At 42.0% G+C, this 447,441-nt stretch overlaps 6 protein-coding genes across 17 annotated transcripts in view; 1 reads left to right on the top strand and 5 right to left on the bottom strand.

Annotated features, from left to right (window-relative positions):
- Positions 1–3,338: 3,338 nt before the first annotated feature.
- On the bottom strand, positions 3,339–235,149 carry magi2a (membrane associated guanylate kinase, WW and PDZ domain containing 2a; the record flags this gene model as incomplete). 12 transcript variants are annotated; one of them, XM_083935225.1, is made up of 24 exons in its annotated part: positions 7,371–7,572; positions 12,440–12,528; positions 12,832–12,970; positions 17,892–18,044; positions 19,174–19,399; positions 20,183–20,399; positions 23,444–23,629; positions 24,135–24,398; positions 27,657–27,849; positions 28,138–28,253; positions 28,349–28,390; positions 31,257–31,464; positions 35,547–35,578; positions 46,555–47,241; positions 51,470–51,652; positions 52,519–52,821; positions 54,539–54,660; positions 57,019–57,076; positions 74,290–74,369; positions 79,119–79,329; positions 82,015–82,230; positions 88,065–88,184; positions 167,876–167,992; positions 234,849–235,149. In XM_083935225.1, the coding sequence occupies 24 exons, from the start codon at positions 235,147–235,149 to the stop codon at positions 7,516–7,518; spliced, it is 4,320 nt and encodes a 1,439-aa protein (XP_083791351.1). In that variant the 3' UTR covers positions 7,371–7,515. The 12 variants fall into 12 exon arrangements, with proteins under 12 accessions (XP_083791342.1, XP_083791346.1, XP_083791347.1 ...); XM_083935226.1 differs by having other exon boundaries at positions 7,433–7,572; positions 12,440–12,550; XM_083935216.1 differs by lacking the exon at positions 12,440–12,528 and having other exon boundaries at positions 3,339–7,572.
- A 50,948-nt stretch (positions 235,150–286,097) lies between these two features.
- gnai1 (guanine nucleotide binding protein (G protein), alpha inhibiting activity polypeptide 1) lies at positions 286,098–306,011 on the bottom strand. Its single transcript, XM_083935286.1, has 9 exons — positions 305,556–306,011; positions 297,708–297,750; positions 295,777–295,918; positions 295,329–295,486; positions 291,823–291,951; positions 289,836–289,965; positions 289,490–289,643; positions 287,792–288,020; positions 286,098–287,323 (listed from the first exon to the last, which is right to left on the bottom strand). The coding sequence occupies exons 1-8, from the start codon at positions 305,671–305,673 to the stop codon at positions 287,830–287,832; spliced, it is 1,065 nt and encodes a 354-aa protein (XP_083791412.1). The 5' UTR covers positions 305,674–306,011; the 3' UTR covers positions 286,098–287,323; positions 287,792–287,829.
- Positions 306,012–311,378: 5,367 nt separating this feature from the next.
- cd36 (CD36 molecule (CD36 blood group)) lies at positions 311,379–317,714 on the top strand (the record flags this gene model as incomplete). The annotated part of the gene is made up of 12 exons (XM_083934892.1): positions 311,379–311,501; positions 311,848–312,008; positions 312,182–312,326; positions 313,766–313,921; positions 314,041–314,132; positions 314,819–314,868; positions 314,995–315,064; positions 316,154–316,341; positions 316,439–316,557; positions 316,649–316,722; positions 317,381–317,435; positions 317,538–317,714. The coding sequence occupies 12 exons, from the start codon at positions 311,379–311,381 to the stop codon at positions 317,712–317,714; spliced, it is 1,410 nt and encodes a 469-aa protein (XP_083791018.1).
- A 1,811-nt stretch (positions 317,715–319,525) lies between these two features.
- sema3c (sema domain, immunoglobulin domain (Ig), short basic domain, secreted, (semaphorin) 3C) lies at positions 319,526–362,916 on the bottom strand. Its single transcript, XM_083935203.1, has 18 exons — positions 362,756–362,916; positions 358,404–358,570; positions 343,642–343,802; positions 342,903–342,965; positions 338,464–338,583; positions 334,972–335,062; positions 333,879–333,998; positions 333,616–333,758; positions 333,416–333,530; positions 332,818–332,887; positions 331,253–331,397; positions 330,657–330,879; positions 328,595–328,683; positions 327,724–327,765; positions 327,320–327,477; positions 326,326–326,393; positions 324,555–324,685; positions 319,526–322,952 (listed from the first exon to the last, which is right to left on the bottom strand). The coding sequence occupies exons 2-18, from the start codon at positions 358,531–358,533 to the stop codon at positions 322,533–322,535; spliced, it is 2,289 nt and encodes a 762-aa protein (XP_083791329.1). The 5' UTR covers positions 358,534–358,570; positions 362,756–362,916; the 3' UTR covers positions 319,526–322,532.
- A 25,930-nt stretch (positions 362,917–388,846) lies between these two features.
- Positions 388,847–398,137, bottom strand: fam180a (family with sequence similarity 180 member A). Its single transcript, XM_083934973.1, has 3 exons — positions 398,030–398,137; positions 389,509–389,606; positions 388,847–389,210 (listed from the first exon to the last, which is right to left on the bottom strand). The coding sequence occupies exons 1-3, from the start codon at positions 398,103–398,105 to the stop codon at positions 388,881–388,883; spliced, it is 504 nt and encodes a 167-aa protein (XP_083791099.1). The 5' UTR covers positions 398,106–398,137; the 3' UTR covers positions 388,847–388,880.
- A 39,681-nt stretch (positions 398,138–437,818) lies between these two features.
- Positions 437,819–447,441, bottom strand: part of mtpn (myotrophin) — a 15,644-nt gene continuing 6,021 nt past the window's right edge. Inside the window, exons 3-4 of the mRNA XM_083934885.1 lie at positions 446,148–446,231; positions 437,819–439,051 (exon numbers count right to left, since the gene is read on the bottom strand). Of these exons, the coding sequence (XP_083791011.1) occupies positions 438,965–439,051; positions 446,148–446,231 (171 nt within the window). The 3' untranslated portion in view covers positions 437,819–438,964. The remainder of the gene's footprint in view (positions 439,052–446,147; positions 446,232–447,441) is intronic.

The raw sequence follows: 447,441 nt of genomic DNA, 5'->3' as shown, positions 1-447,441 counted from the left end.
GGCCTCCATGGTTGCAAAGCACTAATGTATAATTAAAGTAGCAGGCATCAAACACCACCATATCAGTTATTACACCCAGCCTGTTGCCTGGAGGATATTTAAAACTCCACTTGGTGCCATTCTTCCACATCTTACAGCTTTGATTATAACTCACAGTCACGAGGGCACAGAGTTTGTTCCCCCCCCCCCAAAGCTGCACAATAACTGGAATATAATCAGCAAAATGAATCTCTATTCGGCTGTGAATGGCTGTTACAGCAGGTTGCATACCATGCATGCATGCATCCAAGAAGCATGGCAAGGCAATGCAACTTATTAACAGTGTCAGAATACATAAACACGTGACGCGCAAACTAGGCCTCACAGTGGCCCTCACATGCAGGCAAGATCCGCTCCAACAGGACAATCTCCCTTTTCATTTTTTTAATACCTGACACATAAAAACAGAACAACCCTCAGGCTGTTCTGCAGGCAAACCTGGTTGTGCAGCATATTTTTTTTTGTCCCTCTGATGGTTGTTTGCTTTTCTCAGATGCATTTGTAACCACTCCAACCAGATCCAGGTTGTTTTTAATGCTGATTGCAGAAAGGTTTAACACAGAGGTTTAGAAATGCATTATATAATTTAACAGAGAGTAAACTGTTTCAAGCTTACTGAGCATGAAATAGACTTTCACGAGCCTGTGCTGCTCCCAAATTATTTTTCCCCCCCTGCAACTTTTAGAAAATATGGCTAACTAATGATGAGGGAGCAGACCCTTCTGTTTTCGTAAACATGCGTAGCTTCTCTGGCTTCCAAGTGGAGCAGTGCAAATGAGATGAGATACGGGTGAATCTGCATTGGTGCAGTAAAACAACTCCTGGCTCATCTCAGATGAAAGCATTGAGTTGCTTCAGGCTAAGGTGAGGATATTCCAGATCCAGCTACTGAAACTTTTAATCAGTGGAGCTGCTGTTAGAGATTTTGTTTTTTTGTCTTTGTGCAACACAGAGACGTCTTCTTGAAAGATGGACTCATTATACCCTGTTGTTATCTCTGCACTGCAGTTATTCCACTGGCAATATGTTTAGTGTTGATGAGATGCTACAGGATGAAGTAATTCAGTGAGGCAAGGGGAGGAAGGGATTGGAGATGTCAGTGGATGAGGTAAAGCAATCCATCAAACACTGGTGTGAAAATCGGAGTGTATTGGAGATACCTTAGAGCAGTGTGTGGTGCTGTCGGATACAACTGAGACTCGGTCAGACTTGGTGTCTCTTCAGAAAGAGCAGAGCTGTCTGTTAAGGCCTGATCTGTCAGCCTGTCTTCCTCCTGATGGAGACATGAGTGCAGCTCCGGATTGATTCACTCCTGTGGAGAATACAGGCCCCAGCAGCCTCCGAGCCAGCGTTGCCTCTGCAGGAGAGCTCGTTCTGCTGCTCCTGCAGTGCTTCATCTCTCACCCTGGGCTTCTTCTGTGTCTCTTTCCTGTCTGTTTGATGCACAGATATACAGCATGTAGACACTTTCTTCACGCTATGATAAAATAAACGCCATTTTGTGAATAAGATAGGTTGAGCAGAAGCAGACTCACATTTAGGACACATACAATCAAGTGTAATGTTTGCTAAAATGTAAAAATCAATCTTAAATGAACCAGGACACGTGTAGTTCATGTGAATTGTAACCGGATGTACGTGTGAAAACCACACCACCAACCGCAGGAAGTGTACACACCCTGGCGTCTTTGAATTTCCCAGAGCTGCCGGAGAGGTTGAAGATCATGTGAGTGCATCTGAAACACAAAGAGCAGAGATTGAGATATTAAAAATGTCATAATCGGAGGTGTATGCACTAAAATATGACGTAATACTTCATGGAATCATGACATCAGGGATGACAAAATCCCTTTAACATTGTATGACAGGAAACATCTGACTAATAACTTTATGTAAGTTCAACAATTATGAAACCAAGCAGCATGAAACATCTATGCCTGACCTATACTGGCCTCTAGTGGAGACATGGGAAACGTGCACACAGGGTATGAAACCATTTTCTACTGAACCTGCACCAGGTTGATGTGAGACTAGATTTATCAATAAGTGTCTGTTCACTTAGGACCAATGTCTCCTTGAGCAAATCAAATCATCATGATGACCCGTTCTTTGTTTAGCTTTACTAAGTATTACCTGCTGTATTTCACCTGGTTCATCAGACGCCCCCATGTGGCCAGATAGTGGCACTACAACAGCACAGACATGTAAATTAAGAAGCTCACAAGAACTTTAGGATCATTTTTGTGCATTTGCTTACAAACACACACAAGTACTGGTAACACTTTATCTATCCCTCCTGCCTAGTTATCATTCATAAGCAATGCATTAAAACACACTATAATATAAACAAATAAGGAGTGTATTAAAGTAGGGTGGCAACAGAAGGAACATTTCATGGTATAGCCTATGGTATCACACACTTGTTATTGTTATTAATATGTTATAATGACCCTTACATTAATGATATATCATATCATGGTATACTGTGATCACTGCAACCTTATATTCAAGTGTTTATTCACAATACTGTATTACGATAACACGGCTGTAATGAGATATAATATGTATATGAACTGTTTTCAGATGGTTTATTAATGAAGTATTTGACAACAAACTATGTCAGCCGATGAAGGCCCCAAGATGCAGCTGAAAAGTCCTAAAAAGATCCAGCGAGTGGACCTCGAGTTAAAGGGGCACTCACCCGATTTTACAGATGAAGTTTAGTTCCTCTTCATGAGCACCACTCAGCCTGTGGAAACAGTTGCATGATGTCTTCTAGTTTAGTTTACAACTGCATTACGCTTAGAAAAGCTGAACACGGGGGTTAAAAGTCGCATATTGTAATAAAAAAAAAACATGGGGGGACTCATGGGTATCTGTAAATGATAATGAATCCATAGTGTGGTCTAGATCTACTCCATAGGCAACGTGTTATGATTTGACACTGTAAGTTAAATAAAATGAATGCAGAGGACCAGAAAACGCTGACCAATCAGAGCAGACAGCACTTTTTCAGTAGGGGCTCTTAAAGAGACAGGCGCTAAAACGAGTGTTTCAGACAGAGGGTGAATACAGGTATATTCAGACAGACAGGATGAGACAAATAATGTGTTTTTGAACATTAAAGCCTGTGAACATTAAGCATGAACCTGAAAACGAGCATGATATGGAAGCTTTAAGCATCACCCATGCACTTCTATACTCTTTCCTTAAAAAAAACCATCACACCGCAGCACGTCCCAAATAAATCTTTTTCATGTTGTGTCAAGATTTTCTTTTATTTTGACAGCGTTTTCAGAATATCATACAGGTAAACAAGATTTCTGCAAAAGTTAATATATCCATAGTGTTGCATTTCATAAAAATAGTTGCTCCACTTACAGTCTTTGTGACCATCAAGAGTACACGGAGTCAGATTTGTAGAGATATTTGTTCAGGGTCTATACACTGCTATAACACTACACAGTGATGCTGAGCCGCTCGGGTGGGTGGGGGGGTTTATGGATGTAGCACGTGTTCTTATTTCAACACGCACATTTTTTTTCCGCACCTCTAAATGTATTTGTTGTTTTCCAGTAGCAAACTACTTACAATTTGGAGACAGCTCAGACGGGGAAAGCAGTGAGTTGTGCAAAGGTTGAGCGAAAATATGCACATTTTTTTGTTTCTGCTTGGAACAGAAAATAAAGAAGCAGTCGGGTCAAATGATGCACGATGATGCGGGATGTATGCAGCATTTACTCTGACAAATGTAAAGTTTACTTTCGGGGGATTATTTTTTCCTGACATTGCCTCTGCACACCATCTACAAGTGATTGAACGTCTGAGCCGATTGTGCCTGGCTGATGATTTTACTCCGCCGTAATAATAATTCCCCCTGTGAGAGATTGTGCTTTAAGTCAGTCTGCTCATTCCTTGTGTAATTACGGATCACAATAGCAAACGTAATGACTTGTCTCCATTTGCTCTTTTCTTCTTTAAACACTGTTTGCACTTCCCTCGGCAGAGAAAGGAGAGGGGACTTTTGTTCTGTTATTACCTTTTTTTTTTCTCTTCTGTTAATGTCGTCTCATTCAGAGGACAGACTGCCACAGAGTTTTCACATGTGCACAGAGAAACAGATGCTGGGAAAAGATTTGCTCAGTTCAAAATTGACAGTTTGCGTAAAAACCCTGCTCCGAACATCCAGTGTTCAATCACAGCTTAGCAACTGTAACTAGGCACTGCAGCACTGTCGAGCTCTGGGTTTCTCCACTTTTTGAAGCTGTGCATCAGAGCAATAGTTGTTTTTTTTTAGCATTTCATAACACAAAATCACAGGAGATTCAGTGTAATGAATGGAATAACGGCTGTGATTATTTGCTCTAATTGTAGCTGGTTAACGTTGGCAGCTGTATCCTGCTCTTTGTTGGATTTGATATGAAGAGCGCGTCAACTTCATCAGTTAGTCCTCATCCTAGATAGCTGTTGTAATGTTAGAAGTAGAAACCATACTGTTATCTTAGAATGAATTAAACCAGTCTGATATGGCATTTAAATATGCATGTTCAAAATACTAGGACTACTTAGCATAATGTTAGATCAGCAGGAGAGGATGATGACTTTTTGCCTGGGATATATAGCTTTACGCTCTTTTAGCACAATATCATGGCTATTTAAGGCTCCCCCTTTTCAAAGATTTTATAATGAGTCAGCTGATTACATTAACCCTCATCCTAACGACCGGGGTACCCAGAAACCCCAGAAGTGCTTTATTCTTTATTTTCACTTTGTCAATCAATTTTTTTCCTTCTGACTTCATTTAATTGGTTTCTGTTTCAGTTTGAATTGGTGCTTTTTAAAAAATACCAATGTTTGGGGGGGTCTTAGGGGACCCCCAGTCAAAAGCGACCAATTTCAGTCCATGCAGCATTAATAGATAAAAAAAGAATAGAGTAAAATGTCAACTTGATTAAAGCTTTAGCTGAATGAGCTAGCCGCAGATGATAAAAGTGTCAGCTGATTCTGGCTAAAAATGAGAGGCTACTGTTTACTTGTGTCTGAAATCAAGGAGCGGTTGCTAAAGAATTAATTTGAGTTATCATTGTAAACGCGCCAGAATGGAGAGCAACATTAACATGGGGTGGGGGTGGACAGGGTTTAGCAAATTGTCAGTTGTCAAGCTGTGTAAAAAAGTGACTTTTATGCTGCGGCACATTCAAATAGAGTCCAATTCTGGGGCAGGTATGCTGGATATGTATCTAATCTACAGGGAGCTTTGGCACAGAGACGTACTTGTTAATATCACACAGTGTCGACAGAATCACTTAAAACAAATCAAATTCAGCCGCTGACAGTCGCCGTGACAGGTGCAACCTCTTCTCAGCCGATCTGGAAATGATAGAAACGTTTCACTTTCAAATCGAGGGCGTTCATTCATTCAGGTCACGGATTGTTAGGCGAGCCAGCTTTTGACAAGTGAGATTGATTCTCTGAGGACTCAATATCAGACTTCGGGAGTGGAGTTTGGTTTTGGGTGCAAAAGCTCTGCTGTGTGCTGACATTTCAATACACCAACCTCATTAATAAATCAGGACTGAAAACCGTCATGAACCAAAATGAACCACCTGCACAAATAAAGACCGTCGATACCCCTGATAAAGGACTTGATTTCATACATAAGCTTGTGAAATAAATGATATATTTCACTGTATCACACTCGTATCTGAAAAAATACAGTTTATTATTTATATCTGTGAAGTGGATGTGGTATAGCAGCCTGTTTGGAACCCTCTTAAGTGGTTTGGAGTTGAACCTTTGACTCAAAGCCAACCTTTCTGTCAGTCTAAGGCACTCTGCCCCTTGGTCGGTATCACGCAAGCTCCTTCTCTGCGTCCGGCTGGACACCACCGTCGCCGATTGCTTTGTTTGTTAAGCACAAAAATGAGTAAAATGGGTGGACATGAAACCCCCGCTGAACTCAAATATCTCTAAGGTCCACTGCAGCGGGCCGGCCGAGACCCCAAACTGCAGTCACAGGGCTGAACGGGAGTGCAGGAGAGGAGGAAGTCGGTGAAAGTTCTGCTCCATTTCATTCAAGCAAAAAAAAGTTCTGCCCAGCTCAACTAAGGTTCTGTTCACTTAAAAGATGATCTTATTTACAAAATGATCCCACATATTCATATTTATTATAATATATCTATGTCTATAATCATCTGATAGATTATTCAAGATAGATTGAGGCCCACACAGTCTCTGTTAAGGCAAAGTTCTGTTGATGAGTAGATTTCATCTCTGCTGTCACTCTTTGTTCCTTTCGCTCGCGTCAAAAACAGGCAAACTTTCTTTTTAACATTCCATTTCAGAAAACAGACTCCATAGTGAAGATATATATTTATATATATATATGTATTTATATATATAAAATCCAATCACGACCGACAGTTGCTCCCTGTCAGTTTATATTTGCATGTTTGTCCCCCAGTTCTGCTCGAGGACAAGTCAAAATAGAGTTCTTTAAAGTTTGTGCACCCCCCCAAAAATGATTCCCACATTCTACTTTGCTCTTCCGCTTGTGGATGATTTTCCAGTTTTTAAGGTGGTGGGTGTAAAATATCTCTCAAAATAATTTAGAGTACAATATCATAAATAAAACTCTAAGAACACGTGGTCCAGATCACCCTGCCCCCCCCTTGGTTTTGACTCTGTGGTCTATGGGAGAACGGGATGGAGGGAGGGGTGTGGGGGGGTAAAGGAGCACAGGAAGGCGTGAGGATGGTGGTTTCATCCGGATGGGGTGGTTTAGTTCAGATGGCCACTGTGTTCCGCTGGAGCGGCGTTGTTATCTGCTCAGCGTGGACGTGCCTGAGCGCAGCGTGCTGGGCAGCTTGTCTGATCCGGGGATCTTCCAAGGCCCAGGAGAGACCGTGGCCTTCCTCCCCGCCGCGCTGCTGGTGCTCTTGTTGGGCAGGCTGGGCCGACTCTCTCCCAAGCCCCTGTCCAGTTCCCTGGGCCTGGGCTTGCTGTGCTCCGGCTCCACCTGCTGCCCGCGACCGTAACGCTCCACATCTTCCCTGCTGTTCCCGTTAGTGTGCGGGAGCCTGGAGCTGCTGGGGGATTCGGTGGATTCTCTGTTGCCCCCAGTATTTCTCTCCTTGGATCTTCCTCTGGTACTCCTGGAGGGCTTGGGCTCCCCGCTCTGCCCCTCCTTGCCCACTTCCCCCTCAGTAGCAGGCTGGACCCTGTGCCCCTTGTGGGTGGACCTGCCACCCTCTTTCTTGGCTCTGCCGCTCCCGCCGGTTGTAGCCGCTCTCCTCGCCTGGCTGATCGGATCTGGATTCAGCAGCTCGGCCTTCTGGGGACTCTTTGAACGCTCCGTCCTGCTGTCGCGTGCCACCGGTTCTCGAGGGACGTCCAGAGGCGGCAGGTGAGGTGGGTCGGGGGCCGGGGCCAGATGAGATGGAGGCGATGGCATGGAAAGGCTGTCGATTGGAGGGGCTACTTCCGACAGGCTTGGGGAGGCTGAAGGGCGAGCATCCCATGGGGCGGCATTATCTGGAACACGCACACACGCACACACGCACACACGCACACACACACACACACACACACAGTGAGTAATGTGACACATACACTCTGCTTAAAAGCTTGTACGCATGCCACTGCACGACCAAACATTAAGTCAAAAACAATAATCAACACTGCAATCAGTCCTACTCTACAAGCTGAAAGCATTGAAGTAAATATCAGAGCAGCACTACAACCTACTTCCCAACGTGTCACAAAGCAACACCACTTTTGGACAACATCAATCTGCCTCCCATAGCTCTCTTTAAAGCCCCCAATCTAAAACCTTGGCGTAAAATCGAAAACAGCTTTAATGAAATGGATGATGTGCCCAATAGGGTGGTGCTTTAGTGAGAATGAAAACCTCAGGGGCAGTGTCTTTCTTTCTCTCTCTTCTAAGCCTGAAGAAGTCTGTATCCAGTGCAGCAGCTGCAGTGAATCTCCAGCGTGTCTCCTCCACGACTCCCCACTCTCACGGACTGTTAGCTTCTGTTTCTGCACTGATGAGTCTCGGTCCCTCGGCCATCAGTCATTTTCAGTGGGCTAGGCAGGGGGCAGAGGCTAGGCTAGCTACACCCACGCCATGACGCCCAATTATAAGCACAGTCCCATGCAGAGCTGGGGAATATTAGATCCAGGACTAAGAGGAAGGGAAAGTACCCGGTCATTCCTCAGTACACTGGATCTTCACAGTCTTTTACCTGCAGTATGACGGCTACAGTGAAGTTCATAGTGTGTGTGTGTGTGTGTGTGTGTGTGTGTGTGTTGGACTTAAGAAACCTGTTATTATCTCATACTGTGGTAATGCCTGCTCTTAGCTCCGTTAAAGCTCTCTGAGTCATCCTAACACAAACTAAAATTTGTAAATACGTTCTATATGAGAGAAGCATAAAACAATGGGGCCTGCTCGCATCGCATTTTAAAATTTGACTTATTTTTTAAATTTGATCACAACACAGACACATCATCACTTTATCAGTTAAAACAGGGAACTTGCAAGTGAAACCGTTTTCTAATTACACATTTAGCAGACACAGATCAGCATGAGCTTTCATTAGCAGTCATGTTTGTCTCCACCAGAACAAATTTGAATCCAACATTCACTCTGCTTATCCCAATATCTTCCCTCCTGAGGGGAATCTCTGTCTTTTAAGCTGCTAAATCTCCATTATGTTCATTTTATGGCTGCCATCTTTTGTCTGTCTGCTCTTTAGTGCTGAGCAGGTAGTGTACAGTGGGCTTTTAGAGCTTTTTAGCTGAAAACAGTTGCTTGCTGTGGCAGAAACTGCATAATGAGAGTGAGGGAGCATGAAACAAAACGGTAAAGTTACTGGCTGGAGAACCAAAATGATGAGCTGCAACAAGCTAAGCTCCATAGGGCTGAGGAGAACTGCAGAGTTGGGTGATAATTACCTCAGTCAAGGGGGTTATGTCTTTCGGCTTGGTTTGTTTATCTGTTTGTTGGCTACACGGTGGTGTGGTGGTTAGCACTGTCGCCTCACAGCAAGAAGGTTCCAGGTTTGCATCCCAGCCTGGGCCTTTTTGTGTGGAGTTTGCATGTTCTCCCTGTGTCTGCGTGGGTGTACTCCGGTTTCCTCCCACAATCCAAAGACATGCAGGTGTTAGGTTAATTGATGACTCTAAAATTGCCCGTAGGTGTGAATGGTTGTCTGTCTATGTTCGTCTCTATGTGCCCTGCGATAGACTGGCGTCCTGTCCAGGGTGTACCCCGCCTCACGCCCAATGTCAGCTGGGATCGGCTCCAGCACCCCCCACGACCCCGACTCCGGGATAAGCGGTTGAAGATGAATGAATGTCTGTTTGTCAGCACGAGTACGGAAACAAATACCGGATCTGAATCACAGGAGGGATACACTAATTACCTTTCACTTTCAGGAAGTAACTTTGAAATATAGGGCATTTGTGGTGCATTCATGTGGTGTCGGAATAATCAGAAAAATGAGTTCCTGACTGGGAAAATTCACACTGCACGAACAATGCGTGTCTAGTTCTGAAAGGGTTTGTCACTGCAAGAAACCCATTTCACATTATAAGTAGTCATCATAGATGTTGTTACTGATTACAGACCCTTTTAAGTACTTAAAGGACTTATTTCGACCAATGATTTTGTCCCTACCATGAGTTTGAGGACGACTTGCTGTTGTTGTTTCACAACAGGTATTCCACTGATTTTACATGTTAAAGTTAATTAACTAGTCATAGAGAGTTACTGAAACCCTGAAACGCAAGGTGAAATTTTTGTCATTTTGCAGGCAAAACATTTTTATCTCCTATGTACAAGATATTATCACCAACATACGGGATATTATTTATCTTCTACACAGGAGATATGTCGGAGATAAACTTTGAACGCCCTTTGTATCGAGCACTCATTCTGCACGCCGTTCTTACTCTCACAACAGTCTAATTAAAACTTTATCTCCTACATAGAAGATATTATCCCTTATGTGAGAGCTAAACACTTCTTTTGCTTTGTTTTGGCCACATCGCCCGTAGAAAGTGCTACTCAGCCTGTGAAAACAGTAACAGTGTGTCTTCTGTGGCTCTGGAGGACGTTTTGCTAAATCTGGGGAAATTACACAGGTGACAGTGTTTGTTTAATCTCTGTTTGAGCATGAGGAAGTACACTTTTAAGTTTGCCTTACGAACTGGAGGCGTAGAGTGGGCGTCTACCTGGAGAAGAAGGTTTAGCGAAAGATGAAAGTAACTAAAGGTAATGATAACTCGAATGAACTTAAAACCCTTAAACTCAAACTGACTTTTACAGAAAACACATCGCATGAAAATGTGAGGATTTTTATTCCTAAAGGAGCTAAATCCAGGTGTCTGGCTTTTCCTCTCTGATCATACATGATTAACTATGGGATGTCACTTTGATATAAGCAGCAAAGAACTTCTTCTACTATGTTTTTCTTTAAGGCATCCTTGATTTCCTAACTTCTCAGGCTTTTAATAACTATGTGCCCCTGAGCTGCAGATCCAACACAAGATAGAGGCACAAAAACACACACAATGCTACACACTGACAGGCACACAATACTATTCATGCACATGCCCACAACCATATACTTGTATGCCGACGACACACAGCTTAAATTCTTAAATCTTTGCTCTTTGATTTGCATTCAGCTGTTCCTAAAAAGCACAAAAGAACCGCTTGCTCGTGAACATCAGTATGCTAATGTGTTAAATAGCCAAATTAATCACCACAGACGATTTGCATAACCTTCAAGTATGCAAATACTAAAAAAGTGCCTGTAAACTGCGTGTGATGAAATACTGAATCAAGCCCACACAGAACAGAACAGAACAGAACATGTGGGTTAAAAAGCTGCTTCTGCTTAAAGGCAGCAGGAGAGAAGAAAGAACACAAAAGATGTCTAATGATGGAGGACTGTGTCTCCTGGCTGACCACAGTGAGACTCCCTCTGTGCATATTTTAAGGCTATAGAACCAGCTCAAGGCGAGAGTAACAAAAGCGCTCCACAAAGAGAGATTAAATACCTGGCTGGCAGAAAAGGGCCAACACAGAGAAAACAAGATCAGCCTCGTTTTCTCTGTGTTTAAAGGCTGGAGGGTGACCGCCAAGGCCAAACGCTGATGAATGTGTATCACTAGGGGCTTTAGTGCTGCGACGTTCCCATGAAACATCTTTCTCTCTAGTGGGAGGACGCGGAAAAGTGAGTGTTGACTCCTGCTGGAGCAGAAGCCACGAGATTGAATGATGCATTACCGGCGGTGTCACAAAATAAATGCCCCCCTTCCGGGCTCAGTTCGTGCTGCATCGGGATTTCACTGGGTAAATAATCTGCTGAAATATTTTACAATTCATCTCCTCTGGCTGACTCAGGGGGAACGCTCATATTGCTATATTTTGGGCCCGTAGGTAGCTGTTGATTTATCTTTGGGTCAGGAGGAAACTTGTGTTCACTAATTTTACAACCTCCTACAGCTTCAAGCGGTATTTGCAGTTTGTTTTTTAATACTTAAAAGGGATAGTTTGGATTTTTCGAAGCAGGGTTCTACGAGGTCTGCAATGTACTGCTGTGGATGGAGGCAGCAGTTAAATGTATTTTAGCACCTTAAAAAAGGCCCATCTATCAGTGTACGCTATATTAAGAATTTTTTTAACCACTTTAGGTTGCCATCAGAGAGCACACTGTTTACGTTTTCTATGCTCTTGTCAAAGCCACCAGACTCCATTGACAAAAAAAGTAATTTTACTTCCCAGAACACAGGAGTTGATGGGCTACTACTGCCTCGATCTGTTTGTTGGTCTGTTAGTTTTGTTGGTTCCTAGCCCTTTAAAGCACCAACAGCACACAACAACAGAACTAAATTAACCGATCGAGGCAGCGGTAGACCAGACACTCCTTTGTTCTGCGAGGTAAAATGACCGTTTTTGTCAATGGAGTCTGGCGGCTTTGACGAGAACATAGAACAGCTCCAGTTCCCTCCGCAGGGCTGTCAGACGGCAGGTTAAAGGAGGGTTAATATTCCTAATATGGCATGGTTTGCCTTTCTTATAGGTGAATTAAATACAGTCCACAGCAGTACATTGCTTAGCTTCCCAAACTGGGGGCGTGCTGACTGCCATCTGCTGTAAGTAAGAACCTCATACAACCCCACTTCGAAAAATGTGAGCTTTCCCTTTAAGGCTTAAAAGGTAAATCTTTAACTGTATGGGGTATCAATGGTTATAAAACAAGCTGTTTTTGAAATGAAAGTGTTTAAAGAGCATTTTAAACAAGTGGTTACAACAAAACAACACACAAAACCACAGCACAGAAAGCCAGGGTTACACAAAGAGAAAAACATTCGTATGGTCACAAACCGTGTCTTTAGAGTGGCCCGTTAGGAAGAAATAGGGGGAGCCATGCTTGTCACTTTTCATGCACATGGAGAGACTGGAAGATACCATTCCTATAGAAGGGGAAGTAACAACCTAGACCAATCAATTAGTGATAGGTCACTGAAATGGACAGAAGATAAACTAGTGTTAGTGAAGATAGAAGAGACAAATAATTAGTTATTTAACAGCAAAGTGAAATACAGAATGCAGCGAGTAAGGAGTATATAAAGACAGGAGATATAACATGCTGGAACAATGTTATCAAGAGTTAAAGTGATATTAAGACAGTGAAGAAAGTCTATGAGTTAAAAGAGAGGTAAGAAGTGATCCTGAAGACAAAGAAAGCTACTAGGCATTAATGTTTTGATACTTACCATACTCTGGGACCAGCCCCGTACCCCTCTTTAGTAGAAGACGAACGCGTCTGCCTCCAGACTTGATTAACTCGATGGCTCTGGCGTGCGTCATGTCCCGAGTGGTCTCTCCATTGATCTCAATAATTTGGTCCCCGACCTGTAGAATAAAATAAGTTGTAATAATCTGTTAGAAAGTCAAAATAAAAACGACACTAAAACTATGTTTTTCATGGTCTGGACTGGGCTCCTTATTTCAAAGAAAAGGAAATCAAATGGCGGCAGTAGCTCAGTCCATAGGTGACTGGGCTGGGAACCGGAGGGTCGCCCGTTCGATTCCCTGTGTGGACCATGAATGGAGTGTGGACTGGTGGTTGGAGAGGTGCCCGTTCATCTCCTGGGCACTGCCGAGGTGCTGTTGAGCAAGGCACTGAACTCCCAACTGCTCGGGGCGCTGGTCACTGGCAGCCCCCTCGCTCTGACATCTCTCCATTAATTGCATGTATATAGGTCCTGACTGTGCATGTGTGTGTGTAACATGATTAAAAGTAATAGAGTGAAAAAATCTAATTCCCCCGTTGCGGGATTAATAAAGTAATTCTTCTTCTTCTACATCATACGATGATTTTTTTAGACACCAGTGTGCTTCTGGCTTTGTGGGAAGGCCCTCTCCTGTTTTAACACTATAACACCCTTCTGCAAAAAGCCAGGTCCATAAAATGGTTGGTCTCAAAGGAAGAAAGTAGGCTTCTAGCTGCCAAAAACTTTAGGAAACTTTGTTTAGTCATTGATAAAACACTGTGTGACTCCAGAGCAGCCAAGTACAGCGAGCATTGGATCAGGACCCAAGCTGTGTTAAAAGAGTATCATTAAAACTCTTCGACCAGTGACTCTGAAGTGTTGGGCCGAAACCAAATTGAAAGGCTAATGTGCCCTGCACCATTTCACATCTGGGACATAATGAAGATCAAAATATTCTAGGCAATTACAACAGAGTGCTGCAGATATGAGTCCTAGTTACAACTATGTTGTTGTAATTATTTGGAATTGATGTTGGCATCATTTCATTTATTCTGTACAGTTGTTTATCGTTTCTTTTGTCTCTTTGTTTTTTTACTTTTACTTCTCGCTGTTGTTGTCTTTGTTTTATTCTGTGTCGTGTGTATACAACTACCCTATGTGTCCTTGAATTGACCACTCTCACTGATACACTCATATTCATCCTCTTATCCGGGGTCGGGTCGCGGGGGCAGCAGCTTTAGCAGGGGACCCCAAACTTCCCTTTCTCGGGCCACATTAACCAGCTCTAACTGGGGGATCCCGAGGCGTTCCCAGGCCAGTGTGGAGATATAATCTCTCCACCTGGTCCTGGGTCTTCCCCGAGGCCTCCTCCCAGCTGGACGTGCCTGAAACACCTCCCTAGGGAGGCGCCCAGGGGGCATCCTTACTAGATGATCCTGAACCACCTCAACTGGCTTCTTTCAACGCAAAGGAGCAGCGGCTCTACTCCGAGTTCCTCACTGCTCGTTTAAAGACAGTTTTACAGTTTGTTTTGGTACTTTGACAGTATTTATATAGCACCTCAACCTGCGTTATAATAAAAAAAGGCATTGCAATCTCACTTTTTACTATCCTTGCAAGGTGTAGAAATAATTATTATTATGTTGTTGCATAAATCTGCCAGTTAATGAAGGTGAAAATAAGACCAGCAGAATAATAAAGCTGTTTGTATTCATGCTAAGACTGAGTCAATTTTTTTGCAGGCTGGCAAATGATCATAATATATATGAAATTGAATATTAGCAAGCTTCTTTTATAATGGATGGCAGTGATTTAAAAGGATCACAATGGATCTATAATTCGCTTGCTCTCCCATGAGTCATTTAAAACTAATTTCCAAAGTAATTTCGTCATGAAATTTGGATGGAATTAAAGTGGAGCCCTTCTCACAGGGCTGATATGAAGTATGTTGGGAGACCGTGATGAATACCAATAACCTGCACTTTTAAAAATGTCCATAACTGCAGCAGCTCAGTTGAATATCTCTCCTTTTTGTGACCGTGTGGATGGGCCAAACGTCAGTCCTGCCTCCTTCAAGACTCAGGCTTCTCAGCCATTCAAGAGACATCTCACATGTCGACTAATGTGGAGAAATCCTGGGGAACAGGACAAAACACGGCCCGCCAATTACACTAACAAATGGAGAAGTCCTCCAGTGCTGGCAGGGGTAATTTGAAAGTCAGGAGCGGACTCGAGTCAAGAGAGGGGGAGTCATTAGGTGTCATTACAGTGGTCTGAAGAGAGGTAGATTGCAAGGTGGTTCAGTCATTAATCCTCCACTCCTAACAGCAGAGGAGAGTGATCTCTATTTTCATCTTTAATAAAGAGAGAACTAAAGTTATACGGACGCCACGTGAATGCTGGGCAAAAGGAGTGTGAGGTGAGCCGATGCCCACACACAACTCTTCTTTTATTGAAGGTGTAAAGCCTAGAGAGGTAATTAAATGTGCTAAATGATTATCCGTAATATCCAGTCACTTCATACAATTTTCTTAAAAGCCTCTTGGACCTAAAAAGAAAAAGGTTGTAAGAATTGGTTAGTGCTCCCAACTGATGAGTGTGAGACTAGCGGGGTCAAAGCAGATTTTTTTTTTCTTCTTAACAATGTGACAAAGAGCCATTTGAGGAGAAATAACATGGATTAAAGTCAAACTGTCAGGGAGACTGCAGGGAGTCCCAGTGGCTTTTGCACCTTAAAACGTGTCAAAGTGCCACTCGAATCCAAAGTGACAGGCGTGTCACATCACTTTTAATCAATTTCTCACATGTATTTAAGTTAAATGCAGATTGATTTCCTCTCTGTATGGATCAAGGATTGTTGGAAAATGGATTAAAGGGTTCACTGCACCTTGTTCTCTGAAATCTATTCAACAGTGAAAAGTTGATTTCATTAACTTACCTGCCGTGTTACAGTCTGGCCTATCATCTGAGTCAAATCACACTCAGTGGAGGAAATTAAGTTGCATGTAATTTTATATGTCTACGCTACACTTCAGAGGGAAATATTAGAAGATTTTATTTTACAGCTTTAGTTAACAGTTACTTTTACAAGAAACAGACGGCACAATGAGTCTATAAAATACAGAACAGCCTCAAGTCAAAAGAAAAAGAGTTCACCAGACATCCGTGACCCATATCTCTACTCCAGGCTGACGGCTAGACAATACATTAGCTGCTAATAGCACAACACTGCCGAATGTCCGACTGAACTACAGGTAACCTGAGGACACCACAGAGCACTGTGGTAGTGACGTGTCAGTCACAAGGCAGTCATGCCCTGAAGTAGACCGGAAATTTCAGGTCATAATTGTGCTGGCCAAAACAATTGAGATTCACAATAATAAATATACCAATAAATCATCTAAATACACTTAAAACTCTGGCACTATAATGGCAAATGGCACTATACTCACTTGACCTTACATTTATTTTGAAAAAACTTTTTTTTTCTTCTAAATATCCTATTTGATTTAATTAAATTGAATTGAATTTAGTGTCAAATCATAACAGAAGTTATCTCAGGACACTTTTCCTGTTTTGGTTTGTTTTTAGTGAAAAACAAACCATCTTAAACCAGGTAATCCTAAATCATGAGGTTCCCCTGATTAAAAATATAATATATAATTATATGATAGACATACTTACAGCAGAATGGAGATGATCAAACTAGCATTTAGTTGTTGTGGTAGTTGATAAATACATGCACTGTGATGCTTTATTGTCTATTTTATCTCTAAACAGGACCATCATTTACAAGATGAACATCATGTTGTATTGAAGAAGACTTGAACCTAGCAATTGACAACTTAAACTCATAAGGAAACTGTTCACTGAGGTGAAGTGAGAAGAATATAGGTTTAATGCACTTCCACATTAGCTTTACTTTACGGGCACAGAGGTTTACACTTGGACCTGCTCCCTTGGTCGGGAATCACTGCACTAAAATACCTAACTGTATATTAAGTAAATTAAACTAGCTCCACCTCCACCAGCTACAACAGCAGAATTCTACTTATACATTGATGCATCAGTATTAACAATCTTATACTAAAATATAAAATCATTAATCCGTCACAGTGGCCAGGTTTCTGAACTACCTTTGCTTAATACTTTAAGCACACTTTGTTGATAATAACCTGCCCCTTTTTAGGATTTTGAACGCATGACTTCTGCTTGTAAAGAAGTATTTTTAGATCCTTGAATAGGGACTGACTCAGACTTCACTGCAGCTTTGTGTGCTGACTTTAAGTGGAGCAGGATTCCCTCCTCCTCTTCCACATGCATCATCGGCAGCGGTCGACCACACCAACGAGGAGGGAAAGTTATATCTCCCCCTGGGGCATTTTGCGCACATTATCTTTGACAGGTTTATTACAAATAAAGAATGGAAAGCAGACTGATGCTGCTCCAGACATAAATATCAGAGAACATTCAAGAAAGAAAAAGAGAAAATAGGAGATCGAGAAAGGCGTGCTGGTTGCAGGATTAATGCATTGACAAACCGAGTTTGTGTGGAAGTTGCCATTTGGAGCATATGGCGCAAAACAGGGGGAATTTACACGGCAGCATCAAGGGCTCTTTACATGTCCATAGTATTTTTTATTACATCTTCATAAATGTGTGTGCTCTTTCTCTGACTGAATAATACAGTAGCAACTATAGCTGGAGGGAGAAGTGTGCAGCTATGCAAACAGCAAAGTACAATTTAAGTTGGCCCACTTAAAGGTTTTATCCATCTTTATCTTTCTGAACATTATCTGTGACCAAATGCAAAGCAGAGATGTGTCTTAGAGACTTGGGAGGAGACAAACATCTAAAAAGAAAAAAAAACGCTTGATGGACGAACCATCTCAGAGTTATTTTGACAGATTTTTGCCTCGGAAAAAGTTGCTGTTGCAGCTTCGATAACATCAGGCAATTACAATGATCTTCTGCCATGTAATCCAAGAAGACAGAGAGCAGCTTAAACTTAAAATTGCATGTAGTGGCTCTCTGAAAGGAAATTACATCATCAAACCTACCCTCATCCTCCCGTTGCGGATGGCCGGTCCGTCCTCTGCCAGTCGTAGGACAAACAGGTCCATCTTGTACTCGCGCCCTCCGCGGATACTAAAACCGAAGCCTTTTACGCTTTTCTCCAGCTCCACTGTGAAGAAGTCAAAGTCCTGTGAAAGCTGAGACGAGCAGAGATCAGACGTGATTAGAGTCGATGTTATCGGAGGAGAAAATGGGCCATTAGAGCAGGAGAGAGCCTCAGGACTCAGCAAGGAAAAAAATAAGTGAATAAGAACGGAGCAAATGCAAGGTAAAGAAAACACAACCTAGAATTTCCTAACCTTATTATATATGAGATATTAAAGTAAACAGGCGAGCGGCTCGAGAGGTAAACATTTAAGATATTTTACATATCATGTGTCAGCTGTGCGCTCTGTCGGCTCAGTTACAAACACCAAATAAAAGGGGGGAAATTAACACTGGTGAGTCAAGCTTTCTCTAAAAATGCAGTTTTACAGATGGTTTTGTATTTCACGCTTCAGTTTCCATCCCTGACTGTGTGTTGGCTGGAAAATAATGTAAAATACAATATGTTTAGAATGCACTGAGGCACTCAGTTCCAGCTTTAGGTAGAAATATAAAGGATGACTTTGTACAAAAGCAACAGTATATGCTAGAAAAATGTGGCCCAATTTAAGGTGATAAAATAAACAGTATATACACAAATGTGGGGGTGGAAAAATACATTAATCTATCAACGATTAACATCGATGCAAAGTGAAAATGTCTTTAAGATGCACCTTTATTTTGAAATCCTCACTTTATATCTGTTCTTTAGTTGAAAAGAATTGATTGTTTTTTATTTAAATGGCTGGAAGCAAGCAGTGGTTTTAATTATCTTAGTTACTTTTTGTGAGTTAATATCACTGAATTAATTCAAAATTGTATTGTGGCCGACTGTGTGTTATCAGCAACTATCGTTTTGTTACCCAAATAATCAATCAAAGCTCCGCCCCTACACTGGAGTAATTTAGTTTAAATAATCTAACTGCAGGAAAGTTGTATTACAGATGATTGGAATCATGTATATGGACAATATTCACTCTCCTTTTAGCTCTGGTTTTGGAAATATCTGGCTCTGAAGTTGCTAAATGTTGAAAAAATATTGATTAATGAAGCTAAATAGGATCATTTCTTTACACTCAAATAACTATAGTATCATCAACCCTTGAAGATCAAGTCAGCAGTCTCTAGATGAGAGTCTATGAGTAATTAAGAACAATTTTCTGTTGTGGGAAACATCCTTACTTGAACCGGTGGCATTCGGTAGTCTGGGATGGTGAACTGCCTGGTGTCAGGAGCTAGCTGTCTGTAGTCCATCAGTGGCGGGTGTCTGTAGTCCAACGTGGGTGGCTGCCTGTAGTCTGCCACAGGAGGGTGCCGGTAATCCACCGGCGGCTGTCTGTAATCTGTGAACGGCGGCTGTCTGATGTCTGGTTTAACATCTTGCCTCGCCTTCACCTCTGACCTGTAACTAACAGACCAATCAGAATGAAGGAACAACTTCCAGGAGGGTTTCCACTCCTGTCGTCATTATTTTTGGATGTGCTCCTTTGCTTGTGTTCTGTTTCTTCGCACTGTGAAAATAATACTTTCTGGGTCACCCATTTCTGATAGAGATGGCTTGTTTTGGTTCGTGCTGACAACCATTAAACAAGACTTAAGTGAGAACGTTAAACTGTTTTCCCTCACGCATCACATAAAATGTTTATGATAAAAACAAGTTCGCTCAGAGGCTGGTGCTGCCGAGTACAAAGAGGTCTGGGCACTGTGTAAAGCAGAGGGGAAATGCAATGACACTGTAGATTTTTTGGACCTCTGTAGTTCTTGGTAAAATATTCAACGGATCTCTATAAAGTCACAATTTATGTAAATAATTTAGCAGTCCATAAGAGTAAAGTGATGTTATACAACAAAGTGAGGACAAAGAGAGAGGGCGGAAGGAGCTGGGACGGAAAAAGAAAATGTTAGGGCGAGAAAGAGAGGAAAAAGTGAAAGAAAGTATAACAACAGAAAAGAATAAAACAGTGGGATGAAAGTACGAGATCCACTCATACCTGTGTTCTCAGAGGAACACTGTTTGCCTCAGAGACAGATAGAGGGCTTGTCTACAAAAAATGCTTCACCGCATCAGAATATCAAGACAGCTGCACATTTGACACTGTAACACAGCATGATGATGAAACAGCTTTCATTAGAACTGTTCGATGCCACTTTGAGAGGAACTCGTCACGCTCTGTATCCCACAGTGTCTTACCTGCTCTCGTGGGTGTAGACCGGAGGTGGAGGGGCGGGCAGCTGCGTTACAGGGCTCTGGTGAGGCATGGGAGTGGGCTGGCTAACAGGAGGGTTGGGTTCTGTGACCGCTGGGTTGGGCTGTGTGGCAGCGGGGCTGGGCTGGGTCTTCGGGCTGTGCTGCTGGGCCATGGGGCTCTGCTTCTCAGAGCTGGGGGCTGACGGGGGATTGCTGATCTCTGGGATTCAAAAAGAAGGACGAATCCAATCACAACATGTACTTTTAAGTTTTAACAAGTAAGAGTCTTTGTTCAATGCTTAAAGCTGCATCAACTGATTTTTTTGCCACTTGGGGGCAGCTTAAAGTTGATATGATGAACATGTTAGTCCTTTCCTTTTTACACATCCAGCAGACGTGAAGGAGTTGTGTTTCTGTCCACCAGTTAAATCTAAATCCAATATTTGAACTCCTTGAAAGGGGAAATATTATACTCATTTTTAAGGCTCAAACTTGTATTTTAGGATTTTACTAGAACACATTTACATTCATTAGTGTTAAAAAAACACATTATTTTTTCCTCATACTGTCTGTCTGAATATACCTGTATTCACACTCTGTCTGAAACACTCAGTGCCTGTCTCTTAATGACTTCCTTTTAAAAATGTATCAAACTGCCTCAGATCTTCTACAGATTGTAAACACGTCTCTTCTTTCAGGTGTCTTCCCAGATGCCCCGAAAAAACAATTTAGACACTTCACTAATGAATAATTATAGCCCAATATCAAACCTCCCATTCCTCTGCAAAATCATTGAAAAAGCTGTTTTTAAGCAGCTGAACACTTTCATGTTAATGAACAGCTGTTTTGATGGTTTCCAGTCAGGTTTTAGACCACACCACAGCACAGAGACAGCTCTTGTTAAGGTCTTCAATGACATCCATTTAAACACGGACAATGGCAAAATTTCAGTCTTAGTATTATTGGATCTCAGAGCTGCATTTGACACAGTCGATCACAACATATTACAAGACCATCTGGAAAACTGGGTGGGACTTTCTGGCATGGCATTAAAATGCTTTGAATCCTACTTGAAGGACATGGACTACTTTGTGTTTATAGGTAAATACACATCTGAGCGGGCAAAAAATACACGTGGAGTTGCCCAAGGCTCCATTCTGGGGCCTCTTCTGTTTAATATCTACATGCTGCCACTGGCTCAGATCATGAAAAACAACAAGATATGTTACCACAGCTATGCAGATGACAGAAAAATCTACATACCTATATCACCAGGTGACTATAGTCCAATACAAGCACTGAGCAGATGAATCAAGCAAATCAACAATTGGATGGAGCAGAATTTCTCCAATTAAACAAAGAATAAACTGAAATGATTGTTTTTGGAGCCAATAAAGAACGGTCAAAAGTCAGCATCCAAGCAGTAATGCTAAAAACCACAAACCAAGCCAGAAACAGCCACATTAAAACAATTACAAAGTCAGCCTACTATCACCTAAAGAACATATCAAGGATTAAAGGACTTATGTGGCAGCAGGACTTAGAAAAACTTGTCCATGCATTTATCTTCAGCAGGCTAGACTACAGTAACAGTGTCTTCGCAGGTCTCCCTAAAAAGTCCATCAGACAGCTGCAGTTAATCCAGAACGCTGCTGCTCGAGTCCTCACTAAGACCAAAAAGTCGATCACATCACTCCAGTTCTCAAATCTTACACTGGCTTCCTGTCTGTCAGAGAATTGATTTCCATATACTTCTGTAGGTTTACAAAGCATTGAATGGTTTAGGACCAAAATACATTTCAGATCTTCTGCTCAGCTACGAACCATCCAGACCTCTCAGATCGTCTGGGTCAGGTCTGCTCTGTGTCCCCAGAGTCAGGACTAAACATGGAGAGGCAGCGTTCAGTTTTTAGGCTCCGCAAATCTGGAACAAACTTCCAGAAAACTGCAAGTTTTTTTTCTTCAAGACTGAAAACTTTTTTTTCTGCTGCAAACTGCACTGTGACTTCTGCAACTGTAACACTCTTTTATTTTTTAAATGACCTTTTATGTGTTTTAAATCTTTTTTATGTTTTAAAGACCTTTTTTGTGTTATTTCTCCTAGTGATTTTAATGTTTTATGTGAAGTACTTTGAATTGCCTTGTTGTTGAATTGTGCTCTACTAATAAACTTGCCTTGCCTTACCTTACCTGTATACAGTATAGTATAGTTGTGACATCACAAGGCTACAGGAAGTCCTGACATCTCGTTTAAAGGCACAGTTTCTGAATACCTGTGTGCATTTCTCTGTGGATTGAGCGTTTTGATACTTTCACGGTATTGATGTAGCACCTTTACCTGCTTTATAATAAAAAAAAGAGATGGAAGTTTTTGGAAATGGGATTTTTATACAATACAGGACCTTTAAACTCCATTTAGGTCCAAAATCAGGTACCAATATCCAGCTCTTTAGCTGCGATGCTAAATGTGTCTGTCGTTTGGTACTAAGCAGCTAGTGTTAAGTGTTTTTAGTTGTTGCAGAAAACAGCTGCGTTGCAGACAGAAACGACGAGAGTAAAGTTGCAGACCGGAGAGCTAAACAATAAGTTGAAACACGCTATGAAGCTCAAAGACCAAGGGAGCTACAGCTTGGGTGCTAATTCTCTGCACGTTCATCAAAGTGCAAATCGCAGTCCCTGCATGCACATTATAAACAAAACGAAGCTACTAAGTGCTACTTATAGTCTTAAATACCATAGAGTACCTCTAAGTAAGGCCGTTATAAATGTCTGTGAAGGGGAAAGCATATAACAGAAACATTATCATCATCATCAACACATTTTGTCCATTTTTTAAAGTACACTGAAAGTAATTCCTCAGTCTTATTAATGAAGTCAGTCTTGCTGACTTTAGAGATTTGGAGCCATCTGTTATCTCTTCTAGGTGGGCAAAAAAGACATGAGCATGATTTTATCATACAAAAAGAATCACTTTAGAAAGTGAAATAACTCCGTCAATTTGTATTAATGTAACCACAGTCAGAGACAGCAGCTCTGTTCAAGCATTTGCATGCAAACGTGTCGAGAAGAGATTTTGCAGACCAGAGGAACGCCACTCATGAACATGACAAGTGACAGTTAATCCAATTTTTTTTAAAAAAGAATCATATTTTGCAAAACTAAAGTTACAACTTTGATTTAATGAAACAGAATCATTTACTGTCATGAGTCATCAAGTCATTGCGGTTTCAAGTCCTTGTCCATCACGTCCACGTGTTCTCTCACCTTCCTGCGGTATGATCCTCAGGGTGACGCTGAGGCCTGCATCCTTGATCAGCTTGACGATGTCGGCGTGCGGCATGTTGACGATGGACTGGCTGTTCACTGCCAGTATCCTGTCTCCCACCTTCAGCTTCCCGCAGCGGTCGGCCGGGCTGCCCTCGATGATGCGGCCGATTTTGTGGGGCACAGCTGTCGGAGGATTTAAACACAACACGCTGCAGGTGAAGACGTGTTAAGCAGCAGCAGCAGATTGGAGGATTACGCCTGTTTGTGCTCACACACTCCACTCACTGACTCTGACTGACTAAATATGTCTCTGTCTCTCTCATTTTGCTATTCACCCCGGGCTTACGTAAGGCATCCAGATTTTTTTTTGCGCGTGTGTGGGCGATGCGCTGATGCTCATGGCAGCATGCAGCAGAGATGTGTGTGACTGACATGCCGTGGGAAGGCATGTATAATTGAGGAGATAGAATAAGAGGTGCTTCACTTTTTATTGAGCTATGACCTTCTTATATTTAAGTTTGCCACATATCTCGACACTATTTTGAGTTTACATAGTAGTTTGTTTCTGAGAGCTTCCACACGAGGTATAGCACCTGAAGCACTTGTTATCAGGAATAGAGGATGACTGATGAAGCACAAGCATCTACTTACCTCCATAAAACACAAGTCAAACAATCACTGGACTCACAGTTGGGGGTGGCAGCCTCGGGCCTGTTGAGAGAGCTGATGATGACAAAGCCGAAGCCTTCGCTCTCCTTTCGACTGATGATGACATCACTTGGCTGTGTGTTGGGCGTCGACATCCTGTCTGAAGTGGCGGTGGTGTTACCCAGGCCAGTGTTGGGTGGCTGGGTGGTGCTGGTGCTGTTGCCATATGTGAAGTCACTGCGTGGGGAGCTGTGCTGCGTGGAGACAGAGCCCGGGCTACGGCCGTTCTCTGGACAGGACTCACCTGCAGGGGGAGGTAGAGTACGAGTAGAGAACAGTAGTGAAACAAGTATTCAGAAATATATTTTCATCGTCCTAATAATGCGTTACTGTGTTAATTTTGCAGCAATACCCTTTTATATGCAAAATACAGGATTGTGATATAAAAACTAAATATAAAAATTCCTCTTTTCTCTTCCTGTAAGATTTTTTTTTATGTTTGATTGCTCAATTTGAGCTCAAGGGGAGTCAAGGGGGGTGTCCAAAGAAAATGTTCTTATCTACCTAACTTTGAACAGTCCATGATTTGAGCGATTACATGTGGCACACCTCGGCAGTCGGACCCAACACGTACAGTCTCACACACAACAATATCATCTTCCCCGCCTCGCCGACCGCACTGACCACAAAAAGCATCGTGATGCGCTTTCCAACACCCAACAGGGATTGGTCTGACAGAGAAGGGAGGTGGAGCGATGCAACAGACTCTCTCTTCAAGTCACTAGTATGTCAAGCGGCGCAGAGTTTTTTCCTTTCTCTGCTAGTGTTGTGAGTAAATGGTTCCAAACAAATGACAAACAGTGATGACAACAGACGATGAAACTTCAAAAGCAAGTGCAAATCCAAAGAATAAGAAACAAATTAGACCTTCAGAAGAAGGCACATAGGCAATTCTGTTTGGATCTCTGGGAAGTGAGATCCATAAAGCTTCCTGCAACTACTGCTTATCGTCACAGGTGACGCCCAAGAGAACAAAAAAGAGTTCTTCGAGATTGTAACTTTAAGAAAGTATCAGAAATAAAAGGCCCCTATTCTTGGAGCTGGTGGAGGTGGAGCTGGTTTTGACAACTATACAGTTAGGGTGTTTAGTCCAGTGGTTACGATTTAAGGGTCAGGCCTCCTCCAAAAGCATCACTAGATAAATTCGATTTTTGATCAAGATTAACTAGGCAGTGCACAAGAAAAACTAAGTTTTGCTGCACAAAACTATCTTCATATTTCATATTCATTGTATAATTTTACCTCTTCCTATCTCAAACAGTTAATCAAATGAAACAACTGCTTTAATCTTTAGCAATCTATTTTTAACAAGGTTTTTATGTAAAATGCAAAAAAAAAATCGTCACTATAGCAGCATTTTTAGGAGATCAAATGTAGCCTGTCAACCACTATACTTTCGTATTTATAAATTAAGGTCATTTAAGATTCCTGACGCTCTATGTGCTGTAAAATTACCAATGTTAAACACAAATGCTTTGCAAGAACTAAGGATTATTCTGCATGTGCAAAAACAATTAATTTTTTTTTCTCCACCTAAAATTGGCAATGCTGGAGCTTAAATTTCATCCTTGTGAAGAATCGAGAAGCAAACACAAGACGGCAAAAAGCAGCTATCACAATGCGGTAAAACAAATTAAAATGCAGCACTGTGTCAATCCAGCTTTTCAGAGTGAAAGCAGCTTCTTCTTGCACCTCTGGCTTTTTTTGTGCGTATGCATTCTGGCATACAGAGTGATCAAGCGCTGTGTTGTCGGTTTGATAGCTCACCAAGAAGCAGTGCTGCGGTTTTCTGTAGTTAAAGAAATAGGAATTTAAAACTGTAACTTTGGCTTACTGATTTGAATTTACGGCGAGATTTGTCACTGTAAAAGGGTACATACCCACATGTAGCATTTCCTTACATCAACAAGTGCACAAACAGTTATTTTATGATGGGGAAAAATAGTCAAAAAAGAGATTGAATTGTGTAAAATGTGGGGCAGTGGGTGCAGATAAGAATGGGCACGGAGAAGAAGACAATTTATGACACCTTGTAAGTGCCAGTGGGAGTCAGACAATTAAGATGGAAGTAAAGGCCGCACAAGAGGCCAGGCATGAGTCAGACAGTCATCTTTGGTGAGAAGAAATTGACAAGAGAGGGCGGAATAGAGTGGGAAGAAGTGGATTGGTGAGAAGAGTGTGTGCGTGTGCATGTGCGAGTATGTGTATGGGGAGGCAGTAATAATGAGAACAGGGGAGGCCGGAGTTCAAAAGGAAGATGTGCCACCTGAGTCTCTTCAGGCTGAAACGTAAAGAACCACGGTGTGTAAGGAACAGGCTTTAGTGTAATTACTCAGAGAGATTAGTGCTTTAGTTTTCTGGCTCATTAAGTGAAAATCCTGAATCACTGCAGGACAATAATGGTGGTCGTGAACAGAAAAGAAGAGAGGTGAAGGGAGAACAAAAACAAAGAGGAATTCAATGAAACAGAGGACGGAGATATATGAATCAGTATCCTTAAGGTGTTCTGTGCAGGATGAACTGTGTCCTTTGGATTTGAGACAATGAGAAAAATATAGAATATCACAAGTCTGTGAATGTTTTCATTCGTCCAGGTCGTCATTATCCTCAAAGCAATTTCAGTCAAAAGCAACTGGACTGGTCTAACGAGTGACATCATCGGCCTTGTGAGAGGTTAAATACCTGGATCTCACACCAGTTAGTTGGACCAGTCCCAGCCTGGTCCTGGTCCAGTCCCAGCCTGGTCAGATGTGTAGATGAGCTGATGAAGCCTCTTGGATGAGAGGTGAAACGTCTTCCTAGACAAATAACCAGTCCAGTTGCTTTTGACTGAAATTGCTTTGGGGATCACAAGTCTTATCATTTAAGGGTATAAATATATCTCAATATTTCAAATATACTGTAAAACTGCTTCATGGAGGTGCATTAGTGGTACACTAATCATCTCAGCTGCAGTTATATGTCCTTATCTATTAACTGTTGACTTTTTCTCTATCAACCTTTTACTCTATAGAATATCAACAGTAGGTAAAAGATGGTCCTCATGGAGGAAGCTTTATATAAACAAATGTCCTCTTATTTTTGTTCGCATTTAAGATTTATTCTTGTTTTGTTAGTACCAATTGATTTATGGGATCCATCATGGACGGAGGACAAACATCTTGAGTTGACAGCACTAGACTTCTCTTATTTTTTCTCTTAACAGAAAACAAAGAAAATTTTAAGAACATTTTAAGTTGCTGCATGCTGCCCAATGTCCTACAGTAGCTAAAATAAATATATCCAATTTACAATGATTACAAAAGACAAAAACACCAGATGTTCATGTTTGAGAAACTGGAACTGAATGTTTGGAGTTTGTTTTAGAAGTTACTGAGTCAGTTATCAAAATTGGAATTATCTTTAAAAAGTGAATATATGATTTTAAAGTTAACATTTTAGACGATAATGGAGGACAAATAAAACAAAAAACCCCCACATAACTCCATTCATGTTAGCTCACCTGCTGCCTGCACCTTCCTCCTAATGACCAGATTGACTTGTCCGTTTCGTGCCGCCCCGTGCATCAAGTCGATGACGTATCTGTGTGGCTTCCCCATCACTGGGATCCCATCCACAAACAGCAGCTCGTCACCGGGTCGCAAGCGCCCATCCAGGTCTGCTGGACTCTTCTCGATGATCGCCCCGATCAAGATCTGTTATTGCATTTAGACTGTTATACACAGAAAGTGGAGGCCCAAAGAAAGTGTTCAGAGTGGCACATGCAGTGGGTGTTAAGGTGGTTGTTATACTGATACATAAATAAGCTGAATTACATGATTGATATATTGCTTTGTTACTTTAACACACAGAAAAAGACACCAAAGCAGCCAGAGCCAACACTCTCTCAGGGGTCAAAGGTCAGGGGTTAGGTGAACACAGTGTTTGTGTAGTGGGTTAGAGAGGAGAAAATGACAGGGTTCCACGCCCATCGCCATACGAGCCTTCTCACGCGTCTCCGGACTCACAGGCTGCCCTGCCTCGTCCCCGCCCAACACCCGGAAACCGAAGCCGGACTTCTGCCTGCGCAGGTGCACCTCCATGTCCTGATATTCTGCTCCTGAAGCAACACGATGACAGACACCATCACAGTATTGTTTTCCTTATATTGTTTACAGGTTATTGCTTTTTAACAGGCAGAGATTAATTTTTTACCCGAGGAGTCCACAGGAAAAACTGTCCTCGTTTGGCCGGGTTCTAGAAAAGAAAAAGCATCATGAACAACAACAAAATGCACAAATATTGCACATCCACTATGCACACATAGACAGACAGCACACCAGCAAACACATTCTCCAATAGAGGCCAGAACAAGGCAGAAAGGCCCTTCCTCAGCATTAATGTCACCACAGAATTTCCGCACCATCCATAAAAGTCAGGAAGTGCTTACAGCGTGTAATATACCCGTCCCTTATTTAGAGTGGGAGGTGGGATGCAAGCGCTGATCTGCAATCAGGGGCTTCACACAACACCATGATCTGCAAAGTGACAAAATGAACTCAACCGTAGACAAGTGGCTGAAAATGAAAAATTGATTCCAATTGTAACTGTTTTAATCACACTCGGCGCTCTGCTCACTCGACTCAGCAGGAAGAAAGAAAACCGTGACTACAGACGAGAGGAGTTACACAGCGCTTTCTACAGAAGACAAATACAAGGTCAGACATCAAAGGTGTTCCATATACACGCTAGGTTCAATTATTCAGATGATAACACTAGATCAACCAGTGAATTACACACCTGAAATGTCTCATATTACGCTCATTTTCAGGTTTCTATCTAGAACATGTTTACATGCTTTAATGTTCAAATAACACATTATTTTTCTCATGCTGTCTGTCTGAGTATACCTGTATTCACCCTCTGTCTGAAACACTTGTTTTAGCGCCTGTCTCTTTAAGACACCCTCCTGAAAAAGCCCAGTCTGCTTCTGCATCTGTGCTCTTGGCGTCTCTGCACCGTCATTGCAGTCAGGGAACAACAGTAACAGCACAGTGGCAGCACTTTCTGTCTGTATATAGTATATTTGTGACATCGCAACTGTACAGAAGTCCTAACAGCTCGTTTAAAGTCACAGTTTCTCATCTGGGCTGTGTGTATTACTCTGTGGATTGACTGTTGTTATGCTTACAGTATTTATATAGCACCTCGACCTACTTAAGAATAAAAAACTACTACTTTGTAGCTATATATAACATAGTTGTGACATCACAGCCAAACCAACATTAGCAGGCTGCGCACAGAGCTCCACCAGGAGGCCAGTAAAAGGTCGCAGCCTGCTTAATCCACCAGCGAGAGGGTCAAATGGAGCATTCCTAAAATCTGACTGGGCCTATTCCCTGCTGAGCCACATCAGACCCTCACCCTCAACCTCTGACCTTCACTGAAAGGAAGACATCAGTAAATGTTCCACTGGTCACTGTATGCATGGCTGAAGAGGAGGGAGAGGGGATGAGAGACACAGAAAGACAAAGAGGTTTGATAAGGAGATGTTCTGACAGACACATCCTCTTGAATAACAGGTGCACCGGTCCTGTGAAAACGTTTATTATTTCGTATCAGCCACGGCCGCCTCAAAGACAACAAAAGAATGTGACACCCCTGCTGACACACAATACACGCAAAACAAAACAACATCCGTATTTTAAAGTCATATTTATGGAGGCTTTTAATTATTAAATAAGAGGATTTATAAAACTGGGATTTCCTTCCATTAATTCAATAAAAGGTTACATAGAGTAGGTATAAGATAATTCCAGTAATTTTAGACTCTGATAATATAACTACATTTGGCAGGGCTGTAATTAAAATCTTCTATCCTGACGAATAAATAAATAATCTATATGAAATAACCACAATGTAATGCCTATTTTTTATATGACGGATACAAAGTACTGAGTATGTTCTTATTTCATGAAGAACTTCAGTGCAAAATGAGCATAAAGTGCAAGGATCAGAGCGTAAAACGACCACACTAAATAAATGTTTATACTGTAACACTGTCCAGCTGCTGGTTCTTCAACATGGCAATAGAAACGACATAGAAAAACATATATCATAGACATTTTTATATTGTTTTGGCGATATATATGGTCATACCACCCAACCCTAGCTGCCATTGCCATTTAGGACAGTGAGGCCGTATCCACTGGGATTTTTTTGCAACCTGTGTGGAGGTTATACTATACTAAAAAACTTACACAATGATAGTATTTGATGGCAATATTAATAGGCGTATTATATTTGAATTGGACCACTTTTAAGCCAACAGATGAAAGATTCACCAGTATTTATTCAATGTGGAGAAGGCAATGTTTTATCATTTAAATCTTCATGTTGGGAAACACAAATTAGGGACAGTTTAAGACATTAAATTAACTTAAAGATATTGGTTATTACATTGGTATAAATATGGTAAAGATGTAGAGGTATGTGTGTTGTGTGGTGACTTGGACTCATGACTCACCACAGCCCTGCGTACACACACACCCATAAAAAACCCCACATATACTAGTTTCTACTGCCAAAGTCCATCAGGACATTAGTGTCTTTACATATGATACATCCTGATATCATAACAAGACAAAATGACTTCTCCCGCAGTGTTTATTATGATGTGAGTTGGCAGGATGTCAATGTCTGGCTGTAATGATCCCCCCAGCCAGTTAAAAGACTGAGCTGATGCTAGGTTTTGTTTATGTGTGTGTGTGTGTGTGTTGGCTTGTGTGGGAAGATCAAATGAGATAATATGAGAAATTAGTCGCTGCAGATGATAATAGAGGAACGCATTTGAGATGCATCTGATGATTGTGTTCAGCTGAGGTGTTTGGGCTGAAAATTCAACAGGTGTCAGCTCATTTGAATACGCTTTTAAAGTTTTCTGTGGCGCCTCAAACGCGAACAACAACAAAGAATCTGTGACGTAATTTGTGTTTTGTGTGTTTGTTAGAGAAAAATAAATGAATCTTCACTACTCCACCTTCCAACGATGAGTCCATCTTTCAGTGCTAGACAGGAGTGTTTGCCACAATGCTACACCTGCAGTATCAACTCTGGTACTTACGCCTACTCTCATAGATAGCCCTGGACTTCTCATAAAGGTCATAGGGGTCAGGTTTAGCCAGGGCCAAGGCCTCGGAGGCTGAGTCTGGAACCGAGGCCCTGTGAAGATGGTGAGTTGGGAAGGGGGCGTTGTGGGGGAAAACAGGGGCTGACATGCTGGTCTGAGCAGGGCTGCCCTGGCCCTGCTGGGACTCCCACTGCTCCAGCACCTGTAAAGCACAGCGGCATGAGCGGTCAATATTTCACTACCACCTTTCCCACTCTTGACACTGGATTTTTAGCTCGGTAACCATGATAACAACACTAAAAACTGAATCAGAGTTTGATTTATTTACATTTGACCGTTCGCTATTCCCCACCGCTCTTGGTTACTGTTACTAATCCTGTCAAGCCTTTAGTTCTCGCACAGCACACATGCAATTAATGATGATGATAATGGTGGCAGATCACTCAAAGTTTGCATTCATTTTTCATATTGTTATTCTTTGATGACAGACAGAGGTAGACAACGCAGGCTTCTCATTTTCAGACGATGACAGCGGATTTTGTTGGCGGAAATGACGACTCTTCCTAGTTTGATTTCATTAGCTGCAGCTAAAATTGACCATCATAATAGTTTAAAAATGAAAAGTCTGTAAAAGAACCTTAGATATGCACATGAGGCTACATACAAAATAATTGAGGCTAAAGCCCCCAGGTGAAAGGTAACCATCTTCACCAGCTGATGACTGGTAAAAGATGGAGATAAAGAGGCAGCGTTTCTCTTCTATAGAGCTAGGACAAGCAACTTCGTGTATTATAGTAGATTTATGCTCAAATGTTTGTATCTTTAAAGGGAATGCTTCAATTATTTACTAGAAAGGGGGATTTGGGGATGAGTAAATGAAGGGTTTGGCAAACACGATGCTATCTAACACAAGTTTGGCTGAAGTTGCCTGAGTTTAAAATTTCCCAAACCAAATAAAGAACAGGACAGAGCTACTAACGTAACTCCACTCTCTGATTTCCTGAACAGATCATTTTTCTGGTTGATGCTAGCTTGTACACAATGAACAGCATGCTGTGCAGACATCAACACATAGGGAGTTGAACTTATAAGTTGTGATTAACGTAAGTTGTAACGATGTAACCCTAACCCCGACATTTAACCTAAATCTAACATTAACCCTTCATAGCTAACGTTAGCTAGCTGCTAACTTAAGTGTTGACGCATGTGTAGTAAGTCTATTCTAGCATCTACCATAACATGTAGCCCCACATACTGTTGGCACCGTGATACAGTTTATCGTCTTCACATCGTTTTGTTTCGGCTTGACAGGCCTGACGTTCCTAGTTACAGTTGCTAAGCTATGATTGGACTATCTCTGTTTGGGGGAGGGGTTTAGCGAACAATCAATTCATGCTAGACACAGAGGGAAGCCGGATAGTTAGTGAGTTTAGTAGTTGAAACAAGCAATTCCAGCCTCTTTTTGTCAGTGAATATATCGAGGATGTGTGTATGGAGAGGAAAACAGAAGAATGTGACAAACAGATAAATATGGCCATTGTAAATTATTTTCAATTTACACATCCAAAAACACATTTGGAAATTTGCTGACAAGTGTTTTGAGGTGACACCGGCAGTTTTGACAACACCCGTCAGTCAGAGTGTCAGCCTTGATGTGTCAGCCTTGATGTGTCAGATGAGTCAGGCCGCTTGAGTCACAGCACGACGCTAAGCAGATAGCCAAGATGACATGTTGACATGTCAGAAAAAGTGAGAGACGGATCTACAGGCAGCTTTTTGAAACTGAGACGGCGAGACCGGCTGCATATGGCATGATTTTATACGGAGCATTACAAGGCATCTGGTTCAAGATGTACCGAGAATAAATATCAGCTTCATAAAAGCATCCGAGAATGAATCAAAAGTGTTTCCACTCTTTGTGGTTTCATTCCTGCCTGCTATTGATGTGAAGCACGTCTGCACAGGGCAGGCTGCGGAGACTGAGGACCTTGTTAAGGTTGCAATTACACTACTGCATCTTGATCTTTCTTTTACGTTCTCTCTGTTTGATTATGAACGATTGAAGCAAGTGTGCTCTGGCTATAATATAGTTGGTCAGATGAATAGGGGACACTGCAGGCAGGTCTCCTTTATAATACAACATTAGTGAATAAAAACATGTGCATATGCTCCAACATTAAAGAAATCATTCTATATTTTAAAAAGGGGTTGTATGAGTTCCTTATCCATAGTCAGTGGATGAGTAACTCCTACAGTAGATGGTGGTCGTTACCTACAGTACTGCTGTGGACGGGGCACCTGCTAAACGCATTCTAGCCACTTAAAAATAATCAATATCAGTTAAAGTGTATGCTATATTTAGAATATTTTATTGCTTTCACTTGTTTAAGTGTTACATGGCACGAACTGAAGCCGTGCTCTATGCTCTCGTCACAGCCACCAAACTCCATTGACAGAAAAAGTGATTTTACCTCAAAGAACACAGGAGATGCTGGTCTATCGCTGCCTCGATTGGTCAGTTTGTTTGCGTTATTATGTGATTTCTTTGTTTGTTTTTTTAAAGAGTTAGGCACAAACAAAATTGAATGACAAACTAATCAATCGAGGTAGCAGTAGACCAGTAACTCCTGTATTCTGTGAGGTAAAAAAACTGCTTCACTTCCCCTGCAGAAACTTAAACAGGGCTGTTTCACGGCAAGGTAAAGCAGTGAAAATATTCTCAATATAAAAATAAATAAGTAAGTGGGCCTTTTTATAGATGGATAAGATACATTTAGCTGCTGTCCTCATCCATCCATCCATCTACTGCAGGTAATACACTGACTATGGACGAGTACCTCATACAACACTACCTAGCTGTTATAAACAGTATTGGCTATATTTGACAAACATCTATAAGCTCATTTGCAAACGAAACTCTCGGGAGCTGCAGGCTGAGCTCAACCATAGGTCGATATGACAATTAGACGATTTCCCTGTTTTTTTCCTTATTAGTCAAACTCTTCCATATTTCAGTCTCAACGCTGCAGAAGAATTCTTGTTCTGAAATGATACCCAATTAAACTGAGACTGAACTCTGGTGTGAGGGCTGTTCAGCAGCTGGGGGCGGGGGGGGCAGGTTGGGGTGGGGCTTCCAACAAATGAACAATGGAGGGATGCAGAGAGAGACAAGACAGAGAGAGGCCCTGCATGCCGTCTGCTTTTCTGTGACGTTCAAAGCGTTTCCCTTTGAGCTCAGAATTACAATTAGTTGGAGGGAAATGGACGAGATTGATTAAATCAAGAGGGGGCAGGAATAATGAACAATGAGGAGAATGTCAGGGGACAAGAGTCTTAAAAGCCACACAATTGAGGGTTTCTTGTGTTGTGAGTTGTGATCTGGAATGAGGACAACATGAGCTGGGGTCAGGAAATGGTCAGAGCTGCACTGGGAGGACGTCCAGCTATGAAATGGATTACACACATAGTCGCACACAAAGAGAAACAAAGAAGGATGGGAGGAACACTCGTGTGCAGGCATGCGTCTGTGACAAACACACACAAAGACAAATTGAATCTGATCTAAGAGGATGTTTGGAGGATGGAGTTTTTAGTGTGCCCAGGGACAGCAGATGATAGTAGAGCATTTATGGTGGCAGTGGCAGTGGCAGCAGAAAAAAGGCTAAAAGCGCAGAGATACCACATGAGAGCTTTTGCTTAATGTGACAAAAGGATATAAAGGCAAGGTGAAAGATAAATGGCCAGGGAGCAAGTGTAGGGTAGTATGAAAGTGCAAGAAAGCTTTTAAAAAATCTAAATGATTGTAAAAATGTTCTTAAAAAGAAAGAAGAAGATAAAAGACAGATGAATGCATCTGGGCCATGCCAAAGCAGTTAGAACACAGACTCAGCAGCACTTTAGCATAATTCAAATGCCCTGAGTGCAGATAACCCTGATGGCACTGAGTCAGGTTATGAATTAGCTCTGACTCACAGGATCAAAAGACAAGTGATGTTATGAGCAGGCCACTTGACCTTTTCTCGACTTATGACAATAAAGAAGGGCTGGATATCAAAGGTAGATGTTGTACGAGCCACGGACATAAGGTGAATCATCAGTAGGGTTAGTATGGCGATGGAGAGATTTAAAAGTCATTTCTAGGTAATACAAAATTGTAAAATAAAAAGATTAGCACATACAGTATGCACACTGCAGCCATTGGTACTAAAGTGAAAATCTACAGTACACCGATGATTAAAAAGAGAGAAGGGGACAGTCCCAGTTTTGGAGGCTGGTGCATGTTACCTGCTTAGGGGTCTTCCAGGGTGAATAGTGACCTGTAATGTCGAGAGAACAAAAAAATGTTTTAGACTGAAAAAGATGGTCGAAACACATGATGTGATGTGAGGTTTAATTTCAGCTGGGAAAGCCAATGGCAGAGGGTTTATGAGGATAATAAAATGACGTGAGGGAAAAGCATTATCAACAGAATTACAGATAAAGAAGATGAGAATGTGACATGAAAATGGTGCGAGTGGCAGAAAGGACAAAGAACAACACAATGGACTCAAACGGGATAAAAGCACAAAACAAAAGATCGCAAATAAATATCTACGAGGCACCAACTCACTGTGAAAGCAGACGGATTAAAACAGGACTGTAGACAAAGGCACAGCTCGTCTTGATGTGGAAATGATAGATATGATTAAACACGACAGTGATGAACAGGTGGCAAAAATAATATGAGCTATTAATTTCAAAGACGGTTATGAATTCATCTTTTTTGCATCTATGTTAATGCGTGTGAATTGATATTCTGTTTTGGGATGTCAGGTGATCTAACATTCCCTGCACTGAGGAAAAAAGCATGAAGGTGAATCTGATATTGAACCAGCGTTTTGGCCTCTTTGGGGTAGCAGAATTAAGCTGCAAACACTAACTGGCATATTATTGTCCCTTTAAAAGAGTACTCCATGGATTCATCAATGTACTATAACACTGTTGGATGAGTGAACTCTGGCGCCTTCATTAGGGTCGTGTATATTCATTTTAAAGTCCGCAAGGAAGTCTGGTAGATGTTCCGAAACCATGATTTCCTTCCTGATACTGACCGTATTGCATTTATGCTGATACCAAGTACCACTCTGATTCTACTGCATAAAAAAAAAAAACATATATTGTTTTATAACAGCTCTAAACTACTGACCACGTGTTTCTTTTATTATCTGGTTAGTATCCAAGTAACTGCAAAAGAACATAAATAAACAACTTTTCCGGGCTAAATTATCGGTATCAGGTCAGTGCACAAACTTACACCCTCGTGGATATGGATACAGATACCAGCATTCTAGGCAGTATCGGAGACCTTTCCTATACTGGTATAGGTATCATAACAACTGGAAAGTCTGGTTGCAGTTGCAGCTGTGCCAGTAGTACAAACACAGAAATCAAAAAAATCTGTGGGAAGTTCCACTTAAGCGTGAGGTCTTCTTTTGGTTCAATCTTGCGTTTAAGGCAAAGATCAGGTTAATAACCAACTTTTTAACCAATGAGAACTCTTATCAGGAAGACAACACTCAGGACATAAGGCACCTAGATTTGGGTGTGTTATGTTAGTTGCATCTAATCTAGCTTTGAGCTGTTGACATCAAGCAGAGATGAGGAGCTGGCTGCAGGTGTCTGGTAAGCTCACTTCTTTCTAACTCCACACCCCCAGATTTTTTACATCACCTCATATCGCTTCATACAACCTTTTTTTTAAGATATGGAGTAGTAGTAGTACTCAGAAACACCTGTAAACAGACTTTAAAATAGTTCCACAAGGTTCATCAGACACTAATAAGAGCGGTGGGACTTAACCAAAACAATAAAGATTAAAAAGAGACTGTGTGCAATCTCTTTTAGTTAAAATTTCATCCTAAATGAGCTCCAATTAAAACTGTGTTTCTGTTCTCATTGTCACTAAAAGAGACATTTGCTCACAGACCTGTCTGGGGTCTCAGCAGTGACAATGTTGGTAGGTTCAGTTCTGTACCCCACAATAAAGTGGTTTCAGTTTGTAACACAGTGTAGAGAGGAAAAGGGCACACCTTTTCTTTGACTTCCCCATCCGTCTTGCTTTGACCTTTAAAAAGGTACACCACATTTTTGCTGTTAACAACATTGTTCAAGCATAACTCCCAAAAATCTATCTTGGGTGATGAAAGAAAACAATCAGTAAACAGCACAACAGCAGCAGCTGACATCAGTGTGTGATACATGGTCTCTTGCACACACAATATTGAAACATATGCTCCTGCACTGTTTCTATAGTCAGATTCACATGCGCATGTAGGTGCACACTCTATCATCCTGATTCAATTTCTCTCCTTCCTGTCTTTCAAGTGCTGCCACGGTCTCTCCTCTGGGATGCTGCAAGCATATGCAAATAGAGGGATTGAATTACGGGGTGACCGCTCAAGTTATGCGCCAGCCTTCCCAGTGTTGGCCTGGCCCGACTCCATCACACAGTAAAAACATTTGTCTCACTGAGCGTCCAGTGGAATGGTGACAATATGGAAGTTTACGTAAAGAAATACACCCATGTTGTCCAGACTGCCAGCTTTGCTCTGTCAAAAATAAGCCCAATGTATTTATATTTGTACAACAGCTTTTTTGAAACTCAAAGAATGTTTTGGAAAGTATGATAACAGCAAGGGACAGAGATGATTTTTGCTATTCTTTCCCAAAGAAGGTCAATCAGTGAAAGGCTTTCAGTCCAGAATACCTGCATGAGAATATCTAAGTGAGTGTGAAGGAGAAAGCGAGCAAAAGAGGCAACAACAGAGCAGTTCTCAGTGTGGGTGACTTGACCTGAGCTGGACAGACAGAAAGGAGGTGCACTACCAGGCATCACTGACCGAGGTGATCCTCAGGGTAGAGTCACTGTTAAATCAGGCGTACCAGACATTTAGTTGTACATGGGCGTCAAAGTGCCCCGGGGCTAAAAGTTGAGAAGGGGCAAGAGACTGAAAGAGAGACTCAGAGGAAGAGAGAGAGAGAGAGAGAAAGAGAGAGTGAGGATAGAGAGTGAGAGAGAGGGGAGCTGTCTATGGTGCTGAAAGCCCTTAGACTGAACGCTAATCAGACTTGTCAGGTCGGCTACAGTAGTGCACTCAGCTTCTAAACTATCCGGTGTTACCTTTTCCTGTAAGTGTCACCCTTCTGTGAGGAAGGAAAAATGTTATAATTAAATCCACAGTGTGTGATTGTGCACGCTTGTGTTCCACCCCTCACTCACCTCGGCCCTGGCAGGTAATGAGGAATGGGATTGTTTGAGGTTGTGCCCCGTTTTTAATTTCTCCCCAAAACTCCAATTAAAAAGTTTTGAAGTGCGCAGAGTTCACAGAGAGTCTTTTTGCTCCAAGGGTGCAGGAAAAACTAAATTGCCACAGGTGCACACTCACACACATCCAACTAGGCTGTGAGAAAATATCAATGAACTTGAGTAGTGCGATATTGGGATTTATGATACCGTATCACACTCAAAAACAAATCATCGATTATTAATGAATAGTTTACATGCAAAGATTCTTCACATACATGGATTTGTGTGTTGTTGAAACCCTCAACAGCAAGATAGTGGTTTTATAATTCATATTCAGCTACAACATATGCATATTGCGGTGTGTTATTTATACTATGACAGTTTCCCTTAAATTAGATACATACAGTAGCAATACATCGCTTGCTTACAGTATCGCAGGATATTGTAAAATGCTGAATCGTAATCGCTGTATCATTATACACATCATGCCGCCAGAGTCTTATCAATACACAGCTCGACATCCAACCATTTCACACACGCGAGGCTACACAGAAAAACCCAATCTCCTTAATTTCAATGAGAGGCTAATACTGGCCCTTCAATTATTCAAATGAGACTATGATAACACTAGAACTGATGGCAGTGTGTGTGTGAATCTTTTTTAGCCCTTTATGAATATGTATTTCCATTTCACGACGGAGGCTGGCAGCTTCACTTAACATCCACAGCAGAAAACCGATTCTATCCACTTCTATTCAAAAGCCCCGTTCCATGTTCGCCTGTTCTCCAAAAAAACAGCCTCATTGTAGCTGTGTGGAAAACAAATGATTTGCAAAGAGAGCCGTTGAATATGTATTACATTAAAGCTCAATCAAGCCCGAGCAATCACTGGGAAACTCCGACCCATTAAAACTCAACTAGGAGAAATAGATTTGTTTAACAAAGGGAAGTGAATCTACTCCTCCCTCACACAGGTAGGAGTTGCAGAGTTGCTTCTCTGACATACTTTTGATAGCAATAAGGCAAAATACCATAAGCTTTGTTTAACCCTTTAAAGTTCTGCTATGATCTAATCTCATCTCTTCCAGAACATTGGCTGCCTCCCCAGTGCAGACTGGACGGGATATCGACCCCTGGCGGGCAGCCCCTCTGGGTTTCGGTGGGGACAGAGCTGTAAGTGTGAACATGGCCGACTGTCTTTGGTCTACTGGCAAAGAGCCAAACTCATCACTCTCCTGCTATCTCCTCTCTTTCTCTCTTCTCTTTTTTGTTTCCAACTATTCCATCTTGCACACACACATCCAATGAATCACTGTCTAGTTACACACCGATTCCCTGGGAGGCTGGAGGAGGCTCAGTGAATCAAACCCTCCTTCTTCTTGTCTTTCTCTACAAAACAGCCCTTCACCTGAGGTCTGCATGGTTCTTAGAGTGGCCCCATGTCATCATGTGTGCACACCACGGATCTCAGGTGAAAGGTCGACCGAGGTAGCTGATTCATAATGTACAATTTACCCATGATAGTACTAGAAAGGGGAGTTTATGTAAGCGTGCGGGGGCTTGTGTGCAGAAGGCTGCCTTGGGATGTGTGTGAATAAGACGAGGAAAGTGTGCGTCTGGCTTTCGTGTAGGTGTGCGTACAACCTATGTGAATCAAACCATGTGGCTCAGCGTTTGTTTGAGTGTGTGGGTGGGCTAGGGTGAGGGAGAATGCGGCATGTTAGAGGTAAGCTAAATGGGTGAGCGTGCATGTGAACGAGCAGAAAGTCTCGGCAGCTAATTACAGCCCTGTGTCTCTGCTGGTGTGGCAACAAGGACACAGCCTGTTAATGGTCCAGATAGCCACTAATGAGGTTGTCTGCCATGCACTCACACACGAATGCAGACATGCACATATGGTGGCACACACACACAGGCACAATAATTGCTGGTGCTGAGTGCCCATTTGTCGGGCAAAAACGGCTCAGGAGTCAAACTCAAATTTAAGGGATGGCTAAATATCACAACTATATTACGAGTGGGGGGTTTCTAGGTGATGGGACTTAATTGGCCTAATGGTTTGATCATAAATGGCTCAGTGTGAATTTACGGTGGATTGGCAGATTGGCACTAATGCCTCGCTTTTGATGGCAAGTTCTTTGGGAATCTTGACACAAGCAACATAAAAAACAAAAGGTCCACCTGTTTAGGATTACTTCCAAAACAGTATCATGTTTAGAGCAGTAATGCCATCTGACCACAGCTTTTGGATTTAACTCCAAGTGAAATGCTGCACCTCGGAATAGTTGGACATTTTGGGAAATATCTGCTTTCTTGCCGTGAGTTAGATGAGAAGCTTGATACCACTCTCAGGTCTGTATGGGATTACAGCCAGCTAGCTCAGCTTAGCATAATGACTGGAAGCAGCTACCCTGGCTAAGTGTAAAGGTTACAAAATGTTTCTACAAGCACCTCTAAAGCTCGACTCAATAGACTCAATAGAGCACTAACGAAGACGAAACCAACTTCCCACCAACGACGGTCGTTGGCACTTGGAGCACAAAGGGTCTCAGTGACATCACCAGCCTGTTGCGAGGTTAAGTACCTGGATCTCACACCAGTTAGTTGGTCCAGTCCCAGCCTGGTCAGATGCGAACATGAACTGATGAAGCCTCTTGGATGAGAGGTGAAACGTCTTCCTAGACAAAGTCCAGTTGCTTTTGATTGAAATTGCTTTGAGGATAACGACGACCTGGACGAATGAGAATATTCACAGGCTCTAAGGCTCACTAATCAAAGGGACTTTTCCGATTTTAAACCAGCTCTGTATCATGGCTTTGTGTGCAGAAGGGTAAATCCCCGCAGAGTGTAGCACGGATATCTGCAGGACGACATGGCAGACCATCAACAGACCTCTGACGCTCCATGCTCTGTGCGCTGCAGCCAGAAGAGGGATGCCAAACAACGTTCATCTGCACACACTACCCAAATTGCAAACGTGCTGGACTACTTCTGGGCTGGACTTTATTTTTTTCCAAAGGCTCCGCTGGTAATTTAGTACATTGTAAAAACTATACTGGCACTTGCTGTAATTTAGCCGGGACCACTGCCCATAGTTTTGATTTGTTCAGAGATTAAAATAGGTCTTGTGTTGTCCCAACTGACAGATGTTTCTGCTGACAGACAGCTGGATGTTAGAAGCCTCATAGGTAGGATTGGACATGGCTCTGTCACCTTCATACATAACTAGTAAGCTACATAGCTTCATTCAAAGAAAAAACAAGTTGATAAGTGTGGATTAGACTGACGCGGCTGTACAAGATTGACAGAAATAACTGCTGACAACCTCCAGGGCTGAAAAATAAATAGAAATAAATGTTTATAGCCTGGTTATAAAAAAAAAAAAATTCCCTCGTTCATATCAACTGTTGACATTTTGTGACTCTTTTAACTTTTCAGTTTAAATTGTATTAAGGCTTAAAGTTAAGTATAATTAAGTCATGTTTATAGTGGCAGGTGGCTAGCAAAGGCACTGCCAACTTGGAGACCGACAGAGCCGACCCCTGTGAGCTTCCTTGTGGATCTTCAGAAACCTATGGGTCACGTCCCGGACACTACGTCTATATTTCATACAGTCTTTGGTTTCTAGTTTCAATTAATTGCTCACACCTGGACCTTCTCCGTTGACAGAAAATGCCATTAGCGCCCTGAAATAATTAGTTTACTAATCCCCAAGAAAGTTTGACATAAATGTGCATGGGGCCTGTAGATGACTGCTCAAATATTCTTTTTTTTTTCTACAAAAAGATGTTGAACACTGCCTCAGCTCTCCACTTAGCCCACAATCTCCCCTAACAACTGCATAAACCGTGAAGCCTCTGCTCTGTTTGCAGTGAATCTGCTTATGTGATGATGGTGATAAAGAATGTAAACATGGTTGTCAGAAGCTGCTATTTTTCTTTATGATTGTCTCTTTTGTTGATGATGATTGTACTTATGTCTCATGTGTCAATGATTTGTTGATGCTTAAGAGACTAACTTTTGCAACTACTGCATTACAAGACTAACTTTCTGCTGCTCTCTTTGGCTCTGTGCTGTGTCCATGACAACAAGCAGGTAAGTAAGAAGATCACACTGACACTGTGGGTTTAATTTTCCCTCTGTAGTGGTACTAGCTTTACATTATGTCTTTGCTCCTTTCTGTTCTTACATGAGTTCTGAATCCCTTTTTCAAAATATCCCTATTTTCTGTGTTTACTGTACAGATAAAGAGCTGAAACAACGACAGGAGGTGTGTGTGTGTGTGTGTGTGTGTGTGTGTGTGTGTGTGTGTTTGTGTGTGTGTTTGTGAGAGAGAGAGAGAGAGAGAGAGAGAGAGAGAGAGAGAGAGAGAGAGAGAGAGAGAGAGAGAGAGAGAGAGAGAGAGAGAGAGAGAGAGAGAGAAAGAGAGAGAGAAAGAGACCTGTAATTATTGATGAAGCTCAATCTGTGAACCTTCCTCGCCTCACCGGTAATTTGTAATCTCTGTTGCTGGACATTAGGAGTGTGTCGTCATAGCAACGGCACCATAAAATAGACATATCAGTGTTGTTGGACTGTGGTCATGGGAGTGATGAGGGCACAAATGCTGTCAATCCCCCCCTTCTTGACTGTGTGTGTGTTCTCGCTGAGGTCTGCAGCATAAAGATGCAGTCATCCGAAAAGAAAAAAAATCCTGTCATGCAGACTCACACGCTTTTAAACTTAGCCAGCTCCTGGTCCTAGTTCAATCCACGGCTTCAGATTGTGTTTTCCAGTGAAAGTGATGAGCCGTGTGCTTGCTCCTGAACTGGCAAGTCTTTGGAGAGTGTAGCAGAGACAGGACAGGAGTGTGACAGTTGTTGGTGACGGATATCAGTCGGTTTCCTCTCACTGGCTAGTGTGCACAACCACTTAACAGTCAGTTGAATAAGGCTGTGTGGCCAGTGTCCAGTGGTCTAAAGGAGCGGGCCAAATCGCGCAGTAACAACTGGAGCATCATTCCAGCAGCATGTTGACAGTTTTATTACGATGGGAAATAGCCTGGCTAAACGTTTGGACCTTTCTGAGGAAGTTGGGGGAGAAAAAGAAATCTGCTGCGACTCAAACTCAGGGATTACTTGGAGTGTGACACAGTTTGCACTTGAATTTGCAGTATTTACATTGCTGAAAATAGTCGTATATGGGCATAATCACTGCATGACTAAGAACAAAAATGACAACATATCCGAATTCTAGTGAAGTGAATGGACCACAAAGATCAACTTCAAAACAACTGCAGAGAAAGCCAATCATCGACTTAAATAAAAGGACTCTCACTGAAACAATAACACATTCAAGACTTTAAGCTTGATCACCGTGCATTGGAGCTAGATACACTGAAGCCACTCAGGCACTTGAAAGGTATATGGCTTAAACTAACGATGATCATTATCAATTATTCAGTCGATTATCTTCCAAATGAATAGATTGTTTAATCTATAAAATGTTGGGAAGTAGGGAAAATGTCCAAGCTCTCAGACTCACTACTGACGCTATAGTAGTACCATTCTCTAATTCAGCCACTTAAACCGATCAATATCTCCTTATTGGTGCCTGCAATTGGTCCAACTGCTCATCATTTTTAGCTCCATTAATCAGAAATATGTTCCATTGGATAGAAAGACCATTTTCCAACAGCCCGTAGCCGCAAAATGAATGTGCATTGCTCTAAAGGGCTGTTCCTCCGATGGCACTCTCCCAAATATGAACACGTGGCTAAATATTATACAGAATGACATCGTCGGATCTTCGTACTAAAGCGAAAGCATGACCTGTCCAATCTTTCCCTCTCATTGGCTTACCTTGATATTCTTTCTGTAACCACAATCAATCTCCTCATGCGTACACCTAACAAACCTGACCAACAAAAATGCATCATAATTATCCATGTACTTCTGTTCTGAGGACATCATATTTTGGGAGAAAATTACAATGCACGTTTTTTTCCCCGGACAAGTCCGTCTGCAAGCTTCAGTGTTTTTCAGACTATTGTGCGTTCAGAACTATGAGCCGTTGGAACAATGGGCAGTGTTGTATCGAATAACCCACTGGATTCCTCTTTGACGCCTGTGGAGGTCCAGAACCCAGCATTTCTGTGCCCCAACCCTTTAATGTATCACCATTTTAGAGTGTGGGAAGGAAAGTCAACAAAGCTATCATAAGACTTTAATAAAAATAAGAGATCATTAGCTTTGCCACATGAAAACAAATCTAGATCTGTGGTTTCCTCTTAAGTCGCAGTGTTATTGTTTAGCTCCGTCATAAAGAAAATAGTTTTCAGACAAAACATACAAAGACTTTATTCTGACCATTTCCCCCCCAGAAGAGTCTGAAGTCTCTGATCTTAATGAGCTTAAAGTCTGACAGTGTTTTCCTTCTTAAATCCCCCCAATTCTCTCACAACATCTCCAATGTCTAAAAAGCCCACCCAGCTGGGATATCTGTCACCTTCTCTTAGCCTTAGTCATTTCAACACATACAGTATGTGTGCCGTATGCATTCATGCTACCCTAAAAGCAGACTGGGTGACTTTTTTCTCCACCTCGAGCACCCACAGCTTGTCAAGTCACAGGGAATCAACATAAACAGATGTGACACTGCACCTTGGCGTATTGTTGTGTAGTGGAGCTAAGCCATATCCAGATTTGGAATAATGAGATGAAATATAGCATGTAAATAAGGTTGCCAGTGTTTTCCACGGGCCAACAGGCTGCTTTCTAGATGGGAGCGCTCATTTCGACCTTCTAAAGCTCTGCCGCGAGTGAAGCGCCCGGACAGATGGCAGGGGAGCTCCACCGTTAGCTTCCTGCACACATAGGAGACTGGGAATTTATGTGTGTGTGTGGGGAGTGTGTTGACGGATGGAGATCTTTCAGATGGTGGCAGGAAATTTGGACCTCTCACCTGTATGTATGTATGTTTATGTGTTGGCAGATGATATTTCAGAGATACTGGCTTCAATATATGTATCATTTCTCCCTTTTTTAGATTAGAAAATGCCCTCATCACTGCTACTCTGTTTCCCCCCCTGCTGTTTGTTGGCTCTCAGCCACTGACAAAGCCACGGCGTAATCAAGAAATAAATGGCAATAAATCTATTCAGAGGGCACTGTTGACCTTTGTGGGTGTCTGTGGCACCAGGCAGTTGGCATTGTGATTGGTATGTGACATTACACAACACAAACATGCAAAATACAGCATTGTTTTCCAAAGCCAGTTGTCTTGGCTTCCAGCTCACACTACGAATGACTGCATGTGCTTAAGCTCATATGACATCACTAAGAGGATGCCAAACTAAATCAAGGACAGGTAAACTCATAGAATCATTTAACAACGAGGTTTCAGAGACAGATCCTATCTGCTTGGTTGATGAAGAGCCGCCGTTGCCTTTTCTAGATTTAATTAAAATCTAGTGTTTTAATCTTCGACGTCGGAGCTTTGGCTGAGTCACTGCTGGCAGATGCACTCTCCACAATTCAATAAGAAGGCAAGCTCCGTTTGCAGGCAGATCACAGCTTACACACAACTCATGCTCTGTCATTTGAGCCGTTTACACATTAAGGGAAGACATGACATTGAATCTTTCTCCTTTTTTCTTTCAATGTCAAACATCGCCATTAGAAGTAAGCTTTTTTCAGCCTTTCTGAGGAATCTACACAGATCGTTCTACACATGCAACATATCTTGCACACTCACACAGCAGAAAACAGTCAGCTACCTGTTGATTCTGCAAATTACAACCCTCTGTGTGACTCTGACAACAAAGTGCAGTGCATAATAATGATTGTCTGAGGGCCACACATTCTGAAAAATATAGGGTAGAGAGCACTTCAGAGGCATTTGTGGTTTACCAGTATTTTGTTGAAAACCACTTCATGCAGCTAGAAACGCAAAGAAGTGGAGAGATTCAAGTGCTCGTGTTGAGCCGGTTATCTTCCCAGCATCCCTACCTCCAGCCATTGATCTTACCAGTTCCACCTCTCTGAACCACCAGGCTTGTCTCAGCTCCCACGGCACACTCCTTTAGAAGCTCCACCACCTGGGTGTGTGCGAATCCTTGCACGTGTTGTTTGTTAATCTCCACGATCAGGTCACCCTCGCACAGGCCCGGGCAGCCCTGAGGCTCCAGCACTTGTTTGACTCGCTGGCCTGTGGCGCTGTCCGCTATAGTGAAGCCAAAACCTTCCACGCCCTTCACCATGGTCAGGGTCAGTAGTTCTCCCTGGGTCGCCCCTGACGACGCCATGGAGATGCTATCAGGAGGTGTGGTGCCGGTGGTGGGAGGAAGCGAGCCATCTAAGTGGGTGTCGCCCGGGTGAGGGGTTAGCAGCTGCTGCTGGGTGTTGACCTGGTCCTGACTCGGGTCAGTGACGAAGCGCGCCGTGCGGGAGAGATAGTCCAGGTAGTTGTCGTAGCCCGTCCTGCCGTTCACCATGATGGGCCGCTGCTCCATGATGCCCAGGGGGGAGATGATGGTGGTGGTGGTGGTGTTGTTGTTGCTGTTGGCAGCTTCCTCCGGGTCGTAGGGCAAAGGGTAGCCACGACACAAGACGAGGGTGACGCTTTGGCCGATCGGCACCGACTGGAAAAGTTTGACCACGTCGGCGTGGGTGGTGCCCAGGACGCACACATCGTTGATGTAGACAATGACATCACCTGCAGACAAAAGGATAGAAAGATAGAAGCTTAATGAACACAGGAATGAATATTGCAGTAGATACAGAGTCAGAGTGAACCTTCCAGTGAATGTTTGATAAGCAGGAACATAACACTATGTTGCGTGACTCATTCCATTTGTCTGGACAGTAGAGACAGACTGGATACAAGGGAGAGAGGTGAAGGATAAGGGAAACTGTCCCTGTCCATAATCAAAGCACGGACATTGCACTAGGTAAATCATCCCACACAGTCAGTGCCCCTGCTCTGTAGCCACCCGGGCTTGTGCTGCTGTTGCTACGGTTATCCTAAAAATCATGGCAACCTCTCAACATACCCTCTTCTCTAAATATGAACTTATCTGTTCATGTTTATTTGGTTTTGATTAGTGAAACATGTCTAAATTAGGAAAGGAAATGGTATCATGTTTCAAACCGCAGCTTAGAAGTTGCACATTTAGTGAAAGTGACCTCGGATGCCAAATAAGGTAGACAGGAAGTGCAGAGCCGACAGTGTTGTAGGATATCAGCTATAAACAATTTCTACAGGCAAACATTACCAGGGATACTATCTTTTCTGCCTTTCATGTGTAAAATAGTGCTGATGATAAGTGGCTAAAATGTTTGCCTTTTATGGGCCAAGTGCTTTTATTTGCTCAGTGAAATATACTGCACTGTAGATAAAACCTAGCTGACAATTAAATCTTCCCACACAAATGCGCTCTACATTCACGCTTATCTTTGTCTCAACCAGATTGCTAAATATAGTGTTTTGTGCTCCGCTGTGCAGGCAGCATGCAGATATTTTTAAAAGACTGGGCAAATGGGAACACAAGATTTGAAGTCTGACAAACAGCGTGACCCGGGGTGATAATGAAAACAATTATTTGGTAATTGCAGGTATAATTGTCATGCTCTTTGGAGAAAGGGCAGGGTGGCAGTATGAGTGTGTGTTGCAGAGAGAGAAAGTTAAAAAAACAAAGATCCTTCATGATTAATAGGCAAAGCGTGTGCTTTAGCGATCGGCCCTCACCTTGCTAACCGCACGCATCACGCTGTCCAATTCTCTGAAAACGTGAGCAGGAGACTATAACGGCAATAACAGCTGGGACAATCACTCTTTTTCTTAAACAACAAGGCGATTCATATTGATTTCCTGGATTCAAGTGGAGCCGCTCGGCTGACCCCTCTGAGTGCGACAGCCGATGTATATGGAAGTTTAAGATACCACAGAAATGTCCTCTTGTTGTAAACTCTGATTGCAGACGAACGCTTTCCAAGTTCAAACGCTCCGCTGGTATTGACAAAGCAAGCTCACACCTTGAGGCAACGTGACATGAGAGACTTTTTAATTAATCCGGGTAAACGTGGATGACATTTGCCTTGAGCACCAGTGTCAGAATCGATAGTTGAGCACACTGGTAGAAAACAAATGATGGTTACGTGACCTTGAAGCGCCCTCTCTGTGCCCGTAGATCTCATTCTTTATGGGGAGGGAGATGTATAGACGTATCTTCTTCTACTATGCATGCTTACTGTCGACCTACAGGGTCAAATCTATTTCTTACAATACTTCTCCATGCAGACAGGTTTGGTTTTACGTGCTACCACCCCAGTAAACTTGAGGTCAATTGAATTTTCTTTCTTACTCTAAGGTTTTGTGGATTATCCACGCTAACCGGGTCACTGTGTGTTCAAAAGACACGTTTAGTTTTGGAAGTGCACCTTTTCAGTTTGGTTTGCACAAGATTAAATCGATCTCAATCTATATCTAAAAGAAGAACTCTCTGAACCGATAGATGCCACTAGGTCTCAGGGGAAAAATATTTATTTTTGTTATTTTTGTGAAATGCCCCTTATGCCCCTGTCGTCTAGTCCGCAAAGCGTGTCAGACACACTTTTTACCGGCACATCTCCTGCAACAGATAGACTCTCAGTTAAATCTGCACGCTCGCATCTCAGCTGCGTCTGAAGGGTGTAACCATGACATGAAACTTTTATTTGCTTCAAGTCTATTTTTCAAACAAGTTCAGCTCTGTAGAGCGTACGAGTGGTTTATTTTGAAGTATTGAATGTGAAATATCAGAAATGATGTAGTACAATATTTCCGGACGATTGGCCCAACTGTTTCAGACAAGATGACCAAAATAGGATTTTGAGAAAATAGGGGGAAAAGTCACAATGAGCTGCTGATTATGACACTGAATGAGTTAAATGCCTCATTGTTTCATCCTAACATACAGTGTACTATATGGTTCAGTGGGATAACCCTCTGTTGCTTAATGAGTGTTACAGCAGTTTGAAACATATTGTACCAACAAATCCTGCCTCTGGCATCCAAACTCCACTATAAGCTCACTCAATTTATACTGTGTATTTGACAAAAACTCAGAAATATCACAGGGAACAAAATGCACATTTCCTCTATGGACAAGAAGAAATTCTACAAAAAACACAAGATATCTTGCTTGGGTGTGGTCTCCCAGCAATAAATTAGATAGTCTACTTTTACGAAAGTGCTTGCTTCAACATGTTTTCCCTGCTTTGTGTGATCCCTTTGTGGAAACAGACAGGAGGGGTGATGAGGAGAAAGCGACACAAATGATCTATCTGGTATTGGGAATTTCCTGCGTTCTGTGTTTTGTCCGTGTGAGCTCTGAGTCACTGTGATCGAGCTAACTCTGTCACTGCAGAAGTAGGACACCAAGTCTAGGGAGGCAAAGCGGGGGGATGGAGGCTGGATGGTGAGATAGAGATGGAGATCGGCTGAGGGGAGGAAGTGGCGAAGAGGGGAGGAGGCTGGGAGTTGGGTAGTAGAGATGCGAGAGGGATTTGTTAGTTATTTTCGGGGGAAAGAATACATGAAAAGAAGAGAGGGGGATTTTTAAAAAAGAGAGAGGATGGGGACGGGTAGACAGGCACACAAAATGTTTTATATGCAGTACTGTCAGGACAAGCTTTATTAGTCATCAGGGGATCTATTTTGGAGTGCTGCACTGTCACATTTATGAAGAAACAGACTTTAATGACCCAATGTTCTGCAAGAAGTCCCTACTACAATGTAATGGGCCAATTCAAAAGTGTTTTGGAGAGCTTTACCACAGAGCAAAGTCCCTGGCTAGCTTACTTAAGGTATGATAAATGACCACTATAAGCTCCATATGTGCTCCAGTGTATACAGACAGAAACATGATTGCATGCTGAGAGCACTGTCAAACCTGTTAGTTCTATTCCCTTGACCTTTAGCACAGCAGGTGTGTCTGTACTGCGTGTGCATATGGGCTTCATTTTCACCCCCCATGTGGCCACAGCCAGGAATTATGGTGCTCATAAAGTCCCTTATATGATTTATGTTAGAACAAAACTCTGCACATGCACACACATACAACCACATACAGACTGCTATCTTGCATATGCACTAGAAAGGAAGATACATACATCACTGTGTGTACTGCATATTGTGTTCACATTTGGGTTTGAATTGGACTGTGTAGGCTGCGGCGCATTAAAGCAGACATATTTGTATTTATGGTTTCTACTGCTACATGTTTTGATGCTTTAATGTTAAAAAAAACATTATTATTATTATCATGAACAATCACCAATAAAGGCTTCTGAACCAAGATTACAGCTTTCCCTAGTGCTAGCATGTAGCTTTGTGTAGCTGTGTAAAGTACAAGATAGAAAAGAAATCAGGCCCAGATTGATATTGGTAATGTTCTGAACAGTCTGAAATCTGAGGTTTTTGCTCACAGGGATTACTTTTACACATTGTTACCTTGTTATTTGAAGCTTTGACCACGTTTAATATGAAAATCCGATATTGTAACATAATATATGGCAGAAAATAAGGATAATAGGTCACCTTTAAAAAAGGTGAACGTGTGAAAATGTGGATCTGGTTTCTCTTGATGTATGCTGATAAATGGAAAAGATGCTGCAAAACATACAAGGATTTCTGCATTTCTCTGGAAATTTTGTGTTTGTTATGCTTCTTCTCTTTATTGACTTTGAATTTATTAGCGTTCATGTTCAGAATGAATAACTAAATGGATGTTTACATGATTAAAAATAGAAATTGTATATATGTAGGATCCTGTACAAATACACACTTTCCATGCGTTTACTATTTTATACTAGTTTACTGCCTAGGTATCTGGAAAGAGTTCATAGTTAATTACAGGTGAATAACTGTTTTGTGCGTGTTTTCTGCCATGCCTGAAGCTTACCTGTGGCCATCTTTCCATCAGCTGCGGCGGGCCCATCGGGGATAACGCTCTTGACCTGGAGGAACTCATCAGGCTCATCGCCTCCGATAATAGTGAAGCCGAAGCCCATGTTACTCTTTTGGAGTGATGTGGACAAAAAACTGCCTTTGAGCTGAGTGGGGTCCCGCGTGAACAGCGGCTTCTCTACAAAGGAACAAAAACAGACAAATTAACCCAATAACAGTAGTACTGTGAATGCTTTATAGCACAGATTGAAAGGACCTTAAAGCTGGTGCAGGGCAGTGCTCAGAGGGTGGGGGCATGGGTAAAGCTTATCCACTAAGATATGGGTGTAGCCACAGGAAAACTGCCAGGGTATGGTCTAAAGCGAACTTGGACAGAGGTGGGACTGTGGTGCGGAAAGATGCAGGTGTGGCTGACCGTGCAAGGTACGAATGCGACAACCCTCCCGGTACACCTAAACATACTAAACTTTTATCTCTTCCTCTCCTCCCATGCTGGGATACGGTGGGCAAAAAGGGTGCAGAGAGCATCAGAGTGGTGCAGGTCTTCAGTCCCATCCCAAAAGACTACCAAATAAGCAGCAAAATTCGGCCAATGACATGCTGTCAATCAGGGATCAGTTCTTAGAGAAGATGGTTGAGAGGGTTAGGGAAGAACTGGAAGATTTCTGAAGGAGGGAGAGTTGGGAGATTTCTGGAGGAGGGGCGCCTTGTGTAGGAATGAGCGGCTCTCAGCCAACAAGCTTAGTCACACTTAACCAAGTGTCCCATCTTTTCACCTCAGAGGGAGACGTGGCTAGTGTGCTAGTTTACATCCTTTGTTGGCTGTCACTGGTCCAGACACAAACGGGAGTGATTACACTCTCTGCCTGCTTATACCAGGCGATCAGACACGTCATGGTAAACGCTCGTCACACAAATCCTTAAACTGCCTCAAGCGAAAAAAGCCTGCTTGTGAGCTAGCATGCTTACAGTAAGTCAAACGAGCTCGGGCAGCCATAAGGGCGGCAGGCAGCCTCTTTTGCTTCTCTCGCTTGGCCTACTTACTGACAAAGTGCCACAGGGAGAAGGGGCTACAGACAGGCTGCTCTAGCACCACAGTGCAGGCGGGGGTGTGAAGTGGCTGCCGCTGTTGTTGCTGCTGGTGGTTTGGACACGTATTCATCCGCCGAGTCAGGACGCGCCGGAGCGGGGAGACGTCGGCGGAGGAGGATGTAGCGTACGCAGCGGACCTGCGAGCTAGAGTTGGCGAGCGGGAGAGGTCGCCAAGGCTGTGGCAGCGCTCGGGCACCGGGCCAACCTGAACGAGGGGGGGTCTGTGAAGGGTGGCACAGGGGCTGGCATCCTCCACTGGCATCAAAAGTTTGGGAGGAGAAGGGAGAGGAGGGAGGAGAGAGAGCCTCACTGGAATGTACACAAAGTGTAACCACGGAGACAGGCTCTCGACTCAGAACGGCGGACTACTACGTTACTATGGAAACAAACCTCCACTTCACCAGTCCAGACAGTTTTTTTCTCGTACATCCTACTGCTAAGGCTGATGGAGAATGAGCACTGGAATTAGGTAGCAACAAACCAGTCATTAAACAGAATGCTTCACATTGAAACCCACATGTTCATTATTTACATGAAGTATTATTATCAGTCCCACCTAAATGTTGCTCCGACTGAAGAGTGAACTGATTGTTGCAGTTTGCTGTCACTCGACATAGAGATAGTCCCGTTCCTAATTAGCAAAATGCACTTAGTTGTAACCACTCTTTGCATGTTGCTATGGTGATCCATCAACTTTCTCCTGAACTAGAGGAAGTTCATTTGGGAGAAAGTGAGTCCCATTTTGTTTTATATTGTGCATTGCTATAATGATGAAGAGGGTACAGATTTATATGTTTAAGTTTGCTATACGCTGTCTCAGCTGTCTTAGCCCTTAGTTTTAATTCTCAAGTATTGTACATTGCATGTTTTGTCATGGTTTTCTGAATTATGTTGTAAACATGATTATAAACTTTATTTACAAAGCACCTTTTGTAACACAAGATGCAACTTAAAGTGCTTTACAAAAACAAACAAAAACAAACCAGTAACAAAGGTATGTAAGTATAAGTATTAAAGACAAAAAGCTAAAAACAATACAATAATAAAATCCTCAAGAGATAAAAATAGGAAGAGACTAGTAGCAAAATCCAATTAAATGTTTATGATACAAAATAGTCCTACAAATTAGTATGAGCAATAATAAATTAATATCAAATAACAATGATGTTAAACGGTGTAATTAATATCAAGTAACACAAGTAATATCATTAAAAAGCTCATATGCAAAACACAATAATAAAAACTGAACGCATATATTATTATATATAATATAATTCACTATAATTAATATAATCAATGCTTCTGTCATGACACTGAAGGGCCCTGTTACACCTCTGTGAAGTCAGAGAGGTTAGGGATAGTTCGACTTGAGTAAAAGTAATTTGGTCTCTGTGTTGTTGTTTGATAATCCCTATAAGTAAAGGCACAACGTGATTGGTTGATGCCTTTCTTGGCGGTGCAAAAGCTCAGAAAAATTGACCTTGTTCCAACAGCAATTACACTGCTTTGTTGCCATGTAATGTTTGTTTTCTGTGTGAAAGTACTCATGACGATAACAGACGTTCAAATATCCTGACGTGTGAATTGATTGCACAGAAAAACTCCCTGGTGTGTAAAGACCTTAATAGAAATGTTGTAGCTGGATGTTTTCAAAGCGAACCTTAACATGACTGTAATTCACAAATCGTTTTTCTTCATTTTCAAAAAGACCTGGTACAGAAAATATGCAGCACATCAATATTTAAAGCTCATGAAAGACTCTCTGGGGCCGCACAAACACTGAAACTGAAAAGGTTGAAGCTAATCGCTACATTTACTTTGATATTTTCCCTGTATACAGACAGATAATGAGTATGACTTTATTCCCTAATAATAATAATAGATACATTTTATATAGCGCTTTTCTAAGTACTCAAAGAAGCTTAATAATGGGATATGAATGGCTTTCATCCTAAAAGTGCGGTGGTCTTACCTCTGTAGATGGTGGGAAGGGGCAGTGAGGACAGACCCTGGCTTTGCATCTGCTGCTGCTGCTGGAGTCTCCTTTTAGCCTCCAGGACTGGGTTCTCAAACTGGGTCCTTCTATTTATATGGCTTCGAAGATAAAAAGAGAAAAACAGGAGAGATTTCAGATTTCACACTATCCTGCTGCACTTAACTGAGCCCCCCTCTCGGCAAAGATCATATCTAAAAAATCCTGGCACAGCAGCTATTGCTGTGATGATTAATTAAATGGCCGGTCCCCCAGATTATGTAACAGAGCCGCAGAATGGCTTTTTCTGAGTAAAGAAGAACAAACGACGGATTCTGGGCTTTTCCTCCTGACATTCAGTCCGTCTTACGAGCAGAACTATGTGAATCTGTGACTGGGAGGAATCCTACACATGAAACAGTGATTTCCTTTAACGTCCCACGTCGCTCTTAATTTAGCTTGCAAGGGGGAAGATAGTCAACGACTACAAATACTGTAATTTGCCACTGTGAAATAATTAGTCATCATTAGATACTTCCCTCACTCTTTGAGGCTGCATTGCTCGCACGCACGCACGCACGCACGCACGCACGCACGCACGCACGCACGCACGCACGCACGCACGCACGCACGCACGCACGCACGCACGCACGCACGCACGCACGCACGCACACACACACACACACACACACACACACACACACACACACACACACACACACACACACACACACACACACACACACACACACACACACACACACACACACACACACACACACACACACACACACACACACACACACACACACACACACACACACACACACACACACACACACACACACACACACACACACACACACACACACACACACACACACACACACACACACACACTCTTCCTCTCCTCTCCTTATCTTTTAATGAACACCCCAGTATCACGGTGCTAATTACAAAACAGCTTGACTGTATTTTTACACAGTTACATAATTTCAAGGTCTGCCGACTTCTTTCACGATGTTTACAGGACAACAAAGTGAGACAATAAGGGGATCTCGAGAGTGGAGAGCAGCGTAGATGACAAAGAGTGGTCATCCTGGAGGTTTTCTAAAGCAAAGACGAGCCAAATGACTCCCCCGCCTGTCTAAAAATAGAGCCCCGTCCCTACGCCCCGGAGAAGAGAGAATCCAGCCAAAGACATGACACCTCTGAACAGTGAGGGGAGACACGCAGATCAAAAGAGAGGACATGCTACTGCAGCGGTGACACTCACACGTGGATATGGATGAACAGAGGCGCTGTTTCAGGTGAAGCGGTATCAGGGCTCCCACTCTTTTATACAGATCATTTTCCAGGACATTTTTAGTGATGATCCGGCTCACTTATTTAAAGGAAATGATGCATACTGCTCAGTGGGGGTGTGAGTTGTTGCCTAACATGTTATATCAGGTATGGGTAAGTACGCAAGTCTATAACACAATTTACCTTTTCCCAAAAATACTGCATATTTTTTTATTTTTATATATTCTTATATAATCATTTTAAGATTATGTTTATGGCTCTTTGCCTTTATTATAGTACAATTGAAGATTGACAGGAAATGGGGAGAGAGAGGGGAGGACATGTAGCAAAGGGACAGAGGTCGGAGTCAAACCCGGGGCCGCTGCAGCGACGACTTTCAGCCTCTGTATATGGGGCCCCAGCTCTACCACAACTTTCAGCCCTTTCTGTAACTATGCTATCTGTTTTTGAGAGTTCTGACAGAAAATCAGATAACGCTGAAATCATTTACCAGGACATTTTACATTTTCCATGATTGGATCTTCCCGGTTGTCCAGGATGTGTGGGAACCCTGGATCTGTATCATGATACAGGGGTTACAATTCACGTCCTAAGATAAACCGCATGTTCTTTACCAATAACTGCACAAGATTAGCATAAAGTGGGCATGTTTGGAAAGGGGAAGCCCTAGAAGGTTATCATTATCTCGTTACATACCCTACCAATATCTTCACTCTAGCTTTATAACGCAGCTGCTACAGCCTCTTAAAGACGGCAGTGTCAGCCAAGATTCCCAGCAACCCCTGCAGGTCTCAGAGGGTTAATTAAAAATCAATACACGTTTTTAAAGAATCAAAACAACATTCAAAAAATATTATATCCGGATATTCAACACCCCAGATGAACAGACATGCAGAGTGCTATAAATCATCTCTGCTCGCAAGCTAATCTACAGATACAGATGCAGGGAGTGTTTCAGACAGAAGGATCACACAGAAATATGGATAAGCACACGCAGACAGATAAACTTCCTCATGCAAACAAACAGCGAGCCGTCAGGAGGCAAGACAAAGGGAGCGACCGCTTCCCGGCTGCAGCGCCATTCTGCTCCTAATAAACATGATTAATACAGCACCACCGGGCGACGCGGAAAATCAAAAGCAAGCCATTACGTATTAAAGATGCACCAGACTTACTCAACATAGTAGCTGCCGTAAATGGGGTCATCGATTTTCTCCCAGCCGTACGGAAGCTCTGTAAAAAAACAACAACAGCAGTGAGACAACAATAATGGAGCGATTGTTTATTCAATGGACTTGCAACACACTATTGAGCTTGCATGAAAACATCTTAGTGGAAGAATTAGTTTTACAGCATTATGGGTATTGTCGGTAATTACCAGGAATTGGATTGTGTGATAACATGTTAACTGGAGGGATTGTTTTTTTGTCCCCAGTGGGCCGCATGTGTATGCTTATGAATATTCTGAAATCTTATCGTCTATGAAAACTGGATGGGGACGAGACATGAGATCCAAAATAATTAAAAAACAGAGTTTTCTCAGCAACTTGTCACACTGATTGATTTAAAGAGGCGATTGAATCTGTTTAAAGCTGTGCATCAAATGCGTCCCTCTCCAAGAAAAAGTTTCAAAATAACACCAAATGTTGATGGATCTAGCGGCTGAATTTGAACCAGTTAAATATGTATGCCCTGCATCTTTTCCATGCTGTAAATATTGTATTTGGATGTGAGAGCGTTACATAGATAACAGCTTCGACTAGAACGAGCTCAAACTCCGAGGGTGTTGGACCTTCACGAAATCAGCTGGTACCTCATTTCTATTTAACCGGTTGACAATGCAGTGACCAATCAAAAGCGCAATCAACGAAAAAGACACTGTGTGCTTTGTGGGAAGCTTACCGGCCCTGTAAAATGCAATGTCTTCTCAGCCTCGCTGAGCCTGTTGACGGGTAAACATGACTTGGTAGCGAAAATATGTGGAGTTTGAGGATAAACGGTTGTTTTAGGGACACAGGTTGAACCAGCATGGTACGGTTATCTCGCACGCACACAGTGGACGTGCAAATAACAGAGTCAATCACTGACAAAAACAGACTGATGAAACACCACAATGGCTGTGGAAATAATAAATGTATGAATGCTCAAACTTTTGATTTGTCGTTTTGTAAAGGAAGAATCATCAAGTGTGCACAATGACATGAAAGGTTTGGTCTTATCACCACCCGTGAGCCAAGTTGACTAGAACATTGGTATATAATACATTGGATCATCATGACTTATGATATACTGCCATTAGACAGACTGTTTGGGAAGTAATGGTTTTGGTTTGGTTTGTTTGTCATGGTAGGGTGTAGTATGTACTAGCATGGGCCAAGGAAGAACCCATTCAATTTGTTTGAACGTCAGTATTTTTCATTTATCATAGATATTATACTAAATGATATCATTCATTACATCACAAAATTGGAACAGAAACTATTAACATCATAATAAATTGGAAATGGACAAGAAGAAAAGACAGAGATAAAAATGATGAAGGGGGTTCACATGGAACAGAATACACATCTAAAAAGGCCTGAAATGTTTTCAAGGATCGATTGTTTACTTTTAATAATGCAAGTAACATTTTCCAGAGGTAGAGTTATGGACTCTTTCGTTCCCGTTCCTTGATCCAATTGATTAACTTTGATTTACTGGTCTTCTTCAAAGAGAGTTGAAGAACAAACATGAAACAAAGATTTAAAGCAGTAATGGCTTTCTTATGTGTATGATGTTTATGAGGGTGTGGACCTATTCCATTTTGGAGGAAATCCAAATTACAGGGCAGATACAGAGTTGATTTTTCACTTTGGTTAACATTGAGAGACAGGATGTTTGGCCAAGGAGGAGGTCTGTGCTCTCCGAGTGCCCCTCTGGTATTATAGGTATTTAGTCATAAACTGAAGCGCTGAGCACATTGAATTTTAACCCTGATGGTGGCGATGACAGATAATCACCAAAGTTCTTATTATTTGCTCAATAGGGACCTTGAATATTGGTAGTAATTTCATGGTAATTCATACAAAAATGGTTGAGGCCTTTCACTCAGAACCACAAATGCACAAAAAACCAACCACAAAATCCACCAAGGTCATTTAGATGGGTACTAGGAATGTCTCCATAAAAATTTCATGGAAATCCATTTCATTGTTGTGGAAATATTTGAGTCTGGACCAAAGTGGTGGACCAACATCAACAGAGCCACTCCCCAGCGCGGCTAAAAAGTGCCAGCTCAGGTACAGTAAACAGCTTTAACTTGGCCTTTTCCCGGAGTGGCCTCTAACTTTTGAAATGCACTGTGGGAATGCCGGGTCCTAGATATTTCTGCTCTCTCAACATCTTTCTGTGTGTGGACTGTACTGCGGCACATGCTGCCTTTGTTCTCAATGATCAAAGCTACTCTTCCTCACACCCCTGACATCAGTTATCAGTCATGCTGGACAGGATTTTTTAAAGCTTGCCCTCAGCTCACTGACAAAACACAGCGTTTCAAAATATGTCTAGAAGGAGTCGACTGTTTGCTTTCCAGGACATGAGCAATTAGCATTTAAAGCGTATTCCCAGATGGAGACGGCAGTGTTTTAGCATAATAGCACGATCATTCAAAAAACTTAGTTTGGTGCATAGTGTAGTGATAGAAGCTCCTGCTGAAAAAGCATCTAAGCTGAATCGAAGCAGCAGAGCTTCGGGGACAGCGTGTTCCAGTGCGACTCAGCTTAGAATCAGACCAGCTTTGATTAGTGACAATGCAAAGTTAATCAGGATGAGAGCGGAGATAACTGCAGAGAAAACGCTTGCTAATCAGAAAGGGAAGCAACCAGAGAGCGAGGGCTCCCGAGGCCACGGCTGCAACATGTGAGAAGCACTCACATAGAGCAATACACCGCGGGTATACTGTATGGTCACTGCATGGATTTATTATCAGGCTTGTCCTAGTTTACGGTCTCAAGAGATCGCTGTGCATACACTGTGCCATCCACGTAACAAACAATGGTGGCGCAGTGCTCGTGCACGTGCCATATGCTTCTCTGAACCCCTGCCCCCATCCCCTCAAAACAAATGATTAAACTTTCAGTAGGACGGACTATTTTTTGCCTCCACGCTCACTAAAATGCACACTTGCCACAAACACACAAACACACACACACACAGAGTTGAGAGTGATATAACAGAGTGCAGACAGCAGGTTGACAGCCCACGGGAATACCTCCTGTGAACACGGCAACATTCCTTAGCCCCATCTCCACTCATTAAATATGAAAGAGAGTGTTTCATGTTCTCACCTCTACTGGGCACAACACACACACGCACACACACACTCATACGCACACACATACCATTAAGTTACTTATGACACACACCTCTCCATCATTCTGCATATGCGCACACACAGACACGAACAAATACAGGAGAGAGATCAAAGGGCTGTCGTGTATTTCAGCAGACTTCTTATGAATAGCGTTTCCATTAAAATGTCCACAGGAGGAGCTGCAGGAAGCCAGAGCTGTCTCTGCTTTCAGGAGCATGGAGAAGAGTGAACACAGACCTGACACACCAAGCTGCACACTCAGGTAAAACCCCAAAATGAGAACACCTAACATGTCGTCAGTAAATATTTAAAACCTGTATGATTTCATGATGTGTCTCGCCCATTTGGAGTTCCTCTTAGTGAAGCCACAGTGTTCAAAACCTCTGCAATCTTTCAGTTTTGGGGAAAATGTGCTTCTTCGAGTTACGCGAGAAGACTGATAGCCCTGTGTCTGTCTGGATCTCAAGCCAGGAGGTGATTAGCCTAGCTCAGCTATTAGACTAGTTACTATAACAGCCTGCAATCACCTCTAATGTTATGTGTTATATGTTAATAGGTCAAAATTAGAGGTATTGTTATGTTGTTGTTATTTTTTACTTTAGACAAAGCCCAGATAGCGGCTTCCCCAGTCTTCCAGTCTTTCTTTTAAACCAGGGGTGTCAAACTGATCCAGGTGTGTTGTTGATTGGTTGGAATGAAAACCTGCAGCCACACGGCCCTTTACTGGATCAGTTTGACACCCATGTTTTAAACTACGATAATCTAGCTAAGCTAATCTTCCCATGGCTCTTAGCTTCATACTTTTTTGTGTAATTGTCTGGGGTTACACTTACAGGATATGTTGCTATGTACTGAATGTTACTGAGCCTTTATGAGTCTTCCTCACTGCTATTGCTACTCTATATGTCATTGTTACAGTGACTCACACGCACACACGCACACACGCACACACGCACACACACACACACACACACACACACACACACACACACACACACACACACACACACACACACACACACACACACACACACACACACACACACACACACACACACACACACACACACACACACACACACACACACACACACACACACACACACACACACACACACACACACACACACACACACACACACACACACACACACACACACACACACACACGCGCACACGCACACGCACACGCACACACAGAAATGCTGTTACTGTCACTGAGCAGCATGCTGATGAATGCTGAACTTAGGTGGACTGTCTCTTTGTTTGGCTCCACTGAGTGTCGTCTATAACCTCTCTGTCAGCAGCCTCAAATGGAGAGTTAACTCAGGACAAGGAGAGAGTGTTTGTGTGTGTCTGTGTTTGTGTCTTTCTGTGTTTGTGTGTGTGTGTATGTATCCCCACCATGCTGCATGCATCCATGAAGGGAAATGTCAAGCTGGTGTGAAATTTTCAGGTAGAAGCTCTTATGATGGAGCCCCAAAGCGAGTGAAAAATGTTTGCAATCTCGAGTCATGCCTCAACATCCATCCTGCAGTCACAGGTGGAGGGCCACTTACTACCAGCAGGAGGCATCCTGGCGTCTTCCCCACATTTTCTCTCCCCCATTACAACTCAATACTATCTCTCTTCTTCACTTCATTTCCCCATCTCCTCCCCTGTTTCCATCTCTTCTTCCTCCCTTCTCAAGTATGCTCTCATCTCACAGAACAGCCTTTTTTTTGAAGTTTCGTGCTCCTGAGCATGTGCATTTTTTATTCTGCTTCTTCTAATTCGATCTGAGGAACAGGTTGGAAAACCACACAGCCCACAGACACCAGAGGGATTTATCCATGTCCCGTTTCCTTTATTCATTCTTTCTTTTATTCCATCTTTTGAGGAGCAAACCGGTTGAACCGAATCATTTCCAGCGCCTCCGGACTTTTATAGGCACGGGAAAAAATTTGATTCCTTTCCTACTGGTTGCTGCACATTGCTGGGCTTAATTTATCATGTCACCTTTGAATGCGGCACACATTCATGCAGTGAAAAACTTCCCACGACTGATTAAAGAAAGTTTCTACAGGTCAATACGGGCACAAAACCCATCGGCTCAGTGTGATGTCGAGTAGATTTCCGAACATATAAATGGAGTTTAGTATACTGTTGTTGTGAGCAGTGGTTTCAGACTCACCTACTGCAGAGTCCTTTCTTTGTAAGTACAATCCAAGCTCAATTATTGAAATCTCAAACTGAAAGCTGAGCTGTAACGTCTCTGAAATGCCACCAGCGACAAAGAAAATGGGACAAAGTGACAATACTGGCCTTAATTATACAGGTTTTCTTCATGAAATGTCACTGAAGTCATAGGTATATATTGTAATGTACAATAACTATGATTTTTGAGATCCTTTTTCTTTGATTCAAGCTCAGTACAATATCTTTACAAAAGAAAAATAATCTGATTTCCAAACCTTTTATGACTTCGAAGAGTTATCCACGGATTTAGCACTGCACACCTACAGCGTTGTCATAGCTGTTATGGTTAGCCTTAGACATGAGCAGCGGGCGACAGAGGTCTGGGAAACTCACTTCTTTCTCATACTGTAGATTTCTCACATTTTCAAACTTGTAGTCATCAAACTACAACTTACTCCAGGCAATTTATGGGACTAGACACACAGCTCCCTCTGGAGCCACAAAAGGCATCATACATTTTCTTTTCACATACCCAGTAGTACACCTCAAGACCTGTAAACACACTTTGAAGAAGAAGATACATTACAATACTGCTATCTAACAGTCAGGGTTTAAACAACACAAAATCAACAACTCTGGTTCCAGTTTGTCCCTACAATTTGGAGCGTTATTCAACCCCCATTCGGACCAACCTAGCAGGATGTGGTTAGTACCAATGAATGTCGAAAAAAAATGCACTAAAATGTAAAAGTTTATTAAAAATGGACGACTTCCTGTTGGGTTTAGGGAATACCTCTCAGAGGCGTTTTTGTACAACTCCACGTTACTACTATCTACTCTCAGAATTCCATTCCTCTACCTCTGAGTTTGAAAGGATGGGGCTTCAACTTATGTGGCCATATTTTGCCATGCTCAAGCACAAGACCCATAGACTATACAAATATCATTCATTCATTCATCTTCAACCGCTTATCCCGGGGTCGGGGTCACGGGGGTGCTGGAGCCGATCCCAGCTGACAACGGGCGTGAGGCGGGGTACACCCTGGACAGGACGCCAGTCTATCACAGGGCACATAGAGACGTACAGAGACAGACAACCATTCACACCTACGGGCAATTTTTTAGACTCATCAATGAACCTAACACGTGCATGTCTTTGGATTATGGGAGGAAACCGGAGTACCCGGAGGAAACCCACGCCGACACGGGGAGAACATGCAAACTCCGCACAGAAAGGCCGAGGATGGGATGCGAACCTGTGACCTTCTTGCTGTGAGGTGACAGTGCTAACCACTACACCTATATAATACAGTTTCAGGAGTTTTTGAGCATGTTTAGGCCCTCAAAAAGGCGATTTACTGTGAACAATTATTAGAATCTTATCAATTTTAACAGGGTCTTCCCAGGCCAGATGTCGTCGGTGCTCGGGCTCTAGCTAGTAATGTCCGATGAGATTGCCAGTGGTCCCACGGGTGTCAGCGCGTTAATTATAAAATCAATAGTGTTTTTGAGAATCGATACAGTATCACAAAACATGATATCATGATACTCAAAGTGTATCAGTATTTTCTTACCCTCTTACTTAAGTAGCTACAGCACTTGGACAAAGCAGTGCTTAGAGCTAACATCAGCATGCTAACATGCTCACAGTGAAAAACGCTAACAAGCTGTGATAAGTTAGCACTTAACACTATTTGAGGCTGATGCAAATGTAATTAGGTGTTTTGTCATAAACCAAGGTATTGGACATTTGTAAATTTTGACCATGTGATGGCGCAAGATGAGAAGTCAGGTGATCAACTGAGTGATTACAGTTTATGATGGGTATGAGGGGTATATGATTCTGTGCACCAAATTTCATAGTTATCCATCCAGTCTGAATCAAAGTGGTGGACAGATAGAATATTAGATATTGACTTCCATAGCGGCCACGCTGCTGAACACCTTCATGATTCTTTTAGAAGATGAAGCCTGTTGAATGTTATTATCAGTCATATTTAATCTTGTTAGTACGGAGCCTCCCTAGGTGAAATTAGACATTACATGTAAGCATTATTTGTTTCCATAGCAGAGACAAAACCTGCTGCCCGCTTGCCCAACTGAACATTAATACACTCAGACCACCTGTGAATTTAATTCCCACCATGTTCAAAGTGATATATAGCAGAGGAGGCGGAAAAATGAAGCCATTTATTTTAAGATTATCCAGGGTTGCAAGCCCGCCGTGAAGATCAGCAGAAATTTTACAGGTGGAAACTTTAGCTAACCTTCTGATGGCTTTAACAACCCTCATTGTATAAAAAGTACTTGATGATGGATTTTTTCTATATAAACAGGGATTAAATTACTGACTGTGACTCAGACCTGAACATGGTAATGAACAGAACGCAGCTTCATTTTGTAATTTCCTCAATCAGTGTAACCTGTGATTCATAAACCCGGCTCCCTGCCCAGTCAACAACAATAAAAGAACCATTTCGACGCACCTGGCACTGGAGCCTTAGTCCTTGAATAGTCCTCAAGATTTTCCAGTTTGTGAGCCGGTATTCTCTATGCTGCCTGTCACAATCAAAAGCGCAATCAACAAAAAAGACACTGTGTGCTTTGTGGGAAGCTTACCGGCCCTGTCAAATGCAATGTCTTCTCAGCCTCGCTGAGCCTGTTGACGGGTAAACATGACTTGGTAGCGAAAATATGTGGTGTTTGTGGAGGATAAACGGTTGTTTTAGGGACACAGGTTGAACCAGCATGTTATGGTTATCTTGCACGTACACGGTGGACGTGCAAGCATTTGCAGTCGGGCGAGACCATTCACTGATCTACAGGACGTGATAACGCGCCAAGAAACGCAGCAATACATCCGTACCCTACATATCTCGTAAGGTATAATACAGATATTTGTGCAGAACTTTTTCGTAAGATATCATACGAACATACATTTAACTCCCTAAAGATAAGAAAACAAAGACGTTCAGTTCTGATGGAACAATAAAACATAGACACTTTATAGCCACATACGTTAAATATTTATATATTAGGCCTGTGAAAGGAAGCCACTGTATATGTGCTGGCTGTCAGTATCAGAAAATGGTTTATTCTGGCCTTGAATTGATCTCAATCCAGACTGTGGAGCCAATGGCACTGCTATGTGTTTACTGTATTTTTACATATATTGTTGATTTTGTATACAATGCACTGTGGACCCTTTTTGCATCCTTAATAAAGTACATATTATTATTATTGTTATCACATTACTACTGTACTGAATGTGCTCACATGTGCTCAGTATGTGCATAATTGTGTTCTGTAGCTACATATTTAACACGTTTAAGGTCCTCAGGGACATGCCAATAGCGGTTGGATAATATGGCTAATTATATCTGTTTAGAGTGCATGCTGGGACAGGTGCATGCTGGGACAGGTTTTGACACAGATTAATGCACTGAGAGATACTGTTACATTTTCACGTCACAGGCTAACTGACGTTAACCACGAGTGCATTGTTTTATTTTCTTGGTTCGAGTCTTTTAGTAGATGATTAACAAACCGATACATCTCCACTGTGACAGGCAAAGTCAATGCAACATCCACTGCTCTGACAACAAATCAGTTAATTGTGTTACTTGCTGGCAACAGTGTTATGTTCCATTTCAATGAGCTACTGTTTTCCCCAACTTGTTTTTTTCTGCTAAATGCACCTGCACTTTGGAAAAAGCGCATGTCCTTACATTCCCCTACTGCACAGTCCCACCGGTCTCTGTCTCAGAGCGAGCAGACAATAGTTAAGCTCCAGAATAAAAACGAGGAAAAAAAAACTGGCTTCACAAGCGTGTAGCTTATCAGGACATTCCAGGGACAGAAGGGGACGTACTGAACTGTGACCTGGCACTTATTCTCTCCCGTTTTACCTCCAAAGTTTTGGTTTTATTTGGCTAGCTTTACGTTAGAATAAAAAGAACTTACAGCTGCACACACAAAAAAAACCCCACGTTCTTCTCTCCTACTTTCCATCTGCAGTATTGCTCTACTAAACCCTCTCACCGTCCCTGCGGGGTCACGAGTCTTTGTGAGACCCCTTTGTTAGGTGTTAAATAGGATAGTTATGTAAAGTAGCTTGTTTATAATAGCTTTGTGGATGCTGTTGCTTGGATACAATTATGTATTAAGGTTAATTAGATTCCAGAGTCCAAACAGACCAATAAAAATATCAAATTGTCTTGCAATAGTGTGATTTGAGAGCTAATTGATAAGATGCCTCCAATTAGGCAGACAAGGATGCATTTAGTCATTGAAGTGGGGAATATAGATGAAACCGTAGATGTATGTACAGTACAGTAATTCATTACAGTTGAAAGGATTATGTATTATTATTTATTATCAATTGGCAGTAAACTACTCCATCAATCAATCAATCAATCAATTGATTTTAGAGTCATTTGTCAAGCTAATTTGACACACACAAAAAAGGCTTATTAAAGCAAATTGAAAATGTTGGAGTTTGGGCCTGTTCGTTGGACACAAGAATTGTGGGGGGCTACACGGTGGTGTAGTGGTTAGCACTGTCGCCTCACAGCGAGAAGGTTCCAGGCTCGCATCCCGGCCTGGGCCTTTCTGAGTTTGCATGTTCTCCCCTTGTTTCCTCACACAAACCAAAAGACATGCAATTGATTACTCTAAGAATTGCCAGTAGGTGTGAATGGTTGTCTGTCTCTGTTCGTCTCTATGTAACCTGCGATAGACTGGCGTCCTGTCCAGGGTGGACGCCGCCTCACGCCCGAGGCGGCGTCCATGTCAGCTGGGATCGGCTCCAGCCCCCCGTGACCCCTACCCCGGGATAAGCAGTTGAAGATGAAAGAATGAATGAAGAATTGTGGTATTTTAAAACAAATTTAAGCAATACATAAAAAAAAAAAAATCTAGGGCAGAGGTTCTCAGTCGTTTTTCAGCCAAGGACCCCATAGAAGATAGAGATTATACCAAGTACCCCTATGTTTGTCTCTTTGAATAACTTAACACAGCCTATTTTTCATACTTCTAGTCTTAGTAATGTTAAAGCACATATACATATAGAGACATATAGATTTGTTAGATTAGCATATACTCTATGAAGTATTATAGAAGAGAGAGAGAGAGAGGAAAGAATCACTGACCTAGGAATCCCTATTGGTGCTATGGGATAGTTTAAATATATGAAACTCAAAGAAGTAGAATGATTCACTCTTCCTTTTTTAGGACCAGAACACTTGAACTTAAAAAACAGTCTCACTTAAAAGATAGGGCCCATGAAAAAACAAACCCAACAAAGCATTAATCTGTCTCTCATCACTCTCCAACTTCCAACCGCCCGTCGGTCCTCGACACCCAGCACATTAATCCCTATTCAAGTTGAAATCTTTAATACACTTCACAAATATGATATTTGTTTCTTTAACGATAAGGCTCATCAGTTTCCTAAAACAGCTGGGTAATGTAGTTTATAGCAAACATTACTCAAACAAAAGTACACAGAGCTTTGCTAGGGACTGTTTTAGCTGTGGATTAATACATATTTGGTGCTCTAGTGAGTATTTTTGGCAGCAGGACGGTTTGTATGTGGGATCAGCTCAAAATAAACTGCTGTGCCCACGTTAATGGTAATGAAGGAACACGTCACACAGTGCATGTGCATGTGTTTTCAATAGTTTTTGTACCACAAGGGATGTCTGTAGCACGCCTTTATCAAGCTTTGGCTACAAAAGCAGAACTTTGCTTCATATTTGCAAACAATGGGAAAAAGTCCTGGATGTCTTTGATATTACGATACTTACGATACTGAACCTTATATCATGATCTAGATATTATAGTGATTTATCGCAGTTGGCTTGGATGCAGTTAAAAAATACATTGCAGCGGATACACACTGACAGCTAATTCAGCATGCACACGTCGCACAGACACACAGACACAGACACACACATACCTGCCAAACAGTCTTTTGAACCCCCCCTTCCAATCTCCAGGCCTCAGGCATGCTCTGCTGGGGATGTTCTCAAAATACACCTATCAATCATTTTGCAGACAGCTCCTCCTGCCCCTCCCCACCACTCCACTCGTGACTGCTGCAGGAGTCTCAAGGTGAAGGAGGGCGCTGCGTCTCTTCGTCTACAATCACTCACTGGAAGGACTGTACACACACCGTGTCTCGTTAAGTGTCCCCTAAAAAACTTCTCACAAAAAGTCCAACTGAGCGGGCGAAAAAGGACAACCAGGAGAGCTGTTCTGCTTTGGAGCATCCACCTGGACGTGCATGATGAAGTATTAGAAGAACACAAAAACACAATTGGGGGGGCTTTTTTTCTTAACTGCAGACGTGAGAGTAAAACACGCGCCCTGCTATTTCCCCCGGAGAGAGGACAAGATAGGGTTGTGAGCCTAACGCTATCTTGTGAGAGACAAGAATATCTTAAGTCTCTTTGCCCATGGAGCTCCTCACATGACCAGAATGTAATTACACATCTAAGTTTGGCGGTTTCTGTTTTCACACAAGCAAAGTCTGCAGGGACATACCAGAGGGCGAAGGGAGAAAGAAGCTCTCTGATACGATTAGAATCAGTCAAACCCGAGGGTCATCGAAGTCATAATCCCTATATATGTTCATTGATATACTGTACCTTCAGTGCCGCATGTCCTTAGCTTTACGTCTGATGAAACATGCAGAAATAGTGTTGAAAAACTTCTTACAGTTCTGATTTGAATTCACTTATCAGGGGGATTCTCGCTACCTGCTCTGGTATTACCTGAGGTGAAAAACCGGCTGAATAAGTAAAAAATACAGTGAGCGGCGAAGGGGCATGACATGGGGCTTGGTTTTTCCATTCTCCCAGCCAACAAATATTTGTCAGGACAGAAAATGCAAACAAAAAAACCAACCAACTTTAAGAGTATGAGAGCGGAGGGGGGAATTAAAGCAAACAGCGAGGCTCTGTAAAGAGCCTGTCCTACTTCTTTTCATCTACAAACACACAAAAGAGGAGACAGGAGGACACGAGGGAGGGAAGGGGACAAAGATGGATATGAAGGTAGAGAGAGGAGGTGGGAAAGATGGAAGCAGTAAGACGAGAAGAGAAATACAGAGTGAGTTATGTAACTACAAGGCGCCTGACTGTTGTGTTAACGGCGCCGCCTTCACCGTAGCTCCTTTGTACACGCAGGAATGTGCGTGCTAAACCGAAAACACATTTCTCCGCGTATTTTGACAGAATCCAGTTGAATGCGAGAACATGAGAGAGAACAAGTTTACTTTACCAGCGGTGAAAGTATCATCTCAAGAACTGCATTTAAGTACAGTTTTGAGGTACTTTGCTTGAGTGTTTCCATGTAATACTTTATATTTTTATTCCACTACATTTCAGAGGAAAATGTTATCGTTTTTAAAAGTACGTCTTTCTTGATAGTACTTCTTATTTACTTGTAGTGGTGCATTTGGTGATATAAAGGACCTAAATACTTCTTCCACATCTGTTCCTTCCTGTGTTCATCTCCATACCCAAAGTCCCACTTAATACTCAAGCTCTTCTCCTCCTTTTCCGCCTCCTCCTCTCAGCCTGTTGTCCCGACACAGCTCACAGACTCCACCCCGCAATCCTGTTAGCGCTTATCAGAGCATGGCTCGGGTCCAAACACGTACTCACACATCTACCTCTTCGACCAATCAATACCAAATTTACAGAGGCAGCTTTTCTCTCCCTAACTGAGCTCAGCTCTCAGGGGTCGCTGGTGCCGCCAGGCTGTGGAAGTTCGGAGTGAACAACACACCTCTCATATGGCTATCTGCACAAAAATACCCTACACTGGAAACAAGAAGCCCATACTGAGTAAATACAGAGGACAACGCGCTGAATAACAGGTACACTAGAAGCAGTCATGTGATGAACAAACCCCTACATTAATGTGAGATTTAAATTGCACAAATCAGAAACAGGCTTCAAGGCACAGCGCTGTTTGAGCCAAAGGCTAAGTTTACTGTTTACCATGTCTCCATCTTAGATTGGCATGTTATCATGCTAGCATTTATTTATTATCATTAAACACAAATTACAACTGAGGCTGGTGGGAATGTCATTATTCTTGCGAGTATTTTGTCATAAACAAGCAGATACCTCTGATGCCAAAACATGAAACCAAGCAGAAGTTTTCAAAATTGCAATTCCTCGAATGGCCACTTGTGCGTGGCTCCAAAAGAGAGTCAATCCCTCTATAGCGCATCATCTTTACAGTGGAAATAAACATGTTTATTGCCTGGTACAATAAACAGTTTTGGTCTCTCTGGGTAATTCCTCTGTTCACGACAACTGTACAGGAGTGAATTTATATATAACTCACCTGTTTCGATTATATTAAGGCTTAAAGTTCTGCGTAATTAGTATTCGTCATTTGTCCCGCCTCATCTCCATCCACGCTCCACCACTTTGGTCACTTTCGCTCATGTTTGGATGAGCCGGGAGCAGGCGGGGTCAGGCACTGCTAAGATGGCAACAACCCCAGCCACCAGGAGCCGCCCACACTGAGCTTCATTTTGGCTCTTCAGAAACCTTTGGGTGACGTCCCGGAGACTATGTCCAGATACAGTCTATGGTCATAAAAGTATTGAACAAATTACATCTTAACCTGATGATGGTGCTAAATGTAAAAGTAAGGTATTACAATTAATTTTATTGGGTAGTCCAGGATCATAAGATATTTCAGCCTGGAGTATAGTAGTGGACGAACAGACTGAAATTGCCTTCCATAGAGCCATGCTGCTATCAAGGCTATAACCCAACTAAACACCGACTGACCCAGAATGTGATGGACTTGGTCCAACGTGGGCCAATAAGTCATGGCACCCAAATCTATTGGCCTGATAATCACAATGTGTGTCTCCTCACTAAGCGACCTGCAGCCAGCATTGAGCACTACACTCCCTCCAGCTGGGACAAACTGGATTAGTTACCCAACCAGATCAATAACAGTCCTCACAAATATCAGCACATCTCCTCTTGTGGAGCATCCTTGGTGGATAAATAGGATTGAAAGTCCCGGAGATAAAAGCAAAATCACATTTTGACTAATTCCTCACAGGCACCTTAGTCATTCTTTCTGTGTCATTTCATCATCGTAGAGATCTTTCTCCCTCTAAAGACTGAGAGGGGGGGGTTTCAGCGACCACACGGGAGGCCTTTTGAATAAACTGCCAGACGGGAAGGTTATTCTTTTGGAAGGATAAAACTGGCAATGTGTCAACAGGAAGCAGTCCCCATGTTTAATGTCACGACACAGTGCAAATGTTTTCAGACAAGGTACCATTTTGCCTCCTCTCACTCTATCTTGCTGCAGTCAAACAGTATCTGCAAATACCTGTTAACATTTGTTTTATCCTGGCTGAGGTAGAAGCAAACGTGTACAGGAATTCCAGAGGAGATTCAGATATTATCACAAGGGTTCAAGCAGGAAACAATTTTAAGCCCTACTATCAAGTTCAGCTGTCATTTAAAGTACTGTATTTTAAAGTTTGACAGACTCTTCTGTTGGTGAGTATTTTCTAGAATTCAAGAATAATTATTCAGTTATCTGACTGGTTGATTTACACTTTTAAAAATGTAATAATGTACCAAAAATAAGGCTAACAATCATGCTAGCCTCTATGAGACTACTTTGGCACGGTGGCACTTTGAGCTAAATGCTAATGTCAGCATGCTCTCTAGTATTCATTTTGTTAAAGACAATTATGACGAAAGATGACCAAAACAAGACGTTGACAAGATGCCAACGCTGTCATTAAATGCTCACAGTGCAAAATGGACATGCAATAACGTTAATTTTGAAAAAAATAGTCTTAGTCTCTTAGTAATCTCGTCTTTGTTTAAGAATTACAAAAACTTTCTCTATTTTCGTCACTCTCCACCTTCTCTTTGTCTGCCTCTCAAACTCACACGCACGGGCACGCACGCACGCACACACACACACACACAGAGTATGGGTGTGAGTGACCTATGCATCACTAATGAGCACAGTCAGAAGGACTCAAAGTAACTGTAAAGCTGCATTAACAATCATTTAATGGGTTAAAATGGGCCAGAACAATACAGAACTGCATCCTGGTACCTTCCATTAATGAGTTAATAAAACTGATTGTTGGTTTCATACATCAGTGTTTCATTCCATGAACGAGGCAACCGTCTGTGGTTAGTTCACGTGTCTATAATAAAAGTGGGACAGTCAAGTGTCTGTTAACTTTACTGCTAAAGTCAGTTGAACAAGTGAAGTCACACGCTGATGCTCATAATGCTAACGTGCGGGTGTGTAGCAGGTATAGGATTTATTACATTCCCCATCTTAGTTTTGTGTGTTACCTGTATTCGCCCTCTGTCTGAAACGCTCCATTTCAGTGTCTGTTTCTTAAAGACCCTCTTTGAAAAAGCCCTGTCTGCTCTAAATGGTCGGTGTTTCCTGGTCCTAAGCATCCGTGCTCTCTGCGTCCCGGTCATTGCAGTTGGGAACTCACATTAACGGCCCTGTAGTTTCCATTTCAATTCAATTCAATTTTATTCATAGTGCCAAATCACAGAGTAGGTAGAGACCACACTCTATGACTTATTTAAGATTAACTGACCCAACAATTCCCCCGTAAAGTGCTATTTTCTACCTATATATATATATAGTATAGTGACATCACAACTGTACAGAAGTCCTGACGGCTCGTTTAATGCACAGTTCCTGAATTGAGGCTGTGTACATTTCTCTGTGTGTTGACTGTTTTGGCACCTTGACCTGCTTTATAACAAAAAAGGATACGGAAATCTTATTTCTTGCAAGATGGGGCATTTAAGGGATCACCAAGGTTGATACAATTCACCTTGTCACATGCATAACCGTTTTGTGATCAAAACGTTTTGGCAAACAGTTCACATAATTCAGTCTGGACCAGTGGTGGACTGACTTTGTTTTATATCAAAGGTAATATGGGGGTTTTGGGCTGTTGAGTAAGACAAAATAAGGAGTTTGATGCCATAACCTTTGGGTCTAGAAACTCAACAATAAATGAAAAAAGTTCCCACGCACCTGGGCAGGTTAAAGCAGACGCAAAGAGTCATTTGAAAACACCAGGAGTGCTTGTCTGTGTCTCTGTCCGCATGTCCGTATGTCTCAGTGCCAAGTGTATTTTTAGAGAAACTCTATCCGTGTGGTTACGGGTTTACCAGGAATATGCACACAACACCCCCGCCCTCCCGTCACGAACACACACCAAAACACTCGCAAAGACCCACACTCAAAAAAGAAAAAGGACTGTCATTTCTCAGTCGTTGTCTATGTCCATCTCCAAAATCCAGTCCTCCTACTCAGCTCCTTTACCTTCCTGTCTATAACTCGGGCGATAAATCTCCTCTGGGTCGCACACATAAAGAAAAGACGAATGGGGAAGTGGGGAGAGAGGGTGAGGGCGAAAGAGATAGATGACACACTCGTATATAAACCCCGCTGCATTGACATTCATCCTTCTCCTTTCTTTTTAGTGTGGGTTTGTCGTGTGTGTGTGTGTGTGGGTGGGTGAAGGACACTCCACATCTCTCTCAGTTCAGCATAAAGAAGTCTTTGTAACCTCCAGTCTCTCTGGACCTGGGCTTTGAACACACATATCACGGGGCTTCCTATCCCCAATGACCAGTGTTAACGCGCACACACCGACGTTGCAAAATAAAACAAAAAACGGTCACAGAGCGTGTGATGACCTGAAGTCTCGTATAAAATCATCTCACTTTGCATCATATCAGATCAACAGGCGAGACTTAAATAATGTTAAATGATTTCTGTGGGAAGTTGTGTAATTAAAATGCGTGATTGTGAGGAGCAAAATAACCGTAAGGAAAGGAAAAATCGAAGATAAAGATGCAGTACTCACCATCCTCTTTGCATTCCTCGGGCGGCTTTGCCTTCTTGGCTAGCCTCGGGTCCAGCCACGATGTTGTCTTGGTGTTGTGGCTGTGAAGAGACGACAGAGAGAGAAAGAGAGAGAGAGAGTGAGAGGGAGTGTGATAGATGGCGAGAGAGAGGAGACTTGGCAGAAAGAGAGAAGGAGGTTGGTGGATTCTTAATTCGGCTGGAGAATCATTTCAGAGAGGAAAGATGAGACTCCCTTCTGTGCCTGCCTTTAAAAAGGTGCCGAGGCACTGGGGGGTGGGAGGGGTGGGGGGTACTTTAGGTTAACAAAATGGCAATCAATACCTTTAATTTGCTTACTGTCTCTCATTATCAGACAGAGGAGAGGGAGAAGGGGAGGAGAAGGGGCAGTAAAGATAGAGGGGTGACTAAGGGAGTGATGGAGGGGAACAGCTGTGGGCTTGGCACATTCATCCAGAGCCCCAGGCAGAGAGCTGGATCAAGATCAGATATGATGTGCCAGGGAAACGCGACGCATTTCCACGGCTCGTCTGAAGCTCTGGAGCCACAATGGCCTCCCTTCATGATGACAGTAGGGAGGGGGAGGGCAGAGGAGGTGTACACAAAGTGCCTACAGTAAAAAACTGAGGTGAGAAGATAAAGGAAGAAGAGGCGGTAAAGAGGCGTTTGTGCGTCTTTGTTCTTTTCAAGACTTGCAACTTGAACTTATTTCCCCGAGGAAATTTTGTTTTTCAGTGAGTCATTAAAAGACACAGATCACGGGAATGTACCAAAGACAAAAAAATGATCTATATTTAAAAATAACTAACATCAATCTCTGTAGAGAAAGAATATTTACAGATGCTGAAGCTGTTTTCTGGTCAGTAGGAACCAGAGGCACAATCTGAAGACAAATGCGCCTGATAAATTAAGTCTACTAAGTACCGCCGTTTAGCTCTGGTTTGGTCTCCACCAACTCCTCAGAAACAACAGAATCACATTTCTTCACCCTCTTGTTTCTGACTTCAGGCCTGCTGTCGCTGGAAAAAGGGTGTGAACAACTTCCAGGCCATAAAACCCCAAACAATCAACTTAAAGAGGCATTATTTACGTATTTGTATTACACTTATCCTAGTTTGAATCTCTTTAGGGTTTTATTGTTACATTGTTTGTTTGCTTTTTGTGTTTCATGATTTTATTACCTGTTTTTTATTTCATGTAAAGCACTTTGAGCTGCATTCGAAAGCTGCTATATGAATAAACTTTATTATTATTATTATTATTTATCGTTAATCTAAGTTTTGAATTAATTCAATGTTGATATGAAAATATGGATTAGTGCAGCTTTAAGAATATTCAAAAATATCAGAATTAAAGTCAAACTATGAAGATAAACAGCACTATGAGCATATATTCTAAGCATCTGTGAGGCTTCAACCAAGGCTGTGAATTGGGCTAAATGCTAACTCCAGCTCGCTCACAATGACACTAAAACACTATAGTGACATCAAGCATGCTCACTGTGTTAACATGTGCTAATTCAGATTAAACATAAAGCAGAATTTAAGGCTGATGGGAATGTCTTTAACTCTGCATGTCTTTATTCATAAAACTATGAATTGAACAATTTCAAATTTTGACCTGATGATGGGTCTAAATGAAAGTAAAGGGAATACCGACATACATCGTCTGATATGCATACAATGAGAAACATTAGAGCGTTACAAGAAAATATAATGCAGCAGACGATGCTGGGGTGATTTAGAGATGCCGTCATAGTGCCCGTCATTTGATTTTATTCCTTATTTAAATGGTCAGCAAATGACTGACAATGAATATGACTTTTATTTAGCTATATATTTTACTTTTATATATTCTTTATTTTCCCAGCGTTCATTTCTAAAACTGGTTGAAAACTCATTGCCTGTGATATGTAAACTACTCTTTAATAAAGTTGTTTGTTTTAGAAAGCAGCCTTCAGAGTACCTTTGCAGGGTCGAATCCGTGCACCATCCCCACACAGAAAAGCTCTATTTTCACTCCAGCTCTACATTCACCATATTGGTAATCTGTAGATTTTTCCCCTCGAAAAAAACTCCCATAATCACGCAAAACTAAAATGTCAGCTTCGTGGTGGCACCGGTGTGTTGAGTCGTGTCAGCAGATACGTAAAAACTTTGACCTTTTAGTGGCACTACAGGAAAAAGTCTAGATATTTTAGTCTGAACCAAATTGGTGACGGAAATTGCCATCCTTACACCGAGATAAGAGTGGGAGATTAAGGCCCACGCCAAAAACAGAGCCAAATAAAGTGCAGTTCAGTGTGAGATAAAGTCTGTTTTGCTCAGCTTTTGATTCTTTTCCAATGCGCCCAATTGGTCCATTGCGCTTCCTTCTTCTCTTCTTCTGCCATCTATTACTATTTATAGCCTCAATATCGACTTCCTCTTTCTTGTCCTCTCTTTCACCTTCATTTTTTCAACCTATTTTCAATCATTATCACTTCTTTTTTCCCACCTCCATATCCCTCCCTCTACTCCATAGCCGCCTCACGTCAAGAGCTGTAGGTAAACGAATTGATCTTGCGTGGAGGCCAATCAAAGCCAAGCATCCTCTTGGCAGACGCTATCACTTTGGCACGGCATCACATCCGCCCAGACAAAAAACTTGCAGCTACAAATTCAGTGGGCTTACTGCATTAGTTGTGTAATGTGCCTGGTGGGTGTGGGAGCAGGAGGTTTGTCTGTTTAGGGGAGGAGACATATGGTGAGTCGTCTGCGGTACAGGGAATTAAAAGTCTGCCACTGAGGCAAGCAGACATGAAGAGGCAACATGTGCCTGGCTTGTTGACAGCCATCACCGCCGTCTCGTTTCTTACCCTGGTGTTGCCACGCAGCTTTGAACAGTTAATGATGCGTTCAAGTGCGCTGGGATTCAATCAATGTTGTGGAGAAATTTGGCCTAATGACCGGAATGAGATGCTGAGGCGATACAAAAAAAAGTTGTTTAATATCATAATAACTTCCTGTTATGGCTACATTAATTAACAGATCCACAAACAAACAAACCCCTCACCCCAACAAGTCGACCACCACAAGAACACACAACAACATTAGTCTTACGCAACAAGACTCACCTCTAGGGTTGTTAATGTGGCTGTGAAAAGCTAACAACTCCAGTAAATTCAACTTTAGAGCTTGTATAACTGAGTTCTGTGTAGCGATGTATAATTAGGGACCTCTAAATCTCATTAAACAACCGAGCATCAATTATGGTCCGTGTGTGTCTATTTATGTGTGTACACAAGGGAATGAACGGATGTAAATATGGATGTTACCTACCTGTTCTAGCAACTCAGACTCAATTCATTTTTGTTTGCGGGGGAATGAACCTTGCGATTTCTAAAGGCTGGGACTTTTCAGACTGCACATAAGTGAGGTTGTTCTAAAACCGTCCCATCACTTCTTTTAGATGTTTTTTTGTAACTTTGCACCACACAAAGACTTATTTAATTTACTACTTAAAAGCTGCTCTTCCCCCTGCCAGACCTCGGACGCTCCCCTGACACGTGCGCTGAGAGAAATGCTGCGTTTGAGTGCAAAGGGAAGTCTGAATCTTTTGGACCTCAAAGTAGGCAAAGTGCACCTACTAGCAAATATAGGGGAGATCGGCCTACACCGAATTTACTAGCAGCAGGTTCCACTTCTACAGGCATTCCAGTGCACTTCGCCTAATTGGAGGTCAGAAACTTCGGACTTCCCAAGAAACTTGAACGCAGCATGAGCAGCACAAGTGGAAAGGAGCAACGGATGACGGACAGGAAGCTCGCCGAATCATTTTGTGTGGGCCGAAGAAAGTGATTGGTCAGACTTTAATCAGAAAGAGAGTTTTAACACCTGGTGGATATCTTTTACATTTCAGTGTGCCAAACACTTATTAGGAGCATTTTAAGATTATAAAAGAAAAGTATAAAAATCCCAGAAAGGTAAGAATTGCTTTTATAATGAGACGAATGACGGGGGTCGCTTCTGAGTGACGAAATTACCTCACCATTTTGAGGAATGCATAGGCGCATAATGAAGGATTTATTAATCCTAACAAGGCATTGTTCTCACTGTAGCTCTGGTAGCTGTCACATTATGTGCATGTCAACTGAGCATTTACATCCCTTTAATTTAATGTGTTTCTTTCAAGTGGTTATAAATGTCCTATACTCTAACAATAAACATGTATATGCCGTTATTAATACTTATGTAGTATTAATAACACATAATACTATTAATATGCATCTTATAAGAATGTATTACCTATAAACTAAGCTAGCTAAACTAGCTTATTGGAAGGAAATTGACTGATTCTAGATACAGCAGGCAGCTGTTATCAATAATAAAAGTGCTACCTGCCCAGCATCAAATGAAGGGCAGACAAAGTGAACACAGTGGAGCATTTAGAAGCAAAACAGCCACAGATTTCCATTTGGAGTTAGTGGAGGTCCAATATATAACTGTCAGGGGAGTGAATAATGTGTTCACACACATCGGGTGGCAGAAACAAGTGCAAATGAATGGTATTGTAGCTCCGGGTCTGCTGAAGGTGTAAACAGGCAACGGATTTTCCACACGTTCAGCAGATCAACTTTATAAGATGACAAAAATGTCATCTTTGTATTGACAGCTTGTAGTTCAGCCTCCAAGTGGCCATCACAATCAATGAATACTGCTTTAAAAGTAGCTCAGAGGATTGCCTATCATCTGGTGAGTTTTGCATTTTCAGAGTTAAATATCCAGGTTTCATCAGAGGTATATAGCATGACAGTCCTGGGTCAGGGTTGGATGTGACCGTTACACTTACTCTATGAAGTAGACCTCTCCTTTCTCGGTATATGCCATCTCCCAGTTGTCTGGCAGCGGCCCCAGCTCGTCGTTCTCTTCTGGTTTGGGTAGTGTCATTTTCGGGGACTGTCCGTCGTCTTTGGGTGCCTCTGGTGGGGCCTCTGCTGGGATGCTCTGCGGGGCGATGTCCCCTGAAGCGTCTGTACTCTTGTCCTCATGCTCGCTCGACTCTGAGGTGACAAGAGGACAGGACAAGAGTCACATACCACATTATCGCTCCAGGAGGAGAGGTAGATGCGGAAAGTGAAAGTCAAGGGGAGGTGAAGCGAGGACATAGCAGGCAGGGGAAAGAAACTGATTGAGTGTCGGGGGTTAGGTTGGAGACAGAAAAAAGGAAAGAATGATTAGAAAAAGGTGAGGAGAAGAGGTGACTCAGGGGAGAGAGGGAAGCGAGGTTAGGTCAGGAGACGGAAAAGACAAATGAAGCAGAAGAGACAATAGAGATTGAGAGAGAAGAAGCTGGTTGTCATGCCCTAGTTTGAGTTGTGACACTGTCCACATGCTGAGAGAGAAATGGTGTGTATGGAAGAAAGAGAAAGAGATGGCAAGTGTGTGTGCTTCCCAGAGGGGAGCCGCTGGAGGGAAGTGGAGAGGGGACGAATGAAAGCAGGGGATTGAGAGATAATCTGTGGGAGGGAAAGAGCGAGGTAGCTATCTGCTTAGATCACAGAGCCTGCTGTGCTCTATTGATTCCCTTCAGCTCTCCCGGACAGCCCACACCCTGTCCATCTACAGAGACAAAACTCCTCCTGAGCCGAGCTCAGCGGCACACTTTAACATCCAACACGGCTCACTGCACAACACAGAGCCCGAAGTTATCCAGCAACTCAACGCCGCCGATGGCAATCAGTTTAAAAATGTCTCCTGCAGCTCAGTGTCATCAGCAACATCTGGAGAGAACGGAGACAGCGACTGGACTTGGGACTTTTCTGAGAGAGAACGACGACATCACAACATCATTCACCAAATGTTGAATAAATGTTTAGTAATTTGTTCTCCATTTTTATTGTTGCTATGTTGTTTTTTTGTTGTTTTTTCCTTTTAAAATATACTTTATTGATTATTTATTTTTCAAACGTTCAAAACAAGGTAAATATTTAATCTAATTCATTTTATGCATTTCTTTTCATAATATTTATTTACATTTATTTGTTATGTAGTATTTATTTAATTAACCAACTTAACTTGCAATTATATATTTAAAAAAAAATTCAGTTTAATTGTTATTATTATTATTAACATTATTATTAGAATTCAAGGAAATCCACGGTTAAAAAGTTCAATAAATGTATAATTTTTTCCCAAATTCAATGAGTGATTGTGTTAAATAATGACTGATTATCTCAATATGACCAATCATGATGATTTCATGATGTTATTTTTTATGCCTTTAAGTCACTTTATATTTTGGAATATTCATAACCTAACATAATAATTTTACAGTAAAGTTGATCTAATTTCCTGCATTTAAATGATCCTATAAAGCACTTTATTAACATATAATCATTAATGTTCATCTATCATTCTGTCATTTAAGTCTTATTTTTAGATTAAAATCTTGTTTTCAACATTATTCTGTTTTTCCTTTCTTTTATCCTTTAAAACCCTTCGTAAACATTTTGACATGTGTCAAACACTGCATATAAAGTTGTACTATTTTTACATATTCATCTAAGCCTGTCATTTTACACTTAAATTTGACATATCTTGTTTTTAATCTAATAATTTCCTGCATTTAAATGACTTCTCTCTGGATGTAAAGCGCTTTGTTAGCATTCAGAAGAACTTTATTACCATAGTTATTGTACACTAGGATATTCTACAGGATGTGAGAGAAATGTAGAGCCCTACCTTGTTTGAGCGCCCTGGTGTAAGAAAATCAAAATCTCATCCTTTTATCAAAGTTCCGCGGAATCGACGCCCCGACACTTTGCCTTTTTGTTCTCCTCTGACTGCTGAGAGCCTCTGTTGTCCTGAGGCTGTACAACCAGCGTAGAAAGTCATAGGACCAAAGCATGGTTTTGGATTTGGAATCACAAAAATCAAACTTATAAAGACTCTTTTATGATGCTTTTTTCATGTGACCCTGGGACGAATTGAAAGGGTTTGTGTGTGTGTGTGTGTGTGTGTGTGTTTGGATGTTCATACACTGCATACAATAAAAAGGTATACTTTGATGAGTTTTAGTCAGTCGGAGGCTTGTTCAGAATGATATTTGAGGGTATATCTGCCTTTCTCTATTATTTATCCCTCAAGACGTTTGGCCTTGTTGTGCGCGGTGTTAAATGTCACTTCTGCCTATTTTCAGGATTTACGCAGAATAACAATAGTTGGGACAGGGCTCATTAAGAAAACACTTAATGTCCTTTATGATTGTTAAAGGGCCTGCGGGCTTTTGTTGAATAGGAGAGTAATATGTGTGTGTGTGCCCTCTGGCTTTCTGGTCTGAGACAGAGCTGGATTCATGATAACTAATGAATGATATCAGACTCCAGAGGGAAACTGCACTAATGCTTTAATGATAAAGCGTTTGCTTTGCAGATGTAATCACTGACTATGAGAGTGAATTATAATTCACAGTTTACATATCATGCCCTTAAATTGCACATAAATATATTTGTGTAACCAATTAAAAGTGATAATTTGCCATGAAATCATTTTCCAGGAATACCATGTAGAAGTAATCAGTAACTGCCTCTGTTGCTAGGCAACCGCTCTCCAGTCAGCTGCTGGGATTAAAACAAGACTATCAACTGCTGCAGATCTGTCCAACCTGGAGTGTGACCTCAAACCTAGCTGTCATCCTGAGGCTTCTGGCTCAAGCGACCTCTGCGGAGGTCGTGTTCGGGGCTGACCTGGGGTGACAGCGACACCGTTGCCGTTGACGACTGGTCTCTCCTCCTCCTCCTCCTCGGGGGGCTCGATGCTGGCTTTTTCCATGTTGCTGACCGACTTGTTACGCTTCCTCTTGCCCTCGGAGGTGGGTCTGGCGCCCGGCAGCAGCTGGTCCGTTACATTTAGCAGCAGAGCGCTGGGCTCGGCAGGAGGCTTCGGGGTACCGTAAAAGTTATCTGGACCAGAGAAGGGGAAGAAATGTGAGACATTAAGGGTCATTTTTACATTATTAATGCCTACATTTTGTATTTTCTTTTTATGAGTTTGAATCTCTATGACTTTGGTGACTTTTTTACAAGCACCACAATGAGATGGAGATTTTTGGTTTTCAGTGAAATATTGAACTATTGGGTGGATTGCCGTGGAATTTGCTACAGATATTCAAGGTCTATAGAGGATTCATTGTAATGACTTTGGTGGATCCATTCCCATTTTATGTAGAACTGTCTTCCAAAAGGAAAGGTCCCATATTCTTTTATGATATTATGCCATGGCATAGCTGAACAATCTATCTATATTCAGTTCATTTTCATGTTCATACTTCAAACAGAGGTCTACTAGAACATGTTTTCATGCTTCAATATCCAAAAAACACATTATTTTTCTCATCCTGTCTGAATATACCTCTAATTACCCTCTGTCTGAATCACTCTGTTTTAGCGCCTGTCTCTTTAAGACCCCCTCCTGATTGGTCAGTGTTTTGGGGTCTAACGCATCTGCGCCCTTGACGTCTCTGCACCATCATTGCATCCAGAGAATGACTGTAACGTCACTGTAGCAACACTTCCTACCTATACATAGTATATTTGTGACATCACAACTGTACAGAAGTCCTGACGGCTCTTTTCACTACACGGGCTGTGTGCATTTCTCTGTGGATTGAGCATTTTGCTACTTTCACAGTATTTATATAGCACCCTGACCTGCTTTAAAATAGACAAGACATGGAAATTTCACGTTTTAAAATTCGCGACCTTTAAAAATGGTCCATTACTTTGGTTAATGACAGTGTACCCATAAAAATAATGACATTCGGCTTTACTTGAAGTGTAATGCTAATGAGCTATATTAGCATACTAACAAGATAAACTAAATTGGTGAAACTGGTAAAAAGTACCTGCTGCTCAACATCAGCATGTTAGCACTGCCATTGTGAGCGTGTTAGCATGCTGACATTAACATTTAGCTCGAAGAACCTTTGTGCCTCATAAAGCTGCTAGCGTAGCTGCAGACTCTTCTTGTCCTTTGTCCTTTTCTCAATATGGTGCAGTCAATGTGTTAAGAAAACACCAAGGACATGCAATATATTTGATTAAAACCTGCATTACCATTAAATTATAATATGGGAAAGCATAGCGTAAAGAGACCAGGAAAGTAAGAAGAGGGAGAGCAAAACCAGAGCAAAGACGCCTGATGATTTAAGACAGTCAAGATGAGAGACGTGGGAGCAGTAAGTCAGAGGAGGTCCGTGACACCCTTGCACCAGCTACAGGGAGGATGAGGTGTTCTGTGCCCTTTACTTGCTCTATCACATCGAAGCCAGCTGATCCATGAACACAAGCACAAGCTGGGGGCTCAAGATCACATCTTGTCTAACAATATTACAGTAATACAATCTGCACAAAGCTTCTTCGCAACACATCCTTGGGATTAACTAAATGCTACGTGGGGGGTATCTGTTGTTGCAAAGGTCTTCCATGTTCGTTTATCTGAGGATTTCACTGGCATATGACTGAGGGTTCGGACTCAACTACCCACCGGCAGTTTTTCACTTGGCTCCGACTCAACAGCTCATTCCTGTCATCTGTTGATTTTACATGTTACTCTTCTTTGTTTGTTCGCTGACAGCAGCCCTGTACCTCCAACAGTCTCTATCAGTCATTGTTAAAACCTCATAACTTCACATCTGTTGTTTTATTTTAATTAGGGGGTCCCTAAAAGAAATTCCTTTTCTGAACTATTTGCTTCTGAAGGTAGAAAATGCTGAGAAAGTCTGCCAGCTGTCTGTAAATTATGCAGGTTGAGTAACTGTGAGAAATGTGGAAAGACAAGATGTGGATTTTTTTAAATGTCATTCTTCAATGCTGAGAACAAAACAACCTCCATTAACATCTTTTGCACTGCGGTGAGGTCCGGAAAATCAGCAGTGGATATAGAAAAAACCTGAGCAAATACAACAGACTTTATCTGCATTGTGGTAAATAGGGAAACGTATCGACCATTCAAATCCAAAGGTTATACGTTCCCATGCAGCTGGAGGAAGGTGCACAACTCCCAGGCTTGGAGGATAATTTCAAAATGCTAGACTGTGTTTTTGTCCCCTCGGAAAATAAGACATTATGGAGGTTTTCACACACCAGTTGCAAGGGTTTTGTGTTTGAGACGCTGGCGATTTTAAACCCCGACAGCATGAAAAGAACGTTGAAGAGATTGTCTTCACTGATTCAGTTCAGAGGACATCAGCCACCGTCTGGGTTTGCAGTTCTCACTGGGTTTGCTATTAGATTAGCCCATAGTAGCTTCAGCTCCACTTGAAGTCTCCCTGGCAGAAATATCAGACATGAGAAGAAGATGTGTGTGATAATCCATAAAGATTATTCTAAAGCACTTGGCTCAAGCATTCGAGACACCAACTGCAGACAGCTTTGGGGACAGGAAGAATACCCAGAGACATCGGTGTCTCCTCCTGTGTTGCAAAGACCAATCGAAACATCATGTTCACGTTCTGGAAAACACGAAGGTTGTAATGAAAAATGAAGGAGAGTAGCTATAAAAAGATTACAGCAACTGTCGGGATTAGAACCCCCGAACCACAGACACAAATCCTGGAGTCTTAACGAGCTGAAGCTTTGCCTCTTAGAAGAAAGAAGTCCAAGTGCTCCAACACGTGTGAACTTAAATAACCCGCAGCATCGCAGGAACCTGAGCTTTGAAGTTTGAAGTAAGTGGTGGAATAGCTGTCACATCCGACAGCTGCGCTGCTTTCATTCTCTACTCCCACTTACATGGTGATAAAAACGGAAAAGAATGAAATCAAAGTCTCAATTAACAAAATCCCCAAAATGATTCTTGGAAAGACAACAAAGCATGATAAAATCTTCCAATCATTTAGAGCCAAGATTTTTTTTGTTTGATGTTTTTGTATTTTTTACAATGGGAAAGCCTAATTTTAGGTTTCTGTTCCAGGCGTGAAATGCTTTTACATTTTTCTGCATTGACAATAAGCCTGATTCATAATGCAGTTGTTTTTTTTAATATAAAATGCTGCCTGTATAAAATGGGGCGGCAGTAGGGTTGCCGGTTCTAGTCCCTGTGGACCATGAATGAAGCATGGACTGGTGGCTGGAGAGGTGCCAGTTCATCTCCTGGGCACTGCCATTGGTGCTGTTGAGCAAGGCACCGAACCCCCAACTGCTCGGAGCGCTGGTCACTGGCAGCCCCCTCGCTCTGACATCTCTCCATTAATTGCATGTGTATATAGGTCCTGTTTGTGCGCGTGTGTGTATTTCAGGCCTGTGTGTAAAATAATAATAGAGTGAAAAAATCTAATTTCCCCGTTGCGGGACTAAATAACCATTACAGTGTTTCCCCTTTATTCATTCTGCAGCTGCACATCACCATGAGTCCATGAACTCATCAACATCTGTGGTTAGTTCACATGTCTGTATTAACAGTAGGACAATTGAGTGTCTGTTGTCTAAACTGCTAAAGTCGGTTGTACAGGTGAGTGAAGGTTATGTTTCCAGTAGCCTCAGACACAGTCTGTTACAGAGTATTGGAAGGGCACCGTGGGCACCCAAGGTGGGGTTTTGCCCTCATTGTTCTCTGTGAAGTTTGCTGGAAGTGACGTAATGTAACCCCAGTGTGTGTACGCGCTGCGTCAGACTCCGTTTAAAAATAGCCTTTTAAAAACCACATTGCTTGTCAGAGACCAGTGGTTTGTTAACTTAGGGGGCCATTTGTCCTTATGTGCATTGATTATTTTTCGTATGCTGTTAACAAACCAGTCATAATAGTGTTTTAATGAAAACTCAGCTCCTGACATTTTCTCCTGCTGTTCTTCAACACTTTTTTGGAAGAAGGAAATAACGACGCAACAGGCGAACCAGCTTTAAAAGTGATGCATTTTCTTTTTAAATAAGTGCTCTGCTGTGCATCTATTTCATGCTGATGTGAAGAGTAACTGATAAGTAATTAAAGACATTTTTAGAGTGTTAAATTTGCTCATCCAGCCCCCCATGACCCATCTGCTGGACCAAAGCAGTTCAACCTAGGGAGCACACTCTAATGGATACTTATTGGATACAGACATTTTCATTTCCCCCCAGCGTGTGTGTACAGTAAACACTTTATTTTCTACCCAGGATGTAAAATATGTGCAACACAAACATTTAAGCCAGAAACAGCACTCCAGTAGACCCGGAGCACAGACAGATTCAACACAATCCATTGTCAATCCATTATTATTTGAGTATTCAAGTATAATACGACTGCTACTCGTCTCATCTTCAAAGAAAATCCGTCTCTCTCAGGTAAAACAAACTTAAGTAACAGAGCAGCATTTAGGAGCGAGGGAAAGGTTGCTCAGCTTTGGAGTGTATAGAATATATCTGAACAGGATTGTTTTTACTCGCTGAGGGGCTCATTTTTCACAGCAATATGTACGTGGCTGTCTCTGTTCTTGCTTGTTTTTGATTTCTTGTTTTACTGCTCAAAGGTGACCTTGAGTGGCGTGAAAGGTGCCCATGAATCAAATCTCTTCTTCTTCTTCTTCTTCTCCTGTTGTCTTCTCCTTCTTCTTCTTCTTCTCCTGTTGTCTTCTCCTTCTCCTTCTTCTTCTGTTGTCTTCTCCTTCTTCTTCTCCTTCTCCTTCTCCTTCTTCTCCTTCTCCTTCTTCTTCTTCTAATCTTGACCTGACTTTTTTGAAGCTAATCTTAGTTTAAGACTGATTAGAACCACAACAAATGCAATTTCTTAGACAGGAAGCTGAAAAAATGTGCCCTTACATGAACTTATATTGCAGTATTGTTAATGATTCCCCAGGCTTCTGTGTTTCTAAGGTGAGAAACACCGAGGATACGAAGTATAGGAAAAATGCTTCTTCCCACTGAGTGATGCAGTGAGCTGTCAGAAGTTTATAGGACACCTGCAGCAGGAACCGAACCTGAGAGCGTCCTGTTCTCTGTAATACTGACTCAAACCTTTCTTCTGCTCTCATAGCCAGCTGAGCCTCAATTCAGCCTTCCTTTTTTAGAAATGTCACCCCCCCTTCTGCCTTTCTTCCACATCTAATTGGCTATTAAATTATTAAAATAACTAAAACGCTCGATGGCCGGGTGACCACGCAGAGGAACCTTTACCTAAATCTCCCCGTGGAAGGCAGCTCCAGATCTAACACCGCTTTTGGCAACCGACCGTTAAATTGGCCATCTGCCAGTTTTTTTTCCTGCTTCCTGCTGTGGCTGCAGTCTGACAGTGACTGGAGTTAGATGGGAGAGGGGGGAAAAGGCTAGGGGTCTCCTGAGTTCTGGAAGTGGACTGGCCATACGTCGAATTGCTTAGAATCCAAGCCTGGGGCCAGTCTGACCACAGGAGAGAGGGGGTGTGTAGTGACTGTTTGTTTTGATTAGACAACTGAAGAGTCTCTGGAGCTCAAGGACTGAGCCAAGAGAGCCAACATGAAGGTACTGCTACATGTGTGTGTGGTGGCTTCGCTTCATTCAGAATTTACAGAAGATTCCTAGCAGTGTGGCACTTGACTGATGGCCCTCTTGTCTCCACAAAGCCAGAGGATGGATGGGTAGAAGCACACTTGTGAGTGTGTGTGGGGTGTGTGTGGACATAGAGTGATGAGCCTGTCTCAGCATTAATTCAAACTGCTGTCACTCACACAGAGAAAAAAAACGCCCCGGGGGGTGTGCTACATCGCAGCATGAATTCCATCAAAATTTAGGAATATCACAAAGAGGAAATGGCCGCAATCGCAAGCATGACTTGACTTAATCCTTACCTTCATATGTTCCGCTCTCTAGCAGTGCTCCACTTTTCTCCAATTCCATAAACCGGTCAATGGTCACGAAATTATAATCCACCCCTGGGACCTCTCCTTCCTTGGGATGCCTGGTTGTGCCTGCAGAAGATAAGCAGGGGAGAGTTAGAGCCGCTGGAGCTTTTGAATGCCTCATAAATGCTGAATGAGAAGAGACTTTAAGTAAAAGAGTGAGTCATTGTCGAGTGTTCTCAAAAAAGATCAGAATAAACCAGAGCTGAAACAAGCTGACCCTGACCCAGCTCTATTCATTAAGTGCCCTCTTTATTCTGTTTTTTGTGCTTTTCCTTCCCGCACAGCAGAGACTGAATATTTCAGCGGTGCTGAGGTTTCGCGGGGGAGGAGTGGCAAGGTACCGTCTCAGGAGCTAAGTGATGCAATTTGGACACCAACAGGAGAAATCAAGTCAATTTGCATGGAGCTGACAGCGTGTCGACGACTTCCTGACGGGGGCTGTTGTTCTGCCAGCAACACAGCAGTGATGAAAATATTTGACCCTGTAAAAGCAGGATTTTAACTTTAACTACGCGACACGACTATCGTCTCTCCTTCCAGTTACTAAAACAACGCGTGTCAAAGTATATATAGCGTTAAAGTGAGGAACAAACGACTTCCTAAATACTTCCTCATCACCGTGCACTAATTAGGCTTGTTAAAACTGATCCCGGCTGTGATAACATGCAGGCACTCTACCCCCGAGGTGCTGAATGGGTTCTCACATCTGAGCGAGGGTTATTCACACTAAAAGAGGAGCCAGTAAAACACACTTGTTAGACCTTCACTACAGCACATAAAGTATCCACCTGTGTGTTTTAAAGTTGGCAGGGGAGCAACTGTGCAGCTGATCACCCCTGGTAGGGGGTGATGGGTGATTTGACTTTAAAAAGGCCATTGCATGCCACATCACTACACATGGTTGGAACAACGCCCATGCTGGGCAGACTTGCACTACAAAAGATGTCGGTGAGCGGAAAATCAACAACAACACACAAAAAAACATTCGTGTCATCACAAATATCATCATGAGGCTTTACAACCAAAAATAGCTGATGATGATCACGAAATCAAGAGATCAATTAACAATAATCTGTGTTCAGTTCCTTTGATTATTATTAATATTCATTCATCTTCAAGCGCTTATCCCGGGGTCGGGGTTGTGTGTGTGTGTGTGTGTGTGGGGGGGGCTGGAGCCGATCCCAGCTGACATCGGGCGTGAGGCGGGGTACACCCTGGACAGGACGCCAGTCTATCGCAGGGCACATAGAGACGAACAGAGATAGACAACCATTCACACCTAAGGGCAATTTTGTAGAGTCATCAATGAACCGAACACATGCATGTCTTTGGATTGTGGGAGGAAACCGGAGAACCCGGAGAAAACCCACGCAGACACGGGGAGAACATGCAAACTCCACACAGAAAGGCCCAGGCCGGGATGGGAACCTGGAACCTTCTCGCTGTGAGGCGACAGTGCTAACCACTACAATATATTTATTGATTTTTTAATTATTTTTATTTTACTAGCACATGTCATTTAAATTATCAGCAAATCATCCCAGAGGGGAGTTGACTTTTATTTGTATTTGATTGATTTGTCATTCATTTTTTAAGAACAAGGGATATGTGATATTCAGGAGATAAGGGCAAAGTGTCAAAAATAACCTATAGTCCCATAAAGAGTAGCTTCAATGTCAAACTTTATGTGAAGTATAAGTTACACTAAAGATAAATATTCCCGGTGCTACCCGCAGGTTTATTGCCAGGACAGATTTTGTTGTGTGAGCGAGCTGAAGTTAATTTTTTTTGTTTTACTGTCCTGTCTACAAGGACATAAGGGCTGTGCTTTTGTCTTCCGCAGAATGACCTCCATTTGGTCATTGGGTGAGTTGTTCTTCAGAAAGGGAAACTTTTCTTTTTGTAGCAGACTTTATTCACTAAGAAAGCAGAATACTTTTGTCGAAGACCAAGCTGTAAAATAACCTCTAACTTTATAAGGAAAATGAAATGTTTGACCACTTCAACTGTCCTTCTGCTGTCTCGTAAACCCATGAGGGGTGGGCGCTTTGCGGGTATGACAAAAAACATCTATAAAAAAAAAATCATTGGCCTAGAATTGCCATTGAAGATGTCTGAACTTTAGAAGCCTTTTCACGACAACAGCAAAACATCTTTAATCAAGACTCTGGTCCAGAGATGCGGCTTAAGCTTCGTCCGAACAACATCGAACCACGCAATGAACGGAAAAGGGAATCCAAATGAGGCCTTTCCAAACTATTCTTGTCATTATGCTGATCAATTCGTCCTTGAAAACAGAAACTAAAGCCACAAAAACCTTTACAATCAGCCTGTCTGATGGGGACTGTCTCAGTTGAACTCTTTTTTGTTTGCAGAAGATTTGGACGGAAAAGTCACTCTTGATTCCCAAACAATCAAACTGTCAGACGTGAAAATCGTGTGGAACGAAGTGACACCCCGTATGCACCTTTTCAGACCTCCAAGTGGGACGTAACCGTTGACAACCTTCACAGCTAAAACATCAAACTGAAACCTGCTGACTGGGTAATTTGTAAGAGCTTATAAGAACAAACGAGCAGCGGGGAATGCTGTTCACTGCTGGAAAAACTGTAAAATGTACGTGTGTGTGTGTGTGTGTGTTTTTATGCGAGTGGATAAGTGAGTGTGTTTGTGTCACACCTCCAGTGGAGAGCTTCTTGATTGTGTCTGTCTGCATGGGGGCTTGTGTACCCGTCAGATTAGCCTCCCTCACAGGCAGAGCTACTGACTGAGCAGCACACACATGTTTCAAAGGACCTTTGATGTTGCAGAACTATATTTAGCAGCATCTTCTGCTGGGGACTTCTCTCGGGTGACAATTTCTAAAAGGAGACAACCACAATGCCTCTCCATTTTCAGTCCTTTGTATGTGGGTCATGATCTTGCAGTGCAGTTCAGCGGTCACAAAATACAGCAGAAGTGCAATGATAATCACGTTGGATATGTTTAGGAAAGTATATAATTATTAATTGCAATGACTTGATTACACTCATTAAGGTTAAATACTGCGTTCATCTTTTTGTCAGCCTACGAGAGCTTTAATTCTCAAATCCCCTCAGGTGTGTTTCTGAATATGGGCCATTTGTGTGGGAAGCTCGCTCTAAAAATAGCCTGAGTATTGTTTTTTTTTTTTTCTTTCTGCACAGACACAATTCCTATCTGTCAGGTTCCTGTTTAGTCGGGAGACAGAAGGAGAAATACAGAAGCCGATCTCAAAGGATAAGCTGGATTTATTCAGTATTATTGGAATCACAATGGTGCGTGAGGAAGTTATGTTAAAGCAATGGAGCCGATGCAAGCTAACGGGCACCTCCACGGGCACCCCAGCGAAAAACACAAGAGCTATGGTGGCAACAGAGAGACCGAAGAACTGTGATTGGTCCACTTGTTTGTGTTTGCTCTTCCACAACCTTCACTGTCGCCAGTGGAGGTTGCTGATAGGGAAGAAAATATCAAGCAAGTTGCAGAATTGCTTTATACATACATACATAACAAACAGTACTTTGATGTTCGGATCAAAGAATTCAAACATGTATACGTGTAGAGTTATTCAAAAAAAAGACTTTCAAGGCGGATCCATCATCGGGAGGTGGTAAAGGTGTCGGGAAATGACGGCTGATAAATCGCAGGTGTGTCACACATATACACACAATGAACTATACGTTATGAAAACAACTTCAGGGGATTAATAACCTTTAACGTTATAATCCTTCAGACTTCATCTTATCAAACCCAGTTTTTGATGTTATGCAAGTCTGTGCTCAACATTCACTAATGTAGCACCAAACAAACATTTTCTATGTAAAGTCAAAGTGGAGTAATGGCATTCTGAACTGCACGTGATTGTCGTGTGAGTCCCCTGAGCATCAGTATCTGACGCCGAGGGGCATAACAAAGGGTCTGTGTTTGAAGAGTTTGGGAACAGTCATATGGAGGCAATCCCAGACCACTATTTTTTCAGTTTTCTCTGATTACTTCCCCAATGTCACTTTTTTTTTTTTACATTCAAAGCTTTTATTGAGGTTTTCAAATGAAGCTTTGAATGTAAATTAAATGGATTAAATGTCTTTTTAAATATAAACTTTCTTTAACAAATATAACCTCAGTTTCATCAACATGAATACATGTAGTTAGCAGGCTAATCTGATAAGGTCATACAATGAGACATCATGCTACAACACTAACATTTCTCTGGAGTAATTGGAAATGTTTGGATACATGCTAATAATATAAGATATATATATAAAATATTTATCTGCAAACAGTGTAAAAAATACCGGATTTAAACAGAATGAATAGACATTCAAAAAAACAACAATAAAGAAAAAGGGAAGCATTCAAATGTTGGCTTAAAATTGAAATGTCAACAGTGTGAATAAAGCTCTGATGGGTCAAACTATTTGGTACAAACCACTGTGCACTGTACATTTTTTTTTTTTTTAAATTACTTACTCAAGTATTGGGCAACAGTTGAAGACATGTGCCACATGCACATACGGCACTTAATTCATCCAATATTACTGCATGGCTGCACAATGAGGGGAAAGAACTGGCTGCTCAAAGCCGAACTCTGGGATCACCAGTAACAGCTGGTGTTGTCCAATCAACCTGAACTGAAAGAAAGGATGTACAAAGACGCAGATAATATTCTTTAAAGCAAATATGAAGATATCCTACTTCTTAAATAAGTTCACTTGTTGTTTCTACTCCTGATTAATTGACTCTTAAACTTTAATTTAGCTTAAACTCATAATATGCCTTTAATGATTACTAATAACTAATAATGACTTCATGGCAATTGAAAGGCAAACCGTCCCATTGTCGCTCTATATATATCGAAGTGAATAAAAGAATGCTTTGGGGTTCACTGCGATCCAAGAATGGCACAAAGTGGTGGTGCTTTTGTCAAATAAAATCCAATGCTATAAATCAATTCCTACACTGGGAGCATCATCCGTCGTGCACCATTAAACAGATAAATCCTCTTTCAAACTTTACTGCTGATTCTAGCAGTCTCCACACACAAAATAGATCACAACGATGAATACTGAATATGTGAATAACAGGTCATTTGTTCTAGAAATATCAATGGGAACTGTTTCTTCTCCTGGGGTGGCAAGTCAACAAACGAGACAGAAAGAGGGCTGCAAAAAGACAGACAGGGAGCAGTAATGTCCACTGGGTGTGACTGTAGGCGCAAAAGGCAAGCACTGGCAGAAACAGGGACGCAGGAAAGGAGGCAGCACGTGTATTTGATGAGAGAGCAGCTTAAGTTATAGCGTGGGCCGAGACTCTCATAGCGTACAGCCGCGCTGCTGTTCTGCTGTACGTCCTCGAAGCCACAATCAGGCCAACTCTCACTTGTGCGGCTGAGCACCATTACCAGACGCTCCAGTCACAGCTAACGCCTGTAGTGGTTTCACAGCGCGACTAGTGCTCCTACAGAATACATTAACACCGCTCTAAACGATCCCTATGTTAATAAAACACACTGTATTAAATACATGACCTCTATGCATGGCTTCACATTTGAACATTGCGCGGTGAAAACACTATAACCGGAGTACAGTTTGAACCTGTGATAACTGTAGGCAATATGAAAAGGGCTCGACAGGGGCCCAGACAATCTGTGGAAAGCGGAAACATTGGCCTCCATTTGAAACAAAGGGTTTATATCCAGAGAATATCCTGAGGCATCACGGAGGAAAACTGTACTGTGTATTCATGACAAGTCAAAGCGTGTGTAAAGACCCTGAGGAAATGATTATGCCGTGAGCATTTAAACTAATCGTTTCCATACAGTCACGTAGCAGGCTATAAAGCAACTGAAACAAAAAAGAAAGATATCAGACGTGACAAGTAATGTGTTGCTTATACTCATGGTGAATGGTAGCATATGTGGTAGTAAAATGTGTCTTTACTGAATGTAGACAGAGAGAGAAAATAAAAGGACCTAACGCCTGACTCATAAGCAGAGACATGATGCAAACGCACTTTCACAGGCTGAAAGGTGTTTACGGGAGAAAATGAGCCGAGTGAGATTATCTAAAGGGGGAAACGGGACAGAATGTCAGGTCGTTCTGTCCTCAGGTGTGATAACATGACACTTTCTCCTTTTCAGAACCAAAACATCCTGATTCAACACACTAATGCTCCAAGAGACTAACAATCAGCATTTTCTACCCAGATAGGACGATAGGTGCACCTGGAAATGTTGCTTTTAGCCACTTCAAGGGGCAGCAATTGCAATAGCAACGTTAGACTTATCATATCAAATTAAGGTGTTAGCAGTAGGCAGGATTAGCCTTTGTTCAAACATTCATTTCCACTTCTTTCGTTAATAAGTTTGCACTCACAGAACCAGGAAAGAGACATCGCATCGGCTCGTTAAGTTTTGTGAATTTATTCGCAAACTTTTACTGTGCATCCAAGTCTTATCTGTGCGGCTGTGGCTTGGTGGCAGAGTGGGTCGTCCTCTGTTCGAGAGATTGGTGGTTCGATCCCCATCTCCCCCCGGTCCACATGTCGAAGTGTTCTTGGGCAAGACACTGAACCCTGAATTGCTCCCTGTGCTGCGCATGGGTGTGTAAATGTGGTGTGAATGATTAGATCAGATTAGATGGTCTGTAGATGTCCACTGCCATCAGTGTGAATGTCTGTGTGAATGGGTGAATGTGACAAACACTGTGAAGCGCCTTGAGTAGTCAGATGACTAGAAAGGCACCTTATAAGTACAAGACCATTTATCTCCATCCTCCCTGACACACTGAAATACCTAGCTTGGTTGTTTTAACTTTCCAACTTTACTTGTTACGTCATGTTAAGGTTAAAAAAGAAATGCTCTGCAGCTACTGCTGACCCACTAAACAAAAGTTTTCTTCTATGTGAACAGAACAGTGGACCTGCAATCACTCAAAAACCACAATAATACAGTAACCAAGATTCACCACCTAATTAAGACTCGGATCAGAAGGGATCGAACGATATGGACTTTTTAGGGCCGATACCGATTTTTTTTCATCAGCCTCAGCCGATGTCTGATACGGATATCCGATTTTCTTGAGAAGATATTTGGAGTAAATACTACTTTTGCTCCTTCAATTTACTTCAAAAATTACACAATGATGATGACAAATGTTGCGAGTCTCAATTTTAAAAAAGGAACATTTATTGAATTTAATAATGGTGTCTCCAAGAAGAAGAATTCTTTTATTTGTCCCACAATGGGGAAATTCAATTTTCACTCTATTATTATTTTTCATTTTACACACACACAGGCCCCAAATACACACACATGCAATTAATGGAGAGATGTTAGAGCGAGGGGGCTGCCAGTGACCGGCAGGTTCGGTGCCTTACTCAACAGCACCATCTCCAGCCACCAGTCCACGCCCCATTCATGGTCCACACAGGGACTAGCAATCCTCCAGTTCCCAGCCAAGTCACCTATGGACTGAGCTACTGCCGCCCCAGTAGCAGTAACAACACAAAGCTAACTGCGGACACCTGTCTGTAAATAATGCCTGGGAAAAACGGTGAACGCAGCAGTCTACATCGGCCGCTACGATTCACCTAAAAAAACGCAAATATCGCTGGATATTAGTAATAGACCGATATATCGGCCGATATATCGGTCTATTACTAATATCCAGCTTTATGTGAAAGTGTATATTAACAACAAACAATATAATTAATATAGGAACTGTTAACACACTAAACTTGGTGGTGAATGGAGCTCAACAACAGGTGAGTATTTTCCTTAATGAACTGACGATTGGTAGCAGCAATGGTATACTTAGATTAATTAAAAAACTAGAGCACCGCATGTATTTTACTGTTATTGCTGTAGCTTTGGGTGGACATTAATGTTAAGCAGCTTGTTGGCATCACTTCATTAATGCTGTGCCTCTGGTTTAAAGCACACATACACACACAAACAGCAAAGATACAAGCCTTGTTAGCCATCCATGGAGTGCCTTTAATTAATTTAGTGAAGTAATATGATTTTCTATGTGGTGTATAAGGACATATGCAGTCTGGATAGCAGCTGCAGTGAAGTGACAAGACTTCAAGACAGAACAAGACTGTATTCATCCATCAAGACACTTAACCTTTTACTATGAACTCATTTCAAATGTGCCCAGTAGACCCGTTCAGTAATCCATCTATGCATCCAGCTATTGAGCTGCAGTCCATTCAGCCCAATCGCAGTTGTGTCAAAGTTTGAAAATCATTCCCATAACTCATCTGGTTGGATTTATGTTTTGACTTTTAAAGTGGAAACAGACAGGATTCCCGTTAGACTGCATCAGTCCAACATGAATTACTTCTTCATATAATCCCACCGCTAGCAGCTTGGAAAACAACTGTACGAATCCCAATTTGAACCAGAAACCCTGATCTCAGTGCTTTGGTAAAAGCAGAGTAAAACACTTGGTAGTATTAACAAGCAGGCAGGTTGTTACTTACTGGTCTTGCTTAGCAGGAAGGACAGTTTTTATCGTTCTTCTTCTTACTCTGTCCGTGAGGCTGTTTTCCATTTTCCTGGTAATGTTAAAGTTTCCACGGTTACTCCGGTTGTTCTACCATCTAACATTTACGTGTCAGGCTTTTTATTGTGAAAGTAGAGAATACAGTAGTGAAGCAACTGCTGTCGCAATGTGGACGGCAAAATAGTTTGCCCTCTTGGTTCAGACTATGAATCCTCCGTGTTATTACCTTCATAAGTACAGGAACAACATAAATTCTTTCGTCTTCGTTTGTGCTGTTTAAGCGTCTTTTCCCGGGAGACAGTACCCGGCGGCTCACAGAATTGCATAGTGAAAGCGTGGCTTGTAGCGATCTAAACGCTGGTGGTGTCTTTATTCTATAGTCATTACATTGTGCAATCAGCATTTACTGCATAATGATACAATAATGACAAAGTGAAAAACTAAGTTCAGGTGCATTAGAGCTGGTCATGGTTGGGTGTCATACAGCTTTAAAAGCATGTATATTATAATATTCTTCTTCTGTATTACAACAAGTGTACACTGGAGTCAGGGGTCAGAGACAGGATCAGCGTGTAGCCTCCAGCAGAGTTCACCACCCCCTTCTATACTGTTGGACTTTTTAACAGTCCAGTGTTGTGGACAATTGCCTCAGGCGTCTGTATAAAACAGGTTCTGCCCTTCTACACCCTAAACCCTCTGTTATGACTGTCCACAACGGTGTCAGCACAGCCTATTGTAACCACCCTAATCTAGCCATTAGCCAATTAGGAAGTGACGGGCAGACGTAATGCCCCTGCATTAAAGGGATGGATTAGTTAGCCATTCAGCGCCTGCCTGACGCCTGTGGGCAAATGGACTGATGGAGGACAGTGAACCGTTGCCACCGAAAAGCTGCTTCCACTGCACTTTGCCTTCACGGAAAGCAAGTGTGGCGAAGTGCTTATTCACTGTTTTCACTGATGATACGGAGCGGGGTCTTAATCAACTGTGATTACATATCATTTAAGCGGTAATAAAGTCTATTGAGCAGGGAGTGCAGAGGAGGCTGCTGTTTTCACTGAGCTGAGGATGAAAGTTAATATCGCTGCTTTGCCGTCTAATCATATTGACGGGGAATGTTTCGCTTCCTTGGCGAAGCACAGATGCAAAACCTCACTTCTGGTTCTTGACCGCAGATCAGTCGTTTTTTTCCTCTCCTGCCCCACTTAATGAGATTTCAGGTTCATTCAAGTTCAGGCGAGTTCAGTGAGAATGACTGTGTTGCTCCCCTGATTATTGACAGCCAGTAATGTGGGATAGATTGGAGAAAGCCAGGCATTGAAACACACGCTCCCCCTGCCTGTTGGCCCTCTGCCGCCCTCCCCTGAATTCCATTAATAGCTCTGCCCTCCAGGAGGTGCTGGGTGGACCGCCTGTACCACAGCCAGAGATATTGATGACTGCATCCTCCCCCAAGGAGAGAAGAAAGGAAAGGCAGAGCCGAGTGGAGAGGGCTGATAAAGAGATAAAGATGTAGTAAAAAGGGGAATGCATTAGGGGGATCGTCATGCAGGCCGATATTTTATAAGTTAAATATAGTAAATCTTCTGGCCTGCTCACGTTCTCTACAAAACACATAATTGCAGAGCACATATACAACACAAAACTGTGATGTAACCACTGTGGAAGGGGATATGGCACCATTTTAAATGTGCACTTTTCATGTCGTGACATTCACAAAGTGTCCTCTAAATTATGCATTCCAATGGTCATTAAAGAGAAAAACTAGCAGATATAAATTGTTAGATAACTACTTACATATTTCCTAAGACTTAACAAATCATTTTTATTGGTGTTCCCTCTGAGTAAATGATCTCCTGGGTTTTGTTCTCCGTTAAACACTTTGCACGATATTCCCTTTGCAACTGTTTCTTGTCAACTCTCAGCAGTGGATGCTCACTGCCTGACAAATACAGCAATTATACTTTCTGTTCTACCAAAATGTCTAAATGGCCATTATCCAAACTCAGTTAATTTCCTCACATATCCAAACAAGCATTTCCTCCTTGAAGCCTATTGTAATTAAGGAACATTTATAGATACTATAACAAAGTTTCAAAGATCCTAACAGTTGGAAAAAATCATAGTGACACTGTTACCGCGAGCTCGTATAAGAAGATCAAGGAGCGCTGCTTGAAATTGAATATATTCAAACACACTTGTCAGAGTGAAGCTGGAGCAGAAGCATCAAATCCTGCCAAACTGCATCAAGTAAGGATACGAAGGATGTAGCATCTTACAAATACTATGTCAAAATGAGTTATGACTCTCCTGTAAATGGGTTGAAAATCTATAAAAGTGGATCTATTATGCTTTTCCCTATTTTCTGTCATATATATCTTGTTATAATGTCTGATGTTCATGCTAAACATGACCAAAGTTTCACATAATGAGGTAAATATTCATGGGTAACCGGTCTAACCCCCAACGAGCATATCTGCTCAGGATACAGACTGCTGTCAACGGCTTCTTTCAGACAGTTTTTTCTTCTTTCTCGGCAGTATGACATCAAGCCTTCTCTGATTTTCAAATAAGGTCTTCTGTTCAAGAAAAAGATGCACAGCTCCGGTAGAAAGTGCTGCTGTTTACTACATGTAGCTACGATTGAACAAAACTACATGTATGTATCTGAAAGAGTATAATACAGTAGGTTCCTTTTATGCAGTTAAATTTTGATGATTAATTCTCACATCATAAAATATTTTCAATTATATTTTTGACATTATTATAAGGGGTTTAATAGTGTCTATGAATAACTCATCATTTGAGCTTCTAAATTATTAGTCACGGTAAGAGTTAAAATGACCACTGAATATGTAAGGGATAATGTAGAGCAAACGGGTCATTTTTGTGAATTAGGACCCGGACAGGGTGATGCAGGACCCTGACGTGAAGCGGAGGAATCATAATGACCCGCTCCCTTTACAATATTCTCCCTATTACACTGCTGCAAATCAATAATTTGACACAGGATATTGATTTAAAAGTGATTTCATGGAATTAAAGTTCATAGTCTTTGACCAGAACTGGGTCGATGGCAACGATCTGAAGAAATAACAGCCGTAATTCATCGATCGGAATCGCATATTTAACAAATCTAGGATATTAATGTCACCTGGTTACACTTAAAGTACCCTGAGGTGTTTTCTTGTAAACAAACAGAAGTTATGTTTCTTACTAAACGCATTGTATTTATCTTTGAGATCTTACAAACATGTTGAATGCATGTCTTTCCTCATTAAACATTTGGAAAGCCGATATTTTGTATTGTTAACATCCATGTTTGCTAGCTTTCAGTCTTCTTAAAAGCTGATTGCTAATTTGTGGTGGGAGGTTTGGGTTTTCATGATGGTTCTTTGTTGTTCATGTTTTGTTTCCTTTTTTGTTTTGCTTTTATTTTCTGTTAGGCACTTTGTGATGCTCTAAAAAGCATGAAAAGTGCCATATAAATAAAGGTTTTGGTTATCTTTTAAAAAATGAAAATACCGGTACTTCATAGACGTTCATTTTCTGCTTCATTCGATACCAACTACTGTATGTGAATGGGTTATGTCTAGATGGTAACCCTAAATATAAAAAAGAGACTCTGTGCCAAAAGACCTATCCGCACCTTAACCATTCAAGGTCAATGCCAAACCATCTTGCAGCCTTCCGCAAATCCTGGGTTACCAACTAAACGTCCATGTGAACGGCGGGCAGCACCTCTGTAAACCGCCAACTCCATCAAAGACTGTACACTTCACTTGTATTCATAGTATTGTATAACACCACTGACTGTCCGGGTTGTATCTGATGCGGTAGTGGGCCAATCACACATTGCATTCAATTAAAGAGCACTTGCAATGGTAAGCTGCAACAAAACTAAACACATTTTTTTCTAAACTTTTTTTCTAGATCTAATTACAAAAAGGTTCAAATGTGAATCTGTGAATCCTTTTTTATGCTTTTTTCATGCTGAATGACTCATTAGCAAGAAACTTCTCAGGACATCTCAGGTATACACAAGTTTCACAGATCTGTCTTTAAATGAATAAGTCGACTTGAGAATTTCTTCAATCAAAGAGTGTCCAATCAGAAGAAGTCCCCAGATGAAGGTGTTTGAAAATGTAATAAAGGCTAACTGATTAATCATGACAAGTTTTATGAACAATATTTTACCCATATTAATCCAGGGCTGTGTCATGGCATCGTGGGCAATGCACGATGTAGAAGTCCCTTCAGAACAGAGCATCATGGATCTGCTCAAATCCACAGAATGACTCTGCTGAAATCCGCAGGTTAGCGTCATCGGATTTCCGCCACAGATGCCAAACTGTTCATCTGAACAATGTCCACATTGCCATGACACAGCCCTTAATCAAAATCAGCACAATGTCTCTTTTACCTCATTTCACAAGTAAAATACTTTCTAGTTAAAGCCATTATAAGATGATAGCAATTATATGAACAACTAGAAACAAGAAAAGGCTGCCCAGCTGACTTCTGGTTAGAGCTAAAACAATTAATTAATTGACAGAAAATCAATCATCAATCAATCAGTTCTTAAGAAAATTTTCCAAATATTCTGATTCCAGCTTCTTCAGAATTGAGGATTTTCTGCTTTTTTTGTTGCCATATGTGATTGAGATTTGAATTTTGGGGGTTTGGTCGAATAAAACGAGATTGACTGCATCACCTTCAGATCAAACAACTGCTTAGCTAAATAAGTACTAAATAGCACATTAGCTGCCAGTGAAAATAATAGGTTTGTTGCACCTCTACTCTTGATTCCAAGAAATGCTGATAATAAGACAGATCTTACACATCATCTATTTAATGTCCCGTAATGACACTATTGTCCTAAACTGTTGATGCTGAGTGACCACCCATACCCCAGCTCAGTGCAGATGTTACTCTCAAGCCCATCAATCAAACACTTTTGGGACAAGACGTGGTGGTGAAGCCCAAAAGTCTGCAGCAGCAAGTAAGCCTGACATTCAGGATGTTAAGTCAAGTACAAAAGGCCAATCCCACACGTGATATGATATACAGCCAAGATGGAAGAAGAACCTACCCCTACACAGGGATGTCATCATGATATCTGTTATCATTGAGAACTGAATCAGAGCTCCTCTGTCCTCGTTCTTGTGGAAAGATGTGAATGGCTGCTTTCATTGCATCTCAAGCTCCCTCTATTTGTTCTTCTTGCTCCTCCAGCATGCCACTAAAAGAGATCCCCTTTGGTCTTGCTCCGCATCCAGACTTCCACAGGAATCAAGCCATCATTCTTACAGGGAGGAAGGAGGAGAGTGTTGAAATGAAGAAAAAGAAGTATAATAACAAAAAAGCCAAAAGCCAATAATTTAGAGTTTTGTAGGAGAATCTTGACAGGCAGCAGCTGTAACGCCGACCAACTTTGATTTGCTGAGATCCCCCCGAAAAATATCTGAGAAAACACAAGGAGGCCGTTTAATTTTCTCAAAAGCTACTCCAATTTTTCCTCTGAATCCAGGGAGCACATATCGACATGCACACACACAGCCGATAATGGGCAGATACAAAGAGAGGAGAAGAGGAGGAGGGCAGAGAGAAAGAGAGGGGCAGAGGTATAGAGAGATTAAGGGAAAGCTGATGTCATCTGTTTGGATATGTGGCCCTGCGGAGGGTGTTTTTCAGGTTGTGTGTGTGTGTGTGTGTGTGTGTGCGCGCAGTTATCAGGGATGTGAATGTGCTGCTTTGTCAGCCTAATCCCTCACAGCCAGGGCCACGCTGGCTTGGGCACATTACCACCCAATGACACAATATGTTTGTCAGGACGGCGCGCTCAAGCTTTTATTCATTTATAGCAGTCGTGACGGACTGCTCAGCCCGAAGCCTCGCACTGTCCGTCCTACCAGAACAACAAACCAGTCGTGGATCCCATCAACCCTCATTTCAACTCTCCTCTCTATCCAACGCCATCTAACCCTCCCACGTCCTCCAGTGTCAACAGCTTCGACGGCAGGGGAGCCAATTTGTGTTTTTCCAGTAACCTCTTCGGATCAAGCGAGGGATTTGAACCGACAGCCCAGTGGGTCAGAGAGGCAAGAATAATCATCACACTCTGCGTGGTGGTAATCACCTCATACTGAGACCTCTTGGCTCTTTAATACCAGAAGCTCAGCTATCTCATACTGCCATCACCTCTGCCCCCTTTCCTGCTATTGGATCTACAGCAGCTCTCTCTCTCTCTGTTTGTGTGTGTGTGTGTGTGTGTGTGTGTGTGTGTGTGTGTGTGTGTGTGTGTGTGTGTGTGTGTGTGTGTGTGTGTGTGTGTGTGTGTGTGTGTGTGTGTAAAAAGCTCTTTGAAAGCTTTACCTCTGCTGTTAGAGAGACAGCAGATTACAGCTGCAGGAATATAACATTATTTCTGTGAAGTGTAATTTAACTGTCAAAAAGTGTAAAGACACTGTGCAACAAAAGAAAGCTATTTTTTCCTGGATTTTATCGACAGGCATGTTGTTTTTCATATTTCCTGTTTGCACCATCACCATCACGCTTTGATTGATGTAAAGAGGAAGTGTCAGCCATGTTTCGTGGTCTCACGCTGGATAATACTACCGTTTAGCAAATGAAGCAACAGGAAAAGTCTGAATGAGTCAACACCTGTTTTCAGGGTAACCATGGATATACTGACGACAACCAGCTGGATGATGTCATTTCTAAAGAAAAGGGCTACATTTGGCAATTATGACGCAAGAGCTGAAGTTATTTTGGATTTTAAAACCAGTTTAAAAACCTTTATCCCCCAATGGGACATCAGAGAAACTGGAAAGAAGGACTTTATCATATGTATGACTGATTTTCCATTTAACCGACAATGATAGTTATGATCAGTTAATACCATCAGTTAAAACAATATTATAACATTTATTTCAAGCAATTAAAAATGTTTGTTGCATTGTAAAAAAAAAAAAAAAAGTAGGCTGTGCAATCGACTTCTTAGCTGCTAGTTAACTTGCTAGTGCTAACTTTGCACTGGCATGTTACGTTTTGAGCCCTTTTTTTTCAGCTTATTTTGTGGCTTTCACGACCGATTGTTGGACGCTCACAAGGGAAAGCTACGTGAGACATGCGCGATATCAAGTAGGACTTGTGAGACTCTAAGCTGATAGGCTTAAGGATGAATGCGGTTGAGACGGAAATACGCGCCGCGGACAGCTGGTCTCGGTTGAATGGATGTGCAAGCGGTTCCAGGAAAGTAGCTTCATGTGTCCACGACAATGCACACAACATTTTGGCTGCGTGTGTCCACAGCTGTCCGTAGAACTCGAAAATATGTCCAAGCCACCCGGATAGATGAACTGGGGGTCACTTAATAGTCAATGATCCGTTAATGAGGGTCTCCGACCGATCAGAAAAAAAGAAAATCTAAATTAACACCCCTAGTGCAAACTAATCAAACGAACTGAGCCTTCGGGGGTCAAGTGTACTCAGATCCAGGCCTGGGTTGCTGATGTGAAAGTCTGGGCACATTAATCAGAGTAGGGAGCCTTGAGGAAAAAGACAAAAGGTCTGTATTTCTTGCTCAAGCTGTGGTCTGTCGAAAGAAGCTTCCCCCGCTTTGCAATTAAACTAACACTAAGGAGAATTGTCTCAGCTGATGAAAAATACTTTCGCTGGGTTTGTGTAGACAGTGTTGATGCACTGGGACTTCAAAAAGCTCTAATGATGGTACTTGTGATTAATTAATGAACAAAAGTTCTCGTGGCTTCATGGGGAACAAAAGTTGACACCTAAAAGTAAAAGCATGGATTTTGTTGTCAGTGTTGCATTCAAGGTGTTTTGAGTTCTTCATGCCTCCATTGAAATTCACTTTAAAGTTTTCTGCAGGATTTTTAAAGTTGTCCAAGTCCAATACAAAGTCGTGACTACTGAATACTATTTATGGTTAGCACTGTTGCCTCACAGCGAGAAGGTTCCAGGTTTGCATCCCGGCCTGGGCCTTTCTGTGTGGAGTTTGCATGTTCTCCCGTGTCTGCGTGGGTTTTCTCCGGGTTCTCCGGTTTCATCCCACCATCCAAAAACATGTGTTGGGTTCAATGATGACTCTAAATTGCCTGTAGGTGTGAATGTTTGTCTGTCTCTGTTCGTCTCTATGTGCCCTGTGATAGACTGGCGTCCTGTCCAGGGTGGACCCCGCCTCACGCCCGATGTCTGCTGGGATTGGCTCCAGCCTGCGACCCCGACCCCGGGATAAGCAGTTGAAGATGATGTTATATAGTTTTTTTTTTTTTAATAACTGCAATTTTTTTTTAACTAACTGCAACTTATTCATGCATTATATCCTCCTTCCTGTTGCTCAAAGCAAAAAAGACAAAAAAGTGTTCCTGGAAGCCTCCAGAGTAACGTGTTACGCTTGGAGTAGACAATGGTTTGCAGAAAAGGTTTAATTACTAATCATGAAGGTTGTGTTCAGAAAGACCTCTGAGTCAGGAGGTGCCGGGTGGTTCAACAAAAACAAAGAGGAGGTGACGTTCTCTGTACTTGGTGTCTACAAGAATTGTGCACCGAAAAGTATGAAATATTTTCTTTAAAATGAAATAAGTCTTTATTTACCCAGTATGAAGGACTGAGGGACTCCACTGCCACATGATACGCTTAAAAACTAATCATCAGTGATGGAAATGTGAGTTATTTTATGGATTAAACAAACAAGGTAAGAAGACAAGTGAGCTTCTTGCTAGCTCCTAATGTTGTGTTCAGATTATAAAGTAAGGGTGGTAGAGATGGGACATATTTCCATCTTAACTACTTGTGTGTGTTCAATCATGAGGGTAATAAATACTATGATTTCAAACTACAGCACTACATCCATTAAAGCTGAGTTTAATCATCTTCAACAGCAGACTTTGGCTGATGTGAGTCATCTGCCGGTGCTTTTTTTTCTATAATTGATAGAAATTGAGGCCAAAAAAAGGAGGGGAATGGCCTTGAACCCTCACATACTTCACTGACATCAACTGGAAAGTGCTTGAGAGGTTTCAAGGGCTCAAAATGGTATCAGCAGGAAGGGGAAAGCACTTTGCGGCAGCACATCATGTAACCTTGACGCTGCCAAAACGTGTAAAATTGTGAGTTTGGGACTTTATTTTTCACCTTTTAATTACAGCCAGGGAAGATTTAAACATCTTGGAGTCAAATGATTAATTTACTTTTCAGAGATCATCATTACGCTAAATATAAATAAATCGTTGATGAATAAAACAGGTGTGTTTGCACTCCTCTGGTTTCATGTGCTTATATGAAGCATCCTTGATCCTTAATGTTTATGTTTCTGTGTAAATGTAACATGCCAGGCCGAACCGTGGGATGAACAGCCACGTGCCAGACCTCCTTGTTTACAGTTTATTACAAAAACCTTCCCTGGTACCCCTGTGTTTAATGTCAAAACACAATGGACTGTGGGTAAATCCCACAGGCAAGGTCTGCAGAAATGTGGACTTCCAGAAAGTGTTGATAGAGGGCTCAAAATGTCTGCTAGAGAGCCCTCTGTGCACTTGATGGTTTTTGGACAGAGGGACAGACGTCAGGGCTTGAGGATGTACCGTGAACACGCTTCAAAGTCAGTGAGTCTATGAGTGTGAAGATTCAAACAATGAGTGCCACATTGTACTGTAATCAACTGGAATACAATTTTTATCTCTCCGTCTTTCATACATCATGTTTGTGTTGCTTCAAAATCTGTAATTGTTTGATTGCCAAGAACCCAGCTTGGATCATCATCAAAAGCTACACATCCGTCTTTGCCAAACATGACTTCCCCCGTACAAGCAGCACGGTGACTCCTGACTAAATGAACTTTTAGAAAATCAAACAGCAGTGGTTGCTTTCACATACCCCTGATATCACACGTCTCTCTCCCCTTCCCTTCTCTCTCTCTCACACCATCACGTTCTTATATTCCCTCTTTGACACAAGTATCCATTAATTCCGGATCCAATTACTTGGATCGCTCTGAGGCCCCTCCCACTCGTCATCCATCTCCGATCGTTCGGCCAATGGACGGCTCTCTCGTGCGACAGATCAAATTCCGCCTTGGCTAATAATCCCTCACCAGAATGATGCTGCCAGCGCTGCACAAACTTTAATTGGATCCTTTTAATAGTGCTCACTATGGCCACTTTCAGCCATGTAATTAGGTTTCTCTTCCTATAGAGTTTAATGGTTGAGGGGTAAGTGAGTCGAGTAAGGGAGAGAGAGAGGGGAACAGAGAGAGTGAGGGTAAAAAAGGCCGCACTTTCAGTTTTACACTAGGCTTAATCCAATTTCACCCACAGAGAAATCATCCCATTCCATATATACTTTTTCAATGGGGTTTTTAAGGGCCACCATAAAAACCATAGACTAGTGTTGAATATCCAGTCTCATTGATTTTTTTGGCTGTGAGCGAAGAGGCCCTCCTGTGCTCTCCTGTTCCAGCTGGCTCCCCTGGCTAATGCAAAGCTCCACAAGGGGGAAAATAAATGATTCCCTAAACGGCACCACCAAACCTCTCTCAACAAAATGCAAATGACGGGATTTCTGGAATGATTAATTTCCACCACTTGTGAGACGATTAGGGGGAGTCAATCAAATTAATAATATATGTATAAGAACTCTATCAAACGGCAGTAGCACAGTCACAGGGATGAATGGATGATGGGCGAACAGTAAGCTGCTTAATGACAATGAATACAAAGAGACACCCCCCTTCCAGGGGATGTGGAGAGGACTGACAGAGAGGGGACGAGAGGTGTAATGGCATTAAAGGCATACGGTAGATGGATAGGTCACTCACCTGTCCAGGTGAGAAAGGACATTCTGTAATTCAGGGGGACCGCTCTGACAGTTCATACCTCAGCAGCGAAAAAAAGTGTTTGTTTACACCTGAAAGTCGATTCCAAATGTGCTCACTGCTCATCATGAAGACTGATCATCTTGCCCTTAAAAATGTCCGGGACTAAAACAACAGCAGGGCCGTCCATCACCACCCACACGGACAAATGACTAGACATTATTATGTTTTCCAAAAAGGTGTCGGCTGCAAAGTTCATGCCGTTAATACAAGTTTCCTGACTTGTAAATACAATACACATCAATCGTCCACACGGAAACCTTTTAAATATACCTGATGTGGACGATCCAACCTTAAAGTGTCCTGAGATAACTTTTGTTATGATTTGGCACTAAAAATAAAATTGAATTGAATTGAATTGAATTAAAGAAAAGACAGACAAACATCAATGCCTCACGTTACCCAAGCTCCTTTTTAAAGGTAAATAAATTCTTTAGGTGTCAAGTTATTAAAACACATGGAGAATGGTAAAATGCAGGTAACGGAAGAGAGGGAGAAAGCCTGACATTCAGCATGGCTTACGTTGAGCCAGACTATCTTCGCCCCCACCTTCTCGATCCTGCCCTACATCAACCATATCACCAAAACAGCCTTCTTCCACCTCAGTCCCACTGCCTGCCTCTGACCATCACTGTCACTTACTGCTGCAGAACCACAGACAAAGTCCTCAATAAACTCCAGAACAGAACTTACTTACAGTACCCGCTCTCGTGACCCCATCACCCCGGTACTCCATCACAGCAGTTGGCTCCAAGTGTAAAGCGCCTGTGAGAACTTTGAAAAGCACTATATAAGTCTGATCAATTATTTTTATTATCTAGAGCTGAAATAACCAAACATCTGACTCATTTCTTGGGCAAAAAAACCCTAAATATCTCTAATTCCAGCTTCTCCATTATGGAGCTCTAGTGATTAATTGATTAATCAGTAAAATATAACAAAAACAATTGGTAGTTGCATACATATGCAGCTTCAAGCACATAATTACACTTCAAAGCAGCAGTTGCAGCATATAACTGACTCCGACAGCACGCGTGTGTCTCTCCAAGAGTCAGACTGGAGAATTCTCAATCACCTGTGTATTTCTACTACCCCAGGACTGCCAAGAGGCATCTGTGAAAGAGAGGAAGCATGAAATCAGGAAGAACGGTAAGGAAGAAAAATGCCATTAAGAAAAAGGGACTGCGTTTTCGCACTACACATCTTCTCCTGTCATACAAAGCATTCAACCCCACTGCCACGACACTGAAAGGCATTATAAGGTTACAATGTATGCTATAAAACATACGGCGGCATAAAATCACCAGCACGACCATCTGGCTGCGGCTTAATTAAATACACTCAATCACATTCGAGCATATGCAACACATTCGTGTGCCGTGGCTGTATAGTTGGGAGGGCGAGACGAAAATAGAATCCATTTTGATTGAGACAAAAGGACAATTTCTGAGTGGCGCCAAACATCATTACAGCCACATTGGCGGAGTATTACGAAACGACGGCGCTCAAAGTGATTCATTCATCACTCCTGTTTTGTTAACCTTTCTCCATCTCCCACCTGCTGGAAACCTGATGCATTAATCTGCCTCCTTGTGTTAGCACTAATGAGAACTGAATGGAGAGCATGGGCACACATGTTGAGGCCGTGGATCACACACACACACTTCTGAATGGCAGCTGAGTCGAATGATTATGCGCGTATAGTTCACAAAGGTTATGCATATTATTGTGCGCTGGAGGAAAGGCTGTATGATTATTACTGTCGGGGTAAATAGGTACATGAATACACTATGTGCTTCTCCATCACTGGTCCGTATAGTCAATGTGTTCAATTTGTTTGCTAGGTGAAGGAACATTCAGATCATTCAAATCAGCTGTGAAAAGGTGAATTATGCCGCAGTGTTTGGGTGGCTCCTATAGATGTTTTGAAACAGTGTCTCTGAGGGGGCTTTCACAACGATTACCAGTTAGCGTTAACACTGTATTTTGTTTTGTTACACTGTACGAAAATGTGATTTGGTCGAAACGGTTGCTCGTCTATCACTCTCTGACAATTTATCCTCTGGGGGCAACAGCTAATAGTTTCCCTGCATGCAACCAGAGCAAACTTTGCGGACCACAAGCGGAAACCAGACCACTTCTGCTACCCAATTCTTGTCCCGTTGCCTCTCTGTTTATAGAGATCACACGTCTATTGGACAGGATATCCGATTGAACACGGCGTGGAAGCAGAGCAGCACCAAACTTATGAGGTCTTGGGTTTTCTGGTTTTCGCTTTGGTGTGTCTGTTTTAGAAGAAGGCGAACAATAAGAGCTGGAAGCACAGTGAGTTATCGAGCATTTTATTCCTCAAATGAAGCGAGTGTGACTGTACTTAAGGAGAAAGTTTATGATGTGCTGTCCATGTTTTTGATTCACTTCAATGTTCTCACCTAGACTAAACCAAATTTGGAGGCGAATCGAGGACCTTTGAGAACTTATTGGGCAGACGAGAGTTCAGTTATTTGGTTGGCAGCAGAGTTTCTCAGACCAACTCAGAAGGGGTTGGACCGAACAGCTCAGGTGTGGAGCACCCTGAGTAGAGTAAAGTAAATCTGCACAGAACTTTTGGAAAGAGTCAAACTTTGGCACATGAGTTGCAACTTCTACCAGCTGCCAATCGTCTGAACTGTGACCTTCAAGCACATGGTTCCGATGACATTTGTAATGAAGTGTTGACGTCTCCTAAGTTATTTAAAGTCCTGTTTGAGTTATTTCAAATTTGCTTTTTATTGTAGTATTATACCTTCTCATTGGCATAAGACCACCCAATAAACCTACCCCTAAATCATCAACAAATGATCCCAAATTACCATTTAATTATAGAGGCATTAGCCTTATCAGCACCGTGTTGAAATGTATTAATGGTTCCTAAATTAAACACTTGTTGATCAACTTGAAGGGATAGGTGTGCTGGTAGGTGAGCAAAATGGCTTCAGTGCTTGAAATGAATGGAAAAATGTAAATAAATACCAATAAATATCTTGATTTCAAAATAATATACCAATGAGCCCTTGCTATAATCATTATATTGAATGTCTGTGGGCACATGTGAGTGTGTATCAATAGTGCATGTGTACATGTGTGGGCTTGTGTGTTTCCGTGTGTGTCTGCTGACAGATAACCATGCAGGCAGGGTGCAGCTTAGTGTTCACCTATCTTGCCCTGCGTGGAGCTGATGGAAGCCCCTTATCACGGACCCTCAGAGCCCTACATCCCTTTACTCAAACCGCCTGTAGAAAAGTGAGGCAAAAAATGAATAAAATATGCAGGAAAGGAAGAAAAAATACCCTCCCAGAAACTGATATTTTTTCCCCTGGAGACGTGGCTTCCATTCTTGTTTGTTTATGAGTGTCTGCCTAGACCTTAATGTCCTGGATGGGTAAAAAATGAAAGACGGTGTACAGAGAGACTTAAAGAGGATGAAGGGAGGGAGGAGGGACAGTGAAATAATCACTCTTGGTTTTGATACAGAATGAAGTTATTACCAGCTGGTGATGGATGATACTTGGAAGGCGAGGACGAGAAGGAAGTTGAAAAGGCTCGGAATAACAAAAAGTCAAGTTCTTATAAAAGTAGAGGGAATGGAGAGAAAATGGAGATAAATGCCTGTCGTGGGAAAGTAAAAACCCACACAATGTTTTATTTTATTCTTTTAAAGATGAATGGGGTTTAAAACTAATCAGTGCAATGTGTGTGAGTCAGGAATAAAGATGGGGCGGCCAGGCGTCATTCGCTCTTAATCCCGTGGAGGGGTGGTATAGAGCTAAGCATCATGGGGCATGTGCTGCCCGAGTCCCCAGAGACCATACGGCTCATTTCCACCTCAGAGCTGCTTTGACTTACAGAAGAAACAGTAAAAAATAAAAATAACCGAGGCAAGATAAAAAAAAAAAAAATGAAGGGACCAGGGAAAGATGATGTTGATGAGTGAATGGACACAAAGAGTTATTAGACCGGATGATTTCTCTTGACTGGGCTCTGTGAATGTCGCTAACATGGCCAGACAGACAGTGAGTCAGAATAGTCTACAAAATGATGTTTGAGTGAGAATAAACCAGATTATGGTGACATCACGGCTGCTGATGCCAAAACGCTCTTCCTCCATGACAAATCCACAGTGATGGGTGAAGGGAAGTGATGGAGAGGTGGGGGCCGGGGCATGACTACACAACATCCTGCACACCTGGCCTGATTATCCGGAGAATATAAACCAGGTCGGCAAAATCTGACAGCACGCCACGTTGGGTGGTTTTTTGGTTTGAGTGACAGGTGGGAATGGCCCTGAAGAAATGCTGATGGATAGGTGGAGGGGGGAAAAAAAGCTGAACAGTCATCCCCAGAGAGTGTGCAGGCTGACAGGCGCGGGGAAACTAGTTAAACGAAAATCTTGGAGGTGAAGTTACAAAATAAGCTAAAGTTTAACACAAGCCAATAGACTGCATGCATCGACATTCCTGGAGAGCTCTTCAGTGTTCACTTTTAGAAATACTTGCAACTGACTTGCCAAGGCCCATAAATCTACATACTTACTGTTTAAGTGGACCTATTAGCTGTAAATCGCCATGTTAATTGTATCTTAATAACAAAAACACCTTAGAACCTAAATGGTGTTGGTGACCATGCACCCCCATCCTTTTTAGGTTTTTACTTAGATTAAAACTTGTTAAATTAATTAATCTATAACATGACAGGAATATCAAAAGCCTTATCTTAAGGCACATAATCCAGTGTCAAGTGGGATCAAAAAATCACTTTCAAACTGATTGACAAGTCTTCAAATGCAAAGATTAACATTATAAACATTACAGTGCAATTGTTAGTTTTGGTTGATTTTCTGACACTTGTGGTTACCGTGGTATCTGAAAGTGTAGTGGTATCTGCACACATTGAAATTGTTAACATTATTAACATTACAGTGCAATTGTTTTTCAAGTTTTGGTTGATTTCATGATACTTACCGTGGTATCTGAAAGTGTAGTTTAAATGAACAGATTGTCTGCTTCACTATATCCACCTTTGGCATGCTTTCAACTTAAAAAAAAAAAGCAGAAGTACGTATGTTCAGTTTGCAGTAGTAACACATCAAAGAGACACAGCAGGGTTACAGCCTGTATGTCAACAAACACTTTAACAGCGCCTCGAATATCTAAGGTGAGTGTTTCTCTTGAGGAAGAACGCGCCACTGTGTCACTGATCAGCTGATCTCAACCCATTCAGAGAGAAACATATCCTCCTGAGTCTCGTAAATCCGTCTCGGGCCTTTTTTTTCTAATGGAGACACGGTGAGTGAAAGGCCATTTGAGAGGGCGTGCCCTGAAACTTTACGGGAGGACACTCTACAGGGGAAATGGAAACACACCTATTGAGTACCTATTTAAAAATATTCCGCCTTAAATAGTATCAAAATCAAGGTTTTATAAAGTGTTACTTTACTTCATCATTTATACTGTAACATGTTTTACTTTATCCAAAAAAATATCAGCCAAATCAAACGTGTTTTAACAATACTTATGGAATCAGACTAATAACTGCGAGGCGGTAATCTCGGATTTAAATTAATTAAATAAGTGAACTCAAGCATGCTTTAAATAAGTTATCTACAGCGTGTTATAAAAGTGAGTGCATGGTTATTTGTTCATATGATGGATTCACAAAATTGTACAAAACAAAGAAAACGAGGGCATAAATAAACCAAAAGGAAAAAATAACACGCGCGATGGGCTCTCAAATTAATGAAAACATGTGCATGAGGTCTATTTGGTGCTCAGGCTGTAAGCATCTCGTGCCCTTGATGTTCTAAATCTTGGCCTTGATGTTCTTTGCGTTTTTCTTTCTCCCTGTGGCGATTCCTAGTCTCTGTGCTGCACTGATCTCTTTCCAACACAAAAAGTCAGACAAAAGGCCGGAATAACAGTGGAGACTAATTAGAACAAATTCGGGGATATACACGTGGAGATGAAAGAGAGGAGGAAACATATGAGAGCTGAAACGGGCATTCGCTGTCACCAATTCAATTCAGAGAAACTGTCACTGTACCGCGCACACGTGAACAGTGAATCTCAATCTGCATTCGTGTAAGAGAAGGAAAAAACAACTGCAAAATGTGCATTAGCAGCAGCATCAGTGGAGCTGATATCAAGCACATTTTAGTGCAGCAGTCTCATAGTATTTGGGTAATGATTCGTATGGATTACGAGGTAAAAGCTTAACTGCCAGTACTTAAACTTGATCCCTCATTTCCACATCCACATTTCAGACAGTGCAGGGCTGCAGCCAAGGATTATTTTAGTCACTTAGTCTATAAAATGTCAGAAAAACTAACTATGACTGATAACTATCACAACTTCCCAGACCCAGACTTGTTTTGCGCCTTGCTTCGCCTTTCAAATTGTTTTACATTCATTCAACTTCAACCGCTTGTCTATCGCAGGGCACATAGAGATGAACAGAGACAGACAACCATTCACGCCTACGGGCAATTTTAGAGTCATCAATGAACCTAACATAAGCATATAATTGTAAAAAAACAAACATCTAGTCAATTCTACTTAGGACATGGTTATTATTTAAAATCAACATGACCTGTGATCTCTGTATTGTGAGGTTGTAGATTGAAGGCTGCTTTCCACATTTCTACCCCCTACTACAAGATACAGTCACGTTTCGGATGGTTGCTGCACTATTGCAGTGACAAAATCTGTCCGCAGACATACAGACATACAGTATAAACACCTGGGAAAAATACACTAGGTGTCTCCAGGACAACGTTTTGCCATGAAAACACAATCAACGCCATTGCAGACTATAATGTATGTAAATGGTTTTGTCTGAGAAGCTGCAACCAGAAAATGATTGGCACTTTCATTGATTTTAAACATTGTTGTCGATTAGTTATCAATTAATCAACTTATTTCACAGCATTGTTGCTGAGTGTATGCCATTACTCTAAGGTAAAAATCATTATTATTATCCCAACAGGAAGGCAATGCATATTGATGCCACCCTCTCATTATTTTTCATTAATCTACATCAGGCTAAAGGCTTTGTAATAGACATTGTGTGTCTGGGGAAAGGCTACACACAAACTCTACCAATGAGAGATACACAAACAACCTTGCAGCGAGAGAGAGAGAGAGAGAGAGAGAGAGAGAGAGACGGGGAGAGAGAGAGCGAGATAGAGAGAGAGAGAGCGAGAAAGAGAGAGACAGACACACACACATACACACTAAGAGGAGAAGAAAACTGGTTTTCCATCGCTACCCCTCCTTTTGAAGATGTGTGTGACTTTGAGTGTGGAAAAAGGAGGTGGAGGGCAAGTGAACAAGACATATAAAGACAGAAATAGAGAGAGTTAAGACATATCTTTTCCAAAAACCTATCGCACATCTCATTCCAACCCAATTTCATTCGAGTCTAATCCGTCCCACAGCCATGATAAAGCTCTCTCTACCCACGGCAACCTCCAAATGACAGGGCCGTTGCTTTTTTACACTACGCTGGTCTTCATTTGCACTGTACCATACTGTCTGCTCCTGAGAGAGCATCTGTCACCACTATTTTAACATGCTGTGTCACTGTGGGCCTGCTTCTGCCATGATAATTTAGTGAGTGTGTCTGTGTGTGTGTGTGTGTGTGTGTCTGTGCAAGACCATATGTGTAGACTGAATGCGTTCCTGGTTAAGCATGATACAACTAGTGCTTTTGACGGGCTGCAAGGCTTTATGAGTTAGTCTTCATATTCGTCTGCTGCTGCTATCGAGTGTGCCAGTGTGGATGTGCAAAGGCTCCAGATTTGGAAGAATATGCTTAAGTAAGTGTGTGTGTGTGTGTGTGTGTGTATGTGTGTGTGTGTGTGTGTGTGTGTGTGTGTGTACTTTTATATGAGTGTTAAAGAGCTAGTGAGAAAGAAACAACAGAATGCCGAGTATGCAATTGGGAATGTCTTGGCAGCTGTGAACAACAGTTACTTCAAAATTAAATTCTTCACATTTGGCAGTGCTGAGAGAGAGAGAGAGAGAGAGAGAGAGAGAGAGAGAGAGAGAGAGAGAGAGAGAGAGAGAGAGAGAGAGAGAGAGAGAGAGAGAGAGAGAGAGAGAGAGAGGGAGAGGGAGAGGGAGAGGGAGAGAGAGAGGGAGAGAGAGAGAGAGAGAGAACAAAACAGTACATCCTGATCCACTGATGTCTGTAAAGAAACCATAAATCCGACAGAATGCTATTCCGGTGACAATTCTGAAGGCATCAACTTGGGTTCTGGGAAATTGTGATGTGTATTTTTCACTAGTTTCTGACATTTTATGGACTGAATAATGAATCACTGTATTTGATAAGAAGACAAAGAGTCAGCTTGATGGGGCTGTACAAACACACAGCAAACATGCTAGCTTGACCGTCATTCGTTTTGCAGGTGTTTGGTCGTAAATCAAAGCAAGGAGGAATTAAAATGTCACGGTGGTTGCAATGGGAAAAGTCAAGAGATCACCAACATCATTAGGATCCATCCTTTGGAGACCATGAACTGCCATGAACATACACATGGCATGGCTTACAATCATTCACTGATAATAAAATTAATCGTTGCAGCCTAACATTCGTCTATGAGATGATGATGATGATGATGATATAAGCCTTTATAATGTATTTCTAATCCATCTCTTTTGGAGCCCTTGTGCCACTTTCCTTTCCTTCATTTACCTGGGTGGCAACTGTCCACTCTGCTCCTCTCATTAAAGACGTTGAAATATGGTGGAAGTTCACAGGCAGCCATCACATAAAAGAAAACCCCCCACAGGTCGGGGGGGAGTGTGCGAGCGGAGGTTAACTACCTCTGTTCACAACCACACATGAATGCATGAACTCACAGCTGCAGCTAGCACCCAGAAAAACCGAGGGCAGGAGTCCAAACCTCCCAGAATGCAAATGAGAAGATTTTGACTAGACATGAAGTGTCTCTAGAACTTTTCCAATATTTTGCACGGTGGTATGAAGAATACATTTGTATGGGGAGATTAATACATAATTGATTTTCTTTGAACACTTTGTCTATAAACCGAGTAATAGTTTGTTATATTGGGTGGAAATTAAAACGATTGATATATGAAAATAATACAAGAGCTAAAGACAACCTCTTTAGAATCCTTTTTTCTTCAAACTACAGTTTTAAACCCAAACATATTCAGTTACTATCATATGATACAAGAAAATGTTGACATTTGAGCATCTGGAACAGCAATGTTTTTTGGCATTTTTCTTTAGAAAGTGACTCAAATGAGTAATAGATATAAAAAATTCCTGCTATTTGATTTATTTGTCAATTAACTAATAATTTCAGCTTTGGTGGTTTTTGTGTGATTGTAAAATATAAACTTCTCAGGTTGTTAAAACCCATATAGTCTCATGAAAACCCCCGAAAACAAAGCCTGAGCATCATCAGCGGCAGCCACAGCCCAGCATGTAGCGTACAGCCCTGCACTGTACTGAATCAGATACAGATTGTACTTAAGAAAGATGGGTGGGGAGACGAAGAAGATACAAAACTTTGTTCTTTCCTTACAACACCACCACCCCGCCGTGCTGTGTTAAATAAGAAATAAGAATGAAAGGGGAGGGTGAGCTCGGGCTTTTCTGGTTCACAAGGCTATTGTTCATTATCTGCCTCTCTTTGATCAGTATATCTGCTTTCAAAGAAAAGAGACGGCTGAGAATCAAATTATGCAAAAAAGCACTCCAGGAGCCAAAGGGGACCAGAGTGTCATTCTGCAGAGCGCTTCAGTTCTGAGCGAGGAGGAGTTGGAACTGAGTGCAGGTGAAGAGTTCTGCTCAAAGTCACTGAGGACTGGGTGACCTCTTGGCAGAGCGTTTGGACGACTGATGTAGCATTAGATCATGGAGACAGAGACAGACAGGTGAGGTGTTCCGGCTATTTGTGATCAGTCACAAATGACGCAACACTTCCAATGTCCTGATGGGCCATCTTTGATGCTCCGGTGGTGGTGAGTGCCAATTATGGAGCACCGTCCCCATTCACCCATTCAGCATACATGGGTCAAACTATTCAGCCAGAGGGGGGACATTAGATGCTAAGAGAGACAAATCGACCCTTGAGGCAAATAGACCCATATTAGCCCATTAGCTTCAGCAGCTGGACTACAGGGCGCAGTGACGTGGGGTTATTAAAAAGGCGTGGTGTGTAACCTTTTTGAAGCCCTCTAGGTTGTAATACAGAGCACCTATTACCTCAGTGGGGACCAAGCCTGAAGTCTGACAGATGGGTCACCATTATCTCTTATTTGGCTTCAACTGTCGGCGAGGGGTAATTTCACAAAGTTACAGGTGTATCATAAACCCCAACCTGCCACTGGTGTGAATAAATAGATTTGATACCAGAGGGGACACAAGCATAAACAGACCGAGTCCTCGAACTCCACTGAACTCTGTGATTCAGTCGTACTTCAGAGTGTCACAGCTGATTTCACCCAAAAATAAAATAAAAAGTGGTGAAATATGTACTGCTGTGTGTACATTTCATTGACTAAATATGCACTAGAAAGCCTTCATCTGTTGTTCACAATCAGCTCCTTATCACAGGTAACCAACCAGGTGCAAGCGGTTCATCCCCACAGCGCTTTACACAGTCGGACGCTCAGCTTCTACTGACTTCAATGGGGAAGCGTAGAGCGGGTTGTTCCTCTGTAGAGAAACCAGACTGTCTTTGGATAAATGCTGGGCTTTGTCCCGCCCATTGGACGCTCAGCGTCTCTGGGGGTCTATGGGACAGTGGGCTGGCCCGGATGCTCAGCTTCTGCATGATGATTGGATGAGCTGTCTTTGGCAGAATCCTTTTTTGATTGACAGCTAACTGAGCGAATCAGCGACCTTGAAGAAAAAACATCCTACGGAGCATTTTCAAAGTTTTTCATTCCGTTGTTCTGAACTGATCCGGAGACTTTACTGTTCCCCAGCACCTTTGTCTTTGTTAAAAACGACTAGCGTTGTGTTTGGCACCTCTGTTCTGTCACTCTGAAGTTTCTATCCCCAAGCAGTGGCAGCCGCGGAGCTTCTCCCCCGTCACGATCACTCACACTCACGGGCGGTCACACTTCACAGTAGCCCGGCACAGTAGCTCCAGCAAAGCTAGGCTGCTTAAGCACCCTAGCTCTGCTGGTCATTGAGAGGACACTGCTCAAGTCCCTGGAAAAGATGCCTAGTTGGTACGACATGGTCACAGATCATTTTCTTTAAAAGGAACAAAGGGTAGAACTTACATATACACTCACTGGCCACTGGCTTAATAAAGTGTCAGTGTGGTCTTCTGCTGCTGTTTCCTATCTGCTAGAAAGTAGATCATGTTGTGTGTTCACAGATGCTCTCCTGCATTCCTCTTTTTTAACCAGTGGATATTTGAGTTACTGTTGCCTTTCTATCAGCTCCAACCAGTCTGGCCATTCTCCTCTGACCTCTGGCATCAACAAGGCATTTGCGCCCACAGAACTGCCGCTCACTGGATATTTTCTCTTTTCCAGACCATTCTCTGTAAACCCTAGAGATGGTTGTGCGTGAAAATCCCAGTAGATCAGCAGTTTCTGAAATACTCAGACCACCCCCTCTGGCACCAAATACCATGCCACATTCAAAGTCACCTAAATCACCTTTCTTCCATGTTCTGATGCTCTGTTCTAGCTGCAGCAGATCGTCTTGACCATGTCGACATACCTAGATGTAATGAGTTTCTGTCCTGTGATTGGCTGACTAGAAATTTGCATTAATGAGCAGTTGGACAGGTGCACCTAATAAAGTGGTCGTGAGTGCACATAAACAAACACATTTATGACGATGTCGGAAAAATGAGCTTCCCCTCCTTGAAAGACCAGCAGCCGCCACTGACATTGACACATATCACGGTGTCACAAATGTCTGCAAAATGACAACTGATGTTCAATGCAATGTGTGTTCCACTGGTACACATTACATCAGGGAAGGGTTTTGACACATAAAAATAAAATGTAGACGCAGCACTTATATTCTGGCTTGTACGAACAAACTCTGTGGTTAAATGTTCACTGAGATTTTCAGGAAGCTTTTGACCATATTCCACAGCCTTCTTCAGCAAATGCCATGGTGTTACCTACATACATAACTTTGGTCATGGGATTACAAGGTGAAAGTCTCAACACTAACTTTTAAAAGTGGTTGCCAGGCTTAAAGCCAGGCATCAGCTTTTGGTTGCCATTTTGGTTCACATTATTCTTTGAGTAATTAAGATACTGTGCAGTATTCATCAGCCTAAATAATTAAGATGTGACATAAAAGACCAAATAATGTAAAATGACACCAGAATTGTTCTTCTTCGTTCAGGTTCGTTGGTTCTTTGTCAGTTTAATCAACGTGTATTGTAGCTTGTGATGTAGACAAGTAAGCTTTTCACTTTTCACCCCACAGTCGCTGTTATTCATTTATAACTACTACAAAAACTATTTAAAAAATGATTTATTTTGGGGTGCACATTTTGCTGTTTGCTGTCCCTATTTTTTATATATTAAAAAGGGTGCTTAGTACTGATGGCAACTGATAAAGAAAACTTGTACTATTTGATGATCCTTCCAGATGATAAATACAGAATTAACTCGAGGAACCAGTTGTCCTTTCAAGAATATATAGTTTAATAACACAGATCTGATCGTAGAAGCTTCAGGCACATGTGTATATGATCATGGATATAAGTGTCACCAAAAGTGCATCACATATTATACAGCGCAACCCTTTCAAGGACCAAGGTTCTGTTATCTGTAATGGTGCCAGCATAATAAAACAAACAGACAGAAATCTCTCCACCTACTCATGTAAACCCACATATTTAACATATCGTAGCATATTCTATATTTCACCATCAGCAACCAAAGGCCAAGAAATTATTGTCAATTTCACAAAATGGCAATGGCAACTTGGGAACTGTTAGTGTCAAGCCTTTAACAGGTGTTTGTAGATTTACTCTGCTGTTAAAACAAGGAGGGGAGTTCGGCGTAGGGTTAACTGCACTCCTGCCCCATAAAAACAAGATGACAACACCTGGCGACAAGATCTCCAGGTAGACTGGGATACAACTGGTATCAGATAGAAAAGAAAGCTAATGACCAAGAACTCTGGAGGTCTCTTGTTGACAATCTATACTCCAGGAGGGCTTAGTACGTTAATTGGGGGGGAATCCAAAAGCACTTCCTTCATCAATCCTTATTTTCCCTAAAATTTCACTATTCATATATGCAATATCTTTTGCCAACCGCAGCTACATGGCAAACGATTAAAACATCTCGCCAAAAGTGAAGTTAATGAGTCCAGACTGGCATCTAGTGGGAAAATGAAAAGGGGTATAGTGTATATATGCACAAAAAGACTTCTCGAATTGAATTTAAATGTGTGGCGATATTGAAAATCCAGTCATCACAGCTTCCGTGTGTAATTCATTTTGCCTCCCCTCCCACTCTTGCATCATGCGGGATGTGAATTGAATTTAACTGTCAATGTGAGTTTCAAGGTCAGGACATGATTTGGTTGTAGCTGCACAGGAAAGCCATAAAAAGGCGAGACTACCTTGTGATCTGACTTTCTGCTTCAAGAAGACAGAGTGAGGTGAACATTCTTTGCAGTGTACAGTGTGTATAACATCGCATGTAACTTACTTTCTGACATAGGGGGAGGGGGGAGGGGGACTTTGAAGATATATTTCTGCCATGATAAAGTGCTGAGCCCGGACTACAGAGGTGATGTTCTCTCCTAACTCGGATGGAGACGGACAGGCAGCATGTTATTGTAACTCCTGCTTTGTAGACTGTATATAGGCTGATATCTGGTCTGCTCAGGCTGAAAAGAGCGGAAGATTATGTCCTAGATTTGACTAAGCATGAATTATGCTAGGAGGACGACATCAACAAAGCACAAACGCTGCTCAGCCCCCTTTTACCCAGGCTGCCTTTTCTTTACCAAACACTCTTTTGCCTTTCATTTTCGTTTGGTGAGAAATGAGCTCGGGGAGAGCTAATGAAAAGCCTCAAAGCTTCCTGACTACACAAGCACACATTTTCCTTCTCTGACTCCCAAGCAAATGAGCAACTCGGGTCTCTGGAAGCAGCATCGGCATGAAAAGCAGCTTTGACTGATTGCCATTTTTGCCTGATTACTACGAGGCAAGTCCGCTGTCGGCGATGGAGGTGAAACATCTCGAAAAGTGTGGGGACCGATCCTTCAGGGGATTCAAATGAAGACAGAGAAGTCCCTTTAACTATGCATGCACACATGCACACTAAACAGCATCTCTCTGCCAACAAGAGAGGGTAAAGTAATAGACCATGAAGAAGAGAGAGCTGGGGAACAAGCAAGGCTTTGATGTGGAGTGACGGACGGGGCCAAGGCAAGAGTACACTGGTATATTACCATCGACTTCAAATAGGCAGGAAAGGGAAAGACAACAGGAGGAAGGAACCAACGCGAAGGAAATAAATATCGGGGAGGGAATTACGAAAAGAGGAGGACTGGGAGACAGATGCATAGCGGATGAGAGACAACACAGATAAGAGGATGACAGAGGAAAAGTTTGGTTGCAAGTATTTTTGTGTCTTGCTTTCACCCTTTCCACAGCAAAAAAGGAAAAAAAAATGATTCAGCACGGCGAGCAAGCAGTCGGGCGTTGAAGATTTCTGAGTCCGAACATGGGATGTGAAGGGGAACGGAGAAGAGAGTTGAGCTGTAAGTACACGGGATTCGAAGCTCGAGGAGGAAGGAGAGACAGATGACACCAAAAACATGTTTGTGAAGGGCTGCTGCGAAACTATTAGCTTTACACTTAAATCATTCATAGGAGCAGATGCAAACACAGCCACACATGCATATTTCATGCGTTACATCCGTGCTTAAATCGAGAGCCAAACCATTTGCCGACTTGAAGTCTGTGACTCACCACAGGAAAAAACACACAGTCATGTTGAATTAATGAAAGGACCCCGTGGAAGTGACATAGCGGCAGGGGTTAAAAAGGGGCTTAGCGTTTCCTGCTGAGGCTTGTCGACACACTGTTCAAACTGGCCGCCGAGAGCGCCGGATCCTCATCTGCTTTGACAGTGCTCGTAAAGAAGCTATTACACAAACATTTCCTATGGGGCTGACCACACGGCGAGTGCTGTAGATCAATCTGAGCTTCCCACAATCCCTGCAGGAAACATGTCAGGGAGAAGACAGGCGGAGATACGGAGGATAGAAAAACAAAAAAAACAACTACTTGTTAAATTGAGAGGACTGTATCAAATAACAGAAAATGAAAGGGTAGGAGAATGTAAGGATGGTTTGCTAGTCACACTCACAATAGCACAGTTATAATGAGGGGATTCTTTCTTTTCTTGACATCACAGCTCGCGCTAAACCACAGTGACTGATGCGGTTGTAAATGACTTGTAAACAGATACGATGAGATGAAAGGAATGGATTTTTTTAGTTGTTCATATTGTAAAAGTGACATACCATGTTTTTTTATTTTTTATTATAAAGCAGGTCAGGGTGCTGTGTAAATACTGTGAAAGTATCAAAACCTTAAATCCACGGAGAAATGTGCACAGCCCGTATTCAGACACTGTGACTTTAAATGAGCCGTCAGGACTCCTGTATGGTTGTGATGTCACCCATATACTCTACATATATGGATAGAAAGCGCAGTTGCAGGCGTTCCCCGGCTGCAATGACAGTACAGAGACACAGAAATTGTAGATGGGCTAAAGACAGGCCCTTAAAGAAGAAGGAGAAGAAGAAATTCCTTTATTCATCCCGCAATGGGGAAATTCAATTTTCACATACACACACATGCACAGACAGGACCTATATTCATGCAACTAGAGGAGAGATGTTAGAGCGAGGGGGCTGCCAGTGACCGGTGCCCCGAGCAGTTGGGGGTTCGGTGCCTTGCTCAACAGCACCTCAGTAGTGACCAGGAGATGAACTGGCACCTCTCCAGCCACCAGTCCACGCTCCATTCATTGTCCACACAGGGACTCAAACCAACGACCCTCCAGTTTCCAGCCAAGTCACCTATGGACTGAGCTACTGCCGCCCCCTAGAGGAGAGATGTTAGAGCGAGGGGGTTGCCAGTGACCGGCGGCCTGAGCAGTTGGGAGTTCGGTGCCTTGCTCAACAGCACCTCCGCAGTGCCCAGGAGATGAACTGGCACCTCTCCTGTGTTAGAACGAGGGGGGTGCCAGTGATCGGCGCCCCGAGCAGAATAGAATATATAAATAGAGCGTTTCAGACAAAGAGTGAATACAGGTATATTCACACAGACAGTATGAGAAAAATAATGTGTTTTTTGAACATTAAATCATGTAAACATGTTCGAGTAGAAACCAGCATGAAGCATGAAAGGGGACATTTAAGGACTTAGTTGGTCGATTTAATGTAGTCACAGGGTTATTTATTGGAACTGTGTCAGGACAACACATGCATTTTACTGATTTACAGAGTTCCTTAAAGGGCTGCAACTGTCGCTATATAGCCGCTGCAATTCTTTTCTCATCATTTAAAGAGTGGATTTTGTTCTCAAAGTGACACTGTGGGCCATCCCTTTTGCAAAATAGCGACAGCTGCGCCCTGCCATTACCCCCATCTGGTTAACATGAAAAAGCTCTATATTGATGTATTTTGTGACTCCTATTAGTAGTCTTTGTCTCGCTTCAGTTTGGGGGACAATCATGCCACTCTGAATGACACTCAGGCACCATGGGTCCTGGAGTGCTTGGTATAATTTGCCATTTGATTCTTACTCATTTCTTTTCTTCAAAAGCAGATATACTGATCAAAGAGAGCCAGGTAATTAACAATAGCCTTGTGAGCCCAGTTCAGTTCAACGTTGAGTTGCACCGAGTTAATTCTGATCGTGTCTACGTGTATAGATCTGACTGACTCATGACTCCAAAGAGCAGGAACTTTGACGTAAATTGCTGCAATCAGGCACTTAAGGGTATAAAAGTACCTTAATTGCCTCCATGAGCGGTGTATCACAGCCTTTGCTGCTTCAGGCCAAATCAACTGGATAGAAAACATGAACTAACGTCCTGTTGTTTTTACAACGCCTGCATGCACCTGCCTCTTTCACATCACTCAGTATCTTTGACGCACTCTCCCTCTGTGCCCCCCCTGGCGAAACACACCTCATACATACATACCTCATAGTTTAAAAAGCCCCGGGCTGTAAAGTGTCAGACAACAGCCATAAATGCCCATCACAAGCTAAGCCGAAGATTCATCTCTCAACTCCTCTTTGTATTATACTAAGTCCAACAAACAAAGGGAAAAAGTTTAAATCATGTAGTGTATAAACTGTAAAACCCAAGAACTGTTGCTATGGTTACTTGCAGTGAAACTACTGGTCTTTTGAACTATTGACAAAGTTTGAGACGCCTCGTATACAATTATATGGACACTTGCCTGCAGTACAGGACTGGGTGTTTCCTGTTTACAATATGCATTTGTCTTTTAAATATAACTGAACAGCAGCCAAAACGTTTTATTGCCAAGTCAATTCCCATTAGGTTCATTACAGGAAGCTGTACAGCTGGGTTTTTTTAAGACCTCGGAAAACATATTCCCCAGTTAAACAACAGTTAACCTCACATTATCAACTATTTATGAAGCAGTGGCTTACATTAACTGTAACCTCAGAATACTCTTTTAGTCGACAGCAGTAATCACAAACGGCAAACATACTGTCGCACCGCTGTTGCTCACCAGTGCTTCAAACAAAATCGTCTTTGATTTAATTAGGTGAACTTGGCCGCCTACTGCACCTGCATACAGAACTTAATGATTAATGCGGAATTTCTTTAAACTTCTGACCTTCCAACGCAGTGTACCAGATGGTTTGAAATATCATGCCAAACAGATGTGTGCACCTGCTCTCTGTTTTCCACCGCAGAGAAGTAAAATACTCGAGGTGTTCCTCTTTTCAGTGACTGTTTTGTAGCCAGAGATAGGAGAAATGAGGACACAACCATGAGAACTATTTAAATTTCCTGCTCAGCTTTTACTGCAGTTACACTGGGAATTACATTTTTTAGTCTGTTAGCAAAGTTCAAGTTAGTAGAAGTTCTCGGAAATGAACAGTACAAATGGTCAAAGGTTGGGTCAGAATCATGTTAGCAAGGATTACGGTGGGTTGACTGATAACCCGTAACCCTCAACAGCAATCTGGTATAGCTGTTTATTTTAAGCTCTATGAACAGGGTAAGAGATATAACCTGAGGGTGAAACAGAGAAGCCTTGGAGACTTATTCTATTCTCTTCTGCATGTTGATAATCCATCAAGTTGGAGTCCAAGTCCAATGTACAGTGAAAACCACAGGGGGAAAGACAAGAAGACGGTTTCTACCATTCAGTTCAGCTCTTGAGGAGCGTGCGGGTGGTAAGAGGGAGGATCAGAGGGTGAGAAAGCGAAATAACAATTTAATAAGCTCAAACCCCAGGAATAACATAAAAAACCCCGGCCAAAAGGAGGCAGAGAGCAGCTTGTGAGAGTGTTGCACAGTTGAATAGACCCTGACAGGTCTAAATGAATGTTAGCCTTGGCCAGGTCTCAGGGCTGAAGGTCTACATCTCATCACCTGAATAATTCACCCGCTGGGCTACTGATTCACCCCTCGGCCTCAGCGTAATATAACCTGACTCCGTTGCTGCCACTGCGAGCGTCTCATCATCGTCAGGAGTGAAGCTGTCAGTCAGAAAAAATAAAAGGAACAGGATTGATATCCAGTGTTATGACCACCCTGACAAAAAGTTCATCTTTCTGCCATGCTTCATCCAAGCTGCAACTACAACATCTAAATTCTGACGGAGGAGTTGACTGCTAGTTATTGCCGATCCTGATACAACAAGACACACCCGACACTGTTCATCATGAGCAGTTAATGGGGCTTTTGTTCTGTCTTAGTCCAGACTACATGATAAATATCACTACATGAATAATGTAATTACTCAAATGGCTGATAGGTTTGATGATCAATGATAGTTTGTTCAAAGGGTTCAATATTGAGCTGTTATTACAAATCCAATATTAGTCTGTCACTGGCCTCCAGTACATTGCAGTGTAGTTGATGACTATGGGCCCGTATTCCCAAAACATCTTAAGGCTAAGAGTAATTCCTAACTTGTTGATTTAGGAGTAGGTCTTAAAAAAAATGGATTAGGGCTTTTAGCGCTAAAAGCAGCTCCTAAATCTGTGGAAAGTTAGAATTAGTCAATTAGTCGCTAAGAGCAAATCACAAACAACCCTAAAATGTCCCAAGCTTCTGTTTTGGCTTTTGCTGTCACACCGACTCTAAAATTGACTTTAATAATGTCCTTCTTTTCATGCACAAGTTGGGCAACAAGTAAAAGCTGTTCTTGGGTCAAGTTTGGTTTTGGTGTGCACCTCTTATTGTCAGCCTCGGTTATTGTAGTCTGATGATTACGAGGCTTTTTACATGAACAACTCGCTATTTGTTAACAAGCTGCCAGACTTCCCAGTAGGATGCTGATAATTAGTTGCACATATACTCGACTAGTAAGTAGCTTGTTTTAATCTTTCCTTTGTAGTATATCAGTGACAGTCTATAGTTTATTTTAAAATCTTTATTTTAAAGTGGTAACATACAGTCTACAATATTTTATCAAAAGATCACTGACAGAGACCCAAAACAGCCAATCACAGTTTGATGAAACATGACATCATCCTTAGCAACAGGGTTTAACTTTGTCTTAGCTTAAGAGTTCTTCCATTTCTGGGGAAAAGGTTGGTCTTAGTAGCTTTGTGAATGAATTACAAGAGGACACTCTTTAGTGCAATTTCTCCTTCTTGTAAGATTTTTAAAAACTGGAAATATGGGCCCTGATCTATAATACACTGGCTGTCTATGGGTACACTTGAAATCTAGTGCATGACTCAAATATGGTTCAATGGACACAAGTGGATCTTAAAAAATACTGGATACTCGATAATCATTTTTTGTTTGTTTGCTTTATATCAATAAGTTTATCTTAAGACAATGCTAAGATGAGTTACTGGCTACTGTTGTGCCTGTTAAAAGTATCCCTTTTTAATGGGTTATATATATATATATATATACACTGTGTATATATATATATACTGTATGGTATAAATAGTTTCTACCACAATGTCAAAAAACGGGGGTGGCAGTAGCTCAGTCCATAAGTGACTCGGCTGGGAACCGCAGGGTCGCTTGTTCGAATTGACTTGCAGCGTGGACTGGTGGCTGGAGAGGTGCCAGCTCATCTCCTGGGCACTGCCGAGGTGCTGTTGAGCAAGGCCCCGAACCCCCAACTGCTCGGGATGCCGGTCCAATGGCAGCCCCCTCGCTCTAACATCTCTCCATCAACTGCATGTATATAGGTCCTGTCTGTGCATGTGTGTGTATTTCGGGCCTGTGTGTGTAACATGAATAATAATAGAGTGAAAAAATCGAATTCCCCGTTCCAGGATTAATAAAGTAATTTGTCTTCTCAAACCAGCATCCAATCTGCCTTAATGCAATATTTACGTTTTCATTTATTTCAGGTTGTTGTAGTGGAGCGTATAGGTATAGAAAACTGGCAGCAGTCCATCTTCTAATAGTCACCTTCAGCTGCAACCAAGACAGAAAACTTTTTGGTTGAAAATAAAACGGTGAGATGAAGACGTGACAGCCTGTTCAAAAACAAACAAAAAAAAATCAGAATGCTTGAAAAAACACAACAAATTGTTTCTTTTGATGAAGTCTCCAAAGCCTGTTTCCCTCTCCATTAGCCCTTCACTTTCCATTCTTCAAAACAGATGAAAGTCAAAAGTGCTTGTTAAACTAATACCACAATTACTCTTCTGTAGACACTTTACTTCCAAAGCAAAAGAGGAAGCAGTTAGCTCGTGTGTATCGCTTCACTTGCTCCCTACAGTATTGATCAAACACGCCTTGTTTTCATAACTGTTACGTGACGGTCTGATGAACTTGACTGCCGTGTGACGGTCCGATGAACTTGACGGCCGTGTACTTCATCAAGGCTTAGATAAAAGAGCTGGGAAATGTCTCCAGGAGGACGGACGGAAGTTCACATGGAGAGAAAAAAAAACAATCTTGACATGGCAGATGCCCACATTAATCATATATGTTCAAACAAAGACAACAAAGAGGCATGAGTGCAGTTGTACCTGTCTAACTCTGTCGATAAAGCCTAATTATTTCATGGGACCTTTCACATCCCATATTTATATGATTGATCCTGACGAACTTCGCATAAATTAAGGCCATATTGCTACTAGATACCTACCAACCAAAATGACCCAGTACCTAGCAGTATTGACACTTCTCCAGACGAACCATACCTACATTTAATCCCTTTTCTACCCAGATTTAGAAACCAATTGTTGATTTGATTTAATGTGACGTGTGATTGACCCACTTCCGCGCTCAGCAGCTACAACTCAATATAGTTTGTGGTGTGGTGAAGTCCAGGGCGGTGTATTTGACAGAGTTGGCAGTTCAGAGTACCGAGATGCTTCCCTTCACATGATGGGTATCGAATGAGGAAGAAAAAAAAAGTACCAAATAAAGTACTTTATTGGTATCTGGTGCTGTCATTTTTGAAACCGTATTCAACCCTGGCTGTCAAAATCAGCCAAAAACGACTAACTTCTAACATTCTTGGAGACATAACTACTTGTATACTACTACTTGTTGTTTCATATCATAACATAAACATGTAATTAAAAAGATACATACATACTACACATTATAAAATAAACAAATAAAAGTCTCTCTCTCTCTCTCTCTCTCTCTCTCTCTCTCTCTCTCTCTCTCTCTCTCTCTCTCTCTCTCTCTCTCTCTCTCTCTCTCTCTCTCTCTCTCTCTCTCTCTCTCTCTCTCTCTCTCTCTCTCTCTCTCTCTCTCTCTCTCTCTCTCTCTCTCTCTCTCTCTCTCTCTCTCTCTCTCTCTCTCTCTCTCTCTCTCTCTCTCTCTCTCTCTCTCTCTCTCTCTCTCTCTCTCTCTCTCTCTCTCTCTCTCTCTCTCTCATTTTAATATTCAAATCTGTATTTTTTTTAAATATCTGTTGACTGCCTCAATATAAATCCAAGCAGGATAGCATCAGAAAGTCAGAATCTCTTCGAGACAGAGGTGGAGATGAAAAACATTTCCCATTGTTCCCGAGAACACCTGACATCTTATTTAGCAGCCAAAGAACTGGGATTTCTGCCGTGCTCAAGGATAAAAACTGGCAACAAATCACAGTGTACAAGAAGTGAAACAAGAATGGTTTGACATTAGACTTGAAAGGAACATAATGGTGTGCAGACAAAACAATATACCACAGGAGGAGGCTCCAGAATACTGAATAACAAGTCAGAGGTGTCGATGTGCGCTAGACAGTTGTTTCTAGGCAGGAAAGCAGAACCTGCAACTGCCTTTCTAATCACTCATCTTGTCACTTGCCAACTGTATTAAAATAGTATAATGTTTCATTTCGCTACTTTATCCTTTTGATAAATTCTGCTGCATGATTGGAATTACATCAAGTGAGCCACTATGCTTTTTCATTTGGCATTTATCCAAATCTGTAGCTTTCCAAAAGCTCCCCTGTAAATGAAATAATGAAAAGCAGGAAATGACTCATCATGACCGAAAGAAGGAGGTCGCAGGTACAAGCGGCCGAAATGGGTTTTCTCAGGAGGGTGGCTGGAGTCTCCCTTAGAGAGAGGGTGAGAAGTTCAGCATCCGTGAGGAACTCGGAGTAGAGCCGCTGCTCCTTTGCGTTGAAAGGGGCCAGTTGAGGTGGTTCAGGATCATCTAGTAAGGATGAACCCTGGGCGCCTCCCTAGGGAGGTGTTCCAGGCACGTCCAGCTGGGAGGAGGCCCCGGGGAAGATCCAGGACCAGGTGGAGAGATTATATCTTCACACTGGCCTGGGAACGCCTCGGGATCCCCCAGTTAGAGCTGGTTAATGTGGCCCGGGAAAGGGAGGTTTGGGGTCCCCTGCTAAAGCCGCTGCCCCCGCGACCCGACCCTGGATAAGCGGATGAAGATGAGAGAGGAGAGGAAATGACTCAGATGGCTTATGAGAGCTAGTATATGTATTTTCGTTTTAAATTCCTGAGCAGAACTTGAATTCCAATTAAAGCTTCATTGAGTGTTCTTTATTTATTGTTTTGATTATCCACTAATACTATTAGTGGTATAAAATGCTAGAAAATTGGAAGAAATGCCCATTGTCATTTTTCACTGACCAAACATGACACAAGCAAATTGCTACATTATATATGATTGGCTCACTACTTTGAGGAGCTCGCACCAGATCATTTGTGGCACTATTGCCTGAAAACTAACTCAAATGATTTATTATCTGTCGATCAGCTAATCCAATAATCGAGCTGCCAAACAAGCACAATTTGTTGATACCTGTGATTCCAAAACGTTTGGTTATTACCTGTGAATTACCACAGGGATCCGTATTAGGTCCCAAATAGATTCTTTTCTGTATAAATGGCATATGTAAGGTGTAAAGAGTGCTGAAATTTGTTTTGTTAGGTGACAACACCATCATCTATTCTCCAGAAAATGTGCAGCACTGGAGGTGGTCACAATAGAAATGAGTAAATAAAAACTATGCTCATTTTACTTATTGCTCACCATTATGATTGGTTATTTTGTTTAGTTCCTGATAGCGTAGTAAAATGTGATCACAAGAATATTAACTCATTCCAAAGCATAAAATATATATATATATAGTGTTTACTTCTAACCTCCCCCTCCAGTATTTCTCATTGTAGCATTTTTCATCCTTCTTTTATGATGTGACCACTTCTTCAACACAGTGTTTAGAAAAATCAGTTCATACAGAAAGTGTACCAGGCTGTTTCTTCTGCTGTCACAGGCAAAGCCGGGGAAAAAGCGAGTCAGAGAGTGTTAGGGAGCGGCGGATTCAGTTGTCGAGAGACATAACTGAGACCAATGCCAAGGCCGCGTTCAGCAGAGACGAGCCTCGACATGCATTTTTCACAGAAGCACAAACTACTTGACATTTGGATGGACCTTTCCTCCTCGCTGCTTTTTTTCCTCCCTTGATGTAGGCAGCAAAAGGAAAGAGCAGGGGAGCATGTCAGTTTCGCGGTGGCAGAGAGGAATGGAGGGCTGTTGCATGGGAGCAAGGGGCGAAGACGTGCAGCCCGGCTTAAATGATCCCATCCTGGTTGCAATCAGAGCATACCACGGGGAGTGGAGGCTCAGGCAGCATGAGAATGATGGTTCCCTCTCTGTTTATCACCACTACTCATGAAAAGACTAATTCTAACTTCAGATGTTTGCAGCCACAAACATGTTGTCAGGATCATCAGATTCAGGAGCTCAGCCTCTCATTGCCTCCATCGTCACTCAGGTATCTGACTGGCTATCTTCAAATGGATTCAGAAGGCGTGAAGCCGGTGTGATATGCTTCCTTCCGTCTTTTCCATGCTCATACTGATTCCTCTATCTTGCTCGCAGACTTTCTCATCTCTTTTCTTATTTTCTGTCGGTTTCCATTCTCTCATTTTACACTTCTGCACCCCGCCTTTCTCCCCCACTGATGGAAATATTCAGATACTGGGTCATACAGTGCTTAGAAGAACTTCACAGACCTTTTCATCACAACAGCAAGAGAAAATCTAGCTGCACTGCACTGAATGTGAGAAAACCTGCAGGTAAACATGCATTAAACCAGTAGGATTGGATACAATGTGGTGATGGACTAGACTATAGAAAAAAGGATGAACCGGGCTTTTAACTGTAAACCCATTAGCGTCGATATTAGATGCTCAGAGCGAGTGATCCAGAAGTAACAGCAGTTCAAACAAACTCAGGACTTTCACCCAGGAGACGGCGATTTGTGTCTCATGTGTCCCGCATGTAATTTTAGTTACTTAACTTACTTGTTTCAACCCTACCTAAGATATTTTACGAACCCTAATCAAGTAGTTTGTTTGAATTCACAACGATTACCACATGTTCCCTGTGTTTGAAACAGCAACGATAGACCGTGGACAGTCAAGTGACGCCAAAGGGGTTGTGACAAAGCGTCCTTATAAGACAAGATGGGTTGTGGAGGAATGTGTGGCCGTTTTTGTATCAAGGACATTTCTAGGTAAAAACTTGAGCTCTGAAGTCTTGTGTCAAGTCTAGGCTGCTCATTGTCATCTCGCAAATTATCCCAAATCGGGTGGGAGCATGATTGTGAAATGCTGAAAGACCTCTCAATCAAGTGTTCATGACCACAACAACCTTCTCTTGGTCTTAATATCTTCTTAATGGACCAAATCATTATCAAAACTGCCACATAAAGGCTCAAATATAGCCAGACGCTTGTTAAAAATGGTCTCTTATCTCTATCTGCCCTCATTTCCTGTCTAAAATACCCCAAAAGGCCACACGAGGAGAAGTGACATTAGCTACTGAGACTTTAATCTCTTCTGGAGAAAGATGCATCAACATTTAATACCTCTGGAAAAAACTTGCACTCAGCTTTGTCTCCTATGCAGGCGATTGATCTGAGTTGTCTGCCGATGTTAATCTCCCACCTTCATCCGGGCCAGTCACTAGGCCAAACTCGTCTATAGTCTGGAAGTATATTAACATCGTTTCACACACTGTTCTTAGTTCCCTGGGTTCTCACAATAAATACTGCTTTAGGTCCGTAATATCCCAACTAGGCTGCTTAATGGGGGGGTCATGACAGGATCATGCGTTGCAGATGAAAGAGCCATTAAACCCCTTTAATGTTGTGCTCAACTATTTGACAGAGCACATTTTAATTCACTGCATCCTATTAAAAACTGAGCCTTCTCTCCCACTTAGTTTAAGAGTCCAGTTTGCCTCCTTCAGGAAGTTAGTAGCAAAAGCAATCTTTACAAACATGATGGTTCTGTGTGGTGGCAATATTATAGTTTCAGATGTTTTACAGATAACAGAAAAGATGAATGCAACTTTTATGACTACAAAATGTAAGGTTATGTTTTTAAAAAAACAAAAAAAACATGTTCTGCTAATTAGTTGAATAGTCCTTTTATCGAAAAGGTAGTTAAGCTATGCCAATCTAGTTAACTTGACTTTTTTATATCAAATAAAAACACTTCTGATCATTCATTGTTGTTAACGTTACATTTAATGTTAGTTCATTATATATATTCATTCATTCATTCATCTTCAACCGCTTGTCCCTGCGAGGGGGGCTGGAGCCGATCCCAGCTGACATTGGGCGTGAGGCGGGGTACACCCTGGACAGGACGCCAGTCTATCACAGGGCACATAGAGACGAACAGAGACAGACAACCATTCACACCTACGGGCAATTTTAGAGTCAATGAACCTAACACCTGCATGTCTTTGGACTGTGGGAGGATGCTAAAATAAATGTATTACTGCTTTTTAATGACTAAAAACATGCTCAACGCAATGGCTTAATTTTTCTTTTATGGTTTCTAAGATAATAAACTTAAAATTGGTATGAAATAAAAAAACTAATATATACTATTGTTAACATATAAAGATATACACAGAATATCTCATCTCATCTCATCTCATCTTCATCCGGGGTCGGGTCGCGGGGGCAGCAGCTTTAGGGGACCCCAAACTTCCCTTTCCTGGGCCACATTAACCAGCTCTAACTGGGGGATCCCGAGGCGTTCCCAGGCCAGTGTGGAGATATAATCTCTCCACCTAGTCCTGGGTCTTCCCTGAGGCCTCCTCCCAGCTGGACGTGCCTGGAACACCTCCCTAGGGAGGCGCCCAGGGGGCATCCTTACTAGATGCCCAAGTATGTATATATATAGTTATAAGTATTCTATTATATATTTGATAAAAAACGTTTTATCTACATTTCCCACCAAATCTGAGACGTTATGAACAAATATGTGGAAATAATAGTAGTACTTGTAATACCACGTAATCATGGTGATATATGCTGATATAATCACATTTTATTTCTGTACTACATGTACCATAAACGGACATCTCAGCTGGTAGGTAGAGGCTGATTTTATTATTATTTTAAACCGTGTTTGTAAAAAAAATAAATCATTGATTGTTGTAAAAAATGGACAGAATCTTTTTTCCATCACTTTCCATTTTTCTTAGTGAGGACATTAAAGGTTTAAGAGTGAACATAAACCTTGAAGGAGAAGCCCCTAACTGTAGTTCCCCTGTAGCCAACACTGTGGAGATTATATTTCTGGCCCCCTTTCCTCTGCTTTTAGCTCCTAAAAGCATCTCCGTCTCCTTCATCCACCTCTTCAATGGACGTGCAGCCTTTTACGTTCTCTCTGCTGCCAACAAACCTGCCTCCTCCCTCACTTCATTTGCCACCCTGTCTCTCCCTTGTTGCTGCTCCAGCTTCATTCAGTGTGTCTCTTTTAGCTTTTTCCTCTTCTGTTTGATTCAAACACACACACACACACACACACACACACAAACAAGAGTGTGGACACAACACGGTCACACGCTCCCTTCCCAGCAGTCCAGTCAGTCAGAGAGTTACTCGAGAGTGGCGGGCTGACTGGTAACTGATCACTGTGACTGATGTTGGTGACCTCAGGGGAAACAAGCACGTACGGGGGACACCCAGGACTCATTCGTTAAAAAACACAAAGGACACTGACTTAAATTCCTAATCCTCCTAAAAAATGACAATCATACATCTAATTTGCATTACCAAACAGGTTTTATAGGACGCACGATCAACATAACGATCAACATCTCTTCTCCACCAGCTCCTGGGGGAAATATCAGTCTCTTAAGCTGCTAAATGCTCCCCAGCTTGTCTACCAATTGGTGCTCAGCAGGTAGTGTACGGTGAGTTTATCAGAGTTTTTGTCTTGCGGTGAGAGACTTTTCAGGACTATTTAATTTCTCATGATTTCTAATGAATGAACAACTCAACCAAAACATTGGAATTGACAAAAACAATTAACTAAAAGAAGCTGTCGGAGCTGCGAGGAACTGCAGTCAGGCGCTAATGTTCTGTTGGTGAACAACTCCTTTCACATTACACAGTTATTGTTCACCTTCAGATCCTCACTTATGCAACTGCAACTTATAAGCTAACATCATGATGGTTGCAGCACACACACAACTCTTCGCTGAGACTTCCGTAAATACAAGAAGAAGAAGAAGAATTCCTTTATTAGTCCCGCGAATGGGGAAATTCAATTTTCACTCTATTATTTTTCATGTTACACACACACAGGCCCGAAATACACACACATGCAAAAACAGGACCTTTATACATGCATGTAGAGAGATGTTAGAGCGGGGGGGCTGCCAGTGACCGGCTCCCCGAGCAGTTGGGGATTCGGTGCCTTGCTCAACAGCACCTCGGCAGTGCCCAGGAGATGAACTGGCACCTCTCCAGCCACCAGTCTACACTCCATTCATAGTCCACACAGGGACTCGAACCAGCAACCCTCCGGTTCCCAGCCGAGTCACCTATGGACTGAACTACTACCACACCCAATGCACCCAGTCACTTCCTGGTTTGGCAGCAATTACATTTCCTTCTAAAGGTAGTTAAGAAAAATATAACTGGATGTACACTATTTGCAAGTTACTTTTGAATATGAACGATATACAGTATATGATTTAGGTAAGCATGAATTCTATAGGTACCCACAAGTATGGGTCTACTATAGGATATTTAACTAAATAAATCAAATTATATAAAATATATTATGACAAGGTTTCTCATAAAAACTTCAGATGAATGTGGTAAATTCATAACAATTGAAACAATGCTGGAGAGAATGTGGAGTAATAAAAGCAGATTACAAATGAATTTTGGGAAAATAAACAAATTTAGGGAAAAGATCGATGGATATTACTGTATCTGTGCCATTTTTAATATCACTCAAGACAATGTCCAAACCAGGGATCGATCTCTGGTCAAATTATTTTTGATAGCTAGTCAAAAAGCTATGACAAGAAAATGGAGTACGGTGGATCCATCTACCCAGGAACAATGGACAGGGAGTAGAGGAAATCTACATAATGGAAAAACTGACACATCGCTTGAAATAGCAAGAAGATGGATGCAAAGTAGGAGAAAGGGACATTGTTCATTATACATACGACTCATGTAGCAGATGAAAGTGAGAGAATACATTCAATAATAACAAACTTACTCCCAAACAGAAATGTTCCCTTTCCCTGTCTGATTTTGTTTTTCAGTTTTTTTGTTTGTATATGTGCTAAATTTGTTGCTTATGTATGTTTCTAAATGCTGAAATCATCAATAGAAACCAGAGTGGGAAAAGCCTCAAATATCATTGTTGAGGAAATGACCGTACAACAATGCCTCTACTTTCTCATTGTCGGCCACATTCTGAAACATGTTGCTGCCGTCAGTGAAGCTGTCAGCAGCAGAACAAAGATAAAATGCCATTTCGTATTTATTATGCGCCGAACAATCTGAATGAGATTCGGTAAACTATCAAATTAAATGTGCTCATTTAATTTCCACAGTTCACAGCAGCAGTAGCAGCTCAAAGCATCGTCACCTAAATGCCCCTGTTAGTGGCAAATGTGTCATCTCCTTTCTTGATGCCTTTAGATTGATATGACCGCTCAATTCCGTGCGTGTTGTTCTATCCCTTCTCTTCCTCACTGACAGCTACTTTGAATTATGAAGCATTATCTATTGCTCATGAATGCACAAGTTATTGTTCGCTGGGAACATTTCCATGCCAAAATAAATAGATAATTCAAAAGAATCACATGCAAAAAAATACACACAACAAACACACACAAACACAACCTTGTTCAAACAGACAAACTGAACTCCTTTGTTTTGTCTGAATGCGGCTGTTATGCTCCTGTACATCCTGAGCAGCGGCTTATTGGATCTGAGCCACGGTGGGAAATCAAGACGCAGTCCGTGTCCCTTAACACAGGGGGTATTGGTTAACACACAACAGCTGACCTTGAGGGAGCCGACCTGGGCCTCAGACAAATGAGCCACCGCGCTGTTTCAATTGGGAGCTGCTATTGGATAGATCTGTTTACCAGGTGCAGTGGGTCAGAGACTGCATATGTGTGTCTGTCTTTATGGTACGGCAACACATGTTCATGGTGCACTTTGCTCTTGGCTGCGAGCTCTTTTCATTTGAATCTGACAGTGACAGACGACGAGGTGAAAGATGCATCAAACAGCAGATGAAGAAAAGATTTATTTCAAAGAACTACTATGACATGTATGAAGGTATTATCCGTCCTTACAGCGGCGTCCCTTTCTGTCGCTGCTCTGACCTTGAGAGTCATTGAGCAAAGTCTGAATGCCTCTAAGGAATATCCAATGATTAGAGGAAGCAAAACAACGCCAAAGCTTGATCTCCCGTCACCGTTATTACCTGCTGCACCAACCCTCCATCATTTCAAGCAGCTCTCAGCCAAAAGACAGAACTGCTACCAAGACTCAACTAAAACACTCTTTTTTTGTTGGAATGCAGCTCATTCGGTACAACTCATGGCTACCCCATTATGAATTCCCTACACACTCTTAGCTACCGTATGTTAGCTGGACGGCAGTTGCCCTATCTAATGGTGAGTTAGCAAGCTAACGTGGTAGCAGCTAACATTAGTTTGGCTATTGCACTAGACTGAAATTACAACGTGAATAAAGGTAAAGGTAATACAACTTTAATAAATGTATGTACTGTACATTGAATAGATTAACTTGTATGTGGACATGATATTTCTATCAACATTGGTAGTTTAACAATAAGACATCAACTCTCGAGATCCTATGCTACTTCAAGACGTCATCAAACTAATTTCAGACCCTATTCGTATGTTACTATAGCCTGGCTATTGCTAAACCAATTTCCATCGTAGATTGCACGTTGTTCGGGGAAGGGCTGCTCTCATTTTTTTTCAGCAGAAGAGGCGGACGTCGTTCAACTGGCTGCACGCAATTGGACAGTCCTTCAACAAATCAGATCAACGATCTGGAAGACGTACTTCATTTGTTTGGACTGGTAGATTACACTTTTACCAAAAACCAGTCGGCAGTAAAGCAAGTATAACCTATTCTTTGGAGGAATTACTCCAGTACTAAAATGTGTAAATTACTTAAAATGCCCACCCCTACTAATCTCTATAAGAAATTGTGTTCAAACGTTAAGTAAGCTTTGTTTGAATTTTCAAAGGACTGGTGGAATTGGCTCCAGGAGAGCAATCTGAGCAATAACCTTTCACTACTCATATTTGTACTGCTTTGTTTAATGATTGTTTGTAGCACACATAAACCATGGCTAATATACACAGTTTAGACAAGGTTTCCTTTTCACATAAATATTGGAGAAGGCAGTGCAAGCAGCTTTGGCTGTTGGTTGACAGACAGACATGACTGTTGGCAGAGTCTTTGTGGCTTGGCAGGAGAACAGGCGGCCCATATCACTGGTCTGTATCAGGGTGGGATGCTCTCACTGCCACAAATGCATTAGGAATGAAGCACAGGCTTGACCGACATGTCTGCACAACCCACATAAACTCACGCAGACAGGTAAGACACCGCTAGAGGTCTCTCTGTGTGAGGGAGGCAAGGCGCTGTGGAGAGCTCATTGCTCTCGAGCGGACCCCGGGGAGAGGGAGTGGATAGAGGAGATGTGAGGACAGGGCTACTCACTGTAAGTGGAGCCCTCTGACAGAGAAACAAGGGCAGCAAACGTGTGCTGAGCCTCTAATGCCCTCCAGTCCAAGATTTCCTTTAAGGTTTCTGAAAAGCTTGCGAGGTGGAGCAAAGTCAAACAGCTCTGTGAATAGCAGCATGAAGGGGTTTACTGATTATTTGAGCCTTGCTTCCTGTTCAAAGCAGACATTTTAACTACCAAAAAAGTTAGTTTTTAAAAAAGCCAGAGATGAGTGCTTCCATAATGCAATATTGATCTCAGATGGAAAAACTAAAACCCAAAAAAAGAAGCGGGAAAAGAAAAATGTAGTTATTGTTTGTATAGAGGAGCCAAAAACGTTGTACATTCAGGATAAATATATGTACGTACGTCTTAATAAATCACGCTCTGTATTACAATCATTGATAAAAAAAGTTCCGGACACTCGCATAGACTTGGATTTATGACCACACATGACACAGCGAGACATCTGTGCCAGTAATCATGTCAAACAGTGTATCTCTCCGTTTCATCTGCATTGAATTACATAATGACAGACCAAGGGCGGTTACGCAATCTCTGTTACTCTGGGGGTAGCCTGGTTTTTAATTGGAGACTGAATTAAGGTCCATCCTGACTGTAAGTAGGCTCGACTGCAAAGAAAAATAGGAGATTGACTATTTTTTAAACGAATATGGGGAAGTTTTTACTGCCTGAATTAGGGAGAATATGTAATGTGTTCCCTGTGGGAGAGTTTAGGCTGAGTTTCAGTCCTGAGGCATCAGGTACACTACCATAATGAATATGGGGAAAAAACAACTTGTTTTAATCTTAGAAGTTTTCAGGGGATGACTGATGACTGTAATTTCAATTCTAAGCGTTTTTCCTGTGCATGCAAAGTTATTAGGTTCAGACGACATGAGGTAGGAAAAATGTGTTTCCATTACTTTGATGTTATGAAGCAAAAGGTTGAGGAGAGCTCTGGACATCATCTGAAAACGCTGTGCAACAAGAAAACAGAGAATTCCTGATGGTAAGAGTTAAAATGTGTCCGCCTGTGTAGTGACCTAAGAGTTCGTGGAGCCGATCCCAGCTGACATCGGGCATGAGGCGGGGTACACCCTGGACAGGACGCCAGTCTATCGCGAGGGGTAGAGACAAACAAAGACAGACAACCACTCACACTCACACTTATGGGCAACTTAGAGTCACCAATGAACCTAACACGTGCACGTCTTAGGACTGTTGGAGGAAGCTGGAGAACCCAGAGAGAACCCACGCAGACACGGGGAGAACATGCAAACTCCACACAGAAGGGACCCAGCCGGATTCGAACCAGGAACCCTTTTGCTGTAATGCGACAGTGCTAATCACCACAGGTTGAGGTGCTATGTAAATACTGTTTAAGTATCGAAATGCTCAATCCACAGAGAAATGTGACTTTAAACGAGCCGTTAGGACTTCTGTACGGTTGTGATGTCACAACTATACTATATATAGGTAGAAAGTGACGCTACAGTGCCATTACAGTTATTTCCTCGCTTTAATGAAGGATGAGTGTAGATGCGTAAGACTAAGACATGCTGACCAATCAGAGCAGACTGGGCTTTTTCAGGAGGGGGTCTTAGCGAGAGAGGCGCTAAAACGGAAAGGTATATTCAGACAGACAGTGTGAGAAATACATTGTGTTCTTTTTAACATTAAAGCATGTAAACACATTCTAGCAGAAACTCAATATACAGGTATGAACCTGAAAGTGAGCATTGGTCCTTTAAAGTTCAGTCACATAAAGATGCTGAAGTATTCAATATCCACCTGTCTGCATTCATCTTTACTGTGTCTGAATGTGCCAATATGTGTGCCATTTCCGAGTATGCTGCAAACCCTTCAAGTGTCTGAAATAATAAGTCTCTGTGTGTGTGTGAGAGAGAGATACATAGAGATAGATGGATAGATAGAGAAAGAGAGAGACTAAAAGTGAAAATGTGTGAGTGTGTGTGGGCTCATCAAAGAGCAGCGGCGGGCTGAATCAACTCAAGGGAGCCATGAAGAGCAGCGTATATTCATCATTAGCTTCTCAGCTCAAACACACATGCACACACACACACAGGCAAATATACAATGCATGTGACGTCTGCCTCCTGCCCACACTGTCACCAGTGAAACCTGCGCTGAGCAGTAATCCTCACAGACCCTATAGAGTCATGCTAAGTCAGTCAGCAGTCTAAATCACTATGGCGATGGCCTTAATTCCTCTTCAATGTGTGCGTATGCATGCATACTGCATGTGTGACTTACTACTCTTGTCTTTGTGTATATTAACAGAGCCTGTGTGTTTGCACTTGTGAAGACAAACAACAATATATATACACACATCAGTGTTGGGCTGTTCTGGTGCCTCAAGGATACACAAGACAGACTGTTGTGAAGTTAAATGTAGGGTTAGATTGTCTGCTGTTGACAGAGCTGGGACACAAATGCACCCATCCATCCATCCATCCGTCGATCCATCCATCCATCCATCCGTCCATCCATCCATCCATCCATCGTCGCCCCAAGACTGTCACCAGTTTGTGCCTATGACGTATTATTAATAACACCTGAGTCGCAGAGTATATTTTTCTCTGAAAAAGAAAACCCTTACTGCTTTCTGATGACATTTCCCAGAAACCTTGAATATTGTTTTTAATTATTTCGATGAAAAGATATTCTGTCTGATGTACAATTAAGAGAAAATATGTTTTTTTTCCCCAATCCACATAGATAAATGATTTATCTCTACGGCAAAAGAGAAGCTGCAAAATGCTTTACTGTGTGTTTCTGGAAACTAACAGCAATATAGACCAATATAACTGAGAGTCTATTTTTTTTAATTCACAATGTACAAACAGGTCAGCATGTAGAGTGTATAATCTCCAAGTACAAACTGATGGATTGAGAAGAGAGTCACAACTTGGGAAATGGGTTCAAATTTAAAAATGAATGCCTTTTTGGTAACTCTTTATATTACGGTCCTTGTAATAAGTGTTGGATAATAGGTACTAAGGGCCTGATAATCAGCTTATTAACACTATTATGTGTTAATGAAACTATTTAAATGTTAATTATCACACATCTATTATTAGATATACATTATTAGATGGACATTTATATGCACTTGGGGAGGTTTTCGGGGGAATTGTTGGGTCTATGTTAATCTTAAATAAGTCATAGAGAGTGGTCTTTACCTACTCTGTAAAGTGTCCTGAGATAACTTTTGTTATGCTTTGGCCCTATAAAATTGAATGGAATTGAATTGAATTGAAATAAATGCATTATTATGCTTTTAGTAGCTGTTAATTATGCACTTAATTATGCTTATTGATCAGGGAGAACAATACTTTGTCAGGGTTAATAAATCCTTAATTATACACTAATTCAAAGATATTTAAAGAGAGAGGGGATGACATGTAGCAAAGGACTCGGGCTTGAATTGAACCCTGGGCACCTAAATGTCCTATAACAATAAATGTGCTTATGATGCTATTTTTTAACACATATAGTCTTATGAACACATAATGCGAATAAGCATCTTATAAGGACCTATAGTGCCTGTATTACCTATTAACTAATGCTTATTACATGGACCTTAAAGGCTGAATATGGAGAATGAGCAGAACAACGCCATCTAGTGTCTCAAGATCGTAGTCGCAACAACAAAAAATAATTCCAGCACTCAGGTTGCCAGGTTCGTCAGACCCAGTCCAGTAGCCCAGAGGAGACCTGAGTCTGTTTGAGCCAGTTTGAACCCATCCCCTACGGCAAATCGCACCATAAAAAAAAATTGCAGAGAAGTTTGACCGACAGCTACCTTACAGATCAAGGAGAAACATAGTCATTTCTGCGTGCGTTTTAATGCTGTTGAACTTCTTTATCTCAGTCCATTGAGTGAATGCTTGGCCTATATTGACTCTCGTTTTTGCCCGTCTCTGCTCACTCAGCTGCTGGGACAATAACGGAGCTGCGGGATTGGCAAACTCCATTTCACCCAGTGCCAGCCAACAGTAGCTGCGCCAAACAACAGACCAAATTGGCAACCCGCAAAGCCAGTGACGCTATTGGCTTGTATAATTTAAACAGAACGTGACAGAAAACCAGTGTCAAACCCGTGAAAACATTTTAAAAATATTAATTCGGACTAAGTATATTTATGGAAAAGCGATACTTTCATTCTGTGCCCCTCAAAACGACAGAAAATACCTCCAGAAGACCAAGAAGTGGCCTTTTGGGTTTTCAAAAACACTGAGGCTTAGCTCTGTGGTTCACATGTTTTAGATGGGAGGCAAAAACTCAGGCTATGCTTCTTCCAACTGAATATAAAAAATATTCTACTTTAAGAATTTAAACAAGCTACTAGTGCTGTTGTTTCTGGCGTCTTTACATTGAGTGTATACTCTATTTATACAGAGGGTATTGTCTTATCTGTTTCACATTGCTGCTTCTGCTTTGAGCCTGTGTTCCCATTAAACAAACACGAGTCACAACAGCGTCTCTTTGACATTTAATAGCGACTGTAGGTTATCTGTGCAATGTTAACATCATTAATATCGATTGCAACTGCGATGCATATTTACAATTCCAATGTGCGCACTCCTCCGCAGTGAAAATGCCACTTGTGTAATTAATTTAACAAAGAAATGTTTGTTAAGTGCTCAGAAAAGGTTGCGTGGAGCTTGATCTAAAAGCTCTCTGACACATAGCAGAGAGAGGACGGTTTCACACTGAGCTCGGCTTTTATCAGAATGAATACAGAGAAGTGTGTGTAGGATGACTATTATGTTAGAGAGTCATGCGGGGGTCAAAACAAAGTTGTTGTGCAATTGCTCCAAGTCCTCCAACGGGGGTTAACATGTTGAATTGATAAGTGGAACAAAGTTAGAGAAAGCAACAATGTGTAACTTGACTCAGGCTGTTCTCATTCACTGTTCGAACATATACATTTAAGTAATGGGCAGTCATTTGTGCGTAATCCATCACTGTTTAAATGAAGTCCGGAGCTGCTTCAGGGCGCACTCACACTGTCCGCCCGTACCGTCCCCCGGGCTTTAGGGTACTTGTCCCCCCCTCCCTCTCCCCCCGGTTGTACTCACACTGCCTGGGCCTCGCGCAAATGCTTCTTGCCTGTCAGTAAGTCATCACGCCGTAACAGGACACACGCATTGATTGACGTCATCCCGATGCATCGCTTTGTTTACAAATCTTTCCATAGACCATAGTTTTTGTGCGTCTTGACGACTGTTTTTAAATATTTTCATCCGACCAAATCTGCAGTAAACACTCCGCCTCCGCATCACACCAACGTGAACCTTGCGCTGCCATTGTTGTTGTTGTTAAATGTCCGCGCATGGTCCGTCTTTTTTATTTTTCTATGTCCGAACAGGCGCACATAAAATGACGTCAGAGCCGCCGTAGGCCTCGTGCTCGTTACCCGTGGAACCTGTTTGGGCACGGTACGGATGGACAGTGGGAGTGCGCCCTCACTCTGTGTAAGGAGGAGGGTTGGCGTGATGGATGGGTCCCAAAGCACAGGACTCTCACCCTTGGGACTGGTGTTCGTGTCCTGGTGATGTCCCTGTCCAGGAAGTAAGAAGCCAAACCGCCAACATTTTTCTAATCTAATTGTTGTGCATGTGTTTTTGTAAGATATGATACGAACCCGTTTCCCATCGTTAAACAGAACGTCATCTTTTGTAAGATATAAGAACTTTTGTGCATATGTTTTCGGAAGACATCATTCAAACCTGTTGATTAGAATAAGTCGCTCAATGCATCAAAAAACATAAGCCAATGGAAAAGGGAAAATCAGCCATTGGGAAAAAGGTATAGGCCAGTTAATATTCCCTCGCCGGACGGATCCGTTTTTGTGCTGCCTGCACGCATTGTGTTGTTACGTCAGAGCTGCTCTGAAATCCATACGTAGCGCAAATTCCTACCATCTATACCTATTATACTGTCTAAACCGTCTAAACCGTCTAAACCGTCTAAACCGTCTAAACCGTCTATACCGTCTATACCGTCTATACCGTCTATACCGTCTAAACCGTCTATACCGTCTTTACCATCTATACCGTCTATACCCTCTTAACCGTCTAAACCGCCTAAACCGCCTAAACCGCCTAAACCGCCTAAACCGTCTAAACCGCCTAAACCGTCTAAACTGCCTAAACCGCCTAAACCGTCTAAACCGTCTGAACCGTCTAAACCGTCTCAACCGTCTAAACCGCCTAAACCGCCTAAACCGTCTAAACCGTCTAAACCGTCTAAACCGTCTAAACCGTCTCAACCGTACACTCCTTTTACTTGTGTTGCACCTTTCACAGTAATCAGTGTTCAGGAGAAATCATGTCTTCTACACATTTTTGTGCTCTCATTGGCATGTGAACCCAGTCTTAACCTCTGTGGTATACGTGTTTGTTTCCCACATCCAACTCATTATCAGTGTGTAATCTCCAAATCCAATTTCTTGTCAAGTGTGCACAGCTTCACAACACAAGAATTAAAATGAATGGAAGAATAAAAGAAACATTTTCAGCCTCCTGTTCCTACGGATTGAACATAGTAGCGCTCTACCACCTGTGCTTGCTGCAAATCATCCTTTTCCATTACGTCTCTAAATAACAAGTGACCGATGCCTGGCTCCCCTTGCTGCTAAAGGTAGCCAAATAAGACGTCTTGTTCCATCTGGGAGTTTATCGATTGCTGGTCCTTGAGAAAACATTTGCTTCTTGCTCCAGGTGGTCCGGATAGGTAATGTGCACTTTAATAATCTTTACGGTGATGCTGATTACGGAGAAAGAATGAGTTTATAGTCTGACAAACCTCAGCGGACCAGTACTGACATCACGTCTGTCTCCATGGCAATGAGGAAGAAACGTAGGCTGCTGGTGTCTGGGAGCAGGCCGTGTGAGGAGAGGAAGAGAGACAGCGATGGAGAGACAGACAGAGAAAGAGAGTGTCGGAAATCCTCTAGGAGAGGCGTGAAGGAACATAGTGTCAGGAAGCTATCAGCTCTGAATACTAATATCAGAGGCTATAGACGGACAGGCCAGCATGCGCACGCACGCACAGACACACACACACACACACACCAGTCAGTGGTGCTTGGTGCCGCGGTGTCTCTCTCAGTTTTGTCAACAGTCACTCGGAATCAAGTGAAAAATAGCCTTTGAGCACAAATGTCACAGGAGCCATCGGTGACATTAAAGCCTATTGGACTAAAGCGTTAGGCTGCTCCCTCTGCAAAGATTGCAGGAGAGGGCAAGGAAAGGGAAAAACAGATGAAAAGATAACCTCTCGACGTATGTCACTGTATGTCAATTTCACACCTTGGTGGAAAAAAAAAAGGTGAAAAGAGATGCTGCGGTCGTTTTGTACGAGCCTCAAAACTCTTCAAAACCCTTTAAATGTTCGGATACTGTATCCAGACCCATTTCTTTACTCGATTTGCTTTACTTGAAGTTTATTCATCTGTAAGAAAAAAAGTTAATTTAATTCTCAAGGGCTTCTCCTGAAAATCCCCTAATAATTATTTGAATTGAGGACCCTGGACTTGCAAATATACCCTTATGATGTTGATGTGTTTTGTGTCGTGTGTGGGTTGGAGTTGAACCGGTAAAGGACGAGGATGTAAGAGGAGCGACAGCAGACTGAAGAGAGCGTCATCACATGGAAAGAAACCGCTGCTCTGAATTTGTTTGACTGGCGAGAGTGTGGACATAACTGTGTGCGGGGCCCCGTTGACCTTCCAGCGGACTATCAACTAAATCTGAACACAAGTGGTCAGCTGGAGACACGTGATATACACGGTTGTCAACTGTGATGTGTCTCTGCGTGACATATTTTAAAACCAAGTGTAAACAGGGTCTTTGATTTCCTCTTGGTATCCAAACTCTCCCCGTTCATTTGCAGTCATAACGGCTTTATTGCGTCTCAGTGATGATAAGGGGGTTTGCAATTGGATAAGTGACGTCAATGCTTCCCCCTCTACAGCTCACCAAGCCTTTCTCCTTTGCTTGGTAATCCAAGTGGGTGTTTGGATGGAGGGAGCTTCACACGGCGGTTCTATCCCACAAGAAGATAAACATAACAGTGAGCAACACCAATATCAGAATTACAGGAATGACCTGTAAGAGTGCTGCTCTATATAGTTAAAGATTTTGCTTAAGGATTCAGGTCTGGGCTCTGACCAGTCAGGACACTGAACATATTTTTGTCAGTCCTTTTACTGGCTGGATTTTGCTGTGCATCTTGGCAGTTGTTAGGAAATTAGGATTTAATGACAGAGATTGTGCTGGCGATACCGTAAGACATCTATGTTTGAACCCTGGATTCAACCTGAATCTCTCCGCACAAGGCACATGCAGGGAAATAAAAAACGAGGCCAACCAGTCAGGCTTTTGGCTTAAGCCTATGGAAGAGTCGTGAGGCTCGATGTTATATTTTTGTGTATGTCTTAACAGCATTGACCTATTTGTTTGGTTAAGTCACCCATCCAAATATAGGCGTAAGGAGGATAGAAAGAGACTGGGAGGAAAGGAAAAAGCATAATTATCAAAAGCACTCTCTGGTTGAGCTCAGTTTGAATTAAATCCACTCTCTCTTTTTTTTACATTGGGGAGGGGCGGAGAAGGAAGGAGCCAAGGAGAAAGCAAGACAAAGGAATAAAGGAACATAATCAAGCTGAGAGAAGCAAAGCAAACCGAAAAAGGTGGCCTGCCTGGTGTCACGCACTCTCCCTGCTTTTACCTCCACTCTCTTTTATTTTTGCTCCAGAGATCAGCAGGCTGCTGACAGTCTCTGAAGGACAGAGCATTTTGTTTCCATTTCAGCAGATGGAGGCTGTATTGTACCTGTTTACTGCACCGCAATACTTTGGTTGGTTCATCAAAGTGTCTCCTGAAAGCTGTCTCTTCTAGTTCACTTCTAGAAGCTTCAGGTATTGATTCTGCTGCGTTGTTAGCCTTTCTTTATGAAAACAACACCTCCTTCGCTACAGTTGTTGCACTTTATGAAGCTTTATGTTTTGTTCTATGATATTCATGTGTAGGTGGATGACTAGTGTATGCTGTGCATGAGTCTAAATAGTTATTTCTGCTGTAAGACCTCTTGTACGTGTGTGCATCTTCCATCAGTGTTGTTCCTTCCCAGGCACAACGCTTGTCCACCTAATCCAGTCCCAGTGCTCTAATTGGCTAACTGCAGCCATTTTCTCTGCTCCGGGGAGCGTGGAGATTAGGGGGAGTATGTGCTCTGAGCTGCCCGGCGCCTAAATGAGTCACGGTGTGGGTACAATGTCTCTCGGAGGGATAGATGGGGCACGCCCACACACAAAATCAGACCGGAGAAATGTTCTCCAGACTCACCGCCAGACTGCTGTGCCACAATCGACATAAATGAAACAGGTGTAGCAGCTTTTGATGTTTTTCCTGTCTGATGTCACACACTGAAACTCTCCCGTCAACATTTGCAAACCTGTCCGATCCTGAGTAGCTGAGGCCATTGTTGCACTTGCTAACCTGAGTTACCTGAGTCCTGCTGAGAGGCGCCCAGCCCTCATGTAAGCATCAATAATGAATGTAGCCTGGAGCTAAACACCCTGTTAGGCTGTTCACAATACATACGGCTCAGACATGCTTCTCCACGCACTACCACAGTACTGTGTTGCTCTGCTGTAGCCTCATAATATGGGTTAAATCGCACATTCCTGCAGCTGCTTCAACTGAAGGATTAAAAACAGTCTATTCTTAGCATTAATTTGATCTATTACAAGACACAGTGACTGATTCACTGTAGTTCCCTGGTATAATTAGTGATGCTAAGTTCAACATAGTGAAATATACAGATGTTAAATTGAGAGAATAAAATGAGCTCTGGTGTTGGAGCTCTGTATCAATCACTGTTGTGAGTTTGGTTTCAAGAATTGAAATAGAAATCACGGATAATTTGGACATTTTTTCTTAGAAAACGACTCAAAACGATTAACTGTTCATTAAAGTAGTTGTTGATTAATATAATAGTTGACAATTGATCGATTAATCATTGTAGATCTACAATCTTTCAATGGATTCCATATCAGGAAAAAAACATACTGTACATAAAACATATCAGTATATTGTGATACACCATTATGTTGTCTAAACAGATGATAACAAACTAGCACATCAACTCAAACTTCTTTGGAAATGTTATCTGAAATAACTAAGGGAAAATCATTTGAAAATGCAGTTTTAGGTTTTATCATCAATTACACCGTCACACAGTTGAATGTATTTAACTTGAACTAGATTACATAACCCATGATTTCACAAACGTCAGCAGATATCATGACACAGTGAGATAAAGTCCAATAGCAGTAGAAGAAGGAAGTTATATATATATATATATATATATATATATATATATATATATATATATTTATATAAAACAGCATGAACATATCTATCGTTTACATTTTTGGTAATCGTTTGTATCACTATGACGAGAAATCAGCACCCAGAGTGCATTACGCCAAAATGTACATAATTTCATTGTGATACTTGGTATAAAGTTCAGAATAAAATTAGAAAATACTCAGTAAAATACTTTTATTTGCCAAGTAGAGAGTTCATATAGAGTATTCATGTATTCATATATGGAATGCTATATCGCTATAATGCTTTATTGTGATCTATATACTTATCAAGATATTAGTGAGTATAAGTGACCTATAACAGGATAGAAGATTTTGACCGCAGTGTTTTTCCTCATAAATATTGCAGAGGGCAGTGCAAGCAGGTTTGGCGGTTGGTTGACGGACAGATGTGACTGTTTGCAGAGTCTCTTGGCAGGAGAACAGGCCCCATATCACTGGTCTGGATTGGGGTATGATGCTCACACTGGCACAAATGCATTAGAAATGAAGCACAGGCTTGACCAACATGTCTGCACAACCCACATAAACTCACGCAGACAGGTAAGACACCGCTAGAGGTCTCTCTGTGCGAGCGAGGTGAGGCAAGGCGCTGTGGATTTCTCTCAAGCGGACCCCGGGGAGAGGATAGAGGAGAGACGATGTGAGGACAGGGCCACTTTCTGCTGTCCTTGTCCCTCTGTCTGGAGCGTCTGAACGTGAGCTGAGCAGCTAATGCCAACCAGCCCCAAGACTGCCTTTTAAGGTTTCTGAGTCAAGTCAAAAGGCTCAGTGGAAAAAAGCCAGAAGGCGCTTACTGATCATTTAAGCCTTCCTGTTCAAAGGAAACCTCCTTGCTGCAACTAAAAAGCTTCTAGCTCTGCCTTGAAATCACCCAAAATGCTGATTTCATTCATAAAGTATCTCTTCTCAATTAGGAAAGCATGCATTGTTGAGCCGTGTGGGAAGTTGGAGTGGATCTGCTCCACTCTGAGAAGGAAAAGGATCTATTTACAGTGTAAGTATCTACCAGGAGAGGTTCGAGCTATAATCCCATTAATCAGCATAATTGCCTTATAATTGGCGCTCATCAAGTCCCTACAGATGCCATCACTCAAGCTTCAACATTATTACCAGGCATCTTAAACACTGGCTCACCGTCCCTGCAGAGAGGATACAGGTTTGGTTTGAATACAGGTCGGTCTGTCTGTGGAAACCAACGGCAACATGCTAAAAAAAAAAAAATGGAATAATCAATGTTGTGCTGAATGTCACTCTATCATCCAGTAAACAGGGCGATGCGTAAATAACCTGATGAGAGGGAGACTCAAGATACAAACAAACATCTGCCCACATATCCAAAAATAAGACTTGAATCACCGGCGCTGACAGAATTCAATTACTTTCCTACTGTGTGTGTGTGTGTGTGTGTGTGTGTGTGTGTGTGTGTGTGTGTGTGTGTGTGTGTGTGTGTGTGTGTGTGTGTGTTAATGTGCAACTGTTCTTCAGATGTGTGTGAGCAGGTAGACCAGTGTGACAGAGGACTGTAATGAAACCAGACATGTACACCTCACTCCGGCGACGGAGCCTCAGGGAATTGGCCTTTCTGTGTCTCAGCACCAACATGGTCGCTATAGAGCAGACATGCTGGCCAGTTAACACTAGTGTTGAGATGTAGCAATCATCTGAAACCGGCATGGAAATGCAATCATCATAACTGGAATGCTTTGATTAGGCTTGCAGTGGTGGTCGGTGTTACACAGAGTTTGGTCATACAGCGATTAAATTACTACCCCACCAGCCCCAACGTCATTTCGCTTCTTTTTTTTAAAAGACAGAAAACACATTTAGTTCATATTTTTCGTATCAGCGCCCACATGAAAGCATGTCTGCTTCACTCTGCTCTGTAACAGCCGCAGCATGGGTATATTAAGAGCAGTGGATACAGCGTTTATTCCTATGAAAGGGTTTCAGTGGTGCATGAAGGCAAAAGAAGTTCAACTGCCACATCTAAAAATTCCTGGATGATCGGAACTGCTTCCGCTTCGGCCCTGTGGCTAACTTCAATGGGGATTAGGTGATTTAATCGCGCGGCTCTTCTAGACTTTCAAAATGTTATCGGATCGAATGGATCAAATCCTGATAGTGGAACAGGTCATTTTGCGGGGGGTTGTGAGGCTCAAAAAATGTATCCACTGATTTACAGACATCTCTTTCCCCATGTAAGTTTATGGGAAAAAGTATTTCTGGGCCCCGGGGCATCACTCGCTAAGTGACAATTCCACTGTTTGGCCACTATGTCAAATTGTCTTCAGTCCGGCGCACTTCCTGGGGGCCTTCGTCCCGCTAACGCTGCATTACGAATACGAGAACTGACTACTGATAAAGTTGGTGCAAAGAGTTGTTTTTGTACTGAAAGAAGAAAAAATTGAGGAAACGCAGCAGCAGCAGCAGCAGCATTAGCAGCAGCAGAAGCAGCAGCAGCATCATTAGCAGCAGCAGCAGCAGCAGCAGCAGCAGCAGCAGAGTTGCTGCACAGAGTAGCAGGACTTCACTCATCAGGTGACGAGACCGACAAGAGGATTGCGAAGGAGTTGATGTCAAAGTGAAACGCAAAAGTACAGAAGCAGATATTTTCATCATATATAATATATTCAGATATATTTTATAAATATAGGGGACTGACCGGAAGTAGAGAGGTTAATGTGTTTCCGTAAAGTTTACAAAAAAGGGCAAAAAAAGAAAGTCAACACACATAGGGACCGTGAATGTAACAAGATGGAGGGCTCTGAAGAACAGGCTCACCTGCAATTACATCTTACCACCAAAGAGGCCGCTAGACACAACGAATCTCAAATCTTCCGGATTATGAATTGAAGGTATAAATAAGGTAGAAATGAACGATGAAATAATAGGTGTAGCAGTTTCCTCACATTTGCATATCTTAGTTTTTGCTCTTTGCTATTTGACAGTCCTGATTTGAGACTTTTAAACAAATTATAAGTTAGTGACCTTCTGGTATTGAAGCATTTAGCAGCTATGGGGCGGGAGTTTTCTCTTCGGAGATGGTGGAGACCAAAACAAAGCTAAAAGGAGAGTAGATGCTGGACTTAAATTCACCAAGTGGCTACACTTGAGTCTAAATGAATACCAATGTTTCACTGTGTTTGCTACACTAGCAGAAATACGTCAGGACATATAGAAGATTCCATAAGCGATTTGTTAGCCAAGGAGACGGGTGTCCTGAGATAACTTTCGTTATGATTTGGCACTATAAATAAAATTGAATTGAATTAAATTGAATTGAATCTGGGTATTTATTTCAAACCTGGATCCAAATCCAAAACAGAACAGGCAATAAGAACCTAACACTTAAATTAGGTCCTTTTTGAGCGTTGACAGCCATTTACTCCTCTACGATAAAAACGGCAGGCGTGTCTCTCTTTGATGCACATTTGTGTGGGTAAGTGTACTGTATGTTTGTCTGGGGAGCTGTGCTGCTCATGTCAAACAAAAGGAGACGCGTTCTTTTTTGATCAGTATAACAATCTAACCTTGAGCAACCAGAACATCTTCCTGTGCACTGGAGCACACACTGCAAAACAAAGCAAACAGCAACCGAGGAGAGGAGAGGAGAGGGGAGGAGGAAGTGAGGGAGAGCTGAGCCAAATAAACTGTCATGCCGTTCTTCTTCAATAAAACTGATAGGCTGAGGTGGAAAACGAGAAGAGAGCCTGAAGTTTTACTGTTGGTTGGAAGAATGTGTTTATGAAAACGACTGACAAAAAAAATGAAATGAAACTGCAAAATTGATCCTGTGTGCGGAGGAATCCAAAAAAGTGCTGGGATGCACGTTTGTGGAATCGGGTGAAAACTTCAAAAACAATTCAACGATTGCCTGTTTTCCCTTTTTATCTTGTACAGTGGAAAGATTCTGGGGCACAGCTGGATTACAGTGAAACACAGCGGAGCCCAGAAAAACAAAAGATAAACAAAAGCACTAGATTGCCGCAAGCGGTGAGAAAAGATGATCATTTTGTGTTAGATTCATCACTGGTAAAAGTGTAATGTAAACTAAGAAATAACTAGGAGGTATTTGTGGTCTTGAACATCATATTAATGTGGATGCTAGCACCATGACTCCAAGAATCTACCTCCTGTACACCTGCTCGTGCACCTGATCAGAACGTCTTTGTGATAATAAAATCTTATCAAATCAAACTATAAAAAGAAAGGTGTTACGTTAACTGATGACTCTAAAATTGCCCGTAGGTGTGAATGGTTGTCTGTCTCTGTTCGTCTCTATGTGCCCTGCGATAGACTGGCGTCCTGTCCAGGGTGTACCCCGCCTCACGCCCGATGTCAGCTGGGATCAGCTCCAGCTTCCCCGAGACCCCGACAGGGAAAAGCGGTTGAAGATGAATAAATGAATGAAGGTCAGAATTGATGAAGCAGAGGCTGAGATATCCTGAAAGTTAGTTCTGGATCAGGATATTGCCGGTCAAGCCCCAAAAACTTTCGATCTTACGCTTCCCACAATGTTGAGTTGACAGAAAGCCAAGCTTACTCGTGTGATGTCACCTGAATTGTTTGCACAGGCTGAGTGGTATGTAAAATTGGTGAAATGGTCCTTTACCAAAAAAAAGATGAAAACGTTTAAAGTAGAGATGAATACAAACAAAAAGAATCTGATGATTTGAAAAAAAACTGTTTACCAAAACTTCAACCGGAAACACTGGCTAAGTTAGTTTTTTGTTTTCCCAAAAGAGGCATTTCAACATTCAGTGCTACAGTATTCATCGTGACTTGCTTCATGTATGTGTCAATCTTGTTTGAAGTTGAGATGTAACTTGTACACACCCCTGTGGGCCAACTTCAAACATACAAGATTACTAGATAATAAAACAAAAAGAAAGGGTCGAGATAGCATTAAAAAGAAAAAACAGATTGAAAACGTTTATTACCTGTGTTGTGTTGACCCTCACGTGTTTTTTGAACCCACTCAGGGCGCACTCACACTGTCCTTCCGCACCGAGACCCGGGCTTTAGGGTACTTGTCCCCCCTCCCTTTCCCCCCGCGCCCCAGCCCCGTTTGTACTCACACTGCCTGGGCCTCGCGCAAATGCTTCTTGCTGTCCATACGCCATCACGCCGTAACACGTCACACGCATTGATCGCGTGTGTGTGGCTTTGTTTACAAATCTTTCCACAGACCTCGGAGTTTTTGTGCGTCTTGTCGACTGTTTTTGAATATTTTCATCCGCCCAAATCTGCAGTAAACACTCCACCTCCGCATCACATCAACGTGAACCTTTCGCCGCCATCGTTGTTAAACGTCCGCGTATGGTCCGTCGTTCTATTTTCTATGTCCCAACAGGCGCACATAACGCTACCGCCGTAGGGGTCGTGCTCGTACACGTGCGCACGCTCGTGCTCGTACATGTGCAAACGGCTCTGCTAAAGCCCACCTCTTTCAAGCGGGCCGTGGGCTGTTATGCGCGGAACGGGTGCACTCACACTGCTTAAACGTACTAGGCTTTAGCTGAAAAAACGGTTTTGGCCTGGTACAGAACAACAGTGTGAGTGCGCCCTCAGTGTTGCTTAACCAAGATATTTGCTGCATTGCACCATGCACTTTAGAATAAAACAGATCTCACACAGAGATAAAACCTGCTAGATTTCATTTTTCCCAGCCTGTGAGTTCCTTAGGAAATATCCTGAAAACTGTACCTGTGTCAGTTGAGACCTGAGCTTCAACAGCAAACAAGTTGCAGCCAGTTTATGTCCGATCCATTGCATAGAATTGCCATTTTAGATAAAGTGCACACACTTTCTGCCATAATATCATTATCTCCTAAATTGAATACTTGTAGTGTCAAGCTCAGTTACGTGGATCGCAGCAAATAATGACACAGACAATCTGACGTTATGATAGCTTTCTCTCGTTCAGCAGGTCACAGTTAGAGATAGCGAGGCAGCCTCTGCACATTCAATTCCCCGTCCCACTGATGTGGCAAAGATGGAATATTTCATTAGGGGCTTGGATAAACAGAATGAGAGCTCTGATGTGTCTGTGTGAGCACGCTGCCTAAGCAGACTAAGCACTTGTCTTGCTATTACCTAAAGCCACAGAGAGCAGCAGCGACACAGATTGGATCTCTGATTGCACGGACCTCCCAGACTAAATTATTGCTTGGATATTACAGAGACATGATGGTGAAAATCAGGCCTGGCTGCAGGGCGTTTTCAAATTCCTGGCAAAAATGTCTCCGACAGCCCTCGAGGCATCAGAGATGCAGAGACCCAACTCATTTGACCAGACTTGTCGAAAACAAAAAACATTTGAGAAATCAGATAAGAGAGAAAATGATCCCTAATCCTAGCCTCATACACGCTAACTTGATTCGTGAGTTAGAAAATCAGCAGTGCATTTGCTTTTGCTCGTGTTCTCTTTAACCCCAGACTTCCCTTTGAGTTCCTCTTTCTCAGCCTCTTTCTCTTCCTTGGCTTTAGCATCGAAGAGGAGCCAATTACTCAAACAGCCCCAGTAATTAACATGAGGGATGGTGAAGCCTAATGCTGCTAAGACTAGAGAGTTGTGACAGTGAAACTGTCTCTAATGAGACAGACCCTGGGGATTCTCTTCTCTTGTCTCTGGCCTCGCTGAATGTCTCTACGATGGATGCTGCTAATCGCTGCAACCTAAACTGTGTCATTTTGGAGCCCATCGTACAACAGTGGTGAGGCTGGTGGGTTGCAGTGAAAGAAGCGTGCAGTTTTATGATGTAAGTCTCCACAGGAGAAGATGTTGACAAAAGAAAAGATTCTGCTCATGCTTTACCCTTTTGTCATGTCAGTAAACAGGCAAAGACAAATAATTACAAAATGACACAATGAAGTGGTAAACTTTACAAAGGTGTAAGAAAATGTTGGCACACTTTAGCATTACCATATTATGCTTTGTGATACAGTGTCAACTCAAAAACACTATCAATTTTTAATCAGTAGTGCACATGGAAGAATGTTTGTGTTGTCTATGCCTCAAACTGCTAGATAGCAGTGATGTAATGTATCTTCAGCCACTTCCACGCCAACGTAATAACGTATGCATGTGTGTTCTTTATACGATGACTGTTTTCCTAATATTAGATAAATTGCAATATATCACCAGGCTCACAGTATCACAATATGTTGCAAGTATTGAACCGTAAGCCCTGTATCATGATTTGTGTTATAACAGGCCCAACACATATATGCACCCAAATTTACAGGTGACTTAACACCCACCCAGCAATAATTAGCTAATATGTTTTTTAGCAAACACACTTCACAGTTCACTGAGACTGAGAATGAGTGATCTTTGAGGTTAAGGGCGCACTCACACTGTCCTTCCGCACCAGGCCAAGACCAGTGTGAGTGCACCCGCTGCGGCCAGAGAGGTGGGCTTTTGTAGAGCGCGTTTGCACATGTACGAGCACAAGCGTGCGCACGTGTACGAGCACGAGCACGAGGCCTACGGCGGTTCTGATGTCATTTATGTGCGTCTGTTCGGACATAGAAAAAAGAAGGACGGACCATGCGCGGACATTTAACAACAACAATGGCGGCAAAAGGTTGACGTTGGTGTGATGCGGAGGTGGAGTGTTTACTGCAGATTTGGTCGGATGAAAATATTCAAAAACAGTCGACAAGACGCACAAAAACTATGAGGTCTATGGAAAGATTTGTAAACAAAGCGACGCATCGCGATGATGTCAATCAATGCGTGTGACGTGTTACGAAGTGATGACGTATAGGCAGCAAGAAGCATTGGCCGAGGCCCAGGCAGTGTGAGTACAAACGGGCAGGTAAGTGGGTGGAGAGGGAGGGGGGGACAAGTACCCTAAAGCCCGGGGAGCTGTGCAGAAGGACAGTGTGAGTGCGCCCTAAGAATCAAAATACTAAACTGCTGTTTACCTGACAGAAGTAATTCTACAGATTGATGAATAACGGAAATTGTTAATCCAGTTACCCTTCCCCCAATTATGACCTTGATACAAGATAACATGATTAAGATCGTATACATGCCGTAATCGGAGTGCCTTCCTCTAATCAAATTATCTAAGCACATTTTAATGCAGAATAGTAGTTTTTTCCTGGCTCTGTGTTTCTGTCTTTGAGGGATTTGGTCCAGGGTTGGCCAAAGGAACGCACTTTTGGCCCCAAAGGCTCAGACAATGAATATTAAAGCTGTGAATCTCTGTGTCCCTAGGCTGCTCTGTGGACCAAATCAAACACACTTCTCTGTCCTCAGTCTACAGGAGATACCTGAAACATCAGTCACACCGGGATGAAAGGAGGATTGCAGGACACCCTAAATGTCACACAAGATCAATTATTGCTCGTTGTATGGGTACGAGCTGCAACCATGAACACACGTGAAACTAACTCTAGCCTACAAAAGAAAATTGTGTTGTGTCTAGCTCCGGATCCATAGTTTTACTGACTGCTTGCAAAACCCCTGCCTTCAATACAGATCACTCAATAATATTGTTTAAGACTTAACTTACTTCCCTTTCTAAAACCAAGAGCACAAGAACCACACTATAAGAAATGGACTAAACCACGTTTGGCCGTCTGTCATAATACTAGGACTAACCATACACTGCAAGAGTAGTGCGGTGTCTTTATTTAGCATGTCTTCTGCATAGATTGTAAACCAGTGAGGATGCTAGGCTTTAAGCCGAGGCATGCAGCTTTACCTTAATTTTTTTTATCACTAACGATGTATGTAGTCATCAAGTGCATATTCAGGACCTTATAATGAGTTCTCATCACCTAAAATGCCGTTTTAAACCAGGTCATGGAGCTTACGTTGGCTTTAAGGTCCCAAATTATGCTTATTTTCAGGTTCATATTTGAATTTTGGGTTTCTAGTAGAACATGTTTACACGCTTTAATGTTCATAAAAACATATTTTTCTCATATTGTCCATCTGAAAATACCTGTATTCACTGTCTGAATGAAACGCTTTGTTCCAGCGCCTGTCTCTTTAAGACCCCCGCCAAAAAACCCAGGCAGATTTGATTGTTCAGTGTTTCCGGGTCTTCAACATCTGCGGTCTTGGCGCCTCTGCACTGTCATTACAGCCGGGGGAATGACTGTAGCAGCACTTTCTACCTATATATAGAGTGAAATTGTGACATCACAACTGTACAGAAGTCTAGCTCGTTTACAGACGTTTCTGAATACGGGCTGTGCGCATTTATCTGTGACCGAATGTTTTGATATTTTCACAGTATTTATATAGCAACCCAGACAGCATTATAATTAAAGAAGTACATGGAAATCTCACTTTTTACAGTATGGGACTTTTAATAAGCTAGCTAGTTCCAGCCTGTAAATCTGTCAATGGCAGCTGTCACTTTAGCTGGTCGTAAGCTAGAATTGAGAAGCTGCTTTTGTTTCCCTCTGTCCTAAATCAAGAACCCATTGTTTCAAAAAGGACAAAGAATACAGAGTAAACTGCATATGTGCCATCCTGAAATGGAAAGATTGGCAGGCATAGCAACAGTAACTAAGAGGGAACCTAACCAACATCAAGTTGCTTAACACTCAGTTAGACCAAAAAGAAACAGCTCAGTGGTCACTGCAGAAGTTTTTTCATCATTAATAGTAAAACATATTTTGTATTTCCTGTCGGATGCAAAAGAAAAATCCTATCTCACCTCCACTTTAGGGAAGCATAAGTGAGACTAAAGAGCCTCTCTTCATTTCATATTGTTCACACACATACAGTTTGTTGGACTTGTGAACTGTTCCTGATAAACGCCCTAATTCTAAACCCTGCTGTGTCATTGTTTAAAAGGGAGGACAACTATTTGGTAAAGTTAAGGCTAAGTTTAAAAATGATAGCCCAAGGTTCGCAGTTCCATTTACCTCTCCAGAGATAAGGCCGGCACATTCTGGGCTCGCAGGTACTACGGTTTGTGCAATGCACCTCTCCTCGCTGTCCTGCCAAAATGGATACCGAGCATTTAGAGGAAAGATGACTCTACGAGTACACTAAGGAAAACACACACTTTAGCATTTTAAGTGTTGGATTCCTACAACACTGTCGGAACGCTTAATGAAAGGGATTTCTCTACCTGGTGTTTCAATGGGTTTTTCCGACAGCGGGTGAAAAGAAATGGCGGCAATAAATGTAGTCGCACCAAAGCAGGGGAAGTAAAGTAAGTGTCCCAGATATGCACTGACTCTGTACAGGGCCAAGCATACTTGTGATGGCGTCTTCTAAAAATTAGTTGATAGTGTGAAACCGAAGCTAAGGTGTGGATCAAGAGTTTTGGTTAAATTTTCACAGTAAAAGCTACTCAATAACACCTTTTATCAATCGCACACTGCTCAATATGTGATTTGTAGGACAGGTTGCCCAAGAACCCACTATGTCCCAAAGAAATCCTCTGATTAACTGAGCTGGATTTTGCTGCATGTCGGCCTCTTTTGCACCAGGGGCTCTGTGGTGACAGCACTGTGTGAATAAGACATACTTAGACTACTCCTTGTGGACACAATTAAGTGAGTGAGGGTCCATTTTTTTTTACTCTCTTACCCACAAGTTTTGATTATCCCCAGTTCCCGACTTCAAGGAGTTGTCATTTTCTATCACTACCACCTCAGATATATTCCTGGTAAATCCGGTGGGCTGTCACGTCATGGGACCAAGGAGGTGCAGTGGAACTGAGCCGCCAGTGTCTTAGCTCTCATTCAAAACCATGAATGAGTTACTGACATTATGATTTGACAAGTGCGGAAAGTGGCTCCATGTGGGTTCAGGTGTTGCAAATGCGTTTAAATAGAAGAAAAAAGTTAATGTGATATTACATTCTCTCTCACATACCCCCAAAGACATCAGATCATTATATGGAAGATGATGCAGGGAGCTCACTCGACAGCATCATAGTGGAGTGACTGCAGGCAGGCCACCTGATGGATGTGCCTATCCTACCCATTACTGGACTGACAAGGGTAGGGGATCTGTCTTTGTGTGATAAAAGCCAATTAGGGAGCAATCGTCAACCGTCACGTCTGTAGGCTGCATCTGCCAGTGAGCATGAAGCATTGTGTCGTGCTCACCGGCCAGCCCATCCGCATCTGTGTCCCGCTTTGTCAGTCAACCCTTCCCTCACCTCCAACACACAGACACATACACACCTCCATCCCCCCTTTCACAAAGCCTGGATGAGTGATGGCAGACAGGATATTGCTTGTCAAAGTCACATATGTCTTGTCAAATGGCTCATGAGTTAGATGTGGGTTCAAATCCCCATTTCCAACAAGCAGTCTGCCTGGCGTCTGCCCTGTGTTTCCAGACTTTTCAGTGCAGTCTCCATTTGCAGAAAGTGGAAAAGAACTAGACAGACGGAGAACGAGAGGGGAAAAGGAGGAGGAGGGGTATGGAAGGGAAGGAATATAGAGTTTAAGAGGAGTCGTGCCTTTGACGCAGGCGGGGAGTGGAAACAGTTGCCATGGAAACCCCACCCCTGCCTCCAATGAGTCAATCAGTAAAGTGAGGGGAGATAAAAGAGAACAGAGAGTAAGTGGAGGTATGAGAGAAAGTGTTCTTTTGACTAAAGGTATTTGTCTGATGTGCCTAACCTGTGTCAGAAGGAGCACTATAAAGAGACAAATGAATAAACATGAAAAACAAACACCAGGTGTTCCTGTTTCTCATTCAACAACCTCCGATGCAGCATCGTTTCTCGTCCGCCTCTATCTTAAAAGCCTCAATCTGCACCTCATTCATCTCCGCGCTGGGCCCTCAGCTCAGAGCTCTGCAGTGGGGCCCCTCTCACACTTCTGCCGTTTATTGGGCTTCTCACAGAGATGCTAAATAATGAATGAAGCGGCACAGGGGAGCTGTTAGTCTTTTTATTATCCTGATTATTACTGACATCCATCAGACATCAGGCTATTAAACAGCATGTGACAAACCGAGAGGAAAAGGGACAGTCACGGGTACCTGGCAGATAACATCACGCAGAACTCAGGTTTGATTCAGGCTTTTTGGGCGAGCATCAAACTGAGCAAAATAAAAAAGAATGACTTATTCAGTGGGATGTTTGTAACATTATACACAAACAAATGCAAAGCAAAACAAAGAAAAAGAGACTGCAGGAAGAAAAGCTGCTAATAAAAAGGAGTATTTAAGGTAAGGACAGTGCGGCAGAGCAGCAGGAGAAAAAGTGCGAGACAGAAAAGAGATTCATATTTCCTGCTATGCCGCAAGACCCCAGGATGATCAAACCAACAACTGTGGATAGACAGATGGACTTGCAGTGTCTTTCTGTCGCTCTCTCATTAGTAAACACCATCAGTATTGTGCACATTTGCCCCAGCCATTAACACAAACTCAATCCCCCGGAGGCCTTCAAATTCCCCATTAACTCAAAGTCGCAACAACTACTTCCTGCTATTAAGACATATGTTGTTTGTGCATGCATGTGAAGGCTATAGCAAACAAGCACGTGCTTAGATGTAAGGACTTACATGAACTGCAATTCAACGAAGCAGTAAAACAGACACGCACTTTCACACTTTAAAGACAGACGTGGGAACATCCAATCACACCCGTCATAAACTTTAAGTCTCCATTAGCGGATGTTCAGTGCGACGTTCTGTTAAAGGGTCCCTCTCCTGCTATCAAACCACTTTGTTCTTTCTTTACATGTTAGCCGAGCTATTATCAGTGGAGCAAGCGTTCCCAAAAGCATCATGGTGAGGGGCTGACGGTAGCCATTATGGTTGGGCGATATATAATGCAAGAGGACAAAAATGTTAAATTTCACATTCTCTCAAGGAAGCGTTTGGGAAATCTACCATATTACTTTGTTGACATTGTGAATGAAAGTACAGTGCATGTAACATTATAAAAGACTTCATCTAATACTGGTTTTTTAAACACGTACCATAAACGGGGGTTTCACTAGTGGACACATATATGAACTATCTGCTGAGTAAATCATCTGTTGTCTTTTTATCTGAGATTTTTGCTAATATACTGGTCTGCCTCTTAAGAATGGGTGAGATGCTGCTTAGAGGGCAACGGCAGAGAGACACAGCGGGGGAAAAACAGTGTGTTGAGCCAGCGTATTTTCACATCGAACTCAGAGTTTATTTCGACCGAAAACTAGAATTGGTGAGTGAATGTTGCTCACAGTGGAAAGACTTACCAATATGGTTTTGATGAGTTTTATGTCCCGTTTGAAGTAAAAAACCATCAATTACTGGATAATTTTGCATCATTAGGGATTTGGCTGAATTCAAAAGTACATTAAGAAGAAGAACAATTTTATTAGTCCCGCGAATGGGGAAATTCAATTTTCACTCTATTATTTTTTTCATTTCACACACACACACACACACACACACACACACACACACACACACACACACACACACACACACACACACACACACACACACACACACACACACACAGGACCTATATACATTCAACCAATGGAGAGATGTCAGAGCGAGGGAGTTCAGTGCCTTGCTGAACAGCACCTCGGCAGTGCCCAGGAGATGAACTGGCACCTCTCCAGCCACCAGTCCACACTCTATTCATGGTCCACACAGGGACTCGAACCAGCAAACCTCCGGTTCCCAGCCCAGTCACCTATGGACTGAGCTACTACCGCCCCATTAGCAAAAAGTAGTACATGATATGGGCACTAATTTTATGTTAGATTGTCCAATCCATAAATTTAACACCTGAATAAAAGGCAAAAAGCAAACAGAGTGCACTAGGTAGCAGATATGGCCTGGTTTCAGAGACAGCTATAGTCAGTGTGTGCCTTGTCGAGCCATTTAGAGAAGGTTAAGAGAAAGGGGAAGTTTGAAAGTGACGGAGCATCTCTTCACCTTTTACCTGCAGTTGACCTCAGTTACTCATCAGCTCTATTACACCCAGACAGTCAAAGATAGTCACTGTCCTTTCGCTAAGTGCTTTACGGCGCCCACAGAGATGAAAGGCAGCGCTCACAACCATAAGAACTTGTATGTATGCTTTTGCGAGCAGAAGGAATTCAAGAGGAAGAGGAAACCAACCACGTATAACACAAGACAAATATAATAAATACATTAAAAGACTCGAGTGTCTAACAACGAGAGTAATGAGTCACGTAATCCTGATGACCTTCATGTTTTCCATCACATATTTATTTCCCTGCAACAGAGGCGCCCTGCTTATTCATATTTGATCTAGGATTTTGGGGACACGCTTGTGTTTTTTAATCTTTCAGTTGATGTGCCCAACCTTCAAGTTATTTACTCTAAATGTCTGAGTTTACACTAAATACATGCACGCTAAGTCAAGTGCTTGGAAATTAGTTAAAACACTTTAAACTGTATTCAGATATTTTTCTGCCTAGCTCTGGAGGCTTCAAATGAAAGTGCACACACTGCCTATAAATGAGTTTGTGTGTGTGTGTGTGTGTGTGTGTGTGTGTGTGTGTGTGTGTGTGTGTGAGTGTAAATCTATGCATTTCATTGCCGTGTTTTCTAGTTCAATTTTACCTAAATAATTGATCAGTTCTTGATCAGTGTAGCCCACTTAAGCGTCACCGCTAGTCTATACACACTTATTCCTCTCTGCTCTCTATATCCCTCATCAAATCTAGGTGGATTACCAGACGATAGGCTTGATTTCACATGGGCTCAGGCTATTAACGCTTTGACCTTGGATTTCTACCAGGTAATTTGTCTAAGAGTTGGCACAGCCTTAGCTGCCCTGGCTGACTCCGCCCGAGCTCCACGATTTGTATGGGTAGCAGCAGGTCTCCTACTGTCTGCCGGTCAGCAGAAAGAAGAAATAGCTTTGTAAAATTTACGATATTGTTTATCGCCTGTGAATGTTCCCATTTGTCCAGGTCATCGTTATCCCCAAAGCAATTTCAGTCAAAAGCAACTGGACAAGTCCCAGCCCGGTCAGACGCGTACATGAACTGATGAAGCCTCTTGGACGAGAGGTAAAACGTCTTCCTAAACAAATAACCAAGTCCAGTTGCTTTTGACTGAAATTGCTTTGGGGATGATATTGCTCATCAGTGATGTTCGATGGCCTCTTCGAAGGCAACCATTAGAAATGTTTCTCAAATGCCACGGCATCCATCCATGTAACTGTCGATGCTTAAAGTCTATATAAGATGTATTCATTCTTTAATATGTACAGTATCTAGTAGAACGAACGCTCGTAAGCGTTGCTCTGTGGCTAAGAACATCGGCGCTCTCTCTTTACCAGTTCTGTTTGCCCTGGTGTATTGATTTGATCCATGCTTGACCTCTCAGGAACAGCGTGCCCGTTCAGTGATCTTGATTTCTTAAACCAGTCTCAAATGAGTCTGATTGCATGAGCCTGACTCACTTGTTTTATGGAACAGGCCTCTGGTATTAACATGGGATATTTACCTGGATGCATTATTTGGATAATAACATCCGGTCGGGGGAAGGTGACCTTTGAAGTTGTTTGGCAGGCTTTATATGATAGAGCAGTACAGACTCAATGTGATCCCAATCCTGATCACCTTCAACTGTGATCTGGACGATGAACGATGAAAGAAAGTTTGGTGTTTAAAGAAAAGGAGGTGTTGTGGAGTTTTCAAACCATCATGAAATTGACTACAGAACTTTTTTTTGTTTTTTTAAACAACACACATGAATGTTGTACATAAGTTATAGCCGCCTCCAGGCTTGTGTTTGACTAATCAGAGACCCTTAATGCAGCAACCTCTGCCTTGAAACTTCCCGGGTCAATGGAAAGTACTACCTCCTGAGAACTTTAGCCAACGTCCTGCAGAAAAGGGCTACAAGGCTTCAACTGTCACAGGAGCTCTCCAGTCTATTTGTGAGTTAATTTGTCAGTCATTGTCCCGAACTATCTGTCAGCAACTCTTTCCATCTACCCATTAAACGTAGTTAGCACGCATTAGCTCGGAGTACTAACATGGCTTGTTTACTATGATACTTGAATATCGCTGTCACCCTGAACGTCTCGCCAAAACCCCGTAAAAACAAATGGCAGATCAGTAACGCGTTGCTTGCTAATCAGAATGAAAAAGAAGAAACAAATATTCGTATTGAACAGCAAATCCGATTCAGCTGACAAGAGTTGGGTACAGTCCTACCATGATGTCACATAAACCAACACGAGAGCATATATCAAAGTAAGAAGAGTGAGGAAATATGACAGGAAATAAAGGGGAAATTGCACCATTTACTCAAATTGCATACCAAACATGGTTCCATTCGTAAGTTCACATAGAAAAAGCTACACCAGCTCAGTGATGACGCAGCTCTTCCTCTCAGCAGCACTGAGGCTGATTGTTGAAGCTTCATTAATGCATCTCTCTCTCTCTCTCTCTCTCTCTCGCTCTCTCGCTCTCTCTGAATATACACACACATAGCATATATATATATGTGTGTGCAACAGTTTGTAAGTGGTTATCATTGTCTTGTCATCATCATGCCTCCTCCCCCTTTTTCCTATTCCCTTTTGTGTATCTCTACCTCTATTTGTTCTCCCATTTGGTCTCCCTCTTCACTGTTCACCTCTTTCTCTATCTACAATGCCTCACCGGTAGCGGACCTGTGAGTGGTTATCAGAGAAAATTACGCTTTTGTTGAAAACACATCGCTTTTATTTCGTTTCTCCTGATGTATTTTGTTCAGAGGGGGAGATGGTAAAAGTGGCTCCAGTGAAATTTGCATGCTCTTGGGCTTGAGGAATGCACCTCCATTAAAAATTCAGGGGAGAATTAGCCAACTGACAGCTGGGCCTGATGGCTAATGCAGAGCTAACACACACACACACTTGACACAGATAAGAGCTTGTACACACACACAAACACACTTTAATATCACAACCTGCTGACTGATGGCAATAATCACATGTTCAGCAAACATGGCGAATAGGAATCAGAAGAATATGGATTGAACATCGATAAGTCCAAGCTCATAAAAGCACTGAGGGTGTAATGAGACTGACAAAGGCCACACACATACAGTACAGAATTATTTCCTGAGCTAAAACTCTAAGCATCAATATCTCAAAGCCCTCTAAATCTTATCTTTGAATGTCTACACAACACTCAGTTGCTCAGCTATTTGCTCCGGTAATGCAGCTAATTGGAGACTAGGGGGCTGCAGTCAAGGCTTGATTTTAAAGAATCGACAGTCCAGACAGCCCGAGTCCAGCTAAACCAACACTCCAGCAGCTAATTGATTACCACCACAGACAGGTAGTTGGGAGTTTGGAACCTGAAACACAACAAGGGAAAGGAAGCATCTCATCTCAAACTCTTATTTAAGATGACAAGGATTGATGAGAAGCAAGAAGGAGGGTCGGGTTCACCTGTTAGGGAAACCCTACTGACCCCAAAGCCTGCTGCCCTCAAGTAAAGACTATATAGCAAGGCTGTTAGTTATTCTGCCTGGAGCTTAAAAACAACAACCAGTACAGCCGTGCCTCAGCTTTGAACTGCGCCAGTGACTTTGCAGTAATTTGATACTAAAACCATTGGTCAATAATGTCCACTTACTTGCTTGTTCTGGCACTGAACAGATTGGGTTTGCCAAGGTTGAAACGTCGCATAATTCTGAGTGTCTTTAGGGCTTATCCAGTAGAATTAATAAGTATGCGAGTGATCCTTGAGTTGTGGTTTTCAACTAGGCCTGGGTATCGTTACTGAATACCTTAAAGGTATTAACCAAATTAACCAAGTACCAAGTAGTATCAACGCTTCTCCATCAAACAATACCTGTATTTGATGTTTGTTTACACCCATATCTTAATAAAAAATACAGTTTTGTATAGCTCGTAGCCAATCACAGCAAGCAGTCTTCAATTTCACCCATACAGTCTGTGTTGTGAGGAAGTCGAGCGCAATGTATTTGATGGAGTTGGTGATTCAGCGAGCCGAGATGCTTCCATTCACATGATGGGTATCGAATGGAGGACTCACTTGGTTTCTGTATCAGTTTAACAGTGCTGGTATTGAAGACAGTTTTAAAACAATACCCATCCACTAACATTGTCTGAGATGGAGCATCAAAAGGGAGAAATACAAAAAGTGTTTCACTCAAGGCCATGTGCAGAGGTGACAACAAGGTTGTGAAGGGAGGTAGGGTGAGGACAAGGTAACTCACAGGGGACGGTGCGGAGGTAGAGGTTGTCCCGGATGATCTGCTGCAGCTCGTGGTCCACCGAGCCTTTCTGGAAGCGCAGGTTGAGGTAGTGGCGCAGGTCCTTGTCTATCACGCCCCCTGGAGGTACACAGGGGACAAGAATGAGTAACCAGAATCAGCGCTCCACCTTCAAACCAATCACTCTGACATGGAAAGCTGTACATTTCTCTTCCTGTAGAAGAAATTGTTTCAGGAAAAAATAACCCACTCAGCCCTCGATCAGAAAACGAGGACAGCTGGATGTGTTTGTGAATGATCTGGAAATAAATTGCACCGCTCACTCTGTTTTCTGTGCCATTTCCAAACTTCAAGAGCAAGTAGATGAAGCTGAAAACACTGCGGCAACAAATGACCCAGAAATCACTGAAAACACACAGCAAACAATTTGAATTCGCCAAATCCCTTCAAACAAACACAGTCAGCACTAATGAACACACTCTGCCCTTTCTGGGATTGGGCATCTGTCATGTGCAGCCACGGATTGGTGGAGGTGTTAATTGGAGCGGTGGCCAAACACGTGTGGAGAAATGTCTACACATAAATCACCTGCGGACTCCCCTGGGGGTTGTTTCCCCTTTCATTCTCCTCTTCCTCTCCCTAACCTGAGCACCCCCCCCTCCATCAATTGCCTCTCTCTCTTTCTCTCCAGCAGTCCCAGTTCTGTGGTCCACACTTAAAACCAGTAAATCTTGCTGGTTCAGCAGGACAGAAGATAAAGTGATAGAAGAGAGTGACAGAGAAATGGAAGAGAAGGAAGGCAAGGGCAAATCCCATGTGGGAATAGAAAGGGGGAGCAAGCTAAAACAAGCATCAGCACTACCCCCCACCTCCACGTTTCCCAACAATTACTCCATCTGTCGACTCTGCCACGTTCATATAATCACACATCAAATGGAGGCAGGACAGGACGGATGAGAGGAGGGGGCGCCGCTAGACTGACGTTACTTATGGGATTCCTCATGGTGCCGCTTTGACTAACACTTGTCATTCTAGTTACTCCTCTGCATAGAAGTAAAGACGCAGACGGAGTGGGTGCACAGGCTGAAAAGACATTCGTCTAACCTTCAACATCCTCTTTAAAGCAGCAACTTGGCATGGTGCCACATAGACCCCCCCCCCCCCCCCCATTCCCTCTGTGACATCCAGGCATGATATGCTGGAGAGCATACATGTCACCCACACACGCATGTGCGGACAAAAGCATCTTACCATTAAAACACATGCGATCAACTGTAGCAGCGCTCAGACAGGAGGTGGATGAAATTGTGGGAAATAAAATGAGTGGCACATCCATTTAAGAATAATGTAGTTTGGAAGTTTTCTCTCATATCGGGTAGATTTATTATTTAGCACATTCTGGTTCTTCTGTCGTGTGCTCTCGAAACACTCACACACACACACACACACACACACACACACCACATGCACTAATCCATCAGACCTGAACTAATTCACAGAGCGCTGCATTATAATCATGCAAACCTGAATTAGCTACAGAGACCGGCTCCGTCTGTGTCTCTGTCAAAGACGTGGAGCAGCACGACCAGCCAATTTTACATTTGCATGAGAAAAGAAGCCAAGGCAATGAATCTGCATACTGAAAAGGTGAGCAGACTCAAAATCAAATGCAGAAACACACACACACACACACTAACACACACACTAAATGGCACCTCTTATGCGGACAGCGGTTGTGCAGCCAGTATAGTGTCAGAGTCCTCTTTCCACAGGTTTTGTGATGCAAATATCTCAGCTGGAGGAAATCTTGCGTTGGATCTTTCCCGCTGGAGTCTCCCCGTACTGCCCTGTCCCTCAAGACCCCAACTCTGTCTCTATTAGCCCCAAATATAGCCAAAGCCAGCCAGCCAGCCAGCCAGCCCGGGAAAACGAATCACCTCTCTCTGCACCCCACGGTGGAGAGCTGAAACAGGAGAGTGCGAAAGAATGAATGGCTGAGAGACAGCGAGGCAAAGGCAGAGCGTGTGAGAGAGAGAGTGGTAAAAGCGGAGGGCAAGGGAGAGAAGTGTGTGTTGCTGCGAAGAAGAGCAACCGTGGAAGCGCAGCTCTGGCGGTGGGGACCAATCTCACCGAGATCCCTTTTTTTTCTCTCTCCCTCAGATCCCTCCAGATTCCCAGGTCCTACAATGCCCCCCATCTGCAGCACGGGGCACTGCATCTGTTTCATATGCCTCTTTCAGATTAAATGCCACCACCTGACACATCACACGCCCCCCCTTCGGTTTATAGCATCCACATGGCCTAGATCTGACCTTCCTCCTCTGTCAACAACCACGTGGTGACACTAAACATTACGTTTCAGCCAAACACAGCACTTTATTACCTAAGCAGAACACGATTCAGTAACACTTTGTATAAAGAACACATCTATAGTTCATTATGAGGGCATTCATTGTGAATTAAAATGCATCCATGATGCTTCATGAGTACACTCATAAACACACACAACCATTACAGAGAGATTATATTATTTTGACTTCCTAAACCCACCTCAACAGTCAGCTGTAGTAAGGACTCAGCGTGCTATAATGCAGCATACATTGTTTCAAATGCATGGAAATACACTTCATCACCAACAATGCAACTTTATGATGAAGCAAGTTTTATTTAAGAGGCATCAATATGTACTTAACTTTACTGAACACATGCAACGATAACTCATGATACTACAAAGACTATGAGAGCACACTGTGAGTCAACCGTGGAAGCGCAGCTCTGGCGGTGGGGACCAATCCCACCAAGATCAGCTGATTGTTGAGGGGTCTATAGGTGAGTATAGGTCATCATTATGTTTTATAAGTCCCATCAGTCAACCTCTAGTTTATAACAAGACACCTTAACTTATAAATCACATATATCGCTATATAAGTTTATGACTGTTGCTATAGTGCATCAGGAGGCATTATATGTTTATGAGTGTAGTCATGAATGCATTATAGGTCATTAATGCCCTCATAGTGAACTATAGGGGTGGTCCCAGAATTCCTACTAATAAGGTTGTCTGTTTATTTTGCGTGGTATCTGGTGACTCCTCTGTGTCTCGAATGCAATCTTTCCCATTAATCGCAGTATTCTCTTTTCCTTTTCCTTTGGTGATGATGTATTTATATTTATGTGCTTGTGCACACATTTGCAAGCCCACAGACATAGCTTGACTTTAAAGGATACTACATCAAACTGGATCCGAGCAATGTCAGATGTTATGGGCGTTACATCAGGCTTCAAAGCGACAACAAAAATGAAAATATGAAAAGGTGTGCAGACTTTTGACAGCTCTATATAAATAAGATGTGTCCTTTGAGATGTCTGTGTTTTGTCATATATATATATATTTATATTTATAGTAGGGCTGCAGCAAACCATTATTTTCATTTACACAATTTCACGGAGGTAAGCTGTTAAATCTAATGCTGAGGGGTGGAACTAGCAACGCCTTTGTAGTCATCCGACCACTGAAGGCACTTTTTACACTACTTGCCATTTTCACCCTTTCAAACAAACACATTCATTGACTGATGACAGAGGCTGCAATGCAAGGTGCCATCACTTCATCAGGATTTAATATAACCATACAGATGCACATTCACACACTGATGGCACAGCCTTTGGGAGCAATTTGGGGTTCAGTGTCAGGCTAAGGACACTTGGACATGCAGACTGGAGGAGCTGGGGATTGAACCACTGATCTTTCAATTAATGGACACGCCCTGCTTTACCTCCAGAGCGACAAAACAGGCAAACAACCTGTAGAAGAGGGAATCAAGAGAAGAAGATGGGCCGCTCGACCAAACACTGGAAAATCCAATGCAAGCATCACCAGACAGGCCCTTAGGTGAAACCTCCGAGGCACAAGAAAAAGAAGACTGGCCCAAGAACACCTGGCAAGGGAACCTCTAGATTGACATCAAGTAGAGCGGGCTGACATGGAAACAGCTGTAAAGGATGCCCAGGACAGAAAACTCTGGGGAACTCTGGTTGAGGGCCAATGCTCCATGAAAAAAGAAATATATACACTAGCAAGTAAATGAATACTCCCAAACCTTATCCTAACTTGCCAGAGTTTTAAACACACGGTACAAAACTCTACTGTCATATTGACTGCAAACTTAAGAGCAAGACAGGCTGCCTCATATATTGGATTTAACTGGCATGTTTGATCAACAAGCATGGCAAGATTTTTTTCTGACACTTCTCGTCATTTTTAACTGTCTGAATAAATCTCACAAACCTGAGTCTTTAAAGCCTTACAAGCATCAGAGCATTCTTTGTTTAGTTGTTGGCCCCAAATAAATCTGGTGCATTCAACCATCAGAGGAGCCGAACTCAAGCACCTCAGAATGAGGTTCCTTTCACTGGCACTGAGCAGCAGTTAGAACGCACAGTGGTGACTGCACCTTTCCCACAATAATGGCCCAATGTTTGGCCATGTAGCCAAAAACAGATCCTTTGAACGTGTGTGTGTGTGTGTGTGCGTGTGTGTGCGTGTGTGCGTGTGTGTGCGTGTGTGTGCGTGTGTATGTGTGTGCGTGCGTGTGTGCGTGTGCCTGTGTGTGCACTTACATCAATGCAAAAGTCCTCTGGTCTGTAGTCAGTAAGGTGTATGAGGGTGAAGGAGGTCTTTTAAACAGACGTGGTACCCTCTCCACCCGAGGTTGTTCCTAATCAGTTCTTGCCGCTCTGACAGCGCCGCTACCATAACACCACTGATATGTGATGCTGCTGACAGGGAGACGTGAATGACAAAAGGGAAAGGATGGAGGTAGTAAAGGAAAAGAAAACCTTAGAGGCTTTGGATTGACAGCACCTCAGAAACATCCACTTTCTTGAGGATGAGCCAATCAGCAGGACATGACAACAATCCCAAAGGCTATGACCAAATCATGTGATTATTCTCAATATGAAGCAACTCGTCCTGGTAGTTTAAGAAGCATGTCGAGAGCCACACGCAGCCATGAGAACTGTTTCCTATATAGATGGGTGAATAAAAATCATTGTTGCTATGTAGAGGAAGAGAATCCAACATGTAAGCTCAGCAGGTGTCATGTAATTCCCCTAGGAGGCTTGGAGAAAAAGAACAGCCTGTGGAGTCAAAAAAATAATAGAGCAGCTGGTTCCTCCGGGGGATAGAGGTGCTATACTGCCTCCTACTATGGCACAAACTAGTGCAGCCAGCAGAGGAGCAGCAATCAACTTTAAAGAGAATCATATATAGGACACTGTGTGGCTCAGTGGTTAGAGCAGGTGCCCCATTTACAGAGGCTGAAAGTCTTCGCCACATCGGGCCGCCGGGTTCAATTCCAACCTGAAGCATGCATTCATGAAGACGCAGAAAGCTCTGTGTTGAAAACTGACTCAAGGTCCTCATGACGGACATAAAGGCATTACACACACGCATATAAAACACAAAGACGTCTGCAGCATTGTGACAAGCTTCAAAGTATCCTACAGAGGTCTGAAAACATTCTACTCTATAAAGAAAGACCCGGCATGGAGAGTGTGCTGACATGGAGTCAGAGCTTAGAGCACAGTCATCAGAGCCTCGCTGACAATATGTATCACACCTCTGAGGACGCCGGGCGGCAGTCACATATGAGGCATTATCACGCAGCGCGTATGTGCGTGCATTTAAGTCAGAAGGAGCACCAGCAGACAGCTGTTTGAATAATCAGACTAATTAAATGATCAGGATGGGTTTAAAACCGTGCCAGTTTCACCAGACACACACTGCGCTCTGTTGATTAGTTCTCAATGAACGTGTACGATGCCAACTCTGTGTTGAAAGCGTTGGAATCCATAAACACCAACTGGCTTTCAGATGGGTTACATCCCAAACATTTGGTTTGTGTGACAATAGCACGAATTGACGCCGGACTGTCGCTGGAGTGCACAGTCAAAAATGTAATTTGAAGGACCTGCAGTTGCTGAACAGAAAAAGCCTAAGTAAGCTCAAAATTTTAGAATCAAAACCAAAGTCATCATTCATCAGATTTTCTGTAGATTTTCAACAAATAAAAAACTACAAAATAAAACTCAGAATGTTAACAATTGTTCAACACAAGCAAAAATGTGCAGATTTTCATTCTGGATCTGAAAAAACCCTGCAGATTCCATTTGGTTCTGGTCACCAGAGTTGAAAGCAAATGTACTGTATACACCTGTTTACAAAATCCTTGGACGACAGCATCTGTTTCATGTACCATGAATCATTAGCCTTTTAAGAAATTGTACTAATTTCCTGAAATGACACGATACCACTCTGAAATACAAAGTCTCTCCAGCTCTCTACGTCCCACAGGTGATTACGTTCCTGCTGTCACTTTACGCTGACCATCCCCAGTTCACCCATTGCCATGGAAATTCACTAAGCCCGCCAAGCATGTTTCTGATGTGCAGAATCTGTCTCCTGGTGGGGGAGGTCTGCTCCATTATAGCCTGCGAATGAGAAACTAAGAGTGATGCTGGAGCAAGACATGGAATATGTCCTTCACATGCCGCCATGCCTTCCAGGTGCCACGCTAAGCAGCAGATTGATAGGGAACAGCCCGGGAGAGCAGACTGGTACCTAACATTTCTGAACCTGTTTTGCACTCAAACACATATGGCTCCATCAAAATGTGTTCTGTGTCCAGATGCGCTATTTGGAAAAGGACCAATCCAATCACACTTTTTAAGGTTATAGGTATTTGCACGAAACCAACTACTGTATGTTCAGGTGAATATAGGGTTGGGTAGGATTATAAGGGCAGCCAACGTTTAATGTCCTGACATCTGTATTTGGTTATTCTGGCTGGAAGAACGCTGGTGCTCAAAAAAAAGCTGGCTGAACTTCATTTGAACCTGCTTTTGCATAAAAGCACATGCTCATACAAGGTGCTCTACCTTCACTGAGTAAACTAATCTGCATGCAGGCACGCTATTGGGTGAGCGACAGATGTGATTTGCATACAAGCACAGAAGTGGATGAACACTGGCGATCCATCTACTGAGCCTTAATGAATGAAAGCTCACAGACAGGAAAGACCGTAGCACTGAGAATAATACTAATACTAGGGCTGGGTTTTAAAAAATCGATTCTCTGAGTAAAATCCTCTTTGTATCATCCGATATCGATTCACAAACAGAAATATATACGATCTTTTCTTTGTATAAAACTCGAAGATCTAAGTAACCTATTGGTACCAACCATGTCATACGAGAGTGGTTTTGTAACTCTAACATATCAAATCGATATTGAATAGAATGGAATCTGAAATCGATTCAGGAAATGTGGGGATACCCAACCCTAGGACATGGTCATTATTAAAAATGTATTGCTTCGTAGCCTCTGTATCGTGATACGTATCATATTGTGAGGTTGTAGGCAATACCAAGCCCTCACTACTGAAATGCTGGAATTGGATTTCACCACATGAGCCTGTATGTATTGTTTGTGTGCAATGGCCCATAGGAAAGCTCAATATAGTTGTCTGTGCTTACGGGTGGATGCTCGAAGAACATCAATCCACATAGCATGATATTCATCAATACACGGCGCGATGTGTGCCAAAGGTTGGGTGAGGACTCCTACAGAAGCCGTATACTAAAGTTAAATGATGTCCATGACACGTCACTGGCCTCCACAGAGGACATCAGGCTGTGCATTTATAAATCAGCTGAACCATCACACAGGTAACACCATTCTCTGTCCCCGCGCTGACCTACATTTAAACCTCAGAATCCCACCTTTGCTCAAGCAGAGAGCTAAATGTGTCTGCCTACACTGGCCTAAGTGGCAGTTTTAGCAAAAAGCCACTGGCTGCTGCTACTGCTAAGTACGGCAGCACTCGGTTATGTCTTCAGGTACATCCCCCTTGAGACAGCTTGTTTTACACCTTAAAGAGAAGCTACCATTCCAACTCCCCCCCCCCCAACAACCATGTTGCACCTTAACTACAATATTCTTATGTGAAAGTGCTACCTGTGACTTTTTAAACTGCTTCCCTTGGGTTCCACTTCATATCCGGACCTTACCTCTGCACAATTTAACTCCTCTCTGAAATGGATATGGGGAACTCCTAAATCACTGCTGAGGCAGCCTGGCTCGCCATTTTGTAAAGTAAAAGCTAATAACAACCGTCTCTACTTTGGAAATACAGTAGGTACATCATATTGTGAGGGGTGACAACCACCGGGACAGAACCTGCAGACACCACAGCTTCAAGAAGACTTCATCGAGATAGCATTTCTTTCTCATTTGTATTCATATAGGTACTGACTTCAGTTTGTCTGGGATGCCTGAATTCTCTCTGCTCCTGCTGCCATCAACTTTAATGTCCTGGATCTGCCTCTTATCACTTAGAACTGCATCATGTCACCTACCCAAGCTTTTACTGCAACTGCCTAAGGTTCTACTGCTGCAAAGCCAGCCAATAATGCATCAAATAGAATGAAACTCCAAAGCCAGTCACTGTTTGAATAGCCTGCGTGATGATGATTCACCCAACTTATCTTTTCTGTCTCATCCCTTTTAGTCATTTTTGCTATTCTCTTTCACATTCTCCTACTTCAGGCCTATTCTCTCCCTTCTCCCCGGTTTCTATATTTGTAGAAGAAACATAATAATCCTCAAATGGGGTTATCTATTCATTCATTTGTGCTGTTTGCAATTTCAAGGAACAACTCTTAGGGCTTTGTTTTCCCAAACAGTGGATGGGAATGGGTTTAGATTGACAACACAGATAGGTTTATCATAGCCCTGCCATCACATACAAGGCATGTCAGGCACCAGTAGTCTGCCTGTCTCAGCACACAGTAGACTCAGCTGTAGGTGAAAGGAGTGAATAAATATTTTCCTGTTAGTGACCAATCTAACCAGCTTGCTTAGTGACAGCAAAGGAACTATTGTGAATGACTTGTGCCTGCATGCTCCTGTAGGACAACATATTAGCAGTTAGCTCGCCAACTGACACTGTAAGTAGTCCCTACTGGGGTTAGACGAGTGGACGAACATGTCATCTATTGGTGATGGGCTGAGTTCAGATAAACTGATTTTTTTACAATTTTTGGAGCGTTTTTATTTGGCTAATTTAATAGTCTACCTCCAAAGTAAGGGCGAGAGCCAATGCAATGGCAGAGAAGGAAATCAGGGGAAAATAACGTATAGAGCCAGCAAATTTTAATATTTTCAACTTACTCAGAGTTGGTGATTGTTGGAACAATTCAAGGACTAACCAAGATAGTTTTGGCAAGTTTTAATTAGTTATTTTGACGCACACACCTACGCAGATATATTGCCAAATACTGGTTGTTGGGTGGACGGGTATTGCCCGATCCTAAGCTTCAAGCAGCTCCTATTTCACATGGATGAACTTTGTTGTTCCGGATGTCCAGTACTTAAGGGTTCAGTCAGAGCAATATTTATTACAGCAAACACTTTTCAAAACATCTCCAGCAGAGGCTCTGTAAATTTGTGCCCGGCCAAAGAACATTTGTGAATCATCTTGACAAAAAAATAAATAGCATAATACCTATGTGGCACCACATTTTAACTTATCCATTCTCTTCAAAATGATAAGCTGAGTTTTCCTCTTTGCATTAATTTCGCCACAGACAAAACTAGCCGCTATCAACAGTAGCAGCACAACCCACAGGTAGCCACTATTCCAACAAGCGTCTAATACCATCTATTTCTTGAAGGTGTGTTATCTGGTGGAACTGAGCATTAAGGAGAAGAGCAGAGGGTAGGACGCCAAAGAAGAGGGCATTGAGAGTTAAAGAGGAATAAGAAGGTCAATAAAGATAAGGGGATTTCAGAAGCAGACTGCTATTGGTGTGCACAGTGAGGGATGAAAAAGCCGGAAGACATTGCCAACAGAGCGAGCACAGAGAAGGTGCTGCCTTATAAGAACTTTGATGTCCAAGAGAGTGTGAAATAGCCTCACCTTGGTCGACTGGTGGCATAGTGCATCCAACATGCAAATGTCACTGTGCCCGAAGCTCAGTGAGGGGGAACACTCCCCATGCTTAAACATGACGAAGATCCATCTCCTGTTAAGACTGTTGCCTCAAAAACATGTCATTTCCCCCCCCCAACGCTGAGATGGTTTCACAGTTTGAAGATACATAGAAATGCATTCCCACTGAGAGACCGGAGGCTTTCAGGCGTATGAAGTGGACAGAGTTGTAAAAAGGCCGAGCGCACAGACTCAGTGCTTTGCAATGTGGTTGCCTTGACAACAATATTACTTTGTTTACAGTAAAGACAGTACTAAGAGACCAAGTGAAGTGATGTCATGTAATCCCGTTCTGTACAAGTGGGTCTGTTTATTTCCTCAAAACAAGGACATTACAGGGATTACAACACAAATATAACATCCTAAGCAACTATAGTAGCTGTAGCTTGCTATAAAACTGCAACTCCAGATAAATCAAAGAGAATGTTTTGCTCTGAACTCCTGGAGCCTACACAAGTGATGCTGAGAAGACAGGAGGGGAGTGAATAAAACTGAGGCAAACAAGGGGCGCAGAAATAAACTAGACAAAGAGAAGATGACATGGTGGGCTAGAGGTTTTTCCTCCTGAGAGAGAAGCACAGAGCCGGAAGGAAAAGGGACCAGCAAAGATCAATATTTTGTTTCTCAATTGGTCTTTTATTTATTCAGAGTCCGCATCCAGTAATGAGTGATATCACATGATAGAGCCATTTAGCTGTGCTGAGCTATGTATAATCCATAAAGGAGAAGAGAGGAGAGGAGAGGAGTAGGGCTTTTGATGATGTAAGGAGAAATTTGAATTCTTATTTGCCTGATCAATGTTGCAATTATTTTGTATAAATGAAGAAGAGATTGGTAATGGTGGTATAAACGACAGTTAAAACAGATCAAGAGAAATCACATGCATATGGAGATATTATGCATTAGTTAGTTAAAGAGAGGATATAGAAGATAAGATAACATAAAAATAACAGTGTTGAGTTTCAACATAAATAGTTCAGACACTGAGATGCAGAGAACATATTAACTACATAACAGCAGTTTTTGGCCATCACTTTGACATCTTATAGCCTGTAAAGATACTATTTAAGGATAATTCTGGTTTATTACAACTCAGTTAATGTAATCATTTTTATCACATATGATAATAATATAGTCATCAAAATAATTATAATAATAAGTATCGTATTTTACTGAATATAAGACCGTGTTTTTCCTGGAAACCCACCTGAAAAAGGGGGGTCCTCATATAATCGGGGTTTTCTTATACTCGGGACAATACGGTAGTAATATCTCATGGTTAAATGCACTTACTGTTGCAAGTTGTATCATGTGTAAATAAACTGCAGCATGCAGAGATGATCTGCGATGGTGTAGCATCGGTGTGTCTGTAAACAAATGTTGCCCTTTTTTTGCATGCCTTTATTGAATAGGACAGTTTGAAGAGCGACAGAAAACAGGAGAGAGAAAGGGGCGACATGCAGCAAAGGGTCACAGGTGGGAATCGAACCCAGGCCACTGCATCAAGGACTCATAGCTTGTGTGCATGGGGATTCTGCGCTTATCACTGAGCCACAAGGAACCCCATGTTGCTGCTTTATGCCATCAGAATTTGAACAAAGTCCTTCAAACAGAAGGTTGTACATCAGCTGGTTGTTTTGGGTTTTTTTCTGAAAAAATGCCTCAACAGCTCTGTACTAAGCTAACTTTGTACTGTCTCCTCATAGCGTCACTGGTGCAAGGTTGCCAAAAATGGCGTCATCATGTATTCTGTTTAAATTGCAAAGGCATCAGTCGTCATCCGAAACCCGCCACATATGAGATTTATGGTTGTGATTGGCCCGGCCTGGTTCTGGTCGGCTGTCTGACCAGGAGGCAAACCAAATACATCCGCGAAAGCAAATCAAACAGGAGCTTGCAGAAATAAAAAATTGCCCCTTTCAATTCGTGATTTTTATATGAAAACAATCTTTCAATCGTAGAGATTATCTTGTACACAATATCCCAACAACTTATGCCCTGTGATAGACTGGCGCCATGTCCAGGGTGTACCCCGCCTCACGCTCAATGTCAGCTGGGATCGGCTCCAGCCCCCCACGACCCCGACAGGGACAAGCGGTTGAAGATGAATGAATGATGAATATCCCAACAAATGATTGTTAATCACTTAACCCTTGCAGACTTTACTTCTCAATAAGAACCAAACAAATGCAAACAGAGATGGCTGAGTTAGGGCAACAACACAGTTGAAACTGGAGTTTATTTAGATCAATAGGATGCCGGCTAATATCCTAACCATAATGGCCACCGGGATTACTCCTGCGCATTGTCACTGTTACAGCTGCACAGCTCTCATTACACCTTGCTGGGGCCAATTTAATTGAACTAACCCAATCAGAGCCCAGAAGCGCTGCGGTCTGCTGAGCTTGGCAGCGCTGGTAATAGAAGCTGATGGAAGAAAGATTAAAAATGTTGCTGCTGAATCATACTCTGCATATGCCACATTCCCTACTATGTTCAGTTGCGCTGGCAGAGATGTATCATGGGAAATGGTACAGCAGCATAAGCCGCTCCTGTACCTTCCTGAGAGCAAACAGAGCTGAGATGATATTCTATCTAAATGTTTCTTCAGCAAGTGTAATGGGGTAAAGTGGTGCATGTGCAAAGTGAGCTGTTGAATATTCCTTTTCAATTATGTTTTAATGAACTGTGACAATGTGAGGCTCAGAGGGGAAATGTCGTTGAAATATTTGCTTAAAATTTAATTTTAGAAGAGGGGAAACTGCAGGAGGCCTGTACGGAGATGTTGGCCTGATTTCTCACACACACACACACACACACACACACACACACACACACACACACACACATAAATATCTCAGCATTTGCTGAAGAGAGAGCTGAAGATAATCTACCAAGTCTTTCCCTGTTCTTTCGCACACATACACACGCACGCACGCATACACACACACACACACACACACACACACAGGTTTTAAGTGATCTACTAGTTCTTTCTCACTGACTCCCACTAAAAAAACACACACACGACACACATATATGCCTCCGATTGTGCTGTATGGAGAGCTAGCCCAGTCTGCACTACGGAGTTACTGTTGCTTCAACAACTCCTCGTCACAACCTGCGCTGTCAAAATAGCCACCGCACACAGCCAATCACGGCACACTTCAAAGGCTTTTTCGCCCAATTGCATTTGGCAGCCTGACTCCGGATCACAGTTTACCGAGCAGAGCGGAGAACTGTTTCTGAGTTAACATCCCCCAGCAGAATGTCTTTTTATGGATAAACCAGTACAGTGCAAGAAAATGAAGATGAACCAGAGAGTTCACTGACAAACACCCAAACATAAGCAGTACACACTTCAACAGTCAACAGAAGCCTGCGCCCTCTGGATAAGAACATTTTGGAGTGAAGCGCAGACTAGAAGCTGCAGTGTAGCGTAGATCATCTGAGGTAATCAAACTCCAAGAGGGAGCCTTGTCAGGTCAGATCTCAACAGGATTTCAACATGAATCCGTCTAAAGCTTTCCACTGTTGTACAGGGACCACTCAACAAGCAGTCATTTTGGTGTGCGGAAGAAGTTTTGTGGGGGAAATGTGTTCGGAAGCCTGAATGCCGACAGTGCATTATTAAGCAGCCAGTATCTGGGACGTAGTCCTGAGTAAAAGGTCATGCGCATAGTCTGAAGATACATCATGCAGATCAACCGCTTCACATTTGCATAGGAATGAAGCTGTATCTTTACTCGGCTCACTGTTTGTTGTGGACATACTTTGACACAGTTTTAGAGATGTCGGCCGCTAACGTCCACTACAGAAAGCTGCGCCAATAATTTGTGTGCCACAGAGAATTATCACTCAACTTGACAGTTCACCTCAGCTCCATGGAGCTTTACAGCATCTTTCAGCTCATTACTTTGGTTTAAGTGTCCACAAATGTACTGTTTTGTTTCACTCTCACCAGCACTGTCGTGATGATGGGCAGATCGATTCTTCCTTTGATACATTTAAATAATTTTGGATGCTTTTTTTTTTGCAAGAATGGCGTCAGTTTCCCCATGACACGTTATATTCATGAACGTTTAGGAGAACGGGATATGGCGCTTGAAGGAGAGTCCTGTTTATTTCTATTGAAGTTGCCCAGTGCCACATAAAGCAAAAAAGTTCAACTTCTGGCAGTTGATTGGAACTACTTCTGCACTGTCAGGCCTATAGAGCAGGTGCATTAGAGACATCTCCTGGCCAGTTTTTCAAGCCTTTTATTAGATGGGACGGACAAAATATGGGGAGAGAGGCATGCAACAAAGGGCCCCAGGTCAGAGTTGAACCCCCAGCCACTGCATCAAGGTCCTTCAGCCGCTTTACACTGGGCGACAGCTCTAACCACTCAGCCACCCCTTAATTCCCTTTTTTTTTCCTACCTGTTGACCGTATGACTACCTTTGAAGACTTTTAATCTTTTGCTGAGATTTTGGTTCCTTTTTTTTGCAAGAATGGCGTCAGTTTCCCCATGACACGTTATATTCATGAACGTTTAGGAGAACTGGATATGGCGCTTGAAGGAGAGTCCTGTTTATTTCTATTAAAGTCGGCCAGTGCCACATAAAGCTAAAAAGTTCAACTTCTGGCAGTTGAATGGAACTACTTCTGCACTGTCAGGCCTATGGAGCAGGTGCATTAGAGACGTCTTCTGGCCGAACTGGCTACTTCCAGTTCAGCACTCCAGCAAACTTAAACTGGGATTAAATTATTTAATCCTGCAAATCTTCCACACTTGCAAAATGTTACTGGACCTAAAGGATCCCATTTTGATAGTGAAACAAGTCATTTTGCAGGTAATTTTGCTTGAAAATAACCATGTCTCTTTCTCCATGTAACTCAATGGGAAAAAGTCTTTTTGCGCCCAATGGCATCAAGTGAAGCTAAAATTCCACCTTTGGCCACGAAGTCAAATTGGCTTCAAAGTCAATCACACTTCCTCGGGGCCTGGTTATAGTATGAATACAATTAACGCTAGTCCGGCCTGTCAGCAAAACTTCTCTTCAACACATTATGTCATCATGTACGCGTTTACATTGAGAATGATAAAATACAGCTAAGGGCCACAGGTTGGAGTTGAACCCGCAGCCACTGCGCCAAGGACCTTCAGCCTCTTTACACTGGGTGACTGCTCTAACCACTCAGCCACCCCTTGATTCCCTTGATTTAACCTACCTGTTGAGCATGTGACTACCTTTACAGACTTCTAGTCTTTTGCTGAGAATCTGATCAGACTGACACACATATTTGTCATTGTATCCTGTTGCCTGCAGGAACCCATGTGATTAAGGCTACTATTGGCTCATCCAGGTCAGCCCTCTCTGCTCAGCCACAGCAGTGCAACCGGTCAACCATCTAAAAATTCTCCCATGTCTACCCCCCTCGAAATCCCTGGCTGCCCATTGCTGTCTGCACTGGATTCAAGGCTCTGGTGGTGGCACAGATAAAAGACTGCTGCAAAAAGCTGCAGTACATAACTCAGAGCGGCGTCCAGCTATGCCCTCAGTCCAACACAATAAGGACAGCAGACTTACTGCTCTGGGTATCTTCTCGCACAGGCTAGGGATTACATAAAGTTTCCTCAAACAATCACATTTCCTTCTGTCTTTTTTGCTTCTTCCTCTCTTCTTTCTTCTATGATGATTGTTGAGGAATGCAGAGGGAGGCAGCAGTACTCTCGTGAAAAAGTGGAAAGCAAGTCTTCCACAGTCATGTTGATTTCTGGGTAAAAAAACAATATCCATCATCATGAGCCTTTTTTGGATTGTCTCTTTTATTTATGCACTAACTTTACTTCCTGTATGTGTAACAACAAACATGCACCAAACAAGTGAATGGAATTTTCCTTCAAGAATACAGAGTAACACAAGGTGAGTGATTATATACATGCACAATGATGAATAATGATTTAAAGATCAATACACGATTGATCATTTTGAGGGTGAAGTATTCCTTTGAATGATGTACAGATATAAGGACATTGACCTTTGAGCCTGAGGATAGGCTTAATGTTTAATCTGTAAAGAGTTAGAAAGGTTACATATAAATGCTTAAAAGAACTGACCATGGCTGTGGATCCATAGGAGACAGACAAGTTCATCAACATCAGGCAAGCAAACACCAGCCACTTGATCAGCTGATGCATTTAAATTCGGAGGTAAAACGATTACGAGTAAAGCCCTCAAACAGAGCAGAGTGACCAAAGAAAATCAACATTTAAACACACCGCTGCAGCACAGTCTATTTTCCCAATGACGACTGAAAAGCATCTCATTGATTTTTCTGCGCGAAAAGAGGTTTTAATTACAAACACAGAAGTGGTCGACACCACACACTCGTCTGGAGGTAACAATGGAAGACTGAACACCGCAAAGTGTGTAAGTAAAGGTAAACAAAAAATGCAAGAGAAGTTTTCATCCCGTAAACTTGAGGCCAATGCCTTTTCCACTGAAGCACCGGCAAACAAAATTGACCTGAGTCTGAAGAGCTTCTGCAGAGCAGCTGATGAAAGGAGAAACACTGTTTTCCCACCACTGATCTTTACCGCCCGTTTACTTTCTAGGGCTCCCTGAAGTGCTTGATTTTGTTCTAGAGGGAGAGTGCATTTTTGGGCAAACAGCACTCGACATAAAGGCTTTCATGACTTCAAGAGCAGAGGAGAGAGGACCTCTCTATGGGGCTGCTTTCAGAGCTCATCTTTGATATGAGCCCTGGATGTGTTCCATGTTCTCAATCTCATTTCATGCTTAACAATATAACCAAGTGGTTTTCAAACTGGGAGTCGCTCCCCACCAGCGATCGGAGGCATGGTGAAGGCTTAATAATACTTTTACGGAACAACAAACATTGAGAAGATAAAGAAAATGTTAACAGATGTCAATCAACTCCGACTGCTCCAAATGTCAGACTCGAAATGAAGCTCTGTGCACACTCTGTTGGGTGAATGTCTAGCTTCTGATTATCAAATCTTCAGTCCTTTAATTGTCCCCAAAATCAGCAGGTCTATGCAGTTTTTTTAAATGCTGAAAAACACGCTTAAAATAGGCTATAGACTCCTTTCCCATTGCTAGTAGCTGAGTATGCCTTTTCAATTTTCTACATCATAGACGTGCCAGAAAACTGGGTTGAAAACACTAGGAATCAACCTTCGCAGTACACCTCTCTGGGCTCTGGAAACTAATCAACAGATTAAGGAATAATGAAAATAATAATTGGCTGCAGCACTTGTGTAATGTAAGCAAAAATAGGAGCATGTTTTTAGCACAAAAGTTCAGTTTTTCTCTTCTTAATATGTGCCACTAAGGGGATTTCCATCTGTCATGCCCCATCACTGTTGCATGTTGGTTCACATTGTCCAATAAGCTGAAGGCTGCAAAGGACTTCCATAGAGTGCTCCATCAACTGGTTTACCAACTTTATTTCCTCCCTTTTGCAGGCTCAGGCTGGGACACAAATGACATGCAGTCTTGTGAAGACACCCCATGCTGGCTGTGGCTGCAGCCTGGGCCCCAGTCGCCCCGAGGCCAAGTGGGAACACGCAGCATGACATGCGACTGAGTCTCCAGCTCAGAGCTCTCCGCAGACGTGACTTCTTGCTCCACAGTTCATCCGCATCAATGTCAAACCCCGGTGATATTGCTTCCAGTGTGTAGGCCAGCGAGCTGCTTGGAATTGACCTTTGACCTCCTTGAATTAGTCTCTTCTTCAGAAATGTTTACAGATGGAGCAGTGCGTCAGTTTCAGTTACAGATGAAACGAAGCCTAAGCTGCCAGATAACAAATTGAGCAGTCTTATTATACCTCAATTCTTTTCTTCTTCTCCTCCTCCTGTAGCTCTCCCTTGCCCCCCTCCACCCCGCCCTTTGATAACTAGAGTGGTGTCTGCAGAGAGCTCTGCGGAGGGAGAGGTTCATCAGCAAATGGCTCCCTAAAACCCAATCTCATTTATATGCAGATGATATAAATATTGATGTGCTGCCACGCTCTTGTTGTGTTTTGCCTAATTGGTGCCAGCGTTCTTGTATCACTCGTGCTAGGTATGACTGTTGGCAAGAGGCTTGCTTGGTGATGCGACTTGTCGCAGACAAAACAAAGACAGAGCAAGTGCTTAAAGTGAGCAGACAGACAGACAGACGGCACTACACAACTCCCTGAAACATAGCAAACAAATGAAGTGAAGTGACAAACAGATGAGAGAGAGAGAGAGAGAGAGGGGCTGCCTGAGATGATTCAGTGATGGGTGTTTAATACAGATACAGAATACAGATATCAACAGCTTTTAAAAAGCGAGGAAGCAACAAAAATATGTCCCCTAATTATACGATGATTCTGATGACTTTATTATAAACTAGAGACCATCTTGCAAAGATAAAAAATGGAGGTAGCATACCCGTCGGGGTCCGATATCTCAACTAGATCCAATCGTCCTCGCCTACGGGAGTCTCCATCTTGTCAGACTTTGACTCTGCCTGATTTCCTCTTACCAAAAATGGGCCTTGATGTGACATTGGGGGGAGGGAGATGGGTCCATCTGGCTGACGTATACCTCTGAGGAGAAGTGAGGGCCAGTGGCTAGCTGTCACTCAATAGGCCACACCACTAATTATTCATACACCATAACTCCCAATAAAATAAGAACTAGCCTGGTACAAAAGAATTCATCCCCCTCAGTGTTGTCATGATATGACCTAAATATACAGACTACAGTAGAATGTTTTTGGAGCCAGATCTTAAATAGGTTTAATTATGCTTTGAAAACGGCCTGTTTAACATGGGGGCTAATGATAAATGCTCCATTATGCAAACTACTCCTAGTGGCCGCTCGCAGAACTGCAGTTCTTGGAACTTCCTTACTGGATCAACCAGAAAGGCGCTGTGGTGGGGGCTTGGTTGCGACGATATCGCAGTAACAAAACAAGTAACATATAAACATCTGGCAAAATATTCCAAATCCCCTCTGTGGTAATCCCTGCTTCTTGTAAGATGTTGAGTGTAATCGGTAACACCAGCGTTGTCAGGAGTCTATTAACTGGTGGGAAAATGTCCTCATCCCTACTGCCAACCCTGTGATTAATAGTTCAATTAGCAAAATAAAAGCGTGCTGAGACAATAAACTTAGTTGGTGAACATGCTTAACTGCTTAACACCTGCTATGCATGTTAGCATTGTCAATGTTAGCATGTTAGCATACAGTCACTGGCATTAAACTCATAAATTACCTGAAAATATTAATCGACTGATAAAAAAATGTGTCAATTCATTTTCTGTTAGGTGAATCAACTGTTAATCAGTGAATAGTTTCGGCAGTGTTCACTGTTTCAAAAGGCAACAGACGAACAACTTTCCGATTTGACATTATTCTTTATTTCAGCGGGTCAGTTCGATTGCCGTCTTCCTCAAATTGAGTTAACCATCTAATTATCCAACGGAGCGTGTCTGCTTGGCTTCGGTGTGACTTGCTATCAGGCATGTGATCAAATCATTAGCGATCTGCAGGTGACTGTCATTAGCTGAAGGACCTGAAGGAACGTTGTCAAGCACACAGCGATTAAGGTAAAAGTGCTAATTAGTTTGACTCTGGCTGCCTGCCATCTGAGTAAAACAAGGGGTTAATGCATTTCGAGTGCAGGATGATAAACGGCACGGGTAGAACACAGTGCTCTTGTTTTGATTTGTATTAAGAGGTTTAACATACACTAAAGTGCCATAGAGACAAACATAGAGAATCTGAGCAAAAAAAAAGGTAAAAAGTATCTGCTTCTGTTTTGTGATCAGTCCACTGAGCTGTCACAATATTGTTGCTTCACTGCCACACACTCTGGTGCCGTACAAATCTTTTTCAGCGGGAGCAAAACGGTCTCCTGACGTGTGAAAATACTCAAAAGCTGCTATTTGTGAAAGTCACTGGCATAACAGGGATGAGCCGTGGGGAGGCTGAGCTTCATTCTGTTTTAATAAGCTGTAACCTACGACAACACTGTTCATCTCTTCGCCTGTTCTGACGGAGATGTTTGTGACAATCCACCGCGGATGATTTAGTAAACGAGCACAAAACCAATTAGCAACCACTTTAATAATTAATCATTTTAAAAAGGTAGCCTGCCAGACCAATACAGTTCTGCTTACATTTTGTTTTTTTAACGTTTGTACGCTAAAAACATGTGTTGTTTCCATCAGCAAGTCTTCCCCAGACCTTTTTCTGGCTACCAAGAAAGTGGTCAACACGAACCTTTGCCATTTGTTACTGGTAGATCCACTCATCAAAACATACTAGAGTGGTGAAAATTGGTGTGGCGTCTAAGTTTTCCTTAAATAAGATTTTAAAAACCAAACAATATATCACGATATATTGAATCATAACCCCTGTATCATAACCCCATCCATCACCAGATTCGTGCCAATACACAGAACAATCAAACAAAGCATAATTCACTGTATATTTCGATCAAATACACTTTTTTGCGGCGAATTATTGTATAAAAAACAACATTGAGTGTCCTTCATGTAGCAGCAGCTGAGGGGTGGCACTCGGATCAGTACCCCTACCAGATAAATAAAGCGCTCGGTGCTCATATCAGGTCTGAAATTTTGATATCGGAGGACAATGTACATCTAGTAGAAAGTGTGTTGTTATGTTGAGAATCTGAAGTTGTCCGGTGCTGTGCCCCAGCAGTGAGTTGTGCAGAGGGGAGAGAGCCTGCAGCCCTCGTCCTATTTTCAGCTTCAGTGAGCAGAGAAGAGCAGAGAGCCAGGCCAAGTCAGGGCAGACAGGATCAACCCCAGCGCCGTTTAACCCTCAACACTCCACTTCACACTCACACACACACACATATGCAGACAAAGTGGCTCGCTCAAAGCATCGCTGCTCAGACACAAGGTGAAAAACATTATGGTGATGGAGGTGGCAGCGGGTGTGACTGACAAGAATTATAGTGTTTCTGCAAAGTTATGAAGTGCATTAAAGAGCTAAAGCGCCTATAAGACATTAACTGATAACAAATTCAAAGACTATAACCTGATTCGTAAGACAAGAAACATAATTGCTATTTTGTTAAATAAAATCATTTATTATACAGTATATGATTTATTCCATGCCTTGTCATGAAGGCTGCCATCTTCAGATCAGTGTAATGCACCATGGACTGCTCTTAGGGGGAACAAATTACTCCAGTATGATGCTGCAGTTCCTTATTTTCTTCTGGAATAAACTGATATTTGTTACCTATTTAATTAAAGTAATCATTTAATTCATCTTTAGAAAGATAGGTGTTACAATACAAAACTGATGTGATGTTGGTCATGTTTGAAAGAAAATTGCATATTGTGCTTTCAAAAGAAAAACAAATTAAAATAAAATAATCTATCGAAAGTGTATTTATATTGCCTTAATTGTTAAGCTATATAAAAGTCCAGTGTCATTAGTGGACTCCACATTCTACTGCATCATTAACTAACTGTCTGTTAACCACTGACACATGGACTCCCAGGCAGCCTCACAAATGGGTATTTGGCACATGATTGATTGTCAAGTGAGATATCATTTCATTTTGCCCCATTAGAAGGAACCAATCACATTACATCAGTGTCAATGCCATTGACACATGCTTGTATTACCACTGCGGTGGAAGTACAAGTGGCCCCCAGGTAGCTGCAGTGTCAATGACTGAACCTAAAGAGAAGAATGGTGGTGCTCAGTGTGTTTAGCTAGCAGTGTTTACTAGTAAACTAGCTAGCTGCACCGTCCGTAGATTTGTGTGCCAATAATAATCTAAAGAGAGAAATACATTTGTTGGTTGAATCCGATGACATGCTATGGATGCATATTTTGCATAGCACTAATGATTTCTTTAGTAAGTAGCCCTGTAGTAAGCAGGATAATGTAGAGCAAGCGTGTCATTATTGTCAATTAAACCATCAAATCCACAATAATTCATAATCCCTTACTTAGGTTTAGATTTCTTTTTATACTTATTGTAATTATTAAAACTAATTGTACAATCCATTTAATAACATTGTTGACTAGTCTGATAACCTTTTACTGTCGTTTGTTGGAGAAACGTTTGAAAATCAGTGTGAAAAGTGAGATTCACATTCATGGCAGTAGCTCGGCTGGGAACAAGAGGGTCGCCGGTTTGAGTCCCTGTGTGGACCATGAATGGAGTGTGGACTGGTGCCTGGAGAGGTGTCAGTTCATCTCTCTGCTGTTGAGCAAGGCACCGAACCCCCAACTGCTCGGGGCGCTGACCATTGGCAGCCCCCCTTAATTGCATGTATATAGGTCCTGTTTGTGAATGTGTGTATTTCGGGCCTGTGTGTTCGTAACATGAATAATAACAGAGTGAAAAAATTGAATTTCCCTTGCGGGATAAATAAAAGTAATTCTCCTTCTTCTGGAAAAGATTTTGTTTCCCGTTAGAACTGAATTACAGTCCTACTTCAGTCTTTAACTGAGGGAAAGGTGAGGATATAATAAAGGCTTTTTGTAAATGTACATTTGAAATGCTCTGCTTTACTGCACATTCACACCTAATGTGATTCTGCCTTTTAACCCAAACCCATCTTTACCATTCCACCCCATCGTTTCAAATCTTAAAAGACTGTGAAACACCAGTCTTCTGTAACACAGTATTGATCCTTTGGAGGAGAGATTTGTCTGCTGTAGTTTCCCTGCCTGGCTTCACAGCTCAAATTAAAGAAAAACAATTGCACCCCAGAGTAAGTATTTGGGCTTCAGTGTCATATTCAAGGACGCATCAGCAGGGTGCAGATGTTGCTGGGTCATTAGAGGGATGTCATGATTTTTTATGTAACACCTCATAAAAACCACAGCAGAGGACACGGGAGTTATGCATTTGCGATAAAACACCAAACTATGCTTCACAGTCAGACCCACTTTCATTCACAGGGTTCGATTAAGTCTGTCAGCGGCGTTCCCTTTAATTGTGACTGATCGCATCTGACCAAAAGTTGTTAGCACACAGGATTAAATATTTATGTGATGCTGGGAGACTGTTTAAAACCCTGAGCCACTCCTCATCTCGGCCACTGACTTAGCAGGGGCAAAAGGATTCTTCTGCCTCATGTTTCACGTCCCATTTCTTTTCGTTTTTAGGTGAATGCTATTTTTGCACGCAGGTGTGAGCTTGTGTGAAAGAAGGCTGTGTAAGCATGAGTGTGTGTGTGTGTGTGTGTGTGTGTGTGTGTGTGTGTGTGTGTGTGTGTGTGTGTGTGTGTGTGTTTGGTTTTAAAGTCTACATCATGTCTGTGTGACAGAAAGGGGGGGGGGCTACATCAGACTGCAGCTCGAGACTGCCATCTATGGGGACTGACAAGCTCAGACGATGGAGATCCAGCAAGAAGTAGTAAAGAAACATAATCACAGTAACTCCACAAAGTGCAAGGTTCTGAGGGTTTTGCTTTCACTTATTGGAACATTTTCAGACTAAGAGGAGTGTGATTCATGGCTAACAGGCTAAAAGAGGCAACTGATGAACAAACTGATTCTCGTAAATGCTGTGTTACTTTTCTTTTAGGGTTCAAGCTTCCGTCCTGTCAACAAAGATGATGATTGTGATCATTAGAGGGGCCATATTATGCTTGTATTTTGGGTTTGTACTAGAACATGTTTACACACTTAAATGTTCAACAAAACACATTATTTTTCTCTTACTGTCTGTCTGAATATACCTCTATACCCGTTATAGCGCCCGTCTCTTTAAGACCCCCCCTGAAAAAGCCCAGTCTGCTCTGATCTCTCTGTGTCTCTGCACCATCAGTGCAGCCAGGGAATGACTGTAACAGCACTTTCTACCTATATATACATATATATTATTCAGTACATATATATATATATATATATGTTTCACACACATACTATATAGTATAGTTGTGACATCATAACTTACAGAAGTCCTGGCGGCTCGTTTAAAGACAGTTTATGAATTCATGCTGTGTGCATTTCTCAGTGGACTGAACGTTTTGATGCTATTGCGGTATTTATAGCACCTAAACTTGCTGATTAATAAAAATAATATATCACTTTTTTACAATTTGGGACCTTTAAAGACAAACATATCCCAAATGGCTTTATTAATGGAGCGCAGCCAAGGTTTCACGATCATTTCTCTTCAGAGTGATGTTTAACAGTAATGAAAACAGCAGCTTAGAGCAGGTATTGGATTCAATCCTGTTTTACTAATCAAGTATTTTAAGAAACAAATCATTCAACACAGAGTATCTCCACAACTTGGTGCAACATGAAAGGAAATGACTCGACTGGAAATATAAAACCATCACAGGCAATAAAGGTAGTCAGTTTGGCTTTCAGAGCAGTATCCACCAAGACCCTCGTGTTCTGAAATGCGGAATAAACAGCTTTTTCTTCAAAGGGCAAACATGAAAGTCTGGACTAACAAAGTCACGAGTCTTACGGCACGAGGATGTTTGGAAGAAAATAAAAAAAATGACTCTCCAAAAACTGAGAGCTTGTTTCTACCTGAATCCATGAGCAAGCAATTCATAGCTGTGCCTTGATTTTGGATGAGTACAGTTGAGCTACCGTGTTGTTGAGAAGGCCATTCTATTTAGTAATCCTGTGTCCATTCGTCATTACTTGCGGATTACCTCTTGAGTCCTTTATAATAAGGCCAGCGGCGAAGACAGTAATCACAGTCTGTCAAATGCAGCAAGGAGAACAATGGCTTGTACTTTATAAACACAGCAATTTATTCAAACTCACTCACTCACTGCAGAACTATTTGACTACACTACCCGCACCAGGAATAGGCAACAACGGCACGACTGTATAACTCAACAAAAGGCTGAGCATGTCCATTAGGATGACCTGCTAAGCTCTGAGACAGAAGTTGAGAAAAGTGAAAGTTGAGAGAGTGCTGCGGTTCCCACTCACAAAAGCATGGACTGCTACCTTTTATTAGAGAGCTTCTCTTAGATATCCTTAATTATTCAGGAGCTCTGAAAGTGGGGTCTTTATAGAGTAAAACAGAGCGGACGTGATAATGCAGAGCCTTCTTCTCCATCCCCGAAAACACTTTGATGTCTTTTTCTCATTCAAGAGATGGAAAAAAAAACCTGTCTCATACTGATGTCTGTGTGAAAGAAAATGAATTTCTAATAGCAGAATAATCACTTCTGATAAAAATAAGACTCCATCTTTCCACTGGCCTCCTTTTGACTTCTCCTCTTCAGCCTTATCATCACTTTGCACACTTATTTTCTCAGCTCTGCGCTCAGGTATACATACGTGTACAAGAGCAGGACCCAGCCGAGGAAATAGAGCCTCCTCACTTGTAGCTCGAGGCAACATATCTCAAGAGTCCTCCTTTCAAAGTCAATGGGCTGCATATAAATCCAATATAAAACCCCTCCACTAGAAAATGACATAACCCCATAAAACAGAGTTATTTTTGCATGCACTACGTCTCAATTCCACTCCTAGATCCCAGGCACCGTCTTCATTTTCTTTGTGTGTCAAACCTGTCAGGTTCATTTACCCGAAGCAAGTGTCTCCTCCACGCGTGTGACATTTGTATCCTAATTGCTCATAAACATTCGGTGCACAGTGCTCACAGCCACGGTTTCGGTGGCGACGGCGCAATTAGTTCACAAATGAGCATCTTATATTTGTAGCTGAGATTATTCCTCTCCCTGAGGTGGCAAGGAAAAAGCAACGAGATGCTTGCTCAGCACTCACCTCCTCTACAAGATGACCTCTGAAACCTCCAAACACAGAGGAGCTCAGACTGTCATGAAAAAGAAGGCTACTGGTGCAATTAGTAAGTCCATTTTTTTTTTTTGCAAATACTTTTGTATTATTGATATACTTTAAATTCCCCAAGTCCAGACTTTTGAATGCGCCAAGGCCACCGATTCCGTCTGTGCGATCGACGAGTCCCGCCCCTGGGTGCTGCTGTGTGCTAAACACAGAACTCACTACTCACTCAACTTATGCTTACTTCATAGCCTCGCCTTAGCTTGCTCCATCGCTACTGTTGCGGCTGTAAAATGGATAAATTGATCTGAGCGTCACAACCTACGTGAAAATGACTCTTTCACGATCCGAGTTGGATTGATTTGGTCTGATAACATGCAACATAACTTGAAAAGTCTATATGCCTATTTGAACTTCCTTTAATATTTAGCTTGCTCCGTGTGAACTACTGTATGTCTCTGCATTGAGTAGCATGAATGGGGAAGGAGCCAGCCAGCTCTGCTCGCATTAGCATTAAGCGCTATTGTAAACTGTGTGTATCTTCATTTAATTGCCTGAAAACGACACCAGGCTGCTACAGTGTAACCACACAGACCTCTGCAGACATCAGACTGCTTGGTTATAACACGACTCAGCCAGACATTTCTCCGTTCCCGGCTAAGATGGAGGGAACAGCGCTGCGGTCCTTCTGTGGAATTATTAAATTAGCGGCTAGCGGACTTCCTCTGCTCAGAACACTACAGTGAATTTCAGCCTGCATGCATGCTTTTAAGCAGTGTTGAAACAGAGCAGCAAATGTTGTTAGCAGAACAACAAGTTATGGACTATCGAGTCAGTTCTGCAGCTCTCTGCTGTTCATCCAGCCCCAGGGTGAGGAGAAGAGAGAAAAGAGGTGAGGAGATAAAAGTTACAGCTTTAACGCAGTTAAGACTCTCACACTTAGCTGAAATGAAAAAACTGCGCTACAACATCTTTCTTTCGGTTTAATTAAAGATGAGTTGATATCAATGTCAAAACAAAACATTAAGGTACATCCCTCAGCCTATTACTACAGTATTCATGGTAAAACATGTTCACCTGCTCAAACCTACATAGAAATTCATTTGTTGTGTGTTTTCTCGACATGAACTTGACTTTTGAGGCAGAAATCTGCGGCTTTGTTGCAGCAGTGGTAGTTTTTTAATCTGCTGCTCAGGTCACCTTCAGTAGTGAAACGCCTCAAGGCTTCATCCTCACACTGGCCAACTGTCCAACTCACAGAGCCCCGAAGGCGCATAATCCTCCACCTGAGAGAACTGCAGCAGAGTGGATCCTCTCTGATGGTCTGGGAGGAGTTATGGCTGTGTTGTTTATCACCGCGAAGATAGGCTTATTCAAGACGAATGACACTTTACATCCCTTTTGACAGCGTTTCATATCCCGACCCCTCGTTAAGCACAAAGTGAGCTCCTTCAGTAGTGAACGTACACATGCATTCTATTTCCTGAAAAACAAATCAGCTTCATTTCCACATGCTGGAGGCAATCACAGCTCCCAGCTCTAGAAACCATAATGACACATCCACCTGACTGTCGGGAGACATTAATATGGCAGCTTCAGACTTCACAGCAAGACAATTTCCCAACATTTCCCCGTTTTCAATTTCAGCATTAGAGACATAACGGCATCTATTTTTCATTTATTCATATTGGCGGAAGACAGCGCAGTCAGATGTTAGTGTGAGAATAATTATCTATTTGGAAGCCCTGCTATTGAGCAGCCACGGGAACGGCAGACATGAGCTCAGAAATACTAAATTACATTGTGTTCCTTCATTTTAAATGAATCAAATGTGTGTGTGACAGAGAGAAGTGAGTTGACACAGCTTTTCTCATTTCTGCTACCTTTTTTTAATAATCCACAGAATTGACCCAGAATAATGTTAGAATTAATACAAGTGGCCTTGACTGCCCTGGTTACTTAATGCGTGTGATATAATGAGTTTTAGAAAATCAAAAAAACATGATGAAGACTACAAGGACAGGGTGTGCAGACTTTCACTTCTCCCTGCTCATAACAGTGACCAGCAGATGATGACATTCACTTTTTTGGGCTGTTTTATGGGAAAGTGAGGATGCAGCTGGTGTACAGAAACAGAGTAAACAAGACATTTAGTGGGCGTATTTATAAAATACCATTTGCGGCACTAAGGCTGTTAACAATCAAAGAAAATCTTGGTCGTAACACGTCACAGGCATTGATGACGTCATCGCAATGCGTCGCTTTGTTTACAGATCTTTCCATAGACCTCAGAGTTTTTGTGCGTCTTGTCGACTGTTTTGAATATTTTCCTCGACCAAATCTGCAGTAAACACTCCACCTCCGCATCACACCAACGTGAACCTTTCACCACCATTGTTGTTGTTGTTAAATGTCCGCGCATGGTCCGTCCTTCTATTTTCTATGTCCGAACAGGCGCACATAAATGACGTCAGAACCTTTGTAGACCTCGTGCTCGTACATGTGCAAACGCGCTCTACAAAAGCCCACCTCCCTCAGACGGGCCGTGGACAGCTATGCGCAGAGCGGGTGCACTCACACAGGTCAAACGCATTAGGCTTTAGTCGAAAAACCTGTTTTGGCCCGGTGCAGAAGGACAGTGTGAGTGCGCCCTAAAATCCTAAAGAAATCTGCACTTTACCTCTACCTCTCAATTAGTGAAGAGGACACTCTATCAGGTAGGGTTGTGTGTCCACAAAGCCTTCTGTCCTGAAGCCATTTGTTTTGCATTGATCGATGTGTATTTAAGGGTATATGTTGAAAATACCTAACTTTTTTAACCATACATTTGAAGTCCTCATCGCCACTTTGAGTTCTAACAGGTTTCATCAGGGACACATGTTAATATACATTTAGTGTACATTGAATGATTGCACAAATAAACTCTCTTAGGTTGTTCAGCTGTGAAAAAGAACACTTTGGTTGGCACACTGCCTTATAAAAGTAACCCCAGCGATTGTCTGACTTAATGCTTAGAGCATATTGACAAACCAATTGACAAGGAGATGCCAGCCCTGTGCAACACAACTACTTTATAGTTATTCATTTTTTTATTGAAGAGGGATGCATTGTAAATTAACAGCAGCTGTGCATTTTCTCTCCATGTTTTCCCTTCAGATTTTATTACCCTTAGACCTTCTGAGCTACCCTGGTCACAAAAAGAGCTTGTTTACTAGTGATCAGCGTCTTCTGGCAGCAGGAATCACCAGCGTCTGAGTGCATTGGTAGTAAAAAGACAGAACTTAATGCTCTCTGACACTGCCATAGACTGTATATAAAGATGGACAATGCATCTCCCCTTCCTCCCAGTGTGCAAAAGTGAAGCCAAGATATCCTGTATGTGGGCACTGTCATGTTACAATTTTGGAGTCTGTGCAGTAGTGTACGGGAGGTGGAACCGCCCCTACACCCGCTGGTCCATCACTGCTGTTTTTATAGCATCAAATGACTAATTTAAAAAAAAACTCATCAGAAAAATGACCACTTGAAAATCAGTGCGATGGGAACTAGCTAAAATGACAGACTCCATCTTTGGGAAAAATTTCTTTCACATGTTCTTTGATTCTTTTTTCAGTTTGGCTCATGTCCAATTCGCTAACATGGATCCGGAATTCTGTTCTATTCTGCAGAGTCTGTGCAGTAGTGTCCAGGAGGTGGAACCGCCCATACACCCTCTGGTGGAGCGAGTAGGCCAATGTCCGAAGGGTAGGCGGTTCGATCCCCGCTCTGCCCTACTTGTGACATGGTCGTTGTGTCCTTGGGCAAGACACTTCACCTTGCCTCGTGTGAATGTGTATGACTGCTGTATATTTGCTCCTATACTATACTGCTCCTATATTTGAGGAGGTGGTCGGAGGGGCCGTAGGCGCTGATTAGCAGCCACGCTTCCGTCAGTCTGCCCCAGGGCAGCTGTGACTACTACGTAGTTTACCACCACCATGTGTGTCTGTGTGAATGAATGGAACCTGGAGTCTGTAAAGCGCCTTGAGCACTGAGAAAGGCGCTTTATAAATCAAAGCCATAATAATAATATGATCTATTCTGCAGCCAGCCACCAGGGGGTTGTTTTGGCTTCACTTAGGGGAAGCTGTCTATCTTTATACAGTATACAGTCAGTGTGATCACAGTCTTGAAAAAATGAGTCATATAATGTATATCATATAGTTTAACCATTTAATGCCCCTTCTAGCAGGACGATATTCAAAACTGTTAGAAAAATTATCCATGCCTCCATGTTTAAAGTATTAGTTATATTCAGCAACTAAAACTATCTGGTTAAGGTTAAAAATGATTGTGGTCATGGTTAAACAAGACTAAGGATGCAAGTAGTTGTCTGTGAGGCTGAAATTTGGTATTAATTATGGGAATCCATAGTTATAGCCATACATTCATGCTGCTAGCATGACTAACAAAAACGACATCTGGTACCGTTTCTGGTGAGAGACATCTTAAGTATGTTATGTAAGCCATGTCTCACCACTAAGACAGTAACAACCAGAACTGCACAGCCAAACAAAATGTAGTAGAGCCAAATACATGAACATCTTCCTCCATATTGGACCCAGATGCAAATCCATCAACCAACAAGTTGCATTTCCTATCTGCAATGGCAAACAACAGTACACTGAATGCATGGCACATTATTGAAGCTGCAAACTATTCTTAGTGAGAGAGTGGGCGTCTTGCCCTGTTTCTGCAGGGCTTTCATAGTAGGATGAGCATAGCGGAGTGTCTGTGTGCACAAACACACTTCTACAAACAAAAGCACAGCAAATTACATCTATTCACTGTTCACAATTCTTCCACATAATCCCAAACACACACACGCACACTTTCTCTTTCTCCAGCAGGAGAAGTTGTGGCCCTGGATCTGCTGTAATTGCTGTTGCCTTTGCTAAACGAGCGCAGCCTTCGACACTATCCTTGGCACACTAACATGCTTATTAAATTCTGGCAACAGGCAAGCCACCTCCTTCGCTCGCAGTAAAGCTCCCATATTGGCAGAGAGGAGGCGGCGAGATGTAAAGACACAAGGTGATGCTAAGAAATTAACAGAAAGAAAGATGGAAAAATGAGGAAAATGTAGGAAGAGCTAAGACGGAAAAAAAGGATGAGAAAAGAAACATTTGAGAATAGATTATGAGTGTGTGTGAGAGCTGGAAAGTGTGTTAGCAGCAGAGCACCTGCAGGCTGAGACTGATTTCACTGAGCACATTTTAGGGCCAGCTTTTTAAAATGTCACAGAAAGATTGAAGACTCCCATTTCTAACAGATTTTGAACAGAAAGGTTAGAGTGGATAAAATGCACGTCCTTGACAAATAAATAGAGGAAGATGCATCCATAAGAAAAATGGGGAAGTAGACAAAGAACTGATTAGTATGGAGGAAGTTATGATTGCTCTCTTTTCTTTGCTAATGTTTACCATGATTCATGCTGCATGAGGATAAATACAACACAATGTACAGTATATAATTACACCCACAACACACTCATATACATGAGAGTGGCAGCGGCTGTGACCTTTCTGGGATGTTGTGGTGAACAGCATTTCAGACTGCCCAGAGCCACTTCACAACTGTTCAGCCACAAGATTGAACCAGTTATTGGAGCAATCATACCGTCGTTATTCTTTAAACGAACACTTCACCCTCAAATCAAAAATACATATTTTTCCTCTAGCATCAAGTCTATTGCCTAGTCCACTTGCCCAGTGTTAACTCCCCCCCTGTATAATGGAACTAAATGGCAATCGGGTTAAAAATAACATCTGAAAACTCAATAGCAACGTCTCTTTCCAAAAATCATGACCCTGTTACTCAAGATAATCCACGGACCTGATTGTGAGTAATTTCATGCTGGAACTATTTTCTTTGTAACAAACTACACCCGCCAACTGTATCATGTGCTTGCGCTCAGGTGAGCTGGTTAAAAAGCTAGCTAATAAGCTAGCAGTATTAGTTAACTATAAACTAACCACCACAAGCTAGCAATGTCACACCACAAGTCAAGAAGAAGAAGAATAATTCCTTTATTGGTCCCGCAACAGGGAAATTTAATTTTTTTCAATCTATTATTGTTTTTTCACTCTATTATTGTGTTTTAATCATGTTACACACACAGGCCCGAAATACACACACATGCACAAACAGGACCTATATACATGCAATTAATGGAGAGATGTTATAGGGAAGCTGGCTGCCAGTGACCGGCCCTGAGCAGTTGGGGATTCGGTGCCTTGCTCAACAGCACCTCAGCAGTCCTCAGGCGATAAACTGGCACCTCTCCAGCCACCAGTCCTGTCTAAATTCATGGACCCTACGGTTCCCAGCCAAGTCACCTATGGACTGAGCTACTGCCGCCCCAAAAGTCCAATGCCCAACATGGGGCTCGAACCCACGACCCTGAGATTAAGAGTCTCATGCTCTACCGACTGAGCTAGCCAGGCCATGATATACATCATCCAGTTGTAGTTCCAAACTGCTCAACTGATCTGTGGATTATCTTAAGTAGAAGGGCACATGATATTTGGAAAAATACTTTTGCAAATTCATTTCTTTTGGCACTTTAAGCACCACAGGCCAAATGACATCTAGTTCCTTTATATTCAAGAGAAGACTGATATCTCTAGAGCTGATCTCCAACTGTGCAACTCACAAAAACAATCTCGACTGATAAAAAGCACGACAGGTAAGAGGAAAGGAATGGATTTTGGTATTTGTGGTAAACTGCCCTTTTAATCGTGTCTCAGTTTCTACTAATCAGATCCCTTCTCTATCAAATCAAAGGCGGACTAAATTCTTTCTGCCAAAATAAGTGCTTTTTCCGTTCATTTGATCTAATTTGATACCTAATATTTGTACGAGGGTTGCACAGCTCCAGCACACCGGGGTTGAAACTCAGGCAACAGAGATTGCAGTCCCTGCCTTAGTATCCCTCTCAGGCATTACTTCCATCTAATTTGCCTGTAATTAGATGACCAGGATCCATCTTACTGCGTGATTAATTGCTCACAAAGATGATGAGACCTCTCCCCTTCCTCTTTCCCCCCCAGGTAGTAACCATGGCGATGATGGTGGTGCAAATCATGTGAAGTAGGAGATGTTGGATTGACAAGAGCACACACACACACACACACACACACACACACACACACACACACACACACACACACACACACACACACACACACACACACACACACACACACACACACACACACACACACACACACACACACACACACACACACACACACACACACACACACACACACACACACACACACACACACACACACACACACACACACACACACACACACACACACACACACACACACACACACACACACACACACACACACACACACACACACACACAAACACTTACACTGGGTGTATATCAGTTCCTCTTAGATGATTAAAGTGGCCAGACCTGAATATTCCACTACTGAGATATTTGCTGGGTCGGTATTCAGTTTTAGGATTCGGGGTATAGTTTTCTTCATAATAACCAAAGCCTTAAAAATGAATACCGTTAAATAAACCGAACCATGAAGTGTTGCAGCACAGTGTTTTCATTTGTTTCCGATTCATTTATTGCATTTGCTGTCATTTGCTTTCGTGTCTCTCTTCTCTTCACACAGACACAGACGGTCCAAAGCGAGAGAAAGGTGCAATGAGGACTCACTAAGCTAACCCTTACCACAACTAACCCCCTTAGCTAACTATTGTTACAATATTAGCTGCTAAAACATTTACCACGGTGTTCAGCCGGATTGAGCTATGAGCAGAAGTCTGCCAAACACTGAAACTAGGGATAGGAATCAGGAACGGGTTCCAGATGAGAACCGGTGACAAATTGTAATCACAATCGATTGCCTCTGAGCTTCTTTGATCAATGTCCGCAGATTTTCAGACGGTTGCAAAACAATGATGTCAAACTCATGCTGGAAAATGCAACACTAAGGATACATGACGGAGTGGAAGAAATGGTCTAAAGCATGCCCAGTTTTCGACTCTGACCTGCTGCCCTTTGCGGCATGTCGCCCCCTTTCTCTCTATCACCCCTATTTCCTATCAATCTTCAGTTGTACTATAATAAAGGTAAAACAGCCATAAAAATAAAGCTGTACAAATGTTCTCTCATTTCATCTACACTGTGTTCATGCTCAGATAATAAAACAGCTGAAAAATGCTGAAAACCTAGGTATGCCTACCGTTTTTTCCCCATTCAGAAAACTGATCAGAAATCAATAAAGACATTGATTTCTGATAAATCGGACCGATAAGCGGCAGCGATACCGGCATCTGAAACCCTGCAGTTCTACGCCGTCAATCTCAGCTGAGAACGGTGAAACGGCTGACCGAACTGACGTGCGCAGAGGTCTGTGTGCTGATACTACAGCCGCCCGTTGTTGTTTTTCTGAGATTTAATGAAGTGCGCTCTGATGTGGCACTAGCTGGCTGAGTCCTTCCCTGTTGTTGGTTGTGCTGGCATATGTTACGGTACTGCTGCTGTTTGCTGTCTACTTGTGCAGTGTGTGGTTTTCTTCTCGGTCATAGTTTTGAGATTGGTTTTGGACAGCCATATCAACTTTTGAAGAATTCTACACACCAAGAGGGTTGTGTGTTTCTGTTGTATTCTGACTTTTAGAATAGAATAGAAGAGCCTTTATTATCATGGTAGTGCAATCAATGAAGATAGAGTGCAACTCCTTTGATGCATACAAAGATAATATAAGTATAATTAAAAACAGCAGTATAAAAAAATATTTAAGGACACTTAAAACAATTAAAAGTTGTATAAAAAATATTAGAATACAAGAATGAATAGCTATATACATGGGAAAAGAAGGGGGACTGGAGAGAAGCTATGTACAAGGAAAAAGAGGAGAATGAAGGGGAGTGGTTATAATTTTGATATAAATAGTATAAATATAAATATTATTGCACTTGCTACGATGTTTTGCCACTCTTCCTCAAGAAAATTACAGAGTTTGAGTTAAGGTGGCCCGCATGATTCATCACATCAACCTACGTACAAGTAACATGAAAGAATTTGTCCCCCCTTAAAATTTGAGGCGCTGTAAAAGTGATTGTTGATAGACAGGCTTGCACCCTGCTAGCAGTACGGTGTGTGTGTGTGTGTGTGTGTGTGTGTGTGTGTGTGTGTGTGTGTGTGTGTGTGTGTGTGTGTGTGTGTGTGTGTGTGTGTGTGTGTGTGTGTGTGTGTGTGTGTGTGTGTGTGTGTGTGTATGCATTTGTGTGTAAATGGGAGAGAGAGAAAGCATGCAGCAAAGGACCGCAGGTCAGAATCCAACCCGGCCATAAGCCCATGAAAGGATGTGCATGCACAGATCATTTTCTGCGCTGCGTTCTACTACACCACTGGATAAAGTGTTTACTCCCCTTCGGCGTGTTGCTGTGGTGTCTGTACTACCACACGTCACATCCCGCAGAGAGCTGAATCGAATCAGCAACCGGGCTTCTCTCAGGGTTTGAGCGGCTGTTTTTTGGCCCTGCTCTCCCACAGGTAACAAAAACGGCCGCTCAAACAACTCACATGCAAATTAGGGGCGTTTCGGAGAGATAGACCCGCCTCATTCCAGGTATTCGACCATATTGGAAACGCACCTACTGTGCATGTTTATTTAAGTGATACCTCTGGGGAAGAAGTAATCCCTGAGTTTGTTTGGCCGTGATTTATGTGACCTGTAGTGCCGTCTGGAGGGCAGCAGGTCAAACAAGTGATGGCTGGGAATTGTCCTTTGAAACTGGTTAGTCTTCACACACCTAACACACAAGGCATCTCCACATGCAAGCGCCCGCTGTGCTCGAAAAGAGTGTGAATATAAAAAGGCCTGTGTCACTTTAGAAACCATTCTGTGCTAAAAGCCTCATGTTGCCCAAACACTAAGCTATAACAGCTCATTAGCAAATATGCAAATAGTGACATCTGGGGCACGCTGGCATCCATCTGACATACACACAAACACATACACGTGCGCACACACGAGTAGCTGTTGAAGATATTTGAGTGGCATCTCATCCCAACTCTGCAGGGAACTACTTATGGAATCAAGTTGCGATGAGAGCATCACTTCTAACCCCCACAGCTCCAACAGATGATGTGATGATACATGTACAAACATGCTGACGCAGAAAGCCTGACGATTATGGAAATGAATGGAGATGGCTGACCATGCTGTATACGAGAGGCAGCAGCAGAGAGTGAGACATTATACATTTAGATTCAGATGCCTCCGGGGGATCTCAAGGGAGCTGTTATGGTTCGAGCGCAAGGCAAATATTGAAGTGTTTGGTTAGCAACAAAACATTACCACTGAAAGCGCCGTTATTTGACAGAAATGTGTGTGTGTGTGTGTGTGTGTGTGTGTGTGTGTGTGTGTGTGTGTGTGTGTGTGTGTGTGTGTGTGTGTGTGTGTGTGTGTGTGTGTGTGTGTGTGTGTGTGTGTGTGAAAGAATGCAACACACCAGATGACAGAGCTTTGGGGGGTATAGATGTAAAATGAATTCTGAGCAGCTTCATGCTAAATTTGAATACAGATTGTTTGTAAAGGCAGATTCTTTTTTACATTATTTCTTCTCTTGTACGCATGTTTTCATAAGCAGACAGAGAGCTACAAACAGGATTTTTAAGGAAATACATTTCTTTTGGATTAAAAAAAGGTGATGCATGAAGACTTTGGTGTACAACCACTGCAAACACAGACGATCGCAGAGACTTTCATTGGAATTCTGATTGGTTTACAAGGTGGAGACAGATTTCTTAACAGTTCAAATAAGAAAAAAAGGGTATCTTTTCATGAAGCAGAGCTAATGCTATCAGAGCAGATGGATGAATGAGTGAAAGGATCATAGAAAAGCCACTTCCAGCATCTCAAATTCTTTTCAGCATTGTGAAAAAGATTGCAGAGAAGGGAGATCTCTTTTTTTAAATCCATCTGTGGGATTTAGACAGGGGGTCTAGAGACAAGCCTCTGTCCAGTAATGTCAAGAGGTCAAAGATGAGGTTTTGGTCTCCGGGGTCTACCATGAGATTCCCTAGAGGTTGGTGTGTGTAACCTTGCATGATCTGAATAGCTTATATAGTATAAGAGTGTGTATGTGCCTAACACTCATCTGTTTCTGCAGCACTGAAAAAGCATGTCTACCAGGGAGTTAAAACAATTTGCCATGCCATGATGACACATGCTATGAGAAGTTCAACCATCCGTGGAGTAGAGCCGCTGCTCCTTTGCGTTGAAATGAGCCAGTTGAGGTGGTTCGGGCATCTAGTAAGGATGCCCCCTGGGCGCCTCCCTAGGGAGGTGTTCCAGGCACATCCAGCTGGGAGAAGGCCTCGGGGAAGACCCAGGACCAGGTGGAGAGATTATATCTCCACACTGGCCTGGGAACGCCTCAGGATCCCCCAGTTAGAGCTGGTTAATGTGGCCCAGGAAAGGGAAGTTTGGGGTCCCCTGCTAAAGCTGCTGCCCCCGCGACCCGACCTCGGATAAGCGGATGAAGATGAGATGAGATGCTATGATGACACGGGCCACAAGCAGTTGAGTAATCGTCCCAGCTGCTTGGTGGATCAGAAAACACTTCTACAGATGCTGAAGCCTGAGTAGTTTTTATACATTGCAATATAAACTAAGTTATCTCGTTAAAAAAAACACTAATTTCCCATGTACTACAATGTAATATCTATACTGCTGTATATGGGTGATTGTCTGAGAATTACTTCAAAGTTTTTCGATAAAAGGAAAAGCACAAAATGCACTTTAAAGCAACCAATTAACAGATCAGGGTGTCTTTACATTATAATGCAGAACAAAATAATATTGTTTTACTTTATTATAAAAAAGTGGTTGTCAAAGTAGCAGATGATAAACATTGTACATGTCCCCACTGACCATTATTACATTTTAATTGAAAGTCAAACAAAAACGATACCAAAATGTTGGTGCTTTTACAGTAGGCACCCATCATAGAGAATCACCTATACACACTCCCAAAGAAACTGCAGTGGTGCATGTTAGGTGAAAAAACCTACAATCAGACTTGTAAATGCGTCACACACTGCTCTGTGAAACATTGTGCTGACCTCCTGCATTACCAAGAAAGTACTTGATAAGAGGGACAAGCAAAAAACGTTGGAATAGTTAGCTCTGCCGACACAAGTTACAAAAAATAAAGATAAAAAGATGTAAGTGAAATTCTGACTCATGGCTTGTGTGACCTTCCTTGAACCTGACACACAGCAAATGTTACCAAATGCAGTATTCATGGAAAGATAACAGCCTGCAACCATTTGACATTATTCAGAAAACTTTATTCTCTTCAGTGAGCTTCAGAAAAACATCCAGCTCCATTCGCACTTTCTTTAGAGCCCGGCCCGTCTGCCTGCCTCTCTGTGTGTCAGGAGAAATTTGAAATGCACTACTTTCTCCAAATCAGATCTGCTGAGACCAGCACCTCCACTTGATTGAATCCCAACCTAAATTTCAGATCCAAAGGCCAGCAACACGAGTGCATGGCCATACTGTCCAAGTCCCAGGTGTGAAGGTAAAACCAGGTTTGATGAAAAAAGACTGCATGTTAATTTGACATTCCTTGGATAAAAAAATAAGACTCGACAGCCATCCCAGCAGCTCTGTGGGGCTGTACTAATGCATTGCCAGATTCTTGCCACTACACAGCCTGAGTAATAAGCACTAAACAAAGGACAGATGATGCTGAATGACAGACATTGTCATCCCAAAAGCTATGTTGCTAGCCTGGCTACAAAAGATCGTTGTGGATTTCAAGCTCAAAGAGACCTGCAACATCAGGCTTAATCACAAAAAGTGGCTGCAACAGAGAAGAGCATCTTATCCTCCCTAATTGAGGAACCAAAGATTTTACTCTATTTGCATGCCTGTCATATTAACTGTAATGGAGGTAGGTAGACTTCTCCAGGAGAACCTGCAGAAATCAGCATAACTTGGGATTCCTTACCGAAAGTCCATGGTTGAAAAAAAGGAAAAGGGTAAAAAATATAATTACCACTCTAAAGTCATATCAAGAAATAAATTTGAGCTCAGTTTAAAGCACACTGAAACCGACAATTCTCACGCAGAATGCTTTGGAGGTCAGCCAACAATACTGCACCGGAGCAGACTGTACTGTGCCGGTTCCTCCACTTTTTTGGCAGTGTGATAATTACCTCTCCGTGCAGTGCTGTCAGGTGAACAGCAACTGAGGCTACTTCGCAGTGAATCACCATTTTATCACTGAAATAGGATTACAACATGACACTTTTCATTTGTGTCGATTCTGTGGCAATACGTGAGATCTTTTTTCATTTCTCAGCCTCAGCTGTCAGCGGAAAACAGAGCCTCACGGGCAAAACTAGAAACATGACAGGTACGTATTTGCCCAAATTAAATCCTGGTGACTGTGAAGGAAACTCAAAGAAGATCGTTTGAAACTTTGAAATGAAAAACAAAATGTCTCCTGGATTGTACTGTCAAGAGAAAAAAACCTGTTAGACTTTACAGATGCTATCGGACTGAATCGATCAGATTCTGACAGTGAAATCATTTTGCGGAAGTTACGATGCTAGAAAACAATGAATCCACTGTTGCCTTCAAGGTGCATTTTATTGTGTCGTTTCATCGTGTACAACCCCTCCACAGGAATGGCAAATGCCCACTAATACAAACACAATGTGACAGATTGCCCTCATCTCACTGTGAAGTCTATTCATTTTGACGGGAACAGTCTCTTCTGTTCAGAGATTAAAACATCCAATCCGAAGGGTATGACACTTTGTGTCACCGACTGAATTAATGAGCACAAAAATAATGATATAACGTGATGGAAAGCACATGCCAAAGCTACCTTATTCAACAAGGGCAACCTATTCACTCATCATAAAAAAACAAGGATGACATTTTGTGGGGAAAAAATGTGCTGCATCCTTCATATTCTTAAAGACATTTAGAAGATCTATTAAACTTCATTTGACCTAAACTTAGAGCTCATGTCTTCCACAGTCTTATATTGATAAAAAGCTGAGTACTAAGCAGCTCTAAAAGGAAATTAAGAGCAGAGAGCTTGACAAAGCTTGGCAGCATCATTTTGCATTCAGCGTAGCACCTTCAAACTGTTACTCCATAGATAAGTCTCCTTATATACTAGCAGGCAGTAACACAGTCTGTTGTCCCTTTTCTCTCAAACTTGAGCTGGAGAGAGCCGTTTCTACCTTAAACACACTTTAATTGATTTAAGCCAATAAGAAAACGCGAGACAGGGAATGAATAGATTAGGTGCTGCTTCCCGGGCAAGACAGCAAAACAAACAGTCCTGCTCACACAGATTTCCTCATAGCTGAATCCCAGAGACGGTTTCATTGTTTCTCTCCTCAGTGAGAACAGGAGATGGGAGGTCACAGCACAGAGAATGGAAAGGGAGATAAGGTGAGTAAGAAATGTTTTATTTTGACACAGCCGCTCCCGATTGCTCAGTCTGAGTCAATGCAATCATGCTTGAACCTTTCAGAGCTTTGAGACTCTACGGGAACAAAGTCAACAATACAAGAATATGAAAGACATATGAAGAGCTCTGTTCCAAAACGAGATAAAAGCCAAATTTTAAAAAATGAGTTTGTCACGCAACTTTGCTGTACACAGAACCTATTCACTGCTTCATCAGGGTTTCATGGGCGGCAGTAGCTCAGTCCATAGGTGACTTGGCTGGGAACCATAGGGAACCGTAGGGTCGCTGGTTGAAGTCCCTGTGTGGACCATGTATGGAGCGTGGACTGGTGGCTGGAGAGGTGCCAGTTCATCTCCTGGGCACTGCAGAGGTGCTGTTGAGCAAGGCACCGAACCCCCAACTGCTCGGGGCGCTGGTCACTGGCAGCCCCCTCGCTCTAACATCTCTCCTTAATTGCATCTATAGGTCCTGTTTGTGCATGTGTGTGTATTTGGGCCTGTGTGTGTAACATGTACAATAATAAGAGTGAAAAAATTAAATTTCCCCGTGTGGGATAAATAAAGTAATTCTTCTTCTTCATGCCAAATCTCTATATTTCCTTGTTTAAAATGGTCCTAAAGATGCAGTTCCTTTCCAGACCGTCGCCAAACCTATTTTTAGTCTAAATGCGATACGTCCTCTCGACCAATCAGAATTCAGGGAGCGTTCTATGTGATCCAACATGGCGGCGCTCTGAAGCGGGAGAGTTTTTTTGTTTTGTCCGTCCGTTCAACATGTTCAGACTGAGCCATAAACCATTTTGACAAGATGAATTGAATATTAACCAAATGTGTGGGTCTAAAGGTAAAAAATGTAATTTTCCTGAAAACTATTAAAATGGATTTATAGCGTTTTGGAAAAGAGCTCCTCATATACAAGTAAGTCAACAAAAGATGGGTGACAACAGATAAGGTGACTGTTGTTGCTCAGTTTATCACGACCGCTGCACACAACACTAATGCGTTTACAGCCTGTAGTTGTCTCTTGTCTAATTGGTGATTAATCTGTCCATCTGTGGGGGGTAGAATGGATCATTTTTGGGTCCCCGGGCTTCATGCCACTCTGTTGCCCTGGTGAGGCCATCTGGGCCAGAAGAGAGCCAATCAGTCAAATGCAAAGCCGCGAGCTCGCTCCCATGTGGCCACCTTATCACCCGTCAGCATCCAAAGTTGAATCAGAAGAAACTTTAGCCACCATGTGAGATATATGTCTAACTTCCTGTTATTTTGCAAAGACTTATGAACAATGTACAGGGATTGCTGTGGCATTTTGGGACAAAGAAAGTATATTTAATGTGGCGCCATCATAACATGACCTGATCAATAAGCTCAGTAGTGGCAGTTATACTGATCCACCAAATCTTAGTAGTGTATTTTTAAAACACTAAAAAATGGAAATGGGGCATTCAACTAATAAACGTCTTCCTGTGACACTTTCATTAGCTGGGTTTCCATTCACATATTTTTATGTGCATTCTAAAGTATTGAATTGGAAAAACTGCATGGATAAATCATAATTTGGTAAAACTTCCTTAATTGCCCAAAACACGATTTTGTGCTCATTTGAGGTGGTTTTTGATGTGCTAAATGTGATATGAACGTACTGAACATTTAACTACCATGACTGATCAGCCAATTTCTGCTGTCAGCGTCTACCTGAATATTCCCTAAACACATGGTCAATACTAACTGATGAAAGAACTACTAAAACTTGCCCGATTGAAACAAATTCCATTAAAGCTAAATTGTGTTAGACGGCCAAGGTGACTTTTTTCCTGTTCACAACCTCTGCTTGACCTCAACACACCTTTTGTTATTGGCAGATTACAGTCAATGCGTAGCCTAAAGCTCCGTTGACCAAACTATGCTGTAGCTTTGTTTATTCAGAGAAGAAAACACAACAATTGCTGCATGGGTTATGTTGTAACCCAAGGTGCCACACCTCCTGATACTGAACATTTGGAAAGTTGAAAACTCCTAATCAAACTTATTTTCATTACCTATGTATTAACTTCTGATTGAGTATCCAACCTTATTCTAACTAATTGCTTTTTTACAATTTCCATTTTAGATACTGCCCTGTTTCCTATGAACACCACCAGAATATGCCTCCATAACAGGTTCAGTTCAGCATGGCACACGTTTCATAATGTGATGAAATTAAAGGCATCACATCAAAGTGGGTTTACAAGTTTTCGGGAGTACTAAGAGAAAAAAAGTTGTATAAAGACAACAAAGGATGATGCTAATTTTTTAAAGAAAACAGCATCTGATAAGCGAAAAGTTAAACTTTATGCACGTCTTAAAGTCCCCAGTGATGGAATAAATTAATATAAAAAATATTAAATGAATATACAACAACAAACTGCCCTATCAAAGCTTAATATGCATCTATGTGGTTAGCCTAAACTTGTCCAAATGTTAAAGATTGCATGAGAAGAATGAGACTGACTGTACAGTATGTCTGAACACAGAGAGATGTTACTCACAAGGCACTTGGATGCCATTTAAACATCAGCCCTCACAGAGACAAGTGATACTATAATGTTCTGTGTCAAGTTATTAATATGGAAGACACGGCAGTTAAGAAGAAGAAACTTTAATTTGATGTGCAATCTGTTATGCCTCATTAAATGGCAACGGTCTGTATAAAAATGACTCATCATTAACTCCTGGCTCAGAGACCTGATTTAAGAGATCCGGTACTGGAAATTTAAGACACGAGGCAAAAAAAAACCAAAACCTGAGAATATGAAAAGAGAATAATTAGAAGCGGAAAGAAGAATTTGCGTATTTCTATGAACAGAGGTTCTGTTCAAAGATCCTACGGCGCAAGTGTCGTTTAACCTCGAGGTATCTGTGCTGCAGGCACTTGTAGCGCTGCTGATGTCATGTAAATGATCCTCTTTGGAAAGAGAAGGGAAACAATATACTGCATGAATAGTTTGCTTAGATGAGGTTGCACATCTGTCATAAGCACTTACTTTTTCGCTGTTTTTGCTACAGCTGCATTCTTTACATTCCAGTGGCTGTGACTCCCTTTGACTCCAGAGAGGAGGGAGGAAGGGACAAGACACTCCTCCAGACTGAGCTCATGCTAAGGTGTCACTTAGCAACTTACTCTTTACTGTGACAGAAGTTGTTGGGTATGATTTCCAAATTAAAATCCCAGCAGCTTTGTCTAATTTGAACGACAGATGCACAGTTGTGTTCGGATCAGAGAAAATCTAACCACGTTCTCTCAAAGTATTGACCTTTTTACAGGTACGTCAGTCTTTCCGAACCTTTACCATGGAGGCTGAGTCCTTGGGTTTGAATCAAATCTCCAGCTGCTCTATGATAAAGGCAATTAAACACCTAAATACATCTAATTATCTTTAAAAAAAAGAGGAGAACAGCTTACACTGGTCAAATAAGGAGAGAAGCGTAAGAGGTTGCCTAAAGCTTTGTGAATCACATTCACAAAAAACTGCTAAATGCTAATACGAAGCTTGCATTTCCAACGGCATCTCCAAGGATTTACTCATCAAATGGAGGTGTGGGGACATGTATAACTGCTGTGCTACTGCGGAGCACTGCATTAGTAAAAACGACAAGGACCATGAAAAAGACTGAATCAACAAATGAAACAGACTGAGCAGACTAACAGCTGAGCAAAACTGGTCACAGCTTTTGAACGCCACCCTTGAACAGATTCCTCGTAATATTCAACCACTTAATACTACTATTATGTGTCGAGGCTGTTCTCCCGCTGTCTGTTTGGATGTCCTTGGTGGTCCAATATGCAGGGCCTTGCAAAGGACTGGCTCGTTAGAGAGGGGATGGATGGGTACTGAGTGTATGTGCTTCACTCAAGTAGCCAACAGACACTGTTTCCTTTTGGACTTAAGTCCGCCAACATCTAAATTCCCTGGAAAAAAAATCTTCTCATTAAGCTGCTAGACACAAATCAAAGAAATGTAACTTATGTGAATAAATTATGTTTGTACTAGATTAGAGCATCTGCATAGAATTAAGCCTGTTTTTTTTTAGTACAACTCCACATACAGTTTATGTGTGTACTGCTAATTTAACAATATACAAACAAAGCCACAAAAAAAGGCAAAAGCTTAACAGCAAGCTTGTCTAGATATTTCCAAGCTCATACCAAACACCATGAGTGAGATGGCAGTGAGATGTAGAGTTTGGCTGTCAACATCGGCTGGCAGTAAACAGTACAGGAGAGCTCTTGAATGAAGAGTTGTATGTGCTTTTGTGGCCATTTTTCAGTCCAGTAGGTGTAGAAAGAGGAGGCTCTGAAAACCTACAAAACACCACTAAATTCTTATCTTCCCCTTGCAGTGTTAACACCTCTCAACATGCCTTAGGCCAAGCTGCTGTGATAATTTTGCCCTTTTACAACAAGTAGCAATGCCTTCAGGCTACACAGTGGCTGCACTGGAATGTCTTGGACAGAGATGTTTAGGGAACTGTGTATATCTGTTTGACCTCATTAGTACCGCGGGCCGGAGCTGTAGTCCATGTGCCAAGTCTGTACTCTCCCTGTTACTTTATACACATCACTGGAAGGAAGCTTGTTTGCTAAAATGAAGCGTGCGTGAGCGTGTGTGTGTGTGTGTGTGTGTGTGTGTGTGTGTGCGTGTGTGCGTTGGGGGGGAGAGAGAGTGGACTGCGAACAAGAAGGATAGAGAGAAAGAGTGTTTGTGTTTATTTGCACAAGGATTAACTTACACTGTTGGCATGTTGATAAGGGCATTGCAGTTGTAAGATGCGAGGATTTCGATGTTGGAGCAGGAGAATGGGGAAAGTAAGTACCAAAAAGCATGCACACTACGCGCAACATCCTTGGCATACTAATAGCATGTTGTAAAAATGTAAGACTGACTATGACTGTGTCACTTGCTCAGGCAAGGCATAGAGTGTTAAGACACACATCGTGTAAATTATTTTGGAGACTATGTTCCTTTATTTCCTTAAATAAAAAAATCCCAGGCAGACAGACACAAAAATTATTCCATGCACTTGCTTTTGTGCATGTAGACCTGCACACATACGGTAAACACAACGTATCTCCCCCCCACAAACCAGTGTGACTGTAAAGGTGCGCGGTGCAAATTCAACGACTGTAATGTGTGACGACAGGAAGCCAAGACTAGTATTCATCCTCCAGCGCTCATGAAAGGCACTCAGTGGAGAGAGGAGAGCGTTTAGAAATGTCTCAATGCCTTTCTGCACAAACGGTCATTGTGTGATTTAACAGAAGGCGGCACATTCAGTGTGTTCCAGTCAGATAAATATAGGTGGGTGTAACAGGGGCGGCCAAATTGGTCCTGACAATCTAGAGGAAGTTTTGGTAGACCAGCAACAATGCATTGTTGGCCATACCTCATGTGTATAAGCAGATTTACAGCCAATGAACATTAAGTAGTCTGAATACTGTGTCTTTGAAAGTGACACAGAGTCATTAAGGATGCAGATTTATCCAGGGCCAAAAGTTAATGGTTGTAAAGGACCTGGAACAACATCAAAGACCTCCACTACAATGCTGTGTCCAAGCTGAGCAGGGAGTAGTTTAATAGTACAGTGACGCTGAGTTCAAAGCAACTGCAACAGAGAATTAGACACACTACAATCACCATCAGCTGGAGTTCTGGTGTGTGGATGTCAACTCAGTAATGCGCCACTGAGTGGATCTATTTAATGCTTTCGCATTTCCATTCTGCTCTGGAGGCACCAGCTGCAGCCTCAGGGCCACTTCACGGTAAACAAGGGTCCTACTTAACCCTGAGACCCAATTACGTTACTGGCATTTAACCAGAATTGTTAACATGATGTATCAAATTGTTTGTTACACAGAGCCATCTGAAAAGGAATAATTGGAAATAAACGTCTATCAAACTTTTGCAGAATCCATTCTTTGCTCTTCTTTCAATGAAGAAATATTCTTCAGTTCTGATGTAACTGATGCTATTGCAGCATATATGCTAATCTCTTTAGGAGCCAGCAATTTGATCACACACACCTAAAACCTTCATCCTCTGTATATATGATAGCAATTGTGTCACATCCTTAATAATAAAAATAAATATAATATATGGATACTTTATTAATGCACAGATATCAGAAAGCTACTCAGTATCGGCCAATACCACAAGTTTGCATAGTGGAATCAATATTGGGAAGAAAACACTGTACAAAAGTGGTACAATGTGACCACAAGATGGTTCATCTCAAGGGCTTTATCCTTCTAATAAATGTCTCTACACAGTTAGCTTTCGGTCTATCTATCCCATCCCATCCCTCCCACAAGCACTATGTGGCTGTGAACCCATTCTCTCTTATGCAGAGGGGGAAAACTGCCCTGCTTTATGTCCACAAAGCTAGCATGACTTTACTCTTATTTAGCTGAGCATCTTTTCAGGGCTGGTAAAGCTGTGGCTGGCACTGCACGCCCATTAGGGACCAACACAGCGCCAAGGCTTTTCCTGCAGCAGCATTCTGTCACAGATACAGAAAACCACCATGCAACTCTTCACTGCATGAGGTCTGGGTGTTTGCAGGGACCGGATGACAACACCCACAATGCCCACTGGCACAGGAAAAGAGGAGGGAAGCGACGTGAGAGAGTAGATGTAGAGAAGTGAGTGGAGCGACAGAAAGGAAGCTCGCAGCCCTCATTTGCCATGCCTAATCAGAATAACAATGGGTGCTTTCATGTTAGAATAATAGAGACCCATCACTCATCATAATGGCTAGAAAAGTGGCCAGGCTGGGATAAACCCATACAGTCTGCCACAGGAACCAGGGAAAGTTCATATAGTAGTGGATTGAAGGACCGGCTAATAGGGGCACTTGTCTGGGCCACTGGACTGAAGCCAGATGCTACTGGACATTATAAAAAGCTTAGAGAAGCCAGTGGTACAAGGGAGCCGCATTAAATTCCACCACAGCAGTCAGACTTCTCTTTTAGAGAGCGCAAACACATTCATGTGCAGACTAGTGTGATCTTAGATAAGTCTATCAAACAAGTCAGACATCTCTGCTCCATCAACATTTTCTACGCTATTGTCTTGATTTATTATCATTTCCATTTCCCTAAGGTCAGGATGTATTTACAATTCTTACCTTTCTTGCATCTCTCAGTTAGAGCACTCAGTGCTTCCCTCCAAAGTCCCACCCTCTTCCCCCTGCCTGACCTCCGAAGCTCCCTCCTCTCCTGACACGTGCGTTGAGAGAGAAATGCTTCATTCAGTTGCCAGGGGAAGTCCGAAGTTTCGGACCTCTAAATTGGCAAAATGCATTGGAATGGCTGTCAAAGCAGAACCTCCTACTATCCAAATTGGGGGAGATCGACCCACCCCCGAATTGCGACTCTCTGGAAAATCTACGTTAATAGTTCATACACAAAAAAATGCATGTCTTATAATTTATGGCTTATTTGATAACCCAATTTGCCTAAAAAGACCCTGGGATGATTTTTTAAAAATCGGAATTTCACTTTAAAATTACAAAAGAAACGTGTAAAAATGCCAGAAAGGTAAGAATTGCTTTAAGAGACCAGAAACAAACTCATAAAAATAACTATTGCTCCCGAAGGTTTCCCTATCAGTTTATAAATGTGCGTCCTAATGAGCAGATGGCAGCTTGTATGCCAGCCTCTGCCATCAGAGTATGAAAGTGTAAAAGGGTGAATTTGGAAAGTCGTTTAAAAGCGCCTTGAGTTATCAGAAGCCAAGAAAGGCGCTTTAGAAGTCCATTTACCACTAAGTAGTATGCAAAGAGGGATTGATGAAGTAAAAAAGAGAATACTGTTTGACCCAAGTGACACAAGAATCTTAAAGAAATTGAGTGATCACAGATTGTGAAAAAAAAGCTCATTAAATGAAGGGGAGATAATGCAATTATTCAGTGCATGAACTATAGTCACTTCTGTGGTCAGTGCAAGTAAGTCATTTCCAACTGTGTGCATGAATGTGAGCGTTAGGCAGGATTAATTCCAGACGAGCAACAGGAGAGTTGTAAATAGTGACCTTTCGATGTAGTGCACTGAAAAGATTAAAAAGGCAAAAATCCCATATTTATGCCCGAGGTGTAAGCTTCGACTCGGAGAACAAGGGGGAAAAGAATGATTGTGCCTTAAATTTTCCTTTCATTCCCCTCATTTCATTAAAGTCTGCTTTTCCCCACTGCCTTTAGACTGAAAGAAAATTATAAAAGGCAGAGTAGAATTAGAGAAACAGGCGAGGGGGTTACAGAAAGGGAAATTAATGAAGGCAGAGTGTAAACAGCAGCGCAGGAGTGAAGGGAGGGTAAAACCAGGGCGTTTCTGTTAATTGTAGGAGGAAGTCAGGCAACACTTGCTGTCCCACTTCTTAAAGGATGCTGCATTGGGTCAGAGGGCAACACACTCCCTTGACCTCAGTCTAATTACTGTATACCTCGTGATGAATAACAGCCACTCTTTAGAGACTCGTGGAAGCGATGAGGACAATGTGATGCCAGACGGCTGCCTAGTACCTTTCGTACACCCCTGTGTTTCAAAAGCAGCACAGCAGGGCTTTGCTGCCTGGGGGCAATGAGAATTTGCGGGGAAAGTGTGTGTGTGTGTGTGTGTGTGTGTGTGTGTGTGTGTGTGTGTGTGTGTGTGTGTGTGTGTGTGTGTGTGAGTGTGTGTGTGTGTGTTCTACATTCTCCACTCTCTTCATCACTGGCTGAAAATGCACCCTTCTCTGGCATAAAGTGTAGGGATATGAGTTTTTAAAATAAAATAGATTTTAAGACTGAATGCTGATCTCGCAGTAGCCCAGAGTGGGATGAGATTTCAATCAACAGTCGAGTCTGAGTTTTGCTTTCTACTACAAACACCAAGCTCGCAATGTCTGACTCAAACATGCTGGGAGGATAAAGTCAAAGAGGGCATATTTTGGACAACTTGTTTTGAACGCGCACGAAGCTCCTCAAGTATAAAATCAATGTGTAAAGAAACCAAGCACAGTGGAGAAAACAACAGCCAAGAGCCATGGGTATTTAGAACAGCACATGGCCACAGTACAGTAAGGCAAAGGAACAAAGATTCTTATGCACTTCAATCTGGCATCAGGACAAACGAGAGAGCCATAGAACACAAAAGATCGATTTGAACCTCCAACTTTGCACTCATTTTATGCTTAACTGTAAAACTATAGTGCAAAAACAACAACAACAACAGCAACGGATTTCACATAAGCCATTCATTAGTCTCTTTCACAGACGCACTGCAAACCTGAAATTATCTAGACATTACCCAGAAGAGTTGTAAGTGAGAACGCAAATGTCCGAATGAGTTGGACCGGACATTAAAGACACTTTACGCTGCAGACACGCTTTGCCTCTGTCGGTAACTTCAGCTACAGATTCAGTGCGTCTCCATGCAAGCGGCGCTCCAACATCGTTCAATGGACTGAATAAGTCACAGATATAAAAAAGAAGTGACCAGCGTAATATTTTCTCCATTTGCTCCATGGTGGTAATGGTAAATGGACTTGTACTTGGCGCCTTTCTAGTCTTCTACTCAAGACGCTTTCACAGTGTTCTGTCACATTCAGCCATTCGCACCACATTCACACACCCATCCGCAGGACGGGGAGCAATTTGGGGTTCAGTGTCTTGCCCAAGGCCACTTCGACATGTGGACCGGGGGAGGTGGGGATCGAACCGCCAATCTCTCAGGTGGAGGACGACCCACTCTTCCACTCAGCCAGACGCCCATGGTGCGAAAAGGCTTCGTCTACTGGCAATCGAAAAATAGTCTATCTGTCATTTTCACTGGGTTTTCTGGTGTTTAAAGAAATCTGCATCTACACAAACTTTCATGGAAAAAGTGTTTAATTGTCTTCGATCGGTCTCTTGAAAGCTGTCATTCGATAAAAGACACCGTGTCCCACCTCACTGTGCGTTATACCATGGAAATGAAATATTAGAAAGACAGAGGGATGATGAAGAGAAATGCTAAAGTTACAATCAAAGGTGAGTCGGTGACAAGAGATTGTTTTTCCGAGTTCCTCCTCCACTTCCTCCTATTGTTTGCTTGGATTGTAAAAGTGGCGGTGAGGTGGCAGTACATTAATCCTTCACATTGTCATCCTTGACGCAACGGCGACCTGCAACACTCTACTCAAGTCGTAAATGTGTCATTTCAGTCGAGACGCGCAGAGCAAATGGGTAAATATTGAGATGTAGAATAAAGGGTCTGACTGCGTGACACATTTGAAAGATTAGCAGTCCGACTGCTTGCCAAAAAAATAAAAGATGATCTGACTGAGTCTGTGCCAAGTTTCAAAGCACTCTGCTTCTTGCATGAATAACTAACAAATGGACAAATAAGTGGCATCTCATTTGCATTTTACATTGAATATTAGCAGATCATTTTCTAACTGTTTTTGACACAATCTAAAAATACCAAAAATATGACAGTATCTGTGGTTAGACAATTGGGGCTTTAATAGAGAGTTTATGGGTGATGTTGGGTGTTTTTTTAATTATGTTGAGTGTGGCTCTGATGTCAAAGCAAAGACAGCCACCCATTCATTTCACTCCAACAATCACTGCACCCCTTAACTGTAATGAAGGCAAGATCTGTCAGTTTTGTTCCCTATCATATTATTGCCCAATTTTGATATAGAGCTCTGTAGTATGTAGTTCCAGATCTAGATAGACAAAACAGCAATTAAACAACAAACTAAAAAAAAAAGCATATGGCGAAGTCAAATGTGTCGGTTTTCTTTAAGATGCACGGTTAACTCATGAGGTTTCATTTGCTCTGCCAGATACGTCTGCCCCCCCCGCATCTGTTCAGACAGATTTCCAGCTGACCTGGTCCTGTGCGGACCAATCACTGGCATTCTCCTTCTCCGTCCGTACTCATGAAACTCAGATCAAACTGTCAAACCAGGCAGCGCTGATATGAATCAAGATTTGGTTACTTTGTTGCCTATTTCTCGCTGCATGGGTTTTTAGAAACGTAGTGTAGTGTAGGGCTGCCGCTACTGATTATTTGAGAAATTATATATTTTATCGATTTTTCCATTGATGAATTGAATACTGGCTAAAGAAATACTTTTGCTTGATTAAAGGGCAATAGTTTTGGTGAGTTATATCTTGTTTCTGTCCAGTTGGAATGAAGTGTGTTTTACGATGATCAGTGATCATTGTCTATAATGTAATCGACCGCGCCGAAACACAGTGCGCTGTACGTGTACATTAAATTAATTAAACGACGCCTCGCTGCAAAGAATCAATTGTTTTTAGTAACCGAGTTACTCAAGGAATCATTTCAGTCCTAGTGTACTGCTTTGGTGCAATTAGACAAAGTTTGACCTGGCCATTTTCTTCCTGTTTCAAAACAGACATAACACCGCTCCAACTTGCACGTGTCGCTCAGTGCTACGCCGTTTCATTACTGTGATTGGTTGTAGGTCTATCCAACTGCATCCAAAGGCATTTGGTGTGTGCCGTAGATTTTTGCCTCTTGGAAATTTAAAATGAACTGAAAGGTTCCAGACTAACTTGCATTGCGAATTAGTCTGGCGGCGAGGCTATAATGGACTATGTTCAAATCAGTTTCAGTCGGTTGAAAGTTTTACCAAATGAAAGCAAACCCTGCTTTTCATTTTCTTTTTTTGTGATTCATTGTGCTGCTTGGGCTATACTAAATCATGTGGATGCAGAATTGACAGAAACAAGCCAAAGTGACAACTTAATTGCATTTCAACATTATCTGGTGAAGAAAACATAGAACATTACATAGAACTTTGCCTCATTTGTCAAACTGATATTCTTATTATTGTGGTTATCTGTATCCTTTGTCGTTTGGGAGAAACTTTTCATTTGGATAAAACAATGACCCAAATTCAGTGAAGTGAAATCAAACGGCACGGACGGAGAAGCTGATGCCCAAAGATGTGTGACCTTCTGAAGGACTGAGACAGAACACAGAAAAACAGCATTGCTCTGGTTGTCGATCGAATTAAAACCAGATTAGTGTGAAAAGCAGATTGCCACCCCTTTTCCTCTCACTGTCTATCTTCCTACCTCCATTCTGCGCTTTCTCTGCATCTATTGAGCATCAGGTGTGTGTCTCTGTCTCATGGCCAAGCTGTCTTTCAGAAAGTCCCCGCTCTCTGGCTGGCAGTTATGAAGGCATGAATAATGTCTGCAAGTGTATGGACAGACAGGCTGCAGTCACTCTCTTCATCTCCCAAACCTATTTAAACGCGCCACTCTCGGTTCCCAGGGGAGAATGGGATGAAATGAGCATGTGAATGGGAAGGAGGGAGACGGAGAAAAGGAATGGGGGGAATAGAGAGACGGTGCTGCGTTTGTAAAAACCTCCCAGGAGTGAGGATGTGAGCTGGCTTAAAGCAGCTTGAGGTGACCTCGCTGCAGGCAAGGGTGGAGGGTGTTTGCTAAAGGAAGCTAAAGGCGAGTATAAGGACTCGACAGGAATACCAAGAAGTCTGAACTATCCACAGATAATAGTTGCCTCAAGGACATGAGACACACCAAACCGGCATTAAAGAACCAGGGTCGACGAAGGCCAAGCGTTGGGTCGCCTCACGTCGCCCGTGTCTGGGCCAAAAAGTGGCACTTGAACACACCACGGAGAATCCTGTGTGAGAGGAAATAACTCTCCACACCAGCAGGCAAGGGTAGACTGGCTTACTTGTTTGAATGACGAACACAGAGGATGGACAGGACAGATTCAAGACAACCCGATGTTGAAAGAAGAATTTATATTTAACGTGTGCTCACAAACAATAAGGAACTATTTCTGCTAAAGAGCTTGATGGCTTAAAAGAAACTTGTGCACTGATTCTCTTAAGATGAACAGCCAATCAGAGTGACTTCTCTCACCGGCAGGCTCCCCCGACGATTCAAAATACTCTACTATACTATCGGGCAAAAAAGCAGCTGACAAGGACCAAGTAGTGTCAACGATGCTGAATACAGTGCAAAAACTACAACATGGGCCGGCCGGTGGAACAGTGGTTAGAGCAGCCGCCCCATGTAAAGAGGCTGAAGGTCCTTGAGGGGGCGGCAGCAGGTTTGACTCTGACCTGCGGCCCTTTGCTGCATGTCTCCCCCTCTCTCTAACCCAGGGCTGCCCAGTCCTGCTCCTGGAGGGCCACTGTCCTGCATCTTTTAGGTTTCTCCCTGCTCTAATCGATTTTCAAACCTGTGACGAGCTTCAGCTGCTTGATAATGAGCACATCATCACAATCAGGTGTGTTAGCAGAGAGAAACCTAAAACATGCAGGACAGTGGCCCTCCAGGAGCCACTTACCCCCTCTAACCCCATTCATATTAGATCAAATAATCTTTAAAGAGAAGAAAAAACAACATAAACATTTTACAATGCAACAGACACTCAAAAATGGCCAACTTTCGATTTTTTTTAAATGCTATATTTATAGTTTTAGTAATAGCTCTTGGTGTGGAGGGCTCTTAGGACGGATGTGATCAGCGCATATACTTGTAAGTGAATAGACTGTTTTATATGGAAAAAGACATGCTAACAACGTGTCTCATCGGGTCTTGTAGGATCTATACTGCCTGGCAGTAAATCAATGTCTTGTTTACAGTCTTATTATTGCAGACTGTTCATCTTGTCACAAACTGCTGCTCTGTCAGTTCTGAACCGCAATTCTTGCTTGTAACACTGCAGTTAGATCACGATCAGGCTGAGAGTGTTTTTTTGCTTAGCTGTGGTTAGTTAATTTGACTCCACAGCAATGAGTTATATATTCATCATCAAATGCATATTTTATTATTTTAAATTTCAGATTTTCTCATTTGCGTAGGAATTACCTTATTAAAAAGGTATTAAAAACTCAAGCAATTCCAACCAACTCACAGTTAATTTTAATAACAACAGCAGAAAGGGTCAATCGACTACGCCACTGTGAATTCAATATTGAAGGTTTGCTGCTAGGGCAACCAGGGGAAGCAGTATGTTTTGTCAATCTATTGTTGCTCTTTGTGAACCATTCGTAGAAGCGATAAGCCTTAACTAAAATCCATCTTGGTCCAACCCTTATCCACTCAGAAACACACATACTGAGATGGACACAAATGGGAAATAGTTTATCAAACACACTCACACACACTCATCCATGTAGAATAAAAACACAAGACTGTTTGATCCTTGCCAAGAGACAGGCGGAGAAGGACAGATCAACCACAGCGGCTCTCAGAGAGGCTTTAATCGTTCCGTATTGATTGTTCCCTTTTCAGGTGAATCAGCAGAAACTAGTGTGGGCTGAAGAGTTTGCTTAATATTCCCTTCTCTCTGTGAGCGGGTCAGCCAATTCCACCCTCCCCTGTGCCTTCGCTCCAAAACATCCCATTTACATCTCATTTGTATTCGTACTACTGGTAGTCTGAAGGTGTAGGAATATAAACTTTTCCCAACATGAAATATGATATCTTAGAATATCTCCCCCTATAAAATTTTAGGGTATCCAGGTGGTTGGGCCTATCACATTTTGCAGGTTGCACAACAACAATCCATCGGCACTTAGTGATGCATCACAGCTTTTCAACTATGATGTTTACTCTGACTTCATCGTGTGCCTACAGGGCTGCTGGCTCTGCATTATTCCTCTTTGTCACTTTGATTGGGTTTTGATAAGGAAGAGGCCTGAAGGAGGCCAAAAACAAGACTGCTCCACATGCAAGAGAACTTGACTAAAGATGACAAGACTGATTTGTTGCAACGGTGGGAAGAATCCTCTTATCTGTGGGACAAAAGAGGTTGTCGTTGAGACTTGACGTTTCTCGACAAATCAGCATTCCTGTGAGAAAACACATCCTTGGTGTCACTCAATGTGTCACTGTGTACAAATACAGTACGCTGAAGATAAATCATTCACTATCAAGTGCTCAAAAATAGAATACATACACACTGACGGTGACTTAGGTGTTAGTGACTACATTTGCATACACACTATTGTTCCAAATTCAATACATGTCATTTAAACAGCTCATTTTGTTTGGATATTCCAGATAAAGCTGTTGTCACACCGCTGCGCCGCAACTGCCCTGTCAACGCCTCCTCAAGAGCTTTTCCCGAAAAAGCAAAGTGTTTTTAAAAGCGTCTCCTGCCCGGCAAGGCGTTCGTGTGGGTGGCAACTGCTTCATACCCCTTCTGCCTATATCAAAACCGCTTTCCCTCCGCTCTGCCGCCTGTCCCTCATTGAACTGACGTGGTGGAAAGTTACCGATCTGCGGTGTGAAAAGCAGCTTTAGAGCTTTTTACCAACATAGCATTTTGTGATTGAGACATATGCCGGCATTATTCAGGTTTTCAAAGCATTCTTATGTATGCAGCGCATTTGGAAACACAAGCTAATATTTCTGGTCAGGAGAAACATAATTAATTTCAAACATCATAAAAGACTTGGGTATCAACGCGTTTTGGGGTATGCACAAACATCACCACGGCAATATATTTAAGATGGTAGCTGAAGGAATGAAAGAGGAACAATCCTATTTGGAACTGGTATATTAGTGTAATATCATATAACTTCATTGGCCATGCTACAGTCTTTTTCAGAATAAGGGCAAAAACTGGAAAATTTTGTGGATGCAGATGTAGTTATAGTTACAAAAAAGCATCAAGCTAGCAAACAGGTGCCTCTAACACTGGCTTCGTCTTTTATTCATTATAATTTACAGCCTCACACTGCGAAAACAGCTTTTTGAATTTTAATTGTGGATTGCCAAAATCAGCCATCAATCATCAAGCTATACGAGCTCTTTCTCCCACCACATTTGCTCAAGTAAACACGCATCTACTTGCTTATTCTTCATCTGTGGCCAATATGTGAATATTAGTGCTGGATGTGAGTGTGTTTGATGTAAAGGGATTCAACATCCTTGTAAACACAAATGAGAAGTTTAACCCTCCTTCATTTAGCACAGCAAGATTGCCAGAACCATGAGTTCAAAGTTACTGTGAGCAAAATATGTTGAGCCATCTGGAGGGATTTTCACATAACCAAAGCTCACACCTGTTAATACTCACAAGATCTGCCTAGTGCTGAAAATTAGACAAATTCACGACAATTTAAAGTACAGAAAATTAATGATGCCTGATTTATTGTCAAGATTAAGTTATAACATTTAACATTTCTCCAACTATCAATGTATGATGGCACTGTGGCTCTAGGGATGGCATTGTTGGTCGGTCAGTCAGTCCCCCCTTTTGGTCCGGACTGAAATATCTGAAAAGCCATTGGATGGATTGCCATGAAATACAGGCATATGTGGACCCCAGAGGATGAACCCTAATGACTATGTGGTCCTCTGAATTTGAGTCTCATAATCAGGTCACAATATTAATAAGTCTACTTAATACTTTTTATACTATAGTTTTTTAATAGTTTTGGTTAATAACCAAATAGCTCCAATAGACATTTACATCAGCTACAACCTAACCGCTTATTAAGATTAGCATGTTAGCATAGGTATTTGGAACGTTAGCATGCTGTTGTTAGCTCAAAGCACAACTGTACAGCATCACAGAGCTGCGAGCATGGCTGCAGACACTCTGATAAATGACACTGGTTGATAAATGCTGTAACTTATAGATTGACAAGGCCCTTTCCCTGCTTCCTACCCCATTCTTCACTGTTTTGATTACCCACAATTCATTGCAATACAGACGTGACGTATTATTTTGCAGATTAAAAAAACAAAAAAACTTATGATTAATGTGTTAATCAAATGACTGCATTTTAACATTACTTAAATCATGTAGGCCAGAAACAATATTAAACCACCTCATGGTACAGACAAATGTAGAAGAATAGACTATGGAAGCAATAAAATGCATTTTATTAATTCAGCATACCCTATAAAAGCTGTGCAGTGCAATATGGCCGAAAAACAAAAGGCAAGTTCTGCAGCGATCACTGTGTATATGATTGTAGTTGTCACTCAAAGGTTTCCACAGCAAAGAGTGACACATACTTGATGACCTCCTACCAGCGTCTTTGCAGTCTCTCCCCCTCGCAGACTTGACGTGATGACAGTGAACAGGTCACAGTATGTCCAACTGAAGTACGCAAGTACTCAGTCCGGACACACACAGACTCGCAAGGTGAAACCAATACCAGCATCGCTGTCATTGCTGGATTTGCAACCACAAGTCTAACAAGCTGTAAGTGGCCTTGAATTGATATCCTGTGGCTGTACTCTCATAGGATAACACAGTGCATTTAGACAGTTTAAAAGGTTACACATGGTGCACTTGTATATGTCATATACACATTCTATCATAGGTCTATTCAGAAAAGCTAAAACCGATTTACTTTGCTAAGCAGTAGCCGCTTTGAGGGACTAAAGAAATAGACACCAAAACAGATACTGTATATGCACACACCGTCTCTCATTCATCTATAATTCATTGTAATAAAAAAGGTAAAGGGCTCCTTTCTATTCTCAGACTATTTATGCTCCAGACACCATATGTTTATAGAGCTTAGATAATGCAGAAGGTAATAAAGATTTCTTCCACAGTCTTTTACTGTTTAAAGAGGGAAAATAACACTTTTCTTTCAATAAAGACACGGCTTCACTGATTTCTTGATACATTCAGTTAATGTTAACTCAATGCCACAGGGGCACAAACACACACAAACACTAGTCTAGCTTCCACTTGTACACACGCATGCTATCCTAACACACATGTATGATGGCACACGCACAAAAGTTTGCAGCCTTCATATTCCTCAGTCCTTGGAATACTTTACACTTCCCACAACAGATGGCTGATGTTGACAAGCAGGGAGAGACAGTTATATGTGTGTATGTGCGTGTGTGTGAGCTTACAGTATGCGTGTTCCTTATCATTACTTGTCCCCGGAGGTGAGCCTGGAAGTCAGACAGTGTAACAGAGGCAACGACAACAGGATCCCTCCACCAAACCTCTGTCAAGCATGATTGGACAGCATGTGGTAAGTGGTGCTAAGGCCCTAGAGACATGCTGACATAAACACAAAAACACACACTGGAGGATAGCAGCTATTTATGTGCGTGTGTGAGTCTGTATGTGTATCACACTTTCTGTGTTACACTTGCTGGTGCAACTTAACACTCTCAATGGGACCCTGACAAGAAGACAGATGAGTCTCCACGGAGAATCATTACCGGACTCCCATGCAACAGTGTGTGCGTCTGACTCAACACAACTTCTCAGGAATTGCCCCGTCCCATCTTTCAAACCCCCAACAGACCAGTGACCAGTCCAGACTCATCATCGCGGACATCAGTCATCCCATTACTTGAGCACGCGCCATTGACTTGATAGTATCATAACATACCGGTTTTCCCTCAAGCTGTACTGGACATCTAGAAAAGAGCTGTTGTGTGAATTGTTTCTTTGCTGTATGGATTTTTATGACGAGGATTCCTTTCTGCAATTTTATCTTTGGCTGACCTCAGGTTCAGCCGACATCAGTTGAAGGTGTATAAATAACTTTATCCTACATATTGGCTCTAAAACAGAGCATCCATACAGCGTGTTTCACAAGAAGACCTGAGACATGATTACGCAAGACCTGGAGTCATGTAAGGTATTCCTGGTTTGGCTGCAAGTTGAGGCTTACGAATCATAAGATATAAACAATGTAAAGTCCCATTTTAATCAAATACAACATCCTTTAATTAATGGTTAATGGGTTCATAATTATTTGTTCATTATTTATTATAGTGTTTGTGCAGTCACTGCATGTACTGGGTTTGAATATGGTCCGAGAAATTTGTTAAAAAATAAGATCAATGCAAAAATTAAATATGTCACAAGAGTACACAATGTTTAAATACTGTGAAACCGTCACATATGGCTGTAGATGAAATACCTGAAAATGATTTCTAGTATGTAGGTTAAATAATTTGGATCCAATCTACCAATAAAGGCAATGTTAAGATATTTCAACCCTGAACTAAAGAGATCCCCTAACAGAGCAACCACCACGGCCATCCGTAGAGCCATGCTGTTAGCTAAAACAACCTAGAAAGTAATGAAATGTAATGACTTTCTCCAACACCAGCTGACGCTAAGTGGGCACCCGAAAAGCACAATGATTGCCTTCGGCTGACCTGGAACTGTCTGCCCTCACCTGTACCCAACACCACTCAGCGAGGCTCAGTCGGCGCAAAGTTCGCAGCGACACTCAAGTACAGCTACTGTAAGAGCTTCTCACTGTAGTGGCAATGAAAGATGCAGTGACAGCCTCTATAGCTGGCCGCATTAATCCTTCACTGGAGCTGAAATAGGAAGCTGAACTGAGGCACTTCAGTGGGTGTGAGAGAGAGAGAAAGAGCGTGAGGGATGGAGGGAAAGGAGCAGGGTATATGATGTAAAGCTAATTTATCCTGATGCTTTGGCAGAGATATTTGTGAATTAAAAAGAAATGTGACAGTTTCAATGTTTACTTTTCATGCTGATTATCCAAGAGAGAGAGAGAGAGAGAATGGATTTGGAACACTTGTGATACACTTCTTCTTTTTTTTTACTATTTTGAAGGAGACATTGTTCATACAGCCTTGCATGCTTTGTGTGTACCTGGAGGATTCAAAAATATCCACTAAGCAGCAGATAATTATCGAATCATCCATTATTCTTTAGCTTCGATTTGGTCCAGTGTAAACATAATAGCTGCATTCGACAGGGCAACTACTAGGGTTGTAAATGGTAAATGGACTACTTATATAGCGCCTTTCTAGTCTTCTGACTACTCAAGGCGCTTTCACAGTGTTTGTCACATTCACCCGTTCACACAGGCATTCACACTGATGGCAGTGGACATCTACATACCATCTAATCTAATGTAACCATTCACACCACATTTACACACCCATGCGCAGCACAGGGAGGAATTCAGTGTTCATTGTCTTGCCCAAGGACACTTCGACATGTGGACCGGGGGAGGCGGGGATCGAACCGCCAATCATTCGAATGGAGGACGACCCACTCTTCCACTGATCCACAGTCGCCCCGTTGTCACGATACTAGAAAAAGTCGATACCGGTACCCAGGAAATAAGTCGATACCATTTTCGATACCACAGAGAGAAATTTAGAAAAAAATGAAGGGTTCATTTTTAAAATAAAGATTAGAACGCTTACAAACAACACCAATAACAACACTTTTAAAAAGTGGCGTAGTGAATATGATAAAGAAAACAAAACTGTATGGTGTTTATATGACAAATACTTAATAATTCTCTCGTTTGTTTTATAGTGTAGTATAGCTCAGGATTTCTGTGTTCATGACATGATTCCATGAAGAAGCTTAAACCTTGGATTCAGTTGGTGAATAAGTTGCTGTTTGTCAGGTTTCTCCACACTGTAAACAGGGATCTGGTCCATGCTAATTCAGCTACAGTCCTGTTTATCTTCTGTGGTTCTGGTGACTTGGCACTTTATTATCGTTGCTGATTAAATAGAGCTGGTATAGCAGCTGCCACTGTTTCTGTCTCATTATTGGTTGACTTTTCAGACGAATAACTGTGTCATCCTGTTAAACTAACGTCTTTTGCCTTCGGACGGGCAGGACTGATGACGTTAGCTGCTTAACTCCACTTTAGATTTGTTAGCATAGCAGCTTGTTTACATCCTTAGCCTTTCCCTGGTCGTTTACATCGTATGCTAAATACTTCAAAGGGTAGTTTTTCTTTGTTTATTTGCTACTTCAACTGGTAGATAAGGTCCTCCAGCAGCAGTGCTAGCTGTGTTCATTCAGCTCAGTGTTGTTAATGTGACGAACCAGCGTTTGTGTGTTCAGAGAGATGAACTGTAGCTTTTGTCTGCAGTGCTGCTGGGTGACGTTACATTCAACTAGAGGAGGCTGCAAGGTAGCAATACTTTTGCAAGTTAGTTTCTAATCCGATTCTAATTTTTAGAATAGATTATTTTCCGAGTATCGATTTTTTTTTTGACAACCCTAGTAACTACACCAAGGTACAGGGGTCCCCAACCTTTTAATTGTGATCAACCTGTAGATCTTAAAGAAGCTGATAATTTCAGTTGGAAGGGCTCTTTGCTGTATGAAGATACGAAAACGTCCTGCTGCACTTGCTTCACATTAAAAGCTCTGCATAGGTGAATCACATGGAGCCTAAGTGAAGTTAGTGACAAAAACATATTTGCAGAGGCCGTTAACTGAATACGCTGTGTGAAAGACAGATTTTTTTTTAACAATGATGGAAAAATCTGAAGGCCATCCATCATTTTGACAGATAAGAACACTGAAGGTGATGTTACTTTAGTTCAAGGCCTGTCCAGTGAAACTGAAAGCGTCCGCAGTGGCAGAGTCACATGGGTCCGGAGAGACGACGGCGTTAGATTTGATCAGTAAAAGAGCCTGTTTGACAATATTTCGTATTTAAACCCAATGCTAATCTGCAAACTGTAAACTCCGGCATCCTCACGGTGTAGTGCTGCATTCATCAAACAGTAGAAGCTCGACCGGAGAGGCCATGCGAATATTCACCTTGTGTCTGGTGTAAACACAACAGAGGGTAAAAAAGAAATGTAACTTTACTTGCATCAAATCTACAGGAGCCACCTTAGCCACAGGAAGTAGTCTTGTCTTTACATTAGGCTATCCATAATACCTTGCTCTAATGAGAATTCACTGTCTCTGGGAATGTAATTGTGCCCTTTATTCTCTCATATACCCATCAGTGTTTTGTGCAGATCCTAATTACGTCCTACAGGGCAGGGGCTGATTGCTGGTGGCAATCTAATCTATCCTCACCTCAGAGACTAATAAAAGGCTTAATTGTGTGTTTGTGCATGTGTGAGAGTGTAAAAGTGGGAAAGAGCCCGAGGATTTCAGACGCTGTGAAAAATTAAAATCATATTACAGGATGTAATAAGTGATTAAACGCATAAACATGATTCATGATCACTATAACAGAAATGAAAGTGAATCATGAAGTGGCTTTTTTTTAATTACAGAGAAAAGCGTAATGAAAGTTGGCAATTCAGCCAAGATAACCCAGGAGAAAGAGACAGCACTCTGAGGGTTGTGACAGCACTGAAGCAGCAGACCACTGCAAAAGAGAACTTGATGTATTATTCAAAAAGGCCACGAACGACCTCTGCAGATCGACTATGCATGTAAACTGGTGAGCTCATTGGCTAGGGGCGAAAGAAAGGGAAAACAAAACGTGAATTATGGCTGTTTTATTGGCACATAACTGGTTCACTGTAATCCAATATCTGAGAAGGCTTTAACTTTAACAGCTGGCAGTTTGTTCATTTGAAGTGACTCCTGTTAATAAAGGATAAATTATGTAAAAGTACACACCAAGCAGCTGTTCACTGTGAACAAAGGTTTTGTTTAGAGCAGAGTTTTACCAAAACCTTACTGTTAGTGTTACAACAACAGTAACAGTACTACCCTATCATTATTGCTGGAGGTTATTTTATCCCTTAATGCAGACATTTTTCAAGTATACAGAATACTGTATAATAAAAAATGGTGCATACAAAACATCTACACACAAGTTCTAGCAGCTCCAACAATAACCTGTATTTATCTAAATCTGAGCGATCTGTCAACTGAGTAGGAAACTTGAAGCACAAGACGAGAAAGCTCTGCCGTTAAAACAAGTTAAAATAGACAGAAAAAGTGATGTTGGCATTGTGTTCATCCAAACTCAACATTCTTGAGTCTTAGGTATAGTCTTTGGCATTAGTGTGTGTAGAAGATTAAGAAGTTAAACACTTTTATTCAAAGCGAGTACGTGAGTACATTTTTGACCTCATGTTCACCTGTGGATCAGATTTCAAAAACTCGCAGGAGCTTACTGCAGCTTAGGCGAACATCAAAATTACATAATCAAGGTAAGCAAGACCTTTTTGTGAGTAGTTGCTGGGATTATAAAACAAGTAGTAGTTTAGTGTTGTCATGAACATGTAAAAACTAGGCAACAAACTAGTACCAGACTAGTTCATTTGAATCAGATCTGGCTGTTCAATATGAAGGAACGACTATTTGTTCTTTGTTTTTGTTTTTTCCCCTATAGAATATCTTGCAATCAGAAAATCCACTGGAATGAGTTTCAGTGATGAATTCAACCATAGTCCAATGCATTCAAATGCGGCCCGCCATAGTTTCATACCCGAAAATATTTTTACGCTTAACGGCTGGCAGTCAACACAGTGCCCAGGAGATCCAACTTTGGTGGATCAGGGACGGCCACTCAGAGTGAGAGGACGCTTGAAAATTTGAAAAAAATATCTCAATAGTTTTGTGTCGATTACCTCTAGATCTATTAACCTTCTAATCATTTCAGTCTTACAAATATATTATTGCAGTACTTACAGACTGATTACAGATTACAGCTCTGTTATCAACAGTAAAATCTGACATCCAACACAACCACAACATAACAGCACCCTGCTATAATTGCAACATTCATCCAGCTAATAGGACTGTTATGTGCGTCTAGATCCACCGGTAAACAGTATCTGCTTCCATGTCATGTGTAGCATTATAAAGCATTTGAAATTAAGTTTTGGAAGCAGGCATGCAGGAAAACTAGCTCTGAAATCAATAATAGTAAGCTATAATACAAAAAAAACGGACATAATGGGAACAAAGAATATCATAACTAGCATATAGCACTAAAACAAGCAAACACGTATCATCAGGCATGGCTCTCTCCTCAATAAGGAATCGGCAGTAGCTCAGTTCATAGGTGACTTGGCTGGGAACCGGAGAGTCGCTGGTTCGAGTCACTTTGTGGACCATGAATGGAGCGTGGACTGGTGGCTGGAGAGGTGCCAGTTCATCTCCTGGGCACTGCCGAGGTGCTGTTGAGCAAGTCACCGAACCCCCAGTCCCCCCAGTCACTGGCAGCCCCCTCGCTCTAACATCGCTCCATTAATGCATGTATATAAGTCCTGTCTGTGCATGTGTGTGTATTTCGGGCCTGTGTGTGTGTGTAACATGAAAAAAAAGAGTGAAAATTGAATTTCCCCATTGCGGGACGAATAAAGGAGTTCTTCTGCTACTACTGAAACTGATTGAGTTAATGTGCCTCTGTTGAGAAGTGAAAAATATCTGCCACTGAACACTCTGCTGTAAGAGTGCCCACCCCCCCTACACACACACTCACTATATCTCCTTGTGTACATGTTTACTAATGCACATATCAACCATGATACTGAAAACAACTTGACACCATCAACAACCGATTGAGCGAACGCGAGCAGGGCAATGGAAAGAGAATATCAATCACTTGAGCAATCACTGGAGGACATAAATATTTCATGTGAAAAAGTAACACATTAGTTTGATATAGGCTCGACTGCCTTTTTGAATAAATCCCTTGGTGCGATGCTGAATGCACAAACCCACACCCACCGTCACACACATACAAACACACAGGCTAAGACTTTGATCCCAAGCCTCTTAAGGGGTTTTGCTGATTTTTTTTTTTCACCCCAAAATGAGAGCCCACAGATCCGCCTCTCAGCTCACAATGCAAGACACCCAGTATCATTAGCTGCAAGGATCAAAGACACGGAAGGCCAGACGCGTGTGTTCGTGACGAGACAGGAAAAGTTGACATGCGTTAGATGGAGCGGATGCAAGTTAGGCAAATTTTCGCGACTTGTGCTCTTTTTTTAATGTGAGTCAACGTGGTTGTTCGGGCTGCTGCATGTGTTGCAATTAAAAACATGTCTCCAACAACTGTGAAGTCTTTGGACGGCACTTCCTGGCTTCATGTGCCTGAAAGTTAACCACGACACCTGCTTAAGCAACCCACTGCACTTGATTGAAAATGTCCTAAGGGGACTTCCGCTGCGTCTGTGGCATTCAATATCTGTGACCTTATCGTGTTTTATGTTGTTTTTCATTTCTCGTGACACCACTTTAATGTTGAAATAGGGGAATTGGGGGTTTTGCTCTAATATTTATACAATATCCTTTCTAAATCCAATTTTGTCCACTTGATGTTGTACAAATTGGATAATAAATATTGCATACTTAAATTGCGACTTTGCAAAAAAAAAAGTGTATGCGTGATTCAAAGGTTGAATATAGAGCCATTTACTCTCCTTCAAGAATGAAAGTGAACAGGCACCATCGAGAGTTACACTTCCACATACAGTATCACAGACTTTTATACATGTAGGTGCTGCAACTAACGCTCGTTTCCATCTTCAGTTATTTTCTTGATTAATCCTTTGGGAATTGAAATGTCAGAATATATTAGAGTGTACATTTCAATTTTCAAACACTCAATTTCTTGTTCGCAGTGATCAACGGTCCCATCTAGAGATGAGCCGATTCAGTACCAGCCGATATTTGCTCTCTGGATCGCCATTGGCCTATCTGCAAATAAGATGGTATTATTGCAGAGGCCGATGGATGTTATCTGCTGTATTGCGTCAACGATGTTCTTTTAAAAAGTTAAAAGACTTTTTGAAAGTGATTATAAAGGTCGTTAGATTGAATTTGTGCTTTTTCAAAGATAAAAATGTGTGAAAATAGTGAAATGAAATGCCGAACGACTTAAAACAGCTCCGTTCCCTGGCACAAACGGGGGAATAAATGACAACAAAAGCAAAATAATTACAACACATTGGGCAAAATGTTATTTGAAACATCGTATCAGAATTTCACAATCCCTAGTCCCAACCCAAAAATATTCAGGTTACTTTAATAAAAGATGAACAAAACCAGCAAATGTTCACAAGCTGAAACCGAAACTACAGATGTGTTTCTGTTGTTTTATTAATAAAATACATGTATCATTAATAAATGCAATTCTAAACTAGTGCAGATTAACTACACATGTAACACTGATCTATACACAGAAATTCTTCCATATGTAAAATTAAAATATGTCAGGGGTTAATATTCAATTTGAATGGTTGCTTGTAACTTTGGGCTGCACTTATTTGGTTTTTGTCTGCATGTGGAGCAGATTTGGTTTGGATGATAGAATATAATCCAATCTCTAATCTAATCCAATGTTTATATCAGTGATATTATACTTTGGAGTCAGCAATCTTGATTTATGGTGGCTGCGTGCCATTTCATTTTACAGTGAGTACAGCATCTAGTTATAACATATTTGGTTTCATTGGTTATATAAGACAAACAAAGCTAAAACACACTTGTGTACTTAATCCTGTGTAACACCGGAGTGTGTATTTTCTGACTTCCACAAATGTAACACACCCCCTTAAAAAGCTACAGCACACAGCAACGAGACCCTCGCAACACAACCAAAAACACGTTTTTACAACGACTGTGGAGACAATATTACGTTTTTTTCGTGCACAGAAGACTTTTAAAAACATAAACACACCACAAAGAAACTTTTTCCTGCGTTGTTTGTTTGTAGCATCAAGCAAAAGGAGAGGCTATCAGTTTTTAGGAGAGACAATAGCTCTGCTGTCAAAACACACCAAAAAAGCGTGTCAAAAAAGAGCTTTCCAAAATGTCCGGGGGGAGGAAAGAAATGACAAAATGCGGGAAAGTTGTCGTTTTTATAAATAAAAAAAAAAAAGAAAAAGCTCACCTTGTTTGACACACTTGAGTCGCACGGGGTCTTTGCTGTGTTTGACCACAGCGTGGACGTCTCTGGTGGTGAGTCCAGCCACCGGGGTATCGTTGACTTCCAGGAGGAGTTCATCCTGGCAGAGTTTGCCGCTGTGGCAGACCGCCGTGCCCGGGAGAAGCTCGCCGATAACCGGGAACTGTCCATTCTCTGCGCCGCCCTTCAACTCCAGCCCCAGCTCCCCCTCCTCATTCCTGCAAAGGACACTCTCGTGGACTTTGTTAGTCCAGTGGTTCTTCCTCTTCTTCAGGCTCTTGGACATGGCTCCGAACAACGAAGGGGGGAAAAATCACATGAGTGCGGCCGTGGAAGAAGTTTCACCGCTCTTTGAAGTCCTCCCCCGGTGTCACCGCAACAATGTAACGTGTCCAGTTTTAACGGTGGACGCCAGTTGTCTCCATGTCAGCGCGCACACACACACACACTCGCGCGCACAGGCAGCTGGATCATCAGTCTGCCTTTTTGCACTAACTGGGAGCTGCTCAACTTGTGATGCCTTCACGGGATGTCTCAACGATCGGTTTTGACAGGTTCGGTGTTCAAAAACGACCCAGCAAAGAAGGAAAACAACATTTAGGAGAATAATGAATAGTGACAGCTCGAGCTGACACGGTGAGACTCATCGGTTAGAAAAAAACATGAAAGCCACTCAACAACAAATAATAATAATTAAGGGTTAATAATAGATTTTAATTTTAATCATTAAATGATGTGTTGACATCAATGACAATGATTGTTGTCGTACGAGTACAATATTAAGAGTTTAACCTCTGTGTTGATGCTATAATATAAAGGTAATAAAGTACAAAGTAGGTTAAAAACAAAGGAATTAAGTGAGAAAAGTTATAGCATAACAATAGCCGGCAGCATACAAATAAAATAGTTCAAATAGTAATTAATGGATATAAAGTGGCAGTGAAGTATATATATATAGCAAATTCATTTTAGTCTAATAAAAACTTTGTAAACAAACAAACAAACGTTGTATGAATATCTATCCATAAAATGTCCACAAGCCTTTCTAAATAACTGCTATCACGTGGAGATATTAAATAAAATTGGGGAAAAAATACTTTTATAAGTTTGTTTTTGCAGTTCCACCGCTTTAACATGCCTCTCTGGTCTGTGCTATAACCTAAAGACGCTTCATTTAAACAAATCAATTCATCAGTATATTTATTTACATTATAATTCAACTTTTACTGCACCACACATTGTTCTTTGTAAGTTCATTTCTAAAAAAAAAAAAAATTACTTGAGTGTTACATTGATTCAAATGCGTCACCGAGATGTGTTCACAACTTCCAAACTTCAAAGTTTACACGTTTACGAGGGGACACCTGAAGGCAGCACCCAGCTCCAACCAACCCAACTGACCCGGATGTGAAGTCTGGAGGAGGAGGGGGAGGAGGAGGAGGAGAGAGGGAAGGCTTTTCCCAAATCCAGCTTTCCATGAGAAAAAAGGAAAAGAAAAGAGAGAAGCAGAGTGGCCGTGTTTCCACTGCCATGGCAGCAGAAGAGCAATATTAAGGGTTTTGTTCGTACCACAAATATGTCTCCTCTTTTTTTGACATTTGCTCACACACACTTCAAATGCTGCAGATTGTGAGTTAGATCAACTGACTCAACTCTTTTGAGTGCCAGCAGCCGCAGTGTCGTTCCTTTCCCCCTTGAAAACGGGACTACATCAATTATAGTCTATGTCTGGTTGGACCGGACTGGATCATTTTATCCTTCACCTCAGATGAGAAGAATGAGAAGGATGCTGAACCCATGAGAAAGTAGAAATAGAATAATATCTGTGCTGCTGCAGCCTTTTTCAGGTGGACCCTGGTAAGCAGGTGTAATCAGATTGGCAGTATTGTGTGAAACAGGTCATTAGGTCATCCATACAACCCTTCGATCATTGGGACATGATGGTGGGAGCCACCGTCATCGCGTGTCTCAGGACTGCTGCACTCTAACACATTTTGGGAAAGAACAGAAAATCTGTGGGCGGCTGTGGCTTGGTGGCGGTGTGGGTCGTCCCAGTGTGGGTCGTCCTCTGTTCGAGTGATTGGTGGTTCGATTCCCATCTCCCCCCGGTCGACATGTTGAAGTGTCCTTGGGCAAGACACTGAACCCTGAATTGCTCCCCGTGCTGCGCATGGGTGTGTAAATGTGGTGTGAATGGTTAGATCAGATTAGATGGTATGTAGATGTCCACTGCCGTCAGTGTGAATGGGTGAATGTGACAGACACTGTGAAGCGCCTCGAGTAGTCAGATGACTAGAAAGGCGTTATAGAAGTACAAGTCCATTTACCGGGGCCTACAAAGGTCACCAAATGCTTTGTTGCTACAAGTCCTTCAAACATATTTTCATTATCTTTCTCAGGTGAACTTGAGAGTAAAAAAAAATAATTTCCTCGAACGACCTCAAGGTCTTTGGCGAACGAAGCGTTTGAATTTGATGTGACTCTTTCAAGGGCAGCGAGTTCTTCTCAGCTTCTTATTCTCGTTAAGGATATTCAGATTTCAGAAGCGTGTTTCGTTCCCTTTAGCGGCATTTGTGAGACAAGAACTCAGTCAGTTCGCTTTAACTGTTTTGTTATTCTCCAGAAGAATTGGCTCTGAAAGGAGAAAAAAAAATCCCCTTATGTTTATCTCAAAGTAGAGGAAAGGGGCATAAAGCAAGCGGAGCATAATCCATCTTCAAACAAATGTGTGTTGTGGGTATTTTCCTTCACGGGGGTTGACATCTTTAAAACTTCCAATCTGCTTTCTGTTGCCTCTCCTGAGCGGTTACTGAGCTCGTATTCAGTAATGATAGTTTGCTGCTTTACTGCCATAATTGTATAGATATGCAATGATAATAGCTATGCTCAGTGTAGAGTTATCTGTCATGGCGAGTTAATCCTTTTTGTCGTGTTTTTCTCAAAACAAAAGAGAAATTTCCCGGTAATGACTTGAGATAAGTACACTTGTTTCCAACACAAAGACTCCTCGTGATCAAGTGGCGTTTATTCTGCTTTGTTCAAAAGTGTTTCTACAAAATTCCCAAAGTCGTCAGGTTCTTTACATTATACTGTGCTGTTTATCTGTGCTGAGTCATCTCCACACAGACAGATATACAATAAAATGTTGTTCTGTGTTGTTTTGCTCGCGTCTTTGATAAACCAAATATTGGGTTACCAACAGTGACATCTCAGACAAACTGATAGTTTTGGGTGGTGTCATTTTCTTTAGTCTGCGGTCCAAAAGGTAAATGAGAGTATATCCAGTTGGTCCTCTCCCCTGTTTGCTTAGCACTGTTGAATTGTATTCTACTCTGGAGGGTGGCTGGAGTCTTCCTTAGAGATAGGGTGAGGAGTTCAGCCATCCGTGAGGAACTCGGAGTAGAGCCGCTGCTCCTTTGCGTTGAAAGGAGCCAGTTGAGGTGGTTCGGGCATCTAGTAAGGATGCCCCCTGGGCGCCTCCCTAGGGAGGTGTTCCAGGCACGTCCAGATGGGAGGAGGCCTCGGGGAAGACCCAGGACCAGGTGGAGAGATTATATCTCCACACTGGCCTGGGAACGCCTCAGGATCCCCCAGTTAGAGCTGGTTAATGTGGCCTGGGAAAGGGAAGTTTGGGGTCCCCTGCTAAAGGAGCTGCCCCCGCGACCCGACCCCGGATAAGCGGATGAAGATGAGATGAGATGAATTTGTATTCTACATCGTATTCTACTCAGAAGTTATTGTATTAAAAACATCATTACTGGGTCTATAAAGTTAAAGTGCCGTTACAGTCATTGCCCGGCTGCAATGACGGGGCAGAGAGGAAAAGAGTATAGATGCAGAAGACCAGGAAACCCTGACCATTCAGAGCAGACTGAGCTTTTTCAGTAGGGAGGGGGGGCAGTGTCGATGAACCTGACATTGAGTTGAGAATATTTTGTCAGAATTCTTTGTGAGGTACTTGACACACTGTTGCTATGGATGCAGTTCTGATTAAAGACTCTGGATGACACTTTTTAAATACAAAAGTCAGTATTTGTTTCGAATGATTGGTTTCTTTAGTTAGTAGCCTTGTAATAAGCGCCATAATGTGGAGCGATAATGTCCTGCTCACTGTACATTATCTGCAAATGGGGAAACAGTTAGTGTAGGTGCAAAGTCGGGCTAAATGCATCCTCAGAAACTAAACTAAGCTAAGCTAACCGGCTTCTAAAATAACTTTATTTCTTATGTTAAGTGCAAAAGTACTGTACAATGTCAACTCCCCCCAGGTCGCCCTCAGTGTCCTCGGTCGTATCAATGGCTCTGCTCGTGGTAGATTTCATAATTGCCTGAAAACAAAGGAAGAAAGTTGTAATTTCTCCTCAAAACTACTTTTCTGCCCTTGACTTGTGATGACAAACGAGCACCAGACAATGCAACATTTGCTCCTCCGCGGGATTTGGAAAAGAGCCTCCGCATTCCAGAGGTGGGAGCTCTGAGGACGTAGAGTTAAAATTAAGAAAGAGAAAGAGAAAGAGAAGGGGAGTATTTTGAAAAGGGCAGGAATTCTGGAGGCAGTGTTTGAACAAGGAGAGGAATGCTCTGCGCGTGGCAGAATAAGTGCCAGGGGAGGAGAAGAGAGCATCAACAGTGCAGGGAGTGAAAGGACTGGAAAAACTGTGTGGGATTAAACTGTGTGAGATATGCTGGGTGCACAATGAGCCCGTGGGTTGATGAGAGTATGAGCATTAAACATAATGTGTATGTTTAGAGAACAACATTTTCATAAATCCTGTTCATATAATTGTCACTTTTCCCGGAAACGTGACGCGCGCGGCAGCTCCGGTTTTTCTCATAGCCCAGATACAGATTCAAAACCACTCAGCCATCAGTCACATCTACGCGGCCAGCTTGGAGTTCATTGGCTCGGCCCACGATGCTTCCCCTGGGATTGCTCCAGTGCTTTGCTACATGATGTAATGGTTATGACAGGCCTCATTGCAGGATAATTAAAGCTGGCCAGGAATAAAGGGAAATTGCCTGATGATGGCTTCCGCTGCCAATAAAAGAGGAAGTTATTATCCACTTTGTTTGAGCAAACGCTGCCATTTCAGCTCCTGCCGAGTCATTGTTGGGGATTTGGCCGCTTGTTTTACAACGTCGTAGTCGATACAGGGTTGGGTGATTGAATAGAAGCGTCTCTCTCCAAGCCGTCCGTGTGGTCAGTTTGTCTTATTTGGGCCAATCCATCGGAGGCATCTGACCTGTTTATTCCGCTGCCATCTGCTCGACCTTGCAGTGCAGGACAGGTCCAGTCCGTCACTGTGTACAGTATCTCCCTTTGCTTGACCCTCCGAGGATGAAGGGATGCCAAGAGTGCAGCTGGAATTGGTCTCCTGCCAACAGCATCTCTGGCTTCGCTGGAGCTGGAAGAGAAAGGTTGGTGACACCGTACAGTGTGGAGGCAAACGAGAGAAGGTGGCAAAGAACAAACCCATTCATTCTTGGGCTGTTATTCATGCCCTTTAGTTTAAAGTGCTATTATAATCCCATGCACGAAGCAAGATGGAAAAAAAAAGATAGTTTTACGAGTTTGGTGTGGAAGATTGATGCAACACCTTCTGGATGAACGCCAGGTCTCATCACCAGAACAAGTATCCAACCTCCCTGATACAGTCAATGTTTTTTATCCGTTGCGGATTATGGCGATGTTATATACATGCACTTTCCTCTACCCTTGAACCTCTTAGTGAAGTCTATCATTATGCTCTGAGGTTCATAACTGGGGACGGCTTCAGACCGCATCTCTGGCATCTTTGTTTACTTCATGATGAGTTGGGTGGAAGTCGTTAGCGGTGCGGAGACAACAGCGCTGTTGTATTTATTTACAAAGCCCTTCTATTTGGTGTTTTTGAAGATCCAGAAAGTAGAACAATTTTCAGAACATCGTAAAATTACACAAGCTTAGTGCTTTTCATCAATTTAAAGCCCTTCTGTCGGACAAACAGCAATGTGAATGCCTGCGTTTTCTTGAAATTGTCATATGTTGACGCCCTTGGTCTGGTTGTTGTAAAATTGTTGCTGTATGCTGTCATTTGTGTGTGCAGTTTATATGTATCGATTGTAACCAGTGCGTCTTTGACAAAGAGGGCAATGGCCCTCCCAGTGGAAAATAAAGGTTAAATGATGACGCTCTTGTGGATGAGTAGCAGCAAATGCGCCCTGTTTGAATGTTATCAGCTGACTGAATGGGCCATGAGAGCAGAGCATTAGACAGTGAAGCTAAAGGGTCCCGACCAAGCTAACTGTGTTAATAGAAAAAAGAAATGACCCTATTTTGTTGGCCAAGGACTTTTACATTTACACTTTTACATTTTTACAGTATCAAGTATGTCTTTTAAATACTAGTGTTGTATTAAAGCTCGCATTCTGCTGTTTGGACAATCTTAATAAATTACGTCACTGCTCTTTCCCGACGAAAAGAGCTGTGACTTGTTTATGCTCTTAAATGTTTTTTTGTTTTTTTGAAAGAGCCCTGTCTCTAAACAAAGCCTCTGTAAAGTTACAATAAGAGCTGTGGCCTCCTGTGCAGCTCCACTGATGAATTAGTCTGTGTGCACAGACACTACACATTCAGTGAATCAGAGAACCTCTGGGTGAAACTCAGGGTGTCTGTCGTCCAGCTTTGATTTGATTGGCCTCTCGGCATGATAATGTTTTGCCTTCAGTTCTGCCACTGACCACTGATTGTCTGCAGTCTGATTTTTTAAATTTATGTCCTTGTTATGTTCCCGGGGAATGATTCAAGCATGCATCTGGAGTAGTCTCAGTCTGGCTGTCAGGAAACCACGAGGGCTCTCCACCAACATGCGATATCCCCACCTCAACCTCCCTACCTCCTCCCTCCCGCCCGCCCGCCCTATCAGCCCAGACAGATAAGTACCCTTTTCCCACGGTGAAGGCTTTTAACCGCCTCGAAGCCTGGAAAGAGTCCCGCCGCTCGCTTCCTCTCACTGGGGGAATGCTTCATTCACACTATCAGTCAGTCATCTGTCTCCACCAGTCGGTCTTCCCGGGGTCTATCATCCATCAGGGGAGCGATGACACTATTGCCATGCAATCAACAGCGTGACAGCTTGATGGACTTTCACGAGCCGCCTCTCATATCCCGTCACAAAGCGTATCTGACAAACCAGCAGAGACAAGTCATCAGACTAGGAGATAGTTGCTTTCAGTCTGTTAGAGATAAGGTCTTGTGTTTTCTAAAATGCCTCCCGGTTCTTCTCAAATCGCGCCTTTATCTTCTCATGGAATTGGTTATAGTTGCTGAATAATAACATATTTATGTTGTATTCTGGTCTGGTGGGTGGATGGGAGCATAAACCTGATGGCAAGTTTGTGAGATGTTTATTCAAAAGCTGGAAAAGACTGTATCTCAGTCTTTATAGCTCAAGGTGTTTGGTTGTTTTAGCGGCCAATAAAAGCAAATGCACATACTCTCCTGCATATTTACAAAATGACTGTGACTGTGTAGATAGTGCTCTGTAGATAATGGAAATATAATGCATATATATTTTGCATTACTTGTCATTATCTTAGGTGCAATTTAGATGATAACGGTGCATTAATCAATAATTAATAATAAATCAGAGGAGCATTCAGTGCATTTTTTCAGACCGTAGGTTCTTTTTTTGTATCACAAAGTTCTCAAAATGTACATTTTCTTGCCGCAGCAGAATAATCACATCTTTGAAGTGCAACAACGTAATCCAGCTGTCTGCCTGACTAACATTAGCCATTGCAGGAGGTTTCCAGGCCGGTTAGCGTAAAATAGGTGAAATCAGGACAGATTACGGCGGGATTTGTATTTACCGCCAGTCTAAGTCGGCAGTATGTTTTCACCCGAATGGGGGCGTGGCCTCATATGCTACTCTCATCTATGTTAAATAAGCCACAGCATTGTTAAATCTATTTAAGGCCTGGTACAAAAATCATTCTAGTCTGTATGTGTAGGTCAAATCATGACAACACTGAGGGGGTGAATTCTTTTGTACCAGGCTAGTTCTTATTTTATTGGAGGTTAAAGTTTATGAATAATTAGGGGCGTGGCCTCTTGAGTGACAGCTAGCCGCTGGCCCTCACTTCTCCTCGGAGGTATACGTCAGCCAGATGGACATATCTCCCTCCCCCCTACGTCACATACATGCCCTTTTTTTGGTAAGAGGAAATGAGGCGGAGTCAAAGTCTGACAAGATGGCGACTCCCATAGGCGAGGACGATTGGATCAAGTTGAGAGAACAGACCTTGACGTCCATTTTTTATACAGTCCATGCTACCAACACAAAAGTCAGACACAAGATAAAATAATACAAAGCTATAATTACAAACTAAAAACATAGGCTATAGTAAAATGAGACATTTTATGAATGATTTAGACATTTCTATCCCAGGTTTATTTTGGAGAACTTTAACTTTTTACATTTTAACGTAGAAACATCTCTTCTCCAACAGACACACTTGACTGCGGGCGGTTCGTCACAGCGTTGCATAATCCCAAATTTAAACCAGGCAGTCAGTAAAGTTCTTTAATCCAGCAAGAAAACACCAGAACGCCACGGTTTAGGGCTCAAAACAGCCTTACAGCTGCTGTGACAGAGGGGGCATCCAAAGTTCGAGCAGCGGGCTGAGAGGTCAGGTATCGCCTGCAGCAAGTTGGCACCTCTGTGAAGGCAAGAGGATTAAGAGAGCAAAGTTGATCTCAATGTTGAGAAAATACCAACAGAGCAGGGTTGAAGAGGTTAGCCGAGCGTTCAGTATCCCTCTAATTAATATTCAGATCTTGTAACTGTAGAAGCCAGTGCCCCCTTGCCCTCCCTTGTCTGTTTGTCCAGAGTGAAGGAGTTTGTGTTTAAAGACGCTTCTCCTCGTCTCCTGCTAAAGGACTCTCTGAGCCTCCGCTGAATGATTGGGCGACCCTGGGCGATCTTTTCCCAGAGGCCTTTTCGGTATTCTGTTCACAAAGCCTCCGTCTAAAGACTCTCATTGATCAGCTGCGCCTTAAGATCCTCTCTTCTCGTTTAGAGAGGAGTAACTGTTACATCACTGTCACAGGAAATGGATAAATGCTCATCTGATTTATGAGGGACTGTCTGGGTCACAGTTACAATGTGCACCTTGTTTTACAAATGTTTGTCTTATATTGTAGGAAAAAAAAGGAAATTATTTGTGTTTCAGATGATTATTTAGGTGAGGATCACAAACTAGAAATGTTCAGTACTGTCATGAATATATGAACAGCATAGGAACTTATAACCTACTCCAATTATTATCTATTGTGATTAAGTGCTCAGTTGTTTCCCCATTACAGAAAACTATTGTAAAAGATTTTCCTAGAATGCTATGTTCTAATTTTGTCAGGTGGGGTGATGGAGAATACACGGGGGTGGGACCCAAATGCAGACACGGAACTCAGGAGACGGCATTAACAAATTTAATAAAACCTAGTTACTAAACACGAAGGAAAAACACGAAGAGAACTGATACAAACTGACACGAGGAATGGACACAAGAGGACAGGTACGCAGGAAGACATCTGGGTAAGTTGAGGGTATGATCCGGCACCGAATGAGGCTCAGGACCGGCTTAATATACAGACTGGCAGGTGGTCAATGCCAACAAGGATCACTGTCCTGATCCAATCACTACAATTTTTTTTAAATTAAAAAAAAAAAGAAAAGTTGTTCCAATCATCCAAAGCGACACATACTTTTCAAAAAGTCTACTTTAATAGTTATTGAGTCTCGAAGCTTGATGGGTCAGTACTGGCCTTAAAAATACAGTAGTAGTTTGAAAATAATTATACTATTACCTTACTGGAGCTTCCCCACACTCGCTCAGTTGTCATGGACAACACCGGCTGGCTCCAAGACAACTCGCAGTGGCGCGGGTAGTGGAAAGACGGCTAATGAGAGCACAAGACACAGGCTGAGGGGAAACCAGAAGAAGAGTTGAGGAACAGGAACTTTACTGTATGAGCGTCAGCACACCCTGCTGTTTTGTTTGGTGTGTTCTGGGCTACTGTAGAAACATGGCGGTGCAACATGGAAAACTCTGTAGAGGGGGACTGTACTGTTTATATGTAAACAGCTAACATACTTATATTTTTCAATGTTGTTATTATACTCCATTTCTGCCAATGTATCCGCCTAAATCCGACCCTACTGGACCTTTAAGCTCAAACAGTGGAGTGGACTGCCTTCACATACTTTAAGAGTCAACACAGCTCAAAAGTATTCAGTACGGAGGACATGTGTGGACACATGCTTCTCTGTTGTTTGGAGCTATTTAGCTATAGATAATAAAACAAATTAGCTTTCAGCACCTAATAATAGATCATTGGAGTAGCGGATTGGTTTGTATACTGTACATAAAATCTGTACGCTGAAAATTGACATCGTGGGTACAAGCGGCCGAAATGGGTTTCCTCAGGAGGGGGACTGGAGTCTCCCTTAGAGAGAGGGGGAGAAGTTTAGCCATCCGTGAGGAACTCGGAGTAGAGCCGCTGCTCCTTTGCGTTGAAAGGAGCCAGTTGAGGTGGTTTCGGCATCTAGTAGGTGAGGTGTTCCAGGCACTTCCAGCTGGGAGGAGGCCTCGGGGAAGACCCAGGACCAGGTGGAGAGATTATATCTCCACACTGGCCTGGGAACGCCTCGGGATCCCCCAGTTAGAGCTGGTTAATGTGGCCCGGGAAAGGGAAGTTTGGGGTCCCCTGCTAAAGCTGCTGCCCCCCCGACCCGACCCTGGATAAGCGGTTGAAGATGAGATGAGATGAGATGAAGATTGACAGCTGAGCAAACTTCCAGACCTTGTGCTAAGTATCCGTCACACTCCACCAGTGTCACGGTGATATTGAATAACTAGAGAAAACAGTGTCAAAATGTCTAACAGCCTATTGTCGAGATGGATTTTGCTGCAGTATTTTCACACCTTTGCAATGGCATCTTATTTAGAATGAATAAGTCTAATGATTTTCTGCTCCACTTTCCAACACGAAATGCCAAAGAGCAAAACATCGGCATACAATCGGAGCACCTCTTCCGCCTCACTGCTGCACTCACCTGGTACGTTCTCTACAAAAATCTGAATTTCCACCTCTGATACCAACCATGTCCCTTGCACCCCCTTTTGACTACTACTACCACTACTGTGACCTACAAAACTCCAAAGCACATCCTTCCCCAGACCTGACACATTAATCAAATGCCTTATTTTTATTCATCACTGCTCCCATTCTCCCTCAAGCCTTTTTGACAAGGTAGCACCTAACTCACTGCGCTCCACTGTACGCTCCTCCTCTGTCATGCAGATGCCGACCAAAACTTAATTATTCATCCCCCGATCCTTCCGTTAACAGCAGCCTGCACTGTAAGTCACTCTGTCACCCCCAGTCAATAAATATTCTCTTTTCTAAGATTAGAAGATTTTGCATGACCTAGATATCAAATCTAGCCATTGTTCCTGCCCTGTCATGCTGCATTTTGAAGGGAAAGGGGAGGGAGAAGGGGAAAGGGTGGATGGATACTAACTTAAAGGAGCGCTTCAGTTCAACAGTGACCCCTGCTGTAGAGTGCAGCCTGGTATTCCTTCCCTCAGGGCAGAAGGCTTATACAGTAAGTGTCTCTAATACAGAGGGGTGAGGTTTGTTTCCTTCAAAGTGGCTTCTTCTCCATGCTGAAATACTCAGGGACAAACCGGATCTTCTTCTGTGTGCGGCTGTTCACAGTCATGGGTTCACACATGTGCTATGGAGTCTCAACTGTGCCAACAGAAAAAAAGATTAAACGAGCTTTTCAGTGTATCAATATAAATGGGGCGGGAACCTAAGGGTCGCTGGTTCAAGTCCCTGTGTGGACCATGTACGGAGCGTGGACTGGTGGCTGGAGAGGTGCCAGTTCATCTCCTGGGCACTGCCGAGGTGCTGTTAAGCAAGGCACCGAACCCCCAACTGCTCAGGGCGCCGGTCACTGGCAGCCCCCTCGCTCTAACATCTCTCCTTAATTGGTCCTGTGTGTGTAACATGATTAATAATAAGAGTGAAAAAATTCAATTTCCCCGTTGCGGGATAAATAAAGTAATTCTTCTAAACATCTTAACATTGGAGACACCGTGTCCTGAGAAAATGTCACTTTATATCATCACTGCATCCCTTTACTGTACTTCACTGTAACTTATTGCAGTAAGAAATGCTGCTACACTTTTAACACTGTTATCACTTATCGCAACAGTGCGTATTGTTGTATATTGTATAAACCTACGTTTAACCACAATGTCCGTTGCACTCTGTCACATTTAGTTATTGTTTGATTTATTTGATGTTAACTTTATTTGATTTGATTTATGTTTTTATGCTTATTGTCACTCTGACCCTTTCCCATCTTTGTATTGAAACTGTTGCACAATAATTTCCCTTGGGATAAATAAAGTTTCTTGAATCTTGAATCTTAAAGAAAGAAACATTGGCTCCCGGTGTGCACTGCAGAGCTGGAGGTGCTAGCAACTGCCCTAATGACTACAAAAACTGTTTTCATGTATTTTAGGGTGCATTCACATACTCCTGCCATTTCCTGAGTTAGGAAGTTGTTCTCCTGACTTCGGTGTGCTCATGAGCTTTAAGTCATAATGTGGAAACAACATCGACACTACAAATAAGATGTGTTGAATTCTATCGCTCAATGTCCCAACAGCACGTTGGTAACGGTTTCCAGTATTTATTTCCATTTTGAGGTGTTTTACTGATGATTTTGTTCCTAACTTGTTGCTGCACCTATACAACTGGTAAAATGTTGCCTTACCTGACTTGTTATCAAAGTAAATGCTAATAAATATTTTTTCAAACTAATCCAAGTCACTCTACGCTTACAGCAACAAACGGTTACAACCCAATAGAGTGCTGCAGGGATGACGTATTTTTGTAGGTCGACCCAAAAGTTAGCATCGCCCTGGCTTAATAAAACATCCTATCCTTATATTTGAACAACTTTAATCTTCAGTCATTGGAGACTGTGAGATTGCACACACTCCATCAGTCATTAACATTGATGAATCAAAGGTGTGAAAAGAAATAAACTGGTTACTTTTAGCAGCCGCTATTCCATCTTCCTGTGAACCAGTACTAAAAATGAATTATTGTTTTTTAAATGTTATTTAAAAAAAAAGATAGAGGTCTTTAAATATCACATTTTGTTGTTTGGTTAACTAATGTTTCTATTGAATGTGTCTTCTGCTTCAACATTTATAGATTTAATTGTGTGCTTTAATTTGGAGACAGCGTTCCTAATTTAGAGACGTGTCAGTCACCAAATATCTAATGAGGTCCGACCCACAGAGCAGCAACAGGAGCTCTGACTGCACAAACAGAGCAAATGATTGGCAAATTTAGTGATTTCCTTTTTTCAGGCTTTTAACGCATAATTCAAATGTTTTCCTTACAAACTCGGGAATCCATTTAAATGCTAACTTGATTGATCTGTTCATAGTTAAATTTAGAACTGTATACTTGTATTAAATGATTATAATGAAATGCTTTAAACAAATAATAATAAATAGATCATTTGGGTGGCAAAGTAGAGACTCCAAAGTTATGTCCCTGTCTACCAGTGTCATTGAGGTGACCTCCAGAGTATGACAGGAATGCAGTGGGCCCCAACACCCGCTCATCCACGACACATAATCCAGCCCTAATCCTCACCTTGACCATTTGTCTGAGTGACAAGTGTAATCTTTGTTCAAGGTTGGTGGAGTGCTGGTTTTGGAAGATAGAATGGGGGGTTGTGGCAGCTATCCATGCCATGCCAGGGGGACCAGTTCCCCCCTGGAGTCTCAAGTCCAAGCCCATACAGCTGCAGCCTTGTCACCACTAGCAACATGCTTTATGCTTCCCTGTTGCAGGAGTAATCACGGATTCTGCAGCAGCAGGGAAGATTTAGCAGTCCTCTTACCTTCAGCCCAAACCGTCAGTCACTCAGAATAGAGCAGCTGCCTGGAGGCTGCCAGTGGAAGTATACATCACCCACCTATCATATCCTCCTCCTGCTGCTAACCACTATTACGCCTTATGAATCAATGTGTCGGAGGGAAATATTCATGAAAGGCAATTAAAATAACTAAGAGATCCATCAACCATAAACACAGGAGCTGACAAGATTACCATTATGATGAATATTTATCACGAGGAACGGCGAGATCAAAGGTTTTTCGTCACTGCTAAAGCATAGGCGGACCCCTCGCGGAGCTGCGTGAATGCAAAAGAAAATCGTGGTGTTTGCTCAGTGATGAATTTCTTAAATGATAAGGATGTTGGTTTAAACAGGCACCAGGGGCTTGTGGGTAGACACGGCTGCTAGTGGAGGAAGAGTGTTCAAGGGAGATTTGAAGAAACTCCTTTAGGCTCCAATACATTTAGAATAAAGCCCTAAAGCTGAAGAAGATTCTCTAAAGGCTATATGAGGCAGATAAAACAGAGCCCACTAGTTCAAAGTACTCAACCGTGACAAAAAGCTAATGTGGCGTCGTAGCCAGAACTCATCATATGAGGATGATACGAAATTACAGTTTGGATAATTTGGGCAGCTATACAGAAAATGCTATCAAGTTACATTTGGGAAAATGTAAGATCAAGTGTTTTTTTCTTCAAATCTGTCTCTTGGGATTCCCTCAACTCTACGGAAGTATTCCCTTTCATACGGGCCACTACCATACTCAACTTATTCTTTTCCCAATGTGTGCTTATACTAGTTCTCTCGCGGACATGCGTTTCTGATAGTCAAGCTCATGACTATACTGTTGTTTAGCCAGATCTGAAATATCATATGTCAAAGATGCTAAGCTGTACTTGAACGCACCATTTAGAAGCTAAAAACTATAAACTAACAGCCAAACTACATGGAGAGTTTGGCCGTGACTTGAGCTAAAAATAAAAACACATTTATGTCTCCTAAATGGTCCTGGCGGCTCGTTTAAGGCCCAGTTTCTGAATACGGGGTGTGTGCATTGCTCTGTGGATTGAGTGTTTTGATACTTATGCAGTAAGTACTCCTTTAATGTGTAAATAATGTAAATTTGCGAATTTGAAATTTTATTGGGTTTTTTATTACGGTGGCTGTTCATTACGGTGATAACCTCGCAAAGGTCAGAGTTCAGCCACTGCTACATCGTCGGCTGTATGTTAAATAACTACAGTATGTTAAACAAGTTAAGGAAGTAGCACAGACAGGAAATGGAGTGAGACAGACGTCAGACTTTTTTTACAAAGTCCATTAAAAATATCATTAAATTTGCATATGACCCGGGATGGAAGGTTGTTAAAGCTCGGCAGATAATTTGGAACATTCGATAGAGTTGAACCGCAATGATTTCATTCAAGGCTAAACTCGGCCATCAGCATTCAGACAGGATGAGTTATTGCCTTGTCTTGCCCGAGCCTTGAGTGTCAAACAAATTAAAATTCTTCTCAGCGCGGAGGCCATAACAAGAGAAACTTTCCCCACAAGGTAGAAAGGATGGGAAACTAAAAAAAAAAAAATGTAGGAACTGGGGAATTGCAAGGAATTCAGGGCCCTGCAGCAGGTTTGGATCATTTTCTGTGGCACCAGTGGGTGAGAAATAGCATCAGGGATCAGAGGTGATACACTGGGAAAAGATGGTAGAAATGTGGGTGAAGTGAGGACATAACGGTTCCTATAAGGACCCTCATTACTTCACCCCCCTCCTAAAATGGGCTCCTATGTTGACTGTCTGGATCCTGTTATCCAGTCACGCTGATATGTGAGTGAAGAAGAGAGTAGATAGCCTCCTGTGCTCTCCATCTGGCTCCCGACACACACTTTATGCTTACCAATGAGCCTCGCACAGGAGCGAGCATCATTTAGCGCAGCAGGTAAAGGGTGATGTGCATTACAAGCCTGTCAGTTTGTGTACGTTTTTCCCGGGTTCACCTCCATGAATTGAGAGCAGGAGAACTGGGAGCGGACCGAAAAGTTCTCCTTAAAGTTGTTACAAACAATGACGGCTCCTCCTGTTCTACCCGACTTGTCTTGTCTCCATGAGCAGCTTTGGCGCCACGGCTGTTATTTATGTACGTTCCTGATGCTCCCACGTCTGGATCAACAGAGGATCAGAGGTATGGCCCTTTTTGCTAATTTATACAGAGCTTCTTATGTAAGCAGTTACAATAACTGCATTAAATTGTATCGTTTCTTCTTCTGCATGCTGGATGTTAGATCAGAAGTTTGATACCACTTTCAGGTCAGTGTGGTAAATAATTAGCTTTTAATATCTTGTTTGTTTAATCTGTACTTAAACAGAAGTGGAAAAACAGAAGTGGTTTTAAGGAACAATTGTGCGTCAGACTGTTTCTAGGTTGCGAACAGTTGTCGGGTGTTTGTAAGGATTTAGATATAACGTGTCAGATTGTGAACTTTGAAAAGGTGCTCGTAGGCAAATTTTGTTTCCTCTGTTACTAGGTTACTAGGTTAATTGATGACTCTAAAATTGCCCGTAGGTGCGAATGGTTGTCTGTCTCTGTTCGTCTCTATGTGCCCTGCGATAGACTGGCGTCCTGTCCAGGGTGGACCCCGCCTCGCGCCCGATGTCAGCTGGGATCGGCTCCAGCCCCCCGCGACCCCGACATGGACAAGCGCTTGAAGATGAATGAATGAATGTTACCTAGCCATTTTCCAGTCTTTATGCTAAGCTAAGCAAACCAGCTGCTAGCTTTTTTTTCTCCATTTTCCAAAACACGCTTTCTGCCCATGCTGTGTTTGTGAAGGTGAATCATAGAGCAACTGTTGACTGTCAAAACCAAACAGAAGGGCTATAAGACGTTTACCAGCTGCATGGAGCTAAGTGGAGTGGTTACTCTCTGTGTGTGAAGCCCATTCTTCGCTCTATTCTCAGAATTCAATCAGGCATTTAAATGACACTTATACTACGCGTTGGCTAACACCGCAGCAAAAATAACCTTGGACTAGGAAAAAGAAAGATGATTTACGCAAAGATGGCAACAAATATCATTCGACTAATTCAAGGAACATCAAGAGACTGTGCGCTTTATGACAAAATTGCCTGTAATCTGCGTCATGTGTGCATGTGCAAATGGGAAAGTGAAACTCTGGATATATCTCCGGACCCAATTCTCCTGACATTGTCCAAGGTTTATTATAAAGCCGGGATACCACAGTCCTATGTGGAAGTCACACTGGGCTTTTTCAGGATGAGGTCTTAAAGCATGGGTGTCAAAGTGATCCAGTAAAGGGCCGTGTGGCTGCAGGTTTTTATTCCAACCAAGCAAGAACACATTTTGATTGGTTGGAATGAAAACCTGCAGTCACACGGCCCTTTACTGGATCAGTTTGAGACCCTTGTCTTAAAGAGACAGTTGCTAAAACAGAGCGTTTCAGAAAGAGGTTGAATTCAGACAGACAGTATGAGAAAAATATTGTGTTTTTGAACAATAAAGCATTTAAACATGTTCTAGTAGATACCTCCAATACAGTTAATACGTATGAACCTGAAATGAGCATAATGTGGGATCATTAAGTGACTGCATACACCTTTACATTAAAGATATTTTAAAGGTTGAATTGGATTTCAGTTATCTCTAAAAAAATGTAAATCCATCCGTGTTTGTTAAAAAACAGCAGTAGACAAGAATCCGTTCATTTAGCATTCAGGCTCAGTTCACCTGAGCTGGCCTGACAGCCAGGGGCTCATATCCCTGGCTCCGCCGGGTGCCAAGGCTCTGATTAAGCTCTGATCCAGCCCATAAGCAACCAGCCTAATTCCAGGAGCTCAGATATGACACCTTAGGGGGTCTTTGTGTCTTATCTCAAAGCAAGGTCCGATCATTTAGTGACACATAGACCTGAATTGTTCTGTGGAATAAAGAGAAAGAATTACGGGCTAAATGGCGACGGCCCAGTGAATAACGGTGGCTGTTATCGGAGAAACGCAGGGCACTGGAGGTTTTTTACCTCAGCTGAGGGTGAAACACAGCTGGGAAGAGAATGAACACAGATGTTAGGCTGTCTGCTATGTCAAAATTCCTTCCGGATGAGGCGAATCCAAATTGAAATTCATCATAATGATACAGGTTTTTGTTTGGGTGAAATATGTCAGATGCTTCCTTTCATAGTTTTATAGCTGCTTCACAGAGATATAAAGAAACACTTTGTTTCTCTCTGTGCCTTACTCTCCTCCCTCTTATCTTCATACAGGTTCTATAAAAGCATACCAGTTGTACAGCAGTCTCAGTTATGAGGGAAATACCCCCTCCTAACACCACGCTGACAGATTGCTTTCTGCACCAGCAGTGATGGTCCCTAGCTAATTCTGTCAGACGTCACACTTGTGGAGACACTAACGTCACACACACACACACACAAACACACACACACCCCAAACTGCCTCCAAAAGACATGAAAAGTCTCATAATCTGACTGTCGAACTGAAACCGACGCTTGTCACCACCGTAGACAGCAAAAGCCAAACAGTGACATGCATGGACACACACACACATGGTCAGTACCCAGTGGGTGCCACGCATGACACTGGCAGTGTATCCAATGCGATGAACACACTCCTCATCACACCACCAAGAGTCTGGTTGGATGTCGACGAACCACATCACATAGAACACTTTCCGATGGCTGAGACGAGCATAACAAGTGAGACTTAATTTAGCTGAAGGTGTGACTTTGTGAAGCAACAGAAAATATAAACAGAGCTTTACGATCACCTCACTGTCAGCTTTCACTTCGACTTTATTTACTGCAGCGATCCCGACAGGAAATGTGAACACCTTTCAACTTTAAGGGCTTGCGTCATTAAAGTCTCAAGACGTTAGAAAACAACCCCAGATTTATGAAACATGAGTCACGCACGAGGTAAATTCATCTCAGGACTATCAATATAGACTTTATATAAGTCTCTCTTTTGACCGCCCAGATTAAAAGTGATCTCAGCTGCTGGAAATGTTTGCGAGCGTGTACTTTGAATGAAAAATTCCAGGAAAATTCACATTAATTCATGCTTCATTGACCAGGAGGGACCGCATTCATCTATGTAAGGAGATCCTTGCCAGATTCAAAGCTGCTTTTATATCCAACACAGGGAAATTGGTTTGGTCCAGTGCTCCAGACAACAATCCACAGTGTAAAAGCAATAAAAGGGCTTTTAAACTCAGTAAAACAGTAAAATTTGAATTGAAGAAAAGTGCAAAAGTGCGAGTGACCAGCTAAGAAACCGGTGTATTACGCTGCAAGTTATAAGGGTTGATGGTTTGGAGAATGAAGTAGTTCTTGTATCTACTTGTTTCGATTTGATTTGTTAGGAGTATTTTTCCAAAATAAAATCCAAACTCCATGAAATGATTCAACGCAAACTGAATGGATTCTGAAGGCCATCATGTTAAAGGAATACCCCACCCTCAGAATCATCACTTGTACATCAATAAGTCACTACGTTGTGAGTGAATTCTTCACAAAAATGCTTTTCTCGCAGGCCTCCACAGGGAACGAAGAACAAAATTAATGTTCGATTCATTCTCCTGATTGGACTATTTGTTGACTGTGGAGACGTGAGAGAAACACATTTTTCTTAGAGAATTAAAGGTAACGGGGTAAAGTATTCCTGGAAACAAACAGAGTATACAGTATACCAAGTGTATGGCATGTGTCTTAACCACTATGCCACCAGGACGCAATTATTCCCGTGGAAAACTGCCCAGTGAAATAAGTATTACGTAAAACAGCGTAAGCACACTTATAATTACTCTATTGAAAGTAAAAAGGAAGATATAGGTTAATTGCGTCCATCCTACCATTCCTTTATCCAGTTCCTGGAACAGCACACAATGCTAGGTTAATTTATACCTTTGAAACTGACCACAATAGCAGGACAGGTTTACATTTGACCTTTATAGAATCAAATAAGTATGATGATACTCTATTCTTTTGAAATGGAAAATAACACCGCAACTCTGAACTGTGAAGCAGTGGGGTTCATTGGAACAAAGCGCCTACAATCAAATGCCCACAGAAAAAGCCAACTAAAAATAATCTGGCTGCAATTCTATTATTATATATATATATATATAATTGGGAGACTTAATTGTGTAGTTACACAGAGAACAGAAAAGTAATTTAGCGCGTGCTCTCCCCCGTGGCACTTAATGCAGGAAACAGATGAGAGGGATTTTAGATGGATTAGGAGCATTAGCACTACACTACCCAAGCCCCCCAAACACCACAACCCTGGCGGGCCTTATTATTAGTTGGCTGAATGTATCATTATAAAAATGCCTTTGTCAGACTGTGTGCCGTGCAGGATTGCATCTTTTATCACATAACGGCTAGAATTATGACAATATGGATCCACAAAGAGCATGAAAGATGCTGAGTGAAAACCCTGGGGGAGTTGTAGTGCATCGCTAACTTTAAAACAGAATACATGTGTACAAACACGTATGCCTGTAAGAATATGTCCTCTTGTCAATTAGGGAGGAGAGATCTCATTCCAGCCTTGTGTTTTCGAGTGACCCACTTGCAGAGAAAAAGCCGTCAGGAGATGGAAAACGGCATGGATGACATCTCGTCAAACGAAAATGGGAGATGGAATAGAAGCAGCTAGATCGAATTTTTCCTCTCCTCCGTCGGGGCTCATACAGTATATTGCCTCACATACTGTACTGTTCTCAGTGTGTATTCATGCTTTGCTCCAGCTGCTCCCCACAATCTCTTACCTATTGTCATTATCTCTTTTTTGCTCCGTCTCTCCCTCCTTCTTTCCCAAGAGGGCGAACCATAGCTTCTAAAATCTGCTTTATTAATCTAATTCCTGTGAGTGCTGCCGGTCCTGTCACTGACGGCTGGAACTCTGGGAAATATTGCGACACACAACACACCTCCTCTCCAGACCACACCACACCAAACTCAGATAGAGGACGGCCACTAGTTCTGGTTTCTTATAGTTTGCTGGAGTTTTTATTCGCGTCCACGGTGTCATTGCGGCAGAGCAGCTTGTTGAGCAAACATGATGAATAATTGAATCGGGTCTGGACAAACACGGCTCATGATTAAAAACAGATTGTGACAACATTAAGAGCTCGACAAACACAAATCAGCATTCGTGGTGGAAAACGCAGGGCACAGGCAGGAAATTGGTGGGGTCCAACAATCGCGCCCTGAGGGACAACTCGCCCAAACTGGCGATTTATAATAGATAAAAAATAAATGAAGGAATTATGTTTGTTGGGGGTATTTTGGGGCCGTTGGGCTTTCTGTGGGGAATGGCTGTTACTGTTGCTTCATACTGTGGAGCAGGAATACCAATGAGGAATTCATAACTAGGACCGCTGCCAAAACAAGCTCTCAAAGCCTCCTTTCTAGATGGGCTCTGATGTCCCTGCTTAACGCAGTAATATGAAGCTGGAATTAAGTATTGAGGCTAAAAGACGACGTGTTCACTGTGTAGGAAAATGCCTCTTTGCATTTCTCCCTCTGAACGTAAATAGGAGGTTAAACGGGTGTATTAGGCTAAGATCAAAAAGATGATGATGATGTTCTGAAGTTGCACTTCAGTCCTTGGTAAAGTGTCATTACTGCAAACAGACACTCCTAATGCACAGTGACGCATACCGTTTCAACCTAAAATGCTTTGAGTCTCCCAATAAATTGTGTTATATTCATAAAAATGCCATAACATGCCTTAGTGATAGTCACTCGTCACACTTCTTGTTGATGTTATATTTACTTTGGGGCCAGAGTTTAAAGGATAATACTGGTGATGTTCTATTTTTTACAATGTCAACTAATCCCATGGAAAGACCCAAACCACCAATGAACTGATCCAACCAACATATAATGTCTGCGTAGCCAAAGAGAGATTTCCATTGTGGTCCAAAAACAGTTAAAAACACATCCGCTGGCTCGTGGATGTGGTTTTAACAGTTTTTGGACCACCATTGTTACAACCTGATGAGCCAGATGTTTTTTTTTTACTCAGCACCATGTGAGCAGCCATCATTAGAAACTGTTTGGAAAAGGACAGGCACTTTAAAAAAATAAGTCCTTGGCAGGTGATTGGATTAGCCATCTGTCCACCAAACTCACAGTAACAGTACACTGTTCTGCTGCTGTCAATACTAATTCAAGCACCAAATGTGTATTAATCCACCGCTGAAAATAGTCCCCAACAAATGCACTATTTACTTCTGTTATAAAATGATAATGCCCAGCTGTTTCAAGAAATTATGCAGCCTCTTTTAAAAAATGACAGTTTAAATTTCTATCCATTTTGGTTTTCAACAGAAACAAAAGGGACGTGCGGCTCAGAGAGGGTTTAGGGGGTCAAAAAGCAAGGAAATAGTCTCACAAATGGCTGGCGTAGGTGTCTTCATAGGACGTCTTGACAATAAACAATAGAATATTTGTACAGTATGATCCATTAATGTACAAGGTTGCATCAGCAAGGTTAGTTTTGTGGCTTTCCTCTGTATTACCATGGTCACCCAAAAATCCCCTAATTTTATCATGATTGAAAGACACTTTGGACCTTGTGGAAGTTGTTTCTCTTCTCTTCAAAGTGACTTTCTTTCAGAAACCCACAAAGTACCAAGGTTACTTTATCTGTGAAATTCTGTATTTCCTGTCTAAATACTTGTAGAAAGTTGGTTTCTTAAAGTTTCTTCAAGAAAAACATGTTTTCTTTCTCTCTACATATTTGATAAATCACGAGCCAATACTAAATTGGCTTGTAGAGCCTTGGGATTGCAGCAATGTTTGCGTTTATTGAGTGTTTTTTAACATGCTCCAAACTTATATTAAAAGTAAGTAATTCAGGGTTCGCACTTGGAGGGGAATGAAACTGGAAGGTTGTTGACGAAACTCACCGTCAGTGAAGTGTAGTGTGTCGTGTTTCCCTCCAGAGGGCAGGGTCATGACACCACGAAGATGCCGTGAGGGCCGCTCCTGCTCTACTGAACTCCTCACTGACGGCAGGCACAATTCTTTTCCCTTTTTCATCAAGCACATGATTCGTCTTGCCTGTCACTAATGCCTGTTGTGGAAGCAGCCAAATGCACTCTGCTGCTCTCTAGTCAAGCATCAGGAACAAGGCGTTTCCAGGCTAACAAGCGTCCTGAGTGGGTGTCACGCTGAATGCAAAGGGATGGAGAGACACGAAAAGAAAACAGTGCACGTGAGCAGCAATTCATTATCAAGGAAATGTTGAAGGGCTTTGTTTGTCCTTACCCCGGCTCCTCACATGAATGGAGCTGCATCAGCCTCCTACAGTATTTCTGTGCCGCTCCATCCTTCTTTCATGTCTTGCTTGACCCCTCCTGCACTTTCCCTCTCTCTCCCTCCTACTGTGCTTGTTTTCTCTCACCTCTTTACATTTCTGTTTTATATTCCTCACTCCTCCTTGTGGCTATGTGCTTATCAGTGTGAGCAACGTAAGATAAGAGTTGAACAGCAGTCGTATTCCCGGACTGTTTGAAGTGCTGAGATACCTCAGGTAATTGGGAATTCCAGCTCCTACGTTGCCTGAAATAGGAAAAAGTAAACTCTTTTTGGAGCTTTCTAAAAGTCAAATGTTAAGATTACATACCAAAAACTGATCTGATTGGACACTAATGTTTCTTGCTACCATCGGACTTTACTTTAGCAAAGTCTGTTTTGTGATCTCAGCAAGTATAGATAGGGCTGTCAAAATTGGCCAAATATGATGTTGGAATATTCCTTCTAAAAAAAAAACATAGCTACAAATACAGTTGAACATTTTTGCACATTACGCCCATAAGAGGGCAAACCAATAAAACCAGTTCTTCCGATTGTGCCAGTGTGTCTTCAACACACCCGCTTGCTCGCTGTGAAACCTCCAGCTGGGACGACTGGGGAACCAGGGAGGCAGAAAACCGCGGTAGTGCCGCTTCACAATCAAATATTAATTTGCATATTCAAATGTGTGTTGTTGTTTTTTTAACAATTCAAATTCAAAGCAATTTCAGTCGAAAGCAACTGGACTTGGTTATTGGTCCGGACCAGTCCTAGCCTGGTCAGATGCGTATGAACTGATGAAGCCTCTTGGATGAGAGGTGAAACGTCTTCCTAGACAAATAACCAAGTCCAGTTGCTTTTGACTGAAATTGCTTTCAGGATAACGACGACCTGGACAAATGAGAACATCCACAGGCATATTCAAATATTCGTTGACAGCTCTACAGCTGGAGCTATGTTATTTCTAGAAATGAAGTCCCAAAGAAATCTGAAAATAAGACTAAAATGGATATAAACCAAATTATTCTTTAAGGAAGAGTTTGACATTTGGGGAAATAAGCTTTCTTGCGAAGAGTCTGATAAAAGGATCAATACCATTGTCCTGTCTGTGCACTATGGGGCCAGGGCCACGACATAATAATTCACTCAGCATAAAAACTGGAAGCAAGGAGAAACAGCTGCCCAAAGTTTACTAGAGAAACACCAGGTAAAAACATTTTTTTCCCAACATGCAGTTACATCACTACACTACAACATTGCACAGATAGGTGTTCGACTTCATTTACAAAAGTTAGCATAAGGTAATGACTCATCTGCAAATTTAAATATTACATTTCAGAAAACTTGCAATACAAAAAACAATTGTCTTAATGTGAGTCAGCGACACATTACAAATGTTACCCTATTCACCTGAAGCGTCTTGCAAAATGTTTGAATTTTGTATCTTCAAAGGACGCTTTCTCAAAATTATCTCACTTTGAGCCAGAAAGCTCCACTTAAGCAGCACTTACCTACTTTCCAGTTCCATTCCTCTCAATATTCTGGAGGTTTTTAAAAAAGGGGTTTTTCTCATTTATCATCCACACCCTGATTTATGCAACACTTTATTCCTAAAAACATGGCAAGAAATGATTTTTTTTATGGCTGTAGCCAGTAATTTCCGCTTTATGGCGTCATAAAATTGGATATCCAAAAACCCCCTCTGTAAAAACCTTTGACTCTAATATGTCAACAAAATGAAACAAGAATTTTGAACCTGGCTTTTATCCAATGTCCACATTTCTGTTAAGTTAAGCGCCGTAGCACATTATTATAATAATAAAATAACATTAAACAATGTCTCATTTGCATATTGAAACATAAAGTGGAATGTTTCCTGATGATATTAGTTAAAAATGTTACCCTATTCACCTTGTGTCAACCCATAAATACCACGGATGTATTTACGAGTGTTATACTATATTGATAACTGCTGTTCTTTCACACATTGGCTGGGATTTTCCTCGGTTGATCGATGCCTGCGAAAGGCAAATTGAGCAAAGCGCGCGGAAATCACAGAAACGCCTTGTCACCAGCCTCCAAAGGGCCAGCCAGAGCGCTGATCATATGAGATCCTGTCACGAGACACTGAACTCAGAGCCAGGCCGCGAATGGTCTGCCCGAACCGCCAGCCTCCACTTCAATCCTCTTCAGGGTGCCAACACAACGGGCATCATCTCTCCAATCTTTGCTGAGTGCCATCCTGCTCTTGTCTTAAGCAGGGAGGGATGGCAATTGTGACAACAGAGCCATGCATAAAAGATGAGTCACCAAATAATGTGAAAGTGCATATGAATGAGTGCACAAGTGTACGCTTGTGAGTCTATGTGTGTGTGTGTGTGTGTGTGTGTGTGTGTGTGTGCTTGTTGCAGTGGACAGGAAGAAGACAGACGGCACCCACTGCTTCTTTTATCTACTCCCTTTTGTCATTCATTCTCCCTTTCCCTGGATCTCACATTGATAAAAGAACAAAATAAAAAGGAAAATACATCAAGCGACTGTCTCGATTTAGCTGTATTTCAAAAAGGTGGATAGGTTGTGCAGGGGCTTCATAAAAAGTCTTATTTGTAAGACATAGTGAGAGAGAGGCCATCAGTTCAGCGTTTCTGGATAAGATTTTTTCCAGAGGGAACATGAGGTGAGAGTACAGACAAGGTGAAGCTGAGATATAGCTAATTTAAAAGAACTCTGTACACACACACACAGACACACACACGCTGTCTTGTGTGTGTATGTATGTGTGCAGATGATTATGCATCTTTCTGAACCACAGAGGAGGGGTGAGGATGACAGATTTCTCTCCCCTTGACTGTCAGCGCTTCCGGGCCTCTGTGTGGGGCGATAACACGGGAGCTCGCTAATTAATTACCCATTGATGCATTTATCGTCCATTTATCGTGAGCATTCATAACAGTCAAACAGCCGTGGCCTTCAGGATAAGGGCGTGCTGATGCCCTGTGGACACCGGGTCAAAGTCAACTTTTTCCTACGGCACTGACCACCGGCTAAAAAAGCGATAGCTCCTCATACCAGTATTTATAACAAAGCATTGATAGTTTGTGAAATGCTTTATGAAACACATACGAGCGTGAGGCAAAATGGATTTCAACATTAGATAAAAATGTAATGCAACGCTGCACTGCAAAATGTGGTACCAATAAGTGCAATAATATACTGACTTTCATTCTGGAAAACTCCCTAAAAAAGGAAGCTGCACATGGAGCAACTGGAATCATCTCACCTTATTGTTGCAAGAACAATAAACCTGAAAGGCCTGGATTTAAAGATGGATGTTTTTCGCTGTAACTACTGTAATGGTAAATTTGAATATTCCTTTTTCCTTGAGGGGCCTCCTCACCCTGCTCTCCCCCCCAAGATATCAGATCTCTTTTTCTTTGCTACCCATTTGTGTATTTTAATGTCTAGACCTTGTAATTGTATTTCAAGTTTCGGAGACAGCCAACCGCTCACTGTCTCATGATGTGTTCAAACCCTTTTGCATTCTGAACTGTGTTGATCAGACCTCTTAATTATACGGCAGGATGTCTGTGAAAAGACAAGAGTGTGAACTGTGTTGACTAGACCCCTTGATCATACTACAGGATGTCTGGGCTGATCAACCCCACAGTAGACAAAGGATGCAATACACATTCAAGGGGTGGGCTTTCCCTCAGGTATAAATGTTCAACGTTTCTTTATGCTCACTGTCTTTCTTCATTCCGAACCGCTCGCATGTCGATTGACCTTTTCTTTGCAAAAGAAAATAAAACTTTGTCGGCCGGCAAGAATTCCTTATTTCATTCTTCACCAAGAGCAGAAAATTTCCACGACACTACAAAACCAGGACTCTCGATAATATAAGGTTGTTAGAGGTAGTGCGATCTGAGCACAAACCATTTTTATCATAACATATTATCATTGGTACCATGTTTTGGTAAGGGGATTTTTAATACTGACAATGTCCTAGGGCTGGGTATCTCCACTGATTTCCATTTCCATTTAGAACTGACCCCAGAGCAGTTACATTAATATGCTTGTTTTTTAACACGAACACGCTACAGCAGTCACCACAATAAACATGTTTAATTATGCAACGGCAGTCATGAGTTTTTGCGCTCAGTCTCCCTCTGTCACGACCCACCTGCTGTGACCCTGGGCTTGTGTGTGAATGTCGTTTGTTTGCCTGCTGTCTGCTTGTTTTCTCTGTGTTTCCCTCTCTCCCTCCTGCTCTGGCTGCCACTGGATGCTCCTCCACACACCTGCAGCTCATCCTCCCAATCAGCCCACAGGGTACTGTTCCTGCACTCAGCACACTATCAAAGCCTGACCAGACTTCCTGTTCCCCAACGAATCGTGCATCTACCATTATGACAATACCTCAGCTAAACTGTACTGTATAGATAACTTGATTTTTTCCCTGTCTCGCCTCAGACCCTGTCGCTGTGAGTTTGGACCCTGTTCCCTGCCTACCAGTACACCCGGAGCACCAGAGCCCAGACCCCTTCTACTCTCAGTTTTCGTCTGAACCCCAGCCACACTAACCTTTTGGTGAATTCAAATAAATCCTTGTTTTTGTGCTTAAACTCCTGGTCTGCATTTGTGTCCTAGTACCCCGGCCCTGACTCCATCTTCATATTCAGTCTACAGCAGCGCACCGTGATCTCACCTTGCCCGCCTGTTACTGCCTATACTTTGTGGCCACTTAGGGGTATTGCAACACATGCGCCTCCAATCTTAGATACGTGGATCTGTGTGCGTCCATCTCTTAAGCTTTTTTTTGGACGGTAATATCATATATCGTTGTTTTTCTTAAAGCAATATCATCATTGGGGAATTTCACTATCGCCCAACCCTAATTGAGTGACATTTACATTGAGATTTCTTGAGGTCAGTTGTCAACGGATCCCTTTGAAAATGGCCATACCAGTTTTTCGCTCACCAAAATGGTGGACCATTTTTTAGCCCCCCCTTAGAAGCCAACATGACATTGTTGATACTAATGGATTACTTAAGTTCCTTAAGTCTTGATACCAAGAAAATATCATTACCATCATTAAATTAATATCATTAAATATATTACTTGAATCAATATCGGATCATTCAAATAAGTGCCCTTTACAGACCTGCCCAAATTTATGCTATCCCGTGCAGTTTTTTGTTGTTTTTTGTGTGTTGCAATGTCTTAATTTTTCAACCATTTGACTCTTCCACTCCAATGTAACGACATATGCATACGATGGTGTGTTCTTTATACTATGACAGTTTAAGTATGACAGAATTCTAACCACTGTACCGTACGTAGTACATATTGTGTCGCCAGATTCTTGCCAATTAGAATTGGCTCAACACAGTTCAAATGCTTTTGTAATGCCCGTGCTGGCTCCCACGCATTGGCTTACTGGGACACTTAATGGATTGCAGCCATCTACTAAGCCAGCTGAGACAAGTCAAAGTGTCTGCTGTGAAAACAGTCTTTTGTGTTTCGAAAAACGAAAAAAGCTCTTGATTAGAAGCCAAAACCACAGTCAAGACTAAATGTATGTGTTCAGTTATCTTATTAGACAAAGAAACCCTGCACATCTAAGCATGCCATTTCAGGGAAAAGCTATAATTAAGACAAATTTAAAAAACACAATATGACAACCTTTTGAATTTGAGACACTAATGTTCTTGAAGAAGAAGCTCAAAGCTAAAAGCTGATATGAGAATTTGAGAGAAAGTTGTCATGAAATGCTACATGGCAATGCCTGGTGTATCCATCTCTGGAGCTCTTCTGCTTCCACATTATAATTAAATGTGACAAACCCAGACCATTACAGGGAGGACTGGCAGTCTCTGTGGGCCGCTACGTTACATTTTAACTTCCGTACCCATGGGTTGGGTTTCAGGGGAAATGTGCTGATATGCTCTATCTATTCCAGCTACATACTCTCAGCTGTATGGTTCTTGAAATAAGTGGAGTTTTTAGGAAATATAGTCTTAATTTTGAGCTTCTCCAAAAGTCTTAAACCCTGAACCACTTACTCCAGCTCTTCACCCCACCTGGTCGGCAGTGATTATAAAACTTGGAATAAATGGTTCAGACTAAAACCTGCATCTAAAGCACTGAATTGTTAATGAATGGGAGCTATGAGAACATCTTAGATAGCTGTGATTTAGAGTAGTTTAAAGAGCAGATAAAAGCATGGGTGACCTTCTTTACAGATGTAGAAGATAACAATGTTTTGATGTTTTAATTGATTCTCAATTGGCAAAGTGGATTATTGTCTCTACCTGCTAAAGTCACTCAGGCATCTAAATGCAGCTTTTAAGGTTCAGGCTTCTGGCCTTAAGTTGAAGGACAGACCTCCAAGATCACTTCAAATTAATTTTCTCTCATCCTCGTCAGTTTGTCAAACATGGCTGTAAAGGAGAATTATTGCCGTGGGCCAGTCTTGTTTTCCACATTCTTCTGACACATTCTGATGTTGAATGGTGATTGGATTTGCCTACCTATTGCTCATCTCTTTGCTAAACCTGATTAAATATAACACATACAGATCACTGAATTGACATGACTCCATCAGATGCTCCAGGCACCATTTTGTTCTTCTTTAATTAACCTGAATAAACTTTCCTGCCAGTGCAATCAATAAAAATGACTGATTTTCACATAGTTCCCGGTAAACTAGTGACTTTCACTATTCACACGTGCACTACATTAAAGAGCATTTCCATCTTGCACCTTTTCACACATGCCATGTCAATGCCGAAATAGATGGTGCAAGGGACAGTCCAGCAGATGGAATTAATGCAACACTTAAGGACGGTAACCTCCATAAAACTTAGAAGAAGAAGCTGGGCCAGGCAAGACTAGTACGAAGGGGCTAAGTCATCAATCAAAGATGGCTGTGCTTTGGGGGTATGACATATGCGCGGTAAAATCTGGTCTTCAATTGCCATGATGCTCAATAGTTAGGCCACTATCATAGAAAGAGAACAGCGCAGCTCCAGTTCAGCGCAGCTCTCTTTCCATAACCTTGGGGCAAGGCGGGATGTATGTGTATGCAGATGACGTCTCTTATTATTTTCAGAAACATGTTGGGAGAGGTGCTGTTTTGCTTGTTAGTAATCAAATCACCTGCAAAAACATTTGCGTAAATGGCAAACCGTAAACAAGTCACAGATTCAAATATGTTATCAGCGGAGTCTTGTGGTTGGTTTGCTCGCTCTGCATGAAACTGTATTTCGTTAGACAGACACAACCTTTTACACGTCCCTGTATTGATTCTGCTTTCATTTGCATTTACAACACAGCTGTACCAGCACTTCCCCTGTAATGTCACTAGGTTTTGAGGTGGGCAATTGGAGTTTCCCTGCTCCCATTCACAAGTCCTGTGCAGGAACATTTCAGGGATATACTGCATTCTTTAAAGGGGGGACACTGATGATGTTTTACATTTACATCACACTTTCTTGGTGCTTTTTTGTGCAAAAACAAGAAGCCAATTGGATCCATATGAGAGCAGCAGTCATCTGTCAGTGTGTTTATGTGGGTTACTTTCCAGACACAGGGCACATCATACTGGTTAACTTTATGCATCTTCGAGATTCTTGTTTTTCTTTTTCAAGAGAATCTGCAGGTGGACTCAAACTTTGTGTTTCTATTTCAACTGGAGTCATTTTCCCTAATACCCATTGTTTCAGAATACACCTGTGTCTCAAATGTTCTTGTGATATTATCAGGTCAAAGTTAGAAATCACACTATGATTCGAAGCAATAGTGAGAGGAGATTATAAAAACACAACAACAGCACAACGTGTTAGTACATAGAATGAACAACCCTTTCTCCAAGAAATGATGTTTATGTACTACTAATTTGTTTTCGCAGTTATGTTGTGTTACATAAATGCCGTCTTATTTATGTTCACATGCAATGTATTTATTTGTGTCTGTGTGTAGGAAGTGCTACAATTATGTAGCACTGCATAAACAATATCAGTAAACATGGTGTTGATAAAGAACATTTGTTCATGGATCGTAAAGAAATGTGAGAGGAAAAAAGAGACAGGATCGGAATGAGTGACATAAATAATGTAAACAAGTAAAGGATGGTGTGACAAGTAAATAAACTGAGACAAAAAATAATTTTGTTAAAATACTTGGTAACAGCATCATTTAAATGATTCCTTATTGTTTGGTTAATGTTGTTGTGTGTCTGCTGGATGCATAGACAGACATTTGATTGGTAACACAATCATCATTACGACTTTTAAGATGGTGTCAGTGTTTTGTTTACAGCTTGTTCTGCTGCTCTCAAGTGGCCAAAAATCAATGAACGCAGCCTTAAATATACCAAACATATGAGTCATTAGATATACTGTATATAATCTGCATCAAATGAGAAGATCATTACAATATGACAAGAGGAACAAATTCATAATGTTCAAAATGCACCCAAGAGCTGGTGTGTGCTACCCAAATAAACCTATATTTTAAGCCCTGCACCTTTCCTTGCCTCTTAGCAGAAGCTGACACCTCATCTCAGAGAGTCATGGTGCTATAATCCACAGAGATTACCAAGTGTCATATAAGGAATCAGTATCAGAGCCACAACTCCACCTGACTTCAGAGCTGTCTGGACCAATAGGGATGGATAAATGCTCATCATTCCAGGTGCACAGAAAGGTGAAAGTTAAAAGGGACGCTATATTCGTGTTCTGATCACCTGATCACCTCTACAGTTGAAAACTTGTCCCTGTTGAAAAACCCATCACTGATCTTTATTGTGATCACCCGTCAGTCTTGCTGCTGGTGACTGTAGTTTTCACTGAGCTCATTATTCCACTGGAAGAACTTTTAATAGGAGGGCACATGAGGTGAGGAGACAGATATCAGGTGTTAGCAGATGTGTATTTCACTTGCACTGGAATGGTTTTTGACAGTACATGTCTTATGATCCTTGTCTTTTAAAAAGGATTTACAGTACTGTGCTCATTTTGTATTTTGGCTTTTCACTAGATCATGTTTAAGTGCTTTAATGTTCAAAAACTCCTTTTTCTCATATTGTCTGTCTGAGTAGACTTCAAGAAATATCATCATCACCTCTGTCTGGCACCTACCCCTTTAAGACGCCCCAACAACAACATGATCTTCACCCACCTGTTCAACTTACTTTTAAGGCGCTTTCACAACTGATAGTCAGTTTCTAGTTCACTTCCCTAGAGTGCACTTGATGCAAAAATGAATAGTTTCTGGGTTGTCTTCAACCAGGTCTGGTTCACTTTCACACCTGTTTATTTGATCTGGTCCAAATCAGTTGATGATGTGCTGTAGTGAACCAAAATGTAGCTGAACTTTGGCTCAATAAAGGTTTGGGACTCATTCTTCATTGGTCTGGGGCAGGTGCAATAAGTAGATCCTGAACTGCTCTCTGGTTGGTCAGAAAGTTGAACTCTGAGAATGTAAACAGAGTAACAGCAGACAACGCACGCATCACAAGTAATGTCACAATGGCGAGACAACTGCAGGGGGTGATTTTGGCGTTGGTCCTTGGTTATTACATAGTGTGTTGTTGTTGTTGTTGTTGTACTGGGAGGTACTTAATCATTACGTAAATCACGTAGCTGCCTTCAGGAGCTGGGTTGGTCCAAAAATGTGCAGTGCTTTCTGCAGTTAGTGCAGACCCAGGTCCGATCACATTCTCACCACAAATGAAACCGCACCAGAGTTTGTTTGGAAGTGGACGAGACCAGCTCTTCTAGGTCTCGGTTCACTTAGTACAATCGTTGCATTCCCACCTACACAAACGAACCGTAGCAAATGACCGAACTAAATAAGGCCTGTGTGAAAGCGCTCTCAGTTTGTCCTGCAGCTAAAACAGACACTCAAACTAAACACAGACAGCCTCTTTCATGGGTCACGGTGGTGCGTTGCTGTAGACTGAATATAAAGAGAGAGAGTGAGCACAAAATTCATACCTGGCATTGCATAATTAGGCCTTGTTCGGTTATCGTGGACAAGTAGGGACCATTATCATGGCCAACCAATATCGTGTTTAACGATAATATCGCCCAAGCCTAGTGTTGACCACTGCCCAGACCCTGTGGAGCAGTTTAGAGGTTACAGAACTCCACCTATAAGAGAGCATTGTTATTCATTCCGAATCATTCAGTCTTGGGATTCAAACTTTCAACCACAACATTAATTGGCTTGGCAACAGTTGGGGGAAGAGAGACACTGCAGTGTCTAAATTGCCTCCACAGGGCAATCCATACTGTTTACCCAAGTTACTCCTGCTTATCACAGAGTCATTACAGCCTGAGGCGGATTATAACATGAAACACTGGCCAAACAACAAAGTGTGTTTGTCGAGCGCAAGGAGCAACAAACTGCTCTCACTGTGCAATTCTGTCTGAGTCTGACACCGCACTGACTTCTGGTGTGCGTGGTGTGTATATGTGTGTGTGGGATTGAGGTTGAGCTTGTGAGCGAGCTCCTCCAATGAGGGGAATGCGTGTTCTTCTCACGCTCCACTGAAGCACGAAAAACACCGTCGACAAGCAGCAGGCTGAAATCAGAAAATTCAGCAGCAGAAATCAGTGATCAAAACCTGTGTGCAGTATCTTTACGCTGCTACATCACAGTTCGATGATATGAATTCAGTCAGTATCCAGTATTAATGGCTAGTGGGCTCTGTTGCAAAGAGGATGGTATATCTCCAGATGTTTATCCCGTGCATATCAATATGTTCTTTGGAGTGATAGCTTGATTGATGGATTTAATTGTCCTGAATCTCACGATGCTTCATTTGTAGGAGCTCACAAAACACTAGACGACAACAGCAATGATGATGTTTATCTGTTTTACAAATTTGTTCTCTTCAAGATGAAAATCGGAAACCTCAGAATTCATCATTAAAAAGATCAATAAGAGGACGTTTAAGGTGACTGTGGTGTGTTCACTGACACAGCAGAAAAGGAGCTCTGGCAGCTCCTGTGGAGTGAAGTAGCCATGCTGCCATCTGCTGGTCAAGCAGACCAGTTTGCTGCTAGAAAGAGACTTCAATCTGTTACACCAACACACAGACACACACACACCGACACTCACAAACACCGACACACCGACACACACACCGACACCGACACACAGAAAGAGAAAAGATAGATCATTTTTAACTTAATATAAGACATCTGAATACCATACCAATAACAGATAAAAATGTGTGTTGCAGTTAAGACCTCACACATTCAAATTTAAGATTTATATTCAATAAATAGAATTTAAGACATTTTTAATACTTTTTAAAGACCTGCAGACAGCCTCAGAGTAAGTTCAGTTTGACATGAATGTCAACAGATTTGACGTTCACAAGTGACATTAATTCAGTTCAACGTTTACTGAAAAAAAAGTTTGAATGACCTGAAGTGACACGGCAGTGCACCTGTGCCTAACACAGCTCTCTATCCGACTCTGGTGCACATGACATTGCTTACTATTTTTTTAAAGGGAGCATCAATCATCTATATTAAATATACATGCATTTGTCCGTGTATATTTTTATACATATGGGTCTACATTTTCCATATTTAAATTTACTTATATTCACACATTGTGCCTCTTATAGTCCTATTCAAAGACATTTTTCAAGCCATGACGTTTGTATTGGCTGCAGGTGTAAATCCACTCATTTTTAAGCTGCATTTGGTAACTTTTGTAAAAAAATGATATTTTTTTTGTCATACTACTGAAACCAGTAGTCCATAAGACAGATAATCAGTGAAAAAATCATATTCCTCTGCTTCCTCCTAGTGCTCCTAATTTCAATCACGACCAAGTTTGTGACTCCGGTTGCCATGGTGAAAACACAAGAGCTAAAACCAATCAAGCGTTCTCATCTACAGTTAAACAGTGCACTAAAATATGTTTCTAAAACATTCTATGAAATCTGCACTGCAGTCAAATAATCTTGGATTTTTCTTCAGGTGTGGTGGAATCTTGCAAATACCATTGGGAGCAGCAGGAGGAGGCAAAGTAATATTAGGTATTCATAGATTATGTGTCTCATGTAATACTGTCAGGATATAGTGACAGTTTTCCTAAATATGACACACACACACACACACACACACACACACACACACACACACACACACACACACACACACACACACACACACACACACACACACACACACACACACACACACACACACACACACACACACACACACACACACACACACACACACACACACACACACAGACACACAGACACACACACACAAACACACACACAGAGAGCGGAGGGCCTGAAGCTGCAGCTAAGTGACTGCTATATTGATTCAGAAGCTTCTCCTCACCTCTGCCGGCGATTCATGCCGTGGCTAGTTTCTCCTATTGATCTGTCCTCTCACAGCATCAGCAGTGATCGACCAATCAGCCAGCTGATTGAAGATACATTTCCCAGCCATATCCCAACCTCAGGTTGTGTACAGCTTAATCCACTTATGCTTTCCTAATTACTGGAGTGTGTCAGAAAATGGAGCGCAGCATAATTTAATTCCTTTTTTCCTCAGATGTGCCCAGCACACTGAAACAACTAATAATATAGGCTGCACACCAACGCCTCGCTCGGCACCACCACCACGAGCCCTCCCCAGCTAACGCCTGTGGAAAAGCCCCGTGATGTGACTTCCAATGAGTTTCTCTGTCTGACAAAAGCCAAGGACGATCGTTCAGAATGGGAGGCAGTTTGGATAGATATGCAACGGCAGACATGATTCCCTCTATAGGCAGACTACGTGGTGTTGTTTCGAGGCACGATCACATCAGGAGGGAGGGAGGGCTGGAGCGAAACAAACGAACCCCAGGGCACAAACCGATGGCGTGTGCTGCAGCTTATCTGACGTCAACACTAGCGACACACAGACAGGGAGATGGACAGCAGCAAAGTCGGGGACAAACTCTATTTCGCACCTTCACTCATTCAATCAGTCACTTCACTGTCTCTCACACAAATCCATTTCCCTTTTTGTTGGAGGGAGACGCACTGGCAGACACACAGCCGCATGCTGATTTCAAAGCCACAGATGACACATTGATTTCTGAATACCGACTTACTGATTTAGTTTCATGGGATAGCACTACTTTTCATCGCGTCACACCGCTCGGCTAGGGCGAAACTACTTATTTTAGACACAGGGAATCCTCCACTAAACTTGTTCCAAACCAAATCCTCACTGGGGGGGCTCTGGCAAACAGGAACTGAATGGTAGAACATCAAAAAACAATGTTGTATTTCAAGGGGACATCTGTTTATTTTCTCTGCCTCCCTTCTCAGAAAAAAACCTTGAAAAAACATGATTGGCTGCGGACTGTTCTCCGTTGTAATGAAATGATACAGTGGTGACGCGGGGTGGGGAGCAGGAACAAATAGACACACATGCATCATCTGATGAAGGCCAACCACACGTGTCCTTGGTTGATGTTCTGTTTCCACAGCAACACGGGGTCTTTATCGTCATCACATGGGGGAGCTGAGTTATGCCAGTACAGGAGTTCTTTAAATAGACACCAGCAGTTCTCAACAACACATGATTAGGCCAGTGCTAAAATTGTTTGTTATCACCGTTAATATAATCATCCCTATTTATGTAACACTTTTCTAAACAAAGCCACAAGAGGTGCTTTTCATTCCAGAGAAATTAAAAAGGTTAAATGAATGGCAGACGAAGAAGAGCCGAGCGGGAGAGTCATGGTTTATAACAAAACACAAATAAGTTCCACGTGCAAAGATGCAAGAAATGGAATAAATAACAAACGAGACAACTGGGATATAGGTAAGAATTAAACCACATGAACATCACAACATATACAAAAGCCTACTGCAGGTGAGTTTTACCTCTGAAAAACCAACAGAAATCATCTGCCTGTGTCTTTATGGTGACAGAAGAAAGAGAAGATCAGGTATGAAAAAGACTAAGACGCTGTACCGAGATTATAGACTGTATAAAAGAGGGGGATGTAGTCAACGTGATGATGTCACTCATTGGCAGACAACCATTTTCAATCCTTGAGTTTGGCATCTTGGCCGTCACCATCTTGTTTTTTGGGCGACCATATTTAGATGAGGGTGAAGCTGGCTTAGTGGTAGTGGCTTGTAAATCACAAGGCTGCCCCGCCCTAAAGCATACCCTGCTTTATCGTCTATTTGACTCTAAACGGGACCATCAGTTACAAAATGAACATCATGCTTTATTAAAGCAGACTTGCAACTAAAGATTGAGACCAAAAACTCATTAGGGTCATTTTCTCATAGACTTCCATACAATCTGACTGTTCAACATTAGAAAGACTGATCTGGATGTTACCGCTTGCCACGCTTGAACTGCATGCTAACATCATCATGCTAACAATGAGAATGCTAACATGCTGATGTTGAGCAGGTAGACTGTTTAAAATATTCACCATCTTAGTTTAGCATATGAGCATGCTCACATTTGCTAATTAGCAACACAAAAATTAGTTTGCAAAAGACTAGGCTAATGTGGATGTCATAGGTTTTGCAGCTATTTGGACAAAAAAAAGCAGAGGATACTGTACTGGAGAGGAGAGAGACGATATTTCAGAGGCACACTGCTAGCATGGCTAAAATGATCAAACACACACGTTTGCATACAATTTATTTTCATTTTCAGTGAAACTGAATATTGCTCATTAGTCTGGTGGAAACAATGGAGATGTATTGAGGTTTATAAAGAAGACTTGCAACTAAAGATTGAGACCAAAAACTCATTAGGGTCATTTTCTCATAGACTTCTATACAATCTGACTGCTCGACATTAGAAAGACTGATCTGGATGTTGCCGCTTGCCATGCTTGAACTACATGCTAACATCATCATGCTAACATGCTGATGTTTGCAGTTAGACTGTTTAAAATATTCACCATCTTAGTTTAGCATATTAGCATGCTAACATTTGCTAATTAGCAGTTGGCAAAACACAAGGCTAATGTGGATGTCATAGGTTTTGCAGCTATTTGGACAAAAAACGGAGGATACTGTACTGGAGAGGAAAAGACAGTTTGACTGTGGACATACAAAATTTCATTACAATCCATCCAATAGTTGTTAAGATATTTCAGAGGCACACTGCTAGCATGGCAAAAATGATCAAACACACACGTTTGCATACAATCTATTTTAATTTCAGTGAAACTGTATATTGCTCATTAGCATGGTGAAAACAATGGAGATGTATTGAGGTTTAGTTGCCTAATTTACACAGTGAAGGTGATAAGAGTTAAGTAATGATCATCATGTCTCTGTCGACAGTACAAGCAATTAACTGTTGCCTGTGAATTTGCTGATTTATCGTAAAATTATGACAGTTTGTACACCAACTATACCCAGTGATGGATGTAGCCAGCTTCAGATTTACCAGGAAAGCTGCTGAGCTGACTCATACTCCATAATTGAGAGTTGTTTCCCTCCTACATGAGACAAAGCAACACTACTGCAGGTTAATTAGTGGTTTGTAGAGCCCACGGGGGGAAGCTTTTAGCTGCCTGTTTTGAAGCCATCATCATTTCTCTCTTCTATTCGGTTTTGCATGGCGGATGTTTGAGGGTTCATTTGTGCTCACGCAGACCTTTGCTCAAGTACATTTAGGATAACTAAACATGCTGTACGAATAACTTGGTCCATCTTCAAATACAAGAAAAAAAAATCTGAAATTATTCGAGGCAAGGTGAAGGTACCAACCAGTTTTAATGAGTTTTTAAAGCTCCAGCAGTCAAAAAACAGAACACACACCATCAATTCAGGCTATTTATACCAGCATCGCTTGCGGTTCCATTAGACATTTTTCAAATGGGCTTTTTCCAGACCCATGGAACTTGACACTCTTCTTTTTTATTGGTTAGTTTATCACTACCTTGTTTTTCTTGCCCTTTCCTATAAAAAGCTGCAGAAGGCTACAGAGTCTCTGGGGATGCAACAACTTAGAGTCCGAGCAGTGAAATGATGGAGGTAAACAAATGTAATCTTTTCAGTGATGAAAATGGACGAATCAAGGGAAACATACAAATAAAAAACAACACTCAAAAAAGACTATTGGAAAAATGAAATTTCAAATACATCCAAATACATGGAGCATTGCATTGGCTGAGGCAGAAAACTGGAGTTGATGCTGCTTCATTCACGGCTCATTTATCAGCTGATTGACGACATATGCATATGAATAAATAGTCTGTATGAAATGTTTCTGTATACTCCTGTGCAGGGGGCAAAATTGACTTAATGCTTAGAGTATTTTCTCATTATATTAAGAACTTTAGTGCAAAATGAACATAACGTGCAAGGAACAGAACGTAAAGTGAAGTGCGACCCAATTCGGCGGCTGTTTTTTTGACATTGCGACGTAGAAGCATATGAAGAGCTCTTTTCCAAAACGAGATAAAAGCCAAATTTAAAAAAATGAGTTTGTCATGCCCCTTTGCTGTATACAGAACCTCTTCACTTCTTCATCAATGTTTCTGCCAAAGCTCTATATTTCCTTGTTTAAAATGGTGTCAAGATGCAGTTCCTTTCCAAACCGCGCCCAGCGCCAAACCTATTTTTAGCCTCAATGCGATACATCCTCTCGACCAATCAGAATTCAGGGAGCGTTCTATGCGATCCAACATGGCGGCGCTCTGAAGCAGGAGAGTTTTTTGTTTTCGTCCGTCCGTTCAACATGTTAAGACTGAGCCAATAAACCATTTTGACAAGATACATTGAATATTAACCAAATGTGTGGGTCTAAAGGTAAAAAATGTAATTTTCCTGAAAACTATTAAAATGGATTTATAGCGTTTTGGAAAAGAGCTCCTCATATATACTATACATATTTTTACATTGTTTTGATGATATATTTGGCATATTGCCCAGCCCTATCTTTAAATCACTTTAGCTAGTTTAAGTTTTAGTTTTTTAATTTATTTTCAATACAAACACAAACACCCCCCCCCCCCCCCATGGCCACACAATCATCTCTTCCATGCTGCTTAGTCACAGATGAGATTATCCGCGAGTTGTGAGTGGGGGCTGACTCATGGCTAAAAACATTAAACATTACAGCTGTGTCAGCATTAAGGTGTTGTAACATTAGCTCCATCTTCTAGCACCTGGAAATGTAGGAAGTGACAATCCAATGGCGTCTTAATGAGTCTTTAATTTTGCCTGTGAGTTATTATATTACACCTCAGGATATCTGCACTATTTGGGGAACCAGTGTGAGATCATGCTTCACTCAGATGCAGTGCTGCAGAATTATCTCTAGAGGGAGCTAAGAGCATGGAAGCCAGGGGAGGGAGACACACATTGTCCAGTATCAAACTATTTGGAAACATCTTTGCATTATATTTTTGGGTAGAGTAGATGGCAACAAGCAATTCTCTTTAGATCCACTTTTAAAAATGCCAAATGTAATGACAAGAATCTCATAATTTCATACTTAAACACGTGGAACAGGTGAGATTATGCATCATTCTGATGTCGACCCATTTACTCTCACTTTCCAAAAGTGCCACTACATCAAAACAGGGCATAATAAAAAAAATAAACAATTATTTTAAGTATGATCAAAGTATGTTTTAAAAGCATTTGCATTGGAAGTATGTTACATCGCCTCACAATGCTGCAAGAAAAGTAAGACCGGAGAAGTCAGGGTTTGATTAAACAACTCAAAGTGGATTGGATGTTGCAGTGCAGCAGCCTGCTAATGTGCACACCACATAAAGCCATTAAGTGTTCCCAGCCCTGCCGAGATGCATCCACTCTGACACTGTTTACTGTTGATGGTCAGCTCCTCCTCCCTTCCTCCCTGCTAGATCACAGACTGCTTCCCCTCAACCACCCTGACAGCCATTTCCAGACACAAAGATGAGGCGGGCGTTTGTGTGCGAGTGTTTGTGGGGTGCTGGGTGTGTGGATGGCGTGTGCATGAGCAATCACAGAGCGAGAAATAATTAAAGCTACTTTTTTTTTAGCATAAAACACGTGGGAACAGAAATGATTTCACAAGACACAGACGGGGAGAGGCTGATAATAACGCTTCCTATTGATTATGTGCTTTGCCTCTGCGAGATTTTCTCCCTTTGCATCGGATTCCACAGGAAGTGCCTCTAAATGACCGTTTACTGGATTAAATATAGATGAGTGTCGGTCTGAATCATGCAAGCCCCCACTCCCTGTTCCATTAACAACTATATCTCTTTATGCTTCACATCACCAACTGATGATTACAGAAAACGTGCATTCAGCTGAAAGCAGTTCCATTAGCGTATTTACTATACATAGAAATAATCGTCCTTTGAATGGGATGAACGTCAAAATGCTCTTCTTCTCCACCACTGACTCAGAGCAGGTGGTGAGGTCAGGTAATGTTCACAGAAGACGCCTCTACACTGGAATGACAAGCACCCAAATGGAAAGTGTGTTTGTCTTAATTGCAAAAAACTGGGACAAAACACTCATTCGGTGCCACAGCGTTATGAATAAAGAGTGATTCATTCACAGTGAGAGCAGCAGAAGGCTGCTGCCCACAGACAGGCTGAGTAAGTGGAGCAGGGGGATCCATTCAGGAATATTGACAATAGCTGCTTCAAAGCTGAACTTCCCCGTTTCACCATGTGTGACTATTACTTCTCATGTTGAAGCTCATTTAATTCAATTCATGACTTGAACACAATGAAATAATACATCAAGGAAGTAGGCAGAGGCTCTCTGTGTGGATAAAGGTCTGCTAGCCTGCTACATTTGAAAATACTTTATACATGGTATAGTCTCTGTGGCCTTGGTGTGATCCTATTGGTTCTCCCCAGTTAGGGACCGTACAAAAGATATTTTTGCTGGGAGGTGGATGAATGGTATGAATAAATAAAATAAATTGCAAACTGAAGCTATTAACAGGTTTACAATATTCATCAGACAACTAAACGGGACATTTTATACCTAATGGAACATGTTTTCATGTTTTTTTCATCCCGTCTGTCTGTCTGAATAAACCTGTATTCACCCTCTGTCTGAAACACTGTTTTAGTGCCTGTCTCGTTAAGACCCCCTCCTGAAAAAGCCCACTCTGCTGTAATTGGTCAAGGTCTCTGGGTCTTCAGCATTTGTACTCTCTGCATCATCACTGCAGCCGGGAATGACTGCGGCAGAACTGTGGCTGCAATTTCTACCTATATACAGTATAGTCGTGACATCACAACCATATAGAAGTCCAGACGGCTCATTTAAAAAAAACAAATTATGAACATGGGAATTTGAATGAAAAAAGATATGGAAATTAAATTTTAACAATATGGGACCTTTAAGTTTGTGCTAAGAATAATGGAAGATTTACTACGCCTACTAATGATGACTGTGTGTGGATTTCAAGTGAAGGTAGTTTAACCAATCAACTAAAAGGATCAAGAATGAACTGTCAAACTCGAAAAGAAGTTGGCTTTTGTCACAGGCTACTACTTTTATCACCTTCCAAATTTGGCATCATCCTCTCTGACTCTCATGAATCAGGGAAACCAGACAGTCCTGTCATCTTTCATTTGACAAAGACGAGTTACTAGTCATGGCAGTATGTGCGACTATTAATGTGACGTGTTTCTCTTTAGCTCTCAAATCACAATCGCCCCATGTTCAGCACCAGCTGATTGAAACTGCTGTACTATAATTCAAATTCAGGCTCTATCACTAAGTGATTTTTGGACTGGTGATGTGATGTTGGAATATGCGTGGGGTAAATTAATGCTACTGTAACACTCGTGTCTAGTGTCGTCCACAGTCTTAGGTAAAAAGCTCATGTGACTGGCAGTGGACCTTTACTGTTTCTCAGTAGTGGGCACGCTGGAATGTTAAGAGGGTGGAAATGCACCGTTTAATCCCAAACATCCTCATCAAAGCCTGCAGGACTGCTCTCACTGGACCATTGTTCTGACTCTGAGAGAGAGAGAGAGAGAGAGAGAGAGAGAGAGAGAGAGAGAGAGAGAGAGAGAGAGAGAGAGAGAGAGAGAGAGAGAGAGAGAGAGAGAGAGAGAGAGAGAGAGAGAGAGAGAGAGAGAGAGAGAGAGAGAGAGAGAGAGAGAGAGAGAGAGAGAGAGAGAGAGACTCAGTATGCTCTTTACTTGTATTAAGGGATTTAGTGTACACATTTCAAATACATACTGTACACACGCAAGGACAGAAATGTACAGGTACAGTATACACACAGACGATAAGTGTAAAACTATACTATATAATTGTTTTTGTTTTTTCACCTCATTATTCAAACCGAGTGTTTCCTGTAAGTGAGACAATCTGATGTTTTGTGCCACACGTGTGAAAGGGAACCTCCACACTTTACCTGTGTTCCAAATAGTTCCCAATCATAGAAGTAGTGCACTATATAGGCTGTAAGCCATTCTGTAGTGGTGTTCGAATTCTCCCTGGTTAATTCAATTCACTATATAGTTAGCTAATTTGAGTGTACATATGATGTACACTTCATTGTAGACCCGCATCCTCCGCTCGTGTTTTAACAGAGGAGAAGAAGAAGCAGGAGAGGTGCTAATGGTAGCCAGAGAGCTAACTGCATTACGAATGTTACGAACAACCGTTACGAACAACCGTTACAAACAACCGCTACAAACAACCGCTACGAACGACAGTTACAAACAACCGTTACGAAGAACCGTTATAAACAATGGCTACGAACAACCGTTACGAGCAACCGTTACGAACAATGGTCACGAACAACCGTTACGAGCAACCGTTACGAACAACCGTTATAAACAACGGCTACGAACAACCGTTACGAGCAACCGTTACGAGCAACCGTTACGAGCAACCGCTACGAGCAACCGTTACGAGCAACCGTTACTCACGAGTTGACTATTTCACACCACTTCCGTCACACATATATCCGCCGCATGCACTGACACAAAAGATTTGTTAGAAAATTCCAGTGCAGTGTCCAAAATCTTGGTTGATCATTCCCCGTATAGTGAACTATTTTATAAACACTATACAGGGGATAATGAGTGAGTGAGTGAGGGAACGATTTCGAACACAGCTCTTGTCTGAAGCTTTTGAGAAAATGAATCACCTATTGATCTTCTGATAAGTGTGCTTATCTAAAGCACAACAGCAACCTGTTAACTTGTTGCCTGTTTTGGTTGTAATGTATTCTGTCTCACTTAAAGGACGTCCCCACTAATTCGGTCGACTTAGCGCTGATTGATGTAGTTGATTTTGCAACAGAGGATACAGTTGTCAATGAGCACACCGCCATTTGAACTGCTGAACAAGTTGAAGACGTAAAGATCTAGAAACAGGCTTAAACAAAGAAGAGAAGACATTTGAGAAAAGTCAGAGTTGCGGTTGACCCTCAAACTGTCCAGACTTACAACTTATGCAGTGAAGACTTACATCGCACATCACATACATCTTCAACCCAGCAGCACGGAAGATTGATACAATCACCGCAACGTCGAGATTAGTTTCACCAGCTCAGCACCCAAACTGAGGTCACAGTGACCTTAATCTTTGACCTCCAGAAACCAATCAGTTCTTTCTTTGAGTCCAAGTGGAAATCTGTGCCCGATTCTGGCCACGACTGGCACTGAGAACACATTAGTTCATACAGCATTATTGTTTATGCTTTTTTCTTATTTTGTCACTCATCTCGTCACCCCTCAGAATTTTATCTTGTGATGCATTAGAGAGCTCCGGGCTGAAATCCGCTGGTATAGACCGGAATATACATATTCAGGAATCAAGTGTTCAGAGAAATGCTTTCAGAAAGACTCCACACCAAATTCAACACGGGCAGCAACAGGATCAGAGATACCAAGGATGAAGCAGAACGGATTAAGAGAACTGGAGGGGAATTAAAACTAATCACATGCATACAGAAAAGGGATTGATTGAGGACAGATAATTATAAGAAATGTATGAAATTAATGGAGGGAATTTCAGGGTATCAAGACCAGCTGTGAGACATTTTTAGCCTATCGAACCTCACAGCACTGTCTGCTCCACCTACCACATTGATGAAGCCCTGAAATGGCGTGCCTATTTCTGACACTAAGTTTCACCTAAAGGGCCAATGGATGACTGGTGTCACTCTGAGTGGTCTGAAATTGTCACTTGACAAAGACAGAATGTTCCCGGGTGAAACATCTCAGCTCTGTTACCCCCTCCGTGGTGTGTGGCCACCTCAGAACATCAGGAGCTATTTATATCAACTTCATCCCGTCACTGTGAAGGAATATCTCTCCGTTTTCATTCCCTTTTCGACCCTTTGCTTCCTCGCTCACTGTTGCCATGGAGCTCGGAATCAATGACATCACAGGGAAGAGTGTGTGCATGCTTACGTGTGTGTGTGTGTGTGTGTGTGTGTGGAGATGAAAGCTGGAATCTGCAGACTGAATGAACATGGCCAGCAAATATCGGGTGATGGCCAGAAATCACAGATGGCAGGCATCCAGCTGGAGCATGCACGCACACACATACACACACGCACACGCACACACACCATCCTGCACAAAACACACACTGTACGTGGCACACAGACGTAAACACATCAAGCTGCATACAGCCCCCCCGCCCACAAACCAACCCACACACACACAACCGATCTGTCACACACTCACACAAATGAATAAATAAATAATTGGGTTAATGATAATGACTGAACTTACTTTTCCAAAATGGCTGTTAACACCCAAATACAACACTATTATGATTGGTAATTACACGGAGCACATACAAAATGATTCTTGAAATGTCTCTCAGGTTATTAGTTCTTCATATGTTGTAATTTTCACAACACTTCTCAGAGGAAACAGGAAATTACAGATTGCTCAAATGCGTCTTAAAAGGGTCAATTCACCTAACATCACAAACTATTACAATTCTAAATGAAACTGCAAATGCATTTCTTGGGGGGCTTTGATGTGTTAATGCGTCTTTGTTTGACACACAGTAGTGTCTTTGTAATATACCGAAGTGGAGAATCATTTTTTCTTAATGCTTATCTCCAGATCACAAGATAATCGTTTCATTATCTCAAGGAAATTAGATAATTGACTTCATGAGAAAACAAAACATTTCCTCCAATTACTTTTAATGTTTATCAGGGATCCGACGTTCAGACGGCCAAGATCGTAGCATAAAACATGCCATGTGTGTCCCTTATAAATTGTGAGGGGAATGTCTCTATTCTTTGATTTTTGGGTTGCTGAAAAAAATGAAATAATTCATTTCTGACGATGATCGATACATTTGAGTGGAGGACACCTCAGACTACATACAGACAAGAAAATCAAGCATTTTACTGTTTCAATTTAGAGATATTCCATTCATTTAAACATAATGGGATGCAATACAGTTGTAGCATTGGCTGATTTGACCATGGAAAGGTGAGTCAGGGCTGGCTTGACCTCAGTGCATGACAGCATAAGAGAAAAAGACCTTTCGTGATAACGAGATAACGAGATAACAAAATAACGGCATTAAGAAAAACAACCTGCAAGCACATCTGTCTCGGCTTCAATGGTAATCCTCTGTGAGATGGGACAAATATTTGGCATGACACAGAAATCCAAAATCAATAAGGGTCTGTGAGATAATATAATAATAGACTCTTAAAATATCTTAGACTGCCAGACTTCACACATTACCAGCTGGGTGAGAGGCCACCTCAGAGTGCGTGGCTAAAGCGGCAGAAAATAGAAATGGCTTAGAAGATAAAAGAGTTATGCGATAAAAGAGTCCACCATGAATAATCGACACGCATCTCTGGCCCCAGACACAGGCTGCCTACGCATGACGTCGACTGCACTGTGAGAGATCCGGCGTGTGGAAGAATGCGCGGCACAGACGGAGAGTGTGTCTAGCTTGGTGTTGCAATACGTCCTGTCCGACATGGCTGCAGAGCTGATAAGCCTGTCTTATCTCTGTTGCCAACTGCTGCCTCCAGAGAAAGTGACTGAGGAGAGAGCAGACAGTACCAACACTGAAATAATGCCTCTATTGTTCCATCTATTTACACCCTCCTCCCCTCCCTCGCACACACACACACTTCAAACATTCCCCACCCTGTTTACTGCTGAGAGAGACCTCAACAGTGTCACCAGTGTTGCTTTTTACACTGCTACATCATGGCCGCCCCCTTGTTTACTCTGTCTTCTTCTCCCTCTCTCATCTTTAAAGGTGCTATTAATACAGCATATGCCCCAACCCACCCACATACACACACTTCAACTCCTTGAATTGGCAGCACACCCGGGAGCCATACCCCCCCTTAATAGCCTAGCACCACAAAACCCCTTTTTCTCTCTCATTTATCTCTCTCTCAGGCTCATTCCACCTTTCTGTCAAGCCGCAATAGAAGCTCCAAGATGGGGATGCCAGGGTTAACGCCGCTGCACAGGAGTGTGCCAGCACACATGCAAATCAGCAGTGTTCATTTGTGCAAACAACCCGCACAGGAAAACTATTTGTGGCGCTCCAATCGCTTAAAATGTGCAAGAGGCAAAAGGAGTGTTTGAAGATGTATTTTCTTTTTTCCTATCCTGAGACTTCACATAAAGCAAGGCTGTGTAACTTTGGAGGGAATACATGATTCATAAGCAATGACACACCCTGTTGCTCAATTCAACACACTGAGGGCTTCTGCTGCTATCCCTCACTTACTAAGTCTGGCGTGACCAGTGTCTTAGTGGCTAACCTTGGTAAACTTTACGTTAATACAGATGAGTCAGTTTGCTGACTTTGTGACTATCTGTCCCATGTGCTACTGTTACAAAAGTTCAGTATTTAGTCATATGGTTCACAGTAGTGTTGCGTTGAAAAAGTTAGCGTAGCGTGCAAGACCCTGAGGTACAGTTGTTTTTTTTGTTGTGTTGCAAAAATCACAATAATGTTGCTTGTTAAAATACTGGTATTTGATTACATGCCATTACAAATACCAATTCAAAACCAGCTGAAAAAGTCAATCATAATACCTGACACCTGCATGGCAACATAGCCTGGCACTAACCTTCGACAGTTTGCAGTGACACAGCCACAGCTGCATAAACATGAAACCATCTTTATATACAGTCTGTGGTAGAGATACACGGGTAAATAAGCAGTGCAACTACATTTAACCAGCCTGCAGGACACAGGAAGTGGGGACAAAAAGTTAAATAAAGGGAGCTTAACGTTACCTGTGATGATTTCTTTAAAGATTCAACACAAACGTTACTTTTCTTACATGTTCCAGAGTTATACGCAATAGCAAAATAATGTCTTTGTAAATGTAGAAACAATAATGACATCAATTAAAATGTACAAAGAAAGTAAAATATAGAAAAGGGAATGATGAATGATACAAACAGACACATATGGGTGTCTGCTAAACTAAGGGAGTACATTTGAAATGCCTAAACAATCTAACATTTTTGAGTTTTAAGTTTTCCAGAGTGGTCAAATATGAGAGGGTAGTTTGTTAAGCCAAACCATTTTATGGATACAGTATTTTGTTAAGATAATGGTCAAATTAATTATGTGAGTTTCATCTGTTCACAATTAGAAATAAATCTGTCTATGTTAGTATTACTTACCTGAGATGATGACTGCACAACAGCACTGGAATTGTTTCTGTTTCTGCAGGAAGCATGAGGAAAGTTAAGACACATGCAGATTTTGTCTTAACTCTTGGAGCCTTCACGTCCTATGGGAAATATGGTAAATACCAAACGCCAACGTGAAAATTGCAGATGAATACCCCCTCGTGTGGTAATTTGGTGGTCATTTGGAAACTGGTATAATATTTTGATACAGAGTTGCCGAGATGAGATAACCTTTGACCTTTTCAACATGGCGGCGCGCAACGCAAGAGTCTACTGTACTACAACAACACCGTGTTTGAGCTGGTAGGGAAGATTATGGGCTTCAGATTAGTGTAGACCAATTTTATGTAGAAATGTTAGCTATCTCTTTTAACCTTTAAAAAAATCTACTATTTATAATCTGTAAAAAAAAAAAGATTTACTTGATAAATCTTCTTCTTGCTGGAGAATTATGCGGTCTAAAATGGTTTCCCCCGTGTAACAGGTCAGGATCTGTGGGTCAGCCATGTTTCATTTCACTACGACAACAATTGCACTTGAACACAACACACAGGTAATTTCCAGTTCACAAGTAGAAAGGACCGTATTTTCCATAGCACGTGAAGGCAGCACGAATATTTAGCCTATTCTAGAATTTACGGTAATCAACCTATTCTAGTACCTACGGTAATCAAGTCCACAGCCGTTGAAGAGGCTAGCTCGGGCTAGCTGCTACAAACGTCTATTACCAACGTCGTTATTTAAACTTGGAGCTAACTAAATGCTGCCAGCTTAGTTAAATAGGCTTCCGTTCCTCTGCTAATTTATTTTTTTGGTAAACTTTATGTAAAAAGTTCACAACTTTACTGTTTTGGTTGAGTGTAACGTTAGTAGATGTTAACCCAAGATTAACAAAGAAATCTCGCGATATCCTTAACCGTGACCATTAGTTTAACACTCTCGCGATAGTTCTAACAATTTATTTTTATTTTTTATTATTTATTCATCAACAATGTCAACAATCAAACAGCGTGGCAAACATAAACCATACAAAAACAAAATACCAGGGGATCAGAATATAGCCAGAAATCATACATTAATTTGTTGAAATGTTATAATATTGAACTAATATAATTTTATATAATAGTGGTTTTTAATAGTTTTTTTTTAAAAGAAAATATAATTTAAAATTGACTTAATGTATTGTTTGAATGGTTAATTTATGTATATGAAATGTTGTAAGTTACAGTATCAAATGTATAAAATATAAACATTAAACATTAGTTAGACACTGACATGTATATCTGGTGAACACACCTGTGTTTGTGGAGAATGAGACCAAAAAGTAAGACATAAATAAGTAAATATTGGACTACCATGTGGCCAAATGAATGTTGAACTGTGTCAACTCAATGTATAAATAAGCAGCCATTTGCTAAAAAAAGAAAAAGTCAACTTCATAAGGTAGTGGTTCCCAAACTGTGTGCTGAGTTCCTTTATATTACACTGGGTTATACCTAATAAAGAGGTATTGTTAGAAAGGTAAGCCACCACGGATGGTGTTCACATGGCAGGACATATTTACAAGGCAAATTGTATTAGCATGACACGTCAAAGATACACATCAATGAGTGGAGACACTACAGCCTTATGAGTGCCTTACATCAGCCGTTATCAAATAGGAAAATAGGTACTGTGGTTTTTACAGCCTTACAGTGCATCATATGCAAGTTAACCTTTTTGGTGTGGCCAAATGTTCGGGCATGATCAATTTTCATCTAAAAAAAGCTTTCCTCTGAGCACCACTGCAGGTATACAGGTGTGATGTCTCTTATTGCCTCTGTGGGACTCCCTGTTTAGCCATAACGAGGTACATCGCTTCATAAGAAATGTATACAGTACGTATAACAGTACCTGCAAAATATGGCAAGCTGGCAATTTATGAAGATGTGAAGTAGCATACAGTCCAACTACAGGAGCTTTAAAGCATGAGTGCATGACCCATTACTGATAAAAGCATCTTCCAGTGAAGTATGTGTTTCAACAACAACAGAAACTATTCCGATTTAATCCCACTTTAGAGGAAACCCTCTCATGTCATTAACAGACATTAAATTACAGTCTGAGGTATTTCTGCATTAGGAGAGCACGTGATAACAGCGTGACATTTAAATAAAACATTAAAGCAGAATTATCCTGCTCTGTGCTTTAACAGCTAATTAAAATGCTTCATTAACTGTTGAAGATATAAATGTATAATGATAGAGCAACTCCATGTGGTTTGTAAATGGTTTTTATTAGCAAAATAAGGGAGATGAGTCTACAAAGATTCTCCATCCGTGGAGAACATACACATACATTGACAGTTGTGGCAGTTTCTTTATATGAACAAATCCAGGACCATATGTATCACTCTTCATGGCAAAGTAGCACTGATCTAAAACCACAGACCAGGCTCCGTTGACCATCCATCATGTGAATGAAAGGCTTCACGGATTCTCAAGGTAGCGCCTCTACTCTCCAATCACCACAGGACCCTGGAACGAGGTCTGAACCTTGAAACGTTTCAGACCTCATCCTCATCTATACGACCATCTTTTCTGTGATTCAGTTGTTTTTCTCCTTAACACCACAAACTCTCCTCCAAATACATTAAAATATACAATAAAATGTGCCCACCCGGGCCTTTGTACTTTAAGTATTATAAGCTCAGTGCCTCAGCTAACCATTTTTCCAGATGGTTGGGAAGAATGGATATTTTGTACACTGTTTAAAAACCAGAACCCCAGATTTGCGAGGCAAATGTAACAATATACATCTCAGTATTGTACTGCGTGATCGCCCAACGAGGCCTTCCATTGTCATGGCTGGTGGGGGGATGTGGGTAGGGGACTGTGGAGGCTACATGTTGGTCACCATGGAGACCCATGTATCTTCAGACCAGAGGGAAATCTTCCTCCTCCCGACAGCTCAGTGGTGTGCACATACAAGATAGCGGGGACACTAACATATGAAAACAGTTTACCTCTTTATGTTTAGAACAATTCAGCAGGCAACAGAACAAGCATTGGGACTACGAACCGCAGTAAAAGGCATGCGAAGGCACAAGTACCAACGAACTGGACTCAAAGTTGTACCCCTTTTCTTCCCTTTCGGTTGTAGGGAAGGAAGAAAAGAAGCATTTCCACCAACAGCAAAGTTTCCTTTTCCAGAGACAGCGGCAGAGGGAACAGCAAAAACGTGATCTCCTCCTCCTCCAAAACTTAAAAACCAAAAAAACAAACCGGAACTAAATTAAAAAAGTGTGTGGAAAATTTGACTTTTTTTTTTTCTTTACAATGATACAAACATCCTACACAAATGTCGCAACACTAGTTCAAAATGTTCCAAGACGAAAACATAAATAAAGCTGTTAAAAGTGGCATATAGTACAGCACTGGTCCATGACTGATCCTCCAGACTCTTCTCATCTTCCCCACCAAAGATGCACAATAAACTGGCTCCGATGCCTGAGGACACAAGAGGAGATGCAAAGAAACATGAAGGACGTAAGGAGAGATGAGTGTGAGTCGTTTTTAAAGGGAGGTGTTGGAGAGCTTGACCTCGCGGCTATCATTTCGCAAACATCTAAATGGAGCAGAAAACGCATTTAAGCCTTAGATAAAAGAAGGCACTGATTTTATTGATTCAATTACGCGTTTGATTATGATGGATTAAGCTGCGTCTTTGCGGTCGACTCCAGCTATGCGCCTCCGTTATTCTGAATGCTTAAGCTCTGGAAACGAACCGTTTGAAGCCAATTTGTTAAGCACTTTTGAAAGAGAAAAGGGAAAATTGCAGGCGGTTTTTCTCTGCAACTCCCACTGCTTCCCGATGCTACGGACATTCAGTCGTAATGCCCTCATCCATGACGCGGAGCCGCACGTGTGCGTAACACAGGGTGCTTTGTGATTGATGAAGCATGAAGAGTTTCTCACCAAGAAAAAAAAAAAGGTTATCGTCATCGTCATTATCCTCAGAAGAGGCCACAGTCTTTCAGGTTGTTCTTGATGATGACGTCGGTGACTGCGTCAAAGACAAACTGCACGTTCTTGGTGTCTGTGGCGCAGGTGAAGTGGGTGTAAATCTCCTTGGTGTCCTTCCTCTTGTTGAGGTCCTCAAACTGACACTGAATGTAGGCAGCTGCTTCCTCGTACGTGTTAGAGCCTGGAAAAAGACGGGAAGTCAAAACAGAGGATGAGGTATTGACATTGTACATTTGTATTGTTTGAGGGCACGGCTGAGCTTCATCCTGCTGACTCGGCATTCTGCCTTGTAAAAGGTAGTGTTAACAACTGTGTGAGCATTTCTTGTCATCATATGTTTGCATATCAAAAGATGAACGCTGATAGGAAAAGTTAGATAAAAGCTAATTCATTAACATTTAATAACTGTAAAGCAAGGAATCTGTCTCTGTTTGTATGTCTTCGTGTCAAATTTGACCAGATGGTGGCTCGATAACAACAAATTAAAGTTTTGCCTCTAACTTTTCAACAGTAAGTATCAGAATCATAATTCCAGCTCCGGACGAAACTATAAATTTAGACCACGCCCATTTGTGACTAGATCAATTTTAAATCTTTTGAGCAACCATCTGCAAATTCAGCAGAGAACATCTCTGGGCCAAGCCTGAATATGTTACTATTTTGGATTTTTGATATTCAATACAGTTTTGCTAAAGTTGGCAGTCAAAGTTTGCTCAAATGCTGCAATGTTACAAAACATGTCATATCTCCTGAACACTTTGTGCTATTGCAACCCCATTTGGTGGACGTGTGTAAATATCCAGTGCTATTTGGTAATTAGGGGGCGCTTTAGCAGTATTATCTAACTATAAAGGAAGAACTCTCCGCCTGTCTGTGTATTTATGCACGTATGACTGTCCGTCGCATATCTCAAGAACTGTTTATCCAGTCAACTTCACACTTGGCAGGAGTATTGCTCTAGACCCTAAGGAAACAGTGTGAAGTCGTTTTGTTGAGTGGTTTTCAAAAACGCTGCAAGCAGCAACACCAGAGGCCACGCAATCGGCCCATTCTAAACAGGGCACTGCACGTTTCTTTAGTTAGTACAAAAACAAATTTGAAAAAATGACAAGTTATAATTTTATAGGTAATCATGTGCTGAACTATTCATTTGCCGGCAGCAGTGACTTCCTGAAGTCTCTGCTGGATGCTGCCATCATGGAAGACTTTGTCACTGTTCACAGCCAAGAAATAGTTCAGCGCACAACCCCTGATAAAATCACAGCTTGGCTTTTACACTAATTTGACAAATGGCATGCAATTTGATCATACGTGAGCTTCAGAGGTGCTGCTAGGCAGGATGTATTACCTTTGGACAGTGCCATATTAGCAGTTTTCTTGTTTCCAGTCTTTATGCTAAGCTAAGCTAAGCTAAGCTAAGCTAACTAGCTGCTGGCTCACATTTACATACACACAGCAAACAGATATGAGAATGGTACTAATCTTCTAATCTAACTCTTGTCAAATATCATAATAATTTTCATTTAATTCAATAGCAAAATGTATTTATTTTGAAAACATTCGTCATTAGCAGGGTTTTTTATTTGTTACAATAAGTACACGAATGTGCTGCTTTTTAAAACATTTCCTGTCAAATGCTGCCAATCTTACCAGCGTATTCTGGGTAGCAGATGGTTAGAGGACTCTTCTTTATCTTCTCCTCAAACAGGTCCTTCTTGTTGAGGAAGAGGATGATGGAGGTGTCTGTGAACCACTTGTTGTTGCAGATGCTGTCGAACAGCTTCATACTCTCGTGCATTCGGTTCTGAGGGGGAGAAGGAAGATTGTGTTCATCGTTGTGCTCTGCTCACTGATCCATAAACATGGGAAAACCTGAACCATGTCTACTTCTCCGACTCCTCACAATTCCAGTAAACAGAGACCATGTTTTTGCTGTGTATGAACACAGAGCGCCTGCTATTGCCTTATTCCATGAGTCAGAGGCTGACGCACTCACCATCTCCTCGTCTTCAGCCAGCACCAGGTCATAGTCACTGAGGGCCACGCAGAAGATGATGGCGGTCACACCCTCAAAGCAGTGGATCCACTTCTTCCTCTCGGATCGCTGACCGCCAACATCAAACATTCTGGGGAGGGAGGAAAAGTGTAAACAAACAAGCAAAAACAATACAAGGAGTGTTTTAGAAACCCAAAGGCAAAGAGTAAATGGAAGTTTGCTGCGGCTGCTCTGGTCTTGCTGCAGTGTTAGCGATAACAGTAAGAGATAGAGGGGAAAGAAAACAGAAATGATTTGTCCATTATACCATGAAAGCAGCTCTGATACCATCTCACCAGTGCAGAGAATACTCAAGTGACAAGCAAATGCGTATCCTGATTGTTTAATAGCAGTGAAAAACAATTCAGGACAGGAGCAGACTGTTAGCCTTTGCACTGGGTTTTCTATTTGCTCAGTCAAAAGGTTTAAATGTACATGTGCATTTTGTAGTTTGTTTTAAAGGTCCCATATCATGCTCATTTTCAGGTTCATACTTGTACTTTGGGATTCTACTAGAACACGTTCACAAGCTTTAATGTTCATAAAACACATTATTTGTCTCATTCTGTCTGTCTGAATATGCCTGTATTCAACCTCTGTCTGAAACGCTCTGTTTTAGTGCCTGTCCCTTTAAGACGCCCTCCTGAAAAAGCCCAATCTGCTCTGATTGGTCAGTTCTTCTTCCACATCCGTGCTCTCTACGTCTTTGCAGCCGGGGAATGACTGTAACATCACTGTCACGATCATTTCTATCCATCTATTTATAGTATAGTTGTGACATCACAACTGTACAGAAGTCCTAAAGGCTCATTTAACGACATTTTCTGAATACAGGCTGTGTGCATTTCTCTGTGGATTCAGTGTTTTGATACTTTTACTTTATAATAAAATAAAAAAAGACATTGAAGTCTCACTTTTCACAATATGGGACCTTTAACATGTTTAATGTCAGACCATTCTCACTAAATGCACACAGAAGCGGCATTAAGGCTACAAGCTTCTATGACACGGTTTCAGAATCAGAATTAGAAATACTTTAATAATCCCAGGGGGAAATTATTTAAAATGAATTTGTACATATCTTTACATACTTCGCATGCTTAGAAATTATTTCTAGAGAAGCAAATCCAACCATGAAGAGCACTTTCAAATGATATAACAAAAAAGGACACTGTATGAAACAACCGCATAAAAAAATGCATGCAGATGTGGCAACCAGAACTAATTTAGCTCCTGTAATAGCCACTTCTAAACTGCAAAAGCTGCATCTGCAAATACTATGGTTTCAAAGGCAGGACTGGGGGAGGCAACATGTATAAGACCAAGCATCCTGGCTCATTATGTTTACCTTCAGAGGCAACGTCATTAAACTGTTTCGCCCAGGAAGAACAAATACTTTGCTTTTGATATAGCTGCTAAGCCCCTGCTGTGTAATTCCGACGTTGCATAGAGCAGTGGCACTTTACAGAGGTACTGTAATGTGTTGTAATATACGACTGCGACAATAATGGTGTGTCATCAATACGGTGTGTGTAAGCTGCTGTCTGAGATAGCAAATAAAAAGATGGAGTTAACACAGAAACATTAGGAAGGCTTTGTGTTTGTGTGTGTGCTTATGGACCATATAGCATTTTTTTCTTGTTTTATGGCCCAACACTATGGATTTTAATGCTGCATCAGCTATCAAACTCCTGGCATCATGAGAATATCATCAGGCCTTCTGCCCCACTTCCTGTTTTGTTTTAGTTTTTTTGAACTAAAGGGCCACAACTGAGTCATCTCTGATGAGCTCAACACCTTCCACACTGTGTCACAACTCACAGCTGCACATATACAAAGGGGGTTTCTATGGAAGTGAATGAGTCAGTGGCAGGAAGGAAAGCTAATTAAGCCACCATGTGAAACACTTTGAGGCGAAGCCAGTTTGTTACAGTGAAGAAAATCTCACTTGAAGTGCAGGTCCTTGAACGTGAAGTGCGTCTCCACAATGCCTGTGGTTTTGACTCGGGTCCTCAGGACATCCTGCTGAGTTGGAATGTAGGTAGCCTGGGATATCCTGTCCAAATCGTTCAAGTAGCTGAAGAGAGAAGGACACAAATAAAGAGGACATGAGGAGGGAGAACAACATTAGAGAGAAAAGAGAGTAACAAATGAGAAAATGTGTATCAAGGTCAAGCGTGAACAAACAATGCATCCACAGAGATAAACCCGTTTTCAGACTTTCTGTTTCAAACACTGTACTTCTTTGTGGGGCAACAGATTACGAGAAAATGAGTTCAGCATATCAAATTACAACACGTTTATGTAAAATCATGATATACAGTATGTACCTGTACAAGTGTGTATATTCTTGTTTCCAGTAAAGTTCCACCCAAAGTTAGTTAAAAACTGAACACACAGTTAAGTTACAAGATGAGATGCGTAATTTGCCTGTGGTAAATTTAGACGTGATGGCACGACGGCTTAGTGGTGAGAGCTGTTGCCTCACAGTGAGCAGGTCTGTGGTTTTAACCCGAGCCCCTTTTTTCTGTGGGGAGTGCACATTGTTTTCTCTGTGTTTGGTGGACTCCCTCTGGGTTCATCCCTGGGTCTAATGCAGCTGAACTGAAAACAGTCTCTGTGTGTGTTTTATAATGGACTAGCCATCTGTCCAGGGTGCTGTCCCACATTTTGCAAAATACCTGCTGGGATAGTGTTCTCATTGTCCTGAATATAAAGGTATATACAGTAGAATGGATGGATGGATTTTTGGTCTTTCTTTATCATTCTTAGCATGTGTTCTCTTTTGTCTGGACCAAAACAACATCGGCTGATCGTGGTGCTATAGAGACTGCAGGGATGACAACATTTTGTAAGCCGACTCCGAAGTTAGTGTCACCCTGGTTCCCTCGACAAAAAGCCAATGGGATTTTTCCACTATATTTTTTACAAAAAATAAACTCTGGGGCAAACAAAAGTTTATCATACTTGCACGTTTTGTAGCAGCAAGACAATCTTCACACATGAATATCACGTTAAAAATATTTGAAGCGTAAACACAAACGGCAAAAGTCAAAAGCTAACATCAGGCTATAATTGGTCTACACCAAAATCTCATAACTACGACGTCACCAGCACTAAGCTGACGGTTTAATATCCCAGACAACCTCTGAACCTCTCATTTGGACACTTGTTAGCAATCGCCTTTTTCAAGACATGTAAAAGCTTAGAAATTTCAGAGTGACGTATTTTATGTCATAGAAAATAAAACATGAAACTCTTGAACTTGTTTCTACTATTCTGCTGTATTAACTGCCATAACATATAAGTCATATTCACATTATTATAGATATTATTATAGTTACTGGAAGTGTGTCTGTCTCTGTCTTTGTGTCTGTCTTTGTCTCTCTCTCTGTCCATCTGTCCGTCTTTTCTCTCTCTCTCTCTCTCCTTTTCTTCCTCTCTCCGGTGCAGACAGAAGTCCGTCCTCCACAGAGCTGGGTCTGTCTGACGTTCCTGTCTGTTATAGGGAAGGTTTTCATTGCCACCGTACTCTACAGGGGAATTGTTAGGTCTATGTAAATCATAAATAAGTCATAGAGTGTGGTCTTTACCTACTCTGTAAAGTGTCCTGAGATAACTTCTGTTATGACTTGGCACTATAAATAAAATTGAATTGAATTGAATTATTTGTAGACATCTAACAATCTCAACCCCTCTACTGCAAAAATCTAAACAAAGAAACAAAATTTGGCGGCTATTCCAAAGATAAATAATAACATTTCACTATAAATTTTGAAAGCGGCAGAATCATTTAGTTCATACATACTGCAGGTGCGTGCATCAGATTTTTTTTCCATAGCAGAAATAATTTTGAGCGTCAGGTGTACGTGCATCCCATGAATGAAAAGTGCAATTCACAGATCAGCAAACTAGGCGGACGACATTGGCGGTCATTCGAAGAGTCTGCTAATTGTCTGATGATTTAGCGTTTCATTGGCTTTTTGTTTCAATCATAGAGTGGAGATGCAGACGCGGAACGCCAACTTCATTCTTGCGTCTCAAATCGCTAAACTGATGGTAAATGGAATCTGGAAATATTAGGAGTTGCCATCAGTGGCTAAATTGTCATCAGACAGATAGCCGTTGGGTTCCGAGACTACTTCCTGACTAATTTGCCAGACTTTAGCCGGGTCTCAGTGTTGTTGCTTACCGCTTTAATATTCGTTGTCCTTGAAAAAGCACATATGCTGTACTCATACACAATGTCACACATAAACCTACATTTTCACACACTCTGGATGCATTATAACCCGAGAAAATACCTAAAGGTTATTGCTGATAAATACAATGGAAAGAAGAGATTAGAGACCTCTCGTTGCTAGCACACAAACACAGGTAATCTCCCCTTCACGCAAACAAGCCTTTTGTTTGTCTTCCAAGGTATTAAGTGGAGTAAAAGCCACACAAGGTTTAGCAATGGTGTTTCTTATTCATGAAAAGCCCCTGGACAGCAGGATTAGAGGAACCAATTAGAAAAAGGGCCAATGATTGCAGCTCCCTCGCCCTGCGACGTAACCGCTGATGTTTGCTCTGCAGCAGCAAAACCAGGCGAATGGCTTTTTTTCTCCCAACAAAAACACAGGAGCTGCCTTCTGATGATATCATTTGTTTCAATGCCAAGGGCTCTTGCACAAGATATAAAAGATTCAGGCGGGTCGTGGAAAAAAATGGAAAGAAGAAAGAAGATTTTTCTCTGTATTTGTGTGATCACTTCTCTGTAAAAAGGAGCAGAACTCGACGTTGGACCTGAGAGAGCATGAAGTCACTCTGCCTCTGTGTGTTTTGTTCATCTGAATTTCTCTGTCGTTTGTCTCGACATCCGACTGCATGAGCATGTTGGTGCATGTTGGTGCATGTGGCTATGAAAAAACGTTGGTATTTCAAATATTGGGGACAGTCTGTGAGAGCTGTGCGGAGGCAATCCAAGCCCAATTCTTTTTTTTCCTAGTATATCAAGTTCAGCTCCTAAGCATGTGACAAATGTCCCTGTGCTGAAGTGTAAGGTCAAAGATTAAATTGTCCTTCCAGCCACAGCTCGTCAGGCTTGGTAGAGGAGGGCAAATATTGACAGTGTAAAAGTCCAGACAGATGCATGGTGCCGTGGAGCACGGTTGAAGGCTGGGGCAGCTTTTTGTTTGGCAGGTTGAGGCGGCAGCAGCTTACTGTGTGTTTTCAGTGGAATGGCAGTAATTTGGGCATCTGGTCATCTGATGCGGCTTTGTCATTAAAGGCTGTTGACACGAAATAGGCGTGTGCAGGACCACTGAGTGTTTTCAGTGGGTGAATTCTGGAGAATCACGCAACTGTTACCTCAGTTGTTTATTTGTTTATGTGTGTGTGTGTGTGTGTGTGTGTGTGTGTGTGTGTGTGTGTGTGTGTGTGTGTGTGTGTGTGTGTGCTTTTCTGACTCACTATGCTGCAGAGTCATTGAGCTGATATTCGCGAGAGCGGCTGAAGCAGGCTTGAACACCTCCATCCTTCCACAGACGCTTAATGACACCGGCCAGCTCTCCCGTCATGAAGCCCTCCTCTGCGGAGCCCGCCAGCACAAACAGCTGCCGTGCATCGTCCTAGGAAAGGAGTCGCATTAAAGATCACAAATCAGCCATCACACTCATTAGACAAGCATTATCGTTAAATTAGTCTGTTACCAAGCTGAAGTGCAAGTCACAGGGTTATAAGGACATTTTAGAACGTCAACCTGAAAAGACGTCTGACTTCATTCAAATACTATTTTTCCAGGAGTGATCGCTGACACGCTCAATGTTAGTACCCGCTTCTTTTCCACCACCAGAATCTCAATTCCAGGTTTCTACTCTAAACCCACCAAATTACACTCCTCTCTCTCTCTGTCACTTACAGCTCTTGCTGCATCGCCAAAGTCGATCTTGAGGCGGCCCATGGCTCTGATGATGGCGATGATGGACTGGATAGTGTTGCTGTAGACCACAGCCTTGTACTGCTTACATTCCTCTTCTGAGTAGCCTGCCTCGTGGATGATCCTGCAGAAAGGGGGATGAACCCGGTCAGCAGTTGAGCAATTTTCCAGCACAGCAAAAAACTTGCCTGATACAGCAACATACAACAGCAAGCAGATTGTTCCGAATGCTACCAACGTAGACGGAAAACTCATCTTCTCATAGCAAATTCTCCCCACTCTGACGTCTCCTCTTTTACAGCTTTCTGAGAAATCACTTCTTCAATATCTCTTTCAATACTCTGAATTTACAGCCTGCATCAATATTGTCAGGCCACAGTGGCCCTGATCTCTGTGCTCCTTATATCTGGCTGCTTAAATTATGATCATCCAGGGGAAAGAAGCTGTTTCTACAGCAGTATAAGTGTTCGTTACTCTGGATCAAAGCATCAGCTGAATGCATGCAATGGGCAAATTTATTATTTTGGAGATCAATGTTTTTTTTAACCTTACACATTCTACATAGAGACTTGAACAAATCATTTTTTGTCTTATTTAAAAAGCAAAAACAACCATTGGGTGGTTAAAGGATGGCATTATTCTATATCTTTGTTATTGTTAACAAATCTTATGTAAATGCAATGTAATATCGTGGCCGTTTAGAACGTTGGCCTCCGTTTGCTTTCTCAGCAAGGAACCTGGCGTAACATCGTTGCGTCCCCTACCAATGGTAGGCGTGCACGTGTCATTAGCTAAAAGCTAACCATTTAGGATCAGTCTATTTCCAGGAACAAAAGCGTTCATTCCGAAAGTTACATCGCTGATGCTTGAAATGACGTGAGCTTTACCCAGCATGCCATTCTGCGGTGTAACAGTTAATAGGACTGCCCTCTAACACTGTACTTATAAATATGTCCCATAGATCTCAAGAGCTCGCACTCAACACTGCACTTCCTTTGGTCCTCGCCAATACACCGGCAAAATGTGAAGTTGATCGGAAGAACGATTGTTGAGTAAACTGACAGACTCCTTTTATTTTAGCTTGGTGACCTAATTGTCCTCCTCCAAACTAGGTTATGTTTACAGCTTGGTTTGTTTGTCTGTTTGTCAACGGGATTACAGAAAAATTAGTCGCCTGATCTCCATGAAATTAGTTGGAAGTGCGTAGCATGGACCGGAGACGAACCCATTTAATTTAGGTATTTTTGTAGGATTTGTTGGCAATAAGAAAAATACAGAATATCTCTGGAGTTATCCTTCAATATTAGTACATAAAGGAACTTTCATCAGCTGACAAGGTTAGTGTAATCTGCCAACTGTATCGTGCTACAAAAGGTATCGATCATTTCCTTAAATCAGATAGGTGACATCTCTCAGCAGTGGCTCCATGACTGATTATAGTGAGTAAAATCACACTTCTACAGGAATACACATCCTTCACAGGTAAATAACCAACAGAAAAAGCAGTATCATAGCTGAACAGCTGCACCAACTGCATCTGACATGTTTATGTTTGTTGATAAACGAGTGTATCCACAAGGGTGCTTATGAAAAATGTAATTCATATGTAGGACGCAGGCAGTGGATGATGTATAGGCAGAGTTCATACTAATTTATTCTGCTGGGTGATGATCCATTATGCATGGTACCTGTTCGTAATGTGATTCACAAGAGATACTATTACCCAGGGATACGCCGTAAAAGCATGACTGGTGTTTGACATTATTTATGTTGTGGAAAATGAATACTCTCTTTGTGTCCGTGTGCATTTCTGATGAGAGGACTCATTGTTGATACACTGGAAGGAGGAGATAAGAGTTTGGATTGTTCAGTGTGCAAAATCATCAGATACAACAGAAGCTATATTAACTCACTTCATCTGCTTGACAATTGTACTTTTCCCTGATTCCCCAGCACCTGGAAAAGAAAGGAGAAAAAGAGGTCTGTTAGAGAGTGTAAATATTTCAAGAAGTTAATGTTGCCTGTAACAAGTCGAATGTTTGTGTCACCCTTCTTATTTCCTTTTTCTGCATATGTCCAAATAAAGCCCTTGTAATGTTTTTATACATTACATTTAAAGGCATGACAAGGAACCGTGAATATGAAACCTGAACAATACACGTCAACCAAAGGAGAACTGAGAAAGCAAGTGTGTGTGAGGGTTTAACATGAGGTCTATGCATGACTTCAGTCTTTAAGTTAAAAGCTCGGGTTTGGCCTCAGCTCCGGACAGTTCCTGTCTATTACACCGATCGGTCAAGCTTGCTTTGTGATAAAGCTCGCTCTTGTTTAGTGGCACTGAATCCAGCATTTCATAATCACATCATCAAGGCTCCTGGCCTAAACGTGGCGCTCAACTAACAATAAAATAGATTATCATTGACAGTGTTGTGAAGTCCCGAAAAACGTGTTGTCACCCTTGGCTGTGGAGGCACTCAGCTAATTAGATTGACAGTGTTGTAGTTGACTGATGGGGAAATACTACGATGAAAAGAGCGGGACGTGGAAAGGGAGAGCATAGTGTCTGCACGCCTTTTGCTCTGCCGATTGCTCAAACGTCATGAGTGCCATGGCAACTGCTTTCTTTATATCCAGGACATCTCTAGTGTGAGGTCACAGTCACCTGAGGAGGCTTTGTGGTTGTGACCATGTGTGTGTGTGTGTGTGTGTGACATGTTGGCATCTGCTAGGATCATAATGTATTATTCATCTGCTGCTCTTTTTTTCTACTGTAATCAATCACTCGTGAAGTGGCCTTTTATTAAAAGTGTTTTCTTTTACAAATGAAAACCATCTGTGATGTCCTCATAAACCTCAATCATTGGACTCTTGCCCTCTAATGGGCATTACCGTAAAATACATTAGATCTACTAATGTGCACTCAGTGTCCTCATATTACAGCAGCAGACACTTATTAGGAGGTTAGAAGCGAGGCAATTGGCTAGTTGTCACTGACGTGTTTCTCCAAACCACTTGTGAGTGGCTATTCCCTGAGTAAACACCCCAGCTTCTCTCTCAGCTCTAGAAACAGAAAAAGAGGAAGTGGGATCATATCATGAAGTCTACCACTATCGCTTAGCTCGTGATACTGTCAGCAGAGACAAGATGGTTTGCTCTTGCATAATGAAGCCCAATGTAGTTCCACTTTCCTTGATGTTGCACAAACGACTAAGCAAGACATTTTGACAAACGCCATTAGAGCCTGCTTCTGTAAGCAACAGCTTCCCTGAGCATTTATATTTCTAACACCAAATGAAAATATTAATACATATGCATCCTGCTGCAGAGTGCACACTATCTGTCATTGGCATTCCTGCAGACTCTCCCTCAGCAGTAAATTGTGTGCTGATAGTACAGTCACCTTCAGGATAATTGGACGTGATTCACCTGAGGACACATTATTTTAATTACGTGTCCCCACCCGGGGAGGGGGGGGGGGGTGTACCTTGGCAGCTTCCTGTGCTCTGAGGCCAAACACTAGCTGTGTGTGAATCCCTGTTGGATCCAAACACACACACACACACACAGCGTATCTGCTGCTCACGGCTGGCCGGTGCACAGTTGCACCCCTCCGCCTGCCCAAGAGCCATTTTCACAGTGCCACAGACACTTCACATACTCATGCAGTGCCTCTCAGTGTGGGATGCATGATAATCCACTTCAGATGGGCTCAGACTAAAGTTCAAAGTAGACTCCTTATAAAGAGAACTTTTATCAAAACACTAGTAGTGTGACTTCTCAATGGTTTCTGTAGATATTTTATGGCTTTGTTTGCTTCAAAAAAAGTGTATACAAAGGTGTAAGCAGGAAATACAAAGGCCTCACATCTAGAGCTGTAAAAAACTGATAACTAATATTCATTAATTTTTTTCTGTCCTTTGTCTCGCATTATAGACAAACCTGATTTTAGATTCACAAACATGATGGATTACTGCTTTTCTCCATTTCGTTTCTCTGCAAACTGAAATGTCTTTGGGTTTTTGGCTTTTAGTTGGACCAAACAACACATGTCAAAACTTCACCTGGGAGTTTTTCCCCCCTATTTTTTGACATTACATAGATCAATCTATAATGAAAACTTGGCAGATGCAGCCCAACCCCCTTCAATCAGAAAATAGTTATGTTACAATTTCGCACATGGAAAAGTAAAAGAACATTTCCAACATTTTCATCATCATTCATCACTGTACTAGAGAAGAAATGCCCTCACATTTAAGAAGATAAAATAAGATCATTAAGTCATGTTTAGGAGTTCTAACTTTGATGACGTTTCGGTGAACTGCTGCCTAAACTAACTCTACTTTCAAATTTGTCAGATTGCTGTACTGTTCACACGAGATGACCTAAAAGATCTTTCACCAGGAGGAAACCCTGATGTGTATGTGTGGTCTCCAAACTACATTTTGTGGTGTTCGCTCTATGTTGCAGTGAAGTTCCTTAATCTCTTGCGCTCTCACTGGCTGTAACTTCCCAACAGAGTCTCTGACAGGTCCAGATATTTAGCCTGCTGGATATCTCGAGTACTGAACCAATGCTGATTTGCCTAGTTTGATCTTGGGCCTTTGTTGGGGAGTGGAAGATAGGGGGTTAAAATTGTGTTGTGTGAACTAGTCATTAGACTCAGTGAAAAGGTTAATTAGATGCGTTGCATTGGTTGAGAAATACTTGTGATCATCACGTATCCTGACGATTAAATAAACCGTGCTTGATGAATCACTGTGGGAATCTACTGGTATTGTGGAAAATGTCCGAAACAAGTTGTGTCAGAGACATCTTTTGCCATTACTGTTCATAGTAAAGACAGTGATAGGAAAAAGCCTACTGATTCCAAGTGTTTCAAGGGTTAAATTGGGAGAAATGCCAAAAATTCAGTGTCTAAGTCTACAGTATAATCTATGAGACGTGAGCTGTGAGCTGTGTGCTGAGTAACTTGGCTCAGTCTGGCCTCTCGACACCAGTGATATCATTAGGGTGTGGATCTTGTCAAAGCCTCTATGCCTGAGGAATACAGAACACAGTTGTCCTGATTTTGACTTTATCGCTGTCTCTCTCTCTCTCTCACACATATACACCCACACCCTTTAGGGCTACATGGCACCACAGGCCTGACCTATCGGCCCTAATGCAGAGTCATGTTACTCACCCACGGCTTTGATACACCCAAAAACGGCTACAGACTCAAAACCACTGGAGCAGCTGGTTTCTGTTTCTCGCGGTTCAAACTATTTTAGGAAAATCCGAGCTAACCCTTCCAGTGAAAGGATGGGTTCTTTTCTTCTTCTTCTTCCACGGAGAACAGAGCCGTTTCTATCTACTAACTGCAAACACAGCTTTTCTCTTGGAACTTCCCCTGGTTGATTTTCCCAAGGCAGCGAGGATGAGGTTTTATAACAATGGCAGCATGGAGATGAATGTGATTAAAATGGCTACCAGGCTGGGGCCTTCTACATTCATAGATTAACCATATGTTGATTCTCTTGGAGATTTACCAGTGTGTGCTTGCATGCCAACCAAAGTTGCAGTTAGTAAAAAAAAGAAAAAGGTCTATTTTTCAGGCGTCAGATCAATGGCACTAAGATACATCTGTGTGGTTCAGGAGGTTTATGGGGGGCCAGGTTGCCGGCCCATGTTCAATTTTAGGCGAGCAGTCCAAAGACTTGGGGAGGACTTGGCATAATGTGCAAACCACACAAGTGATGTCACTTTAGTAGCATGAGCACAACACCATCGACATCCCTGCCCCCACCGTGGTTTCCACAGTTACTGTGTCATATATATATATCCCTCTTCCTCTTTTACATTCTCTCTGTCTCTGTACAGTCATTTTCCCGTTCTGATTTATTGTTCCTCTCGCTCACTACCCAATTCCTCTTTTTTTCCCTTCTCCCTCTGGGGGGATTTAAGTATGAGTCACTCGTGAAGGATTCCAGGAGCCTCCTTGCGGTGCTACCCACCAGGGAAAATGACCGGAGGGATCGATCCGCCAACAAGCAGATCGATAGCTAAAAGATTGTTTCCCACACACACACGGGCACAGGCCGAGCTATTCACGGAGATGTCTAATGATGCTTACAGCGATATTGGAATGTGAACCGTTTAGACACTTTGATTGTCCATGTTTTTTGTGAGCCCCCCTCCCTCCCTGTCCCCTAGATGAGTAACACAGCCATGCAGCACTACATGTTTGGCGAGGCGGGTTATATAACTTTGGAAATATGGCAAACATTAAAGAGAGAACAATGACAAATGTTAGACACAGGCTAAGGAGTATTAATAAAATCTTCCCACAGTTGCACGACAGCTAAAGAAAGAGTAATTAGGCTGAGGAGATTGTAATCTATTTTTGCATGTAGATATGAATAGTAGGATAATTGGGTCCTGGAGATAATGGAAATAAAATGAGAGCCAAATAAAGACTAAGAACTAAATGAGAAATATGTTCAGATTTCAGTGGAGGAAAAAAAAGATCACATTCCCTCTCTCTACGAAGGCACCTGAGCCTGCCAGCTCGTTTTGGATTTTGACAGTGTGCACAGACTCACAAAGATTCAAATCATTTTCATGCAAATTGGAGGTTTTTGCGTCAGTGGAATGACGTCATGTCAGTGGCAGGGAGCGTACGTAAGCCTGTGATTAACATTTAGCACTGAGCTGGAGAACTAGGTTGTGAACACATGAACCTGCCACTTGCCCCATCACCAGAGGCTTGCTGCTGTGTAAACAAACATATTTGTTGGTTTGTGTTTTTCCTTCCAATAGCAATGCCACCAATACTGCCTAAAATGCTAGATCGGGTATCGGGGAGTTATTTAAACAATGATCCAATATCACGTAATTTAGCCTGAAGAAACAAAACAAAACAAACATTTAAAGTAGATGGAAATCCGTTCTTCTACAGAAGAAATTCCTCCGCTCCAAAACAGCAAAGTTGCACTCTGCTGCAACTGCTGTTTATAGAGCTGCAAACAAATGATTTCTGGTTCGGTCTGCTAGCAGGGTGTAATGTTAGGTAGATTTGCAAAATGTCAGTCATCTGGAAATATTTGACACTGGAAAAACCCCACCAGTAAAAGGGCGATGTGTACAGTACGCAAGGCTTCAGTTTTAAGTGTTGCCAATTTTACATGCTGTTGCACTACTGTTTTACTAGTTACAGTACTATTTAACACTGTTAATGCCTTGTTTTGTATTTAACTAAACTGTGGCTGCACCAAAACAGTTTTTAAAGGAATTGTTATTTATTCCTAAATGTATCTTTTTATGTTCTCGTTTCGTAAGGACGGTCAGATAATAAAATAAAGTTCTATGTATTTTTTGTATCTTTTGTATGCATTTGTTCATCTATATTGTTTAAAAAAGAAACATAACACTGGTATTAGATTGGTACTCGGTATCATCGGATATGCTCGTTCAGGTATTGGAATTGGTATCAGGAAGTAAAAAGTGGTATCGGATCATCTCTATATTTATATCAATGTTGACAGGGTGTGTTTGGAGAAAAGTATACTGCAGAATTACTTGCGAATCAACTCCAAAACAGTATCTTTTCAGTGACTGTTTATCCGCAGGGTAAACAACTCAAACTCCAGGGCCCCCCGTCCCTCTGCAGCTGGGTTTTTCATTTTTAATGCTTCAGTCATTAGCAGTGTTCTCATCTTACAGCCCCTCTTTTCCTTTCTCCTGGTGTCCCAGCCTGCCTGTGTGTCACTTCAGGCAGTAACCTGACGAGGTTGCCATGCCGAATGGACAGAACCCAAATGGCAGGAAACGGTGCCAAGGCAGCCAGGCGTGGGGCCGCACGACCTGGCACACAACTGTCACGAAAGCTATTGTACCAAAAACAGAGAGTGGTTAAGCTAATGCTGCATTGGTTCAGAGCAAAGGTTGGTGAAAACTAATATTCCACCCTACAGCAGCATAGCACAAACTTGACCTAACTCGCTCGCTTCAGTCAACAAGTTCCACCTGGCCTCCGAGCACCTGAGGAATGTGGTCTACCTTTAGCATGAAGATATGTACACTCTTGTTCAAACAAAGCATACTAACGTAACACTAGATGATATATCGCAAGAAATGTAAAGAATATGCCCTTTAGATGTGTAATGCTAATGAGAATGGTGGGAAACGTGAGGAAACGTGAGGAATGTTCATCTGGCTTTGGCTCACAAATCTGTCCACAGAAGCCACTAACAGCTCTTGTTCTGTGCCGTCTGTCCGGTGTTTGCCTGATATTGTACTGACTTCAGACTGTGTCCTGGTAACCCACATACCATGTGTTTGCATGTCAACATTTCCCAAAGCTAGTGACCTAAGGGGTTGATGGAAAAGTTTTCACCTACAGTCTCTATTTACCAAGATAACAGTGTTTCCCCACGTGTAAGTAATGCCATTAATTTACACATGGCTGGTTTCTAAATGCAAGCAGTTTACATAATTGTGCATATAGGGCTGTCAGGAGCGATGACGTGACAGAACACGTAATGAATGCAATAAACCACAGACTGAAAAGTACAGACTTTGTTGCCATTCATTATAGATTTTTGCGGTGGGTTTTTAAAGGGATATATCAGTTTACCAAAATAATAGTCCACAGTGGATTCAAAAATGGTTTGGTGCAACAAAGGTCAGTCGAAATTATCCACTGCTGAGAGTAATGAGAGGGTCACAACTATATACACCAGCATGTCATGCCATACAACCACTTACTTATTTAGGTTGATCGATGGCAATTTAGTTTAAATGGCTGCTATTGCAATCTCATGTTTACCAGGCTTCTAAGTAAGAGACATTTCATTGTAATTTCCTGCATTTGTTGCGCAAGAGGTTTGACCTTTTCAGGCATAGCTTTATGTTTCTCATTACTGAACTTGAGATGAGAACAAGACAAAGCAACGTGGTATATAAATCGCTAAATCTGTAGATAATAATAGCAAATGACTCACTTTGGCCTCTCATTAGGCTACACTTTTGAATGTAATAATATGAATGGGACCTTTAAACAGACTAAAATGACTGGACCCAACAAGGTTTTCAGTCACATTCAGTCAGGCCTAGGCCCCCGGATGAGCCAAAGGCCTATTTTCACTGCATTGCACTGGACCAGACAGAGGAAATGTGCTATTGTTGAAAGGATTTAGTCAATACAAATGGTCTACAGAGTCAGCTGAGTGGATACAATTCCAACAACAGGGGGTAAAGAAGACTAATTATGTTTATGTTCATATTTTGAAAAAAGTTACTTAAATGTGCACTTTTGAAGTAAAAAAAGGGTTTACTTTAAGCAATTAAATATGTTGTTGTGCGATCATTTAACACTGGTTTGAGGGGGCCCCCTGTGAACTTTTGCATAGGGCCCCAGCAGACTCTAGATTCGCCTCTGCATTCATGTAAAGCTGCCTAAAAAAACATATAAAAACAAATTAACACACAATATTCTCATTAAGCTATTTGGTATATTTTGGCATGGAAATGACGCCGTGTTGCGTTCAGTGACCCCGAGTTGACAGTTTACTAAAGCTACCAAGGAAGGGAGCATGTATGCTAGCGATGCGGAATTGAAACTCCCCAACAATTGACAACTGACGACCGTTAACCAGAAAATAAACCAACACTCAGTGGTGTTTTTTACGTTACAGTGTCTCCGTGTGTACTATTTAACTAACAACTGCTACAGGCAAGTTCGTCCACCGACCCCCTCCCTCTCTCCCTCCCCATCTTCTTACCGAGCAGCAGCAGCTTGACCTCCCTGGCTGCCTTCTCCCCGTCGTCCCGCAGATTCCTGTCGATCATTTTACTGCGCTCCACCGCCGCCTTGTCCTCCGTGCTCAGTGTGCATCCCATCCTGTCGACCGTGTCCTCACTTCAGACCCAGGTGGTGGTGTCAAAAAGATGTATATTTATATCTAAAACACCATATAAACCCACATGAAATGGTGCCTTCACCCCGCACACACGCCCTTTTTTTTTTTTTTTTTTTTTTTTTAAATGACAGTCAATCGATCTGTTCGTAGAGGAGATATAAAAAAATGGAAGCTATTGGACTTTGTTTCTGCCCCGCTGGACTATTGTAGATGTTAAAATCCTCCTGGTGTCCGATAGAAAGATGTTTTATCCCTTAGTGATGTCTCTTCCACCCGTTCGCCTCCATTCGTTGCGGCAGCGACGACTGCCAGGCTGTGTGTTCAGTCTCGACTGGGGAGGAGAGCGGCTCCGGGTGCTGTATGGGTCCTCCAGGCAGCGACAACAACCGTACTTCCGGTGTGCTCCTTCACAATAAAAGCATCACTTCCACAACCCTAATACCAATATCAAGATCCTTTATTTAACCAGGTAAATTAAAAAAAATAGTGTTTAAAACCTCTTTTCCAAGAGTGACCTGGCCAAGCATGGGTACGCACACTACACAAATAAAATACGATCACACACAACAAAAAAAAAGGAAAAAAAAGTGGGATTTCACAGTGCAACGACAAGATGCAATTAAGTTTATTTCTCTGTCTTTTATCATTTTCTTGAACTCCCCTAGAGTTGAGAGATGTGTCAATTTAAAGTCCTTCTACACATCGCTCCAGGTGACAGGGCAGAACACTTAATTTAATAGCGCTTAAGTCCAATAATTGAATCTTACTGCTCATTTCGGCCATATACAGTCATACATATATTATCATATACGCTTTCTCTACACTTCACTTATTTTATTTCATTCTCCCTGAATTTTATTTGACCTGTATTCATAAATTTTGTTTATTTCTCTGTCTTTTATCATTTTTTTTTAACTCCCCCAGAGTTACGAGATGTGTCAATGTCAAGTCCTTTTGCACATCGCTCCAGGTGACAGGAAAGAACATTTAATTTAATAGCCTATTATAGTCTACTCTTACATATCTGGACACGTCTTTTTTTGTGTGCAATAACTTAATCCAGCACTTAAGTGCCATGATTGAATCTTACTGCTCATTTCTGCCATATACAGTGATACAAATATTATCTTATACGCTTTCTCTACACTTTTGACCTGTATTCATATCCCTACTTTATATATATTTAACTAAGTGTTTATTGTTTACTGTTTATAGTTTTACTTTCTATATTTATTTAGCTAAGAGTTACTTGTTTATCTCATACTGTGTTATTTTTTTTTTTATAACTCCCTTGTTTTTTTAAGCTGTTGGAAATTCAATTTTCTTGCGGGAGTCATCCCAGAGGGATCAATTAAGAGAAGTCTAAGTCTTAGTCTAAGTCTAAGTCTCTTATAGCCTATCATTAATTCATTCATTCATCTTCAACCGCTTGTCCCTGTCGGGGTCGCGGGGGGCTGGAGCCGATCAGCTGAATAAAATCAATTATTTCTCCAAAACAGCAACCAACGTCACAGATGTCACATTTAATTCACTCCTTCCCTTTTTCATATCTTAATACCAAAATCAGTTCAAATGGGATATCCTGGTTGTGTAACTGCAATGTCCCTGATTTGATTCTGGTCAGTAACGTTTTTTTTAAATGTTCCAAATATAGTATAGCAGACTGGGACAGCCTGGTATTTCACAAAGATTCCCACTGAATTGGTATTTTAAATGATTTAATTTGAAGTTGACTGAATCAGAAATGTCTGACTGCATGAATGAATGAATATATTGCATAATACATGCGTACATTAACAATCAACGTCTAATTGCTACAGTGTTTTATATGGATGACTTTTGGTCCATGGGGTTCATGCTGTTTACTTGTGATTGTTTGTCAATCTTTTTTAGTTTGATGTGTATGTGTACGGGCATTACTATGGCATTTTATTGCCATTTAAACTGTGGTTGTATGATCGTATGCAAGGGTAGGATTTTTTGTGAATGATGCGAACATACGAGTATAATTGGTGTATTTGTGTACAAAAAACATTTTTTGTATTTCAACAATGTATAATCATGTATATTATAAATATAAGTAAAAAGCTAGTGAGTAAAGTTGTTTTTTTTATAGCACCTTTCACTGATAAAACTCACAAAGTGCTTTACAATCAAATAAATGCAATAAATAGTAAAATAGACGTAAAATATAATGAATATGAATCTATCTTTATTTATCATTGCAGATTGTGCTTCTTTTCAATTGTAACTGTGAGCCTGAATAAACTCTCTCTGCACTTAAAACAACCAAAATATTATATTATAATGCTTTTATTTTGGAGATAGACGCCCAAACCGGAAACGTGTTGACAACAGAACGCATTTTAAACCTGCACATGTAGCTTTACTCACTAATACCCATACAGTAAAAACTCTTAATTTTCTCTTTAAAAGCTACGTGTTGTACTTAAAAATGTTATATACAGTAAAGATAATTATTATTTATATTGTTAGTATCAATTAGTGAGAGATAGAGATATATTAAAGTATATTCTACAGTATTTATTCCTAGTATTACACACAGGGTTATACTAACCCTTCTCTGATCACATTACCTGTTTAGGCTGAACTGTAACTGTGTAACCTACATTTCCAACATGTATTTAAATGGGATACAGACTTTTAATCGTGGTATTTCAAGTACCATCTTGTACCAATGCAGCATTACATGATCATTGTTTGTGGTTTAAACAATTTAGCCTTTCAGAAAAAGTCTAGTAGTAAACAATCAGTCTAAAGGTTGGTGCTGTCCACGTCAACATATTCCACACACATCCATGGGGTGTGAACAACCCTGCCTTTCCATGCAATTTTCATTTAGAGCATGGCTTTTACGGACTGCATGCAAATTTGTGGTGTGACCTTTCCATTTTAATCCTATGCTGGCCGGAGGTTTCCCTCATTGTCGTCCAGGCCTCTCTCCAGGTTTGAGATAACAACAGCCAGAGGGTGTATCCCTTAGGCAAAACAAGGTTATGTCATACACAAGAAAACAACTAGGACATGGTTGCTAGTTATAAAAGATCAATGCCTATGTATGCCTCTGCTTAAATTAGGAGCTTTTAGATTCTATTTACAAATGTATTTTCATTTTTTGTCAGGGTATGTGTGCAAATCTTTACATAAGAGGAAACCAGGAAATATCTAGATGGTTATCTACTGTAAAGTTACTGTTTATATACTCAATCCTATGACTTAATAAAAAAAAATGGCATACTGTCTTTATGAACACAACAATCTTTCCACACAAAGAATTAAAAACTGGTTTGTTAAACACACATTTAACCCGTAGGAGCAGAGAATAAAACGTTTTTATTCCCTAAATTAAACATCAGTGTTTCCAAAGAATGGCAATCAACAGGAGGGTTAGTTTTAGATGGCTGTAAAGCAAAACAAAAGTAGACTCATTATGTATTACAATATATGATAAACAAATTATAAAAACATTACGGCAGCTGGCGGAGAAGCGGAAAGTCTATGGGTTTAGTCTATGTCCACTCAAACTGAAATACAATCCAAATGTTGAAGTTATGCTTGTAAGATCAACAATAAAGTCAGTCAGGTGAGATTCAAACTGTTTTGACAAGGCTGTTTGTTTTAATAGACAAGCAGGTCTTTGGCACAGACTCAGTGGGTTGACAAATGGACAGGCAGGCCTTCTGTACTAAACATGCTGTGGGTAGTGAGGAAATGCTGGTGCTGCTCTCCAGTGGTGATGATATGTAACTTCACAGTGCTGCAGAGAAGTGAATATGGGCTGGAAATACTGTATGCTCAACCCACTGCACTGTGTCAAAGCGTGCAGTTTAAAGAGGCAGTCCACCAATTTTAGTAAGCAAGCAAGTAAGTAAGTAAAATTTTGAATTCATAAGATCTAGGCGTCTAGTTGACCTGGTGCATACAGGTCTAAGCAGATATGTCTTTATCTGACCTTTAAAAGAATCCTCAAAATCTGCAGAGTGTAAGGTTTCAGGCAGAGCATCCCATAATTTGGATGTTACGGAAACACTTACTCGTCACAGCGAGTGAACACAGCCTATAAAGCAATTGTTTAATAACTTCTGTCGCTTTGGAGGAGCTTTGTCAAATTGGAGAATATAACCTGGGGATATTGTCATAGTGAGGTCATAAGGGTCTTGAGACTTGAAATATATAATCAATGATTTTTATAAACAGTTATGTGCATTTACCAGGGAGTGAGGCCCTAAGGAAATGGCATTATTCCATTGCATTATGGGAAGGATCAAGTGTTTTGGAGCTTGAACCAAAGAAACTAAATGAGGCTGTCCCCTAACACTATTGTGCTGGAGGTGAGGTGGTTCAGGTGGTGAGGATTGGGCAGACACACCTTGTCTACCCTCATCCTAAACACCGGAGGACCCCAAGGCTGCGTTTTGGTGCCCCTACTATACTCCCTGTATACACACGCATGTGGCATCATTAAGTCACAACTGCGGTTGGCCTGAAGAAGCATGGAAGGATGTACGCCCCCCTTAATATTAATGGGTCATAGGTGGAGAGGGTGGATATGCAGATTTAAGTACCTTGGTGTCCACATCATTGTGTCCACATCACATCACCATGTCTGATTTCATGTGAAAAATAAAGTGATTGATTGATTGATTGAATACATTGATTAAGTACTTGATTGAGTGCCATTTTTTCAAGCATGTGTGCCAACATCATTGCCACAATAACCCACCAGTCACCAGTCTTTGGATTGTATCCATCAGTCACCATGTGCACAACTAATGCTTCATTGTTGCTGATTATGTTGCAAAAGCCTCGTCGAATGATATCATTAATAATGAATGAAGATAAGCATGGCATAATGGCTGTAAGAGAGATAAAGAGCCAATGTTTCTCATGAAACGACACGGTCACAAATACAGATAAACTAAACTAATAATTCTTTTTACATCTCTCCGCACAATGAGGATGTACTCAATCATTTCTATGTTTTTACTTTTCTATCTCTTGTAAGCTTGGAGCAGAAACTGGAGATGAGCCAAGAGACAAATAGTTAGAGGAGAACAGATAAGAAACAGAGCAGCAAAGACAAGAATGAGAATGAAATCTCTCTAAAGGTTGTCATCTTGGATATCTAGAGCTGATATCTCACATCCTGATAAATCCTCTTGAATGGGAATGCAAGGCTATGACTTGGAATGCAAGTTTAGACTTCATCTTACTCCGTCTATGTGTTAGAATATAACAAAGTGGATGAAACAAAACAAAAATAGCATGGCTCTAGGATCAGAAATTAGCTTTGTTATATGTTATACACACTACCAAAGAGTGCACCAACTCGTCAGCCTTTTCTTGCTCTAATCGTCTGGTCAGATTGTCCTTACTGATACCTGGGTAGACAACTCTCGGCTGAACCTTGGTTCTTTCTTGTCGTTATACAACTTAATTGATAGGAGGTCCCTGGGCGGTTACCAGAGGTGTATGTACCTTTACCTGGCCTCTGCTGCTCTATCAGCTCCTCTGATGGTACAGCCTGTCTGTGTCACTGCTGCTGCTGCCGGGACACAAACTCAGACAAGCTGCACATACTAGCACAAACCACAAACACAGAGACAGAAGGAGAACAGGCTGCAAGGCAGACAGACGGACTGACGGAGGGAAAAGCACACCACCATGGGCTGCTGTAACAGAAGGTGCGGGCTGTTAGCCGGAGCTGTGTTTGGGGCGGTGGTAGCCATCCTGGGAGGCATCCTTATTCCACTGGGGAACAGCGTCATTGAGGGAACAGTGGAGAAGGTATGGTGCTCAGTTTCACCCTGGGTTGGAGAACAGGGAGTGACAGAATGTGTGAACGTGTGTATGCCGAGATCAAGGTGAATCAGGAGAAACGAGTGAGAAGAGGCATGTTTTGGAAAGCCGCTTGAAATGGTAGATAAGAAGCTGTGCAGAAAGCCAAGTGTGCCTTATTTATATCCATCAAAAGATTTGGGATTTTATTAGACAATATAGAGAAAAAAATACGCGGTTTTGACTTTTTTTTAACAGAGCATCCACCCTTTTCATGTATCAGCAGGGCAGCTGGCCTGCTGGCAGTCTTGAGGTATGTTATAAATAGACTGTCTGTGTGTCTTCGGGGGTTTAGGAAGCCGTCATTGAGCCTGGAACGACAGCTTATGACAACTGGGTGTCTACAGGGGGAAAAGTGTACAGACAGTTCTGGTTCTTTGACGTGCAAAACGCCCAGGAGGTTTTGCAGAATGGAGCCAGTCCAGTGGTAGTGGAAAAAGGACCTTACACATACAGGTAAGGACGATTTATTAACCTTTTTTAAAACATTTTGATGAAAGGCATTTACAACAGGAAAACAAAAGTAATTTCCTAAATTAGCCCTTCATCACATATCTAACACATGTATACAATAATCTCCTGTCATCTAACAAAAGTGAATGTCTAAGTAAGACCGTCTCCCCCTTCAGGACAAGATATCTTCCCAAAGTGAACATCACATTTAACCCCAATCAAACCGTCTCCTTCGAGCTGCCTCTGGGCGCCATCTTTGAGCCATCCATGTCAGTGGGATCAGAGGAAGACAAAGTCACCTCCCTCAACCTGGCTGTGGCTGTAAGTGAGTGTCACCTCACTCTGTGGTGATTCCTAGCTTGACTCAGCTCTACTGTTAATAGTTCCTTTGTTCCAAGTCCAGGACAAACTGTGCCAAAACAAGCTGTGCTGCCCTGTGGTGGGTTGCTCTGGTCTGCAATCATTCATTTCAGTAGTTGTTGCTGCCAAATCCGTAGGCCTACTGGAAACCCAATTAGTTTTACGCAGGTGCTAAGATGGTTGAGGTTAGGCATTGACCTCGCATAGTTGGGGTCAGGACAGCCCAGTGGTCAGGGGATAGGTAGGCTAGGCTACTAAAACAGTGTTGAGACAATATTGTAAATCTATTTGAACGCAAATACTTCTTTGATACTTAACTTTGAAAAATATACTACACACATGATTTCCCATAAAACCCTTCTCCTAACGTTAGCCAAACTATCAAAATTTAATTTAATTTAATTTAAAGAGAAAATACGGTATTTTATTGTCAAGGTGACCCACAGCATGTAACAAATCTGTGTGCGTAGATGAACGGGCACCTAGCTTGGTTAGCTGGCAATTTAAAATAGTAGAATAATAGAAATAGTATAGTACAATAGCTAATGCAGCAGGCTAACTTCTGTGTTTACATTGACGACTTCAAGCATGTTTTCCATAAATACACAGCTAGCTTGGTTAGCTGGCAAGTCACCTTGGAAGTTATGAAAGCTAATGCAGCAGGCTAATTTCTGTTTACTTTGACAACACAAAGTTTAAAAAAGACCAAACAAAACGTTCTGCAAAGAAGTTGACAAAAATAATACATTTTAGTGTTGAATATTGACTTTCACATGTTCCACTGATACTGTTTGTTGACACTGAATGCAATGTACTGCAGGCCAAGCCAACCCCCAACTCCCCCTCCCCTGATTTTCACCATTCTTATCTGGTCACCCTAATTGCCAAAATGCCAAAATGCCAAAATGCTTCAGATGCTGATTATTGCCTCAATAGATGTTGTCGGTCCAAATCTTTACAATGGAGGTGGGAACTGTGAAAGTTAGCAAAAAAGTAAAAAGAGTGTGAATCTGAGCAAGTATTGGAAACTTTTTGGTAATGAAAAAGTAAACTAGAAGTCAGGTTTGATATACATTAACATCGGTGCAAGTTGCTGCTGTGTTTGAGTCGGGAAATGAGGAAAAACTGTGAATTTAATGTTTTACAACTGCAGTCTTTGTTTATGGTTACAAACAGTGATAAGGCTCAAACGATGATCATGAGTCATTTAACATCTGCTTGTAAGTAAGTATACAGTATCACAGTATCATAAAAGAAGGTTATTTTCTGGCTTATCTCCTGTCGCAACCACAGCAGTTGCATGCACAGCAGTTTTACACCCATCACCTTATTTAATTAACACCATTTTTGATCCTTTATCCAAATATAAAGATTAATGTTTCTGATTTTTTTCCCTCCAGGGAGCTTATTCACTGGTACCAAAAGTGTTACACTTTATTCTGGAGGGGCGGATAAAGGCAAGCAACTCCTCCCTGTTCCAGAACCGTACAGTCAAGGAAATGCTGTGGGGTTACACAGACGCCCTCTCGAAAGTACCTGTGGGCCTATTTGCAGGTGTAAGCAAATATTATAGTGTTATATGTACATGTAATGAAAATAGAAGAGAAAATATCTACCCAGTAACACATTCAGCTGTGATGTGATTTTATTAATTTATTAAATGTGTTTTTCCTAGTACAATGATACAGACCCTGAAAGCTACAATGTCTTCTCTGGAAAGGAGGACATCTCAAAAGTGGGAATAATTGACAGGTGGCAAGGAGAGAGGTGAGTCTGATTATGAATAAAGATTCAAGATTCAAGATTCAAGAAGCTTTATTTATCCCGAGGGAAATTATTGTGCAACAGTTTCAATACAAAGGCGGAAAAGTATCAGAGTAACAATAAGCATAAACATAAATCAAATCAAAATAAAGCTAACATCAGATAAATCAAGCAATGAACCAAGTGTGACAGAGTGCAACAGACGTCGTGGTTAAGCGTAGGTTTATACAATATACAACAATACGCACTGTTCAGTTTAGCAGCAGATTGAAATAAAATAAGTACAAACTAGATAAGTGAGAAGGAGCGATAAGTTATAAGTGTTAAAAATGTTAAAAAGTGTTAAAAATGTTAAAAAATGTAGCAGCATTTCCTACAGAACTAAGTGACAGTATGGCACAGTGGAGTGTAGTGGCACAGTGGAGTGTAGTAAACTAGATATCGAGACTAGATTTGAGGCCTTTATCTCTTAATCGGGTTCTACGGATTTTTGACAAGTGACAATTGAGTTTTTTTTATTTTTTAAATGTGATATTTTAAGATTTTTTAAAGCAAAATCAGCTGAATCGAGTTGTACAGAGTCTCACATGTGAGAGTTCACCTTTTTTTTCGTCTTTTTTTGAAAACTGTAATATTTCAAGGATGTGAAATCAAATAGTTTGTCTGACAAATTGAATTTTGTCCAACAGGAACTTACGTTTCTGGGACAACAAGTACTGTGACATGATCAACGGGACAGGTGTGGCTCGTGCAGTAATGTTTTTTGACTTGCCTTTCAACGCAGCTCCAAATGCAGACGAGTCATCTTTCTGACCTAATTCCCCCACCCCTCCCTCTCTCTCTCTCTCTCTCTCTCTCTCTCAAGATGCTTCCTCATTCCCTCCCTTTGTGGACAAGAAGAAGCCTCTCTATTTCTTCTCATCAGACATCTGCAGGTGATGAAGAGTTTTATTTTGTATAGGAGCGATTTCATTTGATGAAGTCCCGCTGTGCTGTTAGTAAGTGTCATCGACGGGAGATTTTAAGTCTTAATTTGAGGACTTTAACCATTTGGACTTTCCTCTCAGTAACCACTAGAGGTCAGAGCTTTCCAATGCCAAATCCATGGTCATGGACTGGAGTCTGTACTAAGCTGCACAATAGATTACTGGGTACCAGTGACGTGCAGTGAGGGTTGGGGTTGGGGAGGCACTGACTCACAAGTCAGATTTACAAACATACAGTAGGATGCCAATAGGATAGGATGAGAGAATAGGAGCGAATAGGAGCGAATAGGATACTGAAAACCATTTTAAAACACCAGTGCCACGGTATATTGCGGTATATCTTACCTTTACTGACTGAAAGTCCAGCTTTGAAAAATGTCTTAGTTTAGAAATCAAATCCTCCATTTTCAGGGGAAGAAATGACAGCCTGTCGCTAAACTCTACAGTGTTGCACAGCACACTTCTTCTGTTTACTTGGACATGGGTCAGAGTTCACTGTGACCTGGCTGTTGACAGGCTGCTCACTATCCCCGCCTTCCTTGAGGCAGAGGTACTGTCTGCCTTAAGGCAGCATTTCCCCTGAGGATTTATGTCTCATCAATAAGATGTAAATATTACACACATACGTAAAATACATTACTGAACACTATGGAAAAGAAGACGTATACTTTTATTACATGAAAGTGTCCTCAACCATCATATTGGAAACATACACAGAAATGGGAACAAGCACGCGCAGAGGGCACGCGCTCAATACAGTTTGTGAATGATTGCGCAATCTGGAGGGAGGCTCGGCTGTCTGTGCCTCACCTCTCGACTCCGAAGAGACTCCGCTTATTTAAGCAGGAAATACAGGATTTTCTGCCATTTTTACTATAAAAACGGTCAAAATACATTAAGAACCACACCAAAATCATATTCCAGAGGACAAATATTAATACTTGTTATTTTATTATTTTGTTTATTGTTCCTCTCATGATGACAGGGGAGGCACAGCCTGGTAGACTTTTGAACTCTGTGATTTTTTATTGTCTTCAGGTCTGTATCAGCTAGCTTTATAGAGAGCTTGGACCTGAAAGGGATTGAAGTGTACCGCTACAGCCTCCTGCAAAACACCCTGGCCTCCCCTACAGAAAACCCAGACAACCAATGTTTCTGCGGAGACCCAAAGGTCACCAAGAACTGCACCTTGGCTGGAGTACTGGACATCAGCTCCTGTAAAGAAGGTTAGTTTGCATTTGGTTTCGCTGAGCACAACAAGTTATCATTCCGTTGAGCAGCTTTGCATTTTGCATCATGTTTGTTTCCTTGCCACCTGAACAGGAACACCTGTCTACATCTCTCTGCCCCACTTCCTCCATGGCAGTGCGTCTCTACAAAAGGACATTGTGGGCCTCAATCCCAGCGAGGTGCACCATGCCACCTTCCTGGATGTGGAACCTGTAAGAGCGTTTGTCTTCTATCTTTGTGATTTTTGACTTTTACGGGCAGCGACTCAAGGTGAAATTTATTTTTGTGGTATTTTTCCATCAGATAACTGGGTTCACCTTGAGGTTTGCCAAGAGAATTCAAGTGAATATGATGTACGGACCATCGAAAGTCATCACGTAAGTTTTGCTTCACCTTTTTGGTTTTGGGAAATGCTGTTCTTTGCTTTCTTGACCAGAGTTTAGATGAGAAGATTGAGAGCATGCTCGGATCGGTCAGCGTTTCTGTGTCTTCTTAATCCACGCTCTCGTCATCTCTGCACTGTCATGACACTGAAGGAGCACTTCCTTCCTGTATATAGTATAGTTCTGACATCACAACCGTACAGACGTCCTGATGGCTTGTTTAAAGGCACCATTTCTGAGCATTTCGCTGCGGATTGAGCGTTTTGATACTTTCACAGTATTTATATTGCACCTCGACCTGCTTTATTAAAAATGCAGCAGAAATCACATTTTTTACAATATGGGACCTTAAAGTTTAAAAATTAAAAGTTGTAGTTTAACGGGGTTATATCCTGAACACCTTTTTATAACCTCTGGGCTAACCAGCTGCTGGGTGTGGCTTTAAATTGATCATATAGACATGAAAATGGTATCCAACTTCTCTCGAAAAGAAAGTGAATGTGGTTGGGATGCTTACCACAAGCACGTCACCTATCTCTCTTCAGCTGCATTTCCTGTCTGAGTCTCTGTCACTGTCACTGTCAAAAACAAAACAAAAAAAGGTTTGAGACATCATGCAGTGAATACCAAGTAATGATCTCTTTCCCTACAGGGTCCTCAAGAAAGTCAAGGATTATACCATATTCCCTGTTGTTTGGATGAATGAGGTAAGATAAAACAGCCCGCAGTCACAAAATGTAGAGTCTGTAAGCCTGGGATGCATGATAATGAGCCGCTCTCTCTATCTCCGTCTCCATTCATGTAACCAGACGGCTGCGTTGGATGACGAAACTGCAGACAGATTTAAGAAGGAGCTCATCTCCCGAATCACGATGTTGGAGACGATACAGAATGTGCTGCTGGGCACAGGTGTGGCCACATTCCTCGTGTGTCTCATCTCCTTCTGCGTTGTGAGGGGGAGAGATAACCAAAGCAGGCTGGCGTGAAGAAGCAATGCAGTGGTGTGTGTTGTGTGGGAGTTTGCGGAGCACAGTGCATTTAAGCTGCTATGGGACATCGAACCTTTTGATATAGACTTGCACTTTTTTGTAATTTCCGTGTTATTTTTTATGTCATACTTCCTTTGATACCAGAGGGAGAATACTGTGATTTTTTAAAGCTCAAGAGATTCGCCGAGTATGATTTCAATTGCAAACACTGTAACGTCAATTCAATCAGGGATCTTCAGATGGAGAGCAGATGGAGACTCCTCTTAACTGTCAGGTTTTTAATCCGAACAGAGGAGAAATGGGTTAGTTTGACATATAAAGACCTATAAAAGAAATGTACATGGATCTAATCTTGCGCAGATGTTCATATTCTTTGCTGACCAAATGAATAAAAGCTGTAAAGGAGTTTCTGATTAAGTGATCTATTTCCTTAAATTGTTTTTTTCAACACTCAAAATTTCAAAATTGGTCTACATCCCCCTCAGCCCCAAATACAGAAGAGACTGTCCCGCTGCTGGAACAAACCTCCGCATTGTGCACGCTGAAGCAAAATGACTTGGTTTCCGCTTTACCTTAAGTGGCCCATAAATCAACAGCGGTAATAAAAATGGGCTCGGGGATGATTATACAGTGGTTTTGAATGGTACTAGGGTTTATTTGGTGAGAAAGCAGTATTTCTGCCCAGCAGGAGGCCTCTCTGGTTTAATGGGTTGTAAATGACTCTCTGCAGCCTCCTGGGCGTCTTTGATTGCGCTGTCTGACTCTAACATGACACACATATAGGTTTCATTTGGGATTCAAACAGACACCTCTTCCCAACAACCTTGAGGATCTTTTACAGGTCCCATATCGCGCTCATTTTTAGGGTTCATACTTGTATTTTGTGCTGTAACCAAGAAGGTTACAGGTTCGCATCCCGGCCTGGGCCCTTCTGTGTGGAGTTTGCATGTTCTCCCCGTGTCTGCGTGGGTTTCCTCCGGGTTCTCCGGTTTCCTCCCATAATCCAAAGACATGCACGTGTTAGGTTAATTGTATCTCTAAAATTGCCCGTAGGTGTGAATGGTTGTCTGTCTCTGTACGTCTCTATGTGACCTGTGATAGACTGGCGTCCTGTCCAGGGTGGACCCCGCCTCACGCCCAATGTCAGCTGGGATCGGCTCCAGCACCCCCGCGACCCCGACTCCGGGATAAGCGGTTGAAGATGAATGAATGAATGAACCTTATTTTTCTCACACTGTCTGTCTGATTACACAAGCATTCACCCTCTGTCTGAAATGCTCAGTTTTAGCCTCTGTCTCTTTAAGACCCCCTCCCAAAAAATCCCAGTGTGCTCTGATTGGTCAGTGTTTCCAGGTCCTCTGCTTCTGCACTCTCATCATCTCTGCACCATCCATGCAACCAGGCAATGACTGTAACAGTACTGTAGCAGCACTTTCTACCTATATATACTATAGTTGTGACATCATAACCGTACAGGAAAGCCTGAATACTCGTTTAAAGTCACAGTTTCTGAATACAGGCTGCAAATAAGTGTAATTCCCCCAAATCAATCTCATTGTGTTACAAGTTTTACTGTTCCTTTAAGGCAATATACTAATCCATCATAGCATTATACGCCCCACCATGGAATATAATAAGTAGACAGAAAGATGATGAATTAAACACTTACAGAAAGATAAAGTTTGAGATATTAGAGATATCTGACGGTATATTGGACATATTGAGATATTACACTATAAAAAAGACATTTCTGACAATAAAATGCATGCTTTTTCTGTAAAACTGAGATTCATTTGAACATATTTATTCAGGCTATCATGACATTAATAAATAGAAATACATGTTTCATAACACTGAAATTACATGACATGATGCGGGTCGCACAGCTTTATTAAACGCAGAGCAGAGATCTGTTTGGGGGGAAGGTACAACCAGAAAGTCTTTTTCTCAAAATGAAAATAACACTGTATGTCTCTGCAATGTGCAGATACAGTCATAGCTGGTGAAATAGTTTGAAATTATATACACATGTTCACAACAGTCTGCACGACATTAAATTAAAAGGATGAAACAAAAATATACTCTGTACACAAGCAACAAATAATCTCTATCTACATGAACTACACTTCTGAAGTCTATTCACATGTCAATGAATTACTATTTCTGTGGAAAATGTGGATCCAAAGCAGGATATCGTCGCGTTTCAGCATCTACCTCATGATGTAAACTATGCTGTAAAACTAAAATGGGCGTTATCTACTCAAATGTAATCCGAACAAGGATTCAAATACTTCTACGTTGATGATGCATTTCCATAAACATGCTTCTGTGCTAGAAATAAGAGACGTATGATACATTATGCAGCTGAATTAGAGTGAGGCAGATTCTCTTATGTACGTCTGAGTAATAGGAATAAATACAGGAGAGATCATGTCAGATGATTTTATGATTTCTGTTTGGGTAACACCAGCGCTGGATGTGGATTTTTTTGAGGTGAGGGTGTATGAGGTAATTATTAATAGCCAGTGTGTTACCGATGGCGGTCGGCACACCCCCAGTGTGGAGAGGCAAGCAGGAGAACTACTGTTAAATTTATTTTAGCCACCTAAAATGAAGTAACCGTGAGTGTACGCTATATTTAGAGTATTTTCCCCTGTTTCGCTTTACGTGGGGGGAACTGAAGCTCTTCTATGCTCTGCGCGTTCTTGTAAACCAGGGTTTCTTCGTACAACCTAGGAGCACTGGGAACAGATTTTTTTTCTTTTTACTTTTTAAACTTTCAATGTTTTCAAATCTTTTTGGTGCACAAATAGGCTACCTGAAATAAACAGCCTATTTTCATTAATGTGTTTCTAACCCCTCTACTGTCTCAGCTACATTTTCCTGTCTATCTATGCTAACAGTGTAACAGTGGTCAAACAGCGCAGTACGGTCCTGCACACGCCCTGACCCACGCTGCATCCGCTATCGTCATGATCTCTACAGTAACGCCGATAAACATCTCATCGGAAAAAAAACGTTTTTAACTGGCCAAACGTGAGTTGACTTTTATTTTGGAGCAGACCTGCAGCATCAGTCCAGGTCTATGGTCACGGTCAGCGTGTCTTCTAGTGTGGGATTTCTACAGCGTAAAAGAAGAAGACGGAAAGTTTGGAATTTGCAAAACTTGCAAGGCAGAAACAAGCTGCGGAGGAAGAACGCCAAAAACACACGATACACACTTAACAGTGGTAGCGAGAAGCTTGAGCTTACCATTAGCCTTAAGCTGCGCTTTTTCAGACATCATGGCCACCGCCCGTAATCAGAGATGACAGAGAAACAACAGAACTTTTAAATCCTCCTGCTTCCCTAAAGTCACCAGAGTGGAAACATGTTTGCCTTCTCCGTGTATACACATACATGTTTCTCCATGTCAACAAACAACAAATCGTAGTGCGCTGACGGGACTTCACGCTGCATTCAAGTGCACCTTCGGACCTGCGACAAGCCGCTTCCACAACAACGATGAACAGTAACAGGTAGATGAGAAAAGTGCCAGTGGATCAAGGTAAGGTCAGGGGGCCTTTGGTCAAAAAAGGATGAGAACCACTGTTGTAAACTATTAAAACTAAAATCCAACTACCAGACTGAGGCAGCGGTAGACCAGCTACTCCTTTGTTCTGTGAAGTAAAATTCCTATTTTTGTCAATGGAGTCTGGTGGCTTTGACGGGAGCACAGAACGGCTTCAGTTCCCCCTGTGTAAACTTGAACAGGCTGTCTGACGGCAAGGTAAAGTGGTGAAAATATTCCTAATATACTGTACAAGTTCATTTTTGGTGACTTAAATACTTTTATCTGCTGCCCCCTTCCACAGCAGTACATTTCTTAGCTTCCATGCTTGTCCTCCTGCCTGCTTCTCCAAACTGGGGGTGTGTCGACCTCCATCTGCTGTAGGTAACACACTGACTATGGATGATATCTCATACAACCACACTTCAAAAAGAATCAGAACTATCCCTTTAAGTTTGGCCTTTGAACTAATTCCCTTTTCAACTCAGTGCGCTGTATGATAACACTTTTTAATTTGGACCACTTGCCATCTTTGGCTTTGCACAAACAGTGCCACTGTAGACAGCGAGTGAGGCAGTCAACCCATTAGAAAAAAACAAATTGACTTTTTTATTATCCTATGTGCAGTCACAAAGCCATTTTATTCATTCCTCCTAGGAGAGACACTTTTGTTAGTTTAAAGTAAATATAGAAATATGAGTGGTATCTAATAAAATACTAATATTATATGTACTTTGAGGGCGCTCACTCTCAAGCATGCATCTGTTTCTCCTGTTGTCCTTTTTCAATCTCCTCTATTTACTATCATGACCTTGATTTTTACCTCTTCTTTTTTGTCAACAAAGGACAAATCCACTGTGAGCTAATATCACACCGGTCCAATTTCCCCTCTAATATCTAAAATATGATAAGATCATTGATCATAGCTGCGCCTCAAGGTGTGTATTATAATAACCAATTTCAGCTTAGACCACGGTTTATTTGCGGCACTCATAACAGGGCCACAGTCTGTTTTGTGACAGCGGCAGCAAATGAATGGCTCGTGGGTGCCTGTGCGTGTGTATTCGTGTATGTCACAGCCATCTGGTCACAGTACCTCATGCAAGAAAAAGAGATTTTGCCCAATAACGACTCCCCAAACCCACCTCTTCGTTTTACTGTACATCCGCAGTGCAGCTCTGCAGTTTGAGATGAGAGTTGGAAAATGAGGGTCTGGGTATAGAAACAGAAGAAGGAGTTCTTGTCAGTTTCTGCACCCTCCTGTGTCAGACCTCCGGGAGGTGATTGCGTCGGTTGCGGCTCTTCCTCCGGTCCAGCAGGGGCTTCAGTTTGGCCAGGTCCCCCCTGAGAGGTCCAGGTGGCTGAGGGGACTGCTGCCTCTGCTGGAGGTTCTGGAGCTGCTTCCTTTCTTTGCAATACTGTTGTACCGCCAGGCTCTCTGCTGGACTGAAGGCTTCCAACAGGGCCTTGGGGTGCAACGAGCTGGCCCAGGCCCACGGCGACTGCTGCTTGTCCGTCAGCACGCTCACCATGGCCTCGCTCAGCACTCGCAGGCGGATCTTGGCGACGGTGCGTTTGAAGCTGTTCTCGGTGGTCAGGCAGTAGTAAAGGCCCTGGTCAGACAGCTGGACGGAGCGGATGAGGAGGCCGTGCTCCGTGGAGACGACGCGCTCGCTCAGCTTCACCTGTGGTTGGCACAATTAGGTTGTGTCATGAATCATAACCCCATCTACATGGCCTGTAGCAGAGAACTGTAAAGTATCCGAATCTATTTATGCAGTAACTATACAGTACATATAGGTGATCAAAGGAAAATTTTGAATAAATACAAAATGCAGATTAAAGGGGTCACTTATTATTAGTCCTTATGCTTTGATCTTTGCAGTGTATGATGGCCTTTCTCATGCTCTGTTGTGTGTCGTAAGTTGTTGCAGCAATTTTTCACTTGATACCATTAATTACGCAAATGTTATTATTTTTTACCACTGCAGAATGAATCAAAATGTTCAAAAATCCCTCCAAAATACCACATTAGTCCTCGAGGAACACCATAGAAAAATCTGTGCTGTGATGTAGTATCGAAAACTTTCAACATTTGGAGATTTCATCAAAAACGTAATTTTTCTGCAATGGGTTGGCGAGAACTTGTGTTGTGTAGACTTCTCATAATCCCCCTTATCATTATTTTACATAGGAACACCATAAATCCTCTGATTGCTCTACGTCTCTGGACTTTGGTTGTTCATTCATGAGGTCCCAGCAGCTCCTTTTATACAGGAAGGTTAAGTCTCAAAATAAAATGGCTTCGCTAGATTTGAAATGGCTACAATGGGAACTAACCAAATAGCCCCACTGGGGATCATCTTATCATGTCTTATCTTATCTTAACATCATCACAAAGGAATACAATGGGTTCATTGAGTCTCAGCTTTTCAGTCAGACCCAATTTATACAATTCAAGACTGTTTAGGGACCCAAGTGTGCAGAAACAGTCAAACACAGCACTTATAATGGGTGAAAATAACACAAAAGATGATTAAAGGCTCCTCGGTTTCTCTTACATAATCACATATGCTTAGGTAGAAACATTTTCTGGAGGACTTTGATGCTGCGGTGTGGTTGCATGCGGTTGATGCTGAAAATGTGCAGTTGAAACATCTGAAATAGTTGAAATACTGACGGTAAAGTTGAAATGGCAGTCAAAGTGGAGGTGTTGAAAGATGACACACTTTTCCCACCGACTATTTCAAAACCAGCTTTTGTTTGGAAAAGACTTCAGCGATCACACACCATAAAACTAAGGTGATTTATTTTGAAGTCCACTTCGATCCTCCCAGGGAACAGGCTATAAAACGGCCATTACTCTGATTCTACTCCACTGAGGGGAGAGCTTAATCCATGAAAGATTTTTTCCACGCAGACGCTCTCTTGCCCAGCTTTATTCAATCTTTCACAGCCTTTCAAGGGGTTAAAGGGGTGTCAAATATTTGTAAAACATTTCCCCGTTCAGAATCCAGCCATTAGTCAAGGTCCACATCCTGTCTGATCTGTATCTCGACTCATTATGATGCTCGACGTTCACCACGTCGTTTCTCGGGCGATACGAGTTCTGATCGAGCGTGTGAGCTCATTTGATTGCTGTGGCATGTTTGATGTTCTATGTAATATTTACAGAGCAAAAAAGGGACATTTAATCAATTATATCTCAGGTTGTTTCCTGTGCTTCACGTCAGCTTTTTACATACGAGCAAGAGCAGGCTGCGATGCTCTTTAGATGTCAAACTGACCTCTTTCCTCCTGTCATTGTCCCTGTGAATGAGCCAGCGAATAGAGGCCTGAGGAGACTTGGGAAGACACTCCAGGAAGGTGGTGTTGTTTTTCACGCCATACTGCGTCATCTCCACTGCGTTCCTGTAGGCTAACACACACACACACACACAAACAAAGTCAAGGGAGTCACGTCAGACGTCACTTGCTGACAGATACAAACCCCACAGATGGCGGTGGTCTTAAGTCCCAACTGTCAGAAGGGAAATGTTGACACAAAGCTTAGTCCAACACCTGCAGCGCAAAGAGATTCCACCCAGACTTTGGTTCTCTACAAACTGACAAAATAACCCGTCAACGCATCGGAGGAACACCGCTTCATCTCATTTACTGAGTCGTTTCTTTTGCGGCTTTTACGGTTCGTCACTCAGCTGGATGTGTGTGACAGGGTTGTGACTAATTAGCGGTAATGGCCATATGGTTGGTTCCCCAAGCTCGTTTTAATTTAGAGATGTAAACTGTTCGTGGAAATGGGGCCCTCTGGGGAGCAAATCCTCTCCTCTCATTAAACTGCACCCTGCCTTCGTGAGGGATGTTGTGCAGTAGTCACAACCCGGCAAAAACTCCCCTGGACAGGCACATGGTCACACAAATACGTACAGCGGTTACAGTTACAGCTTTAGTGTGAAGAATCACAATTATGCCATAAAAAAAAACTATTTAGATTGTAATTGTTTGCGTGAATGTGAGTCAGTTGTGGAAGAATGTCTGACATGACAAATGTTCCTTCACAAATATATATTTTAGTTAAATGTATAAAATATTTATTGTAAAAAGTCTTTTTTGATTATAAAGCAGGTCTAGGTGCTATATAAATACTGTTACAGTATCAAAACACTCTACACACAACAGAAGAATACACAAAGCCTGTATTTAGAAACTGTGTCTCTGAACGAGCCGTTAGGACTTCCTGTATGGTTGTGATGTCACAACTACACTTAATACAGGTAGAAACTGCAGTTACAGTCATTCACCGACTGCAATGGTGGTGCGGAGACGCAGAGAGTGTCGATGTAGAAGGGCCTGAAACAGTGACCAATCAGAGCTGAGTGGGCTTTTTCAGGAGGGGGCCTAAAGAGACAGACACTAAAGCGTTGCGAGGAAAATGGAGAGATGGAGCGAGGGGGCTGCCAGTGACCAGCGCTCCGAGCAGTTGGGGGTTTGGTGTCTTGCTCAACAACACCTTGGCAGTGCCCAGGAGATGAACTGGCACCTCTCCAGCCACCAGTCCACACTCCATTCATGGTCCACACAGGGACTCAAACCAGCAACCCTCGGTTCCCAGCCCAGTCACCTATGGACTGAGCTACTACGGCCCCTACTAACCCTGAAAATGAGCATGATATGGGACCTTCAAAGCTGCATTAATAGAGTTTCCACTTTTCTGGGCACCTGATGAATATGAGTTCATACAGAGAGAAATATCAACCTTTATATGTGTTGGCTTTGACAGCTACTTGCTAATTTTGTCTGCAGTCTGGTTCTCGTCAGGCCGCTCACATTGGGTTAATCAGAGCTGAAAACAACTGCCTGCTGTTGTGAGGTTGATGACGGTGTAATTTGTGGGCCGTAAAATCTAAACAATTATCCAAAAGAGGCTAACCTCCGTAGAGCTGAGGGAAAATGCAAAGCTGGGTGAAAGATCCTGGTGTGTTTGTCCCCGTGTGTGACACCTTTCACATTACATTTTGCTAAGAATACAAAAATACTGATGAACGCAGCTTTAATTACCTTTTAGATTGAATCCCCTGCATTGGGTGAGTGGGTTTCCATGCATAATGTCCTGCCTTCTGCTCCTCCTTAAGAAAAGAAGAAGAAAATAGTAATGAAACAATCGCCAAATATGGATAAAATACATACCCTTCCTCCTCACATGTTCAGTCTCATATTGAAGCTGTGGAAGGAGCAGTCTGGGCCAAAACAACATGAGGGAAATCTCAGTGTTATTCCACTCAGTGGCGCACAGTCGTGTATAAAAGCTTGAGGAAAAAGAGCATGACACATTTTAGACATATCTTTCGCAGGAAAACTGGCTGTGCTTTTATTCTGCAACCAAACTAAACTTGACCCGCATCTGACTGGAATGTTAAGTGACACCGAGACAGTCCTTAAAGAGACCTGAAAGGTGTTGCTTTAGAGGCGAGGTGTCACTCATACCTCCTTGTCTGTGTTATGTCTTAACGGATGGAGGAAAACAAAAGCAGAATTAGTGACATGCTTTCATTGAAGTGCTCACTGAAGGATTCCATTCATGTGACTTTTATGCCCTCACAGGCCGAGCAGCTCTTTCTTTTCTTGTTTACTGGGCATCATCTGTGGCCCACATCCAATATGGCTGGGGACATTGATTGATTTCATATTTATACAGTTATATAATTGATGAATACCGCTTTGGTTGACTCACGGAAGCCCGAAACCTCACTTGATTCTCATGCAAATGGGGCAAAAGTTAACCCAAGTGAATAAAAATACTGCATACTATTCAACAATCTGCACAATGCCAATGTTTATTTAACACTTATGATAGTTTTGAATAGCTGCCTTCATAAATAGGCTCCCCAATCAACACCTGTCAGCATTTATTAACACTGAAAAATGGCTTTTAGGGCTCCAAAGCAGAGTTTTTATATCACTGCCAAGGGACCAATCATTGGTGGAAACGTCTTTGCATGTAAAATAAAGACACTGCATTTATGAACCCTAAAGCTGTAAAACTCTTGTGTACCTTTTGCCGGTGGGATAGAAGCGGGAGCAGCTGAGTCCGTCCCAGGCACAGTAGGGGTCTCTGGCGAGGCAGCAGTCAGCGCAAGCCGAGCCGTAAGCGTGACAACGGTGCAGGGAGACCTGCGAGACCCCGAACTCCGAGCTGACATACAGCTGTTGCTGTAGAGTAAACAGTTCAAATGTCAGCCGCTCTGTTTGTCTTAATAAGTGGCCGGCTGACAGGAAAATGAGGCAGAGCGCAGAAACAATTATGGCTTATTATTTCCTCTCCTTCGGGAGGCTTATTATACACAGGAGACTTCTCTTTCATGCATTACATAGTAGCCCCAGGCAATAAATAACATATTAAAAAAAAATATAACTGCTCTTAATATGTGAGGTAAGCAAAGTTGGAAGGACACTTACTTTTTTTGAGGATATTCTTATGTTTGTAACGGGAGCTTGGTTCTGAAAAATAGAACATAAAAGAGCAAAGTTCAGATTTTTTAGACATTGTTGACAGTAGTTGGGAACGTGTCGGGGGAATAGGCAGAGAATAGCTTTTTCTTTCAAGGTCCCATATTGTAAAAAGTGAGATTTTCATTTTTTTTATTACGAAGCAGGTCGACTTAAATACTGTGAAAGTATCAAAACGCTCAATCCACAGAGGAATGCACACAGCCCCTATTCAGAAACTGTGCCTTTTAACGAGCCGTACAGGTATATTCAGACAGACAGTATGAGAAAAAATACTTTTTTTTGAACATTAACGCATGTAAACATGTTCTAAGAACCTGAAAATGAGCATATTATGGGATCTTTAATAAAAAAACAGTCATAGCAGAGATGGTAGCCGTGGAGGAACAGCTTCTCGCCACATGTCTGTAACTTTCTAGAAGAAATATATTCCATATTTTGAGAATAAACCTCCTCTGACCGAAGGGCTGCTATAGTCCATGTGCAGCGGAGGATCAAAGCAGCCGAGGCCTTTGGGTCTGATCACAGGTTGATCGCACTTTTAGTGATTTGAGCTAAGATAAAACAGCATGTGTGAAGGTTCACTCAGGGCAACAACCAGACTCTTGCAGTATGTTAGTGTGTTTCCCATCACTCTACGCTGCACTACACTGCAGAACATCCATCTCCTGGATGCCACCCTGCCTCTGTCTGTCTGCCCCTGGCCTTTGTGTGTAGGCCAAACGTGCCCCCCATCCCCCCGCCTTTGATATAGGAAAAAAAAAAGGATGAAAGTAAAAGAGTATAATGAAAGAAAGGGTCAAAAAAACAGACAGCTGACCTTAAACACTTCCAGCTCCTCCAGGATCAGATCTTCGAGCAGGGATTGATTGCTTGGCAGCACAATCACCTTCTGTACTGTACCTTTGTCTGGGGGCAGAAAACAGGCATGTCATGAGTTGTAACCACTCACACACACACACATGCACACACAAAACCATGTGAAACAGATATGGCTGCTCACACTCAACCAAGAATGCCCAGACAGTGAAACTAGAACACAACGCCTGTGAAAAAACCAAACCCTGAGTCTATTTTCCTTTGCCCATGTTTGCTTTTGAATTAAGCATGATAGCCACGTCCCGTTTTCATAGCAAAATCCACAGTGGCAGGGGTGGGAATGGAAGCTCTTAAGCCCGCGCAAGGGAGGACAAGGGGCGATAAAAGGGCAAAATGCAACACAACCATCATCAATAAGGCTGTTTTGTCCTGGGAGTACGAGCAGCGGAACAGGGAGAAGGAGTTACAGTAACAGCTCCTGGAAACGCCTGATAAGAGCGTCTCCCTCATCCTTGAAACAAAGCAGCATTTCAGGGGCTGTGATGCGGTTGGACAGCACTGGATTTTCTGCTAGAATCCAGACGGGAGAAGCAGAATGGAGAGGCTGTCTGATAAACACAAGCAGCTGTGAGAGAGGGAGAGACAGAGTCCCAGGGCTGCTTGCTGAACGCGAACATGTGCACAAGTGGACACGCACGAGAATGAATGCACTCATGATGTTGTACACACACACGCACACACACACAAGCGCACAAACACACACACACACACACACACACACATACACGCACACACACACACACAATATTCTGATTAAAAACCATGTTGTTAGGGCAGAAACAAGATATACTGTATATAGCATACATTGTGCCCTCATAATAATGTACACACGCACGCACGCACGCACGCACGCACACACACACACACACACACACACACACACACACACACACACACACACACACACACACACACACACACACACACACACACACACACACACACACACACACACACACACACACACACACACACTATTCTGATTAAAAACCAAGTTGTCAGGGCAGAAACAAGATACACCGTAAAGCATATATTGTACACTTGTGCTCTCTGGAACATGTAATCTTATAATCAGTTTTTCTGCCTTTGAGGTGAGGTAATAAACTTGGATGTGTTTCTAAACTCAAAGTGACATTATCAAGGTTGATAAAGACAAACAGAGACAAGGGAAAAGACAGGTTCTCTCACCTGATTTAATATGAACTATACTGTACAAGCTCAAAGTCCTGTTCTGAAGGCTCCTGTCTTATCACCTTGTCTTTGCCCTTTTTGCAACATCATTTATGCTACATGCTGTGTCATGCTGTCTGTGTTTTCAAATGGGTCACCATACCCAGGGTGCATTATCCCCTCTGTTATCTGTTTATCTGATGTGCCATAGGGACTCCCTCAACAATCATTTACTTATAAAACACCTCACTGGCAACTCATGTGAGAGAGGGATTGTGTTAATGCTACTTTCTGGCATTTCCCTGTAAATTGGTTTGCTTCCAAGTGCCTGGTGTACAGGATTGAGGTGACCGCTCCATAACATGCTCGTTTGAGCTACAGTAATAAATCATCTGCACCAATATTAGCTCATAACAGATGTGTCTGTACCGGCGTATATAGCAGCTGATAAGTTGCAAGATATTGCAGTAGAAAAGCTTAGTATATAGTAGTATAGTGAATAGTTATTTCAAACTATTTTAAGGCGTCCTAATCCAAAATGTTTATGTAAAAAAATTAGAGCCGCTGATATATCATTGTCAGGTCCAGTATCAACGAATGATTCAGCACTAATTTCTTAAAAAATTCTAAAAGTCAAACTGCATGAAAGAAAAATTTAATCTGCAAAAAAAAGCTTTTTTGGAGGATATGTCATCTGAGTTTATAATGCCTTGTTACAATATTTTTTGCATGACCTTGTAGTTGTTTTAGCCATAAACAAATATCTCTACATAAAGCTCACAAGTTTAAAAACGGCCCTCCGTGCTGGCTGCAGGACCTGTCTACGTTCATACCTGTGCCCAGGAAGAGCACTTGGTAGTTGCCGTCGGCAGCCATGACCTGGTCCACTGCCACAGATGTGTATTTGTAGTCAGCGTTGGTCCGAACCACCAGAGGTCTTCTCCCCACTGGGTAGATGGGGTTGAACATGACTGGGTGGTTCCGTACAAAGGTCACCACATCGTCTGGGAACTCCTTTGTTGTGTGGATGTCAGGTGTGAAGGCTCCACCGGGACACTGGAGAAAGAATAATGTCATTTTCATCACTGAAAAGATACAGTACATGTATTACTTCATGAGGGATAGTTTATACATGGTAGTTATTAAGATAGTAGACAACAATATGCACAGTTTAATGAATCATGAAGGTTAAATCTTGAATCCCTCAAGGGTCCATATTGGGGCCTTTGTTATTTCCTGTATTTTGTTTCATTGAGATTTTGCAGCTAAAAATTTATGCAGATGACAACGTTTTCCTTTTCTTTTGACAAGCTGGTAATACAAGAGTTTCTGGTAAAGGGATATGGTTACAATTTATATCTATTTATTGAGAATCATGCACTGAATTTACCAATGAATGAATGAATGAATGGCCTCGAAATGAACTCACAGTTCCGGGCCTCGGGTAAGGGATGCGCCCCTGGAAGGCCACCCACTGAAAGTTGGGCCCCTCTCTGTGAGCGAAGGGTCCGTTGAAGACGGTGAGGATGTCGGCCATGTTGTACACGCAAACCGCTGAACCTTTGAACACGGAGCTGAGGAAATGAGATGCATACTTTCAGTGAAAAACACAACAGTGGGAAATCTCACACGTACACACTCCAGACCCACCCAGCTAAAATATTCTGCAGTTGTTTATTAAGATCTTTGTTTCTAAGGATGTGAGAGTTTGGGTGGAACCTGGGCCTCTCATCTGATCGGTTTGGCTAAGAAGTCATTTAAAACCACACTGCTTTACACATAAAAGATTCTTTGTGATTTTCCTTTGTCTCCACTTTGCACAATATATTCCTGCTCCCTTTTTCAACAGTGTGGAGAGAGTAGAGGAATAACATTGAGGTAAGAGACATCAAGGAGCACTCTGTTTGGTTTGGCTGCGTTCTCTGAGCCAGGATACTCTACTTTAACCTTTCTAAGATCCTGAGGTAACAAGTGGATTGAGGGCCTGTGGCAGTGTTACCCTGGGACAACCAGACGAACTCAATTAGAGATCAGAACATACGGATCAAGTGACCATTCCTTTCCTTTGCCACGCAACCCTGCTGACTGTCACATTCGTCAGAACAGGAGAAGTGTAATCAATTCATTCTGTGTTGTTTTCTTCAATTACCACGGAGGTTTAGACAGTATGTGGTAAACTATTCTTTCCTTCACTTCTTACGTCAAAGGTCATGATGTGGAAATGACGTTCATTAGGAATTTAATAGTAAATTCTGAGATGTGTTCAAATTTGTGCTGAGATTCACTGAAGTTCTAGTTACAAGGGTTTTCTTTTGATAAATGATTTTATTATAATATTCCTATATTATTTTATGTCATATTGTCGCTGTCAAAAGGGAAATGTGTATCTTCAAATTCTGTGATTTTGAATTTTTCAGAAAAACTTAAGGATTAAGCGTTAATAAAGGTAATACGGTGTCTCTTTCTCATTTATTGTCACTGGAACTGACTGGTCAAAAGTGTTTTTCTGCAAATTATTAGAAAGTATACATATAAAACTAAGGGTGGGTTGTCTTATAGGATACAGTTAAAAGAGAAAAGTGACCATTTTCCTTCCTTTTTTCTCTGAAACCTGACGAGTAATCCTTGAGTTTCACCTGTCTGGAAAATGCAGTCATGAAATTCTTTCTCCACTCCAAAATCCTGCTGTGTACTTTACTCCATCCAACAATACACATCATGTAATACATATTCTATATCAATGCGTACTATAAATTTATCTCTTGCACTCGGATAATGACAAAACATCAAAACGAAAGCCATATGGTGAAGTCACCAGGACGTTGTAATTGATAGTTGAACTGAATAAGCTGTTCTGCAACATGACACATGACATCTCTATGCAACAGGCCCTTTGACACGCACATCCCCTCCTGCTGATATCCAGTCAGTGATTTACATAACCGCTGAGGCCGGCGGGTATGTTACAGTTGGCTTCATCTCCGTCGGTCTTACCTTGTGGATGTGAAGACTCCAAACACCAACAGACCCTTGGGCTGATCGGTTTCCAGCAAAAACACATTTTCTGTAAGGGAAAACACACATGTGCACACATAGATAAACGTGAAATACCTCCAAGACACCCTCTTCACTGCATATCACCTCATCCTGAAGGTGAGATTGCCAAAAAGTTATGAATGCATGAATTAATAACTGCACATGTTGGCAGATTGACCGGTTTGATGAATGGAAAAGCAGGTTTTAAAATGTTTGTAGTTTTCAAAAGCTGAGGCAAAGGAAGGACTGGAACAATATGCTCCTAAATGAACACAAGGTAACCAAAAACAACAGAACAATTGTTATGAAAGTCGATAAAGGGCTGCGGTCCTAATCCAGACCAAACAAAAGGAAGTTCTACGGATTGTTTATGGAGAAAGCAATCACTGGAAACCTTGGAGCAAAAATAGCGAGCTTTCAGGGGATTAGGATGGTCTTGTGTTTTCTACGGTTTGTTTTAAAATTGTTTCACGGACCGTGAAAATAAAACGGAGCTCGAAAGTCACTCAGCGAGCAAAGGAAATACGTAATGTAACAACACAACAGGGTTCCTCACCCAGTTCGTCAAAGTGCGTTTCAGTGCCGTCTTCCTCCAGAACTGAACACACCATCCTGGCCTTGAGGAACGTGGTCCATTTGTTCACCAGGCTCCGCTGTCCTCCGATGTCACTCTGCAGACGAAAGATGCACATCAGCAACTTAAAACCACAAAACATACTCTGTTGATTTATTTAGGCACAGGAAAAGGGCACTTACTGGACACACTCTGGCCACCATGGTGTGGATATTTTTAGTATTTCCACTGTTATCCGTCAGCCTCTCACGGAAGAAAAAATACAATTTGGCATCGTTGGGGTCTGTTCCGTCTGGTATCAGGTGGGCATCAATGAAGATTGGCTCTAAAAGGGAAAAAAAGTAATTCATTAAGACTTTAACAATCAATAAATCAAAGTTAAATAGATTAATCATCTTTATACAGTATATGCATTTAATTCTGTAGAGAAAGTTTGTGTGCTCACCACTGAGCCACTTAGAGTTGTGCTGGTCTGTCCGCACTGCGTTTCTCTTGGTCAGGCTCCTGAAGATGGCAGCATCCGTCCCCATGAAGTCAATGTACATGCCTGAGAACAGCTCTTGGTCTAGAGGAAACACGGCAAATCAACAATATGCTCACATATTTTGTAGAGTAAATAACCCAGTGCTTCTAGAAGCCGAGAAAATACTGAAACTGCCTCAGAGACTGAAGATATTATGGAGCAAATACACCAATATTTTATTCCTTGACTGATAAATGTTCTGTAATGGGTTTACAGTGTGTGTGTGTGTGTTCTGCTGCTATAAGTAATAATAAGAGACTGTCCACAGCAGCTTCACGCTCCTTATCATTCCTTTACTCTCACTTCATAATCCATCAGTTCCACGCCATGTGTTTTGGAGGATGTGGGGCAAGTTATGGGAGGATTAGGTGTATGTGGCCCGCATCCAAGCTGGCTTGCTAAAGAGTGAGTGTTGACAGCACTCAGACAGCAACAGAGGGTCCAAAACACGAGGATGGGGAGATGAAGCGCAGATTTTGATCAATCCCAGACACCGCCTGTGATTCTCTGGCGTTCGGAGTGACGCATCACCGCTTCAACTGCCTCGCCTTCGACCTCCACTCCATTTGGCCGAGCACCCTCCTTCCCTTGCCCTATTTAAGTTATTCCACCCTCCCCTCTCTGGTTCCCCTCCTGGGCATCTCTTAAGGTGCTCACTAGCTGGCAAAGCTGGTGCTGACATGGCCATGCTCAGGTGTCAGAAAGCAGAGCTCCGGGTGCAACGTGACGCCTTTAAGTGTGTCAATGGCAACCAAACACTCCTTAGCCAATCAGAGATCAAAGTAAGAGAGGGTGCAGTCGGAGCTGAAGGAGGTACAGCTCTGGTGGTGTGTGTCAAGCTGAGCTAAAATTTAAACTCTCCACACTTTTTATGCAAAGATATTTAAAATATAATGTTTTCTTTAACATTTAATCATGTGAAAAAGTTCTGGTAAAAACCCAAAATACAAGTATGAAGCTCAAGTTTTCCGGGGTTTTAAAGAGGCAGATTAAGGTGGAGGTAGGAAGCACATACTGAGCATGACGGAGACTGTATTCACTTGAGGGTTGAAGGAGCACCTCCCTTTTCCAGATTCGGTCCTTGAGTCGATGTGAAATACTTGCTCCTGTGACAGAGAGAAGACGAAGTCAGAGATTGTGGAGACAGTTTTATATGACGAGCCGTCCCGCACAGTGGCCTCCACCGCAATAAAACTGCATGTATGAGCGGACCAAATGTCCCACTAGGTAGCCCCGCTCATGTTTCCGTCCCACTTGGTTGGTCTGAGCCTGGTCTGCTTTAACTGGCCCATGTGGGACAGTAAAAAGAACATTCCTTTATGGGAGGGATTTTTTTCTGCTAATGTGTTGGATAGCCATCTCTCCATCTCAGGTGGACAGGCAGCCAAGTCTAAAACCCCTTCCCTGTGGCGAACTGGACGATCCAAATGCTTTTTACAGTAACCTGGGTAAATTACAGAGCTTCCTGTCCCATCCTATTTAGGCCTGGCCCGTGGTGGTGGTGATACCTTAAATGGAGTTGCAAGTGACATCAGCCCAGGAGCATTTTTTCCAGGAAAGTGTGTCTGTTCGCCAAGAGGTGGACTGACTCCATCTGGTAGGCTCTGTCATTAACCTCTACACTGCAGAAATATCCCCTTTAACAAGTCATTTGATGCTGTTGAACAATGGCGGACAACTAAAGCCCCCATGCACTCAAAAAGTGTTTAATGTCGGTTCACTTGGAATTTTCTTTCATGGAGGGACGATTGATTGTACTTTAAATAATTAAATGTGTCTGGGGAATTTCTGATACAACTGTTACTTCTTTGAGTGGAGACATTACACCTTATATTGATTATAAGGTCCCATATTATAAAAAGTAAGTGATAAAAACTGTGAAAAAAAACTCAATATACAGATAAATGCACACAGCCCGTATTCAGAAAATGTGTCTTTAAACGAGCCGTCAGGACATCTGTACCTTTGTGATGTCACAACTCTTCTATATATAGGTAGAAAGTGCTACTACATTGCTGTTATAGTCATTCCCTGGCTGCACTGATGGTGCAGAGACACTGAGAGCGCAGATGTAGAAGACCCGGAAACGCTGACCAATCAGAGCGGACTGGGCTTTTTAAGGAGGGGGTCTTAAAGAGACAGGCGCTAAAACAGAGTGTTTCAGACAGAGGGGGAATACAGGTATATTCAGACAGACAATATGAGAAAAATAATTTGTTTTTTGAACATTCAAGCATGTAAACATGTTCTAGTAGAAATCCAAAATAAGTATGAAGCTGGAATGAGCATAGTCTGGGACCTTTAAAGACCAAATAAAAGACTGACTGACTCAGTGAGATGGACATTTATTGCTGTGTAAAGTTCCCTACCAATCTGAGTAACACTTTAAAAAAGTAAGGCACAAAAATACCGACATTTGCCAATAACTTGTCTGTTTGTTGTAGCCATCCCATCCAGTTTCAAAACAACATAATAGTCTGAGGCACGTTCTCAGGTCAAAAGGTCCACACTGTGAACTGGCCCTCCATTTCCCGCTACAGCAGCTTGTTATACTTAACAGATCCCTTTTCTTGAGACACTGACATGTTTGAGCTCAGAAATTGCAAACAGAGCAGTCTGCCTTTCAAACAAAACCCCCAAATGACAAAAGAGAGAGAGCCTGGTCGGGAGTCCACTCGCTCTGCTTATTAGCATTTGGCAGCAGTCGGCAGTCTGTGGCTAAATGTTGCTCACTCAGCCAGCACTTTTCTCCTGGAGGGCTTCCTCGCTCTCACTTCCAGAGCTGTGCGGCCGGGGATGAGTGCACAGCACCCAGAAATCAAGCCCTTCATCGCTGACACTAGAGCCCCATTTGCTCCCTCTTATCCTCAACATTTCCTCTTATGTGGCATTAAACTGAGTTCATGAAAACTTTGCTTGTATAAAGTTATGAAGTCTTTCTAATCATGTGGTGACACTTCTAAATTCCTAGCAGAGCAGTGAAAGAATATGCTTTTCAGAAACAGTCGCTATCTGATGCCAGCATGAATTTAATTTCAGACAAAGATGAACTGTGATGAGATCATAGTTATAATGCCATATGATCTATACAACTACTGATGTACTCTGTGACTCTGAAGCATAGCAATAATGTACTCATTACAGTAGAGATGGTGCTAGAGTCATTCTACTTTGCATTATTGCAGCAATCAATCAAACACATGTTCATTTTAGTTTGGAACTTTTAAGTTATTGGATAAACTCTGATTATCAAAAGATTTGTTCCTCCACATCCCTAAAGGCATAGTTAGGATTTCTTAATCTCTAACAGAAACAGTTTTTGTTTACTTGCTCTGGGTGGCAGCATTCCCACTACTTTGATTTGAATGCACTCGGGTGACATTAAATGTTCTTACACTGGGTTTAGAGAATTTTGAATTATTGTCTCAAACGAGGATTCGCACACAGAGAACAAAAAAGAGATTCAGAATAGTCTGGATTTTAAAGGTCCCATATTGTATAAAGTGAGATTTCTAAGGTATGTCTTATATATAGGTGCTACATAAATACTGTGAAAGCATCAAGACGCCTAATCCACAGAGGAATACACAGGCCTTATTCAGAAACTGTGTCTTCACACAAGCCGCCAGGACTTCTGTACAGTTGTGATGTCACAACTGTACTATGTATAACTTATATGTATAAGTGTCACTACAGTGCTGTAACAATAATTCCCCGACTGAAATGACGGTGCAGAGACGCCGAAAGTGCAGATGCAGAATTCTTTGTAATGCTGACCAATCAGAGCAGACTGGGCTTTTTCAGGAGGGCGTCTTAAAGAGACAGGCGCTCTCCCAAAGGGTGAATACAGGAATATTTAGACAGACAGTTTGAGAAAAATAATGTGTTTTTTGAAAATTCAAGCATGTAAACATGTAAACATGGTATTAACTTGAAGAAAAGCCTAATATGGGACCTTTAAATGCTCCTATTTGATACATTACGATGCTGTAGTGAGTGACAAAATGTGCAGACGTTTCAGTCCATGTCTGACTTTCCTTAGATTTTTAAGGTGCAGCTCACCCCTTGCAAACAACTAAGTAATAATGAACACATTAATTACACTAACTCAATTAAGTGAATGTATTTAGGGTTATTTTGTAATAATTTAAGGGGAATCATTGCATTTTTCTTCTTTAGTTCATTAATTTTAACTTTCCCTGAGGTTCCACTATGAAACCCCACTCACATTTGTTTTAATCTTAAGGATAAATACTTACAATTTAGGATTAGATGTTCTAAATTTTTTCACTTCTGAGATCAGGTAAGTAGTGGAGTATTATTCAGCAGCCCGCATTGTATTCTGTAGTATTTTAATGGACCAAAAGAGTGAATAATCTTCCAAACACACACACTTTTCCATTAATGGCTGTAACTTTTGACCACCAGGCTAGTGTCCCTAAAACCTGGATTATACTGTCACAGAGTTTGTATATTTAGTGAAGCGACTCCGTCATCGTGTTCCCACCTCTGGTCTGCGGCCCCTGTTGATGTACACACAGACGGGACTGTACGCTCCGCTGCCACACATGAACATATGAGTTCTGTTATAAGGCTGCACCACCCGGATGAAGTTCCCACAGCCATGCTGAAAAAAACACAGATAAACATAGAAAGTTCAGTAGGTGAGAAACAGAAAAATTCCATAATAAAAGTAATCAATAAATTCCTCTGAAATCTTAAGCCTGTAGTTAATTATTAGAAGTAACTTTCTCAGAAGAGGAATGTTCTCACACTTGAGACTATGTAGCTTTTGAGGGACGAAGAAAATGTTACTTGTGCAAATGAAGATTTGAACGTATAGGCGCTAAAATGTAGCATCGCACAATTAAATACAGCCAGCACTTTTGCTCCTAAGGGGCTTGCGGGATCACATTGAGAGCATTTGTGTTTATTCACGTTAAAATATTCCAGTTTAGAGTAATTGGCCCTCATTTATCAAACGAACGTACGGCAGAAAAACGTGCGAACGACCATTTCCTGGCAAACTTCGGCATTTATCAATTTGGACGTGAGCGGGAGCTACGATCAAATCTCACGTCTGGTCTGAGGTCGTGTACGCAAATTTGAGCCTGTGTATTTGCGTTGCAGCACAGCAAAATCTAGCTGAAAATAATGAACAAACCTCAGCTGTCATTAAGCATAAGCAGTCACATATTAAGAACAGATCAAAACGGATTCTTAAAACTAATAAAAAAAATTTAAATTGTTGGAGCAATTGATTGTACTCATAAATTTCATAAATCACACGTGGGTCCTTTCCTACGACCGATTCCGCGCTCAGATCTGCGCCCGTTTTCACGCAAGATTGATAAATGAGGGCCATAGTCACCATTGTTTCTTTCTGTCATCGACCATGGCCGAAATAACCACTATCGCTGCTTTGTATCCCACATACAAGTTAAGCTAAATAAAGATGCCGAAACAGCTACATCATGAAGAAAAAAAAAACTTGAATTAATGTGTTGCCACAATGTCTTGACAAGCAAACTATGCATTGTACTAGAATCTCAACGCTGACAGGCTTTCACGTCACAGCACCACGCAAATATCTTGCTCGAGTTAGAATAAATCTGTTCTTCAACAATTACATTATGTCGCTTTAATGTTATTTAACCTGTAATAAAATAACCTTCAATGAAATAACAATATGAACGTAATAACTCTCGTATTTTCTAAATCTCAGCTATGAAATAAAGCACTGAAACAGACGTAACAGAGGATAAAGGTCTACTTCCTGGTGTATAGCCAAGATGAATACCAAGTCCAGAACTTGTTTATCTCTCCTGAGGTATCCTCTTTCATATGAGTGAGTAATTCAAACTGATTTCACTTCTTATGACACTTAAACAGTCACATGCTTGCACAATCAAACAATCCCACAGCTCACTGGTCTGGTATTAAGGCCAGTGGAAAAAGAGTGTCAGTGGTAAATGTGATATATCTAGGTACAGTAAGGCCGATTACTGATCTCCCTCCATCTCTGCTTTCACTTTCCCAAACGGCAGCAGCAGCAGCGGGGAAGTGCTGGACTTTGCGGCTAATTAAACCTGCAAGGAGTGAAGAAAGGAGGAGAGAAGAAAGAAGCGGGGAGGAGTGGAAGACGTATCCAGGGAGCCGTCAGGAAACTTGGCCGTGGCTGCAGGAATGGCAGCTGCGGCAGCTCACGATCGACGCGCAGCTCCACTGGGAGATGTCGATGAAAAACAACTGAATTTTCACCATCACACGCCCATCTCTGTTATTTATTTCCCTCTGACAGTAAATACCTCTGTCTGTCCTCACTTTTTTATCACCCATTCATCCTCATCACACCCTCCTGAAACCCTCGCAGGTCCGGGGCCTTCACCTATATCTCATGTCGAGTTTCACAGAGCAACATCCAGTATGTAGCCGCATCCTGTTTTATTTTCCTCTTGCATTTCCTATTCATTCGCACGCATCCTCCCGTGCAAGACAAAGAGAATCCAGCCCTATAGCCTCGAATTCGAGTGGTGTTTAAGTGGATGGTCCATATTTCTCCATGTGCCCACCCTCCGGCGCAAACAACGTGCGGTCGCTCTTGACCACAGATTCTATCGGAGAAGAGGAACTTAATATATACAGATGTGTAGGGTAACCATAACATAGTGATTGGGGGGGGGGGGGGGGGGGGGGCTGTCTGATTCAAATGTAGAAACCAATGAGAAAGAAAAGCAGCATCATGGGAGACAGAAAATGAAATATACTGCGGTAGAGGAGAAGCCTTAGAGCTGGAAAAAGTGACCAAGAAAAGTGGAAAAAACGCTGAAAGAGAACATGTTAGAAGAAAAACTGGCAGAGTTGTAAGTCAAAAAGAAAAGGGATGACAGAGGAGGGAAGATGGCTCACCCAAATATTTGTGGGAGCCTGTTCGCAGCGGGCGGGGAACTCAGAGCGGCACAAATCCCTCAGAGACTGGAAACAGCTTATTCTTTATTTCTGCCGCACTATGTTTTACAGAATTCTGGCTCAATAACCCAAGCTGCTGTCATGTCAGGGGATGGAGAGATGGTGGTGGAGAATGTAGCGTTGGTCGTAGCGTGATCCCTTTTATGCTAACTTGTTCTGTTGCTTTGAAAATTCAGGTTTCAATAGATGTAAAAGGTTGCTCTTCTTTTAAAACTTCTCCTTCTATTCCCCTGTCCTCCACACTGCAGTGTCTATATAGGCAACTGTGAATGTATTTATTCCACAACAACCCAATTAGAGGAAAAGAGAGGCGGAGAAGCCTTGAGTCCCACTGTATGCCTTCATTAAATGTTGTTGCAGCTAACAAGTGCAGCTCAGAATCAGGCCGGGTTATGAAATCTCTGCGTCAATGAGCCGCGTCCCATTTGCGAGCTTTGATTCTGGTTTGTTTTTCTACAGCGCTCCGTGGAACCTCCGCCCTCCCACGCCTCACTCTCGCTCCTTTCACACACTGCGGCGATGCCAGGAGGACTCCGGGGGCCAGTCGTTGACCCTGTCGACATCTGCTGCCTGCTACACATGTGCTTGGAGGTGACACGAGCTCACAGATGGGAGAGGGGGGGAATCCCAGGAGGAGGCGCGCAGAGTTCCACAGTGGACCCACTTGGAGGAACGGATCTAGGAACAGCTGACAAAACCTTTGGTCTAGATCTCGAACATCATCGCAGAAAAGCATCAGGTTTTCTAACCTGTTTGTTTCTTCTGTAGTTCATTAGCATTAGCATCTACTATTTACAGTACAGGGTCCAGAAGGGACACTGTATTCACCATCGCTGGTGTGCTGCAGCTAGATATCCCTGTTCAAAGGTGCAGGTGACAGACTATGATGAAGAAATGACTTGCACTCTTTTAGCTAAGTGATGATGCAGATAGATGTTAGCTTGTTATTGTCCACCACATATCAGAAGATGGTTTCTATTTGTTTAATTTATATTTGTCAACAGAACGGATTCTTATTAATTCACTTATTCTGACCTTCCGTCTAGACCACAAGTGTGTAAGGCGTGTTTTTATCGACAGTAAGAGTGCTAATGCAAGGTTAATGCCTAATAAAATATTATGAAATTCATTTTTTCATTAATTCATTCATCTTCAACCGCTTGTCCCTGTCGGGGTCGCAGGGTGCTGGAGCCGATCCCAGCTGACATTGGGCGTGAGGACAGGATGCCATTCTATCACAGGGCACATAGAGACGAACAGAGACAAACAACCATTCACACCTAAGGGCAATTTAGAGTCATCAATGAACCTAACACGTGCACGTCTTTGGACTGTGGAAGGAGAACCTGGAGAAAACACACGCCGACACGGGTAGAACATACAAACTCCACATAGAAGGGCCCCAGCCGGGATTCGAACCAGAATCCCTCTTGCTGTAAGGGGACGACCGTGCTAAACCACCTCACCACCATGCCTCCCATAATCAAATTATTATTTTTTTTGATAAATGTTTGGGGCAGTTTTTTAAGCATTTATTATACAGGACAGACAGGAAATGGGGCATGCAGTAAATGACCGCCAGTCAGAGTCGAACCCGCAGCCGCTGCCTCGAGGACCTTTAGCCTCTTTTACATGGGGCGACAGTGTTTTTATTGCTGTACATGGACAGATTTGGTCACACTGTCAAAATGTTATTGTCGAGGCTTTCTGACCTTTAACTGTTTTATTTGTCTGCGTCTTTTGTTTTAGTTGAGTGGTCTTAGAGATGAAACGTAAGTAATCCATTTACTTTGAAGCATGAACTGTTGTTAAAATTTGGAGATATTTACTGCTGGCACAGTCACTATTATCAGCTTCATGAGCTAACACAAGTATTCATATCTGAGCCTCTATTTATTTATTATATATATAATGAATTGTTATGTATTGGTTGAGGCCCTAAGAAATCCAAGACGAGGAGTTTTGAAAAGTTCTTACCGTAGGGTCCTTTCCTGCCATTTGGCATTCCTCTATCTTGCTTGGCGACGCAGGCCAAAACACCTGGCGGGAAAAACAGCATTTAAATTAGTGGGGGAACGAGCCCAGAAAAGCAGCAACAGATGGAGACAGACATGAACAAGCCCACATTGAGGTCTGATCATATCCTGTTTACGCAGACTGAAATCACAGGGAACATTAGTGGGAAATGAACAAAACAAATGTAAAAGTTTCAGTTTCCATAGAAGTTTCCGTCAGTGATTGCAGCCGGCTACCGTTTGTGGAAAATGTGTGGGTTTAGAAACCCGGGAGAGGTGCTTGAAATATCTAGCTCAATGAATACATCAAGCAATTTACTTGAAAAAAAACGGATGTGGTGCAGCACTCCCTGGGGAGACCTTAATGCTTTCCCATCTGTTTATGCACTTCATGCCTGTCAATTACACTGAAGATAACTCACTCACTGCATACAGAATCAGTTATCAGAGAGCTCCAGCATTTTTATGCCCCTTTTAAATAACCCTAGCATTGTTCTGATCATGGCAAATGTAAGGTAATTTGCATGTAATTGCACAGATTACAATAATACCAGTGGTTTTATGATGTTTTTGAAATACTGGTACAATTTTACAAACATTTTATCGTCGCCTTTGTCATGGTGAGAGAGAAGAAGCTAGATGACAGCATCGCATCGCAACAAAATCTTAATCACAGGCTCTAATAATAAGGATCTGCTGACCTTCAGTGTGCCATGGGTGATGTTGTTAATGTCCATGGAAAGGACATGGTCTTTGCAGCCCACATACATCCTGTCCTGGTCCTCGTCCATCTGCAGGATCCTATAGTCCATGGCCTTCTCTGATATACCGTAGTGTTCAAAGGCCTGGGAGGCCTTCAGGTCTGAGAGACACAGAGAAAAAAAGGGTTAGGAAAACATACAAATACACTGAGGTGAGAAATGTTTTCTTCAACTTCTATTACATTTAAACTCCAGACAAACAACTCCATGCATACATTTCACTCTGATCAAAACAAGATCAACCAAATTGATCCCACAATCAGAGCGAACAGTAATAAACGACGTCAGTGGAGGAATGTTCACTGCACTACTTACTAAAAGCAGGGAAGAAAGAAAAGAGACAGAAGAGGGTGATGGGATATGTGTCTGAATGAAGAGATGACAAATCGTCCGAAACATGCCAAAGCAAAGGGATAAATTCATAAATTCAGCTTTCTCAAACTGGTCAGCCATGGTTATTTTGACCAGAAAAATGAACTCAAACGGAAGAAGTCATCTTCCTTCTGTTACCAAACAGACTGCAGCTTGTGCAACTGTTAAAATTTCCAGGTGACACCTTCCAGAATGCGGCGACACGTGAAATCGATCTTGCATAGCTTCATGCGTCTGCGTTCACATACTTTCGTAGACTAGGTTTCCGCCCGTAGCATTTTTCTTGGTTTGTAGTTTATGCGTACTGCGGATTTAAATAAAAAAATACATTTTCGATTTTTGAGATCAATTGTCAGCAACAATGATCTGAATTATATTCTTTCATTACAAACAACCATGACAAAAAGTGCAAGAATCACGCGAGTACATACAAACGATCAAATAGGTAAAAACTGCTTAGATTGCTATATTTTAGCATTCATCCGAATTATCAAAATGATCCGTACAATCACGTTTCACTTAACTTTCATAGAGTCAATTATATAGATGTGACTAACGAGCATGTGTTCAGTGGAGACAGTATATATACTGTAGATATATACAATACGGAAAAGTCTCGAGTCTCTTCTACTCATTAAAAACGCACATTGTTCACACACTCCAAGTAAACATTCTCAGACAGTTATTTTCAGCTTATTTGCTCCAGAGATAGAAAACTCTCAACCATACCATCAAAGGCCGTCTCTGTTGAAGCCAAACTCATGCATATTTATCACTTTTTCAATCTGCGCTGAGAGCAGGGGGTGGTAGGGGGGGTGGGCGATGTAGATCTACACCCACAGTTTCCTCCTCTCCATTGACCCTCTCTCAGCTCTCTTTGTATTCCCTCCTCTAATCACCAAACAGGTTGCCTGTGCTTTGCTTCTATGCCTTGGGCTAAAGTCACATTTTCATTATTGTGTGACATATGCTTTTGAGGCTGGGGCCTTTCATGTTGTGGGTAAAGTGGCTTGGTCTGTGGCACCCCTCACTCTGATCACAGGCTGTTGTTTGGGGCGTTCGCCTCAAAAAGACTGGAGTGTTTAACTTTAAATAAAGACAAGTTAACCACTTCAGTCACAGGAGAATTTCCCACGATTCTTCACTCTCTACATCCACCATGTTTACCTACATCGCCTTACTTTTGAACATTGTATCATCCCAGGAGAAAGTATCGTCTGGCGTCTAATGAAGAACACTCGCACAAATACGGCTCTGTTTTTACCTGACATGCCAGGAACGAAATTAAAAGGGGACTGCGTCCCGTGAAGCAGATGTGCGTTTAATAAAAAAAGAAACGTTTATGAAGGAAGATCGCATCAGCCGCATGCTTCAAAGCTGAGGAGATAACATCTCAGATAGCATCACGGAGAGCTCTGTGCAGAGGCAATATTTTCCTAACGCTGAAAAGGTTTAGGAGTGACACGTCTCGCTGTGCCAGAGTGTGAGCCACCAAGGGCGAAAGACTCACTAACAGCTAATTAAAAACATGCAGGGATCTGGATCCTGAGAAAAAACAACTAAACTTTATATACATTTTCCCAAAATACGTTCTTGGAGGTGATTCAAGAAAACCTCAATACTGTACCTCCTCTTTTACACATGGAGGTAAATCATAATTTACACACTTTTCTTACTGATGTAAATGGCAGCTATCATTAAACACACAGCTGTTTATAATGGATGGCCTGAGCCACATTATAGTCTATACGGGCTCAGTGTTTGAGTGAAACCTCAGTGGATGGATGCCAATGAACCACAGCTTTGTTAAATATGTAAGATTGGGGTGAAGAAAAAGGCAAGAGGTGAAAGAATTGGCTGTAACTATGGTTACAGCTAAAGTTAGCCATGCCTTAGCTGCTATATGATAAGACAATTTTAGGTGAACTAGCCATCAGTAGCAAACACAAAGGGACTTTTTGTTAAGTAGTTAATTACCAATATGACTTTTTTTGATTGCTGAGTGCCGTTTAAGTTAGCTAAAGCTATAACTAGCTCAGCTGAGACAAAAAATGCTAACAAGCTCTTTCTTGAGCTTTCGACTGCATCTCACAGTTTCTATCAGCAGTTTGCCTACTGAGCCGACTCACTGAGCCTATCCTATGAAAAGCATGCAGAGTCTCTAATGTTATCAGTTATATGGCCCTACTCTAATTCCTAGTTGGCTCAGTAGGCCGTTATCATCTCAGCTGGATCCCTGCAGGGAGGTTGGTCGCAGTAATTATAATGGGAAGAAAGGAGGAAGTCAGGTAATGTAGGTATAAAGAGCGACAAAGTCTGTGTAGGGAGGAGGTCGGTGTGGATGGATGGGTCAAATAAACACAGGACACAGGAGAGCCGATGTTCATGCCCCGTGTAAAACTAAAAGATAAACTTAAGTTACATAACTACCTTTTTATTTTAATCCAAACCATGATGTTTTCCTCAACCTAAGCAAGTACTTTTCTTTCAATTCACAACATTAACTATACGTTTAAAACTGTTGCCATGTGAAGATATAATAATGGCCTTCAACACTGGTAGGTGTTGCTGTCATCTAGTTCATCACAATTATCAGGCACTAGATAGAAATGTAGCTATAAAATTGCAATCAAGTACAAATTTTAGACTTTTGGTCAATAAAACGCTTCAGGAATGAGTCCTAAAAATCAGGAAATTGGTTAAATGTTTCTTTTTAAATGTTTTTTAATGTCTGTGTTTAACATAAGATAAAGAGATTTTCTTTTTCTATTTTTTTTAGTCATTTTTAAAATTCTCCAACATAAAATGTCGGTAAAAAACCCATTTGTCTTCAAAAAGGCTGTTGCTAACAAGTGGCTAAAGGAGACCAGAGAGGTTGTCGTCGGCTTAGTGGTGGTGACATTGTAGTCACGCTGTAGAGACTGTGGTGTACTTCGTTTATAGCCTAATGTTAGCTTCTTACTTGTGGCGATGGCTCGGGATCATAAACTTGTATTTCCCACAGAGGTTATCTTCTGCAATAATCCAAAATGCAATGGAAAAACCCCCAAGGCTGGTGCTAACGTCCATGTTGGCCTACATACATATGTCATCCCTGCAGCATTCTAAACAAATGATCTTACAATTTTGCAGCCACAAGTTTTGATAATATGCTGATGAATAGATAACCGAGATTTAGTTTTTTTGTTTTTGTAAATACAAAAATATTAACTTACAGTATCAAATTAACTCTAAATGTTATAAATCCATGGTAGTTAAACATTATGGAGTAGGGTGCAACCTCTAGAACATGGATGTCAAAGTCAAGGCCCGCGGGCCAGATCCGGCCAGCAAATGAATTATCTTGGCCCGCGGGATGATATTTCATTAGTATTAGAACCGGCCCGCACGCCACAGCCGTCTGCTGCCGTTTTTCACGCACCAAAACTACATTACCCACAATGCAACGGTAGCCCACGAACCCACTGCAGCGCCGCAAGTGGGCTTCATTATTCATCAGCATTCAAGGCAGATGTCAACTTTCAGCAACCCCCCTCCCCACTGTGTCAGGTCTTGGTTCAATAGGTTCTATGCAATCATTTTAATATGTTTTAATAAACACTGAACCAGTCCGGCCCTCGGCTCGTAGCAAATTTGTTTTTTTGGCCCTCTGATGTATTTGACTTTGACATCCCTGCTCTAGAACATTCAACAAGGGAACACATCGTTCAGAAAGGTGTGGTGTGAGGTAACCGTTAAATACCATCACAAACTTTGTATTGTTTTCTCAGCGGAGACATACAGGAGACGTTCACTTTTTTCGTGAGGGTGGAAGGCCAGTTAAGCCCGTGCTGTGCTGGGATGCAGCAGGGGTGTGTCACAGGGATCCAGCTCCTTCACTGAGAGCAAACCCCTCTGGAGCCCACATACCGATGGATCCAGTATCTTCTCAGTGTGAGACTTTCAATCTCATATAAACATGTGAGTCATGCCGGCACTGCTGCAGCATTGGAGACCAACATCAAGGGTTCACACTGCCAGATGGTGCACCTGCTCTATCAGGAAGAGGGAGGGCTGCACTGAACAATCGTCAAGGTTTTACACAGTCATTCAATATATGCACCGGGGGCCATGTGTTTACAGAATCAGTGCCAGCTCATAATCTTCATATGAGGTCTTTGTAGACGGAAACTGCTGCTTGAGTTCAGTCCAATTTCATTCCATCACTGGAAAGTTTTCTGACCCCATGAGCTCACAGTTTGCAAACATTTTCATAGTTAAACATCAGGAATGACAACAGAAAACACAAAGTTGGAGCGCAATTGTTTGTTTTCGTGTCTGTGATGATAAAGTCCTCCGAACCACATGCAGTTAGTTAGTCTTGAGTTTATAATGCATTCCACGTTGTTGAGATCACAAAACTTTCAGAAAGGAGGGGATTCTCAAAACGGTCAAAAGTTTGAGGATGTCATTACTCATGAAAGCAGCTTCTTGTTGACAGTATTGTTTTGTGGATGCTGAAGGACAGAACATTAGATCATAGAATAATAGTCCTGCCCTGTTTTGCTGTTTTAGATCTGCAGTTTAAGGGATTTCTGGTGCAAAGGAGGGGACTGCACACTTGATAGTAGGATTGGGAAAATCTGAGGTAATGTGAGTGATCAAATGTCTTATTCTGTGTTGTTTTGTCTTTCTGGCTGCTGTCCTCATTGCAGGTGGGGAGAGAAAGAAACTGCAAAAAGAGAGAGGAAGCAGGGTTTGAGCATCGACAGTTGGTGGGTTTTCTATTATGAATGTGAGCAGGTTGGCCTTCCTGCTCCCTGCGGACCTCACAGCAGTCCCTAGTGTCCTGCCTTTGACTTTGAGCTCTGACCCATAGTGGTCAGATGGACGGCCGATGGTGATACAATCCACCATAATCCATGGGGTTAGCTGAAAAGGGCAAGGGGGTGAGTGGAGAGCTGAGACTTTCTCTCTTTGATGTGTTTTCTTGTGTGTGAAGTGGTCAAGCGGAAGCAGCACAAAAGCCTTTTGTCGGGCAGAGAAACGGCCGCGGTCATTCAATATTAAACAGCAGGTTGCTTTCTTTGCTGCAGAGGAGATCCTGTTAGCCCAAAACCTTCCACACTTGCATGTTGGAGGATGGGCTGTAATGCAAATGAATAAAAAGAGATGATTAAAGTTTTCCTGAAACAATTAGTGGATTAATTGATCGATTAAATGATCGAAAAAAACAATAATTTTCTTAAATAAGGGGTGCTCCTGCAATTTAGCAGCAAAAATCTTAAAATCAAAGCAGCAGAGGCGGAGACATCCTGACTTTTAGTTCTTTGTGTAGGTCAAGCTCTAAACACATTACAGTTTCAACAATGCAGATTGATAAGCTCCCTTTCACCCAAGCCTCCAGTTTGTAATACAGGCTCTCTGTTAAAAGTGTTAACATTACAAGATCTTACACTTTTGAGAGCTCCCTCCCAGGAAGCAGAGGCCATTATACAGCTCTTTTAAAAGGCTAAACTGACCTTTGTGCAAAATTGGTAGACTGACACTTTAAATCAAGCAAAAATCTTAAATGTTCCTGTTTTCAGCTTTGCAAATTTCAGGATTTGCTGATTTCCTTTGGTTTGTATCATTGTTAACAAGGATCTAAGACAATGTTCACCAAAAGCTCCACTAATAGATGCTCTTGAGCTTGTATCACATTATGTCTCTTAGCAGATAGAGTCTGCCTCGTTGTAAGGGAATTGTAGATGTTTAAATTTCCATTCCTCATGTTTGCATTAGTCAACATTTTTGGGTTTTGAACTTTTGGTCAGACACAAACAAAAGCAATGGTCACTACTTTCTGACATTAAATGGACTAAATCCTTAATCAATAATGGAAATATTCAATGGTTGTAGCCCTAGGTCACAGACAGATCTGCAGAGATGTCGTGACAGGTGGCCTGATGAATGCACATCCATCTTTAAACATGTATGCCATGTTAATTGATCCCTGACTGTCAAAATTAAATACAGCTCTTTGGTTCATGGCAGCAGGCAGTGCTTTTCATCAGTCCTGTCACTACAGCCTTGAAGAAAAGATATCTGAAGAAACTACAAGCTGTGATCATTGTTGCTGGTAATTCCCCTTCTGTAAAGTGTAGGAGAATGGATTGTTTATGGACACAGGTTTCAGAGTAATAACCCAGAGAGCCACAGTGCCTCACAGAGTGAAACAAAACAAAAAATGTTCTTTTGTGGGATCGCGGTAAAAAGCGAGGTAGAAATAGAAAAACAAAAAAGGGACCTGTTTGTGCCCTTGTTTGTATGGCAACAATTAAAGTGTTTTCTGATGTGATTATGTAGCCACCAGAGGAAAAGCAACGACCACACAAGGATGCTTCCCTCAGGTTTTCAACCCATAAGACATAATTGGTTATTTGATCAGGCCGAGCTTCACAGCAATGCCTACAGCAGTAAACAACCGACCCATGGTTCTGGTTTGGGATGTCCAAACAAGGAGTGGTTTGTTGTAACGCAGCATCGTAAAAATTAGAGATTCACTGTCGCTGGAAACTATGTGGGATCTTTATGAGAGAGGCCACTGTAGTTTTGCACCACCCGGGACTGAGGTCTTAGGAGCCCGTGCCAACTGACTGAGCTGGTGTCACTTCTTCCAGCTTGATGGGAGATAACAAGGAGGTGGAAGAGCATGAAAGGAAACAACGTGTCATCGTGGTTAATTTAGTGGGGAAACGTGATGAGAGGAAAGTGGTTAAGACTGAAAAACACAGCTGTGGATTATACGATCCAGCACAAACTTTGCTATATACATCACAAGGTGATAAAAAAATCAGCATGGGGCAACAATATGGTATTATTTTGTCCATACATTAGCTTAGCCTGTGTGCAGCAGGGACGAGCAGCTTTAAACAAATTGACCGGGTGTCTGGAGTGTTGTGTTTTTTGATTAACACCAGTGTCTGAACACAAGCCAAAGGGTCCCTGCACCTATTTAACACTTCAGGGTTTGACAGTGGACTAATTACAAAACAACATTGGTGCCATGCAAATGCCCCCTCATCAATTGGCTTTGTACCTGAAGGCCTGCATGAATATATTAACTCCATGCTAATGAGGCTTGCTTTCCATTCAGTTGGAGGAAAACCTGTTCTGCGGTTGTCAGGGGCAGCCGGTGAAAGGACCCCAATCCAACTGACTTGATAACTATTGAACCGCCCTCTCGCAATTTATCTTGCCAAGTAAGATAGAGTGGGTTTCATCACAGAGGCCTGACTTCAAACCTGGTGCCAAATACCATTTCTCTTTGTCTGGACAATGCAAAGAGCTCTTCTGGCTCAGTTCTGGATGGCTGCACTTACCGAACACAGTGTTGGCTGACTCACACATACTGCACCAGTAAAAGAGTTTATCCTGGCAACAGACAGGCCCCTCTAGAGATAAGTAATGGCTGTTGCCTGAACCAGCCGGTCACCCATTCTCCTCTGGGGACAAGCCTGATGGTATACAGTAATGACTGGTAGCATATACATATGACACAGGGGAAGTTAAGGTGTCGTTCCAGTTTTGTGGAGACCACCCAGGACGGTTGGCTGACAGAGTCGTCCGACTGTCTGTCCAACAGACATACTCCACATTCTCAGGCCGACTGTGCTCAGCACTCAATGCAAAAAGCATGCACACACTTACTGCACTGAAACTACTTGTCATGGACAGAGGCCAGGCTCAGAGATGGACGATTCTTTATCTACTACATCACATTAATTTTCTGATTGTTGTCTGACGCAAATTATCTATATCCAGACATTTGTAATGGGAACATAATGCCTGAGTTCTTATGCATGTCTTCTCTCACATCAGCCCCTCAAAGCAGATACTGCATCTAAATATGGAGTGTTTTCTCCCTTGGCTAAGTGTGTGTGTTTGTGCGGAGTGATGTTATCCAGCACCAATGTCGACTGCTGGTTTCACTCCACGGCTGACCTGCTAAAGTGTTGGCTAATATTCCCTGTAGGAGCCGAAACTTGAGATGACAATTTGCCCATCACTCTGCCCCGCCGGCCAGCTAGTTTGCATTCCCAGTGCTCCAATTAGCACCTGGCCTCTCCTTCACATGTCAACGGCAACCGCTCCTTTTGCACAGAACCAACATGTACCGCCGGCCACCCCTGCCTTTTAGCCCTGACCTCTCACCTGCCCACACCAGGAGACTCCAGTTACCCCTCACCTACAGCAAGACAGTAAATCTCTGTGATTTTACTATCAGGGAGGCTCTCGCAGAGACGCTCAAAACGAGGGGAGGCTTGCAGGAGATACGGGTCAGAGGATTCTCAGAGTTGATGTGTTTACTAGTCATGGAGGACGGCCAAGGGAAAAAAGAAAAGGCTCAACGAGGTTGGAGTCCTCTCTGCCATCTTCAAGGCTAAGACTGTGTCATGTTAAAAAAGCTATATTTTCTCAGTGACATGATGTCACTGAGGTCGAGGCTTTGTTTCTGTGGTGTTGAGTGACGACTTGCTGTGAGAGCAACAATGACAAATGCACCTGTTAGAGCTTTTTCAGTTGGCTGTAGACTCCTGACTCTTTAAATCTGCTCATAGAAGAAATCTCAGGTCATAAAATATTTATAGTAATGGATTAGAAATCTGTCTTAATCCTTAATCCAGAGATAGTCAATGCTTTATACCTCTAAAACGTAAGGCACTCTTCAGTCGATGGAAAAGCTCCATTATAATAATAGTTATTGCACATTTCCATACCTCAGATCACAAAATACAAAACACAACACATGAAGGAGTATACGAAAACTTGCATAAATACTTTCATAAGAATAGGTCCTGGATTTGTGACGATGCCAATCTACAACTCAACGATTCTCCAGTTGACCTTGGCTATCCTTGAAGAGACACTGCCTTTGTTCGTATTGATGGCCATTGATTACCTTTCAACATGTTCGGGAGGAGGAATAATAAAACATTCAACAGGGCTAGCAAGGTCAGACACAGGAATGGCTAAACAGAAAGAGACGGGCAGAGAAAGACAGGCTGACAGAGGAGCTGTCAAACATCTCACACGCTGTCAGCCCCGAGGCGAAGCAAGCTGGAGCTCACCGCTCTCCCTTGCCCTCCTGCAGAAAAATGTCCATGCTGCAAGTCAGGCAATTAGATGGACATCTCAGGACATGATCCTGGGGGATGCGCACAAACACAAAGAAATACCTCTCTTCATGCCATGTACACACAAATAAACACACACTTCTAACCTATTGCTATTTGTAGCATGTTTCCCCTTGTCGACAGATTGGACAGGCCTATGTTTTGCCCGGCCAGGAATTCCCTATAATCACAGAGCATCACTGATTTACTTCACAGGCTTTATTATGTTCACCGCAGGAAAGTGGAGAAGCTAATGTGCAGGTCTAATGTGAAACAGAGACAGGGAAATGTTAGCAAAGAATTAAGCTTTAGGCACAGACATAGACATCCTGCCCTGCTTCTGGCGACTTGTCAGCATTAATCTTTGACATTTTGATCTTTTGTCGACCCCAAAGGTCTACACATGCCTTCACCCTCCCAAGTCTGGTATCTGTGTCGCTTGTTGAACATGATTTTCATTTAAGTGGCCATTTAAAGACATCTACGAAACCCAAAATACAAGTATGAAAGGGAAGTGATTTATCATATGCATTAAACCTCAGGCAAAAGGAGACCCTGAGCATCAAAATATTCATCCTTCTACTTATATTAGATTTAAATCTGACACTTGACCTTACAAGAGGTTAAAGTAATAACGGCTAAGAATATCCAGGCAGATCTTCACTCAAAGAAAATCAGAAAAGGCAGTTCTGTTCAGCTTGATGAGAGCCTTAAAATTCTCTTTGTTTTTGGTATTTCAGGTATTCGCTTAACAAAATATCATGTAGATTTCCTTTCATTACTGGCGAAGCTGTAAAACCACATAGTTTTGACAATGATTCAACAGAAAGTTTTGCGGATAAAATGCAATAAACTAAAGTAAAAAATAAAGGAATGCACATCCAGGTACTTAACCATGGACAAACATATACTCTTTCTTCAACAGAGCAACAGGCAAACCCTCACCACAAAGTAAACATCCTTCACAGACATCCACCTACAGTGTATGAGCAGTATCATTGCTGTATGAATAATGGGGGGTGAGTGGAGGTAGTAATGAGGCATGATAAAAGCGAGGAGTAATCTGTGGAGGCGGAGGGATCCGGTGTATCCGCTCCCTGAAGCCTGGTTCCTGATCTCCGTGCCTGGTTCTGTTCAGGCTGTGAATGAAGCCCATGTGGCTCACTGCAGTGCGAGCGAGCGCTCATTAAACTGCAGACATCATCTTAATCAATCTCTCCGATGTCTCAGCCAGGCTCTCCGCCAAACATATGTGTGCAAAATTTACATTATCCACGCGAAAGCATGCGCAGGCCCGCTCACTTTCAAATAAACATCTTTAATGATTTGACATACATACTGTATGTATTTCTAAGTTAATACTGTTTTGAATACTGGAGTTTTGCCAGAACAGAGCGAGACCACTGATGAGGTTAAATGATCCTGATCATAAACACAGACCACTGCACCAACTGCCAACTGAAGGGATAAATGAGGCTGAATTTTTAATCTCACCATCCCTGGAATGGCATTTTGGCAGCAGCAAGGCCAACCTCTAATACGGTAGCAGAACCAATAATCAACATAACTAGCTGTGTTTCTTAGTATTAGTTCTATTATTATAGTATTTAGTACTTCTGAGCCTAAAACTGTACAATAATATGGCAACTTTCTGAACAGTATGTCTATGTCTTATGCTCATTTTCAGGTTCATACTTGAATTTTGGGTTTTTTCTTGAACATGTTTCGCTTTAATGTTCAAAAAACACATTATTTTCTCATCCTGTCCGTCTGAATATACCTATATTCACCTTCTGTCTGAAACGCTAGAGAAAGCCCACTCTGGTCAGCATTGTTTGGGTATTACAACTGCACTCTTGGCCTCTCTACACCTTCATTGCAGCCAGGGAATGAGTGTAACAGCACTGTAGCAACACTTTCTACCTATATATACTATAGTTGTGACGTCTGTACAGAAGTTCTGACAGCTTGTTTAAAAAGGTACAGTTTCTGATAACGGGCAGCATGCATTTCTCTGTGGATTGAGATTTTATATACTTTCACAGTATTTATGTAGCATCTTCGCCAGCTCTGTAATCAAAACTGGCATGGACATATCATTTTGTACAATATGGGAACTTTAATGTCCTTGATGTGAAACAGTATCCATTCTCTGGAAGCTTGCAATCAATGTTATTTAGCTAAAACAAGTGCCAATACAAGAGCACAAAATGACACTAAAACAATACATTTTCTAATACATAATGATCAAGAAAAGCAAGCATCTGATGATCTGTAATAATCAGCTTGAATACAAAGTTCATGCAAGTTCGACAAACTGTGCCCTGTTCCATAAAATACACTGTCTGTCTGACTCATTACGCTGTTGAGCAGTTGTCAATAAATCACGATATTGCTCTTTTTGCCAAAGAAAAAATGAAAAATAAACAAGTTAACTGTGCTGAAGAGATGGTCTAAACACCAAACCGTCTGAGAAGTACGTATTTTAGATTACACACCATGGATGGAAAAAATGTTGATTAAGATAAAATGCTGACTTTATAAAACGTAGATTAGGCTACATAGGCTGTCTGTTTCAGATTACAGTCTCCTGCCCTTCTGCTTTATCCGGTATGTATTTTGTAAGAGCACCGTCGCTGCATCCAGGGCTTAGTCCATGGCGATTGTGACCGGTTTAACTTTTTTCCCTCATATCCCAGACACAAACAGGTCACCTCATACAGCAGTTTGTATTGATTAAAAGTGATAAAGACTTTTAGTAGAAAGTTGAATTAGTCAGACATTTTATAAGTAGTGGGATTTAATTTAATTTTTAAAAAATTACTTCGGTGGGATAAGACTAAAACCAGCGTACCGATGATATCAGTCTAGATTTTCAAGATTGTTTCCCACAGATGTGGATAGAAAAGTATTTCAAAACTTACTAAAAACAAAACAAAAACCAAACTTTTATCATTTCTGTGCACATTTGCGGGGATATCTTGCTCAAGCAAATGCAGAGGAGTAATTACTGTATGTTTTATCATACTGGGAATCCCTAAGTAGTATGTGCTGTATGGGAGGGGGCCTGAGTTACTCCTCGAGGCACGAAAGAGAAAGGCGCTGCTGGAGGGTTTATTATTTGGGTTAGCTGCATTTTTCCCTGTTTACTATGCGGTTTTAATTGTGGTCTGGCTGCGTTCGCCTGAGGAACACGGGAGTAAGCAGAGTGAGGGAGAGAAGAATGTCAGAGACAGCAACTTCTCTGCAGGACGCGAGGCTACGCTGGGAGTCCTGTGAACCTGCCTTACCCCTGGATTGGATTTCAGCAGTGATACAAGGAGGAAAAAGGGGAGGATATTCATGCGTCCAGATCTATGTACAACCCAAACGGCTCACTCACTCGTTTATTTTTCTTGATTTGGTTTGTTCCAGCTTGTAATAATTAACAGGTTTTCACATGTGGGAGCAGAAGAATCCAGACTAGCCTTTTGGCCACCCAGCAGGTGCCAAACCACCTGCGCCTGCTTCCCCCTCGGAGACACCACGTCTTCTTCTGTGTCTCTTCATTCATCTTTTTTGGCTGCTTTGGATGGGGCCCAAACTCCCTGAATTCTTCCCTCTGTTTATGGGAGAAAGGAGCCTCCACCTTGGGCCCTGAGAGTCTTCGTGCATCTGACGAACTTTCCCCTGCAGCTAAGAAGGAGTTCTGACCCTCATCCTCCTTTGGTTCAAAATGATTTCTTACCCAAAACAAGAAAAGTGCATTTACTCTGCTGCCTGTTGTTTTAAGCTCAAAGTTGTCATGGTAATTTACACCTGAAGTTAGCTGCTCCGCTTTGAACAAACGTACGCCTCCTTCCTCATAAATTCCCCTAAATGTATCCCAGGGTAATTTTAGCACAGTGAAACACACACGCACTCGCCTCTTCATACAGATAAACACTCATTAAGAATAAAGTCCAGAGCCTCTTAAAGAATTAGTGCACTGTGAAGTCAAACTCTCCATTTATGGTCCTCCCTGTGGGGAACAAAACCACAGTGACTAACACAGATCAAAACTTATCCGCGCTCTGAAAGGGAATTGAGCGGTCCAGGATTACAGGGATTGGCTCATTTTCAGCATGGACACCTCTGACCTTTTAAGCTGGCTATTTGGAAACAACGGAGGAGTGAACGTATAACGTAGTTCAAGGGGTCAAAACCAACTTTCGCCATGTATTCAGTCATTAGTTGTTTTTTTCAACTTGCTGTGCAGACCACAAACAAACTGGTTCAGATATTTGGAATTAAAAAATAGCCAGAAGGCCCAAAAAAGGACAGAAAGGCAGAGAAGATATGAAAGTGAAACATAAACAGAATAAATGAACCCAAATTGGGGAAATATGTGGCACAATTAAGGCAAATTAAGCCAGAGAAAGAAACCTACACCTGCTCTAATCTCCCTCTGTAAGGCTTTATTAACTAACTGAGAGGAGACATGCTGACGGACAGCCTCAGCTGCTCTGTGCTGCCTAATCCACAGTAGTGAAAGGTGATCAAACGTCTCCTTCAGCCCCTGCTCACTATCCAGCCAGAGCCAAAAGGTTACTGCACCGCTCGTGGCTCGGGGGCTTGAGTGATCGGCCAGCTCATCTACACTGACTCATGCAAGCATGTACACACACAGCGCTGAACCTGCCTACCCCTAGAGCATGATCTCTTAAAAGGGAGCAACACAAATTCATAAAATAATATATGTCAAAGAAATTAAATCAAACAAGAGAATCAAAACCAGAGGCAACAACAATGCCCACAGGCATGCACTAAGGAGGGGTGTGATTAAAATTTAACCAGGAACAGATTCATGGTAGGTCTGACAAGAACTGCCACCTCCTGCAGAGGTCTGACTTTTTACTGACACTCAGCAGGACACTGGATGGACAAAGACTGTCCAAGAACGTGGTTCAAGGCCCGGGTTGTGTAATTAAAGCATTATCAAAGATTAATCTGATCCAAAACAACAGCATGGTTTTCATTATATCTGCAAAGTCCAGGTAAGCCTTGTACTATAGCCCCAAGCTAGCCTTGATTAGCAACCATTTGTTTAGCACTGGCACACTAAACTCATGGCATCACTGCAGCCTCATTACATCTGCAGGGAAACACAACAACTTCCAAGTTGTTGGTTTTTACATTCATTTTGAGGAGTGCATGCTTGTTATTTCTTCTTACCTTCAAAGGAGAGGAAGACTCTTGGCAGCGGCTGTGAGAGGCTGGAGACCCCCGCGGAGAGGAGAGAGAGAGCCAGGAGAGCCATAGCTAACACCAGAGGTGGCCTGGCCAACCCCTCCGGCCTGCCCATGACTGCACCGCTCAGGAACCCGACCAGTCAACACTGCCTGTAGGAGGTGTTTGAAAGAGGACATTTTAAAAATGTAGTTTTCCCTTATATTTAGAAATATGGAATATGACTAAAAAACAAAATCCTCACTAGCTTGAGTTTTTGTGCTTTTGTTTCTTTGCTAACTAGCTTCTTTGGTTGTTGCTATTCCAAACAAACATTTCAAAATCAGCTAACTGATATATTTACATTTGTTTGAACTGCATTTTGCAGGGCCACACTTAATATTGCAATATGTTATTTTAAAACAGTATTAACAGACTTTCTTGGCCACTCGGGGGCACATTGCTAACGACATACAAACACTTGTGCTAATATGTTAGCAAACCATTACACATATGGCAGACACAGTGACATTAGCATCTATTTGTAGTCCTGTACAATACGCGCAGTCCTTTTGGGTTGCACTCAACGCAAGAATGAGATGTTTGTTTCTGCTCCTAAATGCTCCACTATGCTCACCAGCTAATCATTAGCCTACTAGTCGCTAAAAAGAGGAGCATATCTTTCCCAGGGTCCTACGTTCACCTCTATATACACTTAATATAACTCATTGCAGTTGGTTTTATGGTCTTAATAAGTGAAATGTTTAATGCAGACCTATGTTTCCCTGGGTCAATATGGGGCTTATAGGCTTCTGATGAAAATGACCAAATCAGTGCTTACAGAGCAGTAGTTTCAAAACAACACAATGTCTCGGATCATACTTACATAATTTAAATACAATTAATTATGCAAGAGAACAAAAATACCACACCAAGAATAGACACGTGCAATATTTACAGTTAAATCATCAGTCTGTCAGGTCCAGAAATGCCGACATATAAAGTACTGTATATTATAGCACAACACTATGCTGAATGAAGACATGGATGAGAGCAGAACATGTCAGTTAAATCCCATCATTTACTATATCTTTGCAGATGTATGTCTCTTAAATATGGATGAGTTAAATCTGCACAAAGATCTGCCCGAGAAACGTCTTCCTTAGCCTCCTCTTGTTCCTTTTCCATAACAGGACAAGAGCAGCTCCATTATTGATAGAGGCAGGTACTGTACTGCCTGCGGGACACTAACTCCTGCAATGCAAAACTCCACTGCTGGAGACTTTGCCGTTTTAACCACCCAAACTGGCTGTTACAGTACCTGTGTGCAAAAAACACATTGCACTAGATAAAGAGGATGTTTCTTTCACATGCAAAAAGAAAACACAAGGGGGGTTAGATCTCCGCTCTCATGGCTTATGGATGTGCAATGAAAAATTGATGGCCAGGAGATAGAAAAGCCACATGATTGCTATGAAAATTTCAGTTTGGGGTGTAGTGTACAAATAGGTTTTGATATGGGTGTGTGTGGTGGAGTGAAGCGTGACTGATATGAAGCTGAGGTGGATTTCTACAGTTCAGGTGCATACGGAGAACAGATGGGAAACTGCAGAGGAATGGGATCTCTTTGGCTGCGCTGGAGAGAAATAAAACAGCATGGGGTTTATCCTGGCGGCCCCGGCCTCTGTACTGCAGCACCTCTCTGCTGTATCATCCGTGCACACGCACACACACATGCACACACACACACACACACACACACACAGCCAGCTTCAGATCGGGCGTCTCCCAACACTTTGGGATTGCTCCTCTGACCCTTTTACTGAGGCTCAGCACTTGACCTGCTATGGCTTCTGTTGCCATTCTTCTAAGGGTTGGTTCACTCACATTACAATATACCTGTAGTGGTATGAAGCCATGCAAATAGCGCTGGTCTCACTTGCTTAAGTTTGAGATATCAGTCTGAAATTTATGCCTCCATCACAATAGAATGTAAGTAAATAAACTTAAAGTAAAAGTCAAGCCTCAAGTTTCAATTTAGTTATTTTCCTGTCAATTGCAAGACTTTCAAGGCTTTGAACTTTGTCCATTGAAATTACATTTTCATTTCAAAGCTGTGTTAATAGCTGAGAAAAAGTTCTTTGGATGCACAATCACATTTTCAAGGTATGCGGCCGAACTAGACCCTGAGGACTTAACCAGGTCAAAAATGGAGCCTTTATAGCTTTCAGGTCTCACAGCAGCTAAGGCCATTTTGGTGATTTAAGTCAAAGTTATCGGTCTGCAGCTTTGAGAATAGGGATAACTTCTTCAGTGCAAAGTATTTTGAATGCAAACTTTAAATGCATTTTTAAATGCTGTGTGAGAACCACAAACAACAACAAACACAACAATGTGTCGAAATGTGGGGGTTAAAAACAAACTAGGAAGAACTACACACACAGAACAGTATGCTAGAAAAGATGTACATATTTGATAATTCTGCATGCTGTGATTTACATCCAATTGGGACCGTTCGGCAACGCAGTAGGGAGTGTGTCTTTCATGTTGCGAGCAAGAAAGAAAGGGTGTGTAGCACATATAACTTTCCTGCAGGAGACTGGAGTTTGCACGCTGTCACAGACCAATTAACAAATGCCTTTATATTAGCCTTAACCACAATGTTTTCCCGGACTTTAAGCAAAGTGTTTTTGTTGTTCAAACTTAATCTCCCAACCTTGGTTTATTGCCAAAGCCATTATCTTCCCTTAACCTAAACCATACTGCAGAGCCAGAATTTTAAAAAGCATTGGACTTAAAAATAATAATTGAAAATTTAATGTAATCTGGTATGCTGGCATTCTTGTCTGGCGTTAAGGTTCAGATACGACTAAGTAAAAATAATTAGCTTCTTCGTTATCTTAGTGAATTGACCCTTTTAAACTGTCGACCGTCCACTCCTACCCCTCCCTGCATGCCCAGAGGGATGGGTGATCTCCCGGGGAGAGGCTTTGGCGTGGAAGCGTTGGTCGCACAGCTGCTAAACTCATCGTCAAGGGAGTTTCTAAGCGTCCTATGACATCCCACCAGCTCAGGTTTAGACACTTCCTTTGCTTCTTCCTTTGATGATCACCACTCCGAGGCATGAACGAGCTCACTTCCAGCCTCCCTCGCACTTGTGGAGCACTTTAACGCTCGCCTGGAATAATGGGTCTCCCAATAAAGACTTGCAATAATGTTTGTTGCCATGAACAAAAATAATCGATACTTCAATTAATTACGCCAAGCTCTTCAAAGGCCAGAAATTCCAGCGCAGTCGGCCAAGGAATCTCTGCGACGGCAATTAAATGTCTCCACAAAAAGGAGGTCAGCTTGAATGAGTGGAGAGTTACATTTCCAGTGGGGTGTAATGATGATTGTGTTTATTGTGCATTCCTTGGATGACAGCCTAATGAAATTTCCATCTCACTATTTCAGGGGGAACTGCTGCTTAAAAACTAATACTGATGAAAGCAGAAAACTGCATAGCTGCACAAGCAAATCTTTTTTTTCTCTCCATCTCTCCAAACGGGGTCTGTGATTGTTTGGCTCCCATCTGGTCTTGTTAATGCTTTAAACACATGAACACTACTTAACGACCAGAGACAGAAAGTCCTTCCATCTGGATTTATGTTTGGTAGATTTAATTATTTAGTATTTTGGTTTAATTTTTCCTGGACTGGAGGATTTAAATAGAAAACAATTCTCAAGTTGCTCTGGCTGTCCCAGCTCTTACATGATGGTGTGTGTGTGTGTGTGTGTGTGTGTTCATACCACACCCTGTCATCCAGTTGACAGCGGCTCTGTTACAACCACACGTTCCTTCATACACATGACTAGCAGGCGCAGTTAGTGTGTGTATTTTAAGTACTTAAACTTGTCGTACTGATTCAATGGTTTGAATCTTATGATCGCGGCATTCAGACCTTGTGATCGTAAACAATCCTCTTCACAGTGTCAAATAAGGTTTTTACTTTTACTTACAGTCAGAGAAAATGAGCCTCTGAGTAATACAGCAACTGCAACAAAATCATGACTCATATACAGGAAATGTATATCTGAAATAGACCAAATGAAGCATGCCACGGTAGTCTGATGTAATATTACACAAGTTTTTAAAAAGAAGGAGCGGCAAGTTTACTTCCAGTTATTCTCACTGGTGGGACTCTGCACCTGTTAGCCTCCTGCCCACCACCTCCTCCCTGCATCCATTGTGCCATCTGCTCCACTACAGTACGGTACAGTGGTGCAGTACAGTACAGCACAGCACAGCACAGCAGGTACAGTATAGACTCTCCTACAGAGACAGGATTATGATCAATCCCTGGTCCAGGACTCACCTTTTCAGGAGCTTCCTCCAGGGCGAGTCCCACTTGAACAGGCCAGGTACCAAACCAAGATCTGGGTCTTATTTATCCCCTTTAAAAAACACCTTGTTTCCAGTTTCCACCAGTGACACCAATGAGGAAAAATGCTGCTATTCCATCTAAGTGCTCACAGAGTAGGCTTGACTGAGAGAGGAGAGGAGACGAGAGAGGGAGGAGAGCAAAAAGACAGAGAGGGATGGTGTCCTATTACAGACTCTCCACTGAAGTCCCCCTCCCCCTCCTCCTTCTCCTCCTCCCCCTCCTCCCCACGCCTCCCTTCCATGATCTTCCCCTTTCCCTCCCTCCGTTAACTAGACAGCAAACTTTAACACGTACAGTTCGACACATCAGAAAGGTGGTTGTACCTCACGCAGAGAGAGTTCAGCCGGAAAATGTCAGACTCTTTCAGGACTAATGATATAAAGTTTGCCCTCCATGATATTTATTAAAACCAGACATTTTCCATTCGTCTCTATTTTGTCTGCATATAAGTGTCATCAGATTTTCTACAATAATGATTCAGTTTGTAAGTATTTGCTGGAACCATTTTAACTACGCAAAGAAATTATGACTCAGAGATGAAGTTTCATGTTAAAAATGGTTGAAGCAAGACTGATGTTTAGCAGGTATGCTCTCCATCATTGAGTCACTTAGGGGAACTCCACAGATTTAACACATTAAAGTCTGTTTACAGGTCTTGTTTACTTGTGCTGAAGGTCAAAGATTCAAATCATGGAGATACATGACTCTTCAAGCAGGTACAGCTCTTTACTAAATATGTTACAAAAGTTGGATACAGATTTTTGTGGCTCAAGAGAGGGCTGCTATAAATCTGATAAATTGCCCTAAGGGATGCCACCTAAATCGGTGTCAGTTGGGGCTGAACACAAGAAGTTTGAAAAAAGTCTGGGGGTGTGGATAGAAATAAGTTAATCTTGCATTGTGGTGAAATGGGGAAATTAGCACGCTGGGCTTTTTTTAAACCAATCACGATCATGCTGGGCCGTGCTTAGCCCCAGTTGAGGAACAGTGCCCCTGCAGTAAGATAGCAGAGATAGTTGAAGTGGACATTTGGCATCAGCTTATACCTACTAGTACACCGGCTAAGCCAGACAGGAAATAAGTTCATCTCTATAAACCAAGCCCCCACAGCGATTTCCAGGTTGATCCAATAAGGAAGTGCTAAAAAATGCAGTTCTCCGAGCTGAGTGGCCACTAGGGGCAGGTTTCATAATAGAGGAATTACTCATTGACCCCATGTTAAACAGTATAATTAAACCTATTTAAGGCCTGTTACAAAAAAACATTCTAGTATGTATGTTGAGGTCATATCTCCATGACAACACTGTATTTGTACCAGACTAGTTTTTATTTTATCGGAGGTTAAAGTTTATGAATAATTAGGGGCGCGGCCTCTTGAGTGACAGCTAGTTGCTGGGCCTCACTTCTCTTTGAAGGTATACATCAGCCAGATGGACGTATCTCCCTCTCCCCATCGTCACATCAATACCCTTTTTTGGTAAGAGGAAATGAGGCGCAGTCAAAGTCAACTTTTGCGACTGCCATAGGCGAGGACGATTGCATCAAGCTGAGAGAACATACCTCTGCGGGTATGCTACATCCATATTTTATACAGTCTATGCTATATACAGATACCTGCATATGAACACAGAATATGCAGTGGGACAACATTTTGGTATCAGAATTGTTCTGGTTTCTGTTTGTGCTGTAATCCGTTTATAGTATTGACCAATTATGTTTGGTGGCCTCGGATTGCAGCTGGCTACACCAGAACCCCAGAAATATTGGCCATTGCCCCCCGGAGGCTAACTTGAAAGATGTTCCTCATCTCTGCTTCAGGCTAGCTACTCAAGGCTACATTAGCCACTAACGGTGTTACACACTCACATCTCAGACTCAACTGTCAGCGGTCGAATTGCACTGTGGGTGATGATTGCACCAGGACTTGACAAAGAATAGCTTGTCCATGATCATGAATCTGGAAATCCTATTATGAGCACAATGCCAAATTGGTGGAGTACTCTTTAAGTGTGGTTGCATGCTCACATTTGCTAATTAGCACTAAACACAAAGTAGCCTACAGTTGAAGCTGATGGGAATATCATACATTTTGACAATGAATTCATGTATATGATGGCAATCCATCCAATAGTTGTTGAGATGATTCAGTCAGAACCAAAGTGGTGAACCAGTCAACATCCCTAGAGCCATGCAGTTAGCGTGACTAAAAACAGCTGAGTTATTCTTTTTCTCCTTTGCTGATGCATACTTTCGTAAGCTGCCCTTAACATTCAGTATATTCAAATATCCTCCTTTGAGAGATCTGGCCACAGACGCGATGGGTTTCATCATCATAATAGATAGTGATTTTAAGTTATAACAGGACATTCTTCATCCGATGTGGTCAGGCATAAAAAAAAAAAAGATGAGGATATGCTTTTGGCGAGAGAGGCGCACTCCGTTTCAAACCAGGAGCACGCAAACCCTGACATCAAGAGAAGAAATAACACTTAACACACAATCGCTTTAAATGGGCTCAGTGGGAAAAGCTTGCTCAGCACAGGGATCTAAAAAATATTATGTAGAGGCTCTTAACCATGCCAAAGCTGCATCAACAATAACAGTTATTCCAGTACAGATTTGTAGCTTCAACACAAGCCCAAACCAGAGGAGTCAGGAGTCTGGAAAGACTTGGACACTAGAAACATGTATCTGGTTTTAACTATTTCCATACTGAGCTCCAGAGAGGGAAACTATGCTCCGTTAGCATTTTTTATGAATGGATGCATTTGTGTTACTCCTGAACCGAATGTCACATGTCACTTCACTGCAGGTATGAACCAGGACGTGAAGGATTTTACACTTTTGGGCTTTAAGGTAGAATTAGAGCGTTTTGCTAATACCACAGCTCAGGAAAGGAAGGGAGTGTGTGAGCCAGGTCTCTGATGAAAGCATCTGACAGAGAGAAAGTGAACTGGGGGAGGGAGGGTGGGGGGGATCGCCAGTGGCTGAGACGGGAAGAAATAATTACCCTTCTCTCTGACAATGGAGCCTGATTTACGCCTCTCCAATTAAAGTGTCAGGATAGCCCACTAGCAGGTTTTCCATTGGGCCCAATTGCACGCTCGTCATTGGTGGAGCAGGAGAAGAATGGGGAGCGAAACAGAGATGAGGCGTAACCTTTACTATCCCCACAACAGAGCTTCAGCTGTAAATTCATTTAATGAGTGTGATGAGGCAAAGAGAGTGTAACTGGGTGACAATCACCATGCAGGTGTAGCGTGACATGGTTATAGGGATGTCTGTCTTACATTAAAGCAATCATAAATCAAAGAAAAAATGTTTGGCAAAATGGTTTATTTCAAAAAATGATGATGTTTGAACACAACAGTCTGGTCACGCAACATCTCTGTTACACAATGCACAGGTGGCAAAGCTTATGGCGTTGGCGGGAGTTGCTCATGCGATGCTCCTCTCTTGCTTGATCTCTGCCATGCACGCACGCACACACACACAACCTGTCCCTTGTTAGCACCGCAGATGTTCCGCATTTGTCACACTGACATTAAATGTGCAGGCCAGGGTCAGAGCGGCCCTCCTTCGACGCTAGCCATATCACATGTACTCGGTAGGATCACAGGCTCAACTGTTAGCATGCTAATACACTAACCACTGCTGTAAAGTTTTATTATGGGTCACAGCTTGCGTTTCTTTTGTGGTTTTGCCCTTTCCTGATGGACCTAAGACTGTAAGAAACATGATCAGCTGAATACAGGAAATCCATTCATTTCCTATAAAGCCGAGCAACCAGAAAAGCTCACAAATCTGTTAACCAAGAAAATTTGTTCTTCTGTGGTTTGTTTCTTAGCCTTCCAATGACTATCTTTCTTTTTTTTTTATCACATACCAATAGCTTTGGTGGGGCTGCAACAAGTCATCATTTTAAGGTCCATTATGCTCATTTTCAGGTTTATACTCATATTTGGGATTTCTATTAGGATGTTCAAAAAACATTTTTTCCTATACTGTGTGTCTTGATATACCTGTATTCAACCTCTGTCTGAAATGCACAAGTGCCTGTCTCTTTAAGACTCCCCTCCTGATTGCTCTGATTGATTGACTGTATGGTTGTGACATCACAACGTAGAAGTCTTGAAGGCTCGTTCAATGACAGTTTATGTATACGGGCTACTTTGACAGTATTTAAACAGCCCCTCAGGATGCTTTATGATAAAGAAAGAACTCACCTGGGTATGAAACTTTTAATTGTTAATTAATCTAATTGCTATCGTCATAATTTACTGTTTTAGGCAAGACAATGTCAGAAAATAGCAAAACAAATCATACATTCCCCAAAAATAAGGTTTTGTCCCCTTTAGAATGATTTAAAATATACATTTTTAAGAAGTTGGAACCAGTGAATGTTGCTTTATTTCTACTCCATTCAGTGCTGACAAGTCTATTCTGAGTTTAATGGACTGCTCAACACACTCCGAAATCTGTACAGTAAGAAAATGTTCCATTTAATCCTGAACCTATTGAGCTCACAAAGCAAGCAGTCATAAAAATACAGCAAAAAAAAAAAAATCATCTCAATTAGCTGGTTTGACAATAGCTAGATAATGATAAAAATCAAGGGGACAAGCAGCTTGTCATTTTCCAGACGTATGCCTGATTGAACCTCAAACTGATTGGTGTGCTGCACATTCCCAGATCAGGGCAAGAGATCTGATTGTACACATGTTCATTCCATCTGTGCAGCCAGTGTATACTTGTGGCTGACACTTCTGTAAGCCCGTGAAACTGAGGAAAAACAAAAGGCAGACATGTGAATAGTGGGTACGCTAATTAGCCGCTAGGCACCAAAGGCCAGATCTGATTAATGCTAAACAGGAATAGGCAGCGCCCTTCACTTTCAACAGCTCACTCTGGGAGATTAATCGAGAGGTTTAGCCACCCCTGCGAAAAGAGGTGAGGAATTCTACCAGAGTCACGCTCCGTGTCAAAACAGCTTGAGAGAAATCTCCCTGCACCTCCTTCTCTGTGTCTGAAGTCATCAGCTGGAATCCATACAATACTGTACCAGTACAGGGCTGCATGCTGATGGAGTCCGCTCTCTGCTCTCTAATGTGGAGTAACTGGGGCTGAAAAATGAGATGGAGTGTGACCTTCTCTGTGAGAGGGTCATTTCCATAATGGGAGGACATCGGCTGTAAAGGAGCTCACGCTGCAGATGAAACAAAGGTTCAGCACAGACTGGCACAGAGAGGAGATGAAGGTGAAAAGAGAGAGGACGCACAAAGCTGGTGATGAGCTAGTGACTCATCTGTCCACTCACTTTTGCTCCAACAAATTTTGTATCTTCCAAAGCTAAAACACAACCAAACCAACAAGTTGCTCTGTTAGGAATGGATCTAAGCCCAGTGGGTGGCTTGGTATAGTCCTGATTACCTGGACAACCAGGAAACATTGACAGCACCTGGTGGAGCACATGTTCATGAAATCATCAACCAGAACAAAGCAAACGAAAACAATACAAAAACAAAAGGCTGCGTTCAAAATCATCATCGTGTGATTGTACTGTAATTCTTTCATCTATAGAACGGAGAGTAGTTACTGTTTTGAGGGCAAAATATTAGTATATAGTGCAAACCAGTGGCGGCTGCTGGTCTTTCAAGGAGGGGAAGCTCATTTTTTCGGTCTACATCATAAATGTGTTTGTTTATTTATTTATTTCTATGTAAATTCTACCCTTCGTTCCTTTTCAAGAAAATGATCTGGGACCTTGTCGTACCAACTAGGCGTCTTTTCCAGAGACTTGACCAGTGTCCTCTCAATGGCAGCAGAGCTAGGCTGCTTAAAAACGGCCTTGGCCAAGCTGCGCCAGGCTACTGTGAAGTGTGACCGCCTCAGATTGACAGAACAGAATCGCCAAACACAATGCTAGTCGTTTTTCACAAAGACAAGGTTGCTGGGGATCAGTAAAGCCTCCGGATCAGTTCGGAACAACAACTTGGAAAATTCTCCGCTGGATGTGGATGCGGGCGGTAGCTCTCCAGGAGCAGGGTTGGGCACCCCTCACCTAAAGTATGTCCCAAGCAAATGCCACAAAATGTCCCCAACATTAGTGAAAAGTCATTTTCAGGATTAGGGCATGTACGCACAGGTTGACATGCATGCATTGATCTGCATTCCTGTTGTGAACCTTATCATAACTCCATCTTTAAATGTTTTTTGTAGACTGAAGAATTGATAGATCTGTCTTTTTGTAAAATAATAACAAACAAAAACTATCCTTGGATGCTTTTATTCCATCCCCGAGGTTAGAACATGAAGGCGTAATGCAATATTATTTCCAATGTAGACGTGAGGTAATGGGGTCTTGATTTGATTTCACTATAATTCAATAGTAATTCAGGAGAATCAAAAATGAGGGAAAGTGGATCAGAGTTCTCTGAAACCAATAAATATTTCTGATGTAACACTTGTAAACATGCAGCAGTGTGTTTAGGAGAAAGGAAGGGCACATTTCTGCACGAATTTGGGCCTTTTTTGAACACAAAATGGTGTGCCATGGTGGGAAAACAGCCAGTATGGAGTCCATCTGTCCCTGTTTTACCTGACACACTATACTGGTGAATCCTCTCCTGTCACTGAACATCTTTTCCTGTCCTCCACACTTCCATGTCAGTGGGTAAGGGACACAATAAATCAAATTAAAAGTTCTCTACTCGAGGCATTAACTTCACCAGGGGATCTAAACGAATCTGGTTATGATTTATCCCGCTTCCTGCTTCTTGTGGAGCTGCTGTACTGCATGTGATACAGCGCTCCGCACTTACATCTTAATAGAGAACGGCATCCACAGGTTTATTAGTCTGTCTAATAAACTTAATGAACTTACACATAAAACAGCCACTGTTACAGTATTTGGTTTTCAGAGGCATCTTTACAAGCCTTTTGTTGGATAAGTATGCTGTTTACTGGTTTCTAAGCAATTTTCCAGATATTAAATCAATTATTTTATCAGGACAGAGCAGTGTTCTGGGTTGATCAGTTCTTAATGCACGTTTCTGACTATTTGATACAGAGATTGCAATGCTATAAATCATACTTATCTGTCTTTAGGGATCAGCAAGATTACTTCCAAAAGATTACATTCAACCTCTTGAATTTAGGTTTTCCCTCAAGTAGCTTTCAATTTTCTTCAAACTGTATGATCATGGCACACGTGTAGTCCACATCTGTTTGTTTCAAGCTCGGAGCCATGGCCTGTCTGTATCAAGGGACATTATTTTAATTCAAAATCTAGGTCTCTGGTTTGCTGGTTTGAGTGTAACATAATTGTTTTGTTTTTTTAATGTGTGAAATTGAAAATTGAATTCTTTGTGTTTAAATGATAAACCCACCGGGCTCTGGGGAAGTGTTTCTTTTACACTGTATAAACCTGAATATGTACAGTGATACGTGAGCCTGGTGTGCTTAAGATCTCATTCCCATGCAATGAAACTGCATTCTAAATTTACGCTTGTCGGAGAAACATATTTCCTCTCAGATGGCGTTTGTGTTTGATGTTTTACAAAAAGGTTTTGTCCGTAGAACTCTGAGAACTCTGAGAAGGGATTTTCACCCAGCAAACGAAAATGTCTTCATAGCCAGCATACATATTATATTTTGTTACATGACAAAGGCACTTATTTATTTCTTATTTTAACCCAAAACAATCTTTTCCTTCACCTAACCAAGTTGTTTTTGTGTTCATTTACAACGGTAATGAGGTGTTTATAGCTTCAACTGCAATCTGGAGTCAAATGCCAACCAACCCCATTTTCCTCGAAAAGTAACAGGGAATGGAATTTAATTGTGTAGGAATGTTATTTTGTAGGAGACAGAGATTAATGCGAGAAACGTATGGAGATTCTGAGACTGTGTGAGGAGTCACTGTTCAATGTAAAATGCAGCAGCTGTTGATTTGAACCCCTAGTTTAATGGAGCAATATGATTTAAAACATGAAAAAACAGCAGAAGTGGCAAATCAAAAGGCTGGACAACATTCAAATGAGTAACACAATAACAGGCCTGGGTGGCAGGGATTTTTCAGAAGCAGTGTAATGAAAAGACCGATGTTGGGTATGTGGATATTTGGCTTTTAGTCTGCATAACCACTTTGAGATTAGATATGATGAGACAACCGTCCCCAGAGACTCTGATTTTTGGATGGAGCGTTTGGATTCGAGCGAGTGACAGCTGTTGGGAGGAGAGTCCTGGAAGCAGATCCTGGAATAATTGAGTTTCTGGAGGGAGGAGAGTTTGTAAGAATGACAGATTTGTGAGAGCTGTTGGCCACCGAGCTGGATTGTAGTGTTGGGGAGCAAGTGGTTGCTAGTGAAGTTGGTTGTTTGGAATACTGACGGTGTTGGATATCATTGACGTGGTTGAATGTCTGATAAGTCTACTGAGACAGTCTCTGAAGTGTAGAGCACGTCTGAAGATGGGGGCTGAGACAATAGCTTTCAAGGACTGAGTGCAGAGAGGAGTTCTAAGAAGATGCAGTGGTGTCGCCCCAATGAAAGCTGCATAGGAAGAAAAATTGTCCACAGAGAGTTATGGAAATTTGGACTATGGGAGGTCCAGTAGACAATGACACAATGACAGTAAAGTCCAGATTGTCACTCAATGAAGCTTGTCCCTGCCAGGTAATCTTGGAAGACAGAAGTATGCTCGGAGATCATGGGGCTGGCATGTGTTTCAGAGGAAGCAACAAGCAATAGATCTTTGGAAGGGAAAGGCGTATCTGGGGTTTAATAGAAATCAGCAGTGTGGTAAGAGGATGGCGTGGACTGAGTGATGGTGATGAAGATAAGGCTATCGATCTCGATTAGTGGAATCAAATTGAGGTTAACGTGGATTATGGTAGGAAAGAGTGGGGAGTAAAGTCAGTCTTCTGGGTTTCGATGGAAGAAAAAACGCTCTAGCCCATATCATGTCCTCCCTGCCCCTCGCCTGAACCAGACATGGCGTATTTTCAGTAAGTTATTACACATCTTGCATGGAAAATCTCCTGTTGTGTGCAGAGTTCAAATGTGAAAATGGCTTCACAAGTTACCACATTAAAGCATAGTGTTGAGGTTAGAAAAAGCAAGCAGAGTTCTGTATTTGGGGAGCCCCAACAGTTAGCTGGAAGTGCCTGTGCAGAAAAGAGGCAGGTATACTGTGGGTCTTTAGGTCACTCACTCCAATTTAGAGCACCTGGTCCATCCAGTTGATGTGTTCATCCAGACTGTCAAGTCAAGATTGAAGACGTGACCTCCTTGATGTTGGAGAAGACAGGAACATTTTTCTCTCCGTGTTGTAATAATAGATGGCGAGGCCTTTCAGGATTACTTGAGCTGAGAGCAAGGAGTTGAAATAAAAAGGAAAAAGCTTTGAAAATCAGCCAAATGAGGTCCAGCAGGTCTGTAAAACATTTGGGGACTGTGTGCAGACTTAAGCTCCAGGTTCAAAAAGCTCCCTCATGCTCCTCATACTGAAAGACTCCTATTCACAGTGCAAACACATAGCCACTTAGCAGATGCTATCAGCTAAATAAGTTATTTTAATGATGAGAGACAAAGACAGACTTGAAGACTAAGCAGCATAAGATGCTACACACGGGATACTTGTACCCGTCCTGTTACATTCTCATTTAATACTATTATCACAGAGGCAAATCCATTTTGGGCCGTCAGCTACAGCTCATTAACTTGCTCTGCCACAGTTGTTACTGTTCCTTCTGCTACATTTTATTGAATTTCACCCCTCATTGCCCTAAATTGTCACTGTGGTCATCTTTTTTTTTTTTTTTTAAACAATGAAAAATGCTATCAGACATCAATCCCACAACTGCAAATTGTTAAGAATACAAAATATGTCTGCCCTCTGTCTGTAATTCTCCAGAATTGGGTATATCTAATATATAATTAACTGTTTGACCCAACAAAAATTGCTTTATCTGCTGAAAGGAAAAGTTGTTTTTCTTATCAGTTAATTTTCCTTTCTCTCGTGTCAGGAACATGTTTGTTCAACCTCCAGTTAAACTCTCAGATCAGCAATGTGGCTGATTTACCCAAACTTATAAACTGATAAGATCTACAGTGATTGCTTTGACAGTAAACACCTGAGGTGATTGACTCTGATGAGATACTTCGTCCGAGACAATGCTCAAAAGGAAAAGAAAAAGCCTGCTGCAATAAGCACATTCCATCCCGGCGCCCTTTATCATAATTTACATGACTTTAGCGAATAGTTTACGATCTAGACAGATAAAAGTCTGCTTGTTTTATCTTAATCTCAATTCCTGTAATTTGACTGTCACCGTGGATCACTGCTGTGACTTCAGATCTCCATGCGGCTCCTCCACAGGAATTTCAATCAGGTGGAGAAGGGGTTCTCCACAGGGATTTCCTCCTCGATCGGCTCAGAGCTACAAGGTCACTTAAAAGTTGCCACTGAGTTCAATGCGGTTGATGGTAATATATATTCTGTAGGCGTTCCTAGCTTTAAGGAGATCATGTCAGCGTCAAGTCTGGATGGTCCGATTGTCCGTTTGAGCCTTCAATCGAAGGTCAGGGGGTCAGCTGTCTATCAGCGTTCTGGTGTCAATCACAGAGTGACCTCTCTGACCGAGTCGGGAAATTGAGAAGATGCAGATTTTCTGCTGTCGCTGCAAGTCCCTCCACAGGTCAAAACACAGGGACTGTTCAGGGTGTGAATGGTTTACATCTAAAGGGTTATAAGAGCATGGAGAAGAATTAAGAGACCAAGTGTTCTGTGAGTTTCACACGCAGTTAATCCAATGAACCTTAAAAGAGTCATGTTAAAATGACCTGCTCTATTCACACACAGGCTCAATCGGATATTACTCTCTGTACCAGGGTCAAGCCTGTTTGTTGTCCGCTCCAAGTGATTCCGATATTTGCGTTGTCGCATACAGGTCCTTCAGGTAACGTCGAGATAATTTCAGGTTTCCACACTTCCAGCATGAAGACCAACAAAAATCCCCTTTAACTATCTGCCTATCACAGGTCAGTCATCTCATACTAATTGTTGCCATGTTCACTGACACCCTGGAATTCTGCAATCAAACAGTATTTTTTATCTTTAGCTGAAGAAATATGTCAACAGAGCTACACTCATAACATACCAGTAAAATCTTAACATGTCATCCAGTCACAACATTAAAAGCTTTTATTTATCGGTTAGAACGCCCCCATGGTTTCCATCTCACAGGGTTTTCTTTATGGTGGCTGTGAGGTCAAACTGGTCATTGTTTTAATTAATCCAAATCAATTAAATGCACAATATACCTTCTCTCCGTGAACTGAATTTTTCTGTTCTGTGACTAGCCCTACGACAGTCTCAGCATTACATTATTGATTTTACCTGTATTCTTATCTCTACTTAAAAACAATAAACAGTAAACAATGAACTTTAAGTTTATTGTTTACTGTTTATTGTTGTTAATTACTATATTTATTTAGCTAATATCTATTTATTGTTTACCTTATACTGTATTTTTCATACCTCCTGTGTGTTTTTGTAAGCTGCTGGAAATAAAATGTCCTTACGGGAGTCATCCCAAAGGGATCAATACAGAGAAGTCTAAGTCTAGTCTAGTCTACACAAAAAGTGAGTGAGTGTTGAAGCTAAAGGACGCTAGCGTCATCCGTCTTAGACAATGTAAACACCCAAAGTTCTCTCCAGGCAATCGTTTTAAACACCAGCAGACAGCTAAATGGTATACTTGTGGGCTACTCAAGATGGATAGATAATATGCATCAACAGGTAAAAACAAACCCCTTGATCCATCTTCGTTCTCTACTATTTTTGCATCTTGCTATTTTTGCATCAATGCATCTTATCAAGATCATTTGGGATTTTTGAAAGTGCAAATGTGAGCACAGCCTCGGTACAACCTCATTAAGCTGAGAGCCAGGGTCTTCCTTGAAGCACATGGCTCAGCCATCAATTGCTGTACATCAGCAGATTGTTCGGATTCACAGAAGCCGCAGCCCCCACACGCTACCTGCATTATGAACAGATGTGCCAGGAGCTGCAGCCCCTGATGCAGCGACGCATGACGAATGGCTGAATTTCACCAAAGGCTAAGGGTCAAGTCGTATCCCTTACCCGACCCTGGCATTAGACACAGATGCATGATGTCAGTTCCCATGTGTTGGGACTGGAAGGTGACTGCAAACCCTTTGACACACCTAAGACTTCCCCACGGAGCTGCAATCCTGGCAACCACTCACCATGAACCGTGAACCTTCAGTTTCCAGATACCCACCTCAAATTATTAAGTCCCGGAGGAGCTCCATGCTTTCTTCCATTCACCTTCACCCGCCATTCCCCTCCACCGACCAGTCCCAAGACACCCACCAAAGCCATTCACCTGTGGAAGGAAACTCATAGAACAAGACGAGGTTCAAATTATGTCTCGGCTTGTAGGTCATGGTTTCAGTATGTCCCGGCCTTGTAACTCCTGGTGCACAGCAGCTTCCTTTTATTATTTATTGAACACTCCACAGACCATCCACTTAGTGGATACACTCCTAAAAAAGGCACCGCTGTACTCTTGTCCTTCCACCAGGAATATCAACATTTGCCCCTTTTTTCTGAGTAAAATGGAATAACTAATCAAGCAACTACTGATATTCTGTGTTACTGCTTTAAGGATGAATTGAAGGCTACTGTGCATTCAGTTGAATTCTACAGTGTGTTATCTGTGTTAACCGCATATAATCTGATTTCATGCAGCTGTTTTTACACTGGAAACGCAAAAAGGCTCCACTCTAAACACAATGTGTTGCCAGTGATTGTTTTTTTTTTTACTTCATTTTAACATTATGGTTTTGATTTTCCTCTATGAGTCTTATCTGTATCCCAGCAAACTCCATCATGGATCCAAAGAATATAATGTTTTGAAAACACTTAACAGCTTTTTATTTGCGTACGTTTCCAGTTTGAAGAATTACGTCACTTTTTATAGATGACATGATTAACAGTGTCCTACTTTTCCTTGTGACTTTATTTGATGACTCAATAAATATATGGACCCGCATTGAGTCAACATAGAAGACTTACATCTCCATAACGTGTAAATTCATGTGAAACAAAGGCTCATTTATCAGATTTGAGTGCCTGGATGGCAGCAGCGGTGGAGGGTACACTGGCCCTGTGTCACCCATCACTTATAAATTGAGGCTTGTGTAAACTTCCTGCTGTTTTATATGCTTCCTGAGGTCAGGGGCCAACTGACGAGCATGACCAATCACAAGATAAATCAACATCTGAAAGCATTTTGTCATTGGCATACCAGAATTCGATTAGCTCTAATTCATTGTAAAGAGCCTCGACTGGCCCTGCTGTTACTCATTTTGATGGATTAGACTTAGACTTAGACTTCTCTTTATTAATCATTTGGGATGACTCCCGCAAGGAAATTGAGATTATGTTTTTAACAGTGAGCTTGCACTCTGCAGACACTGCATTAGCTAAAAGTGCTGAAATGTAACACTGATCTCAATTAACATCACAAATGACTTCAGAATAGCATGCATTCAGTTGAGTTTTTGGGGAGATTCATACCTAGTAGTTTAGATTTTAAAAACACAGCTGGTGTGTGTGTGGGATAACAGGGATAAGACCCAAATGCAGACAATGAAGACTGACTTGTAGAGTACAATGATGCATTGCAGCAGAGGTTGTATGTTCTGTATATGCTTACAGAAGTTTGAGGAAGGCGAGGGTCAACACCAGGAAGGAGGTCCAAACAGGCAAACAAATCCAGTGAGGGGCAAGCAAGCGGGTGATAAACAGGCGGCAGGTCTAAATCCAGGCCAGGAAACAGGAAAAAAACAGGAAAAGATCAGATACAATGGGATGGAATGCAAAGGCATGGGGCACATGGCAACTATGATGGTCTGGCAGGGAGTTATTGAACTGGGCCGGTGTACTAATGAGAGGCCGATGAGGGAATGAGATACAGGTGAGCAGGTGGGAGGGGAAGGTCAGGGCTGATGAAGAAAGTGGGAACAGACAGTTGTGTAGATGGGTGGGCCAATCAGGTGATGGGGAAAGGCTGAGGATAGATCGGTGGATAGGTGGAGAACGGATTGATTCTTCTTGATATCACAATACAAAACGACACCAAAACCAGCCATCGCAGTCCACTTCAGTTCGCCGTTACGTAAGACATCATATACATTTCTGTACAGAACCTTTTCGTACAATATCATACAAACCTCATCTCATCTCATCTTCATCCGCTTATCCGGGGTCAAGTCGCGGGGGCAGCAGCTTTAGAAGGGGACCCCAAACTTCCCTTTCCCGGGCCACATTAACCAGCTCTAACTGGGGGATCCCGAGGCGTACCCAGGCCAGTGTGGAGATATAATCTCTCCACCTGGTCCTGGGTCTTCCCCGAGGCCTCATCCCAGCTGGACGTGTCTGGAGCACCTCCCTAAGGAGGCGCCCAGGGGGCATCCTTACTAGATGCCCGAACCACCTCAACTGGCTCCTTTCAACGTTATTGTTTGCATTTAAAACTAATGGTCAAAAAATTCAATGCAGCTTAAACACTATTCCTCCTTTTCTATTGACACTGGACTTATTTGAACAAAGCAACGTCAACACAAGTCATGCAGATGGCTGACATGCTTTATAACTCGGCTCATTGCTCCAGTACTTATTATTTATTCGTGCTTACATTTCAATCTGCGGGCCCCTAAAGACCAAGCCAATCAAACATTGAGTGACACACTGATTTAGCCTCTGACACTTAAATCAATACGGCCAGAGTTAATGGTAAGACGGTGTAACCGCTACCTTTAATTATTGTTTCTGCTTTGCTTGCCAACTCTGTTTTCTCTTACTTTCGATATTAGGTATTTTCTGAGGCTTACAAAAAAGTCACATTCTTTCTTATAAGAAAATTATTATTAGTCCAACAATAACATCTGCAGTATCATGATGTGTTTTGGTTGTTTCCTCTGCCAAGAGTGCTGCAGCAGGAAGGCAGTGCAGCATTTTTAGCAGCTGAGTATAGCTGTTGGAAATCTAATTTTCCACTTTCGTTATCACCTCTGATTTGAATCACTCACGCTGTTGAGTGTTATACCTTGTAAGCTTGAAGCTGGAATCGCACGAAGGCAAGATTGCATTATAGAAGGAGGATATAGCCATGACTTCATTCTCATATGGAGGGCTGCTGCTGTGTCCAAGGTTAGCTCTGCTCCGTCATAAGGCAGGGGGGCTCATTACGGTAAACAATCAGGCCAGCACAGGGATTATAAACATATGTGAACAAGAGAGGCAACGTTAAGGTATTATTTAGAGCTTGGAAAATATTTCAGACGTTTGGAATGAACAAACACCCGTACGCACTTAATTTACCAGCTGTCAGTTTTTAATTTTAGCACCAATCCTTGCTTCCCAATCACTAAATGGAAATCACTCATGAGTCCTGACTCTGACCAGCCCCTCCACCTCTCTATATCACTTCGGGTTGTCATTCTGTCTGCCACGCAACGATTCAATTACAATGAGTCACTCCCCATTTTCTTGATTACTTCCACAGGGTGACCCCCAACAGACTTCCCTAAGATTCAAACAGGGATGACTTCAGGTCCAGATCAATAATCAAACCCAGTGCACGTCTACGGACCAAAAGAAAAGCCCCACCCAACCCCCCTAGTGTTCAGACTTTAAGTAAATGAGGAGGAGGGTAGCAGCTAAGGGCCACATAGAGCCACGATGTTTAATTAGTTTGACCCTGTGAGCGCCATGGGACTCTCCACCCTAAGTAGATGAATAGTGCTAATTAGCCGAGTGGACGATCGAGAATACTCACAGGTAATTTCATTCAGGGCTCTGATTGATTAGGTCAGAATTAACCTGTGGACTCATTTTCCCAGGGGACTGTGGGGCTGACATCTTTGTCTCGGTTCTCGATTTGGGCTGGACGTCCATCTGCCACAAGTGGGTCAATCACTTCAACAGGAAAGCGGTCACTTTGTAGTGGCTGCTGTAATTATAGTTCCACTAAGATCCATGCGTTTCGACTATGTGAGTTAAAGAGGGACATATGATGCCAATTTTCAGGTTCACGTCGTTTTTTTGTGTTTCTACTCGAACATGTTTACTTGCCCGGATGCTCAAAAACCACTTATTTTTTGCATACTGTCTGTCTGAATTTACCTGTATTCACCCTCTGTCTGAAAACGCTCTGTTTCAGCGTCTGTCTCTTTAAACCCTCCTCCTGAAAAAAGACTTGTCTGCTCTGATTGGTCAGTGTTTGCTTGAGCCAGGTAAGAATATTTGTGTCATCACAATGCTTCAGTCCTAAATACAGGCTGTGTGCATTTCTCTGTGGATGGAGCATTTTGATACTTTCACAGTATTTATATAACACCTCCACCTGCGTTCCAATAAATAAAAAAATCCACGGAAATCTCACATTTTACAGTATGGGACCTTTAAAGTGGAGACATGAAAAAAGAAGGAATGAAGAAGAAGAGCTAAACAGCAAAAACTAAATTTGTGAAGCGTTTAAGCTTGTAAATGACCATCTTGCCTTAAAGAGCATTTAACCTTTGAGGCGTTATCACAAAGGTGACAGCTACTCGTTTCCTAGTTTTAACAACAGGTGTTTGTAAGTGGCATATGCCAGTAGAACAGCTGTGATATATGAAAATGTACTTACTGGGCATAATTGCATGCACTGAGACAGCACTGAGACATGATTTCATAAGGCTTGAGCCACATTATCATAAGTTATATTTCAAAGATCCATTATCTGTAACCGCTTATCCCGGTCTGGGTAGAGGGGGGGCTGGAGCCGTTCCCAGCAACACTCTGGACAGGATGCCACACTATCACAGGGCTGGCACATAGAGGAAGACAACCATTCCTGCTCCCATTCACACCCACAGGCAATTCAGTCAGACTCATGCAAAGTGAAGTGAATTGTGTAGGTGTAAAATATACTTTTAATTAATATTATTTATACATTTGTGGTAACAGAAACCCAGCAGTTTTTATTTAAAATGAACATCAGCATAATTCCACTCATACTGTATTTACTCTTATGTATGAGCATATCTGCGGGGGAGCAATAAAGACGACAGCAGCCGCGGAGCTTACTTTTATTTGCAGAGCACACTTACTGTACCAAAGGAATACAGCCAAGATATGGACTAAATGCATATTAGGGCATTAGGGCGACTGTGGCTCAGAGGCAGAGTGGGTCGTCCTCCATTTGAGAGATTGGCGGTTAGATCCCCAACTCCCCCGGTCCACATGTCGAAGTGTTCTTGGGCAAGACACTGAACCCCGAATTGCTCCCCGTGCTGAATGTGTGAATGGTTACATTAGATTAGATGGTATGAAGATGTCCACCGCCATCAGTGTGAATGGGTGAATGTGACAAACACTGTGAAAGCACCTTGAGTAGTCAGAAGAATAGAGAGGCGCTGTATAAGTACAAGTCCATTTACCAGTCCATTTAGTTGCAGTGATGAAAAGCTGCAAAAGAAGCTTGAGGTGTGTATTTGAGGCCAACAGTAGCAGTAGGGAGACTAAGGAAAAGATGATATTCTACAGCTGACTTTGTCCCGAAAGTAGTAGAAATCAAGTTTGCAGTCCAGTCTGGCTATTTCTAAAGTTACACTGCCAGATTTAATAATATTGGTTTATTGTGGAATATTTATGGAGATCTCTTTTTTAGGGCAAGGCCTGCACAATTAATCTACATACAGTTGTACTGACGGATCAATATTGATTGCATATTGTGCATACACACAGCATAACTCATGCAAACGAAGCCAGCCGTGCGCAGTATTAGAGCTCATTGAACAAATAATGTAAATTAGGTCCGTTCTTTAGGAGGTCAGTGCTGAAAAAAACCCATCAGATGTATGTTAATTATTCAGTCTGCTGACTCAAGCATATCTGGTTTGTTGTTTTTGTTTGATTATGTGCACAGTATCTGCAGCCAGTGAAACACAGAGGACAAGCATTTGCCCTATTTCATGTGTTCTGGACTCCGCAGAATCTCTAAAACCTGTTTTGTGACTTTGGGTAACCCTGGCACCGCAACCAGACAAGGATTTCCTGGGTAAAGTGGGCTGGATTTGGTGGGAGGCCAGACAGCAGCGCTGGAGGAATGCGATCATGTATGCTGGTATTTTGAAAGGAATGCCCACAAGCTACACATACCTCAGATACTAAATGATCAATTATAGATTATTCTGGAGGAAAAGATCCCACTTATTTACTCACTGTGACACTGAAGTTAAAAGTTCAGTGGATCTGAGTTTGGAAAAGCAGTTTGAAGGAACATTCAGTCCCACATGTGTTTGTCTGCTGTGTGGTGAGCTGGTGACTTTTGCTGTCCAACTTCCAACCGAAAGCATCTGCAGAGGCACTTTGTGACTACGTCCACATCTGTTTCTTCAAATCGCACTGCTGTAAAACACAACTGCAGGCCGATGAATCATTGTTGTCTTTGTTTTCAATCATTTGTTCCTTGTAAACATGTCTCCTTTCTGTGAAGTGAAACAAAGCTCTTCCTAAGCGTTAAGGACAATGCAGGGAGGGAAAGCAGTGACATTATCTTAACGCTTTGAGGTCAGGGTGAGGGCAAGGACATTTGCCAGCACAGTTTATTACACCTCAAGAGGGTATACAGATGATATACAAATCAGATGGAGAAATGAGAGCGTAAGCAAAGTGTGAGTTCAGGGTTGGTATACGACTCCCATGGGCCCTGTACACTTCTTCACACTCAGTTTGACACCAAACACATCATGGGGCAGGCAGGCTGCCTCTGGTGACTTGGCCAGGGCAGGAGTACACACACACACACACACACACACACACACACACACACACACACACACACACACACACACACACACACACACACACACACACACACACACACACACACACACACACACACACACACACACACACACACACACACACACACACACACACACACACACACAGCATTTCATGTTTTTCTCTTTAAGAAACAAACACTGCTATTCCCCGTTCTGACGCTGGGTTTCCTGAGTGTGTTTATGCCAAAACACAACGTCCACGGAGCTGCAATCCCGGCCGCAGTTAAAACAAAGCCAGTAGGCCGCTAAACCCCAGAGTCACTTAATGATTAATTCTTCTCTAAACAGGGGAAATGCGCCAGAGAGAGGAGTTGGATTCATTTATGGTCAAGTGTCTGAGTCTTGGCGACCTGCTGCTGCTCTAACAATTACCACTGATCACAGAGCTCAATGGAAGCGAGGCTGAGTATCAACAAACTTTCGTTTTGTAAAGGGGAAAACAAATGATTCACTGTTTACACGATGGATTACTACCCACGATTCTACCCCTTTCCTTGGCTGTTTACTCATCACTCATGCACGCAGAATCTGGTTCCACAGAATCCCTCCACAGGGTCTATCTTTGGCCCATACTTAGTTCAGATATCTCTACGAGGGTAAGTAAGGTCTATTAGGGGGAATTCTGGTCGGGGGGTTTTCTGCAGCCCACAATCCTGCATATCAGACTGCTATGAAACTTTGTATAAAGGTTCATATCAAAAGCATGCCTGCTAATGCGACCATACGGAGCTAATATGCAAGGATTTATTACAGGAAATATGGGGGGAAATGGCTAAGTTGTACTAAGTACAGTAAGTATGTGATGCAGTGCAGAGGATCAGGGTGGTTGGGGTCAAGAAAAGCTTTGAACTACAGTGATTTGGGGTCTCACTGTTTCCCCCCCTGCCATAACATTTCTAGTCAGGAAACCAGTCAAATCTGCTGAGCTCATGTTTAATTTGCTTTGGCAGGTACGTCTGGCCCCTCTCCCGTTAAGACAGATTTCCAGCTGGTCAGATCCTGGGGAACCTATCACAACCATGGGGCAAGTTTATGATGATGAGAGGAGCATCATTGTTACCAATGTCACCGGTGTTTTCCATCCACTACCACTTGCAGACTCACGGAAATCAAACTATTAAACTAGGAAATAGCAAATTAGTCTGGACAATCAAACTCTTGCTGAAGTCAGGAAAAAAGAGTGTCACTTCTCTCAACACAGAAAAAAGCCTCTGGTCACCTCGCGTGTCGTCTTTCCGCCCACTCCCCCACTGAACTGCCAGTAGCTCCTCACAGGACACTGATTGGCTCACACTCATGTTATCGTGAGAATTCAGCATCTGTGCAAGGTAAAGGCTAAACATTTCATCAGCAAGCTGTGAATTTGAGCCTGACAAAAGACATCTGATGGAATCAGTAGACCCTCATTACAAGGGCAGCTCAAAACAACGTTCACTTGTAACACAGCAAATCAAAAACGATCTTCTGCAATTATGTTTTTTGTAAAAACTGCCTTAGTCAATCCTAGCTGATACTGTATGTCAAAGTGCAGTGTAGGGAATATGAGATGGAAAAGGCCATTTGTCACGGCTACCGTCTCCAGCAACGGTGACGAGTTAAAGCATGAATTTACTGCTGCCATGGCCCTCTGCCAAGTGTGTACAACGCTGTTTACTGCAAGAGGGACTCCTCGACATCTGTGCTGTGATCTACTAAATACTGTTGTAGCCTGTTTTGAGGACAACCCTTTCAGTTTTACAGTAATTTGTGATCTTAGGGCTGCTGGAAGTCCTGGAAAAAAAGTTGCAATTGGATCTCACCTCTTTTGGCCCCTCTGAAGGCTGACTGAAAAGAATTTTAAGAGTGTCTGTTAGAAAAGACACCAAGAACATCATCCACACACAGCAGCATTACTAATCACTCATGGGCCGTCTGAGACCGCTCCACCTGTGGCTGGACTACACCAAGCCAAATCAAATCAGGCACCAGAGGAGCTGTTGTGAAACACACATACATCTACTCCCATGTGAATCCTGAACCACTTCATAACAATGTCCGATAAGAGTTTGGGAGGGTTAGAGAGAATTATCCTCAGTCCCATGGCCTGTCAAGTGTCTCCCATCACCTTATCAAAGACTTACACCCAACAAATCCGCTCGGTGGGAAAGCGTAAAACTATCCCACAACTGGTATGCCGGGATATCTGGCTCTACTTCTGTGATTTGAACGACATAAATGAACTATATTGAGTATCAGGACAATAAGGATTTCCCAGCTCTTGTAAGCTTTTTGTGAAATTACTGCGGTGCCTGTTCAGAAAGGGCCGATTTCTTGGCCTCTGTTATTGTAGCTTGAAGCTTTCCCGAGTTCTGCTCTTCCGAACCACTTCACACTCGACACTACGCTTCCTTGAGTCCTGAGCAATACACCTTTCATGACAAATACATGACAGCTACTATTATACACACCACATTTACTACATCTACTACACTCCAAAATGACCGTTACCTGTTTCTAGAGTTGTGGTTTCAACTACTACAGGGCGGCTGTGGTTTGGTGGCAGAGTGGGTCGTCCTCTGTTCGAGAGATTGGTGGTTCGATCCCCATCTCCCCCCCGGTCCACATGTCGAAGTGTCCTTGGGCAAGACACTGAACCCTGAATTGCTCCCCGTGCTGCGCATGGGTGTGTAAATGTGGTGTGAATGGTTAGATCAGATCAGATCAGATTAGATGGTATGTAGATGTCCACTGCCATCAGTGTGAATGTCTGTGTGAATGGGTGATTGTGACAGACACTGTGAAGCGCCTTGAGTAGTCAGATGACTAGAAAGGCGCTATATAAGTACAAGTCCATTTACCAAGTCCAACTAATGATCTGTTATAATGCTAAATCCTCAGAATTTGCACAATCATAACTATTTTTGCTCCCATGCCGTGTGATGTCAGTTTAACTGAGTGCAGTGCGAGAAAAAAAGTTACCCATCCAAGACAATGGCGTGGTAGTGACAGGCGCATGTTAATAACTTCACCCTGCTTGTGGCTGTTGCTCATAAATCACCTCCAAAAATGCAGTCTCTTCCATCTGGAGTTTTTGAGTCGTAGCTTCAATTCTGTGTTTCTACTTGGTATGACAGTGATTCAGTCTCATAAGACAAAAAAGCTGAAAATGTTCACGAGAAACATATTGTCTCAAAGGATCTTCTAAGGAGAGAATGTGCTCTGTATGGGCTGTTGCAGATTCTTAACAGAGGAATGTTTTTAATGGTGTGTCCGGAGCGTTCGAAACCTCAGATCAGGAATTATTTTTCTCAAAATATCCGGGGAGACAACGCCAAGTTATACCGCAAGTCATCTGAGTGGCAGACAGGGGAAGAAAAAAATCCATCAAACCTCTAACAGGTTTCATTATGGCAGGTTGCCGTGCAATCGTTCTATAAATGGATAAGGTATTGAGTTGTTTAATTTGGTGCCGAATAGCACAGCGCGTATATATGTGACACATTGTGATGTCTCATCGGTCCCTCTCCGCCAGCACACTTGAAGCATGAAAATATGTCTGACAGCTGTGGGGGAAAACATATGCAGCTGATAAGCTTGAGTTAAAACAACTGGGTGTTCAGCTGGAGGTGATCACAAAATATTCCTACCAGGAAAGACACATTCCAGTTATGACAAGACTCGGCTCTAATTAAGCCACCACAAAAACAAAAACACACCCCAAAGAGGAAGAGAAAAATAAATCAAATTAGAAACGCCACATTGTTGATTTATTTTTGTCTATGCGTGGCAGCGGCCCACATCTTGTGTCAGCATAACAAAAATATACTGTAATGAGTTCAAGAGGTCTGAATGGGCTCAGGACAGAGAGAAAGAAAGAGAATAATGTTATTACTATTGTTTGTTATATTACATTAAGTCCAGTTATCCATGTGGACCCATTACTCCCCTTCAACATCTGCACAAATCAATAACAAGTCATGACTAATAACAGTGAAAATCAAATCAAATTGGGAAATGCTGCCACCTAGTGGGCAAGTTCAGCTGATAACAGATGCTATTTACACATGTTCAGGTACATTACTGTTGGGAACAGGCAGGGTTAAAGCCCCCCCCTGAAGAAGTAAGGCACAGTTTATTATGTCATTAAGGTAAGAATGAAGATGAAAACCATTTTATGTTTTTTAATGCTCATTATATTACACTGTACATGGAGGAAACAAGCCATTAAGTGACAGATCTTATTTACGGAGCTTGGGGGAGAAGACAGTCCTTTATTTGCAATTTAATGTTATATATAAAAAGTAATGTTCTCTTTTTGGCAGCTACCCAGCAGTTTATAATGTAATTAAAATTAGCCCCACCTTTACCAGATGCAACATTACTGTGACGTGCTTCCTGCCAGCTTCACAACTATACAGTATACTTGATTATAGTAGTATACTTCATATTTAATTTTGCACTACTTGCACTACATCGACCCCACACATTTCTAAAATTATGTGTATAAAACTATAGTGTTTGTAAGCATTGCATAGTTTTTTTGTTGTTGTTTACTCTAAGACGCTGCATTTTCCACTGGAACTAATAAATGACACCATCTAAATCTTGTGCTTTAAGTATAATTTGATGAAAATAGCATCATTTATGTAATAAAGTTGACCATGAGCTTTAAGAACATAACGTTTCAGATGGAGAAGCAGTTCTGTCTGCTGCCACTTGGTGCTGCTCTCTCAACATGCATTAAACTGCCGAGGTTTATGCCTGACATTTAGGGACAATACACTAAATGGATAAAACATTAGAGACTCATTTTTCATGAAGTGTACTTTTAAGTCAATAACTTGGGTAAAGTAAAGCCTCATTTTTCTTATTGAATCGACGCCAAAATCACAGAGCAGGAGGTAGAGATAAAGACAAGCAATGCAGTTAGAGAGTCATTTTAAAAAATCTGAGCCAATTAAGGTGTACTTTATGCCAGAAGCGAGCATCTATGCCATCCAAAACCTTGAGCTATTACAATCTGGGGGATTGTCATATAATGCATGGAGTGCGGGGACGCTTTAATGAAACTGTCAGACTCAATACTGGGAACAGACTCCTGAGCTTCACCATTTTGAATCAATACTCTGGCTTCTCTACACTCTGTCAAGTCGTGGCCAGAAACATCCCAAACCTGATCATCATCATTAGAGCGATGCATGGAGTGAAGGCGAATACTGTCTTGGGAGGAAATTCCACTAAAGTCGTCACTCTCCTCATCAATCAGTCCTCCCGAGTCCGCGCCAGAAGCTTGGGCATCGGATGAATGCTGGCACGCCGAGAAAGACATCCTGGAAAAGAAAAGAAATCCTGTGATCATCATATACGTTTTCATAAATGAAACGCTAGTGAAGAACACACAGGAAATGACACACATTTGGTGACCAACATCTCCAAAGCTGCATAAAGCTTGGATTGAACCAAGTGTAAGCAAATGTAAAACCAATTGACTCAAGGAGGGCAAACAGCACAAACGTGATACATACTTTCTATCCACTCCAATATGCACCAAAGCCTATTACGGCAAGTACCTATTTCCCGAAATGAGTGGGGGAAATGGTTAGCTTTGAAGCAAACATTTTACAGTTTCTTTCAAACGAGCAATCAGGGGTATTGATGTACACAGACTCTTAAGTACAAATCGGCGGTTTTCATTCAAAGAGCTTTAACTGGCAAATCAACTGAGCGGAGGAATCCTTTCTAGACAGAGGGAAGCATCTGATGGCGTTTGATGACATCAAACATAAACAAAGTCTACATAGGAGGATAGGGGAGACTGCATGGAGTTGTCAAACTAATGTACTTTTGCATATTGTTAAAGTGCGTCAAAGGTCGTAAATATCAGAAAAGTCAGTATGCAAACTATGGGTCCATTACAATACCCACAATATTTGTGAGCAGTCTTACGTTTCTGCATTCCCTGTTGAGACGACAGGCAGATGGAAGATTATTGAGCTCACAGGGACACACTTGATTAATGAGGCCATCCTGTGGCTCACGCAAATACATGGCGCACAGATTATTTGCTGGTTTTATTTAATTTCCACATAATGAACAAATAAGTGGGATCACACATAATGCATTACAGTTACAATCGGATGAGAGTGAAAAACCAAAGCACATGGATGAGCTGAAAAGAGAGACCAAGTAACTACAAAGAGACACACACAACAGAGACACAAAACGACCACAAAGAGACACAAAACGACCACAAAGAGACACTAAATGACAACAAAAAAGCCATAAAATATCCACAAAGAGACAAGAAGCAACTACAAATAGACACAAAATGAGAACAAAGAGACGTAAAATGAACATAGAGACACAGATCAACTGCAAAGAGACACAACGTTACTACAAACAGACACAAAGCAAATACAAAAAGAGGTGGGGCCTTTTGCATGTCTGAGCCCAGGGGCCCATTGTCCCATAATTCGCCCATGAACGTCCCCATTTTGTCTCATGTGTTACCCTTCTCTCTCTGACTGTTTCCTGTATTCAGGGAGGAGTACTAGCTGTCTCATAAATTCTCCCAAAAGAAACTAAATCAAGTTATCTCGAAGCATGTAGACGTAGCCTACTTTACATAAAAAAGATATATCCAGATATTACCTTGAATGGTTTTTCCCATAAATGGTAAAAACCCATAAAGCACCGTATAAAAGGAACAGAGGAGATGTTGCCAAGCAGTAAACTTGGATAGTGGTGAGAGAGTGTCACAAAGATCAACAAAGAAAACGGATGAAATCTTTGAAGAACTTCTTTGCTTTCTCTTTGTGAATCCAAGAGTGGAAGTTTGACTGACAGCTCACGTATTGCATCATCTGTTTGTACAAAACAGTACAAAACAGACTTCTTGTGTTTAAAGTTTATGTTTGACCCTGGAAACATTCTTCCCACAACAGAAGACCTCCACTTGATTTATTAAAGAGTTCATTTTTTGTCAAACACACTGATTTCTTTTGTCTACTACAACAATTAGTATATGCTGCATAACATTAGTACAGGTGATATATAAATTGTGACACAGCTTAAGTGAAGAAATGCAGGTGAAATCATCATAAAGATGGGTTTAAAAAAAACAAAAAAAAACTACATCTTCTGATTCTTCCTCAGGAGGGTCTTAGGTCCTTTTGAACGGCTCCGAACAGCTGTATCAAAGCCTCCATCCACGCTTCCCTCTGCTGCTGGCTGCTGACTCGAGCCAGCGTCTGAGTGGTGTACACCAGGGTCAGCACTGTCCTCTCAAAGTCCTGCCAGCTCAGAGGCTGCCGGCGCTGGGTGAGCTCCGCTGTCAGGCGGCGAATATCGGAGAGCCTCTTGGGCAGAACGTCCTCGCAGATGACCTCCAGCTTCTCCACGCTCCTCAGGGATGCCAGTTCCTCATCTGGGATCCACATGTCCTGTTTTGCACTTGGGATCTGCATTCCAGCTAGGAGGATCTGGGAGACAAAGGTCCGTCGATTAAAACACTCACTAGAGAAACTATGACATCAGATTAAACGTTACGTTCATCAATGACGGGAAAACTCTGGGTAGACACGTACTTCACATCTGGACGATGGGCAGGACAGTGGCAGTACACAGTGTTTTCATTTCCCAGCAGAGGAACAAATGTGTGACTTGGACAGATCTTTTGCACATTCTCAACATATTTAAGGTCGCCTCAAGAAAATGAAGCACTGAGACTTTAGCTATTAACTATTTACGCACCTCTACACCCACAGCGTCTAAACTAACCTCAAAAAGAAGGTTGACATCCTCCTCCGAACGCTGGAACGTGGGGTTGATCAGCGAATACGCCCCACGCTTTATCCTGTATGCAGATGGATACAGAGCTAGAACACATAAATGCAGGAAATTAGATTAGAGGATCTCCCTCGTATTCAAGAAATGAAGCACCGCATTATCCAACCAGTCATACATGTAGGTGGGCCAGAGGTTGAGTACACACAGATACATTACTGCTCAAATATTATGCAGGTCTTGGTCTTCAACCCGAGTTACAGATGCTCCTATATTTACAAGTGGAAGTGGCCAGTGCAACCAGAGGTGAGGTGTTGCTGACCTCAAATTTCGAAGTGTCAGTTAGTCAGTGTATGCAGCAGAGCAGGGACCCCCCTGTAGTCGGAGGTGTCAAGCGGGATAGGGCTGGAATAAAACCCTCCCAAGACTAGAAACAAGGAGACATTCAGACATTGGCATATAATCTACAACCTTCTTAGGATGATACCAAAGACTGTAAAATATGGACATAGTTTCTGTGACGTCAGCCACAGATTTGTGAGGAGCAGATGTGGAGCTCAACGTGGTGGTTCTGGGCGTTGTCGTCCTCTTGGCAGTGCCTGACGCTTCCTAACTCCCTAATCCCGGAAATTAGCGATAGAGACCAAAACTCCAAAATCGATTTTAAAGTCCTTTTACTTGTTTTGAAAGCTCTAAGCGCTGGATTAGGGCCGACCTACATCTCAGACTTCCTGTTGCTCCTTCACAAACCCTCAGATCCTCCGCTGCTAGCTAACCCCACCCAAAAAGAAACTTATGGAACGCCTTACCCAAAAACATCAGAGACGCAGGCTCGCTCGAAAACATTTAAAAAAACTGTAAGAAACCTTTTTCACCCTAGCCTTTTGTTGCACCGTCTCGCACCAGCTCTTAAACATCTAATCCCACCATTTTTAAGACATTTTATTCCTTTTAAGGTATTTTGTTTATTCTATTTTGGTGTGTTATGGTATGATTTGCTCAATAATTTTGGCTGCTTCTACTGCTGTTTGCTTGTCACTGAATTGTATGTTCTTCTCTTTTATCTATTATTGTATTTGTCAATGCTATAAGCTCTGTTCGTCATGTGTGTCACCTTTTGATTTGTGCATGTTTTGTGTTTAATCCTCTTAATGGTTGTCTTCTCATTTTTACACTTTTAATATAAAGCACTTTGAGCTGCATTTTGTATGAAAGGTGCTCTCTATATAAATGTATATTATTATTATAAGAAATGTATGCACCAGGCCGAAAACTTTTATTCTGCTGTGAAGTTGGACATTTTAACATTGGGGGTCTACAGGGTTTGGATGGTCTTTGGAGCTAGCCTCACGTGGCCATTCAAGGAACTGCAGTTTTGGCACTTCCTCGTTACTGCAAATTATTTTAATTACATTTTAATGATGTTCTCAAAACTCATCATTGCATTATTACTTTTACTTATATGATTTGTCTACTTGTTACACCATTCATCTTATCCCAATACTCTAGTTGTAGTGTTGCAGTGTCTTTGTAAATAATTTAAATCCAGCAAATTCTTTGTAAAGAGGACTTTTATTCTAAACTTTGAAAAAACAACAACCTCAAAGTTCAAATGTTGAATCTTTCCGGGTCATCTTTTAGCTTACTCGCCAGAATCTGTTCATCTTTAATGAAATCACAAGGGCATATCCGTGTCCAAGGAATGATTTATGATCCATCCCGATTGTATAACACCATATTTACATTCTCATTTTCTCTTTGTGATAGTGAGCAGATATTCCCACTGGTAATGGAAAGTCTTTGGGAGTTCAAGGCTGTAATAAGAAAACAGAGGGGTCATACAAGGATGCAGACACATTTTCCCCTTCCATACTGTTTACAATAAGACTTCTATTGCTGCCCAGACTCTTTAAATGTGTTCTCATTACATAATGCCCTCTATTGTGTGAGACTCCAAGACCTATTTGATGTCACTGCTTCAGGAGAGTGAACTGAATAGCAAAGTTGATTAGAGCTGAAAGGGGATTCACAGCATAAATGAAGTAAGTTAAACATTCTTTTAAGCTTCTTCAGACATCTCACTCTCCTTTTCCACTGCTTTGCATATATACTGTTGCCATCCAGCGCTTGGCTGGGTGTGTAAGCCAGCACACAGATCACACACACAACGATCGTAATGAGGTAATACAGTTTGAATACTGGGCTCCGTCTGAATTCAGATCCAATCTACCCTCTACCCTACAGCGGCATCTACGGTGTGCTGCCTCGCCAATTCTGCAGTAATGATCAGCCCCGCTGCCCAGAGCCTCGCAGGCCAGATACATTTAGGCTTTATAGCATTTGTGAGGCCAGCCAAAGCCACATGCACTGGCTGATCTCCCCATGTACCTGCTTCCTGCTTGGGTGGCTGCCAGCTCCGGCTTAGCTTTCACAACCCAGCCACCGTTCAGAATGTACAGAAAATCTGCAGCTCTGTCCAGTTTTGGAAAAATTAAGACCACCAGTTTGGTATGTTTGTGCAATACTCAACAGATTATTTCAAACTTTTAACCTCTCAAATCTGCCCCGATCGAACAGGGCCACAGACAGGATTTTAGAAATACTAGGTTTACGAGGTATAGTGTCCAAAGCCCTCTTTTCTACCACCAAAAAAAGTCTGTAAATCCCAAGTGTCAAATTGACATATTGTCATTATACATCCCCAGAATGAGTCTTGGCCTAGTGTACTGGTTGCCTGACAACCTCACAATAATAGCAAGGATGGGAACACTGCAACATGTTGTTTTACTTTAGTATAAATAAATTAGATATAAAATGTCAATGAGTGAGCTTAGGCGGGGCTCCTTGGTGGATTATGTTGCTTTTTGACAGAGTCGGTTGGCTGTTTCCCCTCTTTTCTAGCCTTTATGTTAAGCTAACCTAAGCTAATCGTCTCCTGGCTGTAGGTTCATGTTTACCCATAGACGGTAAAATAAAGATGGACACAGATACTGTGATGTCACCCATTGGTTTGTGGACTACTGTTTTAAAGCCAGGAAATTTTGTCCATCTCCATCTTGGTGTTTTGAAACTGTAAGTGACCATATTTGGACAAAAATGCGAGGCTAGGGAAAAGCGCCCAGCAGCATCTGGCTGCTTATTGTCGTTTAAATGGTGCTAACCTAAGAACTAATGAGGGAAACTGTTCAGTGTTCGCTGCAGTGACAAAGCTGGTAGCAAATTGGCTTGATTTCCCTTAAATTACCAGCTAATGCTAGCGTTAGGTAGCTAATGTCAGCTTTAGAAAGGTGCAACTGAATGCTGATCAAGTAAGTTTCAGGTGACCACAATCTTTCAATCAACTCTGACGAAGTGAAAACACACTGACACACTCGAATTCCTCAGACTTTAACACAGACAACAAACAAAGACAAGTTCACGGCTATTTTAATGTACCGGTCTGTCAATCCCATGGTAGCCACATCCTAAAGTCCCTTGCTTTATGGTCTTTCTCTAAACAGGACCATAATTCACAAAAATGAACATCATACTGTATAGTGATTGAGACATATTATACAGTCTTTGTGTTTACTGTACAGACATGAGAGTGGTCTAAGGAAATTAAGCCAAACGTGTTTGTGGTAGAGGCAACAAACCGTGAAACATCTGTAAAATCTATTCAAGGACATTTATTGACACGCTCCTCAATTCCAGTGTTTATGCTAAGCTAAGAATCTCTATGCTCCAGCTCAGTATTTACCGTAAAGACACAAGAGTGATCTGAGGAAATCCAACCACAAGTGTTTGTGGTAGAGGCCACACACTGTAAAAATATACCCAAGGGTGTTTTATTGATGTTCACAAGAGCAACGTGTTTGGCACTGCACTTCCAGTGTTTATGCGTTTCCTGGTTCCAGCTTCATATTTTCTTCTCTCACATCGAAAATTCAAAACTGTTTTCGAAAACTATGTGTTGGAAATATTTTCTAAATGCTTCAAGACCTTTTCCTCAATGACAATCATATTCAAGAAGACTGACTCACGTGTAAATTGAGTACAATTGTAAAATGTAAATCCTTCCGTAAATCGTTCCTTCCGAAACACCATGTCACCGTACTGAGGATATTTCCCTAGATGCAACACTGACATGCAGCCTTGAGTGCATCCCAATTTGTAGGTGAAAGTTTACACTCCTTGTTGAGTGAGTGACTCCCGAATGAACGATCAGCCGCGGAGAAGGAGTAATGCCTGAGCAGTCGTATCAGATACTGAAGAGACACTCAAGCTTCAGTGGAGCATTGTCAGTGTAAACAAAACAACACCCAGAGGAACGTGTGCTCATTAGAACAAGGGTTATGTTGTTAAAGGATCGAAGCGCTGCAGGGAAATTTCACCTTGGAGGCCAACCCAATGCTGATTTACATTTGAAATTAATAATTTGTTATTTACATAAAACTTTTACTGCTCTCTGTCAATGTTTGCTGTATGCAATAGTGCTTTGGTGTGCAGGAACATGTGTTTTAGGCTTCCAGCAGCAGGAAATAGCAGTTTTTCTGCAGACACAGAAACAGACATTGTGTCTTTGAACATTTATTGAACTAAAAACAAATAATCCATCCAACGAAAAGACAATTCAATGTTTCACATTTGTAAGTAAAACATGGAGAAGGACTAAAATGTACTTCCAAAGTGGCAGACAGGGAAGCTAAAAGCAAAGTTATCTGGAGGTGGTCGAAAACAAGGTTTGATAACAGGCCAACTTGGTATCAAGGGCAAGCGTATAAATACAGTAGCATGCCACTTTTTGCTGATTCGTCACATTTTCATGTCCCCTTGATGTCACTTTTACTCTTTTGCCAACCAATACAGTTGCAGTTTTGTGAAGTTGAAGCTTAACCCCTATTCGGATCGGTTAAGTTTAATGTGGGGACGTGGGGTAAGGTCATTTTTACCAGAGGTTTTAGTCCCGTCCGAATGCACCATGTCAGTAATTATTCCTGAGAATGTCAGAAAAAAATCAAATTTCATCCTTTTGTAAAACGGTTCTGAAAAAATATCTCAGGCAAAACTAGTCCCGTCCAAATACGACCCCCTGTAAAAACATAGGTTGATATACTGTCATATCCCGTCAATACGTAGTTTCCACATATTTTTGAGCATGGAAGAAGTGCTCTTATCACTTTTTTTAGATAATCGATTTTGTCCTTTAGTTTTTATGTTATCTTAATTTTGTGATATCAGGAAGCTAGGTAACATGCACATGGCAACAGGGAGGTGATGGCAGTGCGTAAATGGAGTAGCCCCTCCCACTCCTTGTAGAATGCAGGGATTTGTCAATCCTGTGTGAATTGGTAATTTATATTACAGACATCCTGAGGTAAAATTATTTCACCCCACCTCCCCACATTAAACTAATCCAGTCCAAAAAGGGCTTAAGACAACAAAAACTCTTGGTTAAGTTCAAGGAAAAACATTGTGGTTTTGGTTAAAAAAAGGACACAATTAAGATAATCAACATAAATAACCAAAGTCAACAGTTAAGTCAACAGAAATCATTTCACACAGCACAATAACACCGGTCTCCTGAGTCAAGTCCTGTATTTGTTGGATTCATCCACCTCCCTTCGTGCCAACCCCAATTGTAATTTATTTCTTTATACTACATTTCGTGACTTCTGAAGCGATTGCACAGAGCATGTGATGTTGACGCAAATGGGTTTACGGTTGAAAAGCTTTGTGCAACTCTATAGTGCTAAATGACACACGAAAAAGGTGCTGTGACACAATACAAAAATGCAAAAAACCCCAAAACAAACTGTGAACCCAGGCTGAACAGGCAGGCAGTCAAGACAACAAAAAAGGCAAGGCAGGCAGGCAGGCAGGCAGGCTAGGAGTCCAAAAAGACTGGCAAAGAATAATAACAAGAAAGGCAGACAGGTAAACAGAAGAAGGCTGTAACACTATAAGGCTGGGTTGCACAACAGACAAGGGGGAAGGGTCACATATATACTGAGGAGCTGATGAGAGGATTGGGAACAGGTGCAGAGCCGGTTGTGGAGGTCAGGATGATATGGAGTGGGAAAAGCTGAGGGCCACTGTCTTTGTCATTTTCGGGTTGAATATCTAATGTCCCTCCTTCCAACACCTCCTCTTTTCCTGCTGCTCGTTCTAAGCCGTCTCATTCCTTAATGCTTCCCCTCCCTCCTCCAGTGCTTCAAACAGTCTGTGTTTGGATGGGCAGGCTTCCCCCAATGTCATTATGCACAGACAGGGAACTTGTAATCTCCCGCTAACTGCTTGCAAGGAGATGAGGGAACAACAAAGATCCATTAATTAGCAGGGCTAAATGGTATTCCTGGCTGGAGGGATGTCTTGATGAGAGAGAACAACAAACGAAAACAAAATGGACGTCTGGATCCCTCCGGCTTGCGGTAAAAGGGGGTGAAAAGGACACAGGAGGGAATCAAATCTTCGCCTCAATGGTCTATCTTCTGTTAAGCATTTATATTAACCTCCAAATGATGTTGAAATCCAAACAAACTGTATTTCTCTAGCAGATCAGATGCAAAATCTACAATTTACAATGTAAACACAGACTACCCCATCAATATTCACACTGTGCGTCAAATGTATGAGAGGCTAGGCTGCAATAAAGTCACTTAGTATTGCCAAGGAAGGTGGGAAAGGATTTGGCTATGTGGGGAATACTGGTGATGATTGGAGAATGGTCACATATGTCCAATTACCACCCACCAAATACTGTTATATTACGGTTTACATATGCTTAGTACATTGACACACACACGCCTTTAAGGATTCATTTGCTCAAATAATAAAACAAATGGACTATTTTTGTGGAAAAAGGTTAGATAAAGCTATCAGTGATAATCTCTCTTACAGTCCAATCGTCTCAAACTATATTCGGAGAGGTTTGGGACTGAAATATTTGTTTTCCATTTATTATAAGACTTTAACTTACACATAACAGGACTGTCACTGTTTTTGTTTTTGGACAGCGGGCCCATATTCCTGATGATGCTGTGAAATCTCTTCCTGTTCACAAAGACGGCTTCATCTTCTGACGGTGCAACCATTCGAACATGTGTCCCATCGATTACACCCACAACCGGGGAATCCTGCGATGTCCATAAATGCCCTTTTGTGAGCTTGTAAAGTGCGGGCATCCAGCAGAGATGAAACAAATTGTGTCACAATATGAGACTGTGACAATGCTGTCAGTGTTTGGTTGATGACCCTGCTGATGGAGGGTTGTGACAGACCCAAGTCATCACTGCTGCATTGTTGCATTTTCCCTGTTGCCAAATACCTCAGTGTTGTGATGACTTTCATTTCGGGTGGAATTGCATTGTGGCGTTGGGTTGGGGAAGTAAGTGCATCTCTAATGAGACCAACCACAAACATGATTCCTGCACGATCCAACCTGTAGCGTTTCATTAATTCAGTGTCATCCAGTGTTTGGAGAATATCTCTCCTGCCTCTTTCGTCCGCCATTTTGTCCTCTGCTTAGGGAACTCCTAAGCCGCTTAAAGTCCTCTTCCCTGCTCTTAACAGATCTCACCTTAAGAGCTCTCTTAAGAGCTAAAATTCTTTAGGAATAGCTTTTATCTTTACTGGGATCTACTCTTCACTTTTAGGGGAGCAACTCTGTGCACTAAGAATCTTTAGGAATACGGCCCCTGATCTTTAAGAGGTCACTTGAAGCAATGAACTAGCTGGTGAAGCGTAGCATTTAGCAGGAAGAGACAGATATTTCCCTCAGGAGTTAGTAGAGATGACACAAAAGTCCAAAGTAAAGTAAATATTGGGCATCCATCATGTGGCCAGAAACACAAAGTGCTAACATGCTTACGTTGCTCCATGTTTCGTGCTACACTGTGCATGCTCTCTCGCATCCCAGAATGCAGCGCACGCTTCACTACAGGAGACAGTAGATGGGTCGGAACAAAGTTGGTTTGCGTTGCCACCATAAACAAACCGCTCCAGAGTTTGTTCGTACCTCTGCTAAAGGGTCTTAATGTGGTTGTTTTAGTCTGCAGTGTGATTATTGTGTTCGCACCTGCCCAAATGAATTGCACCAAACGGGAAAACGAACCAGCCCGATTTAATTATGATTCAAAGTATTATTAAAATCCTGTCAGTGGCCCTGTCGCTCCTGTTGCTGGTATTTAGCATCGATTGACTTATCCAGAGATTTGAAAGTATGTGAGTGTTGAGAAAGGAATTTCCTCAGTGAGTGGATCCAGTAATAACACACCAGTCCCTTTTCATTGGAAAATGATCTGTTGATGTACGGCATGTCGAAATGTTCCCAATATCTCTGGAGGATAAACACATTCCTTCACAGACGCAAACCAAAACTGAAGCGTCGTGAGTGTGTTTGTTTCCATTTTCTAATAGGATAATATTTGGAATAAGCTTACAAATAGTTGCAATTTGTGTCTAAAGGATGATTCAAATCACCATGATGACATTGTGGCCTATGAAAGAGGATAGAGGAGTCTATAAGTCCACCTACCTTTCCTGTGGTGCTGAGTGGCTGCCAGGTACATGGACAGGTAAACCATGATGAGCAGAGCCCACCACTGCGTCATGTTGATCCTCACACACAGATCTACGCACACAACTCAACACACGCTCTTCTTCCCCTCTTGTTTTGTCTCTCTCAGGGGATAAACATCACAACGGTGGATGAAAATGCTCCGACTGTCGAGTCTTGGCATTTCATGTGCACCGGCAGTTCGTATGCAGGCTCATTCCTTCATTCAGTGCATTCATTTTTTTTTCTGTTGCCACCTCCCTCCATCCATCCACTCTCCCTCTCTCTCTCTCTCTCCTTTTCTTTTTTTCTGTGTGTGTTCCCCGCTCAGGCCTGGCCGTCTGGGCTCTCATCTGGAAATCATCAGGATTTGGAGAATGCCTGCCCTCTTGGCTGGACTTTTCTCACAGTTACTGGCTGACTGCTTGACTGGCTGACTGGTTCACTTACTGATTGAGTCGATACAACTGACTGGATAAATAGCTGACCGACTAACTGGATGACTTTTCTGGCTGACTTGCCAATTGATTGACTGAACATATTGGCATCCCATGAGCCAGAACCAAAACCAGTGCTAGTACAAGAGACGGATGGTCTCCTTGGAAAAGCTCTAGCTTCATCAAGCATCAAGCATTATGGTGTTAATGGAGTATTCTGGTGTCTTTCAATTTGGTTCTCCGTTTTGGCCATCAGTTCTGATAAGCTTGAACACACCAAGCCCAACTGCAAAGATCTGGGAACTTGGGAACACTGCTACAATGGAGGGATTTAACAAGAAACAAGCAGGCAGGTGATTATACAGATTGCAAACAGGCCAATAGTTTGCCAGATCATTTGCATCAAAATTGTCTGTAACATACCTCATTGGACAACACAACTCGGCTAGAGTGCAAGTGCCTAAATTGAACCAGTTGGTTTGTAAACTGTGGAGGATGTTTACGATGGACAGTTTTGGTAATCATTTTAACATCCACCTTCATATTTAAATACGAAGAAATTTGATTAAACAGAGTCTTTTGTAAGGGATGAACAGCTCCAGGCATGGTCAGTCGGTTGATCCACCACTTCTATCTCTGCAACTATTTGACTGAATTGTCGCTTGAACGCTTAGTACAGACCCAGAGGAATCCTACTGAATCCTGATCTGGTGATTTTTCTTCTAGTGCCACCATGGGGTTGATATTGGTTGTTTTGGTCACATGCACCTGCCGACAAAAACAGTTGGGTGCAAGGCAAAAAGTATTCAACTGCAGGAAACAAAAGAGGGTCTGCACACTATTGTTTTCCTGACTTGGACTGTTTTCCGTTATGGAGTTTTGAACATTTGTGTCCCTCAGGATGAATTGTAATGACATCAGGTCAACATTTAAATTCTGTACAACACTTTGGCTTTCATTGTCATCGAGAGCACGTTAGGATTCTTTAGGCACAGTTGCGCTTTAAGCTAACTGCTTATCTAAGCATGCTGTCATTTCAATGGGGGGAGGCAGCAGAGGAGAAGTTGTTTTGACCACGGCGGCAGGGGGAACACACACACATTTTGCTTGGCTGGAGTTCACAGTGCTGAACTTCAGTCAGTAAGCGCCTGGCAGCAGGAGGCTCCTTGCACAGCCTCACAGAGCTGCTAGCGTGGCTTTGGACCTTTAGCCACAGTTAAAAGCTAAGCGTTAGTCTCACTTAGCATCTTGCCCCATTGGAGTATGTTTTAGTGATGTCGCTGTACAATGTTGTCATAAAATCATGTTGCAAATCCAAATCCTATATTGGTTTATAGTTTAACATAACAAGATCAAAGTCATCGTATTATTTTTGCCTTCGATGTAATGAAAATGGTCTTTCCATTCAACACAACCCTTTCTTTTCATGTATTTCGGCTTAAATTCTGGGTAAATTAACTGAAATTCTGCAGTGCGAAGAACAAAGTCTTGACTTAAAGGGCTTGTTTGATTGCAGGTAGCGTGCAGCAACCAGACAGCGATGAAACCCAGACGGAGACAGACGGAGACAAACAGCTACGTGACAACAGTTGACAGTCAACAACGACGTGAGGACCACTCAGAGCATCTTGATTCAAGGCTGTAAAGACTCTTTGCCCGCCTTTATCCTCTCTCCTCCACGGCGTCTTCTGCTCTTTGTTCTCACAGCATATGTGCAATAAACATTCAGTCCCCTTTCTAGTGCCAAAGCACATGATGCTGTGTAGGTAGTCTGTATTTCAGATGGATTGTTTTCTTGGATTAGATCCTCTAAGGATGTATCTGCTAAAATACAATACAGATACTATTCCAGCCATGGCCTTGTGTAAAAGAAAACCACTTATACCAAATCAGGAGATTAGAGAGCAACAGTTAATTACTCAAACGGAGGCTGCGGCTATCAAACTTAAATGTTTATTTCAACAGTGTAACGCTGATAAGAGCACACTTTTCCTTATCTACGTTGTGCTGTTAGAATAAAAAATGAATGCCTGCTTGTGCGCAGTTATCTTCTGCTTTTTGACTTGTAAAGCACAACATTTTTTTCAGCGAAATATTCCCTGTCGACGTAAGCATCAACAGTTGCAGTCACAAAATGCGATTGTAAACGGCAGCACAAGACGAGTGGCGCTCCCGTTTCATTTCAGTGGCGATAAAAAAAATCTGAGCGTACATGTGGGAGCCATACCTCCGTTTATCTGGGTACTTTGAAAGCAATTTGATGTCTCTGTGTGGAAAAAGTTGTCAACAACGAGGGATTCATGCTCTCAGTTTTAATGCTCCAGAACAGAAAATTATGGTGGTAGGCTAGAATAAAGTGAGCTAGGAAATTTATACAACGCAACACAAGAGAAATGTCTCTTGCCTGCTTGATGAGGAGACATAAAGTATAATCTTGTTAATCTAACTGCTTCACAGATTTGATTAATCTACACACGATGGCTACAACTGCTGCCATATGTTCAATTGAATATTTGCTAGCAGCAGATGGGAAGGTATGATACCTTTCTGTTTTTTTTCTTATCAGCCTCCAGAACATAAAACACATTTACATGGATGAGGAAGCTGGAAGACCGCCTCAGTGCACAAGCTATAACTCTGCATGTGATTCACATGACTTACAAATAAGGCGAAGGCAGATGGCATTCACACACACACAAAAAAGAAAAGAACGGCCTCCGCTGAAACACACTTCTTCTGTTTGCCTGAACGTGCAAGACAAGAAAAATGGTATTGACCCCTGGATGTTTGGGGTCATAACCACACAAACACTCAGGGAGCATTGTGAAAACTTTTTTTCCCGGTTACAACCATGAGGGGGCAGTGTTACGACATACAGTACATCCTGAGACATCCAAAACTTATCCAAGATCATGCAGTGATTGGTGCTGCTTCCCAACTCTTTCGGTGATGCTGAATGAATTCAGAAATAATATGAATTCTATTCAGATAAGGTTTGACAATATATGAATGTAGCCACTTAACAGATACCAAAGGGTCGTTTGGGTTCAAACCAGGTGGGAACCCTCGAGACATCCTTTACTTTAATTGCTTCGGTGCTGTAAATCGCTGGAATGCCTCAAATATGCAAATTGCTATGAGGCCACTATACAATTGAACTTGCACAAGGCTTGCTTAATAGTCTGCAGCTGCATCTTACAAAGCAGTGAGTCAGGGTACCTGATTGTGCAAATGCTGAGATTTGTAATGCTGAGGTGTTGTATTTTTTTTTTTCCAGCCCAGGGATTGTGACTCATGGGGAGTGTTTTGAGTAATGGCTCAAAGTTAAAATCATGTTATAATACATCGAAAATTGTTTCTGACAGATTGCAGGAACTAAAGCCTGGAGGCCCCGGCAAGAGACTGCATGTACTAGATGTAAAACACGCTACCTTCCTGGAGGACAGCCTCCAGCTATTAACTGAGTAGTGTGTACATTCTTACTACGTATAGTGCAGTTCCCTTCAGCTGTGTTCACAGTCTGTATAAAACCAAGCCAAAGCCTTTAGGAGGTTATGAGTTGGACATTTTTAATTATTTTTAATCCCCAACCAGCGCTTTGCTGAAAAGCTTCCTGCCTTCGTCAGGCTTCCACTGTAAATGAGACTTTGTTCTTGCTTGATCCAAAAAGTTGAAAAGGTAAGAATAAAATAAAAACAAGTCAAACATATATATTTTTGGAGGTCATATTCACCTAAACGAATAAAAGTCGAACATGTGAGAAAAAGCAGGAACAGGCGGCAAGAGAAAGGTGTATCATGAGGACAGTTACTTCGTTTCCATTTCAGAAAGCTGGACCGAGAGAGAAAACTGAGAAAAAGTTGTGAAATGAACTCTCTGAAAGTTTTAAAACAAGATCTATTAATTGACCATAGTTTGCGGCAGCGTGGCTGCCGTCACAACAAGCGAGGCCGGCATTAGAATAGGCTGTCGAGCACATCTCTACCCAGCTGGCAGGAGACACATCACGCATCAAAACAACTCAACTAAATACTGAGTTTGCGGATGTTCAACCACAATGCCTAATCATCATACCTCAAGCAGAATAATTACCTCAACTGTCCATCACACCTCTGCAAACAATTCCATCAAGGCTCATCTGAATAGATGCACAGTTGCACATCAGCGTGGAGTCTTTAAATGGAGTTGGCATGTCTTGGACAGTTTGGACCAGTCATGGTTGGCCCTGGTGGGTGTTTCCTAACCCAAAAAAGTTGCTACATGTCTGCCTGAAATACACCACATGACGCAGAGGAGAGAGCTAATGCACAATTCTAAATAAAGTCTCACAGAGACCACCTGTCTCGTTACTGCAGTGTGGCATCCAGTTTATTACCATACAGTATTTTAATTAGTCATCGGGCCAAATAAAGCTTTAGAACTGTCGTGAAATGAACATCTTCGTGTTGCTAATTCCCTCCTTTGTTCTGCTTGTAGTGTTTGACCAATTACTTTATTGTGAGCTGATTAACGGTCCAGATGGCAGCCATTGTTACAATGAGTAAGTGCAAAACAACTTCTCTGCCTTCTCGTTCATGGGGGTTTAAAAAGTTAAGCTTGATAGTTCATTTTGGACTTTTGTAGACAATCTCTAATCTCCCTACCCTAATGGGCCCTGAGGCCACAACTTTGTCGATGGAACAATTACTTTGTGGCAATTTGGTTCAATTTTGTTGGAAACAACAACAAAAACGGCAATAGTAAATAAGTGTGGCTCCTGCATCGGTACGTTACCTTTAGGCCCTTTCTCTAGTGTTAATACCTTTAGATGCTGACATCACCAACAGCTACCTGCCCTGGACGTCATGTTCACCTCTCGTTGCCTGCAGAAAACTCCTAAAATATTCATTACACCCTGCCCATCACCTGTTTGAACTGTTGCCCTCCAGAAAACGCTACAGGGCCATCAAAACACGCACCACGAGATTCATGAACAGTTTTTATCCCGAAGCCATTTCCATAATGAACTGAAAACAACCCCTTGAAAGTACATCACAACTTAATGTGAAAAAATTTGTTAATTCATGATTATGTGCAATAATATCCATGAGCACTTCTATCCCACTATGAGCATTTCTATCCCATAACTGCATGTATTCTAATCGAAACATGATGCATAGTCTTGACTGTGTTTCAGCAAATAATCACAAATTGCAACATTTCTGGGTCAGTCCCTGCCACTAAAGTCCTCTGCAACTATTGAAAAGGTATAGGTTTGTGGATTAAATGTTGTTAAAATAGCCGTGGTTAAATGGTAACCCAAGATTAGCTAAACTCTCGCAAGATGGTTGAGGCAAGGATAGGTCGCCAGGGAACATGTTTTTGCAAATCTGGGCTTCTATCTAAACACATGTGGAAAATGCAAAAAGGGCAGAAAACATCATTTGTAGAGTGTTAAGCATGGTTGAAGACCGGCTAAAGCAGAATTAAACTAGGATTTTCTGACAAAAAAACCATCAAAACAGTGATAAAAAAATAATTGGTGCCACATTAAAACACTGGATTGTGCACTGTAAACTTCAGAGGCATTAATCACACCATTATCTGTGTAAACAACTATAAATTCATCAGCCATTAAATCTAATCTCTAAATGTAATGCCTCAAAGTTATCATTCGCAACCTTGGGGGATAAGTTAGTTAAATGTCACTGGAATTATGTTGTGAAATCTGCCTTAGATAACCTTGTGTTTGTTTCATATATTTAAAAATAATAATTTTCTGCTCATTTTCTTCTTTCTTCTTCACCTTGCGTGTCCTGTTAACTCTCCTTATTTTCTATGTTAATTTAGGGGCCACAGGTTGGGGCTTTGGCTGTGTGTGTGTGTGTGTGTGTGTGTGTGTGTGTGTGTGTGTGTGTGTGTGTGTGTGTGTGTGTGTGTGTGTGTATGTGGGGGGGGGGGGGGGGTGTAAGTGTTTTGATTTTATTGCATATAGTAGTTTGTCATGGAAAAATCAATAAAGAGATCCATCAAATTATGTTGTTAAATGCCCAAATTGTTAATATAACATGAAGCTAAGTAGCAAGCTAAGCAACACTTATACTAACACTCTAACTGTTTCTCATTAAATGCCAGTTAATGTTAATAAAATAAGGTGAAAGGCCTTTTAAGGCTTTTTAAGGCATTATGTTCTCTAGTAAAGGTATGGCAAAACTTAATAAAAGTTCTCTCAAGTCACTCAGGGTCACTTCAGCATGGAGTAAATACCCCCAGCTTCTTGGTCTGAATGTGAAAGAAAGCCACAGTTCTCCCTGTGTCACGACGCTGCCAGCAACTCTGGCCTAATAACTAGAATAATGATGGATCTGTAAACTTAATTTCCTGTGTAGTCACTGAGCCGCTCATGCTTGAGTGTGCGTCGGTGGGCTTCTGCATGTTAATGAAAGGTGCTTATGGAGTCGTGGTGAGAGGGAAACCCACGGGCAGAGCGACAGCATCAGTCACCGTGATCATGACTGATGCCCTAATAGGACTCACGATTTCCAGTTACCATCATCCGCTGGTAAGAAGTAATGAGGATGTGTTTGCTGGGCTTGATCACCGGCGCCTCCGTATTAACACACCCCAGAGGGAGGAGTTGTCACCAATGCGAGCCAGAGGCAAATGCACATATAACGAGGTAAAGAAAAAGCTTTGGCACTATGAAATATGTTTCGTTTTTGGGACATTTTATTCCAGGGATATTCCAAGAATATGGCCAAAGAAGAAAAAGAGGGGATGTTTTTTCCTGCTCTGTGATTTTTGATGTCACACTGTCATTTAAGTATTATAAATATATTAGGAACCATGCTGTAGCTAGCACTGATTCAATAATGTTCCCTTCATCCTGATTCTGTTCCATGACATATAACCAACTAAAAATACTTTTTGACCTTGGTTTGCCTTGGTGTGATGCTTTCTTCCGACTGTGCCTCCAACAGTTGAAATGGGCATGTAGGAAAATACGCCTGATCAATATACACTCAGGTGCCTTGGCAATCTGGGAAACTGCCTTGGGTGCTTTAATACAGTAAGTATAATGGCTTCCACTAGCAACACCCCTGGTTGTGCCTCGGGCCTTCTGAAAAAGCAGCAAGTTTTTAATGTTAAATGTATTTATCATACATATTCAGTTATCCCTACAATGTAGAGGGGTGTGTACTTTTTGTGTTTTACAGGTGTGGTCAGACTGATCTAGAGGCTGATTTGTGTGGGTGGCATAACTGCATATAAAGTCAGCGCAAATATGCAAACGGCCACAAAAAGACGCAAAATTGCTCAGGGGGGACAGAAAGCAAGACGAAGACATGCGAGTTGAGAAAGTTCAGAAAACTTGAGCGAAAAATTCTGCACTAATTTCGAAGCTGCATGACTTCCCAAATGGACAGAGTTGAGGAAAAAGAGAAGAACACTGGAGGGAAATAAGTGAAAGAACTGAAGTTCCTGGTGACTTCTGCTATCAGTCGGAGTCTGAGCTGTTAAGATAGAAAAATGTTCTTTTACTGGTTGTGATCTCGATTTCCTGCTGGCGGACCACAAGCAAAAATTTTCTCAGTATAATGCAATGGTTTTGTTGGACTTTGCAAACTTTACTAAAAAAAGTTTACAAGTAAAACCTGCACTTTATTTCAGTGTACTTTAAAGCCCATTACCTACACTTGAAACTCTGCATCATTCCCTATCCGACACCTGTGTCTGGTGTGGCGGCTTCCTCAACCTTAGCGGACAAAAACTTCCCTGCACCTGGTTCACAGAACAAAGCTGCTGCTCTCTAAGATGTGGATGAATGAAAGATGGAGAGCCGGAGACCCAGGCTGAACCCAGCAAATGAGGTCATCTCCGAGTCTGAGGGCCTGTGTGTGTAGGATTATCCGTGTGTGGCACAGTAGAGGAGGTGAGTTTGGAGAGGTGGGTTGAGGTGTTTGCTTTTGGCCCTGAAATGGAGAGCTGTGCAACACATCAAAGCTTCTGCAGCCGCCGACCCCAGATGGGTAATAGCGGGATCAGACTGTACCCTTCTGCTGATGATGCAGCACTTCAGTGGGAACAGGTAGTGGGCTTCATCTTACTAGTACTTGGAAGATACTAAATTGGCATGACTCCGGAAAGGAAGAGGAGGAAAATATCTCAGGGTCATATGGGGGTGGTTTTTTTTTGGGAACAAATATATGAATTATATGAATGAGTGCATAAAAAAGGTGGTTGTACGAAATACATCGACAATGTAGGACAGATGTGGAACGGTTTCTAATTGGGGAAAAAGTTAAATCCCACGACGCTGATGTAAAAAAACAGCCACAAGTAAAGAAAAAAAGGTAAAAGTAACGAATATGAGGAAAAGTACTTTGAGTGTCACTCCAACTTGCTATGGTAAGACCATACAGTGTCATTTGTAACCCAAAATATCTTAATCCTCAAAATGGGGAAGCATATGGTGCCACATTCAAATTGAAATTGGTGAAGAACCACTGGCTTGGAGTGGATTTGTCTGCTTAAAGCTACAATCATAAAATGTCCATTTTTTTAAAGCGTTTGCCGTGTTCACACAGCAATAAACTGCTCGACAGCCATCTGACATCGCGACATATCGTGACCATCTGTACCAATATTGGGAAGAGTTGTCAATGTCGCCAAGTTGGCTATATAACCTTCACAGGTCACAACAAAAAGGCTGAAAATCCTTTTAAATTAAAGAAATAATATTTGTTGACCGTTGTTATGATTTGGAATTTTAAAGGTTGAATATGAAGAATCTTTATTAAAAACTATATAAAAAAAAAAAAAATGAAATACACCCACGGGGTGTTTTGAGGGGTACAGAATGAAAGTATTGCTTTTTTCTGACGGGTTTGACAATAACCTTTTGTCACGTTCTGTTTACATTGTAGCAGCCGATAGCAGCCGGCATTGCGGGTTGCCAGGGTTGTCTGTTGTTCGGCAACAGAAACAAGGAATCATTTTGATTTGAGAGCTAGCTAATCGATTACACACCACTCAAAGAAAGACTTCCAGTTGAAGACTGGCTAACGTTAAATACTGTTGTAAAATGAATTGATTAGTCGAAATTAGTCAATACCCCGTATGATTCATCACTTGACTTGGTGCAGGCTGATCTCTTGACACACCTGGCAACCCGACTGTTGGAATTATTTTTTGTTGTTGCGACTATGATCTCGAGACACTAGATGGCGGTGTTCTGCTCATTCTCCATATTCAACCTTTAATGATAATCCTACAATTTCTGACTTACAGAAATAGAAACCGAGGAAGAGGAGGATCAGGGTGTGATATGTACACGACATAAAGCTGAGAATTGTTTTCAGAGCAGAGGAATAAAGAAATCCCCAAATATCCATCACATGCCATCACTTACTATCCAATTTAACCATGTGACCATGCACCAGTGCTATTAATAAAAGGCATGTTTCACTTAAAAAAAAGAAACATATTAAACAAGGTGGATTTGTGGCAATAAATCAAGATGTGAATGCAGTGAACAGCTGGGAATGAGAAACCATCTTTCAAAAAACATTTCATCTCTCAGCTTGTGACTGAATTTGAGCTTCGTCTTTTCAGCCACTGACAATATTCAAGCTCTGACTTTCTGTATCCGATTTCAAAACAACATCTGGAGAGAGAGAGGGAGGGAGGGAGCTCAGCTTGAACCTGCCTTTCTCTCTTCATTGTGCGTGTGTCTTTGTGACTGTCAAAGCAGTCACAAAGCCAACCAAATCCAAATCTCTCCCTTGTTAAAATCTCACACTTCTCTCTCTCTCTCCCCCAATCCTCACAAATCTGTCTACCGCAGAGCAAAGTGCCTTGTTAGATCAGATATGTCGCTGGTTCTCCTGCTCACAAAGTCTGGATTATACAATTAAACTTTACATCTTTGCATTTCAAAGCTTAAGCCCTCATCGAGGCACAAACACACATGCTCAGACTTTTGAAAATGAGCGAAGATACTGAAAGTACGCCTACACAAGATGTGTACATGTGAAGGAACATGTGTCCTAATGCAAACAGCCGGTAGTTTGTCATAATTTTGTGCCCATAAGCAGTTCCTCACTTGTCTCAGTTTTCTCGATTTACTGTGAATGTGATCCTTTCATGTCCTGTGCCGCCTCATTCATTCGTCTCATTAGCTGTAAAGTCAACTCTCAAAGCTTCCTCCATCAAGGCTTTTCCTCCGGAGCAGACTCGCTCTGGTTGCTTTGCTCATTCCCCTCACATCCTCAGGACCAGTCAGTGACAGCAAATAGCCCGGGATCTGCCTCGCTCCTCAGCTACAGCCATCAAAAACAATGGCTCCGTTGTTATGTACAAAAGTTAATCCTTCATTTCCTTTTGCGTTGAATGCTTTTCTGTCTTTTCTGGCTTGTTATGGGGAAGCAGCTATCGCCCAGTGGAGCAGTAACAAGTCCAAATGTCACGAACTAACAGTTACATCTTTAGTCACACAGATAGATTTTTTCCATGAATCAGTGCCTTGGAGACCTATCCTGACTGTTCTGGGCACAATAAATTTGCTGAGGCAATTTTGACTTGGCTAGAACGCACAAAACAACACGTTCATGGGGAAAAGGAAGAGCTGTGTTGCCCCTTTATGCTCAAGAGTCAGTACATTGCCTTTTTATGGACCTCCTACCAAATGATGTTGGAGTTGCAGGGACTACTTCTTACAATTTATGCAACTGACATTCAGACAAATCAGCCCCTCTCTATAGCTGTTTCCATTCACATATTTCTATGTGCATTTTGAAGTATCACATTAGAAAAGCTGTGTGGAAACAGTATAATTTGATAAAACTTTCTCAATTGAACAAAAAGGTTTTTATACCCACTTAAGGTCTTATTGCCTTTGTCAAAAAAGTGTTGATTCAAATCAATTCGATTCAATTTTATTTATAGTGCCAAATCATAAAAAAAGTTATCTCAGGACAATTTACATAGGCATAGAGTAGGCATAGACCCAACAATTCCCCTGTAAACTTTCCCTATAACAGGCAGGAACGTCAGACAGACCCAGCTCTGTGGAGGACGGACATCTGTCTGCACCGGTTGGGGAGGAAGAAAAGGAGAGAGAAAGAGAGAAAGACAACACAGACAAAAGACAGAGAGACAGACACACTTCCAGAGATGCAAGCAGCCAACAAGTAACAGTAACTATAACAATATCTATAGTAATGTGAATATGACTTATATGTTATGGCAGTTAATGCAGCAGAATAGTAGCAAACAGGCACATCTAAGGTGATAGAATATGACAATGATAATAATTATGGTGGCAAACATGATCAATGATGAGGTGTGGCAATAGCAGCTACGATACAGCAAGACATACCACTGATGGTGTTTTTATGGCTACAAATTTTATAATTTATAAGTCTAGTGACCGTATAAATGACTAATTGTTATAGAAGTAGCAGGATTTGCTAAATGAGATATGGAAAAGCCTTTTCCGAATAAGTTCTGATGAAGCGAACATTTAACGCTATTCTCAGATATTCCTATATCGTTTCTTCATTTCCAGAAACAGAAACATTTTTGAAGACCTCTCCATTTTTCTCATCCTCTACTTTGTCTACCTACTGTGTAGCACCATCTTCTGACGAAAATACTGTACCCTAGTTTATTCTCCCCAAACCAGTTGATGGAAACTGCCCAATTCTCATTTCTTTTCTGCAACATCGGAAAAAAGTTCTCTTAACATTAGCTCGACAACTGAATGAAAACATGTCAGTAAGTTGAGTGTTGAGTCAAATCCAGATTTGTTGTGTGGCCTTGTGGGAAAGTGACACACTGATTGTATTGGAAGCTTGTTAGAAGATATTTGCTCCTTTACAACCAAATAAATTCTGCTCTTCATGTTCTGTTTCTGAGTTTCTGTCCACGTTGTAGTTCACATGGGTCATGGTTACTTCTTTAAAAAGGAGCAGTAGCATATTGGGAAACTGCTTTTTGACTAACAGTGAGATGAGAAGGTTGATCTCATACCTGCCAGTTAAATGGGAGATGGCTAGCTTAGTTTAGAAAAATTTAGAACGAGAAACACACAGCAAGAGTTAGCCTGTTAGCTAGCACAAAAGTACTTGTACAAAAAAGACAAGTTCTGGTTTTACAGTGAGTTATGTGACCCATTTCACCCTATTTCCTTGCTGGGGATGCTAGGCATTGAGGTGCAGATACAGTATCTTGGGACAGAGCCAGGCTAGCTTCCCCGCACTTCCACACTTAATGCTAGGCTAAGCAAACAGTCTCCTGGCTGTAGTTTTGTATTTAATGGACAGACAATATTCTCATCTACCTAATGGGTAGAGAGTGAAAAAGCCTATTTGCCCAAAATGTTGAACCAAGTCTTTGTTGTTGGTTACCGTCGGCGCAGGATGCACACACAATAGATGTGTCTACCACTTGTGTGCTTAGGGTATAATTACAAAGGCTACTATATTTCTAAGTTAATATTTCAGCTTTTTTTTCTGTGTTTCTCTGCCGTGTCAGCAAAGTGATAGGAAGGACGGATACAATGCTGGAGATCAGGGTGTCCTCATGTCCCCTCTCTGCTTCTTAAAAATCTGCTAGTCTGAGACTCTGCTGCTTCCACATCTCCCCTCCCCATCTCTTTATACCACAGCCATCTAGAGTTTTTCCCCCTTCTGATGATCCAAACTGATTTTAAGGACAACTGTGAAGCTCAGTCTTCCCTTTGAATTTTGCCTTAAACACGTCGTCCAACTTCCCTTACAATGCGGGGGCTTGGGGAGGAAATGGAAACACAGTAAAGGATGAAAACTTGTAACTGATTCAATCAAAATCCTCAAACTGCACACACCATATTTTTTTTAGGGTAATCTTTTGGATTCATTTTAATATTTCTGTGTTCCAACTTTGCGTCCTAACCCAGGCTGTGAAAAAGCACTGCCCTAGATGTGTCTTTGCTCCCCAGAAGACATTTGTGTTATTTATCTCCCCCCCGCTCTCTATCTGTCCATCTTGCCTACTCATAACTTATTCCATTATGTCTCTCTCGGATTCCTTCCCGCTCGAACTCCCTTAGCCCCTCCCCCCCCCCTTTTTACTTTCTTTGTCTTTTTTCATTTTCTGTCAATTTCTGATCACTTTAATCTTGCCTCTTGGCGTCAGGATGTACGGTTTCTCGCTTGCAGCCTCAAGGTCAATTTTCTGTTAGAATCAATGACTCAGTGCCAATGACAAGTAAGTGAACACCTTGGATTTCTCTCTATCTTTTTTTAAACATACTGTAGTTAAGTCAGAAAACGTGGTTTGGTATTCTTCAAATTAACAATAATAGACAACCTACATCTGCCCGAAATAGTAACCTTTAAACAATTGCATGTTTTGGTGTATTTATTGAATTATTTGCTTTAACAAGTTAAAGTCAGGTTGGAAATAGAAAGCGACGCCTTGGTTCAAGTCACTAGTTTATTTTCAACAGTGAGGCCAACCAAACATGTTTTGCATGTGTTCATCATTTCTTCACATTGTCAAGGAAGAATTTTAGACAATTTCTCAGTACAAAATAATCCCGCCTGTAGAGTTCCTAGCTGTGGAGTTTTTAACTGTAATCTGAGGGTCCTCTGCTACCTTTTCCACCCGTCTTCAACCGTACATGATTAAAATACTGTGAAAGAACATTTGAAGGAGTTGTGTACAGAACAAAGTACAACTAAGCACTAACTACGTTAAATTTCAACACATTTATGGGAAAATCTCAGACTGTCTTCCCCCCAAAACAACCCCATAGGTTAAGTGCCCCTTAGCTGTTATGCACATAACAACAACAAGTGTCTTGGGTTTATCAATATCATATGACCTTTGACCTCTGTTTCCAAATGTATTTAATTTAAATCCAATTTCTTTTTTCATGATAACTGCGCCTAATGTCTCCAATGTATGTGTAACTAAATGATTTCATTATTATGTTTTAGTTAGGGATTAGTTGCAAATGCAGCTTTTGGCAGAAACCTGATTTGTTCTGGTCCTAACAGGCTTTGACCAATAACCTGACCCTAACCAATCGGGATCAACCTCAACCATCTACATACATGTGTAGAACAAATCTGGTTTCTGGTACGAATCAAGCTGCCAAAGTCATTTGTAACAAGGGTTCACTTTTCCTTGGGTTTTTAATATTTAGATTATGTTACCAATTACTGAAAACAATTATTTGAGTTGTATTTAACAGTGTATATCTCTCTTATAGTGGCTTTAACAAAGATCAGACCACATTTAATGGATTAATTGTGCATAAGTGAAGTAATTTTTCTTGGCACATTATTACCTATGGCAGTGACCCAGCCTGGAGCACAGCAGCGTCGGAAAAACCCTGCAGATGCACACGCAGGTCAGGATTAAGCCTTTACTTTTGTTAAGGTTATGTGGGGTCATTAAGCCGCTTTGGCCATGCTGCTTGGGTGTTTGTTTGTTTATTATCATTTGTCCTCTATTTGTCACGCCTCCTGGTTGACCCCCGAGGTTCTGTTCTGGACCCCTCCGGCGATGACTGTTCTGACCCCAGCAAGCAGGCACAGACATCACACTACAGCCGCGCATACTCATTCCTCATTTACATGTGTGTACTCACACCACACGCGAGGCTTTCTCGAGCCTGCAGAGAATTTTCCATGAACTCATGCATGCGTGTATGTTTGTGAACAGAGAGAATGAGGCCACCAGTGGGCTTGTATAGATTTTTTTTTTTTTTTATCTCAGCTGACACTCCCCTGTGCTCACAGGAACACTGACCCCGGCAGTTTTCTGGCAAGCCAGAGCCCCCATTGATCACTTCTCACACAGTAAACAAACAAAGTCCTCCACGCTGCTTCCCCATCATCCCTCGCAGCATCTCCGAGACAACGACAGACTCCAGGGCACAGACAAGCAACACTGGGCCCATAATCCTGCATTAGCCAGCCGAGGTTCGCTTCGTACTGATAAAACTAAAAATGTATTAAATCAGACGGAGCTATCAGTGCCGAGCACACGCAACCTCAGAATCCTAATAGAATTTTATTTTTTGCAATAGATGAGAAAATATATTAGCCTAGAAGGAGCTTATTTATTTATACATTTTTAAAAAATCTGATCTGGCCAAAGAGCTTGTTTAATATTAGAGGATGTTTCTGGAGTTAGGGGTTTACCTTCCATGGGTTGCAGAGAATCATCCCCCGTTCTACAGCAACCCGTGAACTTAAAGGTTGGATTACTTTCCAATTTATTATGACCGAATGATTTTTATCCAGCGAACCTGTACCAGGTATGATGAAATCCCTTCCATTCTGAGAGACTGCACGGGAGAGACCTGATGACATCACAAGATGTAAGTCTATTACGTGTCTGACCTCGCGGCGTCTCCTCCGTGGGCTCTCATTGTTTAAAGAACCGCCAGCCATTGATTCGAGCCTCCCACCGACAGGTAGGCAAACTCCTCCCTGAAGACACCGCGCTAAATATTTAATTGTGTTGAGCACATAGGCAGAAACGCCAACACGGCTCCGTATTCAGAACACTTCTACCCGTGAGGACAGATTAGCATTAAAGGTCTGCGAAACTTTCTCAAAGATTGGAGAAGAACTTTAGATAAACACAGCACACTGTATAATTAAACTCTGAGTATATGCACTGTAATTAAGACCCATATCGGTTTACCTTGACAACATGATACGAACCCTTTATCTTATAAAACTAAACAATGGAGCAGCTACGTTCTCTTTGTTTGGCTCTATTTCAGGCATGGAGAAAAATATAGTTTCTTTATTTCCCACTGTTTCCTGAGCGCAAATGAGGTGACAATGTTCTTTATGCCGAATTTCTTCCAGGGTTGTTTTTTCCCCCTCCTCTCACAGGGATGTCTCCACACGATCAAGACAGATCAGCCTCTCAGGGAGCGACCAGCCGCTACACCGTTCACATTATTTGCGCTCTCTACTCTTTTGCGTTTGACAACATAATTACCAAAGTCGAGGCCCTGTGCAATTAAAAGCCAGTGACTGCTGACAGCGAAGGCTTGAGTAGAGGGAACATGGCAGGGATGAGACAGGATCTCACCGAAAGTGTTCTTAGAGGCAAACTGTCTCCGGTGCTTCCGTGACGCAGACAGGAGTGCTTAGAGGATGGTGAACATCAGGTAAAGTTTTGCCATCTCAGCAGGACTCAAGGGAATGGTATGATAATGTAGATGCCCCTGAAATGACCCCATCTTCATTAGTATGTGTTAGAAGAGCAGTGGAGTGGTTTGCGTGGCCCTCTGGATAGGTTTTCTTATTGTGTGTGTGTGTAAATGAAAGTACTCCGAATGTGTGGGTCAAGTGTACCTGGATATTTGGTCTCAGTCTCAGTTCCGGTGCTGGATCCTATCCAAGTACGTGCCTCACAAATGTCAGTCCTTCACAGGGCCAAACTGAAGGACTTGAGCCAGATGGTCAGACCTCACAGAGAATTAAGCTACTGATGAATTCATGTGCCCCTCATTAACGTCCAAAGCCAAACAGTCCCACGGTTTTCTGTACGGCGCTGCCCTCAAACGGCTGATTAAGTGTACGGTACCTCATATTTCCTGATTTTGTGTTTATGTTTATTTTATTAAGCTCTTTTTCTTTTGAAATAGTGAATAATCTTACATTCTGACCCCTGAAAAAGTACTAAATAAAACAATCTGATTGATATGGGCACAATCTGTGGACATATGGAACCTGCACAGAGGGTCGTTTTAACCCTCCTGTTCTCCTAAGGGTCAATTTGACCCCATTTAATGTTTAACATCTCTAAATAATGACATTTTTTTTGTTTTTTTGCTTTATATTTATGACTTTTCCTAATTTTATTGGGACAACTCATAAAAAAACCTAAAATTGGCATGATTATATATATCTTTTTATTGTTCTTATTGTACATGTACTTGTGGCATCGGTGTTCCTTTGGGTCAATTTGATAATCTGGATGATTTAATCATTATTATTATCGTCTATTTTACAATTCAAATATTATATGAGGTCAAATTCATGCTGCTGTCTTTGATAACGGACGTTACTTTCATTCCAGATGTTACAAATAACAGAAAATAGCACTTAAAATAACAGACTTACTTTAAAACACACAGACAGAAATCCCTCCATGCAGTTTAACATCAGTGATATTTTTCATTTTGTTAAATAAATACATAAAGTACCCGACTTAACTTGAGTCACAAATAGATTAGGATCATTTTCCAGATGTTTAAATTGCTATGGTCAAATTGACCCCAAGAATAAATGGTGTTAGCCAAATTTGAGGGCAACAGGAGGGTTAAGGAGCCAGAACGATTAGGAAGTTACTGAAGTCTTAAAGCTGTTTTAATAGATAGATAAATACTTGATTCTGAACATTGATCCTGAAGGATATTCAAGTTTCAGCTGTTCCAAACATAACACTCAAGTAGAAAGCAGGAAATTTACAAGAATCTAAAATATAGAAATATAACAGAAGCTGTAAACATGATAAGAATATACCGTTATATTCAAATATTGCAGACAGAAAATGTGAAAAATATATAACTATGTAAGTATATAATAATAATAATACATGAAAGTGTACGAAAAATAAAAACTATAGCCACCTATAACAAAGTGACCGAACAAGAGCAGACACAGGAACTACTCCAAAGGTGCATTACTGGTCCGTTCCCTGCACTGCTCTCAGTGCGGTGTAGCAAAGCCTGACGGCCCATGGGAGGAAGGAGGAAGTCTGTCTGTGGAGCAGCTCAGTGAGCGCAGCCTGCTGTTAAACCTGCTCCTCTGGGAGGTGATGCCAGTGTGCAGGGGGCGGCTGGAATTATAATTGTAATTAATGTTGTTGTATTAACAATGACTCCTTGTAATGTGGAAGGAGTTCAGATGGATTTATACTTCTGAATTACAGCGTACTTATGGTGACGTGCATCTACAAAGCGACAAAGAACTGTTATTGTTCAGCATAGGCTGCTTGTGTTTTCTAATGCTGGATGTAATTTAAAAAATTGCATTAGCAGTACCGATAATGCCTTTGAAGTGGTACTGATACCATTAAAGTAGTTCATTTGATACCTTGATTTGATTTATGTAATACCCATCATGTGAATAGAAGCATCTCTGCATGCTGAGCTGGCAACTCCGTCGCGTACACTGCACTCGACTTCACCACACGGTAGACTGAATGGGTAGTTGCTGCTGTGGTAGTGATTGGCTGCAAGCAAAACCATATAAATACTTATGTTTTCTCTAGCTCTGAATATAAACAGGATTGGAGATGTTCCAATGCTACTTGGTACTGGGTTATTTCGGTCAATACCGCAAAAAGGTATTGAGTACCGATACACAGCAAATGCGCGGTGGTCTCCTGTCCAGTAATGAGACAAGGCAAAGCTTAATGGTATACCTTAAAAAATGAATCAGTAAAAGTAAAATTAAAAGTATTGACTGGTTGTGTTCTTCAGTTAAAAGAAGCTGCATTTCTCAAAAGCATGTGGAGGAGCCTTTTAAATGGGACAGAGCCATCATGATGCATTCAGTCTAGACATGCGGACATTAGTGCATCGAATTGGGACACATCAACTGACAAATTGTGTAACAGTCCTGGATACAGCAGCAGCAGGACAGTCCGAGTGTACAGGTCAGATGACTCAGTTACCAACTGATAGAAATGCCCCTTGGGTGGGGAGCTATTTAGATACCCATGCACACACACGCATACGCACCATACACTGAGGCACACAGTGCATGAATCAATGCATAACCGGAGGGAAATAACTGTCACCAACATGTGTATTAAGTCTGAATAATTGTCTCCCCGCGTCTACTTTTATGGTAATATGTGCACCCCATCTGTGCATTCATCATCAAAATCAAATGTTTTTCACTTTTTAATGAAGAAAAATTACCAACTTGTGGCTGCACAGCTTGTTAGACAAACAAAATGACTGGAGTTCCCGTCGGGCAACATGGCTCCAACCTTTCCGAATGAGCTCTCCATCACATGTAATCAATAATTGTCAACCCTCGTTACACTCTGAGAGCGCAGTGGTTCCGAATAGTCCAAACTTTGCATTGTTTTGCCAAGCCTAGTGCTGCGTCTACAGATTAATCAGGTGCTGGAGCCGACAGGATCGTTCTTAACAAACAAACTAACGGCTAGCTCTTTGGTTCACTGGATGGACAGACAATGAAACAAAGAGGGAATGTTGGTAGCATTTATAAATAAAACACCTGTAACATCATACTGATACTGCCGTGCTGCGATTACAAAGCAATCCATTCTATGCTAAAACCCTGTATCAGACAGAGCATTAGCTGTGCTGACTCCATTTAGTTTACTTTACTTTAGTGCAGCGGAGTCAAACTCAAATTCACAGTGGGCCAAATTTAAAAAATGGGACAATGTTGCGGCCAAACTTAATATCTACAAAAAAAAAAGACTTCAATTGTGCATGTTTTCCCTTCTCTCCAGATGTGTAATGTTGAACCTTTTCAGTGCAGGTCCTTATTCTTGTCGTGGTGTTTCTCATGTTTGATTCTTTGGTTACAGCCATGGTGGCTCTGCAGACATGACAAACAGCTCTTTACCTTCAGACACAGATCATCTGCCTCCCACCGCTGCTGAAAGCTCCTGTTCTCCATCTTTCTTTTGGCCGTTTTTGGGGAGGGGTGGATTAAGTTTGTCTGAAGAGACTGATAGCATGGATGCTCATGTTTGTTAACAGAAAAGTAGACGTGTATGTGGTTTATACTCGCGGGACAGCTCTAAGAGAACCTTGATATGATCTTGCGGGCCAAATATAATTACACCGCGGGCCAGATTGGGCCCACGGGCCTGAGTTTGACACCCCTGCTTTAGTGCATTCATAATTCTACACTGTCAACATGAAACAATCAGGCTGAAATAAATGACAATATTTCACCCCACTGGCTTATGAAAGGAATGTGGTGTCATATTCATTTGTTTATTGGCAGTTTTTGAAGAGATACAATGTTTGTTTGATAATGAAAAAGCAGTTGAGGATGGCAGTTAGGGTTGTAAAACAAGTCAAGAAATGAAAAGGAAGGCATTGAGGCACTAAAAGCAAACTGTTGCTACCGCCTTGGTGCTTAATCATATTCAATAGCATCAATAGAACTTCCTTAGAGCCTGTTAACTGTTGTCAATAGTCTTACTGGACATTTCTAAAAGTTTGTCTTTTCAAACTTGCACAAAAACAACGATTTGCTTCCTCTACACTTACTGCAGAAGTCTATATACAAGACCACTGTTCAACATTAAAGCTGACCATCCAAACTTTTCCAAACAGGGAGATCCACGACTGTTCAGACACATCATCTATAAGAATGCTTCGATTTTTAACCAGTGGGTGACTCCTGTCGATCTCCATGATATGTGTTAACCACAAGACAACACTGAGGACCGCAGTGGTTAAGCTCAGCAGCAGCTCACTCATTGAAAGATGATGCCCACTGCTGCTTAAAGAAAAGTTTGTGTTCACTCCAGAAGAAGTGATAAACGCAGCAACCGATAACCTGCCCTGTGGAGTCTATAGAGCGTGTCTGAGAGGTGAATGTAGTCAGCTGAGAAGTGTACAAAGGATTAATTGAAAACGATGAAATGTCAAATAGTAACAGGAACATATACATAATGAGATACAATATGTTAAATTTGACCCCATACTCAATTGCCTCCCTCTCAGTTCACAGCTGTTCATCCTGCAACAGCCAAAAATCATAAACCTGTCCTTTAATTACCCTTTATATTCACACCTGCAAGCTGCCCAGCGATACCATTCGGAGTCGCTGGTTGCTGAGTAGCTCTACTTAAGCATTTTGGGGGGGTTAGGGCTTTACTCAAGGACACCTCATGTCTGCTGCCATTCCACTGCTCTTTTACTTTCCCCTGTTAGATGTATCCATCCGGTGCAGGGATCGAACCGGCAAACTCCCGGTCAACCCACGCTCTAATCTTTGGATGAACACCAAACTTTTGTTCTCAATATAAGCAGTTATATAGTGCATCGAATATCCCAGATAGAAGACGAAGCTGACTGAAGGGCAGGACTGAGAAAAAGTCACAATTAAAAATCATTGTGCTACTTCAGCACCTCGGACAGCGCCATGGATTTATCAATACACAGCACAGTTCTGCGTCTGATATATCAGAGCCATGGTCGGGCTACAGATTCTGACTGCCACAAACCTCAGTCAGATAAAGGATCAATGAGTCAGGCAGACCAGACTAACGTATTCAACTAAACAAAACCTCTGCCCCTGCACTCCTCTGCTGCTAGGGGATGGAGGAAGGTGCAGGTTATCGAGAGGAAGTGCATTTTGGTCGTTTTCAAGGGAGGGTGGCATCAACTCTCAAATTGCCTATTGATTATTAGGAAAGAAATATGAGGTTGTTTAGCATTTTCCATAAACCACAGTTTAATTAACAGCAATGAAATGGAAGTTTACTAAAGTTATAGTCTGGCACAACTTCAAGGTGCATGGAGCTGAAATGTGCTGGTCTCACAGTAAAGTTCTTCTATACACTACAAGTGTTGCTGGAGTTTTTCCACTTCTTCAGTTTGCTAAAATAACTAATATCTACATAGAAATAAAAATTATGTGTGGAAGTAAGACTAAATCTGGAAATACATGGAGTGCGGACACGGCGCATGGACCACTGAAGCTCAACTTTGTGTTTACGTGGCTCCTCTATTTTTTTTCTCTCTTCGCAAAGTTACTCCATTAGCTAGGATAGACAGAAACTACATAGAACAGGGTAAAAAAAACAATAACAGTCTGTTTAAAAATGATTGACAAACATATGTTGTTGTACCAGAAGACTGTGTGAGGCAGCAGAGCTTCCGAACCTGCTGCAATATCACTTGGCAAAACTCAGTATACACACGGTGAAGCTGGCAGCAGCTACACGCTACTGAAAGAGTCTGTGTAGCGGGTAACCCCCCCCCCCCTCGCCGTGACCCACCTACACACACTGCACATCCGTTCCCCATGTATTATCGCTGCAAGAGTCTACAGCTACGTGAACAGCTCTATTAAATTGGGATTTGACACAGCAGCACTTTGAGCTAAATGCTCACAATGACAATGCTAACATGCTAATGCTAAGCAGATATACCAGTCTAAATTACCATTTTATTTAAGCATATTAACACTAAATAGAATATAGCTGAGCGGGATTGTCATTAGATTTTGTCAAACACTAATTTTGACCTGGTGATGGTGCCAGATGAAAAGGATTACAATTCATCCTGATGGGGAAAAGAACAACAGAACACCTTTTTTTACTCTTCTCCAACACCTTAGCCAGCACAACAGCACAACAGCCCCCCCCCCCATTCACTTTTTCCATCTGAGTCATCACCTGAGAGCCACCTGTTCCCTCTCCAGGTTCTCCTTAGCTGGTGCTCTTCTGTCAGCACTTTACCCGCTGACCTTTGAAGTCTCAGTCACAGCAGCAGATTGTTTTTTTTTTGGGGATTTCAAACATCTGTGTAGCAGTGTCACATACAGCTACTGTGTGCAACTTCATCTTCAAACTCTCACTTTGTCATTCATGTTTAGCTCAAAATGTGGAATGATTGAGATCCCAATATCTACAGAGGCTTAAAATAAAGTTAACTAGCTTTAGATGACGCTAACTGAGTATTTCATTTTCCATTCGTTGATGCCGGAATGACCTGGTTGTTTGAGGAATGAGAGCAATTTAACAAACAAATTACTAATAGAGATACACCTAATGGAATATTGATTTAGAAATTAAGATATCTGCTGCTACGGTTCCTGTGTCATTTCTTGGGAACGTGCACGGAGCAAATTGCAGCAGTTCTTTAACACAAGAAAATCCCGCAGGTAATCATTTTCCACAACCAGTGCAATTTGCCACAATTTTCAGTCCTCTCAGGAGATGCTATCTCTCCATTTAGTTATCTTAAATTCTATTTTTAACAGACACCACCGCCTACTGCTGTCTTCACTTCCCTATGTTAACTCATCTTCAAGCACAGAGTGGTGGTTCTGTCAAAAGAGCCAGTGGCCTCGGAAGCAGAGGGAAGTGAAATTCATCTTTTTGCTACCCACTCATGAAATTAAAAGTCAAATGTTAGCATCCCCTGTCTCTACAGGCGTTCATCCCATTTGTCCTGAGCTTTATGGGGGTTTCAGGGCAATTTGTTTGTACATGACCCCGGGAAATAGCTGTTGGAGAGGTGATGGTAGAGCTAAATGGCCTGGTTATAGTGATAAATGTGACACGGGTAAGTCAGAGTGTGTGTGGATGTGGATGGCCATGGGATGGTTATACGATGTAATCAGCAAAACCTAAGTCTTGCACAAAGATAAGATGTCTGATCACTTATTGCCTTTTTAATATAACAACTGCTTATATAACATATTCTCAGTCAGGAATCTACACATGGCTGACATGCTCCCATCAATGTCCATCTATCCATCTTCAACCGCTTGTCCCTAACAGGGTCGCGGGGGACAGGGGTGGGGGGTGGAGCCGATCCCAGCTGACAGCTGAGGAGGAGTACACTGGACAGGACGCCAGTCCATCACAGGGCACATAGAGAAACAGAGACAGACAACCATTCACACCTCCGGGCAATTTCGAGTCATCTATTAACCTAACACTTGCATGTCTTTGGACTGTGATAGGAAGCCGGAGAACCTGTAGAAAACCCACACAGACACAGGGAGAACATGCAAACTCCTCACAGAAGGGCCTGCAGCCGGGATTCGAACCGTCAAGGACGTACGCACTATTCTTATAGCGCCTCAGCCTTCTTTATAATAAAAAAGACAGAGAAACCTCACTTTTTAGAATATGGGCCCACTAATCGGGGTGTGTATTGGCTTCCCAAAGATCTCCAGGATGAATTCTGGACACTCAAGAATTGCTAAATAACATTTTTTGGGGAAAAAACAGAAACGTATGCCTGCTGTTCACTTTTGCTTTCCAGTTGTTACCGCCAGATTGTGATTTGGGAAATGAATCATCTTTAAAGGAGAAGGATAGTTGGGAAAATAGCGTCTCATCCCTTCTGTCGGCATCAGTCTCAGTGGAAGCGTTGGTTGCACCAATGTGGGTAACAAATACAGAGAGATGCAAAGCGAGAAAACATAGTGAAAAAGTCCTTCACAAGTGTTCCTTAAATAAAGGTCAGCTGCACTGCTGCTTGGGTTTCTGTCGGACCCAATTAGCTTTTGCAGTGATCAATACAGGAAATGTGAGTGAGGGTGTTCTGTCAGCAGCCGTCAGAAGTTTAATGTAATGCTGTTGTCGTTTTTTTTAATATCTCATCAGCCTCAAAGAGAACATGCTGATCATCAATCTCAAAGACTTAAATGAGATGTTTAATTGACTCATCATTTCTGGTTCTTCTGTCTTATCTCATTAGCTGGATCTGATGCCACTCATTTCCTTGGCGACTGAATTAGTTGTAATGTCAAACAATCAGTGATAGACAAGATGCATTTCCAACCTCATGGCAACAAACTTTTCCCCCTCATGTCACCATCACTCTGAAGTGACAATTACCCAGGTGATATATATGACTTCATCATCACCATGTGTCCACCAGGGCAGGTGTCCTTAATCAAAGCAATCACTGGCATTAACAGCTGTGCCCCACTTACACACCACAAACTACCTCTGGTTTTGAGTACGCCGTGTTTTGACGTTCAAAAAGTGACAAAATTGCATTTAATCAAAAAAGTCAGCATGCTCAAATGCTTGATGTTTGAGTGTGGAGTTGACTATTCTCCCACAAAGCAATTCACAAAAAAAGTAATAGGAGCTACCCACAGCCGCAACACAGTTTGAATAATGACGAGTTAACTGCAGGAACATCTTTGAGATACCACGTGTATTTTGCCATAAAAAACTAAAATCTTTGCATAATCTATATTCTTTAAATTACACATCATCAGTGTGGTGTTCAAGAGAAAAGCACAGAAAATGTTAAAGTAAGGTTAAAAAGCGTGTTCGGTAAGACAGCGCCCTGCTGTTCAAGGTGTTGCACACTATGTCCCTTAGATGGCGCAAGGAGTATGTAGCAGAGAGTGTCACGAGGTTTCCTCCTCAGTTCAGTGAGGGGTGCTTTTATATTCATGGTTCACCTGCCTGCACGCGAATAAATGGCCACTGCCTGCAAGCACTCACAGTCGTCGTTTTTCACCTCCTTTCCCACGCAGTCTGATGTCACTGCCAACTTTTGCCGACGAGGACGGGATGTCGTGTGGGTGAAAAGAGTTTTGTTCAAAAAAACTTTGTCGAGACGAGAGGACAGCAAGGAAAATGGCAGCAGTGTTCAGGAAAAGTGAAGATCTTTACTTGGACGAAAAGAAGAAGATTTCGAAATGGTGAAGAACATTGATTGCTTGTATACTGCATAAACATAAAATATGACAATAACACAAATCTAAAGCTTCAAGTTTCAGCAAATGTACTTTCGACATCAGGAATTGGCACAATATTATCATTACCTTTGCATTTCATGTAAGTGAAATTGTGGCGTAAAATCATCCCAGGGTCTTTTTCGGCAAATAGACTCATCAAATAAGCCATTGAGAATTTCTTTTTTGTGTAACAACTATTAAAGGGGTTATCCCTGAAAAATTGCTAACATTCGAAGGCGGCTAAAACACTGATTAGCTTGGGGCAGCACGGGGATGGAATTAAAATGGCTTTATAAACCACTTATACTGCTCAAAATAAGCCATCGAGACAAGTTCATGTCATGTCATGTAACTACTGTTAACTGAGATATCCCGAAAAGTCACTGATAGTCGCTTACAGCCGAATGTGGCTAAAACACAGCACTGTGATGGCATTAAAACGTCTTTTTTAACCACTAATACTGCTCATGGTAACACCAAACCTCTGCAGTAGCTTGATAAGAGGCATTACACATTAACTGAAGCACCAACCATGCAGTTAGTAAACCCAGAGTTTATTAAAAGAGTGTTTTGAAAGACTGGCCCCTGTACCAGCTCCTCTCATAGTAAAGTCCATTCAAGTCGATTACCAAATGCAATCCAAAAGGAAGGAACCCATTGGTGCTTTGTTTTATGTGTAGAGACTCTTCTCATGCTGCTGCAGAGGTTTGGTGCTATCATGAGCAGTATTAGTGGTTAAAAAAGACGTTTTAATGCCACCACTGTGCTGTGTTTTAGCCACATTCGGCTGTTAGCGACTATCAGCGACTTTTCGGGATATCTCGGTTAACAGTTGTTACATGAAAAAAATTGTCTTGATGGCTTATTTGATGAGTTGAAGTTATTTGATTAGTTCTCAGTATATTACGGAGATAACCTTTCACTATGCATACACTAAAACATTTCCATCTTGCACATTTTAACTCATGCCACAAGAATGCTGGAATAGATGGGACAAGGGACGATCCAACAGTTAGAAGTAATCCAAAAGATATGGCTGCAAACCACCATAAAATTCAACAGAAGAAGGTTTGTGCAAGCATAGAAATTAAACTGGATTGTAAGGACATTTCCATTTAAATCAACGTAGCAGAATGGTGAGAGCGTCAGCCATTTTTTTAGTTTAGCAGTGGCATTAGGAATCCCAATCAACAACTTGTGCTTAAATGCTTAAACCACACACTCCTTTCACCGTGTAGGAGAGCACATGGTGACTGGTGTGGTGTTGGAGCTGCAACACACGTTAAGGCCCCACTGAGGTGTGTCTTTACCATGACAACTAACAGCAATCGCCATTGTGTTTCGTACTGGTCAAATTACCATGACAATGTCTTTTCTACCCAACTCAATTTATTTTCATGTACATGGCAGATGACGTCTCATTATTTTCAGGAACAGGGCAGGCGAGGAGCTGTTTTTGTCCGGTGCCGATGTTCTTGTAATTTAATTTAATATTCAACAAATTTGCCGGGCGAATATCGATCCCCTTCACACATGACCACATGCTGCAAATGTTCCTGCACATGTCAGAGATAGACTGCGTGTGTGAAAGGAGCTTTATTCAGTGCGCTTCTTCTTTATGGTGTGTTGTGCTATAAGTGAGTTAACGTCACATCTCTTTATGCTGCTTTTGACTTCTTCAAACTAACTTTTCCTTGAAGTTCTTCCGACATTAAACACATCGCAAGGACAAAGAAAGCACTTGTTCATTAAATTAGTACAGGTTTATGTATTTGCTTTGACTTGATGCACTTTTTCGCCTTGAGCACAGTGTTTGATTGCATTCTTCAACCGAATTAGTTTTTGTACGAGAAAGTCATTTGACATAAACTTAATCTTTAGTCGGAACAATGCTGCTGAGAATGTACCTACAGGTGGAGAATATTTAAGGAGAAGGGAACAAACAAAGTCTCAGAAATCCATTTCCAATTTGTATATGATCCATTAAAAAGTGATTTGCCGTTTTGAAAGCCACCAGCCCTTCACTAATAACACTCTTAAGCCCCAGTGATGATAACAAGAGCAAAACACTACAAAACAATGTGATTAAAAATGGCTTTTAGAATTAAACATGCAGAAAACAATAGTTACATATTTCTATCCAGCAGCCAAAAAAACCCCAAGTAATTTATTCTATTGGCATCGCTCCAAACCTGAGGCTCCATGTAAAGCATATGCTATGAAACAGCTGACTTGACTCTAGGTGCCAAGCAAAACATTTAATTTCTACTGTGCAGACAACCTCTTTCCAGCAGGCGCTTACAACAAAAGTACCTTTGTATATGCAACTGTAGTCATTTTTCTATTGTACCTCAACATCCATTACAGTACAGATCTGTGATGATGGTACACACTGAGCTGGGATGCAGCATTGATATTCATAAAGTGTGCAGTAAAAGACTGAGAAGAGGTTAATCGAGTGCACATAATCTATTCTTCTCAAAAGACTGCAATTGAATTACCCCCCAAGCCTGGAGGAAAAGCTCAACTCTCAGTAAAAGAACAAAAGGGAAAATTAAGGTGTACAGGTATTTGCACCGCTGTCACTTTGCACAAAGACCAGTGAAGCGAGTAAATAGTTTACTTCTTCCTTTTAATTTCTACACCCCAAGCCTCTGCCATCACTTGGGTTGACAAAGTAATTTCAGCCCACCATTCGGTAGCCTGTTATGGCGCCCATGATAGGTGTTGCATTGTGGTTCCCAACTTCAACGGCAAGAAAAAGAGAAAAGAAGACAGATGCAAACAAGCGTAATCAGCCCCCCTGAGAAGCTTTTGCTGATGGGCTAAACAAGTACACTTGCTGCCAGCAGCCATTAGCCACTGCAGCTAGTGCCAGCTCTGGCAGAGCATGGGGATGTTTAGGACTCAGAGATAATTTGAAAAAATCCCTATAATTGGCTGCGATCTGTCTGACAGCTTTGAATGGAAGTCCCTGGGGACTCTATATCGATGAATCTTCACGATTTAACCCCAGCCCCCCTACCCCCCCCCCACCACCACCACCACCTTCTGCTGGCAGTATCGGGTCTGTTTCAGAAGTCTAATGGTCACTGCTAAAGCATTAAGTCTTTAAAACTTGGGAGATACTGTGAATATGAATAGTGGCCTACTCTACTTTCTGGGTACAGCCAGTTGACAGCAGTTTGCTCCTATCCGTATGTTGAACGACAGCCAAATTAACCACAGACTAAAACAGCTTGGGGCAACTTACTTGTTTTAAATGTTATCACTCCATTAAACGGGCATTATCAATGGTCTACAGCCTCACAGATCAGGACAGGACCCCAGGACATCACTTATTACTGTTCTGGGAGCATTCCTTGGTAGGTTGAGGCAACAAATCTACTTGGTAAGGTTTGGGAAAAGATCGTGGTTTGGGTTATAATACTAACGTATGTGGCTTAAGAACATCACAAAAGAAATTAACTTGTATTGCCGATTTAACTTTAAAAAAGACCTGTTTTTTTTTTTTTGGTTAGAGTTAGGGTTTTGGTCTTTAAATGCTACTCTACCTCTGCCAATCATCTTACTATGTTAGCTTACACCATGTTCAAGCAAAGCAAGTATCAAATTTTGACACTTTACCAATTGATGAAAACGGCTTCTTATTCTTATAAAACGGCCAACTAGGAGATAAAGTATGTACAGCCATACTGCATCATATTTATGGTAGTGACTTGTTCTCGATCCTCCATTTCCCTTTGTCCAAACCAACAGTATCCCTTGGATTTATGTTCATATTAATTCTGCAGTGCAGGATTTATGTCCAATTCTATTGCATCCATTGTCACTCCAGAACATAAACTTCCCCTCATGTAGTGAAGTGGAAAGTAAAGGTGTGAAGGACAGGATGAGAGTGTGAGTGTCTCCTAGCGCCCCCAAATTATAACATCAGAAATATGTTTGGAGTTTCAGATGTTGTCTGATGATCCAAAGCACTTCATTTGGAGCAAAATGACACCTCAACAACAAGTCCATAACCTGAAAATTAAAACAAAAGAAAGCACTTCTCTGGGGTGACCATGGGGCATTCAGTATTGGGAAAGTCAAGTATTTTTTTCAAATGTTTTATGTGCCTCCAGCTATCAATGGGGATAATATCCTCCACATAACAGCCCAAGTCAACCTTTGTATATATAGTGTAATATAAAGTATAGCCAATTTCCGAGTTGAGATGTCAAAATATGCACATGGAGACTCGACAACCACTCCTCTACAAAACCACAATACAGAGACTTTGGCAAACTTCTTTAAACTTGAGAGACCTCTTAGATGTAACATCTATTTTCCTAGCTTGTGGATTAAATGTAAAGTTGCAGAAATGGAAATAACAAGTGTAGAAGTTGGCTAGTATCTTTCATGAAGTGGAGTCACTGAAGCAGACTGTGATCAGATAAACAGGGTAAATGGGCGTCCCATGATACGATAGCAGTGTTTTGACCGCTCACCAGATGACAAAGCGCTCTTCCTCCACCATGCTTTACTTGGCCTCAGACAGCTCCCGGCCCGCATAACAGGACCCTGTGCAACTGACACCTCGGCCTTTCCATCCAGTAAAATGAGTGCACGTTATTAACAGAATAACCATGATAAACAACACTCCAATGATTGTTTAATGGCTCGATCAATGCTGTGAAAAACAGCCTGTCTGAGACTACCAGGAGGATTCACTGTTATCTCTGATTGTCTGCATAAAATGGATATCATACGCACATACTTTATGTGAGCAATGACTGTTTCTTCTCACCCCGAGGCTGGGTTTAAAGCTTTAAGAAATTTGTTGGGATTGCTCTCTGCCGTGTTGTCTATATGTTGATTTTTCACAAATAAAAATCCGGAGCAGTCTTGCGTTTATTAAGAATGTGTCTAATTACAAGTCTGCTGCTCAACCATTGTATTAAGGAGTGTATCAGTGTCTGAAGGACATTAAAAGTGCTAACTGCACCGCTCTAAATGAGGCAGCACTCTGCCACTGAGGCCACAATTGGTGATTAAGCACCTGAAAGTTCACTCTTTCATGCTGTTGTGTTCTCTTTCATAGTTGCTAAGAGTATCTCCGATCTATAGCAATTGCTTTCTGTCTTTTTCACACAGTCAAGACCACATAACGAGGGGTAGAGAGAGCGTGTCCCTCTTATTCAGTCCTCGCTGGCTTCTGCTAAGACAAAGGAGAGGAAAGAGACGTGCTGTCATTTAATGCCAAGAAGAGAGATGACCATAATGCATGGCATCACGGCCGATGCTGACATTAGTCACAGTGGGACGACACAAGTGGAGACATCAGCCCTGTCGTAATGGACTTGGTCTTAGCCTCAAGTGCTACCTGTACTATTAGTCACCCAGTTCCCTCTATCACTCTGCCACAGACAGACAAACAGCGCCTTGAGAAAATAAATGAATCAATAGGAAAAACAAAGAAGATCTTTCAAAGATTTCACAGCACCACAGGCTACCACAGAGCTACTCGCACTCCGTCTGAGCACCCTGAGTGTAAGGTGCCCTCATTCACTTTGACTAAGACAAATGGTCGCTAGAAGTCCTTCTCAAGTCTTTGTGAAAAGATGTGGCACAGCAAGTTGGCCGGGAAAGTTGGCTCTGAGCGGGCACTTTTTAAAGTTGTGTTAGTAGATTTTTGGCGAACGGAGAGCACATGAGCTCTAAAGCAGGGGTCATCCGTTCAGGGTCCTATGCTCCCGAGGGCCTGGTTTAGCTGTGTGCTGAGTTTTGCAAGAGACTGGTAATGGCTATATTTGCAGTTTGAATTGTAAATGTAAGTGGGAAAAATATGGTTCAGCAACTTTGGAGATTTCAATGGTGGAGGTTTCAAAGAGGTTATAAAATCAGTGGGCTATAAGTTATAGGTCGGTGATTTCAACATATGGACTCAGGGAAACTTTGATACTTTGATTTTTTGAAAAATGCACAGTATAAATCCCTTAAGAGCTCCTGTATGTGTCAGAGTTTATTGAGCTGGGGAGGACAGTACCCGATAACACACTTCCCTAAAACAAGCTAACAAACAAACAGCCTTGAGGCTTATACAGTATGTTAGCATTTTGTACTTACACATCCAGCAGAAACAGAGCGACATAAACTACTAATTGGAATCCAATAATTCTCTCTTCTTTTAGCACCGTTTTAATCTCCACCAAATCCTAAAAAGGTGTCCATCTCTTTAGCCGCTGTATATCAGACCTTCTATTCAAGCTAATTATAAACTAGCAAGACAATAAGCTAGCTATCTACTATCCACTTGGTAGATGGTAAACTATCAACTAGCATGCAGTGGGTCCTTTTTTAAATGAAATAGGCTGCCTGCTTCTGCCTGATAAGAACAGATATGATAAGAACGGTGAGACTGAACCATGTTGTTAAATGTGCCATAAAACCACCACAGCAGGCTCAAAAAGTATGGGCAATAATTCTGGTGGACCGTAGCGAAGTACATATAGCAGTTTGATTATGATTCTGTTAAATTTTGTGACACCTGAAATTTCCCACCAGGCTCTGTATAATCTGCTGTTCCATAAATTCTCTCTCGGTGTCCATGCTTATCTGATCTATTCCCATGTCACATAGAAATTAACTGAGCCTCTGTATATACTCTCTTGTTTTGGATTAAAGCTTCAGAAGAAATGAAAAATCAAGTCACAATAGGATCAAACCAGTAGATGATTGGATTTGAACCACAGAACAATTGTGATCAGATTGTTCCATAACAGTCAGCGTATCATTCATTCATTCATCTTCAACCGCTTGTCCCTGTCGGGTCGCGGGGACGCTGGAGCCGATCCCAGCTGACATCGGCGTGAGGCGGGGTACACCCTGGAGAGGACCCCAGTCTATCACAGGGCACATAGAGACGAACAGAGACAGACAACCATTCACACCTAAGGGCAATTTTAGAGTCATCATTGAACCTAACACGTGCATGTCTTTTGGATTGTGGGAGGAAACCGGAGAACCCGGAGAAAACCCACGCAGACACTGGGAGAACATGCAAACTCCACACAGAAGGGCCCCAGCCGGGATGCAAACCTGAAACCTTCTCGCTATGAGGTGACATTGCTAACCAATACACCACCGTGTGGCCCCCAGTCAGTGTATGTTAATGTTAATTTTAGTTTTGGTCTAAAAATAAAATAATAATGTTTCTCTGTGGCAATAAATTATCCCGTTGCTTACCAATGTCAACCTGGTGTGTTTTCCCTCTGAAAGAAGTTCTACACAAGTTTAGACTGAAGCCATGACGTGTGGTCTGCCACAATGAAGGTTTCTGGGCTGACCATGGTACACAGGTACTAGGGGATCTATTTATGTGTGTAAGAAAATCAACACCATCACTTCCCATGTTTTTAGCACCAGACAGACACATGGATTTGTGCTCTTTAGTGATGGGAGTTATGGCTCTTTTATGGGAGCTGGATCTCATGGTTCAGCGCCTCATCAGCCTCTTTTTAATACTTTTTTTAAGGGCTTGAAGTTACTATTTATTTGCAAACACAGATGAGGCATTGTGCCTGTGTACCTTTCTGCTGCTGTTGACACTGTCACAGCTACCGGAGGAGGCAGGAGCAATGCAAAGGGCTCTTGTGAGCATGGACCCGGCACTACGGATACAGGACAGGTAGTGAAATCTAAGCACATTAATAGAGCTGTTTAAAAAAAAACTTTTTTTTGCAAACGCCACATCACTAGTGCTGTTTACAGCAATCCTCTCCCTGCCATCAACATGTCACAACAGACACCAATATTCAGAGCAAGTGGCACTTTTCCCTAAAACATCCAATTGCGGTGACATGTCTGTAACACGGGCACTTTAGCTCGATCTTTTGCTTTCTACCTGACAGAAGTGTACCTCAGGACAGACTGTCATAGCATGTAGCAGCCACACTTTAATGCTCTAAGATGCCTATCTATGCATGAACATGTCCGTCCCACGTAATTATAGCCCTTAAATCGCACACCCTGCCTATTCTAACATGGGGTCGGACTGCAACTCAACATCGTGGCCCTGACTGCTAACTCAATATAAGTGAAACACTGTGTTGAGGAGCAGGTGACCAAACGTTGAAAAGAAGTTCAGTGAAAAAACAAACACCCATACTGTTTGTTGTACCTGAAACAATTAATGAGGAGGACTTAACCTTTCACCTCTACAAAATAAAGTCAATGAGCAAAACGTGTTGATACACATTGCATTACCCTATCGATTGGAATATTAACCTGCTAGCCAAACTGTTCTGTCCTTTGGATTTGATTATAGGATGTAACCAGGCAGCGCAAAAGTTCAGGTCCATTGGATGATGAGTACCTGCAACACAATCTTTACTGTGTAGGACATGAGCCGAATTTGGAATCAGTGCAAATGACTATGGATTATTATGTTGAGTAAAAAGGCTCCTGGATCATTTATTATCAACTATTTCTTTTATGATCTCTTTTTAATTATGCATTATTTTCTATTCTGGATTTATTTCTCAACCATTTATATTTATCTATATTCATAAAACAGTTGCCTGTTTGTTGAATTTCCATGTGGCTCTGCAGATAAGGTTATAAATACAGTTATGTGAGCAACAGACATTTTTCAGAGCCGCAGAAACAAAGTCAAAATGCAGCGAAAGACACAGCGTCCTCAGACAAATTACCCAGGCTTTTCTCTGAGTGCTCAGTGGCACGGGCAACCATGGCTGGCAGCCACGCTGCATTCGTCCTTCTCAGCCGTCATAACAGTAATAATGAATCCGCTTTTATATCCAATTAAAAATGTTCCTAATAGCATTGTGGTTGCATCGATTTCTCTGCACATGGCTGTTCAGCTGAGGATATTTTCACCGAGGCATCTAGAGGGATTTGGATCTGGCCCATCGCACATTGGCTCAGGGTATAAACAAAGAGGGACTGATAAGTAAATAGCCTGTATGAGACTTATGCATATGAATGTGTATATGAGCTTGTCGGAGCAGAACTGCCTGCTTTTAAATGTCTTCTGCTGCCTTCTATAGCAGCTCAGTGGACTTCAGTGACACCTGATGACGATGTAAATATCCAACCCAATCAATTCTCAAATTTTCCTTTTAATTTACCGTATTTTTCGGATTATAAGTCGCAGTTTTTTTCATAGTTTGGCCGGGGGGCTTATACTCTAGTGCGACTTATATATGTTTTTTTCCTTCTTTATTATGTATTTTCAGTTGGTGAGACTTATACACCGGAGCGACTTTCAATCCGAAAAATACGGTAAGTTTAATTGTGAGACCAATGCTCAACCTGTCTCTCAATCGTGGTTGGTTCACCTGTTAAACTGGCAATTTGAGCCTGGTTCAATAAAAACGCTGAGTCATTAAGAGTTGAGTTTAATCAGGCACCGACAAAAATGGGCTTAATTCAAAATACAGAAAAGTCCAGCAGTACGATACACTAAGAAGAAAGTACTGCTTGGCTCCCCCTCTACTAATCCATCATTTAAGCACCCCTCACTATTGCCCTTTATATTCAGGCTACACTATAAATATATATAAAAAGTGTTGGCTCCTGTAGCTGTGCAGGTTTACAGCCAATTTGTGCCCACTTAGAGTAGGTGCCATGCACTATTTAGCAATTCTGCAGACTCTGGAGTTGGTTGTTAGGTGTTTATCATGAACAAAATATGGTAGCTTGATCGGTGCAATGGAAAACTTTGAGAAGAGGAAGTGCAGAAGTACTGCAGAGATACCGTCTCCAAATGTGGGAAGTAAAAGGTAACACATAAAAGGAAGTTTATTGACTTTTCTACTGATTTTTAAAAAAAAATTTTTTAGGATGCACCGACTAAAGCCCCGATAAGTGATTTCCAGTGTTACAGTGTCTATGTTGCTGTGGAAAGGCAGTGTCACACAGCGGGTTGCTTGTTAATGGTGATGTATATTGAGGCTGTCAGTGTGAATAGGTGGAAGAAGACGTTTGCATTTGCATTTACTCTGGTGAATTCATTCTTAAAATTAGGTTTAGGTTGCTCTCTCCCTCATACTCATACTATATCCTGGGTGAATACTTGATTCTGATTGGCTGCAGGACATCCATTAAAATGTGTAAATGGACACCTACTAAGCAGAAGCGCCACTTGCCAGCAGACGAGGCAGGTACCTGCTTGGGGCCAGTAGGGGCTGACAAACTTAAAACTACAGCAGTGACAATGTGCATAGTTTGCAGTGACAGTAGGAGCCCTGCCCTCCCAAAGGGGGCCCCACTCCTGTTGCAAGTTTATTTTTCTTTCTGTTTTTTATCGTTCTTCATCATATATTTTTTTAAATAACTGAATTTGAAAATAACCAAAATGTGCACTTTCGAAACAAACTTTTTTTTGTTGGCGTCAGATCATTTAAAACATAATGGTGATGAACGCTGGTTCGAGGGGTCCCCTGTGAATTATTGCCCAGGGCCCCAACAGACTCTAGAATCGCCTCTGACAAGTAGTTCCAGTAGTTCCTCCGCTGCACGTCAGATGAATCCAGCGCTCCACTCTATTAATTCCTGATAATGGACACCTCTTCAGTCATTATCCGTTTAGGACGTGATGTAACACCCTTTCAAAATATGATTTCTGGGTCCAAGCCGTTCCGAGCATCATATTTCTACGCTGCAGTCTGGTGTTACCCGTTGTTTGAACAGACCCGAGTTTTTAAAAAACAACTTAATTGTCATTTTGCCTCTTTCTTATCGATGAAAAAGATGTCTGACGGGGTGGTCGTAATTGTACACATGTTCGACAGATTTTGTCTGTTTGGTTTGGACCCGGAAGTCGTATTTTGAAAGGGGGTTACTTCAGACTTAACAGCCGGACAGAGTCCTTACACCCTGCACAGTTTGTACTAGCATATTTTGTATAAATGACAAAATACTCAAGTGCTAAATGTTTGATCGTCAGTAAAACACAGAACACATAAAGGACACTGGTGGTGGTATCTTTCATATATAAAGAGGGGGGGCGTTTCCCCTTGATTAGGCGTTTGGCCCCCACAACTGTACACGTCTTATTAAAAATGAAATACAAAAATGAACTACATTTTAAGAGCAGTCAATCAAAAATACACGTTAATCCAGTGATTTTTAATTTATGGGACTCCTTGGAGTTGAGGCTTGATTTCACGGTTGGTTTAACTCCAGGTCATGTGACTGCTGAACTACAACTGGGGAAATAAGTTATAGATTTGTTGAAAATCAGTCATAAGCTCAACTAATGCACGACACACGGAGTCAATAATAGATTAGAGCGCGAACAAGAGAGAGAGGAGAGATACCCCCAAGGCAATCAGCAGTCCATATTAATTATGCTAATGATTTGGATTTGCTACTTCATTAACCACCATTTTGAGCTGCTTGATCACAAGGGTAGCTCCGCATCGTCTCTGTACCAACTGTGTGGAAACAGATGAGACACGGAGAGAGCTTGTGTGTATATGTGGGTACGTGCATACATCTCTGTGCATGCGTGTACGTGGACACGTGCTAATTACTGCGTCTGGTAATCACTGCAGAGACACTCTGCAATCAATTAGGTTCTATTCCTGAATGTATGAGAGGGAATAGTGCTGTGTTTTTTCACATTTTCATCAATAATGTTGTTGATTGTCTATAAAGTGTTTCTATTGAAATAAGAACAGTGGAAAGTGGAACAATTGAGGAGCTACTTTTTCCGCAGTTTTCTCTGCAAAACAGCAGGTGGGAGCAGAGTTCAGAGTTAGGGATGACATCTTTGTGTTTGTGGGACTTTGTGGAGCATTCGTACACATTTTTGGTTATGAAATACAAACAGATTTGTAAACCACTGATCTGCACAGTACACGTCCATGTGTGCGGCGTACAGAATGTAAACATGATACTAAACTAATGATGCTAAGCAGGATTAGTGCCTTCGGGATTTGCCCAGGGAGCCTGTGCAGCCTGTGGAAACGCAATTCGAGGACTAAATGAAAATGTATTGCCAATAATCCATTTCACATTTATCATCAGCCTGAATCACAGGCTTTCTCCTACAGATGGCAAGATTTATTTGATGGCTCGACAAAGAGAAGAAATGGGGTCTTTTATATTCCAAGAATGTCATTGTCAGCCCAGAGTGGACCTCAGTTTCTCCTCTGCTGCTGCTTTGAAAGTAATTTGAATAAGCATAAATAAGATGGTCGGGCCTGTGAGGGTGGAGGCTGTCAAAATACGGCCGAGTCGTGTTTATCTTGATGTCTTTGCTTGATGTTTGCAAAAATGGATTTTTCTTTGTTATTGGGGCGCTATTGGCCTAGAGGGGCATGTGTCTTTCTGATTTACCAAAAGCACTGCAGTGTTCACCAAGCCCTCCACCGACTGCATCTCAGTCCGAAGCTTCCCTCTGGATGTGTTCCTTTGACAGGACCTGATGCAGCTCCTCACCTCATGGTATACAGCTCAGTTACATGCTTCTATCGATTTCTCCCAGTCTCTTCTACCCCATGGACTCTGGGGGAGAAATTCAAGGTTTCCAAATATTCAAAATGTGTCTGAATCACATGGAAATGTTTATGAAGTGATGCACAAGTTCGGACTCAACGCAAGTGTGATCTAGCATCGATTTAGTGCTGGATGGAGTCGATTGGGAACGTTTGATTATGTTTAATTAAGCTTTAACGTAACTGATGGGTACACACTGAACATTGGTCTCGAATGAATAGCACCTGGCTTTTGTCTTTAGTGGGAAATCTTACAATCAGCATTCATTCCTGGGACAAGTGACTCAGTTTACACAGGTATTCATCAGCTCCAGCTCCAACTGGCGGTGTTGGAAACATGACACCTGGTTGGACATGCTGGAGTCTATCTATTAGGGTGTTTTCTCACGTTTAACCCATGTATACGGACCAATGTTGGTGTAAAAGATTGAGGAGTTACTCGCTAAAAATCTCAAGTTCCTGCAGGTATTTGTCTCTGTAAAACAGGATTGGATGTGGGTGAGGGGTCCTGGGTAATCCCTGGATGAGTTTGATATCCTCTGATGTTGCAGGTACAAAAATAAAGATGGGAGCCACCAGTCTACAGCAGGACAAACAGTTTTTTTGAGCAGAACAAGAAACAACACAAAATAATGTATTTCAGTTTGTCTGCTGAGATTTGTTTTCTGTTGTTATTCTGTTATAGATCACAGCAGTGTGAAGCTAAGTATAACTTCTTTTTAAAAATGTGCATCAGAGAAGAGTTAATTTTTCCTTCGACGCTCTTGGTCAGAGCCCTGAGCAATGCCCATATCGGTGGTAGGAATTGGTGTGAATGCAAAGTAGCTGAAACATCATCAGGCACGGGAACTATTTGTGAGCTTGATTTCTTTTCATCTCTCATCTTTTAATCTACAAGGCAGGACTACACTCTTCATAATAACACTGTTGTTCCTTGGAACGTTTACGCCTCATGGTTGGGAAAAGGGTTTTGACCGATCTGTTAACGTGGGCTGAGAGCAGACGACAAAAATATACATCTTGCAAGTGAGGATTTCATTTAATTTTGTTTACCCAAGTGCTATTTTTGACAATGCAATTCCTCACAATGGTTCCACTTGTTATCCTAAGCCATGAGTTCAATTTGAGATGCAGTGGTCACACAATTACCTGATGAAAGTAACTACGAAAACGACCTGTTATTCATGTGATTCTGTGGTGCGAGTGGCAGTTAATGTTATACAAAAGGTGACAAATTATTTTTCAATATCAGTGGCCAAATAACGGCTGAATATCATTTAATAGGATGCATCATTTTCAGTTTACCACGAGGCCACATCATGTGTGCTTTCACACCTAACCCTTTTGATTTCAAAGAAGCCTCAGACGACAAAATTGTTTTTATAGATATTTTTATTTCTGTTTTTACAGACTTTTTTTAGTCACAACAAAGTCAGCAAGAGCAGCTTTTTTTTTTGTCCATTACATAGAAGTAATTCATTTGAAAGCAACCAAGAGAGGACCGGCGACCGTTTCGTAGCGTAAAAGCAGAGGCAATTTTGACATGCAGCAAAACAGGCAGGGCTTCTAACCAAATCCAAGGCAAGGGGAATATTAAGAGCCCCCACCATCCAATTCCAACTCTAACCCCCCATTTACCCATCATTCAGAGTGCCCTCAGCCCATCAATTACAAAATACACAGAGAAGCCGCAACAAAAAAAGGGAAGTTTCGCTTTGAAATCTCACTCCGGGGATGACAAAATGAACACATGTCTAGAATTCCTTATTCTATTATGTGCTGTTAACATCGCTTCGAAAAAAGGGATTCAGTAACAGAATTTTTAAAATTGCAACATTCAACTTTCTAGTTAATCAGCATGGTGATTGGTCAAGGAACTTTTGTCAAAAACTCTGTTTGATATGTAAGTGATGTGCCGAGTAGAAAAGGGAAAATTTGACCTCTGGACCTCTCTCAACCAGCGTTTCCAAAATTTCAAGATTGGAGGGAAAGTTTATGTTAAAAAAAGAAAAATCAAAAACAAAATCAATCAAGGTAGAGGGAAGGAAGAGGCCACACGTAATTAGAGGTTATTGAGCCCTGGCCGTACAATACTTATATTGAAGTTGTATGTTAACACACTAGTGATCTACTACCGTTTGATTTGCAAGAAAGATCTGCAAATGAGAGATCTGTATTTCAGTGCTAAGCTTTGCGTTTACATTACAGAGTGTAATTTCTAGTCTGAGCAGTGTTCTAGGATCCAGGTGCGGGAAATGCTCCCCCAGCGTTTGGTCCCTAAAGGAGACACAGTTGACAAGGCCTTTCTGTTAAATGGCTACGAACAGAAGCCAAAACAAGAGAAAATCCTATCCCCAAAACTTAGAAAAAAAAGTAAAGTAAAGGAAAATCACCAGACAGAGAAAATGAACCGTCGACAAACAGACAAAAGCAGTGTTGATCAGGGTGAAAGGGGCGAGTCCGTCTTCTGTCAGGGGACCACTGCCTCCATCCGTCTGTCCGTTAACCCACCTCCCACTCTGTGGTGTTTCACTTGAGCAGAGCCTTTATGGCTTCATTCTCGGCAGCTTCATAGGCGGTGGTGCCGTCTGGTCCTTTTACGTTTTTGTCAGCTCCCTGTGGAGGAGAGGGGGACATGAATATTAAATATGCTTAGTAGGTGCATCAAGTCTACCTCACAGCATGATACCCGCTCCACTTCATTGAGGCAGGGGGTAAGGTGATGAGCAGAGACCTCAATCTACAGCCTCTTGTAAAATAAAGCATCTTTTGCCCATTTGCAACCAAATAGAGCCAGGTACGAGACATGCAGAGGTAAGTGTCATACAGTCATTGGCTCTCTCTCCTTTATAATCTCACTCTGTCACGACTCGCCTAGCAACCACTGTGCGTGCTGTGTCAATGAATTCTCTTCAGAAGTTGAGAGCAGGCTTGAACTCCACGCGGTTTGTTTCTAGGCCATCGAGAAAGCAGGTAAGGTTCCTCAATGTTTATCAGGGGGAGATAGTGAAGAGTGCTTGCAATGTAAATCAGCAAACAGCTGTCTCTCTTATGTGGCTCGGACAAATGTCTTGCCTATGGTCACATGCCATTATTAAACCTTGCATGTTATCAAAACATTAATCAGTAACTTATTTTCCTCTGGCTGAGTCCGTTAACACTAGTCTGTCAGCGTGTCTTTATCCAAGCCACAGAAGCACAGATTCATTGGAGCTCTGAGGGATACCACAGTAAATGTGAAAGAGATGCAAGTGGACGCAATCATTCAGATTACAAGGGACAAAAAAAGAGAAAGAATGAGACAGGCAACGCGTTGAATGCACATGTGATGACAAAAGATTTAATGGGCAACAGAGGAGTGGAGTGGCATGCGCTGGAGAGACGTCCCTTTGTTTGGCCTGCCAACTTTAGCCTCTTAGCAAAGGTTCTTACAGACCCATGGCGGAGTGACTATTGCTTGGTGCAAATTCCATGCCACAGGAGCAGCAGAGCGCATCCTGAGCAGAAGGAGGGATTTACCGGGGTGAGTGGGCAACCTGTCAGATGTGCATCTCTAATTGGTAAGGAGACGAAAGATAAAGTAAGAGACGGTTTCATCAATTCACAACACTCTTCACATTTCTAAGAAGTGTGCATCTGTCAACACAACACTGTTAGAGCCCTGTTGTTTAAAATTTGACCTATGGGCAACTGTGACCCAAAGCCCTTGGTTTTATTTATTTATCTTTTAAAATCAAAAGAAGAACGATGATCATTTTGTTTCCTGTACCCTCTCCGTGCTTCTGCCTCCACAGCAAACCACAACATAGAAAACTGCAGAAGCCACCACAGTGACATAACGTCATTAAACGTGTCTTGTCTATTCTAAAGAAATTATCCTCCTCCTCTTTTTATTTCAGCAAATACACAGAGGGTTCCTTCTGTGTAATTTATCTTGTCAGACTCAGGACAGGACAGACTCCTGGGTAAAACAGAATCCTTCAGATAATGTTTTAATATTTTCCTGATATGAAGTGTTGTTTTATTCATATCTTAAAACAATGCTGAATCAACATATAAATAGTGATACAGTATTTGTAGTGGAACTTTAACTTCCCCAATAGCAACTGACAAATTCATGTCAGGTACCTTGTAAACAATCACTGTGCCCTCCATTCTAGTGAGTTGAGGGCTGAAAGGGAGTACGGGAAACATAGCAGGACACTTTCTCACCCTGTTCTCCAGCTCCGGGGAGGTCATTAGTAGCTGGTTCAAGACCATACCAGGTAACCGACTCAACAGGCCTCATTTAGCAAAAAAACAACATTACACATATACCCGAGCTCTTTCACCATTAAAATTGTACTTTCCTGTGAACAAGGGCGTCTATGTGACAATTTTACACCTTGTATACATCATCATATTTGAGATACAACATTTTCATAATGAGCATTCCCGTCTGGTCATCACACACCTATATTGTCTTTAACAATACGGTCTGCCACAAATTGATACTCTAGTTGTTTATGACGTTAAGCTACTGTATGGCTTGACAGTAACAGTTGCCATTGGCAACCATTTTGAAAATTTTAGAGGTGTTCCAATACCAGTGTTTTAAATGCCTTGGGTATTGCCTAAAGTGCTGGTATCTGTATTTGCGAATATGCAACCTATTCGATATCACATATCACATTGTTGGCTGACAATAACTACAAAGTAGCTTAATTACTCAAAATACAAAGTGACTAAAAATGGCAACTATATTTTCAGTTTTGGCAATTAAAAGCTGATGCCTGGTCATCAGTCTGGCAACCACTTTTAAAAGTTAGTGTTGAGCCCATGGAGTTAAAATATCAGTGGCCCGTACTCCCAGATGCCGTCTTTCAGGATATGCCATCCTCAACAGTCTTCCAGTTCAGTAGCACACGTCTGACACCACATAGGCTACGTTCACACTGCAGGTCGTAATGCACAATTCCGATTTATTGCTCAAATACGACTTTTTGTATGGCTGTTCATGTTACACCTTTAAATGTGGCCTGTCTACGGATAGCTGTGTGAACATCTCACACTCCTGAAGTGATCCGCGTGGGCAGTTGATTGATGAAGCCAATAAGGTGTTTACAAACGCGAACATGGTAAAGGCAACCGGTATTGTGGGACTTTTAATGCTAGAAACAGTGTGTGGCGGCAGCCGGCAACGTTGTGAGCAGGTGATATCACTTCGCTATCCCTCCTTCACTGGCTGCCTGCTTCACTGCTGTCCTCCATGTTTGTTTTGATTCTGTTCCTGGCTCTCGCCTGTGGCACACTTTTGTTTTCAATCAACTTTGTCATTCATTAACAAAAAAGTGTAGCAGATTTGGGTCACTTGTAACTGCAGTGTGAACGTAGCCTTACATTAATGAGCGTTCACCAACTTCAATCATGACCCGTCATGAACACCTCACTGTCCAGTCAAAGTGGCCAAGTGAGACAGTCTAATGAATGATAATATACTCCCAGGGTGTCTCCAGATTATGGAGTAGCACCGGGCCCGTAACATTATGCCACACTGACCCTCCAAAGTGTCCATTACATTTTCATTATTAGTGAATGGAAACTAAAAAGATCTCCCCTGCACAAGTCCTCAAATTCTGGGCCAGAGCATCGATCGAAACTTACTTGAAATGCAATGCTTACATCAGACTACTGACCTGCTCACAGCAGTCAAACATTACTGATTTGTAGGAGGGCAAATTTTACAACGCCCAGTAAAAAAAGAAATACAAGTGATCGATATCTGTATTGGAGCAAGCTGTGTCAGCTAAGCTCTCAATGAAATAAATGTAACTGGTATAGGTTAAGGAGCTGCATCGACCCTTGGACAATAAATAAATAAATAAGGAGAAATAATTAGATAGGAAAAATAAATAAATCCAACAAGCAAACAAAGGCAGACCTTCAAGGCTTATTGGAGTTCACATGATCATTGTTTGAGAAGAAAAAAAGATAACCAACCGTTTTTTCACAAGATTTGTTTCTCAAGTAATTGACCAATTTTCAGCAACACAATGAAAACAAGCCAATAATAATTTTTTGGAACCCAAGGTGAGATGTCTCATTTTGTCTGACCAATAGACCAAAATATACTCATTTCAAAACAATGTTAAGACAAGAAAATGCAGCAGATCTGCATTTGAGAAGCTGTAACCGGAGAATTTGGGGCATTTTTGATTGAAAAATTACTTCAACAACTTACTGATATCCAATAAATTTCCGACTAATCATTGCAGCTCATTTAGGGATACACATGTAAACTCGACTTGTCTTCTAGTCAGGAGGCAAACAAATATATGTCCCGTTTTATTCTATAGCTTTTGTGTTTACAGGCCTATAGTGTGCCCCCTCCCAAGAGAAAAATTAAGTCAATTAAGTTGGCAACACCCATCAGAAAATGGGGTCTATTTGCCTGTTTTCATTTAAAGTTATATTTTGTGGACTACGGTGAGAAAAGTAAAAGGTCAACCCCTACTTTGTTTTGAGGATACACACAAAATGAGGATAACACCCAAGTTTAAAAGTCAAGGCAACAGCAGGAACTGACTTTACAAATAACACTACATTTCTTCCTAGTCAATGGTCATGTACACAGTTCCCCATAGAGGGAGGAAAAGGGTGTGTGTGTGTGTGTGTGTGTGTGTGTGTGTGTGTGTGTGTGTGTGTGTGTGTGTGTGTGTGTGTGTGTGTGTGTGTGTGTGTGTGTGTGTGTGTGTGTGCATGCCCTTTCATTGTTGACTTAAAATTAACTGGCTGGCCTCTGCGGACTGTAGTCAGCATTCTCGACCAGTATCTTACAGCTGGGTCACCTATTGGGGTTAAAATGGCCTTTCATAATTCATTGCCAACAACAGCACACCATGCATTCAGGGGGGCAGGGGTCAGCTCCCGTCATGCACCAGCGAACTATGCCACTTTGTGTGCAAATAGAACATTGTTGAATGGTCACAATTCAGTATTCGCAGTAGGTTCACTTTATCTACTATAATGTGGTGGCTGTGGTGTTGCCAGAGAGTGGATATGGAGCAGCACAGTCAATAGGGTGGCTGTGGGTCAATCTATTCATCATATGTTAAGACGCATGCCGAGTTTTCAGAGCTGCCGGGGGTAGATGTATTGAGGTCTGGTCCCTGTGGTGATTGATGACCTTTTGGCTGAATCTGGGCATTAATCCTTGTTGGTTCTTAGTGGAGCACCCGTGGGTTTGCTCATATCTCCGTCTTACCCCGTAATCCCTGTTCAGATGAGCAATGACTACCATTCTTTCTTATACGATACCACGATAGAGTATTTTTAAAGGTCCACCTGACAGGCTTTACAATGCAGAGGTAGTAATTGCATAGCTGTCCAATTCAGATGTAGAAGAGCTTCTGGCTTTCGGGAGGATGAACTGTGCCGTGGATATGTGACTGGTAGCAGAAAAAATAAGGGAAAATGACTGCAGTCAATATGATGGCTTATGGCGATAAAAAGGAAAGGTATGTGGTTTTAATTCTAAATCTTACAGCAGCTCGGACGTGTACTTCGTCATTCTTAGAGCAGTCCTACCTCAGAGAAAATAGAAGAAATCAGTCTACCATCTTGTCACAATAACACGGAAAGTTTCTACAGCTCGTAGACCACAATAGACAATAGTTCTGTTGAGTTGAAGTTCAATTCCGAACAACACACCTGTCCATGCTTACCAGTGTATCCCTAGCCACTTACTTACTGAGTAGTTAACCGCAGCCAAACTGCATTAGCTGCTTCTTTCAGTTTATCTTTGTGCCAACAGCACTGACGGCCAGCTGAAAGCAGTAGCCAGCTGCTGGCTGATTGTTTGCAAGACTCTGCCGGCTTATTGATGTAAAGGCTGGGGTGTGCGGCTGGGCGGATGAAAATGAGGGATTAATACAGCCAGTGCCAACATGAATAACTAAGCAGTGGCGTACTGTGTAAGTGTCTCGCTACCTGAACACCAGTGTTTCCCATACATAGATTACTATTTCCTCTTTTCAAACGTCTGCTTTAATGTGCAGTTGAAACTGAGAACTGATTGAAAAGTCTGATTGAATGGTGCACATGGGGTTTTATAGACAGCGAAAAATTACTTCCCTAATCGGTAGCGTGACTTAGCTTGTGAATGCCCCCTCCCCTCTTCCCATTACTTTCGTTGAGTCAAGATGATGCCACCATGAAACAACTCTGTGGAGAAGCTTCCATTTACCCTGCCTCATTTAGCCTAGCTGGTAACAGACAGCTGCTCACTCTCCCCAGCCCCGAAATATCTGTCTCTCCTTCTCACAGACGGGTCGCAGCAGACTTTTGACTGTAAATGCATACGAGCCATCTACATAACCGTAAAGTTTCAAGCAATGGACTAAAACTGACCATTACATTTTGTGGCTGATATAAAACTCTAAAATATTTCACTATTAATAAAATTCTTTCATCAGTGTTACAAGATGTTACCAATACACTTTCTAGAGATATAAAAAAGAGAAATTAAATAAAATCAGGCAGTTGTGAGCTGTTCACACCTGTTCCATTCTAATGAAACGTGAGTGTTAAATGACAGAAGAGTACCAGTCGCAGTACCATAGCCCTGACAGCGAGCAGAGCCCTAACGTCCGTGATTGAACAATACTGTTATTGTCATTTTTTTTGCTTTTTTAGCTACTGCACCCACCTCAGCTCATGGTAGCCCTGCGTGGCCCATTTCCCCTGGAAACTGGCCCTGATATGGCCCTGCTTCAGGTCGTCCACATGGATATCAATCCACCTGCAGTCTGGCTCATTTGTATATAGTATATAGTTATTTTTAACGCACCGTTATTTATTATTGTTTTTATTCTGTTTCATTTTATGTACATTGTGTGTCTTATACGGATTGTATATTTTGTGTGTGATTTTGTACAGCACTTTGGTACACTGTGTGCTTTATAAATAAAGTTGGTATGGTATTTGAAACAGAACTCCACCTGTCTAGATGAGTCAAAGATCTGTTGTGACTGCTGTGCACGTACTTTGTGTATGATATACTGTACAAGAGGCATTGACTTTCCAAAAGAAAGCTCCTCCACCTACAAATGTGGCTTTCCATTTGACAGTGATGGAGCTTCACAACTCGGTTTTCTTTTGCTGGATGACATTGGTTAGGTTGGACATTCATTACCGTACACGTGTTATTCATTCGCCATTCTACAGCCTGCGCCAGCTGTGCCTGACTAAATATCCTTCTCCTCACAGAAGTGCACGTTTGTGCGCATGCCCACATCCATCTTTCTGACTGAGGAAGCATTTAAGACGGTTTCAGAGCTAAATAACCGAGTAAGACTGAAGCATGGGGCAGATATTTAGTTGGAACAAAGGGGCTATGCACCTTTGAATGAAAAACACAGACACAAAACAAATGAACAGCAGCAATACTGTCGTGCCATGCTCTATGAACATTCCAGCACAGCCTCCACAGGACTGTGTTAAAGGGTCTTTTGTCCACTGAGTTACCTCATCAGCACTCATGGCCCACATGGAGCCTCGGACACATCACATAAGAATATCATTAGGAGCAATGATGATATCACTGTTACCAAGATAAGTATATTCTTTCTGTAATAAGTAAACCATCGTCGTAGGATGGAAAACCCAGGTTTAACCCTGAAGTTACCATCTGGGTGCAGATTCATTATTTGAGCATGCATTTAAAAGTACTAACCTTTTCTAGCAGGATCTTAACACAGGAGACATGACCCTCGTAAATGGCAGACAACAGTGGAGTTACCCCGTGAGAGTCTGGTTCCTGTGGGGGGAGAAGGTGGGAGAGGCATGAGTGAGGGACAGATAAATTAATTTTATGTGAAAAGCTTTACATTTGAGCACAAGCCCAATCCTCCTACACAAGGGCGCATTGTTCTTTTTCTCAAATATATATGAGAAAAAGAACACCTGTGTGTCACCAATACGCTTTCTAGAGATATAAAACAGAAGAATTATATAAAATCAGGCAGCTGTGAGCTATTCACACCTGTTTCATTCTAATGAAACATGCGTGTTAAATGACAGAAGAGTACCAGTCGTAGTACCAAAGCTTTATTATTCCTCTGCCCTTATCATACCCAGCAAGGAAAAGAAAGTGCATTGCACTTCAACACTATATTAGATCTCCCATGTTTCAGAAGCTGAGCTGATTATCTAGAGAAATAGAGAGATGTGCAAACATTTTTTGGGATTGGAAGGAAGGGTAATGACCTTATGTTGTTGCACCTTCAAATACGTGTGTGTGTGTGTGTGTGTGTGTGTGTGTGTGTGTGTGTGTGTGTGTGTGTGTGTGTGTGTGTGTGTGTGTGTGTGTGTGTGTGTGTGTGTGTGTGTGTGTGTGTGTGTGTGTGTGTAGACCGAACTAGTTAATGTTATAAAGTTGAGCCGTTAACTGGAAACTGAAGAACACTATTGATTTACAAATAAACAACCATCTAGGTCATAAATTATTTATCCAAAGCTGGTTTCACACCTCACAAAGCTTTGTTTCCTGTCATGGCTAGGAGTACACTGGAGTTCAAAAATGCATGCTGCCTTGCGCATACTATTTTACTGGTTACTAAGCAGGCAACTTTTGAGACCTTTAGAAAAACCTGGAAATTACAAGACAGCTCCAAATAACAGATGTCAATACAGTTGGATGGCTAAGTGCCCTTTTAGTGGACACAGATCAATCTAACTACAACACCACCAGAGGAGACTATTGAAGCTCAGGGGGGCTATCAAGCTTAATGTGAGGTCTGACACATCTAGACAATTGTTGACTGAGAGAATGGACAATGGCTGAAATGGCATAAACTGGTTTTAACAGCCAAACTACTTTAAGCCTATTGTTAACCTCTTGATTTGGCATGAACATTATCAGTTTGTTCGAACTAGACTATAAAGAGAAGCAGAAATAGCCACTGTTATGTTTTGTGGTCACTGTAACCCCAGAGAGTACCCAAATTACAAGGGCTGAACCGAATGTC

This window comes from Echiichthys vipera (assembly GCF_963691815.1).
Source record: "Echiichthys vipera genome assembly, chromosome: 20".
Lineage (NCBI taxonomy): Eukaryota > Metazoa > Chordata > Actinopteri > Perciformes > Trachinidae > Echiichthys > Echiichthys vipera.
Note: the sequence above shows the minus strand (reverse complement) of the source record. Positions and strands in the feature narration are given on the sequence as shown.

Coding starts and splice junctions, on each gene's coding strand:
- sema3c (XM_083935203.1), bottom strand. CDS start 358,533: ATGGGCAGGCCGGAGGGGTTGGCCAGGCCACCTCTGGTGTTAGCTATG. Junction 343,803..358,403: donor AGTCTTCCTCTCCTTTGAAG/GTAAGAAGAAAT, acceptor TGTGTCTCTCAG/ACCTGAAGGCCTCCCAGGCC. Junction 335,063..338,463: donor ACAGGGGCCGCAGACCAGAG/GTGGGAACACGA, acceptor TCTCTGTCACAG/GAGCAAGTATTTCACATCGA.
- gnai1 (XM_083935286.1), bottom strand. CDS start 305,673: ATGGGATGCACACTGAGCACGGAGGACAAGGCGGCGGTGGAGCGCAGT. Junction 297,751..305,555: donor GGTCAAGCTGCTGCTGCTCG/GTAAGAAGATGG, acceptor TTTCTTTTCCAG/GTGCTGGGGAATCAGGGAAA. Junction 295,487..295,776: donor TTGGCGATGCAGCAAGAGCT/GTAAGTGACAGA, acceptor CTCCTTTCCTAG/GACGATGCACGGCAGCTGTT.
- fam180a (XM_083934973.1), bottom strand. CDS start 398,105: ATGACGCAGTGGTGGGCTCTGCTCATCATGGTTTACCTGTCCATGTAC. Junction 389,607..398,029: donor CACTCAGCACCACAGGAAAG/GTAGGTGGACTT, acceptor TATGTGTTCTAG/CTCTGTATCCATCTGCATAC. Junction 389,211..389,508: donor ATGTCAACCTTCTTTTTGAG/GTTAGTTTAGAC, acceptor TTTGTCTCCCAG/ATCCTCCTAGCTGGAATGCA.